Here is a 576,716-nt window from a genome sequence, read left to right as displayed (position 1 = left end):
GCCCTCTTCCCACAAGGGATGACTAAACTGGCAATACCTCAGAGAAGTATCTGAAGGCCATCCTCTCCTCTCCTCTCTCTCTCTCTCTCTCTCTCTCTCTCTCTCTCTCTCTCTCTCTCTCTCTCTGTGTGTGTGTGTGTGTGTGTGTGTGTGTGTGTCCATCTCTGTGTGTCTGTGTGTGTGGTGTTGGAGATTGAATTCATAGCTTTGTATACTGTCAAGAATGCACTCTTCCACTGGGTCACCCCCATCCTGTATCATTGTATTTCTCGTGGAGCCAACAGAAACTGGTGAGCATTGCATTCTGGGTAGTTTACTTGTGAAATAATGATTCTCCCATGTTAGGAACATCACAGTTTCCCAAGATCTTAAGAGAGTCTACTTAAGGCAGACTGCTAGGCCCTATCCCCAGAGATTCTAGTTCAAGAGTTCTGGGGTGTAGCTACTGGTGACTTAGCATTTAAACAACTTTCCTTTGTGATGCTGATGCCTGCCGCTGGTCTGGAGGGCCACTCTGAGAGCCATTGTCCTAGATCAGGAGTACAAGAGTAGGCAGTCTTGAGGCAGGAGACATGAAGAAACATGTTTCCTATTTAGTTTCTTTCTTTCTTTCTTTCTTTCTTTCTTTCTTTCTTTCTTTCTTTCTTTCTTTCTTTCTTTCTTTCTCTCTCTCTCTCTCTCTCTCTCTCTCTCTCTCTCTCTCTCTCTCTCTCTCTCTCTCTCTCTCTCTCTTTCTTTCTTTCTTTCTTTCTTTCTTTCTTTCTTTCTTTCTTTCTTTCTTTCTTTCTTTCTTCAGGTTAGAATCCTTACACAGTTCCCACAGACAACCCTAAACCCACCAGTGAAGCTCTGCTCTACCCAGATATTGCACTGATTGTATGCACTGGGAGACTTTCACACTCCCCAAGAGCGAGGAACCAGGAAACGGTTCCCTAAAGGGCTGAGAGATTGGTGGACCAACAGCTATGATGGTGCTCTTGAAAGGAAACTCTGACCTGACACTCAAGGATGGCAACACAAACTCATCTATCCATCACTTCAATCTATCTGGTCCAGACAGGCAGAACGTCCAATGAATGATGCTCCCAGGACCGCGATGAGGACCTCGAGCTGCGACCTGAGTTGGGCCTCAGGTCAGATGAGCGCGTCTATTTGAAAGTGGCGCACAAATTAGGAGCAACTTGGATCATCTCCAAATAACCCACTCCTTTCCTTGCCATGCCGCTAACGTTGACAAAGCAGTTTCACCTGGGCCTCCACTGAAGTCCCAGGTCTGCATTAGAGGTGATATGGTTCCCATTTTACAGATGGGATGTGGGAATCGCATGAGCTGCACCCAAGGTGGAGAGCTGGTTTCCAAACTGGGCTGTGGGAGCTCGGTGCACAGTGCCACAGTGCCTCTCAGAGGCAGCAGAGCAGAGGTACAGCAAAGCTCTGATAAGTCAACATTCCTCCCAAATGAAACAACAGAAAAACAGAGCAAGGGGCAAGCTGTCCCCGCAAACATGGAGGAGCAAACAAAACAATATAAAGAAACTGGATTTGAAAAAAAAATTCGTACAGTGATTTCCCGGTAGCACAGTGAATTTTATTTCCTACAGAAACCACCCCACAGGATCCTTAAGCAGACCCCTCGTTCACCAGGGCCCATAGATAGACTTAAATCCTCACTTTGGCTGAAGTTTTTACTTTAGGGTTAAGGCATGAAGAACCATTACTGCAAGAACTAAAATGGCTTTGTTAAAGGTGGTCAGCTTCCAGGACCCAGTGGCGTCGGGAATGCTGGGAGAGTGCTTTAAATATGTATTTATGAAGACGCACGTCCCTCCTAAGCTCAGTCTCCTCCTTGCCTCTTATCTCCCTCACGTCCTGGGTCACAGCCAGCCCTAGGCAAAGCTGACAAATAGTTTATTTTCAGCACCTCCTCATCCTAATCTGCACTCCCCCCACTTCCCTATCACCACCCCAGGTGCTTCTTTCTCCCTTCGTCCCTTCAGCCAAACTCCATTTTCTGGCCTTCCCAATCAAAACTTGCCCTCCAGAAAGGAGATGATCAAATTTTTCACACTCAAACCGATAGAGCACAACTTGAGCTTCACATTAAAGACACCTTTCATTTAACACACACACACACACACACACACACACACACACACACACACACACAAATCCTTGACCAGCTGCCTGAGTCTCTGACAGTGGGGATAAGTATAGAGAGAACATAACCAACAGAGCTGTACTCCCTGCATTTCCAACCTGCAGCCAGGGCTGAAAGTCATAATACATCCATTTGTGGAAAGACTCGTTATGTTACCCTTTCTGGAAATACTTGGGGCTTTTTTGGTTTTTGGTTTTTTTGTTTGTTCGTTTTTAAATACCATAACAAACAGTGGGCTTTTCAGGCAGTTTATGGGGTTGATGCAGGGTAACAGAAGCAGCAAAGCAAGGAAAGAAGCCTATGTTGGGATTGCTCCCTGGGGAGGGAGATTCCTTCTGCAGGGCTTGGAGATATTAACCCAAGTAGATTTGCTGTGTAGCTGTGAGTGACTTTGAACTCCCGATTCTCCTGTCTCTGAGATCATCATCATCATCATCATCATTATCATCATCGATTTCTGTGGGCTCAATTATTGGAGCGTTCTTCAGACCCTGAATTTGACTTTATCTTAGCCCTCCGTGGCTTTGTCTGGCATTTCTGTTGCCAGCATTCATTCCTCCAGTCGTTCTAGTTTGATTTTCCTGTTGTCAGACTGTTTTCTTTAAGACCTGACTCAGACAGCTGTCCATGACTTTCAGCCTTCCACTAAGGGATTAAGGGGGACCTGGTAGAGGCTCCCAGGTTACCCCGTACAAGAGTTAAGGAGAAGCTGGTTCTCCCTTTCAGGATGGACCTCAGGGTAGCAGTTTAATAAATGGATTCAAAGCCGAGGCTGAGGGCTGCTGGGTTATCTGACTCATCTTGTGCTGGTGATATCTGTCAGGTCTTTTATAATAACATAGGGGCAGGTACTAGGCAGAAAAATTAGACAAATGCCTATGGCATAAGTATATTAGAAATAATAAAATGTATTTATTTATTTACTTACTTATTTACCTATTTTTATTTTATTTTGAGATAGGGTAATACCTTGTATCTCTGGCTGTCCTGGAACTTACTCTGTAGACCAGGCTAGCCTTGAACTTAGAGGGATCTGCCTGCCTTTGCCTCCTGTGTGCTGGGATTAAAGTCATGCACCACCACACCTGGCTTCAGGGAAAATGTAAAAGAAAGAAGAAAACAGGATCTTTGCAAGACTGACCCATTCCAAGCTATGTGATATATATGTATACGCACATGTATGCAACAGCATCACTGCTTGTTGACCATTTTCTATGCACCTAGCACTTACTGTTACCTTTTATTATAATTTCTTTCATGAAAGGAGCACAGTCACCCATTCACTCACATAACAACCGTGAGCTTTCTGCTAGAGGAAGGGCGGTGTCTGGTTTCGGTAAGCACATGGGTTTAGAATGAGACGGTCTAAGTTTGAATGCCTGCCCTGTGGGTATTGATCATTTGTCTTTAGACAGTGCTTATTCTTTCCAACCTTCAGAGTTGTTGTTTCTATAAAATGTGGATAAAAGTAAGGTCACCATAAGCAAGGAATTCATTAGAACACTGAACACAAACTTGATGAGTCTTCAGCAGGAGTAAGAAAGGTTTGAGATTGTTACTTGTCCAGCAAGTACTATGTGTTAGATGAGTGCTGGGTTCTGAGTACTGAGTGCCTTTACCTCATTTAGAAAATCCATTCATAGCCGGGTGGTGGTGGCGCATGCCTGTAATCCCAGCACTCTGGGAGGCAGAGGCAGGCAGATTTCTGAGTTCGAGGCCAGCCTGATCTACAGAGTGAGTTCCAGGACAGCCAGGGCTACACAGAGAAACCCTGTCTCGGGGGAAAAAAAAAAAAAAAACAAATCCAAAAAACAAACAAAAAAAAAAACCAAAAAAAAATCCATTCATTTATTGATTAATCTGTTTAGCAACTCACATAGTCAGTAGATCATTTCATAATGTTGTGCTAGGCTGTGAGAGCCCGCAGGTAAGCGGAAAGGCAGACAGTAGCAAATAATGAAACAGGAGGTGAGGATAGCTGAGGGGGTGAGTGGTGTGTGAGTGTGTATGTATGTGTGTGTGTATGTATGTGTGTGAGTGTGTGTGTGACTAAGTATCTGTATGTGTATATGTGAATGTGTATGTGTGTATTATGTATGTGTGTGAGTGTGAGTATGAGTATGTATGTGTGTTTATGTGTGTGCATGTATTTGTATGAGTGTGTATATGTGTGTGACTGTGTATGTGTGTGAGTGTATGTGTGTATATGTGTATGTGAGTATATTGTGTGAGCATATGCATGTGTGTGTATGTGCATGAGTATGTGTGTGAATGTATGTATGTGAGTGTATATCTATGAGTATGTATGTGAGTATATGTGTGTGAGTGGATATCTATGAGTATGTGTGTATAAGTATGTGTGTGTGAGTATATGTGTGTATTATGTGTGTATGTGTGTTATGTGTGTGTGGGTGTGTTGTGTGTGTTATATATGTGTGTGTGTGAGTGTGTTGTATGCAGAGGGAGAGATTGTGAACTTAGAGGATTCAATGGCTACAGCTAGCAGACAAAGGTGACACTTAAGACACCTTCAAAGAAGATGCGGTGAGAGTATAAGGCAGGGGAGAAAGTATCCTTTGGGCAAAGGAAAAGCCACCTGTCTGGTCTGGTTCCTAGTACGGCGAAGGCCATCGTTGTCTAAGGGCCCGGGTTTCATCCAGAGCTTAGATTTAGCTCCACCTATCACAGGTCTCAGAATCCTCGCTAAGATCTGATGACTTTTCTGCGCAGTTCTGATGAGGCGACTGGGCGGGGCTGAGGCAAGTGGCAGTTTATGATAGCGACTCCGCCATTCGTGACAGGAGCCTGAAGTCTAACGGCCAAAAGGACACGGACTGGTAGCTGGTTTCCAGCAGATATTCTGACATGATTTTCCTGTCAATTGGATTTTTTTTATTAGCCTTTAAATATCAAATACACAATTCCCTAAACACCCCCCCCCCCGCCCCAAAAGACCCTTTGGAAATGTTAACATAAAGCAGTACTGTAAACATTTACATACCACGTTAGAATATATTCTAAACAAGAAAGGACCCGTTACTTTCTTTTCATAATACAAAGTTCTGCTCACGCAAAGCAAACCCATGGCTCTTTGTGTAGCCCAGGTGCCCCCTCCAGGGCCGTCTCCTGGGAAGGGTTTTGGCCCTGTAGTCCAGAACCTTACGAAAAACCAAGACAAATATAACAAAGACTGTATCTGCCCCAGGGGCTGCTCTGAAGCAGGGATCACAGCATTCTCTCCGTTTCAACAGTTCCCGAACGAACGCTCCGCAGTGAACGTGCTCTACTCTAAGAATTTCCCGATTAAAAAGCTCAGGGTGCAGGCAAAGCTCCGCCCCTCGGTCGCCTCCTCTCATTTCTTAGGCCAGTTTGTTTCACTCAGAAGGACTGAAGAAAGGACCGCAAGGGCCATGCAAGGGACTCGGAGAACCTGGCCCCACTCCTACCGTGGAGCTCAGCCCCCACTCTGATCCTCCGTTTCTTATATCTTAGTTTTGGACTTCTTGATTCCGAGATGATGGTTTAATCATGTGGGCCTTTTAAAAAGAGTATTATTGCCACAGCCGGTGAAAACAATAGGCGCACAATGGCTGCACAGTGATCTAGTCTCCAGAAAAGCTTCTGTGGAGCTCTACAGAGGGAACAAAAGGCTTTGGGGGGCGTTCAGCAAAATGTCTCAAATATGCTTCTAACAAACTACACAAAAGCATCAGTACAATATTTCAGCCATCTGTAAACAAAATAGTTATGGTTATATTTTGATAATTATATTAGAAAATCTTACAAACTGCTTCTTTTCTGGTTTAGGAAAAAAAAATTAAATCACAGGGGGAAAACGTCACTTCCTGGTCACACTCGTACACAGCAAGAAACATTTTAATTGTAAATGTGCCTTTCAAGACCTTTAAATTTCAAAAAGATGAGGAGGCCGGATCCTGTGTGCTTACTAATCTGTAAATAGAGCACAGGCCAAGAATCAATTCTGAAATGCGGCATCAATTGCACAGGCTTCCACTTAGTTTTAGTGGAATAAAAGCCCTACTAGATACACAAATAACATCAAACTTACTGGATTAAAGAGCGGCCCCTCATACTCTAAATCATGATTGTCAATCATCACCCGGGATTAAGGGATATATTTTAAAAACCTAAAAGCAAGCGCTTCCTTTTAACTTCTGCCTACTGCGCATTTTGGATTACCGCCCAGAAATAGTATTACTTGAAACAAGACTGCCTCCCTCCTACCGCCCGTGAGAAGTGCATTGTTCGCAGCTGCCGCGGCCCATCAGCCAGGCACGCGGCTTAACGCGCGCGCGCGCGAGCAGAGCCCTTAGGACCTGTCTGTGTTTAGGACGCAGCTTCCCATTTACTAAACCGAGCTGATTTCCAGTTTCCTCAGTGTTTTCCTCAGCATTGCTGTCCCCCTACCAGAAAGGAGCAAATTAGTCAGAGAACTAAGGGCCACAACTTATTCACGCTGTAAAGTAGGAGCATCCTTTAAACCTCCGCAGTGGCCAATGAAGCTATTCTAGATTTATTTAGGTGAATAATTGTCGTGTTTCAGATTTGCTCATTAGCATCATTCAGTTGGGCCTCTGTCTTTTAGGACTGGAAATTGTCTTAGCAAAGTCACAGGCTAAAAAAATTCTTAGAAGATGTAACTATCCAAGGACTTTGGATAGTTTATGGTTTTTTTCAAACCACAGGAGCTTAAAAAAAAAAAAGTTAAAACAGGCCCAGTAATTTGTAGGAGGTCGCTTGGATTTCTAGGGGAGAGAAGTTAATTTTTGCAAATCAAATCTCTGAATGACCCACAAGACCCAATGAGCATTTGCTAGTCTGTGCCATTTGGTGTTATTTTTAACAAGTAAACGCATTAACATTTGTAAGCACAGTAAACATTTGGGGGGTATACTTAGTAATGCAGCTACTTACAATTGGAGGAGGGGGAGAAAATATCTACTGGTTCTTTAAATAGAAAAAAAAATCACATTCCAGAACTAATCTCATGAAGAAATAACCTTTTAATAAGATTACTGCAAAAAGTGTTAATCTATGAAAAGTTCAGCACTCTTTTAATTGCAAACAAAACACTGAGTTTCAACCCAACAGGTTGCTTCATTGAATTCATTCATCCACGCCTGGCAAAGACATTCCAAATTTGAACTTAATTAATATTTCTTCTCTCCGTTTCCATAGTTTCTTTTTAAACACGGGTAGCAGCAAAAACTGGCAGTAACTTTACCCATATGAAAAGGGAAATTTCTTCCATACACAGAGGAGCCTCCATTTTCTTGCCTTTTGTTTAAAAGCCACGCTGGTGAGATATTTTCCTCTTTCTGACTTAACTCTTTCCTGGATTGCGGTTCTCTCAGGGCTTAGGTGGAGAAGGAATGTTCCAATGTAGAATACCATTCCTGGATCCAAACAATAGCCTCCCACCCCCTCCCCACAAACCAAATAAAGGGCAGGAATCTTCTCTGCTGAGCCTGAGGGTCCTGTGCTCCCCTAGGAGCTCAGCGTCACTCACGAGTCAGGTAGCTTCCTTTGTTTGTTTTAACAATGAATGGCCACTATAAAAAAAGAATGAATTGGTAAGGGATATGTATATGAGCAAATGACATCAGGTCCACTAAAGTGGCTGATTTTAGACAGGACAACAGTACATGAGTGTCCTGACACTCAGTGTATTTCCCCTACGGATAAGGACTCCTGCAGAGTGGGTAGAGCCAGTCTCAGATCTAGTCTCGAGCCATTTCTCCCTGCCTTCTTTCCTCTTGGGTCTATTAATGACCTCTCTGAGCTGAACAGCCTCACAAGCCAATATCTCCAGCAGAACGCTGAAGGGTTGTAGCACCATAAACATCTTTGTGCTCACCCCATTTCAGTCCAGAATTCTGTCCGTGTCTTTCAGCCATCAAGCTATTGCTCTGATTTTATTATTATTATTATTATAAATAATTTAAACTTCATTATAGCCTGGAGGCAGTGGTGATCACTTTTCATCTCAGCACCCAGGAGACAGAGGCAGGTGGATTTCTGAGTTTGAGGCCAGCCTGGTCTAGAGAGTGACTGTATGTAGCCAGCCAGGGCTACATAGAGAAACCTTGTCTCAAAAACAAGTAAACAAAAGACCAAAACAACAACCCAAAACCTTTACTGTAAAGAACTCTCAAGTAGAAAACATCAGCTCTGAATGGGAATTGTAGAGTGTTTGTTTGTTTGTTTGTTTGATTTTGTTTTGTTTTGGGTTTTCAAGACAGGGTTTCTCTGTGTAGCCCTTGCTATCTTGGAACTCACTCTGTAGACCAAGCTGGCCTCCAACTCAGAAATCCTCCTGCCTCTGCCTCTGCCTCTGCCTCCCAAGGGCTAGGATTAAAGGCGTGCACCACCACTGCCTGGCGCCACCTTTGTTTTTTTCTGTTTTAAGTTAGTATGTGAAGTGCATTTCATCAGGACATCTGCATGCATGTGTGCCATTTCACCCTGCTGTTCTTAGTTTTCATCTAGCTTCTCCATGTCTGGGCATCGGCATGTGTCATACTGCCATCAGGAAGGCGTATGTTCTGACTTAATGTATCCACTGTAGTTTACAGTAAGGATTATAAGATTGGATCTGGCAGTAGATTCATTTCCTCTGGTTTGCAGAGTCAGGAATGGAGCGCCCATCTCGCCAGCTCTCGAGGCCCTTGTTTCTGCTGTTATTCATTCCTTACGGGCTCACTGGAAAGTGCACAAGGCCAATGACCTCTCTGGTTACCTCTCACTGGTTTTGCTGACATTGTGGCTATAAGTGACCACTCAGGACAATCTGTCATGCCCACAGTTGACCTTGTTCAATGCTACTTTTTAATTAGAATCTCAACAAATTTAGACACTTGTGGTGTGGGTACTGCCTCTGTTCTAATGTGTGTTCCTGTTTTGGCTTTAGAAACACAAGTTCAAGGGATAGCTTATGGAGAATTTCAATTCGATGTCTACAGAATTCTAATCCAGGTGTAGGCTCTTTTGAGAGCAGGTCCCGGGCAGCTGCGTAAGTCTAATGCATACAAAACTTAGCGTGCCATGCCTAACTCTGGTTTTTAAACTAAAGCTCTTCCTCACTAACTCTCCTTTCTCCCTATGGTCAGATCCAGGAGTTTTCTATGTCTCTTACCATCTTTTAATAGCTTACAGAGTTTCTTTTCTAATTCCGTTGCTTGGCTTTCAGTGGCTGGAACGCAAGCTCCTCCCACAGTGTGGCCTGCAGTGCTTGGTCCTTCCTGGGTGCTCATTGTTTTTGATGAATGAGAAGATAAACTGAAAAGAGCACGGCAGAAGCCCGCCCGCCTGGAGACTTGCCACTCTCACGTTGGTGGTGTTGCCGCTTACTATAGGCTTAGATAATTGGGCACAGATAGAGATGGAGTCATATTATCCTCATTGCTCATCAGTGAACCTGAATCAGGCCTTGCCATCTAGTAGCCTATTACTCCAACACTCTGCAGCAGGCCCTGGGGCTGGCCTAGCCCAGCCCCCAAGCAACATCAGCATCCACTGACTTTTGAATTTTTACCTATTTGTTCAGCATTACAAAGCAGCACACTGCCTAAGTTTGACATGTTGGTGGAGGCGTTTCTGGTCTTGACTCGGGCAATGAGAGGCCGTGTTAGTAATGTCCTTTGCTGCGCCATTAAAGCACGAAAGGCATCCAGAGATCAAGCAAATTGAAGCTATGCTAATAAAAACCTACAACTTGATTTTGAGCAGGGGTTTTCATCTGAGAGGTGGATTGAAATTTTTTTTTCATCCTTGCATTCTGTCCTTATGGGAAAAAAAATATCCCTGGAGAAGTCTCTAACAGTTCATCTACTGATCCTGGGAATGTGAAGTAATCCAAAAATACAAATTCAGATACTATAATCTGAGTAGCTGGCTTTTGTTTGTTGAGAAATGTACCATGGGTATTTCATTGTATAGATGGCAACAGGGAACTGCCCTGTTTGACCCAGGCTCTGCCTTCCTTTACTTGGGTGAAATTCCATTGGTTTTCTCCATGCCTCAATTCATTTATACATAAAATATCAGCAATATCTGTTGCAGAGTTCATGTACAGATTAAAGCAGCATCTCCCACTGGAGTGTTCTATGGCTGTTGGCTCTTATCATTAGGAGCTCCATGAACATGGGACCGGCTGTCCTGGCCGTTGATGCATTAGTGAAGTGCTCTCCTACGTGGAGAGCTGGAGGCATCAATGCTCCTAGTGACAGTGTTAAAGTAGGCCAGCCTTGGACTAGAACATTCACTTCACCTGTGACGGACCTGCTCCCACTTGCGACCATTTTAGGGCAGAAAAGGTAAATAGGCCTTGGAGTCAGTAGTAAGGGCGCAGCACAGGGATCATCAAGAGTTGATCGGTAGCACAGATATCCTTGGAGAGTTTTGTTGAGGTATTAAATTGGCTTCAATAGCTGGAGTCTGGTAAAAACCTCACAGGGTTGTTGATACTGAGTTTTGGGTTCATGAGTTTGAGAAAAGTCACTACAATCATCAGAGTAAATAATGTGTGGGGCCCAAGTACCAAGCATGTAGTAAGGCTTCATTAACTACTATGACTGTAGTGGCTATTCCTGGTTGTCAACTTGACTATATCTGGAATGAACTACAATCTAGAATTGGAAGGCTCACCTATGATCCTAATCTGGAGGCTCAGAGATATAAATTTCTTACCTGGATCTTGGCATGGAGATCTTTCTTGAAGCATAGTAGCTATGAATTCCAGAAGATTAAGACAAGGAGATCTCCGAGTTCAAGATCATCTGGGATTAAAGGCATGGAGGCACACACCTTTAATCTGGGCCACACCCTCTGCTGGAGACCTACAGCCTTTAATCTGGGCTACACCTTCTGCTGGAGATCTATATAAGGACATTGGAAGAAGGAAGATGTGACTCATTCTTCCTTGCCTGCTTGCCTCGTGGGACTGAGCAACTGCTAGATCCTTGAACTTCCATCCACAGCTGCCACTGACCATTGTTGGGGAGTTGGCTATAGACTGTAAGTCATCGACAAATTCCCTAACTATATAAAGACTACCCATATGTTCTGTGACTCTAGAGAACCCAAACTAATACAGAAGTAGATATGGTGTTAGAGTCAAGGTATTGTATTATTTTTTAAGCTGGCCTTTTTTTTTTAGCCTAGCAAATATATGAAGTAATATATGACAGACTATTTTCTTGCTCATGCTATATTGTATAATTCTGTTTTGGGTATCTGTAGCATGTTTATGTTATTTGAAAAAAAAGAACAGGATGGGTCATATACACATGTGGGTTCACATATTTATCATAATATATCTTAACTTCTCATGTCAAATTATTTTATGTTAATTATTCAACAAACCCAATGAGCCTACAGTTGAATTATATCCAGGATGTTCCAAGAATGGGCTTATGCCTTGTGTGGCATCTTTACCAACACCATTAAGAATTCTGAATTTAAAAAAAAAGGAAGGAATTACATTTCACTTATTGTTTTAAACAACATTTTATTGGGCTATAATGAACTCAGAAAAGCACTTATAAATAGACTCTTAAGAAATATACTAATTACCTGGGAAGCCGCACATCATGCTGGCCAGGAAGTATGTAGGCTGACTGCAGATCCTCACTCTCTCTTCTATCTCCAATCCAATCTCCCAGTCTCATCCCCAGCTCTGGAGCAGGATCACCTGCTGTGGCCTCCCCCATCTCTCTACTTCTCCTCCAACCTTCTCTGGACTCATTCTACTGTCCCAGCCCTAATTCCAGCAGGCATCTCTTGGAAAACCACTAGCCCAGCCTGCCAGAGAAGTAAGTAGGCTAGGGAAGCATGTAGGAGAGCTTCAGATCCTCACTCTCCTTCCTCTCCTCCATACCCAACCCTCACTCTCAGCTCCAGAACAGTCTACGTATTGTAGCCTCTCTTCATTGTCTAACCCCATTCCACAGGTACTAAGCAGATCCTAGTGGCACACCTTGCTTTCCTCCTTCCTGTGGACTCCTTCCAGTGGCCTGTCCCCCCTCGTAGCCCATCCCTATTCCTAAGTGTCAGCTGCCAATACCTAGAAACATATTCTATACAAAACTCCCAGTGGCATCACAGGATCCAAGAATAATTCTCTACAAGGCAACACACAGCCATCCACAGCCTGCTAAGAACCAGAGAGGGCATCAAAAACCAGGGAGCAAAACAGCCGCCCAAGAAGGACAAGAACAGGCATCAGCACCTAGAACTGTAATGATCCCAAATGTAATGATTGTAAAAGCACAATAACCGCTGCGACGACATATCCCTACTGGATAGAGCACGGCAGCCCCACTACACACAGTCGGAGGTCCTGACAAGTGTAACATGGCTAAAGCACGAGACAAGGACTGTTAGCCTTTATGAATATGACAGAGGGCCTTAAAGAGGAAATGAATAAATCCCTGGAAGAAATCTATGGAAACACAAATGAGCAGTGAAAGAGGAAAGGAGGAAAACAGCCCACGACCTGGAAGTGGAAACAGAATCAATAATGAAAACCCAAATTGAGGGAAATCTGGAAATGAAAAATTTAGGAACTTGAACAGAAGTCTCACAGGCAAGCCTCACCAACAGAATACAAGAGATGGAAGAGAGAATCCTAAGTACTGAAGACAAGATAGAAGAAACGGATGCTTCAGTGAAAGAAAATGATAAATCAAAAAAAAAAAAAATTAGGCAAAGAACATCCAGGAACTCTGGGATACCATGAAAGATCAAATGTAGAAATAGTAGGAACAGAAAAAGGAGGAAAAACAAAGCAAAACAGTAGGTCAAAGCCACAGAAAATATTTTCAACAAAATTATAGAAAAAAATTCTAACCTAAAGAAGGAGGTGCCTATCAAGGTACAAGAAGTATATAGAACACAAAATAGACTAGAGCAGGAAAGAAATTCTCCTGGCACATAATAATCAAAACACTAAACATGTAGAACAAAGAAGGAATATTAAAAGCATCAAGGGAAAAATACCAAGTATTATAAAAAAGCAGATCTATTAGATAACACCTGGCTTTCAATGGAGACTCCAAAAGGGCCTAGAAAGATGTTCTACAAACTCTAAAAGACCACAAATGCCAGCTCAGACTACTATACCCAACAAAACTTTTCAATCACAATAGATGGGGGGGGGGGGGAAGATTCCACGATAAAAGTAAATTTAAGCAGTTTCTATTTATAAATCCAGTCCTTAACAGAAAGAAAACTTCAAGTACACAAAAAACAAACAAACAAACAAACAAACAAAACAACCCTACAAGAAAGAAATAATCCCAGACCAACAAATCAAGAGAGGGGGAAAAGAGAGCCACACAACAAAATGACAGGAATCATCAAACACTGCTCACTGATAACTCTAAACATCAGTGGTCTTAATTCCACAATGAAAAGACACAGACTAACAGAATGAATGAAAAAACAGGATCCATCTTTCTGCTGCATTCAAAAAACACACCTTAACATCAAAGATAATATCACCTCAGGGTAACAGGATGAAAAATATTTTGCAAGCAAATAGACCTAAGAAGCAAGCTGGTGGCATGGCTCTTCGAATATTTGAAGATCCAATTAACCTTAGAGATGAAAGCATGCGTAACAACAGACACCAAAGAAATCCAGAGAATCTTAAGAATATACTTTGAAATCCTATGCTCTATAAAATTGGAAAATGTGAAAGAAATGGATAATTTTTCTTGATATTTACCATCTACCAAAATCAAATCAAGACCAGATAAGCAACTTAAACAGACCTATAGCCCCCAGTGAAATAGAAGCAGTAATTAAAAAGCTACCAAAAAAAAAATACTCCTCAAATTATTCCACCAGACAAAACCAGAAAGAACATTGCTCAATTTGTTTTATGATGCCACAGTTACCTTGATACCCAAATCACATAAAGACCCAAGGAAGAGAATTAAAGACCAGTTTTCCTTATGAACATAGATGCAGAAGTTCTCAAGAAAATATTAGCAAACCAAATCCAAGAACATATTAAAAAGATAATCCAACATGATCAAATAGGCTTCATTCCAGAGATCCAGGGATTCAACATTTGTAAATCCATAAATCAGTAATCTACCACAGAAGTAAACTGAAAGGCAAAAATCACATGATTGTCTCATTAGATGCAGAAAAAGCCTTTGACAAAATTCAACATACTTTCATAATAAAAGTCCTGGAGAGATTAGAGAAACAAGGGACATACCTCAACATAATAAAGGCAATATGCATTGAGACCACAGCCAACATCACCTAAATGGAAATTCAGCCCATTTCCTCTAAAATCAGGAATGAGACAATGCTGTGTATTTTCTGTATACCTATTCAATATGGACCTCAATGCCTTAGCAATAAGACAGCTGAAGGAGATCAAGGGGATACAAATGGGAAGGGAGAAGTCAAAGTAGTCAAGGTATATTTATTTGCAAATGATATAATAGTATATAGAAGTGGCCCCAAAATTTCTATTATGAAACCTTTACAGCTGATAAAAACTTTCAGCAAAGTAGCTGGATACAAAGTTAACTCATAAAACAGTAGCCTTCATATATAAAAATAATAGACCAAGAAAGAAGTCAGAGGAATGACATTTTCCATAATAGCCTCAAATAATATAAAATATCTTGGGGTAACTCCCACCAAGCAAGTGAATGACATGTACGATAAAAACTTTAAGATGTTGAAGAAAGAAACTGAAGAAGATGAAAAAAATCTCTTATGCTCATGGATCAGTAGGAGTAACACAGTAAAAATGGCCATCCTACCAAAAACAATCTAAGATTCAACACAATCCGCATCAAAATTCCAACACAATTCTTCACAAGGTATTTAAAGGACAATTCTCAGCTTCATATGGAAACACAAAAATACCAAGAGTAACTAAAATAATGTTGAGTAGTAAAAGAACTGCTGGAGGTATCACCATTTCTAACCTCAAATTGTACTAGAGAGCTATAGGACTAAAAACAGCACGTTATTGCACAGAAACAGACATGTTGATCAATGGAATCTAATTGAATATCTAGACATATACCCCCACATCTATAGACACTTGGTTTTTGATAAAGAGGCCAGGAATACACACTGGGGAAAAGACAGCATCTTCAAGCTGTGCTAGTCAAACTGGATGGCTGCACAAAGAATCTGAATGGATCCATACTGATCACCTTACACAAAACTCAACTCCAAATGGATCAAAGACCTCAACATAAAATCAGACACACTGAGCCTGATAGAAGAGCAAGTGGGAATCAGCCTTGAACTCACTGGCACAGGAAAAGACCTTCTGAACAGAACACCATTAGCACAGGCACTAAGGTCAGCAACTTGTACGTTGGACCTCATGACACCCAAAAGCAAAGACAAAGGACACAATCATTCAGACAAAGCAGGCACCTACAGAATGAGAGAAGTGCCCCCCACACTCCAACTACACATCTGACAGAGGGCTAATATTGAAAATTTATAAAGAACAAAAACAAAACAAAACAAAAAAAGCTAGATACCAAGAAAAAAATAACCCAATTTTAAAATGGGTACAGATCTAAGTAGAGAATTCTCAGAAGAGGAAATGAAAATGGTTGAGGAAACACTTAAAAATGCTTAACATTATTTTTCCTTTCCTTTCCTTTTCCTCTTTTCACTTTCTCTCTCTCCCCCCTCTCTCTCTCTTTCTCTTCCCCCCCCCCTCTCTCTCTCTCTCTCTCTCTCTCTCTCTCTCTCTCTCTCTCTCATTTTGTTTTTTCAAGATAGTGTTTCTCTGTGTAACACTGGCTATCCTGGAATTCACTATGTGGACCAGGCTGGCCTTGAACTCAGAGATCCTCCTGCTTCTGCTGGGATTAAAGGAGTGGACCACCACTGCCTGACTTAACACTCTTAGTCACCAGAGAAATGCAAATCAAAAGTCCTTTGAGATTTTATCTTATAACTGTCAGAATGGCTAATTCAGTAACAGAGGTGATAGCTCATGCTGGCAAGGATGTGGAATTAACAGAACACTCATTCATTGACAGGGAGAGTGCAAACTTGTACAGCCACTAAGGAAATCAGTGTGGTGGCTCATCAGGAGAATGAGAATTGATCCTCCTCAAGTTCCAGCTCTACAACTCTTAGATATACCCAAAGGATAGGGTGCCTCATCCTACCACAGAGACACTTGCTAAACTGTGTCCATTGCTGTTCTAGTCATAATAGCCAGAAACTGGAAGTAACCTAGATGTCCCTCAGTAGATGAATGGATGGAGAAAATGTGATGCATTTACAAATGGAATATTATTCAACTGCTAAAAAAAAAATCATGAATTTTACAGATAAATATGGACGGAACTAGAAAAAAAATTGACCTTAGTGACCCAGAAAGAAAATTATGGTGTGTATTGATTTATATGTGGATATTTTCTGCTATGTTTTTGATGACCAAGATATAACCTATAGAATCACAGACGTTCTACTGGGGGTGGAGGCAGATTGATCTTTCCAGGAAAGAGAAATAGGATAGATAGTTAGGAACTGATGAAGCAGTTCCTGGATCAAGCATGAAAGTGAAGAGAATACAGGGAGAGACAGCTAAAATGAAGGGGCCATTTTAGGGGTAGTTATTGTAACCCAATACAGTAGAAGCTTCCTAAAATACATTACATGTATGCTAAGTGATCTAGATGAAATCACCAAATAACAGGGGAGACAGAGTCCCAACTGGCTGTCTCTTGTCACCAAATGAACCTTTCAGGACTGGGTTTGGGTTGCATCTAATTAAATTATTGGCCAAAGGGGTTCCACAGGAATTCCCTAACAACCCCCGCTGTTGCCAAGGCTGTAGATTGCTCTCTACAAACTGACAGCAAGACCCTATTTCTGAAGACAACACCTACACAACTCATTGAACACAGAGACGTTGAGCTGGTGTCTACCCAGAGCTTCGCCCTATGGATTAATGTTCTTAGTATTGGAAGATACTCTGCATACTTCCAAAAGAGAAACACAAACACCAAGCCAATCAAAAAACCTTTATTTACAATGATGTCCTGACTGCAAGATATGCTTGCAGTGCAATGGTGGCCACAAAATTGTGGGAGTAGCCAACCAATACAATAACTGATTTGACTTAAGGCCCATTCTATGAGAACCCATACCCAGTGCTTCTTGGGTGACCAAGAACCTGAGACTTGATAGCCCAGGGACCTAGGGTAAAACCAAATAATACTGTTCTGTTAGTGGACTGTAGCAATAAAATGACTCCTAATGACATTCTGCCGTAGTCACAGGTCAGCGCCTTGCTCAGACACCATCCTGAGCTTCCTCCTGCAGCGGATGGGAACAAATACAGAGACCCACAGAAGGACAATAGCAGAGGAGAGACCTTGGGACACTCCTCCTAAATGGAATGTGTCCATCAAGTCCTATTCCCTAAGAGCTAAGAGAACACTGAGGAAGAGGAGGCAGAGTGTATGAGTCAGAGGAGATGGACAGAAGACACCAAGAAAACGAGGCCTTCTAAACAACAGGATCAGCGCACATATGCACTCACAGAGACTGAAGTAGTAGATAAGAGTCCCTGTGTGGGCCTCCACCAACTGGGGGTCCTAGAACTCCAAGAAGAGAACATATGCCCCCATCTCTAACCCAGAAGTTATCTCCGATTGATCACCACATGCAAATGTTTCCTAGTTTCCTCCAAGGGAGTCTCAACTGAGGAAACAAATCATTTTTGAGGGTGGGCTGCATGCCCAGCAGATGGCCAAGAGAAAATCAATTCAATGTTTTTGGGGGTTCCTTGCCAGAGTTTTCTATTTAAAAAAAATACATTTTTAACATTTTAAAATTTATTTCTCACTTTTTACCTTACATGTCTCCCCCCACTGTGTGTGTATAAATATAAACAATGGCTTTTGATTTTGTGTTTTTATGGGGATTCTTGAGTGTGCCAGAGTGGCTCTGGGTTTGTATCTGTTTGTCTTGGGCTCCTTTCCTACTGTATTTGTTTTATCCCATTCCAATGGTTTTATTCTCTTATTTTATTCTATCCCTGAGTTGCCTATTTGTCTTGTTTGCTTGTTTTGTTCTTGATGAGTGTGTTGCAGGGGTCAGAACATCTGGATGGGGGTGTTGCAGGGGTCAGAACATCTGGAGCGAAATGGATAAGCCTCACCCTGGAAACCCACCTTCATGATTATGGTATCTCTCCTGCCCAGTAAGTATGCCGTTTGTTTTCTGAGACAGAAAGAGGCTGGACTCCGATGGTCTGAGAGGTGGAAAGAATTGGGAGGAGCAGAGGGAGGGGAAACTGTAAATACTGTACATTGTATGAAAAACTCTCTACTTTCAATAAAAGAAAACAAAGTAAAACGTAAAAGAAATGCATTCATTTAATTGTGCTCAGCGCTCCCTTTTATTCTTGCACACTTAGTCCGCCTATTTAAAGGCAAGGATGGAACTTTTACATATGCATATGAAGCTGAAAAAATAACCTAAATCAGGACACAGACACCCCCATCAGGAAGGTATGCCTTTCACTTGCTTCATACTGCCAAAGAACAGAGCTGTCTGGGCATCTTGATTCTACACGTGGGATCTCATATAGGGTACGTCCCTAGTAAGTTAGAGAACGTTTTTGCTATTTCTGTTATTAAATGTCTTCATTTGTAGCTGTTTCAAAATTTTTCACCTCTTTTCCAATTTGAGTCTTTCTTAAGCATATGCAGATGTTTGTCATATGCTTTGCACATATAACTTTTATTAAGTATTGCAGGCATTTTTCCCCTACTCATTACCTGCATAGAAAATGAATGGATTTTGGACTTAGAAGTGGTGGTGGGAGACACCTGGAGACTTGGAGGCCAAGCCCATGATAGCCCTGGATTGTACGCTCCCTAAACGTTTCAAAGTCTTAGACACAGATTTCCTCACTACTATTACTCTTAGATATCTGGTGCTTTGTAACTGGTGCTGTCTTAAAAATCTTTATCTTCAAATTGCTATTGCTGGTGTAAAGGAAAATTAATTTTTCATATATTGAGTCTGTGCCCAGCAATATTGCTAGACTTCCTGTGCACACATTCACATTCCCAAACAATGCAATTTTATTTTTGTCTTATTACATTGGCAAAGATCTCCAGTATATTAAACAGAAATGATAGCATATTCCCTTATCTCATTATTGATTCCAGAAAGTGTGCATTTATCACTATTATAATTCTTGCTACTTTTTGTAACTACTCTAAGAAATTTTTATTCCTAATTTGCTTTAAAAAAAAAAAAAAGGCCTCCCCCCATCCCTTGCCACCTTTGACCAGCAGGAGAGCTGTCCCCAAAGTCAGGATTGGGGAGAGATGACCCAGTCCCTCTTGAGCATCAGATCCTGAACCTTTCCTGGGCAACACAGCCGAGCTGGCTCTGGTGGTGTGGACACTGGTGAGTTGGCCCCAAGGACAGGAAAGCTGGAGACCTTTCCTTGCTGCCTTGCCCCTCGCTGGTTGCAGCAGTTAAGTGATGGAGAGCGGAGAGCTAGCCCTGGTGGTTTGGGTGTGGGAGTTAGAGAACTGAGCAACTCGGCTACCACCCAGGCCCAGATCCGGGGCTCTGAGTTGGTACGGTCCAACATCTACGCCATCTGTGAACTGCTAGAGTTTGTGAAGGGGTGGGTCTTGCAAATCTAAAACTTCAGGATCTCCATGACAAGAGCAACAACAGGCTATCTGAGAGGAGTCTTGGTGAGGATCCAGTATTGATAAATGTTGCAGAAGCCAGAGGCCTCAAACCAGACTCACCGCAACAAACATTTCCAAGTAAAGATGTGTGGGAAAAGGAGGGTACTGTGGACACACTACAATTTCTGTGATGAGATGTTTATTTATTATTTATTATTTATTTTTTGATTGAGTGGGATTAGAGTGCATTATGTAAAATTCACAAAGGATCAATAAAAAGTTTAAAAAGGGTTGAATAACTGAAGGAAAATACTTAATTTCATTAACCTTTTTTGATTGTGATTTCTTTTGAGATGATATCCATCTTAGTTCAATAAACAGTAGATTTTGAGTTTTAAAATAATCCGATACAGATATAATGTAGATTCCTTTTTAGCTATCACTGGGGTTGCTAGTTCTTTGGGATTTTTTTCTCCACAAAAATGAGAAATATTCTATATCTCTCTTCTGTTACTTTTTAGCAGAAAAAGGTTATATTGGCTATCTATTCAATTTTCTACTACTTGGAAAGTCTGTATAAAATTGGTATCATTCCTCCTTCTAATATTTGTAGGAACTTTTCAAGGATGTCATTGGAATCTAAACTCTTGTTGGATTTGTTTGTTTAAATACTATCTGACATTTAACCCAGGCTGGCTATTGTCTTTGAGATGCATGACTTTGAATCTGGTTAATTTTGGTATGTAATGGTTTCTGCAAGTTTCTTATAATAAGGTTTATTAAATATTAATTAAAAATTTAGTTGTAGGTGTGCATGCGTATGTGTGTATGTGGGACACATGCCACTGCACACATGTGGATGTCACAGTTCTCTCCCTACAGCACATGGGATCTGAGGATAGAACTTAGGTTCAGGCTTGGTGGCAAGCCTTTGTACCAGCTGAGTTTACCTGCATTCATCCCACAGTTAGGTAAGATGATGTTTAGCATTTAGTTAAGATATTTTCTTTCATTGTAACCTTCTTGACCCTTGGATCAGACAGAACTTCACTCTATTTCTCAAAAGTATAAATTATTTTTTTGTAAATATCCCATTTAGTGCTACTATAGTCACAAAGCACACTTTCAAATTTTTGAAAACATTGGGTCATGGTTTATTTAGCACATGTAATTTTGTTAGTTTCCATGTGCACTTGAAACAAACATTTAGTTGTTACATTTGACTTTTAATACTTTACAATATCCTGCATGAAAAAAAATTTAGAATGTCTTCACGTCACTAGTGAAGGCTATATGCATGAAGTTACTTATTAAATGAAATTTCATGTTAATAAGAAAGTATTTATAATTATTAAAATTATATAAATCATTAAAATAATCTCTATTCTGCTAATGAGCTTTTGGTTCAAGCTTTTAGAAATCTGAATGAAACCTATTTCATTTCATTGTGTTAATAAAATTCTCACAGCAGATTAGAATGTATCTGCACTGTTCGGATAACTAGCAGTCCAACAGAAATAACTCAGTATGGTCAAATTCGCAAATCACAAAATGTGCTTTCTGGAAACCTACCACAATACTGTCTGGAAACATTGTGGACAATGAGTTGTGATGGCTCATTTTGCTGATCTTACTCAGATGCAACCAATGGGATTATAACTAAAGTACAGTGGGTCAGGCTTGCGTTACAAATCGGGAGTGTCTTTCCAGAATGTACTGCCTGAGACCTTGGGAAAGTGGGAGATCTGGGCTTAGAATTATGAATCAGGATGTCAAACATACCAAGGGTATGGGCAGTTACTTTAACACAATGATACTATTCCATCAGTCTTTACAACAGCCAGCGGTGAGATACAAAAATACTAGGCCACTTACTTTCCTTTTTAAGAACAGGAAATCTCAAACACATATACAGCTATCCGATGAAATTTCCAAATTCATTCCCTTATCAAAGCTACAAAAGCAATGAATTTGTTTTGAACTTTGTTGTTCTGAAAAGTGAATATTAAAGTTTAAATTCTTCACAAAATCTGAACCAGGTTCTGGTAAAAGGTCTGATCTTAGCACACATGGACGTTCATCCTAAGCCTGTTTCCTAACATCTACAAACAAGCCAATAGTTAGGTGTTTATCAAGATAGTGACGCAGACATCACTTCTGATGTCCTTTCTTACTCAGTCCCCACATCTGGGACATTAAGACACAGGTCCTACTAATTCAATCTTTTACTGGCTTCTGAACCCCAGCCCCCTTCACTCCTGTATCACAGCCCAGTTCAGGTCTTCACCACATTAATGTAGGAGCCTGGCTTCTACTCTCCTCTCTTTCCCTGCATATACTTTATACTGCATTGTTTAAAACCAAGTCCTCTACTTTATCTTTAATGATTTCTTGTTCATGTAATAAATCACCTGACCCATCACCGAAGACCTAGTAAGCTAACCTGAACCATTACAGCTTTGCCTTCAGGCGCACATGCAGGCACGCCGAACTCAATGCTCCAGGTGTCTTTCCATTTAGTAGACACAGCAGTGGTTCAGATTCTACACGTCGAAGCAGACACTCTGCTCCTTCCCCTGCCTCAGTTTGTAAAAGGTGGCTTGCATTTTAAAAGACCAAGTTAAACATGGGCACCTCTGCAAACAATTTCTATGGGTAATAGAACCAAGTGCTTAAAATGCTGGCCTCGTTAGAAACAGAACCTGGCTGCTGTCTGTGCTTCAGCCTACCACTTAATATGAACTTGACCTCAGTACATATGAGATCAGCACTGATCGACTCCTGTCCCACATGAAGTTCATCTGAACACATACTTTTTAAGGGCCTACAAAAACAACAATTATATAATCATTTTTCCTTTGAAATTTATTAGCAAAAATTTTATCCTGTATTTAACAGCTAGATGTCCATTCACAGTTCCTAGGATCTAGGATCCACTCTATCATTAAATTAGCAATTACAGTAGTAAAGAGATAGAAACATGCTATGCATTTCAAGTTTGAGCCCCCTTTGGTGTTTGTAACATTTTATGTGCATTTCAGCTTTATGTTTCCCTTGCTATAATGCACCCTCTTCCCATGGAGTGGTAAAGTTACAAGTCACTTATTTAGAATTTAAAATCTTTATGTGGTTTCATTTGCTTGTTTGTTTTGAGACTGGGTTTCTCTGGCTGTCCTGGAACTATTTAGACCAGGCTGGCTTTGAACTCAGAAATCCACCAGTCTCTGCCTCCCCAGTGCTGGGATTAAAGGTATGCTTGGACAACACTCAATTTACATAATTTTTTAAATGGTCATTCTTGGTCCTCCATTTTGGACCTAAAGTCAATACTCAGTAGCTAAGTAGGATGAGGCTGCCCTCCTCTGCATAGGTATGGAGAATCCAGTAAGGGGCATTAAAGCTCACAGGGGCTGTGTATGACAAAGGGGAAAGGGTGCACAGAGTATATCCATGTCAATATGAATTTTTAAAAAAATATATATACATAACATCCCAAGCACTACACACTAGAAGCAGCAGCATCTCCATTGTAAGTATAACCAAATGCACAGCCCCTGGCTTCCAAGTATCAATTTCCACTAAAATGCAGGGTACTGATTTGAGAGCTGGTGCAAGCCTGCAACCATACCACTCTGAAGATGCCCAACCACATCTCATCTTGGCGGTGAAGCGTGCTTGGGCCTGGTTAGGAAGTACTTGGATGGGAGAGCTAGGGTGGATAGGTACAAAATGAATTTGGAAAATTCTGCTGTGCTAAGTGGAAGGCAGTGCTTTTAAAATGATGGCAATGCCAAAAGGGCACCTGAGCCTACCTGAAAAGGGTTCCACTTACCCAACAGAGACAATCCCCATGAACCTTGAGTAGAGAATTGGTAATAGACTGAAATTACAATTAGGTCTACAATACACACATAGCAACTTCCTACAACACAGTCTTTAAGGGGAAGATGGTAGCTTTACACAGTGCAGAGGCTTGTCCCCTTAACAAGTGGGTAAACAAGCACTTCAGAAGTGGGTGAGGTAGAGCTGTAGGTATGTAAGAGGGAGCACTGAGAAGTATGACTAGGATCTAGCCATGGACAAATAGGAATCCAAACTCAGGGACACATCATTAGCCCACAACGTACACAGTCTGGAGGGCTGGGAAAGCCAGAGGCTACAGATGTCAAGGGAAACAAACTGTGGACAACCTGCAGCTGCGGGATTTTCATCTGGATCCCAGAGACAAATCAGTAGCCCTGCAGTGGGGTCTGAGGAGGAGACTCATGTCAGAGCACACTCCTGAGGGTGACCACTGCCTGGTCAGACACAATTCTACTGGAAAATGCAAAAAAACTGCAAGACAACAGCACCCTGGGAGCAACTTACCCTTAAAGGGGGCTGTGTTTTGTAAAGTTGTTAATGCCCTCTCTTTACACTTGAGCTTATTTCAAAAGTTTCCCATGAAAGAGCAAATGCAGACAATGAATCAGTGTCCTTATTTTTTAAAAAAGCTGAAAAGAGAATTTGATGTAATATACAAAACTCTAAAAACACAATTTTAGCTGTGAATTTGGTTCCTGTTCTCCATCTACTGCGTACAAACATGTTTTGAGTTTTGTGTTGATTTCCTCAGAATTTTCCTCATGGATGCCTTTGATTCACATGCACATACAAAAGCCCACTCCTACAGCACTTGACAGTAGCGTTCATAGATGTTGTTCAGTAAAGTTATATGACTTAACATTTTTTTCAAATAAAAATGTTACACTATAAAAATAACATCACCCTCTTGTGGTAAAAATCTGAAAATACATTCTGCTGGAGAATCCTAATAGAATCTTAGAAAAATAGTTATAAAGTGTTTTCACACATTTTCCTGTGTGTCCCCTACAGTGTTTACAAACAATACATGCAGAGGTAGCCTTCAGTCTTCTTTAGGTCAGTATTGTGTCTGGATTTCTAGCTGGATATCTCTATTGTAAAAAGCTGCACATTTGACAGAACTGCTACAACAAAAAGCCAGAGTTCAAAGAAGCTGAGATCTCCTGTGAAACCAAGACAGAAAATGACAGGCAGGCACAAAGAATGGCCTCACTGAAGGGCAGCTGCCTACTTTAAGATGACAGGGGCACCAATGTTTAGCTTAAACTTCCTAAGTTTACGGTACAGTTTGGAATCCCACCATAGGAGATCAGTTTTTTAGAACAGGTGCTATCCGATCTTTGCCTGGCTTCCTAATATAAAGATATGTATTTCCTCCTAGTAAGTATCAAGCACTGATAAGTCTGTTTTACTGACCTTTTGATTATAAAGTAAGTTAAGTGCTTTTTGAAATGTAAACATAATTCCGGTCTCAGACTTTTAAATTAAAAGTGGCTCAGTTGGATACTGCCTCTTAAACACAGTAATATAAATATTAGTATGCTGACTAAAATGAATTATTGACAGCTTTAACACATGTTGCACAGTACAAATTAACAGAAAAATACATGTCAGCAGAATAATGTTGACCATATTCTAATCCATTCCATCTGTTCAAATATTAGTGCAAACAATTATTCCTTTGTAATGCTTCATTGCTGTCCAGTACAAACCTAGGCCTTCCTAATAATGCCTTTTTTCTGAGGTTGTTTGCTTTTTGGAGTATGATGCAATATATTCCTATTTAAATTGGCTTTGTATAGTAAGGCAAATGACAACCTTCTAAGCCACTGGGAAAATGAGCAACTGTGTTTAACTGCTTGTCCTTTTTGCCCCAAATGAATATTTAATCGTAAGACTGAAAGTTTATTGATACTTACACCAAATATCACCAAACAGCAGTGGTAAACTATGCATTGCCTAGTGTAAAACTATAAACTTAAAGCCCAGAGTTACTAGCTCTACTCACCAATGGAAATTCTAATGATTACAAAAGATCAATAAGCTACTTTTGCCACACTTTCATTCTAGACATAGCCATTTCAATACTATTGATGTATTAAACAGCTAACAGAATCAGCAAACCTATATTTAAAGTATTCTATTTTTTTAATGTAAAAATACTGATTTCTTTGTACCTTCTAAAGAAGTGTTATTTTCTCCCATGTTATAATAAGCTATATGAACATATGCATGTGTGTATATGTTTCTAAATTCATAATTATAATCTATTCAGTCTATGTAATGTTACTTGTACATATGGTTTCAGGGGTGACCAGAATTTGAAAAAGAGCAAGAAGGGGCATATGGGAGGGTTCAAGGGAAGAAAGGGAAGGGGGAAGATTATGTAATTATAGTATCAAAAAACTTAAAAATTACATGAAATACCCATTGTTTCTATTGTGAAAATTACTAAGCAGAAATTATCATGATTGTCTAATATATTCACTTTGGGAAATCTGTAATGGGTAGGTTTCCATTAAATACAATATTAATATTCAATTAAAATTTCATGACAACTTATATAACTTTAAACATGCACTGAGAATGTATGATCACACACTGAACACATTTATGCAAAAAAAAATCTAAAACAGTAGCTTGATATAGGTCTTGTATTCCAACCTCATATCTACATTTCACAATGATGCCCAACACTGGGAGAAAAGAAAATCGGGTAAAACTAACAAGGTTATCAAAATAAAAAATACAACATATATTGTAAAAAAGACATTATTTACCCCTATTATACTAGATTTAAGTCTGAGACCATGTCAACTGTAGACCTTAAAGGTCTCCTTACCTGTTCTGTGCCTTAGGTCTTTCACCTGCCAAAAATAAATAGCAGCACTGAAATGAAAGAGTTACTCTGGGATCAAAAATATATGTGAGGGACTTAGCACAGTACATGAGACTTAAGTCCAATAAAGGTAGAACTAATTAATTACCTTGATTATGCATTAAATATTGAAATTGCTGATTTTACTTCACATAAAATTATTTGGCATGATATGCACTGATCTTTTTCCCAAAATATGGAGTAAATTATAAGACAAGCCTTTTCAAGTAGAGTAGTAAAGAAACTGAATGTCATTAAATTAACTTCATAAATCAGAGTGCTTTATATACCAAAGTCTCCATTAGCAATCAAGAGAGTCCGGGGGCTTCTGAAAAACATTTCACATTCCCTAAAAATCAGTGAGCAAGGACAGGATATTTTTGTATAAAAAATGTTAATCAGGAGATATAAGATTTTCTGGCCACCAACCAGGCATGTATTTGACTGACCCTTACTCTTGCACCAACAATTCAAGCATGTCTTAAGCTTTATGTGATTACTCTGAGATGCAGTGGCATTTTAGAGGCTAAGATCTCTTCATCTGGATGTGTACTAATGTAGACACAGGCATCTCAAGGAATCAGTAAATCCTCTACTTTGAATCAATATATTCAAAGTAATTGGCTGGTAGTTATTTCACTGTGTATCTGTAAGATAGTATTCAGAAAGTGAAATATTTAGAAGGAAAGAATAATAGAAAGATCAAAGAAAGTATAACACAAATTGCCTGCTTTAAACTAAATTTGAATTTAGCCTCCTTAAACCTACGTTAGCAGCACTTTTTAACTTTTTAACACAAGGAAGGCCCTAGGGACTCCCAATAATGGCAATCCTAAATGAAGCCAGTAACTGTCTTGAATGGTTACATGGTCATATTCACTCAACGTTCCCTAACAATTCTTGATAAGGGTTCATTATATACGTTTTTCTTCAGTAATGGAGGGGCCAGTCTTTCTTCTTAGCCTATGGATAAAGACACGGAATGTGCTCTCATCACTTTAACTAACGTAAAGGCTGATCTTCCTTATGAGTCTATGTTCATTCAGCAGTCACATTAAGACACTCAAGTTTAGATAAACAATTTTCAGTGTTTTGGAGCACTTTTTACACTAAATATTGATATCTGAATGTTACACGTAGTTTACAAAGAACTGTGGAACATTGCAAAGGTTCTTATTTAAGTTTTGGTAGAAGTTATTAGGCTCCATTATGTCCGTTATGTCTAACTGAAAATTCTCATGTACATATAAAAAGCATTTTATCTCCTGACAACCTTTTTTGAGTTATGTATTTTGAACTAAATTTTATGATATCTTTATATGTAAATATTTAAAAAGTAAAATGCAAAGAATGAATACTGGTTTATACAATGCAACATTTTTATTTCTTTAAAGAAATACCTCATCTATTCTAGCTAGATTTCTAAATCTTGATTACACAGTCATGTTCTTTTCTACTAAAAAAGGAGGAGACCTAAGTTGTGAAAAATAAGGAATATTTTAAAGTAAAAATCATTTGTAGAATTCATTATAGATGTCCTTAAAATGTAAAAATAGGGTGAAATAAAAAAATTAAAAAAAAAAACAACTGCAGGAAATTTGTTTATTGAGCATGAAAGTTAACACATCTAAATAAGGTATTTACTTTGAATTTTCTTTGTCCTGTCAGTGGACATAATGGAAAATATTGCACAGAACTCAAGCATGAAAATAATAATTAACAAAATATCTAAGCAACAAGTAAATGCTTTACATTTTAGAAATTAATCCAAACAAAATAATTTGAAGTGCTTCTCTGATTTGGAAGTCTCAAAATGTTATCTCATGTTTTATTTGGTATTTTTCTTTTTCTTTTTTTCTTTCTTTCATTTTTTTTTTTTTTTTTTTACAAATTGACACTGTAGAAAGAGTTCAAATGGCCAGTAAAACTACTGCCTTAAACTGTTGGCTTTAAGTAAAAGAGGTATACTTTGAGTTTACACCAGTACTTTCTACGTGGCAACAGTACAAGCAGAGAACTTTGAGCATCGAGAGCCTGCTCTGGCTCTCTCTGTTCTGAGGACAGCTATCTGGAAAGCCTCTAAAACTGCCACTATGTCCTGTAAAAGTGACAAAGACAAAGTTGGCATGCTCACTGCCCCTGCTTACCATCATAACACTGGGCTAAACAGAAAGTGAAATTCAGTCAACAGCAAGCTGTAGAGTGGCTAGCTCTGGACCTAGGCAGTTTGATAATGGTGATAACTATTCAGTCAGGTTCTCAGAAAACAGTTCCTCCAAAATAGACCAAAATCCTACACTGAAAGAAAGACAAAATGCTATGAATGAGCTGAAGATTACAGTTTACCTGGTTCCTGGAAGGCTATGAACTACACATAACTTAGAATAATGGATGACATATAACCTGGTTTGTATTTTCAGAGTAAGTTGACAGGTTTATGAGCAACGGCCTTTCTAAAGTTTTATTTGATATTTAAAATTTTGTGAGTGACTTATTATGTTGCCATATTAAGCCCATTCAATTACTAATCTTCAAGGAGCACTGACTTCAGAAATGCCTGGAGACTGGAGAGTGAGCATGGAGAACGACAGACTCTACGGGTCTGAAGAGCGGGCTTTGCTGCAAGCTTGCCTCCAAACCTGGAATCTAACCTATTCATTATCTAAAATTCTCAATTCCTCTTAAAATAGAAGATTCCTGCATATTTAGCCATCCCATCTCACTCAAGGTTAGTCTTAAGGGACTGACTGCACTGTTGCTAAACATGGTGCTATTTTTCATAAACACTGTTTACACTATATATCAATTTTTTTTTACTCCCTTAAGAGTATTAAAATAATAAACATGGTCCTTTAAAGTCTTCCACCTTAAGTTAAATATAAAATAAGGTAGTTTCATTAATTTCTTGCTAATTAATTGACTTAAAATCTATTTATCAAATAAAAAATAGTAAACTTTAAGTTTTATCCAGAAAGCAGATACATCCTGATCTGTTCCTAGTGTCTACTTAAAATGGTTCATCAAGTTCAGCTCATGGGATTTTCCTTAGACCAGCACTGTTGCTGCACCTCAGGAAAAGCACATCACCACCTACACAAGTGATGCTCAACTGTGATCCTCTTGAGATGTAAGAAGTTCTTTAGGAAAACCTAAGAGCTTGATTAATAATCACTAGTGCTAAAAACTTCACTGAAAAACTGATAAGTAAGAAATATAGTTTTACTGCACTTTGCCTATTTTTAATGCAAAACAGGAAGGTAACATTTCCAAATAGAATGTTAAAAACCAAGAACCAGAACACTGGTGAATTTCATTCATTTTCTGACACCAACATTTTTCAGGATTATAACAGTCATGTAAGTTTATAGAATTTGAAATTTATAAATTAAAGTGTAGAATTCAAAGTAACAGGGAAAAGATAAAAAGCAAAACACAGCTAGAGGTGCCCAAATTTCAAATAAAATTCCTGGGTAAGTATGGCTGCTGTTTTCTTCCAATCATTTTTTCCCCATCAATTATTGGCGGTGTCATAAGGAATCTCCTGTGCTTCCCATTACCCGAGGCCTTCTGAAAACACAATCCATTTCCTTTGTAAATTCAACTCAGCTGAAGTGCCGAGCTAGGCGGGCAGATCTATAGTCAGCACGAAGTTGTACGAAGGAGTGGAGTATGTTCTTGTCCAGATTGGCAAGCTGTTCTCCTGAGCAGACTTGTTTTAAATTATCTGGAGCAACGACCAGGAGATTGCAAAGTGCATGCAGAGTATCAAAAAGATGTAATACCATTGGAATCTAAATTGAGAGAGGAGAAAAGAAAGCATTGAACCAAAGCAGTTTATTTTTTCTATCGTTTTGCAAAAGTCTTCTCACAGCTTGCTAATTAGAACTTAATAATACAGGGAAAGTTCCATATGTTAGAATTTCTTAAAGCTTCTAAAGAGCTAAAACTTCAGTTTCCATAGTTAAAAGATTTAATCATTAAAAAGATTCATATTACACAATTTTCTCAATAGTTTGTAACTTGGTACACTAGAACTAATTATCAGTAGTGTAACACCTTTAAAAATAATTTAAACAGCTGGGCGGTGGTGGCACACGCCTGCAATCCCAGCACTTGGGAGGCAGAGGCAGGCGGATTTCTGAGTTCGAGGCCAGCCTGGTCTTCAGAGTGAGTTCCAGGACAGCCAGGGCTATACAGAGAAACCCTGTCTCGGAAAAAAACCAAATCCAAAAAACCCAAACCCCCCCCCCCCCAAAAAAAAAAAAAAAAACAACCCAAAAAGTTACCCAACGACTTTAATAATAATAATAATAATAATAATAATAATAATAATTTAAACATTAGGAAAAACTGATTTCAGATAAACATACATGAAAAAGAAATATTATTTTCCTAATGTGTGACATAAACATCTTTCATCATGGATGTTAAAAGGACCATCTGGTCGGAATGTGCTGAAATATGACCTCATCTAAAAAAAAGCCCAAGGGGAAAAATGTTCATACTGAAATGTGACTGGAATGACACGCCTTTAGGTAGACTATCTCAGAGCTTTCTCTTAATGATGCCAGTGAAATCACACATTTGCAGCATAGGCTTTTAATGGTACGGCTTCTGTTTCTGATCTTACTTGCAAGCTTAATTAATATTTGTTTATATGTACCTTGAAGTCTTTGGCACATTTTCTATATTCAGCAACGTCGCAGATTGCAAGCATGCCACCCATACAACTATAGGAATATTGCTGAAGATGTTCATAAATAAGCCGATGAAAGCGTACGCCAAGTTCCATCAGAACTGTATCCACATTCTTCCCATCCATGGAATTTTTAATCTTCTCGACTTGTTTTCTTACATAAACACAAACTTTTACACATGCCTGCAAAAGTTTTTCTACAGTTATTATACAGATATGCATATCATCTTAGGAAAGAAAAATACAGTTTTTCAATTTCTAAGTATTTGAGAAAAACCTCAAAGCACAATTATGTTACAGAATATTTGATCACACTGTGAACCTTAAGACTGAACTGGAGAAATCTGTTTTATATTGTGGTGTGTCTCAGCCCTAGCACACACCTTTAACCCAGGAGCTTTCTGTTTACTATAAACAAGTTGCTGTAGTATAGCTCAGTCCCAGCAATCACCTTTAATCGAAGAATTTTTTGTAAACAAGAGCTAAATAAATAAAGTCAACAACAGGTCAAAAGGCAGAACACACCACCAGCTGGTAGGGAGTGAGCTAAGGAAGTAGCCGCCACGAGGACTGGAGTGAGCGGATTTAAGAAGTGGACAAGGAGAAGGAGCTCTTTTGGCTGAGGAGGAAGGTCAGCTGGGTGCCTTCTGTGCCTCTCTGAGCTAGCAGGGTCTTCATTTGGTAAAACTGAACATTAGGTATTTTGTTTTAAAAATAACACAACCAGGTACACTAATGAGTGCACAAGAATTAAGAAAGAAGACAATATATTAGTTCTACTTACATTAGTATACTGAATCAAAACATTGTTTTCATCTTCTGGCTTAAAATCTGTTTTCTTTTGTTCTGCAGCCAAGACATGCTTCATCTGTCCAATCATACAATTCAATGTCCTAAAGATTGAGAGCACAATATATATAACTTGTTCAACTCACTCAATTTTACCAACTTATTACATTGAATTAAGTTAAATTATTTAATTGCCTATCATCACAAAACCACTATGGAATTGACAAAGTAGATTTTGGGGGGAAAAAGTCATTCTGTGACTTGATATCAACTTGATTTTCTGGCTTTATCATCTTTCTCCTTTGAAAAGATCTTATAACCCAGCACTAACCATTTACTTCACAACTAAGGATCTTCTGAGGCAAAGCTGTACATAGAGAAGACGACTGAGGAAGGTGGAAGGATAAACAGCTGGAGAAGCACAGCTGTGGCAGCTGACACACTGTCAACGGGCCATCAGGAAGACAGTACTGAGAGTCCAGCTGACCATGAAGGCACTAGTTATATGGCATCAATGATATCTAACCTATGTAATTCCTCAATAGTGAGCAATCACTCATCTTATGCAAATAAAAAGACTACACTAACTTAAGAGTTAAGAGGCTGCAAGACAGAGTGGTCAAAAGATAAGTTCCATGTTAAATTAAAGAGACGGACCACATAATTAAGCACAACAATAATGAGGTCAAGTTACAAAATGATTGTAGGCTGACATAAGATGGTGAGATGTGGCGAGTCCTTGACAACTGGGAGTTCTACTCATTTTCAATCAGTATAAGAACACCATATTCTCAACAGAAAACTGGAAAGTTTTATCTTCAGTAAAAGTTTTAAAATTCATTTAACAGAAGTTACATTTACAAAACCAGTATAATTATTATAATACTTCATAGATGAGGTTGCAGTCACTAAGTGGAAATATAACCCTAAACACTGCAAACAAACCTGTGCATTTCAGCAGCACTGAAGAGTGAGCACAGGGCTCCCATAGGCTAACAACACTCTACCCTGGACTATCCCCAGTTTGGCATCTCAGTTTTTGAAGGACTTTGTAGCTTGTACATGCATGTTGCAGATGAGTGGGGCTGAAACTCTGAATTTGATTTGAAATATATCTAAACATACTGATTTCCAGGAGAAAATTTTCTCTTAGAGAAGAGAACAGTATGTTAAAGTATCAACTTTACAGCAAGAGAATAAAAATAGCAAACTTTCTTTTCTAAAAACTGTTTATGCTGCTATATAAATGTGATTCTACAATTTTTAAAAAAGCGGGAGATAAAAGACAGTTAACTTGCCTATCAATGCCAGTATCCAACTTCATTTCCATCTGCTCAATTATCTCCTTTTTCTTCTGGAGGCATTCAGATAACTTAGGAGAAGAGCTATTGTTTATTACAAAGAGGGGGAAAAAAAAACAAACCCTTCCATTAGTAGCCTATTTGACAAGTTTCTAATTTGTATATTGTGTATTCATGTTTGTAAATAATACTAATAATACCTATTATTTTCATTTGCTCATAAATCCAATAATTACAAAACAAATCATTACTTGAAATTATGTACATTAATATATGCAATTTATTCAAACAAGAAAAATTAGCCCATTAAAAGCCAAGAAAAGACAGACTTGTTATTCTGATCTCTAAGGAAATAGCACTTAATATAATCATGAAGCTTTGAATTTGAAACTAGTTTCCTGTGTATCTAAATATCTGATATAATAGTAATAAAAGTCACAGGTATCATCAGACTCTTACAAATATAAGAAATCCAACTAATAAAAATGTGAACAGTAGTAAGTAAATCCACTTACATTTAGCTTTTTTAAATAAAAAGACACAAAACCTAATAGTCATGGTTGCCTTCTGAATATTATTAAAATGTCCAAAGACTCAAAATATTAAAGAATAAACAACACTAAAACTCCTTTGACTCTCTGCTATGGCAAAATAGTTCTTTAAAAAGTAAATTAATAAGAACCCTTTCTAAGCTAGGCTTGGTGGCTCATGTCTGTAATACCCACCTGAGTCACACAGAAAAACACTTCCTTTCGAAGTCTGATTTGGGAATCATAAGTAATCTCTGAACTTTGTTCTGGTCTAGACATGGCATAACACTGTTTATAAAATCTATCAAACTCATTTATCTCAATATTTCCTGCATAGATAACAGTGCTAAGAAGACAACTTGGAGAAATATGTTCATATGTATATAATTCTATTTAATTTTCAAATGCCTTAAAAGTCCATATAAATTGATACGAAGATATGATCTAAATCCTAATGTTTTATCAAAATATGCTCATTCATGTTTCCTGCACATCTTTATAAGTGTATCATATCTATTGGTGTGCATATGCATGCATGTATTATAACATAATCACATTTGTCCATTTCCTTTCTTCCCTGAAAATCCTATAAACCTCTTCTAGCCTCAGTCCTTAAAAGAGAAGGAAGAAAGGAAGGAAGGGATGGGAGGAGGGAAGGAAGGAAGGGAGGAAGGGAAGAAGGGAGGAAGGAAGGGAGGAAGGAAGAAAGAGAAGGGAAGGGAGGAAGGGAGGAAGGGGGAAGGAAGGAAGAAAGGAAGGAAGGAAGAAACTAACTACAGATTGTCTCAGACTTGGCAGCTCCTGAAATAATGACATACTTATTATTTATTAAAGCTTAGGCTTTAGCCGACTACCTCCTGATTAGCTTGCAGAACTTAATTAATTAACCATTTATTCTAGGACACGTGTGCAATGTGGCCCATTACCTTTCACTTAGTTACAGTACATCTGATTTTGTCTGTGTCTGACTGGCCAATCTCTTGCCTCTCAATTTTTCCCCAGAGTTCCTGCCTCTGCCAGAAACCCCACCTTTTCTCTCCTGCCTCAGCTATAGGTCATCAGTTCTTCATTAAACAAATCACAAGAATGCCTTAAGCAAGTGTGCAAGGACAGAGACAAACAAGCAAACATAAAACTACCCTGTGAGATTGGGTCTTAAGTTTCCCAAGCTGACTTTGAAATCATTATGTTGACTAGATTGCCTAAAACTTGAGATCCTCCTGCCTCAGCCTCTTGCGTAGATAAGATTACATATACCACCATGCCTGGTATCTGCTCTGTCTTCCAAAGGATGCAAACAGCTGAGCTGCTGTAAGCTTTTTACATCAGAGTTCAGATTTTGGTTCATGATAGTTAAAACTTTTCAAATATATTAAAATTAACAGCACAGTGAGAAAAACCAAGATTCAAGGAAGAAAGAAAATACTTTTTATTTTAAACCTCCTGTCCTATTTGATGCTTACATGAAGATGTATTATTTAAAAATAATAATAAAAATATAGTAGTCATTGAATACCGATGAGAGTATGACAATGCAACTAACCTTATTAGTGGCATTAGGTGATCATTAAACTGTTTGTCAAAAAGATGAAAAATAGTATTGGCCTGTTGTACAACATCCAAAAAATAGAGATTTGCATTCCTAGAATCTGATGATGGGATTCCTAAAATTGAAAGGCATGGGTAAGTGAGAACAACCTTTAAAAAAACTGAGCAAAAGAAAAAAAACAGATTTATATATACCACATGAATAAAAGCAACTGTCACGTAATAAATCAACAACTCTATAAACAGCTCAAATTCATCCAAAGATATTTTTATACCCCAAAGTTAATCATCTTCATGATTTGTTTAGATAAAGTGAAAAATAAGTTAATTAACAAAGTGCCTGGGCTCTACCTTCTCCTTCTGTCCCGAAACCTCCTACCACACCCACACACTGTGCTTGCTCATCGTGGTCTCCACTCTTTCCTCAAACTACTCAGAACCTCATGGCCCCAGACGTTTTCTCAGTATCTCCTAATACTCTGTGTTTATCAACCACATTCTGACACCAAAAGATAGAGCTGAAACCCTCTCTACATCTGCTTCCTCCTTTCATAAAAACACATAGACTCAAGGATCCTTTCTCTTTTTATCTCTAGATGCCAGTGTCTATTAAGAGAAGACTAAGAAAACCACCCACAGCTAATAATAATACATAATCTTACTGCCTAGAGTTCTTACTACCTAGAGTAGCTTTCAAATGGAAAACAAAGATGATTTGTACAAAAGACATAATTGTTGGTAGGAAAATTAAAGGTGCCAACACAAACATACAATAAAAAAACTGAAGCACATGTAGAAAATATTAATCACCATAAAACATGAAAATTAAGACAGTATTAGTGGATATATTTAACTAATAATATGTAAAAATATTGGAAACTATCTACTAACATACATAAAAACCTGTATATACATACAGGCTAGAAGCAATCTAAATTGTATGGAATAAGCTCCTTAGGAAAAAGGTACATTAATGAAAATTATTTTAAAATTTATATGTATAGTGTGCTTTGACTTGAGACTTTACCTAAAGACAATAATTCCAGTAAAGTGAAAGCTCTACAATGCCACTCCAGTATGTCTTATTACCTGGCAGAATTTTATGTGGTTGTAGCAACAATGACCACAAATACTAACTGCACTGAACATGCTCATGAATATGAGAAATATTCCCAGTCCAAATAAAAGTATCCTAAACATTTCAAATTCTGAATACTGATAATGAAATCAATAGGAAAGTTTCCATTCTAAATGAACAATAAATTCTTCATACCTTACTCCTTGTTATCTTGTTGTAGCTAATGAATAAATTAATTTCATTTGTGTATATGTGTTAATCAGAGGACAACATTCAGGAATCAGTTATCTCCTTCCAGCATGGGATCTGGGTCCTGAACTCAGGTGGTCAGGCTTCGCAGCAGGTGCCTTTACTGCTGAACCATTTTACTAGCCCTTATTTTTATTATCTCATCCTGTAATCACATTTCAAAATATTTAAATTATTCCAATACAAATAACTACACTAAGTGATTTTCTACCAGCACAGTTTAAATACTTGATGTCAATAGTCTACTCTAAGTTAAAATTCACTAATAGACACTGTTGCTTATGAAGGTAATAGAGTCAGTGATGGATCTATAGCTAAATCTGGCTCATTCTTAAAGGTTTCCAGGCTAGTGTTTAACACAGCCAAAGAGACTTCCTGAACTGTATATGCTTCTACATGCTATAGTATACTGCTGGAGAGTAGGAGGGGTAAACAACTGAGATTCCTATCCTTAAGGACTTACATGCTGTTGTCTCTACTTAGATTATTCTTACTCCAAATATTCATTTTACTCACCACTTTATTGAGTTCTCTGGTTCATGTGTCTTCTCAGAGGCCTTCTCTGACTACCCTTTCATAAAAAGCTTTTGGGGGGCTGGTGAGATGGCTCAGTGGGTAAAGGTACCTGCTGCCAAGCCTGACCACCTGAGTTCGATTCCTGGAACAAACATGGTGGAAAAAGAGAACCAACTCCTGCGAGTTGTCCTCTGACCTCTACATGTGTGAACATACACAAATGATAAAGAAAAAGAAAAAAATTCTGCCTATAAAGCCTTTACTCTGCCTCCCGTTAGTATTCTTTATCCTTTATCTAGGTTTATTTTCCTCTACTATACTTCCTAATCATTTGTCTATCATTTTTACAAGAACATGAACCCCATAATTAGGCATGTAACAAGTATATGCTAAATGAGTAAGTACTGAGAAGACAGACGTTAATAAATCAGATTCAACTCTGGGACAATGGAGAACTGTGTCACAACAGAAGCACTACTGCATCTAAGATGATCACTACAGTGTCTCTGAGAAGGGGACATCTTAGTTGAGGTCAGGTTGAAAAGACAAATGTAACAAGCTGAAGGGAGTTTTATGCAATGGACAAATGCCAAGTGGCCAGGGTGACTGGGACAATGCAGGAACCACACATGGTGAGAAGCCTGTGGAGTTGCGCTATGGGTCACAGTGTTTAAGCAGTTTGTTTCCATTCCCTCCAAGAGTAATAATCACTACAGAGTCTTTAATAAGAAAATAACAATTAGGGCTGGAGAGATGGCTCAGGCTGCTCTTCCAGAGGTCCTGAGTTCAATTCCCAGCAACCACATGGTGGCTCACAACCACCTGTAATAGTATCTGATGCCCTCTTCTGGTGTGTCTGCTGAAGACAGCTATAGTGTACTCATATGCATAAAATAAATAAATCTTTAAAAAAAAAAAAGGAAAAGAACAATTAAGCTGGCTAATGCATAGAAACTTGGGAAGGCAAGAAAGAACACAGAAACCAGTTAGAAGATGACAATGTTCAAAGTGGGACTGTATCCGTAGAGATAAAACAAAGTAGATAAACTATATTTGGATGTATACCTACAGTGTTTGCTAATGAACTGGCTATTAGTAATGAAAACAGGAAGGTTAAAGCAGTTTCTGGGATCGGTAACTAACAACCTCCTTAAAAACCTAAGAGAACATCACTGTTGGAGGAAGATAGTTTCTTTGTTTTATTATTTTAGGTTACTCAAAAATCACTATATAGTCTAGGCTGGCCTCAAACTCATAGTGAACCCTGCCTGGGTATCCTGCATGCTGGGATTACAGGCGTGAACCACCATGCCTGGCTAAAGAATTTCATTTTTAAAATGTTAAATCTGAGATCCCCACTTAACAGGTTACAAGGTCAAGTTATCAACTAGGTTAAGAAGACTGGAAGTCGGGAAACATGTTGTTATTATACCATAGATACAAAGTAGTAAACCTAAAAGAACGAAGCTGAAAACTTTAATATAAAAGTATTCCTTTCCAGATTTAACTTTGAATATTTTTCTCTCCAAGCTTCATTACTCAATTCCTAAGCAGAATTATTCTTACCTCTATTTATGCTCCTTGACATTTTATAGCATAGACCATTGTTATAAATTCTGCCAATATATTGTGCTGAGTTACAAAATCTATGGCCTTTCTTTATTGGATGTAAACAATATGTAAAAATTATGTCTGTTTAATTTCTAGCAGCCTGCATACCCTATTATTAGAGAAGCTGAAAATACATTATGTTAAACTGAATTCATCACATAGAAGTCACAGATAATACAGCATTATGAATATTGTTCAACCAAGCAGAACTAAAAGAGTTTAACAAAAAGTGTAATAGAAGTATACTTACCAGCAAGGCCCGTTTCTAAAGCATAATCAATATGCTCAATACATAAAAATTCCACAAGAATGGTAAAAATTCTAAAGGCATTCCTTGGTAAATCAGAAGGATCAGAAAGCTTTAAAAATAAGCAAAAACAGAATTACTCTTCAAGTCTATATTTTTAAAAACTCTACTTTTAATAAGGCTATCTTTTTGTATAGAACACTATTTCGGCTGGGCAGTGGTGGCACATGCCTTTAATCCCAGCACTTGGGAGGCAGAGGCAGGTGGATTTCTGAGTTTGAGGCCAGCCTGGTCTACAGAGTTCCAGGACAGCCAGGGCTACACACACACACACACACACACACACACACACTCACACACACACAAAAAAAAAAAAAAAAAAAAAAAAAAAGAACACTATTTCAGGTAACAAAATGTCACTGTTCCTATTTCACTGTCCATACAATTATAATCAATCCTCTAGATTGTTTGTAACTCTCCTGACCTAGAGCAGTGTTTTTTTTTTCAAATCTAGATTGCAATCTTCAAGTAAAACCCAATTATACTTTCAAGAAACACACACATGCATATATGTACACTCTGATAACAAAGTGGGACGCATTTTTGAATTGCCAGGATCTCAGTCAAAGACCCTCTAACTTAGAGGGCTGTTCTAGTAAAACTCCAAACAAACAACAACAAAAAAGATACTTGTGGAATTAGGCTATGAAATCAATTGATATACATAGTAATAAAAATAAACAAGATCAAATTTAACTCATCATGTCCTGGCATAGTAAGTCTTTAGAATGTTACTAAATTTTACCAAGTCATAATAATATCGTCATATAAAATGATCTGACATTACTGGCATTTCTTCTTAGTCTTAAGGCTGGAATACAATAGGAGATTGCACACTTAATTTACACTGAGCTCACACTTTTTACTTTGTTGTTGCTACTACTAGATTATTTAAAGAAATGTTAGCAGTTATGCTGAGAAAAATGAATTCTTAAGAAGTCCATGATTCTCAACTTCGATCAACTGCTTTCTATATAACTTATGAACTGCTTTCTGCCTCTGCCAAAACTACTTACAATATTACCCTAACTTTCAGACTAATACTGCTGGACTTCTCGGATTTTGAAATATTTACAAATATATAATGAGGTCAATTTAATAATAAAATTTATTTATGTTTAACAAAATAGCATAAGGACAACTTAATACAGTATTTTTTTTTTTAACCAGACTTTAAGGTCATGAGTAGAACTTTCCAATGTGCCACCATATTAGTGGTCAGGAATTTTTTATTTTGGAACATGAAGATTCTGAAATTTCAAGTTAAGGACACTTAATCTTAATTTAACCATAAGCCTGATGTTTAAACTAAGTTTGTAAAGAATTCCATCTACCATTTTAAAAGCCCAGTGACTACACAACCCCACTTGTAAGGACTGCTTAATCACTACTCCAACCTTTAACTCTTACCAATCTCTCTATTCCTTTTTTGTTTCTGATGTTCAACAGGTACTGTTACCTTCATCACAAATCATAAAAGGCAAGCCCAGGTTTTCACCTTTCTCCTGCTTATAGCCCCAAATCCATGCATAATATATAGAAGAGATAAACAGAAAACTGATAAAAAAAAAAAAAGACACCAAAGAATAAGATCTGACATTTACAGAATAGTTCAGCCAGCAATGTGAATATACACATTCTCTCATGTATTCAGAAAACCTTAATCAGGCTGTATCTTGTAATATAAATCATCTCAATAAATTCAAAAGGGATTGGCATTATGATGCAAAATTTTCCACTGACTACAATGGAATAAAATCCAAAATCATTAACAGAAAGGCATCTAGTATGTCTCTAAATGTTTGGCAACCAAATAACACAATTTTTTTTATCATATTAGGGCCAGAAAAAAAATCAAAGAGAAATTAAACAGTATTTTTAAATGAATTAAAACATACTAAAAAACTCAGTTTTCAACTCACACAGTACTTAAGAAAGAATTGTAGTTGCACACTGGAAAAGATCAACATACTCAGCTTTTACCTAAAAACCAAACCAAGACAAAAACAACCAGGAAAAGGGCAAATAACACCTAAGCAAGTTGAAGGCAGGGAACAATAAAGAACAAACTCAGAGACACCCAAGGGGTGGGGGACTAATGAAACAAAAAAGTGGTTCTTGGGGAAAATCGGAAAAACCAATACACCTTAGGAACTGGAGAGATGGCTCAGAGATTAAGAATACTGACTGCTCTTCTAGAGGTCCTGATTTCAATTCCCAGCAATTGCATGACGGCTCACAACCATCTGTAACGGGGTCCAAGGCTCTGTTCTTGTGTGTCTGTAGATAGTGACAGTGTACTCACATATAATAAGTGTACACATATATAAAATAAATCTTTTTAAACAATCAGTATATTTTTATCAAGATTTCAGAAAAACATCTGTGAAACAAATTACTGATATTTTGAATAAAATAGCTAATTATTACTATAGCTTCCACAAAAACTGCTAAGACAGCAAGAAAGTATCATAACTTTATTCCAATAAATACAACTTTTATAAAATATAAATGTCTTGAAAAGATGTAAACTAGGTGGTCAGAGTGGTGTACACCTTTAATACCAGCACTTAGGAGACAGAGGGAGGCAGATACATCTCTGGAAGTTGAGGTCGGCCTGGTCTACATAGTGAGATCCTGTCTGAAAAGCAGACAAATGAAGAAACAAACTGCCAAAGCTCACTTACAATTAGATTGCCTGAACATTTCCGTATATAATAAATAAGCTGAATTTTTAGTTTAAAATCCTTACAAAGAAAAGCACAGGCTCAAATAACTTCCCTGCCTGGTGAGTTACAGCAGACATTTAAGACAGAAGGGCCATCATCTACACTCACCAACAACTGAAAGGGGAAACACAAGTATTCTGCTTATCATCCTATGGTTATAGAATTATCTTCATTATTAAAATATGACAAAGACATCAAAGAAGAACAGCCTTCATTAACACTTGCAAAATCTTGTAACAAACTTCAGCATACTTGGGCCAGCGAGACTGCTCAGAGCTCAACAAGCTTGCTGCCAAGCCTGATAAAGGAATTCAGCTCCTGCTTTGAAGATAGAGAGAACCAACTTCCTTACGTTTTCTATGACCTCCAAAATGTATGCCCATTAAGTATAAAAAATTGCAGTTTTAAAAAAGTTTTGTTTTGTTTTTTAAATTTAGCAACCCTAACATCAGAAATATCAGTTAACATGATTTTCCCAAAAGAAAGCATATAACAAATTCTAACACCAAATCCTTTTTTTTATTTTGTTGCTTATTCTATGATATCCTATGCCCAAGACTGGCTTTAATCAAACTTTGTATCATGTGTAAGAGTTATACTCAAGATCTCCCATTCACTTCCCAAGTACTAGAATCAAATAATATCTAAACTTAATACTACACTTTAATAAGCTAGTATAAAAGACTTGCTCAAACTAAAAGACATTATTTTTTTTAAAAAACCTATAGTCAGCATCATACTTAGTAACCAAGGACCACATGCTGTGCCCTGAAGGACGGTGCACTGCCACGTGTTTGCTCTCTGTGCTTCTACTTCACACTGGACGGGAAGCCTAGCCAGACCAATAGGACACAAGAACGAAATAAAAGTCGGCTTTTACTTTATAATAAAAAATATCTATCAGTTCTTCCTAAATAGAATTATAGATTCACTACCATTCCAACCAAATCCAGACTTTTTCTCCTAGAAACCAATAAGCTGTTAGACTTGCATGACATACAAAATGAGAGCCGTGGCATCAGAGGGAGCCCACTCATCACACTATTAAGGATATCCTGCTATACCTGCAGACAGGAGTCTAGCATCAATGTCAGCAGAGGGGCTTCAACCAGCAACTGATAGAAATTAATGCAGAGGCAGTGTATATTCTTTGAAAATTTCTACTAATATTTATATTAACTGGCCTGCAAAATACATACATAATATATGCATATAAATAAAATACTATATTTTCTTCAGCTTATGGAGGAATTAAATACTTGATTCCAGCATGTAAGAGCTCTGACACTCCACCGTAAAACTGTAAGAATCATCACTAGGTCTTTATAATGACTAAATGAGTTAATATATAGCATTTCAAGTGGTTAGATTAGTTAGCAAAACATGCTATAAAATACAGTACCAAGCAAAGTCTAACTGCTACTGCCCAAAGCCAGTAACTATAGATGGAGCCTCTGGTCTGACTAAGCAGAAACCTGCAACAAGACAGATTTCAGCTCAAGCCCACACCACTGTCAACCGCAGCTTGGTCCTTGAATAAACTTCGAAGACAATGAATATCAGTCCTTCAGCCACAAGTCTCAGGTACAGGTCAGCTTAGGATCAGTAATGGCAACCAAGAGTTTTTATCATGCTACTACAGATCTGAAGAACACAATGTGTACAAAGATTTTATCTGCTAAAAGAAGGTCAGGAAACTAAGCATACAAGTTTTCCTTGGAACTGAATGTCAGGCCTAACATGGTAAAAGTTAATACGAGACAATAGGCCATCTCTTGAGCCCAGTGCCCACAGCCTTTATACCTGTGTGTACAAGGTGGAAATGACAGTCTGAGTGGGCCAGACAGATATATGCACCTCCAGAGCTTCAGAGGTCAGTGGCTACAAACAGCACCGGGAAGACCACAACAGTGTAAGCCTTTGTCTTATCCTGGTGCTATACTCATTTTGATAGACTATGAACTCTGAGTAAGTCCAAGGATCATGATTTCTGTGACAGCAAAGACAGATAACCTCATTTGGAGAAAGAAGAAAGTGATGAATGCAAGTTATTACTTTGGAGGTATGGACCAGGCCTCCCAGAGCAAGACTGTGGAGTGCTAGGAAAGAACCTTGCAATGCTGAACACAGACCAATAACTGTAGAAACAGAGTTTGGATCAGTAATGGCCCACTCTGGCTCAGAGGAAAGATGGAACAACAGCATCATCTACCCTTCTAAGGAGCTCCTAATGTCTAGGTCTTTCCTGCTACCCTGACAATGTCAGCTTTAAAGGATGATTTGTAACAGACGTGGGCTTTGAGGCACTCTCAACTGTTAAAATGACAGCTAGGGAACAGAGTGGGTCAAAACCTCTATTTAGGGTGCCATCTAGTGCTAAAACAGGGATAGTGATGACAGTCAACAGATTATTCTGTAAGGATGAATATACATATATACAAGGGCAAATTACTATGATGGTAATAAACACCTAACCTTTCAACATGTAGACACTGTTGTAGGTCAACAAGCATCCAGAGTTTTCAGGGATCCCACAATGAACAAAAGTACGGCACCAGAACCACCCAAAGTATGTGATCTTTCATGACAGAAAGCTCCAAGTAGATATTTTAAAGAAATCCTAGAAACCTCAAGACAGTATATACATGTAATTTTGCAATTTGCAAAAGAAAATTGCAATAATTTAAAAAAACCAAAAATCCCAAAGTTAAAAGAATAATAAGTAGAATGAAAAAGTAACTGAAATATAAATAGCAGAAAGAAGCTGAATAAGCCACCCTTCCCCCAAAAAAACAGATAGATGGAGAAAAGAAAAAGGAGTCAGAATATCTAAAGCATACAGAACTATAGGAAAGCATTAAAAGAGCTAATATTTGGGCTACGGGGATTCAAGGATAGGAAAGTTAGAAGAGTAGAGATTTTATAAAACAAAAAGTCATAACCAAATTTCAAAGGTTAAAGAAAAGATTCTAAAAGGGGGGGGGGACAAATAGCAGGTAACAAGATTGAGAGTATGCATCTGTCTTTAGAAGCAAAATGTGGCTTTTTCTGTTCCCTTCCAGTCGTATATATCTGAGTCTTTTATTTTGAAAACTATATTCAGTTATTCAATTGCAGAGTGGCAGAAACTTGAAAGCCACACATTAAAGGGAAAAACAAAAGCAACCCAACAACCAAAACCCCACCAACTAGGAATACTGTACTCAGCAAAACTAGCTTTTAGAAATGGAGAGGTAAGACATTTTCAGACAAACACTGAGAATATTTATCACTACCACACTTCTCTTACAAACAAAACAAAAACAACCCCAAAACAGATATTTAAAGGGAGTTCTCCAAACTAGAACAATGAGATGTTAACAAGATGAAAACATCTAAAAGTACTAAACTCCCTGAGAAGAGTTGACACTATAAATAAATTCCAGAAAGCTTTAATACTATAAACATAGTACATAAAAAATGTGTAACACTTTTATAAAATCTAAAATATAAGTAATAACTATACTAAAAGTGAAGTGGGACATTAAAAAATTGAAAATGTATAGAGAAATGGAATGGAGTAGAAAGGTTTTTAATCTCTCTCTCTCTCTCTTGCTCCTTTTTAAAATCAATAGTTAAATTGCTATTGGTTTAAAATGGCTTGTTATAATTGAAAAATGTTTAAGTAACATCATAACTATAAATCGACCTATTAATAGACATTATCAAAAAAAGCATCAATATATAATAGTAGATAAAAATCACTTAATTACAAAGAAAAACTGTAAAAGGGACAAAGAAACTATAAAAAAGCAAGCAAGACAAAGACAACAAATAAATAAAATGGCAGTAGTAAAATCTTACCAATCAATTATTATACTAAATGTAAATGAACTAAATTCTCTGAGGCTGAGTGGATTCTAAAAAGGACTCAACTATTTACTATTTATATAAACAAAAAACCCATTTCATCTCTAAAGACAATCATATATTGTAGAAAGAAAAGGAAAGGATATTACAGAGATGATATCCAAATGAAAAGAAGAATCATTTAAATCAAATAAAAGCTAAAAAGTGACAAGGATAAGTCATTATATAATGCTAGAACTAATTCAACAAAAGGAACAACTGAAATTACCCAATATTAGATCAAATATGCAAATATTAACAAGCTTAAAGATAAAGATATGTTCCAATACAATAAATTCCCTTGGGGGGGCTTTAATATTTCACTTTCAAGAATAGATAGTTAACCACCAAAAGACAGATTAACCAATAAAGACTTATAATCAAACTGTACCCTAGATCAAATTTACTTAACCAGTCAGTTACTAACCATGCCAATCAAAAGCTATTGCATATATGTCCTCAATAGCACATGGAACATTTTTCATTATAGATGATAGAAGACATAAAACAAATGTGAATAAATTCTTAAAAGTTGAGTATTTTCCTAAATAAAATAAAATAACAAAAAAACTTTGGAAATTATACAAATATATGGAAATTAAACAACTAAATCAGCAATAAATCAATAAAGAAGGAACTTTTTCTTGATATACATGATAATGGAAATAACTAGTATCTTGTGGATGAAACAGTATTTGTTAATATAACAGCTAAATTATTGTTTATTCCTCAGACTTCTGACTATACTGATAGCTAGACATAGATAGACATAGATAAATAGATAGGAGATAGATATCTCCTTACCTAAACTGTTTCCATTAAATGCTTCATATTTCCTCTTCTTGCTCTGTCACTATCCTAACATGTGTGTTCCTATAGATTTGCCTAACTCTAATAATAAATATTCCACTATACGATCCAACTTTCAATCTTGTTCCTTCTGCTCCACAAAAGGCTCATCTTAAAGACTGTTCATGTAGTTAACTCATGTTGTTATCTCTTTAATAAACTTGTTAGCTGCAGGAAACCTACCAGATCTACTGTTCATGGACCAAATAGGCTCCATCCAGATAAGTACATCTGCCCACGTTCTCACTTACTACCTATTCCGAAGGGTGGGATTCCTCTGGGTTTCAGTTGTACATCTTAAAAAAAATTTCCTTTGTCCCAAATATACTTCATCTTATTCCCTACCTATACTAATGTGTTTCAACATCTTGTCAAGTCCAGGCCCTTGCCACATTCAGGACAGCTCCAGAGAAGCAACCTTCAGATGCTCCAATCTCCTCTCAGCTTCTCTAGACACAGACAGCTTTTACTGGACCTGTTCTCTTGACCTATCCTCAGATGGCTCCACAGACCCTGGACAGCAAGGAAGCAGCCAGTTCTCCTGAGACTGGACAAACACTCCCCATACCCCTTTTTCTAGGTTCCCTAGAGAGACGTCACCCCCAATGTCAGCATGAAGCAGCCAGATATCACAAGGACGACCCTATTCCTGCTTCGCGGTCACCTCTTTTTAATTTTTTTCTTTTTTTAATTAAACAAATACTGGAGTATGTTAGTATTCTGTCTAAGCTCCACCCCACACTTACCTGGCAACAGCTAGGTATGCCCCATCCCATAGACCTGGCCCACTATAAAAGGGGCTACTTGCCCCTCCTCCCTCCTTCCCTCCCTCTCTCTCTCTCTCTCTCTCTCTCTCTTTCTCTGTCCCCCCCCCCCCATCAATCTTACCTCTTGGCACTCTCCCCTCTCTGCTCCTCTTGGGCTCTCCTCCCCTCTCCCCTCTCTCCACATGGTCATGGCTGGCCTCCACTTCTCTACTCTCTCTCTCTCTCTGCCTCTCTAACTCCCATCCCCTGCCCTGAATAAACCGTAGTCTATACCATGTCTTCTATTCTATACCATGTCTGTGTGCGTGTGGTTCCTCAGGGGAAAGAGGTGCCTGGGCATGGGCCTGCCTAGGCATCCCCTTCCCCCACACCGCCGTGCCACACTCCCTAAACCCCTCTCTCTCTTTTTATGCCCCCTTCAGTACTGGCAAGAAGTTTACAGTGCTAAATAACTATGTTTTAAAAAACAGACTAAGTCTCAGCAAATACAACTACAACATAATTACTGCACCTTAGGTTCGGGTACAGTTATGATAGAGGGGAAAATGATTATAAGAGCCAGAGGAATATGGACTTTTAAAAATGCACCATTTCACATTTAGTTATTACTACTTTTGATTTTTAGATTTCAAGTTTGCTATGTGAGTATGTCTCCTAGAAATGTCAGAAGCTACATTCATAAAGTCCATCAACAACACATGAGCTGAACAAGAATAACAACAGATATGCTAACCTGGGTTTGGGGCAGAACTGGAGGCTTCAGCCCTACACAAAGGACTACAGGCAACTAAAGAATACTGAGGACAGGAGAAACAGCTTTCCCCAGGAAATGGCATGCCCATTTGGTTATGAAAACATACATACAAGTAACATTATACAGACTGAGAAGGCTATATTCATGAATTTAAGACTATAACAATAATAAAAAATGAGGCTATAAACTTAAAAGAGTAAAGAAGGGTGAGGAAAGGGGATGGAGAATAATGAAATTACACTATTATCTCAAAATAAATAGAACAATTAAAACAAATAGACTAAGAGCTAGGTACGGTCATGAATAGTGTTAATCCCAACACTCTAAAAGCAGTGGGTCTTTGTGAATTCCGGGCCAGCTTGGTCAACATAGTGGCATAGTGAATTCCAAGCCAACCAGGGCTACAGAGTAAGACCCTTTTCGAAAAAGGAAAAACAAAAATTCCTACATAAGTAAATCAAAGGTGAAAAAGTATGCATTATAATGGAAACTATAAAAATAAAAAGGATTACTGGTTATCATGAATAAAGGTATGTCAACGACTTTGATAGTCTACAAGAAATGGGTAAATTCCAGGACACATACCTTATCATAAAGGAACAGAAAACAGATCAGGAATGAGTCACAAACTGGTAGAACAAATGGTATCACTGTTATAGAAGCAACCAACTAGGTTTTAATGGGTTCTGAAGCTTGTTCCACATGAGTGAGTTCAGGCCTGGTACTGTGAACTTGGTCAAAGGCCCATGGCCAAGGTAACAGACCCTAGTGGTAAACCTATTACTTCTATGTGGCTAAATGGACACATTAGTAAACTACCCCCTAAACAGTTACATTATATACATAGATTAGTGTTGCCCCAGGTTTGGCTGCAGGAAATTTCCTTTTGATCTGACAAAAACATTAAGACAAATTAGAGAAAGACTGTGTTCAGTTGGTATGGGATAGTATGCAGGCATCTACTATCTCTAACCATAGACACAAATTAAATTAGATTAAAGCTTAAATGTAACCACTAAAATTATGAAAATACAAAAAGATAGTGAAAATACTTCCTAACACTGGAATGGAAAAAAAAACTTCTTGAATGAGACCCCCCAAAGCAAAGGAAACAAAAGTAAAAAGACAAGATTACATACAACTATAAAGCTTCTACACAGTACAGGAAACAGCAAAGAATGAAAGAAAACTTACAGTATAAGGAGAACATATGTGCAGTTATACAATCTAATAATCATAGGTTCATATGGAGAAGATATAAAGCACTAACACATTGAAAACATGATCTTTTTATTTCAGTTAGGAAGGCAAAAAGACAAAAGGTAACATGCTGGTGAGGATATGGAAAAAAAGAGAACATTTCTACTCTGCTAGTGGGAATGTAAACAGCTGTTATGAAAAATGGTATAGAGGCTCCTCAAAAAGTTACAAAGGGGGAATAGCAAGATGGCTCAGTGGTTAAGAGCACTGACTGCTCTTCCAGACATCTTGAGTTCAAGTCCCAGCAACCACATGGGGGCTCACAGCCATCTGTAATGGGATCCGATGCCCTTTACTGGTGTGTCTGAAGACAGACAGCTACAATGTACTCTTATACATAACATAAATAAATAAATCTTTTAAAAAGTAAGTTTAAAAGGGAGACCCAATAGTCCCGCTACTTGGTATACAGAAAAGGAAAAGAAATCTACTTGTTTAAAGAGGGCTCTGCATTCCAATTTTATTGCAACAATATTCACAACACCCAAATGATAGAATCAATTTACGTATCCATTAAATAGTGGATAAAGAAAATACGATATACCCACACAAAGGGACAGTTTTCAGCCATGAAGAGCCATTAAAATCCTGTTGTTTGCACGATAGGGAAAGAACTAGAAGGTAAGTTAAGTGAGATAAGCCAGTCTCAGAACAACAAATACTGCATGATCTTGCTCATATGCCGAATCTAAAGAAGGGACTTTCATGGTCAGTAGAATATGGTCAGTAGGGGCTGAGGAGGGAGTGGAAAGAGGTCAAGAGAATGAGGAAAGGCTGCTGAAAATACTGTTAATTAGGGAAGGAATGACTTTGGTGTTTTGCTGTGCCAGTAGGATGACAAGAGATTAACAATGTTCTATATACTTTTAAATACTGTAAGTCCTTTTAAATGTTAGAATAGATTTTAAATGTTTCTACCACAAAGAAGCGATGAATGTTTGAGAATACATATGCTCATCCTGATTAGAATATTACTCAATATATAATTTTATCAAAACTTCATATGGTACCTATAAATATATTCAATTTGTATAAATCACATTAATGAAAAATTAATATTAAAAATTAGTTGGTCTTAATCAGAAAGTACATTTTTTCCATAAATGAGGTAAAACTTGAATTATACAACTATATCTTAAAAATTAATTATTCTTACCCTATGACATCTTTCAAAGGCTTGTTTGGTTTCTTGTAAAAGATTAACTACCACTTCTTGAGATAGGAAAGTTTCCCCATGTGTATCAATACTTGGCCCCAGTGGTAAGTTGGTACGTTGTCTAATCCTTTCTTTCAAATCTTGAATCCTAGTACACCATAAAAACAAATGGAAAAAAAAAGGAGGTTACTATATTTAGATTTTAACTGCAAATATTCTCAACCTTAGCACATTCAACAGAAAAGAAAAAAACAAAACCCAAAATGAATCAATAACCAAGAGACTGAATTTCTAATTACAAGTATTAGCTTTTAAATGACTTTCATCAACAAGGGTAAATTTGGAGTTCTCATTTTTGGTGAGTATGTGCACAAGTGTGTCTGGGTGCCCGCGCCTGTTTGCTCTCAAAAAGCCAGAGGATGTCAGGATCTTGCCTGGTCATTCTTCACCATGGTCCCCTAAGTCAGGGTCTCTCATTGCATCTGGAGCAAGGCTGGCAATCAGTAAACCCTGCAGATCCTTCTTCCTACGCCCTCCTCCCTGTGTTCACTTTACAGCCATGTAGAGAGCCACACCTAGCTTTTTATACAGGTGCTAAGGATTTGAACTCAGGTTCTTATGACTGAATAGTACTCTTACTGACTGAACTAGGTCTCCAGCCTCAAAAGTTATGGTCTTTAAAGTCATTTTGCAGCTTCAGAATTTCAGCTCAAGAAACTATTCTACATCACAAATAACTACAAGACTACTAAAAGTAGTCTTGCATAAAAACTTAAAAATTTTAGTGCTTTTTAAAACAAAGCCATTTAAATACATTGCTCATGCCTTCACTGTATTAAACTAGATTTATTAAGTATACCTGAGCTTTTCTTAGTGACTAACATTTATTACGTAGATATCTAGTAGCAAAAATAGTTTAACCAAGAGATATCTTGGAAACTGGATTATCAAGCCTCACACAGGAAGCAGTTTTACCAGCAGAGCCACATCAGCAGCTTAAGATTTTTCAAAGCCATTAAGATCCTACCTTTATTTATTATTCTACCCTCTAATCATAACAAGAAAGGCCTGGATGTGCAAGTGTGGATTCTGTCTGCAAGGCACTATAGGGGCCAGTCCTCCTCCTAGGATTTATTGGGTCCCAATCGGGAGACAATCTAGACAACTAAATGTCACCAACTTTACAGCAAACTCTTTTCTTCTCATAAGAAAATTATCTGAGACTTTAAAGCATATATTTAATAATTTTGTGTATAAGTGACAAAAAAAGCTGCCTAAATTGTAAACTAGGTGCTCTTTTTTTTTCAATTTCAATACAAATAATGTAAATCTTAGTTAATAACTCAGAATAATTTACTCTGTGAAGAAACTGAAACTACAGAATTCTTTATATTACAAATATTTTTATAGTATTTTGATTGAGAAGTATTTGATTTACATTTTAATCATGTTTTTTAGGTCATTTCAGCATGTGATCTGAAAGAGGGTTTGGTCAATAGCACATATACTATGAAGAGCTATTCACCGGAAATCTTAATGACAACTAATATGTACTAAGTTTTCCCAGACTGAATGTGGTTAACATTTTCAACTGTATTTAATTTTTAGAAACCTACCCTCCTGTGCCAATAGATCTCTTCTGGTGGTTTTTTGAATCATAATAGCGCTGTAGGATCATAGCACTTCTGCTTTTCAAATATCCAATCTCCACTTCAATATAGTTCTCCAAATAGGAAATGAAAATGGATTTGATAAGCTTAGACAAGAAAGTCTGTTTATCAGTACCTAAGTTAAATTCCATCAATTTGCTGGAAAGACCGGTGGTTCTTTTCATGGAAAAGAGAGAAAAAGATGAATATATATTTTAGATACAACAATAATGTTAAAGATCGTATATATTTATAAAGAGACTTTAATGGTTTATATCAAACTATCATTTCTTAAATATTGGGAGACTACTTAGGATATAGAGAACAGTTTACAAAGTTATATATAAAACAGAATAGAAAATTACAAATAGCAAGATCAGTTCTACTGTCTGTTCATCACTTTTGTCTTTGTCAGTGTGGATGAACCTCTAAGCTTTTACTTCACACTGTTGAAGACACTGTTGAAGTATTGATGCTGTTATTAAGATGAACTTTCTCCCAAAACAAAGTGGCTGCAGATAAATGTAACTGTCCTAATTCTTAAAGTAAACATCACCACCCTTACAAAAACTAGCTCACAAATTAGAAACAAAATTCTTAAGTCAGTTTAAGCAAGGTCTTTTTGTCAGTTCAATAAGAACTCTGCTTGAGTGTAACTCCAGTCTATTCAAGGAAGCATTTAATACTAAAAGGGATACTGCTATCTGACAAAGAACTTAAATACATCCCATTTTCTATTTTAATTTAAAAAACAAAAAAAGAGAGAGAAAGATCTGAAATGTGCTTAAGAAAGCATGGTCATCCATGTGGTGCGAGCCCAGCAATCGTGAAGATGAGGCAGGTGAACCTCAGGGAGTCAGCCTGATCTACACAGTGTGTTTTAGGCTAGCTAGGTACAGTGAGATTCTGTCTCCAAAAAAGTAATAAGATAACAATATACCTTGTATACAGATCATAGAGACTTTTAAGATACTGCTCAGCATCCGATTTCCTACATTCTTCTAACTGATCCTTCACAAAACTCTAAAAGAGAAAACATTTGGTTAAGCAAGTATTAAATTGTATAATTTCTCAAGATCATTATGTTAAATGAATAAACCAAATGCCAGAGCACAAACAGCACAATCTCTCCTGTCTGTAAAGCCCAGAGTTAAGATTACATGAGTACGCTGTGGGTAAGTCATAACATTAGCAACAAGACAGAGGGGGAAAAGACCTTAGGGGAGGGGGGGAAGGAGAAATTGAGAAGGTGATAAGAATACATGTGGCGCGAAGTTGCCATTATGCAACCTGTTTCTTGATATGCTAACTTAAAAAATTAATTAAAAAAAAAATCCTGTAGAGGGGCTGCAGAGCCAGTTCAGTGGTAGGTCCCAAGGTCAGTTCCCGGCACCACACACACACACACACACACACACACACACACACACACATGCAGCCCTAAAACTACTAATTCATGAGTGTTTAAAGTTACCTGTAGTTTGATTTCAAACACGTTCTGAATAAGCTTAGCCAGTACTGCTTCTGGATTACTAAAGATATCTCCAACTTGCTTGTTCACTCGCTGACAGAGTATTGCTGCATCTTCAAATATGTCACTTCTCAAGTAAGCACCCTAAACACCAGAGTTATTTTACATTGTTAATGTGTTATTTTTAAGTGGCTTCAAAATACAAATTAGTATAAAATAAAATGTAATAAAGTAGATTGTAAAATTACCTCCTGGCACTGCTTTATATAAACATCTATACAATGGGAATAACCCTATAAAGAAGAAAGAATGTTATCATTGTCTGTTTTTACTATAATAATCTCAACAAAAGTGCTATATGTAATTAAACTATGCCTGTATCCCAGTGAATGATCAATAATCATCAGCTATCAATAAAATTAATGCTAAAAAACAATAGATATCTTGTCCTATTTTTCATGATTAAATTAATAGAGATTTTCAATGAGATATTTCTTTCCAATGCATATTCCAGGAAGACAGCTCCATAATCTACATCTTCTGCACCTGAGATCTGCCAGATTCCTACTCACAGTGCATCTATCTAGTGTTTGGTTCTTATCTTCCACCAAATATTTACAGTCAGGTATTCTTTTTACTTACAAGTATTTCTGACTGAGAATACATTAAAATCAAGAAGGCTGATGACATGATTTTCTTTCCTCAACTAATTTAAATTCCTTAATATAACATTAAGATCACCATAAAATCCTTAAATACTAAATAACATTTAACATCAATAAAGTTACTCTGTCATATAGTTATACTATAATTAAGAGAAATTGAGGGACATAGAATATGAAATCTTCAGAACCGATCTTCAGTTAAAAATCTTCCCATTTACCTTAAAATGAAGCAGGACTGCTGCCACCTCCCTCATCCGGGAGACCTCTCCTCTTCTTTGGGCGCTGGTAAACTCCTGAATCAGCTGGCATTCTAAGTCATGGTATTTACCTAAATAGAAAAACATCCAACTGCATCAAGACAATCCAAGTATACAACTTATGCACAGCTATCTAAGTCTACAAAGATTACAAAAACTTATAGTGGTTATGGGTCTATATTTTTTAGGAAGAATTATAAGAACATGAGATTATAAACAGTGACTGTAGCTCATATAATATACTGATGTACACAAATCTGTATTTCAAGACACAAAAACTTATAAACTGGTAAGAGCTGACAAACTCTTTGGAATATAACAGCCATTTGTCATTATTAAACTAAAAGGTGGCTACATATTTAAATGAAAGAAAAAGGAGATGTAGATTCTGATGGCAAAATATAGGAAAAAATTCTTTGATCTTTAATATAAAGCTTTGGAAAGTAATAACTAGAAAAGCTTTTTACTAGAACTCAGGTACTTCTACTGTGAATAACAGTTAATTCACTATCAAATTTTATCCTACAATAGTATGTGGCCTTTGATTTAATACCATATTTTCAATGCTATTATAGTTCTTATTTACTATTTGAACCTTGCATTAATTTATAGTGATTAAAGCTGGCTTTTTGAGAAATGGCTTACCAAACAGTTAACATAGGTGAAGCCTAGTAAAGTAACAGTGATGGGTTTTTTTCCCCCAGAAGCATGGATAGCTTAAAGCACAACACAAAGACTGACATAATCCCACTAGCACTCAGGAAACAGAGGCAGACAGATCTCTGTTGAGTTCCAGGCCTGATTTACATAGTGTGTTTCAGAATACATCCAGGATAGTCAGAGATATATAGTGAGATCCTGTCTCATGAAAACAAACCCGAAAATATAAACTATAAACATCTAAATAGCTAAATAAGAATTAAATGTTCCTGTCTCCACAATAAAAATAAACCAAAACCCTTTTTTCAGAGATATATAACTGAACATAATCTCTAAAAATACCTACTTAAACTAAATATAGAAAGTCTAAAGCTACCTGTTTCAGATTATTTAAAATATAGAAAAATACATCAAGATACACACAAGGTCCTGGAAGAATAGAGCAGATGTAGGATATTTTGAGGGTAAAGAACACAAACTCTAGGATGGGAAGAATCAACTGCTATCATACCTGCTTCCTCACCAGCTGCTTTTTAAAAATACAAGTTTTTTCTTTTTTTTTTGATTTTTTGGATTTGGTTTTTTTTCAAGACAGGGTTTCTCTGCATAGCCCTGGCTGTCCTGGAACTCACTCTGTAGACCAGGCTGGCCTCGAACTCAGAAATCTGCCTGCCTCTGCCTCCCAGAGTGCTGGGATTACAGGCGTGCACCACTACCGCCTGGCGAGTTTTTCTTTTTTAAAAAAGTACTAAGTAAATAGACTGCACTTACTTGCAATTTTGGATTTTACTTCTGAAAACCTGAAAAACAGAAAGTTAATGATGAGGCTGTGACAAAGATAACATAATGTAAGACAATACAAAGTGGGGAGAAAATGGGGGCAGTGATATATGAGGACTCTGTATTATCTTTCCAACTTTTCTTAAATATAAAACTATCATAAAAGTAAAATGTCATAAAACTAAAGATAAAGCTGTGGAAGAGAATACTGAAAGGAAACATGCTAGGTACTAAAATTAGGCAGTTCAAACGAAATTACTGTTTCTCATTTAGGAAGTTTTTGTGGAATAAGCAATTCCTTTGATAAAGCAAGGGTTCCACTTGAGGCACTAACAACACAGCCAATCTCAATGCTTGATTCTGTCCTTACTTGTTTTAAATTCACTGGGCTACTATGAAGAATAATCACAACATAACGTTTTAAGTCATTTTAAAAATGATCATATATGATAATTCAGTAATCACAAATGATAAAAACCAGAAACAAATTATTCTAAAATTAGGAAAATGAAAGAGACCATAAAAGGACTCGGTGGTGAGCCTCTGAGAATAACCATCAATTTTTACAAACTGAAAACCATAATATACACTAAAACATTTCTAATATTAAGATGAAAAGAAAGTGATTTTGAAAGAGCCCATATAATTCACCATTTGAGGACAAGAGATGCTAAAAGCAGGTGAGAAAGAAAAATACACTTTTATAGTGCTATACAAAAACGTTATAACAAGAGTCAAGGTAGACAACAGAAAGGCTACATTGATCTATGTGAATACATTAGATCTGATTAAGATACATATATACACAGAGATACACACACATTCTCATTCTCTCTCTCTCTCTCTCTCTCTCTCACACACACACACACAGAGAGAGAGAGAGAGAGAGAGACAGAGAGAGAGAATAAATAAGATAAACAGGTAAATACAGGCACTAACAGTAACAGTCTAGTGGGGAAAACCAGAATGTAAGACAGGATAGAGAATGCAGACAATTATTAACATCCAACCAATCTTGACCTAGACACTATCTATTTAAGTAATGGTCCAATGGGTGATTTAAAAACTATTACTGCTCATCTGTACAGGGTTGAGAGTAAAATAAATATATGGGAGGTAATTAACAGTATGCTAGGAAAATACGGTCAAACTTTAAGTATAACAACATATATTTACATTGTAGCTCTAAGTATCAACAGAAACAATGCTCTGTTACCCAGAAAGTTGTATTTCTTTCAAACTATCACCTGAAGGAACTGCTTCTTCTAAGATTGAATTAAAGTTCAGCATTCCACAATCAGATGAGATCACGAAGAAAGTTTCTTTCTCAGTGAACAGTTTATTTTAGGGTAAAATCTAGTTAGTGATGGCTCCAGGACCTTGCATTTAAAAGGGCGTTCTTAAATTCTCTAGGATAGGTTCTATGAGGAGTCTAAAACTCCATACAATTATATACAACAATCTGTACACATCTTAATATTTTGACGAAACTATATAACTTTCACAAGCTTTTCAAAGATGATCAGAACTCCTTAATTTAACCCTGGTCTAATAATAGGAAAAACAAAAATGGAGTTGGATAGTCAAGTACAGTCAGGTTCTTAATGTTCCAAACAGGAAAAATCAAAATCTTATTTTTCCAATTTATAAGATCTCCTTCATCAATTTTGTTTTTCAAAAACCAAACAAATGCATTTGCTTCAAGGTTTATCATTATATTATATTGTATCTTATACAAATGAGGTGCTCAATAAATTCTTGTTGCCTCAATGAGCAGGAAAAATACAATTTAATCCCATAAATTGTATTTACAAGTAAGTTCTTGAGATATAAACTTGCCTATCGAAAGGTAACTCCTGGGCAATCAGGTGCAGTTTTTGAATGACGTCTGCTGCTTCCTTTATCTATTAAAAGTAAGTAAAAGAAACAATAAAAAAAAAATCTCTTACATTTCACAATTTAAGAGTATTGCTGAAAAGATTAATACCTCCCTATTACAGTGATAACACTGGACCCAAATACTTTTCTTTAAAACTTTGTGGGTAATACCATAACAACTCAAAATCCAAGCATGTATCCTTTTGGTACTTAAAATATTGTAATTTTTTAAAAAATTTGATACCATAATTCTTCCCAGCAAAATCTGCAGTTCAATTTTATTCTGAAAAAATTGAAAATCCTTGTTTGTCAAAAGCAAAGTATAGATTTCTACTAAGTTCATGAAGTCAAACAGAATAGACAAACTTAAGATTTAGACTATGTTGCTGCATATATTAAGCAGAAAGAATAAAGTGATAATAAAATGGTTAATAACCATATGAATTTATAACACATGCGCAAAAAAGCAAAGACAGGAGTTTAACATGGTAACTTTAGTGAAATACAGTACAGAAATATACTTTCAAGTATTCATTTTCAAGTTGAACAAAGAAACTTAGGCAAGGTTTCTAAAATTCTTCTTCTTTTTTTTTTTTTTTTTTTTTTTTTTGGTTTTTTCTGAGACAGGATTTCTCTGTGTAGCCCTGGCTGTCCTGGAACTCACTCTGTAGACCAGGCTGGCCTCGAACTCAGAAATCCGCCTGCCTCTGCCTCCCAAGTGCTGGGATTAAAGGCGTGTGCCACCACCACCTGGCCTAAAATTCTTTAAGTATAGACGTTTATGTTTATGAAACAGTACAGGAAGTCATATAGGGGGCACTTCTTCCTTTAAACAGCAATTTAGTACTTTTATTTTGGCACAAACTCTGTGATGACTCATCCTCGTAGAAGGACTGAGAACATGTGTATAAGACCTCTCTAGGTGCTCATGTCAGCCCTAGCACGGCACAAGGGAGCTTGTTCTTGCACTTCCCATGTGACTGTGCACAGTGGTGTTCCAGCTTCAGACCTCTCCCTGTCTGACTCAGCAGGTCACTCAGTGTCACCTGACACGTGAGTGAGTACGGGTATCCTCCAGTCTCTCTCCTCCATGCCATGCAGTCTAACTAGCGACGCCCATTCTCTTTCCTCATCAGCATCCTCTTCAGAACACAGCTAATATCCAGCTCTGCTTTCATCAGGATTCTGTTTGCTCTTAATCCTTTCAGGAAAGGTGTTATTTGGGAACTTTGCTTGATGTAGTAGTAAAAGGACCACACTTGTGTTTTTTAAAAGGTGTTTTTATTGAATCCTCAGTGCTGTTTGGTAAGAATTGTTTAAAGTACATATAGCCCTCTAGATCACAATATAACTTAAAGTATGCATCAATAAATACAAAAAGGTACCAAAATAATACCTCATAAACAGTTTGCATTTGAGCAGTTTAAAAGTTTACAATATTTATCAGGTCTTATACAAAAAAGAACACTAAGATACTATGTAAGGATAAGGTGTAGCTCAGTCTGTAGAATGTTTGCCTAACATACAAAAGCCCTGAGTTCTACCCCCAGCATCCTATAAAAACCAGTGTGGTGATGCACACCTGTACCCAACACCTAAGAGATAAAGGAAGAACAGAAATTCAAAGTCATATAGTAGAGACAGCCTGCACTACAGGAGAACCTGTCTTAAGAAAAGGAAATATACATACATACATGTAAATAAATAAATATAAAACAGATTTTTAAAGCAAAAATGATTAATATCCCTACAAGACTGCAAACTTTGTTTAATGTATGTAATAAGAATAAGGGAGGGACACGGACATGGACACACACACATACACACACACACACACACGAAGAAAAAAGTAATATAATGTGCTTGGCATTTCATCTACTTCTAATTCCTCCTACAGTCAAATCTCCCTAGAGCTATGTAGGCAATTGTCCTTTTCTTTCCACTGGGAAAGTGGCTGGCAAAAATCCTGAAACAGAGATAGCCAGAAATTTACTTGATAATTTTCAATCTAAGATCACATATGAATTAAAATTATATTAACTTACTTAATTTTATGTGTATGACTTTTGCCTGCATGTATATATTGTACTACATATATGCTTGGTGCCCACAACGGTTAGAAAAGGAAATATGAATAGTTGTCATGTGGATGCTGGGAACAGAACTTTTGTCTTTTGCAAGACAAACTATGTGCTCTCTTAACCACTAAGGTAACTGTTACACCCCACATATGCATTCTTAACATATGGCTAGCTGTTACAATTCCAAGTCAAAAAATGATGACTCTTCATTAGCAAACAGTAACCAAGAGACCAAACAAAACAAAGCAAGTGGGAAAAGCAGAATAAAATATAGAGCACACTAGATAAAAACAACAGAAACCAGGATATGAATGGGAATGAAGCAAAGGAGAGAAACTAAGTTAAATACTGTGAGTCTCCAATTACTGACCACTTAGCAACCAAGAGAGATATTAACAATGTAAAGGCTATTTTCTTTGAACTAAAACCTAAAGCAATTAATAGACAACAGTAACATCAAAAGCTATGAGATTAGTTGAGGATAATTTAAAATTTTTAAAGTTTAAAGAGTAAACATTCAAATAAGTATAAATCCAGTTTTTTAAAAAAATCAGTCAATCTAAATATAGCTACTTCTTTGAGATTTTAAATTACCATCCTGTGCTTCAAAAGGAACACAGCAATGAAATGGGGCCTAATGATCTTCTGCTAAATCTGCAGATCAGCATCTCACTCAGCCATCATGCACAATGCTTTCCCCTCCACTAGATGACAACTAATACCCACAACTGGACACTGAGGAGAGAAAGACCTTGGAGAACTGTCCAAAATGGATGTCTCCATCATTTCTCTCCCCTTAAGGCTCAGGGAACCGCAGGAGAGGCAGAAAGATCATTGGAGCCAGAGGGGATAGAAGACATCAAGGAAACATGGCCTTCTAAATAAACCAGGCAGGACTGATACACATGTGAACTCACAGAAATTGTGACAGCACATACAAGGCCTGCACAGGTCTGGGTTTGATGGGGATCACTGAGTTGAGAGAGGAGTAGACACAGGCTCACATCCTAACACAGAAGCTACCCCCAACTGATAACTGCTTGCAAATGAAAATTTACCTTTCTCTAATGGTGTCTCACTGGGAATACACACCATTCTTAAGGCCAGTCCCCATGTTCAGCAGTATTGGCCAACACAAAATGAACTCAAGAGCATTTTAAAGGTTCTTTGTCTCATAATGCTTTGTAAGAGCCTTTTGTCTTTTAATCTTATAGGTCCTTTGTATATATATTATGATTCCAGTTTTTCTATTTTTATGAGATTTCTATATGTGTGAATGTGTGTTTTCTGAATCTGTATGTTTCTTCAGCTTTTTTTTTTTTTTTTTTTTGGCTCATTTCCCTGTTTGTCTTATTGTGGTTTGCTTGTTTTTATTTTATACAATAATATAAAATTACTATTAGATAAAATAAAAATAAAGAATTAGTAAATCAGTAAATAAAAATAAAAGCAACGCTAAAGTAACAATTATTATAATAATTATTTTATTTATTATAATTATTTTAGATGCCTGCTTATATCATAATGAGCAAGACAGAAAAGGAGTGGACTTGGGTGGTTGGGGAAATGCGGATGAACTGGAAGGAGTTGGAGGAAGAAAAACCATAATCAGAATATATTGTATTAAAACAATATTTTCAAAACAATAGGCTAACATATTGGTTAAGATACTTGTATTTTGCTTAGAGCACACGACCCAACAGGTATAATCAGAAGTAATCTGAAGAACTGGCCTTACTATAGCCAACTGTTTCTATATAAAACAGAATTTTTATTTTTTAAATAGGTACTTTCATGCTATTCTTACTAATATTTAGGAAAAAAGCTTTAAATTCCAGATCTACCCTGACATGCAATTTACCATTCAAGTCCAATATATACCCTTGCATCACACTTTTGTTGATATCAGGACTATTCTATAATTCTTGAAATTCAATCTTCTAAATGTTGTCTTTGCTTTAGAAGGATGATCTATTGACATGTAACCATTTTTTTACATCTAAAAATTATAAATCCTTTGGTTTTATAGAGTCCTACTTATAAAAATATTTTGCTTAATTCAAAGCAAAGGTCCTTAATACTTAGTTTTTAACATCTTATAATCTAATGTTCAATGCAGTGAATTTGGAATAAATCTGTAAAACTATATTCAATACATGAGCGGGTAATAGTAGGAGAAGGATACATTATTCACAAGGATATCTTTTTTTTCTCATACATTTTGATTTTTTCCCCTAAAGGGCGGAAAGCAAGCCAGGTTGCCTCCTCTCAAGATTGTAGAACAACCAACAACCAATACCATATACCTTTAGATGATGATTAGGTGACTATGTTATGACAAGAATAGCATAACCAACTCAGTTTTCAATGATCATGATCTAAGCTGCTTTAATTCTTTATAAAGGATCTTTATTCAAGTAAATAAAAACTAGGACTTGTGGATTCTTTTCAGCTCATTACCACTTTAAATCAGATCAATTACCTAATAATATATAACTATTAAAGACTACATACATTTCATTAATAGTTAAAGGATAAAGAAATACTTAAAAATACAGTTACCTCAGCATTTATAAACTAATTGTAACTTCATAAAATGCAAGGCAACTGTGCATAGGTGTGTGCATTCTCATACAAAGAGATCATTTTAAAAATACAAGGCAAACCAAATACAATTTGATTATTTCTTTTGGCAATGCTTACCTTTTCAGAATTTGTAAAAACATCAGATTTCAATTCTCCATCTAGAAATTCATTAAAGTATTTCATCAATTTCTGAGCCTCCACTGCACGTTGCCTAGGTGTGTTTACCCCTTCCAGCTGGTCTCCAAGGTGACACACTTTGGTAGCTACATAGCTAATGTGCTCATCTAGTTCTTGGAAATGTTGGAAAGCAACCTAGGAATTTGTACACACAGATAACACAATCAGAGAATTAAGTTTGTAATATAATACCTATTAAAAGTAAACTGAGTTCAGGGCATTAATGGTAGATTACATATCAACCTCACCACTAATAACAATAACAAAACTTATATAAGAATACCACAGGAGCACTCACAAAAAGGGACCAAGCATGACAGCACTACAGAAGACCCAACAAGCATCTGAAAGAATCAGATGCAGATATTCGTACCCAACCAATGGACAGAAGCGGCTGACCCCTGTTGTTGAATTAGGGAAGGCTGAAAGACGCTGAAGAGAAGGGCAATCCTGTAGGAGGACCAGCAGTCTCATTTAATCTGGACCCCCAGGATCTCTCAAACACTGAACCACCAAACAGGCAGCATACACCAACTGATATGAGGCCCCCAACACACATACAGTAGAGGACTGCTGGGTCTGTGTTCATTCAGAGGTGATGAACCTAGCCCTCACAGAGACTGGAGGCCCCAGGGAGTTTAGAGGTAGGGGTCAGGGGGACATCCAAGTGGAGACAGGTAGGTGGGGAGGAGGTACGGGATGTGGAACAGTCAGAGGGTGCACGGGGGGGGGGGGTGGGGGGTGGGGTGGGGTGTAAAATATGTAATGTAAAAAATAAATTAATAAATATATTTTAAAAAATACAATTCATACTCACTAGCATGACACAATCTAAAAACTCTTAACCAAGTTTCTAACTTTTATACCACAGGCACCCAAAAGCCCTAAATGGTTGTGAAAATAATTATCAAAGGACTGGTTCTGGAGGAGGGCACGTATGCAAGTGAGAAGGTACATGTGCCTATGCAATGCAGTGTAGAGGGCAGAGCCAGCACCAGGAGTCTTCCTCTACTGCACTCTACCTTAAGCTTCACTTTACTCTGTGAGACGGGGACTCTCTGAACTTGGAGATCTGCTGCCATTTCAACATGCAAGCTCAAAGGGCTCCTGCGTGCCCTCCACCTCTTCACACCATCCCCGCTGCTGGGGTTACAGATACATGCAGACACTGAACCCTGCCTTTTAGAAACGCAGGTTCTCACACTTGCATAACAAGCACTGTACCACCTCCCCAGCTCATGGAACTGTATTTTTAAAGAACACTCTTGCTACCAAACTGGAAAGATTTTTTTTTTAAATGTATCAGAAGCTTAAAGGATATTGATTAAAAAGATTAACATTAAAAATATTTAAAAAGCAATACTAAGCCGGGTGTACCTGTACATGCTGTAATTTCAGCACATGGGACTCTGAGATAGGAGAACAATTGCAAGTGAGTGGCTACTGTGAGTGAGCTACATTATCAAGACTGTCTTAACACTTCCTTCCAAATGCCATAAGAGTTGTGATAAAATTGTTCTTTCCAAGTTTTGAAAACAGGATGGACTATAGCAACTATTTTACTAAAGCAAAATTATATTACTTTCAGCAGTTTCTTTTCTTTGTCCTACAACACATTAAAAACAATGCAATGAATTCCTTAGATTTGCCAATAGCAGGACAACTGATAACTGTTGATAATTCAATAGGATCCTTTTGTTCTACTCTAAAAGGGAGAAAAGCTGAAACATTTATTGAGGACTTGCTTTGCATCAGATACTATTCTAAATATATCACTTATCAATTATATATTACTATTAATTATTTACTTATTTAGTTAACACAAGCCACTTTATACATTAAAACACAAAGCTTGGAAATGTTTAAGTGCTTGAAATTTTATAATTAGCTTAATGGTGAGCTTACAATTCAAACTCACACAGACAGGCTCCCATGTTACCGCAACTATTAATGTTATTTTTTTATTACTAAAAGCAAAGCTTTACTAGAAGTATATGAAACCTGTCACCATTGCTATTCAAAAACACACTTATCATACGTAAATTACTGACTTCTTTAACCAAATACATAAAATGATGATTTAGCAGAAACGAGCTTGTTAATTCCAATGAACTTGAAGAACAGCCCTCCGGAGAGTGGGCAAAGTTCAACAATGCTCTTCAAACCACATTTAACAAAGATATTCTAAATTAAACCAAGTCAGTGAAAGAGATTCACACATTCAGGTGAATTTCAGGACCTAAGAAGTCTGTCAAGCACAGACCTGGGGGCAGACTAGTGGTTTGGTGTTACTGGAAAGTGGACTGAGGAGAACTCTACACCTGTTCCTCTCACAGTAAGAGAAGAACCCTCACTGAGGCATATCCTAATGACTTTTGTCAAACTACTCAAATCAAATTTCTTGAGGGCAGTTGTTTTCAACAGGCAGTTCATAACCCCTTTGGGGATCATGTATCAGATATCCTACATGTCAAATATTTACATTATGATTCTTAACAATACCAACATTACAGCTATGCAACAAGATAATGGTTGGAGGTCAGTATACTATGAAAAACAGTATTAAATGGTCACAGCATTAGGAAGGTTAAAAACTACTACTCTAGGGAATAACTTGATACAGGTCTAGTCTTATTTATGATTACATTGAATTAAAATGACTACTTAAATATCAATACTAATAAGGTGTTTCTCAAAATGCAAAACTATGAACCAGTCAGTCTTGTGAAAGCTTATTCAATTAAGAGGTGAAGCAAGGGTCACTCTCAAGCATCTACCACCCTAAACTGAAAAGGGTATTTCTGGGACTCTGAAACCATCTAGTAGCACTCTTAACGCCAACGGTAGGTAGTAACAATACATTAGTATTTTTTCCATAGGACCAGAGAGTTAGAAGTTAATATAATTTGACTTGATTCTTGAAAGGCCTAAAGCTAAAAAGGAATGAAGATACTATACTCAAAGAAAAATGAAAATGTTATAGGCTATAAAATTACTCATTTCTTAGCCAAATGTATACCTGGTTGCTTTTCTGGAGCTCTTGTACCTTCTTAGCAAACTCCTTAGCTTCCTTCTGGCATTGCTGTTCTAATTTTTCTACTTTCCTTTGAATCCTTTCATCCATTATCTGTAGTTCTTGAATATGATTCACAAATTCTTCTAATAACCTAATAGAGGAAAATAATAGTATAATCAATTTTCCTGCCATTAATCATAAGGAACAGAGCAGCTTTATGAAGGTTTTAAAAAGGGTCCTTTGAGATAGAGACATGCATATTCATTTTCTTTACAGCATCTTGCTGCAATCTCTTTAATGCCATAACTTTCTTTTCACTTTGAACAGGTCATGTGACTTTAACAATACACAGCATTTGGAAATACAGCCAGTTGTTATTGACTTTGCAATGGATTCTCTCTAAGGTAAACAAAAACCTCAACAAAGCCCCATTAAATATCCAAACAAGCTCTACTTTAAAATTCAAGAAGACAAATGTACAACAGAAACTGTACAGATTTTTACAGATTTTAGTGACTCAGTTTCCCTGATTTACAGCTATTAAATTTAAAAGAACATAGTTAACTTTTTATTATTATTAATTTGCTTATTCAGAGTCAGGGTTTTGCTATGTATTCTAGGCTAACCTCCAACTCAGAACCCTGCCTCAAATTACAGTTATAAACTACCATACCCAGTCATGTTGTAATTCCAGAAGTATAACCAACTTTTTCTAATTTAATGCTAAGTGGAAAAATCAAATTCTTAATAAAATTCTTTTATCCAATCAGCTGAAGTGCTTAAGGAAAAACACAATTTCAGACTTCTAATACTGTTAAGATTTTTTTTTGAAGTAGGAACAAACTGTTAATTAAAATCATCTTATATATATATATACTCAAAGGAATTCCAATTTAGTCATCTCTAGTCTAAATACAATTTGTAATACTATATTGGAACTATGTTTTTTTGTTTCGTTTTTTTTTTTAAGTTTACCTTTTAGGATCAAAAGCTTCAGGTCCACCCCTAGAACCACCTCCTGGGGTTCTCCACACAAGCCGTTCAATGTATTCATCAGCCACAAAAGGCTCCTGGTTCACAGAATAAACATATTTTTAAAAGGGTTTTGTTGTTGTTGTTTAAAAATCTTCAATAAATAAAATCAATTGTTTAAAGAAAGTAGGATGCTAAAATACTAGAACACCACTACTGACTAGTTGGAGGAACCAAATAAAGAATGACCAAAGGACATAGAAGGTTAATTTATTTAAAAAAACCAACCAACAAACAAACATCCCAAACCAAAACCAAAGCACATGTATAGCTTTATTAACAAAGTCAAGTAATCTTTCTTTGGCGGGGAGAATGGCTGGAGATGAGGGGAAATAGCATATCACTATGTAGCCTTGGATGGTCTGAAACTTGTATGCTGACCAGGCTGACCTTAAACTTACAGAGATCTTCCTATCTTTGCCTTGCCAGTGCTGGTGGGATTAAAGACCCGTGCTACATGACATCCAGCAAGTTATTATTATTTTTTAACCTAAGAAGCAGAAAATATATTTTAATTACAGAGCTCAATGTGGCCAAAACAAAGTAAACTGAAATCTGCACTTTCATTACTGTCAAAAATGTTAACAGATATAACCTTTTAAGAAGACAGCTGGCAGCTCTTTTGGTAAAATCGACAGTGATACAAAGGCTCAGAGCATTAACCCCATAATTTTATTCTCTGATCACTTGGAGATCCAGGCAGCATGATAGCAAATTCAAGGCCAGTCTTGGTTACATAGCAATCCCTGCCTCAAAATTTTAAACAGAAATTAAAAATAAAATTGCAAGGAAATGCATATATAAACAAAAGATTCTGGAGTAACTATGCATTGTGTGAGATACTGAAAAGGAGTCGCACTTAACAAAGTAGATAAACTTAGATGAGAAACTATATTTTATTAAAAAATCACATAAAGCAACATTCAATGAAACAAGAAAACATGCATAAACTGATAACAAGCATATTAAATTTTCTCAGAAAAAGCATTATTATAACTGTTTAAGTTACTGAAGTAGAAGGTCCAATCAAACTAGTAAATATGTATGGTAGGCAGTAATGCACGCCTACAATTCCAGCACTTCCCAACTTCTGAAGGACAAAGACTTGTGAAGGCAGCATGAAAGAATGAGGCCACAGAGTCCCCTAAGATTATTAGCAGGGTTTGATAGCACACTAGAAGATGATACTAATCAGTTCAAAGTGCTAAACAACAACAACAACAAATTGTCAAAGAATCCTATACCCAGCAACGACAGTATTAAAAAGCAAGGGAGAAATTTAAAATGTTTCTAGATTTAAGGGCTGGAGAGATGGCTCAGTAGTTAAGAGCACTGGCTGCTCTTCCAGAGGTCCTGAATTCAATTCCCAACAACCACATGGGGGCTCACAACCATCTATAATGGGTTCTGGTGCCTTCTTCTGGTGTGTCTGAAGATAGTTACAGTGTACTCATATACATGAATAAATCTTTAAAAAAAGTTCCTAAATCTAAGAGATAGACAGACAGACAGACAGATTAGAGAGTATTACCACTAGACCTGCCCAGAATATAAGGTGAAATAAATGGACACTAATAACCTAAAATACATGAAATAAAAGTTCTAATAAAGATAAATTAACAGGTTGGTAGTCTCAACAATAATGACCCTGGGTACAACTTGATATTTTGTTTTGTACAAAATTTCAGAGGTTAATATATTTCAAAGGTCATAAGCTTATGTTTGGGGCATACACTATGTAATGGTAATTTTGTGATATCAACAATAAATGAGATGAGTGTAGAACACTGTTAGTAATTTATTGAGTTTAAGCTGATATAAATTCAAACTAGAGTGTAATAAGAACTCAAACACAAGCCTCTTAGTAAAAACAAAATTCTATAGAATACACACAAAAATAAATGAACAAAGAATTTACACGTTTCACAACAAATTATTAATTCAACTAAGTTAGGCCAGAAATGAAGGGCAAAAGCTATGTAGTTATACAGAAAGCAAACAGCCAATTACAGAAAGCCTTTTTCATTAGCAGCTACTTAAGTGTAAGTGTGACTTTCCAGAGATTGGCAGAGGACCAAAAATATGACCTAACTATACACTGTTTGGAAAAGACTCACAGTGTAGGGATAAAAACTGATATTCCACATAAATACAATACTAACCAAAAAAGAGGACTGGGAATTTAAAACAGGTTACAAGAGACAATTATACTATAAAGATTCCAATTATCAAGAAGATACAACAATTATAAACATTTAGTACCTAATGAGAAAACACATAAATATATGAGCAACACTGACAGTATAGTGATACATTTTTATGAAAATATCTTAACTCAAAATGGCTTAACTTTTGGCATCCCTCAAACCAAAGTTAATAAAGAGCCTTGAGATCATTTAAGAATCAATTTGTCTTGGATTACCTATGCAATCAGATTTTACAATCTAAGCTAAACATAGTTTTAATCTTAAATTATGAAGTCTTCTACCCTGACCCAAAGTAATATATTTGTGCATGTGTGTTGTAGTAATCATTTGCTGAAAGCAGCCAAGATGTTGGAAGCATCCAATATCTACCATAAATGTTGGAAGCAATCTGGATATAGCTTGATGATGTCTGTTTGCAGTAGTGTTTGCTATTCAAGAGTCAGCTGGGGCCAGTAAAGTAACTTCTCTTGTAAAACTCTGTTAAAGATTTCTATGAAAATATCTCTAATTCTGTCCACATGCCATGTTTCCTATGCTTTTCAATAAATATAGATCAAAGCCCTTTGTTAGGCTCAGGCACAGATTTGGGGACAAAACAGAAACAAGGCACAACTTACACGAGGCACAAGACACAACTTAACAGGGACTGAAAGATTAGATAGGTAGGCCAGTAACCAGACGAGACACAGGGAGAAAAGCAGAACTGAAATTTGGGCTCACTCTTGGTCAAATTAACCCAAGAAGAAGGTGCTATTTTTATTCCTTAATAAAACGTCAACACAGCTTTTAAGGTTATCTTTAATGTGTTGTATTCTCTCAATAATGGCCAGATAAGAGATAAGATAAACATGGGAACAGAGGACTGAGATTTATTATAATAGCTGAACTAGACCTACACTGCAGGTGTAACAAAAGCACCAGTTCAGAGGTGGTATTCTGTCTCTTAAGTTGCAGGATATATTGTAAATTAAAAACCTTTAATGCTGATCTCTCAAGAGGAAAAATTATCAGAATTAGGAATTAAAAAAAAAAAGTAAAGTATAAACTTCCCTGCCTACTCTATCTGCTAATTGTTCATGTCTCATGTCTGCAGTTAAAGAGATCATGGTACCAAAGGAGGAATGCTTTTGTCTAAGCCAAAAGGAAGTAGGAACAGCATTAAATGTGCTGGAAAGATGGCTCAGCAGTTAAGACTGTTCACTGTTCTTCCAGAGGACTTGAGTTTAGTTTACAGTTTTGTGTCAGGGATCTCACAACTAATTGCCTGTAACTCCAGTTCCAAGTGATCTGATGCCCCCTTCTGGCCGCCACTGTGGCCCTCAAAAGGAAGTAGAGGTTCTATTAAGCTAAGGCAGAGACTAGTAGTATCTTATGCATCACAGAAACAATTCTATTAGGAAGATCACTTCCCTCAATCAATAAATATCACCATAGCCTAAAAAGACTATGACAACTAGTTTAGACAGTGAAACTAGTAAAAGTGTTATCTAAAAGTAAGATGGAATTAGAACGATCACGGAGAAAGATATAGGCTTAGATACAATTTAAAACCATCGACCTACCACAGGAAGAACTGAAATTTATTCTATTAATAATCTTCTAGTTTTCCTCTATGAGACAGAATTAGAATGCTGGAGGATCTGTTAATCAAACAGACTATGGTATAGAATCTAGTAACACAAGAGTGGCCTATTGTGGGCAGTGATGTGCCCTCCAGCTCTCCCTGAAAAAAGGGACTTGATTGATCTGGTAGAAGTGCCTTTACCTGGTGGTGTTCTCAAGAGATCCCAGCTGCTGAGGGGCATTTTACTGAATATCATACTTGTTTTAATGTAACATGATTCCAATGACTGAGACTGGTGTATAAAGGCATGGTCTGTCTGGTCAAAACCAAAGTGACAGGTCATTTTAATTTTTAACTTCTCACATAGGTGTTATCAACCCCGCACCCTGCCACCGATGTTCACTTCTCCATGTGTGCTATCCTACTTCCTCACCCTACCTCTATCCTCAAGGGTACCTCTAAATAATGTGCTGCATAATAAACTGTCTCAGTATTTGTTTTTAAGAGGATGCAATCGACAACACAGTCAAGAGAAAAAAGTGGCAGGAAGCCCCCCGGGTGCTGAGAAATGGCTTCCTATAATCTTAAGGGAGGCATTTATATACTGCTGCAGGAATGGAAGTGAAGAGAAAGGAGGAGAAGGGTTTATGGCCTCAACAACTATGCAGTGGTACTTTTTGCTGAGTTGGAAGAAACCAGGGAAGGAGGTGGGTAACGGAGTAAGGAAACAAGAGTTTTATTCTGCATGTATCATACTATAGATGTCCATTAGGTATCAGAGTGAAATATAAAGCATGTAGTTTAAAACACAGATTGGTGTTATAAGAAAGAACAGGCCATGTCCTCCCAAAAGGCTTCTCTCAAAACAAACAACCCGAACACACAAACAACCTTTTAGAATGTCATAAGCATAGTAAGGTTTACATTACACCTTCTGTTCGGCTATAGTAAATTTTTTTGATTCAGCAAAGCTGCAACAAAAGTCAAAGCACTATGTGCTATCACATTATATTTAACTCCATATAACTGACTACTATTTAAACTGGTTTCATATCTCTCAATATTAGCAACTGAAAGACAAAGCAAGGCAATTTTGCTCATTCCTACTGAAAATCTCTTGGAAATTTTAACCAAGAATACAAGTCCAATGAAACAAATCAAACCAACTTCAATTTTTCCTATACCACTACCCGCAAACCAGAAAACAGATCAATATAATGTGTGCAAACAACCCACAAACTCAAAGAAACTAGAGTAATCCCCCCCCCCCCCACAATTTAGGTGAAAAAAAATTAGAAACTTTCAGTCAAGTATTTCTGTAATCTTTTAGGCCAACAAAACTGTAACTACTGCCTGTTGTCTATTTCCCTTACATTTACAATGCTTATTTTTGCCAAGAAATCACTGAAACATTGCTTCCTTTTATTCAGAAACTTCCCTAAGCAATCCCAACCAAGTTCACATTCTCTGTGAGCTTTAGAACTCATCTTGAGCCACCTACCCTGATTTCTGTTTCCCTAGTCAGACTCTCCTTAGCCTTACAGCCAACTCCAACCCCGCCACTGCAGCTACCTAACTTGTGGTCATGTAACTTACTCTACAGGATGCCTTCTTCCTATTAACACAATGTCCAGCTTTGACTATCTCCCCAAAAGTGTTGGAAATGTAATCCCCTATGAAGCAAGGTTGTGGGATTAGGTATAATAGAATGTGTTTAGATCATGAAAACTCTGCCTTCATGAATAGATTCATTCCAGTTATAAAGGAGTTGAGGCTGTGAGTTCATTAACCAAATACTGCATGCTTACTCCAGTCTCTCTTCTATCTCCCATCTTTTTAAGGCCTTCTCCAGATGCCAACACCTCCAATTCCAAGCACAGAGAAAAATGAATTTCTTTTAAAAATTAGGCAGTCTGTTGTTAAAAAGCAGTAGTAGTAACAACAAACCAAATAAATAAATAAACAAATAAATAAATAAAAATAAAAACTAAGTAATCAAAAAGGAGAAAGATAATCTACAATGACTCAAAGCCTGGCTCAGATCCCTGACAGGATGACCACCATTTCTTCATTCTTACACCCCTACAAACCGCAATTTCATTTACTCCTTTGTTTTGAGTCCCTTTAATGAGACTGAATGCAGGGATCCAAACACATTGGATAAGTCCTCTCCACAGAACTGTACTACCAGTCCTCCTCTTACCCTGAGACAATACCTCATTATGTCTCCCAGGCTGGCCTTGGACTCACTCTGTAGTCCAACCAGGCAGTGAACTTGGAATCTTCCTGCCCCTGTCTCCACAGTCCTGTGACACCAGGCCCAGTTTCACTTATTGTTTTATAACACCCCTTTTCCTAGTTTTTTACTCTTTTCCCCATATTATAACTGAAGGCAAAGGCAAGCTGTCACATGCTGCTCTTGCTTTCCAGTTATGGTCCAGTGGAACAATCCTGAACAAATTAAAACACTAGCTAGTTGAGGTATAGACCTGGCATCCTGATGTGTGTATGTGTGTGTGTGTGTGTGTCTGTGTATATGTGTGGTCTGATATACAATATAAAATATACAAGATATATTAGAAATATGAGCCTAATCAACAATATCACTGTAAGTGAATAATTTTGTCCTCCTCTCTATTCTCATTTCATTTTTAATGGCATTCTTTATATATTTTCTATAAATTAATAAACTCTATTAATTATTGGTTATTTGAAAAGCACTATAAAATCCTTCCCAGAATATAAAAATTTATCTCAAACTAATATGGAAAGGCAGAAAAATAAAGCACATAAATATATAAAATCAAGACATACTTCAAAACATTTTTTTGAAACTACCTACACAAGATTCAATCTTGAAGGAGGTGTCAATTCTTTTAGGTTATATTAAGTAAATCTCTTTCCCATGAGAGAATATGCTTTATTTCTGAAAAAATCTGATATTTCAGGTTCCAAAGAAAAAGTAAAGAATGTAATGGTACCTTTTATATGATTGAAGAAAATCACAGAATCTGATTTAAAATTTTAAAGCAAGAATGACCTTTAAATATCACCATAGCTCAACTCTTTCATCTCATTTTATTTCTATTCCAAGACAAGAGAACATCAGAAGTTAGTTCCAAGTTTGTTTTATTACTGAGTTTCAAAACACCTTGGAAGATATTTGGCTTTCTGAGTCCTGCCTCTACTTTGAGAAATCTTTTTCTGTGTCTGTTGCCATGTGTGTGCGCTTCCTCTCACCCAATAAATGCCTGTCTTCAACTTTCAAATTCATGAAAAGGCACAGACTCACAAGGAAGAGTGTTGTAGGGTGACAAATCTTCTCGTAGACACCATGACTATAACCTTCGAGTCACTTTCTACAATTCTCTCTCACTATAGTTGGCTACCACTCTTTTCACAGTTTGTCAAATTTAAGGTAAATCTTCATTCTCCCTACCCCCTAGGTAGAAACATAAAGTAATCTTCAAAATAAACATCTTCTGAAGTAGAAACGATTATTCTCTCAGTCATTCTACAGATGAGAGAACACAGGGACAAAGAAAATAGGTAATTTGCTCAAACCATTCAGTTCCTGAGACATATAGTTCAGAGATGCCATCCATTCCAATCCATAATAACGTAAGTTATTATCCATATAAAGCAATAATTTCAAAACTGCTAAAACTACTTGAGTAGTTTTGTTTAATTTTTGGGTTTTAAAAAAGGGTCTCAGTCTGGCCAAGTGAATTTTGAACTCCTAATCCTCCTGCCCACCTCCCAAGGCTGGGATTACATGTATGTGCTACAACACCTAGCCTTCATCCATACATTTCCCTCCTCTTTGCAACACTGGGGATTTAACTCTATCCTTCTTCTTCTTGCCTTCTATGAGCTACTCAAGCACTCAGCTATAACCTCAGTCTTTTTTGCTTTTCATTTTGAGACAAAAATCTAAATTGTCCCATATGGTCTTCAACTAGCAATCCTGCAGTGATCTCTAAAGTAACTGGGATAACAGACCACCCACTAGATCCAGCCTAACATATACTTCAAACAAACAAACAAACCATATTCCTTCTCTCCTTAACACACAATGATATCATTTCTTCTCCCTGAAAGAGTCCTAACAGTTTTCTTTGCTGTGATTAATATATCATCAATCACCCAGTTGATTTTTCTGTCTTCATTAAATTAGTTTAAGAATTTTACCTTCTAGATTAAACAATCAAAAACAGACAATTTGCAAGGATTGCCAAATGACAAGAACAGATATTAGTAACAATGACACACTATCAATAATCCTCACTGAGAGTCATTCTTCATACTAACATTAAAGTCTTATGACTCATGTAAGCCTACTAAGAAAGTCATCAGCTCCTTTACACATGATCTACAAAAGCTTTCTTAAAACTTCCTCAAATTCTTCTCTCATCACACTTGTCCTGAGCCACTACTTTACACACACACACACACACACACAAAACGTGCCCTCTTCTCAGTATTTCTTAAATATCCTTCCCTTTACAAGCTGGAGTTACCCTCCTGCTTGAAGTTTCTACTATCATCTATTAACACCTAACTTGTGATACTATTAGTACTTGGGACTTTCCCTACTTACCCCAGGAAAAGGAGTCTGACCCTCCTCTGCACCATGTTATCAGTTAATTCATCCATCTACCCCATCTTTAATTTTTTCACTTCAGGATCTTTCAAGCAACAAATAGACTTTTCTGTGGCATGTCTGATGAGACATTCAGTGCTGTTAATTTTAACACTTTATCTTGAAGTTGACAGGTACTCAAAAATACTTACTGAATGAATAACTGGCCCTAGTTTTTAACACAGAACTTTCCTACAAAATGTAACCTACCAAGAGAAATGTGAAGAATCAGTAAGAATGACAGGATAGACAGTCAACAAAGGAGGAGGATCTTCAACAGTACATAGAAAAGAGCAATGAGGGCAGTAACAGAGGAATTTACCATCCAAGCCATGTTTTAATATGCCGAATATGTCATTAATCCAAACCACTGAGGAATCTCAGTTCAGATAAGCCATACCGAGATTTTTACTTAAAAACACCACAGAGGATTCCTTCAGGAAGACCTGCCAGCAAAGAATGAAACTAAGAAGGTATTCTGGGCAACTTCCAGGATATATATTATTGTAATAACTGAGTCACCTATTAATAAATCATTCTGTCAACTGAGGAAAGATTTACAGTTTGATTTTATTGTCAGAAGTTGTCTGTTAAAAAAGGATGAGTCACCAAACCAGTAATAAGATTTTATAAAAAGCAGAGTTAGCAATGAAATTTCATAAGATTCAAAGCTCAACTTTGTTTCCACTGAATTTCTCCAATGTGGAAAATGGAAGTACAATTCTATTTAGAAGTACATGAAAACCAGGATGCACAAAAACAAAATACCCTTGCCCACATCCTGCCCTGTTTTCCCCAGCTCTCCAGCTGTGACTTAGAATGGGAAGTAGGAGAGAGACACGGACTGACTTAATTTGTGACCCATATTTGTGGCAGTAGCTGCAGGAAATGGCAGCAGACACTGGGGGCCTTTTTCCTTTTCTCCTCTCTATAGTAAAAAAGTCAACTTTTCACCTGGAGAATAAAGGTTTATTGACAAGCAGAGCCTACTACAGGGTTAGACTCACAGCCATCCAGGAAAGGACAGACAAGCTTCATTATGCATAACTGGCACTATTTTATTGTAACTATTATTTTATGTTTCTAATTTTGATGAAACAACAAATGACAGGGGTGGGACTGCTCTAGTTATGAGACCTATCAATATGCCTGTGTGTTCTACAAATCTTCCCATTACTGTATTATCACTGGCTTTCTCTCCTACAGAACTGCTGTCACTAAGCTAAATGACTTTAACAACTCCACTAAATGACAAGGCATAGAGAACAAAATACAAATTTCTTCACCCCTCCCATCCTTTCTTCACCCTTGGGAAAGAAAAGACATTTTCAAATAAGTTACTGAAGACATCTTGGTCACACGTTTAAGGAAGAAAACATAATATGATCCGAGAGGAAACTAAGAACTCATTAGTTCTTAGTTTATAATATCTCAGTAGGATAATATAATGTTTTTCTGTTAATAAGTAGCTTATCATGAAATATATTATTTAAAGATCCCAAAGCCTGTAAGATGTAAAAATTGAAACAAGGAATTACAGAATTACGTAGTATCTTGACCAAGGATACACAGTAAATGTTCAAAATATTAACACTTGTTTCCTTGGCCTAGTGTACATGAACAGATTGTAGAATTTTATGATTAGTGAAGCTAATGCTATATATCTCCAGACATTTACATCTGAGGAACAGCAATAAATTTGTCTTAGGAATAATTATAACCCTTTACTCAAATCACTTTCATTACAACTTACAATTTAAGCATTACGATTTCTCTAAACAAATGCAGTATCTATGCTAGGGATGACTGCAAGTCAGCATTCAGTAACAAAAAAAGAGTAACTGAAAAGTTAGATGTTTTTATGGAAACTGTGGCATTTAAAATTCAAGCCACAGAACATGCTGATGCTCAAACCAAAGGAATGCAATTTTCACCTATTGTGAAATTCTTAACTGTGAACTGCAGTGTTCTCTACAACTTACACTTCTGTTGCTATGAAGTAATCATGCCCCAAAGGGGGAGATGGTGTATCCTTCATTTTTCTTCATATCACTACTATTTTTTTTTCACCTAAGGAGATACTGTTTCATTGTCTTGTAATCCCATTCCATTATCTCAAACCTCACAGCTTCTGGCACTGACACACCACAAGATCCAACTGTCAAGTTTAAATATTGAAACACTCGAAAAATGCACCTGAACGCCCCCACAGCTTCTCACACCCCCAGGATCCTTTAACTGGCAGTTGGATGGTTCCACGACAATTAAATGCAGTAAGATGTGTCGCTTCCCTTCGGTGGTAAGGCTAAGCAGGCCTTTATTGTCTTAAAAAGAATCTTCCCAGCCTTTTCGACTACAAGGTAAGCCGGCAGGCACTCCAGAGCCGCTTCTAAGCTTGCGGAACGTCGGCCCGGAGGAACCCCCAGAGTCTCATTCAGGTGTCGCCGCAGCACCGTCGCGAGGATCCGCACAGCACGACCCGGCTCCCCGGACCTGGGCTCCCGAGTCAGCCCTGCCCACTGCCCGTCCGGTCTCCAGCACGTCTGGCCGCACTGCCACCCGAGGCGGCCCAGCGTCCCGCGGACACCCGCCCGTCCCCCACCGCCGCTCGCGGAGCCCCGGGACCCACCTCGAAGAGCTCGGCCGTCGTGGCCATGCCGGCCGGCTGAGAGGCTCGCCCCGCGCTCGAGGCCGTCTCCGCTTCACATGCTGCGCCTCAGCGGCGCCGCTCACCAGTCCCAGCTCGGCCTACCGCCTCCGGCCTCGGCTGCGCACCGCTGCGGGCTGGCCCCGGTCCTCACACAGCGAAGGCGGAGAGGGAGAGCAGCCATGAAGCGGAGCCGCAGACGCCTGTCAGCTGCCTCCCGGCGCCGCCCGCGCCGCTCCCATTGTCACCGCCGCGCACGCCGGAAGTGGAGCTGCGCGCGCCGGGAGGACTTCGCGGGGCGGGCAAAAGGAGCGAGCGGCGGGCGGGCCGCGGAGGTGCTCGTTTGCGAGCGAGTGACGCCCCTTGAGCCTCACCGGCCGCCATCCCGGAAGTGGGGGTTAAGACTATTACAGTCCCTTGAGATTCCGGGCACAGGTTCTTAAGACCTTCTGAGGTGTGTTTTAACCTCCTGGAGGGAGCAGGAGACGTGACTCACCTCACCCGGAAGAGCGAGCATCTCCAGTGAGCTCTTGTGGCTCCGGGAGAACCCCGACGTTGCCTGGTAGAGTCCATCCAGAAGGCGGGGTCTACTCTGGCTGGATGGCGACCTTAGCTGCTGTACTGCTCTGATACTTCGGTGGCTTAACCATGGCCTTGCGGGCAGTGTGGCTCATACGTCACGAACCAGGAACTCCTCTTGGTGGCACCGTCAGATTCTCCAGGTAATTGCAAGTTCGGATCCTGAGGCATGATGGGTCCAAGGATGGATCTATGCAGGCAGGACTTTTTGTGGTGCACTGAATCTCAGCTCTCCCAGAAACACCTAGCTGAGTGCCCTTGGCAAGTTAAGCTTTCTACGCTTATCTCACTTTGTTGTAAGGAATAAGTTGCTTGACACATGTTGCTACATGTTCTCTCTCTCTCTCTCTCTCTCTCTCTCTCTCTCTCTCTCTCTCTCTCTCTCTCTTTTCTTTTTTCTTTTCGAGACAGGGTTTCTCTGTACAGCCCTGGCTGTCCTGGAACTCACTCTGTAGACCAGGCTGGCCTCGAACTCAGAAATCCGCCTGCCTCTGCCTCCCAAGTGCTGGGATTAAAGGCGTGCGCCACCACCACCCTGCTGCTACATGTTTTCTAATATTACTGTTATTGTATCTTTTTTGGATTCATGTACACCTGGCAGCCCTAGAACTTCATATGCAGACCAGGCTGACCTTGAATTTACAGATATAGCCGCGACATCCAGCTATACTATTGTATCTTTAAAATGAATTCCATCTGTTTAAGATTGGTGTAAAAATGATTGCTAAAAATAGTTACAGTTTTCAACTTCTAGTGGGTGAGCAAAAATAGAAGGAAGTATGAAAAATTAAATTACAATTACTTTTTTCTAGGTGGCATAAGTTATTTGATCCCACTTTTAGAATTTGCCATATCTTACCAAAACAATTCTATGGAGAGGACTATGCAGTTCCTTATAGTACATATTAACCCCTTTATAAAGTATAGCTGGCTAAACCTCCCCACCCCCATCTATAGGCTGTCTCACCACTTATAGTTTTATTTGCTTTGCAGAAATGTTTTAATTTCATGTGATCCCATTTGTCGGTTCTTGAAGTTGTTTCCTGTTCTCAGCAGTGTTTCTAAGAAGCCTCTGTGTTAGTGGGTAACTGTGTAATCTTGGAAAGCAGCAATATACAATACAACTTCCTGCATGATAGAAAGAGGGACCAATTTAAATCTCCGAGAATGTAAACCAGTAAGCATATGGGTGGTGTAACTGGGGAACTCAGTTGTTAGGTTTTTGTTGCTGTTGTTTGGCAACAGAGCCTCACTGTGTAGCACTGGCTATCCTGGAATTCACTATTATAGACCGAGCTAGCCACAAACTCATAGATATCCTCCTCTGCTTCCCAAGTACTGGGATTAAAGACATGCAAGCACTATGACCCACATTAGTTGTTAGTTTTGCTTAAGTTTAAATAGCATGTGTACCTGTCTACCATATTGGACAATACAGGTCTAGATACTTGATCTGTATGAATATATGGTTTTCTTTATTTACATTTCTTAATGATAGATCCAAGCTACCTCTCCCATTCAGAACAGTACTGTCTATGGTAGACATCATCAAACGGGGCCTTAGGACATGTCTGTACTGATTTGACAAAATATTAATGAATAGCTTCCCTGAATGCTAATATATTCATTAGATATCAGTGAATTTCTGTACTTCCCTGACTCTTATTCTAATTTTACCAATAAAGGAGATCTAATTTCTATTTGTATACCTTTCTGTAACAATATTCATTAGGCTCTTGGATTATCTTTTCTGTGAATTACCCTTACTTTCCAAAAATACCATTTTATCCATTCAAGTCCATTTGGAGTACATCTTTGAATACCATGTTAAGTAGGAATTTCACTTTTCTTTATACGATTTGAGTTTTCCTAACATCATTATGTAAACTCTAGATCTCTCCTTCATTGACTCACTATTGATGTTTGCTATATTTCTTCATATAAACACATATGAAGCATATATACACATAATTGCATATATGCATATAAATGAAGCATATATACACATGTGCATATATACATAATTGAAAAGTGACAAAAATATTTTAAAAGAAAAGTCATATTAGTTTTAAGAATGCTTTCCCAGCTGGGCCGTGGTGGCGCACGCCTTTAATCCCAGCACTTGGGAGGCAGAAGCAGGTGGATTTCTGAGTTTGAGGCCAGCCTGGTCTACAGAGTTCCAGGGCGGCCAGGGCTACACAGAGAAACTCTGTCTCGAGAAAAAAAAAAAAAGAATGCTTTCCCAGTTGTGCATACTATATACTTTAGAAGAAACATTCAGATATGTTTAGGTGAGTTTCACTACATCTCTATGGAGGTAGCAAGTTGGAGTCACATAATTCATCTGTCACTTTACTTTTGTATTGAATGAATTTCTAGTTTTGTGAAGTTCTACATTTTCAGATTCTGACCACTTGGAGCTGTTGTTAAGGCTAATAAGTCAGGCGGTGGTGGTTCACGCCTGTAATCCCAGCACTTGGGAGGCAAAGGCAGGTGGATTTTTGAGTTCGAGGCCAGCCTGGTCTACAGGGTGAGTTCCAGGACAGCTAGGGCTACACAGAAACCCTGTCTCGAAAAATAAATTAAAAAAAAAAAAAGAGGCTAATGGATATGAATGCATGTTCTATAACCTTTTAGAGAAATATATAAAGAAATACATCTAAGGAATAGCAACAGACCAAAGGAATCTATTCAAGTTGAGCTTGGCAAACCAATGTATTTACTGGGGTTACTTAAGGGAGCATGGATGACTGACAAGAAAATACACACACCCCAAAGTCACCTGAGTCAGTGTGCACCAGTTGTATGGCAGTAGTTGATGTTCTGAGGAGGGAAGGCCTTAAGTGGTTCTTGTCAGGGTCTCAGCTAGCTAATAGCTTCTATCTTAGTCAAGTTTCCCTGCTGTGAACAGACACCATGAGCATGGCAACTCTTATAAGGGACAGCATTTAACTGGGGCTGGCTTGCAGTTTCAGAGGTTCAGTCCATTAACGTCCTGGCAAGAAGCATGGCAGCACACAGGCAGACTCAGTGCTAAAGGAGCTGAGAGTTCTATGTCTTGATCAGACTGCAGGTAGGACAGACTGTCTTCCAGGGAGCTAGGAGGAGGGTTGAAAGCCCACTCCCACAGTGATACATTTCCTCCAACAAGGCAACACCTCCTAATAGTGCTATTCCCTGGGCCAATATTCAAACTACCACAGCTACTCTCCCGCAAACATATAACCATTGAAATGATCTAATATTTAAACCAATTAAGTCATGGGAGGCAGGAGCCCTAAACTGAAGTAAAATCCTGCTAGTTCAGGGAGGTATCTTTATTTTCTTAACTATATACAAAATATCTATTTATACACCTGATCCTTACAACTAAACTGCTAGTTCTTTAGAGATCTGTGTCGTACTACCAAGCTAGTCAAGCTTACTCTTGAGCGCCTCTAAACCCAAGAGATCTCTTTAGCTCTCCTAGAATCCTGTTTTACCTATGTCCTGCCAGCTGCTAGTGCCCCACACTCTCTTTCCATTTTATTCCATCCACGTTTAGGGTAGGACTTCCTACTTCAGGCTAATCCAGAAAGCCCCACAGACATACTGGAGATCTGTTTCCCTACAGAGTAAATCCCATCAGGTTGACAATCAGGATTAACTATGACGTTAACCAAGAAGTAATCTAAGTGTCTGAAAAACAGCGGTTTTGAATTAGAATCATGTGCTATTGACAGAAATTAAATGAAGTGAGTCAGTAATTTCCAGCAGTATGTGGCATATTTTATCATTTGAGATACTAAGCATGAAGTACTTGGCTCTGGTCAGAAGGGAGCAGGTTTAATTAAGCTCAGGGTTATTTTCTTTGGTAGTGTGTATTATTTTATTTGTTGCTTTATATCTTACTGTCATGACTGTTTACCTTGTGTTTTAAAATCTTTTAATTCTCCCATTTTGATCTTACTTGAAAGAATCATTTGTAATGTTGTGTTCCCCTAATGCAGAAGATATCCAACTGTTGAAAAGAGAGCCAAAATCTTCAATGGAGTGAATTATGTTCCTGTACCTGAAGATGGTCCCTTTCTTAAAGCATTGCTCTTTCAACTCAGATTATTAGATGATGATAAGGACTTCGTGGAGAGGCGTGATGGCTGTTCACACATCAATAAAACGTCCGTCTATGGGCTTTCAGTAGGAGGCGAAGAGCTCTGGCCAGTCATTGCTTTCCTGCGGAATGACATGATATATGCAAGTGTTCCATTAGTTGAACAAGTTCTGTCCCCTCGCCCACCTCTAATTAGCATTAGTGGTGTTTCACAAGGCTTGGAATTGCTTTTGGGGATACAGGATTTTCTTTACTCGAGTCAGAAAAATGACACTGACCTAAACACGAAATTGAGTCAGTTGCCTGACTTGCTTCTACAGGCTTGTCCTTTGGGTACTTTATTGGATGCTAACTTGCAGAATTCACTGAATAGCATTAACTTCATGTCTGTGACTCAGCCGCAAAAACAGCCAGCCTGGAAAGTTGGAACATATAAAGGAAAAGCACAGATTTCTATTTCTATCACTGAAAAAGTAAAATGCATGCAATATGGTAAACAGGATGTAGCAGACACATGGCAAGTTGCCGGAACCGTTGCTTGCAAGGTGAGGATTTTTCCAGGATTTGCTTTGTCATACCTTCTAACACTGAAGAACAGTCAATTTTGCAACTTGCACTTTACATTTTTAAATGATATGCTTGTTGTCTTTAGCAACAGCCATGAAATTTTATGTTCTCTTTCTGTATTGCTTACAAATTGTTTATTTAATGACTATAATGTAATGAACATCCCCTTGCTCTAAAATAGACATTATCTTCATAGTTCTGTGGGTCAGAACTTTAGGATCAGCTTAGCTGGAACTGCCAGTGTAGAATCTCACGTTGATTCGAGCAATTGTCTTCTGAAGATCTGACTGGGGTTGGAATATCTGCTTGCAAAATGGCTCACGTGAGCAGCAAGTCAGTGCTGGCTGATGGAGGAGGCTCAGGCCCACTCCCAGTGATGTCTTCACTGGCTGCTTACGTGCCTTGACAACTTGGTGATTGGCTTCTTTCAGATCAAATAATGTGTGCTTGTGTACGTGTGTGAGTGTGTGTGTGAATGAGAGCGAGAGAGAGAGGGAGAGAGAGAGAGGGAGAGAGAGAGGGGGGAGAGAGAGAGGGAGAGGGAGAGAGAGAGAGAGAGAGAGATTCAAAACTCATGGCATCATTTCTACTATGTTGTTTTTTGGAAGCAAAGCCAATCACTCTTAAGTCTAGACACACTGAAGAGAGGGAATCAGGTCCACTATTAAAAATTAGTTGTTTCAGAGAACTTGTGAATATATATTGAAATGATCTAGCTTCCATTTTTCTAGGAGATGAAGTTGACAAGTCCTCCGACTGTACATCAAATACCAAGAAGGGTTCTTGTTTTATTTAAGTAACTCAACAGTAGGACTCATCTGTCTTAAAGTTAAAAAATGTAAGAAAACAGTTGGAAACTTCAATACAGATAGCAATGATAAATGTCAGGTTGAATAATGATCAAAAATCGAAGACGTCCAGTTAGACACTACATATATGTGTTAATAGTATTCTCAAATATCTTTTTTTAGTTCTTTATATATTTTGGTAACTTTAATGTTTAGTCACTTTAAATCCTATGAATAAATAAATTTTAAGAACAGAATTAGACAGGGAAATTGATTTTTTTGAATTAAAGTAACCTAAAAGTTTTGTCTATGCTAAAAATTTTTGTCATGCTCAAAACTGCTTTCAGATTATCCATCCTATTAGGAAGAACTACTTCAAGAAGCTTGGAAAAAAGCACAAACTATCTCATCACTCTTAAAGTAGCTGAGCCTCTTTCTCATGAGCACAGTGAAGTAAAAAGTGGAAAAGGTCATGATTTTTTTTTATCCTGGATGTGTTGTGATTAACATATTGTTTACATCTCTCTTCTTACTGATAAGTTGACCCTAGGGTTTTTTGTTTGTTTTCTTTTGTGGGAAGCATGGGTGATTCTCATCCTTAGTCCTGCTCAAATTACCATAATAGAAATCTTTCTTAAATAAAGGAGGAGGGACTGGCAAGATGTCTCAGCCTGTAAAGGCTGTCACATCAAGCCTGTCCACATGGTGAGAGAACCGGCTCTCACAAGTTATCCTCTGACCTTCACACGTGTGCTGTAGCATACATGCTTACACACATACATACATACATGCATACATATATACATACATATATTCATACACATATACATACATACACACACACACAAATCTATGTAACTTTCTAAAAACTGTCTTAAAATGGGGAGGGAGAGAGAACACAGTATACCTCAACCTAACACGAAATGTTTCCCTGATGTTCTCCTTTTCCTTAAGTGTTCTGTGGCCTTACAAAGTCACATGATTTTGCAAAACTTCTATCATTTTAAAATGAAATAACCTTTCCTATGCCTCCTGCTTTTATAATTCCCAGTTCTGAGGTCCAGATTGGCATATACCAAACTGTTTTAAAAAGAGTCTGTAGATCCATCTAGCTTGGCAGTCTTCATCCTGTACTTAAGGTTTTTAAGTGACTAGATAATGGAGAATTTATTGGAAGTTTGTGTAATGGTACCTTTTTTTAAAATCTCATTTTGAATGATATATTGCTAGTGAAATTTTTAATGAGCATAATGTTTTAAATTTTAATATCTTTTACTATTAAATATTTGTATAATCTCTCCATAAATAGCAAAAGCAAGCCTAGATTCTTAAAAATATACAAACATAGCACATATTTTTAAATTCTAGTAAGAATAGTTGTCATTTTAACTTTCAAATTTAAAGTTTGATATTTTTGTAATTGTCACAAGAAGAAAAAGAAAGACCTTCCTAAGCTACTACTTATACCCCAGCAAAGTTGAGCACCGTTGTAGGGCTTGAATGAGAAGCAGAACCACTAATAAATTCATGCTTGTTAAACTGTGCATCAGACTTTACAAAGTGAGATGGCTTAGTGGTTACGAGCATTTGTTCCTGCAGAGGACCAGGGTTTGATTCCCACCACCCACATGGAGGCTCACAACTGTCTGTAACTTCAGTTCTGAGAGAATCTTACACCTCTTCTGACCTCTGGGTACACGCATGTGATGTGCATACATACACTCAGGCAAACGCACATACCATAAAATTAGACAAACATTTAAAACATCACAAAGGGAAGGATTGTATATTAATATTGGGGGAAAATAAGAAATTAGAAAAGGGTATAAACTTCAAACCTCTTTAGGGTCTACTATGATTATCAGTGGTTTATAAAGAAGCACAGAAGCTGTAAGAGGGAAGCAAAGGGCTTGAGAGATGGCTCAGAGGCTGAGAATACTGACCGCTCTTCAAAGGTCCTGAGTTCAAATCCCAGCAACCACTTGTGGCTCACAACCATCTATAATGAGATCTGGGCCCTCTTCTGACCTGCATATACATATATGCATGTCGTGTGTGTGTGTGTGTGTGTGTGTGTGTGTGTGTGTGTACACAGAATACTGTTTATAATAAATCTTTTTTTAAGAAAGCAAACAGAAGCATAAGTGGTTACATACTGATGATGTAGTCAGTGCATGGGGAGGACTGTATAGCATCCAGACCTAAGCATTTTCCTGCTGAGTCCTACTGTTAAATACCCTGTATCTAGTCAAACAAACAATGTCACTTTTATGGATCAGTTGGCTAATTGGATCCAGTACTTTACAAAGTAGATCAGGCCTGGAGGGTCAGTGAATAAGAGTGCTTGCTGCTCTTACATAAAACCCAGGTTGGCTTCTCAGTACCCGTGTCAGGCAGCTCCCAACTGACTGCTTGTAACTCTAGCTCCAGGGGATCCATTGTCTTCTGGCCCTGGCTTCCACAGACTCTGTACTCATTGCACATACCTACACACAGAACAAACAAACAAAGATAAAAAGGAAGTAAACGTCAAGTTAGAATTAAGGTACAAAGGAAGACCCTGACTGTACCCCTCTCCCTGCACCCACATTTATACACACACAAGTAAGATTTGCGGGTGTAATTAATGAAGTAAAGATGGTAAAGCTCAAGTGCCAGAGGAGCTGGGGAATAAGTCTTTTCTTCTGGTTTTGGAGACAAGCCTCTCATTCTGGAACCTCTCATTCTACCGCTCTGGAATGGGTAGAGAAACCAGAGTTCACAGAGAAGTCTGAGACCTGCCATCTCAGCCTATTGAACCTCAAAGCAGGAATTTAAGGTGAGGGCTTTGAAAGTCTCCTTCTGGCCCTGGTGGCCATAACAGGAGCTCATGGAAAGACCCCTGGAGCATCTCACCTGCTTTCCCTGACCTCCCAAGGATAATGAAATCCCTCATGCTTACCCTCCTCACACAAGGAAGTGTCTACATGCAAAGTATACTCTCAGTAAGACAGCACAATGTAAGGCTTACACGGCACAAAAAGAGTGAAGTGTGAAGAGTGCAAGACTTTTAACCCTTTGCTGAGTGTGGGTGCACAGTACTACAGTGCACATGTGCAGATCAGGACAATTGGAGGAGTTGGTTCTCTCCTATCAGGTGGTTCTTGGAATTAAACTCAGACTGCTAAGTTTGGCTACAAGTGCCTTTATCTACAAAACTATCAAACCAGGGTAAGCAAAATACTATATAAGGGAGAAAATATACCTACAAGGATTGGCCGGTGTTAAGGTATATAGGGAGGTACAAAACAGTATTAATTATTCAGAAAAAAAAGGCATTATTTCTATGTGTTTGTAACATTTAAGTCAAGGGATAGATGATCAGTTAGATGGAAACCAAACACTAAAAGACTTAAAAGGAACCACTGAATTGTCTGAATCCAGATTCACTATAACAAAAGTTGAGTTATGATTCATCAATGTGCCTGGCACTGATGAAGATTGGATGGACTAGAAGAAAGCAAATCTAGATACAGCTACTGAGCTGAAAAGTTGGGAGAGCCTGTGTGAATAAGGTCACAAAGGAGCCTGAGAGAGACCAGTGGACTGAAACTAGCTTCGACAGGAGCTCAAAGGTGAGCCAAGGGGTCTGTCATAGCTCTCTGACTACTGGCTTGGTTAACAGGCTGTCAGCTTGTTAATCAGGAGACAGAGCTCATAGAGTAATGCCTAGAAAGAGGAGTTATATTGGGAGAAGTGACTTGAATTAAGAAAAGCCTCAGAGAAGCTGCATCGCTTGAAGGTCTTGGTAATACATGTTTCTGTGTTACAGTGTGATTTGGAAGGAATCATGCCAAATGTTACCATCAGCTTGAATCTCCCTACCAATGGGTCTCCACTTCAAGATATTATTGTTCATCCTTGTGTGACTTCTCTGGATTCTGCCATCCTGACCTCTAGTAGCATTGACACCATGGACGATTCTGCATTTAGTGGGCCATATAAATTTCCATTCACTCCGCCTTTAGAGTTGTTCAACTTGTGCCATTACACTTCTCAGGTAAACTGTTTTGGAAGAGTTGAGACATTGTTGGTAGGTTTTTAAATGCTCTCAGGCAGGAATTTTTCTCTAGTAATTTCCAAGACAGATAAAGAAGATAAAAGTTCAGTTCTTTGACTAGGCTCATATCTCTGGTGCCTGTAATAGCATTAATTTTCAGTGTCAGTGAAGTTTTCCTTTTCAGTCTTTAACTAGGAATGTAAGGTTGCTGGGTTTAAATATAAACATGAAATAATTCTAATCCCAGGAATTCTTAGCCAATTAAATATGTAATAGTAGGAATAGTTATTAATATTGCTTACAAGTATGGTATGTCAGACACTGTCCTAGGCTCTTTGTGTGTCTTTGTCTAGTAATTTCAACAAATCTTAAAGTAGATGTTATCTTCTAGATTGACTAGAAGTAACTTATTTTGAGAGGCCAACAGGAATTCTCATTATCATTCAAGAGAAGAAATAGATTTAGGCTACCTGAGAATTAGAACCAAGGTTGACTCCTCTGACAGTCTCTTTCTCTGCTTCTGTCTTCTCTGTCTTTTGAGTTTCTCTGCTTGTACACGCTCTTACAGCCCTAGGACCCACATATAAGGGAGAACTTCCCTATGCCTTGCTTCTAAAACACCAATAAGTGACACAAGCTTTTCATCCCAGCCCTCAGGAGGCAGAGGCAGGTGAGTCTCTGTGAGTTTGAGGCCAGCCAGGGCTACAAATCAAGTTCCAGAACAGCTGAACCTATGCAGAGATACTCTGTCTCCAAAAACCAAAACCAAGTAGCTACAACCAAACTCACACCAGCATGCAGACAGTTTCCTCTTCCATCATTACTGACCAGTTAAACCCTTCCTGAGGAGGGGGTTGGAGAGGAGAGACAGCACAGTCTCGGGATAGGAAAGGAACAGCCAGAACTGTGGGTAGAATAGTTAGAATGTGTGGAGTTGGACCTGTGCTGCAGTTCTGAGAACATGATGGAGCAAGAATGGGAACTAGTGTGCATGCCCACCAGGGTCGTTCAGAGTGACAGAAGTCTCCGCCTTCAGGCTGAGTGTAGATCCACCTTTGTTGCAAAAGCAGTGTAAAACAGCCCTCTACCTACTGAAGCCATACCTATGTATAATGGTTGTCTATTTTCAGGTTCCTGTCCCACCAATATTGGGTTCTTACCACATGAAAGAAGAAGGAGTACAACTAAAAATAACAGTTAATTTAAAACTACATGAAAGTGTGAGAAATAATTTTGAAATCTGTGAAGCTCACATACCTTTTTACAACAGGTAGCGATAAATACTATGACACTGTAATTGCTGTCCTCTCAGTTTTTTCGAAGTCTACATAAAAATCTTAACCAACAACAGCCTGGCGAATTAGCCAGTTATAACATAGATCTGTTCAACTTTTAAAATGGTGTCTACAGAATAGCTCTTTACAAAGTGTGCTTAAATGGTAAAGTCATAGTTTTAATGCCATACCCATGCATGTGATATGAATGGTATCCATATGATTTTACAATCGTCTCAAGGAATACTAATGTAAGATACAGAGTTACTGTAAATGTTTATGTGATTTCTGCTGCTTCCTAAGATCTGCATTTATTATTCATTTTCTTCTGCAATTGGAAAACAGATCTGCTTTTATGATGTAAATATAGTAACAAGATTTGACTCATCTCTTTAAAACTTTTGTCTGAGTCTTTTTTTTTTCTGTTTTGTTTTGTTTTGTTTTGTTTTAAAGGGGTCCAATTACCCATTTGGAATACAAAGCTAGTTTTGGTCAACTTGAGGTATTTCGAGAAAAAAGCTTACTGGTCTGGATTATTGGTGAGTATGGTTTTGTTTATTGATTTTTTTCCCCTCATTTCCTGTAGAATCTTGTTTTAGAATAACTGATTGGTATTTGTGGTTTTAGGCCAGAAGTTCCCCAAATCAATGGAAATTGGTCTTTCTGGAGCTGTAACGTTTGGGGTGAAGGGTCATAACAAGCAGCCATTTGATCACATTTGTGTTGGAAATACAGCTTATATAAAGGTAACTATGTGAAACATTGTGTCAGGACTGTTTCCTTTATTTCTAAGCTGCAGATATATTTGATTTTTACTGTTTTCCAGCAATTCAAAACTTGTCTGTGCTTTTTGTGTAGCTAAGTCCTTTTTAAGAAACATTTCTGGGGGTTGTGTTTGTTCTGTGGTGTTTGTTGTTATCTTTGTTCTTTCTTCTATTTCTGCTGTTAAGACAGGGTGTCTGCTGTAGCCCAAGCTTGGCAGCCTCCTGCTTCAGCCTCTCCTAAACTCTAGGATTTCAAACATGAGTCAGCACATGTGGCCAGCAGCCCTCATTTTTATGTTTCACTAAATACTAAAATTTTAAGAGACATATTTAAGAATAACTTAACATTACAATTTAAACTACCCAACTCTTAGTTATCAAATTAGATTTGTCTTCAGAAATAAGGTAGAGCCCTTGGTCTCTAAGGCATTTCCAACAGTATAAACTAGTGACGTACCAATACAAACTTTGTTGTCTCAGAGAAAACATGAGTCCTGGCCAAAGCAGGCTGAGGACAAGAGACGCATGAAAGCTGATGAGTATCTTCATCTGAAAAACAGGTTAAGGAACAGCAAGATGGCCCAGCAGGTCAACACAGTAACCTAAGTTCAGTCCCAGGAACTCAGGATGGAAAGGACCAGCTCTCGGACATTGTGCCCTCTTCATCCACACAGGGCATACATGTGCCTATATTTACACACTCACAGCACAGCACACATAGTACACATGCGTACATAAACATAATATAGATTTTCTAAAGTGACTTAAGAGAGTGAAGAGAAGTCAAGTTTTCGAAGCCTGTGCTAGAAATGTTAAGTTCTACATAGGAAAGGCAGGTAATTCAGGTTGGAACAGCGAAGGTGTGTGTCTTTTATTCCGTTTGTAGGTGTTTCAGTTTTTTAAAATGGTTCCTTTAAGAGTGTTAGTCTGTACTGGATGAGGGAAAGTACATGACGGCCAAGGCTGTGTGAGTCTTACTCTTTCTTTTATTCTCAACATCTAATCCAGTACCTAGTACATAGATATTTGCTGAATGTGTGTATTGATGTATGTATTATGTATATCTGGCAGTACCAGCATATCTTAATGCAAGGTCTAACAAGCATCTAAAACCATAGAATTTGATTCACTTGAGAGAACAGCCACATATGAGGACTTAGGAGAACCTAAGGAAAAAGAAAAGGTTGAGGCGAGGAAATGAATAAGCTCAGAATAAATAAAAGAGAATAAGGGAAAATTCAGAGGAGTTAATACGGAAGATCGCAGGAGTAACCAGAAAGGTTACAAGAAAACAGAACGATGCTGCATTCCCGGGAAGCCAGTGATGAGAGCTCTACGACAGCAGTGGTAGTGGGGTCGCAGGCACACTGCTAAGAACTCATTTTTCCTGCCTGAGCTGTGGCTTTGTCTACTATTTTGTTTTAAGGATTATTAAAATTCCTGAGTTTTTTCCAGAAAAGAAAAGTGAAATGTTACTACATTGTAAGCTCAATGCAGATAGTTTTTAGAAAATTTCTCTCATTTAATTTTACTTAACCAGTTTCAGCCTGATTAAAATCATAGAGTAAATGTGGAAATGAGCCTTGTCTACATAAACTGCAGCACTGAGAATGATAGCACGGAAGCAAGCACAAGCTCTTTGCTTTCGCTGTAAGAGATCCTTACCCTCTAAAATGTATTACACTCACATGCACACACAAAACAACAAATTGGAGAAATTTGCAGAGAAGAGAGGAGAAAAAGTATGAGGCTCGGGATGTAACTCAGAGATGGAGGGCTTGCAGGAGAGGGTAGGCTCTTAGCCTGGTGTAAAGATAACAGGACCTTGTAAATGAGGTGTTTACTAACACAGATGAGAACCACAGCAAGTACTAGAAAGGTACTACTGTGTAGCTATTAAAGATCAGTGGAATACCTGATGTATACCACGGGTGACCTCACATCACCCGTAGACCCCGAGAGCTGTAGGTTTCATTTTAGAAGGGTTTTCTAGATGAGTGAAGGGATAACATGGTAACGGTTCTATAAAAGTTAGGTGTTGGTTATCAAAAAGTTAAGCAGAGCAGGCCATTCCCCGAGTGTGAGATAAACTGATACTTCTGCTTGTCATGCTTGCATTTCGGTGCTTCATTAAGGAGCACTTCTATTCCTCCTTTAAGGAATGTGACTGGGGCTTGTGACATGGCTCAGCCCTTAAGAGCACTTGCTGAGACTGCTCTCTTCTAGAGGACTCAGGTTCCATACCCAGCACCCACATGGTGGCTCACAGGCATCTGTAACTCCAGTTTTAGGGGATCCAGCTCCCTCTTCTGACCTCTGAGGGCATCAGACACAGACTTGCATGTCGGCAAAATACCTCTACACACAGAACTTGACTAATTAATTTTAAAAGTATGATCTGAATTTGTCACTGCTAGCCTGCTAGGGAGAAAAGACTATACAATGTATCAGACAGTACTTTAAAAAAACAGTTCTTAGTTCAGACACCCTTCCACTCCATACTGAGTACTAATTACTTCACTGTGCACCAGGGTTCACTAGTGGAATAATTGGTATGTGTTAATCATGTACAAAGAACAAAACTAATACAGAGGGAGGTGAACACATTTATTTATTATGTGTTCTCACAATTGTAGTTTAATATTTGTGTATGAACTTTGCGAACTCTCAGGTAAAGCTTTAAAAATGGTGAAAGGAAGAATGTGGACATGACAACACCTCAGCTGAATGTTTCTCTTATTTCCCCAGCTTAACTTTAGGATTGCAGATTATACGCTCACTGGATGTTATGCAGATCAGCATTCAGTTCAAGTTTTTGCATCAGGAAAACCAAAAATAAGTGCATGTAAGTCATATAGATTCAAGCTAAAGAATTAGAATGGGGATATGTTGTTACTGCCTAAGGTAAGATTAAAGTGTAATGGAGCTTGAAGGTTGGAGACTAATCCCATCTTATAAAAGTTTCTGTGGCTTGGTCCACTCCCACATAACCCTTTGTGAACCTTGTGGTGCTGCCTGTCTTCTGTTTGAATACAGTCAGGGTGAACAGTGTCCGATTAGTGAGGGTTTGGTATATAAAGTATATATGGATTTGCTTTGCTCTGGTTATATTAAACTCTTGTTTGGCTTCAATGCCTTACTCTGTGTAACTTCGGAAAAGCTAATGAACGTCTTTAAGTTTTAGCTCTTCAATTATAAAGAAGTAATAGGGAACTATTTACGACTCTAAAGGCTGTGAGACCTGGGAGAATGGAGCCTAAAAATGAGGTTGACTAAAGTTTCACACAATAGCTAACTTCATTGAGAGCATCAGATAGTTTATACTCTTGAGTGTGAGGAGGAGTCACACGAACAAAGTGTACAGTCACCAAGGGCAAGCTGCATGTGGTAGACAGGCCGCACATGGCAAAACATGTATTTCCATAGAGGCATGTAAACAAGAACACGATCCAGTTGTGATGAACAATCTAAAGTAAATTCACTCCTAATTCGCCTCTCCTGGGAGGAACATGAAAACATATTCCAACAACAGTTCCGTCTTTGTGAAGAAGCTGAGGTCCCGAGACTTGGGTCCTGTTCTCTTGTGGTTTTCTCACAAGCACTCAGAGTTCCCCTCATACATCCCCACTGTTAGACCGTGTACCATCGGGACAGCCAGATGGCTCAGTGGGTAAGACACTTGTTTTTAAGCCTGATGGCCTGGGTTCCATCCCTGGCGCCCACACAGTAGGAGAGACTAACTCCTAAACATTGTCCTGTGACACTCATTTACACATGCACACACTTTTTTATATATGATAAAAATATTAATGACCAACAAATTGGGAAAAGATCTTCACCAATCCTACATCAGATAGAGGGCTAATATCCAATATATATAAAGAACTCAAGAAGTTAGACTCCAGCAAACCAAACAACCCTATTAAAAAATGGGGTACAGAGTTAAACAAAGAATTCTCACCTGAAGAACTTCGGATGGCAGAGAAGCATCTTAAAAAATGCTCAACTTCATTAGTCATTAGGGAAATGCAAATCAAAACAACCATGAGATTTCATCTTACACCAGTCAGAATGGCTAAGATTAAAAATTCAGGAGACAGCAGGTGTTGGAGAGGGTGTGGAGAAAGAGGAACACTCCTCCACTGCTGGTGGGGTTGCAAATTGGTACAACCACTCTGGAAATCAGTCTGGCGGTTCCTCTGAAAACTGGGCACCTCACTTCCAGAAGATCCTGCTATACCACTCCTGGGCATATACCCAGAGGATTCCCCACCATGTAATACAGATACATGCTCTACTATGTTCATAGCAGCCCTATTTATAATTGCCAGATGCTGGAAAGAACCCAGGTATCCCTCAACAGAAGAGTGGATGCAAAAAATGTGGTATATCTACACAGTGAAGTACTATTCAGCCATTAGAAACAATGAATTCATGAAATTCTTAGGCAAATGGATAGAGCAAGAGAACATCATACTAAGTGAGGTAACCCAGACTCAAAAGGTGAATCATGGTATGCACTCACTAATAAGTGGATATTAACCTAGAAAACTGGAATACCCAAAACATAATCCACACATCAAATGAGGTACAAGAAGAAAGGAGGAGTGGCCCCTTGTTCTGGAAAGACTCAGTGAAGCAGTATTCGGCAAAACCAGAACGGGGAAGTGGGAAGGGGTGGGTGGGAGGACAGAGGAAGAGAAGGGGGCTTACGGGACTTTTGGGGAGTGGGGGGCTAGAAAAGGGGAAACCATTTGAAATGTAAATAAATTATATCGAATGAAAAAATTAATAAAAAAAATGTTAATGAACTAGAAATGGCAATATTATGTACCTTATGATTTTTATAAATAATTATATTTATTGGACATTTAGCTTAATATATAGGTTTAAAATAATAAATTTTTATTATTTTAAATTTTTAGTTATTTTTAGTTAATATCATAGCCAGTAAACATTATTTAGCATCTTCTCTGTTTTACCAATGGGCAGACAGTAGATGATTTCCTGCCTTCACTGACTTTGATTGTAAAATGCACTTGTATGCACCAACTGTTTTATGTAAAAATACATATATATTTTTTTAGACAAATATATCGGGAGGCGAATAGCAAAACTTAAAATTATTTAATTTAGATGGCACAGAAAAGTAGATAGAATGAAGTAGCTAGAGAAAGGTAGGGGACACATCCTCTTACATAGAGAAGAATGCCATGAATCTGGATAGGAATAATCCACCTTATAAAAGTTCTCAGAGGTACATTTGTTTGTCGTTTGGTTTGGGCAGTGCTTGAGTTGCAACTCAGAGTCTCATGCATGTTAGGCTGGTGCTCTATCACTGGGCTACAGCCATGGTCTAGGATTTCTAAAACTAAGGATTAAGGCCCCCAAAAATTGGAAGGATGGGGCAAGACCATAATTATACCTGAATGCCTCAGAAGAAATAGAAAACTCTGAACTACAGAATTGCAAGCGATCTCTGAATGGCAGCAATTCTGTGGGATGGAATCACAGTAAGCTAGTATTCTTTCCTTCCATGTTGTTCCTGTGTTCTCTCCTCTAGCGGTTTTTTGCTGGTTTTAGATGAATTGATGAAGGCGTGTCCATAGTGTATATGTTCTGAAATTGATGAAGGCATGTTCACAGTGTATATGTTCTGAAATTGATGAAGGCATGTTCACAGTGTATATGTTCTGAAATTGATGAAGGCATGTTCACAGTGTATATGTTCTGAAATTGATGAAGGCATGTTCATAGCATATATGTTCTTTTATGAAAGTGTAATATTAAACAATCATTATTGTGTCTAAGTAAAACAAATGAATATTTTTTTATTATCTGGGAGAACTGTTATCTGTTTAGTACTTTATTAGTATTTACAAAACATAATTTTAGAAAACATAGTTAAGAATAGGAAGTTTCTCTGATAAACCATTTTTTAATACATTAGTACCATATCTAATTTATTTATTGAGACAGTGTGTTTTTTGTGCCTTAACTCATCAAGCCTCACAGCATCTTATGTGTTGGTATCTCTGTATTATGGCTGGAGACACGGATGGGGCAGAAACGAGATGAGGGCCATTGAGGTAGTAAATGGCCTTCCTGAGATTCAAACATGGGCGGTTGGCCACCGGCGCCTGTCCCTTTAACAGTGTGCTGTGATGCCTCTCAATAGTATCAGAATAGGAAAAGGAACATAATATAGCCTACATTGTGTTCATTTTGAAGAACATGAAGAAAAGTTGAAAAAGCTAAATTAAATAGTCTGTAATGCATATGGTAATAAAACTGTGTATGTTCCAAGTAAGCATAATTGTATCAGTTTTATAGCTTATGAAACTTTGGTTCAAGGAGGTTACCATTTGTCCAGAGTTACAAAGCTGTTAAAACACAGTGGTTACATTAGAGCCAAACTACAAGAAGCCAGGAAGGCAGCCTCTTCAGAGTCCCGTGAGGAAGGGGATGTTACTCATCTCTCTAACTCTTTGAAGAATGAATACCTCGACTAAAATTTAGGACTCAGTAGAGGTCATAAAGGGAAACCCAAGAAGAAATAGTGAAATATTTTTACTATTAAAGTAATGGTTCATTAGAAATACAATTAGAGATGCAAGGAGAATAAACATTTGTATAAATAAGATATTTCATATAAGTTTCAGTGTGATTTCCCCAACTATTTATGAGCTCATTTTATGTGTGTGTAAGTTTTAATAAAGCCTCAGCAGAGTAAAATAAGTGTTAATATTTCAGAGTTGTTACCATGTCACGACTGTATTCCACAAATTAAAAAACTAATGGCTTTGTTCTCTTACTGGGTTTTTGCTAAGATTAAATGTTTTTATCATTAACGTCTTTTCTTTTTCCATTTGTAGATCGGAAACTAATTTCTTCTGATTATTACATCTGGAATTCTAAAGCACCTGCTCCAGTAACATATGCATCATTGTTACCATGATTTTTTTCATATTCAAGAGGATTTATATGATGGTAACATTCTGTAGTAGAATCATAGTATTTTAATTTTTTACATGTATTCATATAACCCATGACTGAAAAATTACTAAGTGGTTTCTTTATGAAAGCAGTCATATCTTATATTTTTAATCTGATACAGCATAAAAGAATTCAAGGCTAATGTCTCTCTCTCTCTCTCTCTCTCTCTTATGCTCTGCTCTGATTTCATGCCAATGTGACTCAGAATATATAAAAGCTGTGATTTACTTTGCTTAAGACAAGTCTTGGGTCTCCATGCCACATGTTCCTTCCTACTCCACAGCAAGACAGTGCTTCAGTCAGACCCTTTCCTTGAGTAAGAGCTCAACCTTCCCCTGGTGCAGGTTCAGGAAGCCGTCCTATAGGTTGTGGTTGACTTACAAAGTGTGCTTATTCAAACTCAGTACAAACAGCGTGCCATTACAGAATATCCATGTCTGGTTAAAATCATCATAAATTATTTCTTTCCAAGCAGCCAGTGGGAAATAGTAACCTGTTCTTTATCACATCTCTGCTGCTAGCCAATAAACCTCCATAATTCTATATTGATGTTCTAGAGCTACTGTCTTCCAGAGACATGGTCTCAGGAAGCTCAGGCTGGCCCAGGTCTTACCATGTAGCTAAGGATGACTCCTCTTAAGTTCTGGGATTACAGTGGTATACCACCAAGTTCAAGCCCTACTAGGGATCGAACTCAGGGCTTCATGCCTGCTAAGCAAGTACCCTACCAACTGAGCTATGACTCTATAACCTGTCTAGGGCTGCTGTAACAAACTTAATAATGCGCCAAAACAACTGTGTTTAGGATGCCATCAAACTTAAGACTGCAGTAACTAAAGATAAGCCTAATGTTCTATGATTATTAGTGTCCTTGGACAAGGCTTTAAAAACAATTTTAGGTATTGTAGTGTTCGTTTAGTTGTTTTTTTTTTTTTTAAATAAAATCTGTTAATGAACTCAGCTAAACACCCAAAAGCCTTTCTGTGGATATCACTTAGACTCGTTTAATATAGCATTTTCTTTCTTTAAGTCTGTCCCTGTCATTTTTTTTTACCATTTTCTTGATTCCTTTAAAACTGTCTCCTTGTCTTCTCCTTTTTTTTTACCATTTTCTTGATTCCTTTAAAACCATACTCCTTGTCTTCTCCTGTTTCTACAATTATATGGCATATTATTTTTATTTTTCCTTCTTTGTCATTTATTCATTTATTTACACTCCAGATTTTATTCCCCTTGCCCCCGTCCACCCTCCAACTGTTCCACATACCATATCTCCTCCCCACCCCCTGTCTCTACAAGGATGTCCCAATCACCCCCCACCTACCCAACCAGACCTCTAAACTCCCTGGGACCTCCAGTCTCTTGGGGGTTAGGAGCATCTTCTCTGACTGAATCCAGACCCATCAGTCCTCTGCCGTATGTGTGTTGGGGGCCTCATATCAGCTGATGTCTGCTTCCTGGTTGGTGATCCAGTATTTGAGAGATCTCAGGGATCTAGGCTAATTGAGACTGCTGGTCCTCCTACAGGGTCGCCCTCCTCCTCAGCTTCTTCCAGCCTTTCCCTAATTCAACCACAGGGGTCAGCAGCTTCTGTCCTTTGGTTGGGTGCAAATATCTGCATCTGACTCTTTCAGCAGCTTTTTGGGTCTTCCAGAGTGCGGTCATGCTAGGTCCCTTTTTGTGAGCGCTCCATAGCCTCAGTAATAGTGTCAGGATCCTGTTGAGGTGGATCCCACTTTGGGCCTGTCGCTGGACCTTGATGGAGGAGGAGCCTGATGACATACTATTTTTTCAGAGTAGCATACTGTCATCAACTTAAACTTTTTAAGTGACTATTTAAAAAAATAAAATAAAGGTCCTGGGAACTTAATTGATGCCAAATTTAGAAGCCAGACCAAAAATATGAATTGCAGAATAATATTTAATTAAACTTATTCTGGGTTCTGTTTCTTTTTTGTAAGTCTTCTAAAAAAAAAGAAAGGCTTAGAAGAAGCTGCTAATTCTTAAAAGTAAAGTTACAATCATTGAAGGGAAGTATGTATAAACTTAGGACTTGAAATACAATTTTTAGAGCCAGTCTTACTCATTCTAAACCCTTATTGCCTTCAAAACATTATCCTAGAATAAAGTTCTATTTTCATGGTCCTCCAGAGGACCAGGGGGAGAGTAGCTTCCTGATGGGGACTTGATCTAGCTATCCTGACCTACCCAGAGGGAGGGAGGGATGAAAAATTGTTTCCTGAGAAAACACTGTTCTGTAATGGCTTTTTATCACTCTTCAACTCAAAGCTTAACGTTTTACTTTAATTTATTAATGGATCTGTTTGGAAATTTTGATTGTACAAATGCTTAACAGATTGTACTGTGGTACATAAGACACGTGTATCTTAGTGATCAGGGAAAGATTCAATCCTTGAGACAAACTCTTCATAGACAAATTAGAAAAACCAATAACCTCTAATTTGACATTTCTAGAAACCTGGGGAAATCTAGGGGTTACTAGAAAAGCATGGGGGTGATGGGGAACCAGTGCCATCTGTTGCCACTCCGTTCTAACACAACACTGGGGAACTCAGCCAGCCCATATTTCATCCCATTGAGATCAGCTGGACACACTGACGCTTCTGATTTTGTCTAGAAACCTGTCACTTCAGGATAATTTCTGAAGACAAAGCTTGTTCCCAGTTTGGTAGGTGACCTGTTTAATGTTTTCCCTGTGTCTGGGAACTCCTTAGTGTAATTAGCGACCTTTGAACTCCGCAACTAATCCTGAGCTATTTTGTATTCCTTACTCATCTTTAAGGCTGGACCTTTCTTTTCTTCAGAGTCCACTGCCACAATTAAAGAAGAAACAGCTGCATTTCAAAGGGATTCCGATTCCAGAAGCTTAATCGTGATTGACATGTTCTTATTCTAAGCTGTAAGACACTCTAAGAGTCCTTTCTTTGGTTAAAACTTCAATCATTTTCTAAAAAATTATCTCACTATGGATTTTATTCATTTTCTTTGATAGCTATTCTTTGCATTTTTTTTTAACTTGAAAGGTGCTTTGCATGTGCAGTGAATATGAGTGTCGACTTCCAGGGAGAGATTTGGACATTGTCAGACCTGCTCTAGATGCAGTAGTGCTAAATTCACGTTTAGTGACAAACTATGACTATGAAATCTGATATCTAAGTTGTAATTATTCTTACTCAACCCAAAGGGTTAAAAAACTTGTTTCAAATATCTGAGAATGAACTCTAGAAAAGATGGGTCATGGTTTGAGTAGAGCCTTTTCTCCACTTTTTACTAAGCAGTGTTTTAAACCACACACTGTAGCAGCTAGACAGTGGGATGTTTTCTGCCGTTAGATAATGGAGCATGTCGACTTGGAAGCAAACAGGCTCCTTGGGCATCCTTGGAACATTTCATTTTATTTAAACCTTAGTCCATCTCAGAATCATTTCCTTTCATGCCACCTAAGTATTTCTACTATTATATGTGGTCTTAGATTTCTTGTGCTGTGTTTAACAGTGGTCATTTTGCACATAGTAACCATTGTCGTTGTTGTTGTTGTCATTGTCGTTGTTGTCGTCGTTGTTGGTACATTATTTAAAAACCTTAACAATCATTTATAGATCCTCACATTACCCCTGGGAGGGAGGGAAGTGGGGTTCTCACCCAAAACCTCTGCATGGACTGCCCCCCTCACAGAAGTTGTCTCTAAGACAAAGGTCAAAACAGGGATGTTAATAAACAGTCCTCAGGTTTAAGGGACTTTTTAGGATTACATCTTAAATTCCAACAAATCAGATTTAGGAGTTGCTGAAAGTGAAATTGATCCATCCCTCATGCAAACTTTGCAATACTTTCCTGTTCTGACATCGCTGAGATAGTTAGCTGTATTATCAGATTAGAAACCATTGTACCAGGCTGCTGAAAGGAAAAGGGGGCAAAAAGCTAACCATGGGATGGATCCTGAACCTTTAACCTGGCTGAAGTATGTTGGTTGCTGTTATGCAAATACCTTCAATCCTCTGCTAAGTTCCGTGGAAATAATTTCCTTGAATGACAGGTTGATTCAGCAAGGATTCGGTCGCTGATTAATCCCCCTTTGATCTAGGGTATTTCCCTTAACCACCAGTTACCTCGTTCTGACAAAGTGCAACTGAGATTAGGGAGATCACTAGAGCACTCCCAGCCTGCGCATCCATTCTCTATAACCTTTTAAAGCAAGGGCCAAGAATGCAATTTAGTCTCAGTTTTTGAAGATGGAAAGTCTTGTCTGCTAAGTTAGAAAGTCAATTGAATACCAAATGAAGTTTATTTCTTACGTAAAAGAACAAACATTTCTTCTTTGCTCTTCCTAACAATGATATTAAGAATCATGGGCTTTGAAGAGAGAAAAAAACAAAGGCTACCTTCCAAATGTAACTTCATGTTTTGTTTCATGTGCATGTTTACTGCCCCCAGATAACCCAAGAATCAAAGGAGTATCTACAGTTACGCTGAGAAAACACTTATGTTTCATGAGACTGCAGTGTCTTCTTGCCTCCCCAGACATCCCCAGCAGAAATGAAAAATACACTGTGTAGCACAGAATTCCAGTTAAGGAAACATGCAGCATTCAGTCTTGTTAGCTTTTCTTTCCTTAAGAAGTAGCTCCTCATAGTCTCACTAAATAATCACTGCATTCATTTCCCATACTCGATAATTATTCTGTTAAGTGTTTCTGTCTTTTGTTTTATCTTTTCTCCCATATATTTAAACTTTGAAATAGTCTGTGCAGTTTAAGGAAAAAAATTCAGGTTTCAGGTATGTTTCATGCTGTTTTTCAAAGAATTCACTTTTTAAAACTATTAGTATTTTAGTAATTAGTATTAGTATTTATTTTGCAAGATGTCAAAGATTTATTCAAGTATACCTTGTGACCTATAAAATATAAAGATATATAATATATACACAATTATTTATAACAAAATTTGTTTTTAATTATCAAGTTTTTATTAATGATTCACTTATAAATAAGATGAAACATAAAATGTTATATAGTTCATTATTCTAGTAGCAATCTAAAATAAAACTTAACAGTTTCTTATGCTTTTTGTACTCAAACCTTTTGCAGTTTTGTAATAAATTTATAAAGCAAAATAACTCAAAGAAATGCATACATAAAGCTGAAACATAGAAGCCTCCTGTAGTCCTAATTTAATGATGAGTTTTCAGATACTTTGGGGATCAGAAAAAAATGTAGAAGATACTGTTAAAGGGCAAGATTCCATGGTTATGTTGCTAAGAAACTTATGTTTTAGTAGCTAACTGCTCCATATAATAAATAGGCACTAAAGTATTCGCTGTTTTAGAATACGCCATCATGGAGTATACATATATGCAGCATAGGCATCCGTGTGCTTCTGAAGTGTATCCCAGGCCTGTTCAGCTGAGTTCATCTATGAGTCATTCCAGCATTGCTTCAAGGGAAGAAAACTATTGTGACATATCTTCAGATATGTCTGCAAGCATTGTTAGTTCATAATAATGAAGGAAATTGTTAAAATGAAAATTGCTAAACGTTCCACGAGACTGTCTTAGAAAATGGTTAAAAATCCTCAAGAGCTGCTAACTTTCCACCAGCCTTTCTTTCTCTTCTTTACCTACATTATTGATGACACATCGTCCATAGGTGCCCTGGAAAAGGACTGGTAGAACTCACTTACTAGCTTCCCATCCCTGAAGCATGATATCTGAGGTCTGGGTTGATTTTTCTTAGACCCTGGATATGTTGTATAATTGATAGCAGTGTGTGTTAGTATGTGATGCTCCAGCCTTAACAGATGCTGAATGCCCGGGAATGGAAAGTTAGGTTTTCCTATTAGGAAGTAAAATTTGGAAAACGGTATGCTTTCTTTAAATGTCCTTTTTCAGATGACAGTTTTTTCAAAAAGAAAATTATTTTTGATAAATACTGGTAGTGAAGATGATGATGATGATTTTAAAAATCAAATATCGTTAATCCTTAAAATGTTTACCTTTTTTTCAAGGGACTTGAGTGCCCTCTGCAGGTTATAAGTAGATAATTAATGTCTATAGTTTCAAACCCTGGTTTTCCCCTATAAAAGCATCACCTACTTACTTCAAATCTCAACAAAAAAAGGGGATTCCATTTATATTGTTAACTATTAAGTATTGGTGATTAAAGTGTGAAATTCCTTTCACTGTTAAGTTTAATACAAGGAAATTCACACCAGTGAAATTGGCAGAATTTTATCTAGGACTCTAGAGGCTGAACCTCCAGTGGCACCCATTTCCTCACTGAAAGAAAATATGGGGAGTAGTTAAATATATCTGAAATTATTCAGATACTTTGAGAATTGCTTTATTTTCCCATTAATCTCTTTGAAAGCATACATTTGAAATATCAAGCCTTGATTTTTCAACTTGTGTCAATATTACATGAATTTTAGGATTTACAACTGTTAAATAATAAAGTTTAAACAATGAATAAAAAGTCACACAAGTGATCTAGTTGGGAGTGATGTCATTTTAAGGGTCAATTTTTAAAAGAACCCAGTAGACCTTGTTTTGGTATTGTTTATTCTGTAGGTTTTCCAGCTAATGAAAGTATTTTTAATTAAAAGCAACATTTCCCCTCTGAGGGGTGAAATATGTACCCCGTGGAATACACAAGTCCCTCACTTAGTGTCTGCTTTCCTTCTTTTGAGCCAGGAGATCCGTCTCTACCATGTAGTCCATCTGTGGGTTACAATGTAGTTTGGGCTGCTTCTGGCCCTCTGGTTCAATTAACTTAGCGAAGCTGCTGGCAAAACTAAATAGTACAAGAGAAGCGACTCGGTGAAATTCATAGAAACAGGTTTGTTTGTTTTGTTTTTGGCAAGGAGGGTAATGATTCTGATCACCCACCTTGAAAAGCGAATTACCACAGCAGATGAGTGCTGAAAATTCTTCCAGTGCTCTGCTGCTGCTGCTCTGCCAGGCTCAGGGGGGATGGAAACACACTGCTTCGGGTTGACAAAGGAAACATCATTAAAGCGAATGTTTACATTGTGTTTATTGAAGGCTTCAAAGTATATGTGTTGGCTCTCCAAGCCTCTTTTGATCCTCGGAGGATCAAAACTGCATGGCTGATAGTAAAAACTAGTCACATTGTGCAACAGGTGGCTTTTAAACAGAATAGTGTTTTTACTTGGTTTCTTGGGTTTGTTTTTGTTTGGGGTGGGGGTTGCCTCAAAAGTGTATTCCATTCAGTGTGGGGGACCTTCACTTACTCACACACAATCTGTGTACTTCCAAGTCCTTTATGTGACTTTCCTCTCACAATCAAGATGCTTAAGTAATGATTTTAATTCTTAATACACCCAAAATAATAAAGCAATTGTGAAATTACTGACATGCTGTCCCACTGAGTAGTGAGCTCTGGACAGCTACCTCCAGATTAGCGTGGGACTCTTGGGAGCTGCGCGTACCTTGCTCTCCCTCATACAAATGAAGTTAAGAATGGAAGAGACGCTGTATAACGTGCCAGCCTGACATCCAAAAGTCTAATAAAGAGGATTTGTACAGTAAAATGGGAAAGTTGGCAAAAAGACAGAAAGTTCAGTTCATCTTTTTTGTCGTTTTTTGAGGCAGGGCTTCTCTGTGTAGCATTGGATGTTCTGGAACTTGCTCTGGAAACTAAACTGGCTTCAGACTCAGAGATCTGCCTGCCTCTGCCTCCGGAGTGCTAGGATTAAAGGCTTGCAACAACACTGCTGCCCAACATTACTGATTTTTCTAATATAAGCAATATAAATTACTTTTTGATTGTAAAATAGTAAAATAGTATATTTTGTTAGTATTAAAGGGGTTAGGATCTGAGATAGTTCAATCAGTAAAAATTGCTTGCTGCACAAGCTTGAAGACCCAAACTGAATCTCCAGTACCCATAAGACAAGCAAAGGAGTGATAGCCTCTGTTTGTAATCCCAGGTCTAGAGAGACAGAGCCAGGCAGATCCCTGGAACACATTAGCCAGCCTGAGTAGCAAGTCCCATATCCCAGTGAGGAATCAGAAACAGAGGTAGATGACTCCTGAGCAACAGCACACATGAACGTGTACACGTGCACACACACAGAATTAAAGCACTATACTGTCCTGCACCCCTTAGTGGTATTGATTGCAAGTTCATTATATAATCCCTTGTAAACTGACTAAATTCTGATGGATTATTTTCTTAGATCCATCAGGACAAATTGCCAATCTCTTATTTCATTCACTATTTTTGTAACACATGGAGCAACTTACATTTATCATTTCAGGGTTCAGAATCAATACAAATCATTTTTCTGTAATTTTTATGAATCTAAAATAAAGCAGGTTCCAGTCCTCTATCACAGCTTTTGCTGCAATGATATCCAGAAACAACTAGTGATGCTTGGAACCTTTTTAACTAATATACTACCACAGGGTGTGTGTGTGTGTGTGTGTGTGTGTGTGTGTGTGTGTGTGTGTGTTCTTTCGTGCACACTGTATGCATAGGTATTGCTTTGTTGTGTCCTGAAAGTTGAGCCCAAGGGCTAAGCATGTGCTCCACCACTAAGCTATATTCTCAGCCCCACAGAATTTAACTAATGTGACTGTCATTGACTTCAAGCCCATAATGCATCTTCCCCTTGAAATAGCACATGCTGCTCATCATCTTAATACTCCAAACATGAACTAGATGTGTCAGAATGAACAGTTTCTGAGCAACCCAGAGTGTAAGCTGGAGTTCTTAAACTAGTTAATACAAACTCCTAATTTTAAACTTTTAATGTGGCTTTCCTATCATAGGACACTCTGGACCTAGACAGACAAGAAAGTAATATGTATTTGAGTTGTGCCTTATAACTTCTACAATGTATTGGTATCTTAACATTAAAAAAGTGCTTCTCACCATTTTCCAACCAGAAACTGCCCAAAACGATTGCGGCTGAATCACCAGGTGGATCAGAAAGAGCATCCCAAGGACAACATGTATCTCCGTAGGTCTGTCTGACAAGCTTAGAGACTGCATGACGGACAAATACTAGATTATAAACACAATGTATGCAAGACAATGTCTTTTGCCTCCACATGATTTAGGTTTGGATGTGCAGAAAAAAGTAATTAGATGTAATTCAGTATTTTTAATATGCCAGACTAAACACACATATGCACATACCTCCACACTAAAAAGGTATTTCCCTATTGTCCCTGTTTTATTGATGCATTGTCAATAAAGAAAATAATGTAGAGACGGTATTAAAGGGAAGGCATCAGGAAATTTTATATAATCTTACTGATACTGTAATGTATACAAATATATAATTTCTAGTCACTGGTTCACATCTAGAAAGATTTTTACCCTGTAACATTTTTAGCCCTGTATATAGGTGTATATGTGTATGTGTGTCTCCATAAATTGATTTACTTCACTATGCCAATTCTTCCCTATCCCCTACCCAATTGTATAGCAGTGACATTTATCTTTCCATCTTTTCATTACCAACTCCCCTAGGAACAAATAAGCTTCAGAATGGTGTGATAAATAGCAAAATCTTAAGTATATAATAAAGACAATTGTCCTTCCCACCTAAAAGAAGTCAATAATTGTTAGATGATTTGATTATTTCCTGTGTGTATAAGAGGTTCCTCGTGTAATCAGTGGCTAGCTCGCATTCTGCACAGGTAAGCTGTACCCTTGCTGCCACTTCTACCACTCTGAGAAGCTAGTGACCATGGTGGCACCACTGGTCAGACTCGCTGCCAAGCATTCAGTCTGTAAGACTTAGCTTTAGTTAAGGCTGCAGCCCTTCAGCACTGCCGGCTTTGCTTCAGTGAACCTCAGAAATTCCCTTCTGGAATTTAGCTCCTCAAGGAACGGCTTCGGCTTCAGCGCGCCTCGCTCTTTCCCAGAGGCAAGCCTGATTTGATGTGATAGGGTGTGATCAGGGAGTCGCCCCTTCCATAGGGCTGTAGCTTTCATCCCTGTAAAGTGATGAAACCGAGTTGCTAATTTATGTGATTATCCCCCCTGCATGTGTGTGTGTGTGTGTGTGTGTGTGTGTGTGTTGCTAGAGATGGAATACAGAGCATTGCTCACATGCTAGGTCAGTCAGTATTCTAATACTATTCCCAGCCACCAGTGATATTTTAAACATTTCTTTTGACCATAAGACCAGGGTGGTAAAGAGAGAATAGTCCTTGGAGTCACAAAGGCTTGATTTCAAATCCTAGTGCTGCTCTTTACAAGCTGGGTGGTCCTGGGCGCTTATTTAACCGTTGGGGTCTTTGGTTTCTTGTTTCTCGAGGTCACTGTGAGCACTGAATGACACCAAGTTCGAGGTGCATGAGTATTCAATGCCCATTCCTTTCTAAAGATTTGTAACAGCCTTTCCATGGACCTGACTGTTTTTAAATGCCCATGTTTTTTAATATGCAGCTGCGTGTTACATTGCAGGAATACTGTAGTCAGTTGCTTTTAGTCTGGGCCTTAGAGCCAAGGGAACCTGCTGTAAAACAGTGGGTGTGGAAGTTTTGTAAAGTTTCATCAGGAATCATAAAGCAACTTTCACTCAGAATTCACATCTAAGAAAAGTATTTTATTAAAAGCAAGGTTGAGTAAAAGTATAAAATTTGCTCACAGGAACACTGAACAAATTCAGACATAAGCCATGTCTGCTTGTGGGGCCATGGTGCTTAGTTGATTTCTGGAGGTGTTTACAGTATTTATACTAAGGTGTCATTCATAATAAATTCTTATGAGTGGAAGTCACTTTGAATCACTGATTAAATATGAATCAGCTCTGGTAGAGGTAACTATATTGTGAATATTCTGTCATATTTATTATGCCATCCTGTACCCAAGGAAAAAAATGGTAAGATTAGACTAAAGGCTTGCTTTCTCACAATTTACAGTGTTTAAATGTACCAATTACTTTTTGCCTCTTGGATCTTTGATAATTTAAACGTTTAAAGAGTACTTAACAAATGTTTGCCAGATGGCCTGTTACGATCTAATGAGGCATTACCTGAGTTATAAAATTAGCTTCCAAAACCCTGTATGTATGTATGTATGTATGTATGTTTCAGAACAAGGGTGTTTATACTAAAACGAAAATAGCAATCATAGAAAAGAGATGGAGGCTAGAGAGATGGCTCAGTGGTTAAGAGAACTGACTGCCCTTCTAAAGGATCCAGGTTCAATTCCCAGAACCTGTGGGGCAGCTCACACCAACTGTAGCTCCAGTTCCAGAGGATCTGCCTCCAGCGGTATCAGGAATGCTCATGGTACACAGAAATGCAAACAGATACCCAGACAAGTGACAACAAATGAGAAAGAGGAGTTCCTTGGGAAGAGGAGGGGGGACCCGTGGAAGGAGTGGGAGGCAAATGAGGGGCTGACTGGAGTGCACAATGTGTGCCTGAAAATGTCCCCTTAAAATCCATCATTTTGTACAGCAAATGTATTCAAATAATCCGAATAAAGGACATTTTCTTTCCTCTAATTCTGTCAACCCTTTTGCCCATATGAGCTCTATGCTGTACTGTGAAACCACAGATTTTGGTGGCAGAAGACATCCTGTGTGTAGACCAGTATCTCTGTCTCAGTGCCCGAATCGCTGACTTCTGAAAGTGAGAAAGGGAACAACTGGGTGCTGAGGCTCAGGTGGGCTGTCAGGAAACTTTTGCAGACCACCCCTGTCCTTTCAGACTGCTTCAAAATCAGGTCCTGCCCAGGAGAGTCCTGTGTCCATCACACGCACATTTGCAACACACACACACACACACACACACACACACATCAGTTGTCAGTCCCCAAGAAATGTACATACGTTTTTTGGTAGTTATTTATCTTTATTTTAGGTTTTTGGGTTTTTTGTTGTTGTTGTTGTTCATTTGTTTTGACTTTCTTTTGAGACAGGGACTCACTATGTAGACCAGGCTGCACTAGAACTCAGAGATCCGCCTGCCTCTACTTCCCGAGTGCTGGGATTAAAGGCATGCACCACTACCAGTATACCCCCAGTATATATTTTGTCATGGTTATCTCTGCCAGATACTTAGATACATTTCCAATCTAACAAACCTGCTAATTTTAAAAAATAAATTCATATAAAGAAAATTATTGAATAACAGTTGAATAATAACCATTCAGGTCTTTTATATTTAATATAGATGTTGAAATTCAGGATGCAAAAAGGTGACCTAAGGCCTTCATAGAAAGCAAAGACTGATGCTTAAGGAATTTATAGTAGAGGGAACCGCTAGGCCACGTAAGATTTTACAGTGAAACTTAAAGAGTTAATGAGCAGCATAGTGAAGGATGTTCTCTGATAAATTAGCCTTAGCACATTTCAAAATGCCAATTTTTTTCTTCAAGCAGACCTTGGGCCCTCAGTCATGACTTTCACAGTAGTGTATGTCATAACGTGTACGGATAAGGTAAGATTGCACTGTTCACAGCCTCTGAGCTGGAAGTAGGTCACATTTTTACACACCACATATTTTTTGACAATGTTCTAGTAAACTAGGGAAAGGTCAAGTGTTGAATCTATATTGCAGCACAGAATTTATATCAGTGGCAAGTAGACTAATTTGTCTATGCATGGACACAGAAAGCATAGGTTGGTTGCAGTGACATTTGTATGGTCAAAGCTCTTGGAAGGTTAAGGCAGGAGAAATGAGTTTAGGGTGAGCTATGGCTACATAACAGGTTCAAAGGTACTTTGGACTACACAGCAAGATCTTACCTCACAAAAAGATGGAGGGAAGAGTGCAGGAGAGGGTGTGCGGAGAGAGGAGTGACATGTGTATCCCCATAACTGATAAATCTCTCTGTTTGGCAACTAGGAAGCTGAGAGCTGAAATTCTCACCTTTATAAAGTGTGTGAAGATTCCTTTCTCCACATGTGGTTAGCAACCTTTAGAAGTTGTTTTCATTACACTATTCTGACTTATCTCTCTGCCTTGATGTATTTTGTCCCATTGTGTTCTCTTGCGCTAAACTCTCATCCTGATCCCATTACTGTTGCAAATAATGGCATGAATCCAGCACTTACTAAGGATCTAGGCATAATTTAAGAGAGAAATGCAAAATACAATTTTATCACAAAGTTTCCTGTCAGATATCTGATTATGTTTCATTCTCGCCCCAAATCATACACTATCCATCAATCAGACCTTCACATCAGATGTCACCGGACTCTGTCTATTAAAAGAGAGTGTCTGGGGAGACCTGAGTTCCATCTCCAGCACCTATATGCAATAAAGTCAGGTGTGGTGGCTAACATGTGCCCTGCAATTTGCTGGCCTTCCTATGTTATGTCTTTCACATAATAGGAAAAGTTCATACATGCTAAAAAGAGAAACTTAAAATGAAAAGCTGGTGATGGAGGTACACACCTTCAATCCTAGAATTCGGGAGACAGAGGCAGGCAGCTCTCTGAAGTCAAAGCCAGCTTGGTCTACAGAGTGAGTTCTAGGATAGCTAGAGTTATATAGGGTAACTTCCCCCCCCCCCAACCAAAAAAAAAAAAAAAGAAACAGTAACAACTGCAAAGTTGTATGTTTTCTTTTTTTTTTGTTTTTTTTTTTTGTTTTTTTGTTTTTTTTATTGTTATTTTTTTTATTCGATATAATTTATTTACATTTCAAATGGTTTCCCCTTTTCTAGCCCCCCCCCACTCCCCGAAAGTCCCGTAAGCCCCCAAGTTGTATGTTTTCAAACACATCTTTCAGATTCATTTTCTCTAGATATAATTCCAGTGAGGTTCCCCATAAAAAGTATTTAGGGGACTCTTCTACACAAGCCTTTGAAGCTACTTTGAAAGCCACATGGAGAAAGTTAGCTTTATAACTTCCTCTTCTTTAAAATAAATTATATTTATTTTGTGAAGGCACGTGTACATGTGATGTCAGAGGGCGGCTTGTAGTAGTCGGTTCTCTCCTTCCATCAAATGGGTCCTGGGAATCGAACTCGGGTTGTCAGACTTGGTGACAAGCCTCTTCGCCTACCAGAGCCCTTCAGCCAGCCTTGGTGAATTGTTTTTAAATGAATCTCAACAATAGGCACACCTGGTACATAATAATCCCAGATGTTTCTAGAAGCCAAAATATTTTCAGTATCAGAGTTTGGGAGTTCTGTTTATACAGGGCATAAAGATAAATTCTAAAAATAAAAACAGTAATTTGGGTGCTCTTTTAAATGAAGTATCTATTTTGACAGGGAAATTACAGCAGCTGTACCTGGAGTGTATAGCTTGAGGGGTGAGACTGCTTGAAACGAGAAAATAAAGCATGTTTGCACAAATGTTCTCATATTCTGATTTGGACGCTCAATGAAAAACATTATATCTTATGTCCCATTCTTACAACAATCTTGTGGATATTTGTATTTCATATGAAATATTTCCTGACTTCAATAATTTTGGGCTGTCTACCCACAAGTGATGTCAGGCTGACAGAGTTACCCCCTTCACTCACAAGAGGAAATACTCACAGAATTTCCCTGTCTGCTATATTGCTTTTTAGCCTGCTGCTGCTTCTGTGACTAGTTTGAGCACACAGAAGGCAAATTAGTATTGTACATTACAGTTAGGGTTGTTCTTGGCTATCACCTTGGCCACAAGTAAAACCCAAGCAACTGGACACACCAAGGAAGGATTTTTCTTGGTTATGTTATTGGAGGTGGGAAGACGCACCTTAAATCTGGGCCACACCTTCTGGTGGCAGCTTATATAATGGACATGGAAGAAGGAAACATTTGCTTTTTGCCTACTTCACCCTCAGTGGAAATTTCATCTATCCTGCTGCTAAGGGGTTCCTTCACTGGCAGTAGAAACTGTGTTTTCAGGACTCCAGTGTTTACTGAAGAGCAGCTGAGAAGTCTGGTCCTTCCGTAGGGAGACAGCCATTATTGGACCCCACAGCCTGTGATCACTAATAGATCCTCTTACATACACTATCAGTTATGTTCTTCCGGAGAACCCAATAACTTAATGACAATTTAACCAGTAAAGGCAAAGTAATTACAATAATAATAAGGAGTATATTTTAATGGAGTTTAAAAATGGAAGTGAAATTGGTTTTATATAATTCATTGGCTTAGTAATCACATAAAAATCACGTCAAGCTGTAGAGTGTATTTGCTAAGCAGCAACTAGTTAATAAATACCCATCACTCATAAATACAGTCTAGAATTCAGCACTAGCAATGTGCATACACTAGTGGCAGACCTATGGTATAGGTAATGGCCATCCCCTCCCTCCACAGGACGAAAGCTTTCTTAGTAGCTATAGCTAAAGTGACAAGACTGAAAGCCAGAGAACAAGTGTGGAGAACAAAGACTGTCTTCTGGTAAATGTGTCTGTTGGAGTGTGTATGGTGACTATACTGCTACCAGCCAGGTGTCCCAGCACACCTGTCATCCCACCACTCAAGATGCTAAGGCAGGATTGCTGCAAACTCAAGGCCAGCCTCAGGGAGTGAGTTTGGAGATAGCCTTGGCTACAGAACAATATCCTGCCATCAACCAAACCAAAACGCAAACCATGCTAGTACCAATAGGGAATGTGTAGTGCAGAATAAGGAAATATGCCAACCAGCCTTTGTGACTCACATAAGTGTGTCTTGGCAACAGGAGGATTTCTACCTAATATTAACCCATTACAAAAATATGCAATAACGAGTTATGAGAATTTAATAAAATCAAAACATCTTGCAGGACATCAGGACCACTTAGATACCTGCACAATGGCACTGATGGGACAATGCTCTCCTGAGCTGGGACAGTGCTTTCCTGAGCTGTTTTAGTTTAGAACAAATGGTTACACTTGCCTGCGGCACTCTTCAACCGCAGCAGAAGACCTGGTGTCTGGGATGAACTCTCACTTCTCAAAGGCACTGCACCTCATGGGTTGGATTATTTCACAGTTGTCAACAACTGTATACGGTAACCTATAAGAAATTCTGGTTCTGTTTCCTCATCTTTAAAACTAGACACCATCTAAAATGTTGTGTCAAATATGCTCTTTAAAGGTGAAATAATCTAGCAGTTAGATTTCAAAACAAAACAAAACAAAAAACAGGCAACAACCTTCAACACTGCTCAGAAGTTAGTTTCTCCTAAAAGGAGTGTCACAGCAGAGTCTCTGTGTGGAGTCAACTGGGAATTCTCCAAGCAACCACATGTGCAGGATACCATGCTTACTAAAGGATAAATTATTAGAATGTGCTATCAAATTGAGTGTTGGAGTTGGGGGTGGTTTGGAGGAGGACTATTTTCTACTGGCATTGTTTATAGCAGAAAGCAGCCAACTACCTGGGTGTGGCAGTACTCACCTTTAGACTCTTGGGAGCTCTTGGGAGGCAGAAGTAAGATCTCTGAGTCATGTCTGCATAGAGACTGAGTGAAAGGCCAGCTATGGCTGTACAGTGGGACCCTGTTCTGAAATAGAAAAGAAAGGAAAGGGGAACAAAAATGGGAAGAACGGAAATGGAAAGAAGGAAGAAAGAAGAAAAGGAAGAGGAAAAAGGAGATAGGCAGGAAGAAAGAAAAAGCTGCCAACTTTTGGTCAACTTGATTATTGTGTTTAACTTCCTGGCAGCTGTGTCCCCTTCATCAAGAAGGGGTTACCCTGTGTCTATACATTACTGACTTCCATGTCTCCCCTCAAACATGCCTTGTATAGTGTAGTTTGGTGCCAGGTACATCCACCAGCAAAAGCAGGTATGCTGGACTCATGCCCATCCTTGCGTGTTCACCAGCACTCACTGAGTAAGGATATCCAAGGGTGTTCCAATCCCGAAAGTAACAATTGTCCGATCACAATGCATGTTCCAGATGCTTCTCGGTGCTGTTCTGCAGCACGATTAGCCATGTGTCGGATCCCACTGCTAATATTACAAAGACATGTTTGCTCACCTAATGCAGAGAAGTGCTTAGTTGGCCCTCAGCATTGGTTCAGTCTCCATATCCAGTCTTCTCTTTCCCCAGAGCTCTCAGCATTTCTGCACTCCAGAATTTCTGGGATGCCACCAATGTTTCGGTATCCCTAGTAAAGAATCAGGAACCTTTCATGTTCCATCATTCAGAGGATTTGCTTTGTAAATAGGATTGTAGAGTGGGTGTCCTAGGGGTTCTGTTGCTGCAGTGAAACACCATGACCAAAAAGTCAAGCTGAGGATGAAAGGCTTTATTTAGCTTTCACTTCCACATTGTTGTTCATCAGCAAAGAAAGTCAGGACAAGAACTGAAACAGGGCAAGAACCTCAAGGCAGGAGTTCCACACATGTGCCGTGGCAAGTGTACACACACACACACACACACACACACACACACACAATGGTATGTGTGTGGAGAACCTAGTCATTTCTCCCATCCCCATTTGTTTCAGGTATAGGAACTGGCACAGGTAATATACCTTCTCTCATTGTTTGAATCTGGGCTTTTGTGTTTTAGTTCTAGATAGAGAACCTGTCATTCATCAAAAGGATTTGATGGTCTATGCTCATCAAGATAGATGCTCCCTTAGACCCATGAGGCCTTGTTCCCCACCTGTAATCATAAGAAATAACTTCCATTGTTCCCTTTTCAGGATGTGTCATATGAGCAGGATGAACAGGGGGTCAGAGATGTGGGGCGAAGCAGCACGGAGACCCTAGACCCCAATATAGAATACTCCCACCCCAATATAAAACACTCCCTTTCTCAAACGTTTTAACACTGGGCTTTTTATCACAGCTTTGCTGACTGTACTGACTGGTTTTGTGGAAACTTGACAAGAGCTAGAGTCATTAGCAAGGAAGGAGCCTAGCCTCAGTTGAGGAAATATCTCTATATGATATAGCTGTAAGACATTTTCTCAATTAGGAAGAGCTGGATCTATTATGGGTGGGGCCATCCCTGGGCTGGTGGTCCTGGGTTCTATAAGAAAGCAGGCTGAGCAAGCCAAGGTGAGCAAGCCGGTAGGCAGCCATCTTCCATGACCTCTGCATCAGCCTGTGTATGCCAGAAGAGGGTATTAGATCCCATTACAGATTGTTGTGCTCGTTCAACTTGCTGGGAATTGAACTCGGGACTGCTGAAGAGCAGCCAGTCATCTCTCCAACCTGATAAAATCAAACATACTTTCAAACAACTGCTGTAATTTTACAAAACACGAGAAACCCTGAATTTCACTAGTAAACCTACCTTCTGAAATGAGGAAACTCCACAGGGCTGAAGGATAATGGTACTTGAAGCAGTGCACCCTGGGTAAGACCACTTCTCAACGGGTCCAAGTGTGCCACTCAGCTCAGCTTTCTGTTTCCTTCAGCAGTCAGTAGGTCTGGGAGTCAGAAATTGGAAGTTTATAGCTCATGAACTGCCTGGGAGAAGGTCTTCAGGAAACAGTGAGGGTATCTTTGATCCCATGAGATACTGACACAGGGATCAGCCCTGATCCTGAGTGTCTGAGGTCAATTATCAGCCTGCAGGGTATGGAGCACAAAATGGAAAGAGGTATGCATTGGGTGGCAGCATCGGGCTGCTTCTTAAAAAACAAGCAAACTGCATTTGTGTTTGTATGTATGTGTACCTGTGTGTATGTATATGAGTTTGTATGTGCTTACATGATTATGCATATGTTTGTATGTGTGCCCATGTTTGTAGGTGTGGTTTTATGTGTGGTTGTATGTGTTTATGTGTGTGTGTGTATGTTTGTATGTGTGTTTATGTGTGTGCACGTGCAACGGTGCTCATATGGAGGTCACAGACTCTACCAGCGGAGTTGGTTCTTTCCATTCCCCATGTGGGTCCTGGGAATCAAACCCAGATACTCAGCTTGTCAACAAGTATCATCCTCTGCTGAGCCATCTCACCAGAACCACCAGGCTATGTCCGAGAACCACTTTGTCCACACGGGTAACAGAGCATGCACATTTCAACAGCCCTTCAGCTCAGCCATGAGAGACAACAGCAGTAATGAATGAAGTAAACCACCAGGACTCTGGTCATGTGGGAGGAGAAGCTGAGTCAGAGTTTAGTTTCTTGAGTTTAGATAACAAAATGTCAGGAGCATGTATATCCTTTATTTGCCCATATTTATAAGAATATTTATTGATTCTCTGTACAGCAATTCACACACATAACACACTTAAATAGCATACTATCCTTTACTTCTCTTTAAAGATTTGTTTTTATCTGTACAAGTGTTACCAGCATGCATGTATGTGCACCATGCATATATGTGCCCTTGGAAGTCAGAAGAGGGTGTCAAAGTCACATCATTGCCAACTGCTGAGTCAGTGCTGGGAACTGAACCCAGGTTCTCAGTAAGAGCAGCGAGTGCTCTTAACTACTGAGCCAGCTGCTCTGCCCCCACTCACAGCTCTTGAAATTAAGAGGAAACCAAGTAAGTAACATATTTGATGCCACTCAAATTTTCAAGTCCAGAAGGACATCTTGCTAATAATGAAACAAGTGTTTAATGTATGCCAACCACATGCAGTGTGTTAGGGTAATTCTGGACCTAGAGAGCTAAGAGAGGTGGGTACCACAGACAGCTCAGCAGTTCCTATGGCTAATCCTAGGCACTGTCTTCTTAATCTTCAAATAACACTCAAAAGTTTATTCTTTCAGGAGTTGTATGAAAGAGAAAACGTGGGGCTGGAGAAGGTTAAATTATACAGCTAGCCTCTGTACCGGCGTTGGGAGCCGCCTTTCTTCAGCATCTGATACAACACCGAGCAGACAAACCCAGCTCACTGGTATTTGTAAAGTGAAGCCTCTCATCTGCTTTTTCCCTGGGCAACCCTCCCAGCACTCATAACACGAAGCTGAGTTGCTCCCATTCATCTGTAGCCATCTTTTCCCTAGTGAGGAAATGTGGCCATGCCTTCCCCTCTTCCCTCCTTAACCCATCCATGTGTGCTCCCCATGTGTGCCATCCTGACAAGGATGCCTCTTAGTCACCTTCAGTCCCTCCATTTCCACAGTGTGTGTGTGTGTGTGTGTGTACATATACATACATACATACACACTCAAATTTCAAAGTCAATTTATGTTGGTGAGACCAATGTAAATGTGAGTCTTTGAAATGTCTCCCTTGGGGACGGGGCTGTGGGCTGTAGAGTTTAATTGTCAGAAAGTTTAATTGTTATTGTGCAACTCCAGCTTCCTTGTGTGCTGGGCACGCCATAGGTGCTAATAGTGAGGAAATCTGACTGCAACTCTGCTCCTCTCTTCATTAAGCTAATGGAACATTTTCCTCTCATTTTCTCCCCAGGGTGGCTGTAGGAGTACAACCTTATAATTGTCGCTCTTACTGTAATTGGAGGTGGTGGGAGTACCTATAATCTTATTGTCTTTTCTGTGTGGTTGTAGTTTATTTATGACCTATTGATAATTCCCAGCCAGCAGCAGAAAACTCAGTGCATTCAGCATTAGCATTCCCTCCCAGGAGAGCAACTACTCAACAAAGACTGTTATTAGCCCAAAAGAACACATACCAGGGATGGCCCACCATACCAAATATAAACTTCCTTCCTGCAGAGACTGACCCTTCTAGGTATCATGGTTTGTTTTTTTTTTTGCCACTAGAACTTCTAAAACCTTAATCTGTACCCTTATTTAGAGGTGAAAGTTAAGCTTCATCGACCATTTTGAGAGACTCTCTATAGCTACCATACCCCTGCCTCCAAGTGATGGGAGTTGTATTTAGCCATTAAATGTGTTGGAGTACTGTAACAGGGCAAAAACATCCATCAGCCTCCACTCCCTGGCTGCTGCTGCCCTGTGCTGAGTAAAATTTGGAGCCAGCAAGCCACTTACCCAAAGAAGGATGCCCTTAGAACCCAGTGTTGTGCAGGGTGATGCGATGAAGTAGCAACACTAGAATTCCAATGTTTCTTGATGACAGAATCCACATACCACCATTGACAAGATGCTGCAGTGTTTTCCTTTTCTTCAGGGCATTGAATACATTCTAAAAACTTTCCACAATCCATGTGTATTATATTTGGTTTATGCTAGGTGAAGACAGCTCATACGTTGAAGACTTTTCTGGTTAAAGTAATTCCTATTTGTGTACTGCCTTTTAATTTTGGACAAGAACATTTCTTCTGAGCTACACACACAAAGTTCACAGGTGTAAAACCTTTCCTTGGCACCCATGAAACTGTACCATTGTGTTTCTTCCTCAGCCTGAATCCTGATGATGGATTCAACCTGGGTACTGATGATGGAGAGTATGTGTTTTGGTTTTGTTGTTGGATCTTCTTGGAACAAGAAGTATTCCCACACTGAGGAGAGCAGAAGAGAAGAGGTGTCACTGGTGGGCCAAAGCCAGAACAGCTCTCCAGAGGCTTCCGTGCTGGGTCTGGTTTGTATTTTATATTCTAAAACCACAAGGTGGGTTGAGGGATGGAGGGAAACAAGTAAGAGTTTAGAGAAGTTTTACACGGCAGTCAGCAGCAGCAGGTTGTTAGGGGAAATGACTATTGTCTCAGCCATTTTTCCAGGCCATTCTGTTTGAGGTAGCACATGACGTCATGCTTGGCAAACAGGCAGTACAGGCGGTGCTTTAAGTAAATCACTAAATAAATCGATAAATCTGCATCTAATTAATTGGCCTGTCTACCTCATTCTAATTTATTTTTGTGACACCGTGATCAAATACCCACCAGGAATGACTTAAAAGAAGGTTTGTTTGACTGACAGTGCAGTCAGTCCGTTAGATAGGGAAGGCATGGAAGGGTGGCCTAATCTGTGGTGGCAGGAGCTTGTAGCACAGTTCACTTGCCAACCAGGAAGGAAAGAAGCAGGCTGGAACCAGAGTTGGGAGTAACCTTCAAAGGAATGTCCCTTGTGATCTATTTTTGCCAGCCAGGCCCCACCCCACCTTCTATAGGATTGTAAAGTAGTGTAAGACAGAGACTTAGCATGTTAAACATGAGTCCATGGGGACAGTATACATAGTCAAACGTTTGAATTTTTAAAACTAATAAATTATACATTAATACTTATCAGGTATCTAAGAATTCAGAAAGCACAATGCTGAGAATCTTTATGACTATTTCATTTTGTACCTCTGTGGTAGGCGGAATAATTACCTCCCCAAAACGACCATGTTCTAAAACCCAGGACCTGTGAATATGTTATCTTAGATGGCAAGGTCCTTACAGGTGTTACTAAATTAGGAATCTTAGCATGGAAAGTGAACATGAGCATTTGCTGAGGACCTGTTTCCTAGTGTGTTGGCCTGAACTGGTTTTTCATTGTAACCTCATGTATGGTTTGGATCTGAAATATCTTCCAAAGGCTTATGAGTTGAATTCGGGATTCACTTCAGTGTAGCAGCGTTTATAGGTGAGACTTCGGGGAAGTAATTAGATCCTGAGAGCTCTGATCTCAGGCTATCTTGTCTGTAGTCTGCCCTTGCTTTGAGGCTGCCATGAAGTGAGAAACCTTTCTCTCTCTGTGCACCATGGTTTACCGTGGTCCAGAAACAATGGTGCCAAGTGACCATTAACCACCAAGATAAACTTTCTCCCCCCACAGTTGATTTTCTGTCATTTTGGCACAACAAAAATAAAACAGCATACCTCACATAACTAGAAGGAGAAAGAATTCTCTGGGCCCTTGTCTGAGGAACAATTACTTCCATTCATGAGGGTATGCCCTCATGGCCTCTGTGCCTCCTAGAGTTCCCATTTCTCGAAATGTCTAACATGAGTCTGGGGAGGAACATCAACCTTCTGCCTATGGCAAATGCTAACATAGATTCCAACCACTTTGCAAAGCAAAGCCACCATCATGGTGATGGGGAAAGATATATTTAAAGGTGTCCAAATGACTTGGTTCACCTTTCTGCCTTTGCCATGCAAAGGGACGACTGTCTTTGTATCTGAATTGTCTTTTGAAAAAAAATGGATTCTCTGCAGGCTCTGAAAAGACTAAAAAATGCAGTGTTAGCTGTCCTTCTGAAGATCCACCCTTCTATCTTCAACCATCAGACAGATAACTTTAACCATTAGATAGATAGCTAAGTTTTTCATTTTCTAAAAATGTGTTCAATTAGAGCTAGTCATGTAGTGTGGTAGTATCACATGTAAGAGGCCCTGGGTTCCATCCAAGCACCAGAAAAACAGACTAAAGCAAAAAGCCCAACAGGGTTGTTAATAGTTCAGCATGTCTGAAATCAGAGCTGTCTTATGCTTCCTTTTGACACCAATTTCCTTTGTCTCCTTGTTGTAGACTAGACTCTCACGCTATTTATACCAAGAGGGAATAAACAGTAGTTTTAGAGGCAGGGTTTAATGGGTTTTTAGATCTATATAATACAACTTTTAGAGTCAAAAATATAAAAGATATCATACTCTACTTTCAATTCAAGCCCAAATTAAGACATCACAGTCTTAGTGGGCGATCACTTAACAAGCCTCTGGCATCTGTCAGTTCACTATTTTCTCAGCAGGTCTAGATTAGTAATCCTAGCACTTGGTAGGCAGATATCTGTGAGTTCAAGACCAACCTGGTCTACAAACCAAGTTCCAGGACGGTCAGGGCTGGCTACACAGAGAAACCCTGTCTTGGGAAAAATAAATACAAGTTGAGTTACATGGATGTCAGGAACGTGGATGGTTCACTCAAAGTTGGTATGTACTGTGGTTCTATAGTAGATGTGAATGCTTGCTCATCAGCCCTAACTTGCGAGACTACTTTTCCCCTTCCTATGCAGTGAAAGTTCAAACTCCCACAGTTTGGCTCATGGATCAAGGCTGAGTTAAGCATGTGTCCCTAGATGGTATAAGGATCTTCTTGAGACTTTATTGCCAAAGAAGAAACGAGGTTTTCTCTTCCTCTTTGGGGAGGCATAGAACAATGTGAAGCTATGATCCATCGGCTCTAATGGCCACTTCTCCAGAGGACAGGCATGTGCTCCACGACAGGCGGCAGTCGAGAACTGAGCGTGGGCCAGACGAATGGGCAGATCACGTGAAAATTCAATATCTTTAGCCACACCTTACTCAGCTGGTCCTGAGCCTAGACTCTGAGCACACACACAAATACAAAACAAACAACAAACAAACAACAACAACTCTTGAAAATCCAGTTCAGTTTGATGTGGATTTGTTATTAAAGTTGAATATTTTTAATTTCACTTTTCTTTTTTTTAAAAAAAAAAAAACCTGCTATCATAAGAATGTATATAGCAAAAATGTTTTCTCCAGATTTCCCTCCGCCAAGTTCCCACCTCACAGCTCATCTTTAACTTTTAAAAATGCAACCTTATAAAATATTCTTCATGCACATATAAACACTTATAAAAGTATCTCTCTATTCCTTCCCCTGCTTTTTCATGAAAGGCAGCATATTAAACAAATGGCCCTTGCCCTTGACTGTTTTAAAACAGCAAACACTACTCCCTCTCTCTCTGATAGCAGAAGCTTCATCATGCCCTGTTCAGCTACAGAGCACTGCAGGATTTAGTCTGACCAGAACCTTGTAGCTACAGGATCCATTGTGATCAGAACAAGACGGCTTTGAGGAACTGATTCAACTCTGTGGGAGAAAATAGTTTAGCCCCATGATAAAGATTAGTAGATCTAAGTTTACATAAGTTTTGCATCTATTGAGGGTAGTGGTTTTTTTTTTAAGATAATCTTTCATATGGCGCAGACTGGACATAAATATCTTATGTATCGGAAGATGACCTTAAGTGCCTGGTCTGCTCTCCTAGGCCTTCCTCGTGCTGGGAGCACAGGTATATGCTACCTGCCCTAGCGCTCTCTCTCTCTCTCTCTCTCTCTCTCTCTCTCCTTTTTTAATATGTATGTATCTTAATAAGCTAATACTCCCCAGAGGTAAATGCTCCCTCTGAACAGCATTGACCATGACTGTTAAGAATGACCCAATATGATCTTTTTCTAAAGGCTTGTTTTATTTTAATGACTGATCCTTGTGAGGCCACAGCCATGCCACTAAGAACAGACACGAGGGAAGCTTTATTGCTTGGTCTCTTCCTCCTTGGACAGTCTTGAGGATCTCTTCCTTCTTAGCCTGGAGGTGCTCCTCCCAGTGCTTTCATGTTTCCTTGGTCTTAGACCTGCGAGCCTCAGCCTAGTCAGCCAGCAGCCTCTTGTGGATCCTTGTCTGCCTTCAGCTTGTGGTTGTGCTCCGTGAGAATCCGCTTGTGTTTGAATAAATTCCCCCTGACCTTCAGGCACAGGCTGTGATACATACGGTGGCCAGTCTTCTTAGATTCCCGGTATCTCCTGAGAAGCCGGCTCCTCAGAAGCAGGATCCTCATCCTTCTCATCCAGGTCACCTTCTTGGGCATCCGAGTGTTGGCGGTACTCTTCCTCTTTCCTATGCCCACATCCCTGCCCTTCCGTCAGGACAAGGTGTTTTTCCGGCAGCGAGCCCGGGAATGGAATAGACAGGCTTCCAGATGATCAGCCCACCTTTGATCAGTTCCTGATCTGCTGACCCGAATTGGCAATGGCGATTTCATTGGTCCAGCCAGACCTTCTTTTTCCCACAGTGGAGGACACTAGAGGCAAGCCTCTTCTGTAGCCTGAGCACACTCGTGGCTGCGGACGCAGCAGCAAAAGGAAAGAGCTCCCAATATGATCTTGAAATATGAGCCCAAGTCAAAATACACTACAACTCAATCTGGGTTCACAAATATATTTTCCTTGATATAAACAGTATAAAAAAATTCGGCTACTTTCCAATATTTAAAAATTTTAAACTAGGATTCTTCACCTTTGTGTTTTAATATCTCACCATATAATTTTATATGAATATGCTTTTAGTGTTTCTTGGCTGCTTGGATTGCTTGGGTCACAAGACTCTAACAGGTTGAAGGCTAGTCACAATAATTCACTATAGATTTACCAAGGAGACCTAACAGTAACAGTAACACAAGGCTGACAAAGTAAGTTCTTCCCTAAGTCAGGAGAGAACTGATTCCTGAAAGTTGCCCATCTTCACACCTATGTGCGTGCGCACAACACACACACACACACACACACACACACACACACGCACACATCATCATCATCTATTTAAAACATTTTTAAAGAAACCTTAGTACATAAAGTACTTATAAGAGGATTTTTTTTATTCTAACTGGCAAAATTATTACAATAATTATTTGGCTTTAATTTACAAGAAATAGGCAGCTGGCTGGTGGTTCAATTATATGACCCAAGAGAATGTCTCAGTCCTATTATCCGATTACTTTCCAGGAAAGAGCAGATAAGTAGTTAGATATGCAAATTTCTCCTAAGTACCTTATCCAAACACAGAAGCAGCAGGGAATGTTTCATTTTGTTTTGAGGTTGTTGTAATCATGGCAGTGGGGTTTTGCTGTGATTGCTGTTGATATTGGTTTGTTGCGGTGGCGGAGGATTTGAAGATGGTTGGCTTAGATGGAGTGCTTTTCCAGCATGCTCGGTGCCTTTGGTTTGATACCTAGAACCACAATAAATGAATAAAGAAATAACTATTCTTTTAAAACTATTCTACAGCTAAAGGTCAGCAGGAAGGAAATTAAAGTAAGGAAATGGCCTTCAGTCCATCTTGCCAGGGGGAGGGGTGTCAGGGTGATGAGTAGCACAGTCCTCAGAATCACATCCCTGAAGCCTCTGGGGCTGGTGGCCCTGGTATTTATTAAAATGTATATGAAGATGAGGCTGAAACAAAGAGGAACATTAGAAGAATTGCTAAGGGTGTAATTGGAACTCCCTTAACTTCAGTCTCTCTTAGCTGGTGGAAAACCAAATCCAATTCCCATAGAAAGAGGGAAAGGGGGTTTTAGGAATGGATAAGTGACCTGAGATAGCTCTAGGAACTGTCAGTGGAATGGACAATCTCTTGAGAAGACTCATGACAATGCGTGCTTACCTGCATATCAGCACTCACCGTCCTCCTTCTTAAGTTTGGCTCTGGAAGCAGGCAGTGCGTCTATATCACCCAGCAGCTACAAAGTTGCTTCTATGACCATCTAAAGCGGCCTAGAGGAAACACCTAGGAATACTGAGTTCCCATAATAAGGCTAGGCCAGCCACTCTGTAGTGAGACCGGCAGACAGCCAACGGGCTCCTCATGTGAAGCATAGAATCCCCCAACTTTTAAGTGAAAGAACTCTGAAACAGGCAAGATACCAAGAAACCTTAAGTGTCTGAGAAAAACTTCCAACTCGGTCTCAACAAAGCTTTAAAAAAGAAAAACCACCTCACAACAAACAAACAAACAAATAAACAAGCAAAAAACTCAACAAGTTCCAACTTGGAAGAAATAAAGAACATAGAAGGCGATGGGAAAGGAGAAATGGAATTATTTCTCGGAAAACCTGCTTTAGATCCAAATTTCCTGAAATGGGAAGTCTAATTAACATGGGCATTCAGAAAAAATGTAAATATATATATTTACAGTACAGTAGAAGAAAACTTGACAAGCTCTTCTGACATCAGAGTACTGGGAAGCCCCCACTAGTCTGTGTGTCTTCAATCCCAGCTCTTATGAAAGGCCAAAGGACGGAAAACTCAAGGCAGGTGTAGACCACATAGCCAGATAATGTCAGAGAGAAAGAAAGAGGCTGGGGACAGAAATCACGAAATGTTACAGAGGAAAGACAGATGATACAATGTCAGAATTATACCATGACAGAGGAATGGAGGGGTGACTGCCAACAGGAAATCATTCATGAGAGCCGGGTATGGTAGCACCCGGGGAGACGAAGGCAGGACAGTCATGACTTTCTAGCCAACCTTAGCTAGAAACCTTGGCAGTGGGTTCCTGGCAAGCCTGGAATACATAAAACACTCTTTAAAAAGTTCATGATGATTTTCCAAACTAAATGAAGAGTTTTCACATTCCAAAGGCCCTGGCTGAGTCCAACACAACAGATAAAACATACTAAGCTCAGGGCTGGAGAGATGGCTTAGTGGTTAAGAGCACTGACTGTTCTTCCAGAGGTCCTGAGTTCAAATCCCAGCAACCACATGGTCGTTCACAACCATCTGTAATGGGATCTCATGCCCTCTTCAGGTGTGTCTAAAAGACAGCAGCAGCATATTTATCATATATATATAATAAATAAAATCTTATATAAACATGTCATTTCAGAACTCAGAAAACAGAGGATCTATAAATCTTCACAGAGGTAAAACAGGCTGGATATAAAACACTCAAATCTGGAAACTGCCTCACATTTCTTGCGGGTAAGGGGGACACGGGAAGCCAGAAAAGGGTGAAAGAAGATAACTGGAGGTTAAGAGTCCTAACTTCAGTTGAGATGCCATTTGAGTGACATAGGTTGAAATCCAAAGTCAGTTTTCATGAAACCAGTGCAGAGCCAGTCCTTCATCCCTGAAAAGCAGAGAGGGAAGCTGATTACGAAAACTCAGAATCCATTGGACGATATTGCACACACTCAGAAGGAAGGGGAATCCCAGAACAACAGTACTTAAACATGAGGTCACACTAGGTCATGTCAAAACCACAGTTCTGACATCTTGAAAGAGGATGGAGAAAGGATGTGAGAAGGTAAGAGCTAGAGGATGTGGGGAGGGGCGGGATGAAATCCTGTGTCTGGACATGACATGGCTGAGGCACAGGAACTGGCAGCAGCTGTGGTGACCCACAAAGGACCAAGGCAGTCAATATTCCATCTGCTCAGGGGAGGGGCTCATGAGTCCTCATCCCTAGCTGAGAAGCCATTGTCAATGGGTGGTCACTGGAGGAGCGTATCGGGTTTTTCTTTTTCCTTTGGGAGTGTGGCTGCTGGTAGGTTAGTAATGGCTCCACACAATACACACATGCACTATTGGCCTTAGTGGGTTATGCGGAAAAAGAAGAGGTCATGAATGTGGGAGATGTGCTGGGGGTACCTGGGGCATGGGAAGTGAACAAGATTGAGATACGTTGTATACATGTATGAAATTAGGGGTGAGATAGCTCAGGAGCCTTGACACCAAGCCTAATGACCAGAGTTTTACACACACACACACACACACACACACACACACACCACAATACTCTTAGAAATAATAAGTAACCATACACATGCTACCCAAAATGCTAAACACATATTTCAAGAGACAGAAATCAAACACCTTAGTGTCAGAGGCTCCACCAACATACATAAAATAATTAACAGTTTTAGTCTGTTATTAAAACCATCAAATTTTTTGGTGTGTGAATAGTCATTACTAATCTTAAAAAAATATTTGTACCTTTAGTATTAGCCAATATTAGAACTCCAAAAGAAGTTAAACTCATATGATATTTATGCTGTATAAATATGAACTCAAAGTTAATTTTATCTTTTTTCCCCAAAACTACATTTAATCTGCACCCGAAAATATGGGACTCAACTCAACTCAGGTGGTCTTAAATTTATGATGGAATGTTAAATTTTATTGAGGGAGAAAAATAAAATATTATTGTGTTTAAATTAAGTTTGTAATTCAAAGGATTCACTCAGTTGGGCTTCCAAATTCTAATTTTAACATGAGAAAGTCTTGATCACAAATCTTTGCTTTAAAGGTTTTTGCTTTCCAATCTAGCATCACTTAGAAATGAACTAAAGAGAAATCGAGTGTATCAGGGCTCCACCCGTTTCCTTAGGAGCCAGCATCACATCTATAAAGATTAACTCTCCTCTCCAGCAGGAAACTCAGCTGCACTGAGTAGAACAGGCAGTGTTTTTCCTTGCTAGATCATTTGGAAAAGTTGCTCAGCTAACTGAGAAACATTTAATGACTTTTACTTGTAGTAAAATAAAGGTGATTTGCTTCGTGGCAACAGTGTACACAGTTGAGAAAGTTAATACATTAACTTATTGTGTTTTCATGTAAATACTTTAAATACTAATACTTTGGCAGAATGTATTAGCAAGGAATATAATATTATGGTTCATGGCTCATGTGGTAGCTGAAAAGAATTAATTGTATAAGTAATCAGGGAAAACAAAGTAAATGTTCCTCTTGGCCTTGTACAATAAATATGGAATTAAAATTACTCAGCCTCAAAAATGCAAATAGAATGCATCTCTCCCAGCTAAAAAAGAAAATAAATACATTTTCAAGGCAGAATTTTTATATTCAATTTCTCCAAAAATACCAGATTAATTTCAGAACCAACCTCATCAAAATTCACTTCATTTTTCCAAAATTATCAAATATGTCCTTGCTTTTAAAACAATGAAATTATTATTCATGTTCCTGAACAAGATTGCTTCCTAGTCAGAACACATTTTAAGGAAAGTTATGTTAATCAGTGCAGAAAAAAAAATCATATAGCACTTCAGTGTATTAAATATGAGATTAAACTCATAGTGAACTTAAGAGAAAATAACCACTGTCCATTTAAACAGATTAAGCATTGGGAAAGGGTAAAGCTTAAAAAGAACTCAATAAAAAAAATTATATTAAAAAACAAAACTCGACAACAGACTTTGTGTTAGACAACAGCGCCCCCTACTGGAATTTCGAAGCTGCCTGGCTCGACATCCTGAGAGCCTTCAGAAAAGGATTGGTGGTGTAGATAGAGGAAAGAGAATCCTTTAGGACGTTCAGATCTCTGCTGGACATCGGGGGGGGGGGGGGGTCAAGGATGCCCGTGCTGGAAACATTTCTTTCCTCTGTGTCATTATAAAAGCCAGGCTCATCGTTTGGCAATCTTAATATTCTTTACCATAAGTGTGCAAGGCATTTATTCAGCTTTGATATTTTATTTACTTTTTGAGGATGGCCTTGACCTTCCGATCCTCCTGCATACACCCACATCCAAAGTGCTAGGATTACAGGAGTGTACTACCATGCCTGCCTGGGTGGGGGACTGGGATTTGAACCCCCTTCTTTGCTCATATTAGGCAATTCCTCTACCAACTGTGCTATACCCAGTAGCCTTGATTCAGATATATTTGGAGTATCTCTTTAGTCAGTGTGTAAATACATGATAAATGCATGACATAAGAAGAAATACCTGGTTATGCAATTATCTTGATTAAACTTCTGTTAACACACAAGGTACTGCGGAGTTTGCTTCATACAGCAATCAGACATGATGACATTCATACCTTTAAATACACACATATGCAGATATCTTACACACATGAGGATGACAGGCAAGCTGTGGCTCACAGTAAAACCTTGCACCTCAAAGTTTACATAAGATGAAAAGCTCCATCTCTGAGCTAGCTTGCTCCCCACCAAGTACAGGTTTATGACTTTAGTTGTTACTCTTTAAACAGACAAACACCCTTCATCATCACAAGAAAAGTTATTAAAACTTCGGAGCTTATAAAAGGTAAAGATGTTGATAAATAGATTGGCCATTAAAACACTTTAAAAATCCATATAAAAGCCAAGTTGTATTTTAGATGCAATAATTAAAAAAAATCAAATAGCTAATAAATTGGCTGATATCCACTACTAAAAGAAGCCCCAGTCCAGCTAACTTGCTAAGCGTTCGTACATATCTCCAAGCAGAAAGCACACTAGCGAGGAAAGTACATTGAGAGAAAACTTTGCAGGCATTTTTACAGATGGACAAAGGCTGACGACACATGGAAAGATGAAATGGAAGCAGAGTGTGAAGACCGAGCTTGGTTTGAAAAGTCGAAAGGAGTACATAGCACTCAGCACTGTGCTTGCCATCCTCTGCCTCTGTCTACGGCGCCACCTCCACTATCCGACACTGAGGGGCTGTGTAGTTCATGCGGGGGGTTTTAAGACCCACAAGGAAGGAACAAGACCCAATCAGGTGAATCCCTTCTCGGAGGCTGTACTCACTCTCCCAGAGGGGCGGGGAGAAGCTGGCGTCTGTCTTCCTGAGAGGTTTGGAAGCACATGAAAAGAAATGAAGAGAGAGCAGGGAAAGTCAAAATCTGCAGTTCCACCGTTTGAAATACACAGCAAAGCCATTTTATAAAGGGGTGAAAGGTACAGTGGGAGGTGTCTTCAGACAAGTCACTTCTCATGGAAACTGGGTCAAAAGCTGTATACAGTGATGGGCTGACCCATCACCAGGCAAGAGCCCCGGATCACATCCCAGCTTCTCCAAGATCAAATCTAACCCGTGTGAGGCTGAGAGCCATTGAACCTCTGGGTCTCAGTTTCTTCCTCTTTCAAAAGAAATACATTTGACAGGTTTTTTTTAAAAGCAGGATCTTTGGTGGTAAATATATTTTTATGAGAACTTAATGTTTGCACAAGATAGAATCTAAGAGAGTGCCTCAGACAATGGTGGTTACGCAAGATGGGAACAGGCTCACATCAGCGAGAGTCCAGTCAGTGGGGTATGTTCTCTGAACTTCTTTGGCCTTTCATCTGTCCTTCGATAGGTGCTGGTTAGGATCTACTGTATGTCCCGCTCAAAGCAGGGGATGGGATGCAAACTGGAATCCAATTCAAATCTCTCCCACCTAAGAATCTGCAATGGTGGAATGAGACCGGTGGCTATTCACCAGTCAGGGCTGCAGGTGTCCGTTGCCCTGATGACTTGTCCAGAAGATCTCAGGCAGGGGTGGGAAGGTGGCAGCCATCACCAAGGACTCTTGGAAGAAAAGGATCCTGGGAAATAATAGCATGGCTACCAGAGGTGTGAGTAATCCCAGGGAGTCAAGAATGTGTCCTGAAGAGGCTGCAGAGAAAGAGCAGGTGCAAACAAATCTCCTCTTCAGAGGGCTGGGTGATGGGTGGGGGATGGGCAGAAGAGCCTGAGGGCTGATGGGATCAAGGAAGATCTTGGGATCTAGATCTGCACAAAGGTTACAGAAGTACAGAAAGAAGAACTAGGAAATGCCCAGGAAAAACAAGAGGACAGTGACTGGTTGCGTTGGGAGCACGGCACATGTACAGGGTCTCTGGGATATCATGTTTAGGTGGCCAGTGCTGCTGACAATCCAGGCTAGCCAGGGAGAGGTGAGGTGCTCCCACAGTGATGAATGAGGAATTAATGAGAAATTTGTATGGAGTTATTTACAAGCATTCTGACTTGGGGACACTGGGCCTCAAAAATTATACTCCGAAATATGTTGCTTTGCATGTGTGCTGGCTCATTTTATGTCAACGTGTGACGTACATCTGAAAGGAGGGAACCTCGCTTGAGAAAGTGCCTCCATAAGATCTGGTTATACACAAGCATGTGGGGCTTGGGATTTAGCTCAGTGGTAGAGCGCTTGCCTAGCAAGTGCAAGGCCCTGGGTTTGGTCCTCAACTCTGGGGGAAAAAAAAAGTAACTGGGTAACTGGCATACGCAAGCATGTAAGGTGTAGTGGAGATGGAGCCTTCGAATTTGTTAAACCTCTTGATGCTTCCAGTGAGTTGTGTGTGCGTTGCTTCAGGCCAAGAGCTCACAGGCCCAAGAGCTCTGGATTTGAGAATGAATCACACACACACACACACACACACACACACACACACACACACCTAAGGTTGCTATGCCTTGACTAGCTTAATGGTTGGGCACTTCTGAAGCTCCCCTGAGGCTAGCACACCTTCCCCTCTGGTATTCCTGAGTTAACATCTTTTAAAATGTATATTTCATCTCTGCTTCCCCAGACACAATTCGGGATAGTGGGCCACCTTCCAGGACTCTTACATGGAGGGCCTTTAAGTCTGCTCTTTCTCGTTCACTGTCATGGAGATTCTACCTGTTTTTCCTCCTGTCTCTACCCATTCAATCTAAAAGCCCCACCTCCATCTCCCTACCCAGCCATTGGCTGAACAGCAATTCTTTATTACCAATCGAAGCCAGCTGGGGGAAGGGACCCTCAGCACCTTGGAAGCACAGCCCTCGTCCCCAGCGAAGCATTGGAAGCTCTTATAGAGGAATTCTGGTGACCTCACATATACAATGGTGCGCCCACCCCTGGGGTCCAGTGGATGCATTGTCTCCTCTAGGACCATTTATTTTGAAAGACTACTCCCCAAAGTTGCTATGCAAAACAGTAAATCTCCCCATCACTCCTTTACCTACCACACATGGTCTTGTAAGAACTCATTCTATTTCCAGCCAAACCCTGAAAATATGTAACTCCCCATTGTGGCAAAAAAAAAAAAAATGCATAATCATAGCCTCCCTCACTTCACAGTCCTCTCCACTGCTTCTCTCATCTTCAGCATCCTCTAAGGTTCCAGTGTGTAGAGCCTTTTTCTGTTCTCAGTGAACGCATTTGCTGTAATTCACCCATTCTACAGGGTTTAGAGTATGTGAGCTGGCACCTCCAAATTCTGACTAAACAGGTAGATCATGTTCCATAAACTTTACATTATATATAGTTTTTCCTTTGACAGACATTTAAAAAAGTAGAATAAGTTTCTTTGTGAGTTCCTGGTAGAAGGCTAACCCCTCCTGCCATCCACCTGAATCCCACACCTGTAGTAGTTGAACAACAACCACAATGGACAAGTCAATAAATGATGTCACTCACAATTCCTAGGATTGTGATGAACCAAAGTAGTGCCTTTGTGTTAGATAGCTACAATGTATCAAGAACTGCTCTAGGTACTCAATGGAGTGTAACAAAATAATCTAAGCTTTTTCTCCCTGGTAATCTTACCAGGAACAGAGTTAACTGAATTCAACACCAACATCTGGAATCTAACAATAAGCTGCCTCAGCAAGAGCAAGACTGAAAAGTCGCTCCACAGAGTTGATAGACAGGATCAGGCCGCTTTTTCATTAGCTGCTTTCTTTCGAGCACGTGTGTGTGTGTGTGTGTGTGTGTGTGCGCGCGTGTGTGTGTGTGTGTGCGCGCGCGCGCGCGCGCGTGTGTGTGTGTGTGTGTGTGTGTGTATGCGTGTGTTGCTTCTGCTACTGTTTTGTTTGTGGTTCATGCACTTCATAATTGTGAAGTTTTCATTCACTATCAATTCATGGGAAGAAATTTCAAAATTACCGTATGCGTCTCTGGAGTCCTCTTTAGTGGATGACAGGAAGTCTTACAGAGGTGGTAACCAGGTTTCAGTTGACGGTCTAAACAGACTGTCCCTTTGGTTCACTATAGATTCCTCTTGTCATCTCTCTTGCACATATCTGGCCCTTCATTCATAGTAAATGCTGGAATTGGAGGAGCCCAGTTTTGATGCATTACCATAGCAGCACAATGGTGGCACAAACGTACAGCTCCCCCCCCTCCCAGTGCCACACGCATGCCCTCCCCTGCTTCTTCCACTCACCACCATTCCCTGTATTTGTTTGGGTTTGTTTTGTTTTTCCTTTCTTGCAGGCTTCATTTCCACTCTGGAAAAAGATGTAGGCCACAAAAAGCACACAAGTAATTAAACAAAACATCCTAAACCCTAGAGTCTGGCGTGCTCCTCCGTCACGTTCTTCTTACTCCGCCCCAGGGAGGGACAGTTGTGTTTCTGCTAGAAAATGCATCACTTTAATGCTTTTGCATGCAAGTAGTTTTGGTTCGAGTAAAGTAGGCCAGACTGAATACGTGGGAGCAATAGATTTGGGGTGAGCATTCTGAGTCCTCCCTCAACTCTCTCACACAGGAAATCCACATTGGTTATAGTACCTGGAAAGAAATGACATCACATGGAGAATGTCACAGATAAACATTTACAGCTGATGGAGTCAGGGACCCAGACAGCTGTTTTCTGTACAAAGGGAGTGCAGTTGGCCCCTCTACAAATGCCTGTGTCTCCCTCCTTCCTAAGAATTCTGATCTCATTCAGCATGTGCCCTATTACTGGAAGCCATGCTCCTTAGAAGAGGTTAGCTCAACTCCGTAACACAAACAGAAACTGTTTCCAGGGCCCACTTCCTTCTTTGTGGTTGGCTTAGGCACATGTGCGTGTGTGTGTGTGTGTGTGTGTGTGTGTGTGTAATGATGTATAAGAGGACTCTGCTAGTGGCTTCCAGGTGATGGAGAAGCACATCAATATGATATAACCACTTGCAGCTGCCCACTAGGGTGAAGTCACAGGGTCACAGGGGCACTGAGAACACAGAATGAATTTCTCAGCTTACTTACAAGTTCCGGCCCCTGTCATAAAAGCAGACACAAAGTGTCAAGCTGGATCAGACCAGGGGTAGCTGGCTCATGCTGGTTGCCGGCTTCTCCGTTTCTCATTTTGCTTCCTAGAATGTGGATGTGTTAGATGGGGGTAGAGCAATCATCGTGGTCCGTAGTCCCTGGATGACTTTCAGAACGGACACCATGTATCCAACAGCAGAAAAGAAACCATACTCCAGCCACGTAACATTAAATAAAGAGTCCAAAGAGAGAGATAGCTGTTTTCAGCCACTAGATGTTATGGTGTCTGGAAGTTATATCTGGAAGGATGGCAGTCATGAAGAGAAAGAGCCTGAGCCCAAAGCACAGCCGAAGGGTAGCAGGCGGTGATATAAAGTCCACCAGCCCCGCTGTGACTTTCCCGGGGACTTTTTTTTATTATGTGAGAAAATATCCTTCATTATTGTTTGAGGCACACTGCCTTGGCGATTTCCGTTTCTTGCAGCTGAAAGCAGCTCTGACCGGGTTTAATGGTTTCCAGTGGTTGGAAACTACATGCTCCTTCAAAAAGGGCTCAGCTAATCAAAGATTTGGAAGCAGCCGAGGAAGGTGTGCTACAAAACATTTAGTAAATAGAAAACAGGAGGAAACTATAATCCTGATAGTCCACGGTAATCGTAGCGATAATTTGGGTTTTACAGTCTTTTAAAAACGTACTATATGTAACTACATATAGTTTTGCATACAGGTAATCACACTGTATGTTAAACCTTGGTTGCTACTTTGTACAAATACAATCTCTGTACACAATGTAAGACCCAGCTACCCGGGAATTCAAGATAGGAAAATTAAATTAGGCAGTTTGGAGAAGAAATACAGACCATGAAGCGAAAGCACAAAGGTAGTTCCTGGGAAGGCAGACTGTGATTCTGCGTTCTTTAAACTCACTCCCTTCTTGTGGGATGGGTAGCTCAATGGTGGGGGTCATTTTTCCAGCCTTTCGTGGTCGTTTTGACTTTTGAATTTTTGCTTCTTGGTCTTCCAGATTTCAATGGTGAACCAAGCTAGAGGATGCAGATGCAGAAAACAGAACCTTTTAGGTCAGAGGCTACGAATGAAAAACCAGTAAAGCAGGAGAGTGGGAGAACCCTGTAGAACTCACTGTAGAGGCCCGACTGACCTCAAACTCACAGCCATTCTCTAGCCTCAAGCCTCCTGCGTGCTGGGATTATTGGTGAGATAATCAAGGCTGTCTTTTGTTCTTTCTCCCTTCTGCTACTTTCTCCTCCCCTCCTCTTCTGTCTCCTCCCCTCCTCTTCTGCCTCCTCCCCTCCGCTTCTGTCTCCTCCCCTTCTGCTTGTCTCCTCCCCTTCTGCTTCTTTCTCCTCCCCTTCCGCTTATCTCCTCCCCTTCCGCTTCTTTCTCCTCCCATCTTTTCCCCCTTCCATTCTGGAAGCCAGTCATGGTTCAGCACTGTCACATTGGGCAGAGGGCCTCCAGAGGGAAGAGTGTGCAGAGTCTCTTTATCGTGATTTCTTCCTTCTCGGTCCTTCTTTCAGCGTTGGGAATGGAATGCGGAGCCCCTCGAATGCTTCCTTAGCATACAAGGCTGGAGTTTTTGTTTCTGTTTTAAAGCCAGAGGAATCAGGTCTTTGGAAGCAGTAGAGTATTTAGGGAATCTTGGACATGGATTTTTGAGAATGAATTTAATTTTGTGAGTGGATAGATATAAGGTAGGGGATTACCTCAAAGTAACATATGAAGAATTATATGAAGAAGAGGAGGCAAAGGAGGAGGTAGGAAGAGAAGAAGATAAGTAGATTGAAGACTTTGAATGGAAGGAACATGGTAAATGTGGCCAAAGAGCACCAGACGAAGCTGCGTTCTGTGCCTGTAGAGGCTGAAATGAGAAAAACAACATGCACCAGAGGATTTGGAGACCCAAATAAATAATATTTAAGAGGTTAAATATATAAATAAAAATAACTTGACATAGGAAGGACCTTGAAAAATCTAAGCAGTTCAAGAAGGAGGAGAGGAGGAGGAGAAGGAAGAGGAGGAGGAGGAGGAAGAGGAGGAGGAAGAGGAGGAGGAGGAGGAGGAGAAGGAAGAGGAGGAGGAGGAGAAGAAGAAGAAGAAGAAGAAGAAGAAGAAGAAGAAGAAGAAGAAGAAGAAGAAGAAGAAGAAGAAGAAGAAGAAGAAGAAGAAGAAGAAAAAGGAAGGCCACCCCTTTCCCCGGGTTAACAAGATATAACAAACTGAATGGTCTCAAGCACATTTCATTGCCAGTATTCACGAGATAAATAAAAAGATTCCTGAAAGGAACGGAGGGACCAGTGTTCTCAGCAAAGAAACAGAGTTGTTAAAACAAAAACAAATACAAGTACAGTGGCTCATTCTGTAATCCTAGCACTCTGGAAGTGGAGGAATTCCAGGTCATTCTAGGCTACACGGCAAGTTTGAAGCCAACCTGGGCTACATGAGACTGTCTCAAAACAAAACAAAGTAAATGGACCTGTAATATCAGTGCTAAGGGGGCTGAGACAGGAGGGTTGAGCTTAAGACCAGCTTGGATTACCTAGCAAAACCCTGTCTCAAACTGGGGGGCGGGTGGGTGGAATATTGAAGCAACTCAATAAGAAGGCTAAGATGGCAGAGAAAAGTGTTGACAAACTTGAAGAAACATTGATAGAATGATCCCGCTGGAAGAATGGAGCTCAGTGCAAGTTATTGGAGTCCCGAGGAAGGGGGTGGGGGAGGATTGGGGCAGCAATTTTATTGTAAAATGTATGAGGAATGCCCACATTGTAAGATGGGCACATACAGTCAATAAGCCCCATGTATGGCAGACAAAGGAAATCCAAAGATGTCTTGGCCAGATGGAATGAAAGGAGTGAAACCAAGCGATGGAGACAGGACCACACAAGCGCAGAGAGGCGGTAGGGGCTAACCACACCCGGCTCAACACAGACGGCAAAGAGGTGGGTCTGGCAGATAGTTCTAGGAAAGGAACCGTCCAGCATGCCAGGCAAGCACTCTACACACTCGGCCCCCATGGGCAGATTCATGGTTTTACTTCAGTCTTGGGGAGCGCAAGGCATAGTTGTTTCCGGTCCTGTGGCTTCTGGCCTTGACAGGCTGGTGTTCCTCTGCTTTGCTAGTTCAATGTCTTCAGCCACTTGAGAAACAGCAAAGATGTAAAGTCGTGTGAAGATGCTAAGCTTTAGATATAGGACACATACAATCAAGCTTGCTGTTTCAATTGTCTCTTTGCCTGATCGCTTCGCTCACACTCTCTGACCTGCCCTCACGCTCACACTCTCTTGCTCTCTATCACTCTCTCAGTGTCTCTGTCTGTCTGTCTGTCTGCTTCTTCCTTCCTCCTTTCCCATTCCGTCTTGGGGGGGGGGGGCGACTCCCTCATAACTAGAAAACATGGACATGCCTGATAAGGCCTGGGGATGTAGCTCAGTAGTAGAGAGTGTGCCAGGCATGCGTGAGACCTTGGGGTTGATCCCAGCACTGCATGAACAGGGCATTGTGGCACGTGGCTGTAATCACTGGGGAAGCAAAAGCAGGAGGATCAGACACTCAAGGTCATCCTCAAAACGTATTAAATTCCAGCACTGCATACTGATGTTCTTACTATTCTGACTTAACTTATCATTTATTAAATTGTGAACCTTCGCCACCTCTTATATTTTTGGTTGTGAGCCTAGCTTTTAACAGCTGAGCCATCTCTCCATCCCTACTGGTCACTTTTTTCAGCCTCTTAAATTATATTTCTTGGAATAAGATTTTCTACATAGCATAAAACAATCATTGACAATTAACTTATTTAAAATCACTTTTTCCCTGTGTTGATAGCAAAGAATGCCATTTTCATGACACCCCATATCCTCTAATCTGACCTCACAGCAGGCAACAAACAAAAACAACAATAAAACAAACAAACAAAAAAAAAAAAACAAATCTTCTAATTCCTGACTTTCTTCTACAAGAAGAACACAATTAGTTGTTGGATCCAAGAAGTGGACCTGGTAGACCTGGCAAACCTTGGACTGTCTCCCTCCATCTGTCGGTCTAAAGGTTCCCAGAACCCATGGCTCAACACTTTCTAGGACAGCACAGTCAAACTCTTGTGACAAATGGACAAAATCTGAAGAGTAGAGTCAGACATTTGCCAAGGGGGAAGACTTTGAGGTCCTCAAACTATTTATGGATAACAGAGAGGGCGGCAGGAAGGCAGGGGCCCAGACTGCTGCGTTTGGGGACTGTTTGCTTCCTCTGCAAGGTCCTGACAGTCACAGCCCAGGAGCACTCCTTTTCTGGGGTCAGCCTGTGGGTGCTTTGATGTCTAATCCACACCTGGGAAGAGATACCTCCAATTGATCTATTGCTGTCATTAGATTGGCCGAAGGGGATGTCCCTGGGGCCTGTTCTTGATTCCTAATTGATGGAGGAGGGCAGTGTTGTCCCTAGGCAGGTGACCCTGAGCTGGATAAAAAAATAGCTAAATGAATGTCAGCAAGCAAGCCTCCTGCATGCTTCCTCCTGCATGCTTCCTCCTGCATGCTTCCTCCTGCATGCTTCCTCCTGCATGCTTCCTCCATGCATGCATTCCTCCATGCATGCATTCCTCCTTGGTCTCTGCATCAGTTTCTGTCTCCAGGTTCCTGCCCTGAGTTCCTGCTCTGCCTTCCCTGATGATGACCTGAAAGTTTGGGGAAAAAAAAAAAAAACAAAACAAAACACTTTCTCTCCAAGTTGCTTTTGGTCAGGGGGTTTATCACAACAACACAAAACAAGCTGGAATAGGTGCTCCTCTGTCATTAATTCTGCACACTGTTTACTTTAAAATCACTACCTGGATGGAAAATAAGACCAAATTCTTTTAAAATTTTATTGTATAGCCATGAATGTGCTTTGTAACTCTCCTGTCTATGTTATTTGAGAAAAAAAAAGACATGCACATTATCAATAGTATGACAATTTAGAGAATTCTGCCACTTAAATCACATTCTTTTATATTTCATTACTTGCAAGACATTGTCCATAAAAGTACAATTTTTTGCAGCCACCAAATACAATTAAAATTTTTATTACATTTACTTAATGTGTGTGTGTGAGAGAGAGAGAAAGAGAGAGAGAGTACGTGTGTGTAGTGTGCATATGATTATGTGGAGATCAAAAGACAGCTTGTGGGAATTAGTTCTCTTTACCACATGGGTTCTGGTGACTGAACTCAGTTCATTAAGTTTTACTTCAAACACCTTTTTCCTCTAAATCATCTCACCAGACCCAAGTTCAATTGTTTATTTATTTATGAGACATTGTCTCACCATGTTGTCAGGCCCACCTAGAACCACTATGTAGACTGAGCTGGCCTGGAGCGGCCTGCCTCTGCCCCCCCAGGATTAAAGCTGTGTGCCACTGCACCCTACCCAGTCATCTCTGGTGACATTTCTCCAAACAGTTCTTAAGCTGGACCTCTATAATATAGGAACGCATTTGCAGACATTGAACTGCTTATGCATTTCACACACAGCAAAGTGAAGATTAACGCGGGTTGGTTTGTTTATTTTTAGATTACCTTCAGTCAAATTTATGGTTTGCAAAGTCTGTGATTAGCATAAACATTTCCCCCAGCTTTCTCTGACAGACAGGCTAGAAAACATTCCCAACTAAGTAAAAATAAAGATTTTCAGGCAAGAATAAAAGTAGACAAGAGTAGACATTCTTTTAAAAACAAACAAACAAAACCAAATGACAAAAAAACCCAAAACAAAACAAAACCCAAAAACCAAAAAACCCTTTAGTAATGCATTCACAATGATAAACTGTAACAGAGGGTTTGAAATGTTCCTTGTGCTCAAGAGAAAATCCTGGTAAGCACATACTGCTTACATGTACTGCCAGTGAAAACCGAGAAACGGTGATGCCCTGGGCAGCCTGGCTGTTTGTTGGGCAGAAGGGTGGGAAGCCCAAGGGAGGGAACACTCGAGTACAGTTTTTACCTCAGAAAAACATCCATCTCCCTTATTATACCGCAGCGCCTTTCTGCCACACATCATCACAGCGGGGCAGCCTGCTGTCAGGAAACAACGTCTGCTTGTCTCCCGGATGGAAGGACACTGCAGAATGGACGGTTTGAGTCTTGTACTTTCATGAGAGAAGTGCTTGTAAGGCGGCAGGAGCTCAGAGTGGCCATGAAAATGTTGAGAAACATCAAACGTCAGCCTCTCTGCAGAAAGGTAGGCTCTGGCTTCGGGGCTTGATTCTCTTGGCTCTAGCTGAGTCTAATAGTACACAAAGGATAGACAAAAGCTTGCACGCGACTGGCAGTCACCATGGGAGACGCAAAAAACGATGCCGTTCACTACATAGGTTTTTGCCGGCGGAAAAGCTGCTGCACCTGCAGCCAATTGAAGCTTGGCCTTATTGACTCCTTTAAACTTTTGGAAAACTCTCCAGGCCAGGAAGATGGAACTCTGCTCAGAGAATGCCCGTTTCTGTGCACGATTGATGCTTAGGAGATTTTTATTCTTCAGTTGTCCCTGATTTAACCTTGAGTGTTTTAACATTGAACACAAATTGAACCATGACACCTATACAAAGTATCTCTCCTTCAGTGAGCCAGCCCCGGGGCAGTTCAAGTTTCCCAGAGGTTGATAAGCTAGCCACATGCCTGTCTGTATTGTTACAGGCAACCTTTGCACAACCCAGTTGTCCACCAAATCCCTTGTTATTCATTCTTTCTACAATAACAACATCTCACACACTATTATTCTCTTTATTGTCTTTTTCTAGTTGTCAATGATACAGAATAATAATACATAAATGAGACATAAGAGCTAACAGCCCCCCCCCCATTCATTTTAAACAAATGTTTGTCAATATGCAGAAAATGTTCCAATGCTTAGCCAGAGTAGTGGTGCACATCTTCAATCCCAACACTTAAGGAAGGTAGAGGCAGGTGCATCTGTGAGTTTGAGGCCAGCCTGGTCTACAAAGTGAGTTCCAGGACAGCCATAGCTATAAAGTGAGACACTGTTTCAGAAAAACAAAACAAACAAAAACCCCAACCAACCCAACCAAACAGGATTTTCAAACACTTGAGACTGATCCAACTAGTACCTTTATCATATCATGGAAAAATCTCAGAAAAAAAGACATAAAATTCAGATTGACTACATGTTTCTGTAGAATTCTATTGTGCAGTCTGGGCTTGTGAGGCTTCAGAAATGTTTGGAATAAAGTTATTTAGCCACTGTTAGTTATATTTTCGTGAGGGATTTAGCCATGCTAGTTCTGTTGTTGATCTCTTTCTGCGATAACATCAAATCTCTCAGACAACTCTCTTGATTGCTTCTTCTAGTTGTCATGATCCAAGGTAATAACAGGATACGGTAATCAGGAATGGCATGAGAAAGATTGCATAGTTGTCTTTTTGAGAGGCAGAGCTGTGGGAAGAAAGACATTCCTCTTAACACTTCTTCCTTATTGTCACGGTGGGGTAGGGCTGCTGGCTGGTGGCCCCAGCCCCAGTGAGATCCTGGGTATCTCTAAGGGTGGACTCTCTGGAGCAGGAGATACCTAGGAGCTGCTGAGGCTGGGAACATACTGGAAATTAAAAACAACACAACACAACACAACACAAAACACTCAGAAAACTGGCCTCTTGTCTTAGAGGTCTCACTTCAGTTACAGGGTTGGAAGATCCCAGTTGTGTTCTGCCTCTGTCTATGCTCACACAAATACACAGCTGTTTAATGTTCACAAAAACACTCTATTCAGAAGTCACCCTTCAAATGTCCTTGAAGGCTGAAAGGAAAACAAATGTGCCATTGTTCACTTGGATGCCACGGGCACCTCCCCGTGTTTCCTGTAATCTGCTAATACCCCGTGGCAGGTGGAAACAGTACAAAGAATCCCCACAAGAATCGCTTTCTCCGTTGGGCAAGATGGAAATGGCACTGGGTAAGATTCAAATGTCACCTGCGTCGGCAAGTACATAAAGACATCAAAGGGGTCTGTGACATTGTGGCAACTGCTCCTGTAACTATTACTGTCCCTTAAAATCCATCCCTACAGCCAGTTTCTACAACATAAGAAAAGACGCAAGCAGGATGTAGCGATCCACATGTGTCCTCGCAACTCGTTTATAGTCCGTTTTTATTTTTAATGCTGGTTGAAAAAGAAATACTATTTGTTTAGTTTGTGATCATTCACATGACCTCTCCACGTGAACCTTTACAGCCATCACGAAGCACACATGTAAAAGCTACCAGTGACCATGCAGGAAACTAGTGTCTCTGGAAGATCGACTATTGCAAATAATGTCTGTGGGAGTTCAGAACTGGGTAAGGCTCCCAGCAGGGACTCAAAGCACTGATAACTCAGATGCTGCAGGTAACCAAGTGAATGCACGAATCCTGAAGGAAAGCTGCAGTATGGGGGGGGGGGGGTGTCCCAGGCCTCTGTACCTTGTGTATAAAGGATAGATGGTTTAGAAACTTATAAAACCATCATTCTGAAGCAACTGAGACCCCTGTTTCAGTAAAAGCATCAACAAATAAATCAGACCTTAACTTTGGCAGAAGGGAGAGATGGAAGAATAATAATAAAACAAAAGAACTCAAAAAATGAAAAATATAATCTTGATAAGTGGTTTTCATACGTTCATCCAGAGCAGAGGGTAAGGGTAACAGAAGTGACTAGTTTGAGTGGCAGTATAAAAGATAATGTTTTCAGCCTATTTCTTTACTAGCAGCATGCAGTTATTGATAAGCCCAAACAGGCAGCTCTTTAGGAAGGAAGAGGTGCTATAAAACACGCAAAGGGGAATCTGGGGCTTATGGTACGTCAGAAGAAATACAGATGGCCTCTATAACAAAGCCAACACAACTGACATTAAGTACTCTCCCTTATTAAATCTTGTTATGCTTTAAATGAAAAATGCAAATTAAGGCTGTGGGTGTAGCTTGATAATCGAACCCTGTCTAGCCCATCTAAGGCCCTGGGTTCGACCCCCAACTTTGGAAAAGAAAGGACAGGAAGGGGGGAGGGAGATTAAAATAGCTTTAGTTCAATATGTCTTTCAGCAAAGCACTATGATCAGGGTGTAACATGTCTTCAGAGTCAAAGGCATTAATTGACCTTACAATTCATGTGTGTGTGTGTGTGTGTGTGTGTGTGTACCATGGTGTGCATGGCGAGGTCAGAGGACAACTCAGGGAACTGATTCTTGCCTGCCACCTTGCAGAAGCAGGCTCTCCCGTTGTTTCTGCTGCTGCAGCACACACCACAGGAAATTCTCACAGCTGTGCCCATCTCTCACCTTGCTTTAGGAGTGCTGGAGTGTTCTGCACAGGGGAAATGTAGAAGAAAAAGATCTACAACAGAACCCGTGGCACTGGTCTTGGTTAGAGACTGGGTTAGAGCAATGGAGAGCCCCTGGCTCTCAGGCATCCCTCGAACTCACCTGCTTTTCTTCCTCTGGCTTTTTGTCGCACTTGATGGTCTGTCCTGAGTCTGTCTTTATTGCTATGTGACCATGCGTACTATGCACATGAGAATAAATGAGGTCACAGGTTCAGGTGAGTGGCAGAAAGCTTGCCTCTTGACAGACGGACTCTGCCTTCCTAAATGTTTCTTTTGTCTCAGATTCCTAGGTATCTTGAAGGTTTCCCCCAAACAAGTTCTCTAATAGTCATAACAGCCTGTGAGGATGTTGGTGCTTGTTATATCTACAGGAGGGACAAGTGGAAATTGCCCTATTTATCTAAATGTTCTTTCAAATTCATGATTGAGCTGCAATTGGATATGAATTGCTAGGGCCCTGTCCTGACAACTTTTGCTGGGGCTTATTTGAATATAAGCATAGTGATTTCAAGGCTGTCACAATTGAGACATAGTGCAAATTTCTAGCCATTTTCTTGGCTATACTGTTTCATATCTCACCGGGGAATAAAAACACACATAAAGGTGTAAAAGTTGTATAATTTGGTAGCATAGTTTATAGATTTTCATAAATTAAAAAGATAAGGTTTAATATGTGATTAAAATAAGAAATATATATTCCACATTTAAGGTACTTATTATGCAATGAACAAGGGGGAAGGAATAAGAAAATCTCATGGAGAGGGGCAAGATAATGATATTAAAATAGAATTAAAAGAAAATAGTACCCATCTCCTCAGGTAACCCAAACAGTGGGGGTTATTTAACTTGATAGCTGAGTTTTTAAATAGTGATTATCTAAATCACTGTCATCATTAATAATTCCTAGAGGAACATTGATATTTCATAGTAAATAATTATTCCTTATTCATTTGCCCATGATATGATAGACATGATGTGATATAATATGACATAATAGGAGAAAAGAAATGAATAATAAATTATACTTGATAGCTTCCTTGAATTATGTCAATGTTACCAGGATTGTGGTCATGAAATGTTTTATGGCACAGATAAAACGGTTTTAAGAATACGAATAACTGAAATTAAATTTCTAAGGGAAACTGAAAAATCAATGTACAATGAAGAAGATGCAAAGGAAAATGATCTTATTCAAATATTCTTTTTAGAACAATGTATTAGGGGCGGGAGAAATGGTTGGAAGGTTTAGAGTCCACGCTGCTCATGTAGAGGACCTGGGTTTGGTTCCCAGCACCCACATAGGGTGGTTCACACTGTCTGCAGCTCCAGCTCCAGGAGTTCTGGCACCCTCATCAGGACTCTTTGGTCACCTGAATGCATGTACTGCAAATACAAATAAGCAACCAGACACATACACATAAAATAAAATAAATCTATTTAAAACGTCATTACATCCACTTATTTATTGTGGGGGTTGTGAACATAGATGTGTGTGTGTGTGTGTTGTGTGTGTGTGTTTTGTGTGTGTGTGTTTTGTGTGTGTCACAGTGCACAAGTAGTGTTCATAGGACGTTCATAGTGTTCAGGAATCAGTTCTTTGCTTCCACAGTGGGATCTAGTTACTAGACTGTTTCTTGGGCTTCCATCGTCTTTACAACAGACACATTCCCATGAGGCTGACAGTACACTATCTGGTGGTTGAACCTCAGGAAAGCAAGTGGTCCAAATCACCTGAGGCTACAAGGAAAACCTGCATTAGACCCCGGAAAATCGAACTATGTTAAGGTGGGTAGCACAGCATTGTGGGTGTTGAGCTGCTTGTCTACCACTAGGGGGAGTTTAAAAGTCTGCCCCAGGAATACATTATACTGTTTAGAATACCTTGGTCTTTGACTCTACCTAGTATAGATCCAAGAAAGAAAATCATTCCAACTTAGGTTTGAAATGGAATTTGTACGTTCTCAATGACTTCTTTGTGCCTAGAAGAGCAAAGAGGAAGTTTTCCTTCAGTGTTCAACATGGTTAAAGACAAGTTTTTGAAAGGTCAGGTTGTCTTTTTTTTTTTTTAAGTGTAATATGAAGTAAGTTATCAAACGGTGGGGTTTTTTGATTATTTTATTTTATGTGTATAAGTGTTTTGTCTACATGTGTGTGTGTGTGTGTGTGTGTGTGTGTGTGTGTGTGTATCACATGCTGGGTTGGCATTGCTGAGGTCAGAAGAGGGTGCTGGATCCCCTAGAACTAGAGTTTCAAATGGTTGTAAGCCCCTATGCAGGTGCTGAGAACTGAGCGCAGGTCCTCTACAAGCTCAGCAAGCACTCCTAACCTCGAACTATCTCTCCAGCCTCCTGCCCCAAGTTTTTTTTTATTAAAATACTTATTTTTCTATAAGTACAAAAAAGGTAATACTTTTAAATGCTGCACTTTCAGCTGTTCCCAAAGAATTTATATTCACTGCACAGTTAGCACATCTAGTATATAGGTATTATAAACTGTTATGCTCCTAATTGACTATTTTGACATCTCTGAAAATGAAATTTCCAATTTGCACTTAGTCATTTGTTTCCTCTTGCCCAGAGTCAAATCCTGTTCATACTGCGGTGGGTATACACTCATGGTGGCTCATGCATCAGCATAAGTAACGTTAGACAGTGAGCGGTTAATGTTCCTGACTTATATAGTATTCTCCTAACACTTCTTGAAGAGTAATTTTATTAGATGTCACTGTGATGATTCTACCTGAAATTTCCATTATTGATTAAAATATTGATTACCAAAACATCAATTGGAGTATTAGTTGTGATGGCACTTTGCGTGCAATCATTTCTGAAAGCAAACCACCCAAATCCCCGTGTTTAACACCCAGATATCCCAAGTCACCTGGCACATTGACATTCCCATCTTTCCCTTTAGGTGACTTTGAGATGTTCTGAATCACTGACATTGTGAGTATCAATCTCGAACATGTATTGATTGGAAAAAGGATTCAGCTTTACATAGCTATCAATGTGGGGACCTTTGCATCTTTCTTCACCTGAATATGCCATCTGTCAAGATTCTCCTTTAATAATGGAGTCAGGTGGAACTGCAGCTCCCGTATTCTTTGAAACAATTGGCTCCATTCAGATCATCATGTTTAGGGAGCACGGTACTCAGCTCACAATGAACCATAACCCTGCGTCTCAGGGGGACCTGCAAGGCCCTCAGTCTTTTGTCCTTTTTCCTGAACAGGATGGCAAGAAAAATGGGGTTTCCTAATGTGAGTATTGGTGGAATATTTTTTAAATTCAGCTAGCATGTATTTATGAATGCCTACTGTATACTAGGCATCATGTAAAGCTCTGGTTGCAGCCCCTTTCAGGGAGGGTTGGACTACCCTTCACAGGTGTCACCTAAGACCATTGGAAATATCAGATATCTACATTATGATTTATGACAGTAGTAAAGTTGACAGCTATGAAGTAGCAATGGAAGTAAATTTATGGTTGGGTCTCACTGCATCATGAGGGACTGTAGTAAAGGGTTGTAGCATTAAGAAGGTTGAGAACCACTGACTCTACAGAATAGTAGTGAAATGCTCATTTTTTACCACAATAGCATCATGTAGATACATAGTCTACATATTACATATAAAATGCTTGAGGCTAGGGATGTAGATAGCTCTGTCAGTAGACTGCCTGCCTGGCATGCTTGAAGCCCCGCACACAATCTACCATACCACATAGAATCACATGTGGAATACATACATACCTGTAGTCTCAGCTCTTGGGAGGTGGAGTCAGAAAATCAAAAGTTCAAGGTCATCTTTGGCTCTACAGTGAGTTCCATGGTTGGCCTGGGCTATTTGAGACCCTACCTCAAAATTAATAAAACAAAACAAAATAGTGCTCTGTTACTCAAATCTTTTATAAGTTCACATACAAAATTTAAAAAATGGAATCCTCTTACTATATGTATAAAAATCAGAAGTCTAGTGCATTTTCCCTTTTCTGAGCTAGGGAAAAAACTTGTATTTGTTCTCTATAATAATCTGACAGTAGCCAGGTGGAGGTGGTACACACCTATAATTCTAACACTCAGGAGACAGAAGCAGGCAGATCTCTGAGTTCCAGGACAGTCAAGGCTACAGAGAGAAACCCTTGCCTCGAAAAACAAAAGACAAAACAAACAACAATCTGACAGTAGGTATCCTTTATCTCTAAATATGATTATTATATGGCTCTAGGTTTTGACAAATTTGGGGTGGGGAGAGTCAAAAGATACAAGTAAAAAAAAAAAAAAGCTGGCAAAGAATCTGAACAGACACATCTTCAAAGAAGACATGAATATCCAATACACCTGAAAAGATGTTCAACATGGCTAGTCACCAGAGAAGTAGGAAAGTCTCACCACTGTGACTTGCTACTTGATGTACACTAGGGTCTAAAATAAAAGACAGAGAACAGCAAGTGTTGAGAAGGATGCCTAGAAGACGGAACCTTCATACACTGTTGGCCAAGGAAGAACGTGACTTAGAAGTCCTAGGAAGTTAAATCTGGAATTACTGAAAGACCCAGCAATTCTACTGGTAAGTGTGTACACAAAAGAACTGCAAACAGGAACTCCTCTGTACAGGTTCAGGGGTTCACAGACCCAAGTTCACAAAAGCCAAGAGGTAAGAACAGATGTCCAACAGAGGGCAGAACTGAAAAGCAGAAAAATGCCCTCACGACTGTTAGGTCCTCATCTTAGCCTCACCCAGGACAAGTCTCACTCAGCATCTGGGGCTCCTCCCAGCACTCCTCACCCTGCACCCTACCCTAAGCCTCTTAGTCCCTTCCCCCAGCCTGATCCCTATATAACTCAGCCATTTTGGCTAAGCTGGCCTCTTGGCTCTGGCTGCCTCTCTTGGTTGGTGACTCCTCTGTTGTTTCCCTCCTCCTCTCTCCACTCATGGCCTATTAATCTGCAGGTCATGTTCAGCTTGCTTCTCCCTTGTATCTACAATGAAAATCTTCTCCATGTGTTAGTAAGTGGTCGTTATGGAGTACTCCTTTTATTTCATGCTTTCATTCAACCATAAAAAGAAAGCAAGCTCCCATATCTGCAACAGCATTGACAATGACTTGCCTAATAAAAAAGTCAGCTACCAAAGGCCACATATTATACAATTCTACTTATGAACAATGTTCAGAGTAGACAATTCTATGGATAGAGAAAGCTGATCAATGGTTTTGATTGGCACAGAGAAGGGCAAAGTGATGGTTAATGCAATCATGTTTTCCTTTGGGGGTAGAGAAACCAGTTTCGGTTTTGAGGACCCAACCCTGGGCCTTGTGTGCCAGGCGAGCTCTCTGTTATGGAGGTACACCAACAGCCCAAGAAAGTGTTTTATAGTGGTGATGGTTGTGCAAGCCTGACTGCTCTAAAATCTGTTGGATTACATTTTATAAATCCCATAGTGAGACAGACAAGCTGATTCCATGACAGGCTTCAAATTGGATTGGCAGTTCAGGAGACTAGGCCTAATTCTCTGTTTCCAAGAACTGGGCAAGTCCAGACAAGTCCAGGCCTCAGAAGCTGCCCCACCACCTGGCCTGAGACAAGGACAATAGGTCAGCAGCAGTTTCCAGACTTCCTCAGTAACAGTTTCCAGACTTCCCCAGCAATGGTTCTGGAATATCCCTAGAGACAGAGCCAACTACCTCTCCAAGGAATTCCCCTTGTGCTTTAAATCGGGCCTGTGAGTTCACTTAGGCATTTCCAACTTAGAATGGGAGACCCCAGCATGTGGACTTCTGCAGAATAAAACAGTTTTAGCTTTTACATACTATTTGAGTCTGGGCCATCATCCTTTGGTGAACATGGACCCTGACAATAATAAGTGAATTATACATCTCATTTTAGAAGAATACAAGGAGAGATTTAGATAGTCATCTAGTAAGTAAGCACCTTAAAGAGGTAGCCAGACACCCAGAGGCCCATGCGTGGGTGGAAGACACCTGGAGGCCTGCCTGCCTTGTAGCTCACCTGCCCCAGGAGCCACTACAATAAGTATATGGTGGACAGATGGGAAAGAGAAGGAGAACAGTTTTAGGTTTACGGAGAGAGGTGGAACTGTAGATTTGAGGTTGGAGGGGAATAACCTGTTATGAGTAGTCTGCTCCACACCCCGTGGCCATGTCCCAATTCATGGTGCCACAAGGGCTGAGACTGGGTCGGTGGCCATGCGACATCAGGAGGCTGTGTCACTATCCATGTATCACATTAACACTAAGGTAGACCATGTGGCCATTCCTGGTCTGGGCAGCCACCTGGGACAGTGTAGATGTCCAAGAGCTATGCAGAGATTGTGGCAAGCTGGCCCCATCTCTTATAAGATGCAGCACTCAGGAGAGTGGGTCCTTACCTGGGCAGCACAGTCGAGCTGGCGCCAGCGAGCCAGCCCCAGGGGTATGAGAGCAGGAGAGCTGGCCCAGCCTCTTGCAAGCTGCAGCACTTGGGAGAGTGGCCCCTCAACTCAACTGGACAGCACTGTAGAGCTGGACCTGGTGGTGTGCATGCAGGTGAACTGGATCAATTCAGGTGCGATCTTAGAAACCTACAGGCAGCTCTTGTCCTTGCACCTGTGTCCTCTTAAGAAGGCAGGTATGGTGGAGCACACCTGTAATCCCAGATACTCAGGAAGGAGCATCTTAGTCAGAGATCTGTCCATCAAATCAGTTGAGCAACAAAGTACAACCAATTGGGAATGGAGAGGAGAAAGTGGAGGAGGGAGGAGAAGAGAGGAAGACAGCAGAGGAGGGGCAAGACAACGGAAGCTATCTCTCTCAGGAGCCATACCTGGCTTTTAAATGAGACATGGAAACAATATCACAAGCTTTATGGCTCTGGAGTCAAAGGAAGTTGCTGCTGCCTTTCATTTCATTATTGAAAACAAAGGGCAGGAAGAGATTTCATCCACTCTCTTTACAAAGTCGTGATGCCCTGTGAAGCTCAATAGCTACATGCTAAGTAAAATCACAGTACACAAAGAACACAGAGGGCTGCGTAGGACCAGAGTCTGGTTCCCTGCACCCACAGTGGGTGGCTAACAAGAATCTATAAGTCCAGTCCCCGGGCATCCAACATCCTCTCCTGGCCTTTGAAAACACCCACAGACATGTCCAGGTGCTTGTGTGAGTATAGACTGACTTTCCACCGGCTCCTGGATAATGACATAGAAACCTTTTATTACTTATGGCCTTGGCTTACTTGTTTCCAACGGATTCTTATAACTTAAATGAACCCATTTAGAGTAATCTATGTTCTGCCATGTGGCTTGTTACCTCTCCTCAGCTTCACACATCTCACTTCCTCCTTGTCTACCTGGCAACTCTCTCTCTCCCAGAGTTCCTACCTCTCTGCCTGGAATTCCCACCCATCCCATCCTGCTTTGCTATAGGGCCATTCAGTTCAGCTTTCTACTATTCCTACCAGAAGGTGTTAGAGGGCGTGTTCACAAGACACTAAGACAGGTGCTGCTTAACAATACCAAAGTGCACTCAACTCTCTGTGAGTTCATAAATCAGCATTTGAACAATAATTCAAAGACAACTGTTACATAATGCACAGAAGATCAACCTAACACACACATACACATATACATACACACACACACACACACACACACACACACACACACCACATAGAGTCCAATAGCCTATAGCAAAGTAAGAGAAAACAGGCAGGGCAGAGAGATAGGAACTCTGGGAGAGGGACTTACTAACCAGATGTGGCCGGGCGTTGGTGGTACATGCCTTTAATCCCAGAACTTGGGAGGCAGAGGCAGGAGGATTTCTGAGTTCGAGGCCAGCCTGGTCTATAGAGTGAGTTCCAGGACAGCCAAGGCTATACAGAGAAACCCTGTCTTGAAACAAAACAAAACAAAACAAAACAAAACAACAACAACAACAACAAAAAAAAGACCCCCCCCAAAAAAAAAGATGTGGGTGAATTCATATGCATGAAACTGAGGAGAAGTAATAAATAAATAAATATATCTAAGAGATATCAAGAATCAGTGATCAGTGACATAATCTCTGGTCTCTTTGTTTCCCTAGTGTTCTAAAGCTCTCAAAGATTTAAACAAAGTAGTGATACAAAATTACTATTAACACAGTGATGACTGTGGGGGGGGGGGTGGGGGGGGTGGGGGTTGGCTTACCCAGGGGAAAAGCTGTAACAGTGTTGCTTGATTCAGGGATGCCACTCGTCACTATGTTGACCATCTAACCCATAGTGGCACTGCAACCCAGATCAGTCTTTAGAATCCCTCTCATCATGGTGTGACAGGCAGACACTCATTTCCACTGGCTTTGCCTCAAGAGAAGAAGTAGGGTCAACATGGTCTATTCAAAGATGAAGGGTACAGGAAATGTAGGGGGCGGGGAGCAATTACTAAGGAGGAACAAAGAGGGGTCTGTGAGATGGGAAATGTGTTTGTGGCCAAGACCAAATACTGAGTTTGATGTTTGGGGCCCACACAATGAAAAAAAAGAGAAGTGACTCTTGCAATTGTCCTCTGACCTACACACACACACAGGCACGCACGCACGCACGCACGCATGCACGCACGCACGCACACTGTATTGGTTGGTTTTGTGTGTCAACTTGACACAGGCTGGAGTTATCACAGAGAAAGGAGCTTCAGTTGGGGAAGTGGCTCCATGAGATCCAGCTGTGGGGCATTTTCTCAATTAGTGATCGAGGGAGAGGGCCCCTTGTGGGTGGTACCATCCCTGGGCTGGTGCTCTTGGGTTCTGTAAGAAAGCAGGCTGAGCAAGCCAGGGGAAGCAAGCCAGTAAGGAACATCCCTCCATGATCTCTGCATCAGCTCCTGCTTCCTGGCCTGCTTGAGTTCTAGTCCTGATTCCTGTGATAATCAAAAGCAATGTGGAAATGTAAGCTGAATAAACCCTTTCCTCCCCAACTTGCTTCTTGGTCATGATGTTTGTGCGGGAATAGAAACCGTAACTAATAAACAAAGAATATAGAGAAAAAAAAAAAAGAAAAGAAACCATAACTAAGACACTCACATATACATTAAAAATAAATAACAATGTAATAATAATTTTAAAATAGTAAAGAATGTATCAAATTGGGGCTGGAGAAATGGCTCAGCGGTTAAGAGCATTGACTGCTCTTCCAGAGGTCCTGAGTTCAAATCCCAACAACCACATGGTGGCTCACAACCATTCATAATGAGATCTGATGCCCTCTTCTGGTGTGTCTGAAAACAGCTACAGTGTACTTAGATATAATAAATAAATCTTAAAAAACAAAATAAAAAAAACCTTTAAAAAAGAATGTATCAAATTAATAACGGCATACGTCGTTCATAGACACACAAACCATATGGAGAACATGCAGACTGAGAACTGGGAAGGTGGCTCAGGTAGTGAAGCATTTACTTTGCAAGCCTGAGGACTCGAGTTCAGACCCTCAGCCATACAGAAGAGGCTTTGCCATGGGGCCATGGGGCCGCGTACTGGTAGTCTTAGCACTGGGAAGGCTGATACAGGAGGGTTCTTGGAGGTTGTTTGCCAGATGGTCTTGATGAATTGGTGATCTCCAGGTTCAATGTGAGATTCTATTGCAAAAAGTAAGTTAGAGCGTGATGGAGGAGATGCCGGATGTCAACCTCTGCCTCCAGATACGTGCAAACAGGACATTGCCCTGGCACATGCAAAAGAATATAAATGTTGGGTTCTGAGACTGAAGCACAGTAGTGGGGTAGAAGGCCCTGCGCTCAGTCCTCTGTGTGTATTGTTATGACAAATACTGAGTGCTAGTTTTTTTTTTTCTGCAGCCAACCAAAACTCCGATTTATTTACCACTTTATTTTGAGGTTTTAAATTTTCATTTATTATATATACTTAGTATATTTATGTGTATGCTTCTGCTTTAAAAAGAAAAAAAAAGCAGTTTAGATCATGGGTACTTGTCCCCAGTGGATTCATCTATACAGCAAAGGCTCAGGAAATATCATGGAATAGAAAGACTGTAAGAGGTAATGGACCAGGGCATCTGCTGTGAGGCTGTGTCTCCTAGAAACAAGAGGGAAGCTTCACCATACCACCTTAACAAATGGCTGCCCAACCAAGATCTCTGAACAGGTGTAATGCCAAAGGACATGCTAACATGCAATGGAGAAAACTCACAGCGCCCCAACCTCAGACAAAGAACTGAAGGTAACCAAAGTAAAGTTGAGATTGGGAAAAGTAGCCTTGTTCCACGAGGAGACCTCCAATTAGTTATTCTTTACCAAGTGATGAGCCCTGAAGTCATGTACATGCAATGCTGAATGGACTCAGGAAGTTGTATGTATATGTATATATATATATATGTATATGTATATGTATCTCTCTCTCTCTCTCTCTCTCTCTCTCTCTCTCTCTCTCTGTGTGTGTGTGTGTGTGTGTGTAACAATAAGAATTATGGCCGAGGAGGAAAAGGAGGAGGCCAGGAGTTTGGGAGAAATTGAGAGGGTATGGGATAAGTTGAAAAAGGAAAACAGAATAGAGGGAAATGATGTAATTATTATATTTTAACAACAAAAGAGAAGTAACTAGAGAATTAAAAGCAAACACACACACGTACACACACATGTACACAGCATTTGCAGCATTTGATGGAATGCATGAAAATTAACCTTTAAAAGCTTCTGCTGAGGGAACCAAGCTTTCTCTGTCAGGTACAAGAATATCAGAGAGAGTTCTGAATTAGCAGACAGAAAACACACAACAGTATGTGTGTATAGGACATTCATTATATATTTTAGACATATGCTTTCCAAAGTCAAAGTCAACTGTGGCACAATAAGTAAAATGGTGATACATCTGAACTCAGAAAGTCAGCATTCAATTTCCCAAACGTTAAAGACCTAATCTTTTACAACCTCAATCAAGAAATTATTGGACTAAGAGTGCCAATGGCCTCTCATCCCACCTCCCTTGTAATAAAATGCACTGGAGATTTTTTTACAGGACAGTTTATTCTTATTTTACAAATTCAACTATTAGTAAAACAAAATATGAAATGTAGGTTCTAGCACACATCAATCCACACTAGAGAAGTAACTTGATAATTGGGTAACTGTCTCATCTTGACTTTCTTCATGCACTTTATCTTAGTCTTTTTGACAACTGTAGCATATTCTGCTGTCTGGATGTCTGAGTTTACTCAACCAATCTCTCCATGGCACTACTGTGCCATGAGCAGTGCTGTGGTGGCCAGCCCAGCACACACGTTTTTGTGTATTTGTACACACAGTCCTATAGAAGAAATCCCTAGAAACAAAAAAGTAGGACTGGACATGTGTGCATCTAAAGTTTTAATAAGAATTGAACTTGCCTCTGAAGATGACATACGGATTTATGCTCCCACCAATAGTTATTAGACTGCATGCGTACAGGTTGTCTTTCTTTCTTTCTTTCTTTCTTTCTTTCTTTCTTTCTTTCTTTTTTAGAAAACAAAAACAGTGAGAAAATATTGTACCATTGGGCTCATCTATTCTTAGACTGCAGGACTTTCTTTTTTATTCAATATATTTTTATTTACATTTCAAATTATTTCCCCTTTTCTGCCCCCCCCCACTCCCCGAAAGTCCCATAAGCCCTCTTCCCTCCCCATGTTTCCCCATCCACCCCTTCCCACTTTCCTGTTCTGGTATTACCCTACACTGCTGCACTGAGCCTTTCCAGAACCAGGGGCTACTCCTCTGTTCTTCTTGGACATCATTTGATATGTGGATTATGTCTTGGGTATTCCAAGTTTCTAGGCTAATATCCACTTATCAGTGAGTGCATACCATGACTGATCTTTTGAGACTGGGTTACCTCACTTAGTATGATGTTCTCCAGCTCCATCCATTTGTCTAAGAATTTCATGAATTCATTGTTTCTAATGGCTGAATAGTACTCCATTGTGTATATATATCACATTTTTTTTGTATCCATTCCTCCATTGAGGGATACCTGAGTTCTTTCCAGCTTCTGGCTACTATAAATAGGGCTGCTATGAACATAGTGGATCATGTATCCTTATTACATGCTGGGGAATCCTCTGGGTATATGCCCAGGAGCTACGGTATAGCAGGGTCCTCTGGAAGTGATGTGCCCAGTTTTCTGAGGAACCGCCAGACTGATTTCCAGAGTGGTTGTACCAGTTTGACTACAGGACTTAATAGACAGGAAAAAAAATGTGTGTATCAAGGGGAGAGATGTTCCTACTACCCAGGGTAGTACCCAAGACATTAACAGCAAGTACCAATGCTAACAACCATCGGCATCTTTGAACATTACCATGGACACAAAGTTGACAATCATTATGGCACTAGTATTCATTACAATGTCTTGAAGTGTATATTATTAACATCCCATTTGTTGATCCAGTGTGTGTTTTTTCCTGCTGGAACTTTTAAAGCACAGTTTCAAATGAGGCAATTTAGGGAACAGTTGACGAAGCTGGGAAGCACCTTCAAGCTCACCTGATTTCAAGCTCACCTGCTTCTTGTGATTGGTTCTCCCTCAGAAGGGGTGGGGGTCCAGACTGCCCATACCTTACTGCTCCTGCATTGGATATTGTGAGGGTTATACATTAGCACACAGATAAGACACGTCATGGACTTATTTGGTGGAAGAAATGTTTTAAAACCTCGTGGTGAATATTTATATCTTGAAACAGAGCTGTGAACCAGCCTCAGAGGCTGGGGTTCTGCTGGAAAGGTAAGTTGGTATCATGTTCTTGTTAACGTTCAGGCAGGCAGAGCATGACTTACTCTTCAAAATATTTCCTAACACAGGAAAAGGTCTCCAGCTGTCCTCCAAGGAAACAGAAGGAACAGATGCTTGGCATTCATGGATAACCCATCATTGTCTTCATTGATGAATAACTGTTGGAGTATTGATGAGTTGCTTTATTCTCTAAGAACAAGGGAGAGTGCCCAATGTACAGTAAAAATCCAAATGACATTTGGCAGGGAAGAGATCTGTCTAGGAAGAGACATCTGCCATCCTAGAAGACACATACTGGGCACAACATAGGCAATAACTTTTGAGGTTTGCAGAATGAAAAAAAAAATGGCATTGCTGAGACAAAGGAAGAAAAGAGAGAAATGGGTGTGGATGCTCAAAAGGGGATTAGCTTTGTTCCACTTCAATACAAAGCTACATTGTGTTTGTATTGAAATATAAATTCCAAACAATGCTTTATCTGCACCCCAGTCTGCCTGCAGTGAAGATGTCCTCCTTGAAGCACACATATGAAATCTCAGATAGCCATTAGGAAGAAGAAGACAATGAATCAGCCTTGATGCTTGAGCACAAGTAGTGGGAGGTGGTGAGGTTTTGTGACTCAAAGCCTTAAGGAGAGAATGGCAGCTTCTTCTGGTATAATCTTTGATTATTTAATGCATTTATAAATTATAACTCCATTATGTCTGCTATTCTTCTACTATGTGAAATACTTATAATTTATTCAACTTGGTTCCTGGGGGAAAATGCTGAGTGCCCAGTCAAACTTTTATCTGAGAAACAAGTTCTAGAGAAAAGGAATATTTTGGAGATGAATTTATGATCTCCATTTACTTCCTCTTTCATAGCCTTTAATGGATTCCTGTCCAACTGGGAAGCCAATCTGGAATGTTGTCAGGGTGCTTGAGTTCCTGCAAGTTTCCCATCTAAAGAAGGGTCACTGCTGCACCGGGAACATCCTTTGAAGTTACCTTCTCCCTCTTACACCCTGTGTCTTGCTTTGATCTGTAAGTACCATTTTCCTTTCCTAGAAAGCTTACTCCTCACCAGCCAGTAATGTCGGTATTTCTATGAACCAAGGTTGGTAAAGATGAGCCATGGAGGTTCTGCCCTGACCTGCAAAGCAGGAGTTGCCGCATCAGCTATTTTTGCTCTCACAGCACTCGATGGAATTTCCCCCACCAGAGTTGGGAGTTCCGATTTTGGTCTTATAAAAGAGACCGGAGCAGCTGAGAAATGGAAACCTATGCCATTGGCTGCCAGCATGAGGTGAATTACGTCATCAGTCACGTCTAGGGGTTGGGCTTATGGGTCTTGCCTTTCAAAGCCTGCGGGTTTGCAACAAAGTTGAGCCTTGATCAGAGCTTTGTCTCAGCTCCACTCTTCTCTCGTCCTTTAATTCCCAGACTCCATTCGAGGTACCTACACTGACTGGTGGTTGCGGGTCGAATACAATGAGCAAATATTTTTCCAATTGTGCTGTATTTGGGGATAGCAAATCAAAAGCAAGAGTCCAACCGGAGTGATGCGATTCTTTCCATACTTGGCTCATCTCACGGCTTTCTTTTCTGCTTACATTATGGTTTGTGTGTGTGTGTGTGTGTGTGTGTGTTTGTTTTTTGTTTTTTGTTTTTGAGACAGGGTTTCTCTGTATAGTCCTGGCTGTCCTGGAACTCACTCTGTAGACCAGACTGGCCTCGAACTCAGAAATCCGTCTGCTCTACCCCCAAGTGCTGGGATTAAAGGTCTGCTCCACCACTGCCCGGTCAGATGAAGTTTTTAAGGAGTGTTTTGTTTTTTTTTTTTTAAATGTTAACAGGCACAGGATTGTAAATATTGGATATTAGCCCTCTGTTGGATGTAGGGTTGGTGAAGATCTTTTCCCAATTTGTTGGTTGCCGTTTTGTCCTTTTGATGGTATCCCTTGCCTTACAGAAACTTCGTAATTTTATGAGGTCCCATTTGTCAATTCTTGATCTTAGAGCATAAGCTATTGGTATTCTGTTCAGGAACTTTCCCCCTGTGCCCATGTCTTCAAGGGTCTTCCCCAGTTTCTTTTCTATTAGTTTCAGTGTGTCTGGTTTTATGTGGAGGTCCTTGATCCACTTGGAGTTGAGCTTAGTACAAGGAGATAAGAATGGGTCAATTCCCATTCTTCTGCATGCTTACCTCCAGTTGAACCAGCACCATTTGTTGAAAAGGCTATCTTTTTTTCCACTGGATGTTTTCAGTTCCTTTGTCGAAGATCAAATGACCATAGGTGTGTGGGTTCATTTCTGGGTCTTCAATTCTATTCCATTGATCCAACTGCCTGTCACTGTACCAATACCATGTAGTTTTTAACACTATTGCTCTGTAGTATTGTTTGAGGTCTGGGATACTGATCCACCCAGAAGTTCTTTTACTGTTGAGAACCAAATAACCCTATTAAAAAATGGGGTCTAGAGCCAAACAAAGAATTTTCACCTGAAGAACTTCCGGATGGCTGAGAAGCACCTTAAGAAATGTTCAACATCATTAGCCATTAGGGAAATGTGAATCAAAACAACCCTGAGATTTCACCTTACACTAGTCAGAATGGCTAAGATTAAAAACTCAGGAGACAGCAGGTGTTGGCAAGGATGTGGCAAAAGAGGAACACTCCTCCACTGCTGGTGGGATTGCAAGTTGGTACAACTACTCTGGAAATCAGTCTGGTGGTTCCTCAGAAAACTGGGCACGACACCTCTGGAGGACCCGGCTATACCACTCCTGGGCATATACCCAGAGGATTCCTGGCATGCAATAAGAACACATGCACCACTATGTTCATAGCAGCCTTATTTATAATATCCAGAAGCTGGAAAGAACACAGATGTCCCTCAGTGGAGGAATGGGTACAGAAAATGTGGTATATTTACACAATGAAATACTACTCAGCAATTAAAAACAATGAATTCATGAAATTCATAGGCAAATGGTTGGAACTGAAAAATATCATCCTAAGTGAAGTAACTCAATCACAAAAGAACACACTTGGAATACAGTCACTGATAAGTGGATATTAGCCCAGAAGCTCAGAATACCCAAAACACAACCCACATACCAAATTATTCCCAAGAAGGAAGGACGGTGAGGGCCTGGGTCCTGGAAAGGCTTGATGCAGCATTGTAGGGGATTACCAGGACAGAGAAGTGGGAGGGGGTTGATTGGGGAACTGGCAGAGGGAAGAGGGCTTATGGGACTTAGGGGGAGGGGGGAACCGGGAAAAGGAAAGTCATTTGAAATGTAAACAAAGAATATAGAAAAAAACAGGCACAGGATTAGGAAGTTTAGTTTCAATTATTTAAGAACAATTTGATGCGTGTGTGATATATTCTGAACTATTTTCTTCTTACATATGAAGTCATAAGTACTAAGTATGATGGGGAACGAGAGGAAAGGTAATGAGGAAAAAAAATAAATGAAAGGAGAAAAGGAAGATAATTTAACAAGGGAAAATGAAAACAAATGAAAAACCAAAAATCAAGGAAAAAAAAACAGGAAAATATGTGTCTTAGGGTTTCCATAGCTGTGAGGAGACACCATGTCCAAGGAAACTCTTATAAAGCACAACATTTAATTGGGGCTGGCTTACAGTTTCAGAGGTTCAGTCCATGATCGTCATTGTGGGAAGTATGGTAGCATGCAGGCAGATTTGGTCCTGAAGGAACCGAATGTTCTACATCTTGATCTGCAGGCAGCAAGGAAGAGACTATCTTCTGCAAGCTGTCAGGAAGAGGACCATTTCTGCCCTGGGCAGAGCTTGAGCATCGGATCTCAAGGCCCACACACAATGAAGCACTTCCCCCAGCGAGGCCACACCTCCTAACAATGCCACTTCCCATGGGCCAAGCATATTCAAACCACCACAGGAGGAAGACAGGCGAGAGAGGGGAATGCGAAGGAACTGCTTTCTACAAGGCTTGGTAGAGTTACTGACATGTCCATGTATGTGTTAATGGTGTGCATGCCTGTGCATGAACTCAGTGCCCAAGGATGGTAGAAGAGGGTGGAGCTAGAGTTACAGACAGTGGTGAGCCATCATAGGAACTGAACATTGCTTGTTGTTTGTTTTACAAGAGAACAATTCATGTTCTTAATCTCTGAGCCTTCTCCACAAGCCCAAAATCCATAAAATTTCTTTTATGTGTATGGATGTTTTACTTTCGTGTATGTCTGTGTATCACATGCATGCCTGTGCCCTTGGAAGCCAGAAGAGGGCATCAGGGCTACTGGAACTGAAATTACATATTACATGAGCTGCCCTGTGGGTGCTGGGAACCTAAATCTAGGACCTCTGGGAGAGCAGCCAGGGCTCTGAACTGCTGAGCCATCTCTCCAGCCCCATACCCATTTATTGAAGTAGATGTATTTCCAGAGTACACATACTATGTAGAAACAGGAGTCCTAAATGCATCTTCCTTCCTATTACTTTATCTCACAGAAAACACGTTTAAAGATGACCTTTACCTCTCAATGTTCTTGGGTGCAAGACTAAAAGCATTGTTGTTGTTTATGGTTTTGTTTTGCTTTGTTTATAAAGCACCATTTGTGTAGATTTTCCTATCCTAAAATGTTTGCTGTTAAGAGATTCATTTTTTATTTCATGTTTTACATTTTGAACTCAGTTTTGCTGCCAGGACCACCTTGCAACTAGCATGTTGACCCAGCTTGGCCTCTGTGGGACTCAAGCCAAATCTTGAACATACATAGCTGCTCAGGTGTGTAGCAAAATGCTGTGTGCTTTTAAAGCAACTGTTAGCACTGGCATTTGGATTAGGGCATTTCTAGGTTTGTTTGTTTCTTTTTTTCTTCCAGATTTCTTCTCTGCACGATCGTGTGTCCCTGGCTTCACAGGTTTCTTGTTGGTTCTTTGCCCATGTGTGGCTATTGTGTTGTGTTCATATACCACAAACAGCTAAGGATCAAGCCAAGTGGCTGCCTGGTATTGAAAGCCAACTGCTGTGGAAGTTGAAGTGAAGGATAGACTTGTATGAGCAAAGGGACCAATGTAATTCCAAATGTGTTCTGTGCCCTCAAGGAAATAGTCCCAAAATGGGCGACCGACCGCTCAGTCTTCAACATGGCTGATAGCCCACGCATGCGCCTAGCTCCTCTTCTCAGAGCAGAAAACAGGACATTCTGAAACGTGCACCGCCCATGCTCCTGAACACAATGGTACTTTTCATCTATTTCTGGTGACTTTTATTTTCTTTTGTTGCTGGATCCCCTACATAATTGTAAGCATCTCGCAGGCAAGCACAATGGTGAGCGGCGGGTGGACACTTCCTCCGCAGATGCAGACAATGTATGCCTGACTGGCACTGTTTAATTCGGCCATTAACCCACTTTTATACGCCCTTTTGACAGGAAAAAAAAAAGATATGGAAAAGCTCTTAAGAACTTAAACGAGAAGACGCTTTTCAATTTCATTTCCTGAGTCGGGATGTTTCTGCGAAGCAATCTGAATATGCTGTGGAATAGAATCAGAAAGGCCTTCCAAAGAGTCATAAACAACCCCTCGGTCTCATTTAGAGCAAATGATACACATCATCTCCCTTGGCAATGAACTACCCTGCGACTCTCAAAGCAACCCAGTCGGATGGAGAGATGGAAAAGCTTACTGCAAGCACTGTTTCTGATAGATAGGAGGAGAGAGCATGTGGGCCTTGGGAATATGCAAATCACAAGCAAGCTGCCCCTCGGTGCCCTCATTCCCAGGCTGTGCAAAGTCTCAGAACTGGTGGGACTCCCTACTATGGAAGGTCAGGGTTTGCTTCCAGATGTCTACGAGCCAACAATTGTAATGGCAATGGATTCTAATCTGATCTTCCACCTGTTTCTCCTTCCGGTCCATCCTCTAAACAGCTTCAGGCTAACCCCTCTGAGGTTCAGTGATTGACCTGTGCCATCTGATTAAAGGGTTCAGTGCTTGCTCTTCCCTAGAGAAGGAACAGTCAGTCACAAAGCTTGCCAGTAGCCCCTTTACGTACAGAACTGTGCGGTGCTGTGGACAAAGTACTTGACATTTATTGGATCTGCCCTGTGTGTCCTACTGAAAGCTGTTGCTATTCTTAGCTCCTGCCCATTCTCTTCTACTGAAATCTGGGGACTGCCCTACCTCACACCGCTGCTCCCAACTGCCCACCCCCATCAATTCTTTCCTACTGAAATCTTACCCACCCTTAGAGCTGAATCACATCCTTTCCAAACTTTTGTTCAAGTCATTGCTGCAGCAGCTGTTAATGTACTTGCTGGGAAACAGGGTCTTTGCAGATGATCCGATGGGAGTGGAATCATTGTGGTTTGGGTGTTTGTCTTCCACCTCTAGGTGCATGTGGTGCCGAGAGCTGGCTAGCGTTTTACAAGGAGGTTGTGGAACCTAGTATCAGAGCCTTCAGTTACTGGGAGAGTCCAACTCGAAAGGACCCTAGTGTTGCTGTCGTGCTGTCTTCCCATGAGATCATTTCCTTGCACACATCTCTTTTCAGTTGTGACATTAGCTCTAGGTCCAGGGCTGATCCAATGCCAGCACTTGCTCTCCAATGCCCATGGCTGTGAGTTAATGAACCATCTTCTTCTACAATGAGAGTCGTTTATATGTCCATGAACTTGTTTCTAGAAAACAATTGTTATGACATTCATTCATTCATTCATTCATTCATTCATTCATTCATTTTGTAGCTGGTATATGCATGTTGCAGTGTGTGTGTGGAGGCTGAAGGACAACTTGTGGGAGTGACTTCTGTCCTCTACCATTTGGGCTCTGGGGATTGAACTCAGGTAGTCAGGTTCGGTGACAGGAATCTACTGACTAAGCCAATTCACTGTCTCACACTTTTAAAAGGCAAAGCTGCCATGTTTTACATTTAAAACTATTATTTAGTTAAATATACTTCAAATGATTAATTCTTAATGCTACAATGGAAAAATATGTTTTTAGTAAAAAAAAAGACAAATTACATTAAATTTATTCTTCGTGCATATGTGCATTAATATAGAGTAAACAGTCCTGCCTTGACTCTATGACACTGTCATAGGTTGCCAACTCCTTTTCTTCTCAGTGTTTGAAAGACTGCTATGTCTATTGCTGGAGCTGAAAGGTCATTTTCAGACTCGCCCTCCTGACAGCCTGACAGCCATGCAGGGCTCTGAGGGCATGAGAAGCTGTGGTGTGTAGTCTAGAAGTCTGACATAGGGGGATGTCACCTTCCCCCTGAGTATGGCAGCTCTGAGTAAGAAAGGCTGGAGCACACACTCTATATGTGAATCTCTGAGCCCTTAAGGCAGTTGGCTTCCACAGCATTTACCATGTGGTGTCCAGTGGTGTTTTCTACACAGTCCAGCTTGACATAGTCTATTAGTAATGGGCTATAGCCTGGGTGGTACATTCCAGGACTAATGCTACCCATCCAGAATAATAAATATGTATATATATATACCACCCAGCGGAGCCAGCATTCTGTAGTGCACACACACACTTAGAGCTTATTTTGTACTAAACACTGTATTAAGTTTGGTGGCTACAAAAAGCAGACAAATGCAGTACCTCACCTGAAGGACTATGTGGCAAGAGGAGAGAGCAAAATCTTGGTGGTTTTTTTTTTTTTTCCCCACTGTGGATTTTTCAATGTTTTAAACTTAGTCAAAGCCAGGTGTAGAGGGACTCAGGAGGCTGAGACAGCAGGTTCATGAGTTCAAAGCTAGCCTGAGCTACATAATAAGATCTGTCTCAAGAAGCCAAAGTAGGTAAGTTAGGTAAGCAAATAATAGAGGTTTAAAAGGGGAATATTTGCAAATCTAATCTCATAGAAATCGTGAGTAATCATTTTTCCTCTCTTCTTTCTTCTTTTTGTTTTTTCCTATTAGCAGGAAAATTTGTTTTTATTATGCACCATTCAAATTCTTGAATGTTATACAGTAGGACAATGGATAAACTACTTTTTCTTACTATTTTTTAAAAGATTTATTTATTTTATGTATATGAGTATATTGTAACTGTCTTCAAACACACCAGTAGAGGGCATCAAATCCCATTACAGAAGATTGTGAGCCACCATGTAGTTGCTGGGGATCGAACTTAGGACCTCTGGAGGAGCAGTTAGAGCTCTCAACTGCTGAGCTAGCTTGTCTTTCTTTCTTTCTTTCTTTCTTTCTTTCTTTCTTTCTTTCTTTCTTTCTTTCTTTCTTTTTTTTTTTTGTTTTTTTTGGGGGGGCAGGGGAGGGTTTCTCTGTATAGCCCTGGCTGTCCTGGAACTCACTCTGTAGACCAGGCTGGCCTCTAACTCAGAAATCTGCCTGCCTCTGCCTCTGCCTCTGCCTCTGCCTCTCAGAGTGCTGGGATTACAGATGTGCGCCACCACCGCCCGGCTCTTATTTTCTCTTACTATTTAAAAATAAATAAATAAATTACAGCAAAATCGCAAACTGTAGATAGTTTTTGATAATATAACCATTTATTTATTTATCATATCATTTACTTGCAACTCATCTCAGATGGAATGTGGCCTGTTGGCAGTGGCCCCTAGAGAGAAAAACTTTTTATATTTGTTATCTATTTGCTTTTCTTAGATAGCCATGTCTGGGTTGATTATCAGATAGCCTTACATAATAAACATACCCATATACAACTTTCATTGTTTCATTGTATCTCTTGAGCTCTTTTCAATTCACAAAACAGGCTCTTTGGCAGCTCTACCTATGCTGAAACTCACAATTACCTTTTCTGGTCAAGATTCCCCCCCCCCCCCCAGGGTATAGCCCTAGAGGCACTTTTTCCAGCGATGAAAAGATCTCTGCAAGGCCAAGTAGGTGTTAGAAAGAGAGAGGGGTTAGGCACGTGCTCCTTTGGGTTCTACACAGGAGTTCCTTCACACCTCTCTACCCTGCAGCTCCCCTAAGGAGTTACACTGTCCAGGTACCTAAGGGTAGCCTGTGTTCAGGGCTTTCTGAAGGATCCAGATGAGAAGCTTCAGGTGCATCTGACAGCATCTGCATGCTGTGGTGGTTCGAATAGGTATGGCTCCTATAGACTCATGGGTTTGGATGCTTGGCCCATAGGGAGGGTCACAATTGGGAGGTGTGGCCTTGTTGGAGTTGGTGTGGCCTTATTGGAAGAAGTGTGTTCTTGTTGGGTGCAGGCTTTGAGGTCTCCTGTGCTTAAGTTGTGCCCAGTGTGGCATGCCGTCTCCTACTACTGCCTTTGAATGGAGATGTAGAGGTCTCAGCTCCTTCTCCAGCACCATGACTACCTGCATACTGCCATGTTTTCTGCCACAACAGTGAGCTAAACCTCTGAAGCTGTAAGCCAGCCCTAATTAAATATTTTCCTTTATAAAAGTTGCTATGGTCATGGCATATCTCCACAGCAATGAAACCCTCACTAAGACATGTGTCAAGAACAAAAGCTCTCTGGAAACACACACAGTCACCAGCTGATCAGCAGCACTGTCCAAGAATACGGGATTCACTGGTTAACAGTGGTGTAGCAAACTCCCATACCAACAGGGCACCTGGCAGAGGACGCGAGCCCAGAGTTAACAATCGGAAGAACACCTATATTAATACCACAGTACCTGCATGCAGAAAACACTGTTAATGACAGGATGAGATCAATAGATGAGAGTTAAAAGATGGGATAATTGCATGTGGAAAGGGAAATTGAGAAAAACGCTAGTATTTTAGATGTGTATCAGAAATAATACCCTTATGTTTATAATCCATAAGATACAGGCGGCCCATAATCATGATGTCTGGGCAGTTGTTTTCCTTCTCATGTATATGTCTTTGTGGTTCAGTTATATAAGAAACTGTCTCATTCTCACCATTGTATATATATTATATATATTATACATATATATTACATATATAACATTATATATTTCACTGGCATCAGACTCATTCAGACTGCTATCTTTGTCACTGTTACTAATGTCCCTATTATCCTCATCATCTCAAGCAGAAACTGTGCCACAGGTAAGGACATCTCACTTTCTTTCCTCCTTAGCCCTGGTAGCCATGATCATAATTTCTGTCACTACCACTTTGTTTATGGCTTAAATTTAATCAACACAATATCCTTAAGGTTCATGCATGTTGTGGCATGTATTGGAACTTCACTCTTTTTAAAGACCTAGTAGTACTCCATTGTATGTATATATAATTTTTTTATTTATCCATCTATGTGTTGATGGACATTTGGGTTGCTTCTACCTTTTAACTCTTAACACTAATGCATTTTCTTTCTTTCTTTCTTTCTTTCTTTCTTTCTTTCTTTCTCTCTCTCTCTCTCTCTCTCTCTCTCTCTCTCTCTCTCTCTCTCTCTCTCTTTCTTTCTTTTTTTTTTTTTCAATACAGGATTTCTCTGTGTAGCCCTGCTGTCCCGGAACTCACTCTGTAGACCAGGCTGGCCTTGAACTCAGAAATCCTCCTGCCTCTGCCTCCCAAGTGCTGGGATTACAGACGTGCGCCACCACGCCCGGCTACTAATGCATTTTCATACAGTAGCTGAGTTGCTCTTCATTGTTCCTTCCTCCTCAAGCCTCAGGAATTCTATGAGTACATACATCAACTACCTGAGGGTTTATGTTGTTTCTTCCTTGAGCACACTGGGGTACCTGTGGGATCAGAGTCTTGAGCTACAAATAGAACCATACACTGATATTGTGCTTCTAGGATGAAAGAACCCTTCACTCATCAAACTGACACATGCTGTTAGTGTGTTCAAAGAGTTACTGTATTAACAATCAAAAAAGAGTTGTAGAAAAGTATGGAAAGAAATAGGCTTTGATGTTGGAGAGCTGTGCTAGCAGACTACCAAGAGCAAGACTGAGGAGTGGACTACTCTACTGTGGAGGAGCATACAACAAACTGTTACATTATAGTAATACAGTTTGTCTTTATGTTTTAAGTCAGCACACAAAGGAGTGGCATGTGTTTAATACATACTTGTGATGGTTTGAATATGCTTGGCCCAGGGAGTGGCAATATTAGGAGGTGTGGCCTTGTTGGAGGAGGTGTAGCCTTGTTGGAGGAGGTATGTCATTGTGGGCATGGGCGTTAAGACCCTTATCCTAGCTCCCTGGAAGCCAGTCTTCTGTTTGCCTTCAGAACAAGATGTAGCATTCTTAACTCCTCCTACACATGCCTGCCTGGACACTGCCATGATTGCTGCCTAGATGATAATGGACTGAACCTCTGAACCTGTAAGCCAGCCCTAATTAAAGGTTGTCCTTGTGGGGCTGGAGAAATGGTTCAACAGTTAAGGGCACTGACTGCTTCCAGAAGTCCTCAGTTCACTTCCCAGCAACTATATAGTGGCTCACAACCATCTGAAATGGGATCAAATGCCCTCTTTTAGTGTGTCTGAAGATGGTGTACTCATATACATAAAATAAATCTTTAAAAAACAAAGAGTTGGCTTGGTCATGGTGTCCGTTCACAACAGTAAAACCCTCACCAAGACAAATACTTTATTATAATTCTGCCTCCTTTCCCACTGCCCTCTCCTTCCCTCCTGACCCTCTCATTTGTTTTTATTTATTTATTTATTTATTTATTTATTTATTTATTTATTTATTTATTGAGATGGGGTTTCTCTGTGTCTTGGCTCTCCTGGAACTCACTCTGTAGACCAAGCTGGTCTCAAATTCAGAGACCTGCCTACCTCTGCTGGGATTAAAGGTGAGCACCATCGCAGCCCAGCCTGGCATTGAGACTCTTTAGCAAAGGCATTTATGTTGAACAGAAGCCAGTTTGGGGGGTCTCTTACAATGGAGGAACAAGTTGGCATTGCTTTCTACATAGGTCACATAAGCCATTCTTGCAGCACTCTTTGGGTTGCTATAGTTACAGGCTGGGGATGTAGTTCAGATGAAAACATGTTTGCCTAGCATCCATAAAGCATCGGGTTCTATCCCCACCACAGCATAAATGGGAAATAGTGACACACACCAGGAATGTCAAGTGCTCAAGGTCAAGGAACAAGTCACATGCAAATCCAGCCTGAGAGAAATTTAGAGCCTATATATAAGTGTAGTGTGTGTGTGTGTGTGTGTGTGTGTGTGTGTGTGTGTGTGATATAATATATATATATATTTGAGAAGTGTGTGTTTGGGGTGTATGTGCATGTGCTGCTAATTTCCCTTTACTTTTCTCTAGGAACTTAAGAATGGCCCTGGCCAAATGTATCTTGAAAAACAGTTATAACCTGAGTTTTTCTTCCCTGAGTTAATTTTTCCCTTCTGCATTTCACAGTATTCATACCTGTATCCCATTTTCTGATGGCTGGATCTTAATATCCTTTAGAGATTTCTGAGGTTGGCAGGTAGAAGAGAAAATATGTAAATGTCACTTACCTTGAAAAGACCAGCAGCTCCAAGCATTTCCTGCTAATTTCTGCCTCACACCTTTCATGGTGGGGTGGTGGGTTTCATTATTCAGATAAGGAAAAGAAGGCTCAGAGTGGGTGAAGAAATGAGCTCTAAGCCCAAGAAAGCTGTGGTAGAAACTGGGGATCCAAACTCCACAATTAGCTATGGTGCTAGGCTGCTTTTTAGTACCAGGTACACAGGCATTGCATCTCCTGGCTTCTGCTCCTCCACCGCCCCCTGCTGTTTCCCATCAAAGCTCCCAATCTGATTGGGGTGGGCATAGGAAGGTGGCACTGCACATCAAGATCTAGGAGAGTCTCTGCATGCTCAACTATGTTATCACCTGAACTTGCCATTCTCTCATGGCTTTTACTGTCCAGAGCATTTTACTTAAGTGTCAGAAGAATCTTGGGAAGTGACTAAACTCTTCTTGACTAAATCATTAGGATACTCTCTTCTTTAGTGATTTATTAATTTATTTAATATTAATAAATTATTTAAAATGGCCTTGGAATTTTGATGGGGATCGCATTGATCTACTTTTTCTGTAGATTGCTTTTGGTAAGATGGCCATTTTTACTATATTAATCACACCGAGCCAGGAGCATGGGAGATCTTTCCATCTTCTGAAGTCTTCTTTGGTTTCTTTCTTCAGGGACTTGAAGCTCTTGCTTGGTGAGAGTTACATCAAGTTATTTTATATTATTTGTGACTATTCTGAAGAGTGTCATTTCCCTAATTTCTTTCTCAGCCTGTTTATCCTTTGACTAGGGGAAGGCTACTGATTTGTTTGAGTTAATTTTATATCCAGTCACTTTGCTGAAGTTGTTTATCAGCTATAGTAGTCCTCTGGTAGAATTTTTGGGATCTAAGTATACGATCATATCATCCGCAAATAGTGATACTTTGACTTCTTTCTTTCCAATTTGTATCCCTTTGACCTCCTTTTGTTGTCTAATTACTCTAGCTAGAACTTTGAGTACTATATTGAATAAATAGGGAGAGAGTGGGCAGCCTTGTCTAGTTCCTGATTTTAGTAGGATTGCTTCAAGAATTTCTCCATTTAATTTGATGTTGGCTGTTGGTTTGCTATATATTGCTTTTTATTATGTTTAGATATGGACCTTGAATTCCTGATCTCTCCAAGACTTTTAACATAAAGGAGTGTTGTATTTTGTCACTTTTTCAGCATCTAATGAAATGGTCATGTGGTTTTTTCTTAGAATTTGTTTATATAGTGGATTACATTGATAGATTCTCATATGTTGAACTATCCCTGTATCCCTGGAATGAAAAACATATAGCCTAGGACTGGGAAGGGGGTTTGTTGGTTAAGAGCCAATGCTGCTCTTCCAAAGAATTTGAGTTCAGGTCCAAGCACCCAAATAGCAACTCCATAAGACTCTGTGCTGGACTCCATGGGCACATACACTTGTGTGCATAGGCACGTACACTCATGTGCATAGGCACATACACTCATGTGCATATCTCCCACCCCCACATGTATAATTAAAACACAAAATGAATAAAATAAATTAAAGAAGCCTTATTTGGGCATGGTAGCACAGGTCTGTAATCTCTGAATTCAGGGGGCCGAGTCAGGAGAGCAGCTGAAGCAACATAGTGATACCTGTCACAAAATAAAACAGAGAAACCACACACACACACACACACACACACACACACACACACACACACTTACACACTCACACACACGTAGACACACTCACACACACTCACACATACACTCACACACTCACACACACGCAGACACACACTCAAACACTCACACACTCACACACATGCACCCGCGCACACACACACACACGCAGACACACACACACACTCACACATGCACTTACACACTCACACACGCAGACACACACACTCAAAAACACTCACACACACACAGACACACTCACACACACTCACATGCACACACATGCACTCACAGTCACACTCACACACACACACACACATGCGCGCGCAGACACACACACTCAAACACTCACACATACACAGACACACACACACACACTCAAACACTCACACACACACACACATGCACTCACACACACTCAAACACTCACACACACAGACACACACACACACTCACACACAGTTTTATTTTTATGTGTGTGTGATATTCATACCAAATTGTACAGAAAAATTGTTCTTTGTCCCCATTTATTTCCTTGCTTTCTAGAAATTGAAACCAACAAATAGAGTTAGATTTTTTCCCCCCAGGATTTAAAACAAGGTCAGTACAATTCTAGTCAAGAATTTGTTATATGGACATCAATGCTAAATTTCCTTGCAAATTTACTTTTATAAGTTAATAGAAGGATAATACATAGTAATTAGACTGTACACATTTTCTATTGAAAAACAGTTGATTAAAAATATTGACTTATTTTTTCATCTTATGCAAACATTGTATTGTGGTACAAGATTGCCCTCTTGTGTTTTCTCTAGTCAAACTGTAACCACTTCTATTGATTTAGTTTTCTTTCTAACTTCCCTAACTAAAAATAACTTGCTCCTAAATGAACTTTATAGTGAACAATAAGGAATGGCACAGATGAGTGCTGAGGCTTGTTAAATGAGGCGAACCCCAATATCATCGATTAACACTCTGCTCTAATATTAAGGAGGACCAGAACCAAGTAGAAATAGTCCCCCAAATAATTTCATTTTCAATGTTTTCTAGTTAAAGCAGGTACTCATATGTTGCTAGGAGAAATGTCAATTTGGTGCACATACATGAATACATGTGCACTCACATGCACGCACACACATGCACACACATATGTACACATGTATGCATGCACAATGGATGCACATACACATATGTTTTTGTGGAACAGGCCTCCAACCTTTGTCTAGGTAAGTATTCTACCACTGAGTTAGCTTTTGAGACAGGGTCTTATTGTGTAGTCCAGGCTAGCCTCAAACTTCATTTTTTTTTCAAGCTCCACCATGCAGGGATTATTGACTGGTACTGTTGTTTTTGTTTGTTTGTTTGGTTGGTTTGGTTTGGTTTTGATTTTGCAAATCAAATTAGCACTGTTCATTATGAGCCTAGATTTGCTTCTAGTAATTATCTTAAAAAACAGGCTAGAGAGAGAGCTCAGTGGTTAAGAGCACTGACTGCTCTTCCAAAGGTCCTGAGCTCAGTTCCCAGAAGCCACATGTCTCACAACCATCAGTAATGGGATCTGACGCCCTCTTCTGTTGTGTCTGAAGACAGCTACAGTGTACTTATATATAATAAATAAATAAATCTTAAAAAAGAAGAAAAGCAAAAGAAAAGTTTGTAGATAAGATACTCACCCCCATACCTGATGCTTTAGAGGAAGAAGAAAGGAGTGATCCTTCCCTAAACACAGTGAGTCAAGATGGCGGCAGGCAGCCTTAACTAAGCACTTCAGTCTTGAAGGAACTCTTCAGCTGGTAGGGAGCTGTCACTACCCTAAGTATTTAAAAACCCCATCTCTTACCTCTCACTGAACCCTTGTCCATTTCCCACTTTTTCTGTGAGAACTACTGGTGTCTCGTGGGATGAAGCTGAAAGCCTTTAGGTAGCTGGCACGACCCCTGGTGACCTGCTTTCCCTACCCAACTCTTAAAGCCGGCTTTCTGCTCCTCACCACACTACCCCCTCGTGGTCACTTGAGGTAAGACAGATGTGCCTTTTCTTGGCTCAACTCTTCCCTACCCTTTAAGACTGATGAAATAAATGTTGCTTCTCTTAGGGAATCTTAGTGGTCGATGCTGTACACATCCTTGGAAGGACTCTCCATGGTGAAGTCCTTTATAGAGGTTGTTGATGTCTCTGTGGTTGGTGCTGGGGATATAGAATCCAAGTTCTATGCATTCCAGGGTAGGAGTTTACCATTAAACCGTACTCCCCAGCCTCCCACCCTTAACTCTGCCTTATTTGTCCATCTCTTCCCCCAGATGACGGTCTCGGTGAGGGCAGAACTAAGTGTTCCCTTTTCTCCTTGGCACAGATAGTGCTTGGCAGGGGAGCAACAATTGTCCATTACAATTCGTTTACAAACGAATGAGTGAATTCATGAGATAGCCTGATCAGTTTTTACCTCTGAACACCTCTAACAAAGCGTTCCTAGACACCAGTGCATCGTGATATAACTGTGAGGATCCTGTGAGGATGGTGGTTAAGGGAATGCTAGGAGCATTGCATCAGGGTCAAGCCTCAGATTTGTCCTGTGTCTCTGTGTCTCTCTCCCTTCTTCCCCCATCTGTACTTTAAATTTGCTTTTCTTTTTTTTTTCCTTTTTTTTTTAAATTTGCTTTTCAAATGTTTTATGGAAGGGGCAATGGATACATTCTGATACATTGACTGGCCTCTAATTCTTTAAAGACACCTCTTATAGTAAGGGAGAGAATAAAATAGGATTCATCAATGATTACAAATAATCTTTAAGGACACAAGAAATGTTCATACAATTTTAATTAATATTAACTATTAATTCATGTCCAACACATATTTAATTATTTAATTAATGAACAAAAAAGTACGCACTGATTTTGAACATTGGAATATGCTTTTTTCTTTTTCTTTTTCTTTCCTTTTCTTTCTTTCTTTCTTTCTTTCTTTCTTTCTTTCTTTCTTTCTTTCTTTCTTTCTTTCTTTCTTTCTTTGTTTCTTTCTTTTTTTTCAAGACAGGGCTTCTCTGTGTAGCCCTGGCTGTCCTGGAACTCACTCTGTAGATCAGGCTAGCCTCAAATGCAGAAATCCACTTGCTTCTGCCTCCCAAGTGCTGGGATTAAAGGCATGCGCCACCACTGCCCAGCCATATTTTTTCATGTACACACACAAAAAATTTTTTTTGAAACAGGGTTTCTTTTGTCTATAGCCCTGGCTGTCCTGTAATTTGCTCTGTAGATCAGGTTGTCTTTGAAGTAAGGACTCAGAGGTTTGCTTTCCTCTGCCTCCTGAGTGTGTGCCATCAGCACCCAGCTATGTACACACTTGTATTTGCTGTGAATAAAGCCTGTTTCAGGTTCTCCTCTCTAAAAATAGGTTTTTTTTTTTTAAGCATACAAACTGTATGATTTAAATGAATTCTGTCTTTCACATAAAATACGTTGGGTATTTAATTAAGATGTAGAAAGTAGCTGGATATGGTGGTGCACATCTTCCATTCCAGCACTCAGGAGGCAAAGCTGGTGGATCTCTGTGAGTCTGAGACCAGCCTAGTCTATATAGTATCTACATAGTGAGTTCCAGGACAGCCAGAGATACATAAAAGACCCAATGTGTGTGTGTGTGTGTGTGTGTGTGTGTGTGTATGTGTGTGTGTGTGTGGTGTATGCATGTAATGTCTCTGGTGGTCATTTTGTGTAAAATACTTTTCTAAAAGAGTTTTTGGTGTTTTCTCTGAATGACTATCTCTTTTGTTAAAGAACCATGAATTTAAAAAATCTTTATACTAGCATGAATTTTATGGCAATTAACCTATTTATAATTATTGCAAGGAAGTTAGAGAGTAGGCAAAAGGGGGGGGGGATGCACAGGGCTCTAAGTAGCAACCCCCAAGGCTGGGAGGGGGCGGGGGAGGAGTCCCTCACCTGCTCCAGTTACCTCAACAAATCTAGGAAGTTGCTTTCTTTTGCCTAACAATAGGTCCCAGTGATAAGCAAAACCACTCTCCCCCAAAGCTCCTTGAAGTGCGTGAAGACTAAGAGGATCAAAGGGACCATCAGCCGCTCCTGAACTTCAAAGGTTTCTCTAGTGGGAACCGAGGAGCGGCTGGCCCTTTCTACTTTGGAGAGTTCCTTTGCGGTGTGGAAACGCAGAAGGTTACTACTACACCTTTCTATTTCCTCACTACCGTTGCACTGGAGATTTTGTGCACATACTAAAAGTGAGTTGCAAATCAAAGTGCATATTAGGGAGAGAGACGGAGCCTCTTCAGTGTTCTGGCTTAGCGTTATGGGTTTTTGATATTTTCTAAAGTTTTTTTTTTTTTTTTTAAGTCTCAGGTTGTTTTCTGAATTTTCTTATGCATACAAAACAATAAAATAAGTGTTTTATTTCAGATCGTTTGTGTTGTAATGCAATGCTCAAGTTTACAAAGTATACTTACCTTTTTCATAGCCTGGGTCCTAGCCTTGAAAATTGTCCTTTTACTGAGACATTTCATGCAGGCAATGGTGACCTGAAGCCAAAATAACAAAGTCAGTCATATAAACTGCTGCTGTCTCACAAACCTTGCCTCCAAATGCTCATTTTAATAATAAAATTATTATATATCTATAAGCGATGATCTTAAGAAATACCACCTTAGGCCCCAAGCATGTCATTTATGGGATAAAAGAAAGTCCTATGTTATTAAACTTGGTTAAGGGCATTTATACCAATAGAGAGATGCATTCTTAAAGGATGTAAAAGGACTCAATTTTGCATCTGTAACTTTAGAATAAATGTATAGCATAAAGACAGAATTCCTACCCTGAAGAAATCTTTTAGTAGAGGCTAGAAATACAGCTCTGTAAGAAGAGAGCACGTGCTGTTCTCGTAGTTCAGGTCCCAGCACCCACCCACGTGGTGGCTTACATCATCTCTAACGGGCTTCAGGGGGCTTGGCCTCCTCTTATGGTTTTCAGAACCACAGAAATAAATATATGTTTAAAAACTTTTCTAGAAGAAGCCACAGATAGACAAAGAAGCTCAGGCGCAGATATCCAAAGCATGTAGAGGTTGGTTGTTCCTGGGAAGGTGTACCTGCCTGTGTAAAACCAGAAGGAGGAGAGCTCAGCTGTTAGGAGCACTGACTGTTCTTCCAGAGGTCCAGAGTTCAATTCCCAGCGACCACATGCTGGCTCATAACCATCTATAATGGGATCCAATGCCCTTTTCTGGTGTGTCTGAAGACAGCTATAGTGTAGTCATATACATAAAAAAATAAAAGTAAAACTTAAAAAAAAAAAAAACAACAACAGGAGTGGCTGGGGTGGGGGGTAGGTAGAAGGATGGTTCCAGGCACTCATATGGTATCCGGAGCAAAGCCCACAGGGACTAGAAGTCACTTGGCATAATTCAGACAATTCATCTCTAAAGTCACTCATTCACATGATCAATCACCATTAATTGAATATTTTGAGTTGAATTTTTGAATATTTCATTTTCGTGAAATTTGGTTTTCATGAAATTCATTTGAATATTTCATTCATTGAATATTTTGAGACCGGATGAACTAGAAGAAAATAATGGAAAATGGTCTCCTGCCGTGGCAGGAGAAAAAAATTACCTGAAGGGCAGGGAGAAATGCCACACAGGAACAAGTAACAGGGGCCCTAAGGAAGCGAAAGGTCCAGCCTTGGTAACACAGCAAGTGACTGCCGCCAGAGGGATATTAGTGGACAGGATGAGAGAGACCAGCACGTTAGTTAAAGGGTGAGCTTGCCCTTGAAGCAGGACAGGCGCCATAGTATGGATTAGTTTGTGATGAAAGGCTGGATAGCGCGGGAGAAGGGGCGGTTTCCAAACGGAGCAAGTTTTTCAACGCAGAGACACAGATGCCAGCCAAGGAACTAACACTCAGAGGCAACCGTGACCCGGAGAATCCAGAGGCTCTGAAAGCAGGCTTCATGAGTCCTATAGATGGAGGGAGGTGTGAGCCGTGGGGAACCAGGAGGGCAGTCTCCCACCCTCTGGATGGGGGAGTTCAGCTGTGGGTGAGCGTATTGGGTAGGGTGGCGCGCCCAGTTAAGAAATAGTTCTCTTTCTTAGTGAAGTGGCCGCAGTTGCCGTGGGAGTGGTAAGCCAGTAGTGATGCAGCTATGGTTGGCTGAGACTGGCCCCAGAGATGGGATGAACAGAATCTGGAGTACGGATAGCTAAGGGCACGGCTAAATTGGAGACTAATAATTTTCAACAGCTTTTATTTGAAGGAAGGATAATTCTCCCCAAGGCCTCTTACCAGCCGTGTTGTTCCTAAGGTATCAGTCCATTCAGGTCTGCCGGCTGAGTAAGAGGTAGGAAGCAAGGGAAGAGCATTGTTGTTTGCCTGTGACCCCGTGTGGCTCCGAGGCCTCCGGTCTGTGCCTGCAGCGGACACTGTCAATTACTGTTCTCAAAGGAAGGCAAAAGGTTAAAGAACAGACTGGCACCCCAAGCCCTCAATTCCAAGTGACGAATCATTGTTAATTAAAGCACTTTAATCTGGGAATCTCAGAGTATACCAGGTCAGGGAGTAAAACTACAGTTTTCTAATATCTGTCCTTTGGCAAAATTACACAGCCCCCAGATTTGAGATATGCCCTTTCTTTCCACTAGAGTGAAAATAGCTAAGGACACACATGGCCAGAGCTCTATGTATAAATAGATAAGATGAGTAGAATTTAGAAGTGCACAGCATGTAAAACAAAACTACACACATACTTAAATTATTCAGTGTTTGTGCCCACGGCCCATCGCATTGTCCTGTGGAGTTAAGGGACCTCAAAGCATCTTTTCATTATTAATGTCTGCATTCCCACAGTTACCATGCAGGTAGGCACACAGCTCTGTTTCTCCTCTAAACCTAGCCAACAAGGGAAGAAAGGCATGCTGGTAGAGAGACTCGGGAAAAAATTTTTTTCTTCTTCAGAGAAATTCCAGGAAGTTGCTTTTTATGATGTTGTTTTGAAATCTCTGTTGCTCATTTTTAACAGGTTTAATGAGGAGAGTGTTTTTCTTTCTAGAATTTAAGATGTGTCCTTTTGTTATCCAAAGAGAACAAGTAATTTTTCTTTCAAGTGACTATTGCATCATAGGATATTACAAAGCAGTGAAAATACCAGTTACCCAAACAGAGGGGTAGCTGTATATCCCTTGCCTGCTCTGAGGCCATTTCTTTCTTGTGAAGCCTTTGTGCACAGAGGTAGCTTTCTTTTGAGAGTTTCCTAGCAGGCAGATATGCCTGCAGCATGGTAGTGAATTAGTTCTATTTCCATGCTCCAACAATGTTATCATCATGTCAAGTAAAAATTTTTAAAAAGGGAAACTTTTTCTTTTCCAAGTAGAAAAGAAAACTTCCCAGAGATGTCATCTGACCCAGAAGTACATGACTGAGATTTTAATAATGGATTACAAAGAGAACTCATTGGCTCTCAGATATCAGAGATATTTCTGCCTATTTATAAAGGAAGCCAGAATTTACTTTGTAAATTCTATAAGAATTCTAGAATTTCTAGTGTCAAAAAGGCCTAAGACCCCTCTATGTGTTAGCCAAGGGATACAAAGCGACAGTCCTTGACTTTAAGGAGGTCGTCACAGTTCTGAACAATAATAATAATAATATCAACGACAATAACAACATGTAAAAAAGCATTTTATTCAGTGTGTATGTATGTGTGTGTATGACAAAGCGGGGAGAGGCAGGAGGAGGGTATAACTGTTGCAGCTCATGTGCAGAGGTCAGAGGTCAGCTCATGAGAGGTGTTTCTCTTCTTCCACTGTGTGTGTCCCTGGAATCAGGCTCTTGTCATCAGGCTTGGTGGCAACCTCCTTTGTCCTATGAACCATCTCCCTGTTCCAAAATTCTAATTTATTTTTTTCGAAAATAGCTTTTGGAGAGACAATATCCAATCAGCCTTCCGGTGTGACTAAATTCATTGTCAAATAACAATACAGAAAATCCTTGAAGGCTAGCTGATCTTCTTTTTTATACTGGGGTCATTTTTTTTTTTTTTTGATACAGCTGTATTCCAAAGTGAATGGCTAATGTCTTAGTCAGGGTTTCTATGGTCGCATCAAAACATCATGACCAAAAAGCAAGTTGGGGAGGAAAGGGTTTATTCGGCTTACACTTATGTTGTTGTTCATCACCAAAGGAAGTCAAGACTGGAACTCAAGCAGGTCAGGAAGCAGGAGCTGATGCACAGGCCATGGAGGGATATTACTTACTGGCTTGCTTCCCCTGGCTTGCTCAGCCTGCTCTCTTATAGAACCCAGAACTACCAGCCCAGGGATGGCACTGCCCACAAGGGGCTCCCCCACCCTTGACCACTAATTGATAAAATGCCCCACAGCAGGATCTCATGGAGGCATTTCCTCAAGAGAGGCTCCTTTCTCTGTGATAACTCCAGTTTGTGTCAAGTTGACACACAAAACCAGCCAATACAACTGATCCCTTAACTTGACACACAAACACATCACTATTAAGCCTCAACCCTTACTTTCTTATTCATCCCCCAAGATATAAATAACTTTAAAAGTCCCACAGTCTTTACAAATTCTTACATATTAAAATTTTAGTCCCTTTAAAATATCCAATTTTCTTTGAATTTCAAAGATTTTTTTTTTTTTAACAATTCAAGAATCTCTTAATTGTAGGTTCCACTAAAACACTTTCTTCCTTCAAGAGGGAAAAATAATATCAGGGCACAGTCACAATCAAAAGCAAAAGCAAACTCTAACCATCCAATGTCTGGGATCCATTCACAATCTTCTAAGCTCCTCCAAGGGCTTGGGTCACTTGTCCAACTCTGCCCTTTGTAGCATATACCTTATCTACTAGGATCCAACTGCCTGTACTCCACTGCTGCTGCTGTTCTTGGTGGTCATCTCATGGCACTGGCATCTCCAAAACACTGCTGTTTTCTGCTGCAACTAGATGGCACTTTCACAAATAGCCTCTCATAGGCTCTTTTCATGGTGCAAAGCCTCAACTTCTCTGCATGACCCCTTCCCTCAACTTCTCTGCATGACCCCTTCAGTCCTGGGCCTTCAACTGCCACTGAGGCTGAACTTTCACCAATGGCCTCTCCTTGTCTTTCATAGTGCCAAACACCAGCTGCTACCCCTTCATGTTTCAAAAGCAGTACCACCTGGGTGACTCTTAAATATTACCAAATCTGGCTGCCAATACGATGTACAACTGTGGCTATCTTTAGAACACAGCTTCTCAGCTGGGAGTGGTAGCGCATGCCTGTAATCCCAGCACTCTAGGAGGCAGAGGCAGGCAAATTTCTGAGTTCGAGGCCAGCCTGGTCTACAGAGTGAGTTCCAGGACAGCCAGGGCTATACAGAGAAACTCTGTCTCAAAACAAACAAACAAACAAAAAAACAAATCCAAAAACAAAACAAAACAAAAAACCCCCCAAAACCCACAGCTTCTCTGTGCTCTAAGGAAACACTTCCCAGATGATTTCATCTCAGTGATGCTGGTCTCTTCTTACTGCTAATTTCTTAGCTCCAGTTAACCAGAATCAATTGACCCAGTAATGCAAATATTTTTGCTTTAATAATTCTGGTATCTTGTTAAGCATAGCTGATTCTTCAAAACCAAAACCACAGACTCTTGACAATCAAAATAGCAACGGCCCTGATAAGAGTCTTTAATCTTCCCTCTGAAACTTCCCAAGCCAGGTCTCTATCGTCTGCACTGTTCTCAACATTTTCTTCTAAGCTCCTACAGAACATCCCACAGAGCTCTTAACACCCAATGGCTCTTCTAGCCCAAAGTTCCAAAGTCCTCCTACTGTCCTCCCACAAACATGGTCAGGTTGTCACCAGAATACCCAACTATGCTGGTACCAATTTCTGTCTTAGTTAGGGTTACTGCTATGAACAGACACCATGACCAAGGTAACTCTTATAAAAACATTTAATTGGGGCTGGTTTACAGGTTCAGCGTCCTTATCACTAAGATGGAAACATGGCAGCATCCAGGCAGGCATGGTGCAGGAGCTGAGAGTTCTACATCTTCATCTGAAGGCTGCCAGCAGGATACTCCAGGCAGCTAGGCTGAGGGTCTTAAAGCCCACACTCACAGTGCCAAGCATACTCCAAAAAAAGGCCACACCTACTGGAACAGGGCCACACCTTCTAATAGTGTCACTTCCTGGGCCGAGCATGTATAAGCTGTCACAGCTAAGAAACATTATTCTAAATGGAAGTTTCCCATAAACTTCTTTGAGTATTGTATGAAGCCATTTGGGCATCCTTCCTTCATGATTTGAATAGATCAGGCTTCTTTGGCCAAACTTCCAGTAATTCTTAGTAAGTATGCATTTTGAAACACACGTGTGTGTGTGTGTGTGTGTGTGTGTGTGTGTGTTTGTGTGTGTGTATAATATCTACCTAACATCTTAAAAATGTATCTGTGTGGGTGTTTTGCTTGCATGTATGTACAATGTGCACTGTGTACAATCCTGGTACCTATGCAGGTGAGAAGAAAGCATCTGATTCCATGGAACGAGTCATAGATGGTTGGTGCTACCATATGGAACTAAAGTGGGTCCTCTGTAAAAGTGACAAGTGCTCTTAGCCACAGTGCCATCTTTATAGCCCCTACATATGTTCTTTGGTGTGGTGGACTCTCACTGTGTAGCCCAGGCTGGCCTCAAAGTCAGGGTTCTCTCCCCTTGGGCCTTTGGATGCTGGGATTACAGGTAGTTACCTGGCCTAAATGTCTATCTTTAAACAATGTATTCCTATGTTTGAAAATGATTGTATTTTCCCAGACAGGGTCTTACTTAGCATGTAGCCCATGCTTAATTTGATCTCACTGTGTAACAAAGGCTGGCTTCGAACTTGCAACCTTCCTGCCTCAGCATCCCAAAGGCTAAGATTACATGTATATGTGACCAGGCCTGAGTTTCCAAATTAATTTTGTTTTTTTGAAGAGGATGAAGAGGATTATCCTATTCTTATGCATAGCACATTTCCCTTCCCCATAAGGCACTGGGACAGTTATGCTTTTGTGTTTGAGACAGGGTCTCATTATGCAGTCCTGTCTAGTCTGGAACTCAATATATACACTCGGTTGGCCTGGAACTTGTGGCAGGTCTCCCGTTTCTGCTTTCCAAGTGCCGAGAATACAGCTTTAGGATGTGCTTCCTTGTAAATACCCATAGAAACTCAACTTTTCCAAAATGGTCTTAGACAGGATTTCTATTGCTGCAATGAGAGCCCGAGACAGAAAAGCAAGCTGGGGAGGACAGGGTTTGTCTGGCTCACGCTTCCATATCACTATTCATCACCAAAGGAAGTCAGGGCAGAACTCACACAGGGCAGGGACCTGGACACAGGAGCTGATGCAGAGGCCAGGGAGGGGAGCTGCCCACTGCCTTGCTCTCCATGGCTTGCTCAGCCTACTCTCTTTTAGATGCCAGGACCACCAGCCCAGGAATGGTAACACCCACAATGGGTTGGCCCTTCCCACATCAATCACTAAGAAAATACCTTACAGAGCCTGATTTTATGGAAAATGGCATTTTCTCAATGGAGGTTCTCTCTTTTCGCATAACTCTAGTTTATGTCAATGTATTGGCTATTCCTGGTTGTCAACTTGATTATATCTGGAATGAATTCCAATCCAGAATTGTCAGGGTCACCTGTGATCCTAATCTGGAGGTTGGGAGATATTGCTTTGGATCTTGCCTTGGAGATCTTGAGGCATAGTGGCTATGAATCCCAGAAGATTAAGACAGGGAGATCTCTGAGTTCAAGGTCATCTGGAATGAAGCAAGTCCCAGATCCAGGCGTGGTCTTGCTTGTGTTTAAAACCATGCCACAGTGTAGGTTAGTATCTTGAAAATTATTTTTATTTTTACTTAGTATTTATTTTTAGAAACGGTTTTGCTATGCAGCCCAGGCTTACTTTGAATTCCTGAGCCTTTCGCTTTTGCCTCCTGGGAACTTGGATTCCAGACACGTGGCGATTAGTGCAGCTCACTTTCTTTTTGTTGTTGTTTAAATTATGGCACAAAGGTGCAAACACCTTGTGTCACAGAAGCCTTTCTCTGAAAACATTAATATTGGACTTACCTGACATGCTCTATAAACCAGTTTAAATAAATAAGAGAGCTATTTAACACATTAAAAAAAAAGTGCTGTGGGTGTTTGGCTGTATGAAGGCATATCTGTGCACATTCCTGATGCCCTTGGAGGCCAGAAAAGGTTGTAGCATCCCTTTGACCTGGGATTACAGACAGCTGTGAACTGCCATCTGGGTGCTGGGAATCTAACCCTAGCAGCAAGTGTTCCTTACTGCTAACCCATCTCTTCAGCTCCTACAACTTAATAAGTAACTTGATTAGTATTCATGTGAATATTTACTTAAATTTCCGATCAGATATGCAGAAAGCTACTAGCTGTAATTTAGAGCAGAGATAAACCACAAGCTTAAATGCTTGCCGAGGTTTCTACACCTGCTTAGCACTTAGCACCTAAAGTTCACTCGGGAGAATCCTGTGAACTCTTTCCAGGTGCTTCCCAACCTAACACAATTACAACCACAAATCAGGAATATGGTTCTTAGAGGCCCCCATCTCTGTGCCTTTCCCCGGGTGATGCCTGTAGTTGTACAGCATGTTTGTCACATTTATGCCTTCAATTTTCGGGATGCAGGAATAAATGGGGCAAGAGGGACTCTGGAAGACCACTAGCCATTCTTTTGTCCCAACGGGGTAAAGGTTCTTTCCTGCTGCAAAAATGCTATCTTCACAGCTCAATGCTTTAAACTCCCTCTATTTCGCGGTCCAGTCCGGGATCTGCCGCCTTTGTAGCCGGTGCTCCCTGCCCCACGCGCCAGGTCAGAGCAAAAGTGACAGTGCAGCTGCATAAAGGGACTAGAGGCTGGACGTCAACAGCTAGCAGCTCGGACGGCACCTAGCCCTGCCCACCCCGGGAGGCTGCCCGGCAACTTCCGCTGGAAGCTCAGGAACCTCAGGCTAGAGCCCCACCCCCGGCACGCGGCCTCCCGGAAGCCCTCCGGAGACACCTCGGGCCCCGCCCCTGCACAGGTCACCTCTCTCCACGCCCCTTTTTCTGGCCCGGCAGCCGGCAGGCAGGGAAGTGTCGTAAAGCTTGGCCCAGGAAACTTTACCCGGGGTAACAGGCGAGGCGCTTTACGGCGGCGGCGGCCGGGTGAGAGGCTCGGCGGCGGCGGCGGCAGCGGAGCGGCGGCGGCGGCAGCGGCGGAAGCGGCGGAGTGGCCGCGGCGGGGAAGGCGGCTGCGGCGGTGGCTGAGGGAGAGGAGCGGCGGCAACGGCGGCGGGGTGCGGCGCGGGGTGAGCCGCGAGGAGGGGCGGGTGGGAGGCGGTGACACGGCCGGCGGCGGGGCTCGGGCGGCCAGGGACGGTGGCCGGCACGGCGGCGCGGCGGCGTGGGGGCGGCGCGGCGTTGGGGACACTCGGTGAGGGACGGTTTCTGCCTTTGTTCCCCCCGCCTCGGCCGCCCCCGGCCCGCCAGTCCGCGCTGCCTGGCACCGGTCGGCCGCCTCTCATGGCCTCCTCTTTCGGCTGTGTCGCTTCTAGGATGGCGGAGGTACCGCCTGGGCCTAGCAGCCTCCTCCCACCACCAGCGCCTGCGGCCCCAGCGGCGGCGGAGCTCCGGTGCCCGTTCCCGGCGGGGGCCGCACTCGCTTGCTGCAGCGAGGACGAGGAGGACGACGAGGAGCACGAAGGCGGCTGCGGGAGCCCTGCGGGCGGCGAGGCGGCGACCGCGGCCAAGGCGCGTTCTTGCCTTCGCTGCCCGCAGCTGCCTCAGGAGCAGCAGCAGCAGCAGCAGCAGCAGCAGCAGCAGCAGCAGCTCAACGGATTGATCGGCCCAGAACTGCGACACCTCCGGGCCGCGGCGACCCTCAAGAGTAAGGTTCTGAGTGCAGCGGAGGCGGCCGCCCCCGACGGGGCCCCCAAAGTGACTGCCACAAAAGGAGCCGAGGGACACCCGGAGGAGAGACCTCCTCACTCGGTCCCCAACAATGCAAGAACTGCACTCCCCGGCCGGCCCGAGGCCGCGGCGGCGGAGGCGGCGGCGGGGGCGGCGAGCGACCCCGCTGCGGCCCGAAATGGACTGGTGGAGGGCAACGAGCAGGAAGAGGAGGAGGAGGAGGAGGACGAGCAGGTGCGGCTGCTGTCTTCGTCTCTGACCACCGGCTGCAGTTTAAGGAGCTCCCCGGGCAGGGAGGCCGAGCCCGGGGAGGATCGGACGATACGATACGTCCGCTATGAATCTGAGCTCCAAATGCCTGATATCATGAGACTGATCACCAAAGATCTGTCTGAACCCTACTCCATTTATACGTATAGATATTTTATCCACAACTGGCCACAGCTGTGTTTCTTGGTAAGTGGATGGAATGAAAAGAGGGTGAGCCCAGCAGAGATCAAGGCCACTCGGGGCAGGGAGTGTGAGGGCCCGGTGTGTGGCCGTGGATGTAGTCTTCATTTTCCTAGTACCTTACAGATGTGAGGCGCGAAAAGTGCGCACTTTTCCCAGGTGTTCCGCGGAACTGTGGAAGGTAAGAGCTCGGGATCTGGGTTAACTTGTGGCTGTTGGAACAGCAGCAGTCCTGTGCAAGGCATGTTCCACACCGGGGCGGGGGGTGTCCTATATCCTGTTTACATTAGCTTCTAATCATGTCTAACCTTCCTCATCCTTACAGCACTTTGCTGTGACTGAATTGGAACATAGTTCTGTTCTGATACAGGCTTTAGTAATGAATAACTCAGTTACAGCCATAGTTGGGGAAGAATATATACAATAAATATGCTCTGGTGAACATGGCTGTCAGCAGACTTGCTGTGGCCACAATGAAGAATGGAATCGCAGGCCATGTTCAGTGATTATGGACCATTAACAGTTGTAGTCAGCCTGCTTTCAGGTGTGCTGTTGCAGAAGGTGTCACTAAGTCTTCCGGTGGCTGAGAGGCCCCTGAAACTTGAAACAGAAGGCCCTTTTGTGGGATGCAGGAAACTTACAGTGTGAAACTACTCAAAAACAGTCCAAAAACTGGTACCGTTGGCTTGTGTGGATATAGCTGACTGAAGGCTTTTTTTTTTTTTTTACCTATATGTAAGCTGAATAAATTTGTCTATCAGATAAAATGAATAATAAAGTTTACATTCCTAGCATCAGTAGTCTCCCAATAGTAATACAGAGTCACTTTCAGTCTTTAATTAGATAGACTTGTGGTGTAAGCTGTGTGTGGTGAGCACAGGACACGTTTTCACCACGTTTAGTAAAGGCACATACATAAGAGAGTAAAGCTCCCACTTGTTTTGATTGTGTTAACCCTGACAGAGTTGCACTCAGTATTACTGGTGGTTGCTTCCACAGCTTGGCAATCCAGAAATACTAATGGATATTGTAGATACTGATAATTTGCTAGCTTCCATGTAAATTATGCTTGACCTTTATTTTAGAACGTTTAAACTTTGGTACTATTTTGTATTTCAGTACCCTGCCCCGGATTCTTAACATTGTATTAAAGTAGTTCTGTTGGACATGGTGGTGCATGCCTTAAATCCTAGCACTTGGGAGGCAGAGGCAGGAGGAAGTCTGAGTTCAAGGGCAGCCTGGTCTACAGAGTGAGTTCTAGGACAGCTGGGCCTTGTAGAGAGAACCTGTTTAAAAAAAACAAAAAAACAAAACAAAAAAAAAAGACAAAAACAAAAAGACCGGGGTTGGGGATTTAGCTCAGTGGTAGAGCGCTTGCCTAGCAAGCGCAAGGCCCTGGGTTCGGTCCTCAGCTCTGTTAAAAAAACAAAAAGCAAACAAACAAAAAAAACCAAGTTCTAAGACATGTTAGTGTCAGTGAATATGGGGCAGTGTTTACAGCACTACTGCAAATGTCATCCAATGCTATCCCTCAAAACTGTGGATTGATTTAATGGTAAGGTAACCCACAAATGTGTGTAATGGAGTCACTTTTTAAACAGAAATGAAACTGGGGGTGTGGCTCATGGGAGTGGGCTTGAATTATATTTTATCTAGAACTCAGTTTCCTGGCCATCTACACTAAGGTAAAGTCAGTCTTTTATGTAGACCTGTCTTATTTGTCAGTTAATTTGTACTGCAAGCTTTATAAGCCAAAATTTAACATTAAGTAACACATATCTAAAAGTTGAAATATGTGCAAATAGTTTTTTCTAGGGTATTTCATCAGAGTATGGAATATGACTTTGGAGATAGCAAACAATAAAATGATACACAGCAGAGATGGTTTACAAATAGGCCTGTCATGTTGGTATGCTTTCAAATTGAATTTCCCATAAGAACTAATTTTTATAAATAAAACCTTTTTCCCCCCAAATTATATCTGAAAGGACGGCCCTAAAGATAATGTAGGTCCACCTTTTTTTTTTTTTTAATGGAAATAAAAACCATGGTGATTCATAATGCTTAAATTTCTAGCTATTTAGTAGCAGAGAGGTAAAGGTAGAATCCACGTCTCCTGGCCTCTTATGACAATAAGGTGAGGTACTCTGACAATGCCCTTCACCTAGTTTATGAAACTCATTGTAGCATGGAGTTGTCTTCACCGAGGGGCAGTTGTCCTTATATGCATCAGTCTTGGGATTAAAACTTGGATTGTGCCCCCAGGATTGTTCTGGGGATAACATGGTAGACCTAATGGAATATTTGAGGTTGAACTATAAAAATTGCCTATACTTGGTTGACTCATAAAAATACATTTCTTAAAATTCCCCCTAATATTTGTAACACTTCAGAAAATAGAAGCCAGTACAAATATGAGTCCCTATCAGTTACCACAAGCTTGTACCCCTTTATAAAGTATTTTCAGTGGCAGTGTTTTTAGAAGTTAAATAGACAACAAGCAAGATAATGCAGTATTTCCATTTATTCTAACTAACTTTCTGGCATCCTCCAGGGTTAGTGTTCTGGAGTTTGAGAAGCTGTATTTTGCACATATACATTTTTCATAGTTCTATAGACTTGACAGACTTAGCCTTGTGATGTTAAACCAGAGACTTGCCACTTCCCATACTTCAAAAAGCACATTTAATAATATGTTCAAAATGTGTGCAGCAGCTTTTCTTTGGGAAAAAAAAATCAACAAGTAATTTAGTAATTTTCTATAAATGTTGATATGCAATTTATTAGGAAGAAATTGCAATATTGATTTTCATAATGAGCAAGCTACATCAGGTTTTAATTTTTAGATAATATGTACAATTTGATTTATACTTATCTACATTTTTAAATTAGGGAAACAATGTAGACTCAAGAATAAACTAACAATGTTTTGTTTGGTTTTTACTTACATGATCAGAGGACAAATATTTGAAATTCTGGTGCAGTTTTAAGTATTGTCTAGCTGTATTTAGTGGTTTTAATTTTTCTTTTTGAATGGCTTTATTAACTGTAGGATATAGCTGTCTTATGGTCTCCTATAAAATTCACATGTATTTCCATTTCACATAAAACTAACTTACTAGGTCAGGGCAAATATTTTCTGGCTGTTACAAATATATGATTCAGTCTGTGATAATTTTATGTATATGTGTACACATGTCCATTTATATATATATGTAGACACACACACACACACACACATACATTTGACAATCCAAATCAGAAAATACTAGTGTAGGGCTGGAGAGTACATACATATTATGTTACTGGTTCTAGGTTCAGTCCTCAGCACTAAAAAGTATGTAAAAAGTTGTTTTTTAAGATAACTTTTGTCTCTTTTTCAGGTCTTAATATAAAACAAACCAAATTGATTGTTGTCAATTAAATTGATATGAATGAGAAAACGAAATGGAAGTAATTGTAAGGTTTTTTTTGACCTAGAATAATTATGGAATATGTGATACAATAGGATGAACTATTAATGGTTATTGAGTTTAATATTCCACCAAAAGGATTTTCTTTCAACCTAGTTCAGATTTATGTGAAATGGATTAAAGTTATCTTACCTACAATGATTTTCTCACAGTTTATTTAAAGAAGAATTTCTGGAAATTTATTGAGTAATAGACCACAAAATGTTACAGCAAATTCAAGTTAAATAGATATTAAGTGTATGTTAGACTTACTAAAAAATTAGTATGTTGCTTACTAAATTTTTTGACTAATTCCTAGTGGTGTTCAAATAGGTGTTTCTGGAAAGTTAATTTACAAATAAATAGTAAATATTAATAGTAAATAGTAATAGTTGCTGAGATAACATCCTATTTATATTTCTTAGGATACACTATTAGAACTTTTTAGCAGTTTTGAAATATTTGAAAATCATTTGCATTGACAGCACTGGAATATCAAAAGGAGTCATCAGTACTATTTGACATTTAACCTTTAATACTCTGATAACCTGAGTTTTATTAAAATATAAATAAGTCATTATTCTATTACACAAATGTAAAGATTGGAATTTGAGATAAATGTATTTGAGACAGGGCCTTGCTGTATAGCAGCAAGAGCAAGCTGCCTTGAACTTGGGATCCTCTGACTCAGATCCTTCCATCCTCCCCTTAGCTCCCGAGTACAACCTGTTGAGTTTCTGCAAGCTTTATGATAATGATTCATACTGTCGAATATCCTGAAAGTGAGATCGTCATGTATTTATAGTGCTAAAGTACTTTTTGAGTGTGATCTAAGTAATATCTTTTAAATAGTGCTTTTTCTGAAAAAAATCTTAGGTACTTTTTTCTTGATCAAAGTTAACTGCCAGGTGTAATTTTCAGCTATATTATGTTTTATATTTATCTTTCATTAAATCTTTATTATAAAAAATTGTAATACTCTGCTAATGGGTAACTTGTACAGTATTGTGTTCTAATGAGTAGACTTTTCTTTAAAATAATTTTTCACGTACTCCCTCTTCCCAAAATATAAACAGACCTTTATTGCAAATGATTTTAATTATAAGCACTTGACATGTAGTCAGTAAATGTACATGAGTATTTTACCTTGTAGAAAGCTTGTCTTCCCTGGCCTGAAGGTTTTAATAAGCATTACAAAAAAAGGTCATGTTTTGAAGAAAGTTTTGAGTTTTAGAAACAATATTTGAAAAGTTTTGAGATTGTTTCTGAAGCTTTGATATTGCTGTCTTGCTCTGAAGTTCTCCTGACCTCTCAGAAATGCTGATCCAGAGACTGTCGCTGTCTTCCCTTGGTGATTTTGCAGTATCTGATGGCAATGTGTTCTTCATAACTGTTTGTTTGTTTTCAAGGCCATGGTAGGGGAGGAGTGTGTGGGTGCCATCGTTTGCAAGTTGGATATGCACAAAAAGATGTTCCGCAGAGGTTATATAGCCATGCTAGCCGTGGATTCCAAGTACAGGAGAAATGGCATTGGTAAGGAAATGTTCCTTCACAAGGGTGATTAATATTTTCATTTTTGTGTTTTGAAACAAAAGATTTAAATGTGACTGGAGGAATAAACTTCAAGGTAAGGGAAGAAAAGTTTTATTTTTATAAATTTATTATTTATGTCTTTAACAAATACAGTTGCATAGGCGTCTGAGGACAGCTTTGGGGGCCCTCCTTTCTCATGGTTCTGGGCTTGCTCTCAGGTTAGCAGACCTAGAGGCACACGCTTGGACTACTTGGCCGGCTCACTGTCCTGAGGATTGTGTTTCTTTCAACATATTTTCTAAACATTTTTAAAATAGATTTTATAAATTAATGTTTTTGAGAGAGTATCTTTTAAAAAATAGCATGTGGTGAGTTTTTATCTTTAGGGTTTTTAAAAAAAATTGTGTTATACTTAGAACTAGAGGAAATATTCCTGTTTTTTTAATAGAGTCATGAATGTATTTTATACCAGTTACTAGTCTTGAGACTTTAACCAAGCTAAAATTAGGGAGTAATTATCATTACCTAATGCTAATTATTAGACTTGTAATTTGAGAGCCCAAAAGAAGGTAATTTTTTCTTACTATTTCGAGATTCATTTTCTTAGCCTTTTTTAAAAGTTGGAGTCTTCAGTTTTTTAAGTTAATATGTGTGTATGTGTGTGTGTGCCTGATAAAGTGCACGAGTGGAGGTCAGAGAACAACTTTTGGGAATTTCTTCTATCAAGTGGGTCCCAGGGAACTGGGTTTGATCCTCTGGTGAACCATCTGTGCATCAACATACAGATTTTGTTCTATCATTAGAATCATCTGGATGGTTTAAAAGCAGATGGTTAGACCCCTCCTTGGTAGGGCTGACGCTTTCTCTGTTGACTGTTTGGAAGCCTAGTTACAACGACTGTCCTGGTGTTGAGTACCTGCTGGCTCTTTTTTTCACAATGGAAGATAAGATAGAGAAGCGCTTGTTGGGATGTGTACATTCTGCGATGCATTTTAAGCTAAGTCGGTGTTGATGCTGTCACTAGTACTCTGAGCAGTTTTGCTGCATGTAGCTTTAAAAGAATATGTATGCTACTGTTAATACTCATTTAAGACTTTCAAAGTCAGGATCATGTTATGAGGAATCCCTATAAATAATATTAAGGTTTTATTTATTTATTTGATATTGGGTTATAGTGCCCCATCTTTTTCCTTCCAAGTGTCACTTGATGAGTTTAAGAGGTAATGGACTTTATTTTTGGACTGCTTTCTACTAAAATTTGTAATTTGGTTCGTTTTAGAGAAAAGTTTGAAACTTTGGTACTTTTGGAAAGAGTTAAGGACTCATGAGAAACAGTACTCTTGATTGGCAAATTCCAGTGAGAGAACCATTGTTTTAAGGTTACGTCCTTGTCTTGCCTTGTCTTGTTATGACATGTATACACTTTCACATGCCTGGTTTGAAAATGAAGAAATTTTAAGTGTCTCTCGCCCTTTTTTTTTTTTTTTTTTTTTTTAAATAGACAGGGTCTCAGTATGTAGCTTTGGCTGGCTAAGAACTCTGTGTACACTAAGTTGGCCTTGACTTCACAGAGGTCTGTTTACCTAGCTTCCCAATGCTGGGATTGAAGATGTGTTCCAGCACACATGGCACACTTGGTTTTTCAGAGTTGGCAGTTGTTATTTCTTTTAATGTATCAGATTATGTGATTGAATTATGACACACTTTTCTAGGTAGACGTTTACAGACATACCACTTGCATCAGTGAGAGTGCCTAGCTTTGTCTTGCCAGGATCACTAAATTTTACCACCACTGATTTTATCTTACCCACTGTGGGCTGAGCAGTTCTTGTTAGGTAGTCTTGTGCCTTATGTCCGGAGATTTGCACAACATTTGGCAAAGTCAGTTCAGATCATTCAGTAACTTCTTGCTAGCTCGTGAAATTCTGGGTTACTTTATGTAATTACACCCCTTTCGTTTTTCTTACCTTTTCTTTTTTTTAATTTCCATTCAGTGTTAAACAGATTTTTATTTCAGTCATTAAATATTGATAAAAATGTATATAGAAATGTGATAACTATCACAATATTTATTTGCCTCAATCTTATATTCTAAGTCCAACAATATGAATATATGGTTATAGATGAGATATATTTATATATTTATAATTTAATATAGAACATTAATGATAGTTTCTATAATTAGTCAATTAGTTTGCAGTTATTGTATTTAAAATCAGTTCACTTTTTCTTTTTTCTTTTTTCTTTCTCTCTCTTTTTTTTAACCTTTTTCTTACCTTTCCTAATATCTTGTAACAATAAGACAAAAAACTCTAGCTTAATTATACCTGAGAAAAAAGAATCTATCAGGAGCTAGGTCTTCTCAGGACAGCCTCATTGCTATGTGGTGTTTCCCTGGGCTTCTCCCAGCTGATATATGGTTAATTTTTCACTTAAAATGATCATTGCATGTATCTACAGTCAAGATAAAACCTAATATTTGACATTTTATGCAATTATGATAATCATAATTTAGATTCTTTAAAAAATATATTTTTCCTTTATTAATACTCAGATCTATATTCTAGGTACTAACTTGGTAAAGAAAGCTATATATGCCATGGTCGAAGGAGACTGTGATGAGGTGAGTCTTTAAACTATTTAATCCTGTTGTCCTGGGCAGGATTTTACTGGATAGATTTTACAGCATCCTACATTAATAAGTCTCATTGCAGATCTACTACATAGATGCAGGGGAAAGTGTTTTTTTGTTTAGAAACAATAATTGTGATCTAGAATAACTTTTAATGGTCTTGAATTTCTTCAGAATACAGAGGTGAAATCTAATTGCTTAATTTTTGTGTTTTAAAAAAACACGGGAAAACTCTCAACCTGTATAGAAGACATTTCACTTCACTCTAGGAAATGTCTCAAAGTATTGAATAATGAACAACTGATTTGCATATTAACATATGAGGCCTTTTGCCATCTATAATTTCTTTATTTCTGTAGTGCTATGCTTAGTTAAGTATTGGGGCTAACTGGGGATGTCAACATTGTACAGTGTAGGTGGGGACAGTTCTAAACGAGCCTTTTTTATGGCAGCTCAGGAAGTTACTAATTTATGAGCAGCAGGGATGGCAGTTATCTTTTGAAAAAAGTAACTTTTTTGATCTTTTGAGACAGAGTCTCACTATGTAGCCCTGGCTGGCCTGGAATGGAACAATGTTGACCAGGCTAGTCTTTGTTTCAACTTCCCAAATGTTGGGATTAGAGGCCATGCTCATGTCTTTACTAATGGAGGGCAGATGTACCTTAGGAAAGTTGTCAAATACATGAAAATAGAAATATTTTCGTTGACCTTAATAAGTGTTTTAATAACTTTAAATAAGTGTTTTGTTGTATGAGACTGTTTCAGGCTAGCCTAGAGTTTACTAGGTAGTCCAGGTAGGCCTTACACTTGCTATTTTCCTGCTTTACTCTCCAGAGAATCAGGATTATAGAATTGTGCCCTACTAAGTGGATTTTTTGGTATAAAATTTATAGTAATTTAAAATAAGAACACTTCTAACCCCCACCCTGTGTGTGTGTGTGTGTGTGTGTGTGTGTGTGTGTTTGCAAAATTCTTGCTACCATCTTGTTCCTTAACTGTGTCCTTTCTACTAAAAGCTGGTTATCTGTCTTCACATTTTTTTATCATATTTTCATATATGCATTTAGGCTTCATAAAAGTTGCTTAGCAGTTTAGAGAAATCTGAGTTTTATAGACTATATTTTGATCTTCTGCTCCTGAGAATTTCTTCTTGTGAGCAGAGATGCTTAGGGTCAGGACCTGCTGGGTTCCTGTGGTTCAGCTTTTCATGAATTATATTAGTCATTGCCTATGAAGCAATATCTGTACTTACTAAGTATTGAAATAATACTAGCTTTTCTTCAAAGCTTCTAAGATAGGATATGGAGATTTTGGAAATGTTGTGTTAACGTATAGTTAAATCTTAATTTTATGATGTATTTTAGGATTGAATGCTGTTATTTAATCTACTTGTGTGTGTGTATGTGTGGTGAGTATGTGTGAAAGAAAGGGGGAGGGAAGAGGTGGGGAGAAGGAGTCAGTGTGTGTATATGTTTGCCAGTATGGTAATGTGTACATGAAGAGGCTGGAGGCTGGAGGTTTGTTTTCCTTAATCATTTTGTACCTTAAATTTTGAGATAAAGTTTCACGTAATGTAGATCCCATCAGTTCAGCTGGCCCTGGTAGCAAGCACCTTCACTCACTAAGCCATCTCACTGGGGGCATATGGGAAGTATCTTAAGTATTTAAATAACTCAGCATGACTTCTTACCTTCTTATGCATCTTTTATGACTTAGTAGTTGTAAATGATTGTAGTCAAATCATTTAACTTTTCCTGCCCTGTCACTTTGTCTGAAGTTATGTTAATTCTACTTTGAAGTGTTGTCAAGAACTAACTATAGTTACTTGTTCATTAATTAGCTACCTAGTCAAGGTCTGCAGGCAGTCAGATAACAGTGGGCGCAGCCTACTCTCCATGAGCTTCCTACATAACGATTTACTCCTATTGTAGTAATTGTTTTATATTTAGTATATATAGAATTGGAAGATCATCATTCTAACTGCATTTCTCTGTCAAAGAGAATCAAACTCATTTAGCTTTTTTTTTTCTTTAAATTATTTGTGTGTATGTCTGCCATCTGTCTGTCTACCTGCCAGCCAACTATATTCAGGTGCTCAAGAAGACCAGAAGAGCTTGCCCCTAGAACTGGAGTTACAGATAGTTATGAACTGTCTGATATAGGTGCTGTTGTTAACTGATTTGGGATCCTCTGTGAGAGCAATTCATGCTCTTAACCACTGAGTCATCTCTAGCCTCTCATTGAAAATTTTTACATTTTAATTAGAGTAGCCATTTGTGTAATTTTTCTTTATAATTGGGCCCAATTAATCTATTAAGCCAGAATTCAAATATTTTTTTTGAAGATTTTATTTTATGTGCATGTATATAGGTATGCCATGAATGTCTGAGAAAGCCAAAAGAGTGACTTGGGTCCTTTAGAGGGCAGAAAAGGCTCTTAGCTGCTGAGGCAGCTCCAGTCATTTACCACTTAGCCACATTTAACTTGTATCTGTATAGCTGTAGTTACCCTTCTGTACCTTTAGAGCAGCAGTTCTCAACCTATGGGTCACAACCCTTTTACAGGGATTACATATCAGATATTTATATAATAGTTTGTAGCAGCAAACATATAGTTATGATGTAGCAATGAAAATAATTTTATGGTTGGGGGTCTCCACAACATGAGAAACTGTATTTAAGGGTCATAGCATTAGGAAGGGTGAGAATCCCTGGTTTACAATATTTTAGATTCCTAATTATTAGTGAAAGTGGACTTAGATCCCCTTGTCCAAGTTGATTCGAATTTCATTGCACTGGTTTATCTTCCCTGGAAAATAGTGGAGAGGACTGAAGCTTGGTTACTGTGAAGTTCTAGCTTATACTTGGATTCCAATTTGTCCTTGTTTACTTGGTTTCTCTTTTAAAGATTATATATATAAATACACACACACACATGTATGAGTATAAACATATACTATATATATGTGTATGGATGTGTGTATATGTATGTATATATATATATATATATATATATATATATATATATATACATACATATACACACACATACACTGTTTATTGGTTTTCTTGAGTTTTATTCATCTGTAAAATATAAACCAGTGGTTCTCAACCTTCCTAATGCTGCAACTCTTTAATACAGTTCTTCACCATGTGATGATCCCCAATCATAAAATTCATTGCTACTTCATAACTGTAAGTTTGCTACTATTATGAATCATTATTAAATACTTTTGGAGATAGAAGTTTGTCAAAGGGGTTGTGACCCACAGGTTATAGATAACCATGTCTTTTCTTGAGGTTGCTGTCTAAATGAGTATAGCTATCCTTTTAAATTTTTTCACTTATTACTGTGAACGTAGTAATTTTACATTGTGACAAAAGTTTTTCTCAAATCAAATTGCCTTTATTTAAGTTTAGTTGTAATTAGATGTTTACCTAACAAGAATCCCAAGAATTTCCCAAGAGAATTATTCAGATGTAAAAACTTGTCCTAGTATGTCATTCATTATTAAAACTTGAATTTTAATTTGTTCATGGCAGGTTTCCACTATGTAATTTTGGCTACTTCAGTGGTCATAGAGATCTCTTGTCTCTGCTAGGATGAAAAGTGTGCAACCATACTTAGCCTTTAGGTTGATTATTTGTTTTAAAAACAGAAACTGACTTAATTTTTAAATAAATCAATTAGTTTTTGCTACAACTTGTATTTAAGTCTTCTTAAAGACATGCACTTGATACTGAAATAAGTACTTGATTTTGGAATTTTAAAGGTTTGGGTTTAGCATGTGATTTACTTTTATTATTTAATTGCATAGGTTATTGTCTTTGGATGATGATTTCTCTTCAAATATTTTGATCATCTAAAAAGCATGTTAATACTTTCAGTACATATGCAATATAAGTTATAAGGACTCATTTAACAAATAAGAGAGCTTTCTGTTTATTAGGTAGGCATTGTGTTAGGTGCAGAGGAAGCAGCTGGAAGGTGTATAACAATCCCTAGCTTCCTTCAGCTCACTGGCCGGAAGTGACTTAGGTAACAAGCCTAGCACAGCACCACAGGAGCCCTGCACAGCGTTGTGGGGCAGTGTAAAAGGGAGCAACATCCCATTGGCTCTATTCACAACCAGGCCAGAATCCAGGAGCAAAGAAATACAGTTTGTTCTTGAAGACAGAAAACAGCTTATAGGAAAAGCCTAATCCAGAAGACGTATCCAGAACTTGTGTATGGGCCATGTGTTGCTATGAATTTGGCTCAACATGTTTGTGGATGATGTCATTTTGTATTGTTTAAAGCTTGGGTACCTAAGGTGAAATAGATCATGGTTGGTTCCAGAGACTGACAGTTTAATGCTGAACATGAAGAGGAGGAAGAGGGAAAATGGTGATGTACCAAGATGGAAGCCATATCTTGATAGACATCTTAAATCTCTTCAGATATGTTTTAGTTTATTAAGCATATTTTAAGGCTAGAGTCAGTAAGTTATTTTAGTTAGGGAATTAATGAGAGGATACTTTGTAGAAAATGGGAGACTTCTTGAGCTGGTGGCAGTTTAGGGCCTGTCGGTGTGGAATAAAAATAAGAGAAAATTTAGGAGGGAGAATTGATAGTACTCAATGCTTGGATACGTATAGGAGAGTGGACAGAAAAGAGTTCAAGACTCTGGGGTTCAGGTTGAGGAACTGGGTAGTAGGATGGAGAGCCTCTTCACTGAGATGCAGAATTGTGCAGGTCCTGAGTGATTCTGGATATAGCAAATTGAGGTATCTTTTCTCTCTGTCACTTGAATTCTTACTAAAAATAGAACAGGAAGACCTTCATGTGCTTTATGGGTGCTTTGCTGTGTCATTGTTTAGTTGTACTTTGCTACCCCCCACCCCCATTCTAAATGCCCAAAGGTTATGCCACCTGACAGGAACTATGGTGCAATGTGTTGATATGTCTCAGTGACACAGGTGGGAATCAATAGAAAAGGCAAATAGAGCAGCATATATAAAAGGAAGGAAGAGAGTGTTTAGGCAGAGGGAAGTAGAAATAAGAAGGGCACATGGTTTTCAGAACTATGAGCTCTATGTTGTCAGGGCCACAAGTTCAGTGTACTCCAAAACACTCAAATAGAACTTCATATTCTGTTATCCTCTGTTAAGTTTTGATTTGAGTAAAATCTAGACTACAGGTTCTCGGTGAAATCAGTCTCACCTGGTAATTTGTTTAAAATGCAAATTGTTGGGTATTAAGCCTCTGTGTGTGAGCATATTTGTGTGTGTGTGGCATATCTATGTGCATGTGGTATGCATGCAAATTGGAAGTCTGAGATGAACAGAGCATATCTTCTTCATTGATTTCCTGCCTTAATTTTCCTCAATTCCTTATTTTTCTTAATTATTATTGTATGTGTATATATTTACACTGTATGATTGTATATGCCACGCACATGTGGAGATTAGATGGCCTTCTAGAGTCAGTCAGTTCTATTCTTACACCATGGTGGTAAGGTGGGCTCCCGAACACTTTGGCCTGCTTATCCATCACCAGCCCTTACGTTTTTGACACAGGATCGGTCTCCTTATCTAACCTGTAGCTTGCTGATTTGGCTAGACTGGCCAGTGTGACGTTTGTGAATCTGCTTGCCTCCTTTCAACCTGACACCTGACTTTAACTTGGGATATAGAGATCTGAATTTAGGTTCTCAAGTTTGTGCAGCAAGTAGTTTATCCTTCCTAGCCCTCTGCAATCTTATTCAAACCATCCTCCAGGAGACTGTGTACTTTAATATTTAAATTCCCTTAGTCTAGGTTCGGTAAACTTTGTCTGCATAGGGGTCCCAGCATTTAGGAAGGTTGAGAACCACTGCTGCAGACTGATATGGTAGCTGTTACCAGAATAAGCAGTGGCAGGTTAATAGTAATAGGAGTTAGAGGGCAGTCTAAAGGATTTCAAATATTGACTGCCTTTTGAAAATTTTGATGTTGATTTTTCTTCTCTCTTTATATGACACCTTGGTTTTCTCCAAAAAAAAAAAAAAAAGTTCATCTTTGCTTTATTATAAACATGTAGTTCAATTCCTAAAAATTGAAGTATCACAAAAACCAGGATAAAAGTTCTCAATGATTCCACTCATCTTGACTCAAAAATAATTACTTTTATCATTTTGATGACTTTCTGTATACTAGTATTGTTTTAATTCTTAAACTTTTAAAATGTTTGATCTGATTATATACTTTCTCAGCTTTTAAGTGTGAAATTATAATAACTTAAGTTTTTTTTTTCTTTTTTGAAGGTTGTTTTGGAAACAGAAATTACAAATAAGTCTGCTTTGAAACTTTATGAAAATCTTGGTTTTGTTCGAGATAAGAGGCTGTTCAGATACTATTTAAATGGAGTTGACGCACTGCGACTTAAACTGTGGCTGCGCTGAGGGACTGACAGCAAGGAACGGCTCCACCCACATGGAAGCGACTTTTGCATGCAATGCAATTTGTGCAGAATTGCTTTGCAGGTGGATTTAGTAATTCCCATGCAGCTGTTATCTGTCAGTGTCCATTGAGTGTCGCACAATATTTGTTGCACTTTGGCATGGCGCATTTGTTCTGAATTAAATGAGATTGTTTTAAACTTCAAGAGTTCTGTTGGTACCAGCAGGATGTGCCAGTTAATAGCCAAGACTTGTTCATTTGCAAAGTCTGCTGACAGTGCTATTTACATAGTGATCATTTTATCACAGAACCAGTAAGTGGGACATGATTTTTGTTCCTTCAAGAAGCCAATGTAGATTGTAAAAGTCTCTTAAGTATACTAACATTTCACACAAAACCTGCCATAGTTTTCTGAAGGGGGTGAGGGAAGAGCTTCAATTTAGGTTTTATTTTTTCAATATTAAATTTTCCATTCTTGAATATTGGTACCTCAGTGATTAGTGGATGAAAAGTGTAGGGTGGAATTTGTCTTATGATGAGTAAAGATGACAATTAAACTGCGTCTGCCAGTGCCTGTGTAGATACGTATTCTTGTCTTCATCTCTAGTTTTTGAATGCATGCTCTTTTTCTTTTTCTTTAATACCTTTGCAAGCAAATTTGTTTTTATTTAAAATCTAAATTTGATAATAAATTATTTCAGATTTTTATAATTTGGACAGTTTTTCCAGGTGAGTGGCAGTGGTTTGCTTTAGAAGTCCCTTCTTTCCTTACAGTAAGAAGCTGACTCTACTTGGGAAACTGAGAACCGGCTTAAAGGGATGGAGCTGGGAATTGTGGGCTTTGGATGCACTTTTTTGTTTTTGTTTTTTGAGAATGGGGGAATTTTTGCAAAGAATAGAAAATTAATGTAAATTGGTATGATCTTATTTAATCAAAATGATTGATAAGCTGTGAAGAACAGCTTCTATAAAGTAGCTGGCTTTTGTTTTGTTTCTTTTTTTTAACTTTATTTGAATTCACATTGCTTCCATTTCTGAAAACACTTCACTTTTGGTTTAGTCTTAGAAATGAATTTCAAGGAGCATTGTATCCATTGCATTTTTTTTTTTTTTTTTTTTTTTTAACTCATGAGCAGATTCTTGGGGGACCTTTGCTTTGTTCCTCTGGAAAAAGAGGGATGAAAATTTTTTTTAGTGAGTTCTTTGGGTTTTCTGAGCAGCCAAGGTGTTTATTAGTTACAATGAATTTTGGCTAATCAGTGTAATGTTAACAAATTTTAGCTCATTGCTTTGAGTTGAGTTAGTAAAGCTGTGATGAATAATTTATTTAACTAGAATACCTAAGCACTCATAAAGAAAAAGATTCATTTTCTGAAAAATGTTTTATAGGAATCTGGCATTCATGTTGTTATTTTCATTTGAATATACTTTTCTTCTACTCTAATACTTCGTTTGAATTTTATTTTATGGCTGTAATTACTGTATTTTTAAAAACCCTACCTCCATTAACAGTTGGTAAAGGCCCCTTTTCAGGAAAGTTTGTTGCGCTTTTTTGTTTGTTTGTTTGTTTTCAAGGAAAGCTGCTCTTTGCTCAGTATAGTATTTTGGAAGTGAACATGGTAACAAGTACTTTTAAAATAAAGATGCACAGTTTATATTTGAAAATAAAAACTTCCTGCTGGTGGGATCATTTATAGTTCCTTATTTTTAAGAAAATGTGTCTTTCCATTTTATATTGCTCTTTAAAGTTTAATATTAAAAATGTGATGACCACATAGTACTCAGCTTTTCTGCTGACCATTTTGAATCTGTTTTGGTCAAACTTCATTTGGTTCCCAGCATTTAGAAGGATGCCAGTCATCATAATGCCTCTGTTTTCATTTTCAGTATGAAGGAAAGTAGCTAAACAGTATACTTGACATCACCAAAAATGGTTTTGATTTGCTGGTACATAGGTATGAATTGTTGATGAACATACATTTTCTTGAGTCACTCTAATGGATATAGTTGTAAAGTAGATATGTGCTAGACTTACCAACTCAAAAGTTTTATTCTTGATAGGTTGTCGTTGAAAATATCGCTACTACCCTTCAGTTCAGAATTGCTGAATTAACTGATTGTCTGATGATTTGTAAACATGTGACTAAAATATCAGATCATTACAGTACTGCTCAATGGATGGATACATGTCGATATCAGTGTATACTTTGATGTTTCTAATTACTTGACCCTTTTTTTAACCTAAAATTTTAACCTCTAGCTTGATAACCTAGTAACAAAATTAAACTTTGCAAGTTGAATAACTTCAACTTTAATTTGACATTAGGCTTTCCTTTTTCTTTTATCAGCTTAAAGTGGTTCCATTTATAATTGACAGTGGGTTCACTTGGCTAAAACTGAGCGAAATTGGTGCAACTTTCTTTTAGTGGGGTGCTGCCTCTTTAAGACTGACTATACTATCGTCCACTGACAATGGTTTGGCAGTTGATACTGCTGAACATTTAATACATGCTACCATGAAGCTGTATATGTTAGTATTGAAGACGGCTAATGTGTATGCTACCTACCAGTCTTGATGATAATTTCCCTTACATTGGGAAGAAACTACTTAACTCGGGAATAATCCAAGTCTACAGATCATAAAACACATTACTGCTTGATGTTGAAGCCAGCAAAATAAATTTATATTGAAAATTGATTTTAACATTTTCTGCCTCTTCTCCAAATTATCTAATATACACATAAGACAAATCTATGTAAAGGAGTTTGTCATGTTTTAACTCTTACCATGCTCTATGTTAAGGACTTGGCTGGTATATATGACTAGATGTGTATGTTTATTATGGTGTCTAAAATTATGAGGTTCATTACTTTCTAGGAGCATACAGGAAATCAGGTTGGCAGTACACCAGTTACTTTTCAGTACACGTCTACTTTACTAGGATGAGTGCTATAATGTCCGAGGGCTTTCAGGTTTGTAAAAACATAACCATTAAGTTATATTGTCATCACATGTGAGTTGAGTATGTATCTCAAAAATATTGGACTGCTGTTTAATGACTGGGGATATTGCTGCATAATTTTCTCCTTTTGACCCCCTATCCTTTCGGAGAGAGAGATTTGATGGGATTTGAAATGTGCAAGCTGTCTGAATAAGATACAGTCAAATAAAGTATGGTTAAGTTGTGTTTGCATTTTTCTTTCAGATACAGCTGTGTGCATTCTATAATTTGGTTTCAGATAATCAAAAAGCAACCTGTTCTATTTCTCACTGCCTTCTATTGAGTTATTTGGAAGGAATGAAATAGTTGCTATTTCTCTACTTCGTATTCTGACAAAGTAAATTTGAAAATAAAATTAAAAACTTGATTGCTAAGTGTACTTGTTAGTCGACTGAGCTAGCAGTACCAGGGCGAACATTTTTAAGCATTCATCAACTGAAAATAGTTTACTTTTTGTCCTTGCTCCTAGCAACTTATTTCTAGGTCAATTTTTATTTTTAATATTTGTACAGACCTCCTTGTATAAGTTGTATTTTTCCCCTTTTGCTAAACACTAAAGTGGAGCAGGATCTAATGGGCTTTTTGACCTATTCTTGGGAGAAATTTAAATTGGTAGTTATGTATGCTTTTATATTCGAAGTACTGCATATCAGTGGGAGGATGAGAGTATTTAACCGTGACTGCTAAAGTTTATCACCCTTCCTGAATATTTTGTTCTTTATAGTAGTGTGAAACATCTGATCAAGCTTATGTTGTACTTGGATATGAGTGCTTCATAAACTTAGTGTAATGAGGATCAGAAGTGTGAGACCATTGGTGTCCAGACCTTGATTTATTAACAACTTTAACGCCCCCCACCCCCCGAAAAAATCTAAGCATATAGCACAGTTGTCCTCTTTTTCAGACGAGCTACCCACGTGCAGTGCACTCTTTACAGTGGCAGAAATGCTCTTTGCACTCCTCAGGATGGGAACTACTAGTCACTCTTCACTACTGAGCTCCTGAAGTATCACAAGGACAGAGAACTTCATTCTACTTATTTGAAATGAGTTATATGTGGCTGTTGGCTCATGTGTGGATAGTAGAGCTTTAGATAATCGACATCTGAGGAAAGCTTATTGAAATGTGAATAATTTAAAATTGCCTCTGAGCAAAAGCTCTAAGTGAACTGTTTGCATGCTAACACTTTCCTTAGTAGTTCCTGCCTCACGCCCCTCATGTGAATGACCCTTTGAGAAAAGCAGTTCTTGCATCATACTGTTGCAAGTGCTTAAAATTGCAGAGACTACAGACTCAAATGCCAGAGACTGTTCTGAGATGGTTGGTTTATTTTAGATTAAATTGAAATAAAATCCCTTCTAAGTAAAATAGTTATCATTTTATCAGTGGTCAACCAGGAATATGGCAGTATATCATACTTAGACATTTTTAAAAGTAGATGAGGCTGAAGGCAGATGTTCTTAATTCCATCAGGTTAATTTTGTCTGTTTTCATGGAATATCACTTTATTGTCACTGATCATTTGGTTAGCTGTCGTTCAGTAGAAGGCAGCAGTGAAGATGGCACCTCTCAGAACAGTAATGGCTTGGTATAATCAGTGGTGAGCTCTCAGCCTATTCTGTTGGCAGCAACTTGGTATTTAATTTTCATGTGAGAAAAGTAGAAGCACCAAGATCTATTTTCTAGTACCTTAAAAATCTATGTTGGATGGTGGTGATGCACGCTTTTAATTTAAGCCTTTGGAAGGCAGAGGCAGGCAGATCTTTGTGAGTTAGAGGCCAGCCTGGTCTACAGAGGGAGTTCCAGGACAGCCAGAGCTATACAGAGAATCTCCCTGTCTCAAAAAGCCAATATGTATATATGTTACATATATTATTAATATACATACATATATACATAGAACGGAGTATAGAGGTTATCATATTTTTTAATACTAAGCATACTTTTAATTATGGTGGATTTTCATGACCACTACTTCGCTATGTAAGTGCATCTTAATTTTTTAATACCTCAGATTCCTGAGAATAGGCTTTTTTGTAAATAAGTTGCCATATCCCAGGGAAACAACCCTCTTTCTTGAAGTACTGGATATGTTGTACTGGGTATAGTGAATCAACTTCAAGTTTTCTAAGAATGCTTTAGAGACTTGACTGAGGGTATTTAGTAAATGTGTCTTAGTAATTGCATTCTGTGAAATGTATACCCTTATTTGTTCACTTACAGCTGCAAAATTTGTATGTGTATGCCATAGAAACTCACCATTTTACAAACACAGCATGTTGTATGAACTAACTTCTCTCAAAGCCCCTGGAAATGCCCCAAAATTCTTCTTTCAAATAGGCGTTTATAAGTCTTATTTCTTGGGATTGAAATGATTTCACAGTTAAAGTGAGAGATGGTTAAAAATATGCATGCTTTTCTTGTTTACTAACTGCATTATGAAAATACTGACATCTTAAGGGAACTGTTACATTAAGTTCCACAGATACATGAAACTTCCAAAGTTGTTTTAAGATAAGATGTAATTGCTAAAGTTGGTTTATACTTTCGATTTGGTGCTCTAGTATGTAAAGAATTGATCTCTGTCATCTCCAGGGCCAGGTTTCCTGTGTTTGTTAATGGTTATTGATTATTTTTAAGGAAGCTGAAACTAACTGCCTTAAATCTAAACTTGCTGCCTTTGATACTGCACAGTCATGAATACCTGCTTTTACTGTGAATGCAATTAAAATTTTAAGCCTATCAAATATTGACGTAACTAGGTAAATGTAAATCTACTTGGTAACTTATAATTTCAAATCGAAGTACATTTATCTGAATATGAGCATTATGTTTTGAGCTATATAATAATTATTTTCCTTCATATTAGGAACTAAAGGTGAATATTGAAAGTTTCATCTTCATGATTCCAAGCAAATATCTTAACTGTTCTGAACTTTTGGTGAAAACTATGAAAAGTTACAGAGAATGACATAATGTTTGTTGGTCACCTAGTTTATAGTAACTAAGTGATAGCTATTAGTAGTGTAGAACAACTCTTATTGTGTGTTAGGGTACCATTTGAACAGAAGTAGATACTAGTGTTTTAAATTAAAAAAAAAAGATTTATTCTGTGTGTATTTGTGCATGTATATGTACATGTAAGGTTCCAATTGGTTGTGAGCAACCTTGTAGGTGCTGGGAACTGAAGCCAGCTCTACTCTAAGAGCAGCAAATTCCCCTAACCACTGAACAGTCTTTCCAGCTCCAGGTACTAGATTTTATGAAGGAGATGGTAGCATGTGAAGATGTTGTGGTTCTACTCTAGAATGTGGCCAATGAACTGCCATGTTCTTACCATCTAGAACTAACACCTTTGCATATTGGCCTCAAATGCACTCATTATTTCAAAACAAATATCATTTTAGAAACAAGACTACCATTATCACCCACTCCCCATATACACACCCCAATCCCTTTCATAATAAATGTTCCAATTTCTACAGGCTGTCTTATATGTCTCAAATACCTGGTATTTTGCTGTATACATATTTGAGAGGGAACATGAAATTGATAGTATAAAATTATGGGTAGTGTTTAATGACTTAAAGGAGAAGGAAGGAGTTGGGTTTTAAAAACAATCACCAAGGAATAACAAAAAGCAGCTGAGAGAACAAGAAAATACTCAAGTAGTAGTGTGTATGTATGTGTATATATATATATATATATATATATATATATATATATATATATATAGAGAGAGAGAGAGAGAGAGAGAGAGAGAGAGAGAGAGAGGGAGGGAGGGAGGAGGGAGAGAGGTTTGAGGTTTGTTGGATGGTTAAGGAAGTGGAAATAGATGAGGTTCAATCGTGCACTGAAGTGTCTTGTCATCAGGCATTCCAATTGCATCAGACAGGCTCTGTGGCTAACAGTTCAGGATAAATGACAGCCATTGTCTGCATTTAAAAACTAGGTCTGAACTAGACAGCTAAATAGTTACCTGAATTTTTGAATTAGGAGGTGATTGTATGTTGCACTGTGGCTTCATTAAATGTCTATCAAGTATGAGCTACAAAATTGTTCTAACCCAGTGAGCCTAGTTTGTTTTTCTGAGAACATCTAATAGATGGCTTTGAGATACTTCGGGGTGGCTTTGTACAGGAGGAGGAGAGCACTGGTCTGGCTTGTTTATAGGATCCTTGCAAGTTTTGGGATGGGCAGGCTGGTTTGGGGTGGAGAGACCTATGATTAATGTCATCTCCATGGCTAGGACAATAGTTGAGTAATCATGGTGATAAGTAAGCTGATGAGTTTACTGCCTTAACCATTTTCCGAGAACCTTCACACAGTATTAATGAAGTTCTTTTGAGATTGAAATTTTATTTTGCAAATGAAAAAATGTATTTGAAAGACATATTAAAGGGCTCACAGATGGTGCCACCTGAAGCTGGGCCTCAGGAATCTAGGTCTACTTTTTGTTACCATACACAGTGCCTGACACCTCAAAGAACTTGGAGCTGAATGTCTAATTTTGTTAGATAAATTGATTTTAGTGAGCTCTACTAAATTATTCAAATATAGTTGCTTTATTTGGCCTAAAACTTAAATGCTCTAAAAAATATTTAATTGGTTTAGTTTGTAAAATCCATTAAGGGATTTAGTATTAAGTTGGTTGTCAAAACAGAGTTGGTTTCCAATAATTTGATCAGTAATATTATTAAAGGAGACAGTATTTGTTCTTTCAGAACAAGCTTTGCAGACTCTCTGTGGAGGTGAACAAGCCTGCTTGGGTTTAATTCACAGTCTACATACTAATTGTGCTCCAGCATGTTCCTCATTTTACTTTTACTTTGTCAAACTTATGCATGGAAATACATGTGTAGAGGAGGAGAAAGCAATCTATTATTCAAGTTTAAAATCTAATCACAATGTGTGATAACTGTATATGCTTGATATTACATGTGGTGGGTTATCCATTAAACCATATCTAACTATTCTTGACCAGGTATCTGCTGTAGTTGAGAAAACAGCCACCTGAGAGGCTCATGCAAGACTCATGTCTATCTTAAAAGACAGGTAGCTTTTTTTTTGTTGTTTTTGTTTTGTTAAACTTGTTTTTCCCAAAGAGATTAGTTGGTGTGTTTATTTATGTCTTTTTCAGTGTATTGAACTCTCTTGAATAATTATGTAGTTGTGTGAATGTCACATTAAGTCTAGAAGCTTAAGTACCAAGTATGTGTTTGCATATCTGGGTAGAAAGATAATAGTCCTGGAAAGTAGATCTGTGGATTTGGCAAAAATGGTAAACACTGTAGAACAAATAGTGGTGTGTGTGTGTACATGCACATATGTGCTCGGGTGCATGCTAGCTAGCATCAAAGCACCAACCAGAAAAGCATCCAGTGTGCCAGACATTCATGTGGCTGGCGCTGCAGAAGAAAAGTCATTGTTGTATCCAACCCCCTGTGAAATTCATAGAAATTTAAGGAAGGACAAAGTGTTGAAAGGCTTTAAGTTAACTGTATTCTTTGAGCAGATGACAATCTTAAAGTCCTAAGGAAGGCTTGAGAATCAAGGTGTGGGTAGTCAGAATGATAGAAGGCAAGTTTGAACCGTTGGGATGCCTCAGAAAGCCCTTTAGATGTAAATGGGATTTTATCTCAGCAGCCTAGTTCTCTTTGGATTATAACAAGCATTCTGTAGCATCTCTTTAAAGAATGCTTAAACATTGGTGAGGTTAAAGCTTTTATACTTGCATGTGTATATGCTTATGTTAGGGACAGTAGCTCACAAACAGCAAAAGAAAGCTGATGCCCTGTAAGGATTGAGTTCCTCTTCAGGAATTTGAGCTGAGAGTGCTGTTGGTATACTCTTTAGTGAACAGCTTCTTAAGGATGCACATTCAAGAAGAACAGGTTTACAGTGTTATGTCCTTTCCCAGAGCAGCCCATTTCTGGCTGGATGGTATGGGTGTGAAGGCTGAGCTGTACTTAGCCAATCTTATAGGACCAGAAATCCTCATAGGTTGGCTGAACCTTTCTTCTTTGGCACTACATTTTACCCCAGCTTCCCTTTCCTTAGCCCAGCTCCCTAGAATATTTCCTAATCAGCTTCCAGAGTGCTGATCTTTATCTTAGATCCTGTTTCCCAAGGAACCCCTCTGGGAACACAGTATGCCTTAGGAGGATCAGAGGTGATTGGAGGCAAAGGTGTTAGACAGTTTGGTGTTTTTTTCAATCAGGGATAAGGGAATCTAGGAAAACAGTGGTAAGAAATGCAGAGCCAATGCAGTTTAGGCTTAAGGGATAGGTAGGGTAGTAAAAGGGTGCAGCCCTATGAAAATTGTTTTTTAGGGTTAAAAGCCTTACTTGAGTTAACATTAAAATCATGCCTGACTAGGTGAGTTATTTAAAATTTTAAACTACAGTTTCTTTACTTAGAAAACAGGAATAAGTCATTCAATGTGTTTGTGGTAATAGTTAAATAGCAATTGCGCTTAAGTATTCAAGTTTATCTTTAGCATCATTCTTACTGCATTATTCTGGTTTATTTAGTGCCCAGCCACACAAAGGAACTGAAGATAGCTTGAAGATGACAACAGCCTACTCATTTCATTAGTTGTGGATAACTTGTGGGTGAAGCTGAATAAAAAGAATACACAATAGCTGTCTTGCTAGTGGATGAGTTCACTGTCATCCTTGACTTTCAGGTGGACTGGGTGATAATGTTCTATACCTGCTAAGAGTCTTGTCACCTTGCTTAGAGTGAGCCACTGGAGGAATGAGTAGTCCCCACTTGAAGTGCACACAGATTTAGGATATACTCCTCACTCTGGGGTGAACTCCGCTGGGTCTGTGTCTGGGGTTGTAAGTGAGCCTGATGAGTCACAAAAACTTTGACTTACTACCCATTTCTGTCAGAGGGCATTAGGGCCTGAGGCCAGTAACCTTGATGTGATGTGTGTGAAAGTTAGTGTTCCACATCACCTTGAGTTCTCAGTCACAGCGTGAAGATGAAGCAGAAATCGAAAGTGGACATTTGATAGCACAAGACAAGGAATTCTGCCCTTGTTCCCAAGGAGTAATTCAGAAGAGTTTCAGAATTAGGTTTTCTGTCATTCTATTGAGATGAACCACGGATAACTATAACAGTGACCTTGTACTTGTTTCCTTCTCCATGATCTGTAAGATTACATTTCCAAGATACTCAGTACTTGTAGTTTGTTTGAGTGGGAACTTCAAGAGATTTTTTTTTTCATGGTTACAAATACAATTTAGGATGAAAGCTTATTGATGTCGCCACTAGAATCTGTCAGCTCTTAGACCGGTCTAGTGTGCACACAGTGACTGGATATGAGAGGCCAGTGTACTGTTGTGGGTTCTTTTTGCTGTATGTGGGATTCTGGTAGCAGAGAACACGTTTTGGGGGGTTGTGGTCAGGTGGGACTCCTTATACAGCTGTGGCTTTCCTGGATCTCCCTCAAAGAGAAAAGATCTTCAAAACTGGCATCCTCGGCTCTGCAGCCAAGGAGGAGGCGGCCCAAGTTTTGTAAATAGGATTTCTTTAAGGGGAGTGATTTCTAATAGAATTCTTTGCCTCCACTACCTACCTCTCAGGTTTTCCTTGGTATGGATCTAGGTAAAATTCAGAAAGATAAGAACAAGGTAAAAAACTAAGAAGAGGGGATAAATGTTAGTAACCCTAAAAGGAAGAATCATCAGTCAAATTTCACTTAGTATATGCACAAATATGTCTATAGATATGTATTAGTAATAACATTTAATACAGTTGTAAATGAACTATTCATAATTTGAAGTCAATAGCATGCCTATAATAATGTTCCAGGATCTTACTGTGTACTGATACCATTTCCTTTGTGAAAGAGGTGAATGCAGTGTGTGATAGGGCATGCCGCTTCATGATCACCTACTGTGTACCTGCACAGGAATGCCTGCGACTTGGGCCCAGACTTAAGAGATTATGATTTTTTTTTTTTTTTTTTTTTTGCCAGCTCTTGGACAATCCTGGTTTATTTTTGCAGACACTATTCAGGCATAGATATTTGGTAATTTTTTGTTAGATTTTCTTTATGTGTATGAATGTTTTCCTGCATGTATGTGTGCCAGATACATGCCCAGTGCCCTCAGAAGTGCTGAACGCCCATGTGGGAAACTGAACAAAACCAGGATCCTTTGCAAAAATAAGAGCTCTTGTGCCAATTGTTGTGCCTTTAATGCCAGCACTGGGAAGGAGCAGAGTTGGCACCAGAGGCAGGAAGAGTTCTCGGAGTTCGTGGCCAGGCTGCTGTACATGAATGAGTTCCTGAACAGTCAGGGCTATGTAGAGACGTGATGTCTCAAAACAGATAAATAAACCTTAAGTACTGGACTATCTCTCCAGCCTTTGTCATTTTTAAAAATTCAACTGAAGAGGCTAGAGAGATGGCTCAGTGGTTAAGAGCACTGTCTGTACTTCCAGAGGTCCTGAGTTCAATTCCCAGTAACTACATGGTGGCTCACAAACATCTGTAATGGGGTCTGATGCCCTCTTCTGGTGTGTCTGAAGACAGCTGCAGTGTACTCATAAATAAGGAAATATTTAAAAAAAATCAACTGAGGACAAAATATAATTGAGTCTAGCAATCCTAATTAAGAGCATACACAGTTAAAAAAAATTTTTTTTAAAGCAACCTCTCCTACCTTTCCTTTCACCAAAATATTAAAGCACCAATTTGCCCCATCAGTGGGACATTTGAAGGCTTTCTGCAGTGTGATGGCAGAAGTGTGGTTTTAGGTAGAGCATGTCAAGTTTGGTTGAGGTATCTCATTTGCAGAGCAGTTTTCCTTTTGTATTTAAATATCTACTTTTAAAAGTTGTTTTGCAATTGGGCATCTCTATAACTTCTTTTAAAGGACTAAAATGGTAGCATTTTGCTCCTAAATTATCATAACCAGAGTATAGAAGGTGCTAATAAATACTGAACATGAAGTGGAATCTTACTCAATGGTTAATTCCATGAACTAAAAACCCAGGGATCAGCTAATTGATCCTGGAGTGTATAGTGCACAGAATTAAAGGTTATCTGTGAAATTAATATTTTAACTTGTTAGGAAAGTGGAAATTATTAAAAACTTTGGAAGTAATTTATTTAGGAGAGAGAGCCTGGCTCAGAATGTTTAATGTGTATGAGTGTGAAAGACTGGGGTTGAAGCCACGGCCTCTTGCATGTTTAGTTATATTTCTGGCCCTGGGTTGCTTTTATTACTGGAAAGTGTTAGTGCTAATATTTTGTAAAATAAATTTATTTTAGCTTGATTATCTAAATATGTGATAATTTCAAAGAAGGGAATTCAGGTAAGAAAAACTGGACATAAGTCATGTTTATAATAGCTTATACCTTAGTGTGCTGGCTAGTTTTATGTCAGCTTGATGCAAGTTAATCTGAGAGAAGGGAACCTCAATTTAAAAATGCCTTAATGAGGTCAGGCTGTACTCAAACCTGTAGAGCATTTTCTTAATTGATGATTGGTGGAGAGGGCCTTGTCCATTGTGGTTGGGTTGATGGTCCTCTCTGTAAGGAAACACGCCGAATAAGCCAGTAAATAGCACTCATCCATGTCCTCTATATCATCAGCTAGCCGCTTCACTTGACCTCACTTCCTTAGATGATGAGCAAAACTTGGAAATTTAAGTCAAATAAACCCTTTCCTCACCAAGTTTCTTTTGGGTATAGTGCTTAATCACAGCAGTAGAAATCCTAAAACACTTAGCAGGCTACTTGTCAGCAGATCATTAGTTGACATGGTCACCCCACCCCTCCCATGCACAGGCATCCTGGGATCTGTTGTTTGACAGGAAAAGCTGCTTTTTTTTTTTTTTTTAATTAAAGAGTTTTAGAGATCCTAGATAATACTCTTGCTCTACCTAGATTGAGTTACTAATGTTCTTTACACAGCTCTCTTTCCCAAGTTGATTGCTGACTGCTTATTTATGGAAATTAAATGTTTCCTTTTACATTTAATTGCCCTTCTTTGTTATTAAAGGAGTTGGAACTTCAACACAGCAAATGGGTGGCAATGCACTTTTTTCTTAAAAGATTTATTTATTTTATGTATATGAGTACAGTGTTGCTGTCTTAAAACATACCAGAAGAGAGCATCAGATTGCACTTCAGATGGTTGTGAGCCACCATGTAGTTGCTGGGAATTGAACTCAGGACCTCTGGAAGAGCAGTTAGTGGTCTTAACTGGTGAGCTATGCAATGTTAACTTTAATTTCCAATTTATGAGGACAGTATAAATATTTTTAAAACATAGTTTTGAAGTAATTTTAAATTGATGGAAATTTTGCAAAATAAAAGGTACTAAGAACTATTATGTCCTTTTGAATGATTTTTCCTTCTTGGCACTTTCCCATTATTCTTTGAGTACTTATTTTCTAATATAAGAAGATACTTTGGGATCAGTAGTCCCATCCTTGGCACAACTTGGGAACCAGTCAGTTCTCATTAACAGAGCTCTGCATCTATCTCTTTGGTGGAAAACGTTATTTGTAAGCCAGGCTCTTGGTACCATTGATTGGGTGTCATTGATTTTAGTCTTTCTTGGCATACCAAGCAGTAATATTTATATAGTACACATGTGCATGCACACATGTACGTGTGTATGTGTGTGTGTGTGTGTGTGTCTAAGTCTAAAGTAGAAATTCTACTCAATGTACTGTATTAGTTTCTTACCTAATTCCAATTCCGAGTTCAAGGCAGAAAGTTAAAAAGTGAGAGGTTCACATTCAATTATTATACCTAGTGTTTGACTTGGCAAGTGGTTATCTATTGTGCTTGATCTTATCAGAGACTGATGTAATGCTCTACTGGAGCCAGCCCTTTTATTGCACAGGCCACAGGCATGCCCATTTTAGTGTAAGCCATATTTTTGATTTAAGTGGCAGAAATCTGAAGAGTATATTTTAAATGTCTTTGCCACTCAGTTTACTCAGTTTCTCACAATGCATTCATGTTTTAAAATATCATAGCTAATACTTAGGAATCTGTTCAAATGTTCTGACTGGAAGTGTTATCAATTACAGTCTTGGAAGGGTTAGCAAGATGGAAGAACAGATAGTCTACCTGATGACTCCTCATAATCAAACCTTCCTTGTTACCACTGCTGGTACTGAGTCATCCCACAGGAGATGCTGATTTGGCAGCTCTGGGAAACGTCTGCCATTAATGAAATCCCAGGAAGTGTAGGAGTAGGTGGCTTAAGTAGCAGCACAAGATAACACTGGATTAGCTTGTTCTTACTTGAGCCAAGAAGAATCCTTAAGCTGTGGTCATTTGTTCTTGGTTATGTGCAACACTGAGTTGGCCATTATGACCTATCAGGAGCAGGTTAGTGTTTTGACACCGGACTGCCAATGCCTTAGATCGACCTGTATTATGTGTCTGTTCATCAACACGTGTATCAGGTATTTTGGTGTGCCTGGAAGAGATGAGGCCCAAACTAGAAACCTGTAAGACCAGACAAAGCAGCAAACTGCTTTCCAGATGCTGCTGGCATGGCAGGCCTTCAGGCAGGAAAGCATTATTTAGCCTTGGCTGGCTATTGTTCTTGTTAAGCAAGACTGAGAGGTGACTAGGGGCAGACTTAGGGTAGGAATTTGCTGGTTAAAGTCTGTTCCCAGTCGGGCATGGCGGCACACATGCCTTTAATCCCAGCACACAGGAGGCAGAGGCAGGCTAGCCTGATCTCAAAAGCCAGTTCTGGGATAGCCAGGGCTATATATACGGAGAAACATCTCAAAAAGCCAATTCAAACAAAAATCAAACCAACCAAATAAAGCAAAACAAAACAAAAAACTCTAAAACAAACAAACCTGTTGCCTTCAATTCTCCTAATGGAACAAAGTCAGATGATTGAATAAGCTATATTATTTGGCAGAAAGAAAACAAATGCTCAGTAAGCTTATACTTAAGAAGCACCATGGAATGTTTTTACAATGATTATTACATTCAGTCTTCATAAGTCATCTGATGGGAAATGACTTATCGTCGCATTTTATAGATAAGAGAAGGAAATGAGAATGACACTTGTAATGATTACCCAGGTAGCAAATGATCATGGAAACTCTCTGTCTTAAATTCAGTGTTTGTGCAATAAAACATTGTGCTGGGCAACAGCTTGTATTATGACTTTGTTTTCCTTTCCGGGAGGATGTTATTGAGGGAAACACATTGTCATATGCGAAAGTGTAAAGGCAGCAGTAAGATCTTAATACCAACAAGGCCATTTACTTAGGAGTGCTGTCTCTGCTTCCTGGAGTTGTGTTCCTTGCACATTCAGCAATGCATTCTTTTATTTAACAGCATTTGGTCCAGTTGGTAGCCGCATACCATCTTTGCTTTGTAGCTTTGCATTAATGGATGCCTCCTCACTCTACTATAAAAACCATGGGAAGAGAGAAAGCATTTGCTTTTATTCATTTCCCCCTGCTCTTTGCAGTGTCTGATATGAAAGAATTTGTTAAAAGAGTAACTAATGATAAGGAGATATAGGAAGAAAGTAGGCCAAATGTTGTCATAGACTGGGACTTTGAGAAAAACCCAAAGGAAACAAACCTTGGGTCTTGGTTCACCACCTCCCTCTGCCTTTCCCCTACCTCATCTCCCTTCTCTCAGTAAAACTTTTTGTGGTGGTTCGAATAGAGTTGGCCTCCATAGGCTCATGTGTTTGAATGCTTGGCCATGGGGGATGGCACTATTATAAGGATGTGTGTTCTTATTGGAGTAGGTGTTGCCTTGTTGGAAGTGTGTCATTTTGTAGGTGGGCTTTGAGGCTATGCTCAGACTTTGCCCAGTGCAGTCTCTTCCTGGCTGCCTGTGGGATCAAGATGTGGAACTCTTAGTGTCTCCAGCACCATGTTTGCATACTACCATGGCATACTACCATGCTTCCTGCCATGGTGATAATAGACTGATCCTCTGAAAGCGTAAGCCAACCCCAGTGAAATGTTTGCATCTGTAAGAGTTGCCTTGGTCATGGTGTCTCTTTGCAGCAATAAAACCCTAACTAGGACACACTCTCCTCCCTTCCTCCTCCACTTTGCTTTTGTACCCCTCCTTCTTCACTTTACTCCTTGAGAGCTCTTAAGTGAAAGTTGTGAGCCATTACATTTACAAGGGAAATGCAAGCCACTGTTGGAAAGGGCTTCACAAGTTCTGAGATGCTTTTATTGGATTCCTTTAGGACTAGTATTTTTGTAATTTCTCTCTTTTTTTCCTGATCTTAAAAAATCACATAGTTTTTATTTAATTATGAAACTGAATAGGACATTTCAAAAATCATATAAAAGTGGTGTTTATGTACTCTTTATCCAGTTTTAATAATTAGTAGCATTTGTCAAGTTGGCTTCATTTTTACCCCTCAGTGTTTGTTAATGTTGACATTATTTAAAGCACATGCAACCCATATCATAAATGTTAAGGCATTTAAAAACAGCCCTGTGCTATCATAATCCATAAAAACAATTCTTTCAGTTGCTAGCAGATAATTCTTATCTATGCTCAAGTATCCATTGTTTAAAATTATACTAAAATTGTCTTGTTTAGGATCAAACATACTTATTACATCATTTCTCTAAGTCTTTTTAGTCCATAACAATTCTTTGTCCTTCCACTTTTTAAATTGCTCTCTGTTGTATAAACCTGCTCTCATATACTTCCTTGTCTTATAGGTTTGACTTACTGTTTTCTTGCCCAAGTTGTTGTTCTTATCCTTTTCATTAAAAAAATGTAAGGCTCATAGCAGTAGTGCATGTTTTAGAAGTTTAGTGTGACATTTTTATCCATGTGTGCAATGTGTGCAGATTACATCAGGGCAATTAATATACCCATTAGTTCAGTCTTCCATGGGGCTCTTGAGTTTATATATTGCAAGAAAACCTGCCCTTTGTCTTATCTTTTCAAAGATGTTTGTATAGTGAAAAACATTGGAACACAAAGACAGCATCTCTTATCTGGAGCAAAGGACAGGCAAGCTTACCTACCGATATAACATTAAAATTCCATAATTTCAGTGTTATTTCCTTCAAATGCAGCTCACTATGAGCATCTTTATGTTGCTCTGCTGGAACAGGGCTCAGAGCATCAGAGCATAATGGTGGTTCTCTGGCTGTTACTGGGCTATGGACAAAGCCTGCCTTTGCTCTCTGTGTTAGTCCAGGTCTTCCAATAGAGTGCATGTGTATCACCCATATCTCTCACTCATCTGTGTATTCCTATCTCTCCCGTGTATAAACTTAACATTCTGTGTTTAAGAGTTACTAGTTGGGCAGTGGTGGCACACACCTTTAATCCCAGCACTTGGGAGACAGAGGCAGGTGGATTTCTGAGTTTGAGGCCAGCCTGGTCTACAGAGTGACTTCCAGGACAGCCAGGGCTACACAGAGAAACCCTGTCTCTAAAAAACCAAATCCCAAAAACCAAAAAAAAAAAAAAAAAAAAGTTACTAGAGGTACTGGAGAGATGGCTCAGAAGTCAGGAGCTCATACTTTAGCAGAAAACCTGAGATTGTTTCCCAGTACCCACAGTAGATGGTTCCACCTGTAACTTCAGCTTTGATGGATCTGATTCTATTTTCCGTTTTCCATGTGCACCTGTGTTTAATAGGCACATAGCCTGTTCACATATCCCACATATGTACATAATTAGAATAATACAAAACTTGTTTTAAAAAAGAGTTACTTTAAGCTGAGTGTGGTGGTACATGACTGTGATCTCAGGACTTGGGAGGTGGAGGTGTGAGCAGCTTGAAATTTCAAGATTCACCCCTGCTTTGTAATAAGTCTAGGGCCATCCTTATATGACTCCCTGCTTTAAAAAGGAAAAAAAAAGTCAATAAACATTTCTTTGGTTATGTTTCCATTTGGTAGTTGAGCGCTTTATATGAAATAGCAATTGACTTGAAAAAATAAGGCTTATTTTCTAGAGTAATTTTAGATTTCTCCCAAGAAAGCAAAAAATACAAAGTTTCTGGCTATGAGAAATGACCAGTTGAGACTCCATATTCCCTGTCACTAGGAGCCCTCATTAGGCTCACCTTCATAGATTCCAGGCAGGTTCCCCTGCACTAGTTCTTCACAGCACATCCCCAAAGCCTGCCAGTTGTAGCCATCTCTGTTCCAGCTCCTGTGTCCTACACCCGGTGCCCCTTCCCTGTCCCGTCCCCTTTCCTCCAAGTCTGCCCATCTATTCTGTTTCCCCTCCCTGTGAGATTCATGTATCTTAGACCCCTTTATCTAACCTCTCTAGGTCTGTGGAGTGTTGCTTGTTTAATCATACTTAGTGGCTAATATTCACTTACAAGTGATAAATACCATACTTGGCCATATTTCTCTTTCTGGCTTACCTCTGTCAGGCTAATTTTTTTTCTAGTTCTATCCATTTGCCTGCAAATTTCATGATTTCTTTCTTTCCTTTTTTTTTTTTTTTTTTTTTTTTACTGACAGGTTTCTCTCTATGTAGCCCTGGCTGTTCTGGAACTTGCTTTGTAGCTCAAGCCGGCCTCAAACTCAACAGAGATCTGCCTGCATCTGCCTCCTGAGTGCTGGGATTAAATGCATGTGCCACCATGCCCAATGACATTATTTTTTTTTAAACAGCTGAGTAATATTCAACTGTGTAAATGTACCACATTTTCTTTATACACTGTTCTGTTGAGGAACATCTAGGTTGCTTCCAGTTTCTGGCTATTATGAATAAAGTGGCAACAAAAATGTTTGAGCAAGTGTCCTTGGGGTAGGATGGAGTGTCCTTTGGTTATATCTTGAGGAAGACTGATTCCAATTTTTCAAAACCACTGCCACACTGATTTTCATAGTGGCTGTATAATTTTGCTCTCCCACAGCAATGGAGGAGTGTCCCTTTTACTCCTCACCCTGGCCAGCATGAGCCGTCACTCGTGTTATTAATCTTAGCCATTCTGACAGTGTAAGACAGAATCTCAAAGTAGTTTTGTTTTGCATTTTCCTGATGGTCAAGGATGTTGAACAATTCTTTAAGTGCTTCTCAGTCACTTGAGATTTCTCTATTAAGAATTTAGATCTGTACCTCATTTTTAAATTAGATTAGTTTTTTTTTTTTTTTTTTTTGGTATCTATATTTTGGATACTAGTTCTACATCAGATGTGAAGTTGGTAAAAAAATTTTTCCATTCTGTAAACTGCCAATTTGTTTGAATGATGGAGTCCTTTGCTTTCCAGAAGCTTTCAGTTTTGTGAGGTCACATTTATTAATTGCTGATCTCAGTGCATGTGTAATTGGTGTTCTGTTCAGAAATTTATGTCCTGTGCCAATGCAGGTTTATTTACTACTTTCTCTTTTACCAAGTTCAGTGTATCTGGTTTTATGTTGAGGTCTTTGATGTACTTGGATTTGAGTTTTGTGAAGGGTGATGGGGTATGGATCTAGTCTTCTGCATCCTTTTACTTTCAGACATCCACTTTGACCAGCACCATCTGTTGAAGATGCTATCTTATTTCCACTGTGTATTTCTAGCTTCTTTATCAAAAATTAGGTGTACATATATATGTGGATTTATATCTGGGACTTCAATTAGATTCCACTGATCAACTTGTCTGCTTTTATGCCAGAACCATGTGGTTTTTTATTACTTTAGTTCTGTAGTACAACTGGAATCACCAGAGACTCTTCCTGTAGTAGCAGACGGGAACAGATGTAGAGACCCACAGTCAGGCATTACATGGAGAGAGAATCTAAGTAGGAGGCTTCCATCAAATCCCCCTCTCCAGAGCTAAGGGAATCCAGTGTAGAGCCAGAGGGGATGGAAGATACCAGGAGAACAAGGCCCTCTGAATCAATGAAGAAAGACAAAGATGCTTACAGAGACTGAAGCAGCAAACACAAGGCCTACGTGATTCTGCACCAAGTCCTCCGTGTACATATTACAGCTTTTAGCTTAGCATTTTTTGAGACTCCTGGCTGTGAGAAAGAGTGAATACCAGACTCTTGTGCCTGCCCTTGGGATACCTTTCCTCCTGTTGGGTTGCTGTGTTCAACTTTGATAAAATTTTTTGCTTCATCTTAGTATATTTTATTTGGTCACGTTTGGTTGATGTCTCTTAGAAGTCTGTTCTTTTCTAATGAGACAGAAAGGGAGTAGATCTGGAGGGGAGGAGCTGGGAGATGTAGAGGGAGGGGAAGCTGTAATTAGGATATGTTCTATGAGAAAATATTTTCAGTAAAAGAAAAAGCAAGGAAGGGAGAAAGAGGAAAGAAAATAGAGTTCCCATGTCTGCTCTGTTCCCACGCATTCACATGGTGCTGTTAACATCTCTACCATAGTAGTATGTGTTACAACCATCATTACCAGATCTTAAATTTATACCAGGCTTTAGTGTGGGTGGTATAAATTCTACAGGTTTGACAAATGTATAACATGTATAAAGAACTTTACAGCTTTCAAAAATCTGTTATTTACCTGTCCCCATTAATTGGCTACCATCCTTTTTTTCTCATTATTTTTGAAGATGTGCTTTTCCCAGAAGATCATATTGCTCCTCGTAGCATATAACCTTTCCACATAGGCCTCTTTGACTTGATAATATGCATTGAGCTATGACTTTGTGTGGCTTCTTCACGTCTTTTTAATGCTTAGTAATATTTACTTTGTCTAGATTTACTGATTTGTTTATTCATTTGCCTACTGAGGAGCATCTCATTTGCTTACAAGTTTGCCAGTTATTAATATGACTTTTATGATCGTCTGTATGAAGGTTTTTATGGTGACATAGTTTTCGGTTTATTTAGGCAAACATCAAGGAATGTGGTTATTTACACAGAAGATATCTAGTTTTGAGAGGAAAAAAAATCTGCAAAACTGCCACCCACTGTGACTGTCCTGGTTTCCTTACCATCACTGCTGATGGTAAGGAATATTCACTGTTTCTCTCATTCTTACAGACATTTGGTGGTGGTCTCAATTTTGGCTTTTGTAACATGTATGTAGTAGTGAGTGCCTAGCTGCTGTTTTAATTTGTAATTCTCTAGTAAAAGTGTATGTTTACTTTCTTCTTTCATCTGTTTCTTTTTAGACAAAGTCTCGTTCTGTAGCCCCAAGCTGTTTGGGAATTTATTATGTAGCCCAGGCTGGCCCTTAACCAGACATTGATCTTCTTGCTTCAGTCTCTCAAGTGCTGGGATTATAGGTGTGAACCACTGAGTCAAGTTTACTTTCTATCTTTTCTGTTGTTCTATCTTTTATGATCTTTGCCTATATTTAATCATATTACTAAGTTTTTTTTTATTTGTTTCAAGTTTTTTAAAAAATAGTTTGAATAGTTCTTTTATCATGTGTAATCTTTATATTTTCTCAGTGTTTTTCACAGATTCAAAAACATTAATATAAGTCCAAATTTTCAATTATTTCTTTCACAACTTGTGCCTTTGCTGTTATAGTTAAGAAGTCATTGTCTAATTAAAATCACCTAAGTTTTCCCCTGTTGTTTTGTAGGCATCTTACAGTTTTGCATATTACTTTTAAAGTCTCTATTTTATTTGAGTCAATTGTTAAGGGTATAAGATCTTGTCTCCCTCCCTCCCTCTCTCCCTCCCTTCCTCCCTTCCTCCCTTTCTGTGATAGTGTTGTTGCATCTAGAGCGTTGAACGTGCTAGATAAGAACTCTACCACCAGGTGCAGTGTTAGAGTTCCTGCAAAGAAGCCCCAAAAGGTTATTTTCATGAATCTGTGAACGCGATGCCTAAGTTGCATTGAAGACCACAGCATATTGGAGATTCCAGGACTATGGAAGCTGAAAGTGTGAAGTGGAGCTGGTCCAGGAATGAGCTGTGTTTGCTGCTGGAAGGATGGAGCTCTTAGGCCCTTTGAGGCCCAGATGGTTTAATTATGATCTCCAGGAGCTGGACATACAGCTGCGGGACCTAGTGTTTGTCTTCTGGGTTTTGGTTTTACTATGATCTGATCTTTTCTTGCTGGGTCCCCTTACACTTGCTGGGATGAGTGTGTTTATTGCATGCCATCCTATATTGGAACTATATACCTTGTTTTTTTCATATTTTACTTATTTGTAGATTTCATGCGTGACTATACTGTTTGCATCAGTTGCACTCCTCCTCTTCCTCCCCCTCCCCCTCCCCCCTCCTCCTCCCAATGTCCCCCATGCCTCACTAACCACCACTGTCCATATCATGACCTCTCCTCTAATTGTAAATGTAAGTTATTTTGTTCATATAGATTATACACACATATATTAACACAGTACACTGTGTCTAATTAGTGGGCATATTGGCACATATTTAGGGCTGACCATTTAGGATTGAAATATTGTCTCTGAAAACTGGCTCACCCTCTCTCATTAGCTGATAACTCTTTGTCTTGGGGCAGGGCCTTGTGAAGTTTCCTTCCATCCACACTGGCATGTGAATGAGAGGTTGTCATGATGGTTAACATTGTCATCTTGTCAGAATCTAGAATTTCTTAGGAGACAAAGCACTAAACTCGATTAACCGAGGTAGGAAGAACATTCTAAATGTAGACAGCATCGTTCCGTCGGTCCAGGATTGAAGACAAAGGAGCACAGGTCCCAATGCCAGCACTCATCCTCTCTGCTCCGACTGTGGACCAAATGGCAACAGATGCTTCAGGTCCTCTCGCCACTCTGATAGCCTGTATTTCAAACTATGACCCTCAAATAAACCATTTTGTAAGTTGCTTCTGTGAGATACTTTGTCATAGCAATGGAAGAAGTAAGAAGATACATACTTCTAGTCTCTAAAGTTCTGAGGATCATTATACACCCACACATGGCAAATGTTAACTGCAAACCCCTGACCTAAAACAGTGAATTTCTGCTCAGGTTGTATTTTTCACCCTTTGCTTCACAACATATTTTAAAATTTTGTTTTATAATAGAGTTTTTTTCAAAAACATTTTTGTTGTTTAAACATAAAGCTAAGCAACAAATATGCATGACTAAGACATGCCATCTCTTATTTACACTCCTTAGGTCCTCTAGTTCACTGACTACCACCTAGGCTACAAGGGCTAGGTTTTGGGAGCCATCTAAAATGTCACTATTGAGAGGTCAAGAGTGGGAGAGGGCATCAAGGTTGAAGACAGGGTATCCTTCTTGCCTGGTCCTGAGGCCTGGACCCTGGATTGAAGATAAACAGTGAATGAGGATCAGTCAACTTCTGGCCAAGTGGAAATGAAACCACATGATTCTAGTTGCCTCCCTGCTGACCTTGCCAGCTTTCTCACTACCAGGTCCTTGTACTTAGAAGAAGTCTACTCAGGGTTTTGTGTGAATATGTTACAGCAAGGATTTCTCTTGCCTTAGCTGGTAGACTGAGACACTGGTAGAAACAGTCACTTTATTTTTAGTTTTTTTGAGACAGGGTTTCTCTGTGTAGCCCCTGCTGTCCTGGAACTCACTCTGTAGACCAGTCTGGTCTCGAACTCAGAAATCCACCTGCCTCTGCCTCCCAAGTGCTGGGATTAAAGGCATGTGCCACCACTGCCCAGCGGAAACAGTCACTTTAAATATTTCTGGTGACCTTTATTGACTACCTGCTGTGTGCACCTGTCCCCAAACTTTGACATTTCATGTGTTTCCATGTTGTGTTAGCATAATCATACTCTTCAGTTTACAATGTTTTATACATGCCAATCTTTATTAACAGTTTCGGTTGTCAAAAACCTTTTCAGCTCAACCCTCTCAGTTTGCAGTCAACTCTACTTTAGGTCAACTTACAACCATAAAATTAAAGGAGCATGAAAGATTCCAGAAATCTTGAATTCTCCCCTCTTCCCCATCCCAGCAGTTCAGATATTATATCATACTGGATATGTGGGCAGATGCTTTATATTCCAAGACTTAGACAGGTGATTGTAGCCCATAGGGAACAATGAAAGAGGTGCAGAGTAGCCTCACAGATTGTGCAGAGGAAGTAGGAAGACTAAAAAGATTAAAAGTGGAACTGAGGGAAGGAGAGTAAATTGGGATGGCTCTGCCTTTGGAACTCTTTGGGCACTGTGTCTTGTCCCGACATGTTCATGGCTTACTCTTTGGGAGAACTTTGTAATAACTGGGCATGGCTCCAGACACCTGCCTCTAATGACTCTCTTGGAAATTACATCTTATTTTAAAGCCTTGGTATGCCTTTGATAGCCTAGCTTTAGGACTGCTTCCAAAATATTAAACCAGGAAAGAAGTCATAAACTAGATAATAGAAACTTTGCAAATAATAATGAAAGAAATGGAAGCAGCTTAGAGCAAGAAAGATCAGAGTGAGACCCACATGCCCGCTTTCTAAGAAACAGCAACAGGAAGATGTCTGGCCGTTGCTCAAGACCCAGAGCAGCAAGCAGGAGAAGCAACAGCTTCAGAGCAGGAAGTTACTGAAAATTTTTGCTGTTTTTCATGTTTTTTTATTCGATATATTTTTTATTTAAATTTCAAATGATTTCTCTTTTCCTGGCTCCCCACTCCCCGAAAGTCCCATAAGCCCTTTTCCCTCCCCCTGTTACCCCATCCACCCCTTCCCACTTCCCTGTTCTGGTATTGCCCTACACTGCTACACTGAGTCTTTCCAGAACCAGGGGCCACTCCTCCGTTCTTCTTGGACATCATTCAATATGTGGATTATGTCTTGGGTATTCCAAGTTTCTAGGCTAATATCCACTTATCAATGAGTGCATACCATGATTGATCTTTTGAGACTGGGTTACCTCACTTAGGATGATGTTCTCCAGTTCCATCCATTTGTCTAAGAATTTCATGAATTCATTGTTTCTAATGGCTGAATAGTACTCCATTGTGTATATATACCACATTTTTGTATCCATTCCTCTGTTGAACATCTGGGTTCTTTCCAGCTTCTGGCTATTATAAATAGGGCTGCTATGAACATAGTGAAGCATGTGTCCTTATTACATGCTGGGGAATTCTCTGGGTATATACCCAGGAGTGGTATAGCAGGGTCCAGAAGTGACGTGCCCACTTTTCTGAGGAGCCACCAGACTGATTTCCAGAGTGGTTATACCAGCTTGCAACCCCACCAGCAGTGGAAGAGTGATCCTCTTTCTCCACATCCTCGCCAACACCTGCTGTCTCCTGAGATTTTAATCTTAGCCATTCTGACTGGTGTGAAGTGAAATATCAGGGTTGGGAAAAAAGATAGCCTTTTCAACAAATGGTGCTGGTTCAATTGGTGGTCAGCATGCAGAAGAATGTGAATTGATCCATCCTTATCTCCTTGTACTAAGCTCAACTCCAAGTGGATCAAGGACCTCCATGTAAAGCCAGACAAACTGAAACTTATAGAAAAGAAACTGGGGAAGACCCTTGAGGACATCGGTACAGGGGGAAAGTTCCTGAACAGAACACCAATAGCTTATGATCTAAGATCAAGAATTGACAAATGGGACCTCATAAAATTACAAAGTTTCTTTAAGGCAAAGGACACCATCAAAAGGACAAATCGGAAACCAACAAATTGGGAAAAGATTTTCACCAACCCTACATCTGACAGAGGACTAATATCCAATATATACAAAGAACTCAAGAAGTTAGACCCCAGAAAACCAAATAACCCTATTAAAAAATGGGGTACAGAGTTAAACAAAGAATTCTCACCTGAAGAACTTCAGATGACTGAGAAGCATCTTAAAAAATGTTCAACATCATTAGTCATTAGGGAAATGCAAATCAAAATTTGAATCAAACCCTGAAATTTCACCTCACAGCAGTTAGAGTGTTTGTTTTTTATGTGTGACCAATTTTACTGTTTTTAAATTAAGGAATCAGCCAGCAGAGGGCTCTCAAAGGAACTTGAGTTCTCTTAAATATTCATGTGGAATCTTCAAGCTTTTAGTTCTTTACTGTATTAAACATTTTGAGAAGGATAACCAAACAAAGTCAAACGAGTGAGCTGGTGAAACAAGCCAAAGTCTCAGTGTGCATTACTAACATGTCACTCAGGACATGTCTGCAGCCCACAGGTCCTGCTTCCTGTACCCAGCTGTAGACAGTAGTGAGGGTCTCTCTTCTTTGTTTTTGAAGTAGGGGTGGATAGTGATGGTTTGTATACATAAACATGTGACATGTTGGAAATCCAAAAGGTAAGCCCCTTTCCAATATTATTGTTACTATTTTTAGATTTATTTATAAATAACTATGAAAGTTATGCCTGCACATATATATGTACCCTATGTCCATGCAGGTGTCTGCAGAGGCTAGGACATCAGAATTGGAGTTACAGGTCGTTATGAACTGCTCAATGTGGATTTTGGGAACCCAAGCCAGGCCCTGTGCAAGAGCAGCAAGTGTTTTTAAACTACTGCGTCATCTCTCCACTTTTCTCCCTTTTAAAATAGTTATAAAGACATTTGCCAACAAACTGAATCAATATGAATAAAAACTGGTCACATTGAGGTCTGTGTCGTCTCTCTTCCTCCCATGGTGTGGGGAACAGCGTGGACTACCAAGTTCTTAAGTTCTTCATATCTGGTAATCTGCCATTAGCTGTTCCATATTTACATGAAATCTGTGTGAACTGATTGAAGAGTATAAGACCTTTCAGTAAGGGATTCAGAGAACAGAACAGTGTAAACAACACTTTCTTCCTTACTGTGAGTCTGGGTTTGATGCCAATATTGTTTTCATTTCTGGAGCTCCCAAATTTTGGTGGTTTCTCTGGTAAATTCTGGTGCAAAATTAAATGCTTTTTTTTTGAAGCAAGCAAGCACTTTAGAGCCGCTTTAGCCTCTGGATTGTTGTCCATCACTGTGGGATAGTTAGACCACTGCCGTGCTTTATAGATGTGTGGTGTGTCAGGGAGCAGGTTCCTTATGGTGCATATGTTCACGGACATCTGCTCTTACTAAGTCCTTGAACCCCTTCGTTGGGAAACTGTTCTGACTCCATATGACTCCACCAGAGTGCTCAGTTCCACCCTCACAAAGGTGGGGTGTACGCTGTCATGGCTATCAGATTCCTTATAGGGATCCATTTCATACTGGTGAGGTGTGAAATATTAAGTACTTCTGCTCTTGCTAAATTGAAAGATTGTATACTTTAGCTACTATTCGTGTGTGCCGGTTACAGACCCTTATTGTCTATTTTTTCTAACACTACCATGATCATGCCAAAGGGTTTTTATTATTTTTGTTTTGTGGTATATCTTGTCTTATTCATTTGTTTAGAATGTGCTTCTTGAAGAGTTTTGAGGTGCTTCTGGCTCCTGTCCAGTCTCCAAATTTAAACCATATTACTACTTACATTTCGTATGGTTTTTGGTACTGTTGGGCTTGAATCTGGGACTTTATTGTTTGAATTTCCCTGTTTTATTAGCCCCTTTTTTCTGGATTTAAAAAATGACTAGATTTTTCTTTGTCTTACTGGCTTTTATTTTAGTAGTAGTGACAGTTTATAGTTTCTGTCTGTCTCTGTCTGTGTCTCTGTCTCTTGCTGTGTGTGTGTGTGTGTGTGTGCGCGCGCGTGTGTGCGCGTGTGTGCGCGTGTGTGTAGAGTCAAGCCTAGTATGAAACTGACTGCCTCTGCCTCCCCAGTGTTGGGTTAACAAATACACACCACTTTGCTGGACTTTTAAAATGTAGGTCTCAGGGATTGAACTCTGGTCATCAGGCTCAAGTGCTTTTAACCTGCAGAGTGCTTTTCACGCTGGCTCCCATAGACTTCTTTATAACTCTTAAACATTGCTGTTCTATGCCTAAGTAAGCCCATCACAAATGGATGACTGACAGTCATTCATCATTCAACAATAAGTTAGCTGTACACGGAAGTTGTGGCTATCAGGGCCTATGTCAAATATTAAGGCCTAGTTGGAATGTTATGGCCTAGGTAAAATGTTAAGGCCTTATTAACAGTTACCTGGCTAGCCTGCCATTATAAGGAAACTTTCTCATATGTTTCTGCTGTTACTAGGAAACTTTCTAATGCCAAGATTGACTATATTTTCTGTTATGTTCTGTGCCCTTGGGAACCAATCATGATAGACATCAGAACTGTTTTGCATAGTTACTCACAATAAGCTTGGACCTGAACCAACCACCCAACTCACTTCCTGTACTTATGTATAAGTTTTTATGGTATTTGCCTTTATTAGCTACTCCTAGGATGGATCCCAACATAAGAGAGACACTTTCACCAATATAAGAAATTATTTGGAATAAGACTTCCATTTTGAGTAGTGATAGAGTAAAGTGAAATGGAAACTTCTGGTTTCTTTGGAAAGTCAGTTATGCCAAATGATGTTTTACTGGGGCACACAGGTGAAAGAATGTCTTGCTAAAGCAGACACATGAAAAGACACATGATGTTTAGAAGGAATATAAATACAACCCAACAGGCAGTGGATAATGCTGGATGGTATTGGTATGCCTTATCATTGTTTATTGGTCACTGTTTGTCATGACTCCACCAAGAGAAACAGACCAAAAAACTTCTGGTGGTGTTCTGGCTGCTTCTTGCTTCCAAGGACTCAGGCCAATTGGCAGAGTGAAGTGGGAGTTTCTGGTTATGTTAGCTGATACAGACTCACTTGGAGTTTTGCTGAGGGAAGACCCATGGGAGGGCATGTGATGTTCAGAGGAAGTATAAATAGGACTCAATGGAGAGCTTGCATAGCTAGCTTTGCAGAGCTTCCGTGGTCTCCAGTCTTCATCTTCAGTTCATTGGGAGCATGGCAGAGAACTTTTCCTGGTGTCTCTGCTGGTCAATCCTGTTGACTTGTGCCGATTTGGTGGAGACCTGGCTGTTTCTGCTAGGCTGTCGCACCATTGCTGATTTCATGTTTGCTCTCTTCACACTACTGAACTGGACTACTGGTATCCTGACAATTGGAGATTAAAATCGCCCCAAGGAACTACTTCTAACCAGCAAACATCAGAGCCTTGCTGCTGCTTCTGGATTAACCAGCCATTGTGATTTCTGTAAACTAAATTACTGATATCCTGACAATGCAAACTGTTTCTAAACAGGTCCACTTCCCCCTGGAAGTGGGGGTGGTGGGCCAGAAGGGAAGTTAAAGCATTTAAGAACAATTACTAAAAATAGGGTTTGGAAAAAAAAAATCTGAGCCTACAGTAAAATTTAAGTTCCCAAGACCTCCCTTGGAACTGACATTCTACTTGGCAGAAAGAGCCATGTATGTAGGTAACTGACATCCTGGTTGGCAAGTTAAGACGTGAATGTTAGAAAAGTCCCATCCTGGTAGTCAAGTTAAGACATTAATGTTAGATGAGGCAAGTCCCCTGCCACACTTGAATACCCCAACCAATAGAATGAGATAAATGCATGACAAAGACATGTTCCTAAGGAAATCCCCTATCCCCAAATCCTGATTGGTAGAATAACTTGGCACAGATGTTTGTGAATTTTAGGTTTAAAAGCCCTGTAGGATCAAAGTCATGGTTCAGTTCATTAATCTGGACCATGGCCCTGGTCAACTGGTCCTGGGGTGCGTGCTCAATAAACTATCCCTGTGTTTCTGAGATCAGTGTCTGTGTGCTTTGTGACGTGATTCCTGGATCCCAACATTAGCAACTCCCTTAAGCACATCCTGCCAAATAGTTCCAATTCAGCCACGCTTTAGCTAAATTCCCAAGCTGACCAGTGCTTTTCCAAAACTATCTAACCAGAAGGGAAGTATGATAGAAGAGAAGTTGGTGTGGAAAAAACGTATAGTAGCTATTGTAAGCTAAAGTTACTTAAACAGCATATACTCAACAGTTTCTAGCTTGCAGCAGCATTGTATGGAAGATAGGGATTTCTTAAACACCCTGTACGCAGACATGCACAGCCTTCTGCCCTAATGATGTTCCACTTTTAGGAGGTATATTATGCATAAAGAAGCTTCTTGATGCATCATTATCCTTCAGTTTCCATAATGCATGCCATCTTCATGGTTGTTTTGTACATTATGAATTTTTGATAAAAATAGAAGTTGAGGGCTGACTCTAGTGTCTTCCTCCACATGCACACCCATACTTACACAATAAAATGGTTGGATTATGGACTTACTATGGTATCTTTTTTTTTTTTTTGGCTCTTTTGGATTTGGTTTTGTTGAGACAGGGTTTCTCTGTATAGCCCTGGCTGTCCTGGAACTCACTCTGTAGACCAGGCTGGCCTCGAACTCAGAAATCTACCTGCCTCTGCCTCCCAGAGGGCTGGGATTATAGGCATGCACCACCACCGCTTGACTTACTGTGGCATCTTAAATGTGCCTTCACTAGTTGTCACTGAGCCTAACTACTTGAGCTCAGTCCTTGGAAGAAGAAAGCTAAATCCTAAAAGTTGTCCTGGAATCTCCACATGTGTGTCATGATCTGCATACCACTATCCCCAAATGAAAGAATGACTTATGTTTGGATATATTTGGGAATTAAAATACTTATCAACAACAAGAAGACCCAGCTATACCACTCTTGGGAATATACCCAAAAGATGCCCCCCATGCCACAGGGGCACGGGTTCCACTATGTTCATAGTGGCCTTATTTGTGATAGCCAGAAGCTAGAAACAGCCCAGATGTACCACAACAGAAGAATGGATACAGAAAATGTAGTTCATTTACACAATGTTGTTGTTGATAAGTATCAACCTGAGTGAGGTAACTTAGACCCAAAAGGACATGTACTCACTAATAAATGGATTTAAAAAAAAAAAGTACAGAGTACCCAAGATACAGTTCAGAGAACTCAACAAGGTCAGCAAGCTGAAATGCGCAAGTAAAGGATGCCTCAGTTCCACTTGGGAGAGAGAAAAAAGCAATCACAAGTGGGGAGGGATGGAGGGAGGGAGGGACCTGGAAGGGAAAGTGGACTGGAGCAGGGAGTGGAGGGGAGAGGGGAACCTGATCTGGTATTGGGTGAGGGAAAAGGACTGAAGCCCTGAGGGCCAGCAGAAAGAATGGAAATAGGCAACCTCAGGAGATAGGAGGTTGGGGGAACCCTCCAGAATGCATCAGAGACCTGGAAGGTGAAAGACTCTCAGGACTGAAAGGGAGGGACCTCAGATGATATACCTGACAGTAGGGAGAGGGAACTTATAGAGCCCACCTCCTGCAGGAAGACAGGGTATCAAATAAGGGAGAGGGGGGCATCCTACAGTTACTACTCTGATCCATAATTGTTCCTGTTTGAATTACAGGGATGGAAATGGAGATAAGCCTGAGGAAAAGAAGGTCCAGCAACAGGCCCAAAGTGGGATCCACCTCAAGGGGAGGTCCCAAGGTCTGACACTATTACTGAGGCTACGGAGCGTCCACAAAAAGGGACCTAGCATGACCACACTCTGGAAGACCCAACAAGCAGCTGAAAGAGTCAGATGCAGATATTTGCACCCAACCAATGGACAGAAGCGGCTGACCTTTATTATTAAATTAGGGAAGGCTGAAAGAAGCTGAGGAGAAGGGCAATCCTGTAGGCGGACCAGCAGTCTTAATTAATCTGGACCCCTGGGATCTCTCAAACACTGTACTACCAAACAGGCAACATACACCAACTGATATGAGGCCCCCAACACACATACAGTAGAGGACTGCCAGGGTCTGTGTTCATTCAGAGATGATGCACCTAACCCTCAAGAGACTGGAGGCCCCAGGGAGTTTAGAGATCAGGTGGCATGGGGTGGGGTGGGGACATTCACATGGAGAGAGAGGGGTGGGGAGGAGGTATGGGGGTATGGGATGTGGAACAGTCAGAGGGTGGATGGGGACTGGGGGGGAATAAAATATGGAGTGTAAATACATAAATTAAAAAAAGAAATAATTCACTACCAACCCAGTGTCTGAATAGTACCTCCAAAACAAAAGGAGGACCTCCAAAGCTTTTTGATCATGCAGCAGGTGATTCTAATGTGGGGCCAGCACCCAGCTCTGCTGTTCTCAATCATGGCCACTCTGTCCGGGATGGGGCTGTCTGTTAGGGGGTAGACAGTGCCTAGCTGCTTCCAGGCCCAATAATGACAGTAAAATTTGTCTCCATTCTGCAGCTCTTGGGTGCTTAGAGTCTCCTCTGTGTACACGGTCTAGCTATTTTTTCCATCCTCTTCAAAAAAGAACAACTCCATAGAGCCCTTTCCCTTTCCAGTGTGCTCCTGTACTTTCAGAACAAAACCAGATACCAAAAGAAAAGTGGAGAACAGAAAGAAGCATGGGATACCGGTCACCATCTGAGTTCTTAGACATGAGTTTGAGCCATTTCAGCAGCCCCCGATGTCACTATCTTGAACACTGAGACTTTCCCTTCTTATTTCAAGGTTTCAGATACACCATAACATGTGTATGTTCTCAATCACAGGGGTATTTTGAATTTGTCTATCCTCTGAAAGGATATCCTTTGGAGAAGGCTGGTGGTCAAACAACCTAGTATTGATAATTTTCCTTTGGTGCAGTTTAGCTTCTTGTCTAGCACAAGAAGTATAGAGAGGAAGCAGGAAAAACAAAACAAAACAATGCCTGGGAATTACAAGAAGCCCAGGCTCATTACCTTCTGTCCTTGGAAACTGTGAGCTCATCCTGACATGTCAGGCCTTTTGTCTTCTTAGAGACTGGTTTGAAGAGACTGAGTGTCAAATTTAGGTAGCACTTTCCTCTATTTTTTTTTTTTTCTTTTTGGAAATTTCCTAGTGAAGACTTAAATGTTGCTTTTGTTTTGACTTGTTTTACCGAACATTTGGAAACTTGAATTGCTTACAAACCTTTGTAGATTATGTGAAGTAGTCTGAATTTTGAGCTGTAATTCCACAGTGACCTTTCACAGCTGATCTTATTTATCTCTATGTGAACACTTTCTGTATGGGTGACTTACTTACAAAGTAGCCTGAGTGATCTGAGTGTCTCTTGCAACATCATGGTGATGTTTCTTTAAAAGCTCACTTGAATTTATATAAGATATATTCTCATCTATTTTTATAGGATTTAGTTTGCCTTTATTGATGGTCAGTCGATTGATAGGCTTTTGTGGTATAGCCCAGGATGGTCATGAATTCCTGATTCTTCTGACTCAGCCTCCTTGGTATTGGGATTATAGGCATGTTACTACCATGCTGTTACTTTCTTTCCTTTCCCTCCTCCTCCTCCTCCTCCTCCTCCTCCTCCTCCTCCTCCTCCTCCTCCTCCTCCTCTTCCTCCTCCTCCTCCTCCTCCTCCTCCTCCTCCTCCTCCTCCTCCTCCTCTTCCTCCTCCTCCTCCTCCTCCTCCTCCTCCTCTTCCTCCTCTTCCTCTTCCTCCTCTTCCTCCTCCTTCTCTTCCTCCTCCTCTTCCTCTTCTTCCTCCTCTTCCTCCTCCTCCTCCTCTTCCTCCTCCTCCTTCTCTTCCTTTTCCTCCCCTCTTGCCCCTGGGTCTAAGTTTCTCTGTGTAGCCCTAGCTGACCTGGAACTCAGTGTGTAGACTAGGCTTGCCCCAAACTCACAGAGACCTGCCTGCATCTGCCTCCTGAGTGCTGGGATTAAAGTAGAGTGTCACCATTGCCAGACTACATGCTTCTAAAGGTAAACCAGTGCCAAATTTTGAGATGCATGGTGTTATTGAAAATCTCCAGGATGGACATATTTTGGTACCTATTCCCTTGTGTGGACCTTTTTCACTGGCTAGCATTTGGTCTATGACTTGCATTCCTGATAGGAAAAGGTAGAAGTGGTTTAGGGTGGATCCAACACTGACACACCTGTCACATCTGTGTCCTCTGGCTTCCTCCAGCTGGGATATTTGCTGTTAGACACACTGGACTGGTTTAACGGAAAAATTTACTACTTTGCTGCACAGACTATTTGAAGAGACTCAGACTATGTAGAGAGTGAGCAAATTCCAGTTGTCCCATGTGCCCTTTCTCAGACTCTATGTGACTCCAGTCTTAGCCATATGATGTCCAATTATATAAGCTATGCTAAGAGACCAATAGAACAACCTCACTGAGTTCAGCTATGAACAGAAAAGTGAGACAAACAATGAACTTTGATTCAGCCCTCAGTTTTAAGGCATAGACTTAAAGCATACATGACAAGGTTATTAACCACAAGACTCCAGATGACATCCTTTCTGAATACCAAAATAGCTTGCATCCCTCAGAGTAGTCCATATGCAGATATGAATGATTTTATGGAAGAAAACAAACCCAAGGCATTCCGTGCCCTCACTACCCAGGGTAGCATCTAGCTTTCTTACTCACTGTCATAAAAGTCATCATAAAGAGGGATCTTCTCTGTCTTGGTCCTCACCAGTGCTTGTGGTCTCCTCTCATCTTTTTCAAGTTCGTCAGAGTCAGAGCTGGAACTGTCCCAGAAAAGCTGTCCCTGGGCTTCCTGTTCACGGAGCCATGTTTCCATTTTGCCAATTTTCCGGACACAATAGTCATTCTCTGTGTGATAATCTAAGAATTCTTCATCCTGGGGATTTCCTGCAAAAGAGCAAAAGTTTGTATTTTTCAAAATTTTCTCCTTAAGAATGATTATTTAAAATGATCTTATTATTGTAGAATAATTTATTTGAGGTTAATACTGGAAGAAAAATTAAATATTAACCTTTTCTGTAAACTATAAAACTGTTGTTGTCATAGGATTTAAAGTCTTCTTTGTCTTCCTATCTGATAAAACTTTTATGCAAATGTTTTAATCCCCCAACCCCCAGCCTGGTAAAACTGCAGTTCACACAAAGGTCCAGCTGGAACCTTGGACTCACATGGCCCATCCTTCCCTGCCTCCCTTCATTTCCTTTCTACAATTCTTTCAAAACTAGCCAGTTTCAAAAGCCTGTAAGGTTGGACCCCAGCCAATGCAGAAAAGACACAGTCACCACCTGTGTCAATAAAACCACGAGCACTGCCCGTCCCAGTATGCCTGCTAGCCCAGTTTGGATTCTGTCATGACCTTTTACAACAAAAAGAATTGCTTTCCGAATTTTGCTTTGTTTTGGTTTTTCTTTGTGCAACATTGAGGTTATTCATTGTTTTTAGCAACACCCATGTGCACACAGTTAGCTCTGTAAATGGTAATTCTTAGCTTCTTTAAAATGTTTTCTTTAATGATCTAAGAGTAACAAGACTAGTGAATCAAACCTAGATCTCCAACTTATCCACAATATTATCTGAAAATTAGGAGACAGGGTAGAGTTCAGTTGGCTAGAGTGCTTGATTAGCATGCACACCACAGACTGCACATAAAAAGTGGGGTGGTGGCAAATGCCTAGGCTCCTAAAACTCAGGAGGCGGAGGCAGGGGGTCCATGAGTTTAGGGTCATCTATTGAAGCATGATAAATTAAAGGCCAGTCTAAGATCTGTCTCAAACCAAACCAAACCAAACCAAACCAAACCCAAATAAAACCAGAAAAACAAAACCACATTTCTATATTTTTGTCATTAAGAAAACTAAAAAATGAATGGACCAATGAATGATCAGAGGTGTTTTGGACGTGGGAAGTAATGGTAACCCCAACCCAGGAACTACTTCAACCACGAGAGCTTAAGCCTGCCAGTTACCTCTGTCCTGTAAAAGACATCACTAAGAACAGAAATGTTCTAGAATGTCTATACCTGGAAGCAGAGCGTTGAAATAGGAAGAAAATGTCTATGAGTTGTGGGTTCTTGGTGCCAAGATCACCCCAGTCTCAAGATGTATGTGATGCAGATACACAGTTTCATCCTCCTCACTAGTGATGAACTGTAGAAATGGTCCCCAAAAGTATAGGCCTGGCGCTATAGTATAGTCTTGCCTTCTCGCTTACTAATAAGGTACCATGTACACAGTCCTGGGTACATAGTGGTGAAGCTAGGACATCTGAGCTAGTGGTAACACCATTCTTATGAGACGTTTGTCAGTGTATGGCTTATAGACTTAAAAACAATAAAAATAAAACCAAAAATCATGACCTTTAGAAATCTAAGTGGACTTTGGGTGTGCAGAGCAGAAGCCAGCGTATAAAACTCCAGGATTGACCTCCCCCTCCCCCCAGGGGAAGGCAACGTATTCTGATATGTACTGAGGGAATAAGGAGTGATTTAGATGGTGCAGGAAACAGAAAGCATGAGAAATGCTTGACCATCATATATTTTATAATATGTTTTTAAAAAGTCTATCACTGCTGTATATATATATGTATATGTGTGTAATAGATGACCCTAGTGATAGACATAAACACATACACACACACACACACACACACACACACACACACACACACATCACAGTAGCTCAAAGATAAAGCTACATATATATTTAAAGACTAGAGATTTAGCAGTTAAATAGTACTGGGGGATGGAGAAGATTAGAATTGTGAAGGTGAAATTGAAATGATAGATTCAGGGTGACATTCCTCTGAAGGATAAGTTGTTTCAGTGTAAGATATTGTGATGGTTAATGTTGCCTGTTATCTTGACAGGTTCCATAAGTATTGAAGAGACCTGCCTTGCCTCTAAGCATACCCAGGAGGGATTGTCTGAACTAAGTTATTTGAGGTGGGAAGACCCCCTTGAGTGTGGTACCATCTCATAAGCTGGGGTCTTGGACCAAATAAAAGAGGCTGAGCTGAGAACATGCATTTATTGTCCTCTGCTTTCCAACTGTGGATGAGGTGTAGGTAGCTGTCTCCTACTCCTGATACCATACTTTCCCAGCTGGACTTCATTAACTGAAAGTGGGAGTGAGAATAAATCTTTCCTTCCTTAAGTTGGTCTTACCAGTTGTCTTGTTGCTCCAATGAGACAGGTAACTGATACAGACATCAATCTCATTTTCCCTTATATTTTATCCACACTCCTATATGTTTGTCTGAACCTTATAGACTGTGTGTTCACTGGGGGTGGGGTGAGGGTGGAGAAGAACATGTGTGCACAGGTGCATGTGGAAGCCCTAGGTTCAGGACAAGTGTCACTTCAATGGCTTTCTACCTTAATTGTTGAGACAGGACCTCTCACTGAACCGGCCTCAGAGCTCACTGATTTGGATGGCTTAGTTTGCCAGCAAGCCTCAAGAGTTCCCCCATCTCTGCCTCTCTAGCACTGGGATTACAAATACATACTGCCATGACCTGGTGTTTTACATGGGTAATAAAGATTCAAACTCAGGTCCTGAAGCTCATGGGACGCTTTCCCAGTGGAGCAATCTCCCTAGCTCTTATATGTCCTTTCATACAATGAGATTAACTTTACATGAACCCTACATGGCTGATACTATTTATCTCCATTTTACACACATAAAGATAGGGCCACCAAAGCAAAGCAATAAATGTACTTAGATATGCTTTAAAAAAATAAAACAATGCAGAAAAACCTATGATAGAGAGGCTGCTGTATGTAAGCCTCTGCTCTAGGAAGAGAAGGATGTGCCTACCCCCAGAGGGTGCATTGTTGGAGCTCAGTGAAAGACTTGGAGTCCAATTTCTGTGCTTTTCCTCCAACTGTATCCATGTTATGCCTCTGGAGAGCACGCGGCCACATAAACATGGTAAAATTCACAGAACCGTACATCAAAAAGAGTGAAGCTCACTTTATGCTGTACATAACTACATATTTTATATGAATACGTGTAATTTATCATGTGACTAAACTAAAAGCAACACTAAAAGTGGTTTTGTTTAAAGAAGTAGCAGAAAACAAAGCTCAGCTTCTGTCTCACAAGAGGCTAAAATTCTCATCTTATCTTCTGGAGGGAAACAAGAAATGGTGGTTATACCATTAAATCAGTGAAGGCTGGAATAGAGGATCCTGCATGGCCAGACCCCAACTACCAGAATGCCCAGGACCGCGTATGTGCTGGGCTATGTTCCACATGCAGGGGAAAGCAAAGTGAATCACATTTAGAAGACAGGGAAAGCAGTCAGAGAGTTTCTGTGTGATCAGTAAGAGGGAGCCTTTGTTAGAGGCTGTGGTAAGAGCAGCCGTGTGTGCAGGTTCTGGGGTGAACCTGCATCCTCAGAAGTTTCATCTCTCACTATCTGGCTGTGATCTTGTGTGTGGACCTGTCCTTTCTGCATCTGGTCTCCTCATGTGTGAAACACAGGTGGTAATAATACTGACCTCTTGTGGTTCATAGAGAAAGAACTCAATACTATGATTAAAATCACTTTCTAAATGCTAGTAGCTCTGTCCACTGTTATCCCAGTACCTTGAAAGTTTCTGTCTATAAGGCTGTGTATTACGAATGAAAGCAACAGTGAGTGGGAAACTTTATTGAATCACAGTCTCCCCGTCTTCAAAGAAATGTATGGTGATATTTCACTTCTTCTGACAATTTTCATTGTCAGCTTGACTGGATCAGGAATCATCCAGTCTGGGTGGATCTGCAGGAGTGCTTCCAGACTTTAACAGCAGAGGTAAGACGTACCCTAAATATGGATGGCACTATCCCATAAGCTTGGGTTCCAGACTGGGTAGAAAAGACAGAGGAGAAAGCAAGCTGAAGGGCTAATATCCACCTCTGCCTGCTTCCTGGCTGACCAGCCTCTCCCGCCATCACGTCATCCCAGCCATAATGTACTGTATCCTGGAACTGAGAACCAGCAAGCTCTTCCTTCCACAAAACTCTTGTCAGTAGTTTCGTCACAGCAACCAGAAAAGCAATAGATTTCCCTGTGCAGCAGCTTCAGCAGCAGGCAATGATGTTGCTGCGGATCTCTCCCTCCATGAGATCCTAAGTGTGATCTAATTTAAATGAAAGCAATTAGATTTTTTTGTTTTTAAAAGCATTTATTTATCTGTCTTTATCTGTCTATCTATCTATCTATCTATCTATCTATCTATCTATCTATCTACCTTTTATCTGAGTGCTCTATTTGCGTGTATGGCTACATGACAGAAGAGGGCATCAGATCCCATTAAGGATGGTTGTAAGCCAGTACGTGTTTTTTGGGAACCAAACTCTAGACCTTTGGAAGAGCAGCCAATGCTCTTAACTGCTGAGCCATCTCTCCAGCCTCTAGAATGTTTAATTCATGCTAGCAAGTTATATTTTCTAGAAGCATTTTTGTCAGGCATATTCACATACACACCCAGTCACTGCAAAGAAAAAAAACCCCTCATACAGTTAAAATGTTGATTGCACTGAAATCAAGTCTATCTGAGGTCAGCTGATCTCCACAATCACTTGGAGAACTAAAATGTAAGGTTATGCTGGTCCGGGAGGAGGATGGGAAAGTCCCCACTCCACAAGGGATTCTGCTGCTGACTCAGTCTCTCTTTGTTGAGACAGATGTTCTTCTTTCTGCACCCTAGAAAGGTCCTGCATAGGGGCCTATGAAAGCAGCATCTGTGAGCTTCTTTAGCTTCCATCTAGAACTTGAGAATGCAGCCTTCTCTTCAAAGATGGGTAAGGGCTCACAGCTTTAGGTCTGCATATTTCCCACGGCTGTCCTAGACAAAGCTGTGGATGCTTAACACCCGAGGGAGGTTGTGGTAGCAGGTAGGTCATGAAAATGTGACCTCGAATTCTGGCTGTGTTACATTATGGGTGAGTGTTAACTCTTAACCTTCTAGTCGTGTGAGATTTAGAGCAGAGAATGCGTGCCAAGACCAGATCATAGGACCAGCTGGTTGCTCTGCTTTTGAGATAGGGTCTCTCTATGGAGTCCAGTTTGGAACCTGAACTCACTATGTAGTCCAAGGGACTTATGGTGGCCAAGGACTGGGATTGCAGGTTTAGTTTAGAGAAAGAACAGTCAACAAACCACAGCTGGAACAGAGTGAAGCCTTTTTAGAAAGCCTCAGGAAAGCAATGGAAAGCCCTTGTCTGCAGTCCCTCCTGGGTCCCTCCAAGCCTGGCGAATTTTCCTTGGCTCGTGCCAATATATGTGTATTTAGGCTTGCTCTCTGGAGATGGACTTGCAGTGCTTAACTTTAGCTGAGTGCCTTTTTTTTTTTTTTTTGCCAACATTTATTGTTGGATGCAAACGTTGCTTATTCCACAACAGAGCCCATCTCTGTCTGAAACTGGGGTATAGGTAAAGTGAATGCCCCAAGGTGACATTCAGTTATTCTGCCTTCCATTTACTTTACTGGTTAATTAATTTACTGAGTAAGAATCTTGCTCTTTGGCGTGGGGATAGCATCAACTTCAGCAGGTGATATTTGCATCTTAGAGCTTATTTGGCATTTCTGTAGCTCCAGCATGGTCAGCTCTGCTGATTGGGGCTTGGCCCTTAGCATGGCAACCTCTGTGTGTGAACAATATAGGGCATAGGTGGCACTCTTCTGGGAAACACACACTGGGAGAACTTAATGGGCACTCTGACTGGTGGGCAGCCTGGCAGACAGTTTGTGGGTGAGAATGGCTGTTGGAGAGCCCAGAACAACCCAAGGCTAGAGTGTGGAGCGGACCACAGTAGACACAGTCAGAAGGTAGGTGGTGACCAGCTTCGCTAGAGTGTGGAGCGGACCACAGTAGACACAGTCAGAAGGTAGGTGGTGACCAGCTTCTGGAAGGTCTGAGGTCCCCCATTAAGGAGATGAAGTTTTATCTTCAGGCTCCTAGAGATCTGACTGCATTTTTTAAAAAAGATTTTATTTATATGTGTGAGTATACTGTTGCTTTCTTCAGACACATCAGAACAGGGCATCAGATCCCATTACAGATGGTTGTGAGCCACCATTTGGTTGCTGGGAACTGAACCCAGGTCCTCTGGAAGAGCAGTCAGTGCTCTTAAATGCTGAGCCACCTCTCCATCCCCTGACTGCTTTTTAAAATATATATATTTATTTTTATTTATGAGTATGTATTTCTGTGATTGTATGGAATGTGTGGGCAGGTTCTGGAGGAGGCTGGAAGAGGGCATCCGATTCCCCGTAGCTGGAGTTACAGGCAGTTTTGAGCCACCCTACATGAGGGGCTGGGAACCAAACTTGGGTCCCCTGGAAGAAAGGCAAGCACTCTTGGTCCTCCAGCCAGTTCGAGTCCTGGTGATTGCTTTCTCACCAGGGTAGTGGTCTAGTCAGATTTGCTTTTTATGAGGTTACTCTGCATTGACAAAGTGCTTCTAGAACTTCAGAATGTGGGACTGGGAATGTAGCTCTGGCCTAAGTGACATGGGTCATGAGGGCCTCCCCAGTAAAGATGGCGGCTGCATCAGGAGCCAGGTGGAGAAGGCAGTGGTGCTAGACTCACTGTTGACATTCTTGGGGACCCAAGAAAGCTGAACTGCTTGGGCAAGGGTGCTTTGAAGGATAGGGGTCTGATGAATACAGGCCCTGTGAGTACAGATAACTTCTCGTATCTGTAAGAGCCTCCCTGTCTCTGACAGTAAGATGATTTGATGAGCCTGTCTTGGGATTTCAAGAGTGCCTGGAAAGCACTTAGCACCTACAAGAAGAAAGAAGCCTCTATGGAGAGCTTAAGCTTTTATCTTTTCCTCCCAGAGATGCAAAATACAATGCAGCATGCCACTCTCAGATGTCACACAGTCCCTCAGTGACAGCTATTTGCTGTCCCCTTACTCTTCTTCCCCTGCCCGTCATGGATGCTTATTTGATAAAATTTAAAAATGCTTGCATCTCAGTGTGCAAAATATGGAGGGGGGGCTTGAGTTCAAGTTTGACCCTGTCTCAAAACAAAGCTAGGGAGCCAATGATGTAGTTAGGCTGGCAGGCAATATGCCTGCCATGTATAAAGCCCTAGGTTCAATCCCCAGCATGGCATAAATAAGTCAGGGAGAGCCTCGCAATACAGTGCTTGGGATGTGGAGGCAGGAGGGTCAGAAGTTCAAGCTCATCTTTATGACATAGTGAGCCTAGCCTGGGCTACATGAAAATCTGTCTTAAAGCAACTAAACTCCTAAACCAAACCAAACCAAACCAAACCAAACCAAACCAAACCAAACCAAACCAAACCAAACCAAACCAAAAAAACCCGTGAAATGTTTTACTAAAGAAATGGCTCACCGGGGTCTCTGTTGATGTTTTCACCAGGCAGTATGGTGAGAATGTTATAGCCATTGCTCCTCGTCTTACTCTGGGTGATTTTGTTGCTGTTATGGTCCTTCAGCTTTTGCATCTCCAGCATTGCTTTTCTCAGAAGACTCTTCCTCAACTCCATTTGGGCCTGAAACAATCAGCTAGAAGTGGTTAATGTTCCTCTAAATAGTCTTCCCTAGAACAGATTAGCATCTCAGCAACATCCAAAGTGGACAGGTTCACAGACTCGGACACCCTTGAACACAGTGAAGTGATCTTCTTCCAATCACATGGTGTGGGAACTTATTCTCAGGCTTGTTAGGAGACAGATGAGCATGCTCACTGTCTCAGAGAGGCATGGCCAAGGGAAAGAGGAAGCCTGTTGGCCTCTGTCTGGAGACGAGGTGTTTGGAATTACAGAGGACAGAACCACAGGATGCTTCCTTAGAGAGGGGGCTTTAGGGAACTACAGTTGCAGATCTTCACTGGAGAAAGTGTTCCAGTGCGTCTTCCTAAATTATAGGCTGAAAGCATCCCTACCTCAATCCTTATGCTAATCTGTAGGTGGGCCTTTAAGAGATGGCTCACCTTCAGGATAGAGTAAAACTATTGTCACAGGAGGAGGCTAGTTCTCCCTGGAAAGAGCTATAAAGGCTGCTCAGCTGCCTGGGCTTACTCTCGTTCCTGACCCCTCACTCTTAAGAACATTGTCACCTTCTGGGTCCCCTGCTTGTGCCAGTATCTCAGTCTTAGCCTTTTCCACCTCTGGACCTACAAGCGGTAGCTTCATTGTCTTTGTTAACACATTTTGGTATTGTCTTATAGCAACAGAAAAGGAAACAGGGTTTCACTCCCTAGCTCAGGCTGTCCTCAAACTTTCTATGTCACCCAGGCTGGCCTAGACTTTGTGGCAATCCTCCTGCATAGCCTCACAAGCATGGGGTACAGCATGCCTAGCACCAAGTGTTTCTCTATAGAAAATTCTGTGGCCTGGATTACAGGAAGAAACCTGTGTATCAGAATAAAGACTGACTTCTTTTCCCTCTCTAAGTAAACCGAGAAACAAGTATTATGAATCTACCATATTTTCTGGTTTTTAAAAAAAGACACAAGCTAGGCTTTGTGGTGCATATCTTTAATCCCAACTAACAATGAGGAGGTAGGAGGCTATCTTGGCCTATAGAGTGAATTCCAGGCCAGCCAGGACTACATAATGAGACCCTATGTCAAAAACAAAACAAAGAGACAAAGAGAAAGGGACACTCAAGGGACCAGTGAGATGGCCCAGTGTCTAAGGGAGCTTGTTGCCAAGTCTGACAATCTGAGTTTGATACCCAGAATCCATAGGAGGGAAGAAAATAAAACCTACTATAGAAAGTTGGCCTCTGACCCCCAGACATGCACTGTAGCACATGTGTGTTCCCTCTGCCCCCACAAAATAAGGAAATAAATGTTAAAAACCACCCAAAGGGATCAAGGCAAAGGTCATCTTCCTGTTTCTTCCAGCTCGTGCAATGGCAGCTTCTGCTCCAGTGTTGAGTATAGACTGGTCTTCCTGGGACAGTGATGATGCCCTCCATATTTGGTAAATGCGACCCTCTTCTCATTACCTCTTGTCTCTTATGATTCATCTCTAGCATTTTCATCTTATGTAAATATTGTCTTTTCCCAGAAGTGTACATAGGAAGTTGGATTTTCTTCTCATTTTCCTGCTGTGAAAGATGACATGTTTATTAGTTTGGGGTCATTGTTGTTGACTTCCACAGTCCACAGCCTTCAATCCTTTCTGGAGAAGGAGATCTTAACCCACTTTAATCCATAGTGATCTCCTGTCATGATAAAGCTATACTGGTGTGTGTCCCTGACAAGTCCTTTGTATAGCTGTCTGTGAATGAAGTGGCAATCTGCTCTGTATCTAATAGTGTTTTAAAGGTTCTTGCAGAGTGTTGAAAGCCTGGAATGTAGTTTTGACAATTTCATTTTGATAATCTCCCTTTGACAATATATCATTTCCCCCCACCAACACATGATTTTTTTATTTAATTTTTTATTCGATATATTTTTTATTTACATTTCAAATGATTTCCCCTTTCCTGGCTCCCCACTCCCCGAAAGTCCCATTAGCTCTCTTCCCTCCTCCTGTTCCCCCATCCACCCCTTCCCACTTCACTGTTCTGGTATTGCCCTATACTACTGCACTGAGTCTTTCCAGAACCAGGGGCCACTTCTCTGTTCTTCTAACACATGCTTTTAATATCTCTCTAGAAAACTGTCCAGGTTTGATGAGACCTTCTTTTCTCTTCCTGTGTCTTTTCTACCATTGAATAGATGGCTGTGACATGAGAGGAGCACCCCCAAGTGGTCGAGTGGGATCACGGCAGTTAAGGGAGGCTTTGAAATGACTACTGATAAGTCTGGTGCTCTACCCTTAGTTTGTCATGAAATTCAGTGGCATAGGGTAGCTATTGAGGGCAAATGTGGTGGTGAATGTATTTTCATTTGTCACCAGAGGTGAAGGACAGAGCTGGTGACAAGCCTTTGTGCTGCCCTCTGGACAATGTGTTGTTGGATTGGTGCAGAAACTTAGAGGGGAGCTGTTGCCACTGCCAGTGCCTTAAGCACGAACTTGAGGACCTGCAGCACCTAGGTGTCTCTTACCACGCCCACAGCAGTGCCTGGCTGTCTCTTACCACGCCCACAGCAGTGCTTGGCTCTCTTATCAAGCCCACAGCAGTGCCTGGCTGTCTCTTACCAAGCTCACAGCAGTGCCTGACTGGCTCCAGAATGAGTCAGGATAGGGTTTGAAAAGGACCCCTCCACAAGCAGCTTTTGTTCTTACCCAGCAGGGAAAGCTAGCCAAAGGCCTTCTCTGGGATTACTTCCCTGGGATTACATTTTGCTGAAGGTCAGGGGCACAGAAGTCAGAAACAACTTCTGGATAAACTCTCCCTGGAGTCTGAGAGGGTGTTTTAAACCCAGGAGGAGTGTAGGGAAGGGCTGTAATGACTTTCCCCTGGCACAGATGAAAACTTCTAGAACCACCAGTTTCCATGTAAGATTCCCTTTCATCTACATGGCTGTTTTCTCCACAAAGCATATGGAGCCTGGCCTCACCAGAGAGAGAGCGGAGAGCACTTGCCAGTTGGAGGCAGGCATGGCCAAGCACTGAGGCTTTTCATTCCACCTGCCAAGGACTGAACAGTCTGCTTTGGCTTTGAACTCCTGTGTGAAGGGGAAACTTGAGAAGAGCGACCCCCCAGTCCTTGCCCACTTCCCCCAGTCTCCAACTGCCCCAGCTCACCTTTGCACTGGGCTTTGTTCTGGCTTCTTGCTGGCACAGAGGCCTTTCAGAGGTAATTGCTTGTGGCAGGTCAATGGGTTCAAGCTTCTAAAAGTCCAATATTTAGAGTATTCAGCATCCCTCACACCACGAGATGATGAAACACAAAAGCAGATACATTAAACCACCCGAGCACTGTGTGAAAGCAGCACTTACTCCTGGGCACGCGCAGGGAAGGCCCGCCCCACAGCGTCACCGCTGTCATCTGTCAGAAGGGCTTTTTGACCTACAGCATTCTTTACTGTTCTATCTCATTGTCTTCAGTGAGTTATTAATTAATTAAAATCTTGGCCGGGGAGTTGAGCATTTTTCTGTTTGTATTGAGGGATCATGTTCAAAGTTACCATCTAGCTGGGGTCTTAGACTGGTAGAGACGAAAGACTGGAGACACACCTGATCTTCCCTTAACCACCCAGTGCTGTCCCAGTCCTTAGGGAGGTCTCTGGAGAAGCTCCTTCAGTAATCATGGGTGACAAGGCACACTTAAGAGAAAGGTACAAAGTGACAACAAATGGTAGGGTCATTTTTTTCCCCCTAGCAGAGTAGGCTTTATGGAAGACATTTGTTGGAGCTTAAAAGGTTCACTGAAACTGAGCTGGAGTATATCCATGGGTCTGTCTAAGTTGTCCCTCCACCCAGACACACACACACACACACACACACACACACACACACACACACACACACGAGCATGAACATACATATATAGATACACCCATCAATGGGTGCCCCTGTAGAGACCAAGGGTTGATGTCAGGTGTTGTTCTACAGCTCTCAACCTTACTTTTTGTTTTTGAGACAGGATCTCTCACTGAGCTTGTAACTGTTTCTGCTAGTTGGCTAGCCAGGGCACCCCTGGGGACCACCTGTCTTTACACAAAGCCCCTCCAATCCCAGTCTGCTGGCTTTACAGATGTGTCCTGTCATAACTGAATTCTTTCAGACTTGGCTTCTTAGTTTTTTTGGGTGTTGGGTATCCAAAGTCTGGTCCTCATCCTGGCACAGCACTCTACCCACTGAGCCATCATCTCCCTAACCCACTGCCCAGCCTTCCTTCACCACAGAGGAATTTGGCTTCTACAAAGTTGAGCATGAAGACAAAGGTTGTCTCCTCACATCAACATGCAGAGAGTGTCTGCAGAGTTCATTCACTCGGTGACAGAGCTGAGCTCTTCACAGCCAGGAAGTCTCTATCTGAGGCGAGGACTGTCTGCCCTAGTCTCACCAGAAAGCATCCCCCATCACCTCAGTCATGGTCACTGGTGACTGTGAGACACAGTTCCCATGCGGTTGGACCTTGTCACTTAACCCAGCAAAGAAGCAACGAGAGGTGACCAAGAGAAGCTGTTTTTTCCACTCACTCTTAGCATTTCAGGGCATGAAGATGCTAGTTCAGGATGTAGTGGTTGATTGTGTCAGGATGCTGGGAGGAGAGACCAAGGGAACCCTCCAGACACCTGTGGGAGGAAGAATCTATGACAGCCAGGGGCTTGACTAAAGGGAGAGCAGAAAGGTTTGTGTCTCCTCTGCGTGGGTGAGTCTTAAGGATGTGTGTAGTCATGAAGCTGAATGGCTGTGTAGCCATCATTTCATACTATGTCCACAAGGAAATGTACACCATATGCCATCCTTCAGAGGACTTTGTGTATAAATTATAAGGGTGCCATTTTAGAAAGGCTAACGATTTGTCTACTGATTTACCCAACTGGAGAGTGGCATTCCTAGGACTCAAGCTCAGATGTACTCCCAGGCTCAAGCCATGTTCTTCACCTCATTGTCTGCCTCCCGGAAAATTGATCCTCAGAATGCCCCTGCGTTTCCAAACAAAATCTCGGGGCACTTCCCCAGGCTTGGGGTATTCTTGGGAGTAGAGAGTTTTCAGAACTTCCCCAGAGATGCTGAGGATTCCTTTAAAGGTTGGGGTGTGGAGTGATCCCACGTTGCTACTAATGACTGAAGGAACCACATCCAAGTAGAATGTAGATGATCTGTGTGTATAGTGTGAACACTGAGTCTGAAGAAACAAAGACACTTGGGTCATTTAAAAAAGTAATCTTTGGGCCAGTATTCTGGTTTGATAGTCTGATTGTCTGAGCCACAACAGGCCCCTTTCCTTTATTCTCAGCCTTTTATTTAGGCTCACTTTTCTGATCAAGGTTAAGAACTCTCTGGGCATCTACTTTCTGAAAAAGGAACCCGAAGAACCACACGCTCTCTTTGCCGAGCCACTAGATGGCAGCAAGGGGCAGTGCAAACAGGCTTCCACCTGCATAGAACTCGGAAGCCATACAGAGAAAAAACTGGCTTCATGTAAATATGCCAGCCCAGTGACGTTGCTACAGAATCCTGGCTTCACACACACACACACACACACACACACACACACACACACCTTTCCCTGCAGAGGAAGGAGGTTGCTTCTCTTCATCCCTTGCAGAAGAAACACACCAGAAGGAGTTATTTAGGGAAATAGTAGGGTTATACTTTTTCATTTTTTTAATATTAGGAAATATATTTACCTGAAGGTCTCTGAATTACTTGGCTCTTCAACACATGATCGATATCATCAGCTAGAATATGTGCTAGTGCCTTGGGACTGGAGGATAAATCAACCAAACACCATCTGTACTTGGTGATAATCACTGACCTAGGAGAGGCTATTTTTGTTTATTAGAAAGACAAGGAAGGTGGGCCAGCACAACTTCAAGAAAATGTAACATTTGTCTGGCACAGTGACTTAACATGACTTTTAAGACTCTAGAAAGTGGAGAAAATGACACTATGCCAGCTTTATGTAGATGGTCATGGAGACAACTGAAGGCCCAAGAAGAATTTCTGATTAAGTCTTTACAATGCAGTTCTTTGCTTGGAGGAAAGCCAAAAAAAAAGTTTACATGACATGATTTGGCTTCAGTACAAGATAAATATTTCTCTAGATCAGAAATCAGAAACGCAAATGTTTGTGAGAAGCAGGTCCGTAAGACACGTAGACCAGGTGATGGATTCTCTACACTCAGTAAAGGAGATGGGAAAGTGCCCCTGTGGCGGCCAGGCTCACAGTCGGAAGTGAAGACTGAGTTCGCCATCACGCTGCTTATTATGGAAGAGTACAGGGCTGATGTGGGGCTGAGTGGCCAGGCATGTTGTTAGCGTGTGAAACATGAAAGGTGAAATACATGTATCTGGGCTTGGGCAGATGGCTAGGCAGATAAAATGCTCACCACAAAAGTGTGAGACCTACTACTTGGAAGTCGGAAACGGGATGCCCAGGATAAATGGGCTAAACTCTGAATTGGCGAACTCCAGGTTCAGGAAAAGACTCTGTGTCAAAAAGTGGAGTGTGATTAAGGAAGCTATCTGACATCAACCTCTAGCCGATACACACACACACACACACACACACACTTATACACATGCACACATACACATCCATACACACACACACTTACACACATGCACACATGCACATCCATACACACACATGCACACATGCACATCCATACACACACACTTACACACATGCACACATGCACATCCATGCATGCACACACACTTATACACATACTTACACACACATATACACACAGACTTATGCACACACATGCACACATATATGCACACATGTGTGTGCACACACACACCGTAAATACATACTTCAACCTGAAAGCTAGAAGATCCATTTCACAAGACTTAGCAAAAGGATAAATATGAAGAAGATAAGAGTCTGTAGCAATAAATTCAAAAGCTTTGGCAAATGGATAATTTCCAAGAAACACTCAAAGAATAAGATACTCAAACCAATCCAGACCTACAAATTAAGCTAGTAGGAAAAATTATCACTTTCCTTAAAAGTGCAAGAGCCTAAAAATGCTAGGGGACTAGAGCAATTCTGTGTTATAATAAATGTTTTAGAAAAGAAGGATGTGAAATCTCATTTTTTATAAGACTAACTCAATCTTAGTGGCAATGCTGATATAAAAGCATGTTGGAAAAGTGTAGATCCATCTCCCTCCTTAAGGCAGACATACAGAGTCTTGGGAAATTCAGCTTAACAATGTATGTATGTATTTACCTCATGACCAAGGTGGGTTTATGCTAGGAATGCAAGCATGGTTCACCATTATAAACTCTACACTGGATTAACCAGAGAAAAGAAAACCCATGGAATTGTTTATTTTTGTGTGGGTAGGCATATCTCTGTGTGTGGGTATGTGTGATTGTTTTAATAGATGGGGGGCTGGGTGGAATTGATAAAATTTAACACTCAGCTGTAAGCCTAAAGGAAACGCCTGAACTTGAATGGCATGGTGCCAGGTGGCTTTCTGTGGTCTCTCCAGACCCACCTGCCCATTTGCCAGCAGTTCTCTGCCTGTACCACGCAGCAGCTTCCTGGCCTCTGACTTCCTATTGGGTGCAGCCACTGAGGAGATGACAATTAGGTTAGGTATTTGGGCTATGGGTGACTATGTCTCTCCGTGGAAGGTCACTCTTACCCTTAAAGCAGCTTCTTCTACCTGACTTTATTCTTTCAGGCTCTAGAAATCTCTCCCCTTGCCTTGGCCTAGAGCTGGTTACCTGTCCGGCCACCTCTAAGGCCTTCTTTGTTTCTCTCAGACAGACTTCTGTGCAAGGAGGGTTACAAAGGAAAATTCCCTGAATTACTATAATCTTAGTATGTCACCATTTCCTGTGGGAACTGTGGTCCCACTGTGTATCAAAATCCTACTACACATATTCTATGTGTTCAGTATTACTTACTTGAGTTTCTTGGGACCAGTAGTGTTTCAAATTTGATATTTTGTTTTTGCTTTTCAAATCTTTGCATGTATATAATGAGACATCTTGAGAATGGGACTCAAGTCTGAACAGTTTGTTTCATGTGTTTGCTAGGCACAGTAGCTGAAGGTAATTTTACACAATATTTTCTGCTTTGGGTCTGCAAACCATCACTAGAGATGAGGTTTGGAATTTTTCTCCTGTGGTATGTCGGTGTTCAGATAAAACTGGATTTTGGAACACTTTGGATTTCACAGGTTAGAATTAGGGAATTTCAAGTACAGTTTAATATCTTAGTGTGTGTGGTGTGGGAAGACTTGAGAGAGAAGGTCTGAGGGAGGACTGCTGGGATGGGGGTTGCAATGGTTAACAGGTTGTTCAGGGTGAGCTTTATAGGAATGCTGAAATTTTAAAAAGAAAACAATCTCTGGGAATCAAAGAATTATCCAGCTAGACTACCTGAGTCAATATTCAGGGGTTGGGGTGGCAAGGACATTAGTAGGAAGGTCCTGTCAGGCTGCATGATTGGAGGAGAAGATGGGCAGGCCAGAGGGGGCGCTGCTGATCAAGTCTTCTACACGGGGGTGGGGGGGGTGGGGGTTGGGGTAGGGGGTGGGGGGGGAGGGGGACATTACTGCTTCAGAGCTCCCAGGCAGGGAAGCTTAGTTCTCACCTCCAGGAATAGGCACGCCTTAAGGAGCAGAGAATGCTCAGGAAGTGGAGATTGCCAGATACCAAACTCAAATTATTTAGGATGCAATTAGGTTTGGTTTAATAATTAAAAATACTTTTAGAATTTTCTTTGGCAGAGATCAGGCTATTAATTAGCATGTCATGGGAACCCAGCATTTATTATTCTCTCAAAAACCCATTTGTGGTGAAAAATGTGCTGAGCCTCATTTGTGAAGATAATTATAGATGATATCTTTAGGAGCGTCTGCCAAATTCCTAGTGATTTCCCTTTTATCTGGGAGCTGACGCCAGAGTCTACAGGGTGCCTCCTCTGCCCACATCTTCTGCTCCCAGCTCATTGGAGCAGAGCTAGGATCATTTGTAAAGCTGAGCCAGTAAGATCTTTCCTCCACAGGAATTTGGATTCCCAACCATGGTCGGGCAATTCTGTCCATTTGATTAGATATATAAGATTCAAGTTTAGAGTGGTCCTGAGGCACAGAAGACACTGATCTTTGAGGGAAATGAGTGCAGGGTTGTAGTACAGAAATCGGGTCAGCTACATAGAAGTTTGCCTCTCAGAGCTTTGCTAAGTCTAATGTCTCCCAGCTCTTAGGTTCAACGAAACATTCCCGTATCCTTATAACTAAGCACATTGATATCTTTGTACATGTGGCATGTTTTTCTTCCACCAACGATGAACCTTCTTTTATTCATTCATTCACTACTAAACTTTTGTGTGGCACAGATTGTCAGTGGCTGAATACGTACCACTGAGTACAGAAAGCATAGTCTTTGTACTCAGATGTGTCTTGATTCTTTGATCTTAGGTGGTTTGCTAGTTTGTGGGGTACAATGTCAGACTAGGAAATATCCACATCCTCTTTTTGAACTTGGAAGAATGACACCCTAACTTTAGCATATTTAGGATTGGTAAATATTAAAATAATTCTGTGGTCTAGAGAGTACTACATGAATCTATTTCTCTGGTTGTAGCGATTTCTTCTGTTTGAGTTAGCCAGTGTCAGCGATTTATAGGGACATATTATTAAACACTCCCTCGAAAGGCTGTATTTAGTTTAAGAATAAAGCCAACTTTAGGTTTCTCTGCTAAGCTAGAGTTACGCTCATATTTTTAAATTTGACATTGATTCATTACATTTAGCGTTTACCTTTCTTGAACTAAGTATTATCTTCCCATTTTCTAAAATTTCTGGAAGAGATACTCTTTTGGAACTAAAGGTAATAATCATTTCAAGTAGTAATTTTTAGCTTCCAAAGAAGACAAGTACATAAGAACTGACTGAGACGACAGTCCTCAGCAGAGAGCTACATTAATCCCTGGAACCCATCTGGGCATATGGCTGAATTGTGTAGGGTTTGGCTGAGTCCTTGCTCCGCTCACAGAGCACCCCATGCCTTCTGTTATCTGACACTCATTTCCAAGGACCCACTCTGATCTCTTTCTATTTTTAGGATGAGATGTCCTATTGGAATTTATACCTCTCTAAAGGGAATCTATGATATTTTAAATCAATTTTTGCTCTTTTTCCCATATCTCCTCTCTTTTAGACAATCACGATGTAGCCCTGGCTGGCCTTAAATTTACAGAGATCTGATGCATCCACATCCCAAGGGCTAGGATTAAGGTGGTACACCACCATATCTGGCCCCAGTGTCTCTAACTTCAACAACTGCTTATAACATCTAGGCTGATTAAAGGATGGGACTAAGGGGAGATGGAGACCACTTACTCTGAAGGTTAGAAGATTCAGAGGCCTGGCTAATACCTCCATTGTTTTTTGACAAGTTACTTCATTCTATGAACCTTATGTAGAAAACAAAGATGGCATTTTATTTCTTATATTGGGTGAGAGGACTACCTGAATGACATAGATCAACTTCCTATGTGGCGCTTGACTTGAATAGCAGTAGTAGTTGTCATCTTCAATGCTCAGTCAACCAAGTGCTACAGTCAGGTCCTTTAAATCTCTAGCCTATTTCCTTGCTAACAACTTTTTTTTGGGGTGGGGGATATGAACCTCAAAAGTGACATCACTGCTAAAGGAAATTCTAATATAGCCTTTGCAATAGTCAATATTCTTTGTAACTGCATTACATTAATAAGGTATTGAAGGTTCTTTTATGATTATGGATGAAAAGGGGTGGAAGAATTAAAGCAAAGACATTCCTTAAGACGATCTTTAAATTCATCTTACTTGAATTCTTCGGGGTGGATGTCTTTTGATAATACTTGTTTCTTCATGTTTCAGTGGGATGTCAAGATACAGGGCCCTGGATACTTGAAAGATTGGAGAGGGCAATAATAAACCATTAAAATCAATTTATTGTCAAGTTAGGCATCCAGGCTGGTCATCGGTCAGTAGCCACTCTCTATACAATTTGCATCTTTCAATTATACATGCCTAACTCTCTGTTGAGTGTAGAGATGAGACATACAGAACAGGGTCCCTACATGAATGCAGGCGATAACATTTTAGTCTGATTTATTCTTTCCATATCACCCCAGGCTGACAAAAAATGCAAAATTAACTATGTACTCATCACAGATATTACTCAACACAGAATTTAGCCTGGAGAATAGAAACTTACTGATTAGTCTTATGACATCTCCCTCTGTACTAGAAATGAAATCCAGGGTCTCACATGCACTAGGTAAGTGCTCTGTCTCTGAGCTCTGTCTCCAGATCACTAGTTCAATACCATGCAATCTGCCCCCAAATAAAGTGAAGGAGAGTCCATTTGTGTTATTGATGCAGAATGCAAAGAAGAGAAAAGATGACACAAATATATGGAATATGTACCAGATAACACATGTAAACATGAATTTCTCATTCCGAGTTAGCATATCTATTTTGATTATCTTTATGGTCGCCAGGAAACATTTTACTTGTCATAATAAATACCAAGAACAACTTGCAGCCATTTAAGGCCCAGAGCTTCCCATCATTGTGGGAAAAAGTTTCTTAATTCTGTGATGACCATAAAGAACATGGGCTTAAGAAAGGGTGACTAGCATACTGTCCCTTATGTAGTAAATCATTCTGTTTGGGTTGGTTTCAAAAGTCACATTGGAGAGGTCGACTCCTAAAGTGCTGCTCTCAAAACTACAAAGCCTGGTGCACTCAGTCCCCCTGGAGACAATGACTTAAATTTAGAACCCAGCTTGGTGTAGGACTGCCACCATTTCGCACATCTGTGGCTTTGTAATTTCTGTGGTCTTTGCAACTGTCAACATTCTTTATGACTGCATAAGGAGGTGGCCATAAGTATTGAAATCACAACAGATTCAGGTGAAACCTGATGGTGTTTCCTTCTTATATAGAAGGGCAAAAAGTATTTTATCCAGAATTGATACAAACATTCAAATGTAACAGAAGACATTTATCTGACAAACATTCAATCCTCACTGAAAAATATTCTCCTACATTTCAATAATCTAGACTTCCAGAGATCATGGAGACAGCCGTGTAAATGCACCACAGCCCTCCCAGGTCCCAGACATGCAACCCTCATGTTTGGTTTTGCCATACCTGCAGGGAGTCTTCCATACCAGGTTTCTCGAAGAGGTGGTAGCTGTCCTTCTAGAGTTCGGTTTCGGTCCTGCAGTTTCGTGAATAAGTATGAGCTCTTTTCTTCCAGGTTCTGATTCAATGCAAAGAACACAGGGCCAGTTGAGGGTGTCTCTGTTTCTTGACTTTGTAAAGGTGTGACTTTGATCACCCGAGGGTGAGCCTTGGAGTGGCCCAGGCCCATGTTCCTTGAAGATATTAAGAAGAAAACCATGATGGAGAGGGTGTGGGCCTCTACAGAGCTTGATTTTGTTAAGTGTTTTCAGGAGTTTACCTCGGCTTACCAAAGCAGGTGTTTCCTTCATGACATCTTCCCTGTTCTGTACCCCGGACACTAACTTCTCTGGCCACTTCCTGGGAGGTTGGTTTCCATGGAAACTTCCCTTCAACTTCTACTTTGCCATTCCAGAACTAAAGAATGCAGTTAAACATTGACTTGGTTATTCTACTCTCTGAAAAACTCAGTTACATGAAGAGAAGTTTCTATTGATCATTAAACAATTCTCCAACCCCAGGCCATTGCCAGACATTCAGAGCAGGGTTTTAGAGAAGTCTTAGAAGCGCCCCTTCAGAGTAAACACGTTGGGGAAAGTACTAACAACCCAGAAGCGCTAAGTTGTTAGACATGAGAGGACAGATGTTAATGAGTTACGGCTTTGTTAATCTATAATTTTAATTAGAGAATATGTCTTCCAGTTAGGAAAAGAAGCAGGGGGTGGATAAAGCTTCGTTTGAGTTTTCTGTCAGTGACTTGAGCTATCTTTAAAGGAAATGAGGACATTGCAGGAGAATGAAAAGACAATAGGATGTTTTCCTCATCTCCCTGATGGGAATGAAGGTTTTTTTAAGTAGAAAAGAAAATGGAGGGAAATGTGCCAATATCTTTAACAGTGGGTTTTGAGTGATGGCATTATGTCTAATTTTTATTTCAGAGTGGGAACTACATCCAAGTTTGAGTTGTTCATCACCACAGATTACAGGTGCTTTTGGCATATCTCCATAGAGAAATTAAAAATATTTTCCATGTTGTAAAATCTGTTTGCTTAAGAGATGCCCTGGTGATTAGGAAGAGTCTTAATAGGCAATAGGAAAGATTTAGCTTTAGGGTTTTTTGTTTTTGTTTTTGTTTTTGTTTTTTTTTTTTTTTGCATTATTACTATTTAACTTTGAGATGCTGCATCAGTGGAGAATAAGAGTCTTATTTGAGAGAGCTGGTCAGTTGTCGAAATGATTAAAGAAGTAAAGGTGCTACTTCCAAGCCTTGTGACGATTATAGATCTGATTATAGATCAATGACCTGATTGGCAAAGTGGGGTTACTAGTAAGACTTCATGATGAGTGAATCGGTTAGTTCCATCTATAACCCGTAGAATAACACCTGGCAACAGCCTGTATGGTCTCCTTTCTAGGCCAGTTTTGTCTACAAATGCAGAACAGTCCTTATTGCCTATAGGGTAGGTTTCTTTAAAACAGACACATTTCTGCCCATGGACTTCATACTTAAGAATAGAAAAAAAAACACTGAGGAAAAATGAGGGCAAATTCATTGATGTTTTTGCTGAGGAAACAGCAGTATTTAAAAATTATTATTTAAAGCCAAGAATGGTGGTGCATGCCTTTAATATCAGAACTCAGGAGGCAGAGGAAAGTATTCTCTGTTAAGATCTACAAAGTAAGTTCTAGGACAGCCAAGGCTGAATAGTATAACCCTGTCTCTAAAAAAAAGTCTTATTATTATAAATATTTCATATGAATTATATTATTAAAATAACAGTAAAAAGAAAATTGTTATTTAATTTCAACTACAGAGTAAAATATAAGATGTAATTTCTTTTTTTTTTTAAGATGTAATTTCTTAACCAGAGGAATTGGAACCCATTAAAGAGCTATCATCTCCCAAAGCCTGACTGTAACTAAACTATTTAGGATACCATATAATGATCTGAATTGGAAATTTCTGGTTCCTTTGGAGACTCAGTTGGGTCATATGATGTTTTTCTGAAAACTGTCTTATGAGAGGAAGTTTTTGCTGAAGCAGACACATGGGAGGATATTTTGCTGAGAACAGACATGTAATTTTTCTGGAAGCAGTCTGGAAAAAGGGAATGTGATTTTTTGCTAAGGCAGATGCTTGAGAGAACACCTGATGCTTGGAAAGTGTATAAATATAAGCAAACAGACAGTGGACAATGCTGTGTGGTATTGGTTTTCTTCACCATCCTTTGATGTTTATTGCTGATGATGCTGTATGGCTTGCCTTACAGTCCTTTGCTGGTCATCATTTGTCCTGACTTCGTAGGGAGAAATGCACCAACGAACTTTCGTGATGTTCAGTAGGCTTCCTGCCTCTTCTGACTCAGGTGGATTGGCAGAACCTCGTGGTGCTTTTTTCTCCATCAGCCTGCCATTGCTCATTCATGAGTTGTGTTTGCGAGTGGATTAAGCTGCTGCTTCTCACTCATGTGAACTGAACTGCTGATATCCTGACAACAGACTGGATTTGCTTCAAAGAACTATTTCTAAACAGGTCCACACCCTCCTTTGTTCTATTAATGTTTTCTTTCTACTACCTATATCTAGAAGGGAGGTTAAAGCATTTAAGAACCCTTATTAAAAGTAGGTTTTGAAAAATATAAGTCTACAATGACCAGTTCCCCAGTTTCCAGTTTTAGGATGGTTAGGAACATACATTATTGTGAGCAAATATGGTAAACCCACGATAGTACTTATAAGTGAATTTACAAATAGAAAGGATTTAATTAAAAAAATATTTATAATTTTTTAATGAAAAATTTTATTTCCTTATGAATTTTGTAATGAGTACTGTATGTACATCATTTCCATCACTACTTCCCTTCTAGAAATCTTCCCATGTTATTCCCTTTCAAATTCATAATTTTTAAACATCTATAACTTATTTTCTATCTATCTATCTATCTATCTATCTATCTATCTATCTATCTATTATCTATCTTCCTACCTACCTACTACCTACTTAATCTAGCTACCTACCTATCACACCTGTTGAGTGCATTTAATGTTGCTTGTATCTACACATGTTTAGAGATGACCACTTGGGGCTGGGGACATTGGGGATACAGTCTTGAAAAAAAATGATTTACCCTCTCTCAGCAGCTGCCAGTTGCTAAGTGTGGGGCTTTGTGAAATACCTGCCACCCATGTTGATATGTCATCTAGTGCTGTCCTTGTGCAAGTCTTGTTGAGGAAACCACACTGTTGCGACTTCATGATGCAGCTGCCCCATCGTGTTTAGAAGATGCCATCTGGAGTAGGTGTCCTGCTTTTCTGACTCTCACATTCTTTCCTTCTTTTCTTCTTCAATTTTCCCAGAGCCTTAAGCATAGGGGTCACATTGTAGATATATCAACGGGGGTTGTGTAAAAATGAGACTCAGAAAGTATTAATCAGTGCAAATGTTTATCATTTTACTTGCTATGGTTTTGTTTTCTTGTGTGTGTGTGTGTATGTGTGTGTCTGTTTACGATTGTATGTAGTTGTGTGTGTACATGTTCAGGTCAGAGGTCAAACTTGAATGTTATTCATCAAGGCACCACCCACTTTGTTCATTTTTTGAGACAGGGTTTCTCTCTGATTGACTTATTTGGTTGGGTCAGCAATCTCCAGGGATCTGCCTGTCTCTGCCTCTCCAGCATTGTTATTATAAGTGTGCAGTACCATGCTTGGCTTTTTATGAGTTATGAAGATAAACTCGGGTCCTCATGGTTTCCCAGCAAGCCCTGGACTGACTGAGCCATATGCATGGCCCTATTTAGTCTTCTATGACAGTGTCTTGCTGTGTAGCTCAGAGTATCTTTCAGCTCATTCTGTAGCCCATAGTGGTCTTGAATTGATGATCCCCCTTTTTCCCAAGTGCTGGGGCTATAGTTATTACTGTCATACTTGGCCAGTGTAACAATTATTAAGAGGAAGGGCACAGAAAAAAGAGAGGGTGATAAGGACTTAGGGAAGATGGGAAGAATGAGGAAGCAAGAGCCAAATGTACTATTTCTGAAGGTGTGCAGTCAAAGCCTCTAACCTGGCACAGCTCCACAGGCAATGCATTCTGGAGAGTCCCAAGAAAAGAACAGGAATTAGTAGGGTTAGAGCTTGGGCCTTGGCAGCTCTAACAAGCTAGGCTGGACCGCTCATCCTTAATAAGCCAATAGTGAAAAGCAGAAAAAGGAGATTTATCCAATGTGGCCACATTAGGAAGAGGAACAGAGAGAGCCAATGATATTCTTCCCCTTCCCCTCCACAGCAGTCCTCAGGGGCTTCACTTGCTGTGTATGTTTAGGTAGAAAGTAAGAGGAAACCAACAGTGTATTTTATAAGTGTGTTCATTCACACCAAGATGCTATCAGAATACTTTGGTACCAGCTTGGAATGCTGGGGTACCCTCCTTTAAGAAACAGTGAACCTATTTCAGGGCCAAAGCTAGAAGTTAGTTGCTTTTCTCAGAGAGAAATCTTAGCTTTTGTTCTTGGTTCACTTCAATTTGCCTTGGGGCAAGACTGTTAAGCAGTCTTCTTTAGTAATTTCAGGTTCTAGAGAAATTCAGTGCACACTTAGAATGAGATATGTGGATTTTACTGCTCTCTAAGAAGACACGCTTTACATTTGAATGACAGGAAATAAAACCCAGGGGCTTTAAGTGTGAGCTTGGCACCAGACAGAGTTTCCTTAAAGAATTCCAACAAGTGGAGAAGAGTTACAGCCTGCGAGAGGTTTTCTTTTTGAATGGAAGTATCATTTACCTCTGTCCTCAGGATTGTGATTTGATCCACTGCCTTCATTTGGCTGGACGTCCCAGAGTCATCCACTCTCTCGGCCTCACCCTTTGCTCACCCTTGGCTGGAGGAGCAAAACTTGGAGATCCTTAAGTCTTTTACGAAAAAATTCCAAAATGGGCTGGCAAGATGGTGCTGCGGATACTTGTCAAGCCCAAGGATCTGAGTTAGACTGAGGGGACCCACATGCTGGGAGGGAATGCAAACTCCTGAAAGTTGTTCTTTGACATTTGCATACATGTCATGGCACTCTCTTTACATGCGTGCGCGCGCCACACACTAATAAATAAATGTCATAAAAATCGCAGAGTATTTATGTTTAAGCTGAAAGTATCCCCCTTAAACTTAGGTCATCTTGCATACTTTAAATTATGTATAATAGCAAATACAATCTCACGCTATATGAAGAGGAATTTACTGTACCATTTATGGAATGACAGGAATACATCTGCACATGCTTGCACTTTTGTTTGAACCCTTCCTCCATGGATCCGATGTTGGATCTTGGGAATGCTGAACCTGATACACAGAGCTAGGGTTCCGGAGCACAAGCGGAATGCCCAGGTTTAGTTTCAGGACTGAGTGGTTGCCGTCTCAAGCCAGGCTAGTTAAACTGCCTTTTGCTCCATGGGTATGTGCTTTTTACAGAATCCCTCGGAATTGAAGACAACCTGCTCATAAATATTCCTGAGGGTTATATTTAATTTCATACACAGATTAATTATTGTAATTCAGTCAATAGAATGTAAATCCCAAATGCTTGTAGGGCTGCTAAATTATGCTCTAATAAACTTACAGCCTCTTCTGCGATTGATCTGTAATGGATAAGCAATCACAGGAGGGTATACAGCAGTGTGAATTATGCATTTGGTTGCCAGCTAAGCGGGGCTGATGTACTACTCAAGCCTTAACGTTCTGCCTACTGATTACTTCTCCATCTATTTATCTATGCATTGGGTACAAGGCGGCAGTGCAGCCAAGACCCTCTCAGTCTGGCAAGGGTTCAACCAAAATGGCATCCTGGGGCAACTTGTAGAGGCTGCTAAATGAGTTCAGCTGAGGGAAATCAGCATCTTAGGCCTTCAAATCCATCATTGAATTAAATATTAAAATCAGGTTACAGCGTGCTGCACTATTCTAAGTCCAGCCAGTGAATACATTTCTCAAAAGGGATTGCTAAGGAATTTTCTTTGATGAAAGAATTTTTGCATATGTTTTTCACCATTGAGAATATTAAGATACTTTTAAATATGTCTTTAGAAAAACTCTCCCTTTCTTTCCTCTCTTCCTTCCTTTTTCTCCCCTCTTTCCTTCTCTTTCAATTTCAATATGGAGATGAGCCTTCAGCTTCTAGGATTGCCAACCACACAGTGGATACAAGTCTGTTGTCACTGATGTCTCAAGGTTCAGGGTGGGCTATGTGGTCCAGGAAAAAACTTCAGTTGTCATCATTGAATGTCACTCTGGCCGAGGCTGAGGACAGGAATTCAAGAAGATTCCACCTGTCAATCATGGGTTCTAAAATACACTGGCACTGAGATCAACCCAAGAGTTTTGCTCACTCTGCTCTAGGGAAGCATTTAAGTTAAAAACAAAACAAAACAAAACAAAACAAAACAAAACAAAACACCCCGAAACAACACTGATGGAAAGTTTAGAAGACAGCATATGTGAGAGCAACCTTCAAAGATTCCTCTCTATTTCTCTCCTCTTCTCCTTTTGTTCTCCATCAAATGCAATGCCAGGCAGTGCCAATAGAGCACCCTCCCTTCTCTGGCCTTCTGAATGGTGCTGGTGCTCTTTGTCCCGGTGCTCGAGCCCCCCACCTGACCTGGGGCGCTTAGCAATGCAGCATGGACAGGAGCTGCTGTTATGGTCATCTGCAGTGGAGCTGCTGCTGGCACAGCACTCTGACAGCTCGGATGCTATTTATTATTTCCTTGGGCGGGGCAGAATTTATGTCTCCATGAAGACACCCAATTTTAACTCTGATTTCTTTTGGGGTTTCAGAGCCCACAATGTTTTATTTTGTAAACAGAAAGCCAATCTGCATCATTATTAAGCAAAAGTATAGGAATAAAAGGTTTGTTGATCTTTAGCTTGCTTCCTTGCAGATTACAGATGTTGAGTATCTGGCTTTACCTAAAGATGGGTAGGATAAAAGGTCCTATCTATTTATTTCATCTGTCTCTCTTGAGAAAGTAAAACATATTAAATGGAAGTGTGTGTGCATCTCAAGTTCCTTGAAAAAGTTGAAAGACTTTCTATCATATCAGCTTGGGACAGCAGGTGCTGGTGAGGATTTGAAGAAAGAGGAACATGCTTCCACTGCTGGTGGGAATGTAAGCTGGTACACCCTCTCTAGAAATCAGTTTGGTGGTTCCTCAGAAAATTGGACATAGTACTACCAGAGGATCCAGCTATACCACTCCTGGGCATATACCCAGAAGATTCTCCAACATGCAATAAGGACACATTCTCCACTATGTTCATAAAAGCCATATTTATAATAGCTAGAAGCTGGAAAGAACCCAGATGTCCCTCAACAGAGGAATGGATACAGAAAATGTGGTACATTTACACAATGGAATACCACTAAGCTATTAAAAACAATGAATTCATGAAATTCTTAGGCAAATGGATGGAACTAGAAAATATTATCCTGAGTGAGGTAACCCAATCACAAAAGAACACACGTGGTGTGCACTCACTGATAAGTGGATATTAGCCCAGAAGTTTGTAATACCCAAGATACAACTCACAGACCAAATGAAGCTCAAGAAGAAGGAAGACCAAAGTATGGATACTTTGGTCCTTCTTAGAAGAGGGAACAAAATACCCATGGGAGGAGATACAGTGACAGTGTGGAGCAGAGACTAAAGGAAAGACCATCCAGAGACTGTCCCACTTGGAGATTTATCCCATATGCAGTCACTAAACCCAGACACTATTGTGGATGCCAACAAGCACTTGCTGACTGGAGCCTGATATAGCTGTCTCCTGAGAGGCTCTGCCAGTATCTGGCAAATATAGAGGTGAATGCTCTCAGCCAACCATTGAAATGAGCACAAGGTCCCCAATGGAGGAGCTAGAGAAAGGACCCATGGAGCTGAAGGAGCTTGCAGTCCCATAGGAGGAACAACAATATGAATCATCAGTACCCCCAGAGCTCCCAGGGACTAAACCACCAATCAAAGAGTACACATGGAGGGACCCATGACTCCAGCTGCATACGTAGCCTTGTTGGACATCAAAGGGAAGAGAGGCCCTTGGTGCTGAGAAGGCTGATGCCCCAGTATAGGGGAATGCCAGGACAGGAAACAGGAGTGGGTGGGTTGGTGAGCAGATGGAGGGGGAATGGGTTAGGGGGTTTTTGGAGAGGAAACCAGAAAAGGGGATAACATTTAAAATGTAAATAAAGAAAATATCTAATAAAAATGATATCAGCTTGGGACTTTGAGTATTCCCAAGTGCTATGTACAAAGCCTCACTGGTGATTAGACCAGCTGTCCTTGCTGTTTACTGCCATGTCTGTCTCTCCTCAGCCTGCTCACAGGCAAGCTGGTATGCTTATGGGCAACTGGTTTTAGTTAGAGTTGTCATTGCTGTGACAAAACACCATGACCAACAACAGCTTGGGAAGGAAAGGGTTTATTGGGCTTACACTTCCCCCTCACTGTCCATCATCTACAGAAGTCAGGGCAGGAACTCAAACAGGGCAGGAACCTGGAAGCAAGAGCTGATGCAGAGACAATGGAGGGGAACTGCTTACTGGTTAGCTCCTCATGGCTTGCTCAGTCTGCTTTCTTATAGAACACAGGGCCACCAGCTCAAGGGTGGTACCACCAACCATGGGCTGTGTCCTCCCACATCAATCACTAATCAAGAAAATGCTCTGCAGGCTTGTCTGTAGCCTGATCTTGTGGGGAAATTTTCTCAATTGTGGTCCCTTCCTCTTAGATGACTATAGCTTGTGTCAAGTTGACATAAAATTAGCACAGCAAGGATTGGGATTCTCTTTAACAGAATAGTGTGACAATATTTATTTATTTTCCCCAATCCTGAGTCCTTTGGTATAGATTTTAAGGTAGCTAAATGGGAGATGACATGTCCCTTACTCTATGTTGGTGTCATATGTAGAGAAGCTGATAGGGATGAGCAGGAGGGCTGTCATATCTCCAGGCTCAGGGCATTCCACAGGCACAAGAAGCGTGGTCAGTCCAAAGATCTCAAGAGGTTCCAGAGCCTGCTGGCTGTTGAAGACTTACATCTTCACAGGTGCTGTGTTGAAAGACCTTTTGGCGTTTTCTTTGTTTATCTGCACAATGTCTCTGTGAAATAGAGTATCGTTGTCTTTGTACAGGTGTAGAGAAGTTAGGAAATTACGGTTGCCTGCTTATAAGATGTAGAGCTCAGCTGTCTGTCTCCACAGCCTGTTTGATCTCTAAAAGATGCAAATCTTTTAATCTCAAGGAAACATTTTACCTCCTTCTTGCCTCTAGCTTGTTGAGGAGAATGTGGAGCCCATTGTCCCATGAATGCCCCATAAATGTCCCATATTTGGGATCTGACTAGTAATCATTGTCTGTCTCTCCAGGCCTTGGGGGTTCTGAAGACTGGGAGTTCAGCCAAAGGCTTCTCGAGGTATATTTGGGCAATGACCATTGCTTCCTCACCTAGTTTTATTGCACTGGAAGCTGGAAGCTGGTTTGTCAGCAGGCTGATCCTTCCGGTGTGCAGTCTGTGAGATGGTATTTCCAAAGTGCGCTCTTAACCATATGATGGGACTTTCTGAACATCAACATTTCAAATTAGGCAGAGCGGGGGACGGGGAGTCTGGCAGCAGTGATCGTCAGGCTGCTGAGCCTGAATGAAGAGTCTGTTTTGTTTTTAACAAAGAAATGAAGAAAATACAGATTATATATCCAGATGTGCCCCATTCCCATAGATTAGCCATGAAGATTTTATGACCTCAAGTGCATGTGGAGATAGCTGCAAGGTTTTCACAGACTACAGAGTTTGGGTGACCAGGTGGCCTAGATAGGAGACCCTGGGACAGAGCCCCTCAACAAGGTCACCACTTCCCTTCATAGACCACTAACTGAAAATGTATCTTCCTTTCCTGAGATGGAGAGAGCTCCTGCTTTCTGTCCCATGCCAGCCTCCATAGATCCAGTGAAATAGCCAGCTCCCTTTTCTAGTTATGTGAGATATGTGTAATCAGATCTGGTTGAATCTAATAATAGACCCCAAAGCATGAAGATGATGACATTTCTACAACACTGATCTTTCACACTCTACCTGGCTTGGTAAGCTATGACACTCAGGTGTGTCCCTGGACCTGTCCAGGGAGAGCTCAGGGGTGAAAGTTGTAGCTACTCCCCCAAGGGCCCTAAAGAAGGATGCTGTGGTTTGGCCTGTCATTTTCATTAAACCAAATACTAGTTGTGGTTTGCCTGAATAGGAAGGAAAGCACAGGAATTTGTAGCATGAAAATACTGGACCAACTTATGGAAGGTACTGTTATTAGTTCTCCTCTCCAACCCTCCAGAATTTGCTGGCTGGATGAAGAACATGTGCAAGCAAGAAAGAAAGTGATTGACTAGACTCTTGTTCCAGTTCTTCAGTCTTATTTTGTTCCTAGTTGTCAACCTAAGTTATGCACAAGAGGAGCATCAAAGGATTTTGAGGGTAACTGAGTTTTCAGTGTGAAGAGTGGCCACTGACAGTTATGTATTGTTACCCAGTAGGGGACACAGTCCTAGGTAGGAAGGCCATGAAGATCAGAAGGGAAGAAGTAGCCAGCTGGAAGAACTTGTGGGCTTGGGAGAGATGACAGGTAGCCAGGGCTGCAGCAGAGACAGCATTGAGGAGAGAAAAGGGCAAGGGTACAGGAATGGACATATTAAGAGGGTAGCTGTTCACTGTGGAGAGAGCAAGAGAGGGAGAGAAAGGGGAGTAAATTTTAACGTCTTCAAGGGGCATGCCTCCAATGATCTAACTATTGGCTTATGCTCCATCTCCTAACATTGTCACTGCCTCTCAACAGTGCCACTAGCCATTGATAGAGCCTTCACCATGTAGCCTTTGTGGGACATTTAGGACCCAACAATAACACATGCTTTTGTTTAATTTCTACAATAGTAATGTGACACACCCTGCCACTATCCTCATTTTAACAACAGAGCAGTGAAAGTTGAGAGGGATTAAGTCACCTGTTCTGAGTCACACAGCAGGTGCTTGTCAGGATTGAGTAGGAACAGTGATTGGCCTAACAGCTCAGCTCACACATGTCTTCTGTAGAAAACCATGAAGCCCCACTGGGTAGTGACAATACTGTCTTGTCTTTATGCAGTCTCCTTTTCTCCCTGCTTCCCCCTTCCCCTCTCTCCCTTTATCTCTCTCTATACTTAACCCAGAATCCAACTTTGAAAGTCCCCCCCCTAAGTGTTTATTGAGAGAATGGATACCTTATTTTCTCTTCTGCTCCAGGTTCTGGAGAAAGAACTCTTGGTTTCTAATTAGTGCTAAATCTTCAAAATAACATAGCAAATAAAAAGCTTTAAATTCTCATTAACTTGCTAACGAGTTTTACTGCAGCACAAATGAAGAGCAGGGACCATTTGGGTTTGCAGCTGTATGATCCTCCTCCTCATTATATATGGTGTTCAGTCTCACATGAAGCCTTGGAGTCATCCCTTTGAAGGAAATCTCCCTGAAAGCAGAACTTGTTTTTAAGAAGCCAAAATTCATGCCAAGAAAATGTGCCAGGATGAATATGACATCTCCCTCCTCAGAAACCAGATGGATGGCTTCCCATTCTGTAGTTGACCTGTATTTCCTCCTGGATGCCCACTGCATATTTTATTACCTCTTTGTTCCATTCACTGAGCCTGCAGAGTAGCACACCTATTTTCAAAGAGTGACCTCCTTGCTCAGAAGGTGAGAGGATGTGTCAGTACATTCCTCAGCTGTTATGTGACTTCTAGATGTTTTCTTGTGGGAGAGACTGGCCGCCTAGGAAGTCAGATTAGTCTGGAATTCTTGTGTCATGTTTCTGAATACCCACAGTGAACTGCCATCATGAAGATAAAAGTATCAATACTACTGCAATCAGGAAAGAGTGACAGCTAGCCATGGACCACTCATAGCTTTGTGTTAAGGACTACTTGATTTAGCTCAGTTCTAACAGGACACAGGAGCTCAGAATAGGCCCGGGATGAGCTTGACACTTAGGTCTCTCCTTACCCTCTGGAATGTCTCACTGTATCACATCAGCTCTGACTTCTTCTGCCAAAACAGTAACTATGTTTTTATAGAGCATTTATAAACAGGGTGACTAGTACAGAATTGTGGACAGGAATGAAGGAAACCTTTTCTGTACTAGCACTAAAAGCATCCACATTGTTATTCTGCACTGGCATACAATATTAATAGTTCCCCATTTCTAAACATATCTGTTATTTTTCCTTAAATGTCATCCAGTGTTAGGTCTTTATTCTGCTATGCTCTTTAAGCACTCAAACCTGTAATATTTACCTCCTCTAACTCAGCTTAATAGACTCTAATAGAGTTGGTTCCCACGGCTACCCACCCAGGCTTCCCCTCTCCATGCTCCATTAATGCATTTCTAATTGTCCCTGTAACATCTCCATTTGGTCGTTTCCCATCATTTCGGTTTCAATATGTCTAAATTCAACAGAACCATCTGTTAGTGATCCCACCCCATCTGTTCCTTTCCCCATTTCCTTATCTCTGTAATGACACCTCATTTCCCTCATAACCTAGACTAGAAATCTTGGCACTTTAGCTGATTTCTTTATTTGTTTTTCACTAATAAACAATCAACCACTGAATATAAATACATTTTCTTCTTTAAAATATCACCACATCCTTGATAAATATGAATTATATTTAGAAAATATTAACGACAGATTTTTTGTCAGCTCTTATTTTTCTGCATGAAGCCTAAAACAAGAGAATGGTAGAAAATGATAGGAAAGAAGCCCCCTGCCCCAACAAAGCATTGAGGGTGACTTCTGGTTGAAAGGTGAATTGTGTGCATGTGTTTGTCATACTTTCTGTGTGGAACATCACTGTGATGGCTGTAAAAGTACATTTTTATGAAGGAAAAATGTACATTATAAAATGACAGTAAAGAACAGATATTTTACACAATGGAGTACTACTCAGCTATTAAAAACAATTACTTCATGAAATTCTTAGGCAAATGGATGGAACTAGAAAATATCATCCTGAGTGAGCTAATCTAATCACAAAAGAACACACATGGTACGCACTCACTGATAAGTGGATATTAGCCCCCAAACTTGGAATACCCAAAATACAATTCACAGACAATATGAAGCTCAAGAAGAAGGAAGATCAAAGTGTGGGTGCTTCGGTCCTTCTTAGAAGGGGGAACAAAATGCCCATGGGAGGAGATAGAGAGACAATGTGTGGAACAGAGACTGAAGGAAAGGCCATCCAGAGAATGCTCCACCTGGGGATCCATCTCATATACAGCCAACAAACTCAGACACTATTGTGGATGCCAAGAAGTGCATGCTGACAGGAGCCAGATATAGCTGTCTCCTGAGAGGCTCTGCCAGAGCCTGACATATACAGAGGCTAATACTTGCAGCCAACCATTGAACTGATCGCAGGGTCCCCAATAGAGGAGTTAGAGAAAGAATTGAAGAGCTGAAGAGAATTGCAACCCCATAGGAAAAACAACCATATCAATTAACCAGAGCTCCCAGGGTCTAAACCACCAACCAAAGAGTACACATGGAGGGACCCATGGCTCCAGCCATATATATAGCAGAGGATGGCCTTGTCAGACTTCAATGAGAGGAGAGGCACTTGGTCCTGTGAAGACTCAATGCCCCAGTGAAAGCTCGATGCCCCAATGTAGGGGAATTCAAGGGCAGGGAGGCAAGAGTGTGTGGGTTTGTACACCCTCATAGAAGCAGGAGGAGAGGGTGTGGGACAGGGGTTTCTGGGGGCAGAAATCAGGAAAGGGGATAACATTTGAAATGTAAATAAATAAAACATCTAATAAAAAATAAAGATAGAAATGAAAAATGAAGGTTACCTGTGAAACAGAGAGAACAATTAATGAATACTTTGAAAATGTACAGCCACCAAACTGGTGAATCTAGAAGAAATGGATGAATTCACAAACACCCATGAGTTACCGAAATCTAGAAGATATAAAGAACTTAAGCAGGGCAGTGGTGGTGCACGCCTGTAATCCCAGCACTCTGGGAGGCAGAGGCAGGCGGATTTCTGAGTTTGAGGCCAGCCTGGTCTACAGAGTGAACTCCAGGATAAGCCAGGACTATACAGAGAAACCCTGTCTTGAAAAAAACCAAATCCCTAAAAAAAAAGAACTTAAATAAATCCATACAGCAACAAAATTGAAGCAATAATAAGAAGTCTTCCAGCAAAGCAAAGCAGAACTAGACAGATTCACTACTAAGTTTGGCAAAACCTTTAGAGCAGAGCAAGGCTGGTGACCCTCTGCCTACCCCATGGACTGCCAGTGCTCCTCCATATGCCACGATAATGCTCTGCTAACTCCCTTGTGAAGTAGAAAATGACCAACAAATTCTAAGAATCTAACAGTATCCTGATATTAAAATTAGATAAGGACACAACGAAAGAAGAAAGCCATAGACCAAATTTTCCCAACTAACAGAAGAGAATTTCTCATGAAAGTCTAGTAAACTTCAAGCACACTGACAAGGTCATGCACCATGACAAAGTGGGTTAAATTCTCAGGATGTAAGGAAGGTTCAGCATGCTGAAGTCAGTTAAGTACAATACAGTGCACAAACTGACTTAAGAACAGAAATCATGTCATCATCTCAATCAAGGAGGAAAGGCCTTCAATAAAGTTCCATGTTCCTTCATGATAAAAAACCCACAAAAACTAGAACTATAGAGGAAAGACCTCAAGACAGCAAAGGTCATTTGTGATTAATCTGTAGTCAGTAATATACAAGGAGGGAAATCTTCAAGGAAGCAAGAATGCCTACTTTTTTCTTATTTAGCACAGTGCTTGAAGTCTTAGCTACAGCAGTAAGACAAGAAAGAAGCAAACATGTTACTGGCAGGAAAAGAAGAAGTAAAATTATCCCTATTCAGATGACACAAACCTATAGTTAAAGAACCCTAACAATTACACGGAAGGACAAAAAGCCTCAGTAGAAAGACCATAGCTGACAGAATTATAATACCTGATCTTGGATTATATTGCAGGGCCATGGCCATAGAAACATGCTACTGACACAGAGTAGACATGTAGACCAAAGGAATTAAATACAGGACCCAGAAACAAACCCGCCAAGTTAAAGCCACCTAATTTTAAACAAATGCATCAAAAACGTAAACTAGAGAGAAGACCAAATGATACTGCGAAACTAGTTTGCCACCATTGAGATATGAAGCTAGATCTGTCTCTCTGTGCATAAACACAGATTCAAAATGGATCAAAAACTTTAATCTAAAATGCAAAATGTTGAAATCTCTAGAGGAAATCATGAGACACTGCAGTATACAGACATGTAGATAAGAAGTTTCTAAAAAGGACTCCATTGTCAGTGGGGAGTCAGGTGAAAACCTATGTTCTTCCTCCTGCTCTTTGAATTTCCTATTAGTATTTCCCATTAGCTAAGATGCTTCAGCCCCTGAGAATCAACATTTCAGGTCTCACTATTAGTTCACTGTGCATGAGGAACTCCAACTGGCTAAGGGAAGGGTTTCAGCTTCCAGTTTAATAGAAAGGTTGACTGTGCTTGCTGGTGAATATTTTCCTTTGGCTCAGGTGTTTTATAGAAACATTAAATTCTATGTTGTTATATCAACATAAGGTTGAAAACACCTTACTCGTGACTATCATCATGGTCCCAAGTGGAAGCCTAGACCATGGACATCTGCATGGCCTTTGGTGGTCATATGGGCACTAACCCAGGCCCCTGCTGTTGCATGGTCACAGACCAGACATGGCTGTCAGTGGCAGCAGGGATCAGGATTTTGTTATGGCCTCAAGTAGCAGTACAGGCTCACAACAGGCTCTTCCTCTCCACACTCATGTCTCTAAACCAACCTTTCTTCATACTGTTCAAGCCATTCTGCTCCTCTTTCTCTCCCATTTCTCTACCCTACACTTGCACATCATAGTGGCTTGTGCTGTGGGTATGTCATGCAGTGGGCCAGGCCTCTATGTGTCTTCAAACATTTGTCCAATCCAAAGAATCCAGAGAAAAATTAAATTTCTGACTAAAGTTAAATATAGCATGGCAAGCTGTAATTCAACATAGAGTCATCTAGTCTCATGGTTGAACCAGCCCCACACCTCGCTAGCTGCAGTACTTGTCTACCTGGGCAGCACAATAAGAGTTGGCCCTGGTAGCAGGACCTGGGCCAGCTAGATCCAAGGGTGTGAGCAGGAGAGCTGTCCCTACTCCTCACTGGCTGCAGCTCTCAGAAGAGCTGGCCAACACCCCATGTGTGCAGAACAGTAGAGCTGGCCCCTGGTAGTGTGGGCACAGGTGAGCCAGCCAGAGGAGAACTGGCCCTTCCCCTTGCTGGGTGTGGCATTGGGTGAGCTAGCTGGGACAGTGCTGGTGAACTTGTCCTGGTGGTGAGGGTGTGGGAGAGCTGGTGGACTGACTAACTCAGTTACCACCCAGGCCTAGATCAAGAGCTATGAGTTGGCCAACAGCCCAGCTATGAAACAGCTGAAGCACTCAGTAGAGTCTGTCCTACACATTCAAAGCTGCAGGTACTCCAGACACAGGGCAACAATAGGATATCCGAGAGGAGCCCCAGCAAGGATCCAGTATTGATAGTGTAGCTGAAGACAGAGCTCCAGCCAGAGCAATGACTCACTGCAATGAACATTGGCAAGCAGAGAAATGTAGACAAAGGGGTTTACTGTGGGATTTGCTGTGAAACAGTACAGCTTCCATGATAAGATTTTTGTTTGTTTGTTGTTTGTATTTTTTGGTGGGGGAGGTTACAAGAACAAAGGGCATATATGAAGGAACAGGGAGGTGAGTGGGATTGGGGTACAAGAATGCACAAAGAATCAATAAAAAGTTAAAAAAATCCTTATGTAGATCACTAAGTCTGCTAGCCAGAGTAGTCACTTTCATTAGCATGTTTTTGTTTCATAACACATACATTATAGCTATGAAGAATTGGTACTCTATGCAGGTCTAGTTTAAGGCATGGGTTCCATTGGTATTGTAAGAAGGCCCTGGCCTGCAGGATTTTAACTCTGGGATCTTGTGGATGTAGGAACCTCATTCTGAGCAGTCAAGGGGCCTTCCTGAAAACCCAAATAGACCCGTAAAGCCCTAAGCCCATTGTTCATCTTTTTATTCTTTTGTTTTAATTGTGTGTGTGTGCGTGTGTGTGTGTGTGTGTGTGTGTGTGTCTGTGAGAGAGAGAGAGAGAGAGAGAGAGAGTGTTTATGTGTGTGTATATGTGTGTGAGTGTGTATGTATGTGTGTGTGTGTGTGTGTGTGTGTGTGTATCTGTGCCTGTGCCTGTGTCTGTGTATGTGACTGCAGGCACATACATGCAGTAGCATGAGTATAGAGATTAGAAGACAAGCTTGGGTATCTTCACCTTCCATCTTGTTTGGGGCAGAGTCTCTTATTATTTGCCAGTGCCATCATGCCTTCACTCTCCATCCTGGCAAATGTGAGTGCTGGGATTATTGAGGTCGACTGCAGCCAACTCTCCATATGTTCTGGGGAGCCAAATTCAGCTCTGCACACTTACGAGACAAAGCAAGAGGTTACTCACTGATCCAAGTTCTGTTTCTTTCAAAGAGTTTATCTCTATTAGAAGCAAGCAACCAGGCCCATAGCCCTCAGAACACATTTCTTTCTTTTATTTTCTTTTATTTATTGAATACATTCTTCATTTACAATTCCAATGGTGAAACCTTTCCTGATTTCCCCCTTCCCCCCAAATTCCCAACCCCTCCTCCCACCCCCCTGCCTCCACGTATATGCCCCCCACCCAACCCACTCCCACCCCCCCTCAATTTCCCTTTGTTGGGCATCTATTGAGCCTTCACCTGGCCAAGGACTACTCCTCCCACTGATACTTGACAAGGCATTCCTCTGCCACATTTTTGGCTGGAACCATGTGCACCCTATGGTTGATGGTTTAGTCCCTGGGAGTCCTGGGGCGTCTGGGTGGCTGACATCGTTGCAGAACATATTTCTACTAGACTTTTTTAAAGTGACACTCAAGCCTTATCTTCCATAGAGGCCTGACTTCAGTGATTACAGACAATACTCTGGGTAATTATTTTGTCACTGTGCACCTTGGGTTAATGATGTACATTTTACTAATGGGAGTACAGTTGATGATAGTTTTAAATCAAGTCCCATCAAAGAACCAATTTTAGATTCCCATCATCCCCTCTTCTGTTCTTCTCGAGCCTTTCCCCCCATCAATAACCATTTTCAACGTAGGCTTATGCAGAAGAAAAGTAGGACAAAATGTCACTGTAGGTATTAGGGCTTCCATAGCGATGTGGGGAGAGGCACATGTGACCTCTTGGGATAAGTGAGTAGGCAATGTGACCAGCCAAGCACTTTTGGCTGTCCCCATAATCAGAGAGTTTGTAGAAAGATAAATGGGAGTCAGAGACTTCTATTGAGCCAGATCCTCTGTTGGCCCTTAGCCAAGTCTTTGATAGTGACTCTGGGATCTCTGTAGGTCAGGAAGTGGGCATCATCTGGGAAGAACACAAACAAACAAACAAACAAACAAACAGCCTTTACAGAGTTGGGATACAGCTTTTATCTCTGCCAGTTGATTTCACACAGATTCTGTTTTTGTTCTGAAGTTCTGTTTTGTCATGCTGAACCTTGGGTTAGCAATGTTCATTTTTACTAATGGGAACATAGCCCATGATACTTTGAAATCCAGTCATATCCAAGAACCAATTATAGATTCCCATCATCCACTCTTCTGTTCTTCTGGAGCCAATTTTGTTTCATATCAATAACCATTTTATTTTTTAAATGGTTTATTTATTATATTTGTAAGTACAGTGTAGTTGTCTTCAGACACCCCAAAAGAGGGCATCAGATCTCATTATGGATGGTTGTGAGCCATCATGTGGTTTCTGGGATTTGAATTCAGAACCTTGGGAAGAGCAGTCAGTGCTCTTACCTGCTGAGCCATCTCTCCTACCCCACCAATAACCATTTTCAATCTAGGCATATGCATAAGAAAAGTCCCATTTTGGTGACTGAAGTCATATAGGGTAAATCACAAACTGACTATGTAGATATAACCCAATTCTGAGATTTTTGTTGTCAATACTGCCCAGTGTTACAAGACTGGGGCATTTAAGCTGGTGCACCCGTTTCCATGATTTTCTGACATTATCTCTCCTTTTTCAGTATCTTGATTGTTCTGACATTGGATTTTCAACTTTAGAGTTGCTAATATTTTAGACTAGAAAATTCTTTGTTGTGGAAGATTGTCTGATGTATTGTCAGATGCTAAGCAGTGTCTCCACCTTCAACCCTCTGCATGGCAATAACACCATCTCTCTAGTTAAAACCCTCAAACTATATCTCTAGGCATTGCCAAGTGTTCATTGGGGAAGAAAGCTTCCCTCCCCCCTCACTGAGAACCCATGACCTTTAAGCTAAATATAAATATAAAAACACAAAGAATTTGGAAATGTATGTGACAGAGCTAGAATTCACTTGGGGCTGCTGTACTTAAAGAAAGAAAGGTTTGAGTGGTGGAAGAAGAGAAGTCATACCAGTTAACAGCTTCCCTTTGATTGTCTTGCATCACAGCCCCTGGCTGAGTCTGTTTTGGTGGCAATTAAACCAAATAGTCCACCATGAATGTGTACCTACCTTGCCTTGGTGTATATTTTCATCACCACACAAATTTAACTATTCTGTCCCAGAGTCTCTTTCCTTCCAGGATAGCCTGCAGGGTCATGGTGTAAGTGTATCCCATAAGTGATTTGTTTGTATATGTGTTGGGTGAGGGGAAGATGTTAATACAATTAGGGATGGGCAACTAAGAAGGTCAGAAGCTAGAGACTTGTCTCTTTATCCTCCCATTCTTTAGGCAGACAATTCTGAGAAGCATTCAAAATGATTCTCTGAAGGGCCTTATGCCCTTGAGCCCAAATGAGGCAATGGTCTCAATGTCACACCCTTATATTAATTTCTCCCTTTTGTTTCATATCCCTCACCCTCCATTAACCCAAGTATTTAAGTTGCTTCCAGGGAAGCCAAACTAAGACGGAAAACCTTCATATACTTATAGAGAGTTAGACACTGTCCTAGTTAGGACTGTTATTGCTGTGGTGAAACAACATCACCAAGAGCGCGCTATTCAACTTATGCTTCCCCATCACTGTTCATGATCTTAGGGGTCATTACAGGAATTCAAACAAGGCAGGAAGCTGGAGGCAGGAGCTGGTACAGAGGACACGGAGGAATGCTGCTTACTGCCTTGCTCCCCATGGTTTGGTTTTTAAAGAATCCAGGACCATTAGCTCAGGGATAGTAGCATCCACAATGAGATGAGACCTCTACCAGTAGTCATTAACTAAAAAAAAGGCTCTATAGGCTTGCCTATAGCCTGATATTACTGAGGCATTTTCTTTTTTCTTTTTTTTAATGATTTTTTTATTCGATATATTTTTTATTTACATTTCAAATGATTTCCTCTTTTCTAGCCCCCCACTCCCCGAAAGTCCCATAAGCTCCCTTCTCTCCCCCTGTCCTCCCACCCACCCCTTCCCACTTCCCCGTTCTGGTTTTGCCGAATACTGTTTCTCTGAGTCTTTCCAGAACAAGGGGCCACTCCTCCTTTCTTCTTGTACCTCATTTGATGTGTGGATTATGTTTTGGGTATTCCAGTTTTCTAGGTTAGTATCCACTTATTAGTGAGTGCATACCATGATTCACCTTTTGAGTCTGGGTTACCTCACTTAGTATGATGTTCTCTAGCTCCATCCATTTGCCTAAGAATTTCATGAATTCATTGTTTCTAATGGCTGAATAGTACTCCATTGTGTAGATATACCACATTTTTTTGCATCCACTCTTCTGTTGAGGGATACCTGGGCTCTTTATAGCTTCTGGCAATTATAAATAGGGCTGCTATGAACATAGTAGATCATGTATCCTTATTACATGGTGGGGAATCCTCTGGGTATATGCCCAGCAGTGGTATAGCAGGATCTTCTGGAAGTGAGGTGCCCAGTTTTCGGAGGAACCGCCAGACTGATTTCTAGAGTGGGATCTCTTACCTATACATATATTTGCATTCAAACTCCAGCCACTAGAAGGAATTACATGATGCTATTGTTCAGTTTATTCCCTCAGTAGTTAAAAATTCCATGGATGGGATAAGAGGACACTATATTCCTTTCTTTTCTAGCTTGCTACATGCTTTAGATCTGTGTCCAGTATATCCAAGTGTATATCTTAGATATCTGCTGGTCCAAAATGGAGGATATATACTTTGAAAGAAAAACAGCAAAAAACTTAAGCTTTTTATAGTAAGAAGACACTACAACCTAAGGAACTCACTTATCATGAGTTAGATAATGCAGGGAAGGGACCACTGTGTGTTCCACTCAAGACCTTAGAGATAAGACCCAATTCAGTGTCCTGCTCCAATTGTCTTGCTCAACCTTGCATGACAGGCCTCATTTTTCACTGCTCCCCAGCACAATCTCCTGTTTCAAATGAGTTTTCCCTCCATGTTCTGCAGCACTTCAAGTTGCTGAACCTTGAGCATCCCTAACTATATCAGCTTTAGTGTCTCCCAGTTTTTGGTGCCTCAGGTACCTACCTGAAGCATCCCTTTTTGCCTGTGGGGTTATTATCCAGCTAGGATGTCAGCCTGACACATCTCCTCCTATCACCACATACATACATGATATTGATAATACATCAGCTGCTTCTGTGATTTGTAAATTTACTATGTCTGTGGAGTGACTCTCAGTCAGGACCAGTGAAGTGAAGCAACAGGATCTTGCTTTAATAAAGGCTGTGCCAGATTACTGGGTCATGGAGAATGCACTCAGTTGGGAAATGTAAATAGAAATGACTGCAAGCAATAGGATAAAGTGGGGGGAGGCATACAATATTTGCACACAAATGCAAATTGACTGCATGTATTTTTCCTAGAAGAGATCAGGTGCTTTCAGTATCCAACCCAATGAATTTTTGATATTAATTATATTTTGGGAACAAAGAATGATTGTTAAAGGAAGCATTAAGCATCCTTCCTTCCTCCATAGGAGCTACTTATTTTTTCCCAGGGCCTGGGGCAAGGAAAAGCTTATGTATACTTTTTAATGTAGGTCTTTTAATCCACTCTTCTTATTTCCTGGGCCTGTGGAAGTGATAGGTACCCTGTGTAGGCACATGGCCTGAAGTCTTGGAAACTGTCTCCTTGTAGTCTGAATTATAAGTCCTGATTACTTATATTGTATGGGGTAATTAGGTGTCCATTAGAATGTTGCAGGATATTGTGTGAACCCCAAGATTGTGTTATTTACTGGAAAAACCTGTTTTTAATTGTGGTATAGCTCAGCCTTAGCACATACCTTTAATCCAAGAGCTTTTCTGCTTGAGTATTGTAAACAGCAGTCAACCATAAGTCAGCCATAGTCAACCACAAAGACAGAGCAAGCAACCGGTTGACAGAAAATGAACATAGGATTATTAAGAAAAAAAAACCCATAGAGAGTAAGAGGCAGTTAGGAGGATGGATAGAGAGACTCACAGGAAATAGGAAGGGCCGTTCAATTTGAAGGAGGTTTTTTGAGACTGTGTGTGTAAGAGAGAGGGCATTCCTTCTTGGATGTGGTTAAGGAGGAAGGTCAGCTGGGTGTCTCTCTGAGCTAGCAGGTTTTCACCCCAGCCTCTGGCTCCTGAGTATTTATTGCTAAAATCAAACGACTGAGATTTTGTTAAAAACAACACAAGACTTGTGAGCACACCAGACTGGAGCAGGTTGTGCAGTTCACTTAGGCCTCACCAACTGCCCACCTGTCCCAGCTTGTGGTTGTGACAATTGCTGTAGGACTCTAGGAGGAGGTTCCTAGACAAAGCAGCCTGGCTGGAGCTTTCTTCTGAGCAATCTCCAGCTTGGCTCTCACAGTGGAGACAAATCTCAACTCCAGTGTCAACTTAGAAAATCCTCCTGGGACTCTCAGAAAACAGTGGAAAGTTATAAATATAGGCTCCTTTACTATTAATATCTCTGGAGTACTTTTAGCAATTATAAAGAACTTTCATAATTCAGCCTTGGAAGAACTTTCTACATAAGACATAGCCCAAAGGAGTCATAAAGGGAATACACAGAGAGCTTAGGACTTCTACCTGGGTGGTCTGCTCTCAAATTCTATGCTTCCTATATTATTAGACACTACACTTTGCCCAAGAATTGGTTAATCTTTCCATCTGGTTCTATTATATTGCCTGGGAGTTTGTATTGATCATGAGCCTCAAATTCTGCCTGCTGTAACTGTGCCTGTTATGTAGCATGATGTGATTGGTTTAAGCCTCTACTTTAGTTCACATCATGTGACATAATAGGTACTTAGGAAAAGGCAGGAAGGTGAGGACAAGACCACTTTGGTCTACATAGTGAGTTCTGTCTGGGACAGTCAGGTCTATGTAGTGAGACCCTGTCTGAAAAATAAAACAGAAAACAAGAAGGATTTCATAATCTGAACAAGACCATGATGTGACTGGGCTTAGCTGGCAGACCTGTGCCATCTGGGGCACATGTGGCGCTGCTCAGTTGTAAGTTGGTGGAGGCTGGGATTTTTGAGGTGGCTTTGTTCACATAGTAGGATATAGATCTGTCTGCTGGATGAGACCTTAGCTCACTTCAGTCTGGCACTTCCCAGTGATGGCTGACTTCTCTATCTAGCAGCTTAGGGCTTTGAAGAGGGGGTAAGACATTCATGCTACCAAAGTTTACTTTGCTGAGGTAAGGAGTCAGACAGCGTTTCTTCTGCTGTGTTTAGGTATTGAAACAAGCAATGGCCTCTCAGATTCCTGAAGGAGAGGGACGCAGTTAGCTAGTCAGAACTAGTCAGATCCTAAACAAACTACTGTTTTATACCTAAGCTGTCCTTTCACATGCTGGTCACCTGCCATGCCTCTGTGGGCATCTTTGAATCACATAGCTGGTCCTACAGCCCGAATTACAGGTAAGAGAAATAATATGGAGAAGGGCAACACAATTGACTTTCTGTGAACAGAACAAAATAAAAACCATCTAACCTTGACTTTACTATTTATAGTCTCTGCATTCCTTCAGCACCTCAGTGGACAAGTTGACAGATGGGGAGGTCAGTATTTTGTACATTAAGGAAGATCTAGTCAGGCTATCCTGGTTCTCCTGCAGTGTATTTTTAGGAGACAATGGGGAAACATATGAAAGAGCATATTTGTTCCTTGTGTTGGGGCAGTGATCTCTGAAGATCTCATGGGATCAGTCAAAATCCATGGGCTCTGGCCTTCCAGACAAAGCTGGTTTCATCTGATGTCCTTGAAAAACCCCAAGAAAGTGAAAGTGTTTACAGAATTATCCCTGGAAGCACTTCGTTTATGATCTTAAGGCAAATAATAAAAGCAGAAGTGAGACTTAAGTGAGCAATATTACTTTGTATAAACATTGCAGAAAATGTCTTTCATCTTGCACTGTGGACTCCGACAGAGCAGGAAACAGGCTTTCCAGTTGCTCAGTGTCTGGAACAAAGAGTAGAACCAGTGGGTGTGCAGTCTGTGCAGGCACTGTGGACTTTTACTGGTGTGGTGAACCAGATGCCTTTGTTTCCTGTGTGGATTAGTAGTAGAGGTTGGTATGCTGGCCAATCTCTTGCTGAGGCTAGGCCTGTCATCTCCAAGAATCATTTAACCTCCCTTTTCTCATCTCTTGTGTTCTCTTAGGTTCAAAATTCTATACCTCTTTCTTAAAAGATTGGATTAGGAAATAGGAAAAACAAGTCAATGTTCTCTAAATTTTCTCATTTCTTGATTTCTGAATTGTTCCACTGGAAAAAATATGAAAAATCAACCAATTGTTCTTGAGATAAATCTTTGAAGAAGACTTGAGTTGAAGAAATACATTTGTGGTAACTAGTCAGTATGGATCCCTCTGTTACATTATATTGTACATGTCTAAATACTGGAAGAAGTGAGTATTTTGGGCAAAACAGAGCCTGGGTTTATAGACCAGATTAGTTATTACAAATTTAAGATAAATTATTGTATGTGTACATATGATATGTCTCTTGTGGTAGTCCGTGTACATGTAACATTGCACGTGTATGGAGGTCAGAGGACAACTTTGTAAAGTTGGTTTTCTCATTCCAAAGCTGGGGTCCAGAATTGAACTCAGATTGTCAAGCTTGCAAGGACTTTACCCACTGAGCCAACAATTGGAAATAGTTCTCATTTGACAAGAAAAAGCTAACAAGTACACCAAGAAACAACAACAAAAGCCTAGGGAATATTATTTTTAGATTAGGAAGACACCTTTGCTTCCCATGTGGATTAGTAGCAGGCACTTCCCGAGTGCCGATCAGAGATGTGTGTAGTATATAATGCCTGGAATTTGGTACCCAATAAAATGTAGTGAGCAAGTGGATGCCTAAACCATCACATAATCTAGGCTGCTTGAACATGATCTTTTTCTTGCTACATAGGATTCAATCACCTGTTTCTTTCATTCTCTCTACTTTTCTGGTATGAAATTGTGCATGTTTTTCATACAAATTAATGATTTCCCTTAGTTTTGCTTTCCTCACTAAAAAGAGGATGTTAAGTCTTTGTAATTTGTAGTCTCAGTCTTTCATTGCTCTTGGAAGAGGCAGAAGAACTTATTATTTTTATTATTGTTTTTTAAATCAGAGACAGAAGCAGATCTTCAGTGCTGGTAATGGGTCTGAAGTTCAGGGTTCCTTGTTTGCACAATCTATCATTTCAGTACATATTTAACAAGTGTGAACTGTTGTCACCATCCTCCTATGCTAAGCTGAAACACTCACATGAATAACTACCTGTCTTCATTAGTTTGTAAATGGAAACTTGGAAAATATGTGTGAGAATAGAAACTAAGAGTGTATGAGTGGAGAGGTGGCTCAGTGGTTAAGAGCACAGACTGCTATTCCAGAGGTCCTGAGTTCAGTTCCCAGCAACCACATGGTGGCTTACAACCATCTGTAATGGGATCTGATACCCTTTTCTGGTGTGTCTGAAGACAGCAACAGTGTACTCATATATAAAATAAATAAATATTTCTTTAAAAAATCTTTTTTGGAACAAATAACCACACATGAGATATTTATTGGGATATCTCTTCAATATTCTTCTTAAAGTTCTAGCTACAGCAATAAGACAGCCAAAGGAGATGAACAGAATACAAATAGGAAAGGAGGAAGTCAAAATATCACAATTTTCAGATGTTATGACAGTATACATGTATGCACCCACAATTTCTACCAGAAAATAATAGTTCATAAACATTTTAGTAAAGTGGCTGGATTCAAATTTGACTCAAAGAAATAAAAAATTGAATATGTAAAAACTAAAAGCACCTCTATAAACTGGTATACCCTCACAACAGCCTCCAAGAGAATGTGCCCATTTCCTTCCCAGTCTCCTGAAAGGCTGATCATCCCTATCTCAAACCAGAAAAATACCTGTAATTGTCTGCTTTCACAACACCTGACAAGTATCTTTGTTTTGTTTCTCAGTTGAAAAAGTCATTCTTATCAGTGAGCCTTACACATGAGAAGTATATTCTATTAAAAGTAGCTCAACTCCTAAAAGTGTTGTGCTCAACTGAAAAAGAGAAACAAAAATAGACAATTTTACATAAAATTCCTCAGCTCACATGCAGTTTCTGATTAGAAAAAAATCTTTATGGAACAGTTTTAGTTAGAATAACTTGAGACCCACCACTTCTAATCAGAGGTCATTCAAATCAAGGTGAAATTGGGATTAAATAATTTGGATGAGTGTAAGGCACTGAGTTCCTAAAATTTCCAAAGAAAAATATGAAGGATAAACTATACCTCCAGTAAGAAACAACATGAAGGATATCTGGGTTCTTTCCAGCTTCTGGCTATTATAAATAGGGCTGCTAGGAGCATAGTGGAGCATGTGTCCTTATTACATGATGGGGAATCCTCTGAGTATATGCCCAAGAGAGGTATAACAGGGTCCTCCAGTAGTATCCTGCCCTGTATTCTGAACAACTGCCAGACTGATTTCCAGAGTAGTTGTACCAGCTTGCAACCCCACCAGCAGTGGAGGAATGTTCCTCTTTCTCCACATCCTCGCCAGCAAATGCTTTCTCTGGAATTTTTGATCTTAGTCATTCTGACTGGTTTGAGTTGAAATCTCAGGGTTGTTTTGATTTGTATTTCCCTGATGACTAAATATGTTCAATATTTATTTCTTTAAAAAATCTTAAAAAAGAGTGTATGGTCAAAGTACAAGAAATGGGAAGTGAATAGGCTTTGAAATGCGAGATGAAATTTCTGGCAGACGTAAGAGGAAAAGAATGAAAAATGAAGAAGGGAAGGAGATGAAGGAGACAGGAGGGAGGGCCTACTGCTGCACTCTGAGGAGCAGCCACAAGTGACCCCATCCAGAGAACTGCCCTGTGGGTGTTGAACTTGATTAAGTATCCATCACAACTGCATAAGACAGTTTCTTGTAATTTTGTGAGGAAATTCCTAATATCTGTTTTAGTGACTTTTCTATTGTTGTGGTAAAATACCATGATTAAGGCAACTTAGGAGGAAAGGGCTTATTCAGCTTACACTTCTATATCACTGCTTACATTTCCAGATGGTTAGAGATGTGGTGGAGCAAAGGCACCATGGCTGCAGCTGGAATCTGAGAGCACGCAACTTGAACCACAGGCAAAAAGCAGAGGAATTAAAATGGGAACAAGACAAGTCTTCAAGCTCTCCAAAATTTCCAGAGTGGAAGACCTTGTTACTCCAGAAAGACCATACCTCCTAATCCTACTCAAACAGCACTACTAATTAGAGATCAAGTTATTCACATGCCTGCAAATATGGGTGCCATTCATCACTCACACCACCACGATATCATTTCCTGGTTCTGCTTCCCTGGTAGAAGCTCTATGCCCAGCCTATCTCCTAATTTCAAAGAACTTTGATTTGTGCCTTGATTTTTTTTATCAGTTCCTTAATTTACTTGTTTGAATATTTTGTAATTTTTATTAAGATGTTTTTCTTTCTTTTTTTGAAGGATAATGAATATTTTTATTATGCAGAAATGGTAGGTTATAGGGGTACATATAATTAGCATGATTACATAACACACATATATATGCATGCATACTCACACACACACACACACATCTATATGTTATCCAAATATATATAGTGGATGTTTTTCAAACACAGTTTCTTTACTGTAAGCTCTTGACTGTGACGTGCTCCTTTTCTCAGTGGATTCATGACCTGTGAATTTGGATATAATGCCAGCAGGGGTTTACCATTCATGTCCTTTATGTATGAGCCTTGGGTAGATATGCTTAGATCACTTCAGAGTCATCTTCGGCTATCCTGTTAGTCTGTCTCTTTCTCTCAACATGCTTTGTTCTAAAACTTATTCATTCTATTCATATATACAAATACAATGTACTTTAATTTCCACAGTAATTAACCTCCCTTTTGATTCTAGTGTCCACTTTCTTTTTTCTGGGGATGAGAAAGGACAAGAAAATGACGGTCTGTTAAAGAACGTTAGATCCATTTTAACTTTAGCCAGAAGATTCCATTTCACCACTGAATAGTCTACACTCCATTTTTTCACTCTTTATGAAATAGGCATCACCTACAGATTAATTTTTAAAAACTTTAATGCCATTTTGTTTTGTTTTATTTTGAGATGTGGACTATGCATGTCTGACTGCTCTAAAACTTCGTGTGTAGTCCAGGTTGGCTTGGAACTCCCAGAGATCCTCCTGATTGTGCCTCATGATCACTTAGATTAAAGGTATCTGCCATCAGTCTCAGCCACTCTGATTCTCTTAACTTTCTCCTTTATGAAGGCCAGGGCATGGAAGAGATGCTGAGAAGATCTAACTTGAAGTTGGAAAGGGGGCTGGTTCTATTCTTTCCTTACTTTCTCCATACCCTGGAGCCTCTCACTCTGCCCACTTTCCTGAAAACAGATGCTGTCTTGGCGGAAGGAGGATGCTCAGAATGTCAGTGACTCAGCAGACTTGAGACTTAGATGGAGATTTCTCTCTTCATGTTCATGCCCAAGTGAGTCTGTCACTCAAACACATTAAAAATGAGAAAGAAGTGACCTTGTGGAGAGGAGCCCCATCTGGTAAAAAGGCTACAGAGATAAGTGAACCATTAGAAGGCAACACTAGGTGGAGGTAGATAATCTTAGCAAAGCAAATTGCTGATGTGTAGACCTAGTTTTAATCATGGAGGTGAAAAAGGGGTAATTATCATTCAGATCCTTTATTAGCAGACATCTCTTGAGGTTTACTACAGCAAGGGGATAAACTGATCCTTCTTCTTTCTGTACATTCAAGAGGCCCAGAAAAACCAAATGGTTTATATAATTCCCAATGAAGGAAAGACATGGGAGAGGTAAAGCATGGAAAGGCAGATGAAGGGGGTGCAAAGAGCCTAAAATCTGAAGTAGTAAGAGAGATGGAGGGTTTAAGGGGAGGCGGTGATGAAACCTGATGGGAAATCCTCCTCAAAAGTACAAGGCCTTCCACTGCAACAAGTTTGATTTTGGAGTATGAGCAGCTACCTAGCAGTGAGACCTGGTGATTCATTTAACTCCCCACACCTGCCAAAAACACAGGAATAATTCATACTGCAGTCAGAGAATAATGCAAGTGTGACTTTTAGGCCAGTCCGTTACTGTTTGATCGATGGAGTCCTCAGTTAACCATGCTCATGGACTAAAAAACATAGGTGGTGAAATTAAATTGGAAGGCTTCTTGAAACAAGATGTTTTATATTGGCAAAACTTGTTTTGCAGAGTACAAAACTATCAGTTACTTCTAAGTAAAATGGTACTTTATAAATGATGTTCCAGTACAGAGGGCTGTCAGGGTAGGTATGATTTGAAGAGAATGGGGTGAGAAGGAGGGTAAAATAATAGTAAGGATGTCTGAAGCAGACATAAAGAAATATTAATATTCATCTACCTAAATTACATATAATGCATATATATACCATATACATACATACACATATATGCATATACATATATAGATTAAATGAAAATCTTTCATCTGTACTGGCAAGGCTCTCCCTAAGAGCAATAGACTAACAAAACCCCCACCAACAGTCATGAGATGCCCCCATGTTAGTTGTTGGTTAGGACTGTCCAAGGGATACCCAAAATACTATAGGATATGGCTGCTGTCCTTGCTCCCCACCTCTACCCCCAGAGGTGGAAAGTAATTCTCTATTGCTGAAGACACCATCTACTTTGGACACAGAACCTGAAGGATCTGAGTATTTTTCACCTAAAGCCTCATCTCTGAGCTTCATGGTATTAGAAGGCGTCATATAAGCTTCCAAGGGAGAGAAACAGCCAATAGTCCTGTCCAGCAGTGATACCTATGAACTAAAACAATGACCAGTATACTATGATATACTTAAGACTGCAATGGGACCATAGACTAAAATCCCGCTCAACAAGAAGGAAATTAGCCTGCTTGGTTCCGGAGACCTAACCTCAACCCTAGTCAACTATAGGTAGATAATGAATGCCAAGAATGGGAAAACACTTTTGCTTAGGGAAATGCCCCTAAACCCTTATCCAATACTAAGTGGTCAGTCCTGAAACCATATGCACACAATTAATGTTATACACACTAAGTAGGGCAGCTCTATTACATTTTTAGGAATTGTCTTAGTCAGGGTTTCTATTCCTACACAAACATCATGCAAGTTGGGGAGGAAACGGTTTATTCAGCTTGCACTTCCACTTTGCTGTTCATCACCAAAGGAAGTCAGGACTGGAACTCAAGCAGGTCAGGAAGCAGGAGCTGATGCAGAGGACATGGAGGGATGTTTCTTACTGGCTTGCTTCCCCTGGCTTGCTCAGTCTGCTGTCTTATAGAACCCAAGAATACTAGCTCAGGGATGGCACCACCCACAATGGGCCCTCCCACCTTGATCACCAACCCAGAAAATGCCCCACAGCTGGATCTCATGGAGGCACTTCCCCACTGAAGCTCCTTTCTCTGTGATAACTCCAGCCTGTGTCAAATTGACACACAAAATCAGCCAGTACACAGTCACACACATATATATTTATGTATGTATGTATATATATATATATATATATATATATATATATATATATATATATATATATATATATATATAAACAATTAAAGAAATGGAGGCTATGAATTAGAGAGAGAGAGAGAGCGATGAAGACCGAGAGAGAGAGAGAGAGAGAGAGAGAGAGAGAGAGAGAGAGAGTGCACAATGGGGGTGAATTGGAAGGATTAGAGGGAGGAAAGAAAAAGCAGAAACAAGGTAATCATACTTTGATTTTAAAAATTAAAAATATTAATTCTTCCTTTAAGTGATGCTTGGAATAAAAATTTCTAGTTATATCTGTACTAACAGACTTTGTTTTTTTCCCCCTCAAGAAAAGCATATAATAATGGTGGTAGAAGTAACTACTATATATAACTACCAATTCACCTTTTTAAAATATGAGATATTAATCTTGAAATCGTGGGATAAGTTTTTAATTCCAGCATTTGGGAGTTAGAGACAGGTAGATCTTTGTGAGTTCAAGGCCAGCCTGGTCTACATAGCAAGTTTCAGGAAAGTAAAGACTGCATAGAGACCCTGTCACAAATAGACAGACAGACAGACAAACAGAAATCCAATATTGAGTATGATTGGCCAATTTAGAAGAGAAAAAACAAATGCAGCTATTTATATACTGCCAGGAGCCATTCTCACAGAGATCTAAAACCCCCTCCTCTCAGCCATTTCCAGCTTGATTTCTCTAGGCTGCCTTTAAAAGGAAATGTACTAGTTTAAAGATTAGCCAAGTAAGCTAGATGGTCAGTACATACAGAGCTCACTTGAGTGGGCTCGAACAAACGAAGCTTACCTGTGGTTAAGTTACCATAGCAACTCCTTTCCACTTTACCTCCTCATGATCAAAATATGATGCCAAGTTCCTACTGCATCTGCCAAATCTTCCCTGAGATCCTGAGAGACAATTCTGAGAAACTGTCCCTAGCCTCCTGAGATTGTTCTCTGAATACAATGACTTTCCCCCTTCACCCCTCTCCACACCTGCTTGCTTGCCTTTATAACACCTTGTGTGAAAATTAAAGATTGAAAGCTTGATTGGAATACTGACTTGCTGTCCACCTCTTTGTGTTTCTTGCCCCCCTCCCCTTCCTAGGTAGCTCCAGGAACCCTGTTGACTGTCCTGTGGGTCGGGACAATATACAGCTTTTGCAAAACAAATATCCTTTCCCAGAAAGAGAGATAGGTGACTTGAAAAGAGCAACAAATAGTTCAAGAGTCAGGTTGAGCTCAGCCTGGAGATGCATGTTGAGTTAATGAGCCACCTCCAGCAGACTACTTCACCACATTCATGGTAATTTTTGTCCTCTTACACATTGAATGAGGAGGCTGGCTTAGACAAAGTCAAAGATTTAGTTTCACTCTGGCATTTTATTGTAAGACCCTGGTCCTTGGTCAGTGGTATTTACTTCAAGACAGCCCTGAGTAAGACACTGAGATGCAAACTGATGCAAAGGCAAGAGGTTTATTTTCCACCACATTGGGATAGACCTTCGGTTATTCCCTCAAGTTGAGTGACTAGAAGGCAACCCCAAAAAGCTATTACAGCAGTTTTTATACTTTTTAGGGACAGGGGTTATATCAGCAAAGTTACAGTTCAAACTTACTGGCTAAGCAATTCTTTAAATCTATTGTTTAGCAAGCATGGACAGATCATGACACACATTTGAACTCTACCTGGGACATTCCAGAGGGCCAGGTGGCTATAAGTTAGTGCATTCTGAGTTTTTTTCTGAGAAATTTTTTACTTAAGAATGTTCCTGTGAGTAGAGAATGAAACTTGACCTAGACTTGACCCCAGGAGGGAGGGGGAAGCTATAGGGAGGGTGTGGGACTGGAAAAAGCCCTTAGGGTCCCTACTAGGAGAGTGGAAGACATAGTGCTGACAGTAATGTGGACATTGGAAGCCCTGCTAAGAGGTTTTACAGGGGAAGAATTTTAGCAATTGGCCTAGAGACCATTCTTGTGATTTTTTTTTCTTTTTTAACTTTTGGCAGAGAATGTGGTAGCTTTTTGCCCTTGTCCTAAGAATTTGCCAGAGGCTAAATTTTTTTGGACTAATATTGACAGAAGAAATTTCAAGAGAGCCTCATATTGATTATTCACTTGATTATTAGTAATCTCTCTTATAAAGATCTATAATGAAAGGAGGAAGTGGAGCAAAGAGAAATAAGTGCCAAGTGTACACTTTGAGGAGAAAAGGAACATCAGGGAATTTAATGTTGGAGCCAAGTTCTGGGTTCAAGGAGATGAGAAAGCCTGATGCTAGTGGAATAAAGGGAGTGGTATCTTCAAAGAGAGACCCTGCCTAGCAAGTTCTGAAAATTGTGAAAAGGAAAACTTGTGCAGCAAAGGAAGTCATCAACAAGTCAAAGAGGATGTAAATGTTTGGGGTGGGTGGGGGAAGCTTCCAGCCCCAGCAAGCAGAAGAACTTGCCAGCTTCAGCTATGTGGCTTTGGATTTAGAGTCAAGAAGGATACATGAAAGGGGTTGTGGAATCTTCTCCATGTCTAAGGAAAGCTGTCAGGAACAGGTGTGTGGTAGGGGAGTCTTTGCATGGAGGTTCAGAAAGGCTATTTTATGATGCTGTCAAGGATTTCATTGGATACCCCAATATGTCTGGTGATGCTAGAGCCATGAGTTCCCTGCTAAGAAAAGCTGCATGCATAGTGTGGGCCAACCCAAGAGAGAGAGAAGCGTGTTAAAGTCAGAAAAGCTGGAAATGAAGAGTCATCTAGTAAGCCTTTAATATCAGTCATGGAGTTGCAGGATTTATTTGGAATTTGCCCTGCTGGTTTTGATTTTGTTTTGGTCCAGTATTTCTTTCTTATTCTCCCCTTTTCTCCTTTGGAATGGTAATATATATTCTGTGTATGTTAGAGGTATATAACTTGACTTTTGATTTTTACAGGGGTTACAGTTAAGAGAGAGTCTTGAGTCTCAGAAGAGACTTTGGACTTTAAAACAGTGTTGAGAATTTGATTGGTGCTAGGAGCCATCTAGAAGAGGCTAAAAACTAGCAGGTGATCTTTCTGAGATGGTTTCACTGTGGACTGTGAGTCATGATGAACGAGCCCTTCAAGACAAGGCTGAAGGGACTACCATTTTGGGAGGATTCCTGCTATTAATATGCCTTTCCTTTTTATTATTAAATATATATAACAATTACTAGGTATTAGTGGAGCAGATTTCTGCAGGTCAACAAAGATGTACTGCCTTGTAGTGTTGCTGTATGCTACATAGAATAGATGATTTCTTAATTCTTAATGCTGATCCTTTAAGAATTTCTAAAATTATATTAATAATTATTAAGCCCTTTGTACTAAGACCATTATTAAAGTCCTCTCTGATATGAAAACTGCAATTACAACTCTGCCAGTCTTTAAATGTCAAGAGTTAATTGCTTCTGAGATAGAAAACAGGCATTTACAACTTAGAACATATTTCAAGAGGCTGTAAAACAATTATAGGTTCAAGGACAGAAGACAAAATATTAATTGGGTTTATCTATATAAAACTTCAATGTTAACTTAAGTCACAAAAATTATAGTTTTTAACTCTCAATGAACCTGTAGAGCTAGTGACAGATAATAGATATCTAGCTAGATACTTTTTTTTGTTATTTGTTTTCTTTAATAATAGCCATTGTTATTAAGCACAAGTTCTTGAGACTTTCTAGATAGATAGTCATCAAGTCTCCTCCAATCTAGAATTTCTCAGTCTCTCCTTATCTTCTATGGTGTAAGGAAAAGGACACAGTGGAAAACATGATGAGATCTGAATAATGTCTTTTCTTTTGTTAGCATTAGGTTTGTAGCTCTGGCAACTGTACCTAGGTATGTGAGATGCTAACATTTTAGCAGCACACACATTCCCACCATGCATCACTTTTCTAGCTAGATACTTTTAATGAAAATAGATGTGAACATCTCTGTTGTAAACTTCTTATTCCTTTATGATTTGAATTTATGTATGAACTTTTAATGAACTTTTGGAAAAAAATAGGATGCTTGGAAAAACCATGTGATCTATTCACCTAGAAAAAGTACAAAAAACTAGGAATGATTACATTGCGTTGCATTATGTTACAACAAAAGGATTTAGACAAGGAGTTTGAAGGAGAGAGCAAGATTAGGAAGAGGAAGGAGAAGGACAGCAGAGTAGAGTAACTTAGAAATTTATAGATTATATAGTCTGATAGGTTCCCCCTTTTATTTTTCTTAGAAATAAAGATTATAATCCTTTTTAAAATTTTCTATATTCTTTGTTTACATTCTGAATGCTTTCCCCTTTCCCGGTTTCCCCCTCCCCATGGGTCTCATAAGCCCTCTTTCCTCCACCCATTTCCTAATCACCCCCCTTCCTATTTCCCTGTCCTGGTACTCCCCTACAATGCTGAATCAATTTTTTTTTGTATTCTGATCTTTTTTTTTTCATTTATTCTCAACACTTCATTTATTTATGTTATTTAATCAATAGTAAAGTACTTTTAGCTTTTTAAAAGAGAACAACTCAGTACTCACAGCTGAAGGAAAAATCTATATATACACACATATACATTATAAATGAGATTTAGGAAAATATGCCATCAATTACCTTTTCATGATTTCATAATAGTCTTCAAAAATGTTTTATTTCATTCAGTTATTTATTTTTTCCTTCAGCTGTGTATTCTGGTCTTTTAATGTACCTTTTGAGATAAAGATTAAATAATAAAAATTAATATTTTTTCACATTTACAGAATAAATTTTTTTAATTTATTTTCTATATTCTTTGTTTACATTCTAAAAGCTTTCCCCTTTCCCAGTCCCTCCCCCCCCATATGTCCCATAAGTCCTCTTCTCTCCATCCATTCTCCTATCTTTCCCCCTCCCTTTTCTCTGTCCTGGTACTCCCCTACAATGCTGGATCAAGCCTTTCCAGGATTAGGGCCCTCTTCTTCCTTCTTCATGGGAATCATTTGATATGCTAATTGTATAGACACACTGAAACTAGTAGAAAAGAAACTGGGGAAAACCCTTGAGGACATGGGCACAGGGGAAAAGTTCCTGAACAGAACACCAATAGCTTATGCTCTAAGATCAAGAATTGACAAATGGGATCTCATAAAATTACAAAGTTTCTGTAAGGCAAAGGACACTGTCAAAAGGACAAAATAGCAACCAACAAATTGGGAAAAGATCTTCACCAACCCTACATCTGATAGAGGGCTAATATCCAATATATACAAAGAACTCAAGAAGTTAGACCCCAGGGAACCAAATAACCCTATTAAAAAATGGGGTGCAGACCTAAACAAAGAATTTTTGCCTGAAGAAATTTGGATATCTGAGAAGCACCTTAAGAAATGCTCAACATCATTAGCCATTAGGGAAATGCAGATCAAAACAACCCTGAGATTTCACCTCACACCAGTCAGAATGGCTAAGGTTAAAAACTCAGGAGACAGCAGGTGTTGGCGAGGATGTGGAGAAAGAGGAACACTCCTTCACTGCTGGTGGGATTATAAGATGGTACAACCACTCTGGAAATCAGTTTGGCGGTTCCTAAGAAAACTGGGCATGACACTTCCGGAAGACCCTGCTATACCTCTCCTGGGCATATACCCAGAGGATTCCCCAGCATACAATAAGGACACATGTTGCACTATGTTCGTAGCAGCCTTATTTATAATAGCCAGAAGCTGGAAAGAACCCAGATATCCCTCAATGGAGGAATGGATATAGAAAATGTGGTATATATATATACAATGGAGTACTATTCAGCAATTAAAAACAGTGAATTCATGAATTTTTTAGGCAAATGGATGGAACTGGAAAATATCATCCTAAGCAAGGTAACGCAATCACAAAAGAATACACATGGAATGCAATCATTGATAAGTGGATATTAATTAACACTGAATCAATTCTTTTCAGAACCAGGGCCCTCTTTTTCCCTCTTCTTGGGTATCATTTGATATGCTACCTGTATCTTGAGAATTCAGAGCTTATGTGTATAATCTGTATAGAGAACTAAATTCTTTAGAGCTGGGGTCACCAGCAGTTGTGAATCACATGACATGGATGTTGAAAAACAAACTTAGATCTTCTGTGAAAGCAATGTATACTCTTAATTAGTAAGCTATCTCTACCTCCCTGCCTCAAGTATTTGTGTTGTTATTGCCTTAAAAAAATAGACATTGCTTAGGCCATGGTAAAGCACAGTGGTATTACTCATAAGGATGGGTTTTATGGCCTACAAGCAATGCTTAAGATTTAGGGAAAGGGTCTGGGATAAGCCAAGCATAAATTCTGGGAGTTATGTGTGGGACCTACCTTATCAGACAGCAAAGGATCACCAGGTTGTAAAACTACATCCATTCCTGGCATTCTAGGAGGAACAACTAAACATCTCATTTCATTGAAGAGGTAAGCTGTGCGTTTAACTTTCTTGACTTTTCCAGTGCTTATCTGTGTGCACAATGCCTTTTGGCCTTTATATTTACTAACAGATTCTGATCAAATAATTCTTTCTAAGGAAGCTCTACCTTCCCATCGTCTCCTATTGTTCCCTCTTCTATGGTCTAAATGCTGTATCCTCCCAGAATTACCATGTTGAAATGCCAACCCTAACATGTTACTAGAAGTAGGGGGAGCCTGTGGGAGTAGATCACAAATTCTGCTCTCACAAGAAGCTTGGTGTTTTCATAAAATAGTCTGAGGCCCAGGAGGATTTACTCACTTTTCTCACCACTTAAGAGCACACTGAAAAGATCCCTTTTACAAACCAGGAATGAAGCCCTCACCAGAGTCAGATACTTCATTATAAGACATCCTTGAAGTAAATGATATTTAACCTGATAGAGTAGTGCTAGTCAATAGACTATAATGGTAGCTATGGACATTTATGTGACTTGAGAATTTCTAGTTGCTATGTTCAACAAAAGAAACAGGGCTGGGGATGTAACTCGGTGGAAGTGCAGCTAAGTGGTTGGGTAGACTCAGTAGTAGAGCACTTGCCTAGCACGTATAAGGCCCTAGATCCAATCCTCATCACTAAACTATGAAAATAAAAGTAAAAAAATACACAAATAAAGTTGCTTTCATAAATTTCACTTAACCCAATATATTAAAAAAATACTCTCAATATCTAATGAGCATAAAGTCAATACAAAACATTTTACATCCTCAATTAAAAAAACACGTCTTCCAAACCCAATGTATTTGACATAACAAATTTCAGTTGGTCCTTGGCACATTTCTAGATGCATATGTGGCTAGTTAGTGCCTAATGTATATGACCATGTGCCTTCAGATCCACAGAGGTCTCTGAATATATTCTTCCAGAATAAATTGACTAAGCTCACACCAATTTGAAAATCTTGCCAGGGTTCTTAGAACAGCTGCTGAGGTCTGTCCCTTAGAGCTGAGGTGAAGGATCCTTTCTCTTATAACTCCTTAGACTATGGAAGGATCCTGAGTTCCTGTCTCCAGCAAGATGCCTTTTTTTCTGGTGGCACACACAGGGGGACATGCTACCCAGCAGCATTAAAATATGGCCTCCCTCTGTCTCTGGGATCTTGGCACTGATATCCTATACCACAAAGAGCACTCTCTCTTTTTACTTCCCTTCCAGTTGCCACAGGGTTGGAGGAGAAAATTCAAGAGAATAACCGGAACCAGAGTTAATAGAGCCTTCTCATTTTAGCTGCCAGAGATAAACTGCAGGGCCTGCATCAGAGATGCTTTGTATTTTTGTCAGGGGTTTATGGATCAGCAAGAAAGAGGATTTGTACTTAAGTATCAGGATATTCTCATGCTCTGCTGGTCATATCATTTACTCTTTTATCTTAGATATTGTCCTTCTAATCATTCGTCCTCTGGATCTTGACAAAGCATCTGCAAGAAATTAACAGGCGTGCAAACCCTGGATGAACAAAATTGATTCTCCTGTAATCTGTTTGTGAGGAGCTCAGGATGTGGTTGAAGTGATTTTAATTTCAGAACTGAAGTTGCTAGTCTGTCTTTTTGTCAGGCAATTAGTTCCATTGGCTGGGCATGAATGCTGTGACTCAAAGTGCCAAGGGGACCAGGCATGGATGCTGCAGGAGCCTGTTCTGCTTCTTCCAACTTTGCCCATGCCAGCTTTCTTTTGTCTCTCTAGTTTATTTTGGGTAAGATTCTCTCCTCAGCACGAGGTGGTGTGGCTTTGTAAGGGCACTGTGCCATGAGTCCCATGGCCAAAGGACACACCTGGGAACAAAGCTGTGTGTAAAGGCTTTAGACAAGGACCCAAAGGATACAGACAAGCCCTAGCAAGGTTATTGCTTATGAGCGCTGTTAAGATCCTAACATGCCATTTTAATTTTCCAGCAATCTTAGGTGACAATTAGTCCCATCTTATGTTGCTGACTTTGAAGGTGAGGACCAGGGAGAGGCTTCAGTCTGTCAGTATTAACTCTGTAAGAAATACATGCTGTGTTCATACATGAGTGTTCTTATTCCTGAACTATACTGGACACTCAGTAATGCACAGAAACCATTGCTTCTGGGATTCTGGAAATGAACAACATTTCCACAAAGAGAACTCAGCAAGGTGCTTTTGGCCACTGAGCATGGACAAGTCTTACTTCCCCTAGTGTTCTCTAAGACCTAGATGCAGCTGGCACATCAAGGCACAACACAGACACACTCCTATTTGTCCAGTGACCAAAGTACAGCATCCCCTTTGATTCTCAAGATGACCATGAGAGACATCTAGGAATAGGTACCTGAATCAAAGGCAGGGGCGGGATGGAGGAAGGGGTTATAATTCTTTTTTAGGGGGGTGGATTTTGGTTTTTTTGAGACAGGGTTTCTCTGTGTAGCCCTGGCTGTCCTGGAACTCACTCTGTAGACCAGGCTGGCCTGTAACTCAGAAATCTGCCTGCCTCTGCCTCCCAGTGTGCTGGGATTATAGGCGTGAACCACCACTGCCCAGCTAGGTGTTATAATTCTAAAGGCAATCTAAGTAAAGTTTGACATGGCAACAACTTACCTGCAAGCTCCTGCAACCCAGTCGCTTTCCTGCATGTCTATGTATCCACTCCTCTTTATATAAGATGTGAATCTTCTTTAAGTAATCTTCTTTAATAAGGTTACAGAAATTCCCAACCCACAATGCTGTCCTAGAGTCAAGAAGGGACCAGTGGGTAACAATCTCAAATAAAAACAATTTCAGGCAATGATGAGGTGTGAGTGAGCAAATGAGTGAATAACACAGTAGAAATATTTTCTTCAAATAGGGTGAGCTAGTTATGGGGATCCATATAGGCTGAGTTAGTTATGGGGATCCATATAGGCTGAGTTAGTTATGGGGTTCCATATAGGCTGAGTTAGTTGTGGGCATCCATATAGGCTGAGTTAGTTGTGGGGTTCCATATAGGCTGAGTTAGTTGTGGGGTTCCATATAGGCTGAGTTAGTTATGGGGTTCCATATAGGCTGAGTTAGTTATGGGGTTCCATATAGGCTGAGTTAGTTATGGGGTTCCATATAGGCTGAGTTAGTTATGGGGTTCCATATAGGCTGAGTTAGTTGTGGGGTTCCATATAGGCTGAGTTAGTTATGGGGTTCCATATAGGCTGAGTTAGTTATGGGCATCCATATAGGCTGAGTTAATTGTGGGGTTCCATATAGGCTGAGTTAGTTATGGGGTTCCATATAGGCTGAGTTAGTTATGGGGTTCCATATAGGCTGAGTTAGTTGTGGGGTTCCATATAGGGTGAGTTAGTTATGGGGTTCCATATAGGCTGAGTTAGTTATGGGCATCCATATAGGCTGAGTTAGTTATGGGCATCCATATAGGCTGAGTTAGTTATGGGCATCCATATAGGCTGAGTTAGTTATGGGCATCCAAATAGGCTGAGTTAGCTATGGGGTTCCATATAGGCTGTTAGTTGTGGGGTTCCATATAGGCTGAGTTAGTTATGGGGATCCATATAGGCTGAGTTAGTTATGGGGATCCATATAGGCTGAGTTAGTTGTGGGGATTCATATAGGCTGAGTTAGTTATGGGCATCCAAATAGGCTGAGTTAGCTATGGGGTTCCATATAGGCTGTTAGTTGTGGGGTTCCATATAGGCTGAGTTAGTTATGGGGATCCATATAGGCTGAGTTAGTTATGGGGATCCATATAGGCTGAGTTAGTTGTGGGGATTCATATAGGCTGAGTTAGTTATGGGGATCCATATAGGCTGAGTTAGTTATGGGGTTCCATATAGGCTGTTAGTTGTGGGGTTCCATATAGGCTGAGTTAGTTATGGGGATCCATATAGGCTGAGTTAGTTATGGGGATCCATATAGGCTGAGTTTGTTATGGGGATCCATATAGGCTGAGCTAGTTATGGGGTTCCATATAGGCTGAGTTAGTTATGGGGATCCATATAGGCTGAGTTAGTTATGGGGATCCATATAGGCTGAGTTAGTTATGGGGATCCATATAGGCCGAGTTAGTTGTGGGGATTCATATAGGCTGAGCTAGTTATGAGGGTCCACTGTACATTGAACAAGTGCTTTTGAGGATAAAGGATATATTTTTTAAATGAACCATCCAAAAGAGCAAAAGATTGCTTAAAGATATCAAAATGCAATTTTAAATGTCATGTATATAATACAAGCTTAGAGAGTTAGTCATTGATTACTACAATTTAACAGTAATTTAATGAGGCAAAAGCCATGTTTGTATCAATATGGCATTTAAATGGCCCAAAGTAACTGTAGTGTAGATAACAAACTAATTTAATTTACTAAGAACATTGCATTTCCTTGGTACCATTTTTCAAGAAGCTTAAAACATGTCTTAGAGCTTAAAATGTTTATCTGAGTTAATAGCATGCCATTTAGCTATGCCAGGACCTTGGCAGTGCTTCTTCCAAAAGGAATAGAGAGATCAAAGGTTTGATATACTCAAGTTCGCTCTGAGTTCCTCTCTCTTGCCTGGGGATTGCCTCATTTATATTTTTAGGAAACTTAAAGAGGAGGAAGAAGAGAAAGGGGAAAAGGAAGAGGAGGAGGCAGAAGAGGAGAACAGAGACCATAAATGTTTGACTTATTGTCCCATATTTCCCATGAAGCACAGAGTATCTTCAGTGCTAGGTACCAGAACTAGCTTCTAACAATGTCCCCTTTATCAGTTCAGAACAGTTACACAGGATGAAGGAGGTTCTTGTGCAATTGAAATCTTCCAGGTTCTATCTAACCAATCTCATCTGTGGCAGTGTCTGTCACTCATGAAGACAGACTTCATACACAGGCATGGGGACATCCAATCACAGAACTAAACAGTCCTTCTCCAATGGGATGGATATCTGTCAGAGCTAGAACCCGAAAACACAGCCATGATGGCCACACAGGCCTGCTCTCTGAAGCTCACGGACTACTGGAAACTCAGAGCAGTAGGCTGGCAATGATGACAGACAGGGCTAGCATTTGAATAAGTGTATCCCAACGATGGATGGTCTCCAGACTGTGGAACTATTGACAGGCAGTGATCCCTGTGTTCCAGAGATGGGATTACTGGGAGAATGTTAGGTCACTGGGGAATGACTTTGAAGGCATATGGGAATTCTGGACTCTTCCTCTACTTTCTCACTGTCATGAGGTGAACAGTCTCCTTTCCCATGTGCTCCTGCTGCCATGCTATCAGAGGTCCAAAGCAATAGGCCCAAACATCTGTGGACTGAGAGCTCTACAGAAGAGAGCCCAAACACACCTTTCTTACTTGCAAGTTGATCCTGTTATGTATTTTGACAGCAAAAGGGCAGATTAGCACAGTGAGTAGTCAGTACTCTATTGGGGCTAAGTAAACAGTTACATTATTTAAACTTGGGGATAAAAAAAGACTCCCTAGGAAAATAGCAGTAGGTTGTATGAGAAAGTTTAAGTTAACAGTGATTCAGGCACTGAGAGAGGGAAAAAAGGGAGCATAAGGAAGACTGCATGGTCTAACTGAATAGTCTTAACAGGCATAGTATCCTTAAGAGGGAAGTGCATCATATATGATGGAAATGGAAACTGTAGCTTCTCCATTTAAGGTCCTTAAGAGCTCCTCATTGCTACTGTCTCAGACAATGTAATAGACTATGTACATCACAGATTAAATAGAGATGATATAGATAGATACAAAGTCCAGCATCAGAGTATCTTAGTAGGTATCAAAGAAATGGATAACTTTTATTAACACAGAAAGTTCTAGTAGGAATTACTGTATTATAAGCTGGCTATAGTCAGTCAATAATGCACTATGAAGGATGTGTCAAGGTATTCAGATTTGGTTTTGTGGACAATGAGATGCCACTGAAGCATTTTATGTAGAGGAGAAGAAATTGCACTTATAGCAGAAAGTCATTCTGTAAGGATTACAAAGAGGCAAGGCTATTAGTTAGGTATCAGTGAAGAGAAGAGGCAGACATCTCAGGCTTGGGTAGCTAGTAAAGGATGTTATTAGCCTAGGCAGGAAACAGAGAGGGCTAGATCTGGGGAGGAATGATTAACTTTGCTACATTTGAGGTATCCAAAAATAAGTGGATGAAGAAATTCCAATATAAGACCTACAGCTCAAAGTACAAATTTGATTTGCAGAGATTGTATTTTTGAACTTGCCAACATGTGGGAAACATTTGAGGCTATGGGAACAGCTGAGTCACAGAGAGAGAGAGAGAGAGAGAGAGAGAGAGAGAGAGAGAGAGAGAGAGAGAGAGAGAGAGAACAGAGAGACATGCTGTGACAGTCAAGAAGTGAACCCAGAGAATCTTGATGGCGATGAGACCAGCCTAGGAAGAGGAAGGCAGAAGGAGAACCAGGGGGCGGTGGTGGGTCCAAGATCTGAGTATTTTAACAGGTCATGGAGTAGAAGATCATCACAGGAACTGCTTCTGAATAAGTAGAGAGTTGGAGGTGCCGTATGATTTTGTGAGAGAGAGGTCATTAGTGATTTGGTAGAAGGCAGCTCTACAATAATGCTGGGGATGGAGGGTAAAGGGTAGTGGAGTGAGGAGAGAAGGAGTAGACGATGAAATGATGTAAGATATTGAGAAGCCTATCAGGGAGCTTGGAGGTGAGAGAGTTTAGAGGTGTGCGGTCCTCTGTACTACTTCACCACTGAGTCATGTTGCTCTCTTAAAGACACCAGTGTGCTGTTACTTAAAGCATGTTGAAAGTTCAGCTGGGTCTTTTCTGTCTTTACTTCTTTACCATTTCAGGTATAGGTCTTGTACACAGAAAGATTCTGTTGATGTTTGCTTAAAGACTTCATAGCTTTCAGATTTAAGGCTGAAGTGAATGTGAAATAGACATTACTTTCATAGGTTTTCCTATTTGACAACTAATTATGTTTTTTAAAATGATTTATTTATTTATTTAATGAATATGAGTACACCATTGCTCTCTTCAGACACACCAGAAGAGGGCATCGGATCCCATGACAGATAGTTATGATCCACCATGTGGTTGCTCAGAATTGAACTCAGGACCTCTGGAAGAGCAGTCAGTGCTCTTAACCACTGAGCCATCTCTCCAGCCCTTGACAATTACTTTTTAATGAACAGGTCTCAGTTACACTTAAAAAAATGATGAAAAGCCTATGACTTAACCAAATCTCATATTTTTAGGAACTAGTGTGAATTGCGGAGAGTTCTGCTTTCAAATAGAATAAAAAAAAAACCAAGGGAAATGCATTTTAATAAAAAATTTTATTATGATTATTTATATCAGTTCCTTGATATGCATATAAATGTAAACTTTTATTGTTGATGATATTTCACATATGGTTTATTTAAACTCAGAGTTGATAAGTGTCATTTGAGTGTACAGGTAGTGAGAAAATTTTATATTCACAGAATATACACACATGTGCATCCAGAGTTCATTTCTTTTCAAGCCAGAGGTATGGACACTGTCCCGTTGACCCTGCTTCTGCTCCTCAGGTGCACGCTGACATCTGTCAGGTCCTCCACGTGCTCCTCGCTCTTCTTTTCCTTCAAGCTGTTGATAAATCTCAGAGTAATTTCATCCCATTCCTCTGGCAGTAGCATCAGAAGAAACCCGATACAGATGATGATGGTGGCAGCCAGGCGGACCACATTGAAGATCACCTCCTGCTTCAGGAGATCCACCGCTAGAGAAGGAGAAGATCACACCAGTCAAACAAGTCAATTGTTCATGAGCCTCTCTGAAAAGCAGGACTGTGTCTCATGACTCACAAACACCGTAATTATCCCTATCTCTCTCTATGCCCCCTTTCCGTTCCTTTGCTGTAAATCCCACTTGCCCTTCAAGGCTCTGCTTACAGGCCGTGTAATTGGGCTCAGGAACCTCCTCAGTTTTCTCAGTAAGCACTTACTTTACCAGGGCAGCACGCATTCATTTGTCTTCAAATACACTGGATCACTGCTGTTTTGTTTTGTTTTTAATGACTCAAACCTGTTCTTTTCCTGATCTCTTATAAGTGCTGTCGGTTTCCAGGGTTTATTTGAGGAGAAATTTATATAATTTATAGTTAACAACTTTATGAAGTGAGTTTTGTACACTCACAATGTGGTGTGACCATTTTCTCCACCATGAGATCCTCTTCTCTCCTTCCATCCCACGCCACTCCACTAAGCTGTCCTCTAGACCTCTGCACACAGGCCTTTGGGAAGAAGCCTTTGAAGGGGCGCCGCACCTACAAGTCTTTAGTGCATTCTGTGCTCACATCTGAAATCAATTGCTTTTCCTGTGTTAGAATGATTCAATTCCTCTGGTTTCCCACTCTGTGCTGTTTTCATGGTCTTGGTGGTAGAAACTGTTCAAGCTCTGTCACCAGTGTTAGCCCGGCTGCTGATATATGCTAAGCCATCAGAAGTTATTTGTTGAACAGATGAATCAGTGGATGAATAAATGAACTTTCTTGACAACTTCATTTCTCTGATTTTGTTTTCCTCTGAACACCGTATAGCCCTTGGACTTTATCTCACACAGTTTTACACCTAATAATAAACTTCTTTGTAGAGGTCCTAGCTGTTTTGTATATGCAACTGTCTTTTCTAATCTTATCTGAAACCATGTTAAGGAAACAGTAATTAATTTCTTTTCTTGTACACAGCCCTGCTGATCACACACTAAATGCTCAGTAAACACTGACTGTTTTGAAGGAAAAAAAAAAAAAGAAAGAAATGATTACTTGACAATTGGGATCACAGAATTTTAGAGTCGAAATGGCTGAACTGTCATCCAGAGGACTAATTTCTATGACTGGTTTCACTAGAAACTTTCTAGAAAAATATTAATAGCTTTCCCTCTTATCCTTGAAGTGAGGCAAATTGCTTTTCTTGGAGGGTCACCTGCTCAGTCACCTCTCCCCCCAGAAACTTCTACAGCTCCCCAAGGATCATCTGGTGGGGAGCCAGCACCCCGAGTATGATGCTTGCATTTTCATTCCTGATGACTTCACAGTCAAGTGCGCTCTGTTGCCTTTTGTTTCCATAGGACTTTCTCTAAAAATACCATAAAATTAGGTTGTCAGGGACATCACATGAAACCCAAATGATACATTTGGTATTTAATTCTAAAAGCATGTCTAAGTTGAACAGTGCCTTTGTAGCTGCAGATTTTAAGTTTGCTGCATACTCTGTTGTTTGCGACCTCGTGATATTTAAAAACATCTTCTAGGGGATGGGACATAATTCTCAATTGTTAGAAGAAGCCAGTCAGAGCATAAAGCAAACACACGGACCATGTTGTACCAGTACCTGCGTTTCCGGGGACGCTGAGCACTGTCCCAATGGAGATGAGGATTGGGTATGTCAGTACTACTCCAACATTTACCAGGATGTTGAATGCTGGAAAAAAGGAGGGTAGACAGGATGAAGAAGGCGTTGGCCCACTGGTCTCTCAATATGTAAGAACCAGTACATTTCCTAAACAGGCTTCCTCAAGGGTCTGCACTTTTGTTCAATTAATCTCATTTTGGTGATGAATGACTCACAGTTAAATTCTTCAGTCCTCCTGTGCCACTCTGCCTGAGCTCTTGCCAGCTGGCTGACAGAGGTGTATGGGAGAGGTGAAGTCATCAATCTTCCACACCACATGTTAGTGCTGGAAGGGCAGTCTGGGGCTAGCCAGAGGCTGAAAGCTGGGGACTTATTGAGCTTTGATGCTTCTTTCTTGCTTACTTTGCTATTTAAGTCACATCCTGGGCTCAGGCTCTGGTGCTACTGTCTAAGATAAGGTCTGCCCAAGGACAGCAGATTCTGTGTCCTCCCCATCCCCACACCTTTCTTTCAAGGTCATGTGGACAAATAAATCTGGGCTCAGTAATTCTCTGAAGTCTGGCGACTGCTTTCCCACCCTGATTGTGCAAAGGTCAAAAGAGGTCAGGCCCACAGACTAAACTGGTAGAGTAATCTGATGCACTTTAATTAATACGTTTGGATTTCTTTAGTTAAAAGACCATTATTTAAACAAACATCTAACCCCATTCAAAATTATAGACTATCAGTTTAATAGAGTTAAATTAAACTTTTCAGAGGTTGTAGAGATGAGTATTCACAAGTACAAAAGTTCCTTTAATCTGAGATGGTCTCTACAAACACGGCTGAAGCATGTCGCCCATATTTCTGAAGATTCTAGACTCAAAGAAGGTTCTAGAACAATTTCAATGAGGAGGGTATGTATTTTTCTGCTTGTCGCCTATAACTGAGCCCACCAGCTTAGTTATTCAGAGGCATTTGTTCCTGGAGATCAGAGGCAATGGAGTTGACCTTCCAAGACTCACAAGCACACAGTACCCACAGTTAAGCCAGGGGCCTTCCTAAGTTTGTAAGTATTCCTCTGTCATGACAAGGCTCAACGTAAATGACCACTCCAGCACCTTGAATCTTTCCTTAATCTCATGGAGTCAAATAGGGAAGATTCCAACAAGTTTAGAATTTACTGAATGCATCAAAACTCTCCTGAATCCCCTCATGTTATTTATTGATCAGATCTGAGAGAATGGAGTGATGTTTCAAAGCTGAGCCTTCCTTACTCAACAAGAGCCTAGGTGGTTTCCATGAAACATGTTGTCTGTTTTTCCTTAGGCCTTTAGATGGAAATGTCATTGATAAGCCAAGGAAAATAATTTCTAATAAAATGTGTTCTCTATAGCATGAGATTCAGCCCGAGTTTAAATGCAATTCAGATATGTCAGATAAATGTTTGAGACTGACCTGTATTCAGACTAAGATAACTCCCTGGAGATCAGGTCACAGCCTGAGTTCAAGAGATGTAGAGTTCAGACAAATACATTGGTATTTGTCTATCAGCTCTGCCTCTCAGACTAGTCCCAGCTAAATCCCATGTCATTCCCATGGAGAAGAGAGGGATGGGAAGATAAACACTGGAAATAAAGCACTAAGAATCCCCAAACCCTGGAGGACACAGCACAGGGAAGAGGCTGTCTCTTTAATTTGTCACAGTTCTGCTTGGGCACAATGGGCTCTGGTGTGCATTGGTGGGCCTGATGGGACAGCTGCAGTGCCAGCTGGCACCATGCCTAGTGGAGTGTGGAAATACACTGCTTGGAGAAACTTGGGTCTGACTGCCATGGGTAGCCTAGATTGAGATGGCTTACATTAGATGTGTCAGTGACTCTCATTGGTGGAGGGCTCCTTTACAGGAGGCACAAATTCCATGCACATAGAAGTGGCCAAGGAGAAGTGACATTTTGGTTGTGATTGGCCCCAAATAGACTGTTTCTGCCCAGGAAACAATCTGAGCACTTTTAATTAGTATACTTTGATCTTATGGCAACACTACCAACTTCCATATATGCTATTGATTTTCACTCAACTTAGATATAATGAGAGATGATAACCATATAGTTTTGGCCTTGGGAAGCAGACTCCAGGGACCAACATTTAATGCTTGATCTTTTTCTTGAATGTTTTCAGTTTAAGGACCTTCCCTGAGGGATCTAGGCTGAAGTGGAAAAAAATGAGCCAATCAATGATCTTGTTGGAATCAGGACATTGTTTTCTCTTGGAACTGCAGTGTTGCTACTGTTTCCAGTGTCACACTGGCTTAGAAGGTCAGGAGAAGGGCAATGCTCATCCTGGTGGGTGAGTGCATTGGGTAAATGTGGAACAAAAGAGTGATTGACACAGAGCAGTATATGCAAGAAGCAAAATGAAATTGGCTTTATTCAGAGAAAGTACTGGGAATTGGGGTTTGCTGTTTTCAATAGCTTGGGAGGAGGAACAGGGTCCTCTTACATCAAGTACGGGTTGATGAACATCTGGAAAGTGGGAGCTGGGAGATCAGCTCCAGAGTTCTAGGACACCTAAGGAAAGACTCTGGGTGACCTTTATTTGACCTTCAAATGGGCACATTCTGCTTAGCCAGGGCAACCAAGCTCAGTACATGCTGTGTTCTTTCTCTCCTGAAAGGGGATTTCTGGTGGATTCTCCATACTCAGTAGAGTGGTCTGTTCTGTATACAGGTGTCAGCCTGTCATTTCCAGCTCTAAGATAAAGTAGATTTTAAACCCAGCCACCTCAATGGTTTTACAGATTCTTCATGATCTGTGTCTCTCTTAAATGTTGTTCCCTCCTCTCCTCTCCCCTTGCCTCTCCTTTCCTTCTTTTCTTCCTGTCCATCTCAGCTGATCCCAGTGTTTGGACTACCTTGAACATTATGACTTATGCATCATCCATTATCACTTCTGCCTGTCATACTATGCACATAGGAAGCATAATAAGTTACACATCACATCATGAAGACTAGATGAGGCTACCTAAAGGCCAGTATTGGACCGAGTGACCTGAGCTTCTAACTGGATACTTTAATTCAAGGCAGCCACTCTATGAAGGATAGTCCTGAGATAATCATGCAAGAGCCTACCAAGAAGTGTCTACACATTCAGTGACCATAACCAATGTAGTCTGGATCTGTGGAGCATAAGAGCAGCAAGTAGTCATCCCACTATAACTATCTGTTCAAGTGGAAGATCAAGTGACATGGAGAACGGCCACTTACCTAGCCATAGTCCCGCCATCCCACAGAGACAGCCCCAGGGCAGCGCTGCGAAGGAGGACCAGTGCTCCACCTTGGTGAAATACAGGATGATGGGAGTGAAGGAGATAAAGATCAAATTGAAGAACCCCAGGGTGGAGACAAAGTGTGCAGCTTCACCAAAGTTGGCACTGCCTAGAAACATCTTAAACAGAACCTGGAAAGGAGAGAAACTCTTGAGAGTCTTGGCTGCAGGACAAAAGTGAATTCTGCTGAACTTACCAGCCTAGAGTTTAGGCTCCATGTCATCTCGCCCTGATACCTCTATGTTACTAAATGGGCTAGGATGACAAAGAATTGAAATGCCCTACATTGTTTACAAGGCATAGGGACTGCCATGAAATTTATTTCTTGTGGTGTTATAAGACTCTGGGGGTACTCAACACTATGACAACAAAATCATCAAGATGGGCACAGGGTGAAGGATGAATGAGGGTTATATGAGCCCACACAAATCTAGTGTATGTGCCATCAATTAATTCTTCCTTGCAACCATGGGATTCTTTGCATCTTTCTTTCTTTCTTTCTTTCTTTCTTTCTTTCTTTCTTTCTTTCTTTCTTTCTTTCTTTCTTTCTTTCTTTCTTTCTTTCTTTCTTTCTTTCTTTCTTTCTTTCTTTCTTTCTTTCTTTCTTCCTTCCTTCCTTCCTTCCTTCCTTCCTTCCTTCTTTCCTTCCTTCCTTTCTTTTTTTCTCTCTTTCTTTCTTGATGCAAAAAGCAAGAGTTTTATTTACTCTAGAGTTTTATTTACTCCAGCATGCTGGGGTCGCCCTGCACACGGGGAAAGAATGAACAAGCACAGCAGGCTGCAGTCCTCAGGCAGCCACCATTAGGCACAATGTGATTGGCAGAACAGTGTTACCTTTAAACTAATTGGTTGTTAGGGAAGAGGTCACTGGCCAAGGATCTCTGGGCCTTCCCTAGCCGCAGGGCACTCCCTGTGGTCTGAGGAATATAATTTAGCTTCTCTTTGCATCTTTATTATGACAGATGCTGAGAACTAAGTGTTATTAGATCGCTAAGACAAATACTGAGGCCTTAGATGTGTAAGACTTCTCCTCCCTGAGCTTAAGATATCTTCACAAGAACTGTGTTACTCTCTGAGTTAAAAACAATTTCTTTTTCTGGGTTATTAGTCCATGTGTAGAGGCAGAAGAAAGGTAGACGTGAAGAGACAGCAAGAACTCACAGAACTGACAGAAAGGGATAAGCCAGAACTGATATGTATTCTTGGCTTCTTAACTCCCTTTCCCTTTGCTAACAAGTATTACCAAATGCAGCAGCATATTGTGTCTGCCTGGAATTAGGGTTCAGATATGATTTTTTTGTATGATAATAACCATTACCATTCTTGGAATGAGTGCATTTTGTAGTCTGGCCAAGAGAATTCTTCCTCTACCACAGCCATCCTGCTTCCCCAGCAACTCCCAATACAGCTTTGGCTTTTAATGTCATGAATGTGTGTAGCTTTTCTCTTAGAAGACTTAATCTTGCTGGTCTTTGGTCCCATCAACCATTTTAGTAGTGTTTCAATGGGGCGGGCTAGGCACTCATGGTAAATGAATGAACACTTCTCAAGCTTGTCACATAGAATCAGTGGGACCCGCCCTCTCATATGTCATATGGAATCAGACTTTGTGTGCATGGGCCACAGTGGTGGTGAGCATGCAAGCCTCCAGGAGGGTTGCAAAAGGCCGTTTCTATCTTCTAGAGTTTGTTCCATCCTCACTTTTCACTCTATAGAAACTCTAGGAGAGGTGAAATTGGAATTGCCCTTTAGATACATCAGAAAGTTAGCGTTTAAAGAAGTTGAACTTTGGGAAAATAACCTTTTAGATATGCTGTCTAAGACCTTGCTTCTGAAGTTATGTGTAGTGACCCCAGTGACATTTTCTTGGATGACAGGGAATCCAGGGGAGAAATTACACCAAGTACATACAGCACTCTAGAGAGTGTATTCATTTTGCTAATGGCTTGGGTTCTGTGTAGTGTGGGCTCCCTGTGTAGCAAACATCACACTCTCAAATGACAGGTTATTATTTTTAATACCTCTATGGAGTTAAAATAATTACCATATACTCAAATGAAAAAAAATGAAGAGGGGAGGAGTCACTTTCCTTACATTTTTGCTGTAACTGCCTGATAACTGGGGGTAGAGTTGGCTCCAGGCCAAGGTTGTAACCATGGCTACTGTGCTGAGGCCTTGGAGAGTTACATAATCTTTCAAAGCTTCAGTTCTCTCTTCCAGAAAGTACAACAAGGATCCATGGCATGTAAAGACATGTCACCGATGAATTTTTTCTGTCAGATGCCCACCATACTTTTTTTTTTAAAGGACACAATGTTATTTAACATGCCTGTATTTTTTGAGACTTTTCATTGCACTTCCTTATTTTGTTGCTTAATCCTAAGCTATGAGTGACAGCTGGTGGTACAGGAAGATACAGACCTACCTTGTACAGTGCAGATGTGGAGGCTGAGCCCACAGCAAATGCCACACCGATGATGGAATCAGCGTGGAAATTATCTGCATATGCCATCATGACAATGCCAGTAATTGCCATTATTGCTGCGACGATCTGTCAAACAGAATGGAAGAAAGCAAGAAAAAGTTATGCTTTCATATCTCAGATCAAGCCATTTAAGTCCCATGAAAGCTGCTACATTCTTTTTTAAGGCCAATTACCTCCTCCATCAGTGTTTACATTTAAGAAGGGTCATTCTCCTTGTGATGTCCTTTATCCCTCTGGCTCCTACATGGCCCACAGAGTCAACTAACCAGTTGCCATAGGGGCTCATAGAGCCTGAAGTGACAACCAGGGAGCCTGTATGGGTCTGACTTAGGTCCCTGCATATATTGTATGGAAGTATAGCTTTGGCGTTATTGTGTGACTCCTAAGAGTGGAAGCAGGGGCTATCTCTGACTCTTTTGCTGGCTTTTGGGACCTTTTCCCTCCTACTGGGTTGCCTCATCCAGCCTTAATATGAGGGTCTATGCCTAGTCTTATAGTAACTTGATATGCTATGTTTGCTTGATATCCCTGGGAGGCCTTTTCTGAAGGGAAATAGAAGAGGAGGAGGAGGACTCAGTCTTGAGAAGAGAGGAAGTGGTGAGGGACTGGAAGGAGAGGAGGGAGGGGAAAACTTTCGTGGGAGGGAGAAGAAAAAAATAGCAAAATATAAAAAAGAGAAGGCTCAAAAGTATCAAAGAGACTATTCTGCTCATGCCACAGGCATGGAATATAAAAAAGCTGTGCTGATTAATGACAAGCAGCTTAGAATTTCTTTTGTTCATCTTTCTTGACATCAATATCTTTGTTGGTGAAATGGATTTTCCAGGAAGCCATATCTAAGTATTTTCATGTATATTGGATTCTTCAGACAATTCTACACACATTTTAACCAGTTCCTTGGGTCAATGTGTGTCTCTAAACTTGTACACCTCACCAAGACTTGATGAGGGAGATATAATTTTGATAGAGCTGAGAGGAAAACCCTTGATGAAGGAGGCAGCAAGATCTCCCAGTCACATAGAGAGGAGCAAGCTAGATCTGGATTGGTTGACTGGGATGTTCTGTGATTCCTCTACTACCTGTCTCTACATGCAAATGCACTCATTTCAAAAAAGATAAACCACAGAAAAAGAATTCCATTTAATTATGTTTTATTTTATTCCTTGCTAGAGCATTCTTTATCTTTACAAATAGAAATAGTAATAACTTGACCAAGGCTGTAACGATTTGTTGTAATGAGGTACAACACTGTTATGTTCAAGAGCCCATTCTGTGTGACCTTGTGTGTCTTGCATCTGCCTCATGAATTTTCCTGCCCCTGTTCCATTGGAAAACACTTTACTGCAAACAGTAAAACAAGAACCTTGCAACAGGGAGGATGGCATTTCCTCACTGACTTTAAATTCAAGATGAGAACCCATAAGTTTTTGTAAGGCAAAGGACATGGTCAAGTGGACAAAACGGCAAGCAACAAATTGGGAAACAATCTTCACCAACCTACATCTGACAGAGGGCTAATATCCAATATATGCAAAGAACTCAAGAAGTTAGACTCCAGAGAGCCAAATAACCCTATTAAAAATGGGGTACAGAGCTAAGCAAAGAATTTTCACCTGAGGAATATTGAATGGCTGAGAAGGACCTTAAAAATGTTCAGCATCATTAGTCATTAGGGAAATGCAAATCAAAACAACCCTGAGATTTCACCTTGAACCCATCAGAATGGCTAAGATTAAAAACTCAGGAGACAGTAGGTATTGGTGAGGATGTGGAGAAAGAAGAACACTCCTCCACTGCTGGTGGGAAAGTTGGTACAACCACTCTGGAAATCAGTCTGGCTGTTCCTCAGAAAACTGGGCATAACACTTCCCGAAGACCCTGCAATACCACTTCTGGGCATATACCCAGAGGATTCCCCGGCATGCAATAAGGACACATGCTCCACTATGTTCATAACAGCCCTATTTATAATAGCCAGAAGCTGGAAAGAACCAAGATGTCCCTCAATGGAGGAATGAATACAGAAAATGTGTTATATTTACACAATGGAATATTACTCAGCAATTAAAAACAATGAATTCATGAAATTCTTAGGCAAATGGTTGGATCTGGAAAATATCATCCTATTTTGTGATTGTGAGGTAACCCAATCACAAAAGAACACACTTGAAATACAATCACTGATAAGTGGATATTAGCTCAGAAACTCTGAATATACAAGACACAATTCACATATCAAATGACTGCCAAGAAGAAGGAAAGAGAGGTCCCTGGTCCTGAAAATGCTTGTTCCAGCATTGTAGGGGAGCACCAGGACAGAGAAGTAGGAGGGGGTTGATAGGAGAATGGGCGGAGGGAAGAGGGTTTAGGGAACTTATGGGGAGGGGGGAACCAGGAAAGGGAAAATCATTTTGAATGTAAACAAAGAATATTGAAAATAAAAAATTATATAAAAAAAGAAATTTAGTTGTAGGAAGATTCAGTTCTGAGCATTTCAAAGCCGGTGCCTCTGAAGCTAGCAGTTTTATATCTGGGACGTTCCAGCATTTTGAGTGCTATGAGTGCATTATTATGTTAACAAGGTGTGAGTAAAGACCTGAGGGCAGATCAGAGCGTGCTCCTGATGGCAGGCAACCCAGTGATGCTTTTGTTTATGACCATCAGTGACAAACACACAGTGGCCCCAGAATGGCTCTACATTTAAGAACAAGACCAAGCAGGAATCCTTGGGAACAGAGCCTATGTTTTAGCAGAAATAGATTACCTTCTTAACAAGTTTCCAGGGAGATGAGCAAATGTTGACCACTTGGCACTGCCAGGTGTGCATTATTATTGTCACCTGCCCCAGTGTGTGTGTGTGTGTGTGTGTGTGTGTGTGTGTGTGTGTAGGATTTAAGGAATACAGTGGAAGGTGCTGGGGAGTTTTACAAGTAGGAAATAATAGTAATAATGTCAGTAAACCTATGAGGGAACTATCTGTATCTGAGAATTTTGGAAGGCAATGATTTGCTTTGACAGAGGATTTATTGTCCAGCAAGACACTATAACCATTTTGGGTAGTCTAATTTCTGACAAATAAAAAGCCATATTGGTCAACAGCATTCTTATTTGATTTTGTGTTTAAATCATCTTTGCTACCTAATGTGTTCAAAGGCAGAAAGAGTTCCCTCAGAACACTAATCTTGGAAGATTAAAAATACTTAAAATAAAAAGTTGCTGGCTACCTACCAGTTCTATTTTTGATCAAGTAATTACATAAATATTTCAAACAGGGTTAATAAAAACGTGTTAATCCTAATGAACTTGAGCATGATTAGCTGTGTTTATAAGGTAACATTGGTATTTAGGCCATTGAGTGCTATATATAATTCTGGATGAAGGGAACTAAAAAAACAAGCACTGCCAACAAGCAAAAACAAAACAAAACAACAAAACAGAACAGAACAAAACAAAACAAAAGCCCCAAACCAAAACAACCCTTGTCCAGGAACTGAAGGACAGATGGTGTAATATTTTCAGGACAAGCAGAGGTGGAGGGTCCTCCCTTTCTGCATTAGCCAGAAGTAAAAAAAAAAAAAAATTGCCTGAAGAGATTTCTATTGTATATTTTCTCAAGACAAGACTCGGATATGGATAAAGATGACATAATTTTAAAGCAATTGGAAATTATAGTCATAGCAAGCCTGTTCAAGAGCTTGTGAAAATATTCGCCTGAACTATTTGAATTGACATGCCAATTACACCAGCATCTGTTTCAATTGCTTGCATGGGGAGAAGTGGTTTTCCCATTAGGGAGCCAGATAACACTTAGTTAAGTTCTGAAAGCATGAAAATCTGAGTATTAGCAGGTATTAGGAAAACTCTTACCCATAGGAAAGGCAATGATTTATAAGAAATATTGTGCATGCCTAGCAAGGAGATAAATGTTTAAATTTAAAATTTATAATAATCTGAATGGATAAAGTCTCTACTGAACATTTTAAGAAAGTCTCTACATTTCTGATGAATCCATCTAGAAATTGAGAAATGGATCTCAACCCGTCTTTAACTTGTAGGAATGCATTGGGTGGAAAGTCTATTTGGAACATTCGTTTAGATGACCCTAGAATGGCTGTGCTTGGCGTGACACCACTGCTTTAAACTTCAAAGAGTAAACAGTCCAAAGATCCATCTAACAAACACCCTAAGCACAGTTCTAAGCTGCACACATTTTTAGAATCAGTCTTCAAAGGCTTGGCCACTCATTCAATGGAATCAGAGAAGGACAGTACTTAGCACACTGGTCATGCACCCTCAGGAAGCCTGCCTCCAAGCTCCCCTACATGCTCATTAATATTGTGACAACCAAGGAAAACTGGGACACTCTACCTCCCATGAGAACCTCCTTTGCCAAAAATATGAAACATCTGATGGGGCTACCTGTTTGGCTTCTGAAAGCTTCTTCTGACAGATTACTCCAGGTTCAGTTTCCTAACCAACTACAAGGACCTAAGTAAGACAAACAAAGCCATCATCATCTTCTAAATGTCATTTGGATGAGAATGTTAGCCAACACTGCAACAACCAAACTGACAGTTCTGTCATCTTTAACCTCCCAAAGCTCTCTGTTGTCTTATACCTGGTGTGGCCCCTTCAGTTGAGTGCCCCAGGAAATGGATTCAGTCATCACATTTTCTCAGCAAGAGAGTCAAGTGACACATCTGAGCCAGCTAGCTACCTTCTTCTGTCCTTCAGAGAACACTTAGCATTAACTCTCAGGGGACATTTGTAGAGGGCTATTAGACTATTCGAGCCTGTTTTTTAAAGCTGAAATGCTTGACAAACTAAACACTATCTGTAGTCAATTCTGCAGGAGAATCAAGTTTCTTTTACCACTCAAAAACTCATCAAAGTCTAGAAAAGCAACTCAATTTTGGCTGTTTGTGTTTTTGTGTGTCTTTATATTTTCTTTTTTATGTGCAGTCCTTCAAAAACAACGAGGATACGATTCTCCTTGTATTATACGATCCTCTGTGTTTCCCATTCACAAATGGTTTCCAGAGTTATTTTCTGCCTAGCAATATCATCCATGTTATGGCCCCAGTCATTGAAAGGAACCTTTAATCCACTCTTTTCCTACAAACTTCCTATAGGATCTTTTCAGATCTAAAAGAGAAACTGTAGCCTTGACACATTTCCTTGAGGCCAATTTTGCTTTTTGTAGCTTGACGAGTGTGGAAGAACCTCACTGGTTCACAGTGAATTCCTGATTCCTAAAGCAAAATTGAAGTCCTAGAGCAAAGGTATTAAAGTACATTGTGGCTGATGGTTGCCCTCAAGCTCAAGGTTATATGCCCATGGTTGAGACCGAGGCACCAATTAAGAACTCGGCCATTGAGAGCTGCATAAATTCAGTGTTTGGGTGGAATTAGGTAGGCCTATTTTCACAGAACCACAGAATCCTTAAACTTTTCCACATTATGTTTAAAATTATGTAAAGAACTATCTCTTTTATTCTGAACCATAAATTTAACAAGAGATGAAAGGTGAGAAATAAAAGAAGTTTGGGGATTTATGGCTATCAAGAAGAGGCAAGAAGTCCATAGAATCCTAAGGGTCCTACACCCCTGAATTTCAAACCCTCCATGGCTATTTTTATCTGTATAAAATCCACTTAAACGTGAGAGCACAAGAAGTCCTGGATAGGAAAGAGGGGGAAAAATTCCAGAAAGGATTGACAACTGTATGGAAAGATACAGTGCACACGGAGTTAATGATTAAGGATGCAGGCCTTATTTTGCCAAAAGCAATATACAGATTCAATGTAATACCCATCAAAATCCCAACTCAGTTCTTCATAGAGTTAGAAAGAGCAATTCTCAAATTCATCTGGAATAACAAAAAACCCAGGATAGCTAAAACTATTCTCAACAACAAAAGAAATTCTGGGGGAATCAGTATCCCTGACCTCAAGCAATACTACAGAGCAATAGTGTTAAAAACTGCATGGTATTGGTACAGTGACAGGCTGGCGGATCAATGGAATAGGACTGAAGATCCAGAAATGATCCCACACACCTATGGCCACTTGATCTTCAACAAAGGAGCTGAAAACATCCAGTGGAAAAAAGATAGCCTTTTCAACAAATGGTGCTGGTTCAACTGGAGGTCAACATGCAGAAGATTGCGAATTGATCCATCCTTATCTCCTCGTACTAAGCTCAACTTCAAATGGATCAAGGACCTCCACATAAAGTCAGACACTCTGAAGCTAATAGAAAAGACACTGGGGAAGACCCTTGAGGACATCGATACAGGGGGAAAGTTCCTGAACAGAACACCAATAGCTTATGCTCTAAGATCAAGAATTGACAAATGGGACCTCATAAAATTACAAAGTTTCTTTAAGGCAAAGGACACCATCAAAAGGACAAATTGGCAACCAACAAATTGGGAAAAGATCTTCACCAACCCTACATCAGATAGAGGGGTAATATCTAATATATACAAAGAACTCAAGAAGCTAGACCCCAGAAAACCAAATAACCCTATTAAAAATGGGCTACAGAGATAAACAAAGAATTTTCACCCGAAGAACTTTGGATGGCTGAGAAGCATCTTAAAAAATTCTCAACATCATTAGTCATTAGGGAAATGCAAATCAAAACAACCCTGAGGTTTCACCTTACACCAGTCAGAATGGCTAAGATTAAAAACTCAGGAGACAGCAGGTGTTGGCCAGGATGTGGAGAAAGAGGAACACTCCTCCACTGCTGGTGGGATTGCAAGCTGGTACAACCACTCTGGAAATCAGTCTGGCGGTTCCTCAGAAAACTGGGTGCATCACTTCTGGAGGATCCTGCTATACCACTCCTGGGCATATACCCAGAGGATTCCCCAGCATGTAATAAGGATACGTGCTCCACTACGTTCATAGCAGCCTTATTTATAATAGCCAGAAGCTGGAAAGAACCCAGGTATCCCTCAATGGAGGAATGGATACAAAAAAATGTGGTATATATACATAATGGAGTACTATTCAGCCATTAGAAACAATGAATTCATGAAATTCTTAAGACAAATGGATGGAGCTGGAGAACATCATACTAAGTGAGGTAACCCAGTCTCAAAAGATCAATCATGGAATGCACTCACTAATAAGTGGATATTAGCCTAGAAAATTGGAATACCCAAAACATAATCCACACATCAAATGATGTCCAAGAAGAACGGAGAAGTGGCCCCTGGTTCTGGAAAGACTCAGTGTAGCAGTATAGGACAATACCAGAACAGGGAAGTGGGAAGGGGTGGATGGGGGAATAGGGGAAGGGAAGAGGGCTTATGGGACTTTCGGGGAGTGGGGGGCCAGAAAAGGGGAAATCATTTGAAATGTAAATAAAAATATATCGAATAATATATATATATATATATATTCTCTACTTTGAGACTAGGAATTTTATTTTAAAACAACAACAACAACAACAAAAAGGATGCAGGCCTTATGAAAATCAAATATGACAGTGATCAGAACTTTCCTTTCTCCTTTCTTGGCTCCATTCATAAGGCTTTGCTCTGCCAAGCAGGGTCTAATGAGGATGAGCCTCCTGGTTACCCTCTGTGGCTGCCCTGGGAAGTATGGAGGTGTCTGTGCGTCTGTACTGTGTATGGACGAGCAACTACCCAGAGCAGATGTAAACTAAAGGTTGTCTTGAGTCTTCTCTGAATGTTCAGGATTAGCACACTCCAGTGGCAGGCAGTTCAACTCTAGGATCCCACATCAGAGCCATCATAGCCACGTTTTAATTCAAAGTATAGATTAAGAAACAGAAGAGTCAGTGCAGCAGATGTTCTCCAATTAGAAAGATCTTAGAAAGTCTCCAAAAGAGCTGCACTTTACGACACAAGCTGTTTGGGAATAACATAATTCGGGAGATACTTGGTAGTCACAGGGGCATATGTTGAAGAAAACTAAATTCATTCCCAAATATCTATCTGCTAAGAAAAACTTGGAATCTGTTCAAGCATCCGCCAACCACCAAATTTCTAAAATCTCTCCATTTCACTAATTTGGAAATGAAAAAATTGAAATAATCACACAAAATGTAAGAGGTGATCAAAATATCAAAGAAAGGTTTCAAAATTTCTAGTCTAGTATCTAATTCTTGTTGGAATAAAAAGGCACCAGTGACAGGAGGGACTCTCTCAGTCAGAAGTGCATTCCTCTCTGTGTTCTTTGCATCTGTGGTGCTGGTGACAGAGTCCAGGATATTGTACATATTAGAACACAACTTTTTAGTGGAACAACTGCAGTGGTGTTTTTGTGATTTTAATAAATATAGTTAAGTGCATGGGATCTCAGAGGTAGGAAAACAGCCACATTCAAGGTTGCAAGAGGTAGATTCTGGCTTTCGAATATTTTTAGAAGTACCAAGTTTACAAATTTCCATGGAATAAATATAAATTACCTGTAAAAACTGCTCCTAAAAGAGATGTTTAACACATCGTGGAATATCAATAAGTTGGATGACATGACTTAGAAAAATAACGAATAATACTTTTTCTTTTAGTCTTACTGCAACCAGTAGTCCAAGGAAACAAAGTATTAACAAGTGATTCACAGTGGTAAATCTATTATGATATGAATATTATCCATTTGTGATCCAGATATACTTATGTTTCTTGATATTACCACAATTTAAAGCATCTTTTTCTTCTTTTGAGTGTCAAATATAAGGCTATACAATAGAATATGTACATTGTAAAAAGAAACAAAGAAAAAATGAGTTTCTTATTTTTTCTTATTAAATCTATCTTTTGACTGTTAATGCCAAGCCTCCACTTGGAATTTCTAAGCAGCATCTCTCAAACTCAACCGGAGTTTCTGCAACTGCATGTTTATTTTCTCTAAAGGGTTAGTCTTTCTATCACCAAGAGTGGGCTTGAACTCTTGGCCTCAAGTGTTCCTCATGCTTCAGCCTTTTGAGGGACTGCTCCTACAGGCTGCATCAGTGCATCTGGCTCTTAATTTTCTTTGAAAAAGAAAGCCTTTATACCAATGGCTGTCAGGCGTGTTCTCCCTCATAGATGCCAATTTTAGCATTAGGAAAGAAGCAAGGACCTAGACATACTGTCAACAAGACCAAGATTTGGGTAGAAAAATACATTTCAAATCCAATCTTAGATAGCTCTTCCAGAGAAGAATATAGTACATGATCTTGATATTTCATAAAAAATGTCTCTCATGTGGCTTTTCTTGTAAGGCATTATTGACCTGATGTGGACAGGGTTTTTTTTTTCTCCAGATATGAATGGGATCTGGCTCCTGAAATCTACATAGTTCCTGAGAAATCTGTTTCCAACATGGAATAATCACACAAAAATTGTATGTATCAGATAAAATCATGTTAAAAATTGCATATATTTATTTAAAAAATCCGTGCTCATACTAAAAGGAATAAACTCAAAACTGAGGTGTTATGTACACATTTAACATAGTTCAGTTAAGGATTTGCACCCCAAAGTACAAGTTGTTGCTTTTCTTTCCATTCCTAGATTAGTCACACTAGATATATAGCCACTTTTAATAGCATTGTGCCATTACCAGTGACTTTAATTATTGTTTGGCAATCTTTATCTACTTACACCAATATTAATTAAATCCATCTGGGTAAGGGCAGGCTGGGGTTTGTTCCAAAATATGTTGATTGACACAAGCAAATCACAATCTTTACAGTGGCTTATTCTTTCAGACCCTTCTTTGCTGAGGACAAGGAATGAACAAGATAATTCTACGAGTTAATTCTAAAATAGGATCTCAATTTCTCAGTCTGATTCAGTGCCTGCTGTTGTGATCAACTGATTCCCCAGCAGAAACAGCCCTTTCTCGTCTCACGACTGCTGCCACTGCCGGGCCTTCCTAACACATCTTCAAATTTCAATTTATACTCAGAATCAGTGGGGCAAGTTTTAGAGAAACTCCATAAAACCCGCAGTGCGGTGATAAGATTTAGGAAGCAGGGAGGCACCGCCGCGCATGGAATTGAGTGTGCCATTACCCGCACTCCCATGAACCTGTCCTTCAGCACAATCCAGGACAGCAAGAAGACAAAGGCTTTGTTGCAACAGAACAGAGCAGAGACGTCAGTGGCCGTCAGCTTCTTTAAAGCCAGTAAATACAGGTAATTTGTCAGAGTCCACAGAATAGAAAAAGGAGCAGTTCTTTTAAGAAAGAGCTTCAGTGTCAGGCCATCTTCACCAAAAATTCGACTGCATTCCCTAGGAAAGAAAAAGAGATTGATACACAGGTACTATTGCAGAGCCATCCTGACTGGTTGACTTGTCATGACCATTATTAGGCAAGGGCATCAACAACAGGGTCTGTCAACCACCTCTGGAATGTGCTGAGCCCAGATGTGTCACCTGTCTGCTTTAGGAAGTACATGGGGAGGAGGTCCTTGGAAAGAGCCCACAGCTCCTCCACACAGAGCAAGACCCTCTCATCATATTCTTCTGAGGTGACCAGCCACTCTGTTGCCTCAGAAGGCACTCAGAGAAACCTGGAGAAAGTCCCACATGGGCGTTCACCAAAGTCACTAGCTTCTGACAGAGCTTGAAGCTGGCCAAGTGCAAAGGTGACAGGACCAAGATGGCTGCTGTAGCGTAACTTGGCTGCAGATAGCTCCCAGAATCCTGTGAACAGGGAGCTTGGGTGTATCTGTGAAGCCTCACACACTTTGGGATTTAGTTATCTCTGGGACACTACTTCTTTCTAAAATCTATTCAGTGACAATTTAGTTTTCTTAAGGCAGAACAAAGAACATTTCTGTGACAACTCTAAAACGTAAGTGTGAAGAGCAGGATGTACTCATGCTCAGTAAGCACGGTCCAGTTTGAATTTAGTCCCTGAAAATAGTCACTTCCTTCAGGGAAATCTTTGATTTGTTTGATTTATGATTAAATTGGCTACTGTCTTTTGGGTCCACCTTAATAAGACATATTCAGACAGCAACAGCCGTGGGGTGGTGACAGTGTGTTTGCTTCTGTGGGCTGAAAAGACTCCCTTTGGATGCTTACTTTAGTTGTAATCACAAATGTGAACGCACAGTGTTTACTAGACAGTCATCATTTGCCAGCCTGATATTTTTAAAAGTAGTATAAATATCTTGTTCAAAGCAACACTTTGCTAATATTTGGGCATATTTACAGGAGAATGCATTAATACAAATAGTACATTACAAATAGTTGTTCAGCTTTTACTGAAGAGAGGGCATTGTCCTGAGAGCACTTAACACATGCTAAGGCCAAGAGATTTGTACAAATGAAGTAGCCTCCAGTCTGGGAGATGCTAGAATAAAGGCGTGAGAAGGGCTCTAAGAACAGGGGGCTGATCCAGAAATGACAGTCACTGGGTAAACTCTGCTTGAATTCAAGCAGCTAAGGCTGCTGGGGGTTCAGAAAGGTCAAAACTGTCTTATACATATGCGCACACACACACACACACACACACACACACACACACACACACTCTGGACCTTTGGCATGCATGGAATCCTGTCCTATGGGTTGGTTTTCATGTGAGATAGATCCTCATATCGGGAGTTTTACAAAAAGGAAGATGAATTTTCCCAAAGGGAAGTTTTAACTTGACAAAGACACAACTTCAGTGAAGGGAATCAATAAAGGCCAAAGTCTTTGGTAAAGTACCCAGAAGTCTCATGTATCTCTCTCTCTCTCTCTCTCTCTCTCTCTCTCTCTCTCTCTCTTTCACACACACACACACACACACACACACACACACACACACACACACACACACACAACTAATGACTCCTTTGCAGTCCTGCAGCCCCTGGCTACTGTAAGAGGCAGCTTTGTATAGAGTGTTTGCTCACTGCCTCAGATGCAAAGTTTGCTCCTGGTAGGGTGGGGCATCTACCTTGCCAGAAAGCAAGAAGGAGTTGTATGTCCTTGGTTTATGATTTTATCCATGGCCAGTGGATGCCTTTGGCTACCACATTTATCAAAACACACGAAGAAAGACATTAATTTCCTAAGGAGCACTGAGCTGAGTGAAGGGAGCAGAGTATCTTGATAAGAGCCACTGATGGGAGGCAACGCTTGGAATGAAGCCAGGGGCTGGGGAAATAATGAGTTAATCATGCTCCCTGTATGGTAGCAGCTATTAGTTATTAAGCATTTTCTGTATTCAAAGTGAGCACTTTCTGTGTACCAAATGGTACTTTAAGCGAGTTTCATCAGAGACTCCTCCTATATTTGACTCTTATTATTTCTAGAGATCTTTTCCCCACTAATAAAGCATCTTTATTAAAGCTATAGCAAATATTTTTTTTTCTCTCTAAATTTCAAATGCACTTGGGCACTTGAGTTCTGGCAGTATTTAACTGGTACAACAGATTCATCAAAGTCCATTTCTATAGGGACACATCTTATCACCTAGATTTGATACTTTATTGAAAATTCCTTTGATGTTAGAGATAAGAAAAAAAATCCCATGAAATTCTTCCAAGCTGCTCAGGAGAAAAAATAGTGAGAGACCTTGTGCAATGGGAAAATTTTGCTTTCAGACTTCCACACTAACTCATGTCCCCTGTTCCAGCTTGAAAGCTTGGGAGCCCTTTCTTAGCAGACACAGTTAATGAGTCTGTAGGGAAAAGAGATCAAAGATCCCAGAGTTTTCTGACCATGCTTCGCTCTCATTGTTCTGGCTAGAGAACCATCCTCTCTTAGAAAGTGTTCTCTGCTTCACAGTAAAAGTCTTCCCGATTCGATGTCAGAAACTACCAGTTTTGCTCTACCTATGCTGACAGGTGGAGACATCTTTTCCAGGTACAGAGTCTGCAGAGCTCAGTTTGTCCGATTCGAGGGATGTGGGGGAGAGGCAGCTTGTTCCCCAAGTTTCGCTTCAGCCGGCTGTAAATGTCTTATCCTAGACAAGTAGCTTGCTTCACGCTCTTACGATGCACTCCCCCCCTACACATTTTTAATTGTTTTTTTTTTAATCACATGTGTATCTAAACCACAGGAGCTTTGGGGAAGAACACAGGAAACATGCTATCTGGCACACAAACAATTATGGGGCTTTTCTTAAAAAAAAATAAACAGGGTAATATTTATTGCTTTAATTTCTTTTTGTTTTTTTAATTAAAAATTTAGATTTTTAAATTTTATTTGATATGTATGATTATTTTGAATACATGTATGTACACCATGTGTGTTCCTGGTACCCAAGGAGATCAAAAAAAGGCATCAGATCCTCTGCAAGTGAAGTTATGGATGTCTGAAAGCTACCATGCGGAGTTCTAGGAACCAAGCCCAGGTCCTCTTCAAGAGCAACAAGCACTGTTAACCACTGGCCCACCTCTCCAGCAGTCTTCTTGTTTCTTTAAATTAAACACTGATGGCCACATAGAGAGAACTAGCTCACAGTGTGATTTCACCATTCCCTCATACTCCCAGGGAGGTGACAAGAAATGGAAGTGTTTTAAAATCTAATCTCAGAATGTACCAATCATAATAGTCATTTCTTTTTCGTTGAGCACAGGGGAATAAAGAAGGCTTATTTGAGTTCCTTTGTGACACATTCGTTGTCACTCTGGTGAAGACCAGGAGCTATGATCTCCCAAGAACACCGGAATGAGCATTGTAGTTGCAGAGGTTGTTCTTCAGGTCTGAATTTTCCCTTTCTAGAACTGTGTGCACGTGTGTGTGTGTGTGTGTGTGTGTGTGTGTGTGTGTGTGTGCGCGCGCGCGTGTGTGTGAATGTATGGAGAGGCAAGAAGACATTTTTGGCTGTCATTCCCCAGTCACCATCCACCTTCTGTTTTGGAACAAGGTCTTTCATTGGCCTGGAGATCACCAGGGGTTAGGTTTGCTGGCCTCTGAGCTCCAGGGTTCCTCTTATATTCATTTCCCCAGTGCTTGGATAACAAACATGCTCAACCATGCTTAGATTTTTATCCCTTTTGTTTTTTGTTCTGGGAAAGAACTCAGATCCTCCTGTTTGCAAGGTAAACACTTTACCTGCTGTAGTCTACACATACCCCCCGCCTCCCCCCCCACAAAACAAACAACCAACCAAAGACAAAAACCAACCAAACAAAATAAGCATGACCTAAACATTGCTTTTGCCTTCTAAGAGTGCTGTACAGAGACTGACGTTAGCTCTGTCAGGTTACTGAGCACTCCCAGAGGAGACCTGGCTTAGTATTGAACAAATACCAGAACCGTTAGACAAGTAGACTAACCACCACTATACATATTTACCAAATAACACAAAGGCCCAAGTGTCCCACAACAGAAATTTGCATCTCTTCAGGTTGCTCCGTGCTCAGTTCCCCATCTCAATAAGCAAGACAATTTCATCTATTAAGGCGTTAGAGTGCTGGAAAAATTAAGCAAATGTTTGTGTAACAGCAATTAATTTTATTAATATAGGTTTTTCCCCCCTCCAGAGTTTAGGACAGTTTGAACACATGACCTTCAGAGACAAATAAAAAAGAATCTGAATATAAATCAAGGTTTTATTATGCACCACTAACTGCAGGCCAGAATTTCAGCCTTTTGGAATTTGTTTCAATTTTGTGTTAAGATGGGGATACTGACATAACCTGAAAAGGTGTTTCTTACCGTGATGATGGTGACAACCTAAGGTAAGGGACATAATTCACCACCAACAATAGCTCTCACTTCTTTATTTCCACAGCAAACTCAATTTATATCCCAAAGAGGTGAGAATTTGCACATTTGCATAAAACATGTTTTGAAACATCTTCTATAAATCATTGAACGTGGAACCTACCTGAACTTTTTCATTGGTGACTGCTTTTCTTGAGCCGTGGCTAGATGGCCGGAATAATAGACTGGGAAAAACATAATATTCCAGTTTGTTGAAAACCATGTCATGAAAAAGGGACAGTAAAAATTCTTGTAAGTGATTTTTACAATTTGTGTGGTTCCAACCCAAGATGATGACACTGACAAGATGATCAAGAGTCCCCAGATGGTCTTCAGAACCACGGACGTGCAGGACAGGCAGCGAGCCTTGAGTCCATTTTCTTGGCTGCTGCTCTCAGGATGAGTCTGTGTCCCATCATCCCCTGAAAGTGGGAGAGGAATACAGATGTGGAGGAGCAATCAGATGTGTCAGCTCCTTTAAGAAGATGCATGTAACTACAAGTCTGATTAGCATGCCAGAGTTTGTCCTTTTTTTGTTTTTTGTTTTTTTTTTTTTTGCCAGCACCAGAAGAGAACAATGATTTCCCTTAGCTTATCCTTTTTATTTTACATTTTTTGAGATTTTGCTTATTTTTATTTTGTAAGTATGAAGTGTTTGAAGTGCTATATTTTGTAAGTATGAAGTCTGTGCACCATGTGTGTGCAGTGCTCGTGAAGGTTAGAAGAGGGTGTCTAATCCCCTAGAACTGGAGTCACAGAGAGTTGCAAGCCACCATGTGGATGCTAGGAATTGAATCCAGGTCTTCTGTAGGAGCGGCCAGTGCTCTTAACTGCTGAGCCACTTCTAGCACCCCGCCCCCAACTCATTCTTTCTATGGACTTTGTTTTGCAGCTTCCAGTGTGGATCTGGACCCCATCCAGTAGGTAAAGATGTGTGTGCATGTAGTGACTCTTACACTGTAGGCATACTTTGCCTTTAATAATAGTCTATACCTCAGCTTCTAAAGACCTCAACTAACCCACGGAAATGGATTTGTTGTTTGCTTCACCTCTTAGCAGAAGCTCTAAGGGGGCATCCAAGGCTCTACCAGATCTCTTCCTCTTCCTCTCCGTCATTATGACAGAAACTCTCCAATAGATAAAGCTACTCTTTCAGCCTATGTTGAGGGAATGAGCTCAAATGAACCAAAGTAGCCCTGTATCCACCAACATGAAAAGTCACCAGAAGTAAATATTGCTTTTGCATTCTACGGATATCTTTTAAAATGGTATCAGATGACTCTTAAACTGGAAGCAGTGTGTCCCAAGAACACAGCAAATATACAAAGTCATTTCCCAACTTGTAACAAATTATTGTTCAATGTGTTTCAGGAGACATAGTAGGCTTTGTTTGAATTTTAACTTTCCCTAAGAAAATCTAGTTGCAGTTTTCACATTAAGATAGTCAAAACTCTCTGGAGTTGAAAGCCATCACTGCTTTTCCTTGTGATAGAATAAGTTAGAAATGAATTCATGTACCTCTCAGGGATGAAAAAGGAGGACAGGCTCCTAGCTGAGATCCTACATGGCAGCATCCTGCAGGGACAGAGAACTCTCTGCAAGATTTCCTTCTGTTTCTAGGAACTTAGTTGAGGCTCAAGGTCTATACTTGGAGTGGAAGTAGTGACAGTGGGACTTTTCTCACTCAGCCTTTCCAGAACCTGCCTGAACATGCTCCCACTACAAAGCCCTACTTCTTCCCGTACCCCCGGGAGTACAGCTTTTTACTGGGCTAAGGCTTTCAAAAATGATCTTTGAAAATGAATTCCTTCCTTTGGAATATAGATGTGAACGCAGCACTCACTACGGAACTTCTGAGTCTTAGAAGCAGTACTAAATTCTTGGGCTCTTGAGCAACAGCCGGAGAAAACTGCCATTTTCTGATTTACTTATTCAATAAACTCTTTGTAGACTCTCAGATCTGGCTCTTTCCTTGGGTCTCAGGGATTCAAGGTGAAGAACTTGAGTTACAATCTGGTAAAACAGACATGACACAAGATGACAAGAGCCAGTTTGTACAGAGACAAGGTTGCATAGAGAAGAGAAACAAATGTGTGGCCAGGAGAAAGCTCCCTGATGCAGAGACACTGAAATGAGGCAGGAAGCAGGACTTAGCTAGCTCCCTTGACAATGAGCAGGTATTAACTGCTCTTGATAATGGTTCTATGGATGTCCTGTGATTGACGCAGAGAGAAGGAAAAGGAAGATAAATAAAAATTTTAGAAAGAGAGTCTATTGTGCCAGGAGGCCAGAAAAGAAACAGACCTACAGACAAAAAGACCCGAGGCTTGGGTAAAAGGGTCTGCCATGGAGTATGCCTCCAGGTGCCTCTGCTGCGAGCACACATTCAGTCTAGGCTTTACTCATATAAAAGAATCTATTCATAAGTCAACCGTACTCTAGAAGAGGCGTTTTATCCATTTTCCTGCCTCATTTTTACTAATCACCATCCCCATAGTTTCACAAACTCATTTTTGTCCATTAAGAACAGTTTTTTTTTTTTAAAACATTCTTTGTTTTCTTTAACTAGTCAGTTATTTTGAATGGCCTATCTTGCTGTTGCTTGAAAGAGGTTTTGGCATGTTACCAGCCAGGCTGAAGGGTCAGGTAGAAGTGGCTTTGGGAATGCAGGCAGAGGAGGTACAGAGGGGCTGAGTGTGCAAGAATCCAACTAAAGTATCTGACATCAGATAAGGAGGGCGACACACTAGCCAGGGAAGATCCAGCAATGTTGGAAACAGGTGAACAAAATCTCTTCTATGGAGAGAGAAGTGCTATTTAGTGCCCAGTTTTTCTTTTTGGTATAGTTGTTTGATGAGAAGATCAAAATGAATATGAATGAATTTCAGGCTTTAGAGCACTCTTTGAGACAGGGAAAAGGTAACCAAGACTAAAAACTCCTAGTCTTTAGCAGCACCTGATGAATCCAGCTGCATCTAGAAAGTTAGACTTTGCTGGGAAGCTTATGGACATGACTGAGATCCATCTAACAACCAGTAACTCAAGAGCTGGAGAGTGGTCAGGTGGATGTGAGCAAAGGCTGAAGGTTTCACATGATGAGAAAAATGTTGATCAGTTAAATGCCACCTAGGAACTTGGGGAGACTGGACTGGTGCCAGAGACTAGTAGTCCTGACAAGAGCAAAAGCACAGTATGATTGGTGATGAGTTTTCATTTTCTTTAGACTGGACACAGAATGTTATCCCTGAATCCCAGAACTGAGTGGAAAGATGCTGGGAGTTGGCCCTGGAAGATGAGAAAATGAACTACCTTATAAATTTCATCAAAGATGATAACAGAGTCAGAGATGACCATGCTGTAAGTTTTTCCATGATAGATCTTGGAGTTTGGCTTTCTATGACAGTCTATCCCTAATAGATAGCATCTCCCTTTGCCTGTCCTTTCTCTTCCCATCTGATCAGTCACTAGTACACCCACTCTTAAGAGTCCCCAAAAGATTTCTGCCTTTTATGCCCAAAGAAATGTCTTCCCTGGCTGTTTAGAAGGCTAAGATGCACTGCTACTGAAGAGAAGGTTACCCACATACCTGATCTGCTCTGTCTCTCGACTCTTCGACCACAAACTCCAGATGATCCTCGACTCTGAAGTTCAAGAATAGGAGCAGAAGAATCTTCTGTGACAGACAGAGGGGACAGTTGCCTACTGATGCTGCTGTGGGAACTGGGGCAGTTGGGTCCTGGTTTGCATCGAGTAACTGATGATCTGGAGGTACCTGGAGAGACAGAGTGCACAGCAGTTTGAGAATTTCTGAGCAGCAAAATCAGAAGTGACTTCATGTTTCTTGACAGTCAAGTACGTGACCAAGTCAGTCTCAAAGAACTCATTTCTAAGCTGTAAAAACACCCCCATAAAGAAAATGCACATAGGCAGGCTCCTAGTCTCTAAGAGCCTTTTTGATAGATTTGTTAACTAATGTTGACTATTAGAAGATGATGTTGGGGAGAAACTTGCATTTTGCATTGAAACTGTTGACCCAGCCAAACAGTTTATTTAAGGAAAGGAAAACATTGTGCTACATCTGCTTTCATTCCTTTCCTTCCTTAAGTGGCAAGGGCGCCAACAGCATCTCCTATCAAAGCTCACTTCATGTTTTTCTACCAGTTTCACAGCTAAAGTCCAATTTCATCTGTAGTCTTTATCTAATGAGGTAGACAAGTACTCAGCCCCACAGCAGCCCACTCCTTTTCTGATTAGTGTTTTTTATATTCCCAGCACAGGATGGGCTTCATGGGCCCGTGATCAGCACAGTTGTGTAGGAGCTCAAAGGGGCCCATCCCAACAATAACTGCATCCGAACCCTCGATTCTCAGTGGTCTTAAATGGTACCATTAGCAACATCATGAGACAGATATCAGTGCATTACTATTGACCAGACACTGGTTTTCATTTGAACACTACTCAATTTTATCACTAATGTTCCTATTCTAGCACTCCATCTAGGATGCTGTGTTACATCCAGTCACCATATCCTTTTAGCCTTCTGTGGTCTGCTATGGTATCTCATTTCCCTAGTTTTAAATACTTTTTAAATTTTTGAAGAACGATGATAGTTTTGTAGAATTTTCCTCAAGTGAGATTTGTCCTGTTTTCCACATGATAATGTTGGGGATGTGGGTATGGGATACAATGGAGGGATGGAGTACCTTTTTGGACATATATGCTACTGCTACGGCATGTATGGATGCTACCAGTAGGACATGAATGTGTGCTACCAGTATGACATCTGTGATAATGCTGACCATGGACACACGACTGAGGTAGGTTTTATTATGTTTCTTTATTGTTTTAAAACAGAAAACATTTCTTTTAAAACTTTATTTATTTAATGTGTTTGGGTACTTTGGATGAATGCATGCATGTTTGTGAACCACATACATGCCTAGTGCCTGCAGAGGTAGGAAGAAGGTATTGGAACCCATGGAATTTGAGGGGATATGACTGTGAGCTACTGTGTGGGTACTGAGAATTGAACCCAAGTCCTCTGGGGAAAAAACCAATACTCTCAACTGCTGAACCATCTCTCCAACCTCAATTAATCAGGCTTCTTGATTTCCCTTCTTGTCCTTGGTTTTACAGGTAGGGAGTAAATCCTGTCACACTAAGGGATGAAAGACAGAGGGTTTAAGCCACTTTTTAGAATGTTCTACCTCGACTATTTGATAGTCTTTTACAAATAAAATTTTCCTCTTTTCCTTCTCCTATTTATCTATTCAACAATTTATAGTGATATGGACTGATACACATTTATTTCATATGTAGAGTCATAATCAAATGTACATTGTTTATTTCAACTCAAATCACTCAAGATGGGCTTCCAAGTCTTACTGACATGCTCTAATTACATTGTATTTTTAAGCACGTTAAAAAACCTTTAGTGCCACAAGATTCTCTTTCTGGGCTTGTTTTTTACTTTTCTGTCCCTCTCTTAGAAAGGATCCTTATTTCCTTCAAGAATGGTGTTGAGAAACCAGTGTTTCATTGTGAATGAGTTCATTGTTACTGGCTTCCTATCACTTTGAGCCCCCATTTGTTAGAGTGTGAAAATAATGTATACACATGTTAAGAATATATGTGTATGTGTATGGAACCCTAGTCATACCTATATATATGTGCCCTACAGTTTATATGGTTTTTAAAATTTGGGTAAGATGTTCTGTGCACAGAATAGCCTTAAACAGTACTTGTTCCTTATAATAAGGATCTGACAAAGTGACTAGATATAGAATACCAGAATCAGTGTAGACATGTATGTACCAAGATGGATGTACAGCTCTCATTACTCTTTGGACCTTTGTGTTTGCTCTTCATGGTAAGGCACAGGTTTTCTTATCACCAGTGGGAAGCAAAACATCTTTGTTTTTGTGCTACAGTAGCCATGTCTTGTTGTGTTTCTTCTAAGATGGCAGAAAATATCTAATGAAAACTGGAATCTCTAACTATCAATGGAATCTTTGTATAATTTGGCTTTGGATTTATCATGGTATACATTAGGTTGACAATTGTGCAAGTCATCAGTCTTGCAGCTGAGAGGTAGCTGTGTCAAGGAAAAGGGAAGCTTGCATTCCTCAGCTCTCAAGAGCTAACAAGTATTAACTAGAAGAGTGTAAGTGCAGCCTTAACTCATTGTTTGCTTTGTTATTCAGCCATTTCCAATGATTTCATCTTGTGTTCTTTCCATTTTCTTTTTCTTTTTTAATCCTGAATAATAAACAGAGATATCTGAAGATTCAGTTAGCTGCGTCATCTATTACTGTGTGTCTCAAGTTGGCCTGACTAAAGTGTATTCTTTAACAATGAATTTAAAATATAGAGATACTCAAGAGTCCACAGGGTCACACACTGATATCTCTTCTTAAATCAATGTCATGTGATAAGAATTCTCAGGGCCTTGTTTTCATATCTAAAATGTTCAATGAACATTGTGCAGAGATGTTTCTAACTGAACAGTGTAAATTTGGTGATAAGAGACAGAGATTCACATGCTCTTAATGACTGAAGCTTTTCCAAAAGGGTTGATTCACAGATACTCTGAGGGTCTTTCAAAATCATCTTTTTTATACTATGTGGTTCCATGGGGTGTGCCTTCTCCTCATCTTTTAGATTAATATTAGGTTTCCTTTTGTGCCTTTCCAGCATTTTCAGTGGGAAGGAGGGAGTTTAGGGATACACTGGGCTGCAAGGTAAGATGGAGTTGAGGCCATGATTGCTTAAAATTGGAAACATATAATAATTAGGGATTTTGTTAGTTTGTGGTACAAGGCATTAAACTCAAAGCATGTTAACACAGGCTCCACAACTCAGCTGTCCCTCCCCTCCTAGGCCTGCAAGCAATAGGTTTGTAACCCACACAAATGATTTCTCTTTCTTTCTTGTTTTCCTTGGAAACATTAGATCCTGGCATCTGTGTCTCCATTCCTTACGCTGCATAGCCAATCACCATCTGTCTCCCAGTACCTGCTTTGTGGAAGAGACTTGATGGCAGTTCATCTTCTACAGACATTTTAGTCATTAATTCTAAAAAAAAGTGAACCTGAAGCTTTATGACCAGGTCTAAGGGCATAATAGGAGCTTGAGCGATGAAACAGTCATCACCAATGTTAGAACTAAAGATACTGCCAGGCGGTGGTGGCACACACTTTTAATCCCAGAACTTGGGAGGCAGAGGCAGGCAGATTTCTGAGTTCGAGGCCAGCCTGATCTACAAAAGTGAGTTCCAGGACAGCCAGGGCTACACAGAGAAACCCTGTCTCAAAAAAAAAAAAAAAAAGATAATATCTTGTCCTACACTGCCTTATAACAATCATGTAATATAAAACCAACCAGACAAAAATTCAATATTTAGAATACCACTTGAGATGCAACAAAACATCATAAATAAATCGCATCTACTTTCTAAGCCACTAAGTGCCTGGGTGGAAGCAGGGTTTGCAAATGCATGTATAATATTCACTCTTATAGGCTCTGAGAATAAGCTATGTTAAGAGTGCTAGGCAGCGAGTCTCTCAGAGTAGGGTCAGGTCATTTCTCTACTCTCTCTTTAAGACATGAGCCATATGAGTGGAGTCATCATGGACCATGTTTTAAGTATCTATCCAGGCAAGAGAATATTTTTTCTTTAGTGATGGGGCTCTGCATGCCCTCAAATTCAATGGGGGCTCACAAGACAGTTAAGTACATATTATTAAGTAGGTTTGTGTCAGGGGCAAAGTCAGACAACTGAGGATACATTATCCATGCCTGCATGGGGCTCTCAACTCAGTACTAATGTTAGACACAGAATCAGTTAATGCTAGCTTTATGTGAACTGTGGGTTAGAGGGGAGTGACCCCTGGAACAGGGAGGCTGTATGGTTATAGCAAAAGAGGCCCTGGAGAATGAACAATGTTTTACCAGACCATCTTAAGCTGAGGAGCGATCTACCTAGTTAGAAGAAACTGACCACAGGGATACATGAATTGAGTACCATAGGGCCTGATAGTAAATGATCAGCTCTAAGAGTTTGAGATAAGAGCACAAAAGAACATGGGCATCCTGGTTTTCTGCCTTTGCCTGTTCCGTGAAAATGAATTTCTTCCCAACTGGAACCAAAACAGCATATAATAGTTAAACACTCAGGCTGTCTAAATCCAGGAAGACGTGACAGGAATCTAGATCAGTGATATCCAAGTGTAGATACTGAGCCCAAGGTGGCCATGTGAATCTCCACCCTTTTGTTTCCTCTTCTGTTTGTATTACGTGGCTCACAGGAAGTACTCAGTAAGTACAGGTGATGGTGACTAACAATGAGTAGATACTTTTAGAACATTAGCTTCATGCATTAGAATCTCTTCTAAATTAGGAAAGGGGGGAGTTTTCGGGAGTTTATCAATCAAGGGACAGAATAGCTGAGATGTCCCTGACTCAGGAACATCTGGAACAGCTATGGTACCATCTCTTCATAGTGTTAGCTTTCCTGTGGTTTCCTTCTTCATTTCCTCTCATTTAGCTGAGGCTTGTCATGTGTGCAGAAATGGCAGGATTCCAGGTTTTCTTTCTTACAGCTTTAGGCTTAAGAGAGAAACGTAGCTGCTCAGAGTTAAAAAAAAATCTTGAAGAAGCTGTGTGTATTATACTAACTTCTCATCTAACTCCATAGCTAGCAGTGGAAATATTGTAACAAGAGCTCAGAAAAGACCAAGGAGTGCTAGGCAAAGGGTTCCATAAGGATCTACTCTAAAGAGTTCAAAGCCAAAAGTTAGGAAAGAATCTCAGCTACTGACCGAGCGAGGGAATTGCTGAACGTGTTCAAAGGAAGGGGTGGTAGTTGTAGATAATGGAAAAGCCAAGGTGGTTAAGAATCACTAGGAAAAGTGAAAGGCCAGGTGCGAGGGCAGTTTCTGTGTGAGCAAAAGTGACGCTGAAGATAACAGACCAAATCTGCAGTTACCGCTTAAACCAAGGGTGCTACCACCTGCCTTTATCTCCCATGGGCACAAAAGCCAGTGAAGCCTATGACCTCACAAAATACCCTCTGAGTTGATCTGTCAACCTCGTCTTAGCTGTCCCTAGATGATTAGCTATTGCTCATGTGCAGATCTGGTGCCAGAGAGCACCAATCTCTTTCCCTCACATCCCTTCACATCCTCTTGAGTGTTCATTATCTACCCAGAACATTAGATTCTTTGGTGGATGATTCGTCTGTTTCAAAAAATGTGTTAACTGACACCAACTTTGAGATTTTCAAATACTTTTGATGGTGGCAGAGCTGTGATACTCTTCATGACGATGTTAGAGTCAACAAAGAAACACTGAAAACAGAAATAGAATTCCACACTTTTTTCTTTGTTGGCAGTCATAATTATCTGAACATTTCTTACAGTAACATATAACAATTAGCAGGCTAGGTAGAAAGCTATATTTCATTAAACAACTCATTTGTGTGCTAATGAGTTGCTTAAAAATGCACAGTGTCTTTGGAGAAGAAGCACATTTGGTTCCCAGCACCTTGGTTGGGCAGCTCCAGGAAATTCAGTGCTCTCTTCTGACCTCTGCAGGCACCGGCACACATATCTACACACACATTGCAGCACACATATACACATAATTAAAACTAAATCTTTTTTTAAAATTCGGTATATTCTTTATTTACATTTCAAATGATTTCCCCTTTCCTGGCTCCCCACTCCCCGAAAGTTCCATAAGCCCTCTTCTCCACCCCCGGCCCCCTGCCCCCCCCCCCCAGCCCCATTACCTCATCTACCCCTTCCCACTTCCTTGTTCTGGTATTGCCCTACACTGCTACACTGAGTCTTTCCAGAACCAGGGGCCCCTCCTCCGTTCTTCTTGGACATCATTTAATATGTGGATTATGTCTTGGGTATTCCAAGTTTCTAGGCTAATATCCACTTATCAATGAGTGCATACCATGATTGATCTTTTGAGACTGGGTTACCTCACTTAGGATGATGTTCTCCAGCTCCATCCATTTGTCTAAGAATTTCATGAATTCATTGTTTCTAATGGCTCCACTGTGTAAATTACCACATTTTTTGTATCCATTCTTCCGTTGAGGGACACCTGGGTTCTTTCTAGCTTCTGGCTACTACAAATAGGGCTGCTATGAACATAGTGGAGGATGTGTTCTTATTGCATGCTGGGGAATCCTCTGGGTATATGCCCAAGAGTGGAGGGTCCTCTAGAAGTGTCATGCCCAGATTTCTGAGGAACTGCCAGACTGATTTCCAAAGTGGTTGCACCATCTTCCAATCCCACCAGCAGTGGAGGAGTGTTCCTCTTTCTCCACATCCTTGCCAACACTTGCTGTCTCCTGAGTTTTTGACCTTAGCCATTCTGACTGGTGTGAGGTGAAATCTCAGGGTTGTTTTGATTTGCATTTCCCAAATGATTAATGATGTTGAAAATTTCTTAAGGTGCTTCTCAGCCCTCTAAAGTTCTTCATCTGAAAATTCTTTGTTTAGCTCTGTACCCCACTTTTTAATGGGGTTATTTGGTTCTCTTGGTTCTACCTTCTTGAGTTCTTTGTATATATTAGATATTAGCCGTCTGTCGGATTTAGGGTTGGTGAAGAAAAACTAAATCTTAAGGGGCTGGAGAGATAGCTCAGCGGTTAAGAGCACTGACTGTTCTGAAGATCGTGAGTTCAAATCCCAGCAACCACATGGTGGCTCACAACCATCCATAACAAGATCTGATTCCCTCTTCTCGAGTGTCTGAAGACAGCTACAATGTACTTACATGTAATAAATAAATAAATCTTAAAAAAAAACACCTAAATCTTAAAAAATAATTTGTGTTGAATTTCATAGACAAGAAATATTCTACTGTAGTAGGATTATTGTCATCAGTATTGGTTGACATTTATAAAAGTTTCCTGGTGTTTGCCTAAGGGTTCCCTTGCCCTTAGGTAAACACATAGTATTAAGATTATTGAAAAGAGTTATCTCAGTAGGTGGTCCATGCATAGATAGTACTACAACTTTCCATTTTTATCTTTTCTTTCTTTCTTTCTTTCTTTCTTTCTTTCTTTCTTTCTTTCTTTCTTTCTTTCTTTCTTTCTTTCTTTCTTCCTTCCTTCCTTCCTTCCTTCCTTCCTTCCTTCCTTTCTTTCTTTCTTTCTTTCTTTCTTTCTTTCTTTCTTTCTTTCTTTCTTTCTTTCTTTCTTTCTTTCTTTCTTTCTTCTCTTTCTTCCTTTCTTCCTTTCTTCCTTTCTTCCTTTCTTCCTTTCTCTCTCTGTTTAGTAATTATGCTTGTGGTTCTGGCACTCAAATTAGGATCTTGGTCATGGCAAGCCAATGCTTTACCTATAAATCACATTCCCAGTACTGTGTTCTGTAAGAAACCAAAACATTTCATCCCCAGCACTAGCCTTTATGCTTGTCATGTGCTCTTCATTTCTTATAGGTGGTGATTTTTATTCATTGTATTATTATGTTTTCAACATCCTATATTTATTGATTATTCATTTACATAAATCAATAACTTGTTAAAACATCTGCTATTTATATCTTTGTAAATTTTGTAGGTCTTACATATTTTATGATTTAAAAAGTAAAAACTTTTTTTGATGACTCCTTTTCATTTTATTTTTTGTGCACTGGTGTTTTGCTTACATGTACATCTGTGTGTGGATGCTGGACCCTCTGGAAATGGAGTTAGAGACAGTTGTGAGGTGCCATGTGTGTATTTGGAGTTGAACAAGAGTCCTCTGGAAAAACAGCCATCTCAACCTCTGAACCATCTCTCCAGCCTCATTTAAGAACTTTGTGGTTTTTAAAAGACCTGTTATTGTTTTATTCAAATTGTTAAGTGACTGAAAAACTAGGTTTTCAAGGTATGTATTTAAAAGATTTGTGTACTTACACACTAAAAAGATACTTTTAAAATTTTTAACTAATTTTTAATTATATTTTATTTGCTTAAAATCTGTAGGTGAAAGGAAAACCAATAGAATAGTTTTTCTATAAACACATCATCCCTAAAGCTATGCTCATTTATTCTTTCTAGAATATTAAGCATCCTGTGTATCTACAGTTGACTTTAATACCACTTAGCACTGAAACTGATTTTTATGACCAAACATAAACGTCTAGCACATAATTAACACCTACTATGTACCAAGAGGCTTCTCATACATGATCTCTAGGCCTTTCAAGAATTCTGCAGGATGGATTTTACTATCTCCATTTTACAGATGGGGATAGTGATTATCTAACACCTAAGGCAAACATTAACACTTTGTCAAACAGCACATCTTCTCTAGTATAGTTTCCACCTCAGTAAATCAGTTTTATTAAAGCGACTTCTAAACACGAGAAGCTGATGATCTTGTTGGAAAAATGATGAGACCCTTTTCTACCTGGGTCTTAGGTCCTAGCCATTGATAAAAAAAAGACAGGTTTGGACAGAATGGAAGTTCAAAGGAGCTTCCAACATAGGTTAGGTCTGGATTCTCACAAGTTAGCTTTGTTTCTGTGAATCACCTGCTTGCTGTACAATAGGTGACACACTGGCTTAGGTGAAACACTGACTTTCTTCTATTGTGACTGGGCCTTTGATTCCCCTCTGCTGAAGTCTTGATTTTCTTTTAACTTAAATAAGGTTGCTCACATACACAAGGCTATATGTTAAGGGACCTGCAATTCTTTTTTTTCTCAATTTTTTTTATTGAGTATCTTCTTCATTTACATTGCCAATGGTAAAACCTTTCCTAATTTCCCTCCTCCCAAAAGCCCCCATCCCCAAAGATTCTTTACCCCTCCTCCCACCCCCTGCCTCCATGTATATGCCCCTCTACCTGACACATTCCCACCTCCTGCCACCCCGTCCTTTTCCCTTTGCTGGGGCCTCTATTGAGCCTTTACCTGACCAAAGACTACTCCTCCCACTGATGCCCAACAAGGCATTCCTGTGCCACATTTTTGGCTGGAACCATGTGTACCCCTTGGTTGATGGTTCAGTCCCTGGGAGTCTTGGGGTGTCTGGATGTCTGAAGTCATTGTCCTTCCCATGGGGCTGTAAACCCCTTCAGCTCCTCCAGACCACCCTCCAGATCCTCCGTTTAGGACCCCAAGCCCAGTCCAATAGTTGGTTGCTAGTTTCTGCCTCTGTATTTGTAGGGCTCTGGCAGGGACCTGCAATTCTTATATGCCCTACTACCACCCTCATGCAATGTCACCATTGCCTACCAATCTGGGGAAACACTTAGATATTGGTTCTAGGAAATCTCCACTTACTAATTCTCCCCTGCACCTGCCAGAGTCAGGTGAGCTGGCCCTGTGGTCATAAGAGAGGGTGAGCTGTTCATGTCTCTTGAAGACTGCAGCACTCAGGAGAGTGGGCTCTGCACGTTGCATGGGCAACACTGTGGTGCTGTACCCAACGGCAAAGTCACAGGTGAGACAGCCCTGATGGTGTGAGAGTAAGAAAGCTGGTCTACCCTTCCCTCCCTCCAGGAGCCACAGCACTTGATAGAGTAGGCATCGTGCCTTGCCTGGGCAGCACAGTGGAGCTGGCTCTGGAGGTGTGGGTGGAGGCTAGCCAGCCCTGAGGACATGAGAGCAGGAGAGCTGAACTTGCCTCCTGCTGATGGCCACATTGGGTGACTTAGTCAGTGCAGTGCTGGGAAACTCACTCTGGAGGTAGGGATAAGGGTGAGCTGGGGGGGGGGGGCTGATCAGCTCTGGCCCAGATCTAGGTCTCTGAGATGGCTCACCTCCAAATCTCTATCATCTATGAATGGTTGGGAAGCCTGAAAGGGCTAGTCCTGCTGATCCAAAGCTGCAGGATCTCCATGACACAGGACAGCAATGGAATAACTGGGAGTAGTCCCCACGAGGATTCAATATTGATGGGGTCACAGAGGCCAGAGATCTTGAACCAGAGCAATGACTCTTTACAGTGAAAATTACAAGTGAAGATGAATGGAGAGAGGGGTATACTGTGAGACATACTGTAACACGCTATAGCTTACATGATGGGATGTTTTCTATGCTATGGTGTTGTTCATTTGTTTTATTATTAGGGGAGGGTTTGCAAGGGCGAAGGGTGGATATGAGGGAATGGGGAGATGAGCAGGACTGGGTGCTTGACGTGAAGCTCAAAAAGAAATCAATAAAACATTTTAAAAAAATCCCCCTGTAGTTTTTTTTTCTGGAATGAATTCCCTTTCAAATAGCCCTGTTGAATTTCTTGATTGACAGATTTGACAGGCATTAATAAAGCAGCCTCATTGATCATTGTTAGTCCAAACCTTAGTTTCAAGAGAAACTGTGATTCTTGGCTAGTTTCTGTGATGACCTGGTCATTGATGTTGGTTGTTGCTTAATGTGAGTCTATCTGTGCCTTAGCTCTCTGCTAAAAGCAGGGAAGAACAAGAAGGCATGGTGACTGCCCTCGTTTTGTTATGGTCCAGGAGGGGAAAAGCCAATTACAGAAGCAATTTTTGTAAAGTGAGCTAAATGCCAAGTGGGTGGAAAAGCTAGCCTCTGGGAGCTAATTCATAGCACAGTCTTTCGCCAATGCTAATGGTCTACAAATACCTTCTCCTTTAGGAACTGGGATTTTAAGCCAGAAGTCTATGCATCTGTTCACAAAATATTTATGCCTTTCTCATGAGCGGGGGATAAAAAGGACAGACACACCTGCTAGGGGAAGAGTTAATGTTTACACACATGTCAGTCACCTGAGGAGGAAGGCCACACTGAAGCTGGCAGACCAAACTGCTTAGGCAGTTCTTCTGTGGATTAAGACATGATAGAAATAGAACTGTCTTGCAGTTCTGCCACAGAGGACAACCAGAAAAGCTAAACAACCAACATTAGGCACCTACACATATCAGGTGGGTAGGCAGAAATAGCTCTTGAACCCAAATTCACTTGACAAGTCCCTGTCTGACACACATAGAAACTTTGTTTTAGTTTTAGCTCCTGTTGCTGTGATAAAATACAATGACAAAACTTAAGTAGAACAGGTTCTTTTGGCTCTCAGTTGCAGGTTCCAGTTCATGCTGGGGAAATCAAGTCATTAGGGGCTTGAAGCAGCTGATCACATTATATCAGTGGTCAGAGGAAGACAACAATGAGTGTATGCTTGCATACTTCACTTGATTTCTTCATGTCATATAGTCCAGAATACCTTGCCCTGCTTCAATTAAGATGGGTCTTTCCATAGCAATTAACAATGTATCAAGATAACCTACCAAAGGCACATTCAGAAACATGTCTCCAGTGTGATTTTGGAGTTTTGTCAAGTAACAAATCTAACCATCACAAGAATCTTCCCCATGTACTGAAACCCCATTTTCTCATCAAAATAGATCTCAAACCAACTCTCTGAATCCAGCGTCCACTTCAGATATATCACCACAAGTCATCCCCTCCAAAATTACTCCATCTCTGTCTATTTCTCATGTTGCTGAGTCTCATGAGTCTTCTGGGAACTTAAATCTGACCATTCCATTTCAGTGCCAAGTCCATTCAAATGGCAGTGGGGGACTATTTTGGTTACATTGTTAATTGTTGTGGGGAAACACATCTTCATTGTGAGCAGACAGGTCCATTCCCAGAGCAAAGAAAGAATATAGCTTAGTGGGAGAGTACTTCCTTTGCACAGTGGAGGTCTGTGTTTGGTTTTCTGGAAGCCACATGGTATAATGGAGTGTGTCTCTAACCTTAAAGAAACAAGGGGACGTGGAGAAAGTCAGGCTCCTGGAAGCTCAGGAAGCAGCAAGCTCAGCTGACTTGGTGAAGTACTAGGCCAAGCAGAATCCTATCTCAGATAAATCTGGAAGGCATGTGGAGATTGACACCCGAGGTTGCCTTCTGACTTACACACCTGTGCTGTGCCTACATAACCTGCACTCACATGGGCACACACACACACACACACACACACACACCACAATTAGTTTCTGTGTAAGACCGTCGAATAGACAAAACACCATGCACAGAGCTAGAAGGACCTGCTCTGAGGAAGGATACTGAATGTGATCTTAGAGAAATAAATATGAGACTCAACCATAGGAAGATGACTAGAGGGCTGGAGGACAGCAAACATTAGAGTTCATGAGATACATCTGGGAAGAAGACATCAAGTTGAGAGTCATAGCATTTAAACATAAGACAGTAGGTATGGGGACAGCCAGGAGTCGAACAATACTTTCTTTTTCTTTCCAGAAACATGTAGAAATCCTAACCCCTGGTACTTGAGAATGTGACTTTCTTCCAAGACAATAAGAGATAACCAAATTAAAATGAGGATATAGGATGGGACCTCATTTCATACAACTGATGCCTTTATTAAAAAGAAATATTACCATACTTGGGAGGAGGAAGAAGTTATCATTTGAAGAAGAAGGAAGAGATATGGCTGGTGCTTCCATAAGCCAAAAGATGCCCAAATGTCTAAGAAACCATCAGAGGTTAAGTGTGGTGGTTTGAATATGCTTGGCTTATTAGGAGGTGTGGCCTTGTTGGAGTAGGCATGGCCTTGTTGGAGTAGGCGTGGCCTTGTTGGAGTAGGTGTGGCCTTGTTGGAGGAAGTATGCCACTGTGGGGGTGGGCTTGGAGACCCTCCTAGCCAGGTGGGAGCCAGTCCTCCCCCGTTTGCCTTCAGAACGAGATGTAGAACTCTTAGTTCCTCCAGTGCCATGCCCGCCTGGATGCTGCCATGTTTTCTGCCATGATGATAATGGACTGATCCTCTGAAACTGGAAGTCAGCCCTAGTTAGATGTTTGCCTTAATGTGAGTTGTCTTGGTCGGGTGTCTCTTCACAGCAATGGTAACACTAACTAAGATGCTGAGTAAGAGGCTTTGAGCCATGGTCTCTGAAGAAAGTAACTCTGCTAATAGCTTTACTCCAGGTCAAGACTTTTAGCTTTTAGAACAGTGTGACACTTACTGTATTTTGGCTGGTTAATGCCCTGAATTTTCATTTTGCTGTGACATTTCTAGTAAATTAGTAGATAGGTAGATGAGGTCTCTCGGGGGGAAAATGTTAACTGATGAATGCAGATGAGCAAGGCTAAGGCACCGCAGAAGCCACAAGGTAAATTGGTGGCTGTGTTCATTAGTTTTACGTTGGTGTGACACAAATTAGTGTCCTTTATGAAGATGGACTCAGAATTGAGAAAATGCCTCCATGATATTGACAAGTCTATGAGGCGTTTTTTTTTTTTTTAAATTAATGATTGATATGGGAGGGCCCAGCCCACTGTGGGCAGTGCCACCCCCTAGGAAGGTGGTCCTGAGTTGTATAAGAAAGCAGGCTGAGTAAGCTGTAGAGCAAGCCAGTAAGCAACACGCCCCCCATACCCTGCTTTGGTTCCTGCGTCAAGGTTCTTGTCTTGAGTTCCTACCCTGCCTTCTTTCACGACTGACTGAAGCTGTAAGATGAAACAAGCCTTTTTCTCCTTAGTTGTTTATGGTCATGATGTTTATCACAGCAACAGATAACCCAACTAAGACAGCAGCAAACCTATGAAAAAGCCATCGGAAGCGTTGGGGGGAAGGGAAGTATATTGTGTCAGAGTATAGAAAGCAATAGAAGAGAATAGGAGAAGGTGACCGTGCACAGGCAGTCCTTTTTTAAAATTAGATATTTGCTTTATTTACATTTCAAATGGTGTCCCCTTTTCTCGTTACCCCTCTGAAAACCCCCTATCCTAACCCTCCTTCCACTGCTCATCCTCCCCCACCCCAATTTCCTGACTTGCATTCCCCTATTCTGGGGAATCGCGCCTTCACAGGACCAATGGCCTCTTCTCTCATTGATGGCACACAGACAGTCTTTAATGGCGTAACAGCTACTGTCATTTTGGAAAGAGCACTTTTGGCAGAAAGGGTCACAGTTGAGCTGGTTAGAGATGAGAGGCACAGACAGGAAGTGAGGACAGCAGACAGATGTGGAGAAATAGGAACCCCTATTCCACAGAACATATGGAGTTTTGAACAGGTAGAAATCAAGTCAAGCACAGAAATCTTATATATAAGTGGATGAAAGAGTGGATGTGTGGGTGAGTGCTGGGTGCAGAGAGGGTCACATGAAAAAATAGCCAGTTCTAGGGAAGTCAGGGAGGCTTTGTTAGAAGGGTATTTCTCATCCACAGTGCAAAAAGCTTATGGAAGTCAAGTATAGATTTGTGACTTAAGAGGAGACAGTATAGACTGCCTTTCAACTCCTTTAACATTTTTCTACCTAGAATGCAGGGCACTGAGTTGGGCTTTTGTTATCTCCTGTCTCCCATAGCTATTGCAAAGCTTTCATCAAAATCTCTACCACGAAGATCATTTCTTGGCTGAAGACGAAGGGCAAAGATATTACAGGATTTGTTCTGTTCTTTTGGTAAGCAAACAGGGGTAAATTATCTCCTGGGAGTACTGTGGCCAGCCATGTGAAGCAAATTACAGCAGCTAAGCAAGTGTTAGGATGCCTAATGTGCCGTCACCGACAATGAGTGTAATATAAAGGTTTCCTTTTACAGTGTCATTATGCATGCTGTCTTCTTGAAAGCTTACATTTCTTTGCTAGAGTCAAAGATAATTCTTCTGATGTTCACACTGTCTGGAAGATAAGCTTAAGATTGCAACCACAGTCCTGGAATGAAATAAAAGGTACTGTTCATATCTTTCAACTTCCTGGAAGCTGTCTCCTCTTCATATTCTGATTCTTCCACCTTCCTCATCAGGATCTTGCTGCCTTGGTTTTGACTAACCAAGTGTCCACGACTCTAGTCCCCATGCTGTAGAGAGGAACAGCCATCTAAGCTATTAGTCAGTTTGGGAGAGAAAGTGGATCAACTCTGTCATGTATACCTATAGCCAACAGGCTGCTTTCCCTTGCTTTCCCTTACTGATGACTTTTGAAATGGTTTGAGTGAGACTGTGACCAATAGCTTTATGCATTTGGATACTTGTATGAATTTGGATACTTGGGCTCCAGTTGGTGGTGTCGTTTGTGGAGGTTATGAAACCTTTAAGAGGTGTGGCCTTACTGGAGGAAGTGTGTCACTGGGGGTGGACTTTGAGGGTTAATAGTTTCCTCATACTTCCAGTTATCTGTCTCTTCTTCCTTTTTTATTTTGAAAATAATTTTATAAGCTTTTTTATAAAAGCTTTGCAAATAAATAAAAACCTACACTGAAATTAATCAGACCCCAAAATCTATACAACTCTCTGCTTCCTGTATGCAAATACAATCAGGCCATATCTTACTTTTCTATTGCTGTGTTACGATATCATAACCAAGTGAAATTACATATGATTCAGTTTTCTTGAGCTGTGCTTACAGTTTCAGAGAGTACAGTCCATGATCATCATAGTAGGAAGCATGGAAGCAGGTGGGAGTCATGACACTGGAACAGAAACTGAGAGACACAACCTCATGATATTAGGCACAAGCTCTGGCATCTAAAGACAGCAAAGAAGAAATTTGTGCCGTAGTCTCTCTGTCTCTTTGTGTGTGTGTATGTGTGTGTGTGGCTATACACACACACAAACACACACACACAAACACACACACACATACACACAAAGAGACAGAGATGCACAGAAAGAGAGAGAGACACATAGAGACAGACAGAAACAGAGAGAGACAGAGAGATACATAAAAAGAGACAGAGACAGAGACAGAGACAGAGACAGAGAAGCAGGCACTGGGAATGGCATGGACTTTTGAAACTTCAAATCCTTCTAGTAACAGATCTCCTTCAATAAGGCTACACTTCCCAACCCTTCCCAAATAGTGATTCCATTAACTGGGGACCACGTAGTCATATATGTGGCCTATGGGCTACCACATAACCAGCTTCCTGTTCCTTCAAGCATGCCATGCCTACCCCACTCTAGAGCCCAAAATAAACTTTTTAAAATTGTTTCTGGCCAGCATGTTTTCTCACAGCAGCAGAAATGTAGCTAATGCAGCTCTCTTGTGCACCCAGTGTTGAACCAAGTGCTGGCCTCTCAAAGCAGCAAAGATCAAATTTGTGCCTTAGTCCACAATCTTTTGAGGTAAAGAAGCATAAATATGTAGGCAAATTATATAATTCAACATGCAAAGTGTTAATGTAATGAAAATCCTTTTTTTAATGGAACTAGGATAACCAGACCCCTGGTTCCAGAGACTAGAGGAAGTTACAGAATCTTAGAAATAGGAAAAGAGACTACGGGACAAAGGTTTCTTGAGAAAGAAGTCAAAGTTTGCAGGAAAACAACCTGATGGCTTCTTCCATCTGCAGCATCAACTGACTTTCCGATGAAACAACAGTAAGCCCCAGACATCAAGAATCAATGATAACACACCATGAGGTGGAGATTGGACTATCAGAACAATTTGGGGTTTTCAGATTTAAAATTGTCATGGCACATCTCCTTTCCTGACACCTCGTCCCGCAGAGCCACCCTCTCAGTTCCTCTCAGCTCAGTGTTTACTGCAGATGTTTGGTTGATTAGAATATGAACCAAAGTAGTATATGATGCTGTCCCTGGCATTAGCACCTAGCTTGACAAACCCATGGTGGAAGACCCTCTTGAAGGGAAGAAATAGAAAACCTTCTTATGAGCTCACCCACTCATCCAAAATATAGCTATAAATACCCATCAGATCAAATTGATAAAATGGACCTGGTCTCATCTGCTAGGTTTACAGTACGTGAATGGACCTATTCATCCAGCCCTGGTAAAGAAAGGCTAGAAAGTTGACATTCTGTGTATTATGAAGAAAGCAAGATGAGAGAGTGAATGAGAAGAGGAGCAGTATCCAGATAGGAGACCCAAGACAAGTCTTTCTGAAGACAGAACAAATAAAACGGATACTCAAGGGTGTGACAGAAACTGAGTGGTTAGGGAATAACAGATTTATATGTAGTAAGAGTTAAATGCATAACTGTAGATGAAGTACAATAGACAACAGAAAAGCAAAGGGCAAGTTAGAGAAGCCAGCAATTTTGTTGGAAGAAGTGTGGACTTCTCAGACATGGTTGTCCTCATTAGCATAAAGGGCATGGGGACCAGGACCAGAGGTGGAGCACATGAAGCTGTGGGATGGAGTTGTCCAGAGGAATGAGCATCCTGGAGAATCCCCTTCTGAAAGAATGAGAGAAATAGAGGCCTGCAAACAGGAACAGTAGGAAGGCCAGAAGTAGACTCACGGAGGTCAGGAGAGAGTCCAGGAAAAGAATTTCAGGAGAGGCAAAGGCCAGCACACCACACACCAATGTTTCTGAGGGTGATACTCTGACAACCCCAGAGGCTGCTGAGAACCCCAGACCCGCTCTGCTCTAGCTTAGCAGCCCTAGCCCTTCAGAATTGGTTATTTGCTTGAGTGGTCACATACTGACCAGGAACTGTGGCTTGCACCAGAATGTTTCCTACTGTGTGTGCCTGGTTCAGCAAAGAACAAAATACAGAATTCGAAGTTCACATTCTATTGACTGTGCCTTACTTTTAAAGTGCAAAGACTGCAAATCAAACACTCACAAAATGGGACTATCTGCCTTGTCAGAAAACCCAGAGATGGAGGATGAAAGAAATAGCTCTCAGCTATGACTGTCAATAACACAGATGACTTCTGAAAGTAATTCTTTTTTTTTTATTTATATTTTTTTATTCGATATATTTTTTATTTATATTTCAAATGATTTCCCCTTTTCTGGCCCCCCACTCCCCAAAAGTCCTATAAGCCCCCTTTCCTCCCCCCGTTCTCCCACCCACCCCTTCCCGCTTTACTGTTCTGGTTTTGCCCTATACTGCTACACTGAGTCTTTCTAGAACAAGGGGCCACTCCTCCGTTCTTCTTGTACCTCATTTGATGTGTGGATTATATTTTGGGTATTCCAGTTTTCTAGGTTAATATCCACTTATTAGTGAGTGCTTACCATGATTGATCTTTTGAGACTGGGTTACCTCACTTAGTATGATGTTCTCCAGCTCCATCCATTTGCCTAAGAATGTCATGAAATCATTGTTTCTAATGGCTGAATAGTACTCCATTGTGTAGATATACCACATTTTTTTGCATCCATTCTTCTGTTGAGGGATACCTGGGTTCTTTCCAGGTTCTGGCTATTATAAATAGGGCTACTATGAACATAGTGGAGCATATATCATTATTACATGCTGGGGAATCCTCTGGGTATATGCCCAGGAGTGTTATAGCAGGATCTTTCGGAAGTGAGGTGCCCAGTTTTCTGAGGAACCGCCAGACTGATTTCCAGAGTGGTTGTACCAATTTGCAACCCCACCAGCAGTGGAGGAGTGTTCCTTTTTCTCCACATTCTCGCCTGGAGGTAGAGGCTGGAGAAATTGAAAGTAATGAGGCTGAAGCCCAGTGAAGGGTTAATCAAGATGTGTGGGAGAGTTTCAGTCATGGTAAACCTTTCTGTAAAAGGACTACAAAAGATGAACAACATGTGACTGCCCTTTTCAGGCACTGGTCAGCAGATGGTTCAAGAGCGTGTTACCTAGGAAGCCTTCAAAAGGTCAGCCCACCACGTCCAGTGATTACTTGGAGGGGCCATTTGTCACTGTGGTACAAAACCTAGAGCAAGGTATCTCTGCACAGAAGAAACCAAGACCACAGACCCACGTGGCTGAATGGGGCTAGAAGTCATGAGCCTGTTGGACAGAGAAGAGCTGGGGCTTTCTAGCTGTTGCCAGCAGGTTTTCTGTCAGCCTTCTTTCCAGTCTACTGGACCACTGCTTTCCCCTCCAGGCCCTGGGACTCTTCCTGGAAGTTCATTTTTGACTCCATGACTTAGTGAAATGTCATCAGTTAAATATTTCTTGATCTTCTGCATCCATTATAATTACCAATTTGTACTACTCTGTATAATGATTTCTGATCTACTTGTCACCTCCCACCCACCCCAACTGAGTCTCTTACAGCTTGGATATTTTATTAGTTTTTCATGGTCATTGGTTGAATCTCTTTTGTATCAGGGCAATATAGTGCAAAGGTTTCTCCATCTTGTTTACTTGCTGAAACCATTTCATGTTTAACCAGAATTAGATCTCTTTGATGGAGAATCCCATGGAAGATTACCCAGTGCTATTCTAGGAATCCAAGGTCAGGATGTCCTAGCTAACATTTTAGCTTATATTAAATTGCCTGTGTGCATTGCTCCCCCACCCCTCTAATTGCTTACTGTATCTTCTGCCAAACTGCTTGCTTACATGAAGGCCACCCCTAAGCAGGTGACTGAGATGCCAGAATGTTGTTTCTGCCTTCAAAAGCACTGTGCTCTGAACACTTGAGGCTACACACCTAGGGCCCTGAATACCCAAGTAGATTCCTAGCCACCTGGAATAAAGAGTTTCAATTGGCTATGACCTGTGTCTGAATGGTCATTTCTGGTAGGCTACCTGCAACATATTGGAGGTCCCACTATAATCCAAGAGACTGAACCCAGGCATTTAGAGGCCCCAGATCTCCAGGAATAGAGAAAAGTATGTTGTCTGGAGAGAGCTCATAAGGAACAAATGACCAGTCATGTTCCACAGCCACAAGAAAGTTCTCTTTGACCAATCTCTGATGCCACTACCCAAAAGAAAAAGAAAAAGGTAAATCAAAAGTTATCTGGTTTGGACACCTCTGGAGTAAGTTTAGTCTATGAGACTCCATCTGGTTAGGACACAGAAGGGAGGTTGGATAAGACTGTAGATACTGTGTCTAGGACCTGTATGAGACATCACCAGACTACCCTGGTTTGTTCAAGTATGTGAATATGTGGTGGCCACCCTTTTTGTCTTTACTATGTGTCTCTGTATGACTGTATCTGCCCCCTGTGTGTCTTTCTGTCAGTTCTGTTGGTTGGAGAAACAGATCTAAAACGGAACGGGGTTCCATTATGAGATCATACCCACATATGTTTGTGAGGCAGGGTACTGGCAGACTCATAAGGCAGGCCAGATGCCCATGCACTATGGTGTCTCACTACTGGTGATGGCTATGGCCACGCTATAGCTGGATAATGCTGCTGTTGTTATAGTGCTTCCAGTGGTTCCTGAGTCACAGATGTAGTCACTAGTTCTCATAATAACCAATGCATTTCTCTGGTGTGATACTCCCTCTCCAACCCTTGGCTTAAGACCTGTGCCCCCTTGTTGGGCACCTGAATTTTTAGGTCCAGTCAGATCACCCATGGAAATCCTAAGTATCTAGCTCTTCTCTCAACCCTGTCACAGGGAGAAGGAGCTATTCCCTGGAGCTGCATGCTCTGCTGCCTGCCTGAGCAGCTGAAGCTGCATGTTCTGCTGCCTGCCTGAGTAGCTGGTTGCATTGGGGAAGGGGAAAAGAATTCTGCTGTCCTACCTCCTTGGTAGGGAAAAGCAGAGGTTCAAATCCTTCCCTGTTCATGTCTATATTGGTCTATGTCATCTTCTCTCAGTGACTTGGCTAATTGTGTAATTGGTAGACTCAAACCAAACCCCTCTTTTTTTGGAAGATAAGAACTACAGGCTCTTATCCATCTGTTGGAAAATGTTTTAAGGTAAAAGGGTGTTGGAAGCTTTTTTTTTTTAAAATCAAACACTATTGGGAGGACTAAAAGCAGCAGCTGGGAGACCTACCAGGTAACTTAAGGTAATTCAGGTCCCTAAAGGACTTGGTGAATCACCTGTTGGGTTTCTGAAAAGGCTCTGTGAGACAGATGCCTCTGAAAATTGGCCTTTTATCTTCTATGAACAGGAAATGAGACTTCTGGGAGATGGTGGGCCAATGCCCGGGCAAAGTCTGCCTTTCAGCATGTGTCCTGGGGGTTCCCACACTGTTGCTCTGATCTGAAGTAGGAAGGGAGGGTGAGGAATATCTGGGGGGAGCTGGCTGCCAGTGCCCTGGTGTGCATACATGGGCAACTGCTTTAAAGAAGGAAAGGAAGGAAGCATCAAGGAATGGTGAGCAAAAAAGGATGGAGAGAGAGGGGGAGAAAGGAAAAGAGTAGTTGATAGGAAGGAAAAGAGTGTGTGTGTGTGTGTGTGTGTGTGAGAGAGAGAGAGAGAGAGAGAGAGGAGAAGAGGAGGAAGACAAGGAGGAGGAGGAAGACAAGGAGGAGAGAAGGAGAGAGAAAACCTGAAAGAAAGGAGACATAGACCAGACAGTTGGCATCTGTGTCTGGAGCCATCGTCCCTAGCTGACCATCTCAAGGTCGGCATTAGTCAGACCACGGATTCTTATTTTCAGTTGGGCTATCAGTGGAAATCTGCACCCTCATAAGCATGGCCAACTAATCTACTGGTCTCTATGAACAAATATGCCTGCCTAGAACAGAATGAGTCAATGATTTGTCTACATAATGAACCAGGGAGTGTGATAGGGCAAGACGTGTAAAGGTTCCCCCATCTTGTTCTCTTGCTGAGGTCATTTCATGTTTAGCCAGAATTTTATCTCCTTGATGGAGAATCCCATGGAAGTTTACCCAGCACTATTCTATGGTCCCAAGGTCAGCACGTCCTAGCTAACTTATTTTATCTTCTATTACAATCCCCCACTCCACCTATTTGTTTATCTTAGCTTTTGCCCAAATGCTTGTTTATTTGAAGGCCGTCCCCCAAGCCAGTGATTGATGCCAGGGTGTCGTTTCTGCCTTCAGACATCTTATGTTCTGGACACTTGGGTCTACACCTAGAACCCTGAATACCCAAGTTTAGTCTTAGCGAGCTGGAATAAAGAGTTTCAACTGGCTATGAATTGTGTCTGAATGGTTATCTCTGGTGGGCTCGCTATAACACCTTTTCTCTTGGGGAGGAAAAAAAGATAATATTATACATATTGTCTATTTACTTTCATATGTAAAGTCTTAAAAAATCCTACTATTCATGCTCAAGGACTGTTTGTTAAGTGACTAATAAACAAACAAGATTAGAAATGATGTAATTAAGGATCAAGACAAATCTTTACTGTCATCATCATCATCATTATTGTTGTTATTATTATTATTATTGTTATTTATTATGGCACTTTTAGCCCAGATTGGCTTTAAACTCACTGTGTACTAGAATCTGGCCTTGAACTCTTGATCCTTCTGCCTCTGTCTCCAAAGTGCTGGGATTACAGGCCTGTGTTACCATGCCTGGTATCTTGTTGGTATCCTTGCTATCTCCATGAAAGAGGATTGGGTGCTCACAAAATATTTAGTAAATACTTGTGAAGTTTGGGTCTTAGTAGAAAATTGAGCAATCTCTGGATACAACCAAGCATCACCTTTGATCTCTTTCTCTCCGAGAGGTAAGCACTTAATGAAACTGCAAAGTCACCATTAGATCCTCACAATCTGGGATCTAGGTTTAGAACCTAGTGCCCAGAACACAGGGGTGGCAGTGCACATCTTTAATTGTAGCACTCAGAAGCAGACACAGGCATATTTTTATGAATTTGTGAGCAGCTGGGTCTACATAGTTTCAGGTCAGTTAGGGCTACATAGTGATGCCCTGTGTTAAAAAAAGAAAGAAAAAAGAAAGAATTAATGAAAGAAAAGAAAAGAAAATCTGGGCTGCAGAAGTGGGATTCTTTGACACTTTTGTTCTCAACTCTTGGGAAGCTGAGAGCATGGATGTGCTCACTCTTTTCACGAGGACTCTGAATTTCCAATTTCCACCTTTCAGATGGAGGCTGGACAAGCAAAGAGGTCTGATCAGCAGGTATGTGCAACAGGTCTGGCTCTCAAAGCCTTTCAGAAATTTTAAGTAGGGTCATACTATAATATATTGTATGTTTGGCTCCAATAGTGACTAGAAATCTTACCTGTGGGAAAAGAATTTGCCAATCATCCCATCTGGAAGATGGGACTTCATCTACTGTTCTTTCTCTTTCCTGCATTGTATGGTTCACAGTCAATAAACTTTAGCACATCTTTGCCCTGGAGTTCTGGTTTCTTTAAGGATCATTCTCAACCTAAGAAGCTTGGGTAAACATCCAAGGAGATGCTTTCCGAGGACAAAATAGCCATTGTGGACTTTGTTCCACCTGAAGTTTAGCACGGTGCTTATCTCTGCCCACAGCAGCTTCTACAGAGTTTGAATGTGAAGTCCCATCTACTGAGATCATAATTCTTTATACTGGTTCATACTGATCAGACTGGATTTGAGAGTCAGATGACCTGGGTGGAATGACATTTTCACCTCTTATTGGAGAACAGGTTGTCTGTCCCTCTCCTTGATTTAGGTTGTATAATGGCAGAGGGAGTGTTGTCATAAAAACTCACTGATACAGCATGTTATTTTATTTGCAGAATGACATAGCACATGAACTGCTGGCTTTTAATCCGTTTTTACTAATTAAATTCTACTGAGAAATGAAGGCGTAGGCAATCACTGACATAAAAACTGTTCCTTTTCTTCCCCTTTTGAATCAGTTGAGAATTCTGTGCATTCATAGACTGTGTGTTCACACCCACCCGAGACATAAGGCTTTCTAAGTGTGAATGAAATTCCACACAGAAACCAAGGGGCTGATTTAGGTTTTGCTACAGTTTGGCACCAAATGCCCCTAGTGCTGACATACTGTATATGTGTAAGAGAAAATCGTGTAAAATAAAACCAGTCTTTAAGTGAAATAAGAGGCCATTGGATCAAATGGTTTTGTGATTATTTTCAAAGTTACTGGTGGAGGAGATGCAGGTTTGATTTAAGGAGGACGCTGTTGGTGATTACTGGAGAGGGTCCTCAGAGAAACTCTTGGGTCTTTTCCAGATGTTCTCAGCTGACAGCCCACACCTTAATTCTGTTCTATCCATTCCCATCAAACCTTAAAGCTGCCACTTTGATACACACTCCCAATCAGTATCCTTTTTTTTTTTTTCCTCAGTGGTGATGAAAACTTATTTTACCTCATAATTGGCATAGTTGAGTAAAGTTATCTCTCAAGGAATAAAAAGGAACAAAGGGGAACAAAACAAACAGATTTTAACTAAAGGTCAGGGCAGGAGAAATGGCTGTGGTGATTTGAATGAGAACAGACACCACAGGCTCATATATTTAAATGCTTGGTCCACAGTTGGTGGAACTGTTGGGAAGGATTAGAAGGTGTGGCCTCATTGAATGAAGTGTGTCACTGGGAGTGGGCTTTGGGGTTTCAAAGGCCCACACTGTTCTCAACTCTATCTCTTTGTGCTTCCAGCTTGTGGATTGGATCTAAGCTCTCTCCACTACTCCAGTACCATGCCTGCTTGTCTGTCTATGCCATACTTCCTAATATGATGGTCATGACTCTAAGCCTCTGGAACTCTAAGCTTGCAAATTAGATACTTTATTTTGTAAGTTACCTTGGTCATGGTGTTTTGCCACAAGAAAAGAGGAGTAATTAAGACAATGGCCCCATGTCTTGATACTGTTGCAGAGGGCTAGGACTCAGTTCCCCACACCCAGACTATGTGGCTCATCACCCACCTTTAATTCCAGCTCTAAGGGATCACACACCTTTTTCTGACCTCCATAGGCACTTGCATGTGTGTGGTGCACATATAGACAAACAGGCAGACACCCATATACACATAACATAAATAAAAATAATATAAATAACTAAAAATAGGAAAAGTTGAAATAGAATTGGAAGCATATGTTATTAAAAAAGTAGGTGTGTGTGTGATAATTCTCTTTATGTGCTTTCAGCATCAGTGTGACAGTGCTCATTCTGTGTGCTGCACTGAGTGTGGTGATGGAGAATCTTGCAGAATTACAGTGCGGAGGTGGAACTTGTAGAATGGTTAGTTTGATGCCAATGTGTCATGAGTCTGGCATAGCAAATTGTAATCAAAGCCCTTATCCCACCTTGGGCTACACTCAGAGTGGCAAATATTTGAATTTTGTGTGAGGTACACACAACCTTTATGAAGAATACACCAAAAATAGATTCTCAGTCACTACAGGGAAAAACACCACAGGAAAGCCGATAGATCAGCCATCAGGGAAAGCTGAGGCAGGCTGGGTTGGATCCCTTCATCCTTTCTGGGGATTTTCCCAGGTTTGCCTCTTAACGTTCTCCCCCATTGGCTGAGCATCTCAAATCTCATTTGTTCTGTGTCTCATCTCTTTCCTGACATGTTTGTCCTTCCTAGCTTCTATGTTTTTCCTTGCCTGTGTTTGCTAGATCCCTACCCTTCAACAACAATGCCTTCCTCACATTGAGTAAGGATTAAATTCAACCTTTGGTCAATTTTACAATTTGGATTGAAAAAAATGTCCTGTATATCAGACTTTAAAACTCCAGCTATGGCTGGATTAAGAGCTCAATCAGTTTAGTTTGAGCCCCAGGACCTATGTCAAAAGCCCAGTGTGCAGTTCACATTTGTATAATATCAGTGTTGGAAACAGTCACTGTCAGGCCAGTGAGCCTATCCATTTGGTCAGTTCCAGACAAGTGAAAAGCAAGGTGGTTGGCACCTCAGAAATGGCAGTTGAAGTTGTTCTCTGTCACACACACACACACACACACACACACACACACACACACACCCCTACCTCTAGCCATATATTGGAATACTAGCTAATCACTGTTCTTTAAGGTTCACATATAGCAAAAAGTATACAAAGAACTCTTATATGGTCTCTTTATTGAGATATTTGGATTTCCTAGCCTCTAGGATATTTGGATATTACAGCTTTAGAAGATCCCCAAGCTGTAAAATTACATCCAATCTGTAAATACTCTCACATACACTGAAAGACAGTCCACAGCTTTCAGCTCCACAAAGAAGTGAGCATTGAAGGGACTTTTAGAGACTGCCTGGTTTTAAATATCTGAAACCATTATTCCTGTAGAGTAGGAAATAGAAGTACCATGAATGATGATAAGACCAAATATTCTCCTAGTCAAGAATATCAAAGTAAAACAGCAAAGATTTGGATTTGCATAAAGCTTATTATAGGAAAAATTTCAAAACAGCAATGGAGGAGTGGCTCTAGGGCCATGTTTTTGAAGGAGGAGTATAGTTTTCTTCTTTCATTTTCTTTTTGAAAATTACTGAGTTTTTTCCCTACTGAATTATAAGGCTTCTGGCTAAGGGAATAGACAGCATGACCTCTGGGTGTTTTTACTTCTCTTCCTAGACTTAGTGACACACCAGCAGACCAATCCTAAGCCCATCTGAAGGCCACTGCAGCATGTGGGTTTGTATATAACAGCCACAAGTGGGGAAATGATACAGTTCTCTCCCAGCATTCCAGCAAAGGACAGTGGGAGATTTCAAGTCCTGTATCTTGTTCTAGGACAGAAACAAAACTCCAACAAATATATGTTAGATAGTCATCCAGACTGGATTTAGATTTGTCATTTCAAAATGAATCTAAGAGAGTGTTTAGAGTAGGAAAATGAGACAGGGAACAGTGAGTGGGTTTCCTCCAAGGCAAATGCTTCCATGTGCATATCATGGATGATTTTAAAATTGAAGACATCTTTATTAAAATGCCACCTTGTTATGGCATCCAGTCCTTAGACTAATCACATGAACTTTGTTAGCTAGTCCTTTTGGGAATGTATTAATCTCAACAATTTCAACTGCTCAGGCTGGCAAAATGGCTCATCTGGCTTTCAGGACTGGCAACCTGAGTTCAATCCTGGAATCTGCTTAAAGGTTAAAGTGACAAGATGTGGTTCACTTCTACATACATAGCATATCAGGTGAGCCCACACCCATGCTTAATGCACTCTCACTACAAAAATGAATTAAATAACAACTCAACTACTTTTTTTTGCTTAAAATTAAAGCTCTATATAACTGTTTGCTTAGATTGTTTTATATTATTGTTATTTGTAATGAAAATTTAAAAGAAATATTTATTCTTAGATGAGTTCAATGAGTAATATAAGAAAATTACTACTCTTCTTAAGTATAATATTTATACAGCTGCTTCAATAAAAGCAATTCTAAAATATTCCTCTGCTAAATACACTATTGACTTATGAAATACGATGTTTCAACTAATATAAGACACTGCTGTTAACAAGTAAGAATTTTAATTCTCTTCCTTTAATAATGTCTTCAATGAATAAATGTATTATACAATTCAATATTAATTATTCATTATGCAATTCAAAAGAACTAAGAGTTCCATTTAATGCTTTTGATTCTTCCTTCTTTGGAAATAGAGTTGGCCCAGACTCCCTTGGAGTCTTATAAACCGTCTCATAAGAATGACAATTCAATATGTAGAAAAGCAAACATTTAATTTGATTTCTTTTGTATTCTTTTATTTCTCCAAGTGCAGGGCTCTTACACAGAATTTTCACTTCATGTCTTTTCTTTTCCTCTAACATCTAGGTAAATTACTAAAATATCATTGCGTTAAAACCACAGAAGCCTGGGGGCTGGAGGATGGCCTAGTGGCAAAGGGCACTAGCTGCTCTTCTAGAGGACCAGAGTTGGGTTCTCATAAGTAACACTGGGTGGCTCACGATTGTTTGTGACTCCTACTACATGGGATCCAAAGCCCCCTTCTGGCATCCATGGGCATTGTATATACATGTACACATGTGTAAACATGCAATTAAAAATTTAAAAAAAGCAGAAGTCTTCTTAAAAGTCTCAGAAACCACTGTAAAAAATTTTTTTATAGGAGAGTTCATACTCAAAGCAATCTGGAAGCTAAATAAGTAAATTCTAAGCGACTTTAAGATACTTTCTCTTTGGTGGGGTCTGAAGTAATTTCCAAACTTAAAACTGTACAAATAAAATTAATTTAGACAGCAGAGGTCCAATCATGATTCACAGAGATCGACTGAGAACTATGCTGTGGTGACCTTGATTACAGGAACTAAAGCTCACCCACAGGGATCCAGACAGAGGAGAGAGCATATATGACAGGGACACAGGGATGTAGAAGACACCTCTCTTGCAGAGTTGGCCTTCTCCTCAGATTCAGCTGGCCTCCTTCTTGGTGCTTCCTCTGATTGGCTCTGCATCTCTGTTTAGAGCAGAAACAGTGCTGTGGCTGGTGACCCGATGCCCTTCTGGGGATGCTGCTGAGAGCTACAAGTGCTAATTTGCTGTTTCCTTGGAAACCATTTGCCACACAGTCAAACATCATTTGATCTCCACTACAATTTTTCTTTTAATCAACTGTTAGACATTGTGAGAATCTATGCAAAAAGAATAAAAGAAGAAAGTAAGATCGCTTTTCTGTTAAAGTGTGAAAGGGGCCAGCATGAAGTGGCCATCCTTTCTAAAGGGGTAAGTGTGGCTGAGGGCAAGATGTCCATGGTACAACCAGAAAATGTTGAGTGTAGTGTGCCTGGCACATTCAGTGACCGCAACACCATGGTATCCTCTCTTCTGAGGTTGATGACAAGGATTTATATGGGACATACAGTAAGATTAGAGTTACCTTACACAGAAAAGAAAAATGCACATTCTCACTTTGGGATCACAAAAACAACTGGTCTGTGTGCATCAGCTTACTCTCAACCAGCAAGGATGACAGATCTCTGAGTGGATCCAGAAAACTGGAGTCAGGAGGCAGGGACAGATATGGAGGGTATCTAGGAGGGCTTCCACCCATAAGTGGAGAAAGATTCCTAGTGTGAGCTTACTGGAGGGAAAGAAAATCAGGCTGCTGACACCCTCAAGAATACTTTCTAAAATCAATTACGTTCTTAGAGCAGATTTAGATTCCCAGCAAACCTGGGCAGAGGTTACAGGGATTTCCCACATCTCCCTTGCCCTGAACAATAATCAATTGATTAATTTTTTTTGTCTTTTTTTATTCGATATATTTTTTTATTTACATTTCCAATGGTTTCCACTTTTCTAGCTCCCCCACTCCCCGAAAGTCCCATAAGCCCCCTTCTCTCTCCCTGTCCTCCCACCCACCCCTTCCCACTTCCCTGTTCTGGTTTTGCCCTATACTGCTTTACTGAGTCTTTCCAGAACAAGGGACCACTCCTCCGTTCTTCTTTTGCCTCATTTGATGTGTGGATTATGTTTTGGGTATTCCAGTTTTCTAGGTTAATATCCACTTATTAGTGAGTGCATACCATGATTCATCTTTTGAGTCTGGGTTACCTCACTTAGTATGATGTTCCCAAGCTCCATCCATTTGCCTAAGAATTTCATAAATTCATTGTTTCTAATGGCTGAATAGTACTCCATTTTGTAGATATACCACATTTTTTGCATCCACTCTTCTGTTGAGGGATACCTGGGTTCTTTCCAGCATCTGGCAATTATAAATAGGGCTGCTATGAACATAGTGGAGCACATATCCTTATTACATGCTAGGGAATCTTCTGGGTATATGCCCAGAAGTGGTAGAGCAGGATCTTCTGGAAGTGAGGTGCCCAGTTTTCTGAGGAACCGCCAGACTGATTTCCAGAGTGGTTGTACCAATTTGCAACCCCACCAGCAGTGGAGGAGTCTTCCTCTTTTTCCACATCCTCGCCAACACCTGCTGTCTCCTGAATTTTTAATCTTAGCCATTCTGATTGGTGTAAGGTGAAATCTCAGGGTTGTTTTGATTTGTATTTCCCTAATGACTAATTAAGTTGAACATTTTTTAAGATGCTTCTCCGCCATCCGAAGTTCTTCAGGTGAGAATTCTTTGTTTAACTCTGTACCCCATTTTTAAATAAGGTTGTTTGGTTTTCTGGAGTCTAACTTCTTGAGTTCTTTATATATATTGGATATTAGCCCTCTATCTGATGTAGGATTGGTGAAGATCTTTTCCCAATTTGTTCGTTGCCCATTTGTCCTTTTGATGGTGTCCTTTGCCTTACAGAAACTTTGTAATTTTATGAGGTCCCATTTGTCAATTCTTGATCTTAGAACATATGCTATTGGTGTTCTGTTCAGAAACTTTCTTCCTGTACTGATGTCCTCAAGGGTCTTCCCCAGTTTCATTTCTATTAGCTTCAGAGTGTCTGGCTTTACATGGAGGTCCTTGATCCATTTGGATTTGAGCTTAGTACAAGGAGACAAGGATGGATCAATTCGCATTCTTCTGCATGCTGTCCTCCAGTTGAACCAGCACCATTTGTTGAAAAGGCTATCTTTTTTCCACTGGATGTTTTTGCCCCCTTTGTCAAAGATCAAGTGACCATAGGTGTGTGGATTCATTTCTGGATCTTCAATTCTATTCCATTGGTCCACTTGTCTGTCACTGTGCCAATACCATGCAGTTTTTAACACTATTGCTCTGTAGTATTGCTTGAAGTCAGGGATACTAATTGCCCCAGAATTTGTTTGTTGTTGAAAATAGTTTTAGCTACCCTGGGTTTTTTGTTATTACAAATGAATTTGAGAATGGCTCTTTCTAACTCTGTGAAGAACTGAGTTGGGATTTTGATGGGTATTGAATCTGCATATTGCTTTTGGCAAAATGGCCATTTTAACTATATTGATCCTGCCAATCCATGAGCGTGGGAGGTTTTCCCATTTTTTTTTTTTGAGGTCTTCTTCCATTTCCTTCTTCAGAGTCTTGAAGTTCTTGTCATACAGATCTTTCACATGTTTTGTAGGAGTCACCCCAAGGTACTTTATACTGTTTGTGGCTATTGTGAAGGGGGTCATTTCCCTAATTTCTTTCTCAGCCTGCTTATCCTTTGAGTGTAGGAAGGCCAATGCTTTGCTTGAGTTGATTTTATAACCTGCCACTTTGCTGAAGTTGTTTATCAGCTGTAGGAGTTCTCTAGTGTTTTTTGGGTCACTTAGGTAGACTATCATGTCATCTGCAAATAATGATAGTTTGACTTCTTCCTTTCCAATTTGTATCCCTTTGATCTCCTTATGTTGTCGAATTGCCCCAGCTAGTACCTCAAGTACAATATTGAAAAGATAAGGAGAAAGGGTGCAGCCCTGTCTAGTCCCTGATTTTAGTGGGATTGTTTCAAGTTTCTCTCCATTTAGTTTGATGCTGGCTACCGGTTTGCTGTATATTGCTTTTACTATGTTTAGGTATGGGCCTTGAATTCCTGTTCTTTCCAAGACTTTAAGCCTGAAAGGATGCTGATTTTGTTAAATGCTTTTTCAGCATCCAATGAAATGACCATGTGGTTTTGTTCTTTGAGTTTGTTTATGTAGTGGATTGCATTGATGGATTTCTATATATTGAACCAACTCTGCATCCCTGGGATAAAGCCTACTTGATCGTGGTGGATGAGGGTTTTGATGTGTTCTTGGATTCGGTTGGCAAGAATTTTATTGAGTATTTTTGCATCAATGTTCATAAGGGAAATTGGTCTGAAATTCTCTTTCTTTGTTGGATCTTTGTGTGGTTTTGGTATCAGTGTAATTGTGGCTTCCTAGAAGGAATTGGGTAGTGTTTCTTCTGTTTCTATTTTGTGGAATAGTTTGAAAAGTATTGGTGTTAGGTCTTCTTTGAAGGTCTGATAGAATTCTGCACTGAAACCATCTGGTCCTGTGCTTTTTTTGGTTGGAAGACTTTCTATGACCCCTTCTATTTCTTTAGGGTTTATGGGACTGTTTAGATGATGTATTTGGTCCTGATTTAATTTTGGTATTTGGTATCTGTCAAGGAAATTGTCCATTTCCTTCAGATTCTCCAGGTGTGTTGAGTATAGGCTCTTGTAGTAGGATCTGATGATTTTTTGGATTTCCTCAGTTTCTGTTGTTATATCCCCCTTTTCATTTCTAAGTTTGTTAATTTGGATACTTTCTCTGTGCCCTTTGGTCAGTCTGGCTAAGGGTTTATCTATCTTGTTGATTTTCTCAAAGAACCAGCTCCTGGATTCATTGATTCTTTGTATGGTTCTCTTTGTTTCCAAGAGAAAACCTGTCTTCTACTCCTCCTGGGTGAATTGGCTTCTTTTTGTTCCAGGACTTTCAGGTGTGTCGTTAAGCTGCTAGTGTATGCTCTCTCCATTTTCTTTTTGGAGGCACTCAGGGCTATGAGTTTTCCTCTTAGCACTGCTTTCATTGTGTCCCAAAGATATGGGTATGTTGTGCCTTCATTTTCATTAAATTCTAAAAAGTCTCTGATTTCTTTCTTTATTTCTTCTTTGGCCAAGGTGTCATTGAGTAGAGTATTATTCAGCCTCCATGTGTATGTGGGCATGGGATTATTTCAATCTTCTTATATTTGTTGAGGTCTGTCTTGTGACCAACTATATGATCTATTTTGGAGAAGGTACCATGAGGTGCTGAGAAAAAGGTATATTCTTTTGCTTTGGGATGAAAAGTTCTCTATATATCTGTTAACTCCAATTGGTTCAAAGCTTCAATTAGTTTCATTGTCTCCCTGTTTAGTTTCTGTTTTCCTGATTGGCCCATTGGTGAGAGTGGAGTGTTGAAGTCACCCACAATTATTGTGTTAGGTGCAATGTGTACTTTGAGCTTTAGTAAAGTTTCTTTTATGAATGAGGGTGCCCTTGTGTTTGGGGCATATATGCTCAGGATTGAGAGTTCTTCTTGTTAGATTTTTCCTTTGACTAGCAAGAAGTGTCCTTCTGTGTCTCTTTTGATGACTTTAGGTTGAAAGTCAATTTTATCTGATATTAGAATGGCTATTCCTGCTCGTTTCCTGTGAGCATTGGCTTGTAAGATTGTCCTCCAGCCTTTTACTCTAAGGTAGTTTTTATCTTTGACACTGAGGTGTGTCTCCTGTATGCAGCAAATTGTAGGGTCCTGTTTCCTTATCCAGTTTGTTAGTCTATGTCTTTTTATTGGGGAATTGAGACCACTGATGTTAAGAGATATTAAGGAATAGTGATTATTACTTCCTGTCATTTTTGATGTTCTTTTTATATTTGAGTGGTTATCTTCTTTTGGGTTTGATGAAGGAAGGTAACTATTTTGCTTTTTCCAGGGTGTAGTTTCCCTCCTTGTATTGGAGTTTTCCTCCTATTATTCTTTGCAGAGCTGGGTTTGTGGAAAGATATTGTGTAAATTTGGTTTTGTCATGGAATATCTTGGTTTCTCCATCTATGTTGAATGAGAGTTTTGCTGGGTATAGTAGTCTTGGCTGACATTTGTGTTCTCTTAGAGTCTGCATGAGATCTGCCCAGGATCTTCTAGCTTTCATGGTCTCTGTTGAGAGTCTGGTGTGATTCTGATAGGTCTTCCTTTATATGTTACTTGGCCTTTTTCTCTTACTGCCTTTAATATTCTTTCTTTGTTTAGTGCATTTGGGGTTTTGATTATTATGTGACGGAAGGTATTTTTGCTCAGGTCCAGTCTGTTTGGAGTTCTGTAGGCTTCTTCTATATTCATAGGCATCTCTCTCTTTAAGTTGGGAAAGTTTTCTTCCATAATTTTGTTGAAGATATTTGCTGGCCCTTTCTGTTGTAAATCTTCACTCTCATCTATACCGATAATCCTTAGGTTTGGTCTTCTCATTGTATCCTGGATTTCCTGGATATTCTGGGATACAAGCTTTTTGCATTTTGCATTTTATTTGACAGTTGAGTCAATGGTTTCTATGGTATCTTCAGCATCTGAGATTCTTTCATCTCTTGTATTCTGTTGTTTATATTTGCATTTATGGCCCCTGATTTCTTCTCAAGGTTTTCTATCTCCAAAGTCGTCTCCCTTTGTGATTTCTTAGTTATTTCTACTTCTGTTTTTAGATCCAGGATGGTTTTGCTCAGTTCCATCATTTGTTTGTTTGTGTTTTCCTGTAATTCTTTAAGAGATTTTTGTGTTTCCTCTTTCATGACTTCTGTCATTCTTCACTGTATAATGGATAGGAAGCAGAAATGGGAAATGGATTGGTGCATAGGGACAACCTTTAAAAGCATATCTATAATGATCTACTTCCTTGAAGACCCTGACCCGTAAAGTTTCCAGAATGCTCCCAAGTAGTGGCCACCATCTGGGGGCCAGTAGTCAACACATGAGCCTGTAGGCCACCGTTCATGTTCAAATCTTAACTGTTATAGTGAGTGGAGAAGCTCTGTGCTTTGCTGATGTGTTCTTCCTTGCCCCAATTCTGAAGCAGTGGTTGTTTTTGTTTGTTTGTTTTTTATCATGTAGTTGAAACCACACAATTTGTGGCCCCATGCCACTGTCTCACAACCTGACAGCTCCGTACTTTTCCCTGATATTCTGATGTTTGCATCTGCCACCACTTGTTTACTCCTCCCTATACTGGATATCATCTTGATTTTTTCTAGGTTTGAGCACTTATGAAGGAAAAAAACTGCTGCAAACACAAGTGCATAAGGTTTTTGTATGGATATACGTATTCAGCTTCTGAGGGTGAACAGCCAAGAACATGAGTGATGTGTTGTATGGAGAGGACATATTTGGCTTGGTAAAACTGTCTTCCAAAGGTGCTTTACCATTAGGATCCCCCCTGCAATAAATAAGATGTTGCTTCTGTACTTAGCATTACATTGTGGTATTTCTTTGGCCTTATTAATACATTTCCTCAATAATATCTGATGTGTAATAACAAACAGGAACTCTGCTGATCATACAGTTTGAAAAGTTCCTGAGTAGACAGAAATGGAGGAGTGAGTTCTTGCGAGCTCAAAGATACTAACCAAGCAACATTTGAAATGCTACAGTAATTATTCCAGGAATTATAAACACATTCTTGGAAGCCAATGAGCTGTTTCAATGTCTGAGAGCAAATCTAAATTCGTTCTATAAGTTAAAGTGGTGGAGTGGAGACAGACAAGAAGACTACAGTATTAAAGAGGAATTTAACAAGGTTTGGTGAGAGATCATTTCATGCAAGCCATTTGAGAATGAATGAATGTATGTTAATAGCAAAAACCCAACCTCTAGTTATTGAAGCTCTGGATTTCAGTATCTTTTACTGAATAACGGAAGAAAAGCTGATATGGCTGAGGAAGGAGCTGGTACAGAATAGGTATAAGCAGGCTTAGCCATCTGTTTTTGTTTTTGTTTTGGTGTGTGTCTGTGTGTTAAGCTTGGGAGATTTATGAGAGAGCCAACTAGGGCCTGTTGGATTAAACAATCTGTTGCTGGCAAGATAACAATGGGATGGAGAAATATGCAAATTGTCTGCTGAGATGTCTTAGTAGCTCCATGTTTGGGTGGGAGGAGCTAGCAAATAGACAGGATTAGAAGAGGAACCAATGTGGAATCCTGAGTCCACCAACATTTAGAAATGAGGTAGAGACTGAGCTACTCAAGGAGACCTATGCTTAACAAGTAGGCGTCTGTAAGCCTGAAGTCGGGAAGGCCTCAAAGATAGTAACCAAACCACATTTGAAATGCCACAGGAATTTTCCCAGGAATTATAAACACATTCCTGGATGCCAATGAGCTGTTTTAACGTCTGAGAACAAATTTAAATAAGTTCTAGAAACTGAATTAGACAATTTGTGCCAACATACACAACTATACCAGCATAGACACTGCCCCAAACCACTCTATAATTCTTCAGCATTCGTAAATGTGAGTAAAGTCAGGGGAAATGGGGCCGCAACTCAAAGTATCCTAGTCATCAGAAGCAGTAAGACAGCGTTCACTTCTTGTTACTGATTAGCTAGTCTGGGTCTCACATGACTTTAGCAGATGCTTCAAGAATACTCTGCCCTGAGCTGCCATAGAGAGCCTCAGTGACAGCTTCAAGTCATAGCCCCAAAATCTGAAGACTAAGAGAGCAAAAGTGAGGCGCAGGTCTATTCTCTGTAGAAAGGCAGCTCGCACAAACCCAAGTCCTGCCCCCTCCAGGTGCGGATGGGAACAGCTGCACAGGATCTGTTTAACAATAAGAGAGTCTTTGACCTTAGCCATTCTGACTGGTGTGAGGTGAAATCTCAGGGTTGTTTTGATTTGCATTTCCCTAATGATTAATGATGTTGAACATTTCTTAAGGTGTTTCTCAGCTCTCCGAAGTTCTTCATGTGAAAATTCTTTGTTTAGCTCCGTACCCCACTTTTTAATGGGGTTATTTGGATCTCTGGATTCTACTTTCTTGAGTTCTTTGTATATATTAGATATTAGCCCTCTGTCAGATTTAGGGTTGGTGAAGATTCTTTCCCAGTCTGTTGGTTGACGTTTTGTCCTTTTGACGGTGTCCTTTGCCTTACAGAAACTTTGTAGTTTTATGAGGTCCCACTTGTCAATTCTTGATCTTAGAGCATAAGCTATTGGTGTTCTATTCAGGAACTTCCCTTGTGCCCATGTCCTCCAGGGTCTTCCCCAGTTTTTTTTTCAATTAGTTTCAGTGTGTCAGGTTTTATGTGGAGGTCCTTGATCCATTTGGAGTTGAGCTTGGTACAAGGAGATAAGAATGGATCGATGCATGCTGACCTCCAATTGAACCAGCACCATTTGTTGAAAAGACTATCTTTTTTCCACTGGATGCTTTCAGCCCCTTTGTCGAAGAACCAAGTGACCATAGGTGTGTTGGCTTATTTCTGGGTCTTCAATCCTATTCCATTGATCCGCTTGCCTGATATTGTACCAATACCATGCAGTTTTTATCACTATTGCTCTGTAGTAGAGTTTAAAGTCTGGAATATTGAATCCCCCTGAAGTTCTTTTACTGTTGAGAATAGTTTTAGCTGATTTAGATTTAGCTGGGTTTTTTGTTATTCCAGATGAATTTGAGAATTGCTCTTTCTAGCTTTATGAAGAACTGGGTTGGGATTTTTATGGGAATAGCATTGAATCTGTAGATTGCCTTTGGCAAGATGGCCATTTTAACTATATTAATCCTGCCAATCCACGAGCATGGAAGGTTTTTCCATTTTCTGAGATCTTCTTCTATTTCCTTCTTCAGAGATCTGAAGTTCTTGTCATATAGGTCTTTCACTTGTTTGGTTAGAGTCACCCCAAGATACTTTATGTTGTTTGTAGCTATTGTGAAGGGGGTCATTTCCCTAATTTCTTTCTCACTCAGGAGACAGCAGGTGTTGGCGAGGATGTGGAGAAAGAGGAACACTCCTCCACTGCTGGTGGGATTGCAAGATGGTGCAACCACTTTGGAAATCAGTCTGGCGGTTCCTCAGAAAACTGGGCATGTCACTTCCTGAGGACCCTGTTATACCACTCCTGGGCATATATCTAGAGGATTCTTCAGCATGTAATAAGGACACATGCTCCACTATGCTCATAGCAGCCCTATTTGTAATAGCCAGAAGCTGGAAAGAACCTAGATGTCCTTCAACGGAGGAATGGATACAAAAAATGTGGTATATTTACACAATGGAGTACTTTTCAGCCATTAGAAACAATGAATTCATGAAATTCTTAGACAAATGGATGGAGCTGGAGAACATCATACTAAGTGAGGTAACCCAGTCTCAAAAGATCAATCATGGTATGCACTCACTGATAAATGGATATTAGTCTAGAAACTCTGAATACCCAGGACATAATCCACACATTAAATGATGTCCAAAAAGAATGGAGGAGTGGCCCCTGGTTCTGGAAAGACTCAGTGCAAGAGTATAGGGGAATTCCAGAACAGGGAAGTGGGAAGGGGTAGATGGAAGAATAGGGGGACAGAAGAGGGCTTATGGGACTTGTGGGGAGTCGGGACCCCAAAAAATGGGAAATCATTTGCAATGTAAATAAAAAAATATAAATAAATAAAAATAAAAATGAAAAAAAAAACAATAAGAGAGTCGACTGCAAATGTAGAGTGTACTAATGTATTGAAAGACCTACTTGAAGGGACACTAGCTCACCTGAGTACATGCCTCTGGCAGGCCTTGTCCTTCTCCCCAATTCTCTTTGCCTTGCTAAAAGCCATTAGATTGCATTCCTAAAGCTAGCAATTAAGGTCCATTCTCTTAGTTGGCTACTTCTTTTTCTCGAGGCTGACTATCAAGGTCCAGCCATCAAAGAACTGAAGTCCAGCAATCAAAAGCCTCCTTCAGCTCACTCAAGCAACATGCTCAGTTAAAGTTAAACACCTCATTCTAAGCTGTGGTTTGCCCCTTCCTTTACTTTTATAAACCACCATTTGGCCATGTCAGTCTCCCCTCTGTCTAGAGACAGTTCTTTGTCATCCCCCTCCCCCATGGATACCATTTCCCCTCTCACTTACCCCCTCTCTTTCCCCCTTGTTTTTCCCCTTCCTATATTCCTCTATCTCCTATCTTTGTCCCTTTTTCTTGGCCTCTGTTCCTCTGGGGCAAATACATCTCTTTTGTGCTGAGAACTCGTTCTTGCAGTCCTGAGCTGATACTGATTGCCTACACTACTCTCTCTCTCTCTCTCTCTCTCTCTCTCTCTCTCTCTCTCTCTCTGTCTCTGTCTCTTTTTCTTTTTTCCTGTTTTTTTGTTTTGTTTTGTTTTGTTTGTTTGTTTGTTTTTTACAGTCCTGAGGATCCAATCTATGGCCTCATGCCTTCTAGGAGAACATGAGTGATACCTCTAACCCCTCACTTTCTACTGTTCATTGTGAAGGAACAGAGGGATGGTCCCTGAGCTGTTGAGCTTCCTGCAGCTCAGCTCCTTGTGGAGATTATGTACATCATTAGAAAACTCAACAGCTCAGTGACCCGTAGGTTCCTGTAGCCCATCACATGCCCATCCCACTATTGAGTGAGAAGATGACTGCTATTGTCTTTGCTTTCAGATCAAAATAAACAGACAAATCTCAAAGGGGTGGATAAAAGTAATTTTTCATTTCAATGTTTTCCAAAGAAATAATCTAATAATACCTTTATCTTAGAATTCTATGCTAAACATTGTCTAGGGATCAGGTATTGTTTTAAGTTCAGAAAACACAAAGTAAGAAGTTAGCTGGACGATTTCTGTTCACAGTCTACTGACACACTTTCACAGAGTTGTCAGACAAAACTTTCTGCCATGTGCACATTAGATTTAGATAAAAATAGTTTATTCATCTCAAAGTTAACAACCAAATATTCTTTTTATTGTTTGTCTATAAGATTTGGTAACTTAATAAATCACTAAGATGACAAAACTTTCAATGAACCATTGGGCCAGTAGAGCCCTCTCTTATGTTTTATGTTATGCAAGTTGCTTGATTGTCTAGAAAATTATATCTATGGACAAAATGCAAAATACAAGCTGGCATTTGCAAATGCCACATCACAAGCAGACAACAAATTTCAAGGCTTATATCAAGAAGAGCGTCCCCCTTAATCATCACATGTAAAAATTTAACATGGAGCTAGTGTATGGGTCCCATTGGTCCTTGGACAAAGCAAGTGATGTTAATTCCAGTTCACTGATGAGGGAATCAAAGCCTTGCGAACCAAGTGGCTTGCTTGTGTGGGGAAAGAATATATCTAAGCTCTGAAACAGTCTTTGAATTTCTAGCTCTAGGGTCTCCCCCCAACCCCTGATAGGATAGATGCTAGTGTAAGAAGACTTCAAAGCTGGACTCAAGTTCCTTCTGTTCAGGATGAAGCCATGAAGACAGAAAATAATAGTGAATGTATCAAATGTCCTCAGACCAATGTCATGACATGTTCTATAACCACACTGTAAAGAGAAGTCATATCTGTGCTTCCTCACCTGCCCTATGGTGGAGTGGAGTGCTCCTCTGTCCACAAAGATGGAGGGACAGCAAAAGGATTCTTGGGACTCTTAGGGCATGTCCATTAGGGTTTCAAGTTCATAAATGCTATAGAGACAAGCATCCAAAGGAGAAGTTTGTAGGTGGAATTGCATTTCTAAGATGTCTCTGTGGTTATGAGTTAGTGAGAATAAGCAGCAGCCCAGGGGGCAGTTAGTTTTTCTGATGACCAGGGTATGTGCAAGGAACCCAGGAACGACCTGGCATGGAGGTCTCCAAAGTGCTTTTACTTAAGATAATAGCTACAGGAGGCAGTGTGGCCATATGGAGGATGGGAATAGGGTTGGGGACACCGTCACTAGCCTGTGATGTGGGAAAGACAGTTTTGGGGAACTCCACAGCCCTGTAAGCTAACTACTGGGATTACATCATTATGCCTATATTGTTGTCAAGGAAATCCAGCTATACACAGAGGGAAATCCCCCAAATTCACAATTTTGGAGCTGGAGAAATCTAGTCTAGAGATTGGTTCATTAGATTCTTACTTTATTTCATTTTTGTACAAGTCCACTATTAGTCTATTAGTTATTTTTATCCAGGTCTATAAACTATAAGGTGAAAGGTTCTTAATAATGGACTTACTCAGTCAAAGAGCCCACACAGGGATTGGCTTTTCCTTTTCTGGACTGTGCTATAGAAGGAGACAGCTAACATTTTTTTTCCCAGTATGGATGCATCCATCCAGATTTCCTGTCTCCTATCCTCGTATACTCTAGGGGTAATTTCACAAACAACATAAATGAAGACAAAGCAATATAAATCACATTGTAGAAACACAGGGCTTTGAATGAAGTCTCTGGCTATATCTTAGTTTTTATCCCTGGTGGCAGGTCTGTGGTGAAAACTGAAGAGGTAAGAAATAAAGATAATTTTGTTTTAACTTGTATAAGAAAAATATGAATGTATAAAGAGTCCACAGTCTCATGCAGTTTATATGGAAAAGATGCAAATACACAAAATACAAATACAAATATATAAAATGTGATCCCCTCTAAGGAAGGTTTCTGCTAGGACCGCTGGACTAAAATCAGCATCAATCTTCTATGCTAATTGATTGAAGAACTAAAAGTCACCTCCTAAAGGACTTACCATCATTAGATGACATCATTTAGAATATTCCAAATGACTGGTTTAATAACATGAACATCATTACAAACACTTCCTGAGGAGATGAGGGCATGAGGCCAGCTGAGCTGGTGCTGTGGAGACAAGTGAGAGGAAGGCAAGGGCCATCTACTGCAGAGAAGGGCAGGTAACCTGAGGGGACAGAGTTTCCTCTTGTCTACACTAACCACGTTCCTCTGGATGGCAGATACGCTTTCCAGGGAGAAGCCCTTCCCTTATTTCACTATATGGTTTGTAAAGCCATCTCTCCCATTTAGGAAAGGGCTCATCTAGGAGCTTGAGATACAATTTTGTGTCCCCATTGCAAAAGTTTCTGGTTAAACCCCCAAACTTTTGGTTTAAATCTTTGGGACTAGTAGTCTATGATTATCAGGTTTACTTATATCAGTAGACTGCAAGTGTGCTGTTGTTAGGGTCAACTTTGTCATAGAGGATGGAAAGTGACAGTGTCCAGTGTCCTTGTTGTTTGTATATTTGTGTCAAGTTTTAACCAAGTCAGCATGTCTCCCTGGACTTGTTAGTTTCATAAGACATTGGTATGGGTTTTGTTTGTTTGCTTGCTTGCTTGTTTTAGTTGGTTTTTTGTTTTTTGCTTTGTGTGTGTGTGTGTGTGTGTGTGTGTGTGAATGTAGACAGTGTAAACCCAATTTGAGTTAGGGACTTGCCACTTGTAAATAAAGACGGTACTACTATTTCAATGGCCCTATGAAAGGCAGGCTAGTGATGGTGCCCTTTGACTTAATCAGTTGTTGCTGGCACTTAGAAAGCAATTAAAAAGTGGCTCATTAGCTACATCAGAAAGCAAAGTTGCTTATTCAGAATGTAACTTGACAGGAGCTAAGGAGAGAGAGCCTCACATCACCATGTTGCCTCATTAATGACACCAACAATTATCCTTCTCATTTTTCTTTTCTGAGACCATTTTCTCATTCCCTTTTACACACACACACACACACACACACACACACACACACACACACACACACTAAAAGAAATAAGAATCACAGAGATCAAAAGAGATCAGAGATGTCTCCATCTCTCCTGCTTTCATGATAATAAGGTATATCTTTGATTGGGAACAGTGTGACTCGCTATATAGGTTCTGTGGCTTCATCATGATGTTTAGTCCTCTCAGGAACACACGGGTCTTTGCAATCAAGCAAATGTTACATTTGTTTCTTTTATCAGCACCAGAAAAAAACTTTGAAGTATGTTTTCATTTTGAAGCTGTTGTAATTCACAAGAAAATGATTCCAGGAACATACTGCCTTCTTAATGAGGAACTACATCATTTATTAGAGATATGGTAAAAACAGGTATCATCCAAACTTATTCTATAGATGACAACTGCCTACTATTAAGACTACCAGTAATAATCCTCCTGCCTTAGGAACCTTGGTTTTCTAGTGTTCTGGAGAAACAAGAGGATACCATGGGCTGATTGGTCCACAGATACCTAGGAAACGTCTTTCTGCTGATGGGGATCGTGGGGTTGTAAGGCATCCTCTCAGTGTAGAAACTGATGATGACTGTTCCATAGTATGCAAAAGTTTTATTGGAGAGAGAAAGAGAGAGAGAGAGAGAGAGAGAGAGAGAGAGAGAGAGAGAGAGAGAGAGAGAGAAAGTCAGAGGCATCTGAAAGAGCCCAGAGCAGAGAGAAAAAAGTGGACTGAGCATTGACCATGGCCAGAGGTGACTGTGAGAAGGGAGAGCAGGAGAGCAGCAGAGGATAGTGAAGAAAAGAGGAAGCCTAGCGAGGCCAGCAGGAGCAGAAACCTAAAACAATGGGAATAGAGAACAGAGGGCCAGGAGACTAGTGGCTGCATTGAAATGCATAGCAAGTATTTGTAATAAGGGACTGAGGGAGCCTGGAGTCCAGTGTGGACCTTGCTATGCAGGCACCGCAGGTGTATGCTAATTGGAGAGCCGCAGATCCCTTTTGCCAAAGGTGAGAGAAAAGACTCCCCTTTGGTAGATGGGAGCTGGCTTCTTAATTTCTCGAGAAATGCTGGCTTTTATCTAAGCTCCACAAATCCTCCTATAGTGCAGGTTGAGCTCATCTTGAATATTTGTACTGCCTTTTGGAGTTTAGAGAACTGGAGTTTCCTTTGCACATGGCACACAAACCTTTCCTCAAGACCAATTCTTTTTCCTGCTTTAAAAAATCTCTCCTCTCCTTATACTATATCCCTTTCTTTGACCAAGACAATTTACTTCACACTGTAAATCATCAAGCCTAGTTCTGAATGATAGACATATGAGGGGTCAGGAGATTCAAGTTCTTCCCCAAGGGTCTTTACTGAAAAATTCCGTAAACGAAACATTCCTGGCTGTGTTATTATGTGCCTGTGTGCATGTGTGTGTGTGTGTGCATGTGTGTGTGTGTGTGCATGTGTGTGTGTGTATTTATGTGCATGCATTTGTGATGTTTATTTTATTGGTAAGCCATCGTGTTTGTTTTGAGCTCATTAAGAAGGTGGCTATGGAGTTTCCCACTCCCAAACCCAGCCCATTTCAAATACTAGCATGTTTGTCTCCAAGTTTTCTCCAAGCTCCTTGTCTGAGCATGGACTGCTCCCTCTAACTTTGTGGCAATAAAGAATAATAGAATAGCAGAAGAGCTGGAAAGTGAGCTGTTCCAACAGAAGTTACTAACTGTTTGCCCCACAATATAAAAGTTCCTGCAGAGGGAATGAGTTCAGTCATGAAGAGAAAACTCAACTGGGAACTCTAGCAGACTGCTGTAATTTCTCCACTTGGTGTGTGCTTGATGTTACGTGAGCCCAATTTGATGATGCCACCTCTACTGGTGACCATTTGTTATTTTACTTAGAAACCTCATCCAAGGAGACAGTGTGCTCTGCCCAGAACTTTTTCTTTAGGGAACTCTAGCTGGCTGCCTTAAAGGGACTTCCCCAGTTTATTTCTGCAAATATTTTGATCACCTGATTTGATTATGTTTTGGTTACCCTCTTTTTCTCTCTCCCATGTCCTTCTTTCCCACCCTCTTCTCCTCTCTCTCATTACTCTTTTACTTTGGTTTGATATATACTGAATACACTCACTCTTTCAAAACTGGAAGTATGGCTATTGTAGATCATTCTGTGCCCACGTGCATGCAGTGTGCAGATGTGCAAACCAAGGTAACAAGAGGAGCTCAGATGTCTGCTTTCTTGCTTCCTGCATTACTCCTTTGAGAAGGGGCTTCTTAGAGAACCTGGAGTAAGGTTGTCTAAAAGCAAATTCCAGGGTCCTCTTGTCTTCACCCTCCATAGCATGGGGCCTTACAAGAGCATACATAATATGTTAGTTTGCTTTTTGTTACCATAACAAAACATGACCAAAACCAATTCAGGAGAAAGGATTTGTTTTAGCCTAGGCCGCAGTGACACTGAGAGAAGCTCTGACGGGAACTCAAGGGGAAGAATTAGGAGGCAGGGACTGAAACAGAAGCTATGGAGTAACACTGCTTACTTTGCTCAGTTGCTTTCTACACACTGAGGGATCAGCTGCTCAGGGTTGACACTACTCTAGTGAGTTGGGCCCTCCCACATTAATCACTAATCAAGATAATGCCTCACAGACTTGCCTACATCAATCTTCATGGAGCTATTTTCTCAATTGAGGTTTCCTCTTCCCAGATGACCCCAACTTTTATGTAAAGCTGACAAAACAAACACGAATGAACAATTGACCAGCATACATAACCGCTCCAAGCTTTATATTTGAGAGCTACTATTTTGAACACAGGTTCTCATACTTAAAACACTGAGCCATCTTTCTAGCCCATATACATGTTCCAGATGGGTCTATTGACCCTCGGTATCATAAATCCATGGTTTTCTCATCAGTGTGGCAGCTCAGATTCTACAAATCCTACCAAGCACATGAGGAAACAGTAAAGAGTCTAAATCTTACCCATTTAGACGTAATGCTAAGTGAAACTAAATACAAAATGTCTCTGAATCTTAGAAAGAGAGGAAAAGGCAGACAGTTTCAAAATAAGAAAACATACAGGTACACAGGGCTTGAATCAGCTATAAACTTAAGCATTTTCTGCCACTAATTATGAGTCAAGCTGATTCTTCTGTTTATTTCCATATTAGTTCAATTGAAATAACTCACCACAAATCCCAGTAACAACTTTGTACATGTGTCAAATTCCATTTCAAAGATTAAAAAAAAACACTTTTTTTTTGCTATTCACTCAGTAAAGCATTACCATCATTTTATGAAGAGAATAATTGAGATTCAGAGATGTGAAATACAACAAATAATGTTATATAGCAGGTATAAAAATCACAATAACCCTGATACATCATGTTGGATAATACAATCCCCATAAATTTGGGTTTTGCACATTATCTATATTAGAAGAGTGCTTAGAAAAAATACTTTTTATCAACTCTTCAAAAGGGCCATTTGAGACAGGAAAGAAATCAACCAAAGTATTGTTAATAATATTAAAATAAAAATAGAACTGACATAGACCTGATTGAACACAGATAGCAGTGATAACAGGGAATTTATGATGTGCAGGCTGTAGGAGGTTAGCTAACTTGTTAATGAACTGGTGAAGAGTGTTTGAGTTTGAGTACCAATGTTTTCTAGTCTTTTCATCAACTCATTGTTCATACCAGAAGGCATTATTACCAGAACTGAAAACCAATACTGCGTTACAGAAAACAGATTTCGTATAAGCAAATACAGCAACCATAAGAGGAAGCAAAAATGACCAGTCATGAGAGGTGAGACTTTTTCTGGTTAATAACAGATTCACTGACAGCATTTTAATTACTTTCTCAGAGGAAAGATGACCATGTAATAGTGATTTAAAAATTGAGATGACTGGCATGCCAGAAAGTCTGGTATGCTGTTTGCAAACCTTCTCCTCTCTCTCTCTGTTCTCCTAGACCCAATCCTTTGGTCTCACCTGAGTGCTGCAGCAGAGTAGCAGCTTCAGCTTTTCTTTCCCTCTACCCACATCTCCAGTGGATGCCACAGATCATCCCCTCCTAAATGCTATCCCTCTACCTATTGCTGTATACCAACGTCCAAAAACAGTAGGCATTCTCTGTGAACACACCAGCTGAACAGGCCAATACAATAGGTAATGCACAGCCACCATATTCTCTAAAAATCCAGAGAAGAAATAAAAACCAACAAACAAAACAACAAACCCAGAAATTAGCATCTAGAACTATAATCATCCCAAACCCAGATGCCTAGACACAAGCATAAGAACGCAATCAATAATAGCTTGGCAATATGCCTCCACTAGAGCACAGCAGGCTCTAGACATCACAACATAGCTGAAGCCCAGGAAAAAACACCTGCAAAACCTACTATATGGAGATGATAGAGGTCCTTAAAGGGGAAATGAATAAATTCCGTAAAGAAAGCCAGGAAAAGAGAAACAAACAATGGGAGGGAGTGAATAAATATCTTAAAGCCAAGAAAAAACCAAATAGTTGAGGGAAATAAATAAAACTTCTCAAGACCTAATAATGGAAATAGAAGCACTGAGTGAATTTTGGATATGAAAATTTTAGGAATGTAAACAGGAAATACAGAGGCAAGATTCACCAACAGAATATAAGAGATGGAAGACAGTCTCTCAGGCCTTGAAGAAATGTTAGAATAAATGGTTTCATCAGTCAAAAAAAAATGTTGAATCGAAAAAATTCCTGACACAAAACATCCAGAATATCTGTGACACCATGAAAAGTCCAAACCCAAGAATAATAGAAATAAAGAAAGGAGAAGAATCCAAAGTCAAAGGCCCAGAAAATATTTTCAACAAAATCATAGAAGAAGAAATTTTTTCCTAACCTAAAGCCTATCAAGGTATAAGATGGTGTAGACCATCAAATAGACTGGACCAGAAAAGAAATTCTTCTTGGCACAAAATAATCAAAACACTAAATATATAAAAAAAGAAAGACTATTAAAAGCTGCAAGCGATTCAAGCTGCCCCTGGAGACCTGCTGATGCCTGTGGTCTGTCTGGTCCCTGAGTACCAGCTTGCTGTCCATGAAATTATGCTTGATGTCCACAGTCACTGTTGCTATTAGAAATCATGTGGAAGTATATGATCTCTGCTATTGCTGGCTTCTATGGGCAAGGAAGCTTCTTTTGCAGTGGCATTGATGACTGCAGACTCATAACTGAGAATGAGAGACATTGAAGGCTTGGGTGACAACCTCCTCCAGACACCTGTCCAAGGGAAACAACAGTCTAGACAGGATGATATTAAGACTCCTTAAAAATTGTGGTAAAGATGCTGAAGTATAGTCTTCACAGTTGATAGCTTCTTTTGGGCGTGGGAAGCACTCAATTTTCCTTAAAGAGATGGCCACTGGGAGTTTGACTAAGTTGGACTTGCTGGGGAGAACACAAAGATGGAAGGGTGGACCAGAACGGAATGGGAAGTGACTGTGATTAGCGTTCATTGTATGAAATTCCCAAGTAATTATTAAAAATATTGTGTTGGGGGTTAAAAAAACTGCAAGGAAAAAAGATCAACTAACATAAAAATACATACCTAATCGAATTACACCTGATTTCCCAACTGGGACAATAAAAACTAGAAAGGCCTGGACAATATGTGCTACAGACTCTAAAAGACAACAGATACCAGCCCAGAGTACTATACCAAGCAAAACTTTTAATCACCATAGATGAAGAAAATATGGTCTTCTATGATACAGTCAAATTTAAACAATATAAATCTATAAATCCAGCTCTACAGAAAGCATTAGAAGGAAATCGTCAATGTAAGGGGGCTAGCTACACCCATAAAAACACAAGAAATAAATAATCTCACACTAGCTAAACAAAAAGAAGGGACACACACACACACACACACACACACACCTCATCATTACCACCACCACTACCTCTACCACTACCACCACCACCACCACCACCACCACCGTCAACAACAATAACAAAAGAATTAACAACCAATGGGAATTGACATCTCTCAATATCAATGGACTCAATTCCCCAACAAAAAGAAACAGGCTAACAGAATGGATGCAAAGCCAGAATCCATCCTTCGGGTGCATCCAAGAAATACACCTTAGCATCATGGATAGACATTACACCCGGGTAAAGGGATGGAAAAGATATACCAAAGAAATGGACTTAAGAAGCAAGATGGTATGGCCATTTTAATACCTAAAAAAGGAAAAAGAATAGACTTCAGGCCAAAACTAATCAGAAGTTATGGGAAGGACACTATATATACATCAAAGGAAAAAATTCATTAAGAAGATATTTTAATTCCTAATTTCTATGCTCAAAGGGCACTCAAGTTTGTAAAAGAAATGCTACTACACCTTAAGTCACATACTGACCCTTGCACATTGAGAGTGAAAGACTTCAAAACTCCACTCTCACCAAGGGACAGGTCATTTAGACATAAGCTAAACAGAGAAATGCTGGAGCTAACTGACTTTATAGACCAAATGGACCTAACAGATGCTTACAGAACATTTTATCCAAACACAAAAGAATATACTTTTGTTTTTGGACTTCATGGAGCTTTCTTCCAAACTGACCACATACTCAGTCACAAAGCAAGTCCAAACATATATAAGAAAATTGAAATTAAGCTCCAGCATCCTGACCACCACAGATTATAGCTGGATATCACCAGCAACAGAATGAACAATTCTCTACTGAAGAAAAAATGGATTAGGACAGAAATAAAGAAAGGACTTTCTAGAATTCAATGAAGATGAATAACACAGCATAACTATACTTATGGGACACAATGCAAGCTCTGCTAAGAGGAAAGTTCATAGCACTAAATACCTACATTAAAAAAATTGGAGTCATCTCATACTAGCAACTTAACAGCACACCTGAATGCTCTAGAATAAAGGGAAGAAAGCACACTCAAGACAAATAAGTGTCAAGAAATAATCAAACTAAGGACTGAAATCTATAAAATAGAAACAGAAAGAATAATACAGAGTCAATTAAACAAAGAGATGTTTCTATGAAAAAATCAGCAAGATAGGCAAAACCATATCCAAACTAATTAAAAGACAGAGAAAGAATATCCAAATTAACAAAATCAGCAATAAAAAGAAAAAGGAGGCATAAGAATAGAAACTGAGGAAATCCAGAGACTCATAAGGCCATACTTTAAAAACCTATACTCCACCAAATAGGAAAATTGTAACTGATGATTTCTTATTTCCCAAAGATGATGCTGTAAGAATTCAATGGGAGGAGAGGCCCTTGGTACTGTGAAGGCTCAATGCCCCAGTGAAGGGGAATGCCAGGGCGGGGAGGTGGGAGTGGGTGGGTGGGGGAGCACCCTCATAGAAGCAGGGAGGGATGGGATAGGGGGGTTCTGCAGGGGAAACTGGGAAAGGGGATAATATTTGAAATGTAAATAAATAGAATATCCAATAAAAAATGAAAAAAAATCTTAAAATTATACTAGTAATTATTGAACCCTTTATAATAGGACTGTTAAATACTGTTAAAGCTCTCTCTGATATGAAAACTGCAATTAGACCTCTTCCAGCCTTCATGTGTTATGAATTAGTTGCTTCTGATAGAGAACAGACATTTTTCAACTGAGGATACATTCCTTAGAGCTGTTAGATAATTAACAAAAGTCATAAAAAGGAACTAATGATTTATTGTAAGTGCAAGGACAGAAGATAAAATATTGACTAGGTTTATCTATGCAAAACTTCAATTCTAACTTAGAAGAATGATTTTTAACTTTCAATGAACCTGTGGAGCTAGTGACAGAAAATTAAATGTCTAGTTAGATAACTATCCTAATAGAAACACATGTAAACATCTCTGTTACAAACTTCTTATTCAACTTATGATTTTAATATATGTTTAAACTCATGGTAAACTTTTGAATTAGATAGCATATCAGAGTTATTTTTTTAAAGATATATTTATTTACATTTCAAATGTTGTCCCCTTTCCTAGTTCCCCACCCCATTCCAATAATCCCTACACATTCCCCCTTGCCCTGTTCACCAATCCATCCACTCCCACTTCCCTGTCCTGGGATTCCCCTACTCTGGGGCATCTAGCCTTCTCAGGACCAAGGGCCTCTCCTCCCTTTGCTGTCCAACAAGTCATCCTCTGCTGCATATGTATCTGGAGCCATGGGTCCCTCCATGTATACTCTTTGGTTGGTTGTTTAGTCCCTGGGAGATTTGAGGTTACTGGGTGGTTCATATTGTTGTTTCTCCTATGGAGTTGCAAACCCCTTCAGCTCCTTGGGTCCTTTCTTTAGCTGCTCCATTGAGGACCCTGTACTCAGTTCAATGGTTGGCTGAGAGTGTCCCCCTCTGTATTTGTCATGCACTAGCAGAGTTTCCCAGGTGACAGCTATATCAGGCTCTGGTCAGCAACCACTTGTTGGCATCTACAATAGTGTCTGGGTTTTGTACCTGTATATGGGATGGATACCTAGGAGGGGCAGTCTCTAGATGGTCTTTCCCTCAGTCTCTGCACCAGACTTTGTCTCTGTATCTCCTCCTGTGGGTATTTTGTTTATCATTCTAAGAAGGACCAGAGTATCCATACGTTGTTCTTCCTTCTTCTTGAGCCTCTTTTAATCTGTAAATTGTGTCTTCGGTATTCCACGCTTCTAGGCTAATATCCACTTATCGGTGAGTGTGTTCTTTTGTGATTGGGTTACCTCACTCAGGATGATATTTTCTACTTCCATCTATTTGCCTAATAATTTCATGAATTCATTGTTTTTAATAGCTGAATAGTACTCCATTGTGTAAATGTACCACATTTTTCTGTATCCATTCCTCTGTTGAGGGACATCTGGGTTCTGTCCAGCTTCTGGCTATTATAAATATGGCTGCTATGAACATAGTGGAGCATGCTGGAGAATCCTTTGGGTATATCCCCAGGAGTGGCATAGCAGAGTTCTCTGGTAGTATTATGCCCAATTTTCTGAGGAACCGCCAGACTGATTTCCAGAGTGGTTGTACCAGCTTGCAATCCCACCAGCAGAGGAGGAGTGTTCCTCTTTCTCCACATCCTCGCCAGCACCTGCTGTCTCCTGAGTTTTTTATCTGAGCCATTTTGACTGGGGTGAGGTGGAATCTCAGGGTCGTTTTGATTTGCATTTCCCTGATGACTAAGGATGTTGAACATTTCTTTAGGTGCTTCTCAGCCATTCCAGTGTCCTCAGTTGAGAATTCTTTGTTTATCTCTATACCCCATTTTTAAATAGGGTTATTTGGCTCTCTGGAGTCTAACTTCTTGAGTTCTTTGTATATATTGGACATTAACCATAACTCTGTCGGTTGTACAGCTGGTAAAGATCTATTCCCAATTTGTTGGTTGCCGATTTGTCCTTTTGATGGTGTTCTTTGCTTTACAGAAACTTTGTAATTTTATGAGGTCCCATTTGTCAATTCTTGATCTCAGAGCATACGCTATTGGTGTTCTGTTCAGGAAATTTTCCCCTGTGCCCATGTGCTCGAGACTCTTCCCCACTTTCTTTTCTATTAGTTTCAGTGTATCTGGTTTTGTGTGGAGGTCCTTGATCCACTTGGAGTTGAACTTAGTACAAGGAGATAAGAATGGATCAATTTGCATTCTTCTGCATGCTAACCACCAGTTGAATCAGCACCATTTGTTGAAAGGCTATCTTTTTTCCACTAGACGATTTTAGCTCCTTTGTCAAAGATCAAGTACCATAGGTGTGTGGGTTCATTTCTGGGTCCTCAATTCTATTCCATTGATCTACCTGCCTGTCCAGCCCAAATCTATAAATATGCATTCATTGTATAGACACAAATGCAGTCTCTATTCCTGTAATGTCTGCATATCTGGACTTCCTGACCCCAGCACTTCAGTAGAGCTTAATTTCTTCTTATAACTTGTTTCATCTTATTATTTAGTCCCACAGTTGCTCATTAAGAAGTAAAATAGCAATAAAGCCACTTTCTAGGTTGAAATGGGAAGGTGATTTTTCAACCTTGTTGAGACAAACTTTTAATTAACCTCAGCTTCCAGCACTATTTCGTTCTTTGCTTAACTGTCACCACTGGTTACAAAGGTGGCAGTACTTACTGAAGAGTGAATGTGGTTGAAATTGACAGCCTTCCTGGGGGCTGGTTTCACAATGAAACCAACAAAGGAGTACTTTTCTCTTAAATATTTTTGACCTTTTTTTTCTGCAAAATTAAAGGTGCTTGGAATATTTAAAAGCACTCTAGTAATGGTGATCATTATATATCATAGGATGTAGATTTTTCCCTCACTGGCTAACACCTCCCAAATCAACTCTTACCTTAGAAGCTAATGAGCTCAGCATAGCTGTCAGCCATGCAACAGGTGGAGGGTCACTGGCAATTTCTTTGAGTCTGTGCACTTTTGTTGTAATTCCTACTGGCAGTACCAGACAACTTTCTCTTTGAGTCTGCACATCCTTTAAGGACTCTCTGAGAAAGCAAAGAGCATTGTGGGAGCTGTCTGAACATTCTCATTAACACTGACAAAGATTCCCTGCCTGGCCAAATCTTAGTCAAGGCTCCTGAACTACTCCTGAGTTTGTCTGTACTTCAGGGTAAAATTAAGTTTTAACAGGAAACCTCCCAGGTTCTCTCAGCATATGTCAGTCATTCTCTGTAACTTATCATCCAGCTAGCTAATAGAATTCTTCAGCCTCCATCATCCCCACCTGGTATCTGACCACTAAGGCCTGCTTTCAGCCAGAGTCCTGTCAGTTCACCTTAGCAGAAACACTGCAATATTTACTCTTAGAGATTTTCCATCCCCATCTCTTACTCCATTCCTTGGGTATCGATCCCTACTCATCCTTTCTGTGTTCAAAATTGAGTCCAGCTCATAATTAGGGCTCCATTCCCTTGCTGTAACAGTGCTAGATAAAATCTGATTTTAGCCTACTATCTGCATGTGATTTTAATTTGTTAATACTTTCTGTTGAGGTATAACAAAATACAATGTTCTATGGGTATCAACAGCCTTGCAAAAAGTTCTTAAGACAACCCCGCAGCATTGTTTGAAAAATGGGTGTAACTTCATCCCTTGTGACAGGCAGCTCGGAAGTTTCCAAGGAAAACTCCAAGTGAGCTGGTGAGTGACTTTTATGACTTAGGCATTTAACTTTTCATGTATCTGTAAGGTTAATTTTATTTTATATTATTTTATTTTATGTTAATTTTATGACTATATTAGTCCCTATGATCTCTTTCAATAAAGCTCCTATAAAAATCCAAACACAACATGACAACAGTGTGTACTATGATTTATTGCTATTTTTCATTTTGTTTTGTTTAAAAACACTGGCATATTATTTTGGAGATAGGATCTAACTTTGTAGCCCATGCTAGCCTCACATTTGTTGTGTAGTCCATGATGTCACCAAACTTGTGAATCTCCTGCCCCAACTTATAAAGTGCTGGAACCACTAACTTCATTAGTATGTCTAAAGTCTTAGGTTTGATAACATATAGTGAGTTTCAACGTGAAAGCCACATGTATAAATCAGTAGTGTCCCCTTAGAGGGCAAGCCTTAGAAGCAATCTAAGATGGTGTCTAGACTCCATGGGCAGGGAGTCAGATATGCCAGATACAAACATGGGGAAGAGGGATTCCTGCTACCTCAGTCTCTTCCTAACACAATATATTCTTTGTCCTCTCAATCTTCAGTTAAGAATATAAACGTAGTTTATTACCTTTTGTTTTTTTAAAAGTAGAAGAAATGCAGCTTTTATAAAAATTGTATTTGCTTTTCTTCTCTACCCCTGCCCTGAAAAACAAAATCTATATCCCATGACCCCCTTAGCCCAGGCTGCACCTTCAGCCCCATCTGTATGTCCAGGCATGGTATGTATGTATGGGATCAGCTTCTACCAGCCAAGACTCAAGTTTAACTTGGTAAATTTTTGTTTGCTAAATCTGTGAACTGTAGTCCTCACACTGCTAAAGCCGCTGTTCTCCCTCCTATCTGCTCCCTAAGTGCCCCAGAATTTCACCTCTCCCTCCCCTTCAGGCCATGCTGAAGGGCCACACTGCAGGGCCACACTGCAGGGCCACACTGCAGATGCCTTTCTGATTACTGACTATAAACCAGCAACTCACTGGGTGCTTCTTGGACGTTTCCAGTCCCAGCGTGGATCTCTGCAATTCCTCTCCTTATTTGCCTTGCTCATTAGAGAGAGTCTGTGTGAGTTTCCTCTTGCTGCTGTAACAAATGACTGAATTTCAGGGAGTTGAAATAATACAAGCTTATCTGGCAGGACGACTGGTGGCCGCTGTCACCTTTTGTAGGCTCCAGAGAGGAAGTAGTTCCTTCTTTCTCCAGAATTTAGAAGCTGTCTTCATTTAGGGGGGGAGGGAGGGGTTCAAAACTGTGTGTTCTCCCTGCTTTCATTAATGTATCTCTTCTTCTGACTTCTGTCTCCATCTTGAAGGAAACTTGTGGTTAAATCAAGCTCACCCAGATACTCTAGGATATTCTCTGCACAAAGTCCTTCATTCATTCACATGTAAAAAGTTCTATTTGCTTATGTAATGTGCTTACAGCTTTATGGATTCACACACCGGCATCATGGAGGGGTGGCCAGTCTGCCTATAATGGCATTTCGTTGATTATACCATTATACCAGGTGTGGCCGCAGAACAAGCACTAGATCAAGTATCTCTTTTGTAGCCATATTTAAAAGCAAATAATACACCATTGCATGATTTACTACAGACCCAAAAGGTACGGATAGTTTATTCATGGCCTCTTGGACTTCGTCTGGTTTCTCCTGTAGTTCTTTCTACTTTGCTTTCTAGGCACCTCTCTTCTAAAAGCCAGGCCTATGGTCCAGGCCCCCTTTTCATGCTTAACCTCACTCTCTCCTAAATGATCACCCGGGCCGGTGACTTCAGCACTGTCTACTGCTGAGATTCTAAATGTCTCCAGCCATGACTTCACCTATAGCTCCTCCAAACCACACATCTAGCTGGCTTGATGTCCTTACCTGAATGTCTAAGACAAGTCCCAAATTTCGTCTGTCCCAGACAGACCTGTTTCTCTTCTCATCCCCATCTCTGTTTCTTCTCTCAGGTATCTGCATCTCAACAATGGACAGTGTCACCAGCCAGTTGACATTTTTCTCCCAAAGCTCCTGCATCTTACTCCCTGCGTGTTCTGTTGTTTCTGTCAAAGTACCCCGATCTCTCTACTTCCCATCACCTCTGCCCAGCTCCCAACCCATACCTCCATCATAACTAGCTATCACCACCTGCTGACAGCTCTTTGCTGCTGAAGTCTCTTTGCTTCCAGATCTTCATCACACTTACACTTATTCTCCACCCAGAAGCCTATGTGGTCTTTTTGCGTATCTCACGGATTTCTTTTGCCTTTCCTTTTCCCAGCTCCTTGTGATGTTTCTGAAGTGAGTAAGTATATAAATGGCTGAGCCTTAGCATATGCTCCTTAGCTGGGAAGCTGCACTCTCTGGGGTCTCAGAGCAGAGTCCCTTGTGGGGACCTAGGAAAGAAGTTACAAGAGGAAAAAACAGACTTATTTGCTGTGAACTCTGAGTCCTAACATAAATCTTTATGTAAAAAGTTATATAAAGTCTGTTTCTCTCTCTCTCCACACTCTCACACACACACACACACACACACACACACACACACACACACACACACATATATATATAATGCATTATATAGCATTATGTAAGCTTTAATATTTTAAAGACTTTCACTCAACTAGAAGCAATAAATAAAAAGAAACCCCATGAGCAGGCTTGCCAGCATTCTGAGCTTTTGTGTAGGTCCTACAGTTTCCTCAGCCATATTTAAAGCTCGTGCCTCCTTCTGGAAGCTGAAATCACACCGTGCTTTACCCTTATTTCTTCCAAGGAGGAATGCAACACCAGTGGTTTCAAAGCTCCTTTTTGGCTTCTTTCAGCAGGGCAGGCGAGTTTGCCTTTAAAGACTCTTTTGTAGACAACATAGGTTATTGCAAATGTATGGGACGAGTATTCCAGCATCCAGCCTCAGGTGCTGATAAATATCCCATGATAGGAGGGACAGTGAGCTCCTCCACAAATTATCCTATGCAAAATGCCAATAGAGCAGAGATTGAGAAATCACAACTTACACTATAATGTACACAACATCCTCTCTGTTCCAGCTCTACTTCTGAGTGCAAGAAGAGAAAAGACCATGCTATCGAGCCAGCGTGCTGACAGCTCATCTTGCAAGTGGTTTCAATCTAGAAAGGTTTAACAAGCTTCTTTACTTCTTTTGTACCTAGAGCTGGGGCACGCCATGGAGCATTTTCCTCTTTTCCTCTAACCATTTTCCATTCCACTGACTAATTTTCCTTTACTTTGCAGTTAGTGCCTTCAGACTCTTGGAAGGCTGTATCCTTGCTATCAAAAACAAAAACAAAAACAAAAACAAAACCCAGGTACATAGTCCCTAGAAAGTCCTATATCACCAAAGTCACAAGGTCTTTAAAAGGATTCCTTTAAAAGGCCTTTTATGGCTACTACTAAATAAATGATATGCTCAATGTACTGGAATATCAGAGAAGAAATAAATGTAGAATTCTTGTTATAAAGTGCTCACAGTTACCTGCTGGGCCCGATAAAACAAGGCCTAAATGGTTACTTCAGTGTGGTAGGCACTGTCTGGTTTTGTGGGGATGAGAAGTCACAAGAGACAGTATTTCAGAAGAGCAGGCTGAACTCCCATTCCAGCACTAAAGAAGCAAGGTTCCTCAAGCACTGGGCACTTGATAAAGTGGCACAACTGAAGTAAATGTGTCCTGTCACCACCTGCTGTTGGGTCTGTGTCTAAACTTGACTGAGCTGTTCAGATCTGGCCCTTCCGTTTACTTCCCATCATTACAAGTTTTGATTTCTTTGAATTGCTGGGAACAGAAGATTGCTTAGCTTCCTACTCAGGCAGGACCTGGGTTCTTGGAAATGTTTATTTTGACAAATGGCATGGAACAGCTGTTATCTGCTGCTACTTGTCCAAGAAAGGCTGTGCAGAGAGGGTCAAATCTATTAGGGCTGGGGACACAGCTGGCTAGTGACAGCTTTTGTATGGCTATTATAACAAAGGCATACTGAGTGGTTTTAACAATAGAAGTATATTGCTTTTCAATTCTGGAGTTTTGAGTCTGAAACCAAGGTATCAATAGAACTGGTTCCTTCCCAGAGCTATGAAGATTTCTGTTCACAGTTACCAGAATTCTGTAGTTGATTAGAAATCTGTGAAGCTTTAATAGAAGTATCTTCCAATTTCTGCCTTTATCTCTACACAGGCTCATGCCTGTTCAAATTCCTCAGCCCCACCATTTTCATAGGGTACATGTCAGAGTAGATGACTCTCCTCCCACACTGCTCTGGTCAACTCAACCTGTTAGAAATGTCAACAGCTTTGCTTCAAATAAGCCTGTGCATCAAGGTTCTGGGAATTGGGACTTCAGCATGTGAGTTCTTAGAAGCCACAATTCAGACCATCAAAGGAAGCTAGTGAAGCAAGGGACAATTAAGAGCTTCCAGCTCTCTCCTATTTAAAGGTAGAGGATGATCAGATGCCTCCAAACCACTGGACAGTGCAGGGATGCCATTCCTCTTAATTCTGTTTTCCGTGGTAGGCCCTAGTGCTAAAACAAGGACTGGTGCGATCCTTCTGAGCTTCCCACTAGCTGTTCTAGAAATGTCTGTCTCTGTGTGTGAGTCAGTATATTCTTTCAGATGCATCTGGAAAATGTGCCAACAATAAACTAGCTCCTGGTTTATTTCCATTTCTTTAAGACATAAGAGGAGAATGATCAACAAGTTATAAGTAGTTCCTTCCCATAGTTGTGTGCTAGTTAACAAGTCATTTGGTGCCCTGTTGGGGAAGGGCAGGCCACTGTGCCAAGTGCCACGAAGAGGAACAAGATAGTGAGCGAATCTATTTAACTGTGAGGTATATTGCTGAAAGATATAGTGCTCTAGCAAAACCCCACGCTCAGTCTATGAGAACTGGTGCTTTGTTGCTGAAGGAGGATGTATTTAGGATGGTGCAAGTGTAGCTTATTGGGGGCCTACAGACAGCATGGCTAAATAGGCCTGAAATCAATTTCAACACAGAGAAGACCCTGAGTATAAGAATAAGCTAAGTAACAACTGAATCTCTCTCTCTCTCTCTCTCTCTCTCTCTCTCTCTCTCTCTCTCTCTCTCTCTCTCTCTCTCTCTCTCTCTCTCTCTCTCTCTCTCCCTCTCCCTCCTGGATTTCACCTCTTCTCAGATCTCTCACATAGGTGCCAACTTTCATGTTTGCTCTTTGCCTTCTATCTTTTTGTGGAAGTGAGAAGAGTGAAGGAAGAGGCGAGGAGACCCACTGTGACTGCCATCTGGCTTTGTCCTGGCTCTTTTGATAGATAATGCTGCCTGCTTTAGAAAATGTTGAGTACAACTTTCCAGCACAGATTTTTATGACATGGCCAGGTAAGCTGTAACTCAGAACTGAGAGCCATCAATGCTTTATGTCTCTTCCTTATGTTGATAATCGATCTGTATGAAGCCGGCACATTGCTGGAAAGATGATCGAGATGATCATAATAACACACACACACACACACACACACACACACACACACACCCTTCACCAGATCCTGGACCTGTACTGGTCCCGGTTCTTTTCCACTGGGACCCCAGTAACATCACATATGAGGCTCTGTAGCTATGGAAGTCCATGCTATCATTTGGGGTTGGATGGCTCTTCTCCCTACATGATAAGTCTCTTCTTGGGAACCAGGCCATCACTGTTTATTTAACACAATAATACTAATAGATTTAAACATTCTAAAATACTTGAGGAAAGAAACCTAAGGTTAGACTGACAACAAAAAGAGAAAGACTTTCCTTGTCTGTGTGCCATTGATTGGCTATCGTTAGCATCATGGTATAAATAAATAAAGTTATGTACCACTTTGAGGAAGCTATTTAAATTTTTGGACTCTCAAGTGTAATATCTAACAACAGAATAGTCTTTGAATCAAATCAGAATGGCCATAAGATGTATGTGGTGATGTCTAGCCAGCAACTGTTGTGATTAGTATTACAAAGGTTTAGACAAGTTGCTTTTCCCGTTGTTTTCCTTCTCCCAGATAAATATCATAGTGCCACCCAATAAGAATGCTAGACCTTCAAGGACTTGGATGAACATTTCTCCATGAGGTGAAAAATATGCATTCTTTCTATTTCTTCTTTTTTCAGAGAGGCCATTTGTTGTGGTTTACCATGAAATATTTGTTTTTCTGATACCTCATTAATAAAATCAGTACCGAGTGTGTACAGTCTCAAACGTCTCGATTCATTATTTTAAGTGCCTCTTTATCAAGTGGAAACATCTGTGTTGAACCAACTCTGATTCAATGCTTGTCACCATGACAGGAGCATTTGTCAGATCTACAATAAATCTCTTCCCGTGTCTGCATATGCTTAAGATGCTCGGCAATTAAACTGGAGAGCAAGAAAGCTCCCGGGGCACAAAAAAGACCGCAGCAGGACAGCAAAAGCTTAAAACCTGGGTTCCCAGACACCTCTTGATATTGCTCCTTAGTTTTAAATGCAAGAATACAATCGTGATTCTGAACCTGAAAAATTCCTAGTTTAAAACCATATATGGCTCTGGCTGCTAGGTTTCTTCAGAGACATGCTACATGTGTTGAAGGCTGACTCAGTGGGCTCCGTGCCACAGAAACACAGATATTGTCATCCTGTCAACCACAGCCCTGGTACAGAACAAAACAAAGCATCCACAGCAAAAAGCAGGTCCAGAACATCTCCCGGAATGGTGACGAGCAAGCCCATATACGGTTATGAATGGATGGAGAAGCCCATTGTGACCCCTGCTTCTACGTTTGAATACCGTGAGCTACAGAGCAACAGAGATGTGAAGAAAGAACTGCCAAATAGGCAGAGGTCAGCAAGATTCTCTTCCTGCTAAGAGAAGCAAAGGAAGGCCCTAGTCCTGGGAATTATTATTAGGGACACTCCTCTTTCTCTCCTGGTATACACACCTTGTGCGGCTCCTTCTCTATCTGTATGACTAATACAATATGTATTAGTGTGTCACTTTCAAGATTAAGTTATAAATGACCCGTCTTTGTTGCTGTTGTTTTTTTATGGGGGCACTTCTATTGAGAAACCAGCTGCCATATCACGAGCAGCCCCAGGGAGATGCCAATATGTCAAAATAGCAGCTTGCCTGCCAGCCAGCATGCATGTCAATATAAGTCCTTAAGCCTAGTCAAGCTCCTCAACACTGTGACTCAACCTCCTAATGGATTTGGACTCCAAACAACAGAAATAGCACATTCTTAGATTCCTGACTCAGAAACTATGAGCAATCATAAATACTTGTAGCTATTTGGTGTAAGTCTGTGTGATCAGGATATAGTAATGGAGAGCCAGTACATTCAGTGTGGTGCATGCCAGTACATGCCAGTACATGCCAGTTTAGACTTTTCAGTCTCTGCTGCACAGTAGATATACTCAGAAAAATCATTATTTCACCCAGAATTAAATTGAGGAGACCATCCTATCAAGACCTTTTGGTAGCTTATCCTCCTAAGAATAACCCTTAAGATTCTTCACTTATACAGGCTCAAGTCTGTAGAATGAAATGGTTAGTGTCAAAATTCTTGCCACTTAAGGTATTTTTCAAATGAATCAAGGGTCTCTGGGGTGCACAGCCAATCATCAGGATCACAGGCTAAGGGAAGCACTGCATGAGAACTGGATGCAGGCTTTCCTTTGATGGCACTTCATTACTGTACCTGACACACCAATCCTGTGTGTACCTCATGCCTGATGAACCAGGGAAGCTCTAGAGCAGTGCTTCTCTATCTTCCCAATGCTGCAGCCCTTTATTTAATGCAGCTTCTTATGCTGTGCTGACCCCATCCATAAAATTATTTTGTTGCTACTTCATATATCCAACAGTTTGCTACTATTATGAATCATAATGTAAATATTTAATATGTGGGGTATCTGATGTGTGACCTCCAAAAGGGTCATAAGCCATCATTGCACTTGATTCCCTGGGACATACTTTAGCAGTGTATTTTCCCAAGTTAACCTGGAGAAGCTAGACATGACAACATTATTGATGTTTTGGTTTCCCTTCCATATTTTTATGGACTTTTAAGTGTGTCAACAAAATGATCTGAAATCAGTAAGTAACTATAGCAATAGCAAACCAGTAAGACCCAGTAATAACCTTACTGTTGTTAGAAGGCTTTCTACTACTGAGAGACTTGCCTTGGGACCTCAGGCTCATATATGAAGAAAGACAAGTGACACAGACCTGCTGGTGATTGGTCTTGCCTTACTGATGAGCCAGTAGCTTTCAGAAGACTTTACCAAATGCTAGAATCTCTAGTTAGGTGTGTGAAAAGAATATTCTGGGCTATACTGTCCAAGCTTTGATTCACTGTATTTGCAATGAAGTTTAGTAATCTAAATTCTAAAATGTATCCAGAGTTTGGAGATGTAATTTGTTGTAAAACATGTGTGTAGCATGCACAAGGCTCTGGGTTGTATCCCTAGCACTGTAAGCCACAACTAGATGTAACAAAAATAAGGCTCCAGGTAAAAATCTCAACACACTGGTAACCATTCTCTAATGTAGGATCACAAACTCAAAGGCCTTTAACAAGCCACAGGCACCAACATAGAGGATAAGATCACATTATGAAGTGGTGGTTTGCAAAGTGCATTCATAGTTTAAAAGCCATTCAAAACAAAAGCTTTATTTTAAATGTTGTGCAGTGCATGGGTAGTGTCATACCATATGGCAGATTTGAGTTTCCACAGTTCACTGAAGCAGAACAACATGCTCTAAATGAACCATAAACTTTCATGCCATACCAGAAGTCTATAACCCACGTTCATCTTTTTCTCCCTAATCACCCTTTCAATGGGGCTACAGAAAATTATTATTATGGTATTTTACTTTCCAGTGTCTGTTGGAAACAAGCTGTGTTGCCCTCAGAAAAAGAGGATAGCGCATCTTCTAAGAGCTGGTCAGCTATATAGGGTAGTCCCTACTGTCCATCCAAATTCACTCTCTATTCTATTCCTTCTTCTGTGCTTCCCAGATGACCTCTGGATACTCTGTGAAGTGGGCTCCATTGCTTTCCAGGTTCTAGTTGTGATTGGCCAATGTGAGGCACAGTGGGGGACAGGGATGGGTAGGGGAGGGGACCCTGAGCCCTGTTTGACAGTGCCTATGCTCCTCTGAGTCAACATTTGCTAATGGCTTCCTAATGTTGATTGGAATGACTATTTTCCTAAAAGCCACTGCTGAGCTGGTCCTTTCCCATCTAAGGGTAGAGAGAGCTCATGTGTTCCCACTCTTTGCTGGTTCTCCTTAACTCTGGTCAGCCCCCAGTAACTACTTCCATGACCTGGGAGATTCAGTCACTTCTTTTAAAATGTATCTTGTACTCCTGTCCTTGACCCTATTCAACCTGAAGTGTTACTGTTCAAATGGTAGACTCTACTGTATTAGTATAGAGGTTACACGGTCCCCTCAGCAGCAACCAATATACAGTATAAGAGTGGGCAATTTGTTTTTCCATAAAACCAAACACTAAATGTGCTTTAATTGTAAAATTAACATTTTTATCTGACTATTGATAAGCATTTTGATTCTAGAGTCAAGAGTATATGTTGTTCAGAGGGATGTCAGACAATCATAATATTGACTTTATCTAGAAGAATTCTCCTGGGAGTCTCATAATTGCTTATTTTTCTTATTGAAGGATGCTGGGCCCAACAACTTCTGTATGCACTAATGGAAAGTGCTGAATAAATGACTTGTCTTGATATTGCAGGGAATGCCTAAAACCTCTGCATATTGTTCAGTGGTCTCAGGTTGTCAATGACACATATGGGACAAATGTCAACCCCAGTTCCATGGGATTCTAGCAGTGGAATCCACCATAGGTACTTGAATCCATAAGTGGAACTTGAAAGTCTCTACAAATTGGTCTGCTGGTGACAGGACAAGGGACCCTCACAAAGAATGACAATTCAGTGCCATGCCTATGGGAAGAGGTTAAGGAATACCCTGGGTCACCATGGGAAGCCATGATTGAGAGATTGAAAATTAGCTGTTTCCAGCCATGGCACAAGCCACACACATGGTTTATTTGACCCAGAGGGTCTTTTCATTAAAAAACTGGTTATGGTCACTTAACATTTGATAGGAGTTTGTTTTTATTAAAAACTAAATTCTCATAGCAATATAATACTGCACATATGATAGAACATTTGATTAATTGATGGAAATATTCATAGTACAAATTAAGGGATTAAGGGAGGAGGACTTAGTATTGCCACAACCTAGAGATGTCATGGATGTGTTGATGGCCATGGAGTTACTGGAGAGATGCATGCAGAGTGCACATTTAGGTCAGCCTGACGTACAGTCACTACATTAACCATGGTTTCATAGTTCCTAAGGAATGGTTGTGTCCAAAGGCATTACCTTCTCCCTCACCAGAAGAGACAGCCATTTAGGAAATGGAGATGTGTGGGTTGCTAAGAATTCCAGTTCTGAATCACGGGTTACTTAAAGTACAGAACAAGCCTGCGCTTCTTTTTCCCACTGTGACCTTTTAGTGTCTTGACGAAAATTACACATTCTGGCCTTGAGGCTTGTCCCATTGACTAAGGTGTGTTAGATCACTGTGGCAGAGAAGACCCGGGTTTGAGCACAGCATAACCAAATAATGAAATGCAAGAAATGATACCGATTTTTCTATATTTTTCAAAAAGTTGGGCAGGCAGGGTTTATGTGCTCCCTGCTTTACGGTGGGCTGATTTAATAATGTGACTCACATTGTACTGAGGTTGAACCATCCTGGGGATCTCTCATTTTTCTGCTCTTTTGGATACAGTTTACACATTTAAACCACACGCTTATTTCACTGCTACCACCACTACCAGCACCACCAGCACCACCACCACCGCCACCACCACCATTTCCATAACTGAGAAAAGCCAGAAGTTTATAGAGGGAAAAGATAGGTGCTTGAATGCAAAACATTTTATTGTTTAATTCACATCTTATTGACTCAGTTCATAATCCCCAAGGTCCAATCCACTCACACCATAGCTTTATGTGCTAAATAACAATGAACACTCAACAAGGTAGACAGTTGTGGGGCAGGTAGGTGTATGCATCACTTTCTTTAAATATCTTCATTTAACCTCCTGACAACCTTTGAGGTAAATACAGTCACTATCTCCATCTTAGGAAGGAGGAAACTGAACATTAGAGTACCCAGTCTATAAAGCAAGATCCCTATGAGATTATACCTTGCTCAACCATCCTAGAAATGGATCTGATTTAGTCTGTCTCACCTTGGGCTAGCAATTTCGGGAAGTAGAGATGCTTAACAGATCCTACAGCTGCAACAATTCCCTCATTCCCAAGCCCCTCAGCTGCCCATGCAAAAGGTTGTAGCCGACTCTTTCCCCTGGCAGAGCCCTCAGTTTCCTGTGGGAGAGAGAGGTTGCTCCTTGCTGTGTACATCAATTAAGACAGTCCTATCTGTTGACAGTCAGACTCTGGTCTCTTTCTACCTTCTGTCTCTCTGTTTCCTCAGAAATCTAACACTGAGGCTTCAACAACTTCAGCTTCTGTCAACCAAAACTCATAGCCCCAGCCATCCAGCCACAAGAGAAGAACCCTGCCAAGATCTGAAGGTGAGAATTTTTCTCAGCTGTGGTAAGGACACTTACTTGATGAGCACTTCCGTTCCAGCTTTAAGGAACCCTGGGTTGAGGGTCCAGTTAACCTATATCTAGACTCTCAATCAAACTGTGAAATTATAAGTGTTTGTTCTTATACAACGATGGAAAACAGACAAAGAAACAAGGAAACCAGGAAAAAAGAAATGTCTGATTTGTTTTTCAACTCATAGTGTTTCCTTGGGAAGCAAAAGACAGGCAAGCCACCCATCAAAGTAGCTGAAGTATATCATTTATTTCCATACAATAAGTGTCCAGGGAGCCCATATGTACCTGGCATTCAGCTTAGTGGAAGAGAGATTTCTAGAGGTTACAAAGACACTGACCACTGTACCTGCCAAAGACAGAGATTACCTAAAGGAGCTTCAGCATGGAAAGTGACAGAAAGGCCAAATATCTGGGATGGTCTGGAGCTAGAACTGGAGCTGTGAAGCCTGCAGTGGGAAGAAGGATGAGAATAAGCTTCCAGTAAGACATATTTTGATTTAGAGCATCTAGGGTGAGGAAGAATAATCTAGGGCAGTGAAAGAGAGTAGAACAGGTTGTGCGGAACATCAGCACAACCCATAAAAGCACCACATACAGAGACTCATGTTCTCTCCAGGGTTTATAGGAATGACATAAGTTCAGGAGGGGGGAGAGAGGAAAAGAGAAGGTATTGCTGCTAAATCATACAGTATGTGGCCCCCAAATGCTGTTCAAGGGGGTGACAAATTAAGTGCTGGTCCCAAGCACCTTGATCTTATATTGCAGGGAGGGAACAGACTTTCACTGCTTTCTCTTTTCACTGCCTCTGGCAGAGGCAGATCTAGGGCCACCTTGGATTGTCCTCTCTGACAGTATGTAAATGGTCCATCACACAAATGTGCCTCATGCCATTAGTCTCTGGAAGAATGTAAATGAATTGTATCCCAACCAGATGCTATTACAATACTCATGGGCATGGCTAAAAATGTAGAACATAGTGGAGCACGTGTCCCTATGGTATGGTAGGGCACCTTTTGGCTATATGCCCAAGAGTGGTATAGCTGGGTCTTCAGGCAGATCTATTTCCAATTTTCAGATTGATTTCCAGAGTGATTGTGCCAGTTTGCAATTCACCAATAATGGAGGAATGTTCCTCTTTCTTCACATCCTTGAAAGCATGTGCTGTCATCTGAGTTTTTGACTTTAGCCATTCTGATTGGTGTAAGGTGGAATCTCAGAGTCATTTGATTTGCATTTCCCTGATGACTAAGGCATTTGAACACTTCTTTAAGTGTTTCTTGGCCATTTGAGATTCCTCTAGTTGTGAACTCTCTGCTTAGTTCTGTACCTCATTTTTAAATTATGTCATTTGGCTTTTTGGAGGTTAGCTTCTTGAATTCTTTATGTATTTTGGATATTAGCCCTCTATCGGATGTGAGATAGAGGGCTAATATTTCAGTTTCATGAGGTCCCATTTATCAGTTTTTGATCTTAGAGCCTGAGCCATTGGAGCTCTGTTTAGGAAATGTCCCTCTGTGCCAATGAGTTTGAGTCTTATTCACACTTTCTCTTCTGTTAGATTCAGTGTATTCCTTGATCCGTTTGGACTTGAGCTTTGTCTAAAGTGATAAATATGGATCTATTTTCATTTTTCTACATACAGACTGCCAGTTAGACCAGCACTATTTATCAAAGATGCTTTCTTTTACCCATTATATATTTTTGGCTTCTTTGTCAAAGATCTAGTGACCATAGGTGTGTGGATTTATTTCTGGGTCTTCAATTCTAGTCCATTGATCGACTCTGTACTGATATCATTTTTTAAAAATCACTATTGCTCTGTAATATTGCTTGAGGTCAGGAATGGTCATTTCCCCAGAAATTCTTTTACTGTTAAGAATTGTTTTTGCTATCCTAGGATTTTTGTTTTTCCATATGAAATTGAGAATTACTCTTTCTATGTCTGTAAAGATTTGTGTTGGAATTTTGATCGAAATTGCATTGAATTTGTAGATTGCTTTTGGTAGGATGTACATTTTTTTTTTACTATGTTAATCCTACCAATCCATGAGCATGGGAGATCTTTCCATTTTCTGAGTTTTTCTTAGATTTCTTTTTTGAGAGACTTGAAGTTTTTGTCATACAATCTTTCACTTGTTTGGTTGGAGCTACACTAAGATATTTTAGATTATTTGTGACTATTGTGAAGGGTGTTGTTTCCCTATTTTCTTTCTTAGCCCATTTATCATTTGTATAAAGGAAGGCTACTGATTTGTTTGAGTTAATTTTATATCTAGCATTTATTAACTGTATGATAGCACTTCTATTCCAACCTCTGCCCTTACAAGTACATTCAGGTGCAGGTCAGAATGTAATGCTAACTGGACCCCAACTGAATATCCTTGTTAGAAAGATGTCTATGTAAAACAAAAGCAATAGTCAAGAGTTCTTTAGATAAATATATCTTCTTGCATAAAACATCCCTGTTTTCTTTATGGAAAAAACTTCTTTAAAAATATTGTTTGAACTCTCCAAATATGAAACTGTGATATTATTTGGAAATATAATTCCAAGATAGGAGCACAGGCTTCTTCTCCCATGCCTGACAATTTTCAAAACTGCTGCTTTCAACTCTTCATTTCTTTACTGATTAGGGACATTTCTGATCACTTCCCTGCTCCTATTAAGTATGATTGTCCAGTAATTGACTCAGATCAGCCTCGAGTTGCATACTAGCATTGAGGCTATAAAAAGACAACCAGGAAGCCTGGGGACTCTGGTCAGGGCTGGGAAAGCTGGCTCAGAAGTCTTTGATCAGCTGTCAGTAGGCATTGTCTCTGGCTCTGCTCAGTAGCATCTTATATGGTCTGCACTGCTGGAGATCTGCATGGCTTTCTGGAGGCCTTGCTCTTTCTAGGTCCCTTCATCAGTGAGAAAATTCTCCCTTTGCATCTTTCTGTAACCCTTCCTCTTCATTTTTCTCTTTTCTTTTAGGGGAACCATGAGGAAGGCACCACTCTTCCACCTTCACTTCGAAGGAGCCGGGGTGGGGGAGCTTGCATCCTCTCTCTGAAATTCCACATGCACAGGGGTTCAGCAGCAGCAGCTCCCTACTTGGACCTTTCTATCACAGAATAGCAGCAGTCTAGTCTCTGTGGTCATACTCCCCTCCCTAGTGGCTCAGAACAAGCTGTCCTTGGCTCTTCTTTTGGTAAATGGATCTCTGAATAAAACCCACCACCACTACCACCACCACCACCATTACTACCACCACCACCACCACCACCACCACCACCACCACCTTCACCACCACCACCACCACCACCACCACCACCACCACCACCACCACCTTCACCACCACCACCACCACCTCCACCACCACCACCTCCACCACCACCACCACCACCACCACCACCACCACCACCACCACCACCATCACACCACCACACATCAGCCTTCCCTTCTAGAGGGCACCTTCACCTTTAAGGATGACCTTTCAGGAGTCTCATCACTTCCCTGAACTCTAAGAGAGAGTGTCCATTGTCTTGTCCACAAGAGAGTTTATAAGTAGATACTTCAGCTCCTTATCAGCCAGCCTGAGTGCTGGGGGCGTCCTGGGATAACCAGCATGCTTTGTTTTCAGTTTTAAGCCTAAACTGTACATCTGAATCCTGTGAAACTTTATATTACACTTTATATTACAGCATGACTTGAATATCCTAGAAATTTGGATAAAGGACTATAAGTGGGTTAATATATATAATTTGTGTGAGAAGAATCAGTTTCTCATTTTTCTGTAGGAGAGATGGATTAGTTATGTCTTTATTAAAAATAAGGGTAAACAGTTGCATTAGGTGCATGACAAAGATTTTGAATCACCTGAGGCCCCCAAACTCTGGTGGCAATGACTGATGACTCTAACCCATCCTACAGCCTAAAAAGTCCAGGTCATGTGGGAAAGGAGGTGCAATCAGGTACACCCTCACAGGAAGAGCAGGGCACCTTTGTCACTTGACCTGACAACCAGAAATCAGACCTCCAGATTTATTATTCTGACTAGAGGGGATTTACAGCAGAAGAATGTCTTTTGGCTAGAAATGGACAATTATAGTGATTTTTTTTTGCCAATGATATGTAATTTCCTGCAAATGAAAATCATCCTGTTCAATGCTAATGTTTTTAAGTTTTTCTTCTGTTTATTTGGAATGCAAATATTTCCTGAGCAATGCATTTCTTTATCATCTTGAACACAGTTTGCCAATAAATTCAGTCAGTCTCTAGTTCTTCAATCTCTCTAACTCAGGGTCATCTTTACAAATTGCATTTTGTGTTCAGGAATAGGCTTGACACCAACACCATTCACCAACCTTTAAATTTATCCATGTTAAAAAAAAATCATTTTCTTGTTAGAAACTTGTCTTCAGAAATGTTTTTCTTCTAAACAACCAGGTGACCCTGCTCAGTGCAGCTTTCTGGACAATAGAAATCTTACAGTCTGATGCTCATCAGACTCAGAACTCAGAAGATCACTACAATTATTTGAAATTCATGGGTGTCGGACGGTGAAAGGCAGTCTGTGTTCTGGTTGAGCTAGGTTTAAACCCTGGTGACCCAGTAGATTTAATCCATGGGGGATGGAAGGTCTGTTTGCCCATGCTCCCAGATACTAGGCTCCTGACACCACGAGGCCCTCAACTCCATAATCCTGTGGTCTTCAGTCACGTAGTGCAATGCCCCAAGCCCCTGGTATTCTGGCTGGACTCCACCCCCACAGTTATCTGGCTATAGCCAGGCAGGCTGGCCCACTATAAAAGGGCACGCTTGGCCCCCTCCCGCGTTCTCTTACTTTCTCCCTTGCTTCTCGTCCCCCATGCTCTCTATGTGCTCTCCCCATTCCCTTTCCTCTTCCCTCCATGTGGCCATGGCTGGCTTCTACTTCCCTACCTCTTCTCTCTCCCCCTACTTTTCTACAATAAAGTTGTAAAACCATGGGCTGCCTCCTTCCATCTAAGGCCACCATTCTGGAACAATGGAACAGGCCCATACATGGCCAGGAAGAGTCAATACACAAGATAATAATCTGAGCAGATCTCTAATACATAAAGTGTGTGACCCTTGGTACATGTGATGCTCAGGTTTGCTGCCCAGAGCAACTTTATTCCTTGTTTTTGCCTATATTTGAGATAGTCAAGGTTAGTAGAAATCTGAGTTCTAAGAAATAAGGTTTAACCATAGCTTCTAGAATAGAACTTGGTGCTGAAAGCAGGCATTTATTCTTACAGCAGTGGATTATTTATTTTTAAAAATCTACAAAGAATTTGAAGCATACAGATGTCTTTTTTGTTTGTTTTTGGTTTGTTTTTATTTTTTATTTTTATTAAACTAACAAAATTTATTTTAAAATATATAACTCAGTATTGACATTTTAAGCCACCAAAATAATTTGTAATAGTTAAATGCATCTTAATAATACATGATATCTTCTGAAGCTAAAAGTAATATTCACTTAACCAGTTTCTAAAATCTACTTGGAACATTAAACATGATAGAAGTAGAAAACAACCTGTTATGAAGCCCTCTATGAAAGGAAATTGTGACAAGTTCCTGATTAGACAAAAACCATTCCATCTCCAAGGGAGAATACACAGCATAAGTGTGGCTTCATTGAATGAATTGGGTCATGTTCCTTCTGTTTCTATTTTGTGGAATAGTTTGAGGAGTATTGGTATTAGGTCTTCTTGAAGGTCTGATAGAATTCTACACTAAATCCATCTGGTCCTGTTCTTATTTTGGTTGGGAGACTTTTAATGACTGCTTTTATTTCTTTAGGGGTTATGAGACTGTTTAGATGGTCTATCTGAACCTGATTTAACTTTGGTATTTGGTATCTGTCTAGAAAATTGTTCATTTCATCCAGATTTTCCAGTTTCGTTGAATATAAGCTTTTGTAGCAGGATCTGATGATTTTTTTGAATTTCCTCAGTTTCTGTTGTTATATCTCCCTTTTCATTTCTGGTTTTGTAAATTTGGATACTGTCTCTGTGCCCTCTGGTTAGTCTGGCTAAGGGTTTATCTATTTTGTTGATTTTCTCAAAGAACCAGCTCCTGGTTTTGTTGATTCTTTGTATGGTTCTTTTTGTTTCTACTTGGTTCATTTCAGCCCTGAGTTTGATTATTTCCTGCCTTCTACTCCTCTCTGGTGTATTAGCTTCTTTCTGTTCTAGAGTTTTTAGGTGTGCTGTTAAGCTGCTAGTGCATGCTTTCTCCAGTTTCCTTTTGGAGGCATTTGCTGCTATTGAAGACCACCCTTACTTCATAGTGATCTGATAGGAGGCATGGGATTAGTTCAATCTTCTTGTGTCTGTTGAGGCCTTTTTTTGTGACCAGTTATATGGTCAGTTTTGGAGAAGATGCCATGAGGTGCTGAGAAGAAGGTGTGTTCTTTTGTTTTAACACGAAATGTTCTATAAATCTTTGTTAAATCAATTTGGTCCATAACTTCTGTTAGTGTCAATGTATCTCTGTTTAGTTTGTGTTTCCCTGATCTGTCCAGTGCTGAGAATGGGGTGTTGAGGTCTCCCACTATTATTGTGTGAGGTGCAATGTGTGCTTTGAACTTTAGGAGTTTCTTTTATGAATGTAGGTGCCCCTGTATTTGGAGCATAGATGATCAGAATTTAGAGTTCTTCTTGGTAGATTTTTTTTCCTTTGATGAGTGTGAAATGTCCTTCCTTATCCTTTTTTGGTAACTTTTGGTTGAAAGTTGATCTTATTCGATATTAAAATGGCTACTCCAGCTTGTTTCTTGGGACCATCTGCTTGGAAAATTGTTTTCCAGTCGTTTACTCTGAGGTAGTGTTTGTCTTTGACACTGAGGTGAGTTTTCTGTATGCAGCATAATCCTGGGTCCTGTTTATGTATCCAGTATGTTAGTCTATGTCTTTTTTATTGGGGAATTGAGTCCATTGATGTTACGAGATATTAAGCAATAGTGAATGCTGCTTCCTGTTATTTTTGATGTATTTTTTATGTTTGTGTAACTATCTTCTTTTGGGTATGTTGAAAGAAGATTACTTTCTTGCTTTTTCTAGGGTATAATTTCCCTCCTTGTGTTGGCATTTTCCATCTATTATCCTTTGTAGGACTACATTTATGGAAAGATATTGTTTAAATTTGTTTTTGTCATGGAATATCTTGGTTTCTCCATCTATGGCAATTGAGATTTTTGCTGGGAATAGTAGCCTGGGCTGGCATTTGTGTTCTCTTAGGGTGTGTATAACATCTGCCCAGGATCTTCTAGACTTTATAGTCTCTGATGAGAAGTTTGGTTTAATTATGATAGGTCTATCTTTATATGTTACTTGACCTTTTTTCCTTACTGCTTTTAATATTCTTTCTCTGTTTTGTGCATTTTGACTATCATGTGACAGGAGTAATTTCTTTTCTGGTCCAATCTATTTGGAGTTCTGTTGGCCTCTGCTATGTTTATGGACATCTCTTTCTTTGGGTTAGGGAAATTTTCTTCTATAATTTTGTTGAAGACATTTACTGGCCCTTTAAGTTGGGAAACTTCACTTTCTTCTATACCTTTTATCCTTAGTGTGTATTAGTCAGGGTTTCTATTCCTGCACAAATGTCATGACCAAGAAGCAAGTTGGGGAGGAAAGGCTTTATTCTGCTTACACTTCCACACAGCTGTTCATCACCAAAGGAAGTCAGGACTGGAGCTCAGGAAGCAGGAGCTGATGCAGAGGCCATGGAGGGATGTTTCTTACTGTCTTACTTCCCCTGGCTTGCTCAGCCTGCTCTCTTATAGAACCCAAGAACACCAGCCCAGGGATGGTACCACCCACAAGGGGCCCTCCCAGCTTGATTACTGAGAAAATCCCACACTGGATCTCATGGAAGAACTTCCCCAACTGAAACTCCTGTCTCTGTGATAACTGTAGCCTGTGTCAAGTTGACACACAAAACCAGCCAATGCACTTAGATTTATTTGGTCTTTTCATTATGTCCTGTATTTACTGGATGTTTTGGGTTAGAAGCTTTTTGCTTTTTGCATTTTCTTTGACTGTTGTGTCAATGTTTTCTTTTCTTTTTTTTTCAAGATTTTTTATTTTTTATTTTTTTATTTTTTGGTTTTTTGAGACAGGATTTCTCTGTATAGCTCTGGCTGTTCTGGAACTCACTCTGTAGAGCAGGCTGGCCTTGAACTCAGAAATCCGCCCACTTCTGCCTCCCAAGTGATGGGACTAAAGGCATGCTCCACCACTGCAGGTGTCAATGTTTCTATGGTAGTTTCTGCACCTGCATTTCTTTCTCTGTCTCTTATATTTTGTTGGTGATGCTTGCATTTATGACTCCTGATCTCTTTTATAGGTTTTCTAACTCCAGAGTTGTCTCCCTGTGTGATTTCTTTATTGTTTGTCTTTCCAGTTTTAGATCCTGGATGCTTTTGTTCAATTCCTTTACCTGTTTGGTTGTGTTTTCCTGAAATTCTTTAAGGGTTTATTTTTGTTTCCTCTTTAAGGGCTTCTCCTTCTTTACCTGTTTTTCTTCTGTATTTCTTTAAGAGAGTAATTTATATCCTTCTTAAAGTCCTGTATCATCATCATGAGATGTGATTTTTAAATCAAGATGTGATTTCTGATGTGTTGGGATATTTAGGGCTCACTGTGGTGGGAGAACTGAGTTCTGATAATGCCAAGTAGCCTTGGTTTCTGTTGCTTATGTTCTTGCCCTTGTCTCTAGCTATCTGGTTATCTGTGGTATTTACTAGTCTTGCTGTCTCTGACTGTGGCATGTCCCTCTTGCAAGTCTGTGTGTTAGTACTCCTGGGAGACCAGTTCTCCATGGGAGGAATTTGGGTATGGAGAGCTATGGCACAGGGTCAGCTCTGGGTGCAGACAGAAACTGGAAAGTTCCTGTCCTAGCTGTTGCTTGGTTCCTGTGTCCTGATGGCTCTAGGTGGGTCCCTCTTGGGCCAGGAATTTGAGCAGAAGTGATGGTCTTACCTATGCTCACAGATGTGTCAGCACTCCTGGGAGACCAGATCTCTCCTGATGGCATTTGGGTATGGAGTGCTGTGGCACAGGATCAGCTTCCGGCACAGACAGAAACCGGAAGAATTCTGCCTACAGATGTCTTAATGTTACTAAAGAATGCAATTACTTATCTGGCCCATATCTCGAAATTAATTCCTAAATTATGTCATATGAGCTATCCATAGACCCACTTAAAGGATGCTATTTCTAGGCATGAGTTCAGCTATTCAGGGCAGTCTTGGAGATTTTAGAAAAAATAATTAAAGTACTACAGCTTGAGTAATAGCCAAAAGTATTTAGAAACCTGCAGTCTTCTTTGAAACAGCTTCCTGTTCTTCAGACTCTCCTACCTTAGAACATGGATGCTTAGCATGAGATCCCCTTTCTGATTGCATTTGGCATGGGCTGCAGACAGGTGAGAAGATAGTTAGAAGTGCATTGATATTACTCTGAAAACCTAAGGGAGAGTTCTGTCTCCTCTATCATATGTTAGGGATACACACATATTCTGACTGGGGTTTGATAACATAGATCACTGTTATGAGTATAAAATGTAGACCCCAAGGAAATTACAAAACATTCATGAAAGTGACTATCCAATACAAGTCTGATTTATTAAAAATTAGTCAGTAGGATTCCTGGCTATCTAGCTAGTAATAAATAATGTGATCTCTTTCTACCATCTCCCCACTCCTTTCTACCAGAGTGGTGCAGCCACTCCCTGCAGTGACTGAGTTATATTCCTTTTCTTAATTCACATCAGTTATAATCTTCAATGTCTCAGAATGTGAGAGTGTTGAGATGGTAACCTAGGTCACTAAGTCAAAACAAGAGCAGCAAGATAGAGCTTAAACAACTAGAACCAATGGCCTTAAGGAGAAGAAAGTAGGGCAGGACAGAGAGAAGACCATGTGAAGATGACAGGGAGAAGACAGACACTAATACCTTGAGAGAAGAGACCTCAACTCTGCTGACATCTTAGCCTTGGATTTTTGCCCTCCAGGTCTGAGAGAAAATAAATTCTTTTATGTACGCCATCCAGTTTGTAATACTTTGTTATGGTACCTATAGCAAGTTAACACAAAGTTTCTTTTTATTACGTTTTTTCATACATTTTTCTTTCTATTGATTTATGGGAGGTGGGTGGGCAGTGTGTGCTATTACAGGGAGCACATACATGTGTTTTATGTGCATATTTGGAGCTGAGAAGACAATGTTAAAAAAATCAGTTATCTCTACAGTGTAGATTCCAGAGGTTAGGTGTAGTGTCTTGGTATTCATTGAGTCATCTTGCCAGTCTACAATAAGAGATTTCACTGGTTGAAAATCTATATCTCGAACTAAAGAGTTAGGAGAAAATGCATCAACACATACAGCCACAGTGGTACCAAGGATAGATATTACATGGGGTATAATTTGAGAATATATCTTTGCTCAGCAGTTGAAATTGTTTAAATGTGTCACCTGAGGCAGGGGATGTGACTCACTTGGTGAAGTATTTGACTAGCATGCTCAAGGCTGTGGGTTCAAGGAAGTTCAAAGTCATCTTTAAGTATGTAGCAAGTTGGAACCCAGTCTGGGATACATGAGACTAGTCTCCACAAAATAAAATAACCAAAACGATGTAATTTCCCCAGTAGGTAGCCCTTTTCTGTCTTGTTCCAAACATAAAATGTCTTCCTCATTCCTAGCATTATTTTTACTTCCCAAGTGTGTGATAAGCTCTTTGCAATTGCAGGTTTTCCATCCTTGCTGGCTCCTTCATGGCTCTGTGCCAGCAGAATTAACTCTTCCTTCACTGTAGAGCCAACTCATGTATTTTTTTATTATTCAACCAACGAGGAGACATTCCCACAAGATCGAGGAGACTCTACCTTGGTGAGTGCTGCCTTTCAACACCCTGAAGTTTATCCTCTTTCTTCTTAGTACGAGATACTAAGAACCAATCAATCATTATTGAGGCTGCTCTTCTCTATTTGTAGAAAGAAAAACAATGCACTGAAATATCATTTCTGAAAAAAGCCTTAATTTGGGGCAAAAATTTCAATACTATATGAATATCAGAACAGCTGTGCCCTCATGTCAAAAAAATGTGACACTAGAGGGTAGACTGTCACACTGAAAACTAAGCGCCATAGATCTGCATTGCTCCAACAGAAGGGTGGTTCAATTTTGGGTATATGTTAGAGCCTCCTGAGAAATGCTGAAAGGATTCTAATAGCTTTCCTTTGGAGCCCAGGCTAATTAGTATGGAGTAGGGAGCATTACTTGGCATTTCCAAAATATACCAGAAATTTAAGGGTGGGTCATTAATGAGGGAAGGGCTGTGGGTGAAAAAGAGACAGAGATGGTGAGAGGCTGAGGGATATATGGAGCAAAAAGGACATTGATTTAGACATGTGGAACCCTGCATCGCCTTTGAAAGCAGAACTTGGAATAAATTAGGTTTGATTGCAGCTAAGAGCATCGTATTACAGCTTTGGAAAAACAACTCAAATTGTCACATTGCGAATGGATGTTATCTTTAACTACAGCATCACCATGAGACAGCTTTATAAATTACAGGGTACAATGGGTTATTTTGATGAGATTGTGGGTTCTCTATATTGCTTACTCAGACAGGGATAATAACAGAATACAACTGTGTATGTTTATAGTTTCAATTGAAGAAGCCCTTAAGGATGATCAAGATGAGATTAATGGGGATTGCATATCCAGAGCATGTTTGTTCCATAAGGAAGCTGGCACTACCTCAACTGCAGATCAGTGTCAAGGTGAGCAAGATTCCATCTATAAGTGAGCAGCCGTCTACCACCTAACTGCAGCCCAGCTGTGTGACTGTTACAGCTACTTGCTAAGGTGAGTTTGTTGAGCTCATTGAGTTGTTCAAATAATAAATACTTGGAACTCAAGTAGGATTGCAGTTGTGATAAAAGGCTCTCCATTGTTTTCCATTACAAATTAATATAATCTTGTTATTCACAAGTCTAACTGGACACAAGAAGAACATTATTAGAATAGTGGTACTGGCAACCTCTGGGAGAAGGAGAATCAGTTTTCTTTAAGGGATTTCTAGTAAGTAGACATTGCTCCAGTAGAAGGCCCCCACTTTCAAGAGTATTTGGGCAGCACAAATTGGGATCTATGGACTTTAAAATAAATAAATCAATATGTAAATAAATAAATAGTACAGCATATGATATTGAGTTAGTAGGAAGGTAATGGCATGTATGGGAAGATTTAGGGGAGGGACTAAATATGATCATTGTATAAATATATGATCATACATTGAAATTCTCAAAGAATAAAAACATTACTTTAAAAATAAAAATAAAACACCTTGTAATTATATCATGCTGTTTTCTTTTCTAATAACTCTATCATTATAACAAATAATAAAACTATTTCCTTTAGTGACTAATGGATTTATAGCTAGTATCATAGATGCAGGAAAGTGTTGTTTATTCATAGGAGAGAATAAGGAAATAAAGTACAATAAAGTTTGAGCTGAACAAATTACTTTAGTATTTAATTTTCAACATTCAATGCTTTGTTTAATTTTTGTGGCTTGTTAATGATAAGTTAATACAAAGCATTAAAGCCAGTGACTGGTCAGATAAAGAACAATGAACTGCAGTTGCTATAATGAAGGCTGCAGATTGCATACTTAAAAATGTTTAAAGGAGAACTGGAAAAAGTACTTGTAAATCATGCAACTAAAACATGAATATGTATGTATGCATTAGTATATTTAGCATGTTTAAGTATATCAATAAAGTTTATAACCCCATTAAAAAATCATGCTACACCAATATGAGGCTTGGCCCTGTGATGGCTAAAGAAACTCTCCTGTACGCTCGATACCCATCGTGGCACCAACTTGCCATATGTTTTTGACTCCAGTCCCTGGGAGATAAATTTCAGTACCCTTGACTTAGTGACCCTCCCACCCCAAAATGTACAGCCATAGTTTTCTACTATGTACTCAAGAGCTATTTTGAGGTCACCCTGACTACCTGATCTTGGCAGAGCAGAGCAGCCTTGGCTTGCTTATATAGAGACTCAAGTTCCTCCTTGTATTTTTTATCTTTATAAGTCTTTCCCTCAACTCCCTTCATATGACAATGTCTAATTTGGATTGTGATTGTTGTCTGGCAAGCAGCTTTAATAAATTTAACTAATTCTAATCCAGATTGAGCCTATGATCGTTCCTCAGAGGTCATGAACTCCATAACAGCATCAGGGAAAGTAACTGAAAGTTGACTGAGATGATGTTTAAATTGCCATTACAACTTCAGTAATGATCTCTTTATAGCAGCCTTATTTATAATAACCAGAAGCTGGAAAGATCCCAGATGTCCTTCAACAGAAGAATGGATACAGAAAGTGTGGTAGATTTACACAATAGAGTACTACTCAGTTGTTAAAAATGATGAATTCACGAAATTTTTAGGCAAATTGATGGAACTAGAAAATATCATCCTGAGTGAGGTAACCCAATCACAAAAGAACACACATGGTATGCACTCACTGATAAGTGGATGTTAGCCTAGAAGCTATGAATACTCAATGAAGCTCAAGAAGAAGGAAGATCAAAGCGTGGGTGTTTGGGTCCTTCTTAGAAAGGGGAACAAAATGTTTACAGGAGCAAATATGGAGACAAAGTGTAGAGCAGAGACTGAAGGAAAGGCCACCCAGAGACTGTCACACCTGGGATTCATCCCAGATACAGTCACCAAACTCCAACACTATTGTGGATGCTAAGAAAGACTTGCTGAAAGGAGGCTGATACAGCTGTCTCGTGAGAGATCCTGCCAGAGCCTTACAAATACAAGTCAGATACGTGAAGCCAACCATTACTGAGAGCAGGGTCCCCAATGGAGGAGTTAGAGAAAGGACTGCAACCCCATAGGAAGAACAACAATATCAACCAACCAGAGGCCCCAGAGCTCCCAGGACTAAGTCGCCAACCAAGGAGTGCACATGGCTCTGACTGCATATGTAGCAGAGGACGGCCTTGTCAGACTTCAATGGGAGGAGAGGTCCTTCGTCCTATGAAGGTTTGATAGATGCCCCAGGGTAGGGGAATCAAGTGTGGGGAGGTAAGAGTGGGTGGGTGTGTGGAGGAATTACCCTCATAGAAGCAGGGGGAAGGGAGATAGAAGAGGGGGTTATGGGGAGAGGGGAAAACCTGGTAAGGGAATAACTCTTGAAATGTAAATAAATTAAAATTAAAAAATTTTTAAAAAGATAATACATGTAAACAACTGAGGAGAGCCATAGTTTTTCCCTGCCCGGACTATTTCCTACACAAATATTCTATACAGCCTTCAAACTCAGCATTTTTCAGAATAAAGTCATTTTCTGTTGCTGGTCAGTGAAGTGCTGGTTTCTGTTGACCTCAGTTAACAAATTATTTTCCAATCAAATTACACAATCTCTGTCTATCATTTACTTCTGTCCCCTCAACCTGCCCCACCCACCCACTCCTTCAAATTTCCTCCACTTTTCCTTTAGATCTCTCTATTCACCCTTTAACTTACAGCGACTAGGTTACTTATGTGCTTGCACAGGTAATATCATGTAATGCCCATGTAGAATGCCAATCATTGCCCAGTGGAGTGCTAAGCTGTTCCAGTGCCTGTCTGTTCTTAGGAATAAGTCACAGTTAAAACAACAAAGCAGCAGCAAAGACCAAAATCCTCCTATCCTGTTGTCGCCCCATTCCCACCATAGGAGTCATTTTCTATCACATCAACAGATGACTCTCGTGAAAATAAACACTGAACACTGACTACATCTCTGTTTTGCCTAACATTGTTCCATGGCTGCCCAGCATATGTCTAACCAATTCATCCAGGTCTAAAATGTGGGGAATTCCACATTTTTTTAAGCTATACACTTAGTCTTTTTTTATACCTGAGTTTTCTTTTTCTAAAATATCTGTATACACATTCTGTTTTAATCATAAACCATTCTATCACAAAACCAAAGCATACATTTACATTGGCAGCTGGCCAAGCTAGCATCCTTGGAAGGGGTAAGGAGTGCCTCCCTGTTAGCAGTGGCAGAAACTTTCAGTGGGTAAGTTACTTAGTAATAAGTATCAGTTACCTACTGTGCTGTGCGGAATACAGAATCAGAAAAGAGATACGTTCATATGTTCATGGCACTAATACTCAAATTGTGTGATACAGTTAGTCAATAAACAGAAAGAACATCTCTAGTGAGATGGGGACAGAAATTCAACCAGGACACATGGAGCTGAGAACTGGAGACACATGACCAAACGTTTCAGCAAATCATGTTAGCTTAAATGATTCACTCTTTTGAGTTTTTAGTTTACTTTCAAGTCTTTGGTGTCCTTTAACTGTAATCCACCAAAGAGCAATGGTATCTTATTTGTTAGTGTAAATGAGGGTAGCACAGTGTCTGGCTTGCAGTAAGGAATCAATATATGTTCTGTAAAAGAAGTTAAGAAAAGAAAGGAATGTGAGAGGAAGGAAGAGAGAGGGGGAATTTATAAAGGACACAAGAAGAGGAGGAAGGGACAGAGAGAGAAAAGGAGTAAGACAGGAGTAGGAAGGAAAAGGACAACTTAACAAAGAGGGAGATACAGGGAGGGTTGGGGAGGGGGGGAAGAATTTATGTTTTAGATGTTTCAAAAATAAACTTAGAAATACTTTGGCTTAGTAAACATAATATTAACTAAAACCATTTAACCATTTATGTGAATTGTTGACATTGTGACAATTTGGAGACATTGTGCAGTTAGTATTACTTATTCCTTAAATGACAGGTATATTTTATTATTGAAACCATATGGACCTAGTGAGCTTTAAATTCTTTTAATATACATAAGACAGTTACATTTCTACTTTCACTTTTGTTATTTTGGTAGTTTGTCTAGCCTTTTAAACTTTTTCCACACATGACCCTATTTTGTCTGAGAAAGTTTTGCATGGCCTGGGTGTATAGGTACATAAAATACATATGTAAATAAATCTCACTGAAAATACATCGCAAGCAAATTAATTTTAAAACAATTCTTTCATATACATATAATTTTATCATTTGTTAAAGATGAAAGCTAATTCAGCTATATTAATGAATTTTACATGAGGGATTACATTATGGCTGTGTATTCAGTGATAAAGGTTGGAGAACATCTTCAATGTTTGCTCAAAAATAATAAACATTGATTTTATAATCATTAATGCAGAGACCATGAATCACAGAAATATGTAGTACAATATAGCAAGAGTACGCTTAGAGACATTTCAGAAATTGTTGGAAATTCTGGCTAAACCCAAGTCAACATTTATTTAATTTAATCTTAATCTAAAATTCAAGTTAACATACAGTAATTCTTCAAATCAAACATTTTCCTGCATTTAGTTACACAACTCTGCATTGTAGTTATACAACCCTGTGTTGAGGTCTGTGAACCCTATGCACTCACTAATAAGTGGATATTAACCTAGAAAACTGGAATACCCAAAACATAATCCACACATCAAATGAGGTACAAGAAGAAAGGAGGAGTGGCCCCTGGTTCTGGAAAGACTCAGTGAAACAGTATTCAGCAAAACCAGAACGGGGAAGTGGGAAGGGGTGGGTGGGAGGACAGGGGAAGAGAAGGGGGCTTACGGGACTTTCGGGGAGTGGGGGGGCTAGAAAAGGGAAATCATTTGAAATGTAAATAAATTATATCGAATAAAAAAAATAAAAAATAAAAGCCAAAAAAAAATAAAGCTGATGTTTGCGCCATTCTAATTGTTTGTCCATCTCATCCATGTAGTTCGATAATGCTAAGGGGCTATTGTGATATTGGTAATTTTTGTCTTAACTTTTCTTTTGGTTCATTTATTTTGTCCATTTGACCCTGTTTTTTAGTTTATCTTTTCAGAGAATCAGTTTTTTTGTTTCATTTATTTTTTGTCTACTTTTATATTGTTTCAGTCTCTCTCTCTCTCTCTGTCTCTCTTTTTCTCTCTTTCTTTGTGTCTCTTTTTATCTCTTTCTTTCTTGCTCTCTCTTTCTCTCTTAAAAATTTGTTCCTTAATTTGGTTGGTTTTGAAACAAATTCTCACTGTATTGTGAAGCCTGGCCTTGAATTTCTGGTTCTCCTGCCTCTGCTTCCTGGGAGCTGGGATTACAGGCTTTTCTACCATGCCCGGCTCCTCTTGATATTTATTATTACTTGTCTTCTGTTGACTTTTGGTTTTCTTCCTTTTTTCTTTTTTCAATCTTTCTTAATATAGAAACCTAGCTCATCGAGACACCTAAGGTTTTCAATTATAAGTATTTTATACAAATGACTATCTAAGATGGATGGCTTTGGTACATCCCACAAATTTCAATGATTTTATTTTTATTCCATTTAAAATGCTTTGGGTCTCTCCTGACAGCCTCCTTGCCCATTTGCCATTTAGGAGTATGCTGACCAATTACACTATATTAGAACTATTCAGAATCTCTGGTGCTTGTTTTATGTTAAAGTCATTCATGGAAAATAAGCTTAGTATGATTTCAATTTCAAAAATTTTTATGAGGATTTTTTATGGTGATTATGGAACATTCAGAAAATTTATATTAGTGAAAATGTGCTCTATTGAAAGATTCCACCGGACTTTCTTGCCTGTGTCTGAATTAGACACCAATCAGACGCTGAATGTTGCTCCCTTGATATTTGACTTGAGTCTTGTACTGGCTGGTTTTGAGTGGCAACTTGACACAGGCTGGAGTTATCACAGAGAAAGGAGTTTCAGTTGGGGAAGTGCCTCCATGAGATCCAACTGTGAGGCATTTTTTCAATTAGTGATCAGGGGAGAGGGCCCCTTGTGGGTGGTACGATCTCTGGGCTGTATTCTTGGGTTCTTTAAGAGAGCAGGCTGAGGAAGCCAGGGGAAGCAAGCCAGTAAGAAACATCTCTCCATGGCCTCTGCATCAGCTCCTGCTTCCTGACCTGCATGAGTTCCAGTCCTGACTTCCTTTAGAGATGAACTGCAATATGGAAGTGTAAGCTCAATAAACCCTTTCCTCCCCAACTTGCTTTTGGTCATGATGTTTGTGCAGGAATAGACCTGACTATGACAAGTCTATAGTACTATGAAAAACAAATTTCTGTTGTTCACAAAGTAAAAACCATTTAAAACATTAAATGGAAGTACTATTTACATATAAAATAAAATTCATTACTATAAAGAACTTGACTCTTGGGAAGCAGAGGCAGACAGATCTATCCCTGTGAGTTCAAGGCCTGCTTGGTCTAAATAACAAAATTCAGGATAGCCAAGACTACATAGAGAGACCTTGTGTCATAAAACTCAACCCAACTAGAACCAAACCAAACCTAACCAAACAGAACTTGAGTATAAAATCTTGAAAAATATTCATTCCCTATGGATCATTAACAGTTTGTTATGCATTTTCAATGTACTCTATATAAATAACCATATATAAGTGTATATATGTATGTTTATGTGCAGATACATTTAAAACAAAGAGAAGAAAATGATACTATGAAGATGTTTTGTAATCTCCTTTACATCTATAAGAAAGGCAAATTAGTGTCTGACACTAATAATATTCTTCTTCAGATAAATCCATGGAAGTGTAATTGCTTTTGAAGGATGAGCACCTTTTTAAAAGGTTCTTAATGCATTCATCCCACTGTCCAACAAAGGCTTTTGATTTGGTCTTTTAGTTAATTACTACCATTATACAGTGTAATAGCATGGCATTTTGAAAACATTTTATGAAATCTTCCGAGATGTGCTACTGCTGAAGCTTACATGTCAAAGAGCTATGCTGAGCAAGATTCCAGCCCAGACCTCAGAGGGGAGACATGCCATATCTGTAAACGAATTCCAGGAAAATGACAGCAGATACCAACAAAGCCAAAATGGGAATGTATTTCTTCACTAATCTCCCTTGGACCGTGTTGATCAATATAGAAATCAGTGAACTGGTTAGGGACAGTGACCCTCTAGGCGCTCAGCTCTTTACCCAGGAAACAAAGCTGCTTCCTGTGGGTGTAGACAGTGTAGAGATGAAAGTATTTTGTAGCAACAAAGGGTATATAAAGAAGTAATTTTACATGTGCTCTTACATATATAAGAGGAATCCTGCTTTTCACCACAAATACTTCCTAACTATGAAAAAGTCTACTTGATAAGAACAAAATAAAGATACAAGATTTAGGAACCATTCTTCCTTTTATAGAGCTCTAAATCCCAATGTCAATGTGCGGAGAGTTGATGAATATGTCATGTAGAGTCCTTAGTGGTTTTATTCTTATATTCCTCATTTTCTCTTGAATAGAAAATATTCAAAAAATTCTGGACAGTAATATATGACCCAACCAAAAAAAAATCTCTTAAATGAAAAAATCTCTGGCTACTAGTAAACAAACAACAAATACATAAACAACAACTACATCCCAACAATAACTGGCTCATAAAACAAGTCCAGACATTATTCTGTACACTGAGCCAACCTCGAAGGTAGGTAACTTGGGTCATTCATCTTGTAAAACAAAATTTTCTATAGAATACATTTTTTGAAAAAATTTTAAATTTTTTATTTTATCTTCTGGATATTTTATTTATCTACATTTTAAATGTTATCCCCTTTCCTGGTTTCCCCCTGGAAACCCCTATTCCATCCCCCTTCCTTTGCTTCTATAAGGGTGTTCCCATACCCACCCTCTAGGACTGGCATTCCCCTACACTGGGGCATCGAACCTTCACAGGACCAAGGGCCTCTCCTCCCATTGATGCCTGACAAGGCTATCCTCTGCTATATATGCGTCTGTAGCCATGGGTTCTTCCATGTCTACTCTTTCGTTGGTAGTTTAGTCCTTGGGAGCTCTGGAGGGTTGGGTGGGTTGATATTGTTCTTTCTATGGGGTTGCAAATCCCTTAAGCTCCTTCAATAATCATATTCAAAGATCTATTACTCAGGGGTCACCATCTTACTTTAAGGAAACAACAGTGTATCTCAACTGCCACACTCAAAAATTCCACACAGGAGGAAGAAACCAGATTAAGACGTCACCCATATTCCCTAATGGTATGGTCCCTCAGCTCTTGCAAGTCTATGGGAAGCTGGTGACACCAGGAGATGGAAGTAAGTTAGACAGCTTTCATTAGAAAGTAAACGTTCAAATTCTTGTGCTGTCCGAAAGGAGAAAGTATTGCTGGTTCTATCTAGGCCAGAGTCCAGGGATTCCAGGAATGATTTCTTATTTGCTATCTCTTCTAAATGAGCACCCATGCCTTTACATGAAGGTGTCACTGAAACCCCATTAATTCCTGTAAGAGAATAGCCTTGGAATTGGATCTCCAGGTTTTAATGGTAAAAATAGGTGGTATATAATCTCCGACGTCAGTCTATTTTTAGATGTTATTAGGATCTGAGCTGTCAGAGGGTTACAATAGTTTTGGTGGCCATTGAAAGTAAATACTAGGGCTCTGTTGAGGCCCATTAATGGAATGCTATTTCCTTTTGGTCAAAAGAATGGAATCTACTAAAGGTCCTGGGCGGAGACATACCATCCTGATCCTCTTCAAACTTTAAGAAATTAATACTGTTGTTTTCTCTCTCAAGAGTTGATCTAGCTAGGTCTGTCAATCACATGGCTAGGAATCCATCCAACTGCAAACCTGACTATCTAAAGACATACTAAAGAGAAGGGAAGAGTAATTATCCCTTTGGTGAATTAATACACTTATACTATGGGCTCTTCTTTGGTGTAGTCCCTTAAAGAGACACTGACAGAGGTTTAGCTCTGTCAAATCTCAAACTCACAATCCTCCAGCCTCTGGAGTGCTGAGATTATAGGCATATTCTAGCATGTCTAGCTCTATGAAACTTTTGTATAAAATTAAGTCTAATTGCACAAATAACTTATTTATTCTTTTCCAGGAACTTTTATTTATTCCAGGAACATGAAAGAGACCAAATGTGGAACAAGAGCATAAGGAAGACAGCCCTGAGAGAGAACACCTTAACTGCAGGGTGATGTGCTTGGAAAGCTATTCACTTAAATTGGTAGGTAGTAGATCTGAGCCAGTTCTACTCATTATACATTCTTGCAATTTAGATAATATGTTGTTACCAGTGGTAGCTCTGGATATCTGCTTAAATGACAGGTAGGTATTCATGTGAAAATTCCAAGTAACTTTTTGTCATCTTTGATTTAGTTTAATAAAAGACTTTATTCCACAAGTTGATAATGATCATTTGTCAAATTGTTTGCTCTGCACCCCTGTCAAAGGAGCTTATATTAACAGAAATGCAGAAAACATGTCGACTTCTAATCCAAACATTTTAGGACTGAGGGTTTTCAAATCTAATTTATTTCAGACTACCGAAGTATAGTACCAGCCAAACATCTTTTCTTTTCAAGGTGCTTTTCATTATAAATAGCATTTTCCTCATAGTTTCCCATGAGATGGATCAATCTAATTCCCATTTCCTCTATGAGCACATTTGAGCAGAGGAGGCAAGTTAGACTTACACAGATAAAAAGGAGCCCCCAGTTGCTTTGTTAAGCACATGCCATGCATGACAATTTAGGAGGTTGTTGGAGGAAGTGTGTTATTGACAGGGAGGGAGCTTTGAGGTCTCATGTGCTTAAGCCATACCCAGTGTGGCTGTCTCTTCTAGCTACCCATGAATCCAGATGTGGAACACTCAGCTATATCTTCAGTACTGCATCTGTCTGCATGCCACCACTCTTCCCACTATCAGAATAATGAACAAGGTCTTTGAACTATAAGACAGCCCCAATTAAGCATTTTCCTTTATAAGAGTTGTTGTGGGATTCAGGAGAGGCTCACCTCCATCTTGGTTTCAGACTCCAGAGAGATCGGACAGACTGAGATCGGCCTGGGCAGTGGCACCACATCTCCAGGTCCGTCAAGAGGCTAGAGGGGCTTCCGGGCGGCCAGCTGGGAGAAGTCAGTGTGCTCCAGTGAATCCAGCGGGCCCCAGTGGGAGCCTTCGGGTGCCTGCTTCGGGATCTGAACAGCCTGGGCAGCAGCACCCTGTCTACAGGCAGTGCAGGAGGTAAGCTGTGCACCAGAGGCCAACTGGGAAGGGGCAGCTTGCACTGGTGAGTCCAGCACTGACAAGACCAACTAACACCAGTGAGAACTAGATGGCAAAAGGCAAATGCAGGAACGTCACTAACAGAAATCAAGGCAATATGGCAACATCTGAACCCAATTCTCCTCTACCAACATGTCCTGGATACCCCATCATACCAGTAAAACAAGATTTGGATTTAAAATCACTGGTCATGATGCTGGTACAGGAACACATGAAGGACATACTTAAAGAAATTCAGGAGAAAATGGATCAAAAGTTAGAAGCCCTTGCAAGGGAAACACAAAAATCATTGAAAGAAATCCAGGAGAATACAAAAGCCAACAAGGAGGAAACACAAAAAACACTTAAAGAAATACAGGAGAACTTTGGTCAACACGCTGAGGTCATGAAAGAGGAAACACAAAAATCTCTTAAAGAATTACAGGAAAGCACAAACAAGCAAGTGAAGGAGCTAAGCAAAACCATCCAGGATCTAAAATCAGAAGTAGAAACAACTAAGAAAACTCAAAGGGAGACAACTTTGGAGATAGAAAGCCTTGGGAAGAAATCAGGGGACAGAGATGCAAATATCAACAACAGAATACATGAGATAGAAGAAAGAATCTCAGATGCTGAAGATTCCATAGAAACCATGGACTCAACAGTTAAAGAAAATGCAAAATGCAAAAAGCTTGTAACCCAAAATATCCAGGAAATCCAGGACACAATGAGAAGACCAAACCTAAGGATTATAGGCATAGATGAGAGTGAAGATTTACAACTTAAAGGGCCAACAAATATCTTCAATAAAATTATGGAAGAAAACTTCCCTAACCTAAAGAGAGAGATGCCCATGAATATACAAGAAGCCTACAGAACTCCAAACAGACTGGACCAGATCAGAAATACTTCCCATCACATAATAATCAAAACACCAAATGTTCTAAACAAAGAAAGAATATTAAAGGCAGTAAGAGAAAAAGGCCAAGTAACATATAAAGGAAGACCTATCAGAATCACAGCAGACTTTTCACCTGAGACTATGAAGGCTAGAAGGTCCTAGGCAGATCTCATGCAGACTCTAAGAGAACACAAATGCCAACCAAAACTACTATATCCAGCAAAACTCTCAATCACCATAGATGGAGAAACTAAGATATTTCATGACAAAACCATGTTTACCCAATATCTATCCACAAACCCAGCCCTAAAAAGGATAATAGGAGGACAACACCAATACAAGGAGGGAAACTTCACCCTGGAAAAAGCAAGATAGTAACCTTTCATCTAACCCAAAAGAAGTTAAGCAATCAAATTTAAAAAATAACGTCAAAAATGATAGGAAGTAACAATCACTATTCCTTAATATCTCTTAACATCAATGGACTTAATGCCCCAATAAAAAGATACAGACTAACTGACTGGATACATAAAAAGGACCCTACATTTTGCTGCTTACAGGAAACACACCTCAGGGTCAAAGACAAACACTACCTTAGAGTAAAAGGCTGGAAGACAATTTTACAAGCAAATGGTCTCAGGAAACAAGCTGGAGTAGCCATTTTAATATCAGATAAAATTGACTTTCAACCCAAAGTCATCAAAAGAGATTCTGAAGGACACTTCTTGCTGGTCAAAGGAAAAATACAACAAGAAGAACTCTCAATCCTGAACATCTATGCTCCAAATGCAAGGGCACCCTCTTTCGTAAAAGAAACTTTATTAAAACTCAAAGCACACATTGCACCTAACACAATAATTGTGGGTGACTTCAACACTGCACTTTTCTCAATGGACCAATCAGGAAAACAGAAACAAAACAGGGACACAATGAAACTAATTGAAGCTTTGGACCAATTAGATTTAACAGATATATATAGAACATTCTATCCTACAAAAGAATATATCTTTTTCTTAGCGTCTCATGGTACCTTCTCCAAGATCGACCATATAATTGGTCACAAGACAGACCTCAACACATATAAGAAGATCGAACTAATCCCATGCCTCCTATCAGATCACTATGGAGTAAAAGTGGTCTTCAATAGCAACAAAAACAACAGAAAACCTACATACACGTGGAAACTGAACAATATTCTACTCAATGATACCTTGGTCAAGGAAGAAATAAAGAAAGAAATTAAAGACTTTTTAGAACACAATGAAAATGAAAACACAACATACCCAAATCTATGGGACACAATGAAAGCAGTGCTAAGAGGAAAACTCATAGCCCTGAGTGCCTCCAAAAAGAAAATGGAGAGAGCATACATTACCAGCTTAATGACACACTGAAAGCCCTGGAACAAAAGGAAGCTATTTCACCCAGGAGGAGTAGAAGGCAGTAAATCATCAAACTCAGGGCTGAAATCAATCAAGTAGAAACAAAGAGAACCATCCAAAAAATCAACAAAACCAGGCGCTGGTTCTTTGAGAAAATCAACAAGATAGATAAACCCTTAGCCAGACTGAACAAAGGGCACAGAGAAAGTATCCAAATTAACAAACTTAGAAATGAAAAGGGAGATATAACAACAGAAACTGAGGAAATCCAAAAAATCATCAGATCCTACTACAAGAGCCTGTACTCAACACAACTGGAGAATCTGGAGGAAATGGACAATTTCCTTGACAGATACCAAATACCAAAATTCAATCAGGACCAACTAGACCACCTAAACAGTCCCATAATGCCTAAAGAAATAGAAGGAGTCATAGAAAGTCTACCAACCAAAAAAAGCACAGGACCAGATGGTTTCAGTGCAGAATTCTATCAGACCTTCAAAGAAGAGTTAACACCAATACTCTTCAAACTATTCCACAAAATAGAAATAGAAGGAATACTACCCAATTCCTTCTACGAAGCCACAATTATGCTGATACCAAAGCCACACAAAGATCCAACAAAGAAAGAGAACTTCAGACCAATTTCCCTTATGAACATCGATGCAAAAATACTCAATAAAATTCTTGCCAACCGAATCCAAGAACACATCAAAACGATCATCCACCATGATCAAGTAGGCTTTATCCCAGGAATGCAGGGTTGGTTCAATATACAGAAATCCATCAATGCCATCCACTACATAAACAAACTCAAAGAACAAAACCACATGGTCATTTTATTGGATGCTGAAAAAGCATTTGACAAAATTCAGCATCCTTTCATGCTTAAAGTCTTGGAGAGAACAGGAATTCAAGGCCCATACCTAAACATAGTAAAAGCAATATACAGCAAACCGGTAGCCAGCATCAAACTAAATGGAGAGAAACTTGAAGCAATCCCACTGAAATCAGTGACCAGACAAGGCTGCCCCCTTTCTCCTTATCTTTTCAATATTGTACTTGAGGTACTAGCTCGGGCAATTCGACAACATAAGGAGATCAAAGGGATACAAATTGGAAAGGAAGAAGTCAAACTATTATTATTTGCAGACGACATGATAGTCTACCTAAGTGACCCAAAAAACTCTACTAGAGAGCTCCTACAGCTGATAAACAACTTCAGCAAAGTGGCAGGTTATAAAATCAACTCAAGCAAATCAGTGGCCTTCCTATACTCAAAGGATAAGCAAGCTGAGAAAGAAATTAGGGAAATGACCCCCTTCACAATAGCCACAAACAGTATAAAGTATCTTGGGGGTGACTCTTACCAAACATGTGATAGATCTGTATGACAAGAACTTCAAGACTCTGAAGAAGGAAATGGAAGAAGACCTCAAAAAATGGGAAAACCTCCCATGCTCATGGATCGGTAGAATCAATATAGTTAAAATGGCCATTTTGCCAAAAGCACTATACAGATTCAATGCAATACCCATCAAAATCCCAACTCAATTCTTCACAGAGTTAGAAAGAGCAATTATCAAATTCATCTGGAACAACAAAAAACCCCTGGATAGCTAAAACTATTCTCAGCAACAAAAGAAAATCTGGGGGAATCAGTATCCCTGACCTCAAGCAATACTACAGAGCAATAGTGTTAAAAACTTCATGGTATTGGTACAGTGACAGGCAGGAGGATCAATGGAACAGGATTGAAGATCCAGAAATGAACCCACACACCTATGGCCACTTGATCCTCAACAAAGAGGCTGAAAACATCCAATGGAAAAAAGATAGCCTTTTCAACAAATGGTGCTGGTTCAACTGAAGGTCAGCATGCAGAAGAATGCGAATCGATCCATCCTTGTCTCCTTGTACTAAGCTCAAATTCAAATGGATCAAGGACCTCCACATAAAGCCAGACACTCTGAAGCTAATAGAAATGAAACTGGGAAAGACCCTTGAGGACATCGGTACAGGGAGAAAATTTCTGAACAGAATACCAATAGCGTATGTTCTAAGAGCAAGAATTGACAAATGGGACCTCATAAAATTACAAAGTTTCTGTAAGGCAAAGGACACCATCAAGAGGACAAATCGGCAACCAACAAATTGGGAAAAGATCTTCACCAATCCTACATCAGATAGAGGGCTAATATCCAATATATATAAAGAACTCAAGAAGTTAGACTCCAGAAAACCGAACAACCCTATTAAAAATGGGGTACAGAGTTAAACAAAGAATTCTCACCTGAAGAACTTCGGATGGCGGAGAAACATCTTAAAAAATGCTCAACTTCATTAGTCATTAGGGAAACGCAAATCAAAATAACCCTGAAATTTCATCTTACACCAGTCAGAATGGCTAAGATTAAAAATTCAGGAGACAGCAGGTGTTGGAGAGGGTGTGGAGAAAGAGGAACACTCCTCCACTGTTGGTGGGGTTGCAAATTGGTACAACCACTCTGGAAATCAGTCTGGCGGTTCCTCTGAAAACTGGGCACCTCACTTCCAGAAGATCCTGCTATACCACTCCTGGGCATATACCCAGAGGATTCCCCACCATGTAGTAAGGATACATGCTCTACTATGTTCATAGCAGCCCTATTTATAATTGCCAGATGCTGGAAAGAACCCAGGTATCCCTCAACAGAAGAGTGGATGCAAAAAATGTGGTATATCTACACAATGGAGTACTATTCAGCCATTAGAAACAATGAATTCATGAAATTCTTAGGCAAATGGATGGAGCTAGAGAACATCATACTAAGTGAGGTAACCCAGACTCAAAAGGTGAATCATGGTATGCACTCACTAATAAGTGGATATTAACCTAGAAAACTGGAATACCCAAAATATAATCGACATATCAAATGAGGTACAAGAAGAAAGGAGGAGTGGCCCCTGGTTCTGGAAAGACTCAGTGAAGCAGTATTCGGCAAAACCAGAACGGGGAAGTGGGAAGGGGTGGATGGGAGGACAGGGGAAGAGAAGGGGGCTTACAGGACTTTTGGGGAGTGGGAGGCTAGAAAAGGGGAAATCATTTGAAATGTAAATAAATTATATCGAATAAAAAATTAAGAAAAAAGAAAAAAAAAGAAATATTCACCCATGGAGAAATCAAAAAATAATATTTATATGTGATATAAATGTGATGTTCTTAAACTTTTATTGTCTCCATTTAGTATGTGGGCTTTACTTACAATGTAACTTTCTAGTTTCAAATAGCATTGAAAATAGTTAACAATAATATATCTTTGTAGTTCCATGTGCTAAACCTTGTAGTTTGGAATTTTAACAAGAATAGAGGGCATAATAAATGTTTTAGCACTCCAAAAAAAAAAAGATTTGTTTTGGTCATGGTGTATCTTCACAGCAATAGACAGCAGGGCAGAACAACAACAACAGCAACAACAACAATAACAACAACATTAAAAACAGAATTTTAGAATCATTCAGACCAAGTCAAATATTCGTTTTGCTACCTGCCAGCCTTATAATATTCCATGAATGCTATTTTTCCCATTTGTAATATGGGGTGAATGGTACTGTCTTTGCAGGGATGAATTTTGGTAACTGAGCAAGTAGAATCATAGATACAGGCACAAAATAGATACTTGAATCTCTACCTCTTCCCATCTGACTTTCACATCTTATTTAAAAACATCAAATGACAATGAGAGTTTGTTAGCCTCTTTTGCTACTAGCCACGGACAAATACCAGTGAACTAGACTGTAGTGCAGGGTTCTGAGACAACCCAAGGCAGGTGTAGGCAGCCCTCAGACAAACTGCTTGAAAAGTGGCCAGTGGATACATGTGATTATTCCATCCAAAGCATTGATAGAGGCAACAAATCCCAACATGTGGGCAGTGGGAGAGGTGAGCCAATGTGTGCAGGGCTAAGTCAATTCTAAATAAAGTTGAATTTGCATAACACATACAGTAACCCTCTCTATAAATACTTCTCTTTTTCTTGGATGTTACACTTAGCATAAACTATTTTTATTACATTTGTTTGTTTCTTTAATTTATTGTGTGGGTGTGTATGTTCATGCCTTGGCCCATGTGTGGAGGTCAAAGAATAACTTCCAGGACTCATTCTGTCTTTACACCATGAAGTGTTTGGCCTAAGGATTGAATTCAGGCCATCAGTCTTGACAGCAAGCACCTTTACCTACTGAGACATCTCACTGGCCCACAAGCAAAGTATCTCAATACTTCTTTTTACTTCTTAGCACAAGGCTAAAGAGCTACTCCAGAAATGCTGTGCACTTCTTCAAAAGGGAACCCAAGAGCTTAAAAGATTTGTTTTCAAATTGCTTTCAATGTGTTTCAGCATTTTCTATTGTACTTGAGCAATTTGAAAAAGAAGTACGTTAATGGGCTCTTTCAGAAAAGGCTACATAGAGGCATAACAGTGAGCACCACCCAAGCCTTCAAGGTTCCCTGCTAGAATTTTCTACCCCTGCCATTTCAGATCCCAAACTAAGAATCGTTTAGCAAAATGTTTCTCACTTATTCTAAAAGAAAGGACTATTTCTCTATACTGGGACCTAAGACTAGAGAATGCCAGAGCATCTTGTTTCAGTAATGTAGAGAAAAAGAGCTCATGGGATGGTGAGTGTAGGTGTCTGACTTCTTGTGGCGAGTCGGTAACAAGTTTCTCATCACATCTTTCACTGTCCCTGTGAACCTCTGGCCTGAGGGTTTGAATCCCAGATCCACATGTGGCTCTGAGAACATTTCCATGGGACCTTGACTTCTGAGGTCACATGGCCATGGTGCCTCTTAAAATGTTAGAGCCAATGTCACATAGTGATTCTTGTCTTTTGACAGTTCTTGGACTGCCCAGAGCTCATCCTGCCCTTTTGAGGGCTCCATGGTGACTGTTCTTATATATCCTGTTGGCTTATGAGAGGATATGGCGCCTTGACATTTTCTGACTCGGCACCATTGCTCTGGTTGCAGGAGAGAAGGAAGAACTGATTAAGGAAGAAGAGGCATGCACATTATGGCTTTCTTAGTTTGGAATCTGAGATAGTAGCAGTAGAAAGTAGAAACGAGGTTTACTCTCCCTACAGGTAATCTTGGACCTCTGTACAAATTAAGAGCTCACTTCTGCATATCTGCATGGGGAGCCAGCTAGAATGTCTCACTCCTTTTTGATTTTGTATGTATGAGAGAGAGAGAGAGAGAGAGAGAGAGAGAGAGAGAGAGAGAGAGAGAGAGAGAGAGAGAGAGAGATCTCATGCCCTTAGTCCCTCCTCATCTGAAACACTGCAGAAGCTCTCCTTGAATACAAATGGCCCATCAAGACATCCTGCTACAGAGTCAGTGAGGAATGCTTCTTAGCCGGGACCTCTTTCCCAATTAGAGCTAGACTGCAGCCATCTCTGCTGGGCACGGGTTGTCACCACAGCCATCTCTGTGCTGGGCACAGGTTGTCACCAGGAATGCCTTATTGAACAAATAAGGACAGACGATGATGTGAGGCTCTGCACCGTCTACTCATCAGGCAGTGTCAGACAAGGCTCAGGAAACTGTTCTGAGAAGCAAGGGAGTGGATGCATGAGAAGGACTCGCAGCAGAGCCTGGGTCCTAACCTAGCACTGATTAGTTGTAGCCGGCATCTAATTTACAACACAAGGAAATAAAGAACACCCGTGCAAGCATTCAGACAAACAAGGCTCTGGGGATTCACCCCACACCTGTTCCCTAACGGAACGACTCAGGAGATATCAGCCACAAAGAAGCCCTTAGTCTAGAACAATAAGCAATAATGCTGACGCATAGGTACTTACCATAAAATCTTCCATCACTTGTATATGAGTTAGGTTGGCTCACATTTAACTCTTCCAACCAAGGACTTCTGTTTCCCACTACAAATGATCTCTAGATTTTTCCTACCAACCCTTGCTAGCTCCCTTAATTTTTCATCTACAGTTCTAAAACTTGCTCATAGATTCTTTAGTCAAAATCTTTAGACTGTGTCGCTTGTCTCCTGTTGAGGAACTGTTGCACTGTTTTAGGTTTTTTTATGTAGATATTTTCTGAAAATCAGCCTTTTCTCCCCACCTAAAGGTTCTGAGAGTACTGTTTGGCTTCTTCCTGCTTTGCCTCCTCACTTTCACTGCCCTTGTCCATGTTGAAAGCAAGAAGCAATGTATTCGGGCACAAAAAGGAGTGCTCGCCTGGATAATTCAACTCTGTTTCCTCAAATGTAACCATCTATCACATCTCTTTAAAATTAACAAGAGAAAAACGTTCAATTACAAACAGACCAGCAGAGAACATTTTTCTCTGTATGCTGGAAATGTTTGTGACAGCATCATTTATTCATTTAATATGTATTTGTTGAGTCTACCATATGGCAGGCCCCACCCCAATCACAGAAAAGACAGCCACTGCCAACTAGACAAATGCTCTTCACCTTCCAGGATCTTGAGTGTGATGTTAAATACCCTGGGAAGGAGACACAGGTCACATGGCTTAACATGAAGAGTGTCCTGAAGAAGACATTCAGAAGCTGGCTGAGCTCCTGACAGGTGACGTCAGTTACCTTAGGTGGTTGTGAACGCTTCTTGGGGGAAGTAGAGTTTAAGTTGAGGCCCAAAGGATAGAGGTCGGAATGTAAGGAAGGATGGAGAGGCTGAGAGGGATGGGGAGCATGTACAAAGGGCAGGGAGGCAGGAGCTAGGAAGGGGATCACATGTTAGTCTGTGTGGCTGTGGCAAAATGGACTCAAGATGAGGCTGGAGAAGCAACCTGATAATGCAGGACCTTGAGAGCAAGTTAGTAATGTAGGTTTTCTCTTAAGACCAACAAAAAGCTATTGAGGGACTATGAGAAAAGGAGTGTCATTAGTAGGTTTTGAAAATCTCTCCCTGATGGCAGTGGAGGGGATGGATTGATGAAGGTATGAAGGGAGGCTGATTTACAGCCAGAAAGCTTTAGTCAAAGCAAAAGACTATCTTGTTTGAACCAAGGGCCTGGTGGTGATAGGGAAAGCAGGATACAGCAATACTGATGAAAGGGCCAGCTAGACTAGAACATGGGGGTTGGGAGGCTGGAGAAGATAGCATTTTGTCAATTCAACATTATATGGTTTGGCAGATAGATAAATGAGGATATTACTTCTTGAGAGCGAGAGAATATGGCATGAAGATGAGAATATGGCGCCCTGGGAGCTCTCTTAATAAAGAGAATAGTTAGAAGTGTCTGGATCACATAACTGATTCAGTCATACCTACCTGCCAGCAGGAGACCACCGATGGATGACGCTCATATACAATAGCAGTGCCTCTCTTTTGAAGTTAACTTGATGTTTACAGAGCCATCATCTGATGTGGTTCACTCTGAACCTTTCCTGCAGCTTCCAAGACTCTAGGGAAGGCACACAGGGACGCACATATCTGCACACACTTCAGCCAGTCAGCTCCAGTCGTGATATAGAAAAGTAGCAAACTCCAGGAAAGAAACTCAAGCTACATTGCAGCACAGTGCTGAGATCGAATTAATCCCATGTGCCCCAGAGCTATTCTAGGACTATTGGAAAACACTTTTTCATTTAACCTAGAGCCTGCAGTGAAGTTCAAGTTTAAAACCTGCTTCACACTTATTTATACTAACACTAGGGAAGGCAAGGGGTAGAGCACAGTGTTTGTTTCCAATATGAAATAAGAGGGCAGGTTACTCACTCTGGGAATGACTTAGCCAAACAGGTATAAACACAGGGTGGCATAGAAAGGTGCCACCCTAGAACTTGATGCCTGCCAGTTGTCTCTATCTTCCATGGGTAAAAAACCCAATGAGGGACACTGAGGTCCCTTTACCAGGGCCTGGCTGTCTGTACTTAATTTTCTTAGAGGCAAATGTCTCTTCTTCAGGGTCTGTCCACTGCTATGGAGTCCCAGGTTGGCTGCTTTTGTCCTGAAGCTAAATCAAAGGTATAACCTGAAATTGTATCAATCTCCTATACATCATGATATTGTTGTTCTCAAAGTATACCATCTTTTCCCGAAGGTCACTTCAAGTAAGGGATTTAGTTTACTTTGCTTTTGCCTGAAGTTGATATATTACTTGTATTGATGGAAGTGTGGTAGCAACGAACAGTAAAATCATGTATTTATAAGATGTAGACTTGGTAGAGTTAGCTACTAGCTTAAGTTAATAGTAGTCTATTAGTGTCTAAGACTTATTCAAGGTATTAATATAAACAACTTTATTTATTATTTATTTATTATTCTTTCTGACAGTGTCTCATGTAGGCTGGTCTTGAACTTCTTGTGCAGCCAGGGTTGACTTGAACTTCTGATATTCCTGCATTGTAAGTTCTTTTCTAAGTTTTTTGGTAAGTTCTAAGACTAGAGGTATATGGCACCATATCCAGGTTGTGTACTACTGACAATCAAACACAGGACTGAGAGGAGTAAGCCCTCTGCTAGCTGAGCCCCATATCCAGCCCAACAATGTTGTGTGTGATTTTTCACACACAATATTTTCCATGTGAAGATACACGAACAGATTGGCTTTAGTGTAGATATTTTCTTCTTTTCCTCCAACCCCAGGGGAAATTTATACCTCACATTTAATTACCTTCTGTGCTTACTGCTATTTTGGAACCGCTTTAACAAATAGATGTGTTTTTTTTTTTTTAAGTAGAAAAGGAATATTTTGAATTTATGTGGAATAATGATAAAGGAACTTCTAAATTGCTACTCAAAGGAGAAGCAATTTATTATGTATTTGATAGAAGACTTAAAAAATTTAGTCTTTGACTGGTTAGTTATCATTGGCTAGAACAATAATTCCCCACCTATTTTTGAAATAAGCATTGTTCTTGATTTTGCTTTCTATTTTCTAGTGCCTTTAGCTTCTTGAGAGAGTATACAGTACTCTCACGAAATGCCTTTCATGAGTAGTCTTTGTTGTCAGCTAGATTGAAAAGTGCTTAGGAGATTAGTGAAGTACACTCCTGAGGGTTTCAGCGAGAATCAACCGCCTGAATGTGGGCAGTACCATCCCCCACAGTGTAGGGCCTGGATAGAGTACAGAAGGAAAGCAAGGAAAAGCTCACACCACTAGAATTCTCCGTGTGCTTGCTGACTGTTCTGGTATGAGCTGTTCGGTTCCACACTCTTCCCATTACAATGCAATGACACCCTTGAGGTGGTGACACCCATAAGTCTTCCCTTCTTCAGTTGCTCTGCTCAGATGCTTGGTGTGAGAGGGAGGCTGGCCGACATGTCAGCCAAGCCAGGAGCACCTGTCCCCAATACTGAGGTCCTTCTCCTTTTTTTCAGCTCCATGCCCCACTTCAACGAATCTCCAAATTATGCCCAGTGTCCTCCGTAAGTAACTTTTTATTTTCTCCATTGAGCTCTGTCCTCGAGACTAAACCTTGGATTAGGCCTTATTTTTCATCAGCCCATCCTCCAGGACTCTCATGTTTCTGCCTTGGACCTTTCTGCTGTTCACAAAATCCTGCACAGTACTGGGAATTGCAGGCTTCCAAAACACAGACCTCACTTCATCCTTTCAAAAGGTTTAAAGGTTTGCATGGCATTAACTTGTCATATAACCCCATCTTCTTTGGTAATTTAGCATAGGCTAATGCACATTCTCTTATTCCCATCTTACTTGCTACTATTAACTCAGATCACACAGTACACAGCGTAAAGTAAATATTATACATGGCTGTCTTAAGCCATTTCAGGAAAACTGGGCCCAAGCACTTATCAGACACACCAGACTCAGGGAAAGATGAACCTCCTTTGCCTTCATCCTATATAATGATGGGCACCTATCATCATAATGGCATGACCCCACACCAACCAATCATGTGATACCTGGCTTATGTGTCAAGGACCAACAAGTAAGTCACTGTTCCTGGAGCTTGGCTCCCACTGTTGACACAGACTACCTGTGCACCCTACCTGAACCTGAGTCCTCCCTTTCCTGCTCTCTGAGCTGGACTTTGTAGCTTTACTTTCAAACCTGACTTCAGCCACAGCTCCTTCTCAGTACTAGTCTGGTCCATTATCTCAATACTGACTCTCTCAGGACTATTCCTTAAAGCAGTAAATCTCAACCTGTGGGTCACAATCCCTTTGGGGGTCGAATAATTCTTTCCTGAAGACCATTAGAAAGCACAGATATTTATATTCTGATTCATAATAGCAAAATTATTAATTGTGAACTAGCAACAAAAATAATTTTATGGTTCCTGTCACCACAACAGGAAGAACTGTATAAAAGGGTTACAGAATTAGAAAGGTTGAGAACCACTGCCTTAAAGAGAAAATTGAAGATTCATGTTTGTTTTTGTAATTTACTATGCTACTAGATGTCGTTAAAAAAAGAAAGATCAATGACTTGAAAGAAGTCACTTGTACCTTTCATGTGTATACTAAAATCTCAGTTCACAGTGCCCACTCATGCAGTACCGACTTAGATATGGTAAGGACACCGTGTGAAAGATTCCACAGTGCTGACCTCAGGGCTCCAATCATCCACTCCATAGCCCTTTCTCTTTTGTATTGTGTGGGTTTTCCTTTGGGTTATCCTCCATGTAAAGAGCAAATAAAATGATAGGGAAAAATGCAATCTGGCCCCTGGTTGTGTAGAAATAGAAGAGATGACTTAGATTTTGTTCTTATGAGTTCTCCTCACTGTGAATAGCCTAAACTTAATAAACTAAAACAATAACAGAAAACCTCCAAAAACAACAAAAACAACCCCACTACTGCCTGAGTTGATACAGCTCTGAAAGGTGGCGGCAATACTGAATGCTTTCATCTCTCTCTCTTCCATTATTTCCACACGCTTCTGCAACGGCAGGTACCTATATGTATCTCATAACTCTGTTAAAAAATATTGCAGTTGCTTTGTGGGCTGAGCCTGCAGATACAAAATGGCCAGTGCCCTTTTAACAAAAAGATTTTAGACTTCAGACCAAAATGTCATGTTGTGTGGTCAAAGACACACGCTGTTCAGAAGGCAGCTTCTCTGCATTGTGGGGATAGTTCCTGGCCAGGATGCTAGTGTATATGGTATTTGAATTAGTGTAAAAGTGAGGAATACTGTTCAGAAAGGGGTTATTTTCCCTGTTAAACTTTTCAAAGAAGAGACTTTGAAAACCAAAGAGATTATTTGATGCTACCTCTCAGTTTTATTGAGAATAAATATGACAACTCAGAGACTTTTGAGTCCCATGACATAACCCAGGTGATATTCTGGAACTCAAACTGCTGAAGGGAGAAAGTAGCGATGCACTTTACCCAGCCTCTTCTTTAGCAGGGGAACACCAGCTGTGCCTGCCTTCATGGCTGGGCATAACATGAAGGGGAGGCTTCCACTAAACCCTGTGTGACAATTATGGTCCCCTGGAATTTTTTGAGCACCTGAATTAGTTCCTAAAGTGACACGAATTATTTTATGAGCATATTAGTAGGGTTAATCCAGACATTTCCTTCCCCCTTGAGGTAAATCTGCTAGAGTTTGCTTTCCAGGAACCTTCCTCTCTTTTACAACATCCAGAGGCAGACCTGCTGTCTTTCCTGGTAGGCAAGATGCTCAGATGTCCATCTTAGTCATGGTCTCTACTGGTGAGTGTACTTCGAGAGCCACTTTCAGAGTGAAGGCATTCTCTTATATATTTGCAATAAAATAATAAGACCTCATTTCTTTTAAGTCAGAGCCAGGATTGGTTTTTGTTACTCACAACTGAGATTCTAGCAGATTCTGAAAGCAGACACACGTACTAATGAAATGTTCCCACATGTGACCAAAGCAGAAAAAAGCTTAAATCTCCTGTCATTTGGGTCATAAGAGCTGATGGGTTTTGTCAATATTATCTTGGAGTTAAAAAAACCACTAAACCAGAAGCTTTTTAGAAGAATAAAAATTCAATTTCAAGATAAAATCCAAGATGAAAAAGCTAGACCCAGGGCTAGATTGAACTTTAAGAGAGAGCAGTAAAAATCAATTGAAAAAACATTATTGCCATCTAGACACTCATTTAAACTACTTTCTCTCTATTGTTATCTCCTCCCTGCTTAATAGTTTCAGAGTGCTCAGTGTTTCTGTTTGGAATTAAGTGTTTTGAAATGTAAAAGGGAATGAATTATAGAATGCTAAAATGAGGAAATATGTCAGGAAAAAAAATCACTTCCACAATTGAGTCTTCACTAAAATGCCTTTGAAGTATATCACTGCCTCTGGTGTTAAATATGCTATAATTACAGGGTATTATTTCTCTAATTCTAGACTTAAAATCAAAATTATGAAATTAAGGCTCAAACAAATGACAAAAGGGACCCCACGAAGCTAAAAATGTTTCGCACAGCAAAGGCAGCAATCGACCAAGTGAAGAGAGAGCCCAGAGAGTGGGAAAGAATCTTTGTCAGCTACACATTTGATAGAGGATTAATGCCCAGAATATATAAAGAGTATACAGAAACAAAAAGAAATCAATGAAGGCAACAACAGAATTAAAAATGGGCTCTGGATCTGAACAAAGAGTTCTCAAACAAAGAAATAAAAATAGCTAAGACATATCTAAAAAGTCCTTAACATCCTTAGAAATCAGAGAAATGCAAATTAAAATCCCTTTGGTATTTCATTTTATCACAGTCAGAGTGGCTAGGATCAAGGAAACAACTGACAGTAAATACTGGTGAGGAAGTAGGGAAAGAGGACTGTGGTAGTGGGCTTGCAAACTGCTGCATCCCGTGAGGAAATCAGTGGGGACAATTTTCAAAAGGATGAAAATAAATCTACACATATGACCCATCTATACCTCCACAGCACAGACCCAAAAGACTTAACATCCTTCTACAAAGATACTTTCTTGGTCATGTTTAATGCTGTGTAGGAAATAGAAGCAGCATAGATGTCCATCAACCAATAAATAGATAATGGAAATATAATGTGCGCTGGATGGTTTTATGTCAACTTGACATAAGCTAAAGTCATCTGAGAGAAGGGAACCGCAATAAAGAAAATGCCTCGTTAAGATCAGGGTATAGGCAGGCCTTAGGGCATTTTCTTAATGAGTGATTGATGGGAAAGGGCACAGTCCATTGTTGGGGGGTTGGGAGTGGGTAGTCCATTGTAACTTGTTTCTTCCTTAGGCTGGTGGTCCTGAGTTCTGTAAGAAAGCAGATTGAGGCAAGCCAAGAAGATGAAGCCATTAGGCAGCAGCTCTCCATGGCCTCTGTTATCAGCTCCTGCTCCAGGTTCCTGTCCTGCTTAAGTTCCTGCCCTCACTGCTTTTGATGATGAACTATTATATAGAACTGTGTGTGAAATAAACCCTTTCCTGGGAGTTACTTTTCATCCTGGTTTTTCACCATAGCAATAGTAACCTAACTAAAATACCATACAATGATTTATAAATCACCATGATGTACCAACAAGTCTTTGGAAATCAGAAGCTGAGTCCCTGGTTACAGTGATCAGGGAAACAATACAAAGTTAAAGAACTTCAACTGGACCACCAGGAAGTACTTGAAATGAAAGGTTTTATAGACCAGTCTCATCTGGTTATATAACTGAAATCAAGAGTCCTCTAATCTTCATTGGAAGGAACATCTATTCAGAAAAGAACTATCTAGAACACCATATATCGAACTGTTGATACAAGAAGATAGAAGTCATTGTCAATTTCTAACAGTTTAAAACAACTTTCAAAGTCTGTGTGGGAACCAAAACCTTCACTTCAAAGTTCGCATTGCTTTTTGAAAGCAAGAATCCTGTTCTTTCAATGAAAGGTTCTAAAGTCTTTGAAGAAAATTATTCAGACCAAAACAGGAAAATACACTTTTCTGATTAAGGTTTCTGCAGTTAAGACAAGAATAAGTTCCTGTTTTTACCATGTTACATCCTTGTTTCTAGTTGTAATTAAGAATCAATTTCTGTTTCTTAGATCTGATATAAACTGCAAAACGTGTGTTTCAACCTACACTAAACTTGTGGTCCCATTCACATGACATACATCCTTACTCTTGTTACACACACACACACACACACACACACACACACACACACACATGCATGCATACATGCAAGCACACACATGCATGCATGCATGCATGCACACACACATGGCAGGTGCTTTTTGAGGCAACAAGTCTCCCTAGAAAAATATTGACATAGGTTGATATTTAAAATCATGGTGATGTGGAAACTGGAAGACAAACAGACCTGAGTTGGCATGGTGCCTTCTGTCTAAGCTTGTCACTAGAGGACTATTATTAGTACCCAATAAAGTGACATAAAGTGTCAAGCACATAAGAGGTGCTTAATAGGCATCTTCTTCTCTTCATCATTTCTTCCCTAAATGAGTTTTCACACAGTGACAGAAGAAACACAGAGACAGACATAAAGATGAAGTCAGAAACCTGATTAACTTTCTACTGCGGTTAGGCATCTTCTGAAATATCAGCCTGGTAGAGTTTTTGCTATGTCCAGACATCCCTCCCCTGCAATTCATATGTAAAGAGGATCCAAGAATACTCTGGCTTCAAAGATTAAGCTAGGGCAACACTGAAAGAGACACCGCAGAGATTTATTGCAGTAAAATCTGCCCCGTGTTACTTTTAGTTACTCTTTCAAAAGACTATAACGTATTTAGAAAATGGAAACAAACCAAAGCCCAACCAGCCAGCCAGCTAGCTAAACAAACAAAAAACCTTGCTAGAAAGGAAGAGAATCCCAGGACAAGCAACAGGGAAACCCTTCAGTAGCCCAGACTCTTAATTACCTTTCTCTAGCTTAGCTCCCAGACACAGTGGGGCAGTATTTCAAGTTAGGAATGTCTGGGTGGTTTCTCTGCCTGTGAGCCCTTTGTGTAAAGCATTTTCCCTAGCAGCCTGTGATCAGCATCTCCTGGAGGAACAACAGCCTCTCTGATCCTAACACTCACTCCCAAAGCAGGCAAGTTCTCACAGCCATAAAGGTGCCATTATTCTACAAGGAACCAATAGCTAAGACTACCTCCTATCAATACCTGCTATGTGATGGGTATCCATACTTGCGGCACTGACAACACAGAACACTGAGCCATTTGAGGGTCTCTCTGTGCTATATTTCTCAGCTGTAGCACACTTGGTGACTTCGTTGTAATTTTCCCCCTCAAAAACACTGTGCTTTGCTTTCCTTCCTCCCTTTGATGTCCTACAGCCATGAAGATGGTTCGACTTCAAAAGCCTAAACATTAAAGCCATTTATTGAGGGTTTCTTAGCCGTGTCACCAGCTTCCCACTCATTGGCTTACAACAGCAGTGATTTATTACGGTTTTTGACTCTGCAGGTTGGTGGAACTGTTCCTACCCTGGTATCAGCTGGGCTCACTCATGCTCCTGCATTAAGAAAGTTTAAGACAGCCTCATTTACTTCTGCACTTGATGGAGTTATTGCTTAGGTGTCTCAGTTCTATGCTTTGCCATACATCTTCATTATGAGGGGCTAGCTTTTCTGTATGACTGTACTGGATAGTTTTATGGGAAGAGTGTTTCTCAATTGAGAAAAATCCCTCCATAATGTGTTTAAGAAAGCAGGCTTAACAAGTGCAGAAGAGCAAGTCAGTAAGCAGCACTCGTCAATGGCCCCTGCTTCAGTTCCTGTCTCCAAGTTCTTGCCTTGAGTTTCTGCCTTGATTTCACTAGACAATGAACTGTAAGCTGTAAACTGAAATAAACCCTTTACTCTTCAATCAAGTTGCTTTTGGCCAGGATGTTTTACCATAGCAAAAGAAACCCTAAGTAAGACATTCTTAGTACAGTACCTGTACCCTAAGAATAGACAGAAAAAAAGTTCAGGGATTCTTAAGAGCTAGCCTTGAATCTACAAAATATTATTTACATTGTATACCATGAAACAGGTCCAAAGACAGGGTAATTTTCAGAGGTTGGAAAATAGACTTTGTCTCTTGATGGGTAAAGTGACAGACATGTTGCAAAACAAGGCAGCGAAGAAATATTAGTTATTTTTGAAAGCAATCTACTGTAGAGAGTTCTAAATATGAGGACAAGTCACGTGTCTTGCCTGCTTTGGTTGAAAAGAGTCCCTCCTAAGTCCCAGACTCAGCCTGATGGCTCTGACCATGATCTCCTAGGACTTAAGAGTCTAAGCCTTTGGTCTGAACTCTAACATGCTTCACAGTGTTTGATTTCAGTCAGAACCTTCTATCCCTATTTACAGGTAGAGGTTTGAAGAAACAAAACAGCTACATCATTCTTTGTTTTTTGCTTTTACTTCTCTCTCTCTCAAATCGAGAAAGTGTGTGTGTGTGTGTGTGTGTGTGTGTGTGTGTGTGTGTGTGTGTTGATTTGGAAAACTAGGAGCCCAGAAAAATCCTTAAGGCCTGCCTGTGGAGGCCTTAGTTGGGATGGCACAGTAGTCATCTCTTTGCTTCTGTGGATGTCGCTGTGAGCAGAGCTCCTTCTCTACACACTCAGCAAGTTTGACAGGAGCCAAGACTTAACTGAACAGCAGCAGGTGGTGGCTCAAGCCTGAACTGGTAATAAAAAAGCAGAGCTCTGGCCTGTGCTGTGGCCACGTGCTATGATCTAACTGTGAATCTGAAACATCTACCCTTCCTCACCGTCGCTGTGTGGTGATAGTACAACTGCCCACAGAATATGCAGAAGATGAGTTGATATGTCTCTGATAAAACAGAGGGTGAAACATGTATGGCTCAGTGGCAAAGGGCTTGCCCAGTGTGAGTATTTCAGAGGCTTGGGGTTTGATCTCCAGCTAGAGGAAAGGGAGAAGAAAGAATGAGAAAATACACACATACACACACACACACACACACACACACACACACACACAGAGAGAGAGAGAGAGAGAGAGAGAGAGAGAGAGAGAGAGAGAGAGAGAGAGAACACAGCACAGTACCAGAAGATGACTTGCCAGATATTTTGATTGTTGCTTATCTATGACACTGCAGGACACTGGGGTCTAAATGGACATTTAACCCAAGGTTTAAGACATTTCATTTGGGAAAAGGCTATTCATCAAGTACTTACATAAGGCTGGGAACTGAAATTTTACTCAATATTATAATAAATGGTTTGGGGAAACACTATACATAGATTTCTTTAAATAAATAACTAAACAAAAGATTTTAAGGAGAGGACCTGGGAATGTGGATTAATGATAGAATGGTGGCCTACCTTGTGAAAGATTGCAGTCCACAACACTGCAATGCACACACACACACACACACACCTACCTATACACACAGACACAAGGACACAATGTTTTGAGGTATCTGATACTGTTCATGGGTTGAGGAGAGACAGAGGAGAAAGAGGAGGAGGAGGAGGAGGAGGAGGAGGAGGAGGGGGAAGGGGAGGAAGAAGATATAAAATGTTTTACCCATTTCCAAAGCAACTGTTCACTGGTTATTGATTTTTTTTAATCAGTTACAGTAGGCAGTGATCTACCACAGTCATTGATCTCTACTTCTTCAATCTGTTCCCCAAGGGCCCATAATCCTTAGGATATCATCTGCCTCCTTTTCAAGGCTGAGGATAGATATTTATCCCGTTGAAAAGAAATAGTAGTCTGCTACTACCTTTTGACTCTTGACAGTAAAGGGCAGTTCTTCAAAGGTGAGCCATGCCCAGAACTGTCAACAGTAGCTGGAAAGGAGCTCAGAGTACTGACAAAATGTGTCAGTGAGTCAGCAGATGTCAAATAAGTGTCCTGTAGCTTTCAGGGCTTGCTGAAGCCACCAGCTTTAGAACATTTGAGTGCAGACCTCAGATTTGGGCACACTATCACTCCTCTATTCTATCCTGTAGTATCCAATGCACATTCTATTATTGTAAGCCATGCTGCATTCTGCTTTCTCAAAGAGGCTGAAATACAAAGTTCCAGCAGGATATAGCAGGGAAGTTGAAATAAAACTGCCGATGAGCAGAAGCTTCGCAGCCACTGTCCCCAAGGGCAAAGTGGTAAAATTAACCGTTTCCAAATGTGACTAATTGGATCTTCTACTCCCAATAGTGATAAGGCTTATTAGATTACAATATTCATAAGTGGGCAAGGCTCAGCATGATCCAGGGTGGTCAGAAGAAAGAAAATTCTACAAGGGCAATGATTTAAACAGGCTGTGAGGAAGGAAGCTTTGAGCAGGAATACCAATATATAAGCAATTTATCCATTAAGAAAAATTTGAGAGGCATCTTAATTATGTCTGCAGCTTCTGGTTCAATAATTTATGAAGTTGATTCCTTAATCCAAAAATGCTGGTGCATTCCCACTCTGGGAGAGATTACATTCCCTCTGACTCCTGTGGAGTGCCGTCTCACCAGTACCCACTTACTGGGTCAACAAATTATCACATGTGCCTATTTCTATGCCCCCATCCATCTCACTATTACAGACAATGGGAATCTAGACAAAAAGAAAAATGGCCCTGTCTTAGGGTGTGCAATTTCTAATAGTCTATCTGGCTTAAAGGTTTTCCTTCAAGCAATGCTACCTGAGTCTACCTACCTGAAAGGATTCTATCCTACCCTGTCCTGGTGTTCTTATGGCTACCAATGTCCTGGTGTGAGTTATTAAATGAAAAAGTATTTATGGAATAACAAAACAAACGGGCAGATGATGTAATCAACCAACCTTTCAGCCAAACTAACTCTTATTTCTCAAAAATCACTGGAACTCTTCCTGATTCCAGATTTAACATTTTCAATTGATTAAGGTCCACAGGCAGGGCATGTTTTATACTTAAAAAACATTTATAAATACAAATATATATACACCTTATATATACATTAGAAGCTGCAGCCGGCTTTGTGACTCAGAAAAACCTCAAACTTGAGGATAGTCTTCCTTCAGACTCAATACAAAGACATTATTTACAATCTACCTTGGCAGCTTGTACAAAATAATACTTTCCTTTTGTACAGTTCATTGGCTGTGAGCAGACTTTGTACATATTACCTAGAACTCCACTAATTCCAAATCTCCAGGGAACATTTCATGACTCACACACTGTCTCACTTACTTTTCAGTTGCTATGACAAAACACCATGGCCGAGGCAACTTATAAAAGAAAGCATTTTAATGGGTTTACAATTCCAGAGGGTTAGAGGCCATTGTGTTAGAGCGAAGCAATGGGAGCAGGAGCAGCTGAGAGTGCCCATTGTGTTTCATGAGCAGGAGGAAGAGAAATGCTCACACTGGAAATGGTGCAATCTTTGGATACCTAAAAGCTCACCTGAGGGAAACCTTCTCCAACAAGATCATACCTCCTAACCCTTCCCCAAACGTCCCTACAATTGGCCAATTCTCATTCAAACTACCCGGTACACTATGCTCAGGGGTAGGGTTTCTGGCTTCTAAAAATGGAACTCAGGAAAGATAGCATTGGAATAGAATTTACAGGATGGTCCCAGTGCTAACGATATCATTCAAAATTCCAAGTGTTAAAAAATTTCCATAAGGGCTAGAGAGATGGCTCAGTGGTTAAGAGCACTGACTGCTCTTCCAGAGGTCCTGAGTTCAATTCCCAGCAACCACATGGTGGCTCACAATCACTAGTAATGTAATTGATGCCCTCTTCTGGTGTGTCTGAAGAGAGTGACAGTGTGCAGGCCCATTCTGATGCAGGCCTGTGTACCTGTTGAGGGAGACCCGGCTGGGTGTGTGTGAGTCCTTGGTCCTTTCTGTAGGCTGGGAATGCTGAGAGGCCCGTTCCATTGCTCCAACATGGTGGGTTTAGATAAGAGACAGCCCATGACTTTAAAGCTTTATTATAGAAAAGTAGGGGGAAAGAAAAGAGATAGAAAAGTAAAGAGAGAAAGAAGAGATAGAGAGGTGAGAGCCAGTCATGGTCATGTGGAAAGAGAATGGGGAGAGAGGGAGAGCAGGTGGGCAAGAGACAAGGGAGAGAGTAAGAGAAGAAAAGAGGACAAGAGAGTGCGGGCAAGAGAGTGAGGAGGGGCCACACATCACCTTTTTTTTTTTTTTTTTATTTGATATAATTTATTTACATTTCAAATGATTTCCCCTTTTCTAGCCCCCCCCCCACTCCCCGAAAGTCCCGTAAGCCCCCTTCTCTTCCCCTGTCCTCCCTCCCTCCCCTTCCCAGTTCCCCGTTCTGGTTTTGCCAAATACTGTTTCACTGAGTCTTTCCAGAACCAGGGACCACTCCTGCTTTCTTCTTGTATCTCATTTGATGTGTGGATTATGTTTTGGGTATTCCAGTTTTCTAGGTTAATAACCACTTATTAGTGAGTGCATACCATGATTCACCTTTTGAGTCTGGGTTACCTCACTTAGTATGATGTTCTCTAGCTCCATCCATTTGCCTAAGAATTTCATGAATTCATTGTTTCTAATGGCTGAATAGTACTCCATTGTGTAGATATACCACATTTTTTGTATCCACTCTTCTGTTGAGGGATACCTGGGTTCTTTCCAGCATCTGGCAATTATAAATAGGGCTGCTATGAACATAGTAGAGCATGTATCCTTATTACATGGTGGGGAATCCTCTGGGTATATGCCCAGGAGTGGTATAGCAGGATCTTCTGGAAGTGAGGTGCCCAGTTTTCGGAGGAACCGCCAGACTGCTTTCCAGAGTGGTTGTACCAATTTGCAACCCCACCAGCAGTGGAGGAGTGTTCCTCTTTCTCCACACCCTCTCCAACACCTGCTGTCTCCTGAATTTTTAATCTTAGCCATTCTGACTGGTGTAAGGTGAAATCTCAGGGTTGTTTTGATTTGCATTTCCCTAATGACTAATGAAGTGGAGCATTTTTTAAGATGCTTCTCCGCCATCCGAAGTTCTTCAGGTGAGAATTCTTTGTTTAACTCTGTACCCCATTTTTTAATAGGGTTGTTCGGTTTTCTGGAGTCTAACTTCTTGAGTTCTTTATATATATTGGATATTAGCCCTCTATCTGATGTAGGATTGGTGAAGATCTTTTCCCAATTTGTTGGTTGCCGATCTGTCCTCTTGATGGTGTCCTTTGCCTTACAGAAACTCTGTAACCTTATGAGGTCCCATTTGTCAATTCTTGCTCTTAGAGCATACGCTATTGGTGTTCTGTTCAGAAACTTTCTCCCTGTACCGATGTCCTCAAGGGTCTTCCCCAGTTTCTTTTCTATTAGCTTCAGAGTGTCTGGCTTTATGTGGAGGTCCTTGATCCATTTGGATTTGAGCTTAGTACAAGGAGACAAGGATGGATCAATTCGCATTCTTCTGCATGCTGACCCCCAGTTGAACCAGCACCATTTGTTGAAAAGGCTATCTTTTTTCCATTGGATGTTTTCAGCCTCTTTGTCGAGGATCAAGTGGCCATAGGTGTGTGGGTTCATTTCTGGATCTTCAATCCAGAAAGGGTTTATTTCATTTACACTTCTGTATCATAGTCTACTACAAAGGGAGTCAGGATAGGAATTCAATCAGGGAAGGAACCCAGGGACAAGAGCTGATTCAGGGACCGTGCATGAGCGCTGCTTACTGGTTCGGTCTGCTTTCGAAGAGAATGGAGAAGTACAAGGTTGGGGCTGGCCCCATACACAGTGGGTTGGGTCCTCCCCCATCAATTACTACTTAGGAAAATGTCCTACAGCTGGATCTTTTGGAGGCATTTTCTCAATGGAGGTTTCCTCCTCTCAGATGACTTTAGCCTGTATCAAGTTGGCATAAAACTAAGCAGCGTGCTGCCATTGCTTAGGGGGACTTGTGTTCTTAAACACATAGCTAGCCTCCACAAGGAAGTCCATGGTTTCCACAAGCAAGAACAACGAGCTCTTTTAACCACATACTTTTGCTGTTGGTTGAGGTAATCAAAACAGCAGAATCCAAAGACACTATTTTCCTGAATGAACTACCATCTCCCCATGGTGTGTTGGAATAAGATCAGCAGAGATGTTTGAGATGTGTGATTTATAAGAAGACACTCTGGGGGGGGGGGGTCTCAGCTAAGGCCTAGTTAAACCCCTTTACATTATTGATTCCATTCCTTACTTAACCTTATTGAGTTTCCTCACCTCAGACTCAGAAGTAATAATTCTTACATGTAAGTTAAAAGTGAAGAGAAAACTAATCAATGTGCCTTAGCTCACACAGCAGAGGCCTTTAGCGAATGCAGAACGAAAATGACCCTACATTAGGGTCGGTGGCCACCGGACTCTAGGGAAACTGGTACATCTATTTGGGATCATTGTTTTTTAAGCAGCAGAATTCTATTTTTGAGATGGTTTAAAAACATCTATGATTGCTAGCCACATATTTCATTTTACAAGTATATCCTGACACAATGTGGGTCATTTTATTTCAGGACTGTGGGTTCCTTTTTAATTGCTGCTGTGGTTTTTTTCTCCAGTGGCTTGCACATTTTGTCTCCAAAAGGCTGAAACTCTTAAGATACCTAAACTACTCGACACCTTGGAAATCCTCAGGGAATGCTTGCTTGGAGAGATATAAGAGTTAACCATTCCAGGGTTTGAGCTGGCTCTTTGTTTTGGTGCGTGTGTGTGTGTGTGTGTGTGTGTGTGTGTGTGTGTCTGTGTCTGTCTGTGTGTGATTGGTTAGTTGTTTTTGTCTCCCAGAGCTTTGTGCAGTTTCAAAATCACTCAAGGGATAGCTGTTTGTAAGCATCATTTATTAACCAGCAATGCAAGGACAAAGAAAATGTGTTTTTAAAAGAAAAGAGGGTTTCTATGAGTGGGTGAAGGGTGCATGCAGTCATGAGGATGTCTCCCAAGCACTGGTTCAAGTCCATTTCTTTTAATTCTCTAACTTATTCTCTGTTCCTGTCTTTTTTTCTCTCCTCTCCTCTCCTCTCCTCTCCTCTCTTCTCCTTATTTTTCCTCTCCCCTACTCCCCCCTTCTCCCCTCTCTCTCTTTCTTCATCCTCTGTGTGTTTGGTGTGTCATCTTGCTAGTGTGAATGTGTGCTGCAAGTGTATATATGGTTGGTATGCATGCCTGCATGCATAGGAGATTGACATTGGGAATCTTTTCTTAATCATTCCCCATGTTTATTTTTTGGGAACAAGGTCTTCCGGTGACTTTGAAGCTCATGTATTTGGCTATGGTGGTTGGCCAACAGAGCTTCAGAGATCTGCCTAGGTCAGCTCCCTCCGCCCCACCCCCTCGCTGGGTTCAGGCTGAGGATCTGAACTCAGGTCCTCATGTTTGTGTAGCAGACCATCAACCAAGTTAACATCTTCCTGCTGACCTTTTAACTCTGCTTCTAAGGGCCCTGCAACTTCTCTCCTAAGGACAGGCTGCCCATCTCCTGCTCCCAACAACAAAAGGAACCAGAAAGAAACTCTGAGAAGGAAAACTTTAAAGATAGCCTGATCTTTAAATGAATTAAGAATGTAAAAAAATAACAATAATAACAATAAAGTAATAATATCTCTGAAGTATTTTCCTTATTCTCTTGAGGGTTTTTTTTTCCTAGAACAAATAATGCACATCTATGATGTGTCTTCAGATATAAAACTGAGGTCTCAAAAAGGCTGATGCTTACTGTGTGTGCTAAGCTGGACACACCCCTGTCTGCGGCCTGCAGGAGGCAGCAGCCTACAGTTCCAAAGCAGTAAGTTCAGCAGTACTCTATGCCCTTGAAAGGCAATGTGAAGTGGAAAGGGGTGGGCGGGAAGACAGGGGAAGAGAAGGGGGCTTATGGGACTTTCGGGGAGTGAGGGGGCTAGAAAAGGGGAAATCATTTGAAATGTAAATAAATTATATCGAATTAAAAAAAAAGAAAGGTAATGTGAAGCTCATGTTTCAGACACGCCCAAAAGTAAAGGCTATACCTTATCTTATGGAATTCTCTAAAGACACTTCTAATTTTGCCTCCCCGTTTCTTTAAACATTTTCATGTGAAACATTTCTAACAGGTTATAAACCCAAGAAGGGTAATAAATCCAAATTGGGTAATGGATCCCCATGTACCCAATATCCAGATTCATCAATAAGCTATCTGGGTCCAATCTTTCTCCCTCTATGCTCCTTCTCACTTCGTCCTTGGGTTATTTTGAAGCAAATAATACATTATATGATTTATCCATAAATATTTAATCATGAATTTTAAAAAAATATTAGAATTTTGTCCTCATTCCTAACCACAGTACTGTTATGGTAGCTGAAAACATTCCCTGATGCTACACACACACACACACACACACACACACACACACACACATACACACACACTGCACATCACCCCTTTGACTGAACATACAGGGGTTAATTGTATACAAATGGATACATTAACATGAAATTGACTACTGTTATCAGTAGGAACCCCAAATTCTTAAACACCCTTTAAGAATTCTTAAAATTCTTTAGCACCCTTAGTTAACCTTTAATTATCTGTGGAGAAGACTGTGCAGCGTAAGGCTGAAGGAACAAAGAGGTCTGTTCCAGTAAAGAACATGATTCACTTTCTGTTGTGTTGGCTTCCCCAATGTTCTTAAGCAGCACATTTAACCCATCCATTTAACTAAACATGATGGAGGGCCTGCACACAGAAACAAAAAGCATTTTATTTTTAGGTTCAAGTTGTAGAACTGTTTACCTGACCGAGAAACATCACAGAAACCTAATAAAGTCAGCCTGACCAAGCTGGCAGTTGGCTAATTCATTGACTTATAAAAGAAAAATTGTCTGAATTCTTCATCATTGGTTAGAAGAGAAAATCAGGATTATGAAGCATGAGAAGTGACAATACTGAGGGCAAGGACTGGTCACATGTACAGATTTCATTTTATGGATTTTTTTGTCCATTTATGCCCATGCATTTATCCCCATATTCAAGACACAGAACCATTCCTACCCAAGGACTTCTTGTGCTACCCTTTTCTAGCCACTGTTTAAAAGTCATGATTCGGGACCTACATGCTTCAGAGTCATCTGCAGTGGGAAGAGGGTCCTTACAAACCCAGGGCCTCATGCAAGAAAAGCTGGACAGCAAACGTTGGATGCTGGGCTCAGGAATATTCACGTTAGCAAAGCTGCCAAAGAAAGCTTTGTTTGTGCTGTGGGTGGAGAACCTTTGACACAGTCCCATGTGCTGACTGACATGCACTTTTCAAAAAAGACTAGACCTGAAAGTACAGAGCTGTCATAAAGGCAAATTAAAATGGTCACATACAAACACAGTCAATCTAGTGGGAGCCACACAGATGAGACTTATGAAGATGTTAATTGGGGATGATAGTTTGGGTAGTACAGAACACATGGCTTGTCATGGTCATTTTGGTGGCAGAATCCCGAGGGAATCTACGTTATCACATGGCAAGAGACAGGGAGCACATTATGGGGGTCATATGGGTGTCAACTAACACTTCAAATCTTAGATTCAGTCCCCTCAAATATTCAATACAGAACAAAATTCCTTGCTAGTTCCTGTGCAGTGCATTAGGAATTTATAAACACAAGGTCCACATTTTACAAATAAAAAAACAGAAGCTGGAAAGACACTTCCAGCAGATGTACAGCTGGCAAGCTTGGAATCTGAAAGCACCAAACAGGTGTACCTGATATCAATATTCACACTTTGTGATGCCAAGGTTTATATATAAAGCTCAGAGTATCTGCCACAAACTTGTTCCAGATTTTCTATTTTCAAGATTGAAAATAGACATTAACGTTGCTGCTTTCTTGGTCATCCTCTGAGTTTGGGGGACAAGTTATGATGGGTCAGTGCTATGCAAAATATGTGGCCAAACAGTAAAGTATAAAAGTGGAGGGAGCCGCAGGTAACTCCATGTGTACTCTTTGGTTGATGGTTTTGTCCCTGGGAGCTCTGGGAGTACTGAGTGGTACCCATGACTCCAGATGCATAGGCAGCAGAGGATGGTCTTGTCAGACATCAAAGGGAGGAGAGGCCCTTGGTCCTGGAAAGGCCTGATGCCACCAGGGCAGGGAAGGGGGAGAGAGTGGATTGGGGAACAGGGGTAGGGGAGATGGCTTATGGGATTTTCAGGTTAGGGGAGGAACCAGGAAAGGGGACAACATTTGAAATGTAAATAAAGAATATATCAAATAAAAAATGTGGAGGGGAAGCATTTTCAAACTTTCTTAGCAATTTGACAGCCAACAACAGTGAGTGGGTTTGTCTTACCAGCATAAAAACACAGACCAAGATAGAGTGCCAATTGTAACAGCGTCCTGGGTGACTCAAGCCATATGTATATAGAGCAAGCCTGTGTACTCCTTTTTGACAGATTAGGGGGAAATACTAGACCCTTCCCTATAGATAGCTTGGGAAGTACAGGGGTTGTTGTGACTAAACAATTCAAAGATGCAATAGGTGGCTGTACTTTGCCTCATGTTCACCCATGAGGTAGAGAGGATGTCAGCTGAGCAGCCTCTGAGAATCTTCCCAAGCCTCCCAGAGTCCACAGCTGCTGCTGCCGGGACTTAGTCAAGCTTCCTCACACAACCATGACATCATACCAACACCAGGCTACAGTAGATACTCAAACCAAGGTCAATTCCCACGACGAGATGTCTCCTAAGCCTTTAGGGAACAGGACAAAAGAAGGTGCCTGGGAGAGGATTTCCATCCTGGGTACATCAAAAATGACTTTTTGCACCTAAATGCTGGTGTTAATTACTGTTATGCATTTGCTATGACTGTTGGTCCCTCTGTTGGCAAGATTTTATCTTCTAGAAGTTGTTTGATTTAGGATGTGCTATTCATTTCCTCACAGGACAATTCTTCTCTGTCCCCTTTCATCCCAAAGATGTGTCAGCTATGGAAGCTCTTACTAGATTGTGATAGTGAAGATTTCTATAACAAACCTGGAGTCTAGGTGAATTATTTTATTTAATTCATTGAAACCATGCAAATTACATATGGTTCTGCCGAGATTTTATAAGCAGGACTATAGGAAGAAGGGAAAGTTATTTTCCTTGTGTAGAACAATTAAAGGAAAGATCAAGTATTTTATTTCAAACTTTAATCACTTTGGGTAAATAAGTATCTACCACCATCGAAGGCTCCAGTGGAGACAGGAGGGGGTAGACATTCAGGAGGCTCAGACTCCCACAAATGAGAAGGCTTCTAGTGCCTTGGAAAAATCTTCAGTTCCCCATTCACTCAGAGCCTTTGGTTGGCCACTGCTTATTGGTATCTGCAAATGGAAAAACAGCAGTCTGTTTTATAAATGCACATTTCCTCAAGCCAGACATTCCAGAAAAGACAACACCACAAAGTACATCACGCCCAATGTTCTGCATGACTTGAGCTGCTGTCTTTGTTTGGGTTAGTATTTGACAATGAAGGCAGTGTGAGGTTAAAAACATAGGAAGAAAATAGAATGATTATACAAGAAATATGACAAACCAGAAAGATACTAGTTTTCAAAAATGATAGTGATTAAAAACTCTAGGCTCAAAATGAAAAAAATCATGTGACATTTATAAACCAGAACATGAATAGGGTCTTTGGGGGAAGCATAGAGTTTGACTTATATTAAATTTTGAAAAAGTCAGTATGAAGCACAAATCCAAATTCTTAAACTATAAAAATGAAGCATTTAAAAACACTTTCCAGCAGTCTGACACTTTTTGGCAAATACTTGGGTAGAGAAAGCAAGGAAGGCCTCTCTGTTCTGGGCTTCCAGAAAAGCTCACAGCTCCCTACTGTCTTCCTGGTGGAGTGAAGAATTAAAAGTTCTCAGAAATGTTGGAAGGGGCAAGGGAAGAGTTCTTCAAATTTCTTACATCTTGAAATGTTTTGCTAATTTTTATCGCTCTAATTTTTAATTATTTTTCACTACAGTTCACATTCATAAGTGCTTCCTTGACACAGACTGGGGAGTTTGCTTAGCAGCTTAGAGTGTTTGCTACACAGGCATGTGGCCCTGAGGTCACATCTCGAGACCCCCCCCCCCCCATATAAAGAGGTGGACATCATTGTATGAGTATCAGTAATCCAAGAACTGAAGAGGAAAGGGGTGAAGACAGGAAGATGGCTGGAACTGAAGTATTCACTGAGACTCTTGTCACAGTCGATAGTCATAATGCAGGCCACCAGATGTCTTCCCCTGGCCTCTGTGAGTGTGCACAGGAGTATATACCTCTCTAAAGGTGCTCATATACAGCACGCGAGCACACACACACACACACACACACACACACACACACACACACAAACACACACACATACTGCTGAGGCCCATCCCTAAGAATTCTTTTATACACCACACTGAGGGCAACACCAAGGAGGGATTGAACAATGCACAGCCTTGTATCCAGCTACCAGGCCCTCCTCCAGCGTCACGTGACTACCTTGCTTTAAATCTTTTGTTTTATTGCCCGTGGCAGGAAGTGCCTGTACTATAACTGCTGGAAAGGAAGATGTCCCTGATGGGCAGCTCTGTCAATTTAGGATTTGTGCAACAAAGATTTCCCTTCTGTTTAGTCAAAACACCAGGACAACAGGGGAACAAAAATCCCTTCACACATCCTTCACGCAGAGACAAGATCCTGTGCAATGACTACAGCAATGAGTCTAATCTTTCCTTTCAGTGCTGCCTTCTGTGAGGATTATCCCTCAGGGTGGAAGGGAACTTCCACTTGGGTCTCCTTCAACTGCTGCAGACTTGCCTGACAAGACAAACTTATTAAAGTCCTCCGGCACTTAGGCAGATCCTGCTTGTGGTTGTAGGTAGCTGACTGGACCCCCAGAGTCCTGTTCCTCACGATCATGCTCTGTAGCCATCTACCTGACATTCTCAATCGGCTTTAAAACAAAGGCTTCGTTTTCCTTTTGCTTTGGTCTCCACAGAGTATTCAACCTCCCGTGTCTCTTAGAATGTTCTCTCTGACACAGACCTCTGGCATTCTAGGGAAAATGAAGATAAGAGACAGTGAAGGAAAGAGGGAAGGAAAAGTCAGTATTTTCAGGAGACAGGAGCGTGATCACAAAGTGGTCAGCAGCAGAGCGTGTCCTCGTTTTCCTCTGGTTCTCCTCTGGACTGAAGCCAGAGGAGGTGGGAGGTACGGAGCGGCTGTCGGAGCCAGATGGAAGAGCGCTTTTGTTTTCCAGGGTTTAAGCCCTGGAAATGGGCTGTGATGTGCTAGGCAAGGGGCACCTCAAAACCGACTGTGCCTTGAGAATGGCAGCAGGTGTTCCTCTGGTCTCTAGGGGGTGTCTGCCTCTAGTGGACTTCAGCTTGGCAACCTCGAATCACAGCAAGGCTCAGTGTGAGGGGCTGGGCACGACAGAGGCTGAGCCAGGGCTTCCTTAGTGAAACTGGGCCACCTGTTTTCTGAACAAGAACACTCAGCTACCAAAACCTAAGTCACAGCCCAGGGTGTATATAGTCCATGGGCTCGCTGTCATGACACGGTCCCATGAGTCCCCTATCCCACCCACAGCTGGGACTGGAGAGGGGACATAGTGAAACAATTGGGAGTGGCAAACATAATCCAAGGGACTTGTGTGAAATGACAGTGCTGCCTGCTAGTAGACTGTGGGGTTGACAATGAATTCTTCCCTGCCCCCTTGCAGATGGGAGTTCGAAAAGAAGATCACACGGATTATAAACAAGAATAATAGATTCAGCTTGCTCATCTAAGCTTAGAATCCTGTTACATTTTATGTTGTCTCAAGTGCTGCTCTGAAATTTCAGCTACACATTATAAAAGAGCATGATGATGTGTGAAGACAAATTTCATGTATACATTTTTATAGTTCCAAATTCCTCCTCAACGAATCTTTTTTTTTTTTTTTTTTTTTTTTTTTTGACTTGCATTTGACTACAGCAGCAGTTCGGAGGGCTTTGATCCCCGCAGGGGTTGCATATCAGATAACCCAAATATCAGATATTCAGATCATTCTTCATAACAGTAGCAAAATTACAGTTATGAAGTAACAAGAAGATACATTTTATTGTGTGTGTGTGTGGGGGGGAGGGGATCACCACAATGTGAGGAACTATATTAAAGGGTTTCAGCCTTAGGAAGGAAAGTTGAGAACCACTTGACTGCAGGTTTATGTCAATTGCTGTCTCACTGGTTCTCGGTTCTGCCAGGCTTCCAGCAAAGATGGCACCTTTGTGCGCATGCAGTGAGGGATAAGTGTGCTAAGGGATTTGTCCCAGATCACAGAACTATGAGAAGAGTACCAGACTGGGAGGCCTGGCCACCAGGCCCTATATCCAGAGCTCTCCGTACTGCGCCATGCACTCTAGCTGACATCTCATTGTGAGAGTGCCAACACCAGGTTGAGGCAGCACAGGGGTTCCTGCTCTGCTAATCCACAGCTCCTCAAGGCCAGAGCACTTCTTGGAGGCAGTTTCTCTCTTTTCTCGTTCACTTGTTTCTGTTCTGGCTTTGTTCTCTCACATTGTCTTGCTTTGAATTCATTTTCTCCTCTTTGCTCTTCCCTTAAGATGCACACTGAAGACTTTGATTTGAGACCTTTCATCCACTATAATAACATTACTGGAGTTAAAGTTGTATCCTGGTAGAGTCCTAATGAACCAGGCTTAGCCACTGATCCTCAATTAGCAGAGTCAGCTAGGCATGGTGGTATATGTGTTTTTGATTCCATTACTCTTCAGGCAGAGGTAGGTGGATCTATATGAGTTTGAGTTCAGTCTGATCTATATAACAAATTCCAGGCCAGCCAGGGCTACATAAACCTAGTCTCCAAAAACTAAGATAAGCGACAAATTAGTCAAAGTAATAATGAAACACAGACAATGATTTGTTCAATGTGGTCACATCAACAATAGAGCCAAAGGAGATGCAGGACCTCTCCAAGCACTTCCTTGGGGTCTTTGTACAAGGTTTAATGTTGAGTAGTGGGCAGAGTTCTACATGTTAAAGTGGAACATGGTGTGGTCCTGCCCAGTATTTCAGCTTCTCCTGCAAAGTTAATGACAAAGTTGTCATGAGACAAATCCCATGACTCTGGCTAGCCTCACCTTTAGTCTTTTCTTTTTGTAAGCATGAAATTATTTTTCTATTCCTTGGAGTTTGTTGTTTCAACAGTCTGATGGCCAAAGTGTGGGGTACAAGCATCTTTTCAGAATACCCTCATTCCTGCCTGGAAGTCTATCAGGAAAGAAACATCTAAGGTTATAAATTTTCCTTCAAATACCAACCCAACAGCATATGGTGCTTGGCTTCCATTTAATTCAAGCTTTAGAGAAACTTTGGACTCCTTTTGTAAGTTTTTTGCTTCATTTCCAAATGTTTCAGGGAGAAATGTCTGCCTGTTATTAATTTCCAATTTAGTTCCATTGAGAAAAAGACCATTTCCACATATGACTTAACATCCCTTTCAACTCAAGAATTGTTTCCATGATCAAAATGAGTCTGTCTTGATGTGCTTTGGCACGGTCTCTGATTATAATGTGTGGCATTTCAGAATTAGTTTGAATGTAACAGCCTTCTGTTTGTTGTCTTACTGTCTCGCCTGTTGCAGGTTCTGCTTCCTTTTTTTGTGCTTCCTTCTTTCAGAGGGAGTAGGGGTTTTTATCATCCCATTTCATTGCCATTGTTGCTTTATTAACTGCAAATGGGAGGATTCTCATTTTGTTATTCTAGTATTCTATTTGTCATTTCTAGTGAACATTGGTACACATGCATGCACACACACACACATACATACACACACACATACACACACATACACACACATGCACACACACGTACACACACACACACACACACACACACACACACACACACACTCATATAGCAGGCAAGGGACCAAGGAGAGAGGGACAAGAGGGAGAAGAACAGGAGAATCACTATGATGGGGAAGGAAAGAGAACAGATTTAAAGGCCCACCAACATGTAAGATTCCCGGAAAGTGGCCCTAGGGGACATTCCCCCATTTGTTCTGGGGTAGCAGAGATAAAATATAGATTTTAAAAGATGTTAACTCAGGTATACTGGAGGGGAGTGTGTGCTATCTGTGGGGAGGTTTACAAGTGCTCAGCCATTGAACTAGTCAAGGTCTCCAGACCTTTCATACCTTTATATTTATATATTCCCAAATTCTTTTTGTCATCTTCCATCTCCTCCTTCTCTTTCTCCTTCTCTATCCAAATCTCTCTCTCTTAAAAAAAATCAGTCTGGGTATCAAAACTAGGGCCTGACTCATGCTTAGCAAGAGATCTACTACTAAGTCACAAATATTTCTATCCATTTATGTACGCATGTATATATGAATTTATTTATTTATTTGCTTTTATTGTCTTGGAACAGTATATTATGTACCCAACACTGGCCTTAAAGTGGTTATGCAAATGAGATGGCCTCAAACCAATTCCTTATCCTCTTCCTGAAGGGATTGGTATTGGCTCAGGACACTCAAGATCAAGTTCTCAGCACAAAAGATTTATTTGCCCTAGAGGAACAAAAGGCAGGGAATAAGAGAAAAAGACAGGAGATGGAGGAAGAAGAAGAAGGGGAAGGGGACAAAGGAGAGGGGAAAGAGGCATTTGTCCAGGAGGACAAAAGACTGCATGTGGATAGGGAGGAGACAGACGTGGGCCATTGGCAAATAGTTTATAAAAGTGAAGGGGAAACCCCATGTTAAGATGAGGTGTTTAATTTTACCTGGGCCTGTTAGTAGGTGACCAAAGGAGGCTTTTGATTGCTGGACTTCAATACTTGCCTCCTTGTTGATACTTGTTGATAGCTGAGCCTCAACAGTCAGCCTCAGGAGGAGGAAGTAGCCAAATAAGGGAATAGACCTTGGTTGATAGCTTTAGGAATGTAATCTAATGGTTGTTCCTGCGGCAGAGGGAATTGGGCAGAATTTTATTGCCAGGCTTGAGCTGGCCAGAGTCCTTTACTGCCCCCACCTCCCAGGTCAGGAGTAGCTCTTTCTGAAAATATTCCTTGCTTTCAGAAGCTGAGCTTTTGCATACCTTACTTTGTAAGTAAGTTAATAAATAACATGTCCTGATACCATGGGAAACTAGGTACTCAATCTATTTCCCTACTGTGTCATAACTTGCTTAGCTTGCCTGTAAACAACATAACAAGCCTTACCTTGCCATGCACATCCTATGGAATCAGCTTCTACAGGCTAAGTTAAACACATTCATTGCTTTTAAAGTATGTAGTCTGTCATGCCCTGACCAACAAGGTCAGTAAAGAAAATTCTTCTCTGGTAAAGTGTACTAAAAGTAAATTTTGATTGAGATACAAGATTCTTCATTCTTTTCCCATTTCATGTTTTTTTGTGTTTTTCATGCAAAGCTTTTTGTTGGGGACAGATAACTGAGGACAGAGGCAGAAGATGCAGAGAGAAAAATGAAGAATTCAAATATGGGTTTGCTCTCTCTCTCTCTCTCTCTCTCTCTCTCTCTCTCTCTCTGTGTGTGTGTGTGTGTGTGTGTGTGTGTGTGTGTGTATTTTCATGCTTAGCCCATAGGCAAGTTTTTCATGGTTAATGATTTCTGTGGGATGGCCTGTCCCACGGGAGGCATTGCCACCCCCGGGGGCAGGTAGCCTTAGATATAGGAAAGCAGGCTGAGCAAGCTGCAGGAAGCAAGCCACTAAGCAGCACTCCGCCAGGGTCTCTGCTTCTTTCAATTCATGACCTTCCTTGAAATCCTACTGTGACTTCCCTTCATGAGGGACTTTAACTGATAAAGTGAAATAAACCCTTTCTTTTCCAAGTTGCTTTTGACCTTGGTGTTTAGCTCAGCAATAGAAAGCAAACTAAGATAAATGGTATCTCAGGGTTTCCATTGTTGTGAAGAGACACCATGACCATACAACCCTTATAAAGGCAAACATTTAACTGGGGCTGGCTTACAGTTTCAGAGGTTCAGTCCATTATCATCATGCCAAGAGGAATGGCAGTGTGCAGGCAGGCATGGTGCTGGAGGGTCTCAGAGTCCCATATCTTGATCTGAAGGCAGCCAGGAAGAGGCTCTCCATACTAGGTGGAGCCTGAGCATAGGAGCTTCAAAGTCCACCTCCACAGTGACGCACTTCCTCCAAAAAGGCCGCACTTCCTAATAGTGCCACTTCCTGGGCCAAACATATCCAAACTACAACATATGGCAATGCAAATGAATTGACTGAAAGATACACGTGATTTCTATCTGGAAGAAATGTGACTGTACCTTCACTGTTTTGTGGAATACTAACCACTTTTCAAGTCTAAATGAGCAATCTCAGTCAAGTGTCTTTTATTTCGGCAAATAGAAACATTTCTGTTCTTAAAGTTCTTTTAAATCAGCCTTGTTGGCTAACTTCCCCATGGGTCTGATAAGTACGTTCTAGACACGTGTTCACTTTTGATTTTGGAAACCACATTTTTTTACTTTTTATGTATTCTCCAGTACCTACATGTCCAGCCTCAAGAGGTGTCTTGATGTCTATTTCTCCAGCTAATTTATTTATGTATAAATATACTTCATATTTGTGTGTGTGTGTGTGCTTGTGTGTTTATGTATGGAGAGAGAGAGAGAGAGAGAGAGAGAGAGAGAGAGAGAGAGAATCTCCTTAATAGAACTATAGAATTATGACAATGAGAATGGCAGAAGTGGCACTCTACAGCTTGTAGAACTGGGGCACAGGAATCCTTCCACCTTAGAGAATAATTGCATATGGATTTGCAGGTGCTATACCCCAAGAAGCCCAAGTCACAGGAGAGGTTGCATGTGGGCACTCTAGTTCATTATTCTCTTAGATCTTCAGAAACCTGCCCAAACCAGCTGCCAACCATATGGTTGGTTCATTTTTGAGTGTTCATATCAGTTGAACCTTTAAATGACTCTAGTCTCAGCTGTCATCAGACTGAAATTCTATGAGACCTTCCAAACAAGAGGATTCCAGCTGAGCTCCACTAATGTGCAGAATCATAGTAAATGTAGTAAACATTTCTGTAATTGGGATTTGGGATCCTTAGTCATGCAACAGTGGGCCACTATTACATACAGCTTTCAATCTCTCCTAGCAAGAACTCTAAGAACAAGAGCATTCTTGGTTTATGTTACCTGCAAATGGCTCAATGTAAATGTCACACTGTTCGTAATTGCAAGCTAAAATTATAGCCATTTCAAACCACCGTTCCTCTAGGACATGAGCTAAATAGGATAAAAGTCCATAGCTCATTTGTAGCCATTCATTGCATAAATATTTGAAGATGATAAGCTGTCTTTTTGAGTGCTTCCTGATTTGAACTCTACTCTCCTAGGAATTCTGAATTCGCCTTTTAACCAAAGTAACCCTGCCTTTTATTGATAGCCAAGATTTTTGAAACACTACTTGGGGTAAAACCTTTAAAAGATACTATTTAAAAACTGCAATCAGGGGATGAAGAGATTCCTCAGGAATTAATAGCATTTATTTTATTTTTTTTGCTTTTATAGAAAACCTGGATTCAGTCCTCAGCACCCACATGTGGCCCATAAATATTTGCAATCCAGTTCCAGGGGATTTAATGCCCTCTCTGACCTTTATAGATTCCAGGCACACATGTAGTACACTTATACACATATAGGCAAAATATTCATACAAAAAATAAAATAAAAACATTTAAAAACAAACAAAAACACTGTAAGTAGTTTTATATCCCTTGAGAAAAATGTAGATTGTCTGTTAGGGCAGATGAAACGTTGATTTAGATAAAGAAAAACTTTAATTATGCAAATCTATTACCAAGACTCTTCTAGAGACAGAGAGGTTTCAGGCTGCCACTTCAAAGAGCAGAATATTTTGAATAACAATGTAGAATTTATTTTATTGGCAATCCATTCTCATTCTGTAGGTAAAATTTATAAAGCAATGATCTTCAAGGTTGAAACTATTCTTTCTCAAAGACTAATTTTTATTTATGTGCACAAATATTTCGACTTCATGTATTTATATGTACTACAAGGGTGTAGTGTCTAGGTAGACCTTACGAAATAATCAGATCACTTAGAACTGGAGTTACAGAAAGTTTTGAACTAACCTGTGGGTGCCAGTAACCAAACCTCAGTCTTCTGCACAAGCAGCAAGTGCTCTTAACCTCTGAGACATTCCTCCAGACCCCAAATTGCTTTTTTTTTTATTCGATATAATTTATTTACATTTCAAATGATTTCCCTTTTCTAGCCCCCCCCCCACTCCCCGAAAGTCCCGTAAGCCCCCTTCTCTTCCCCTGTCCTCCCACCCACCCCTTCCCACTTCCCCATTCTGGTTTTGCTGAATACTGTTTCACTGAGTCTTTCCAGAACCAGGGGCCACTCCTCCTTTCTTCTTGTACCTCATTTGATGTGTGGATTATGTTTTGGCTATTCCAGTTTTCTAGGTTAATATCCACTTATTAGTGAGTGCATAACATGATTCACCTTTTGAGTCTGGGTTACCTCACTTAGTATGATATTCTCTAGCTCCATCCATTTGCCTAAGAATTTCATGAATTCATTGTTTCTAATGGCTGAATAGTACTCCATCGTGTAGATATACCACATTTTTTGCATCCACTCTTCTGTTGAGGGATACCTGGGTTCTTTCCAGCATCTGGCAATTATAAATAGGGCTGCTATGAACATAGTAGAACATGTATCCTTATTACATGGTGGGGAGTCTTCTGGGTATATGCCCAGGAGTGGTATAGCAGGATCTTCTGGAAGTGAGGTGCCCAGTTTTCGGAGGAACCGCCAGACTGCTTTTCAGAGTGGTTGTACCAATTTGCAACCCCACCAGCAGTGGAGGAGTGTTCCTCTTTCTCCACACCCTCTCCAACACCTGCTGTCTCCTGAATTTTTAATCTTAGCCATTCTGACTGATGTAAGATGAAATCTCAGGGTTGTTTTGATTTGCATTTCCCTAATGACTAATGAAGTTGAGCAGTTTTTAAGATGCTTCTCCGCCATCCGAAGTTCTTCAGGTGAGAATTCTTTGTTTAACTCTGTACCCCATTTTTTAATAGGGTTGTTTGGTTTTCTGGAGTCTAACTTCTTGAGTTCTTTATATATATTGGATATTAGCCCTCTATCTGATGTAGGATTGGTGAAGATCTTTGATCCATCCTTGTCTCCTTGTACTAAGCTCAAATCCAAATGGATCAAGGACCTCCACATAAAGCCAGACACTCTGAAGCTAATAGATAAGAAACTGGGGAAGACCCTTGAGGACATCGGTACAGGGAGAAAGTTTCTGAACAGAACACCAATAGCGTATGCTCTAAGAGCAAGAATTGACAAATGGGACCTCATAAAATTACAAAGTTTCTGTAAGGCAAAGGACACCATCAAGAGGACAAATCGACACCCAAATCACTTTTTAAAATATATTAGAAATATTCCACATTATTTTATTATTCATTTATTTGCCTATATAAAAACATAAAAGTGGAGGAAGCCACTGTGTAGGCAGGCTTTGAGGGCTTCTGGTGCTCAAGCTCCACCCATGGTAGAAGAGAGTCTCCTCCTGGCTGCATTTGGATCAAGATGTAGAACTCTGGGATCCTCCAGCACCATGTCTGCCTGCATGCTGCTATGTTTTCCACCATGACATAACAATAATACAGTTCAAGGGTCACCTTGAAACTGTAAGCCGGCCCCCGTTACATGTTTGCCTTTATGAAAACTGCCTTGGTCATGGTGTCTCTTCACAGCAATGAAACCCCAACAAAGACAATATTGTTCAGTGGTAATCTAATATTACTAAAAAGGCCACAAGGAGCTTGGAAGACAATAGATTTGCTGCTGTCAGTCAGCTAGAGAAGGGCTAACCCAGGTGGGCAGAAATGAGGACTCAGAAAGTAGGCCTCAAAGGAAGGTTAACATATCCTCTTCAGACTCCTGTCAGTCAAATACAAAAAGGTAACAAGTCATTCTTCAGTGACTAGGTCCTGAGAGGACTAGGGAATCAGAAGATAAGGAATCATATAAGCTTTGGACCAGGATATCATGAATAAGCTATGTCTTATGCTATGCAAACTTATTAAGAAGAACAGCATCTTATATACTATTTCCAGGAAAGAAATGGGACAAAGCAGAAACTATTGTTCAATGGAATAAAGTCAGTGAGAAGCTAATCAAACAATGTTACACATGAGAAAGATGGGGTATATCAAAAACATTACAGAGCAAACACACAGTGGCCTTAGGACTGATAGCCAAGTCTTTATGGTGGGAAGAGTTAGGTTTTCAGGATCTGAAGCCACATTTTCTCCAAGGGTCAGGTTATTATCAGCTCTGACAATCTTATTCTTGGTTTAAAGGAGCCGTAATCCATCTCTCTAGATCAGGGCCTCAGGAAAAAGTTCCCAAAACCCCGGGCCCAGTCTATTACTAGTTCTGCCAAGTATTTTCCAGGTTTTAGACAAGAAACTACATCCTTTTCCCATATGCCAGGGCCTCAAGAAAAACCTTGGAAAAGCCCAGTGCTTAATTCTACATTGGAAACCACAAACCCAAACCTCTGGAGAACCTATAAGAAGTTTGAAACTGCTCTGGAGTAGATATGCATTTAGTTTTTACAAGATACTGTTTCTGGGCTGGTGTCCTGAGCAGACCTTGGGCACAAACTCGGCAGCTAGTCCCACAAGAAGCAAGGAAGCTCTACTCCCAGGCATTCTAGAAAACATGCCTAGGATCACAGGGTTAGAGATGAGGAGGACACAACATCTGTCCCAACATGGGGAGTTACCAGGACCAGCGGGACCCAGGCAGGCAGAAACTCCACCAGTTCAGTGGCACTGGTTCCTTCCAGTCTGTCTGGAACAATGCCCTTGGGCACAAACTCCATAGCCAGTCCCACAACACCCAGAGGAAGCTCTACTCCCAGGTGCTTTTACATGCCCAGGATCACAGTATCACAGTATCACAGTATCACAGGATTCCAGAAGCTTGGTCACACTAGGGTCTCAGGGTCTCAGCGGCATCTTGACTTCCAGGAGCTTGGATACACCCAGGATTTCAGAATCATAGGATTCCAGAATCACAGGCTCACAGAGACAGTTTGACTTTGAGGAGTTCTGACACAACCAAGATCACAGGAAGGACAAGCTTCTGTCAGATATAGTGAGGGCAGGTAGCACTAGAGATAACAAGATGGTAGAAGGCAAGTAAGTGTAAGAAAATAAGCAACAGAAACCAAGGTTACTTGGCATCATTGGAACCCAATTCTTCCATCATAGCAAGTCCTGGCTAGATACACCATCACAAGAGAAAAGCAAGATTCAGATCTAAAATCACATCTCATAATGATGATAGAGGACTTTAAGAAGGACATAAATAACTCCCTTAAAGAATTACAGGAGAACACAGGTAAGCAGCTAGAAGCCCTTAAAGAGGAAATACAAAAATACCTCGAAGAATTACAGGAAAACACAATCAAACAGGCAAAGGAATTAATCAAAACCATTCAGGATCTAAAAATGGAAATAGAATCAATAAAGAAATCACAAAGGGAGACAACTCTGGAGTTAGAAAACCTAGGAAAGAGATCAGGAGCCACAGATGCAAGCATCAAAAACAGAATACAAGAGATAGACGAAAGAATCGCAGATACAGAAGATACCATAGAAAACATTGACACAGCAGTCAAAGAAAATGCAAAAAGCAAAAAGCTCCTGATCCAAAACAGGAAATCCAGGACACAATGAAAAGACCAAAACCAAGAATAATAGGTATAGAAGAGAGTGAAAATTCCCAACTTAAAGGGCCAGTCTTCAACAAAATTATAGAAGAAAACTTCCCTAACCTAAAGAAAGAGATGCCATGAACATACAAGAAGCCTACAGAACTCCAAACAGACTGGACCAGAAAAGAAATTCCTCCAGTCATATAATTATCAAAACCAAATGCAATAGACAAAGAAATATTAAAAGCAATAAGAGAAAAGGTCAAGTAACATATAAAGGCAGACCTATCAGAATAACACCAGATGTCTCACCAGAGACTATGAAAGCTAGAAGACTCTGGGCAGATCTCATACAGACCGCAAGAGAACACAAATTCCAGCCCAGGATACTATACCCAGCAAAACTCTCAATTACCATAGATGGAGAAACCAAGATATTCCATGACAAAACCAAATTTACTCAATATCTTTCCACAAATCCAGCCCTACAAAGGATAATAGATGGAAAACACCAACACAAGGAGGGAAACTAAACCCTAGAAAAAGCAAGAAAGTAATCTTTCGACAAACCCACACAAACCTAATTCCACCTCTAACAACAAAAATAACAGGATGTAACCAATCATTTTTCCTTAATATCTCTTAATATGAAAATTAATATTACAGCATATCCTAATCAATTGAAATTCAAAAATATGAGGAATTAGAAATTTGTTGGCTGTCCCCTTGTGATCTCTCTAATTTGGTAACTGGAGAATTACATCCAATATTGTACAATCCATATACACTTTCTGCTTGTTTGTAACCCACAGTGTCTTGCTGTGTACCTCATAATGGTCTTGAAATCATGCTTCTCCTATCTCAGCCTCTCTATAACTAGGATTGTTTATTTGATGTTTTTACACTATATTATGGTTCTCAGAACAGCTTACATTTTTCAAAATTATTTATACAGCCAAAAATGTAGATAATTAATTTTGAGGTGGCTTGTAAGAGAACAACAAAGAGTGAGACTGAATATTTTGTTTATTTATAATTATTGTATCAATTTTGAAGATGACTTTATAAGTTACTCTTTTTCTGAGATGAATGCTTTTGAAAATCATCACAGCCAATGAAACAGAATCTTAACCTCACCTAATGTCTGTGCCACCCTCCAAGCAGAACCATTGTTCATTGAAACAGTTGATGAATGACTTCATGGATAGACCATCTTAATATACACACCATTTCTTAAATGAATGTAACCTGTTCCCCTGTGGGCTGAGAATGATGACAATCACTCAAGTCAAATAACTTTGACCATAGTAGGAAATCTGTATCCAAATAATCCAGCCTACAATTCATTCCTTGACACAGCAGAACTGTCAACTCTTAGTTTAGCTACTATGGAGGTAAAATCCTTTGGTGATGTGAGGGACACCGAAGTACAGCCTTATTACAATTAATTTCCACGTCTAAAAATTGTTCTTATTTTGGCTTTGTATCACAGTAAGAGCCAAGATTTTAAGCTCTACTAAAAACAAAACAAACAAAAAGACTTTATCTTTTTATGTTCATTTAATAACATATCCATTTTTATGGTTAGCATATAAATATATATGGTGTTGAGCACAATAAAAAAATTAAAATTAAAAAAGAAGTTTGAAACTTAAAAACTAATGTCTTCAAAATATTATAACCTCTATGTCAATATTAATAAATGTATAATTAAGTGCCTATGAAATACAGCGTTGTGTCAACAACATTAATTGTTAAAATTTGTATTCATTAAAATGTCATTATGCTTTGGAAGTAATTAATTGGTCACATTATCTCATTTTGAGAGAAATGTCAGAAATGCACAATGATTGCCAAAAAATCATTCCTAACCCTAAATTAAATGAGTTGCCAAATAATTAAGAAAATAGTCATATCATCAGTATCAAATTAATATGGGATGTGAGTCTCTATCAGCATGGTTAATAGGAGGTAGAATGTGGTCTCATAAAGCTTGTGAATCTAGACAAAATGATATTCCTAATCTTCAGAACATGTTCAGCAATGGTAACTGGTATCTTCAGATAATAAAGCTAATCTTCAGAACATGTTCAGCAATGGTAACTGGTCTCCTAGCTGTAAGAAGCAACAAGGACCACTTTAAAATTCTTATATGATTTGGGAAGTTATACAAAGGTCACCTTTCCAGGTAGATACAGTCTCAACCAGGACAAGAACTTCACATGTGGGATAGAGGATATTTCAGCCTCATGTGGTACCTTGTTCAGGTAGCATTCACAGTACACTCATCAATAGTGTTCTGTGTACATATCTACATCTGTGTGTGCTTGTTGGCTATCTGTGGTTCATTTTCCCTTCAAAAGTCTTGAAACCTTAGTATCCAAAGAAAAAATTGACTTAGTCACTGTTTTCTTGTAGAAAATGAAGAAGTAAAAACTCACATTTGGAACAAGATGACCGAGATAAACTTGTCTCAAAGCTGAAGACATTTGAGTATAATAGAGTAGGAATATGATCAGGGTTATTATCAGGACAACTTGGGCCAGAACATGATAGCACAGAGACTCACTAAAGAACATGAGACAGAATGCTCTAGAGCCTCGAAATTAACATTAACATGTGTCAGCACAGTATGTGATAATCAGATGGTGTGGCCTGAGCCTTGTAAATAAAGTACTTAAAATAAGGCTTAAATTTATCTTGTAGTCACAGGTTATTGAAGCTAAGAAACAATGATGAAACTTTTCTTTTGCAGAGGCTCTAGTATAACAAAAAAGCTCAAGAACAGTAAACATGTTCACTAAAATATAAAAATAAATCTTTTACAGCCTACTTTTAAATATCTCAGCAGTTACCTTAAATGTAAACAAATAATAAGTGGGAAGACAGATTAGTTAGTAGCTAAATGAAACAGTTCATTTTATGCTGTCTGCAGGAAATTCACTTCAAATTTAACAACACAGATTAAACATAAAAAGAGAAGAAAAGATCTTCCATGCAAATATAAAATTTCTTTAAAGTTCATGCATGTACACACACACACACACACACACACACACACGATTAACTTCCAAAGAAAAGAAAAATGACTAAAATCATTAAGGAATGTCACCAAATTTCAGAAAGAACTATCCACCAGGAAGAGCAGTAGCTGAAAGCTACATCCTGACCAACAAGAAGAGAGTAAGAACTGAGCCTAACAGTGAGCTTTTCAGCCCTTCACACCCAGTGACATACTTTCTTCAACAAGGCCACACCTACTTCAACTAGACCACAGCCCCTAATTCTCCTAATCCTCTCAAAGAGTTCCAGTCCCTGGTGACTAGGAATTTAAATATATGACCCCATTGGAGGCATTCTTGTTCAAACCTCTACAGATTGTTTACTGAAATGTATGTTATCCTGGACCATAAAGTAAACCTAGCAAAGTTTTAAATTATAAGGTATATTCTCTAACATAATGAAGCTGGAAATCAGGAAAACATAAAACACCAAACTTCTATATAACATATGTAAGGAAAACGAAACATGAACTTTAAGAGGGTCAGAGCCCAGATGAAAATATAAGCACCAAAATATGTATGTTTTATTTAAATCACTATTGAGAGGAAAATTTATTGTACCAACATGCTTATTCTAGGGATGCTGAAACAAGTCTCAAATCAACCAAGAAATCAGAAAACGAAGAGGAATATAAAATCAAACAGAGAGAGATATGAGACTAAAGGTAATAGTAGAAAGAAATAAAGGTAAAAATAGAAAAAATAGCTTGTCAAAAAATCAATAAAAATTTAAATCCAGCAGACTGACAAAATAAAATTAATGATGATACAAATCACTAAAACCAAATATCAAGCAGAAAGTATCACTACAGATCTTTTAGGTATTAAAAGATCTTAAATGGAAAAAAAACTTTAAAAACCCTTTAAGAGTATATATTTAACTTTCTCAAAAGCTAAATACAATCTATCAAAACTCAGCCAAGATGAGATAGAGATCACAAATATTTCTTTTACCTCTAATGAAATTCTTGCGGGGGACTATAGTAAGCAACAATCATTTAACAATTAGGAAAAGCTACTTACAAAATAAACTTTCATGTTCATATGACTTCACTGGAGAATTCTGCCAAATGTTTGAAGAAAATATCAGTTTTGCATACTCTTCAAAAAAAATCCAGAATAGGATAAATTATTTTTCAACTTTGTTTTTTAGGATTTTTTTCTATTGATTTTACCCATAATAAAATGTTCCCCCCCTCCCCGGTTATCTGATAAAATACAGAAGTACACACACACACACACACACACACACACACACACACACACACCTTCTAGCCTAAGATCTGGGTTGAAGGACTGTCACCTGCCTCAAGATCTGGATCACAGGTATGCTGTCCATTTTTGGATTGTAATTCAAGTTAACAACTGATAATTGCATACACACACACACACGCACACACACACATTTTAAGACTGGCTTTCTCTGAAAATACTTTTAACAAAATCATAGATAAAACTTTCTTAGCCTAAAAGAAGGAGGTTCCTATTAAGGTACAAGAAGTATACAGAACACCATATATACTGGACTAGAAACAAAATTTCCCATGTCATATAATAATCAAAAAATTAAATGTGAAGAACAAAAAATGGAAAGTAAAATCTGCAAGAGAAAAAGACAACGTTACCTTTACAGGCAGACCCATTGGAATAATATCTCAGTGAAAACTCTGAAAACCAGAAAGCCCAGGACCACAGACTCTAAAAGACCACAGATATCAGCCCAAACTACTATATCATGTACAATTATCTATCACAATCAATGGAGTAAAGGTTTTTTTCATGATAAAACCAAATTTTAGCACTATCCATCTACCAATCCATCTTTATACAAGGTGCCAGAAGAAAAACTTGAATCTGAAAAGGTTGCTGACACCTAAGAAAGCAAGGAATAAACAATCTCATATCAGCAAATAAAAAGAAGTAGGAAAATCACATCATAACAACAAAAGAACAAGAATCAATAAACTCTCAGCACTAATGGCCTTAATGCCCCAAATGAAAAACCACAGACTTACAGATTGGATTAGAAAACAGGATTCAACTTTGTGGTGTATCCCAGAAACACACCTTACTATCAACGATAGACAGGTCTTTAAGCAAAAGAATGGAAAAAGATATTCTAAGCAAATGGACCCAAGAAGCAAGCAGAAATTTCCATTGTAATATGTGGAAATATAGACTTCAAAACAAAGCTAATGAAAAGATATAAGAAGGACAATAAATACCCATCAAAGGAAAAATTCATAGTGAGGAGATTATAATTCTATACATTTTTGTATTAAACGCAAGGAAGCTCAAGTTCATAAAAGAATACCAAAACAAAACTAACACTACTACAGCCAAAGACACATATTGATCCTCATATGTGATCATATAGTTATAGTGAGGCCCTTAAGTACCCAACTATTACCCACAGATAGGTTATCCTAAACTAAACAGAGAAATGGTGTGGTTAAATAATTTCCTAAATCAAATGGTCCTAGCAGACAAATATACAACACTACATTTAAGTACTAAACAAAGCATTTTCTTCTTAAAAGTAGTAAGACACCAAACAAATATCAACTAATAAAGGAAAATTGCAATAACATCCAGCATCTTATCTGGCCACCACAAATTAAAGCTGAATATCAATAACAACAGAGACAGGAAGAAAGTATAGAAACTCATGGAAACTTAGGCAACTTTACTGAATACAAATTAAAAATGGAAATTAAAAACTTTTTAAGAATTTAATGGAAAACAAAACAACATACTCAAACCTATGAGAAAAAATGAAGGTGGTTCTAAGAGGCAAGTTTATAGCACTAAGTGCCTATATCATAAAAACAGGAGAGCTCTCACATTAGCAATGAAGTGATATGCCTGTTGTCTTAATCAGTGTTCATTTGCTGTGAAATAACACCATGACCATGGAAATTCTTACAAAGGAAAACATTTAACTGGGGTTTAGTTGCATATAGATATTTTAGGCCATTATCATCATGGAGGGAAGCACAGTAGCATACAGCCAGACATAGTGCTGGAGAAAGAGCTGAGAGTTCTACATCTGGATGGGTAGGAAGAGGTTATGATAATGGGTCTGGCTTGAGCACTTGAAACCTCAAAGCCTACCCCCAGTGGCATACTTCCAACATGGCTACAACTATTCCAAAAGAGTCACACCTAATAGTGCCACTTTCTGTGAGCCTGTAGGAGCCATTTTCATTGAAACCACCATACTAGAATGCTCTAGAACAATAAAAAGAAATAGTGCTCAAAAAAGCAGGAAGAAAGAATCAAAGTCAGAAACAAAATCAATGAAATCAAAACTAAAAAAGAAAAACAAGGGTACAAAGAAGGCAGAAAAACTAACAAGACTGACAAACCCTTAGCCAAAATTAACCAAAAGACGAAGTAAAACAGAATAAAAATGAAACAGAAAGTCCAGAAAAAATCCTACTGAGCCCCTTTTGTGTTGCCCAACTACTCTCGGAGATGGGGGCCTGCCCTGGAATGTTGTGGATATACCCAGTAAGACTCCGTGGAGGAAAACCGATGCCCTTGTTGTCTATGGTTTACATTTGGCTCCCAAAAGCCACACTTCCAGACTCTGAGGGTCCCTGCCCCCAGCTGCCTTTGATTGGTAATAAAGAGCTGCTGTACAGTCAATGGCTGAACAGGGAGACAGAGGCTGGATGTTTAGATTGCACAAGTGAGGCAGAGGGATCAGATTTAAGTGCTGCAGGAGAGAAATCATCCAGTAATATAGGTGGAAACTGGAAGCGGCCCTATGGAGGGGCTGCCCAGGTTACAGGGCAGCAAAGATAAAATATAGATTTAGAAGGTGTTAACCCAGGAACACCGGAGAAGAGTGTGTGCTAGCCCTGGGAAAGGTTTAGAAGTGCCCATGCATTTAGCTAGTCAAGCCATATCAAAATTAGCTAGTGTGTGTGTGTGTGTGTGTATGTGTGCGTGTGTGTGTGTTTCATTCATAAGCCTAGAGCTCTTGGGCAGATGCAGTGTATATGACCCGCCAGGAGGCAAAGCAGAAAAACTGTTCACTGCTACATACCACCACCACCACCACCAGCAGCAGCAGCAGCAGCAGCAGCAGCAGCAGCAGCAGCAGGAGCAGGAGCAGCAGCAGCAGCAGCAGCAGCAGCACCACCACCACCACCACCACCACCACCACCACCACCACCACCACCACTACCACCACTGCCATGCATCAGAATAGCAGTCGTCCAAAACTTTTGAATCTGTGCGGACTTAGCCCAAAAACTTTATGAAAAATGTTTAATTTCAGTGATACAATTCCATTTGCTCTCTCTTTCTTTTAATAGCCAGTAAATGGAAACCTGCTTTCCTTATTTTTGAAGAGGACATTGTGATTTCTAGCTCAAGACATCTTCCCTGAACAAGATGACTCAGGGCCAAAGGCAGGAGGGTGTCCAGAAAAAGCAGTCAATTCTGGAACAACAATGTCCTCTTCACAGTGCTGTTTGGTGTTTAGGGATTCTGTCACCACCCTTTACCCTTGGAAAAAACTTGAAAATGAATTTTCTGTCCCTTTTTTGAAACTCAGTGTAATATTAGTACCTGGAATGAGTTTCAGTTGCAATGTCATATAGCATGAAGCCAAGGATTTTTTTTTTCCGTTTCTTTCTTTTCTTTCTTTTCTTTTCTTTTCTTTTCTAAAGAGCAATCATAGCTCCCATATTTTACTGATGCTTTGCATTAATCATTGAAAAATACCATCTGCCTCTGCTAAGAGCCCCAATCTGGATTTAGATGAGAAAGTACAATAAAAAATCCATCAGACACAAAAATCAAACTCCAAAAACGCTAAGCCTCAGATACGTTCTGTGTACACAGAGTGGGTCTCAGGTGACTCATTTGGAACAAGGAAATGGAAACCCCACTTCAACAAGAGAAGAGCCTGTTAAAACCCAGCTCATCAATGAGAAGAAAGTGCACTTCAGGGGGCCATTCAGATGAAAGTGCTGAGGCTACAGCTCTACCCAGATGACAAGTGGTGGCAGCGGGAAGACAAAGGCTTCTGAAGGACAAGGCAGCTGTTGTGTTGTGCACTGTGTAATGTAGTGATGTTCTGCCAACCTGCTGTGTGAGTGTGTGTGTGTGTGTATGTGTGTAAGCAGGATGTGGACATGGCTTGCATCATTTTACAATATGAAAAGTCAGGAGTAATTGTATTTGGGGCTTACAATCAGTCTTAGAAGTAAGTGCCATCTTGTGATCATCTTCAGTACTCAAGAGAAACATGGGATAAAGTCAAGAGTTCCAAGTGGCAGGGAAGAAAAGCAAGAGCAGAGCATTTGGCGTTCCCTGCTCTCATGGTCGCTCTGTCCGAGCTCTATAAGGACCCTGGGCTGTGCAGATGGGAAATCTCTGGAGCAAAGGTGGACTAGTTGACATGAGAGCTGAGGTGTGTGTGACCTTCAAGGACTGTCTACCCAAACCTTACAGATTGCTCTTCTCCAGGGCAGGTGATGAGTATGGGTCTTGAGACTTCTTGGAATTTCCAGGGCAGTTTATCATCTTGTAAGTCAGAGTATGGAATAGTAAACACCAGTTGCTGCCTTTGTCTTAGTGTGTTTACCTTGATGGGAAGTATTCATACCCTACACTCTTGCTTATCCCACATATTTGGAGAACAGGCTTTCTGCATTTCCAATTGTGTAATGAGAAACACGGATGCACTCTTTTTCATGCCCAGAATCTCCATGGTCAATTTTAGATTTCAATTCAGGCTTCTCCTGTGGTCTCCCAGGAGCTTTTCATCCCCAACCAATTCCAGTGTTATTTCAGGGCCTGATGAGTTTTCTGGCACAAACGGATTCTCTCAGAGAGGATGGCTTTACTTCACATTCATCTCATTCCTTTTCTCGGCCTTCCTCTAGTCTCTCTGAGTCCATTAAGTCAGACCTTATTGCTCACTCTACACGTCCTGACTCTAAATTAACCTGACAGGAAGTTTCTCACCTTGCGTACTTCACCTCCATTTGGGCTCGTGGCACATAGCTCCACTTAATAGCTATAAACACTGCTGGGGTCGTGTATAGGCCAGCCAAGCATACTATTGCTAAGCTACTTATAGCCATCTTCCGATATCAAGTCTCAGGTTCCTCTTCTCTTCGTAGTGGGACCAAAGATACATTTTAAAGTTTATAAGTTATTTTGGACAAAAAGTGCTGTGAGAGTAAAATGTAATTGTTAAACACTATTCTATTCAGTTCTAATATTTTTTCTTTTGAGACATGGCTTCCCTCTGTGTGGCCCTGGCTGTCCAGGAACTCACTCTGTAGACCAGGATGGCCTCAGACTCACAGAGATTGTCCTGCCTCTTCCTTCTGAGTGCCACAATTAATGGCACTCTGCCTCCTGAGTGCTGGGATTTAAGCCAACACCACCTGACTTAAACACTTTTCTTAAACATAGAAATATTAGGAAGTGAGGGCAGTGCAGGAAGCCAGTTATACACCCAGCAGCCAGCGAGGAGGAGGCAGCCTGCACAGGTGAGTCCGGCCCTGCAGATCGGAGAATCCAGTCTGGAGGCCTCTGGCAAGAGCCTTTGGGTTTCCGCCTCTGAATCGGGAACACCCCAGCGCAAGAAGCCAGTATATACCCAGCAGCCAGCCAGGAGGAGGCAGCCTGCACAGGTGAGACCTGCCCTGCAGTTCGGAGGCCTCTGGCAAGAACCTTCTGGTTTCCTCTTCCAGAAACACCCTCAGCCACAGTGCGCCATCTCCAAACAGTGCAGGAAGCCAGCTATATACCCAGCAGCCAGTGAGGAGAGAGTCAGCACAGCTTGCATCCAGAGCTGATCGGGGCCACAGAGCTACTACCCAAATACAACTACGAGAGAGTGGGTCTCGGCCACCATCTTTGCTACTGTGACTGTGCAACAGATTGGTAGGCAGGTTTCACCACAGTAGAGGATCACTTGGAACACACCACACCAGGACTCCACCTGTGCCCAGGAACTCTGCAGCACCATAGCAATTTGTGCCAGGAGAAAGCAGCTCACCCAGGGTTGCTGAGATAGGCCTACAGGCACACACAAAGGAGGGGCAAGCTCCAGCCAGGGACAGCAGGTTCAGCTAACACCAGAGATAACCAGATGGCAAAAGGCAAATGTGGGAACGTTGCTAACAGAAATCAAGGCAATATGACACCATCCGAACACAATTCTCCCACAACAGTAAGTCCTGGATACCCAAACACACCAGAAAAGGAAGATTTGGATTTAAAATCACAGGTCATGATGCTGATAGAGGGCATCATGGAGGCCTTCAAGAAGGACATAAATAACTCCCTTAAAGAAATACAAGAGAACACAAGTAAACAGTGTGAATCCTTTGAAAAACTAAGGGAAAACACAACAAAACAGGTGAAGGAATTAAACAAAGCCATCCAGGATCTAAAGAAGGAGGTAGTAACAATAACACAAAGGGAGACAACTCAGAACATAGAAAACCTAGGAAAGGAGCCAGGAGTCATGGATCCAAGAACCAACAGCAGAATACAAGAGATAGAAGAGAGGATTTCAGATGCAGAAGATACCATAGAAAGCATTGATATAATAGTCAAAGAAAATGAAAAATGCAAAAAGCTCCTGACCCAAACTATCCAGGAAATCTAGGAAAAAATGAGAAGACCAAACCTAAGTATTATAGGCATAGAAGAGAGTGAAGATTTTCAACTTAAAGGGCCAGTAAATGTCTTCAACAAACTTATAAGAAAACTTCCCTAACCTAAAGAAAGAGATGCCCATGAACATACAAGAAGCCTACAGAACTCCAAATAGATTTGACCAGAAAAGAAATTCATCCCGTCACATAATAATTAAAACACCAAATGTACTAAACAAAGAAAGAATATTAAAAGCAGTAAGGGAAAAAGGTCAAGTAACATATAAAGGTAGACCTATCAGAATTACACTGGTTTTCTCACCAGAGACTATGAAAGCCAGAAGAGCCTGGGCAGATGTCATACAGACCCTAAGGGAGCACAAATGCCAATCCAAACTGCTATAGCCACCAAATCTCTCAATTACCATAAATGGAGAAACCAAGGTTTTTCATGACAAAAACAGATTTACACAGTATCTTTCCACAAATCCAGCCCTTCAAAGGATAATGAATGGAAAACACTTACAAAGGGAGGGAAACTACACAAAGAAAAAGCAAGAAAGTAATCTTCATTCAACAAACCCAAAAGAAGATAACCACACAAACATAAAAATTACATCAAAAGTAGCAGGAAGCAACAGTCACTATTCCTTAATATCTCTTAACATCAATGGGCTCAATTTCCCGATAAAAAGGCATAGACTAACAGACTGGATTCATAAACAAGATCCAACATGTTGCTGCATACAGGAAATGCATCTTAGTGTCAAAGACAAACACTATCTAAGAATAAAAGGCTGGAAAACAGTTCTCCAAGCAAACGGTCTCAGGAAACAAGCTGGAGTAGGCATTCTAATATCAGATAAAATAGACTTTCAACCAAAAGTCATCAAAAAAGATATAGAAGGCCACTTTAGACTCATGAAAGGAAAAATCTACCAGGAAGAACTCTCAATTTTGTACATCTATGCCCCAAACACAAGGGCACCTGCATTCATAAAGGAAACCTTACTAAAGCTTAAAGCACACATAGCACCCCACACAATAATTGTGGGGGACTTAAACACCCCACTCTCTTCAATGGAAACATAAACTAAAAGGAGTCACAGTGAAACTAATAGAAGTTTTGGACCAAATGGACTTAATAGATACCTATAGAACATTTCATCCTAAATCAAAAGAATATACCTTCTTCTCAGCACCTCATGGTACCTTCTCCAAAATTGACCATATAATTGGTCACAAAACAGACCTCAATAGATATAAGACAATAGAACTAGTTCCGTGTCTCCTATCAGATCACTATGGAATAAGGGTAGTCTTAAATAACAACAAAAACAACAAAAAGCACACATGGAAAAAATACACACATGGAAGCTGAGCAATTCTCTACTCAATGAGTCCTTGGTCAAGGAAGAAATAAGGAAAGAAATCAAAGACCTTTTAGAATTTAATGAAAATAAAGGCATGGGATACCCAAATTTATGAGACACAATGAAAGCAGTGCTAAGAGGAAAACTCATAGTTCTGAGTGCCCACAAAAAGAAGCTGGAGATAGCATACACTAGCAGTTTAACAGAACACCTGAAAGCTTTAGCACAAAAGAAGCTATTATACCCAGGAGGAGTAGAAGGCAGGAAATCATGAAACTCAGGGCTGAAATCAACCAAGTTGAAACAAAAAGAACTATACAAAGAATCAACAAAACTAGGAGTAGTTTCTTTGAGAAAATCAACAAGATAGATAAACCTTTAGCCACACTAACCAGAGGGCACAGAGACAGTACCCAAATTAACAAAATCAGAAATGAAAATGGTTAAATAACAAAAGAAACTGAGGAAATCCAAAAAAATTATCATATCCTACTACAAAAGCCTATTCTCAACATAACTGGAAAATTTGGATGAAATGGATAATTTCCTAGACAGATACCAACTACCAAAATTTAATCAGGATCAGATAGACCAACTAAATGGTCCCATAACCCCTAAAGAAATAGAAGTGGTCATTGACAGTCTCCCAACCAAAAAAAGCACAGGACCAGAGATGGCTTTACTGTAGAATTCTATCAGACATTCAAAGGAGACCTAATGTCAATACTCTTCAAACTATTCCACAAAATAGTAACAGAAGGAACATTACCCAACTTGTTCTATGAAGCCACAATTTTGCTGATACCAAAACCACACAAAGATCCAACAAAAAAAAGAGAACCTTAGACCAATTTCTCTTATGAATATCGATGCAAAAATACTCAATAAAATTCTTGCCAACCGAATCCAAGAACACATCAAAACAATCATTCACCATGATCAAGTAGGGTTCATCCCAGGGATGCAGGGATGGTTCAATATACAGACATCCATCAATGTAATCCACTACATAAACAAACTCAAAGAAAAAAAAACACATGGCCATTTCATTAGATGCTGAAAAAGCATTTGATAAAATTCAGCATCTTTTTTTTTTTTTTAAATGTGCTCTGGTCCAAATATCCTCCTATGTGTGCTATGAAATTTAATTAGCAATGTAGTTGTGCTAAGGCACACAGTCTTTAAAGTGTAAGTAAACCACAATTTTATTATAAAACCTTTAAAAGGGTATGATGGCTAATTTTGGTTGCCAACTTGACTGTATCTTTTTTTTTAAACATTTTTATTTTCTATATTCTTTGTTTACATTCCAAATGATTTCCCCATTCCCAGATCCCCCCATATGTCCCATAAACCTTCTTCTCTCCATCCCTTCTCCAATCACCTCCCTCCTTTTTCTCTGTCCTTATATTCCCTTCCAATGCTAGATCAATCCTTTCCAGGATCAGGACCCTCTCCATACTTCTCCATGGGAGTCATTTGTTATGCAATTTGTGCCTTGGGTATTCAGGGCTTCTGGGCTAATTAATATCCACTTATCAGAGGTTGCATTCCATGTGTATTCTTTTGTGATTGGGTTACCTCACTTAGGATGATATTTTCCAGATCAAACCATTTGCCTAAAATTTTTGTGAATTCATTGTTTCTAATTGCTGAGTAGTATTCCATTGTGTAAATATACCACATTTTCTGTATCCATTCCTCCTTTGAGGGGCATCTGGGTTCTTTCCAGCTTCTGGCTATTATAAATAAGGCTGCTATGAACATAATGGAGCATGTGTCTTTATTGCATGCCGGGGAATCCTTTGGGTATATGCCCAGGAGAGGTATAGCAGGGTCCTCCGGAAGTCTCATGTCCAGTTTTCTGAGGAACCTCCATCAGCATCCTTTTATGTCTTGGAAAGAACAGGAATTCAAGGCCCATACCTAAACATAATAAAATCAATATACAGCAAACCAGTAGCCAACATTAAACTAAATGGAGAGAAACTTGAAACAATCCCACTGAAATCAGGGACTAGACAAGACTGCCCTCTCGCTCCATATTTATTCAATATAGTACTTGAATTTCTAACCAGAGTAATTCGACAACAAAAGGAGGTCAAAGGGATACAAATTGGAAAGGAAGAAGTCAAACTACCACTATTTGCAGATATGACAGTATACTTAATTGACCCAAAAAACTCCACCAGAGAAGTCCTACAGCTGATAACTTCAGCAATGTGGCTGGTTATAAAATTAACTCAAGCAAATCAGTAGCCTTTCTATACTTAAAGGATAAACAAGCTGAGAAAAAAATTAGGGAAATGACACCCTTCACAATAGCCGCAAACAATATAAAGTATCTTGGTGTGACTCTAACTAAACAAGTGAAAGATCTGTATGACAGGAACTTCAAGTCTTTGAAGAAAGAAATCAAAGAAGACCTCAGAAGATGGAAAAATCTTCCATGCTCTTGGATTGGCAGGATTAATATAGTAAAAATGGCCATCTTGCCAAAAGCAATCTACACATTCAATGCAATCCCCATCAAAATCCCAACTCAATTGTTCATAGACATAGAAAGAACAATTCTCAAATTCTTCTGGAATAACAAAAAACCCCAGGATAGCTAGAACTATTCTCAACAGTAAAAGAACTTCTGAGGGAATCAGTATCCCTGACCTCAAGCAGTACTATAGAGCAATTGTGTTAAAAAATGCATGGTATTGGTACAGTGACAGGCAAGTAGATCCATGGAATAGAATTGAAGACCCAGAAATGAACCCACAGAATTATGGTCACTTGATCTTTGATAAAGGAGCTACAACCATCCAGTGGAAAAAAGATAGCCTTTTCAACAAATGGTGCTGGTTCAACTGGAGGTCAGCATGCAAAAGAATGCAAATTGTTCCATTCTTATCTCCTTGTACTAAGCTCAACTCCAAGCGGATCAAGAACCTCCGCATAAAACCAGACACACTGAACCTAATAGAAAAGAAACTGGGGATGACCCTTGAGGACATGGGCACAGGTGAAAATTTCCTGAACAGAGCACCAATAGCTTATGCTCTAAGATCAAGAATTGACAAATGGGACCTCATAAAACTGCAAAGTTTCTGTAAAGCAAAGGATATTGTCAAAAGGACAAAACGGCAACCAACAAATTGGGAAAAGATCTTTACCAACACTACATCTGACAGAGGGCTTATATCCCTCTGATATACAAAGAACTCAAGAAGGTAGACTCCAGAGAGTCAAATATCCCCCTTAAAAATGGGGTACAGAGCTAAACAAAGAATTTTCACCTGAGGAATATCATATGGCTGAGAAGCAACTAAAGAAATGTTCAACATCCTTATTCATCAGGGAAATGCAAATCAAAACAATCCTGAGATTTCACTTCACACCAGTCAGAATGGCTAAGATCAAAAACTCAGGAGATAGCAGGTGTTGGCGAGTATGTGGAGAAAGAGGAACACTCCTCCACTGCTGGTGGTTTGCAAGCTGGTACTACCACTCTGAAAATCAGACTGGCAGTTCCTCAGAAAACAGGGAATGATACTTCCAGAGGACCCCGCTATACCACTCCTGGCCATATACCCAGAGGATTCCTCAGCATGTAATAAGGATACATGCTCTACTATGTTCATAGGAGCCCTATTTATAATAGCCAGAAGCTGGAAAGAACCCAGATGTCCCTCAACAGAGGAATGGATACAAAAATATGGTATATATACACAATGGAGTAGTATTCAGCCATTAGAAACAATGAATACATGAAATTCTTAGACAAATGGATGGAACTAAAGAACATCATCCTAAGTGAGGTAACCCAGTCTCAAAAGAACACTCATGGTATGCACTCACTGATAAACGGATATTAGCCTAGAAGCTTGGAATACACAATTCACATATCAAATGATGCCAAGAAGGACTGAGTGGCCCCTGGTCCTGGAAAGGCTCAGTGCAGCAGTGTAGGGGAATACCAGGACAGGGAAGTGGGAAGAGGTGGATTGGGGAACAAGGGGGAAGGAAGAGGGCTTATGGGACTTTCAGGGAGGGTGGATCCAGGAAAGGGAAAATCACTTGAAATGTAAATAAAGAATATATCGAATAAAAAATAAAAGAAGAAATATTAGGAAGTGAGATTCATTTTTTAAATGTTTATTACATTTTATTTGGTGTGATGGCATGTGTGTGTGTGTCTGTTTGTGTGTATGTGCGCACGCGCACGTGCGTGCGCACATACAGTGTGCTATAGTGTATAGGTGGAGATCAAAGAGGATAAATCTTTTCCTCCACTTTGTGTGTCCCAGAGATTGAACTCAGGTTTCCAGTCTTGGCAGCACACACCTTCACCCACAGAGCCATTTTCCAGCCCAGGAGATGATATTTCTACTCAATAGACCAAGAAAGGAGAGAGGTGAGTCCACCTACATAAATCTGCTATAAATTTTTCCTAAGATTACAGGTTCTCCTTAAAGAGGAAACAAAAACAAAAAGCAACTGCCCAATAGTTTAAAAAGCACAGCTATATTTTTTTCAGAAATAGTAACTATATTTCACAGAGCGTATTCGCAATCCCACTTAGCATAGCAAACATTATCTTTAGCTTTCTTAACCCTTTCCTGATGTCTTGTCTAGTGTTGTGTATCCAGGCACATTTGCACATAGAAATATGGAAACATGTTTGAGAATCAATAGCAAAGAGATACACTCCAGGCTTATATAACACACTGCTCAGCACATGCAGCTAGTCACACTTTCACTGCTAGGAAGAGAAATGTCAGGCATAGTTATTTAATAAAAGGAGGGAGATTCTATTTTCATGTTTTCTCATCTGATTCACAGAAGAAGATACAGTCAAGATCAACCTTGGGAAATTATTTCTGTAATAAAAGCATTTGGATGATGCCCAACTCCCTGAAGCACCCACAGAGACATATATGTAGGCTGATTAATATAGACTCATTTTTATTGAGAACTTAACAAAGCCTAGGTATAGGGAATATATACGTTGACCATATACAACTTCAGCATCACAAGGAGTTACTGTCAGGCCCATGTTATAGACAAGGGAGCAGGCATCATCTCACTAAAGTTTATAGTTTGCAGTTTGTTAAACATAACAATTATGGGTTGTTTCTGGTGCTCACACATGCTGTGTCCTGTGACTTATCTCCAGTCTTGCCTTTGAATACACTCACACTTTACACTATGTAGCTACCCTGCAATACCAGCAAAGGCTGCCAGGAACATCTCAGCTACAATTCAGGACTTTCATGAGTTATGAATTGTAGTGTTTTTACTGTATGCACAAAGGCCTCCGGCACTATAGAAATCTAAAGCCTTAATTATAGAAATCAGTGACTTTCAATATTTTCCTACTGCTATTCCTCAACATCGATCAAATCAACATGTCTTTGGATTCCATTGCATGATAGAAGCAGATTGTTATGGACAGGCCCTCAAAGGTTATCCACCACTGTCTCCAGCCTGTGTCTGCTGTGGTATAAACACCCCCAACCATACTTTCTTGTTACTATTGACCGAACCTCTCCTCTATGCCTTCTCTGCTGTTGATGGACTGTGGTCCTCTGATACCACGATCAGCAATAAATCTTTCCTCTTTCATGTGCCTCTCTCAAAAGTCTGGTCACAGAAATGTAAAACCAATTAACACAAAAGTTTGATGCTGGAAGAAGTTGTGTTGCTAACTTCTGCACAGAAATCAGACCATGAGACTCTTGGGCCTAAGGACTTAAAGAAGGAACATGAAAAAATTTTGGAGTTGGAGACAGAGAGAAATTTGAGGTCAGATTCAGATCTTATTACACTTCAGATCTTATTACACTTACACTGTCTTTAGCTTGGCTTTATAGTGAGAATCAGGAGCAAAGGAGGTGTGGAAGGATTTTGGAAACACTGAGTTTGGGAGCACACATTTATTTAAGTCTGCAGACAAAGCTCATGCAGATGAAGCAAGTGTAGCTGTTAAAGGGATTTGCATTATTACAGACACACAATACATTCTGCTTTGAGATAGAAGGAAAGGAGGCTTGATGGCAAACCTTCTCCCATTGAGGTCCACATGGTGTAAAATATAAACCCATTCAAAAGTCTTTTTATTAAAGGGAGTGGAGGGGATGCTCTACTGGGAAAGGCCCACCTGGCGATGTATTTTCCCAGGTTCAACTCTGCAAGCACTTAGACTGCAATTTCTAGAGGCTGCTGCAGCAGCTGTGTTCCAAAGAGGCGTGGCCATGTAGCATCATCATCTTCAGCTCTCTGAAGACCTTGACTGCATCTACAGGGTGCTAGGGTTACAAACATACAGAAAGGGATCATGGAGGCTCTCACGAAGGCTTCATGGTGAAACATATAAGGCAAACATGTAGTAGTATTACATTGCACATGGAGAGTCTCGGAATGGGCTGTACAGAAAGCTTTGAAGGTGAAGACAGAGCTTTAATGGGCTGCCAAGTGTCTTGATTTTATGACTCTTAACACCTAAGCACTCTGAGTCTCAGAAGAAATTTTGGGTTTTGGACCTGTGACCAGTCTTGAGTTTGTTAAAACTTTGTGGGTTCTTGAAGTTTTGCTAAATGCATTTTGCATTATCAAATGGCCATAAATATTTCAAGGTTTGAATCTGAAGAATTACCCATGGGCTCATGTTTTGAAGGCTTGGTCTCCAGTTTATAGTACTATTGAGACAGCTTTGGAGGTCGTACCCAGCTGTCACAAGTAGATTACAGTCTTTGAAGGTAATACCCACTCCTGATTTTTACCTGCATTCTCTTTTTTCCTGGTCTATCATGATGTAAGGAACTCCTTTTACTGTAAGGTCCTACTGATCTTCCTCTGACTGAGCCATTTACTGTGATTTTTCTGCTATCCTGGACTGAAAGCAGTTGATGTCATGAGCCAAATTAAGCACTTTCTCTACAATGCTGTCAAATTACTGATAGTCAAAGCCCCTTCAAGGGTTACTCCTGACAGTCCAGTTAACCACAGGGCAGTTGTCAGGATATCTGGCCAAATTTGCATATTTAAATCTTTTAGCCAATGTGGTTATGTGTTAATCCAATGTGATAAGAAATTTCAACCTAGTATGTTGACACACAGCATTAATCCCAGTACTTGGGAGGCAGAGGATCTTCATGAGTTCAAGGCCAGCCTGGGTCTACATAGTGAGTTCCCAGATAGCTAGAACTGTAAAATGAGACCCTGACTCAACAAAGATCAATATATAAGTAAACAAATTAAAATATACCGAGATAAAAGAATTCCCATATCAGCCAAGATACAGCATCATGATTCAATCTGAAATTAAAGTCACCGGAAGCCACCTCAAAACCCAACGAACCAGAAGTTACTAGACAGATAAAACAATATCCTTTTGATTAAAAAAAATAGTAGTATAAGAAAAAAATGGGTTCAATTTCTAAATAGAATGAAATGATGCTTAAATTAAAATATGAACATTTCCAGCGTAAACGTATAAATAATTAAAAGATTCATCTTTCAAATGTTTTAAGTTTTCATTTCTAGAAAATAAGAAGTCTCTACCCCGTGCTTCAGGCTTTCTAACTAACAGTCACGGCTTGTTTTAACTGAGTTCTGGAAAGTTCCTCATCTCAGCTAAAAAAAGAAACTGTTAATTCTCATCTGTGCACCACAATTCTTGTAGGACATCTTTACAGCCCGAGTTGGAAACAGGCGTGTTACTAGATACCACGAGGACAACATGATTTTCATCTATGTCTCTTGTTTCTGTTTGATACATGATATGTCAAGCTTGGGAGCAAAAGCATTAAGAACACAGTGAGTACATACAAAGCCACAGAAAGACAGCGGAGCTTCTCAGGGAAGCAAGCCCCAAACAGATAAACTGCGATTCCTCCCCAGTCCCCGATTATTTTTCTTTCTTTCCTTCCTTTTTAATGTAAACATTGCCATTCTACTGAATTATACGTTCCAGATGCAGCAAGGAGGCACCCCTGTCTCCTGGCCTTGAGTAATGATGTAGTTACATGCCAGGCTGACGGGCGCATGCACACGTGTGTGAGCATGCACTCTCTCTCTCTTTACACATCCTGTTTAATGTGCATCAAATACCAGTTTGTCTGCGACTCTTAAGTGACAGAGAACACGAATTATTAACCATTTTATAAGCACTAATAAGATTAGATGTGTTCTTGCCATTCAGGCAAAATATGTAAAACATCAGCTTGAACCTGCACAAATCTGAAATATCGAAATCATCCTAACGTCATGGCTCTTTACTACGTAGAAGAGTTCATTACAGCATGTCCAAAATTTTACACAGAAAATGCTGCCCTACCGACCCAGTGACACTGAGGACTCAGAAAAGCATTTTTCAAAGGCACCTTCAGAAGTAGCTTGCCATCCTGACCTCCAGAAGACCAGTGAGTCTTTTCCAGCGCCCAGCAGCCCAGCAGAGTTCTGTCACCTCAGCCAGAGGACGATAGATAGATAGATGCTTGCTGCCTGCTGGGCAATTTGCAGGCAGTTCCTTCTGCTTCAGGTAATCTATTATTCTGTTTTTAGCATTTCCAGTGTAGGCAAGCCAGCTGGATTCCTCCTGGGAAATGACATTGAGAGTATTCATGGAGCAGAGAATGAGACCAGACTTCTGAGTTAAAGGGGAAGAGGGCCTGTAGAATGGCCTTCTCTTCATGGCTATTAAAATATATTATCCCTGACTAGTCTGTGTTCTCCTGCCAAGTGCCTAATGTCTTCAGACTTCAATGTCCTTATTTGTAAAATGACAGAACACTACCTTGTGTTCAAAGACTCTATATAATGTACTTGCTTGAGGTGATAGGGCATTGTATGACCATGAAATTTACAAAGAGTTATTTAGGAAGAAGGAAAAAATGATTTAAGGTGCTTTGTAAAATACAGAAAAACTCAAGTTTTTTACACAAGTCAATATGGAAAAAATATTAAACACTGTGGTAAATGGAATTATTAGTGTCAGTTTGTCTTTTCCCTCTTTTGGGCTCCTTGTCATACCTGAGGATATCGGAATGTGTTTCCCAACTCATTCATATTGGACTTGGCATGTGACTTGCTTTGATCAGTGGGATAGTAGTGAAAGTAATACAGACCGGAGCTTAAAATCTGCTTGTGAGTTGGGATTTCTATTCTGAGCTTCAGCTATTGCCAGTGGGAAAATGAACCAGAGTGGCCAATGTCCATGAGCCTGAATTCTAGAAATTAGCCTATGGGACAGTCCTCAAGTTGTCCCATGCCCTGAAGCAAGCCCAGCTGAGTCTAGCTGAACAGCAAATCACTCGCTATGCTGTGCATGCCACAAGTACATTGTATTGTTGTGAGGCAATGATGCTCTGATGCTAGGCCAAAGCATCATTATAACGAAACCTGACAGGCAGACTCTGTGCAGGAGCAAACTATGAAAAAAAAGAATCAACTGCCTAGAGGGATCTAAGATATTAAACACCCAACTATATAAAACCCAACCTATCGCAGAATTCAGAATCAGCTGTTCTCAACACGACTGCAAATGTGCCAAAATAACAGCGACATTCAACTGCAAACCACACGCAAGTTACAAGATCTTTTCTACGAAATTTAAATAAGCACAATTAATAATCCCATGTAGTCAGTTTGATGGCACAACAAATCCTTTATTGGATAAGAGGCAGAATTGTGGGGAAGATGTAAATCGTCCTGAAATTTCATTTGGAACATCTGTTCCTGTGCACTACTGTATATTGCTTTTCCTATTTTCTCAGCTAAGAATGCTGCAGATGTATGTCCTAATCCATGAAGCATCCCACAGCACCTGATGCACAGATGATGTTTCAACTTCTCTCAGGATCCAGACACTACCAAATCACAACAAATAAACTTTGTGACGCATATGCACATATCTGCCCTACAGTTAAACGACATTCTTATCAGGTTGTCATCGGATTTTTATGCTCTCCTGCTGTTTGCAGCCAGGATATAGTCCTGTTCTGCCAATTTTAGGATTTATTTTTAGTAAATGCAACAGAGTTTTAATTTTACCAGACTGAAGAGGACCAGAGGGTAAATGGAGTGGAGAATAATCAGCAAAAGCTCATTCGAGCATCAGAGTATCACACACACACACACACACACACACACACACACAAAGAACAATGATGTAACTATTATTTTATGCTACAGGTAATAGGTTCTACTATTCTGGTGGTTTATATATGGAATGCTCACTAGGCTCATAAGTTGAGGAAACTTTAGCAGTTGGAGCATTGCTGAAGGAAGCACTTCAGTTAAGGGAAGACTTGAGGCTTAGTAGCCTGGCCCACCTCCTGTTCTCTCTCTGTTTCTTAACTGTAGATGCAACGCGATCAGCCAACGTCTTGCTCTTGTTGTGGCTCCTTCCCTGCCTCTCTGCCATAATGAACTAGATCTCTTTAGAACTGTGAACCAAAATGAACCCTTTCCCTTTTAGATTGTTTTTGCCAGATATTTTCTCACAACAATAGGAAAAGAAGCCGAGACAATAAACAACTAAATTAAAACAAAGTTTCAACTTTGCGATAACCTATAACTTGCTATAATTGCATGGTTGTAATGTTAAGTGTAAAAAGCAGCATAAAAAAATGGTTTGTATAGTGACATCACAAGATGTACAAGGGAAAGACTTTGAAGTCTGGGTTTGGGAACATAATCAGAATCTTGGTAACACGTCTTTGTGTGGCGAAGTACTTTTTATTCCTGTTTTTCTGCATTTCCCATCTTTTTGTATTAAACATCATTTGAAAATCCTTTTCCTAAGTGGTAACTTTTGCTATTTTAAAACCTGATTCTTTTCATTGTTTAGGATAGTTCGTTCTGTCTTCTTTTACGTGTGTGCCCAAAAGAGGTAATAGAAAATAACATTATATTAAAGCTTAAATGCTTATTTGCATTAGTATCAATAAATTTTTTAAATGAAAACTAGAATTTTTAAAATGCAGCATTCACCAGACTAAAAAAGTTACATAACTTCTACAAAAGAGCTAAAAGTGTTTTATAACACAGTCATTGAAAATGAAAGTGTCATTTTGTTACTGTGCCTTTTGACATTACAAACAACAGACATATTAATAAATTTGTAATTACTTTTAACAGAACAGGTTGTCTTAACTCAAAAGTTATATTAAAATAAATTGTAAATGTCATTTAAAAAAAAGAAGAAAGAAAGGAGCATTTTGCTCATCTAAGAGAACTTCAAAGACTATTTAGATGAATATCTTGATCTTTATATCTTCAAAGACAAATGGAAACTAGAAACAAGAAATAATTTTTTAAGGCCCCACAGGCTAAAGTGTAATGGTGCCAGTCAGACACTTCCTGATGTATTAGTGTCTCTCAAGTGTACCACTAGAAGCTTGAAAATACATTACCACTGACTGTGTAGAGAAGGTGGGTTTTTTTCTCGTACTGCAAAAGTAATTTTCTTAACCAATATTTAATATTTTAATCTCCAAACCAAACACTAGATAAAACTAAAAGGACTTTGCACTTTGTTGTGTTGGGGAATTGTTGCTAATAGCTATTGTTAAACAGCTGCTGCAAGAGGATAATACTCATTGCCCGATAGTATTAAGTTTGTCTGAACAGGGTATTAGAAAAAAAAAAAAAACGATGCTATTCTATTGTTTTTGGCATCATGAAAATATGTGTGCTTTTGACAGTTGGTCATTTTGTGTATTTAAAATTTAGTAATATTGGGGCTGTAGCAATAGCTGTTAAGGGTATGGGCTGTTCTTCCTGAGGACCAAACTTTGATTCCCAGCACCCACATGGCAGCTCACAACCATTTATAATAGCAGTTTCAGGGGATCTGATGTTCTCTTCTGGCTTTCCAAGACAGCAGGAATGCATGTGCTATACAGAAATACAGCCAGGCAAAAACACAATACATAGAATAAAATACATACATAAAATAACTACAATCATAATTTTTAAAATCTGGTAGCATTCATTTAGAAGAATAGACTTGTAAGCAATGTAAGCATAGGTGTAAAAGCATTCAGGATAGATTGTTGATACTTAAACTCACAATGCAAAACTACTGTTTCCCATTTCAAAGTTTTCCCTACATTTCTGGGAGGGTTGATAAACAATTGTTGGATTTTGTTTAATGTATACATTTTCTCAAGAAAAAATAAAATGACTTCCTATTTACCCAACATATACATACCAATTACACCCTATCTGCTAAGATCATCCATGCATTTATTTCTTTTTGTAAAAAAGCACTGCATTATTTTACTTCATATCATGTCAAGGGGAAGAAACTTCAGCCCACCTACATTGTACCTACATTGCCTATGCTAGTACTGGCATTCTAGGCTCTTTTATAAAAACAACCAACCAACCCCCCAAAAAACAAATGTTGTTTAGTTTGTTTTATAAATGAGTTAATTTTTATGGGCATTCATATTATGTCTGTATGCATGTCTGCATGATTGTGTCAGATACCCTGGAATTGGAATTAGAGACTGTGAGTTGCTGTGTGGCTGCTGAGAATTGAACCTGGGTCCTGTGAAAACACTACCCATAAGAGCCAGTGCTCTTAGCTGCTGAGCCGTTGCTCCATTTGCATGTACACGTGTGTGTGTGTGTGTGTGTGTGTGTGTGTGTTGTGCACATGTGCATCTGCATCTGTGTCTATATGTAAGTGCTTGACCTACAGGTACAACTGTTTGCCAAATGCGTACGTGGTGCCTATGGAAGTGGTGAGCCTCCATGTGGGTGTTGGGAATCAAACCTAGGCCCTTTGCATGAGCAGCTAGTGCTCATACCCACTGAGCTAAGTCTCCAACGCCCATTCTAGGTTCTTAATACTAGAAGGGAGTCTTCACAGAAGAATGCCCTGGTGGTTTGAGAACTTTACTAGGGAGAAACAGTTTCTTTTCCCCACCCCCAAATGAACTTCTAGGCACATTCCTGCCTGTTTACTCCTGCCACACCTGGGCCAGGGGAGCTGCAAACAGGAAGGATATCTGTGGGATGAATGGAAAGCAGTCTCTGCCCTACTTAGTTCTTCTTTCTTTAAGAATGTATTCTCATGGCTTCCCAATACCCAGGACCACCCCTGGGAAGCTCTCCTGTGAACAGTTATGCATGGTGAATGCTCTGTAGGAAAAGCTGAGTGTCTCTCTCTGCCTAACTCAGGACTCTCATTGTTAGTCACCCAAGTCATCCAACACTTTCAGCATCTCCTTGACTGTAGTGCACATGTCATATTGGTGGCCCCATCTTTTCAGCTCCATTTTTGTATCTCAATCTGTTCAGAACTCAACAATGCTGTAGCAAGATATTTTACCTCCTTCCAGAATGGCACTAATCATTACTCAGTGGTTGATTTTACAAAATCCCAAGTCAAATTCACGGACTGACTTGTAAGGAAGCTATTACTCATCAACTAATATAGGGAACCCCCATGTGAATGATTCAATCACCAACTCTATTACCTTTATCATTATTTATTAATTTTTTCATTTAAAATGTTCATATTTTTCCCTTTAAAGTATTGCGCTAAAAGGAAACTATTTCAATTCCATGAAAGGAAAATATATACCATTTGTCAGCAATTAATATACAAAATGCACAAAGCATTTGGCCCTATGCAAAGAGCTATAATAGCTGCATTATAGGGACTAAATTCCCATCTCCAGCTCCAGGCCCTGTAATTCCAGTGCTGAGGGTAAAGAATGGGACAGGGGATCATTGGCCAGCTAGTCTAGTTAAACCCGTGAGCTCCTGCTGTGTTCAGTGAGAAACCCTATTCAAAAAGTAGGGTGGAGCATCGATTGAGGAAGACATCCTTATACCACATGTTCTTGCACAAGTTAAATGCACACACACACACACACACACACACACACACTGAATAAATCTCTAAAGAATAGAAATGTGCTTCCAGGAGCTGAAAGCATTAGTCGAAGGCTGCATCACACCACGTGTCTTCTAGCTCATGCTGACTGTAATGTCCCAACTTTTCTCTCTCAGCCAGCCTGTCACTATAACTGGCACACTGCATAAGCAGGATTCAGGGAGCTTAATTACAGAATTTGTTTTTCCTCAACAGACTTTAAAACTGGCCAGGTTCTGTCTTTAGGCCTGGCTTTTAAAAATTATTCTTGGGTAAAAGATTATCTACCAGAACTTAAAATCACTATTCTAGGGGCTGAGGAATGCCTTAGTGGGTGAAGTACTCACTGTAAAAGACCAAGGACCTAAGTCTGAACTCTGGGAACTCACATAAAGCAGAGCAACTTTAATTCCAGGGCTCTCGTCATGAGATGAGAGGAAGGGATAAGAGTATGACTCAGAAGCTCATTGGCCAGCTAGCCTGGTATGCAGGAGAGCAGCAAACGAGGTGACGGATGAGGACCAACACCCAAGGTTGTCCTATGAACTCCACATGTACACTGTGATCTATGTATGCCTGAGCATACACATATGGAGGCTCACCTCGTCCATAGGCACCATGTTTGTGTGAACAGACATACATGTAGGTCAAGCACTCATATACATAGACACAGATGCAGATGCATGCACACACACACACACACACACACACACACAGACAAATGGAGAGATGGCTTAGCGGTTAAGAACACTAACTTTTTCCATTGGACCCAGGTTCTATTCTCAGCAGCCACATGGCAACTCACAGTCTTTAATTTCAGTTCCAGGGTATCTGACATAATCACACAGACATGCATGTAGACAAAATATGAATGCACATAAAAATTAACTCATTTCTAATTACACACATATACAAAACACAAGCATACACCATCACAACTGTAGTTAGAAATAAATTTCAGTGCTGAAAATTGTTCTGTTGTGTATAGACCAGTCTGAGCAGATTTATTTCTGTCGCATGTCCTTCTCCACATCTTGAACTAGTAGCAAGCTGCTCTCTACCATAGGGAATGAGTTGACAGTTAACACCTATTTTGGACAAAGTGTTCTGCAGGCAGGACATGACTGTTGCTCTCTTGCAATTGTGGCAGCTCTGAGTGTCTGCATGAGGCTCTCATTAGACTGAGAATGCCCATAACATTCACTCATGGAAGGTAAGAGAGGCCATCAAATGGTGCACAAGGCAGCCCATAAGCCTGCACATGAGGCCCATAAGGCATGTCTCCTCCCAGGGAACACATGAAGAGCTAACATATTCACATACAAAACAATTGCCTGTGAAAAGACTTTTCTTTGATGGTTTAGCTGCACTTGAGTCACTCATCGTCCTGTTAGTAACCTTTCATCTGTGGGCTTGTAAGTAACAGCAGTTAAACCTTTGGTATACCAGGCTAAGCCTAGGTGGAAACACTCCTTTGGCATATTGTCGATGATATATCTGGAATGATTAAAATGTGTCCTGTCTCTATGGAAGAAGTCACGTAACACTTGGCACTCAAACAGGGATGTTACATAATTAAAGATGAGCTTTAGCGGAACAGTTGCTTTGCCCATACAATCGATGACAAGACACACAACTGACGGTAGGCCACCTGAGAGTAGAGTATCCCCGGGGACAATCCTGACACGGCTATTCTTCACACGGTGTGGAATGGCATGCCTTCTTGTTGCAGTAGTGGCTGCAATGTCTCTGCTAGTGATAATGTGGTGCATAGTGAGGCTATTCCACTAATGGTCGAGTGTGCATGGAAGGATGGCCATCTTCTATGATATTTGGTAAGTGCAGGGATACCATTAAAGTGGCTGATATGGTGGTGAATATATTGCAGTCTCTGAAAGTAGCACAAATGCGGCATTACTGTGAGCAGGCCATGATGGTGTTGCTTGTTGTGAATGATAAGACATAAAACTGGTACTCGGATGCCTTCCCAGAAAGAGCTTCCCAGTGTAAGGGAGGAATTACAATGAGAAAAAGACACGCAGATGCTATTCTACAACTAGCCTCTGACTTGGCAGGAAAATGAGACAAAATGAGATGGGATGAAGATGTTGGCTTGCTATGTCTTATGGCTGGGGTGGATATATAAGGGAGAGTATCAATTAGATACATGCTAAATCATTCCTCCTGGGATCCAAAACAGACAGATTGCAGTAATTTGTATAAGACTGGGAAAACCTAATGCTTTCAGGTAGCAAACTTTCTGTTTCAGTGAGTCCTAATCACCAGTTTTTGAGAACATAAACAATAGACACTTCCCAGAAGCATCTTGACTACAAAGCAAGTGTCCCCGTGGGCAGCAGAAGCTTCCTCGGGAGAGCTCAGCTGGAGAAAGAACTTGGTGAGGTCAAAGTGGGGACATAAAGGGAGTCATGATTAGAGCAGCAGGCTTCAGATTGGAGGTTTGTGCCACTCACTACTGCAAGTCAGAGAGAGGACGGGAGAATAGACTGTAAAGAGGAGGGATTTCAGAGGATAGATTCAGAATAAGATTCTTACCTGTAGCTGCACAGCTCAAGAGGGAGTTACATAATCTTCAGAGGCTCAGTTTTTCATGTCAAGAAAAAGGTCTTTTCAGGGTTGATATGACAATTAAAAGAATAAAAGCAATAGACAAAAACCAAAGTCCTGATATTTTGTTTGGTGCATGCCTGGCAGATGCCGAGCAAACCGCCTTCCCATCCTCCCTCAGAGCTCACAACAGAAACCGAGACATATGGCGCAAAGTACCTCAGGTTTGCAAAAGGCTTTAAACTTTTAAAACACCTTCACAGCTGTTTCCTTACTTTGTTTTATTAGGAATAAAAGGAAGTCAGGAAGACAAGAAGGTAGGATGTGATATAAAAAAAGAAAAACCAGGAACTGGAGAAGCAGCACAGGATGTTACATAACAAAAATGCAGGCCTCTAGCTCCACCAGACCAGAGGCTGGGGCATGCAGTGGTCTGTCTTCACAAAAGTGCTGAGAACCAGCATTACAAACTAAGTCTATAGAAAACAGTGTTTACTTAAAACAACAGGTCAGGTGTCTGAGTTTGCTATGGGCTTGACCTAGAAATTGGCTTGGAGAAGAAAGAAATCTTCCTATTGCAACTACCAGCAAGTGGAGCGTTTGTGGTGCCTGGCCTTGCTAATCACTGATGTGCATTCCCCAGTGGGACCCCAGGGATGTGATACAGCAGGCTATCCTATTAAAAGTTCCTAAATATAGCCTTCCACACCATGTTTGCTGGGCCCTTCTACATCTCAAGATCCAAATCAAGTAAAAGCTTCACTGTAGATAAGAAGGAGACCCAGCTAAAGCCCAAATTATACCCCACTTTCCCTTCCTCTCTGGACATACTTGCACAGAGCCCCTCAATATTTCCCATATTATGTTAAAGGGACATCATCCTGGGCAGCCAATACTGCTCCTTTGGCTTTTGACTGAGTCTTATTTATTTATTTATTTATTTATTTATTTATTTGGACTGTCTTTCTGTTATTTGACTATACTTTTTTTTTCTTAAAACAGGATTTTATTTTATTTTTTATATTGTCTATATTCTTTGTTTACATTCCACATGATTTTCCCTTTCCTGGTTCCTCCCTCCCCATAACTCCCATAAGCCCTCTTCCCTCTGCCCGTTCCCCAATCAACCTCTTCCCACTTCTCTGTCCTGGTAATCCCCAACAATGCTGTATCAAGCCTTTCCAGGACCAGGGCCCTCTCCTTCCTTCTTCTTGGGAATGATTTTATATGTGAGTTGTGTCTTGGTTATTCAGAGCTTCTGGGCTAATATCCACTTATCAGTGACTGCATTCCATGTGTGTTCTTTTGTGAATGAGTTACCTCACTTAGGATGATATTTTCCAGTTCCAACCATTTGCCTAAGAATTTCATGAATTCATTGTTTTTTTTATTTATTTTATATATATATATATATTTTATTTTTTATTTACATTGCAAATGATTTCCCCTTTTCTGGGTCCCCACTCCCCGCAAGTCCCATAAGCCCTCTTCCGTCCCCCTATTCTTCCATCCACCCCTTCCCACTTCCCTGTTCTGGAATTCCCCTATACTCTTGCGCTGAGTCTTTCCAGAACCAGGGACCACTCCTCCATTCTTTTTGGACATCATTTAATTTGTGGATTATGTCCTGGATATTCAAAATTTCTAGGCTAATATCCACTTATCAGTGAGTACATACCATGATTGATCTTTTGAGACTGGGTTACCTCACTTAGTATGATGTTCTCCAGCTCCATCCATTTGTCTAAGAATTTCATGAATTCATTGTTTTTAATTGCTGAGTAGTATTCCATTGTGTAAATATGCGGCATTTGCTGTATCCATTCCTCCATTGAGGCACATCTGGGTTCTTTCCAGCTTCTGGCTATTATAAATAAGGCTGCTACAAACATAGTGGAGCATGTGTCTTTATTGCATGCTAGGAATCCTCTGGGTATATGCCCAGGAGTGGCATAGTAGGGTCCTCTGGAAGTGTCATGCCCAGTTTTCTGAGAAACTGACAGACTGATTTCCAGAGTGGTTGTACCAACTTGCATTCCCACCAGCAGTGGAAGAGTGTTTCTCTTTCTCCACATCCTTGCCAACACCTGCTGTCTCCTGAGTTTTTAACCTTAGCCATTCTGACTGGTGTGAGGTGAAATATCAGGGTTGTCTTGAAAGCTGTAACCCAGAGAAATTGGTGTAACAAAAATGCAGTAATATTATTAGTGCAGTGATTATGTATTACGGAGTTTAAGGGATAGACATCTGAGAGGCATTGGCTGCAGTAGGTGGCTTTGCTTTGGGAACATGGCAAAGTGGGACAAGGTTCTCCACAGCATGGAGGATATGATGTCATTCTATCCAGTGGTCAAGTATCCTGGGGCCTTGTGAAACTGGATATAGTATAAGTTAACACCAGTTTTGAAGTATGTAACTTGAGACAAGTCTGTTAATCTTAGGATAAGCTGTAAAATAGACACAAAAAATAGAAGCGTCATTTAGGAATCTTTCCAAAATGAATTCATCATGACTATAGAAAGCAAGAGGTGTGCATTATAATTCTATGACATAAGGTGACTGTGTGGTCCCAAAGGGAACAGCACTAGAGGTCCTGGGGCTATGGGGAATGAATTTCCTCTCTAGGGATCATGGGATACTGACAGCCAAAACCAAGAAGCATTTGCATAGTGGTTATTATGTGCTAGGTTCTGTCCTTAGTCCTTCACCTCTGTTGGTTTGTTAGATCCTCCATGCAATCTTCTGCAATGGGAAGATTTTCATTGTAATTTTTTTCATAAATCATTCCAAAGCCAAGAGGCCGAGTAAGTTGCCTGAGATCATTCAGCCTCTGTGAAGCCCAGGCCCAAATTAGACAGTTAGACACACAGCTCTCACTTTTAAGTATTAACATCTCAATATCATTACACATCCAGCTCCCAGTCAGAGGGTCCTTCGAGGGCACAGTTTCTCACAGTTCCTGGTACCCAGTATCTAATGAATGTTAATAGATACGAAGAGCAACTCAAATGAGTGTGTGAAGTGAAGCCCAAGAAGATACACAGAGTCCGTGGGTTGACAGAGTGGGACAGTTCAGAGAAGCAAACAGTGGCCCAGTTGGTCATGGAAAGGAGTCACGGAGAGTCTGCCAAGGCTGGCTCTCAAGCAGAGTAGTAATGTAGAGAGTTCTTTACTTCGAAAGAATGACTTACAACAGCCATACTTAGAATTTTTAATGAGTGAGTTTATTGAGTATATAGCAAATTGAAGTAAAAGAATAAATAGTAAGAGATAGATCAATAGATGATAGGGAAATGATAGGTAAATAGATTGATGATGGGTAGATAGATGGCAGATGGATGATAGACAGATGATAGACAGACAGACTGAAAAATCTCAGGAATTGATTTGGGAAGCCCCATAGAAGCAGTCAATTTCTGTTCCCAATAGAGTCCTAGGCAAAGTAGAGTCCCCCCAAGTAAAAGAGTAAACACACACCTGAAAAGTAACATCATCCGCCAGGGACTTACATGCATCCAGCAGAAACTGAAAATGGAACTCAAAGCAGTTGAACTTTCTGTCTGAGATGAGATGACCATGGCTGAACTCCCACATTTTCTTGCCTACTGTAGGCATTTTTATGTTATGGGATAAGCCAGTGATTCTCTACTTTCCTAATTCTCTGATTCTTTAATGATGAATTTAATATGAATCTAATAATGAAGTTCCTCATGTTGTGGTGAACATCAATCATAAAATTATTTTTTGTTTACACTTCATAATTGTAACTTGGCTATTGTTATAAATACCAGAATTTTCTGTTTTTCTTTGGTGACCCCTGTGAAAGGGTTGTTGGACCCCCAAAGGAGTGACAACCTACAGGTTGAGAATCACTGGAAGAGACAATAGTATCTTCAGAAGTGATTTTCTTTCCAGATATTCTCAGGAACACAAGAATGTTTTAAGCACTTGTGGCTGTTTCCTGTTCTTTCTCTCCCCATTGCAGAGCTAGAGGTGTCATCCATATTCAGACAAGAGACCTGTGTGGACACTTTAAGATACCAATGCCTGGGTCCACAGAGGGGTGAGGGTAAACTTTGCTTCCAGTGAGCTCAAACAACATACAACAATTCACCAATATAATATACACTACAACAAACCACACAGGCTGGGTATAGTAGTCTTGGCTGGCATTTGTGTTCTCTTAGAGTCTGAATGAGATCTGCCCAGGATCTTCTAGCTTTCATGGTCTCTGGTGAGAAGTCTGGTGTGATTCTGATAGGTCTTCCTTTATATGTTACTTGGCCTTTTTCTCTTACTGCCTTTAGTATTCCTTGTTTAGTACATTTGGGGTTTTGATTATTATGTGAGGAGAGGTATTTCTGCTCAGGTCCAGTCTGTTTGGAGTTCTGTAGGCTTCTTGTATATTCATGGGCATCTCTCTCTTTAAGTTGGGAAAGTTTTCTTCCATAATTTTGTTGAAGATATTTGCTGGCCCTTTCAGCTGTAAATCTTCACTCTCGTCTATACCTATAATCCTTAGGTTTGGTCTTCTCATTGTGTCCTGGACTTCCTGGATGTTCTGGGATACAAACTTTTTGCATTTTGTATTTTCTTTGACTGTTGAGTCAATGGTTTCTATGGTATCTTCGGAATCTGAGATTCTTTCTTCAATCTCTTGTATTCTGTTGTTGATATTTGCATCTATGGCCCCTGATTTCTTCTCAAGATTTTCTATCTCCAAAGTTGTCCCCCTTTGTGATTTCTTAGTCCTAATTCTGTTTTTAGATCCAGGATGGTTTTGCTCAGTTCCTTTATTTGTTTGTTTGTGTTTTCCTTTAATTCTTTAAGAGATTTTTGTGTTTCCTCTTTCATGACTTCTTCCTGTTGACTCAAGTTCTCCTGCATTTCTTTAAGTTTTTTTTTTTTTTTTTTTTTTGTTTCTTCGTTATTGGCTTCTATCTCTTGAGCCTTATTTTCATGAATTTCTTTAAGTGATTTTTGTGTTTCCATTATACGGGTTTCTAGCTTATTCATGTTCCCTTGTATTTCTTTAAGAGATTCATTTATGTCCTTTTTGTGTTCTTCTAGCAGCATCATGATCAGTGATTTTAAATCCAAATCTTGTTTTGCTGGTGTGTTGACATAACCAGGATTTGCTGATGTTGGAGAGTTTGGTTCAGATGCTGCCACATTGCCTAGATTTCTGTTAGTAGCGTTCCTGCGTTTGCCCTTTGCCATCTTGTTCTCTGGTGTTAGTTGGTCTTGTCTCTGGCTGGGGTTTGAACCTCCTGTGAGGCTCTAGGGCTATTTCTGCCACACTGGATGGCTGAGTTTCCCCTGTCACAGATTGCTGATGTACTGTTCTCCTCTTGGGTGCCCTTGGAGCCCTAGCTGATACGAAACCACACAAAAATCCAACAAAGAAAGAGAACTTCAGACCAGTTTCCCTTATGAACATCGATGCAAAAATACTCAATAAAATTCTTGCCAACCAAATCCAAGAATACATAAAAATGATCATCCACCATGATCAAGTAGGCTTTATCCCAGGCATGCAGGATTGGTTCAATATACAGAAATCCATCAATGTAATCCACTACATAAACAAACTCAAAGAAAAAAACCACATGGACATTTCATTGGATGCTGAAAAAGCATTTGACAAAATTCAGCATCCTTTCATGCTAAAAGTCTTGGAAAGAACAGGAATTCAAGGCCCATACCTAAACATAGTAAAAGCAATATACAGCAAACCGGTAGCCAGCATCAAACTAAATGGAGAGAAATTTGAAGCAATCCCACTAAAATCACGGACTAGATAGGGCTGCCCACTTTCTCCTTATCTTTTCAATATTGTACTTGAGGTACTAGCTTGGGCAATTAGACAACATAAGGAGGTCAAAGGGATACAAAATGGAAAGGAAGATGTCAAACTATCATTATTTGCAGATGATATGATAGTCTACCTAAGTGACCCAAAAAACTCCACTAGAGAACTCCTACAGCTGATAAACAACTTCAGCAAAGTGGCAGGTTATAAAATCAACTCAAGCAAATCAGTAACCTTCCTATACTCAAAGGATAAGCAGGCTGAGAAAGAAATTAGGGAAATGACCCCCTTCACAATAGCCACAAACAGTATAAAGTACCTTGGGGTGACTCTTACCAAACAAGTGAAAGATCTGTATGACAAGAACTTCAAGACTCTGAAGAAGGAAATGGAAGAAGACCTCGAAAAATGGACAAAGATCCCATGCTCAGGGATCGGCAGGATTAATATAGTTAAAATGGCCATTTTGCCAAAAGCAATATACAGATTCAACGCAATACCCATCAAAATCGCAACTCAATTCTTCATATGGTTAGAAAGAGCAATTCTCAGATTCATCTGGAATAGCAAAAAACCCAGGATAGATAAAATTATTCTCAACAACAAAAGAAATTCTGGGGAAATCAGTATCCCTGACCTCAAGCAATACTACAGAGCAATAGTGGTAAAAACTGCATGGTATTGGTACAGTGACATGCAGATGGATCAATAGAACAGGATTGAAGATCCAGAAATGAACCCACACACCTTTGGCCACTTGATCCTCAACAAAGGGGCTGAAAACATCCAATGGAAAAAAGATAGCCTGATGAACAAATGGTGCTGGTTCAACTGGAGGTCAGCATGCAGAAGAATGTGAATTGATCCATCCCTGTCTCCTTTTACTAAGCTCAACTCCAAATGGATCCAGGATCTCCACATAAAGCCAGACACTCTGAAGCTAATAGAAAAGAAACTGGGGAAGACCCTTGAGGACATCGGTACAGGGAGAAAGTTTCTGAACAGAACACCAATAGCATATGCTCTAAGATCAAGAATTGACAAATGGGACCTCATAAAATTACAAAGTTTCTGTAAGGCAAAGGACACCATCAAAAGGAAAAATCAGCAACCAACAAATTGGGAAAAGATCTTCACCAATCCTACATCAGATAGAGGGCTAATATCTAATATATACAAAGAACTCAAGAAGTTAGACCCCAGAAAACCAAATAACCCTATTAAAAAATGGGGTACAAAGTTAAACAAAGAATTTTCACCTGAAGAACTTCGGATGGTAGAGAAGCATCTTAAAAAAATGCTCAACTTCATTAGTCATTAGGGAAATGCAATTCAAAACAACCCTGAGATTTCACTTTACACCAGTCAGATTGGCTAAGATTAAAAATTCAGGAGACAGCAGGTGTTGGCGAGGATGTGGAGAAAGAGGAACACTCCTCCACTGCTGGTGGGATTGCAAATTGGTACAACCACTCTGGAAATCAGTCTGGCGGTTCCTCAGAAAACTGGGCATGTCACTTCCAGAAGATCCTGCTATACCACTCCTGGGCATATACCCAGAGGATTCCCCACCATGTAATAAGGATACATGCTCTACTATGTTCATAACAGCCCTATTTATAATAGCCAGACGCTGGAAAGAACCCAAGTATCCCTCAACAGAAGAATGGATGCAAAAAATGTGGTATATATATATACAATGGAATACTATTCAGCCATTAGAAACAATGAATTCATGGAATTCTTAGGCAAATGGATGGAACTGGATAAAATCATACTAAGTGAGGTAACCCTGTCTCAAAAGATCAATCATGGTATGCACTCACTAATAAGTGGATATTAACCTAGGAAACTGGAATACCCAAAACATAATCCACACATCAAATGAGGTACAAGAAGAATGGAGGAGTGGCCCCTTGTTCTGGAAAGTCTCAGTGTAGCAGTACAGGGCAAAACCAGAACAGGGAAGTGGGAAGGGGTGGGTGGTCGAACAGGGGGATGAAAGGGGGCTTATGGGACTTTCCAGGAGTGGGGGGGGCAGAAAAGGGGAAATCATTTGAAATGTAAATAAAAAATATATTGAATAAAAAAAACACACAGGCACAAAGACAGACAAATCTAGTAAATTGCCAGAGTGCTGAATGTTCTGGCTTTCACTATTTAGTGAATTATATTGGGGCTTTCTGATGTCTAGAAGTCTAGGTTTAATCATGAGAATTAAACCCAGTCTATGTTTTGCTGATGGTAATGCTGTTAATATTTCTCCCCCATTGGAAGACCAGATGTAGCAAAATGTGTCTGCTGAACTTCATGTTCATCTTGATCCTTGGATACTAAAGATCAGAAAGGGAGAGAATGTCACTTGTACATCGACAGTCTAAGTTGTCATAGGTCTTTGGTCATATAGGAAGCCATGGATCAGGTTGATCAATACATTTAATGAATATTTCCTATCTAGAGCCAGCCTTTAACACAATTACAGAGAGACATTAGGAAATTGACTTTATGACATATGAGAGCACCTCCATACAGTCATTCTGATTTTTATGCAGCATGACCATAGATTGCACAGATGAGTCATGATTTCACTATAAAATAGATTTGGGCTTAGATCTTGCCCCACAATAGGTTAAGGAAAGGACACTCTGCCTGCTTCAAGTGAGATGAGACTTCCCCATGGGATCTGGTCTTCAAGTGCACTGAAAGCGTTCTCAATTTCAGAGCTTAACATCTTTTGACCAGCTCTCTGGGATACAACCTCTTGTAAGTGAAGAAGCACCAGTACAAACTGTACCATCAGTTTCCAAGGTTTTGTCTGCATAAGCAGTGGCAAATGTTAAACTAAGAAGAGGAAAAGGAAAACATGATAGCAAAATGGAAGGCTTAGAGCTTAGTATATTTACTCTGTGCTAGACTCTTAAATACTAAAGCTGAGTCTTGGCCCCCATGGTACTGGTTCAGGAGGTTGAGGCAGGAAGATTGCTATGAGTTTCAGGCCAACTTGGACAATGTAGCAAGTGCTAGGCTGTCTGGGTCTACATAGGAAGTCTGTCTCAGAAAACAAAACAAAACGGAACAATAGCAACAACAACAAAAACAGAACCTTTCCTCTCTAGACAGAGGGATAACCCCAAAATAGTGCATAAAATTCAATCTGGAAGTATAAGATGGCTTAGTGGGTAAGGTTCCTTGATGCCAACCTTGACAACCTGTGTTTAATCCCCTAGGACTGGCTCTCAGTAAGTTGTCCTCTGACCTGCACATGTGTGCCATGGTTGTGGGCACACACACTCACACCCACCCACCTGAGGCCCCTTGTCTGGTGTCTGGCTCAGGATCAGTTCTTTGAGGAAAGCAGAAATGGGGTATAGAGTCATTGTGAGGACAAAGTTTATTTATCTTTGGAAATTATTCCATCTATAATTCTCTGCTGTTCTAAGGTCAAAAACTCTTGTCTTCTGGTCATTAACTCCTGCTACTCAGCAGCGGGGGATAAAGAAGAAAGGAGGGATAACTGGTAGGGAGCTCTTCTTTCTGGCTCAAAGACCTCTTACTGGAAACTCATTAACTCTTTGTGAAAAGAAGAGAAGAAGAGGAAAGCTCATTTACACAGACAAGATACACCGATGTATACACACGCATACATACACACACACTTATAGGGCCTGACTACCTGTCTCATCAACTCAACAAGTATACAATCACATATACCTACACATGTATATATACACAGAGCCCCCTAAGCCATACTTTATTCCTTCTCTCTGACCTTCTTATACCTACTTAGACAAAAGTTCTTTAGAAAATTTCTTCATAGAGAACACAAAAAGGGGAGTTTCAGAAAAATGTAGATAGTGAGTTCAAAGCAATGTTTCATTCTATAAGCTCATTATAAATTCAAAGCAACAGTCTCACATGGCCTCTATTACAGTGCACACCTGTGGCTTTATCCTTGGACATGACCTAGAATGTATGTTTTTCTTTGATCACAAATCTGTCTCAAGCCTATTTCTCTTCTTAGGGTAATTATGAAAATTCATTTTATTCCTTATTATGCAGCCTTTACTTACTGTTATGAGGAGTGGGCACAGTTTATTCTTGATTCTAATTTTATTATGTCTTTCTGGCAAAAACAACTAAAACCATCTCAGAAAGCTTTCCTAAAATAATTTGAATAAAATCAGGAATTCTATAAAATCATTAATTCATCTAAACAGCATTAATTATTGAAAGTTTTTCTTCAGCAGGGAGTTTTCCCAATAGGGTGGGCTAATACCCAGGAATTATTAGGCCATGTAATAATTACAGGAAAGGCATATCAGCAGCAAGAAGTAATCCTGGGATGAAGTCTTTGCATTCTTAGTGCTCATCCATCACAGGCTATGCAAAAGAGTGGACCATCTCCAGAAAACTCACTTGCATGCCTTTGGCCTACCCTAGATGGCTTTTGAAACACTTTGGTTGCTTTCCCTGGATCAGGCATCTCAGTCCTAGGAGCACATGGAATGCTCACACTTTGCCAGTTCTGAGCGGATTAAATAAAAGATAATTCAATGAACTAATAACTGGTGTTCTTCTGATTCAGGAAATAAAATTTGGTGAGATTAGGTGCTTGGTTTTTTTGTTTGTTTGTTTTTGTTTTTCCAAATAGATTAAAGTTAGTGTAAAGTGCAAGTTGTCACTCTAAACATCTGAACGTCCACATGGGACATGGGACAGGGACAGAATTGTGACAGAATATACATAGTGATGAAATGGTCAACTGAGATTGTATTTTCTTTCAAACCCTTGCCATGAAAACTGAGAATCCCATGCTCTATAGAGGGAAAAATAAAGAAGGAAAGAAAGAAAGAAGGAAGGAAAAAAGAAAGAAAGAAGGAAGGAAAGAAAGAAGGAAAGAAAGAGAGAAGGAGAGAAAAGAACAACAGGTTGGGAGTTCTATGCATCACAACATCCCAGTAAACATTTGGAGCAAACATAATACATATACCTTGTGGCCCAATACAGCCAGCTTCTTGTTTTCACACATAAAATTTCACTGTACCCAGTCACATTCATTGGATTCTATATTGTCTATGATGACTTTTGCAATGCTATAGCTTCTGAGTTGACAGGTTGCAAGAGATAAAATGACCTGCAAAGCCACAAATATTACTGAGCACACTAGAGAAATTTCCCCAACCTTTAATTTACAATGTCAAAGTCACAGGTGCTGATTTCTTAGCAGTAATTCAGAATGCTGAAAAACTCTTCTTACCAACTCACAGTCCAGTTTCTTCAGACAGTAGAATCTAATTAGAGCCATTAAATATTTTTAGGCATTTGTATAGTTCACTCCTTTAATTGTCTCTTGTTCTCGCCAAAGGAATGCATGTTGGGCATTAATAGGGAGAACAGAATGTAAGGGTCTTGCTTTTGCTTCTGGCAATCAACATGTAAAATCACACACAGACCATATTTGCTATTATTATTGTATTTTCATAAGAAGTGGAAGAAAACAGTCTAAGCAGTAAAACACACATTAAAGAAACAATGGAAAAATCATCTCATTAATTCTTAAGCTACAATGTGTATATCTACCTTTGAAGTTCATCTAGCAATATCTTGTTTGATGATATATGGCATTGCCCTTTGTGGCATTTCCCCGTGTGAACTCCTACTCATTACGTTTTCCTTCCCTTGTCCCAAACTTTTTAAGCATGCCATCTCCCAAGATGCTTGACCAGAAGAAAGGCACAGCAATAGCACTGCCGTTCTCTCTGGTAACAGCTTTTCTTACTTCTTCCTCCTGAAGGGAGGTGGCTGTCCAGAAAGGAAATGAGAGAGTGGTAAGAAATCAATATGCAGTAATAAAAAAGGTGGGAGAGAAAGGGAAAGATGTGAAGGACTGCAGGATGGAAACCATACTCCAGTCAAGCAGCAATAAAAGCCTTTAGAAGAAAGGAAGCTATGAACATAGTGGAGCATGTGTCCTAATTGCATGCTGAAGAATCCTCTGGTTATATGCCCAGGAGTGGTATAACAGGGTCCTCAGGAAGTGTCATGCCCAGTTTTCTGAGGAACCGCCAGACTGATTTCCAAAGTGGTTGCACCATCTTGCAATCCCACCAGCAGTGGAGGAGTGTTCCTCTTTCTCCACATCCTTGCCAACACCTGATGTCTCCTGAGTTTTTGACCTTAGCCATTCTGACTGGTGTGAGGTGAAATCTCAGGGTTGTTTTGATTTGCATTTCCCTAATGATTAATGATGTTGAACATTTCTTAAGGTGTTTCTCACCTCTCCGAAGTTCTTCATATGAAAATTCTTTGTTTAGCACCGTACCCCATTTTTTAATGGGGTTATTTGCTTCTCTTGGTTCTACCTTCTTGATTTCTTTGTATATATTAGATATTAGCCCTCTGTCGGATTTAGGGTTGGTGAAGATCCTTTCCCAATCTGTTGTCCTTTTGACAGTGTCCTTTGCCTTACAGAAACTTTGTAGTTTTATGAGGTCCCATTTGTCAATTCTTGATCTTAGAGCGTAAGCTATTGGTGTTCTCTTCAGAAACTTTTCCCCTGTGCCCATGTCTTCAAGGGTCTTCCCCAGTTTCTTTTCGATTAGTTTCAGTTTGTCAGATTTTATGTGGAGGTCCTTGATCCATTTGGAGTTGAGCTTAGTACAAAGAGATAAGAATGGATCAATTCGCATTTTTCTGCATGCTGACCTCCACTTGAACAAGCACCATTTGTTGAAAAGACTGTCTTTTTTCTACTGGATGATTTCAGCTCCTTTGTCGAAGATCAAGTGACCATAGGTGTGTGGGTTCATTTCTGGGTCTTCAATCCTATTCCATTGATTCGTTTGCCTGACATTGTACCAATATCATGCAGTTTTTATCACTATTGCTCTGTAGTAAAGTTTAAAGTCTGGGATACTGAATCCCCCTGAAGTTCTTTTACTGTTGAGAATAGTTTTAGCTATCCTGGGTTTTTTGTTATTCCAGATGAATTTGAGAATTGCTCTTTCTAGCTCTATGAAGAACTGGGTTGGGATTTTTATGGGGATAGCATTGAATCTGTAGATTGCCTTTGGCAAGATGGCCATTTTAACTATATTAATCCTGCCAATCTACGAGCATGGAAACATTTTTCCATTTTCTGACATCTTCTTCAATTTCCTTCTTCAGAGATCTGCACTATGTTCATAGCAGCCCTATTTGTAGTAGCCAGAAGCTGGAAAGAACCCAGGTGTCCTTCAACGGAGGAATGGATACAAAAAATGTGGTATATTTACACAATGGAGTACTATTCAGCCATTAGAAACAATGAATTTATGAAATTCTTAGACAAATGGATGGAGCTGGAGAACATCATACTAAGTGAGGTAACCCAGTCTCAAAAGATCAATCATGGTATGTACTCACTGATAAGTGGATTTTAGCCTAGAAACTTTGAATACCCAAGACATAATCCACATATTAAATGATGTCCAAAAAGAATGGAGGAGCGATCCCTGGTTCTGGAAACACTCAGTGCAAGAGTATAGGGGAATTCCAGAACAGGGAAGTTGGAAGGGGTAGATGGAGGAACAGGGTGAGGGAAGAGGGCTTATGGGACTTGCAGGGAGTGGGGACCCAGAAAAGGGGAAATAATTTGAAATGTAAATTAAAAATATATCAATAAAAATAAAGACAAAAAGAAAAAAAAGAAAACAAAAGTGTGTACCACAATGCCTGGAACTAAAATTTTCTTGCCACTATGCCTCAAAATTCAGATCAAAAGCCTGTGTCACCTCATGTCAAGATCCTGATCAAAAGCCTGTGTCTTTCAGGCTCAAGATCTAGATCACAGGTGAGCCCTCCATTTCTGAATTTTACTTCATTCCAGATTAAAATTCCAATTGAAAACAATAATTAGGGAAAATAATACCTAGCAAGATACAAGTATCTCTTGTTCAACTGCAAACACCTAAATAGTGAACTTAGCTGGGTAGAATCTTAGCCTGAGGTCACCACACTCAGGATTCAATTTCATATTTTTTTTTTTTTTACACAGGATTTAGCTTTATTCCACTTTCTGGTGTCCCTTTGCTCTTGAACCAGTCATTTTCTATTTTCCCTTTCTAAGCTTGCTACTCTTGATCTAAACGCTCTTCAAAAGAGTGAAACACAGGGCAGAGTATAACCCTCCTTGTATGTTTGAGACCTTCTTCCTCAATCCAACCCAACCAAATCAACTTATCTTAGCCTCGTGCAGACTCTTCTTCAGACAAGGCAAAGGCAAAAGGCAGTCACATTCTTCACCAGGCAACATATTAAATTTCTCTCCTCTGAAACCTCTTGAGGCAAGCCCTTAAAGTCTAAATCACCCTCAGTACAACCGTCTCCCATGCTTCTACTAGAATGGCCCATTAAGCCCCATTTAAGAATTCTGTTGCTTTCCAAAGCCCCCAAAATCCACATTCCTCAAAACAAAAGTATAGTCAGGCCTATCACAGCAATAGCCAATTACTGGTACCAACTTGTATCATGGTGTTTCCATTGCTGTGAAGAGACATTATGACCAATACAACTCTTACAAAGGACAACATTTAATTGGGGCTGTCTTACAGCTTCCAAGGTTCACTCCATTATCATCATGGTGAGAAGCATGGTGCTGAAGGAGTAGAATGTTCTATATATTGATTCAAAGGCAGTCAAAAGGAGACTCACTTCTGTATGCATCCAGGAGGAGATTGGATTTCACACTCGTACATCCATTTTATAATAGGAATTAAGCACATTTAATGCTGCAGTGATGATTATGGTATTCTTGATCGCTGTTCATCTGATCTCACATCCATTTTCATTCATGTTCTCTCCATTCTATATCTCCAAGATAGACATATGATGTCTAAGTTGTTTAGGCTCCCTGTTCATCAGATTCTGTTAAGCTGTGTTGCTAGAAAATCCCAGTGTTGTGTAACAATGGGATTGTTGAGAATTAGTAAAATACCAAGTCCTTCATAGTTTACAGTGGTTTCTTGATGTCCTTGGGGATTCCAGCCTATCCATCTCAGCTCTTTGCCTTTCTGATATGCACTTTAACCGACTTTCCAGTCTACTTTTCTAACTTGTCTATGCCTTTGGGACTGTTTTCCCACATTACATAGTTCTGCTATCTATCATGAACATTATTTTCTTCCTTGTACTTTGAGAATGACCAATGTTGTTCTCATTTATAGAAAGAGAAACTGAGTGGCCTGTCCTAAATGTACATGTAGTTTGCAAAAACATCTTCAAATTTGTGCTTATTTTAAAACATGAGTGGTTTAACTGTTGTATTCCACCCAAATGACACATGAAATGGTTTTCATCAATCTTTTCTCCCTCTGAAATTTACAGAACCACTACAATAGCTACCTATAAACTCTTAGAGCCGCCAATTTCTTCCAATAGCTTCTGAGACATCTCCAGAGCAAGGACAATCTATGTATCTTCAGACCCTAATACCTAGTACTCTGCTTAGAATTTAGCAAAGCCTTAATAAATATTTGTGGAATGATTGCATAATAATACTGCCATGGGCAGAGGGACTCTTTCATTCCAGGACTCAGTAATTATGCTGATGAGAGTTTTTACATTTCAGTCTTAATAACAGACCTGCAAGATAGATATAAAGATTCTGGTTTTTTTTTTTTTTTCTGAAGCCAGTTAAAAGCTCATACAAGTAAATTATCTCATCGGTGATTAACATCATAATGTCTCACCCCTGACACTATCTCCAGTCATCTCCTCATTTTTACTAGATGAATGAGAAAATCAACTTGCATATGGATTAGAGGAAGGTCCTAGGGTTTTCTTGGATTTCCAGATGGAAACACTGGAAAGAAATAAACTCTTTCTTCTATGGGAAAAAAAGAAGAAAGGAAGCAAAGTGCAATGGCTGGGCTACCATAGGGCACACTACTAGGTCCTGTTCTTCCCAGACACTCCTTACTTGTCTCAGAAAAGATGCACCTTGTGTTGTGCTCCACAGACTTGCTATTCAGGGAGAATTACAGTGTTGGTGCTAATCTCTCTCTTAGTCTTTACTGGACTCAACACCATCTTCAGAGGTATTCCACATCTTCCCTTGTTTTATTTTTCATTAAGTAGAGCCAAATGCCTATCCTACAGATGAGACTATCGTGTACAAATAGCATATTCTGGAACAAAAATTACATCATACTGAGACTCAGACAGCAGCTACCAACCCTCTTCAATACTCATTCATCCTATTCACAGAGTATGAATGTCCTTGCATTGCATATTCTTAATACTCAGAAGCCTTTGGTCAGGACTACATGATTTGGGAATCTGCCATTTCATTCCTATAAACAAAGCATCTATTTATTATCTCAGAACAGGAAACTCTGTTATGTATTTTAATAATAGAAGTTGCTAATTTCATATCCTTAACATATTGATATATTAATAACAAAACAATGGAGTCTGCTGTATAGATATTGAACCTCACAACTCTTTCCTGTATATTTGTAAAGTATCAAACCCAACAATTTTTGTGCTGCATATACCCCATTTTCATACACTAGCATGAGGGCAAGAATACCAATCACTAGTGCCCAAAACTAGGATAAAGATGAGATATCTGAGAGGCTAGGATAAGGATGAGATAGGTATGGTGCCTAGTGCCTGGTTTAAGAGGCTATTCAGAATTGTGTAGACACAGAGTCAGTCATCTTTGGGCAACAGGATCTTTGTTTTTTCCCTCAAAGCCAAAGGTACAGTTTGAGTTACATTGTAGAAGTTTGACTTCAAGTTGTTCACAGCAGTAATAATTTAAAAATAAACTTTTCATTTGTCATTGCCTCCTTACTTTGTCATTCTTCTGAAATTCCTACTCAGCTCCATAGAATCTAATGATTAGTTCCTACATGCAATCATGAATGAGAACTTTCACTTTCTAGAAATAGCCAATCTAGGAGACTTGATGTTGAGATTTACTAGGGAAAGTAGGAAGTAGGCCATAGAAGGGGACTGTGGAGTTAGGGATACACCAAGGACTATCATCTTTGCCTTCAAATCTAGTGGATGAAATGGGGTATGTGCAGAACAGAGATTATTGGTTTTGTTACTTTATCAGTATACAGAAAAGAGAATGATAAGAATTGTGCAGCTGGTGTGTTTTGGTTTATTCAAGCTTAGGACAGAGTATTAAGAATTCACTATGGGATTTATGATTTTTAGAGTAGAGCTTAAGACACCTCTGAGAGATTTCTCATGTTTATGCTAAGGCCATGGTAGGATAAGAATGGGCCAGAGACCTAGACAGAGAAAGCTCTGAAAGTCTTAAATATCTACTGTATTTTGAATTCTTCATACTTGCTGAACATCAGCTAGAGAATGATATTTCAGCTGGAGACCCTGACAAAACTCCATTTAATGCAAGTACTTAATGTGATGAAGTTTGTTCATTTAAATAGAGACTCCTCTGCCTCTTACTCTATCCATAAAAGGTTGCACTATAGTCTTTGAAAGGGAATAAGTTCCTTTTTTGGGGAAGGGGAGATAAGCTCTTAAAACTTCAGTATCTGGTGAAGTGTGATGATGAGAATCCAGAGAATGGGGAATACAGATCAGAATGGATCTTAGGGGCTTTAATTCAGTGGTGAATGTGTACCTCTTTTCTCTAGAACATTCTGATGCTTGTGATCTTGGTTCCTAAAGGGCTGTTTGCCACCACTGGATACAGTCACAGCTCTTTGATATGGAAGCTATGATAACTCCATGGGCTGTAGTCATATGGGTTCCACAAGCACTCTAGGGAGCCTGCAGGCCAAGAAAAACTCCTGGTCAGGGTCAAATTTATTCATCCTGTTTGCTCTAGAGATTTAGGATTGATGCTGAGAAGAAAGGAGGATGTTTGGATACCAGGGAATCCTTACAGGAGAGAGTTGCCATTATGCTTCTGTGCCTGGTAGTAATGTGAAATGGGATATTTCTGCAACCCTGGTCCAGCAGGCGCTAAAAATGAAAGTAAACCAAAGTTCAGATTCCCAAGGGATGCTGATGTGCATTATTGACCAAATGAGCAAACGAGTGAGCAGCTTACATCTGCTTAGCCACTGTGTCTGTGAATGGATTCCTAGAATTGGTTACACAAGAGAGAAATGATGACCATCAATTGCAGTCTTGGGACCAACTGCATATGAGTACTGTGGCCTGTTCCAGTAACCCAGCTGCTTTACACTTGTCAGAGGATTGCAGCAATTCTGCTGATAGCCAGAGAAAAAGACTTTTACGAAAAGCCCAGAGCAAGTCTCACACTTAATGATAAAACCTTAAAATGCTGTTTAAATGCAGTTGAGAATGCCTACAACTAAGATAACTAATTAATACCCTACAGACATCCCAAGCAATAACATAAAATCATGGAAAAATTGAGAAGACTGAGAATTGGAAGAGAAGAGATAAAACAAACATTATCCACAGTTTAATTGTCAGTACTAAAAATGTGAGAAAACCTTTAAATACATTACTGGAATTGATAATGAGACAGGCTAAGTTGTGAAATAAAACTTCTAAAACCAATAATTCATATTTATAACATTGGATTTTAAGAAAATTTGAAGAAAACCTCACTATAGTAAAGTATGCAAAGATAATTTTTATATGAAACTATGTAAACACTTTGTTTATTTTAAGATAGAAAAACTAACCCCACTCTATTCAAGCTTCTTACAAATGTACCATATTGATAAGGGAACTGAGAAAATGTCTAATGGAACAGAGGGCTTATGAATGATCCTAATTCAACTGGAAAAGCATGCTACGTGGGTGTGTGTGTGTAGAATCACATTAGCTGGGGGACTATATATATCAACAAATAGTGTTTGTCAACTGAATGCCTGTATGTATAAGAAGGAAAATAGTCCATATCTATTACCCTGCACAAATTCAACTCCAAATGGATCAAGAACCTCAACATAAAACTAATTATTCTGAACCAACTAGGAGGGAGAGTAGGGGATAGAGTTGTATTCATTGGCACAGGAAAGGGATTTCTGACCAGGACACTGATAGCACAGGCACTAAGACCAGCAATTAATAAGCTGAACATCATAAAACAAAAAAGCTTCTGTACAGCAAAATATACCATCATTTGGAGAAAGTGGCAACATACAGAATGGGCAAAGATCCTTACCAATTACACATCCAATAGATGGTTAGTGTCTAAAATCTATAACCAATCATAAAAAATCTGGACATTGAGAAAACAAATAACCCACCAAAATGCGGTACAGAACTAAACACAGTGTTCTCAAAAGATGAAACACAAATGGCTGAGAAACACTAAGAAATGTGCAACATCCTTAACCATCAGGAGGATGCACGTTAATAGTATGTTGATATTTCATCTTATACCAGCAGACTTGCCAAGATCAATAAAACAAATGACAGCTCATACTAGCAAGGATGTAAGAGAAGGGAAATATTCATTTTTGGTGGGAGTACAATCTTGTACAGACAGTATGAAAATCACTCTACTGCTTCTTTAGGAAGCTGGGAACAGATCTACTTCAAGACCCAGCTGTACCACTCTTGGGTCTGTACTCAAAGGACTCTGCATCCTACCACACAGATACTTGCTCATCCATACTTCCATGTTTCTGTATTTCATGTTGCTCTATTTATGATAGCCAGAAACTGGAAAGACGCTAGATGTCCAGTCCATCAAGTGACAAAAAGATACCAAAAATGTGGTACATTTACACATCAGAACATTTTCATCTGTTAAACATGAAGTAATTAAATTCACGGGTAGATGCATAGTCCTCAACAAATCATCTTGAGTACGGCAATTCAGACCTGCCCCCAAAATCAAACAAGGTATGTATTCTCTTAGATGTGGATAGCTTTTAAGCCTTTGATAGTCATGCTAAAATCTATGGAAACACAGAGATTAAGTCCTTTGTTAACATTATCATAACACCTGAAAGGTCGGGCAGAGATAGGGTTTGGTTTGGTTTGGTTTAGCTTGGTGTTTTTGCCTTGCAAGGGGTAGAGAAAGGGGTTTACATGAACTGATCAAATTCTTGTCTTTCTTCAAAGAAAAGTTAAGGTATGGTCATCTCCCAAAGTTGAGTGGTTTATTCAAAATAAACTCATTTTCTGATATATATGTGTGTGTGTGTGTGTGTGTGTGTGTGTGTGTGTGTAAAGAACTGGGATGAGGGCGGGATCTCTGAAGAAAGGGAAAGTATGTAGTTAGGGAGAGATGGGGAGACCATAGTGAGAGGATTAAACAGTGAAAGGAAAAGAAGAGGTGGATAAAGGAGGGAGTATGGGGAGGGGCAGCCAACACTAAGGGCCATTTGAAGGGTCATATGGAAATCCACCACAGCATAAGCTTCTTAATATATGTGAAAAGAATCTAAGTGGAATTACCAAATAATGTGGGAGATAAAGCCCCAAACTAAACATTTTTCTCCACCAAGAGAAACCTCCAGTGATTGGAATTTGTTACATCTGAGTTGTTGGCCAAAGGAGCACTAAGGAAACCCCTAAAAGCACAGGATATTGCCAATACTATTGGTTGTTCTCCACCAATTGAATATAAGGCTCTATTGTTGAGGAAAGCACGAATTTCATTGAACATGGAGAAGCTGAGCTGGTGCCTTCACCCTTACTGACTAGTGTTTTCTTTATCCAAGTTTTTTATTAGATATTTGCTTTATTTACATTTCAAATGTTATCTCCTTTCTTGGTTTCCCCTCTGAAAAACCCCTATCCCATCCCCCTCCCTCTGCTAATCCCCCCACCCCCACTCTCCTGACTGGCCTTATCCTATACTGGGGCATCGAGCCTTCACAGGACCAATGGCCTCTCCTTTCATTGATGTCTGAAAAGGCCATCCTCTGCTACATATGTAGCTGGATCCATGGGTCTCTCCATGTGTACTTTTTGGTTGGTGATTTCTGACTACTGTTCATAGTAGTAAGATACTCTGTCTGCTACTAAGGAAGAATGAAACCATTGACCTAGCTACATATCCTGTGATGTATAATTGTGCCCTGACTGCATGATATACTGGTATAATAGTGGCTCAAATCTTGTTGGAGTAAACAAATGTGTTAGTTAGGGCTTCACTGCTGTGAACAGATACCCTAACCAAGGCAACTCTTATAAGGATAATATTTAATTGGGGATGGCTTTCAGGTTCAGAGTTTCAGTCCATTATCATGAAGGCAGGAGCATGGCAGCATCCTAACAGGCACTGTACAGGAGGAACTGAGAGGTCTACATCTTTATCTGAGGGCTATTAGGAGAAGACTGGATATCATGTGGTTAAGAGGAGGGTCTCATTGCTCATCCCCATAGTAACACACTTCCTTCAACAAGGCCACACCTACTCCAACAAGTCTACACCTCCTAATAGTGCCACTCCTGGGACAAACATATTTAAACAACAACATTCCACTTCCTGGTCCCCATAGGCTTGTTCAAACACATGAGTCTATGGGAGCCATACCTAGCCAGAGCATAATTAAAAATAGTCCAACTTCTAAAGTCTCCATAGTCTATAGCAATCTTAGCAATGTTAAAAGTCCAAAGTTCCAAGTCTCTTCTGAGATTCATCCAATCACTTAACTGTAATCCCCAAAGTAAGATAGGAAACTACCTGGGCAAACTCCAAACTCCATATCTCTATGTCGGATGTCAAAGTGGTCTTCAGATCTCCAATTCTGACTTCATCTTTGTTGACTGGAACAAACTTCTTTCTCCTGGGTTGGTTCTATTCCCTGTCAGCAGCTTTCCTTGGCAGTTATCCAATGGCTCTGACATCTTGAACACCTTGGGGTCTCCAAGGGAACTTCAATGTTACAGCTTCATGTTCCAAAGTCTGGGATCCATACATAATCTTTTTTGTTCCTTCAAAGGGCTTTCACCACTTCTCTAGCTCTTCCCTCTGTAGCACTCCAGGCTCTGGTTGACTCCACTCCACTGCTGCTGCTGTTCTTGGAGGACATCCCATGACACTGGCATCTCTAATACTCTGGAGTCTTCTTCTGCAACTAGGCTTCACCAATAACCTCTCATAGTATCCCTATATGGTGCCAAACCTGAACTTTTTTGCATAACCCTTCAGTCCTGGGCCCTTAACTGCAACTAAGGTGGAGCCTTCATCAATAGTCCTCCCTGGCCTCTCACAGTACAAAGCCTCCTCTACATGACCTCTTCATACCTTCAAAGCCAGTACCATCTGGGGGATTGTTGCACATTACCAAGTCCAGCTCCAGTACAAGGTATAACCTCGGCTATCTCTGGCACACACCTTCTTTGTTATCTCAGGAAAACACTTTCCAAAAGATTTCAGCTTAGTGATGCCTGTCTCTTTTTAATCACCCCTAATTTCTTAGCTCTAGCTAACCAACATCAATTTTCCCAGTTGTCCCTTCTGTCCTTGACTCTAAATCCAGAGCCACATGGCTGAAGCTGATAAGATCTGCTTTCTGGGTCTGGATCACGACCCCCTTTTCCTATTATCAGCTTTCTGTTTTTCAACTCCCTCACTGCCTAAGCTTAGCTGTCCTGGAACTTGGTCTGTAAATTGACCTTGACCTCAGAGATCTACATGGCTGTCTCCTGAATGTTTAAAGGCCTGTACCACCACTCCTGGACTTAAGCTTGTCTTCACCTAGAACTTGCTCTGTCCCAGGCTGGTCTTGAACTGAGATCTGCTTGGCTTTGTCTCCTGGGATTAAATGTATGTACAGCCATGCATGGGACTAAGCTTTGCGTGACCGCTGTTCCTCAAGGTCCAGACCAAATGCCTGTGTCTTTTAGCCTCAAGATCTGGATCATAAGTACACCCTGTACTTCTCGATAGTAGTTTATACCAGATTAAATGTCCAAACTATTACTTGTTTAACCTCAAACACAAAACAATAAGTTTGACTAGGTTGGATCTTGCCCTGATTTCACCACCTCGATCTCTTTATCTCTTTGAACATAGGATTCAGCTCCATTTCAATTCCAGGTGCCCCTTTATTATTACTTGAATCATACATTTTGTATTTTTTTCTTTTTAAGTATGCTTTGCTTGATCAGAATGCTCTTCATGAGACTAAAAACCAGAGAACAAAGTCTCTGCTGGGGTTTTTTGAGATTCCCTTTGTCAATGCAATTAATCAAAATCTCTTTACCTTAGCCTCAGGTAAACTCTGTAGACAAGGACAAAAAGCAACCACATTCTTGACTAAAATACCACAAAATCAGTCTCTAGGCCACATTCTTCCCCACTGAAACCTCTTGGGACAGGTCTGCACAGTTCAAATCATTCTCAGCAACAAAGTCTTTCATCTTTCTTCTAGGATAGCCCATTAAGTTCCACTTAGAACATTCCACTGCTTTTCAAATCCAAAGTCACAAAATTCACATTCTTCTAAACAAAAACATGGTTAGGCCTGTCACAGAAATACTCCAGTCCTTGGTGCCAACTTCTGTCTTAGGGTTTTAGTGCTGTTAAAAGACACCATGACCAAGTCAACACTTATAAGGACAACATTTAATTGGAGCTGGCTTACAGGTTCAGAGGTTTAGTCCATTACCATCAACGTAGGAGCATGGTAGCATCCAGGCAGGCATAGTGCACCTAAGAGTTCTACGTCTTCATCTGACAGAAAAAGACTGGCTCTCATGTGGTTAGGAGGAGGTCTCATTGCCCACCCCCCCCAACAGTGACACACCTACTCTAACAAGGCTGTACCTCCTAATAGTGCCACTCCCTGAGACAAGCACATTTAAACCACCACAACAACTAATATCTGATTAGATTTAAGGTCCAATCCATGTGATGGAACCATTCCCTATATTGTTTTGGCAGCTGAGAACCTGAAATCACATAGGCTATGGATCCATGGGAAAATCAAATATTATTGTTTTGCTAAAGGAACATAACAATAAAATGACTCCTAACAACATTTTGCTATATGTATAGATCACTGTCTGACTCAACCATCTTCAGAGAAGTGTCCTTCTGCAGCAGATAGGAACAAATATAGAGACTCACAGCTAGACATTATGCAGAACGTGAGAGACCTTAGAACCCTCAAACTTAAATGGAATGCTTCTATCAAATCTCTCCTCTTAGGGCTCAGGGAACCCTGTAGGAGAGAAGACAGAAAAATTCTAGGAGCCAGAGGGGATGAATTATTCTAAAGAAACAGTGTCTTCCAGACACACAGGACTGATACACATATGAGATCATAGAAATGGTGGTAGCATGCACAGGTCAAAATCAGATGGTGTTGAGAGAGCAAGTGTGCAAAAGGCCCCAGAAACTATTCTCAATGGACAGCAGCTCACAAAGGAAAAGTTACTTTCTCCAGTGGAGTCTTACTGGTATTCAAACCACACTTAAGGGCCGGTTCCATGTCTAGCAGTAGATGTCAACATGAAAACCCAGAGATATACTGGAGATGTCATTTCTTCATATCGCTTCATTTGAGCACTTGTTACTTTACTTTTATACTTTGCTTGTATATTTGTGTTTTGATTTTGAGTTTTTATGGGATATATGTGTGTTTTCTTTGTGTGTATGTGTGGTTTTCTTTTTTTGTGTCGTCATTTGTTTTGTTTTGTTTTAAATTTACCTGTCTCTTTCTTTTTTCTTTTTTCGTTTTTTGGTTTTGAGAATTTCTTTATTTTTTAATTAATTAACTAATTAATTAATTAATTAATTAATTAATTAATTTCTAAATTTTGTGTTTTCATTCCCAATGCTTTCCACTTTCCTGGTTCCCCCCTCCCCCTATGTCCCATAAGCCTTCTCTCCAGCCATTCTCCAATCACCTCCCTCCTTTTTCTCTGTCCTGGTACTCCCCTACAATGCTGAATCAAGCCTTTCCAGGATCAAGGCCCTCTCATTACTTCTTCATGGGAGTCATTTGATATGCTACTTATGTCTTGGGTATTCAGAGCTTCTGTGCTAATTAATATCCACTTATCAGCGATTGCATTCCATGTGTATTCTTTTGCGATTGGGTTACCTCACATAGGATGATATTTTCCAGTTCCAACCATTTGCCTAAGAATTTCATGAATTCATTGTTTTTAATTGCTGAGTAGTAGTCCATTGTGTAAATACACCACATTTTCTGTATCCATTCCTCCATTGAGGGACATCTGGGTTACCTGTCTGTTTTCTAAAGAGAACAAAGTTATAGTGGTAGCATGAAAGGGAGACTCTGGGAAGAGACAAAATTGGAAATTATAACCAGAATATATGTAAAATATTTTTATAAAAAGGAAAGAAATATCTTGGGATAACTGGCAATCTATGAAAGAAAACAATACATTTTTGTCCTTATTATTACACAGCTACATGCTACCTCTGAACTAATTCCTTGAGTTTAAAGAGGAAGCCAACACACAGGATATCCAGCAGTCAGAATAAGGTGGGAACAGAGACAAGTCGAGAGTGTGCAAGTAATATGTCTGTTACAGAAGATTTGAGGCAGTCTCATTGTTAGGTACCAGCTTGGGATCTTCTTATTACTCAGAGAAACTCCTTAAATTTTATGTTCTTGCCTTCACCTACTCCAGGCCCAAAGTAAAAAAAAAAAAAAAAAAACAGTCAGTGCCCCTCAGCTTCATGAGGCCATGCAGATACATGTCTGACAGCTGAAGTCCCTGTGGGAAACCCCAGGGATCTATAGACCTTGACTTTGTCTTGGGGCATATGGTATTGTTTGATTTGGACACTTAACTGCCTAAAAGTAATTTCGCAGACTTCTGCTTTACAGATTTTATCTCTTTTCTGTGTCTTTTGGTACTTTTCTGTCAATTACATCATTATCCTGCAGTCTCATCTATGCAACAGTTGCTAAAATTAGATTCTAAATCAAAAAAGAGAAAGAAAGCAAATCAAAGTGATCATTGGGAAGAGTAGTGACTGTACTGCAGGTATGAGGAGTTAGCACACAGTAGCACACCTACTGTCTGTGTTCATGTAACGAGTCTAGTTAACCATTGGTCTCTCTTTCCCTCCCTTCATCCTTCTCATTTCTTCTTCCATTCTTCCCCCATTTACAGGGTTTTAAGATTATCATGTTCGGGCTGGAAAGATGCCTCAGTGGTTAAAAGCACTGATTGCTCTTCCAGAGGTTTTGAGTTCAATTCCCAACTGGTGGCTCACAACCATCTGTAATTGGACTGATGCCTCTTCTGTTGTGCATGAAGATAGAGTATTCATATGCATAAAATAAATAAATAGAATGTTCCCAATTCTATATAAAATGAGTAATTCAATTTCATCAAAGAAATAATATTTCTGCCCTAAGGATAATTGACCCAAATGTTAAAATGATTCACTGGGTCTTTAGTTATTTCTTGCTACAAATCAACATACCTTAAAAATCCTTGTGTTAAAGCATTTCCCTCAGTTATCATCCTGCTTTTGGGTAGCATTTCCCACCAATGTTGTTTCTGGCTTCTCTTTGGTAGATTTATTAAGTCTGAGGCACCTTTTGTTCAGGTTTAGCCTCTTCTTATTCTGTAAGCTTGCTCCCTGAGAGTTCCCAGACACAATATAGCCACTATACAGTGACAATTTATAAGAAGAACGCACCAATAATATAGATTTCTTTTGTGAAACCCAGGTTCAGGATTATGGCTGCCAAGATCTTACATCAGATTAGATCATGGTATCTGTTTATATAAAACCCACAGCTTCTAGGGCCTTTTCATCATCATTGCTTTTCTTACCATATCACCAACCCTCATGTGACTTGGTACCAACTACCTTTCCAGATCATTTTGTTGAGCTCTGTCCTTTACCCACCTTGGTCCAAATGTCCTTTTCTCCTTTCTCCTCCTCTCCGCCCAGAACATTCGTGCTGAGCTGCCTCAGCCCCTGTCAGTAGATTGGCCCACATGCTCTCCACATGCTCACCCTCAGGGCTGTTAGCACAACCCATAATGAGCTTATCCGGTTTGCTTGCCATTGTTTGTATCTCTCTCTAGTAAATAGATTTCCCCAGATCAGGATTAGAATTATTTCATAGTACATGTGGACCATGCTCCAGGGGAACAGCACGAATATAAAGTATACAAAGACGCTGCAGGACTATAGCTTTTGAACTGCTATATTCCCAGTGCCCAGCCCTGGCTAGTGGTATCTAGATGGTGCACACTTGGTATTTATCAATGAAAGAATAAATAATCTAATGAATCTGAGTCCAGTTTTTCTATAATCTTGGCCGTCTGAGAGGGTTGCAATCTGATACTATGTCTATCCTGCTCCTAACAGAGCCATGTTTATGCACAGAAACCCAAAGCATAATAGCAATCTCTTTATTTTGAAAAAAAAGTTTAGGATTATAATCATTTGAAATATTACCTGATTGAATTTTATAAAAGCTTTGAATATAGACATAAGAAAATTAGAAAATAGTCACTTTAAACTTCACCATTTAGATAAATAATGGCCTAAATATATACTTTACTATTTTCTTTGCTTACATTATTAGAAATGATTTTCTTTGAACTGGAGAAATACATCATTAGTTTGACGGTTGCTCAGAAAACTGGACATGACACTTCTGGAGGACCCTGCTATACCTCTCCTGGGCATATACCCAAAGGATTCCCCGGCATGCAATAAAGACACATGCTCCATTATGTTCATAGCAGCCTTATTTATAATAGCCAGAAGCTGGAAAGAACCCAGATGTCCCTCAATGGAGGAATAGGTACAGAAAATGTGGTATATATACACAATGGAATACTACTCAGCAATTAAAAACAATGAATTCATGAAATTCTTAGGCAAATGGTTGGAACTGGAAAATATCATCCTAAGTGAGGTAACCCAATCACATAAGAATGCACATGCAATGCAATCACTGATAAGTGGATATTAATTAGCCCAGAAGCCCTGAAATCTCAAGACACATTAGCATATCAAATGATACCCAAGAAGAGGGAAGGAGAGGGCCCTGGTTCTGAAATGACTTCATCCAGCATTGTAGGAGAGTACCAGGACAGAGAAATGGGAGGGGGTGATTGGGAAATGGGCAGAGGGAAGAGGGCTTATGAGACTGATGGGGAGAGGGGAACCAGGAAAGTGGAAAGCATTCGGAATGTAAACAAAGAATATAGAAAATTCTTCAAAAAGTAAAAGTTTAAAAAAAATGATAAATTCTTTTTAAAAAATACTGCCTGGTCTTTCAGAGGACCCTAGTTTTGTTGCAAGCATCTTCAGGGCAGCTCAGAACCATCTCGATGTTCAGTCTAGGGGATCTGACATTCTTTTTTTTTTTTTTTTTTGGTTTTTCAAGACAGGTTTTCTCTGTGTAGCCCTGGCTGTCCTGGAACTCACTCTGTAGACCAGGCTGGCCTTGAACTCAGAAATCCGCTTGCCTCTGTCTCCCAAGTGCTGGGATTAAAGGCGTGCACCACCACGCCCAGCTGGGGATCTGACATTCTTTTATGGTCTCTGTAGGCACTGCACATGTGGTATTCATGTGATATACATTCAGGCAAAACACTCATATATAAATAAATAAATAAATAAATAAAATGTCTTTCTTCTCTACAGTTTCTCAGCGTAGAATTTCCAATTGATTTTACACTATATTCCCCAGAATCAAGAAAAAAACAATATTATAATCATTGTTAATAATTCAAGGATGTTGAAATAACGTTGATACTTTTAGGTTATCCCTATAAGCTTATTGTACTAAAATAATGTCACTTAAAAACTTTCTAACCAGTTAATTAACAAAACAATACTACTGGAATTCAAAATTCTATCACAGGTAACTAGGTCAGAAGTCTGCATTGCTGGAACCGTAAGTTCGTGTACACCTTCCATCCAGTCAGTGTTCAGCTAACAAGCACTTTGAGCACTTCAGCAACTTGGTCAGTGATGTTCTTGGACCTTCTAACATGGCAACAACGAAGACTCCACCTTCCCAGAGTTTGGATTAGTTGGAGGACAGAAGATTGTAGATAGACACAGATAGTCATTTGGTAGGTAGATAGATGATAGATAGATGATAGATAAATTGTCATTGAGAGAGATGATAGATAGTAGATAGATAGATAGATAGATAGATAGATAGATAGATAGATAGATGGATGGATGGATGGATAGATAGATAGATAGATAGATGGATAGATAGATAGATGGATAGATAGATGGATAGATAGATAGATGGATAGATAGATGGATAGATAGATAGATAGATAGATAGATAGATAGATAGATAGATAGATGGATGGATAGATAGATAGATAGATAGATAGATAGATAGATAGATAGATAGATAGATAGATACAGCATGTTAGATAACAAGTGCCTTTGAATAAAACAAAATAAGGAAAATGTGTATGGTCTTGTTAGTTTTTAAATGAGGTTATCACTTGCTGAGTCCTTAAAGAAGCAAGGAAGCCAAGCATGAAGATGCTAGGTGAAAAGATGTCCCAACAAGAAAAAAACACCTACTGCAAAACTCCCTCAGCTGAGAGTGAGTCTGGCTTATTCTAGAAAGAGAACAAGGACAGTGAAGCTGTTGCTGAATAAGATGAAGCAGCAGAACGGAGTTGGAAGACTGTTCAGGGCTATGGTGACTGTTATAAGAACATGGATCTTATGGTGAGCAAGGGTGAAAGGAGAAGATGCCAACAAATTACAGAAACACTCTGAGAGAAAAGCAGATTAAGGTGGAGATGTATGCAGGTAGCAAGACTCGAGATATGGGTTGATGATAGAAATAACAGCATAACAAGTATGCAGAAGTTAGAAGACAGTCCCAAAATCTTAGATCTGAGAAACTGGAAAGGTCGAGTTGTGAGTTTCAGACAAGTATATCAAAAGAGCAGAGGTTTTGTGGAATTTTTGCACTGTTCAAGAGAATGATATTGTTTAGACAATAAAGTAAATTTATTTTTAATTAATTAGCTTGTTATTGTGAATATTTATCATAAATTTGATGAAATTGATTATGACATTTCCATATATGTATCTAATAGGTATGTATGACCTCCATTGCTTCCCCTTGCCTTTGTTGCTTCTGTGAAGGATGCCATTGGAATTTTGGTAGGGACTGAATCAAATCCATGAATCACCTTCAGTAATGTGGCAATTTTCACTCCACTGATTCTGCCAAGTCATGAACATGCCGTGCATGTTTCTCCATAACCTAGTGTCTTCGATTTCTTTCCTCAATGTTCTAAAGTTTTCACTGCAGAAATCTATCACTTCCTTGATTAAGTTTATTTGTAAGTTTTAGCAATAATAGGAAGTGGCAGAGAGAGTGCTAAGGGTCTCTAAGCAGTCCTAGCTGTCCTGGAACTTGGCACGTAGACCAGGCTAGCCTCAAACTCACAGAGATCAGGCTGCCTGTGCCCCCAAGTACTGCTGGGACTAAAGTGCAACACCATGCCCAGCTATTTGTAGACATTTAAAAAGCTATGATAAATGGTATTTTCTTCCTGATTTCTTTCTCAGGAAGAATTTTTGTTATTTGGTTACAGAAAAGCTTCTGAACTTTGTGTGTTAACTTTATATTCTGCTGTTCTGTCAAAGGTGTTTAGCTGATCTAAAAGTTTGCTAGTGGAGTTTCCAGGGTCTTTTATATATGAACACAGTATCTGAAAATAGGGATGGTTTAAGACAACAGCAATGGTTAAGCCTTAGGAATGCTTGAGAAATAATTATTTGGTTGCATTAACATGGGAAAAACAGGGAGCAGCATGAACAGCGAATGCAGGTGAGCAGAGATCCAGTTTAGTTTCATTTCTTATTGCTGTGACGAAAGACCTGACAAGAAACAATCTAAGGGATGGGCGAATTATTCTGGTTTGTGGTCTGAGGGATCTAACCTGAAGCAGAAGAAAAATCATAGTGGGAGGAGCAGCTCAAAGTGAGAGTGTGGGTGGGAGCACTGACATCCAGATGGATCACAAAACAGAGAGCAATGAATCTGGTGCTCACCTGGCTTTCTCTTTTCCTTGTTTTATTCAGTCTGATACTCTAACCCATGGTGTGGATAGTAGGTGTTCCCTCCTCAGGTAAACCTCTCTAAAAATATCCTCAAGGATGTGCCCCATGGTTTGTCTCCTAGGTGATTTTTTAATACAATCAAGTTGACAAAGGTTACCCACTATTGGTATTAGATAAGTAACATAAATCATAAATAGAAAAACAATGCTTCTTCTCTAATACTGGATGTGTTTATTTTAAAGGGTCTCTAAACAGCTATCTAAGGGATTTGATACTCTCTTCCTACCCACATACAGTAGCTTCCTAGAATGGATCAATTCTCTAACCAATAAAGTACAACCTCACAAGATTTAAAGCATGTTCTCTAACAAGAAAATAATTACTGACTTTTCTCCTGATGGAGTTATTTTCTATCCTCATTAACTATAACTCCCTGGGTTCTAATAATGGATGGGGAGAGAACTTGGGATTTTCAGCAAGTATTCTATCTGTCCACTGAGGTCCTAGAGAAAAACCCTAGGAACTAATATAAAATCCTACAAAAAATGATACTCAAAAAAAGAGCAAATAAACAAGTTGTTTAATGAGCCCTGGGTATCTGACTTTCTAAAGGCACAAGCGATTTCCTCAGCTGAAGGTTCATTCTCTGGCTTTCAGCTGATAGCCTGCTTTACATTTTGGTCAGGCAGGAGCTCTCCATGAATTTCAAACCCCTCTAATTAGCTCTCCTCCCAAGCTGCTTCTCAGACATTTTATATATATATTTATATATATATATATATATATATATATATATATATATATATATATATATATATATTCCAAAATGAAATCAAGTGCTCGGCTCAAAATAATGTAGCTTGTCACCCAGTGTGCCGCATTCCCAAGAGTTCCATCTGAGAGCCCAGAGGACACTCTAGATAATTAAGTGGTCTTGAACTTTACTTGACCACTTGAATCTTTAGTAAGACACTTTTTTAAAGGAAAAATTTCCTAGATCTAATGTTAGAGATTTCAATTTCTTTGGTCTGAAAAGAAAGAAGAGCCTGTCCAAAGCTCCACACAGGATTATTTGCCTACGACTGAAATAATATTATAAATCGAACAAACAATATGAATTTCAAGACCCTTTGAAAGAGGATATTCTAAATAGCATCTAGTAATCTGGTACCATAAGAAACTTCAGGAGGGGAGATTATATAGAAAATATAGTCAATGGCATATTTAAAATTTGAAGACATAAAGATTATCTTTCTTCAGCAGCAGAATTCCCTGCTCCCTGAACATCCCTCCCCCATAATCCTTTCCGTTTAATATTCTTATAAATTTCATGAAAGCAGCTCTTTTCTGTCAAAATTCTCTACGAACACGTGGGAAAAAATTGGTATGCCTCAAAATATCTCCCAGAGTTTTCCCTGGTCTTGGTGTCCATCTCCTTTAACAGGCTGCTAGTCATCTAGAAATCTTGATTAGAATACTGTTTTTACACAAACTGTAAAAGCAACATAATGTGAGATTTGGCTCTTTCATCTTAAGAAACAAAGATGAATGGAGCTCTTCAGGAACATCTTGAAGACAGAACAAGAGTGTGTATCAATAATAACTAGGATTTTCCTATACCCCAAGTCCATCCATGAGGCACTCTATCATGCTGCTAGAACTAGCTATTTTAAACAGCAGATTTCATTATTCCTCATACAGGAAGTTAGTCTTGAAAAGGCCTTAATGATCTTCCAGTTCTGATCACCTAGATGAAGTATGTGTCAATTTCTGTAGAACATGTGAAATTTGGCATAGCCCCCAAACAAATAGATGTTACTAAGACAGTAATGCACAGACACTCAGTCTTTCATAAACAAATGACCCATAAGCTTCAAAAGCTGTTAGAGGCATTGGAAGACCTTGAACAGTATTTGGACTTTCCACTGAAGAAGGAGAAAACGGGATGGCTGGGATTACTTTCACAAAACTGCTCTGGCAGAAGAAGAGAGGGTATACAGAAGTCTGGGGATGGGCTGTGAGCAGGGTATTGAAGGTGGTAAGGATGGAGAAAATAAGTTAAACCTCAGATAACTCCCAAAGAACCGTCTCTCAACTGGTAGACAGCTATCACATTTAATAAGAAATATCTCATTTTGCTACCACCAAGGAAAGCCATTGTCTAGGGCCAGAAAACAAGCTAAAAGTTCTGCAGAGCTACAGAAATGGGCTCTCAAACTTGTTATGCCAAGAGGGCAGAGCACAAGTAGAAGAAAGATGGTTCTCTCTGGAGCCTAAGAGGAAAACGGGGTCCATGTTAGACATGCAATGCAAGAGTAGGGGTGCCAAGCTGCCCGAGCTTGCATCTGTTGGTGCCTAGTCCAGTTGCCGCTGTAACAGGGGCCATGTTAGAGAGACCACTGGCTGGGGTTGGGGATCCTAACTCTTCAAACATTCAGTAAAAGGTTCTACTATTTCAAAGAAAGTTGTTGGAACATAGTCCAAGAAGGGAATCATGAGAGAACTCTGAGTGCTTGTGTGAAAACTCCAAGAAAACAAGGTAAGAGTCTTGTGACCTCACTTTCTTCAAAAAACATGGAATTGTTCTTGGAATATGCTTTTGTGCCCCTCCCAGATGTAACAGATAGAAGTGAGTTTATTATGTATCAGATTATTTAAAATGTTTCAGATTATTTTAAATGTATCAGATTATTTAAAATGTATCAATATAACTTGTTATTGTCATTGTTTACATGTCTCCATGGAAAATATCTTTTTTGTCATGTGCAACTTGTCTGCTATGTGAAGCTTGTCCTTGTGATTGTACACTTTACTCAGGTGACTCTTCTTAACTCTCAGAGTATAAATTGTCTGATGCTCTAAATAAAGTTGTTTATTGCATAAGACTTTAGGCCTCATTTATGGATTATATTCTCCCAGGTCTCACTGCCTCTGGAGTAGTGACAGCTGTGAATATGAAGGAAAAAATGGGAAGGAAGAAAGGAAGACAGAAAGAAAATCACTGAAAAATCATCAGATTGTGTAGTTGCCATCACTGAGAGTTTAGAGGGGACCAGCTCCATGAGAAGATGAGGTATAAACAATAATCTCACAGAAATATAATATAGAATGAAAGGAGAAAAGGGTACAGAAACATGCACAAATTTCATTTAAATTCTTTTTACTTTTTGAAACAGGATCTCCATTATGCCCTGGCTGGCCTGAAGATCTGTCTGTCTCTGCATCCTGAGTATTAGGATTAAAGGTATGTACCACCATTATCACATTAAAAAATTATTGCATTTTATTATCTATTCTGTATGATAGGTGGGCACATGGAAGGCAGAGGACACCTTGCAAAGGTCAGGAAATTTGCGGGAGCCTGTTTTCTCTCTCCCAACCTTTGTATTCTGGGATAAAACCCAGGTTTCAGACTTCCTGGCTGGCAAGTGCCTTTATCCAACCGAGTCCTCTTGACAGCTCCTATTTTATTCCTAAAGACTGAATTTTGAAAAGGAAAAAGATGCTATGCAATTTTTCACTTTTCAAAATCTGCCAACTGTGTCATGTTCTACCAACAATTAACAATTAAGGAAAAACCTCATAAACACTGCCTAAAGGAAAATGTTTATATAGCATGAGTTCCTTTCCATATTCTCCCTTTGTTCCAGTTTAGTAACATTCAGCCTTGTGGGTAAAGCCAGATTTCTCAATCTTTATAAAACAGTCTCCTGCACTGTAGCATGGTCTCCTTGATGAGCCACTGTGGGGATCAAATGAAATAATATAAATGAACACTCCTAAAATATTTCAAGGAAACCATTTGTTTGAGGGTATCCCAGAGCTGGGCAAGAAAAATACTTCTTTCAGCCCAAGGATGACAACCCAATACCTTACTATATATGCAAGGCTTTAGAGATGTCTCTAGGAAGCTTCAAACCCTATCTACCCTAGAAGTAGAGAGTCATCCAGAGATTGATAAACCTCATTACTGATAAAGCAGTGCACTACTTTCTTCTTCTCTTCTCTTCTTTTCTCTTCTCTTCCCCTCCCCTCCCCCTCCCCTCCCCTCCCCTCCCCTCCCCTCTCCTCTCCTCTCCTCTCCTCTCCTCTCCTCTCTTCTCTTCTCTTCTCTTCTCTTCTCTTCTCTTCTCTTCTCTTCTCTTCTCTTCTCTTCTCTTCTCTTCTCTTCTCCCTTCTTCTCCCTTCTTCTCCTTTCTCCCATCTCCCATCTCCCTTTTCCCTCCCCTCCCCTCCCCTTCCCTCCCCTCCCCCTCTCCTCTCTTCCCCTCTCCTCTCCTCTCCTCTCTCTTGCCTCCCCTCCCTTCTCTTCTTCTTTCCTTTCCTTTTATTTTTTTTTAAGACAAACCCAGGCTGACAAGCAACTTTGGGTCTTTCTGCTTCCAACTCTTGGGAGTTGGTAACTTGGTTACTTGATAACAGTCTTGTGCCACCAACCAAGCTTCAGCATGGCTTTTGACTAGTTTTTCAGTCACTACCTTATTTTTTTCTATGAGAATACAGTATTTATTGCTATACTTTAAAAATTATGTACTTTGTCAATAAGAAGAGAAGCTGTCATGACACCCATGGTGCTGGCTGATATTGCTAGACAGTCACACTATTTTTTGATATTTATATGTGCCCCACCCCGAATCCTCCACTCAGGGCTACTTTGTCTCTTAATCTCTCTGTGTGTATGTGTGTTTATGTGAATGTCCTTATGTGACACTTTGTACCTGTGGAGGCTAGGGGCCATTACTTGAGAGTCATTTACTTTGTTAAGATGGGCCTCAGAGCATGACTGTGGGGCGTTATCTTGACTACATTAATGGAGGTAGAAAAACCTTATCTCCATGGTGCTAGGATCCCAGATGATCTAAGATTGGGGAAAACAAGCTGAGCAGCAGCATGCATGTATACATTTATTGCTTTCTGTTCTTGACTACAGATATGATGGAGCCAGTTCCCTCAAGCTCCTGCCATTGTGACTTCCCACTATGATGGGCTGTAGCATGGAACTGTGAGCAGTGATGTATCTTCTCTTCTTTAGATTCCTTTTATCAAGGTATTTTATCACAGGAAACAAAACTAGGATACTCTCTAAGCTCAATAAGGTTCATTTCTGCATAGACCATCCATGGAGTGAGTTCAATAGTGCTGCTATACACAGTAATAGCTGCTTATTTTAGGTGCAAAAAATGGAATAAAGGCAAACCCCCTATCTGATTATTAACAAGACATTGCACAAGTGTTCTGTCAGATTTTATCGTCTTCCTGCTCAGCTCTGATTTCCCCATTGTACTCTTACTTGACTTTCTACTTCCTTTACCCCACGGGTGTCAATCAAGCCATAGTTATAGGGGTGGGCGGAGCTGGAGGTGCAGAACAGTGAAGGTGCAGAGCTGGGGGAAAGAACTGGCGAGGACAACTTTGATTCCTCTTCCTTCTATCCTTACTACAACAAACACCAACTTCTGCCATTCTCACTCCACAAAATTTCTAGAATCTTCTTCCAGATTATTATAATGTTGATAACCATGTGTATTTCCTCTCCTCGAAGTGGTTGTAGTTGCTGGAAAGCAAATCTCCTGGTCTCTAGTCTGCTTTCCCTCCATTCTATTTGAACTTTGAGAGAACAACTCTCATGTGACTCACAAACCCTAGATTCCTCACTGTTTTTTTTTTTGATTTTTTTATTCGATATAATTTATTTACATTTCAAATGATTTCCCCTTTTCTAGCCCCCTACTCCTCACTGTTTTAATGGTAAAACTTGAATCTCTTTGCTTGGCATTCAAAATGCAGTGCCTTAACCCACCTTCTCCCTTTAAAGAAACCTTCTACTGCTCTGCTGCATTTCATTTCTAGGAGGAATTGCTCCACAGGGCATCTGGCAAGAACTTTAGTAATAATAATAATAATAATAATAATAATAATAATTTAAATCGCTGCAACCATACAAGCTGGATTACACTGTCCAATATGGAGTCTAAAGCAATGTCTAGTGATTTGGGTTTCTGATACTCATATTTCCGTGTGATCTTTTCTCTATAAGCATGGGCTGGACATAGTGACTTACTTTAATAAGTATAATAAGAAAGATCTATAGTGTTCTGTGGCTGTGGTTTTTATCTTCCTTTCTCTCAGTTCTTGCTTGCTTGTTTAGATGTTGTAAGAAATTAAGAGAAGTCTGCACACAGAGTGCTAAAGGAAGCTTAGAGCTAATAACTCACAAAGAGCTGGAATCTCCATCCAATAGCTACATCCTACCCATAACTACATGAGAAGACCAGAGAGGGAATAATTTCCAGTTTACTCTCAAGGTCACAGAAACCCTAGAAGAGACTCAGACAGAAAGAGAGGACCCAACAAAGTCATTCCTGTTTGTTTGACCCACAGAAACCATGGAATATGTTTTGCTAGAAGCCTTTAAGGTTTAGGGCAATTCATTAAGCAGTGACAGAGTAACAGTAGCTTCCTTCACTGAACACATAATTAAAACATAATTTGATATTATAATAGGTAATTATCTCCTCATATCTAATTTCGGTGTGAAAATTAGAAGAAATATTTACTCATTTGACAAGGATTTGGTGAGTGTCTCCTCTGTGAGAAGCACTTCACATGATCTTGGAGGAGAGTAAAATGCCAAGGAAGGCTGGCAGACTGCCATCAAGACACCAACAGTCTGCACAAGATGATTCTAGGGAGTACACAAGAATTAAAGTGTTTCTAAAGAGAATGCAAGAGGGTGTCAAAGAATATTGCCTTCTACCATGGAAGTAAAAACAAAACCCAAAACAAAACCATTGTTAGGTGACAAATGAGTACTGCACATCAAGGGGGATTTCAACAAAATGAAGCTCCCTTGGTACACAGAAGGAGGATGGCCACCATGTAGAGGACCAGAGAATTTAAATCTGAACTTTATTACCACTGGAAATTTATCTACAAAGCATTAGGTGAGGAGGGTACCAGAGGACAGACACAACTTTAAAAGCACAAAGCTGAAACACCCAGACTGAAAATAATAATGAGTTAAATTCAAATTAAATGTATCCTCAAACTGACTTCCCCTTACCTATGCACCAGTACGTGGGACTGTTAGTCACTCTAAGCCCACTTGCAGTGGATGGGAACAGGTAGGAGAGAAAAAGCAACTCATTTCCTGCGTTGTTCCCAGAGCCTTAGAAGGTGCCACAGAAGGGAAGGAGTCCAAATTCCCTTTAGCTTAGCTTCCACACATGTGTGGCTCTGGGAACAGGAAAAAGACTTTTGTTTTTTTCCTCTGGGTTCAGGTTTATAGGCAGGATGGTCAGGACCAGCACCAGGGTTTATGGAACAGCCTCACCGTGCTCCCCACTTACACTTCCCAATTCGGATAATTATTGATATAAATAATAAAACAGGTTAACCGAATAGGCATAATTTTTGATATTCTTCAGTTCCTTTGTGGTGGACGAAGTGTAAGAATCTGTTTCAAAATGCTTTTACAGACTCCATGCAACATGTACAATATAAATTATATGAAAATCGTGATGTTTGACCTAAGAAGCAGATTGCAGGAGATGTTTGATGCCAGGAAAGGTCACACTGTGTGTTGGCTAGTTTTATGTCAACTTGAGTCAAGCTCGAGTATAAGAGAGGAGGGAGCCTTGTTGAGAAAAAATGTCTACAATAAATTGAGCTGCAAACAAGACCATTGAGCAGTTCTTAATTTAGAGATTGATGGGTAAGGGCCTGGTCTATTGGGGGAGGTGCCACTCCTGGACTGGCAGCCCTGGGTTTTATAGGAAAGCAGGTTGAGCAAGCCACGAGGAGTAAGTTAGGAAGCAGCACTCATCCATGGCCTCTGCATCAGCGCCTGTCTCCAGCTTCCTGCCCTGTTTGCCTTCCTGTCCTGACTTCTTGCAGCGATGGACAGTGATGGAGAGACATACACGAAATACACTCTTTACTCCTCAGGTCGCTTTGCTTGTGGTGCTATATAGGAGCAATAGTAACCCTAACTAGGGAACATCCCAGCCTCATCCCAACCTCAGCAGAGCTGAGACACAAACTCAGGGCCTTTGGCATCAGTGAAGCCTCATTTCAACAGTGGAAAGATGGCTCTGGGTTCAGAACTCGGCTCCAAACTTGCTAACTGTGTAACTCAGACAAATTACATCTTTTCTCTGAGCTTCATGTGCCCCATCAATAGAACGGAAATTATAAAGTAAAAGCTGCTGCATTACTGAAAGGATTAAAAGGCAGAACCTGTGAGGGCTTGGCATGGTGCCTCAACCTAGCGCTTTCTCAGTAAATGCAAGTCATCATGATGCTTACTGTTCTGTGTGCTTTGCACTGAGTCAGGAGGCAACCTAGCCCAGCAGCTTGTCAGTGGTTACTTTGGGACCACACAGTACTTAGACTATTAATAAAAAGCAAGACCTGTCTGCAGCCTCTTACCACCCCCCTTCTGCCTGCTTTCTGCTCAGATGTTACTCCCTATACTGACAACTCAGGGTCATATATTTAAAACACTTCCTCCTTCATCCTTTTTTTCCACATGGACTTCAACTATGCCCCATTCCTTCAGGCTTCTATACTTTCTAAAGTAACACGGCACTATAACCAAGGTACTGCTTATAAATTAGACAGCGCTCTTCCTTGCCCACCCCACTGCCCTGAAATCTCTTCATCTTGCCAGGAAGCCCACACGTACACAGCCTGTCTATCTGACATGGAAAACCAGGAGATTGGATCAGGCTTGGTATACTGAATACAAAATTCAGAAATGAGGAATAAAACTGATTTCCATACCTTCATCCCTAGGAATAGTTACAAAACTCACAAGGAGGAAAAGAATTGGGGAGGAGAGAAAAGACCCTGTAGGAGATGCAAAAATAAAATATATAATATATAATCAATATATTCGGTAGATCTGAAGAAAGACTAAGGTTTTCTTGTTAAAATACATAGGAATGATTTTAAAATATACCACAAAACAGCAATAATGAAGAAAGTATGAATTATCTTTATCACTTGGGACAGACTAGAAATATGAGAAATAAACCTTTCTGTATATGGATAGTGTCTTCATCAAGTGGTTTTGTGGAGCTGGATATATGAAGAAAAAAAGGGGGAGGAGGACAAGGAGGAGTAGTAGTAGAAGTAACAGTAGGAAAAAAATCTCACATTAGAATAAAAATGTAAGCCTCTATATGTGGTTTCTAGCTGTTAAGCAGTTGATCAGCAGGCTACAATCCATATAACCACAGAGATTAGATATAGAGTAAGGGACTTGGGGAGAGTAATGCATCTCCCCAGGAAAGGGAAATAGAATAGATTGGTCTTCCTTGGTCTTGAGCTTCATGTGGTCAGTGAGTTGTATCTTATTTGTATATGCACATGCATTTCTTGCAGGCATGTTTGTGTTACTGGTGCCCACAGAGGACAGGAGATGGCATCATATAATTTGAAACTGGCGCTGCAGATCGTTGTGAGCTACCACATGGTGCTGGGAAATCAACTGAGGCTCTCTGGAAGAGCAAAGGAAGCAAAGGTTCTCTGAGGAGCTGAGGAAGCCTTGAGTGAACGACAAGAACCAAAACCTCAAGACTCAAGGAAATTAGCAAAGCCTTTCCTATGTGGGTTAGGCTTGGAATTAGCAAAGCCCTTTTCTGTTCTCAATGTGCATGCTGGTAGTGTATGCAAAGGCCAGCAGCAGCAGCTTGGTCCACTTCTGTTCAGAGCCCAGGACTGCTCTCCTGCAGAGACTTCTAGGAGACTTGCTAACTGCTCCCCCTGAGCGTAACAAACATGCCTAGGTTCATTTTGCTGTGTGTCTTAGTCAGGATTTCTATTCCTGCACAAACATCATGACCAAGAAGCAAGTTGGGGAGGAAAGGGTTTATTGAGCTTACACTTCCACATTGCTGTTCATCACCCAAGAATGTCAGGACTGGAACTCAAGCAGGTCAGGAAGCAGGAGCTGATGCAGAGGCCATGGAGGGATGTTTCTTACTGGTTTACTTCCTCTGCTTTGCTCAGCTGGTTTTCTTATAGAACCCAAGACTACCATCCACAATGGGCCCTCCCCCCTTGATCACTAATTGAGAAAATGCCTTACAACTGGAGTTCATGGAGGCACTGTCTCAATTGAAGTTCCTTTCTCTGTGATAATTCCAGCTTGTCTCAAGTTGACACACTAAACCAGCCAGTACGCTGTGGTATGCTCCAGTAGAGTACACACAAGCCACCTGACCCCAGAGTACCTCTGTTGTTTCTTCTGTGTCACTGCCTTTGCTTTAGTCTGTTGTCACTCCTCGTTAGGCCAAGGCACCAGGCCTCAAGTGTTCTAGCCACTGAGCCTGCAACTGGCCATTTTTAAGCTCTCTCACATTCAAATGTTTTGAAGTCCCTTACTAAAAATGTCTAATTTCTTCCCATCAAGTTTGCAGACATTTATTAATTAAAATAATTAAAATGTAGAATGTTCATTTTGTTATAACTCTATACAAACAAGAAACAAACAAACAAGCAAACAACCCAATAAAATAAATGTATTTTGGAATCAAGGCAGTATATGATTTCTTGGACAAGTCACTTTGGTATTCCTTTCCTCAAATCACTGTAGAAATAAACATAAGGAACTCTAAGTATAATATAATTACAGAGAGAGGTTTCTGGCTGTTTATTGGTTGATCTTCTTTGTGCTGCTAAGGAACATCTAGGCCCATGTGTATGCTAGTCAAGTGCTGGATCATTGAGTCATAGCGTGACTCTGCAAAGATGTTTTTTAAGTGATCTTTGACATAAATTCTTTAGATGGTAAGTCAGTCAAAATTCCGTAGATCCTAATGTGCAGGCATAGGAGTAGAGGCCAGCTGAGACTATGAATATTTCTAAAAGAATCTACAAAGTAAAGACTTCAGTAAAACAGGAAACAGCCCCCATTTCCCCTTGATATCCAGAGAGGTCAAGGAGAAGAAGCTGGCAAGAAGTACAAGACACCTGACAACAGATGGAGTCCTCGAGAGGGCAGGTGAACACCCCAACTTTACTCTCCTCCAATCCCCATTTCTTCTTTAAAACACAGCTCTGTTCCCAAGGGCATATCAAGGTGGCTGTTGACTGAATATTTGTTCACCCTTTGGTGACTGATCTTGATGTCACCAGTTTGACAGGATTTGAATTCTCTCTACATATTACCTGAGTAGGTATAAGGGCTTCACTACATAGACTAGCCAGGGGCTATTATTTATTTTCCCCATTGATCTGAAAAGACATCAGACAAAAAGAAACATAAGAAAGTATACTTGTTAGTTTTTGCAACTTGTTCCCTGGGAAAAGCCAACCTCAACTGAGGAGTTGCTGTCACTGGAATGGAGGCATGATAGTGAGGGCATCTCTAGAGGTTTAACTGAGGAGGAAAGGCTTACTGTAAGCTGGGTGCCATCACCCATGGGTGGGCTCACACGCCTCGCTCCACTTCTTGACTGCAGAGACCATGTGACCAGCTGCAGCCTATGCTGCTTTTGGTCATGGTGTATTTTCACACCATGTAAGCCAAATTTTTCTTTGGCACATAGTTTGAGGTTACAATGCATCATGGTGGAAAAAACACAGTGGAGAGAACAGATGTGGCTGTGGCAGTCAAGGTGATTATGGAGCATTGGGGAAGTAATTTGACTTAGATGGAGTTACAAAAGAAGAGTCCCAGGATAGGATTGATAACTATAGCCAAAAAGGAAGAAACCAGATCTCTCCTCTCCTCTCTTCCCTTTCCTTCCCTTTCCTTCCCTTTCTTTCCTTTCCCTTCCCCTCCTCTCTCTTCTCCTTCTTTCCCTTCCCCTCCCCACCCCTCTCCTCTTCTTTCCTCCCTTCTTCTCTCCTCTCCTCTTCTCTCCTTTTCCTCCTCCTCCCCTCCTCCCTTCCCCTCCTTTCTACTATGAAAGTGAAGTAAAAAGGCAACTATATATAAAACACCAGACATCAAGATTTTGAGTCCTTAATATTACACTTTCCAGTCGCCAAAACTGTACAAGATAAATCTTGTACATAGTCTATGAGTTTTGTTTGTTTGTTTTGGGGTATTTTTAGTTTGTTTGGTTTTGGTTTTGGTTGTTTTGTTTTGACAACACTCCAAACTGAGACCAAGAGTCTGGTAGATATAGTCATAAGGTACGGCCTCTTACGCACACTTGGGAGAGGATGGGGCAATAAGTGACTCCAGGGAAGGGTCGAGGAAGGAGGGAAAGTAAGGCTGGCCAGTGCAGGTGGTAATAAGAGACTAGGGGGGTTGCAGTGTCGTAGCATCTGCTTCACAAGCTACTACAGTTATTAAGTCACTGAGTGTTGCTGTTTTCTGTGGGATCTCAAGCAGCAAGTGGGGATATTGCCATGTCATCATGCCCCTTTATCTGAGGAATTTTAGGAGTGAAGCCCCTGGTGCTTTTTTCTTTTCTAGAGGCTAGGGTATATTTGTGTGCCCAATAAAGTCTTTATAAAACAGAAAATACATTAACTGTATCTTTATACTACCCCAGCAGAAGAATGCATTCCAATAGGCAATTGAGTAAAACCCCTACTGGAGCTGAATTTGGTGTTTTTTTTTTCTTCATAGAAATGTACAAAGCAGTCATAAATGTTTCATTTAAAGGCGCACTAATCATAAATGTATATCTCTGGCTTAAGAAGTGCTAGTTTTTTGGTACTGGAACTCTCAAAGTCAGAAAACAACTCTGAAAAATTGTCTTTAATCCTCACAAATGACTCAGAAATGCCACTGAGGCTTTAGCACACATTATTTAGCAAATCCATGATCTCCAGGCCAGGAGATGTAGAAAACCATAGCAACCAAGAGCAAGACTGGGGATGCGGCCAGTGCCTGACGGACATGCTGGCATGAGAAGAAGCCCTGCTGGTGCTCAGGAACTCCTCCCTCCCAACCACTCATTTGCACAGGGCCTTGTTCAGTCTCTGCAGACTCAGGACAGGAACTTAAAGTGGAATGATTTCAAGAATCCAAGAACTTTAATTTCCCCTCTTCAGATAGTCTAGAAAAATAATACCTAGAGTATTCAAGCAGCTTGCCCAAGGTTACAAAATGAACAATTTAAAAATGTAAAATGTCCTTCAATCAATGCCTTGGTGCAAGCATTTTAACAATTGTGATTTTTTTTCATTAGTTATATAGATGGGATGGGTGGGATGGATGGGATGGATGGTGTGAACAGTTGATGGGGTGAATGGGATGTATTGGGTGGATGAGTTGCATGGGGTAAACAGGGTGGATGGAGTGGATGGGATGGGTGGGATAGCTGGGGTGAATAGTATGGATGGGGTGGTTGGGGTGGATGGGATAGATGGGGTGAATGGGGTGAATGGGGTGGATGGGGTGGATGGGGTGGATGGGGTGGATGGGGTGGATGGGGTGGATGGGGTGAATGGGGTGGATGGGGTGGATGGGGTGGATGGGTGGATGGGGTGGATGGGGTGGATGGGGTGGATGGGTGGATGGGGTAGATGGGGTATGATGGCCTGAGATGGGGCAGGATATGATGTGATGGCAGGGTATTGGGTGGTGTAGGATATGTGGGTGTGGGATGTGTGGGTGTGAGATGGGATGTCGTGGGATAGGATGTGGGGTGGGGTTGAATGTAGTGGGATGGTATATGTGAGTGTAGGATGGGATTTGGTAACATGGGACAAGGGTCAGGTGGGGTGTGATTCGATGGAGTAGGTATAGTATAAAGGGAGGTGGTAAGACAGGATGGGATGGGGCTGGGTGGAATGGAATGGGGAATGCAAATTCCCTGCACTACTCTGATAACAATAAAGTTGTGGTGACAGCCATTGAAATCAGCTCTGTGAAATCAAAATCAAGCTTTGTACAATTAGTCTCACAGATAAAGAAATTCCATAGAAACTTGACCCTTCAGAAAAATGTGAGGAGGTATTTCATATATTGCTTTCTGTGAGCACAGTCTACAAAGAACTAAGGTATTTTCTTATAGGTGTTAGAGAATTTGTTCATTTATTTAATGAAAAACATTGTAAGAACACCACAGCAGGTGTTTCCTGAACACTTATTAAGTGAACGTCTCTAGCACAAAGGTTACCTGATTAGAGCTAATAAGAACACATCTGATGTAAAGCTCATTGCTACTTGCTGGCAAGGTCATTACCCTCATCATAATTTAATTTTGAGGTGATTACACTGGAGAAAGAATTATTAAGTCTGTTTGCAGATGTTGAAGAGATTTTTTCTAAGGCTCATGCTTAGTTAGCGTTTCATGTCCTGAGGCAATAAATGATACCTGGAGTGGTCCATCCCTACTTGAGAAGCCTGGTGGTTTGCTTTGCTTGTTTGTGGCTGTCCAGACAGCGTTCTGGAGATCTGACTAGTGTTTTGGGATGGAGCCTGGGTATCAGCATGCTGTAAGTATGCCCCATGTAATTCTTCTAAAGCAAAACACAGATGCCTGGGCTTCGTCCCAGAGTGTCTGACTCAGAAGCCCTGGACTTCATGGTTTGGCAGATCTCTGTTGTGAAAAATCTCCCCCGTGTGATTCAAAAGCATTCTAAAGATTGAGAAATGTTCTGCTCAGCTAAGAGCTATAAATCTCTCCACACCATTAGGGGTTTATCTTGGATCAACAAACCATGTTAAATGAATATTTGAGTTTAGACACCAGCCATACCCACAGCTAACCTCCTGTCAGCTTTCCAATTGGTATAAACACTCTGCTCTGCAGGGTAGCTGTTGTGTGTATTATTTAAATATACCACAGAGATTCTGCAAGCAAGTTTGATGCATCTTTTATCTGTTCACCTATTCACAAATCACCTTTATGAACACTAGCTTCAAACCAAATAATAATAAAAAGTGTACATTAAGGAAAAACAGAAACCATAACAACAGCTCCCATTTGAACATAATTTAATTTTACCTTAAGAGTCTTTTTGTAACCTCTCTTTTTATGTTAAGATAAATTTGAATCTATTTACAAAAGCTTATACTAAATTAAGCAGAAGACATAAACACTTGACATAAAAAAATAGCATTTCTTACTAATTGAAAGAACATCAGAGACAGACTCCAAACATTTTTTGAGAACAACTTGACATAATGAGAGCTACTTTCTTGTAGAAGTCAATGAACATGTCTTAGAATTTCAGCACACAAGACTAGAGAGTTGGCTCAATGGTCAAGAACATTGGCTGTTCTTCCAGAGGATCAGAGTTCGATTCCCATCCCCAGGTGGTGGCCCACAATCATCTGTAATTCCAGTTCCATGGGAATCAACTGCCATTTTCTTCACTAGACACTTAATATGGTATATGATGCACATAAAATAATGAAATTATTTTTAAAAAAGTGTGAACACCCAAAGGAATGAGTTGGTCAAGTGGATAAAGAAATCAAATTTTACTCAAGTACAAATGCTACATACAGTTCCCTAAATCAGCTACAGTACATGAGCATATTTGTGTGTTTTCTTTCATCCTACACATTCATTCTTTCTATACAAGTTCTAGCAGAGAGCTGTAAAATAATATAAATTACAAAGAACAAGTACTGAAAATTTCTATACTCGCTGGGGCATCAAGAGTGGCAAGCATGCAGTTTTAAACAGAGAAGAACATGCTTTTTGCCTATAATTGAAATGAGGGCCTCTGCAAAACTATCTCAGTGGGGCTGGTTCCTCATCTCTGCCACTAGTGAAGGGAGGGGAGATGTTGGAATGGATGTTAGAAAGGATAGTGATATAACCAAACCATCTATTAATGGAAAGTCTCAGTACTGTGGAAGTGTGGCATATTTACTCCAACTAAAATTAGATCAAATCCTCCTTGTCTGGCATACCAGTACAGAGAGCTGCCTCTCAGAGACCCAAAATAGAATAGCTAAAGTGCTAGCAGACCAATGAAGAGGTTTCTGTTTGCTAGGAAAACTTGAAAACACACCTGACGTTAGTCGTTAGTCATTGTGTCTATGAGGTGACACGGGCTTGCCTGAGGGTAAGGAGGCCATCCCTCCTCCCCTCAGATGTTATCATCACAATATCCCTCCTTATTAAAGATCAAATTATTCAAAATGCCATGTCTCCAGTCAGACTTTGTCGTTCAGAAGCATTGTGAAGCAATGTGACCAACAGCTGCCTCTCCACTACTTGAACTCAGAACAGAATGGATGGAGAATAGAATTAGATGCCAGTCCTAATGGAAAATGTTCTTTTTCCTTTCTTTTTTTATTTTATTAGATATTTGCTTTATTTACATTTCAAATGGTATCCCTTTCCTCACTGCCCCTCTGAAAACCCCCTATCCCATCCCTGCTCTCCCTCTTAGCAACCCCCCACCCCCACTTTCCTGACAGAAACTAACATTTCTAACTCCCCAACTCCCAAGGCTTTCTCAACACTCCTGAAAAGCAACAAATGACTGATTTGCATTTCACACCCTCACTGCCTCACTGTCTGTCAGCAGAATATTTTAAAATGACTGACAGGAAAGAGCAAGAGAAAGAGCAACAGTATCCTATAGTACATTTATCTTATAATTAGATAAATGACACTAATGACTCAAAAATTGGCTCTAGAGAAGTGGCCTCTGCCTATGTTCTGCTACTTCTAAGATCTTGGAATCATGGGGGATATGCCAGATTCAGCATGACTAAAAGCTCCTTTCCAACTGATCATCTAAGGACACTGCCTTCTGCAGCCTCTTCCTTCTGTCAATGGTTCCATCATTCTGCCATTAAATTCACACAACTGTCCTGAGCCCATCTTATCCCCACACTAAGCCACAAGTCTCCACATCACTGTTCATTCCCTTAAAGGGTCTCAGAATGCACCTTTGAGTATGCCCACCAAGGGAACTGTGGAAACCTGCGTGTTTTCTCACTTTCATTTGCAGTTTTTAGACTGAGAGATAAAGAGGAAACAGAAGTATTCTAAGGAAATGTGTTAGAAGAGATTCTACTGAACAGCGCTGTCCACATCAAGTAGGTAAATGAGCACTAGACACACTGAAAACCACTGCTGGCCTAACTGTGTGCATCTCAAGGAGGGAAGAGAAGGTTCTAACAGAACAAATCTCTAACCACACAGTGAAGATTTTGGACTTCTAGTGGGCCAGTGTCTTACAGACCAGTAATTTGAATTACAACTATCTGCATACTGCTGATAATATTTTTTATCTGCTTATTTTCCATGTTAACTAATCTATTTAACATCAAAGTTTTATTTTAACTCTTAGACTTTATCTATAGCCCATAATATATACAATAGAAGAATTGGTTTATGGTCATTTTTATATATAAAACACTGCTCTAAGTCTGTGTTTATATATAAAACACTGCTCTAAGTCAAAGGCTTAGCTCCTATCTTGGGATGGTAATTACTTTAAAATGGCCTAAAAGAAAATTTTGGGTCACTTGGAGTATTCCTTCCTGGGAAATTGTGGACAGTCGGTCTCTTCTCTATTCACTTTCCTGCCACGGATGAACATCTTTTACTTGTGTCAAGCAATGGTTTTATGCTACCATACACACAAAAGGAACAGGGCTGGCTAGCCACCAACTGAGGCCTCCAAACCATGAAACAAATAAGTATTTGACCTCTAAGCATTGCTATATCTCACTTGTGTGTTAAAGTAATGGAAAATTATCCCATTATAATAAACTGCATTTGCCCAGGGCAACAAATGTCAACCAGTCCCCAAAGTTGCTTTGTCTACATCCCTTGAATATCACCATCCTCTCCACCTGCATGTACACTTGCATCCTCTTACTAGGTAGACCACAGATAGTCCATATTTTCACCTGTACATATATAAAGGATAATAACTTTTCCTTAATGCATCCCTAATACCATCATCACACCTAAGAAAGTTAACTGCCCATGCAGCAGATGAGGGCCATGAGTGGGTCGGTGGTCCTGATATAGACAGGGACTATTTTGATGTCTCTGGTCATGTTACCACTGAAGCCCATGTGGCGGTCTGTGTGGTCTTGCCTGCTGCCTGATGCCATGTTGCTGTCCATGGGTATGAGAGTTGGCTCTGTCCCTTGCAGGAGAGCAGGCCCTGCCCCTCTCCAGCCACTCTTCTCAGTTGATGGATTCTGACACAGAAGCAGGCAGAGAAAGACTCTTCCTCCCTTGTGGGACTGGGCATTAAGAATTTGACCCTGCACCAGTGAGTATATGGACAACACAACATGGATGTTTTCCCTGCCTCCCCCTCCTCTCTGTCTTCGTCTCTCTCTGTCTTTGTCTCACTCTGTCTCTGTCTCTCTCTCTGTGTCTCTCTGTCTGTCTCTGTCTGTCTCTCTCCCTCTCCTTTTGTTTGTTTCTTCTTTTTCTTCCTCCTCTCTTCGTCCTCCTCCTCCTTCTTGTCCTCCTCCTTCTCCTCCTCCTCTTCTTCTTCTTCTTCTTCTTCTTCTTCTTCTTCTTCTTCTTCTTCTTCTTCTTCTTCTTCTTCTTCTTCTGGATGGAGAGGTCATGGGGGTTGGCATGAGAGGACTGGGAGGCAAGCATGATTAGTGTGCATGATTTGAGATAACCAAATCATCAATCAAGAGAAAATTTTGGCATGGTATACTTATTTTGGGAATATTTGCCTTGAAATCTGTTCCCTTTCTGAAAAATGGAGATTTTTAAAGTGTTAGGTGGACTGTTGTATACCTCCTCATTGTCAAGTGCAGGAAGATTGCTTTTAAAGGAACACATTTCCTATTTATTATTTAATTACATGTCTGTATATTACCTAAATCACTCGCAGTTACCCAGGAATATTTCTCTTGCACTTCTGAGGACTCTGGTACTGGGAATAAGAAATTATCTAAGAATTCTGATCTGATAGAATTCACAGTTTTGCAAAACTGTTCCACACAGAAGGGAGATATGATGCAGCCAGGAAAGAGGGACAGAAAGCCCTTACTATGTCCTGAGATGATCCAGCCAACCCATTACTTCCTGAGAGCTTGCTTGGTCCTAATAGAGTAGTTCTTCTAGTATTCATGTACCCTTGATCAAGAACAGACTTCTTTTATGGAAAGATTGTTGGCTTTGGTTTATTCCATAGTTTCATGGGGAAGGAACACACATGGATATATATTATTGGGGAAAAGAAACAGCACATAAACTACAGAGAAAGTCAAATTAAATGTGCCAATTATGAGTTCCGATGTTTCAGACAGATGGCCTTCACACAGCACACCATCATTTCTTTTTAAAAATCTATCTCTGCATGTGTATGTGTCCTCATGGGTGTGTGTGTGTGTGTGTGTGTGTGTGTGTGTGTGTGTGTGTATACCATGTGTACGTAGGAGCCTCCCCAAAGGCCATAAGTTCCTTTGGAACTGGAGTTTCAGGAGGCTGTGAGCTGGCATATTGGTGCTAGGAACTAAACTTGGATCCCTTGAAAGAGCAGCAAATTCTCTTAACCATTGAGACAACTCTTTAGTCATCCAAAGTACCATTTCTTGAATTTTACTGTCATTCAAATTATTGCTACCTCTCCAAACCAACTTCCTTTAGGAAGAACTTCAGTGCCAAGCCTTGGGTCCTTGCATGTGCCTTCTTCTCTGAGTAAATTACCAAGCTTTCAATAAGGTCACGGATGACATTTTCTAGGTTATTTCTCACTGCTGGTCACTTACCAGGTCCACACAGTGCAGTGGGATGAGGTGAAGGGACAGCAAGCGAACTCTAGAATGGAGAGTCTGTAAGTTTGCACAGAGGAAAACATCCCTCTGAGGAAGTCTCCAGCAAGATGTGGAGGGAAGAAGTGAAGCCTGAGGAGTCAGCGGAGTTTACCAGGCAGGCAAAGAAAGACAAAAGAGGATGTTTCTGAGTCCTTAAAATACAAGAATTCCCCCAAATGTGGCTTGTTTTCCAAATATTCCATGTACATAAACAGTCTTCTAGTCAAAACTAGCAGCACACATGCCTAAAGGTTTCAACCAACATGAATTTTGATAAAAAGACCAAAAGGGGAAAGCAAGAAATGAAACAAATTAGAGTCAAACCAATATTTTTTCCTCAATACAGTACTCTATTATTGACCTCCTGCTATGTGAAATATAATTTAACATGGCCTCTGACTTCAAGGTCCAGTGTTTGTTTAAATGCAGTCTGGCTTGTGAGCTATACTTAAACGTAAAGAAAGTTAAACAATAATTAAAAAAAAAAAAACTTGGCAATTCAATCTCACAACAGACCATAAAAAGCACATGTAACACATGACCAAGCACCAAAATAAATGTAGTCCAAGAACAGTTTTGCAAGAACGATCAGCTTACAATATGCAGGGCATGGGGGATATTACGGAAATGATAGATGTATAGGATATTTGTTTAGTGAAAGGCAGGGAAATATATGTCTATAATTAGTAAATAAATCTATGTGGCTGAAGCAGTATATTGAGGTTGGAAGAAGTGAAATTAATAAGCAAGAGAAATGGGAGAAGACAATTTTTTTTAAAATTCAGGCTAACTTTGCATACCTCACTGGCCTGGAAATTGCTATGTAGACCAGGCTGGCCTCAGAAAGAGCCACCTGCTTCTGCCTCTCAGGTGCTGGGAGTAACAGCATGTCAGCACACTGAGATCTCACCCTTTTTCAATACAAGGACTCATTATGTAGTTCACGATTGCCTTAAACCCTGTACTCCTGACCCTCCTGCCTCAACCTCCCAACTGCTGAGATTTCTGGTATGGGGTATCACAGCAGATAGAGATCCCTTCTGAATCTGCCATGGATGAATCCACAAAGAAGAAAGAAGCTGCTTTTAGAACACTTAGGAACATATAAATATCAGTAAGTAAATTTTAAACAAATAAGGGACCTTAGAGAAATTGTTTGCTTAAGGTCATTGAAGGAAGGTACAGATGCCAAACGCAGGGATGGTTTCTGTCTTTCGGGGCATACAGTGTAAATGTTATGAGTAAGTGATCTAAATTGGAATGCTGGACTTTAGTGCAAAGGAAGCTCATCCACCAAGACTTTTCTGTATTTGGCAGAAAAAAATAGATCAAATATTATAAAACCTCACTATGTCTTCAAGTCATGTCCACGGGTTGTGTTTCATTGTTCTGGTGGCAGTAATTCTTGGCCCAACCTGAATATCTGAATAACCTGTTGGGCTTTGGGAAAATTTACATGCCTAGGGTCCAGCCCCAAAGGTCTGAGCTGAAGCTTAGGCATCAGAGTCTCTGAAGATATCTCACAGAGGAGCCTGACAGAGAACCAGAACTAAGGACTTGATGTACACAACATCTCACCTTTTTTTCACAATTTTTTTACTAAAGTCCTTGTACCTTTTTACTAAAGCCCTACTAAAGACACTGTAGTCTCCTACCTCCCATCCAGATAACAGCTAGAAAGATACTAATGAGAGTAATGGAAACATTGCACTGCCATTAACTCTTTTTTGGTCCCTTCTCTGTGTCACATGTGTTGGAGGCACAAAGATCCATGTTCCCACAGAGCAGAAGAGATTCCAGGAATGTGAAAGATGCAGGACCTCTCTGGAAAGCAAGAATTGCCTGTTTTCCTGCCAAAAGGCTGGGTGTGAACATTTTAGTGACCTGGTGATCTTTTAGCTATCTGTGAAGGCAGACCTCACCCATCTTGTGCTAGAGTGGTAGGTCTCACCCAGAATGTTTATCTTAGACTTTTCCCTCCCAGGGGAAGGAGGAGGGAAAACATCATTAGGGGAGATGTTATATGTACTTTATAGCTTGATGAACTCTATACTGTCTCAGTCATAGAGCACACTAGATTCTAGGCCTTTTATCTATAGAACACATACTTATGGTCACATGTGCTCTATAAAGGAGTTTTTGAAGTACTCAGCTTAAGCTTTCTTCTGCACCTAGAGTTGGAATGATTGTTGCCTGACAACTCTTTCTCATATTTTACTGTATTTTAAATATGCTGACAATGAACTGCATAGTGACAGATTCCACATGTCTTGTTTGGGTTGAGGAAGTCCACCTGAATCACATTTTCATCCTTACCTCTTCATCTCTCTGTGGGCCACGTTCTTGGCTGGACACTGCAGGGTCCCCCTCAAACATGTTGTATTTATCTGTTCGTCTGTTTTACTGATTTGTTTGTTTATTTACTGATTTAAATCCTACAAAATCTAATATGAAAAGAATGCTTAATATACCCAATTTTAAAGGCACAAAGCTGGCCTAGAAAGCCAAAACTCAAACCCAGGAGTTCACTGATCTAAAATAAATGCTCTTTATGGCTGCCCCACTAGATTGACTAATACCCACACAAAGGGTAGCCAGTAATTCATTGGCTATGTGACTGACCATTGTCCCTGAAGTCGGGCATTGTGCCCTTAGACACACACAAATATCCACATTCTCAAAAGGAGGGCATGGATTTTAGAGTTCTAAAAGATCAAGTTTATCTCCAAGACTACACTGAAGAGGCTAAAAATGGGATGAACAATAAGCTTTGTTACACAGAAAATAAAGATTTTGCTATCAGAAAAATCAGGTTTTCTAGAGAGGGTTTTAAAGTATAGGCTTGAGTGATGAAAACATACAAATGATGTTCTAGGAAATAATCCGTGGCCTATTCCTAAAGTCCAGGCTCTCCAAATCTCAGTTTCTTTGTTAATTTCAAGATGCTAAAGGGGATCCATTAGATCATCTACTCATTGATCCCTAAACAGAAACTGCTTGCTTCTGAATAAGGATCACCAAAATGTCATTTGATATTGATTAATTTTCAATGTACTTTTAGAATACCAAACAATCCAAAAGAAAAAAAATGTTTGCAACTGAGGTGGCTATGGGCATCCCTAGAAGGTCATTTTAAGCCTGTAGATAATAATCTTTTGAGGATAATGGTTGCCACTGAGAAACTAAACAATCTTCTGAAGGGCCTCAGAACAATGCACAACAAACCACGAGTATATCCTTAGATAAAGGTCACTACTTAATTTTTTCACTTTGTACCTATATTTTTAAAATGAAAGCTAACTCAGGCACTGGATATCATGTGGTAGAGCAAGCAAGAAAATTACCTTGTCCCACAGGGCTTCATCCACAATTTAGCAATCATATTTATTACTAGACTTCAAAATTATATCAAAGATAATTTCTTAATAACAGTACATATACCACAAATGATTGGGATATCTGAGCATCAGATGATGTGAGCTAATTATAAAAGGTAAGAAAGAGATGTATATGGAAAAATTGCCAATACCAGGCAAAGGAGATGAGACTTTCACAGGTGTCTAGTCACTGTGAATATCTGGATCAGGAATGAAAACAAATTACCAACCTCAAGAATTAGAGGCAGGGAGCCATAACAGACCTGGATGTAGTGGAGTAGGGAAACCCCAATCCACTCATCAGCATTAAAGTTTGGGAGGTATGATGGTTTGAATATGCTTGGCCCGTGGGAAGTGGCACTGTTAGGAGGTGTGGCCTTGTTGGAATAGGTGTGGCCTTGTTAGAGGAAGTGTGTCATTGTGGAGGTGGGGCTCTGAGGTCTCACACCTATGCTCAAGCCTAGCCAGTGTGATCCAGACTCTCCTCCTCATTGTGGAAAACAGTCTCCTCCTGGCTGTCTTCAGATTAAGATGTAGGACTCTTGGCTTCTCCAGCACCAAGTCTGCCTGCATGTGCTATGCTTCCCATCATAGTGATAATGGACTGAACATCTAAAACTGTAAGCCAGCCCCAATTAAATGTTTTCCTTAGCAAGAGTTTTGTTGGTCATGATGTCTCTTCACAGCAATGAAACCGTACCTAATACAGGAGGTACTAGTTCAAATACAACCAAGAAAGATCCTGTACTTCAGCAGCCAAGTTAAGAAACAGACTTTTGTTTATCTTACATGCAACAGTACTGGGAGGCACCAGTCTGCTCTTCCTGATTCTCAAAACTTACAGTTTCCTAAAGATAAAAAAATTCATATGGAGAATCATGGTCAAGTACAAATGGTGACAAATATTGGATGCTCAAATGCAGTAATAGAGATTATAGACCCATGAAACTGAAGCCAGATGACTGACAGAGAGTTGCTACATAGTAAAAGATATTGTCATTATTCTGAAAGGTTGGTGTCTGAGTCCGTTCCAACAGACAGGATGAAAAGCTAGGACAAGATAAATCTTAGAACGTTTTATCTGATGAATATTGGGCCTTTTGGTATCTGGAAAGTAAGCAGAGGATATCTCTTAAACACTAAGCTGTTCCTTTGTAGCATCACATTTTAGAAAAATAATAATCTATTTCCTGGTTAAAGGAAATTCTTCGTTATAGGTAATTTATGTATTAAATTATTTCTCTGTTTCTCCACCTCTCTCTCTAGTACAAATGCTCTATTCTGTGTTGAGAATATGAAAAATGAGAGAAAAAATAATCAAGCTAAAAAAGTTATAAATCTAGTGGAAAACTGCATGCTGAAAGTTTATTTATGATGTTTATTTAAAAAGTATTGTGTGCTGTTTTTACATTTTCAGACGTTACCAATATATAGACTCTTTTTTTTAAATTTTTTTTATTATTATTCGATATAATTTATTTACGTTTCAAATGATTTCCCCTTTTCTAGCCCCCCCACTCCCCGAAAGTCCCGCAAACCCCCTTCTCTTCCCCTGTCCTCCCACCCACCCCTTCCCACTTCCCCGTTCTGGTTTTGCTGAATACTGTTTCACTGAGTCTTTCCAGAACCAGGGGCCACTCCTCCTTTCTTCTTGTACCTCATTTGATGTGTGGATTATGTTTTGGGTATTCCAGTTTTCTAGGTTAATATCCACTTATTAGTGAGTGCATACCATGATTCACCTTTTGAGTCTGGGTTACCTCACTTAGTATGATATTCTCTAGCTCCATCCATTTGCCTAAGAATTTCATGAATTCATTGTTTCTAATGGCTGAATAGTACTCCATTGTGTAGATATACCACATTTTTTGCATCCACTCTTCTGTTGAGGGATACCTGGGTTCTTTCCAGCATCTGGCAATTACAAATAGGGCTGCTATGAACATAGTAGAACATGTATCCTTATTACATGGTGGGAAGTCTTCTGGGTATATGCCCAGGAGTGGTATAGCAGGATCTTCTGGAAGTAAGGTGCCCAGTTTTCGGAGGAACCGCCAGACTGATTTCCAGAGTGGTTGTACCAATTTGCAACCCCACCAGCAGTGGAGGAGTGTTCCTCTTTCTCCACACCCTCTCCAACACCTGCTGTCTCCTGAATTTTTAATCTTAGCCATTCTGACTGGTGTAAGATGAAATCTTAGGGTTGTTTTGATTTGCATTTCCCTAATGACTAATGAAGTTGAGCATTTTTTAAGATGCTTCTCCGCCATCCGAAGTTCTTCAGGTGAGAATTCTTTGTTTAACTCTGTACCCCATTTTTTAATAGGGTTGTTTGGTTTTCTGGAGTCTAACTTCTTGAGTTCTTTATATATATTGGATATTAGCCCTCTATCTGATGTAGGATTGGTGAAGATCTTTTCCCAATTTGTTGGTTGCCGATTTGTCCTCTTGATGGTGTCCTTTGCCTTACAGAAACTTTGTAATTTTATGAGGTCCCATTTGTCAATTCTTGCTCTAAGAGCATACGCTATTGGTGTTCTGTTCAGAAACTTTCTCCCTGTACCGATGTCCTCAAGGGTCTTCCCCAGTTTCTTTTCTATTAGCTTCAGAGTGTCTGGCTTTATGTGGAGGTCCTTGATCCATTTGGATTTGAGCTTAGTACAAGGAGACAAGGATGGATCAATTCGCATTCTTCTGCATGCTGACCTCCAGTTGAACCAGCACCATTTGTTGAAAAGGCTATCTTTTTTCCATTGGATGTTTTCAGCCTCTTTGTCGAGGATCAAGTGGCCATAGGTGTGTGGGTTCATTTCTGGATCTTCAATCCTGTTCCATTGATCCTCCTGCCTGTCACTGTACCAATACCATGCAGTTTTTAACACTATTGCTCTGTAGTATTGCTTGAGGTCAGGGATACTGATTCCCCCAGATTTCCTTTTGTTGCTGAGAATAGTTTTAGCTATCCTGGGTTTTTTGTTGTTCCAGATGAATTTGATAATTGCTCTTTCTAACTCTGTGAAGAATTGAGTTGGGATTTTGATGGGTATTGCATTGAATCTGTATATTGCTTTTGACAAAATGGCCATTTTAACTATATTGATTCTACCAATCCATGAGCATGGGAGGTTTTCCCATTTTTTGAGGTCTTCTTCCATTTCCTTCTTCAGAGTCTTGAAGTTCTTGTCATACAGATCTTTCACATGTTTGGTAAGAGTCACCCCAAGATACTTTATACTGTTTGTGGCTATTGTGAAGGGGGTCATTTCCCTGGACTTTGTACTTAGGTCCTAGAATAAGACTTTGCCAGAGATGTGTGTTACATTCTACCAAAGAAAAAGATGAAGTTTTGGCTCTTTCTCCAGATAATTCAGGTTCCCCTAGAGGAGAACACATTTGGGAGGCAGTCTCCTCTGGGGTCAAGTTCTAACCCTTGACAGCAGCCCTCAGGGATAATGTTTGTGAACCACCATTTTCCCTCCTGTCACAGGATGCTAATGTAACAGATTGAAGAGCAGTTGTGAAATTGTTGGTGTTAGGTCCATAATGATTAAAATGGTCACAGCTATAGAGTAGTAGCTGTGGCCACTTAAATCCCCTGTGTGATATAGTGAGCTAAGACTCTTGCCATTTTATCATGTTAGTGCCTTACAAACATCTAACCTTCATCCAGTTCTCAAAAGTTACTCTGAAAAAAAATTTCTTTCTGATTATATTGATTATAATCCTATTATGACTGTGTATAATATGTAGGTAGATGAATGTTCTACTAAAAGCTATGTGAATGTTAACTCTCACAGTGTAAGCTGTCTTAGTTAGGGTTTCTATTACTATGAAGCGACACCATGACCAAAGCAAGTTTTATAAAGAAAAACATTTAATTGGGTCTGGCTTATAGTTTCAGAGGTTTTGTCCATTATCATCATGGCAGGAAGCATGACCGTGTGTAAGCAGACCCTGTGCTAGAGAAGGAACTGAAAGTTCTACATCTGGGTTGGCAGGCAGTAGGAAGAGACTACCACACTGGGCCTGGCTTGACCATCTGAGACCTCAAAGTCCACCTTCAAGGACACACCCACTCCAGCAAGGCCACACCTACTAATAGTACCACTCTCCATGTTCCCATGTGGGGCCATTTTTATTCAAACTACAACATAAGCGGAGATCTCCAAATTCCTGGGTTTCTTCTTGGATAAGCTTTCTATGTGCTTTCTGTGCCAGATGCCATGTATACTGGGGTTTTGTATGTAGTAGCTTTACATACCACATGCAGCTTGAAAAAGACAGAAGCCTCATGGAGTACTGAGACCACGTGTCTTTATTTTCTGTGCTTTATCAAGTAACCACATCAGGTTGAGATTGATCCCTAAGTACAAAGGAGCAGAGCTTGTCTCCTTACTTCCTAATTTTTGTGCTCTTCTCAGAAAAGAGCCTTAAGTCACACTAAGAAGGTAGCTATACATCCTATGCTCCCAACAAATATAATTGGAATGTATTAGAAGTCAAAGGCTGTAATAAAGTCACTGAAGACTGCTTTATTAAAAATCTTGTAAGGGACAGAGAGAGAAATTCACAAAGTTGTAGTCAATTTTGTTTCCTCAGTGTGCCATTCTATTTGAAGTGACTACCCATGTCTATCCTTGGCAGTAAAGAGGGAAAACTTAGTTGAAGACAATCAGATAAGTTATTTCAATTAAACACTGAGATGACATGTCCAAATGAGAATACATATCTACCTCATTCTGAACTCCTCCCCAGACACTGATCCCACCAATTCTAAGCCTTGCTCTCTACTCCATGCTCCCCGGACCTGATGAGATACCTTTCACAGGGCAAGCTGCTTGTTGGTTCCTATTTCCTTTCATTTAGCCTTGCATAAGCAACAGGCCTCTGCGTGGAAGTCATTTGGATTTTCCCTGAAATCTATGTACCCACCTAGGAAATATATTAGATGCCAGAGTAAGAATTTTATAAATCAAGAATATTTCCTGAGGGGCTGAAATGATGGCTCAATGGTTAAGAGTGTTTGCTATTCTTCCTGGAGGACCTGAGTTCAGTTCCCAGCACCTACATCAGGTGGCTTACAAGTGTCTGTAACTCTTGTAAGTTAATTACACTCTCTTCTTGCCTCCACAGACACCCTCACAAACCTGTATAGGTACACACATAGGCACATAAATAAATGGTAAAAATACATCGTTCTAGGTGATGAAAAGCAGCGACTGGGAACTCTCAAATGAATGCAAGAGTTAGTTATCCACAGTGATTTTCATCACACGCTCTCCCATTTAGGACATGAATCCAAGTTCAGCTGATATGTGCATGGGGAGGGCAGATAGATTATGTAGGAATACACACTATTGACCCAACTCTTGAGTCGACACAATGATTCTTTCCCTTACAGAGGAGAAGATGTAGAAATCCTGTTGTACCTGGCAAAAGGAAAGGTACTTTCTTATCCAGTGACATGTAGACTGGTCCTGGATGCCAGCTGTTACTAGTCTTTGGTAAATATAGAAATATAAAAATAGTCTATGAAAGTAAATACTGAGAAATCAATATAGCAACTCAATACTACTATACCATCATGACAATTCAGTGTATGGTTCTGTTTTTAAATATTAACTTTTATTGATTTTCCCCAGACCTTTGATCTATGATAAGCTGGAAATCTAGAATATAAACGTGTTGGTAAAGAACCAGGTATTTGAGGAACACAGTCCTTGATTCTGCTCATGCTGTTGCCACTCTTTTGGGAGAGCTTTAAGAAGTACTGAGACTTGGGTCTCCTCTATAGGAATTTGTTTTAACCAGGACATAATGCATTGAGGACAGGGGCTATTTTTAGGTACAAGGTGTTTTGAATATGAAATGAAGTATTTGAGAATCTTTTGTTTCATAGCAGTAAGGGGTAAGAGATATATTTAAAGATTAGGGAACTGAGAATGTTCATGGAAGTAATCCTTTAAGTTCTGTTAATTTGGAATGTTTTAAAAATACTTTATTATGTCAAGTTCACTTATATTTCACTCTTTGGTTGTATAAAAAAAAAAGGTAAAATGGACCAACATACTATGATATATAATTATATGAGGTACAATTCCTTTTAATTTTGAGACAATTTTAATTTTTCACAATTTTAATTTTTCACTCCATAGCTCTTGGTTGGCCTGGAAATCTCTATGTAGACCAAGCTGGTATCAAACCTATAGAGAGCCACCTGCTTCTGCCTCCTTAATGTTTGTATTAGAGGCATATGTCATCACATTTGACTGCGAGATACAATTTTTAAAGCAAAAATTATATAGCGATATGACCTGTATACAGAAATGAGCACAAACCTTAATAGTACAGATCAATGACATTTTTGTAAAGTAAACACATCTGTGTAACCAACATTCAGATCAAGAGACAATATAATATTATTTTCTTTCATGTTGTTCTATCTAAAACAGCTTTCCACTGAGAGGAAATAGAGATATTGTACTCTAAGAATAAGCTATTTATTTTGGTTCATAAAAAATCGAATTCAAGTCAGAAAATTTCAAAGAAACAAAAAGTATCATGATCCTTTCTGTGAAAGATAGCAGATTGAGTCATATATCCATCTAAATTCCTCACCTAGGAAATCCCACTAAAATTTCAATAAATGAATTTTAAAGGCGTAAATTCATAAGAATGGGAGGATAAAGAGAGAATATGATAATACAAGTTTAGAAGCTAGAAAGTAAGAAATGTCTTGGCAGGTTGAGAAAACTGAAATATAAGCAGAAGGGAAACAACATGGAAATTTTTTCCTTTTACAACAAAGATTTCCAAAGCCCCAGAACTGTGGTCCTAGTTCCTGCTCATAGCGAATGGAAGTGGTGTTTGTAGCTAAGCCTATCTGATATAACAGATGGCTTCTTAACCCTGATGCCAATTCTGTACAGCACCAGACTGACTGTGCAGCCTTCTCTGTGGCCAAGACAACAGTTTGGTCCTCCAGGGATGTTCAAGCATAAGTCTACAGGGACACTAGGTATGAGTGAAGATTGGAACAGTATATTAACACCACAAAAGAATGAAAAGAACCTATATACACTGCTCACTAGGACACACAGGTTACTTTCCAATTCAACTCACAGAATATGGGTCATCCAGAGATTTAGAACACCTTCTGTGATCCAAGAGATCTTAACGAAGTGATACTGAGTAGTCCAAAAAGCCCAATCATTCAACAATAAGGTCCTAGTAGACAGGTACCCATCGGTAATCCTGATCTTTCTTACACTCCTACATATCCTGTGCAAGGAAAGATTTTGGTTGTGGACATCTTCTCAAGAGCCTATTCAATGTATAGGTTTGGAAGGTTAAAAAAAAAAACCCAACAAACAAACAAAACAGAACAACCAAACAAAGAAACAAATAAAACTCCAAAGTTCCATGTAGTACAGAAGGCAAGTTTGTTACCTGTCATAATTACCTTGCATTGTCAACCTGACATCTCTGGGCAGGAAATTCTGGGTTGTATAAAGAAGTAGCTGAGCAAACTGGGGAAGCAAACCAGTAAGTAGTGTTGCTCCACAGTCTCTGCTTAGGCTCTATGCTTCCAGGATCCTGTTTTGAGTCCTGACTTCCCTCAGTGACTAACTGTGACACACACATACACACACACACACACACACACACACCACTAAAATAAATCCTTTCCACCTTTCCGTCTCAGGTTGCTTTTGGTCAGAGAGTTTGATTACAGAAACAAACAAACAAACAAAAAAACAAACTAAGATATTACCTAAAGTTCTCAAAGGTTAGATAGGTTTGCCTGTAGGTAATTATAAATTACTGAGATTTGCCAGGCTCAGAATTTTTAGCTGTGAAACAAGCCAACAACATGGAGAGTCTACTGTTCTTATCCATATTGTATTTGTGGAACTTGGGGAACCTTTAGGTGGAAGGTGAACATGAAGGTCATGCTGTTTGCTCTACTATGAGGGATGAGGTCCTTTGACTCTGATCTAGGATCTCATGATTTGTCAGAAAATTTGAAACCTCAGCATGCAGACATGGTACCTTGAAAGAAGGAAAACATCAAGAGGTCTTCTTAGTTCTTGACCACCAACTGCTATGGTTTGATTATGAAATGTTCCTTATCCTGTATTCAGGGCTTGGATGTCAGCTGATAGGCTTCTGAGAAGTGACTGGTTATAGAAAGCTGTGACCTAGTGATTTTGGATCCCAAGGGACCTTGTTGGAGAAAGTAGACCACAAAAGCACTCTCTGGAGTCATATATCGTCATGTGTCCCCTTCCTATAACACCTTCTCTCTGCTTATTGTCTAACACACACATACACACACGCACACACACACACACACAAAACTGTTTTTCCTATCACAGTCTTTTGCTACTATACTGTTCTAATAAAGTGTGCCACCCCAAGCAACCATGAGCAGACTTCTCAAAAACTGCCAACCAAAATAAATATTTTTTCCTTTAAGTTGATCTCTCAGATAATTTTTGACATTGTTATGATAAAATGCACCATCCATTGTCACAGATTCCAAATAGTGTTTGAATATTTAGTATAGAATACAAACAGTTAAACAAACAAACAAACAACTTCCAAGATTACTAATGATGGTAGATTTTACTTATTTATTATTTTTCATTTTATTTTATTTTTACAGTCCAGTCTTTATCCCCCTGAATGTTTTTGTTTAATGTAATTTGGAAAAACTTTAAAATATGTACTTATATCATTGGTAAAGTAGGAATATGTTACATCCATAAAAAATAATATGCCATATTTTAGAAGAAATATTAATAATGTAAAAGAGAGCTATCAAAACTTTGGTGAAACTTTAAATAAGAAAATTAATAGGCTCCCATGCCTGGCTTAAAAATTAAAAAATCTTAAACCATTAGGAGTTGTTCTATGTCATTATATTGTTCTAACTTTAAATAATTATATCATTATATCTTTACATGTTTTGGGATAAGGCAAATTAATTATCATTTTCTTGGGGAGACAAGAAGAAGGGCCAAAGGGAAGGGGATAGCAGGAACATTTTGTGTGGCTTGCATGTTCTGGTTTTAAAAAATACAAAGAATTTATTTCATTAATTATTTATGTATGTGTGTGCTGGAGGAAGGTGTCAGGTACCTTGGAGCTGGAGTTTCATGAGGTTGTAAGCAGCCTGATGTGTGTGCTTGGAACTGACATAATATCAGTATATGTATGCATATGTGTGTACGTGTGTATGTGTGTGTATGTGTATGTGCATGTGCATGTGTATGTATATAAAAAAAAGAAAATTAATAGGCTTCAAATGAAGAAATCTTTTGCAAAATACAACACAGAAATAAGGTAAATAAGAGAGAAAAGATTTAGAGTCTGACTACTATTTTATAGCAAAGGTCACGAGGTCAGAAACATATCACTGTGCAACTTCCTATGATCTAAGAGAGTAAGTTTCTTTAGTGCTTACACAGTATAAGTTGAGTTCCTTGTACTTGCAATCTAAAGCATTCAGACTAGTTGCTAAGCAGTACAAATATTCATCATGTGAAAAAACATTGGGAGCCAGTGTGACTTGGAAAAGAACAATAGACTAGTCTGTGGTGAGAACATGGGGATAAAATGGAACCAATACCTTTATCAAATACAATTCTATCCTCAAGAAAAGTATAGGATAGTATAAAGATTAAGTATATAGAGATTGAGTATAAGAATAGTAGAGGACTCTCCTTGACTGCCAGGAAGCTGTTGTGTTTATAGAAACTATGGCTTGAGCTTTACATGACATTTAGGAAGATGCTTGTATCACCTTTCTAATAGCAGGGAAACCCACTCCTAGTTTATCGAGAATATTCATCGTTTGCTTTGTTTGCTGGATAGTTAGGAACCGAATGCATTTCTTCACTTAGAGTCTTACAGTAACTATTGCAAGGCAGCTGAAAACCACAAATTCTTTTTGAGGTACAATTCCATGGAAAAATGAGATCCACAGATGAAAATGTATCATAGCATGTCTCTGCAGACAAAGACTAATGAAGCTACCTGTATATACTGTAGGATGTTTGAATGTTAATGCCGCTTACATGACCTCAACTTTGAGACATGAATCCATCATTCCTTCCCCACTGATAAAGATGGTATAGTTGGTTCAGACCCTTGCTCAATAACAATTTCATTGACTTGAGTGTTAATGAAATACATGTGATTCGTTCACTTTGAAGGCCTTTGAAAAATCTGGTGTTTGCTGAGGACTTTTTCCTGCAAAATAAGCTGTGCAATCTCTAATTTAATTTGTCTTATAGCCTTATAAGTCAGAGTTTTTAGAAGTTGTTAGGATTTCATTAAATGGAAGACAGCTGACCGTCAAAGGCGGACTGCAGGTCACAGTGCTTGGACCATTCCAAAGTTATTGTGTTCAAACTACTGATATTTTTTTTCACTAGAATCACCTTTTGAATAAAAGGGTTTCTTTTTAAATTAAAAAATTTGAGTTATGTCAATTTTCTAGATAATATATGTAATATGTAATACCTATTTTATATATAAAATACATGTATTTTATATATAATAACAGGATATAAGAAGTAGATAAAATTCAATGGACTTATATTTTAATAATCTGTTCATGGAAGTAAAATTCCCACACAATAACATAAACTGAATAAAAATTGACATACATATTTATGTGCATTTGAAGTAAATTGTTAATTCACAGATTTACTTATATTTTCAAATATATCTGTGCCTTTCCAAATGTTAAACAGTTGAAATGTTAATTCAGCTATTAAAAACAATGAATTCGTGAAATTCTTAGGCAAATGGATGGAACTAGAAAGTATCATCCTGAGTGAGTTAACCCAATCACAAAAGAACACACATGGTATGCATTCACTGGTAAGTGGATAATATCCCAAAAGCTCCAAATAAACATGTTACAATTCACAGACCAAAGGAAACTCAAGAAGAAGGAAGACCAAAGTGGGGGTGCTTTGTCTCCTCTGAGAAAAGGAACAAAATATTCACAGGAACAACTATGGAGACAAAATATGGAGCCGAGACTGATGGAAAGGCCACTCAGAGACTGTCCTACCTGGGGATTCATCCTATAAATAGTCACCAAACCCCACAACTACTATGAATGACAAGATGTGCTAGTGAAAGGAGCCAGTTATGGTTGTCTTTTGGAGGGGCCCTGCCAGAAACTTACAGATACAGAGGCGAATACTAGCAGCCAACCACTGGGCTGAGCACAGGGTTCACAATGGAGGAGTTGGAGGGCAGACTGGAGGAGTGGTTTGGTGGGGGTTGCACCCCATGGGAAGAATGATGATGTTGGCTAACCAGACGCCCCAGGGCTCCCAGGGACTAAGCCATCAACCAAGGGGGTACACATGGTTCCAGCCAAAAGAGTGGCAGAGGAAGGCCTTCTTAGATGTCAGTGGGAGGAGAGGTCCTTGGTCATGTGAAGGCTCAATAGAGGCCCCAGTGTGGGAAAATTGAGTGGGCGTCATGGGAGTAGGTTGGGTGGAAGAGCATGTTCTTGGAGGCAGGGTATGGGAGGATGGGTTGGGGGTTTTTGGGGAGGGGCAAGGGGGAAGAGGTATAACCTTTGAAATGTAAATGAAGAACAAATTCAATAAAAAATATAGAAACAGGACTCATGGTTTTACATGGTAGAACATCTCTGAGGTGCTACTTCATGTCTAATCAAATATCTTTTTTTTCTATTTTTTTTAATTTATTGATATATTTATTTACATTTCAAATGATTTCCCCCTTTCTGGACCCCCACTCCCCGAAAGTCCCATCAGTCCCCTTCCCTCCCCCTGTTTTCCCATCCAACCCTTCCCACTTCCCTGTTCTGATTTTGCTCTATACTGCTTCACTGAGTCTTTTCAGAACAAGGGGCCACTCCTCCGTTATTCTTGTACCTCATTTGATGTGTGGATTATGTTTTGTGTATTCCAGTTTTCTAGGTTAATATCCACTTATTAGTGAGTGCATACCATGATTCATCTTTTGAGTCTGGGTTAGCTCACTTAGTATGATGTTCTCCAGCTCCATCCATTTGCCTAAGAATTTCATGAATTCATTGTTTCTAATGGCTGAATAGTACTCCATTGTGTATATATACCACATTTTTTGCATCCACTCTTCTGTTGAGGGATACCTGGGTTCTTTCCAGCATCTGGCAATTATAAATAGGGCTGTTATGGACATAGCGGAACATGTATCCTTATTACATGCTGGGGAATCCTCTGGGTATATGCCCAGGAGTGGTATAGCAGGATCTTCTGGAAGTGAGGTGCCCAGTTTTCAGAGGAACTGCCAGACTGCTTTCCAGAGTGGTTGTACCAATTGCAACCCCACCAGTAGTAGAGGAGTGTTCCTCTTTCTCCACATCCTCGCCAACACCTGCTGTCTCCTGAATTTTTAATCTTAGCCATTCTGACTGGTGTAAGGTGAAATCTCAGGGTTGTTTTGATTTGCATTTCCCTAATGACTAATGAAGTTGAGCATTTTTTAAGGTGTTTCTCCGCCATCCGAAGTTCTTCAGGTAAGAATTCTTTGTTTAACTCTGTACCCCATTTTTAATAGGGTTGTTTGGTTTTCTGGAGTCTAACTTCTAGAGTTCTTTTATTATGACTTTAATCTTACATCATCTTGAAAACTAGTAGGTAAATTTTAAAATCTGATCTAATCCAACCCATAGAATATCCAGTAAGTTCCCCTGGATAGTTTGAAATGGAAATTGCTTTTTGAATGCAATACCTTAAATCCTTCTTGAGAAGATGAATAGAAAAACTGGTGAAAGCCAAATAAAGCATAGAGCTTAATTAATATCAAAATACCAATATTAGTTTTGTAATATTGACTCAGGAGTATTAACAGTGTGCAAAGTGCAGAGAACACAGCAGAGCTCTGTAATATATTCATAACTTCTCTGTGCACTTGAAGATATCCCAAATGAGAAGGTTGTTTAAGTCTGTTTGAATTTTTAATAAGGCCCAGTCATCCAACACAATTTAGAAAGTAGACATGTACCGTTCCTTGTGCTAGACACACAATACTGAACAAATGGAGCCATCCTTACCCTGAAGGAACTAAGAGATAACAGACAGGGAACACATTAAACAGTCACAAAATGCACAGAATCTGTAATTGCTGCCCACAGAAAGTGCTCTAGAGGTGAAGCGCAGGAGAAGATAGACGTGCGGAGTGAAAAAGCCCATTCTGAGGTGATGGCACTTAATATAAGACCTGGTAAGTGAGGAGGAGGTACCGCCCCATGAAGAGAGAAGGAAGGGTTTGTCAGTCTGAGACGTGAAAGGTTCTGGAGCATGTGCCAAGATGACCCAGCATAAGGAGAGCAAGGAGGAGTAGGATCAGCTGAAGAGATGGCTACTTCGGACTTTGTGGCCTGGATTCAGAATATTAGAGTTTTCTAAAGAGTCTCAGGAAACACTTGTCAATGTTACTTTTCTGTTATTGTATTAAAACACTATGACCAAGGCAACTTATGGAAGAGAGTTTATTTTGACTGTCGTTACAGAAGGATACAAGTCTATCAGTGCATGGGGCATAGCAGCAAGCAGCAGGCAGGGCAGCTGAAGGCAGCTGAGGTCTCTTATTTTCAAATGCAAGCAGGGACTAGAGTGCAAAGAGGAAGCAGCTAGAGGCTTTAATAGCTCAAAGCCTACCTCTGCTGCCATACTTCCTTACACAACTTCACACATCTGAAACCTCTCCGAAGTCCAACTGGGAACCAAGTATTCAAATATATGAACCTCTGAAGGACATTATGAAACCACTACACCACTGGAGACCTTTGCCAGAGGAATGGAAAGAGTCAATTAAGGCTCTTGGAAGGTCACTGTGAGGTGGGCATACCTGCAACCTGTCATAGAAGGAGGAAGCAGGAGAATTGCAAGTTCGAGATTAAGACACTTTCTAAAATAATAAAAGTAATATTTTAAATCACTCTGGCTACCGACTTGATGTGGATCAGAAAGATCAAACCAGGCATTAGCCATTTGATGGATGGTTAGTTGTTAAATAAGTGAAAAGTAAAAACCTCAACTTCTAAATATTTTTGTTCTACAAGATGTTGACAGTTCTAATGATACCATTTCAGGCATGCACGCCTTTTTTATAGAACTTGCTGCTCTGATTCCAAGAAGAGATGATGGTGTTCCGAGTAATTCCTGAACTCACTGGGTCTGAATCTTTCTTCTTGAATGCCTAGAATTAAACTCAGGTGTAAACAAAACCTCAAGACAGACACCAAACATGTGTGCTGTGGAGCATGCAGTAAAACTCACATGCTCTGACACCCTCGGCATCCTCATCTTTACTTAGGCAAAAATAATTCTTACTTTGTGTGTCCAGTTTTTCAAGACCAAGAAAACATTATTGACACCTCACTGGGGCCATCTTGGCTCTGGCCCAAGTCTAAAAATAGCCAACCCCAGGCTGCTGCAGAAGACTGTAATTTCCAATCCCCGTTTAAAATACACAATGTTAAATGTCATCCTTGATTACAGTACACCAAGTCTGAAGGCACTGGTGTGTTGCCCTCTCTGACCTAGAAAAAAAATATGTCTTCCAAATTTGATTTAATCAGTGAACCTCAATAAAGCTTCATAAATATCCTGCAGTGGCATTTGCGAACTCCACAGAAACTTCGCTCTCAGCAGACACCTGCACTTTCCAAGTCTGTAGGATTGGACAGTGTCTATAACCTCACTAAATATAATCTAGATCAACATTAAAAGGTTATAAGGACCAGAAGAGCAGATTGAAATTTGGGGAAGAAGAAGGGGTTTTCATACATATGTCTGTATGTGAAAGCTAGAAATTAACCTCAAATGCCTTTCCTCTGGCATTGTCGACCTTGTTTTGTGAGACAAGGTCTCTCCTTGACTTGGAGTTCACAGGCTGGCCAACGAGCCCCAAGCATCTGCTTATATGTGCCTCTCCAAATCTGAGATTACAGACACATGCACATTTAACTTTAAGTCGGTTTTAGAGATCAAAACTCTATGTGGTTCATGTGACTGCATAGTAAAAACCTTACCTGTTTGGGTTAAATATCTAGCTCGAGATTGAATCTGGATTAACGTCTATGCTTAAATAAAAACAAATGCATACAAAGCTCTGTGAAACAAAATGCTATCAAGATGACTTCTAGCATGATCCTTTTGCCTTAAACCTCTCTTGCTCCCACTATCAATGATGGCTCAAGCCAGTCTGGTAGCTGGGGTGGGGTAAGTCTGCCCTAACACCGTCAGCATCAGCTAGACTATGTATGTGCCGTAAATTGGAACAAAGAATAGCTTTAGTAGCTTTTCCCAGGAATCTGGATTTAGATGTAAGAGATTCTTGCTCAATCTGTCTGTGCTCTTGAATAGAGGACATATAAACACTAAAAGTGGTGGCAGCGACTATTTTTGACCATTTGGGCAAGGAAACAGAGAAGCCAGCTTGCTGCTGAGACAAGAATGAAGAACATCTACCAGAAAGGAGGAGGGCTTCCTGTTTCCCCAGTCATAGGCTACTGCCTGAGTCCCACTTACCGCAGTTTTATCCCTGTCCTTCAAACCCATGTGGACACCACAGGACCTGTCAACAGCTCCTAAAACAAACAAGTCATTACTAAAATTCTAGGCCCTTCCATTATGTTTAGTCTAAAATGACTGAGAACCAGTTTTTCCAAATTCTGTAAGCCAAGATCTCTGAAAGAATTCAGTCCTGGCCCCTCAAAGCAGTTAAACAAATCATCATAGACTATTAAGTAGGTAAAAAAAAAAAAAGGCAGGCCACATAAATGTATAAGGGCAGGCCACACAAATGTATGTGTGTGTATATATGTGTGTGTGTGTGTGTGTGAGAATTATAGCTACAATGGTAACAACTATAGTTTCTAATGTTTATACCTGGTGGGGGGAATTTGCTCAGAGAAAGGAATGGGGAATGGGGGTGAGGGATGGGATGTGGGGGAGGGGAGGGGAAGGCGAAGGATTGTGGGAGGGGGTGACAGGGCCCCCCTCCCCCCGGGCAGTGAGCAGGATATAAAGAGAATAAGTAAAAAAAATAAATTTAAAAATAATTGAGAAATTAAGGCCTACATATTTAAGAAGATTGGAAAGAAATTAGCCAAATTATCAGTATTTATGTTATAAAAATGAAGTTATCTTTCTTCTTTCTATTCCTCTATTTTTAGAAATAATTGAATGATTTTTAACTTAAGAAACTGTAACTATAAAGAATACAAAGATATTTTTTAACCACAGCATAAAACAGCCTGTCTGTTATATTTACTGTTATATAAATAACATTTAGGAAGAACTTTTTCTTTAACATTCTACATAGTAGAAGAACAATGCTATTTCCCCAAGACCATTACCAAATTAACCTTACCCATCACTTCCTCTGTTGCTGCTGCTGCCTCTTTATCCAACCTATACCCCAGCCACTCAAAGTATACAGCCTGCCTCTGGGAGCACACTATTTTCGGCTTTTCTGTCTTCTCTCTCTCTCTCTCTCTCTCTCTCTCTCTCTCTCTCTCTCTCTCTCTCTCTCTCTCTCTCTCCCTCTCTCTCTCTCCCTCCCTCCCTCCCCCCTCTCTCTCTGTCTCTCTGTGTGTGTCTCTCTCTCTTTCTCTGTCTCTTTCTCTTTCTGTCTCTTTTTCTTGCTCTGTTTTTGTCTCTGTTTCTGTCTGTCTCCCTTTCTCTCTGTCTCTCCCTGTTTCTGTCTTCTCTGTTTCTGTCTCTCTGTCTCTGTCTCTCCCCCCACCCCAGGCCCTCTTCCCACTTTGCCACTTTGGTACCTGAGCATGCACACCTCCAGACATACAGACTCATCCTATTTCTTATTGATTCTGGCTTAGTCTATGATACAAACACTTTTGACAAATTAGTTCCAGTCCATTTTAAACAAAATATGTCTTGGTACAGTCCAAGCAGGAATGTTTTGGTTACAACATTGGGTCAACCATGAGTAGACGGAAGGGTAGGTAGGCAACATCCACAAACAGGTATCATTGTGAATGTGATAACTGATAAATTGCCTTTACCATCTTGATAAAGCAATTTTAGCAACAACCATTCACAATGCAACGTTGAATGTGAACAAAAAGCAAATAATTTACTTAAGGAAAAACTGAGTAGCGTTGGAACCATGTATCTGTTCATTTTGTTTCCTCTGAAGTCTTGATAGCTTTCGTATGCTGAATCTGGCATTTAATAGCCTGGCATTTTATATACATCACACATTGTTTATTTAATCCTGTCAACCACTTGTGTGTGACGGCTAAGCTTGGTTGTCACCTTGAGAACGACCCTCAGTTGAGGAGCTGCTTTGATTCATCTGTGGACATGTCTGTGGGGGCATTTTGGGGGTTGCTAACTGATAAAGGAGGTGTAAGGAAGGAAGCTGAACATACCTAGAAGCAAGCCAGGAAGTAGCACTTCTCCATGGGAGCTGCTTCAGTCCCTGCCTCCAAGTTCCTGCTCGACCCCCTGTCCTGGCTTCTTTCACTGATGGACTGTGACTTGTCAGATCAACTGCACCCCTTTCCCCCAAACAGTTTTGTCACAGCAACAGAGACAAAAACAATATACTGTGAAACAGATCTTATTCACCCCTATCTTTTGTTTACAGAGTTAAAGTTCTTGTTCTGAGAAATTAATCTTTATATGCAAATTTAAAAGGCTGCCAAGTAGCAAAGAAGAAGGATAGACTCATCTATGCTTTTCTGTTGTCAGTTTATGGCCTTTGCTTTAGACCTGTCTCCAACAGGCAACCGAGATATATATATATATAACTGTAAGTATATATATAAGTTATATACATACATATATAACTGTATGTATATATATAAGTTATATACATACATATATAACTGTATGTATATATATCAGTTATATACATATATATATGTAATGCTAAACCTAATGTGAGTAAATAGCAGAAGTATTTTATAGCATGTTTGTCTAGTTTATTATACATTTGTGTTTTCAATACAAGTATATATCACAATCAACTACTACTATATACAACAGCATTGTAAAAATCTTCTGTGACAAATAGCGGTAGCACTATTTCTAAGTGTTTACAAGACACATCTTTCATATATAAAGAAGTATAAATCTTGTCACCAGGATGTACACTAGAGTAATAATTTCACTAGTAAGTTGCAGTTGCATAACTCACCCTGGTGCAAGTGTTGGGAGATACATTAATATTGTGTCATGATGACCAATAAAACCATTTCAAAGGAGGGATATGGGACCTTTATTTTCTTGCTAAATGCTTTTCACAAATGTATACCAAAAAAACTACCTTTTATTTCTTTACTCAAACACAGAAAAGGGATATGTTTGTGTGTGTGTAATCAGATATGGGGGAAGGGGATGTCTCAGGGCCCATGCCAAGGCATCCCTTACCCTGAGGCATAGCCACAGGATGGTATAGTATAGAATGGAGTCTATTCAGGGCATGGGGAGGGGTGTTAAGAGGGTAGTAGAGGCAGAGAAAGGCAGAGAGAGAGTAGTAGAGTAGAGAATTAGAGGCTGGCCATGAACATGTAGAGAGAGGGGGAAGGGAATGCGGAAGGGAGAGGGAAGGGAAAAGCCCAAGAGGGAAAGAGAGAAACAAGAGAGCAAGAGAACAAGTCAGAGGGGGGTGAGCAAGCAGCCACTTTCATAGTGGGTCAGGCCTACCTGGTTGTTACCAGGTAACTGTGGGGTGGAGCTTAGACAGAATGCTAACAATAAGGACTCATGTGTTCACAAGCTTTAATCGATCAGGTCAGATGATTGCCAGTTGCTATTTACTCTTCTCCAAACAGCAACAGCCTCTTGATTCATTTGTTGGTGGTGATCATTTTTCTTGGCTTCCAACCACTATCATCCTGCATTCTTTCTCTTTCAATGGAAGAAGTAGTTTTTCAAGGAATACTGAAATCGTTCATTCATTAGAACAAAAACCTTGACAGAGTTGAGCAATTTGCCCAAGCTAAAATAAAAGTAAGTCCCTGTCCTCTCCAAGCTCCGAGAATCAGAAAGTCTCTTGCAAAGCAGCAGCCCCTGATAGTAGGCTAAGTGCTCCAGGAAAGGTGCACACACAACACTGGAAGTACAGAGGGAGGATTAACCCAGCCTGGGGGCAGCAGACACGGTGTATAAGGCAATATTTCCAATAGAGCCTTCAAATATAAATAGCTTCCCCTTCTGTGGAGGGCACCAGGGAGAGGAGCATCTGGGCCAGTGTATAGAGTAAGACTCAGAGGAAGAAAAGCACGTGGAGACAACAATGCCGTTAAAACAGTGAGCTATTTCTTGGTGAGCTTCAGAGAGCACATGTAAAGACCAGATGGGGTATGAGAAAGGATAAAATCACATGTGGTGATTAGTTAAGTAGGTTAAGATGCTGTATATATGGGAAAGTGTAGATACATTAAAATTAACGTATTAATATAGACCAACAGAAGAAATGCTTACTACAAAATAAAAACATGTACATGTGCAGTTATAAAAAAAATTGAAAGGGGATGTATACTAAAGTGTTAACACTAATCACTAATCACCCCTTGGTGGTGGAATTATAAATAATTTTGTTCTAATCTCTCTTTGCTTCTGTACCTTCCAGATTGTCTGCATTAAGTATGCATTATTTGGCACTTTGGATGGAGTGGAATGTTTGTACTAAAATAGAAGACATTAGCTGGGCTTTAATTGTGACATCCTAAAGAGTTTGGATTTTATTTCACAGAAAATGAAAGACCATTCCAGGTACGTGATCAGGGAAGTTAGGTGAACAGACTTTTACAGAAGGAATATCAAGTAGCCATGCTGTGCTAGAGGGCTTGAGACTGGGGAAAGTTGTGATAGACACAGCCAATGCCGAGGCATCAAGGAGGGAAAACACATGACTGGAGTAGAATAGACAGGACTTATTAGCAAAATAATAAGCAAAGGAAAGGGTAGAGTGGGGAAGAACTCCAGACTTCTGGGGCTGTGTGATTGGTTCAGTACAGATATTGGAAACTAACAGAGTGCAGAGGGAAAGGTAGACTGATGACTTTCTTCTATGTGTGACATGCTTGGAGGACATTCAGGTAGGTGTGCTACTAGAAAGTTTGAATATGGGCCTGATATAGGCAAAGGAGGGACCCAAGAGTATAGTTGCCTAAGAGATGGAGAAGCCTAAGAGTGAATCAACTCAACTGGATAAAGTAGAAAGCAGGATCTTGAGAACTGCTAAGACAAAGCAGCCATTGGGAACTCCCAGAGAACCAAAGTGTCAGAAGTAGGTGATATTCTTTTCCTTTTCTTTTCTATTAGCAATAATCATGCCTCTGATAAACCTCATTGGCTACAATACCACCCCCGAGCAAAGTTTTCTCTTCTTTTCTTATTGGCATATATTATACCTATTTCTGAGGCACAGTGGAATGTTTTAATTTGTATCTGCACTGCATAGTGATTACCTCAGATACACTGATCTGTCACCTTATGTTTTATTATTTCTTGATGTAAACATACTTAAATTCTTCTCTTCTAGAAGTGGAAAGAGTTCTTCTTCGGATAGAGCTGGCACAGAGCAAGGGAGTGGGATTCATTACAAACCTTCAGCTGATGATAGAATATCACTGTAGGACCCAGTCTCAAACAACCTACTGAAAGAAAACAGCAGAAGGTCAACTGGTCACTATCTGCACTCGGTGATGATTTGGAAGGATTTTAGAAGTTACTGATGGATCCTTCAGGAAGGGCTGGACTCTCAAAAGTCAAGGCTGGCCTGTAGCAAACCTGTGGTGAGACAGTGATCCAGACTTCTTTTGACAAACCGGGAGATTTACATAAACAGAAAAGAACTCCACATCCCATTTCATCCTACACTACAGCCCTTCCTTGAACCACATAAGTCCTAACTTTATTTCCACTAACGTTTGATGATGCTGAGGCATTCAATGCCCCAGTCTTCTTATGTTTCTCCCAGCTGTCCCTGATTGTGATTATCTCCTGTCTTCTCTTCTTCTGCCAGCTTTAAGCTCCATGTTCAATCATATATCTTCTCCCTTAATATAATGCCTTTGCCATGTCATTTTTACGGAATCCACTAGACGACCCTCTCCAACTCTGGTTAAACCCGCTTCACTTGTTCTGTGCCTTTGCTGTGTCAGTGAAGAAGACACTATTGACTACTCTCCATTTAAAATACCCGATGACCCCAATACTTGCTTAGCACATCTACTCATCTGTTTGTCTTAACGTTTCACATTTTCTCCCCCACAGCACTTCTTAGCTCTTCCCCACACTCACTCAGTTCATGGTTTTGCTTTCACTGGGGAGAAAACTAAAGCAAATCAGAAGAGAAGTTCAAAGTACTTTCACCATTTCAGTGATCCAGAGCCTAATTCATATCTTTGGCTTCGGTATAGTCCTTTTAAAATAATGTAATTGCTGTATTCTCTCTCTCTCTCTCTCTCTCTCTCTCTCTCTCTCTCTCTCTCTCTCTCTCTCTCTCTCTGTCTCTGTCTGTTTGAGATATCACCAATTTGTATCTATTAGAATTTGTCTTGGCTTGCAAATTTCCTATTTACTTCAAGTCCATCTTTACCTATTGCCTTTATTTCTTCTGTTCCCTTTGCACAAAAATCTTTGAAGAACCATATTTATAGTTTCCAGTTCCTCCTGTTAAGTGTCTTCTGTATGTAGTCTACCAAATGTCATCCCATCCACCGTCTCTTGTCCACAGTCTCAGCAAGTCTCCATGGCCTTCCTGTGCCACATGCACAGTCAGTTATCAGCTTCATTATACTTGATGGTTTGAAGCCCTGGGCCTCTAACTATTCCTCCTGAAATATCATTGGTTTCCACTGTATTTCACTCTCCTAAGTTTCCTCCTACCTCCCCTGGAAGTATGTGTGTTGGTCTCCTTGAATGTTTTCTATTTTTCCACCTGACCTCTAAATGTCATGGTGCTCCTCGGTTCTGTCCTTGCACCTCACCTCTTCTCTATATACACTTACTCCTTGGAGATTTCAACCAGTCTCAGGCATTATAAGATATTCAAATTCTAGGCAATCCCCAATGCTTCTCCAGTCAGGCATCATGAAACTCCAAACTTATTCTGCTTCTTCAACATACTGAGTATATCTGAAACATTAGCCATCACTGATGCTTCCCATACTTCTACTCATGACAACTTAAACACAACCGTGATCTTTGTTCTAATTTTTCTTAGCAGTACCATATATAGTATACCAGGAGAGTCTACTGGTTCTAACATCAAATGTGCTCAGAGTCTGAACACTTACCTCTACCTCCAATGCTGTCTCTCAGGCCACCATCACCTCTCACCCACGTTACCAAAATAATGTACTAACTGGTGTCATTAATACCTTTGAAAAGCGAGCCACGTTATCTTTTTCCTCTTTCAGGACCCAAGCAAAGCTCCCCATGCCATTCAGAGAACCACACAAATGACTGACAAGAACCTATAAGGTCTTTTATATCCCAATTTCCTCTGTCCCCAGGAACTTCTCTCCAGGACTCTCCCGGTTATTCACTGGACTATTGGACAAGGCCTTCTTCAGTAAGGACAAGGCCGCCTTCTCCCGCCATGTCAGCCAGGTACATATCACTGGCTGATATATCACTACCTGAAATGTCTCCCTCCTGATGTTCACATGGCTAACTCCTTCATATTTTCCACAGCCTTGCTAAGTGCTCCTATTTAGCATTTCGACTCGCTCTGCCTCCCATAATTTTCACTCTCCTATCCTCTTTCAGTCTTTTAAGAATCACCTTGACATATACAAAAATATTTATATGGTTATGTTCTGGTTCCTCTCCCATGAGAATTGAAACTCCAAAAATGAAAACACTTTCTTGTGTCTTTTCAGACACATTCCTTACATGAAAGAATTGCTCAATTAACAACTAATAAGCCAATGAGTCCTTCTCTACCTGGTCACAGATATATCAACGTTACCCAATATATTTTATCAGCCTTTACCCTGCCCTGCATATGCATATGCCTGTGTGTTTGCTAAACTGATCATTGAGTCAAACTGCTTTAATGTATCCGTGGTCCATAAAATACCTTAATTTTTAAATATCTGATTACATTTCTTTATTTCTTCAGCCTATCAGATTGTTCTGTATGAGATACACATTGACAAACAGGATAGACAAACAGATAGATCTTGACATATTTTCACAAAACTGAGTACCCGTCCATCTTCAAAAAGGCAAACAGCATAGGTCTCTAAAGAGTACTCCATCCTGAAGATCTCATATGTGATGAGTCAGGAAAGGGAGAAGTCACCTTGTCTTCTCAAATCTGCTATCCTCTCTGTAGCCTTTTCCTAAATAGATTCCTCCAGACTTTCTGCAAGCTGTTGCTCAGTCCTGGTAGCCGCTAAATCAATTGACCATATTGTACTGGTTTGCTTCAATGTGTTTGTTTACTAGTTAAAGCCTGCATTAAGGGCAGGATTATCACATGGTGCTTGGTTTCCTGGCCCTCTTCCAGCTCTCTGCTCGCTCTCTCTCTCTCTCTCTCTCTCTCTCCCTCTCTCTGTTTCTCTGTCTCTCTGTCTCTCTCCCCTCTCTCCTCTCCCTGTCTCTGTCTCTGTCTCTGTCTGTCTCTCTGTCTCTCTGTCTCTGTCTCTGTCTCTGTCTCTCTTTCTCTCTGTGTGTGTGTGTGTATGTGTGTGTGTGTGCATGTATGTATGTATGCAAAATGGCAGTGTCTCTCTTGTTCTGAAATAGTGTACGCCCTGAGAGTTAATTCAACTACCCTTAGCTCTTTGTTCTGAGACTTGCTGTCTTTATAGTTTGTTCCATGTGTCCTGAATTTAGGCAAATTCCCACTACTAATAACATGCCAAAAGCATTTTTATCCCATTTCTGCTTCCAGTTACAGCCTTTTTTGCCCTGTTATTGTCTTGCAAATGGAACATGTGCAGCTCTTTGTGCAAGTACAAAAATAAAATATGAACATGTTCTTATCTAAAATGCCACTTTCCCAGGATTCTTTCTGGGTTGCTCTTCATTAACCAATGTACTATTGTCACGAAAATTATAATACCCTGCAATTTTAGAAAGAAGTTCTACATTCTCTTGACCACCTAATTCCTGGTTTCTACATAAAATATTCCAAGGTGTTATTCAAATAATTTCTACAAGATCTAGTGAAGATTCCAGTTCACATGTCTAGGCTTACAGAACTCACCTAGTACCAATAGGATAAAGCAAGAAAGAAAAAAAGGAAAATAACTACAAAAATCTGAGCTTGTAGTAAAAAGATTTCAAAGAATGTTCCACAGCATGTGATTTTCCTTCCAGAAATTCTAACACTATATAATTACTTTTGTATGGAAAATGAATAATGTAAGCCTCTACTGCTAGAAACAACTAGACAGAAACATCCAAAGTAGATAGGCCTTTTCAGAGAGCAAATAAAATATTAAACTGGAAAATATCTGTAGAATGGCCCACAGGACAATGCTCTTGGTTTATTATTCAATGGAGAAACAGCACAACCCTGGATGAAGTTACATTGGAAGTGAAGTGCTTTCTCATCTATGTGATTTGTATGGGTTCTCTGCTTCACACAGAGCCTGTAATATTGATGGCATCCCAAACTGTCACGGATAAATACCAGTCAGAATGCATCTAAGGCTCTTCTGGTTAAAAATAACACCAGTTAAGATCCTTGTTTTGCAATAGAAATGCTTTGATAACGAAAACTGAAATTCCACCTGCATGGAAATTAAAGCTACTCTCCAGTTCAGATTAAGAAAAACGAAACAAAACAAGAAAAACAGGCTTTACTTTGGTGCTTAGCAGAACTAATCTCAGCAGATACAGTGGTGAGTTTGTGTGTCAGAGAAACAGAATGTGGAGACTAGAAACATAGAGGTCTTCACTGACCTCCCCAATGCCTGTTCCTAGCAACACAATGTGTGTGTGTGTGTGTGTGTGTGTGTGTGTGTGTGTGTGTGTGTGTTTGTGTGTGTAGGGAGTGGTGGTAGATGAAACTGCTTCCAAAACCTGAGAGCCACCATACAGACTGGCATAAGTCTAGCCAGAATAAAGCTGGAATCCAGCAGCTCAGAGGTAGCCGCGACGTGTGGAGGGGGCAGGTGGCCATGTCTCACTTCCTAATCCTACTCTGCCCGCCTTTTGCATGATCTCTCGCTACAAGCTCCGCAAATCAGGCACTTAAGCCTGATTTTCACTGCCCGGGGGTAGAGAACCTTCTAAGGACGTTTTTATCATGAACAATTACCATGCTGGCAACATTTCAACCACCCTTGGTGAACAAGCTGACCCACCCAGCCAGTCCAATAGCAACCAACTAATGTCCGCCACGGTTTTCGTCCCCAGACTGGGGTATAAGCACCCTGACACCGAGTCAAGCCTTTCTGAGTGGGGAATCCCAAGGGCTGATGGTCAGCTAGTGGAACAGCCATGTTAGCCTCCTCCAAGAATAAATCAGACACTGGTAGGCTGACCGACGACCATCAGGAGCGCTTGCCCTGTCCTCTGCACACCTCCACCTCCAAGACTGCCACTGTCCCCAAACTCCTGGGTTCAAGCTCCCGGCCCCAATGGCTGCCTCGAGGTTCAGCACCGAGGACAGCGGACAGCGGACATACTTTTCCCGCGGAGGTCTTAGAGGCAGTGTTTGTGAGAGAGTAGACAGGGCTGCAGGTGTCCCACCGCGCTCCCTCCGGCGCTGCACCCCTGTACCCCTGTGCCCCTGTACCCCCGGGCCCCTGTGCCCCTGTGCCCCTGAGCTTCCATCTCCCACCCGTAGCTCGCTCAGGGACCGCCTCGCGGCGTCTTACTTTTCTGGCTGGAGTAACCCGGGTAATAGCCATAGTAGCCAGTAATCCGCAGGATCCGGTCCTCGATAGTGGGCCACCCCGTTGGGGGCCGCCTTGACATCCATAGAGAACGCGGGGTGGCGGCTCCCGGCGCTGTGGGGCGTAGAGCAAAGCGCGGTGGCCCGGGAGCTACTGCAGGTACCGCCGCCGCTGCCGCCAACCCGCCGCCGCTGGTGCTGATGTTGCAGCTCGTGCTCCCGCGCCCGGTCTCTGACTCCACCGCTGGGCGCAGCTCCGGCTTCGCATCACAGCGGCGGCGGCAACGGCAGCGGCAACGGAGCGGCCCCCACTCTGACCGGCCTTTCTGTCAGCCTGGCAGCTCACCCGCCCGCCACCATCTCACTGCTGCCCGAACAGCGCCCCCTCACCTCCGACGCCCACCCAGGTCTGGGACGCTTGTGGGCGCCCCACCTGGTGTCTGACTTTCACCGCTAACCCTTGTGCCAAAAGTAGACACCCCCAAGCCCACTTGAGGAAAGGATGGTGGCTAGGTGCTCAAGGTGAACTGCTGAGCGTGGGAGAGACTCACACAGAACTAGGGGCTAGCAATTCAAAAGATGCACACTGCAGTTTAGCACTTCTGCCCTGCATTTGTTCCAGGCTGCTGCCTATTCCACCTTGGGTCTGTGGAAATAGAAAGCATTCACAGGCATTACTCATTGCAACTTGTCTAGACAACCAAGGATCCTTTTTTTCCCTTTTACCAATTGAAAAAAAAATCTCCACGAATTGGAGAAAGAAAGAAAGAAAGAAAGAAAGAAAGAAAGAAAGAAAGAAAGAAAGAAAGAAAGAAAGAAAGAAAGAAAGAAAGAAAGAAAGAAAGAAAGAAAGAGAGGGAGAGAGAGAGAGGGAGAGAGAGAGAGAGAGAGAGAGAGAGGGAGAGAGGGAGAGAGGGAGAGAGGGAGAGTGAATCTCCATTAGGTGGTGTGTGGATTATAATTATCCCAGTGAATGCAAAGATTTTAAGAGTTCAAGTCCTGAGTCTGGCAGTCCTCATGGGACCTCTACTCTCCAATAAACACAACAAGGGCGGGAGCCATGCATCTTAGCACAGAACAGTTATTTGTCCAATTCTAAATATCCCACGATCTAAGAAAAGAGTATTTTCTTCTTTATTGGAACACATAAGAAGACAGGGCATTCAAATTGTGTCTGTGCACATGAGCTGTTGTCAAAGACCAAGGAGAAAGACTTTCTAGATGCAGAACATTCTTGAAGCTCTGTGATCAAGGCGAGCAGCCTTCACACCAACGTGGCCCTTCCGAGTTGATGAGAGAGGCCCTAGAGTTAGCCAAATGCAAGGAGCAAAAGCTACCTGGTTCATAGATTTCTGTCCCTGTCTTCTAAAAGTAACTTTCCAATCTGCATCTCAGAAAGGAAAGGGCATGTGAGAGGAGAGGGGAGGCCATCGTCAGCTTAGTGGACGTCAGCTCCACCTTTCCTCGAAGAAGTGTTTGACTTCCTGCCAATATTCACATTTCTAAAAATCAGGAGGTGTGTGGGGCGGGGGGAGCAGAAATAAGAGTTGATTTCTCAGTCCCTGCTCAAGACCTCCCAATACTTTCTTCATTGAGTTGTGGGCCCTTAAGAGCAAAGAAACATGGTGCTGTTTTCCTGAGATGGGCTTAAGCATGTGAAAATGCAGTATTAAATTCCAGTGTGCTGATCATCTTTATTCAGATGCAAATCTCCACCAGACGTCTTGAGAAGAGACTGAATGTCAGATGGTTGTGGCTGTGAACAGAGTCCATAAAGAAACCATTTTACATATGACATATTTTAGCTTTACATATTTAGCTTCCCCACCCCCATCACTTCAGTGTCACAGAGCCCTTTGGCTCTGTCTGACATGTTAGGTCCCTTCTCTCCTCTAACCCAGTAAACAAGTGCAACTGGAAATTGGTTTCTTATATGTAAGTACACTGTAACTGTTTTCAGACACTCCAGAAGAGGGAGTCAGATCTCTTTACGGACGGTTGTGAGCTATCATGTGGTTGCTGGTGTTTGAACTCAAGACCTTTGAAAGAGCAATCAGTGTTCTTAACTGCTGAGCCATCTCTCCAGGGAAATTGGTTTCTTTAAGGACTCTTTTCACAGTCACTATATATATATACATATATATATATGTATATATATATAGTTTATAGTACATATATATATGTATAGTTTATAGTACATATATATATATGTAGTTTATATTCCATAATATATTATATAATATAAACTGCTAGTTTATATTATATATTATATTATATATTATATTATTAATTATTAATATATTATATAATATAAACATTTATATATTATAAAAATATTATATATTATATAATATAAATATTTATAATATAAATATATATAATATATTATATAATATAAAATATATTATATAATATAAAATATATTATTAATTATTAATATATTATATAATATAAACTGCTAGTTTATATTATATAATATATTATAATAGTGGTAAGGTCTAGTGGTAAGGTCTCACTTGCTTACAAATATAATAGTGACTTTTAACCTTCAGATATTCTTCTGGACATCCTTATAAAATTATAGAAGTCATATGGAGGGAGGAATTTTAAAGTATTTTATGTGCTTGTGTGATAAATCACTTTCCATAAACAAAACAGGTACTCATTTTTACAAAATTGCCTCAAATCTCTTCCAAAAGAATTCTGATAGATGTAATTCCACAAATGAAGATCAAAATATCTCAAAATTCTCATGCTTATCCTTCCCATAGTTTCTCTATTCATTATAAATCATTACTCAATTAAAAAATTCTCACCACTTTTTACAAAGATTTTTAAAATTATGTAAATATATGTGGAGTTGGGTATGTGTATGTGAGAGTGCAGGTGGGATCAGAGGTCAGAAAGGGGCATCAGATTGCATGAAACTGGAATTACAGTTGTAAACTTCTGACACAGATTCTCAGTCCTTTAGAAGAGCAGGAAATGCCTTCAATCATGGAGCTGTCTCTCTCTCGCTCCTGTGTGTGACATATTAGTCATACCTTCAAGGCATTTAACTAAGGGCTTCCAACTGTGATTCTGAGTTTTGATATCTGGGACATATTTATTTTAGTGATCTGGTAGCTTAGATATGTGTGCTAATTGGCTATAAAAAGCTATCTATGTTAGTAAAATATATCAGATCACCTCAAAAGTAGTTCATGTGATGGGCACATCACACACAATCACATATGTACAAACAATGCAAAGTAGTTCATATGATGGGTATATCACACAATCACACCCACACAAGCACACACACTATACACATGCATTGCTAAAGGGGTGGAAATTACTCCCCACTTTATGGAAAAATTAATGTAGTGTGACTTCTTTCTTTAGCTAAAAATAATAGGACTGCTTGGAAAGCCAGGGATGTTGAAGCTTTTCTTTCTGAGGAAAAAAAATACTCTTTTAAACAATCATATGGGCTGTTCATAGAGTTGACCCCAAACAACTTAGATAGTGTGAGTGTTTTAAGATCCATCTAGCTTTTAGCCAATCAGGAAAAGACCCTGGGAAAGGGAACATCATGGCTTTCATACTCCACTTTAAAGAAAGCTGTTTTGAATATTTAGCTATTACATCACCAGTTGCTCCATTTGGAATGCTGACAGGGCCTTTTAATTCTAATTTTAGGCAAAGGCAAGCATTGCTAATTTACCTTTCAGCTGAAAGGTGTTGGGGATCTAGAAATCTGGGTGTTCGTGTGGGAAGTTGGGGCAGAGTCTTTTCTTCGACCTCAAGTGGCAGAATTGTTCCAGGGAATATTTTCCACGCTCAGCTCCCTGGGAATGCACTGAATTTCTTTACAAATTGTCCAGAGTGATTTCAGCAAATTGAAATTTAGAAAATGTCTACATCTTCTTTGTCTGTCTATCTGTCTGTCTGTCTGTCTGTCTGTCTGTCTGTCTGTCTGTCTGTCTGTCTTTGCTCTTCTGCTTTGTTGCCATCTCCCTTTTCCTTTCTTTCAGTGATGTAGGACAATGGTTTGGCATAAAGACATTGGAGCCAGAACATCATGGGACCTGTGTGATCTCACCATTCTCTAACTGGGCAACTTTGGTAAGTCACTTAAATTATGTATGATTTGCATTTACTTAGTTTTACAATAGGAACTTCTTTGCATCTCCTCACACAGCAGCATCAAGCACATCATAATCTTTATAAGTGGTTGGTCCCTGTTTTCTTCTGTCTATACCTACAGCCTTCTGAGTTATTCATTCTCCTTCTCTGCAAAAAATGGCTCATTGCCTCTACTTCACACTATTTCTGTGGCAGTGAAGTTGATAGTATATAAAAACGTGACAGAAGCCTGGCTCCAAGGAGATGCACAAGAAAGATTAATTTTTTTCTTCCAGTACTACCCATGGTTCATTCATTATTTATTACTTAATTCATACTTTAGCACCCTTAGGAGTTTTTCTATGGTAGTTACTTTCACAGGTCGCCTTCAATTCTTTGAACCATGACAGGAATCATGGGAGGCAAGTCTTGTTTACCCAAGGAAAAGCTGAGCTTCAGAGGAGATGGAGTCATTAAGACAGGAGAATGGATGGAGAGAAGAGGACTTATGGAACATATGGGGGCGGGGGGAGAACTGGGAAAGGGGAAGGCTTCTAGAATGTAAACAAAGACTATAGAAAATAAATTTAAAAAAATTTTAAAAAATACTGGAATTCTTCCCTGAAGTGGAAATTTCTGGTTTCTTTGGAGACTCAGTTATGTTATATGATGTTTTTCTGGAAACTGTCCTATGAGAGGATGTTTCTGCTGAAGCAGACACGTGGGAGGATGTTTTGCTGAGAACAGACACGTGGTATTTTTCTGGAAGCAGCCTGGAAAAAAGCATGTGATATTTTGCTAGAGCAGATGCTTGAGAGAACATGTTTGGAAAGGAACCTACCAGACAGTGGACAATATACTCTTTGGTACAGGTATGCCTTATCATTTTGCCGGTCATTATTGGGCTTTGTTGACACTGGTGTTTGCTGATGATCCTGTATAGTATTGGTTCACCTTGCCATTCTTTGCTGATCATTGTTTGTCATGACTTCACACAGAGGAAAGCCACCAAAGAACATCTGGTGACATTCTAGTGGCTTCTTATTGCTTCTTCAGACTCTGGCCAATTGAGAGTTTCTTCTGGGTAGACCTGCCATTGCTGACTCATGTTTGTGAGTTGATTAAGCTACTGCTGCTGATTCCTGTGAACTGAACTGCTGATACTGACAAAGAAGATTGGAATTGCTCCAAAGAACTATTTCTAAACAGGTCCACATCCTCCTTCACTTTATTAACCGTTCCTTTCTACTACCTTTGGTGGGCGGTGGGCTAGAAGGGAGGTTAAATAACTTAATTACATTATTAAAAGTAGGTTCTGAAAAATCAAATCCTATACTTCCCATCCTTTAAAGAGCTATAAGGTCAGGAAGATTTGCCTTCTAAGCTCAGTTCTAAGAGGAAACTCCCATGACTCAGTGAAAATATTCCAAGGAAGTTGAGTATCCTTGGAGGATCTCGCTGGTGTTCTGTGGAAGGCTGGACCATTTCCAGTGGGCTTCTCACCCTCAACCATCTTTGATGCCTCCTAGCTTGTCCAGCAGCAGAGCTTAAAGAACGTAGATCTCTGCAGTTCACAGAGGACTGAAATCTTAAGCATCACCCTGGAGTTTGTATCTAGCCAAAGATGTGCCAGGACTGCCTAGCCCTGAAACAGGAGCCCTAATAATACTGAGATGACGTTTTCTACTGTGTTTTTAAAGTAGGAATGGGAAGTTGGAGTAAGATTTACAGTAACTTAAAGTGAATAAGAATTTTTCAAACCTTTCTGAACAGCTGTGTTGGTGGTTATATTCTCAAACTTGCTACATACTCATTTTACAAATAAGCTTTTCTGTAATTTAAATGTCCAAATATGCTCTACAAGGCATAGTCTCAAGTGTGCTTTGTATTATTTATCACATGAAGTTTAACATTACATTAGCTGTAAAAATGCCAAGCCTGCTGAAGTTATCATTAGTACTATTTACCAAGTATTTATACTTCTCCCACCCTTTAGCCATAGGATGCAATTGCTCTTCCTGCCCCCTCGTGGCTGTGGGAAGCTATGTGATTGATGCTAACTCTGATCAAAAGGGACATTTGTCATCTCTACCAGAGGTGGTACAAACACTTGAAGTGTTTTCTTTCCCTGGCATTGTGACTGACCATCAATATTCAAGATGATTCAAGATGTAATGTTATTAAAAAATTAAAAGTGAAAAGAATTTGCATCCCTTCCATGAACCCTATATTTAATTTAAAATCATAATCTCTTTATCCTTTTGGGTTTTGTTTTGTTTTGTTTTCCCTTCATCGGGAATTTGTTTGTTTGTTTGGTAAGAACTGGTTACTACACTTCTTTGTGTAGTCCTGGTCAGGCCACTGATTCATAATCCTCATGCTTCAGCCTTCTGAGTGTTGGGATTACAGGCATACACCATCAGTCAAACTTCTCTTTCCCTAAGTAATACTATACATATTTAATAATCATTCCTTCTTAAAGTAATTAATCAATAAGCCATATAGAAAACAAATGTATATTGTTAGGATGAAATATCATGATTGGAACAGAAATCATAGAGAATAGAATGTTTAAAACTCATAAGAATACATCAGTAAAACAGAAATTCCACAACATGTGTTCAATAAGCCAACATTTGGAACATTAACTACTATTAAAAGAAATTTCAAGAGAGACTTGACTTTTGTGTCAAGAACTATTAATTTCTAGAAAATATATTCCCAAGGCTTTATTTCATCATTATTTTCAATGTCTGCAAATATCTGTCCAAAAATGTTCTTCAAACACCATGAGATAACACTGAAGCAGAACACTCAGCAGTTCTCGTTCTTTCTCTGGCTACCAGATGATGCTAAACAAGACTCCTTACAAATCCGAGACACCTAGCTCTCAGCTGAAGCATGGAAAGAATTGTGCAAAATGTCTTCCATGCTTTAGTTTTGTTGCTTGACCTTTGGAATGACCGGTTCTTCATGGATTTCTATAGGATTTAGAAAAGCAAGAGACTGACAGCCAGAGGCTTCTGTACTGGCTGGTTTTGTGTGTCAACTTGACACAGGCTGGAGCTATCACAGAGAAAGGAGCTACCATTAGGGAAGTGCCTCCATGAGATCCAGTTTTGGGGCATTTTCTCAATTAGTGATCAAGGGGGGAGGTACCATGGTGGGTGGTGCCATCTCTGGACTGGTAGTCTTGGGTTCTATAAGAAAGTGAGATGAGCAAGGTAGGGGAAGCAAGCCAGTAAGAAGCATCCCTCCATGACCTCTGCTTCGGCTCCTGCTTCCTGACCTGCTTGAGTTCAAGTCCTGACTTCCTTTGGTGATGAACAGCTGTGTGAAAGAGTAAGCTGAATAAACCCTTTCCTCCCCAACTTACATTGATGCTGACATAAAAGTGTGTCTCCTTGATTCAGAATTTGTAACCTAAAAGTTCAAGGCAGATGCAGCACTAGACCAAACTAAAAGACCAGGAGATCAGAGCTGGTTCATAGAGTCTTCTCCATTCTATTATTCATACCTTGCCTTGAGAAGGAGTCAGTTATGCAGACAAGCATCCAGACTGCTCAGTAGTCTTGCTCAATACAATAACATGTCCCCACATGTACATGCCCTAGTATAGAAATCCGATTGCTTCCTCCAGCTCTACTTTCTATAGAAATCCGACTGCTTCCTCCTACTCTACTTTCTACAGAACACAAATGAAGACACTAATTTTCACAGGCTCTAATCATCTATTCCAGATTCTGAGTTGGAAACTTAGTGGAGAAATTGTGGGTCATGTTGACAATGGGTAGAATCCCAATGGTGTAAACTGTGAAAACATCTACTTTAATATGTCCATGGTTGAAATCATAGGTGTAGTATTTTCCTGGTATCCATATAATCATAGTATGCACTCTGGTATATCCTAAAGGCTACCCAATAGTTTGATCTAAAGGAGGCAAGCTATAGACATCATTGTCTAGTTAGGCTTTCATGTAGTGCTTTAGGGAAACCAAATCTCTCTTGAGGAAACAAAACAACCTAATCTAAGATTTAAAGTTCCTACAAGCTATATATTCCTTTGACCCTTGAGAACCATTGCTGAGAACAAAGAGAGAATAAAATCAACTAAAATGCCAAGATATAAGAACATGGTTTAGCAAATCACCATGAATCCATTGACTACAATATTCTGAAAAACTTAATAATAACAACAAAGATGAATTAGGAAAAAAAATCTCAAGATTTCTAATATGCTTCAAAATATTCTAAAGTATGATTTACTCACACTTTTGATATTAGAACAAACAGTTTCACATACAACAAGCCATAAAATACTTTTCCAAGTCTGTTCTCCAGTGATTGTCTGTGCACTGCACCATCAGGTGCTGCCGTGTGCTGGCTGTACATTAAACTCTTCAATAATTGCAATTATCTGCATTCCTGCAAATGTCATGAGGTCTGACTAAAGGTCTCTAATTTTTCTATCTCCCCATGTTCTCATAAATAATAACTTGGAGCTCCATGACAAGTACATAAAAAGTTTTATAAATCTCAAAGAAGTCTTAAAATCTATAGACTCTTATGCAAATAAGGTGCTTCTGTTTATATAGTAGTCCAGCTTCAAGTATCAGATGATTCTATGCAATAGAACCAAATGAAGAGAATAGCTGTGTTTGGAGCTAGAGAGAAAGCTCAGCAGTTAAGAGCACTGACTACTCTTCCAGAGGTCTTGGGTTCAATTCTCAGTTACCAGATGGTGGCACACAACCATCTGTAATGGGATCCAGTGCCCTCTTATGAAGACAGGTACAGTGTACTCATATACATAAAATAAATGAATGAATCTCTAAAAAAAAAAAAAAGCTGTGCTTGAGTATTCTATACCTGCATAGATTTCAAGTTAAATTGAAACTCAAGATGTTTACTCCCCAATCTATGTGAGTTGTGTTTTTGTGGTGAGTTATACTTGCTCAGTTAACCAACTTGGCATGCAGTCATGTTGAAATGCTGCCCTTCATCCTTTGGAGGTGTAGGGTGGAAATAAAGAAAGCTAGTATTTGGAAATGCATAGAATTATTCATCTTTTTTTTTTGTGGTTGACATTTTCAGTATTCATTGTCAGAATTAATATGGGCTCATTTTGACAAATTTCTTGGGATGCATAATTAGTTAAGTGCTCTTGATTTCCTCCTTTATTTATAATCTGCTATCATGTGGAAGATACTTGTCCACCCATGTTTTCCTTGACTTAGGAGATAGCAAAATCATCTGCTGAGCATCCAGAAGAGAGCAAGTCCCTGAGTAAGTGAATATTATTCTTTGCATCTTTTCTCTAACCTCCTTCTTTCCTTAATCATGCAGTCTAGTAGGACTTTCTTATCCCTGTGGTATATTGTATTCCAATTCTCCAGCTTTTACTGCATATCAAACCTTGCTGACTTTATTGGCAACTTAAAATTATTGGTCGGTTGGTGATTCTGATAGTTCCAGGCTTGCTAATTGTAGTTTGGCTCACACAGGCAGTGGTGTTAGCAAGTGGCCACGCAGGAATTTGTCTAAATCTCCCAAGTTTGCATTGTTGACTACTAGTCACCCAGTTTTGTGTTGTTGTGAGCAAGCCTGGAATAACTTTCCATGTTGTGAAAAAATGCACAGTAGAAGACATGTGAGAAAAATCCAGTTCTCCGGTGAACCACAGGCTGACAGGCAGAATCAATTTCTCTACCTTTCTAGTTGGTTCTTGCCTTGTAACATGACCATATGTAATATATTGCAAATCCTCTGGTTGATTGAATTGCTGCAAAAAATATAGGACCATATCCAGATTCTATGACACCTAGCCATGGCAACTTAGAATCAGTATTGCTAAGAAGACTCATGAGAAGTTTTATGTCTCTTTTTTTCCTTTTGTTGTTGTTGTTATTGTTTCATTTTTTGTTGTTGTTTTGCTTAGCTTTTTATTTTGTCAGAATGTGATCTTTAATAGAATTCCTTGATTCTAGATCAACCCCAAGAAATCTGCCAGTGATGGGTTAATTAAAGACCAGTTTTATTAGGCAGAATCTCGCATTGAAAGCTTCCCTGAAACAGTGATATAAGATCTGAATAGAAGTGGAAGCCGTTTGCATGACATGTAATTCCAAAGCCTCTGACTTTGAAATGGAGGTTTAAATGTCCAACACTCACTTAGGCTGGGTCTACATAGCACAGGCACAGTCAGATGCCTAACAAGAAGACTAGGAAGGTTGACTAAATGGGGCTGTTACCTTAGCCATGATTTTAGGACAGTCTTTGGTTACTGACTGTGGGAAAATTTATTACAACTAGTGGCAGAGATCTGATGACCACCCCTCCCCAACACATATACTTATTTCTCGTTTCTTAGAAACACAAATACATTTTTTAAACCCATACTTCTTTTCTATATTTATAGACCCTGGCTGTTACATGAAAAGAAAGTGGGAAGAAATTATTTCTATGACTCAGAAAACTACTAACCCAATATAACCATATTTATATTTTAAAAATACCAAATTTTAACAAAATACTCAAATTTCCTAACATACGAAAAACATTAAAATGCTAGGTGAAAATAAATTACTATTCCAAAATCAGAAAACAGCTTGCTACTTCCAAAGTTATGATCAAATTATAATCCAAACAGGGAAAAACTGAGAAACGCATGTTTTTCCTTATTAAAGGATGTAAAGCTTTTATATTGAAAACTTTCAGCCATGCAACACTATCAGCCAACCTGAACCCCTGGGAGCTCTCAGGGACTAAGCTATCAATCAAAGAGCATACATGGACTGCACCAGGACTCCTGGCACATATGTAGCAGAGGACTGCCTTGTCTGTCCTCAGTGGGAAGAGGATGTGCCTAATCCTGTAGAGACTTGATGACCCAGGAAAGGGGGGTATGAGAGGGAGGGAGTTGGAAAATATGGTGAGTGGGTGAGGGAGTACCCTCTCAGAGGCAGAGGATGGGGGATGGGGTGAAAAACTTTTGGAGGAGGGACCATGAAGAAGGGAAACACTTGAAATGTACATAAATAAAATGATTTAAAATTTTTTCAGCCACATTTTTGATACACACACACACACACACACACACACACACACACACACACACACACACATGTATTTTCAGTATTAACTGCCTAACTATCTTGCCCACAGAGACAAGAGAGGTTTATATCAATTACATTATATTCAGTTTCATCCCAGAAAGGAATTTAAGTACAAGTTTTAAAACAATAATAATAATAACATGGAAGCAAATGACTGGAAAGAACGTAAAATTAGAAGCAGAAGCCAAAAAAAAAAAAAAAAAAAAACCAGAAAGAAGTCAACATTGTCAAGCACAAGTAACATATTTTGTAAGAAGCAGAAATAATATGTCTTGAGGCTCCCTTCCTAGACACCAGAGCACACTTTCTGCTTGTGCTTTCAAATACATATTGGTCAGAAGTTGATCATCAGGAGAAGAATAAATCATTCTTGATGAGAACACTGAGAGTAAGGTTTCACAGATATGCCCCTAAAGAGAATCACATCCAGTGTTCCAAACAGCACCCTGAAGAATAGGCCCAGGAAAATGGAGAACTCCTGTAGGTCTGGTAGGACCATGACAAAGCACTGTGGGTACATATTGACAGTGTTCTTTAAACACAGGCCCTCCTTATCATTTTCAACTAATCCCAAACCAAAGACAGGAGATCAGTGGATTACTTAACCTTCAGGTAATCTCTGCAAACATGGATTTGTTCAAAAGGGAAACATAAATATCACTAAATCGTATAGAAAGCCATTCCCTACAGGTCTTTTTTCGAATTTCTCAGTGTCATTAGGCAAGGTCAGGTGACCTTCCTCCTAGTGTGGTTCACCACCACAGCCTTCCAACTGGCTTTCTACTATTTTAATGTCCCCTTTTAAATCATAATTTGCTTTCTCTAAAATAAAACTATCTTCAAGTACCCAAATGGCCCAGTGAAACTCTCAGAGCGAATCCTACCTTCCTAAAATTGGCTGCATGTTTTGGGCCTCCATCCACCCATTCATTATCTACTCGGAGATAGTTCCCATCCATCTTTCTGAATGAACTGCTTTGAGGTCCCAGGAAGCTCATGCTTTCTTGCCCCTCAGGATTTTATATGTGCCTTTTCCTCTATCTTAAACACTCATCAACCATTTGGACTCTCCAATTGACTGGAACTTTCTTTTCCCATCCCAAGGCAGAAGTCTTTCTTTAGCTAAGGCCTCTTTGCTGTTTGATCTCCCTCTGTAGACCATAAACACCACCTGCGGAGCTCCTCTGTCTCTCTCTTGATCATTTTAATCCCAACCAGCACAATGCCAGAGGTGTTTAGTAGATATCTCCATGTTTATTTATTAATTAATCAATATTAGTTATCACAGAAAAGCTTTTAGAACTAAATAGTCTGTTACTCCTTAAAGGAAGATAAATTGACTCCTTTAAAATATGCAAAATATATTGCATATTTTTTATAATGATAAGAACACAGGCAAACCAGCTAGCTCCCTGACATAAACTGAAACCTGTATTTCACTTCTGTTATTTCCAGGAATGCAAGACCAAGACATTCCTTGTAAAAGAAAGTGTAAGCGAACAAGGACATACATTGAGGCCCTGCTCTGTGTAGTCTAGAGCATGTACTGCAAAAGCATTGCTTTTGGTCTTGATGAATGAGTTTCTTAAAAAATATATCAAGCCAAAGTGAAAGAAGAAAATAGTGGTGGCTACATATGAAGACAGACAGGCAAAGGCCATCGAATTAGGTATTCAACATATTCATCAGAAATCATCAGGAAAATTCCATTGTCTTAGTCAGCTGGAGTTTGCAATGGAGAGAGTCCCAGACAGAGGGACTTTCTTCAGGTGAGACATTCAAGTAAAAGAACAAATGTTAACAGAGAGAGAGAACTATCAAACTTTGCTTTCACAATATCCCATAGAAACCAATGGAGAAGTGAAGCAGTCAGCTGGGGTTCCCAATTAAGCTTCCACTCTCATCAATAAGCACCCCCCCATGCAGGTATTTTACCTGGAGGTTAATATTTGAGAGACAATAGCAACCTCTATTGGAAATTATTTGCCTTTTAGCTATTGTCTAGAGCATGATGTTTTTATTCTTGGGATATTTTGCTGTTGTCTTCCCTTCTTGTCACAGAGTTAAAGGAATAGTCCATTACAGTAAAGGGGCCTTGGAAGACACAACTCTAATTCCAGAGGTAGCTTCTCAATGAGTTAAGTAGCATATGACAATGTACCAATGCAATGTATATTACAACTCCCATATGTTGTACTCCTGGCTTTCACTGCCATTCCATCCTACAGATATAGCCTTTTACCCAGCCAAGCACTTGTCAGCCAATCTGGCTACTACTGCAGGTTGTACTTGAACTCTAGATTGAACTCTGTTGTTTTTGCATTTCACATTTCATAGATCTCTCCCATCTTCACCATCATTCTCCCCAAAGAAGAACTCTTTTAAGTCATAATTGTAGCAACACTTCTATTAAAATATTTATTGAGTCCCTTGGTGGATCATTCACCATCCCCCCAATCCTTTGCATTCCATAATGCTTGGCACCTCCCCTTATGATTTCTGCTCCATTCTATTGCAATTGATATTCTCACATCTGTCTCCACTGCTGTAAAGCAAGAGCTATAAAGCAAAGTGTAAGTCAAAATTTCTTTTGATGTTTCCATGATCAAATGTTGAATCCAGAAGAAAGGAAGTAGATAAAGTAGGAAGAGAGAGGTGGGAAGGACAAGGAAATTAGGAATAAGATAATTCTGTCCTTTCAAATATTTTCAAATAGTTTTCTGAAATTTTCTTTAATTCTGTAATGTTAATAAAATGTAAAATTTCTCCTGGAAACCTATAGGATAGAAGAAAATGAACACTTAAAGCAATTTGCATGGTGTGTGCATGCAGTAAGAACTCAATAATTGCAGAGAAATGTGAAAGTAGACCATGATATATGTGGAACACAACTGAGGGAGTCATGATATGAAGGACACATGTCCATTGTCCAGCTGTGTAGAGCCAGGGTGTACTGTTTCAAGAAATAAAGCCACTATCATAGGAAATTCACTGTCTCCTCTGAAAAATTACCTGGTGGTTGATTAGCCAATAATGTATGTTTTAAATGTATAAGTAGATACAGAATGCAGTTAATATTTCTACCAGGAGAGAAACTGATAACAAAGTACCACCATTATATTTTTGACTTTTAAAAATGCATTTTAATTCTTCAAGGTTATAATTAAATTACATATCTTCCTTTCCTTTGCTCCATCCAAATCTTCTTCCCATATACCACCTCTTCTCATCTTCAAATTAATGTTTTTTAAAAACTAAATGTTATTGCATGTGTGTGCATGTTCATGCATGTGTGTGTGTGTGTGTGTGTGTGTGTGTGTGTGTGTGTGTATTCCTAAATATAGCACATTCAGCCTATATAGTACTCCTGTATGCTTTTTTAGAGGTGACCATTTGGTATGGACAACCAATTGGTGTGTTCTTTTTCAGGTAAGATGACCTTTCTCACTCCCAGTGTTCCTTAGTTGTCTATACTTTTTTGTGTAGGGTTGAGACTTCCTGAGCTTTTCTCTGTCTACTTTGGCAGGTTCATTAGTGTCATCCTTATTCAGTTAACATCTGGCCAGTCATATTGGTAAGACCTTAATGAATGTAGCTTCTGACATTACTAGTAGACAGTCTCAGAACAAAGATCCTCTGGCTTTTATAGTCATTCTGACCCCTTTCTCACAATTGTCCCTGAACCTTATGTAGGGGAGTGTTTTGTAAATTGAGACTGGGCTCTATATCTCTGCATTTGAACTAGTTATGGTTTTTTGTAGTGGTCTACATTTGTTGCAAAGAGAAGTTTCCTTGGTGAAGGTTGAAGACTAACACTTACCTATGGATATAAGAACAAATGTTTATAGATCATTGTTAGGGATTATAATGCTTTAGTAAATTAGTGATTATAGATTTCTCCCCAGTAACTGTGACTTCACTAGCTCTGTGTAGTTAGCTAGATTTCTAGTAACAGGTAGAATGGTCTCCCTTTTGTCTAATGGGTCTTAAGTCCAATTAGGGAGCTGTTGGCTACTGGTAAGATATGTGTCACTGCTGCATCCTTAGAATTATAGTGCCATGCTCTTAATTAATGTGGTTCATAGCTGACTGTTGGCTACCAGGTAGATCAGATTCTATGTGGTTCCTATCCCAGAAGCTTACATGTCACCTTCTATCACTTTGAAAGTTAGGTTTCAGGGAGGGGAAATTCAGCTCATTTCCAGCTCAGGGACCCTGTGTCTGAAGTGCATGTATCTTCAGCACTTCCACCATTTGGGAGAATTCAAATGCAACAGCAAAAGGCTATGTGTTTTGAGAGTCCTTTGAACAGCCCTGTCCAACAGCACAAAAGAGGGCTTCTCATGTCTGTTATTGAGGTTTGGTTAGATGGTTTTTGTCTCTTGGAAGGAGCGTTGTCTGCCAGGATAATAAAGGTCTATTGAAATTATACCTGTATATTTACACATGGGGTTACAAGCATTAGACTTTGGTAAGTTGTTAATAGTATGATTGTGTGTGGTTTCTTTCCACATCCTTATTATCATCTTCCTTACCTCCCAACTTCTTTTGTATTTAATTCCTTCCCTTAACTGAGGAGCCCCTTTTTTAATTTCTCTATCAGATCATGTGCATTGTAATATTCCCCTTTACCCTCTTTCCCATCTTCGGTATTTTCCTTGCACCATCTCCGTAAGGAGCAGCCCCTTTCCCATTTCACTTGTCCCATGCACATCCCTTTCTAGTGCTCTCCATTCTCCTTCTCTGGGTAATGATTCTGTTTTGTTTCTCTGTTTTTTGTAGTTGCTACAGGCTATGCACTCCCCTCTGCAGATTTGGATCTAAGAACCTCTAATAAGAGAGAATATATGACTTTTGTTTTTCTCTGTCTGGGTTACCTCACTCGATAATACATTTTCTAGTTTTATTCATCTACCTACAAAGTTTATGATTTCATTTTTCTTTACAGCTGAATGCCATTGTGTATATGTATCACATTTTCAGTATCCATTTTTCAGGTGAAGGATGCTTGGGTCATTTCAGCAGTGAACATGGGCTGAGCAAATATCCTTAGAGTAGAATGTTAAGGTCTTGGGGCATATTAGAAGGAGTGATATAGCTAGGTCATATAGTACATTTGTTGGTAATTTTTTGAGAATTCTCATACCAGTTTCCACAGCAGCTGTACCTGTTTGCAATCCTACCAACAGTGAATGATGTTTCCCCCCCACCCCCGACTCCATTTCCTCCAGAATTTGTTGTGGGTTGTTCTCTTGATCTTTGTCATTCTGACTGAATAAGGTGAAATCTCAAGGTTGTTTTGATTTGAATTTCCACTAAATATTTTAAAGAATTAAAAAATCTGTGTATGTTCTGCATTCATGGATGTATATGCATCGCATCTGTGTCTGGGGCCCAAGAAGTCCAGAAGGCATTGAGTCTTCTGGAATTGGACTTCCA

General features: G+C 40.1%; 5 protein-coding genes, 1 long non-coding RNA gene and 2 pseudogenes across 14 annotated transcripts; 3 read left to right on the top strand and 5 right to left on the bottom strand.

Moving 5' to 3' along the window:
- Positions 1-28,177: 28,177 nt before the first annotated feature.
- Exoc5 (exocyst complex component 5) lies at positions 28,178-78,014 on the bottom strand. The gene is made up of 18 exons (XM_052191641.1): positions 77,916-78,014; positions 66,817-66,911; positions 65,845-65,992; positions 62,766-62,960; positions 57,943-58,007; positions 56,095-56,123; positions 54,625-54,734; positions 53,990-54,034; positions 53,745-53,885; positions 53,211-53,293; positions 52,238-52,447; positions 50,622-50,769; positions 39,162-39,270; positions 35,453-35,573; positions 33,377-33,463; positions 32,074-32,182; positions 31,257-31,472; positions 28,178-30,384 (listed from the first exon to the last, which is right to left on the bottom strand). Exons 1-18 carry the CDS (start codon positions 77,940-77,942, stop codon positions 30,196-30,198), a joined length of 2,127 nt encoding a protein of 708 aa, XP_052047601.1. The 5' UTR covers positions 77,943-78,014; the 3' UTR covers positions 28,178-30,195.
- Positions 78,015-78,340: 326 nt separating this feature from the next.
- Ap5m1 (adaptor related protein complex 5 subunit mu 1) lies at positions 78,341-106,332 on the top strand. 3 transcript variants are annotated; one of them, XM_052191645.1, is made up of 9 exons: positions 78,341-78,655; positions 82,502-83,147; positions 87,769-87,996; positions 89,127-89,266; positions 89,724-89,809; positions 89,898-90,016; positions 92,783-92,879; positions 96,910-97,024; positions 105,959-106,332. In XM_052191645.1, exons 1-8 carry the CDS (start codon positions 78,582-78,584, stop codon positions 96,990-96,992), a joined length of 1,473 nt encoding a protein of 490 aa, XP_052047605.1. In that variant the 5' UTR covers positions 78,341-78,581; the 3' UTR covers positions 96,993-97,024; positions 105,959-106,332. The 3 variants fall into 3 exon arrangements, with proteins under 3 accessions (XP_052047605.1, XP_052047603.1, XP_052047602.1); XM_052191643.1 differs by lacking the exon at positions 105,959-106,332 and adding an exon at positions 99,856-101,882; XM_052191642.1 differs by lacking the exon at positions 105,959-106,332 and having other exon boundaries at positions 96,910-97,191.
- Positions 106,333-122,018: 15,686 nt separating this feature from the next.
- LOC127690778 (60S ribosomal protein L19-like) lies at positions 122,019-123,930 on the bottom strand (annotated as a pseudogene).
- A 58,454-nt stretch (positions 123,931-182,384) lies between these two features.
- On the top strand, positions 182,385-199,350 carry Naa30 (N-alpha-acetyltransferase 30, NatC catalytic subunit). 3 transcript variants are annotated; one of them, XM_052191640.1, is made up of 6 exons: positions 182,385-182,576; positions 182,823-183,633; positions 188,489-188,612; positions 191,180-191,235; positions 194,386-194,438; positions 197,528-197,618. In XM_052191640.1, exons 2-5 carry the CDS (start codon positions 182,824-182,826, stop codon positions 194,398-194,400), a joined length of 1,005 nt encoding a protein of 334 aa, XP_052047600.1. In that variant the 5' UTR covers positions 182,385-182,576; position 182,823; the 3' UTR covers positions 194,401-194,438; positions 197,528-197,618. The 3 variants fall into 3 exon arrangements, with proteins under 3 accessions (XP_052047600.1, XP_052047599.1, XP_052047598.1); XM_052191639.1 differs by lacking the exon at positions 194,386-194,438 and having other exon boundaries at positions 182,387-182,564; positions 197,528-199,350; XM_052191638.1 differs by lacking the exon at positions 194,386-194,438 and having other exon boundaries at positions 182,387-182,576; positions 197,528-199,350.
- A 32,321-nt stretch (positions 199,351-231,671) lies between these two features.
- Ccdc198 (coiled-coil domain containing 198) lies at positions 231,672-252,143 on the bottom strand. 2 transcript variants are annotated; one of them, XM_052191635.1, is made up of 6 exons: positions 251,921-252,143; positions 250,586-250,668; positions 242,880-242,966; positions 241,189-241,290; positions 239,567-239,726; positions 231,672-232,101 (listed from the first exon to the last, which is right to left on the bottom strand). In XM_052191635.1, exons 1-6 carry the CDS (start codon positions 252,141-252,143, stop codon positions 231,866-231,868), a joined length of 891 nt encoding a protein of 296 aa, XP_052047595.1. In that variant the 3' UTR covers positions 231,672-231,865. The 2 variants fall into 2 exon arrangements, with proteins under 2 accessions (XP_052047595.1, XP_052047596.1); XM_052191636.1 differs by having other exon boundaries at positions 241,189-241,287.
- LOC127691661 (uncharacterized) lies at positions 236,852-298,096 on the top strand. Of its 4 annotated transcripts, XR_007979310.1 has the most exons (4): positions 236,852-237,002; positions 241,085-241,163; positions 279,669-280,127; positions 297,225-298,096. It is a non-coding gene; the product is annotated as an uncharacterized LOC127691661 (long non-coding RNA). The 4 variants fall into 4 exon arrangements; XR_007979311.1 differs by lacking the exon at positions 279,669-280,127 and having other exon boundaries at positions 236,858-237,002; positions 297,228-298,096; XR_007979313.1 differs by lacking the exons at positions 236,852-237,002; positions 279,669-280,127 and adding an exon at positions 237,009-237,143.
- Positions 297,072-560,142, bottom strand: Slc35f4 (solute carrier family 35 member F4). Its single transcript, XM_052191634.1, is given in 9 exon segments — positions 297,072-297,313; positions 298,926-299,015; positions 302,191-302,383; positions 304,678-304,803; positions 314,772-314,991; positions 319,535-319,832; positions 322,997-323,182; positions 560,039-560,108; positions 560,110-560,142. Coding segments are annotated over 9 exon segments (1,458 nt in total).
- On the bottom strand, positions 554,447-554,573 carry LOC127691799 (uncharacterized; annotated as a pseudogene).
- Positions 560,143-576,716: the final 16,574 nt, after the last annotated feature.

This window comes from Apodemus sylvaticus, chromosome 8 (assembly GCF_947179515.1).
Source record: "Apodemus sylvaticus chromosome 8, mApoSyl1.1, whole genome shotgun sequence".
NCBI classification, from domain to species: Eukaryota; Metazoa; Chordata; class Mammalia; order Rodentia; family Muridae; genus Apodemus; species Apodemus sylvaticus.
Note: the sequence above shows the minus strand (reverse complement) of the source record. Positions and strands in the feature narration are given on the sequence as shown.

Excerpts from the sequence above, each read along its gene's own strand:
- Ap5m1 (XM_052191645.1), top strand. The coding sequence starts at position 78,582 with ATGGCCTTGCGGGCAGTGTGGCTCATACGTCACGAACCAGGAACTCCT. Across the intron at positions 78,656-82,501 it reads GGCACCGTCAGATTCTCCAG|AAGATATCCAACTGTTGAAA; the intron begins GTAATTGCAAGT and ends CCCCTAATGCAG. Across the intron at positions 87,997-89,126 it reads TGTGCCATTACACTTCTCAG|GTTCCTGTCCCACCAATATT; the intron begins GTAAACTGTTTT and ends GTCTATTTTCAG.
- Ccdc198 (XM_052191635.1), bottom strand. The coding sequence starts at position 252,143 with ATGGGCCTGGGCCACTCCAAGGCTCACCCTCGGGTGATCAAAGTCACA. Across the intron at positions 242,967-250,585 it reads ATCCACCCCGAAGAATTCAA|AAGCTTGAACCCATTGACCT; the intron begins GTAAGATGAATT and ends TTGGACTTTTAG. Across the intron at positions 241,291-242,879 it reads GAACAAAGCCCAGTGCAAAG|CAGGAAAATGAGAAGAAAAT; the intron begins GTGAGCTGGGGC and ends CATCTTTCACAG.
- Naa30 (XM_052191639.1), top strand. The coding sequence starts at position 182,824 with ATGGCGGAGGTACCGCCTGGGCCTAGCAGCCTCCTCCCACCACCAGCG. Across the intron at positions 183,634-188,488 it reads GGCCACAGCTGTGTTTCTTG|GCCATGGTAGGGGAGGAGTG; the intron begins GTAAGTGGATGG and ends TTTGTTTTCAAG. Across the intron at positions 188,613-191,179 it reads GTACAGGAGAAATGGCATTG|GTACTAACTTGGTAAAGAAA; the intron begins GTAAGGAAATGT and ends TCTATATTCTAG.
- Exoc5 (XM_052191641.1), bottom strand. The coding sequence starts at position 77,942 with ATGGCCACGACGGCCGAGCTCTTCGAG. Across the intron at positions 39,271-50,621 it reads CCTTTGAAAGATGTCATAGG|CTTTCTGATCCTTCTGATTT; the intron begins GTAAGAATAATT and ends TTATTTTTAAAG. Across the intron at positions 30,385-31,256 it reads AATGTGCCAAAGACTTCAAG|ATTCCAATGGTATTACATCT; the intron begins GTACATATAAAC and ends CTCTCAATTTAG.